Source organism: Lissotriton vulgaris, chromosome 1_1 (genome assembly GCF_964263255.1).
Source record: "Lissotriton vulgaris chromosome 1_1, aLisVul1.2, whole genome shotgun sequence".
NCBI lineage: Eukaryota > Metazoa > Chordata > Amphibia > Caudata > Salamandridae > Lissotriton > Lissotriton vulgaris.
In genome coordinates, this window is record NC_141685.1 from 1714756192 (window position 1) to 1715332907 (window position 576716).

Genomic DNA, 576716 nt, shown 5'->3' on the forward strand with positions numbered 1-576716 from the left:
GTGGAATGCCTCACAGGGAAAGCCAGGATGGGTTCCACAGTGGTATTCGTACAAGCGCCTTGAGACCCTTGCGGGTGAGTAGTGCGCTATACAAGTATCAATTTACAATTTATTTGTCACTCATGCCCTTATGAATCCATTGATCAAAAGGTAAGGGCAAAGGTACCCTCTTACAGTGCACGTCATGGACCCAGTTCTTCTTCCCAACGACTTTCACTGCTGTACGTGTTGTCATTAAACCTGTTGTGGCAGGCCCCAACGAGGTTCCAGATTCTTTTTCCGCTGGAAATTCTTCACGCAGACCAAGTCTCCGGGTTGAATGGAGTAACCTGGATCTGCGGAGGCCTCCGGCAAGGAGTTTTGAACCTGTTGATGAAGAACATGTAATTTAGTGGTGAGGTCATGCAAATAGTCAATCAGCATTGGATATGGAATGTCAGAATACTTCTTAGGTCGAGGGACTCCCCAAACATTAGCTGGGCGTCCAAATATGACCTCATACGGAATAAGACCTAAACGAGAATGTACAGTAGTTCTCGTGGACAGGAGTGCCAATGGTAAGGCATCAGGCCAAGCGAGACCTGTGCTGGCCTGAATTTTTGTCAACTTGAGCTTGAGAGTGCCATTATAGCAATCTACCAAACCTGCTGATTGAGGGTGGTTTGTCGCATGGAATTTCTGCCTAATACCAAGACCTGTACACACTTTCTGCATAATTTGGCCTACGAATTCACTCCCATTGTCAGACCAGACAATGCGCGGCAAACCAAACCTTGTGAAAAACTCCTTCAAAAGAACTTTAGCAGTAGACAAAGCAGTATTGTCCTTTAGGGGGTAGGCCTCTATCCATCTGGAAAAGGCACACACCACCACCAAAACATACTTGAGGTTATTACAACGATCCATATGAATATAATCGATTTGTAATACCTCAAAAGGGTACGTAGGGGGACCAAAATGACCTGCTGGAGTTGGGGTTCCCTTTCCTGGATTATGCATTAAACAAATAATGCAATGCTTCACCACATTTTCTGCACATTTAGGAATTCGTTCATTCTGTCATACTGGAGCCAAAATCTTACATATGCCTTTTGCACTGATGTGGGCTGGACCATGCGCCATAGTAACTACAGGTAGTCCATAGGCGTCTGGTAACAGCCATCGCTGATGTTGAAGTATTTAGGGGTTCCCAAGGCCTACACGCTCCGGAGATAACCCACTCACACTCAAGAACTGTTGGCACGGAAGCTGTAAAAGGCAAAGAACAAGTTTATTAAGACCCCATGGGGTGGTGGTACACTCAAACAGCACCCTTCGGCAATGCATGAGGTATCACACCGAACATCGGTGTGACCCCGTTTATATACAGTTTTGGGGTAATAAAAGTTAGGCGGCACAAGTAAAGACATAGTTTCGAGACATATATGGTCATGTTTTGGAATACTGCCAGCTCATTGGAGGGGGCACAACTCCGCTGGTCAGTTTGGTGCACATTCCTGAAGGCTTACGGGTCAGTGGGAGCTGCGCATGTGTGGCTTGACCAGTACTAAAAATAGCCTGTTGCTGGGCAGACAAGAGTGGTCAGTAGGACGGACAACGGACTAAAGGGCACGTCGGCCACGAGGCCGCTCATGATCTAAGATGGCCGCCGCAACACTCAAAATGGCGTTATCGTATATAGCCAATTTAAGGAGGACAACGTGTAGTTTCAGCTAATCGCTAATACGAACGGGCCAATTACGACAGACGACCCTTTTAGCGTTTAGCTGAATCTACCTCATAATGAACATAGTCTGGATGTTCGTCCTCAATGTCTATTAACATAATTTGGGTCACCTCTTTGTGTATCATCATTTTGTCGTGGGCAAGAGCTCGTCTCGATGGTAAACAGGCTGATAGACACATTGAACACAAGGCTGGGCCACATTGAATACATAAGCATATAAAAAACATGGCTCCCACAAGTATACAGAGAATTGTCAACAGTTTCCAGCCCCAAGTTGCAATCATAGACCAGAACCATCCTGAAAGTGTCCATGTTCCATTGTCCGGGTGTATTTCAGCAGCTATTTTATGAAGTTTGGAAATAGCGTCATACACAGATGGAGAATTGTCTGGGACGTATACGCAACAGCTACTTCCGATAATTCTACATGCCCCCCCACGATCAGCCAACACTACGTCCAACACCATTCTGTTCTGGAGGGTGACAATTCTGGAAATCTGTAGTTCCTCAGTAATATTCCCCAGGGCAACGGCAGTGTCATTCGCAACAGCCTCGACAACACGTGTCAGTCGTCTAATTTTCCGACTGTTCAATGCAGCCCCCACAAAGGAGAATAATCCCAGATTGAAATCCACATACTGTTGTAATGCTGTGTCCGTTTGATCAATGTCCTCTAGGGCAACAGTTCGTTTAACCCTATTCAAAACGAAGTCGTGGTACAATGTATAATCGTTGTGGTACATTGGAGGGGCAATGAATACAGGGGGTAACACAAACGATACGTAGCACGTGCCCAACCACCCCACTGGAAGCTGATGGTACCCCTTCGTTCCACAGATAAAATAAGTATTTCGCGATGCAACAAATGAAATGCCATTCGGGCTATCAAACGTGAGAGTAATGTTACATTCACTTTTCCCCACTGCAATCGTGCCCTTGTTCCGGATACATAAATCGGCTTTTGTGGCAATGACATTTATGACATGAGCACTCGATACATTCACATTTCGCTGGTTGCTGTATATACGTGGGGCAGATACATTGTCGGGCCTATACTCTTCCCATTCAAAACGTGTACCCTCAGCCCGGGGAAACCCATCCTTGTCGTGGGAACATACTTTATTTAAACGGAAAAGCACCCCCCCTTTTGTTGGCCATCTCAGAGTAAAGAGGAGGGTGTACCAGGCGTTGCATGACCCATTGTGCGAAAACGGGAGTGGGATAAGTGGGGTGCCCCCTCTCTTCTGGTGCCCAGGCAACATTCCACACACCCAGCAATTAGAGGTATTGGTCATATTATGCGTGTGGTGAAGAATCTGAATGAAGCTGTTATTTAAATACGTTTGGCGATGACGCTCTTCATGGAAAGGCAATGTAAAATGAAAATGTTCTGACGGTGCCGGGGTAGTCGGCAGCAAATGTTCACGTACAGGCACCACAAGTTCGACTACCCAGGCTATAACAGCTATCACCACAATAGTCAGAACAAAGAGAAAGGCACCCAATATTTTCTTATCACGAGATGCCGTTGATGCCATAGTTCAAGAAAGTCTGTGCAAAGTCTCAAGTGGCACAAATTGTTCACAAGTTTTTCACAAATTGTCTCAGATACACGTACGTGTATACCTAAAAAAAAGAAAAATGCGGTGCTGAACTCCGAGGTAGCCGTTGTTTTCTTCTCCGGGCCAAGACGGGTGTCGCTACTCTGGCAGAACTGATCCCCCCCCCTTGGAATTCCCGGTTTCCGTTTCACAAACCTGGAGCGGTAACCAACCAGTCTTAAAAAGGAACAAAAATCTTCTTTATCGCGGTCGTAGATTGTAGCGCTCTCTTCCAGTAGCAGATTGGTCCGGGAAGGCTCCCTCCACTTCGGCCGACGTCACAGCTGGGCTCTTTTCTTTCTCCAAGATCTCCTTGTAATCAGTCAGCAAGGCAGGAGTCACCAGATCCGAAGAGACTCAGCGACAATGTGTCGAATGCACCCACCGCTTCCTGTTGGTCACTCGTACTGCGGTGCGGGTCGCCAGGAGGACCTGCTCGGGGCCCTTCCACCTGGGCTCCAAACTGCTTGCTCTCTCAAACGAGCGGATCATCACATGATCCCCAGGACGAAGATCGTGGCCCTCTCCAGTAGAGTTGTCAGGGAGCGCTTCTCGAACCTGTTGATGAATGGAGAGCAAATCATTTGTTAATCGTGCCAAATAATCATTCATCATAACACAAGGCACATCATGTATTAATCGCGGCTTGGGCACCCCCCAGATATTCATAGGGCGGCCAAACACCACCTCATAGGGCGTAAGGCCGGTTCGTGAGTGGGGTACTGATCTGAGAGATAGTAGTGCTAGCGGCAACGCATCTGGCCATTTCAACGATGTAGACGCCACAATTTTGGCCAGCTTAAGCTTCAAGGTGGCATTGTACCGCTCGACCAAACCTGCTGACTGAGGGTGGAATACAGCATGGAACTTTTGCTGAATCCCTAACCCCTTCAGTACATATTCCACAATCTTTCCAACAAAATGGGGCCCATTATCGCTCCACAAAAATTTACAAACTCCAAAGCGAGGAAAGAATTCCTTCAGCAACACCTTAGCTGTTGTCAAAGCCGTATTGTCTTTCGTGGGGTAGGCCTCAACCCATTTGCTAAAGGCACACACCACCACTAGGACGTACTTCAAGTTATTGCAGCGCTCGAGTTGTATGTAATCCATTTGAAGCACTTCAAACGGTGCAGAAGGTGGAACGAACCCTCCTTTCGGAGTATGGGTCCCCTTTCCAGGATTGTGTTGCAAGCATACCAGGCAGGTCTGCACTACTCTCTTTGCAGTGTTCGCAATCTCGGGATGCTCCCAAACTCGTGTTAAAAGACGAGTGATTGCAAGAGCTCCAACATGAGCCAGTCCATGTGTCATCTGGACCATCGCCTGTAAGTAAGCCGCAGGCAATTTCCACTTCTCCATGTCTTTGCTTCTCCAACAACCCTCGTCATCTAGTACCCCATCTGCTGCCCAAGCCGCAAGTTCAGGTTCTGTAGCTGAATTTTGAATATCCCGTATCTCTGCCCTAGCATCACTCCATCGCTCAGCCTGCGATTGTACCACGTACATGGGGGAGCTAGTTCGGGACATAGCCGTTTGCCTTGCTATGCTGTCTGCAAAGGCATTTCCTTGACCCACTTTATCCGTAATCTTCTTATGGGCACTGCACTTCACTATCGCTACTTTTTTAGGGCTAAGCAACGCGTTTAGGAGATCACGCACTAACTCTCCGTGCATAATGTGCTCCCCGTGTGACGTCAGAAACCCGCGTTCTCTCCAAAGAAGCCCGAAGTCATGGGCCACTCCAAAGGCATACCGACTGTCCGTGTATATGTTCACACATAATCCGGCACTCAATTCGCAGGCTCTTGTTAAAGCTATCAGCTCTGCTGCCTGAGCCGATTTTTGTGGTATTCTAGCTGTTTCTACCACCGTCTTAAGAGTCGTGATCGCATATGCTGCGGAAGTCGTACCATCTGGCAGCCTTAAACACGATCCATCAACCCACAGTTCCCCATCCACATCAGGAAGTGGCACATCCTGTAGGTCAACACGACCCTTTGTCTGTTCCTCAGTCAGGAAAACACAGTCATGATGTTTTTCTTCCTGACCCTCCTCAGCCGGATAAGGCAACAAGGTGGCAGGGTTCAAAGTAGCGCATCTTTTCAATGTTATGTGTGGCGCTAGGAGTGTCAGCTCATATCCTGTAAGTCGTGCACTCGTGAGGTATTGAGTCTTTGTTTGGTTTAACAGGGCATCTACTGCGTGGGGGACTAACACCAACAATTTGTGTGATAACACTATGCCCTCACTCTGTCGTATGGCACCTGCTGTTGCCGCTACTGCCCGAAAACACCCAGGCAGCCCTCGTGCTACAGGATCCAAAATGGCAGAGAAGTATGCACATGGTCTCTGCTTATCCCCGTGTAACTGCACTAACACTGACAATGCACACCCATCATTCTCGTGTACGTACAATGTGAAAAGTTTCGTGTAGTCTGGTGTTCCTAACACGGGTGCGGAACAAAGGGCCTGCCTCAACTGTTCAAAAGCTTTCTGGCATTCATCTGTCCACTCAAGAGGCATCGGTGTAGCTTTGGACAGTAATGCTAGCAGAGGTTTTATGATATGTGAAAAACCCATGATCCATTGCCTACAAAAGGACGTCAACCCTATGAAGGCACGCACATCTCTCTGCGTGCGGGGTACTGGTGTGTCTAGAATTGCTTGAATTCGATCAGATGTTAATGCACGCCCCTCCTTAGACAACAGATGACCGAGGTAGGTCACCTGGGGTCTACAATATTGAAGCTTTTTCTTAGAAACCTTGTGATTGTGTTGTGCCAAAAAGGAAAGCAATGCAAGCGTACTCTGTTCACATTGTGCATAGGAGTCGGCGGCAAGCAGGAGGTCATCCACGTACTGGATGAGCGCAACGCCCGACTGCAATGTAAAGGAATCTAGTTGTCGTTTCAAAGCCTGGCTGTAAATGCTAGGGCTTTCAGTATATCCTTGGGGAACACGACAAAATCTATACGATTTATTATTGAGCGTGAAACCGAACAGATATCTACTATCTGGGTGAACAGGGATGGAAAAGAACGCATTCTTTAAGTCAATAACGCTAAAAGTGGTGGCCGTCGGTGGAACCAGAGTAAGCAGAGTCGTAATATCGGACACCACTGGGTATTGGGGAATGACAATTTTGTTTATTTCACGCAAGTCAATAATAAATCGGTAGATCTTGCCATCTGAGTCTCTCTTAAGAATCGGTAGAATAGGGCTGTTACAAACATTATAAGGGACCTCCTCCACCACCCCTGCAGAAATCAAGTCCTGAACAATATGTGTCAGTGCTATTTCACCTTCCTTCGAGATCTTATACTGTGGCACTCGTGGTAGAGGGGCCCCCTCCTTAACAGTTATGCGTATTGGTGGAATGCGCATCTCTCCCACATCCGTATCTGATGTCGCCCACAACGTGTGCGGCAGAGAGGCCAAAGCAGGGATGTCTAAAATAGTATAAAATCTGTCCGGGTCAGGGCAATCATCAGGGTCAGGGTAGTTGTCATTCAGAATAACCCGCACTCCCTCTGGAGCGCAGCGTATCGTTGCTCGAAAATATTTAAGCAAGTCAATGCCCAAGATATTGTCTGGAGTATGAGGTGATAACAAAAATTGGCCAAAACTAAAGTATTTGTCAATGCATAGTGCAAGGGGCTTGGACAATGGGCTGGGGGAGGGTGTGCCATCAAACCCTACACACGTAATCATTTCGCCAGACAGGGGAGCCCTCGGAACCAAGTTTTTCGACAAAGCGCTACGAGTAGCTCCTGTGTCGACTAGAAATTGATCAGTAGAACCCAAAATACCCGCTGTTACATATGGACCTTGCTGATCTACCGGCACTTCAACTGATTCCTTACCCCATCCTACGCAATCCTATGCATGCACATAATCCTGGTGTTCCACATTCTCTCCTTCCGAAATCTGATATTGATTCCGTCTATCAAACGTGTTTCGTTCGCCCTGGCCACGGCCCCTCTCCTCAACCTTTCCACGATCACCTCCGCCACCTCTCGCTCCAGTATAACCTCCTCTCGACCTTCCACTTCCTCGACCACGCTGACTATGCTGTTCGCGAAGTACCGGACAATCTATGGCCCAATGCCCAAACTCCTTACAATAAGCACACTGATCCTCCGCAATGTCTGTACGACCATACGACGCATTTCCTCCACCTCGTCTACCTCTATCATTCCCTCTACCCTGTGTTCCCCGAACCTGCGCCAACATCACCTTCGTTTTCAATTCCTTCGTCTTTTTCTCTGCACTTTCTTTAGCCTCCACTTCCTGCCGCTCATAGTACTGAGCCATAGTTAGCAAGGACGCAGGGGTCGCCGTGGCCCAGGAACTTTCACTCGACTTCAATCGCTTAGCAATCTCTGGTAGGAGATTAGCTACATACTTATCTACAAACAAATGCCGACCCGTATCGTCTGTTAAAGATTGACCACTGTAATCATGAAAGGCCTCCTCGAAGCGCGTAAAGAAATCTGAAACCGTTTCATCGGGTTTCTGCTTGCACGACGTTAACATGGTCCAATCAATCTTTTTGGCGGGAACAAGCGTTTTTAATTTACGCAAAATAGCTGCCGGGAGTTCTAGGATTAGCTGGCAAGGCTTACATGCTGGTTCCCTATCTAAATCTGCAGCATTTATTTCTTTCCATGTCCCTCCCAATATTGTGTCATCATTATTTTTACGAATCTGCCGCCACATATCAGGTGGTAATATCAACCCAAAAAACAAATCTATGTCTACAAGAGTCATCACACAAGACGATATAGCCCCCTCCACCCCTTCATAAAATGCCGCTGGATTTTTCCGGAGATCAGGTAAAGAATTTTTCAATGCCATGACATCTGCTCTATTCCATGGAGTGTAAACCCAATTATACACAAAGTACCCTTTCGCATCCTTTGACAATTTATCATCATCCGTACCTTCCCCTTTTGGTGGAACATACAAAGGCGCGGCTTCACGCATAGGCATAACATGCAACGCAGAATTCTTATCTGAACCACGGAGAGAACACTCTCTGGCCTGCCCATCCTGCTCCAATTCAGACTCCTTTTGTTTCTTTTTCCGCTCCTCCCGCAATCGAGTTGTCTCATCCCGTAGCTTGATCAATTGCGCAAACAGGTCATCGACATCTGAAAGATCAAAATCACCTTTAGTCAAATTTTCACGGTACACTGACAACGCTTTGGGTTCTAACGTATCAGAAAGCTCACGATATGCGCCTACAACCTCATCAGCCAAAGAAGACAGAAAATACATCAATTCAAGATCCGTCCACCCTGTCTTTTCTGATATCAATTGATCCTGAGTAACACTACGCTTATTCACTTTTCGAGCCAACTACGTAGATGAGAGGACCTCTACGTAGTAAACCTGAGAGCAGATACCCCCTTCTTGCCCGACTTATCCTGTCCGTCATCGTCGGAGTCCACAGCTGGAGCCGTCGGCGTAACGTACGGAGGCGGCGACCGATCTAACAAAGAAAAATCATCAATTTCATTATTAAGGACAGGATAAAGCGGTCGGCGAATAGGAAATTGACCAGTCGTTTGCAAATTACGTTCCCGTTCCTCCCTTTCTTTCTTCTCCTGAGCCTCCTTTTCCTCAAGCTGTAAAGCCTTATCCCGAGCAGCCTTGCGCTGCTCTTTGTCCGCCAAGGCAACCTCACGCTGCATTCGCTCACGCGCCGCTTTCTCCCACATTCGCACGCAATCAAACATGTTTTGTCTAGACCTGCGTTGAAACATACATTGCTCTACAAACTGTATTTTACTCAAATCATAAGACCCGTGTAGAGGCCATTGCAATTCAGGATCGGCCTTGGTGTACTTATGCCATAATTTACTATACATAATCGGGGGAAGGCCGAACTTAATATACATGTCCCTATTTGGTGTTCCCTCTGGGGGAGCCGGCTGTGATTCCGCTAACCTAATTGAGGTACCTTCTCCAAGACAACACATTCCTCGGAGTGTGCTGAAAACAGGCATGTTCGAAAAGTATCACGAAAATGTGACACCAGACAAAATGGCACTTACAGTTCTTCACACAATTGTGCCGCTCAAAGGAAAAAAACAAAGTTAGAGAAACATCTCTACATGCCTGCCTATGTGAAGTGCACTACACATATAAGTTCAAAGATCACAAATTCAAAATGTTAGCTAACTCAAATCAAAGTTCATAGGACTCGGCAAGCGTCCGAAGACTACCTCACCGATCACAAAGCACAGATTTTCAGTAAGCGTCCGAAGACTACCTTACCGAACACAAATCGTAGGACTTCAGTAAGCGTCCAAAGACTACCTTACCGAACACAAAGCTTACCAAATTCTCAAATGTCCAGATTCCAACTGCCAAGGTCTTGTAAGCCAAATCAGCCAAACGGCACTTTCTCAGCGATGCAGACACGTCGAGGACTCAGTCGGAGACCGGCGCCACCTGGAAGGTCAGATCGGAAGGAAAGGAAAAAACACCGTGGCAGCCAAGACTCGGGTCACTTGTGGCAGCGCGCGCCCATGGCGGGTTTCCAAGCCTTCGTCACGACCTCTCCTTCGGGCATCCGAGTCGCCGATGAGTCCCACCAGAGTCGCCAATTGAAGTATTTAGGGGTTCCCAAGGCCTACACGCTCCGGAGATAACCCACTCACACTCAAGAACTGTTGGCACGGAAGCTGTAAAAGGCAAAGAACAAGTTTATTAAGACCCCATGGGGTGGTGGTACACTCAAACAGCACCCTTCGGCAATGCAAGAGGTATCACACCGAACATCGGTGTGACCCCGTTTATATACAGTTTTGGGGTAATAAAAGTTAGGCGGCACAAGTAAAGACATAGTTTCGAGACATATATGGTCATGTTTTGGAATACTGCCAGCTCATTGGAGGGGGCACAACTCCGCTGGTCAGTTTGGTGCACATTCCTGAAGGCTTACGGGTCAGTGGGAGCTGCGCATGTGTGGCTTGACCAGTACTAAAAATAGCCTGTTGCTGGGCAGACAAGAGTGGTCAGTAGGACGAACAACGGACTAAAGGGCACGTCGGCCACGAGGCCGCTCATGATCTAAGATGGCCGCCGCAACACTCAAAATGGCGTTATCGTATATAGCCAATTTAAGGAGGACAACGTGTAGTTTCAGCTAATCGCTAATACGAACGGGCCAATTACGACAATGTTCTGACAATTCCGTCCAACACCCAGTCGCGTCCAACATTCCCTTACTTTCTCTCCAATTACTCAGTTCTTTCTCAGTAGCCTCTTCTTGAATCATTCTCACACTTTCTATTGTGTCCTCACTCATCCCTCCTTCTCTGACCCATCTTGCAGGGCCCGCAACAGACATGCGACTCGTAACATCTCTTGCTGTCTCTTTCGCTGTCTCATCTGCAAAAGCATTCCCGCGACCCACATCATCAGTAATCTTCTTATGAGCGCTACACTTGATTATTGCTATTTGTGTAGGGAGAGCAAGTGATTCAAGAAGGCCAGTCACCAGCTGACCATGCTGTATTTTAGTCCCATGGGAAGTAAAGAATCCTCTTTCCTTCTACAAACGACCGAAACTATGAGCCACACCGAAATCATATTGGCTATCAGTGTAAAACATTCACTCTCTTTCCTTTTGCCAACACACATGCTCTCGTTAAGGCAATTATTTCAGCTGCTTGGGCTGAATTTAGTGCAATGCATGCTGTCTCCACTACCGTATGCAAAGTGGTAACAGCATAAGCTGCAGTCGTCTCACCATTTGGAAGCTTGAAACAAGACCCATCCACCCATAGGATCCCATTCGGGTTCACAAGTGGTGTGTCTTTTAAATCTATTCTACCTTTCGTTTCCTCCTCTGTTCGGAGAAAAAACAATCATCCTGTTCTTGAATGCCTTTCTCATCCAGTATGGGCAACAATGTTGCTGGGTTCAAAGTATTACACCGCTTGATGTGTATATGGCTAGCCAAAAGTGTCAGCTCTTATCCAGACAAGCGAGCACTCGTGAGGTGTTGTGTTTTTGTCCTATTCAAAATAGTATCTACTGCATGTGGTACCATAACAACAAGAGTGTTGTCTAATACCAATCCAGCAGATTGGCGAATGGAAATTGCTGCCGCTGCTTTAGCTCTGAGACAACTAGGCAATGCCTTGGCTACTGGATCCAACGTAGCTGAAAAATAGGCACATGGCCGTTGTTTGTCTCCAAATTGCTGTGTTAAAACTGACAACGCCCAACCTTCTCTTTCATGAACGTAGAGTGTGAAAGGCTTACTGTAATCTGGAGTACCTAACACAGGTGCAGAACACAAAGCAGTACGTAAATCAGAAAATCTCTTTTGGCATTCGTTAGTCCAAGGGAGAGGATGTGGCGTATCTTTCAGCGTAAGTGCCAACAAAGGTTTAGCCAGCAAAGAAAAATTCGGAACCCATTGATTACAGTAAGAGGTAATGCCCAAAAAGGCACGTACCTCCCTTTGTGTGGTTGGCTCAGACATTTGTGCAATCGCTTGAATTCGTTCTGAGGTCAACCGTCTTCCCTAATTCGACAAGAGATGACCTAAATAGGTAACCTCTTGGCGGCAATATTGCAACTTAGAGGGGGACACCTTATGATGTAGGTCAGACAAATAACGTAACAAAGAAACAGTCACATCCTTACAGACAACCTCCGAATCGGCAGCAACCAACAAATCGTTGACGGAGGTAATCTCAGCAAATGGGACATTAAGGGCTCTTCGTCAAGATCCTTACGCTGTGGAGAAGTAGGCAACACAGGATAGCACCGATCAATTGCCATTCGATGTTGTCTACCTGAGACCTCAATCGCTCGATCAGTCTCATCGTCTTTGAACTGCTGGGCAGCCTGCATGACCGTCATATCTTTCATTTTCCTATCCCTTTTTGCTTGTTTAATTTCTCTCTGTTTGGCTTCCTTACGCCAAAGGTGGAAAGAGTCAAACATTGCTGGCCGGTCTTTTCTCTTAAATAAAATTGCTTCTAAATTAAGAATTGAAAGGTGCTTTGTCACTAGTGATAAACTGACCCATCCTGATTAAAGCCACAATGGAATTAAAATTATAGATTGAACCGGAGCAAAGACATCAGAAGACTGAAAGAGATGATGGGTTTGTCCGCCACCTCTCAAAGAAACAGAAGGTCATCCATTCACAAAGAGAAATTTATAGGACCCAATGCAGATTGTGAACTTAAAAAACCTTTAATCGAAGAAAAGAACAATCGGATCCATAAAGAGGGGTTATGCTTCCATTGTTGTAAACAGGAGCATTCAGTAAGAAACTGTCTCATATTGCAAGAAAACTACTGGGACTGTCCTTATTTCAAAAACTGAATTAATCAAAAGGGAATGGACACTGGTGTCTACTAAACCTTCGGTTAGTCTTTGAAAACCCTCATAGACAGCCTGATTTAGTCGATGCGGTGTATCTTTTATCCGCCCCGTCAGGCGTCATGGCATATTCATAGGGTAGTCAAATAACGTGCGGTATGCCTGCCTCACCAGAGGCTACCTCTGGTCCAGGTAGAAGTGTCCAGAAATATTAGGAAAGGTAAAAATATAAAAACAGTGTGTCACCAAAAAAGAATTTTTAATGAAAAGGTTGGCACTGTTGTTAAAAAATTCGATATATATGTAATCGGGCAACTAGATTACCATATATCAATATATATATGGATGCGTCAACATGTTTCAGCTCTATGAGCCCAGCCGGGTCTGTAGAGCTTTCGTCAGGACAAAAAGACAAAAATACATACACAGAAGGTACTTACACAACTTGTGTAGGTTCCTATAGCTATTATGGAATTTCTTATACAGTCACCTATATTTTGGGAACACTAACCAATACACTATATTATGGTATGTTAAATGCGGTGAGTAGGCACAATACTTTTCTTAAAGCACACAGACTAGAATTACTAGTAAAAGGTATGCACCTAATTGTAGATACATTAATAGTGAGAAGGAAGGAGGGCAGGGGAAAACAGGTTTCAAGTCTCTAAACACTGAGAGGAGGCTACTTGTGCAATTCGTGCTTATTGGTGGGGTAGGAGTGGAATGCTAAGAGTGCAAGGTCCCTGTAGTGACAGAGTTCTGTAGTTAGACTACAAATCACTGCGTTGGTGTTATTAATGTCGAGCATCTGCGCACGGATAAAAAAGCGGCAAACATTCTGCGATTAGAGCATAGTCTTTAAAGTATGTAGCACGCGGGGAATTTATCTTTGTTGCAAATACGCGCTACGCTTGTTACGCGCATGTATTCAGGCGCCCAGCAGTGTATTGTAAATCACAATGAGAGCAAGGTCTCTTAAAGAAAGTTGCGATTCTTGTTTAAAAAATGGTGTCAGTGTCACAGTCACAGGTTCGTGATCAAAAACTGATGTCAATTACTATGCTGCTCTATGGGTGCCTATTCCAATAAAGTGCATATTTACACACGCGGCAAAATTTCAGAAAAAATACCTTAATAGGGGTTCTTAGAGGCTTCTACAGGAGTGAAGAGTCGCTAGGAGTGGTCTTTGCTAGAAAAATGTACCAACTCGGTTAGAATATAATAGGTAGGACTTCTTACCCGAGTAAAGTCGTCTTCAAACATAATTCTTACCCACGAGGACCAGCTTTCAGTCCCTCTGCTGACTCTGCCCCTGGTTACAGGCGGGGCTCTGCCTACCAGTCTTTAGGTAGGAGTCTAGACACTAAAAAAGGACTAAAATACAAACAAGTTAGTCCCTCCAAGATGGTTCCCTCCACCAGTTCAAAAAACGAAATGCTTTATTTATATTTTTTAAACATAAAGGCTCAAGGACCTGGTATTTACTTGAAAGGGTTGCAATATTAACCAACTCAAAAGCGGGCATGGACACAGTCCTGCTACTATGGTTAGCTTAAGTTCCTGACAAACAGAGTTCGTCGGTGGATTTAAGAGTATCAATATATATTTACATTATGGTAGTCGTACTCCACTTAGACATTGGGGAAAAGAGTGACAGACATCCGTGGGATGATGCCAATTTTATATCACAGTTACCAAACTGGATGAGTTGTTCCTGCCATCATCAGAATGGTGTGCAAGTCAGATATTCAGGTGCATGTTTTAGATGTTTTTAATAGAGATGTTTTCAATAAAACTGACTCCAGGGAATATTATCATTCATCCCTAATATATGGGTGCCAAGACGGTCCACCCACCTTTGTTCTTTTTCAAAAAGAACTTGCTCTGCGTTGTTGTTCTTGTCTTGTAGCATTTCTAGTACTGTCCAGCTCGACTCATCACAGGTATGTCCTGCTTCCACGAAGTGTGTGCAGAGCTTCGTGGTGTTTTTCTTCATTCTGACATTGCTCCTGTGTTCTCCAATTCGTAACTTGATTTTTCTGCAGGTCATACCCATATATTGACGTCTGCAGGGGCAGGTGACCATGTAGATTAGATGTGTCGAGTTGCAATTAGTATGTTGCTTTTGGGTCCATTTTAGAGTATCTGTCAATTGTAAGGTTTTAGTTGGTTTTGTGAATTTACAAACTCCGCAAGTGCCACATGGATAGTGGCCAACTACAGGTTCCATCCTGACATCTCTAGTGATGGACTGGATTTGTTTTCTCTTTGGTCTTGTATGGACCAGAACGTCTTTGATGTTTTTCGTTCTCTTATTAGCAAATCTCGGCTTTGGCCAGTCGAATTTTCCAGAAGTAATTATCTGATGAGTTTCTGTACATCGTAAGTAGCCGGACAATAGGTGGTGACACATGTTACCAGATCTTTTATTGGTTCTTTTCTGTTGGTCTGCAAGAGACATTCACATGGTTGATGTCTGGCCCTTTTCATGCATTTCGTGATGACAGAAGGTGTATAATCCCTCAGTTGTAATTTCTGGCTCAATTCCCGTGCTTGTATGTTGTAGTCACTGCCTTTACTACAATTACGTTTGTGACGTATGAATTGGCTAAAGGGAAGATTGTCCCGCAATGGTCGTGGATGGTAGCTACAGTACGAGAGCAAGCTGTTTTTTGCTGTGGGTTTTGTGAAAGTTTTAGTCTCCAATTTCCCATTCTCATGGAAGATTGTCAGGTCAAGGAAGTCAATACATTGGTTGCTGGAAGTGAAGGTGAACTTAAGCCATCGGTCTCTTTTATTCAACCATTCCATGAATTTAATCAGATCTTCTTTGACATCCCAAATTAACAAAATGTCGTCAATATAGCGTTTCCAGTATATAATACTGGAAACATAGGGATTTGTGGTGTTAAGTACAGAGTCTTGTTCAAGTTGGCTTACATAAAGTCCCGCTACCAAAGGGGCACAAGCGCTCCCCATGGATGTTCCATGGCTTTGTAGGAAAAGTTGACCATTGTACTCAAAATAGTTTTCCTTTCAGACTAACCGGCAGCATTCCAAAATGAAATGGCGAGGGGTTTTGTGTGGCCATTCTTGGTTAAAGAGGAGGTCTTCCAACATTTGTAAGGTGTCTTCCTGGGGCAGGCTCATGTACAAGGCCTCTACATCAAGACCTACCAGCAACATTGTGTTTGGATTGAATTCTAGATCTGCGATTTGAATCGGGAGGTCCCTAGTGTCTTTTAGGTAGGTTCGTGTTTTCTGGACCAACTGCTTCAAGAACTCATCAGCAAACTTCGAGAGGGGCTCTAGTAATGACCCTATTCCCAAGACAATCGGGCGTCCCGGGGGAGGGGACTTGTTCTTGTGCGTTTTTGGTAACGAGTAAAAGAATGGTGTTTTAGGGCTTTTAGGCGTCAAGAAATCTGCCTCCTTTTTTGAAATCCATCCACTGACTTCAGCTTCGTGTACCATGATAGCGATGACATTGGTCAGTCTGTCGGTAGGGTCTTCTTCAAGTTTTTTGTAAAAATTATCATCAGACAGGAGGGATAGGCATTGTTGGTTATATCCTTCTTTTGATAAGATCACTACTCCACCCCCCTTGTCTGCTGGTTTTATGACGATATTATCATTATCCCTCAACTCCGTCAAAGCAAGTCGTTCCTTTTTGCTCAGATTTTGGTAAGTCTTTTTGTTGGGACCCAGATTGTCGATTCCTTTCATGATTGCCTGCTCAAAGGTTTGTATCTCAATGGGTACTGTAGTCATTGGAGGACAGAACTTAGATTTCCTCTTCAGGGTAGTATCGCTTTCGTTTGGTGGACTAATAGATTCGTTGAAAAAGGCTTTTAATTTCAATGCCCGACAAAATTCGGAGACTTCGCATTTCAGTTTGAAGCCGTCCAGTGTAGGTGTCGGCACAAATCCAAGTCCTTTATTAAGGACAGTCATCTGATCATCGGTCAGGTTGGTACCCGATAAGTTAACAACTGTTAGTAACTGGGTCCCTGTAGCCAGCTATTGTCCCATTTCGGTCGGTCTGAACTTGTGACTGTGTCTCGGTTCTCTGCAAACAGATATCCACAGTTGGCGCTTTGTGCTTTTATGCCCTATTTTCATCAAAAATCTTTACATTCACCCTCTACTTGATTAACCTTCACTGTTTGTTTTAATGAGGCTAGAGAGGGATGCTCGCATATTTAAGAAAAGCATCCCACTCGATCCCATGACCCATTGTTGTTCCTAAGTAAGCATTGGTTCCTGATGCCTGAAATGAGCCCTCAGAGAGATATGAGACTTAATTTTCCCCTTGGAAGCCAGTACGCCTGAATCTTGCTTGTGTTTACCTGTATTCAGCCTACATTAGCCTGCTCTCTATGTTTTGCACTGGGCCTGCGATTGCTCAGTTTGTGCCTTAAAGCGATCCAATTTGCCCTTACTGATGCTTGTGCGACCCCAGCCTTCCCTGTGCTGCCACCATGACAACTTGGGCTTTGCCACTGGGCTGCTCCAATGCATTGGTCTTCCACTCCTCCGACTCCCTGGCTCTTTGCCGATATCAATGTGCTTTACTTCTTACCCTCGATGCCATACCATCGGGGTTTTGTCTTCAGGTATTGTTGCTTTATGATAGGACTGACTGCTATCTCTCCAATTATTACAGGTTTCTCTAGTTCCATTGCCAAGCAGACCTCGTTGCCCAACACTGCTCCACAACCTGCTCTGTGCAATTGCTGATGCTCCATTTGACTCGGAAAGGGTCATCGGCTGCTATGTTTCCCTTCCCATCTTTCTGGATCAGGTCAAGGGGACTAAGGCTGAACAGAGCCAAAACACGCATGTATCAATCCACCCCGTCCACTTTTGAAACCATACTTAGCAAACTAGAAATTCACAAATGTGGCTATGTTTTCAAAATAACTCCATGAGTTGGTGAATGTACTTATAATAGATTAATTGCTTCAGATACAACAGCAACACACATAGACATATTGAATACTTGTTGCCAATGCTGTATAGTAGACCACGGTGCAAAGGAGTGTGTATAACAACATTGTATCAGCCATGGTTTCTCATAATAAAAGATAAATGCCAGTGGGAAACGTTTTAATATGATTATTTCCTTTTTTAAGGCTCAAAATGTGAACTGAGATGAACTTAGAGGATCAATTGAGGAGATTACTAGGGCACTAAATAAAAAAATCAATACACACTAGAAGATCATTAAATCAAATGCCAGATGCAGACACAAACTACACTGAACGCTTTTTTAGCATCGCCAGCACATCTCCAAAGCTGAAGGAAAACCCAAACGGCCAGAGCAGTCAGTAAACTAAATGTCCCTGACAGAATCTCGCAGAGACAACAGTACGGGATACACCATCATTTTTGATTAAATCAACCGCAACACCAGAATATTTATTGATGGCAAGATGACTAGTACCCTAAATCCAACCGGGGCTGCATCATGATCAGCTATATAGGCTCAACGCAGAGCTAAGCATCTGTTTTTCATGTACATGGGGGATTTTAAGGTAAGAATTTCTCTGAGTGAATGCAATAACTTTAGACAAAGCAAGTCGAAATGGTGAACTGAGTGCCGCTGACTTGCTCTGTCTAAAGTTCATGCATTAATTTGGTGAAATTCTAGTTATATGTATGAACTTAAGACTTTTGCAGGTGTGTGCTTGTATTTGCATGTCCCCCCTGTAGCACGTGTTTATTATTTACCTTCCACCTCATTCTCTATAGTAGATATTCCTCATTTTGCAGCCACTACTCTTTTTCACTCAATAATTTACATCTAAAACATAGAACTTGGGGCCTTCACAAGGGCCTTAGTGGCCATTTCGCCATAGAAGAAAAGGCCATGCCCTCGTTCAACCTCGTGGACGGCTGCCACTGCATTTAGAGATCTGCCTCTCAGGGATCTTTTTGCTGTGAATGAAGCTACATCATGGTGAATCTAGTCTCAACAGCGAAGTTTGCAGAGTCCTCACAAAGTTTAAACTGCCCCTCTGCAAACTTATTTTTGGGGGTGGGGTCGAAAACAAACAAATGTAAATAGCCATAACATGCAGGAAACTCTGGGGCATATTATCAAGCAGGGTGATAGGCAATTATCGCTCCTTTAGCGGCCGTTTTCGGCCGCTAAGCGGCGATAATTCTATCGCCCTATTAGCAAGCTGTTGCTAACTGATGTTAGCGGCAGCTTTTAGGGGATAGCGGGCAGTTTGAGTCCCGCTTTGCATGTCAGCGGTGATTATCGCTCATGACATGCAAAGTGGGCGTACCCAACCAGTTAGCGACTGAAAGCAGTCGCTAATGTCGCTATCGCCTATTAGCAAGGCAGGCGTAGCGTTGGAAATATTCGTGCTAAGCGCGAATATCTCCAAACACTAACACCTGCCCATACCAGTTCTTAGCCATGTTATCCAATGGGATGTGGATAACATGGCTAAGAGCATTTCGTCGCTAATGCGTGAATATCGCTGTATCTCAGCGATATTCACACATTTTGCCGCTTTCGCTGGATATTTCAGCACAATGGAGAAAAACTTTGCTAATAGCATGTTTTCTCTGCTAACATATCCAGCGATAGGCAGCGATAAAAAAAATTGTCGCTAAGCCTATTTAGCGATAAATATCGCTACTTGTTGGTAATATGCCCCTCTGTCCCTGCACGCGGAGTATATTTAACATTTTCCGTTCCGAAATCTGCGACCCAGTGGACCTGGGGCAGCTGGACCTCTGGATTACTGCTGATAGAGGTTCTGTCGACGGTAATTCAGCAGTGTCCTTGACTCTGAAACAGAGCAAGGAAACTGTCGGTTTCGTGGGTGGAAAACTGAATGTTTACTGCATTCCTCCTGCTCCGCCAAATCCTAAATAAAGTCCTGAGTCTGTGAAGTTCTTTGCAGACCCAGTGAGATATATGCAAATTAGAGGTGGGAACAGCATAGGGGTAGGTCTACTCCTATACTTTTGAGAGCTGCATTTCTTAGTACATACTTAGCTACTGCACATACTACTAAGGGCTATATGTATGACGAAGTGGCGGACCTTAAGACCAGGGTTTTCCTGGTCTTAAATTTGGTGCTGCCTCCTAATTACGCCACCCTTGTACATAGGGGCAGTGTTAAATACAATGTGTGTTGCAGTGGAATGCCCACCACAACACCCACTGCCTGCCCCTTTCACACAAACATAGCGTGAAAGGGTGCCTTATGTACAAGGCAGCGTTAAGCCACATTAAGTGGCATAACGCTGCCTTGTACATAAGGCAAGGACCCTATCGCAATGGGAACATCACAAAAAGTGACGTTCCCATGGCGATAGGGACTTGTACATATGCCCCAAAATGCCTGAGCGAAATATTCCCCAGTGTGATTTGCTTTGCTTCTGAAGGCCTTTTGGTGCCTCTCGAAGGCCATTCCTAAAACAAGGTTTCTGGACATACTAAGTAATGAAGATCTGGAAAGGGTAATCGTTGTTTGAGTGGACGTGGTTTTCATGGGTGCAAAGATATATTTTAACATTTAGGTTTTTGGCTGAGTTTCGTAGTGAGATTTGGTGGGTGATATATACTTGTTTTTTTCATTCCAAATATGTGAAACATGTTATGATGTTGTTCCCAAAATGGTTTACTGTTATTTTTAGGCACAGCACACACGCCTTTGCATTTCTCCCCCAATCATACTTACACCATTGACATTACTTAATAATGATTTCTCCATGTGTATATCTGCATTTTGTCCATCTATACATATTTCCATGTGTGTGTGTGTGTGTGTAATAGCAACAAAGGGCCTGTTCCTTAAATGTCTAGTTACACGCCTATAATGAGCCAACCGTATATCAAAGAATGGGAGCTAATCTAAAGAAACATTTAAGCCACGTTTTCATAAAAAGCAGCTTTGAAAATATATAATGTACATTTTGCTTATTTTTCTCAAGTTGGCGTTGGCAAAACAAAACACACAACAAGAAGGTTAAGGGATCGTCATTTTTTTGGAAATGCACTCTCATAACCTCTTTAATGAAAGTACATGTTCACTATCCACCCTGTTACCATTTTGCAACTTGCTTGCAAGCTTTAAAAGGTGCGTGTGCAATAGCACTGTTCTGCATTATCAGAACCTGCACCAATATTCCCTTTGTATCAATATTATAAAGCCAGGACCGCTCCAATGAAAATAAAGACGATGCAAATATTTCTCTCTGCTGTTTTCCATTTCCATAACAGCCTGGAAACTGCTGTTTCTGCTTTCTTCTGCTCAAACCGATCCATGTTTTTCATTCCTCGGCAATCGAACCTTTTATCTTTCCAGATTAACATCAGAACTTTGTAAGGTCACCGCCCGGTTAGAGGTAAAATGTGCGTGACTGCCACCTAGCCATACCAAACCAGAGTCAGTCTCTTTCCAGGCTCCTGAGATGGAAATACAAGTTAAGAGCGTGACTCATGCGTTGCCACACAAGGCACCCTTACCGTGTATCCTCAACCAAGCGTGAAAAGGACCTTGGACTGGCGCCACCCTCTTCGAGTGATTCGTCTCTTGTCTTTTCCTATCTTCAGCTGTTTCTCCTGAAAGATGATTTTATTGCAGCCTACAAGGTGTATACATTTTAAATGATGTTCCTCTTAAGATGGCATTCTGTCCATGAGGCACGAATGATAGTTTAGTAGTGCGCTCTGCTATTGAATTCACGTTCAATGTTTTGAGGACGTCTCTCTCTCTCAGTGGGGTACCTATATACACGTTTGCTGAAGGGACCGCAAAGGAGTCTTTGGTGTTTGACTGGGGTCACGATGGCCACTGCCCGCTCCTAAAGCAACTCACCAACTGTACATACTATACTAAGTTCTCTGCACTAATTATCTGCTCTTAAATGGTAAATATTCGAACATAACTAACGTTCATTGAGCAGCTAACTTTGCCAGAAATGTAAAAGGGATTTGAAAATAAAATCATTTCATCTTCTGTTTGAGAATATTATCACAAAGGCTTCCTAGCAAACAAAGCCAAATCCTGCATTTTATCGCATATTGCTCCATTATAGTGGTCTGTAGTACCACCCCAATCTATACCTTGATTCTGGAAATACAGAAAGATAATTAAACCACTGACACATAAACAGCAAAAATTATGGCCAGTGTAAACATGTTCAGAAGTCGATAAAGGCAGGTGAACCATGACCAGCAATGCCAATCAAACTGCACAGGCACAGCAAGGTGCACGTTCAGAGCCACGGGACAGCCTAAGTCGCCTCATCCCATGCAACTTGTCTGGCCAGCTTTTCCATGCCTAGTATTATATATAAATATGCAACAACAAAAAACTCTGGACATGAAGTAGTACATGAGGTCTGTATGCTCTTTCCTTGAAGGAGTTTAGTATGAAGGAAATCTTCCTTGGATGGGATCAAAGCTCTCACTCAACCAGATGGTGTAATGCTTCATCATATGTCTCCCTCTCACATAGGTAAAGGTGTTTGCCGATATGGGCTACGTCTCTAGGTGCAGCAGAGATTTAAAATGTCTCTATGAGTGTATGTATTGTGGGTGTCCTATCGGAGAAAGCGGAAGGAAGAAGACAGAGACTAAACTACTTACTGCTAGACATATATCTTTATTTCAGTCTCTAGTGAGTAGGTTGAAAAATAGCAGGCGAATGTTTCAACCCTGTTATGTGGTCGGCATGTTTCAACCCAGAAAATGCCTCTAAATGGGTTCGGTGGGCTTTCATCAGTAAGATGTCCCTCTCTTTCAACATATATCTAAATTTATGAATAGTATTACAATATGTCTTCTAGAAAAAAAGAGGAGTGATACTAGGCCAGAACTTTCCAGTGGTGGCTTAAGCATCCACCAGCACGAGGAACCTCTATAGAGAGCCTATTGTGCCTCTCTACCTGGGGGTCCTAAAAGAAACGGGATCTTGTTTTTCATCATTCGTTACCTCCGTGCAATATGGTCTCACAAAATGTTCTCTCTATCTCGTGCTCTCCCTCAATTCATCCCCAGACCATAAATGGAGGCTCATGAGAGCAAGTCCCTTTGAGTGGACCATAGAGAATTGATTGCATGGCTCCCTAGCATATAATAAGTATCACGAATATAGCAGATAACATAGAGCAGACAAATGATGCAAAAATAGAATATGACCAGAGGTTATTTCCGGACTGTGATTTTGTGAACTTTTTCCAAATTTACTCAAGGCAGTTATTGTCTTTATTCCTTATTTCTTTATGACTGGTCTCTTTTGTATCTGTCTTATTTGTCTTAGTATCTCAACTTCTCCTAGGAGCTGATATCACGTGCTCCTGCATATTATATTATAATAGTAACTTCTGTTTCTGATGCTCTTGCTGCCATGATTTGTAGGTCGAGCCTTGGCAGTACATGAGCTGTCTCTGGAGGCATACAGTATCTTCTCTGTGAGCTATCAGCACACCCATCACTTTTCATTGGTTCCTTTGTCTGTCTTTTGAAATCCTTTATTTTCTGTGGTGAATAGCTTAGATTTGTCCCGCCTTTTCGCTGTTTTGTTCCCGCTGTGGAAAATGGCCCTGTTACATGGATCAATTCACTTTTGGCAATGTATGATAGCTTAAGCGCACTACATTTTCTTTTGCCTTTGCTTGTGTTTTAGGATGGTTGTGTTGATATAGTTTTCGGAACACGATCACCCACTTCTCTTACCGCTCTCGCTTCACCTCAGCACTGAATGCTTTCTTCCCTTCCTGCCAGTGTTTACGGTTGCCTTTTTTTTGTCACCTGCTCTTTATTATCTCCTCACATTTACTGTTCAAGCACACACTGCCTTTTTAACAATATGTGTGCCTTTCAATCACACCCCTTTAATTTCCTTCAGCCGTAGCTGGAAAAGACAATCTGTTGTGCTCCAATCAGAACTGCTGCAATGGGGGTGCTCTGCTGCTCATTTATTGAGTTGTAGAATTGTGTAAGGCCACAAATGCACTGTAGAGAGAGCTTATGAGGTATGTTCTAAGACCACCAAGCTGTTGCAGATCACAGCTGAGGTGAACTGCTAAAACTCAGGCATGGTGTGTTTTGTAAAAGAATACTTTTGTATGTGGCTATTTTTATGTGTGTATATATATATAATCCATGCACTTTATTTTGTAATCATCTAACAATCTGCATCAACATTTTTATACAATCCTATTCCTAAATTATGTACAAGAGTTCTATGAAACCTAAACCAAGAAATAATTTTTAATTGTACAGGTTTCTTAGTATGTAGGTAATTTGTATAGATTTGTTATTATATTGCAAGAATATTTGAGATGTTACAATGGAGTGTATATATGGAGTTGCACAGACACCAACATTTGTTAATACCAAGGGGGGAAAGTTTTGCACGTTTGTATGATTGTATGGGTGTGTAAATAGGAGCTAGTAGGGGTGTATATCCTCCTTTTTTTTGGTTGACACAATAGGCTTTGCATTCTAATTAGACTTATTGTATGGTTATAATGTGTTGGTAGTATGGGGTGGTGGGGAGTGTGAGTGTGTGTATATATATGAAATATGGTCTTATTTATACATATTGTCATTTTTAGCTTCTTGGAAAAAAGGTTCTTCTTTTGTATTTTGAACTCTTTCAATAGAACTTATTACGGAATAGGATTATTTTGATGAATTTATTCTTGTGAATATCCAGATTTGGTGCTTAACTGCTCATTACTATTCCAATGGTAGTTCCATATATTTCCGCTAACCTTTGCACTTTATTATATCTTCATCACTTATGCACTTTTTCTTCACGCACTTTATATTCCTGCTGCTATACATACTGAATTGCTCAATTGCACAGAATCGATATATTGTTCATTCGTATTTCACAGAAAAAAATGTGTTTTAATATGAATATAATTGAATAAATCTTTATGGATTCGGATGAATTACTGGATTTAACCAGATGTGACTTTGTGTTTACTAGTCAGCAATGGCAACAATGTATCAGCGATAGTGCGTTCTCTTTGTTTATTATATGTCACGTGACTATGGTGGGCGCCACCAGGGGACGGCGTCAATGGCACTGCATACACTTATAAAAGTAGCATAATGATTGAAAACATGTTGCAGCGTGATCAAGGGCTTTCCGCCCGAAACGCGTCGCTGGTTCTGTTTTAGTCAATAAAATTACCATCTTGCTGACTTGCTGGTCCGGTCCTCATTCTTTGCTGGCGTGGAGGCGGTGTCTGCGAGCGCAGAGCGAGCTGAGGAGGAACCTGCTTTTCATATATATATATACATATATATATATATATATATATATATATATATATATATATATATATATATATATATATATATATATATATATATAAGTTTGGAAAAGGTCTATAGCCAAGTGACTCTATATATATGTATATATATATATATATATATATATATATATATATATATATATATATATATATATATATATATATATATATATATACATATATATATATATTCAACAACGCAGGATGCCCAAAACGAAGCACTGCTACAGGAAGTTTAATCAGCTCTCCAAGTTTAATTGACACCCTGCAAGCACGCGGTCTGCCAAGCACAAACCCCAAACACTTCAAAAGCCAGATGCGTTTTGGGGGTGTAATCCTCCCTTCTTCAGTGGGAAAGTTCAACAGGAATGCAAAGGACTTCTGCTGCGCACTCTTTAATTAGAGATACCTGCCTCAGTGGGCGTGGCAATGTCCTCGCAGAGCCTTGTGGATATCGTAGTGTGCAGGAAATTTTCCCAAGTGGGTGCGCCCCATGCCTGCAAAATAAAACACAGTTTTCCCCAGTGGGTCGGAGCTGTATCAAGGTGAGAGCCTGCTCCGCTTTAAGGGTGTCAAGCCGAGCATCAACTGGCGCCGCCCTGCAACATAGCCAGATGCTTCCATCCAAAATGCCAGCACCATGTGGAGCAGGCAAGGGCCCGCCAAGCGGTGGGCAGGTCGTCACAGCTGGGTCAGCAGTCATAAATCCAACAACGCAGGATGCCCAAAACAAAGCACTGCCACAGGAAATTTAATCAGCTCTCCACTGAGGCAGGTGTCTATAATTACAGAGTTTGCAGCAGAAGCTGCGGCAATATAATGGACCATTGCGGGCAGAAGGAAGAGGCAGTGGTAGTACAACCATACATGCCAACAGACCCGATTCAGCCAGGAAAGGTCCCATGTTTTTAAGCCCAAATGGGCTTTATTTGATCTGTCTCCTGTCTACAATCTCCTCTTTTTCAATGTAAGTAAAAGGGGAAAAAAAATTCCCCCAGTTTTTTTCATAATCTCCCTCTTAGCAAGTTAAAAATGCAAGCAAATATGGTACATTGGATCATGGAAGGCAGGAGGAACTGGGGTAGGGACATGGACTTGGATAACAGATGACAGGAGGGACATGGAGAGGTGCACCAAACTAACCCTACAGGGCAGGCATGAGGGTTTGCAGCAGCACAATACACCGCACATGGCATGCGGATGGGAGTGCAGCACAACAATCCATAGAAAGCAATATGGAGGGGACAGGACCATGCACATGGACAACAGAGAACAGAGGGGAAGAAGCAATGGTAGGTAGCTGTCCATAATGGACAGGCAGGAGAGAAAGCTGCAGCATAACGGACGATAAAGGGCAGGAGGGACGGATCAGGGGCATTACAATGGAACAGACAAGCCAGGATGGAGGTAATAGGGGTCTGCACATGGAAACAGAGGGATGGGGCAAGGGGGGAGGAGCAGCAAGATGACCATGGAGGTCAGGCAGGATGGGCACTAGAAGCAAGACACACCATGGGGAGCAACAGTGAGACTATAATTGCATACACACAGACCATGGAGGGAAGGCGGGAAGGGGTCAGGGGCAGCTAGCTGACCACACAGGGAAGATGGGAGGGGCTGTGGCAGTTAACAGAAGACCATGCATGGCAAGCGGAGTGTTAGTGACAGCACAATGGCTATGATGGGCAAGAAGGAGGGTGCAGGGGCATGCACAATGGACCATGGAGGATAGACGGGAGGGTCAGGACCTGGGCACAGACAAGAGAGTTTAGGGAAGGGGCCTCACAATAGACCACGCAGGGCAGGCAGGAGGAGCAGTTGCAGCACCACAGACCAGGGAGGGCAGAAGGGTGTGGCAGTAAAATGGACCATGGGGGACAGGAGGAAGGGGATAGGGGCATGGAATGTGGACAGGCAGGGTGGAGGTGGCAGGGACAGGTTACAGTCATCTGACAATGCTAGGCAGGTGGGAGGGGACTGGCAGCTCAACAGAACACTCAGAGTAGATAGGAGTGGCAGGTCCATGGAAAATGGTGGGCTAAAAGGACGGAGCAGGGTCATGCACAAAGACATCGGAGGGCAGGGGGAAGGAGAATAGGGGTAGCAAGCTAAGCACAGAGGCTAAGCAGGAGGTCAATGATGGAGCATAGAATTGGGCAATGGAGGGCAGGAGGAGTGGACTGGTACATCATGCTAAATGGAGGGCAGTGACAGCACATCAGACCATGCCTGGCAGGAGGGAGGAGGCTAGTCCATGGATTCAGACAACAGAGTATAGGGAAGAGGTAGATGGGGCAGCAAGATAACTGCTCAGAGAAGGCGGGAAGGCCAGTGGCAGAACAACGGCCGCACAGGGCTGCAATAAGGGAGCAGGGACATGAACCTGGACGATGGATGACTAGGAGGAGGGAAGGCAGGAGCAGCAAGCTTGGGTGGGGGCAGCATAATGCCAAGCCCTGCTTCCAGCCCCCCACCATCCATTGTGATATGCATGTGTGACCAGGGGGCGGAGCAGGATCCTACAACGACCCCTCGATACATAATCCCCGCTTTGTCTCCACTACAGCGACCTGTGACCTGGAAAGGAGGGTCATCTGATACTGCCTATGAAGTCCGGGATGAAGAGGGTGACTGTTACTTTAACTGGGCGGAGTTCCAGTCCTAGCACGCCCCCTGGTCAGCCGGGGCTCCGGAAGTAAAAGACGGCTCTCCCACAACAGAGGTGTGTCTTTCACCTGGAGGCGAGGAGGAGGTGTCGAGAGGAGAAGGAGGCGAGCAGAAGGGAGGAACGGACAAGGAACAACGAGAGGCGGAGGAAGAAGCGGAGGACGAGACAAGGCCCCCGACTGGAGAGCCAGGAGGCGAACGACAAGGCGCTTCATAGCCGCACTTCAAGGGAAGTGTGGCTCACCCAGGTACGGGACCGTATCGTGGGCTGGGCGGGGAGAAGAGGTTTTAGACCTCCCTAGAGCTCTCGCCGCCGTTATCCATTCACAGGACCCCATCCCCGTGTGAGCACACTCGGCACTACGTAGAATCTTTGGTTATTACTGCACGCGTGACTCCTCACTCCCCTTTCCCTTTCAGACTGAAGTAAACAGAGCAAGTTTACTCAGAGCCTTTTTCTTTTCTTTACATGCGAGCGGAGAGCGGCCCCAAGACGGACGAGACGGCGACTGCAACACCCAGAAGTCCACGGGAGGGAGGAAAAGCCAGAGGGGACCAGAGGAAAGAGAGGAGTTCGCCAGCGCGTCGGGACAATGATCCACCTTTGCCCTATTATCGCAATGTAACTAGGCGAAGACGGTTGATAAAAGGAATAAAACCCGCCTTACCCCAACCTAAAGTCTACGAGTTTCCATCGAACCCGCCACAAGTGGTGGAGAGTGCAGGAACATCTGTAGCTATCTGCCAACCCAAGATGGAGGAACTACCTCAGACTCTCGTCAAAGGACAGGAGCAGTTGAACTGGGCTGTGGAGCAGCAATTGACAGCAGCCCAAGCGGACCGAGAGACTTTCAAGAGCACAGTAGCCACTCGGATGGAGGGTCTGCAGAAGATTATAGGGGATCCTAGCAACCCTGCATATAGAGAACCCCGGGCCACCCACCCCACCCCGTCAGGGATCTCCTTCTAGAAGTATGTCCCAGGGGATGATCCGGATGCCTTCTTAACTAACTTCGAGCGAGTGGGTATGGCTTGTGGGTGGCCGCTCGAGAAATGGCCTTTCTTCCTGGCGCCCCTACTGACGCAGGAAGCCCAGGCAGCTTATCAGGTGGCAAATGCCACCGGACAAACACCATACAACCAAATCAAATCCATTATCCTTGATTACTTGGGACTAGACAGCGAAGCCTACAGGGTCCGCTTCCGGAAGGAAAGGGGGATACCGGGAGAGAACCCCAAAACGCTATATTACAGACTGAAAATGGCAGCAGATAAATGGCTGTGTCCCCAAACAAGCACGAAAGAGGACATTATGGACAAGATATATCTTGAACAGTACCTAGAGGCCCTCCCATTCAGCACACAAAAATGGTTGAGACAACATCCAAAGCTGACAACGCTACAAGCGATGGAAATGGCGACCACGTTCTCCCGGGCCCAACCCAAGATACATCCAACGGAGCCCGAAAAACCTACCCGAGTTACCCCTCGATTTGATAAGTAAGTACGCCACACACAAGACTTCCACCCTTCACGTCCTCTAAGATCTGAACCACCCATTTTCAAAGGGCCGCAATGCTTTGAGTGTGGACTGTGGGGCCACATAGCCCGCATGTGCCCGCAGAAGAAAACAACCAAAGAACCGATGGACGTCGGCTATTTACCGAAACCTATCATGTACACCGCTGAGTTAGGTGGTGCCTTTTATGTAAGTGTGAGGGTGAATGGGATCAAAGCAAAAGCACTCCTCGACCCAGGTTGTAAGCAGTCGGTAGTGCAGGAATTCCTGGTACTGAAGAGTCAGATAGTCCCCGATACGTTAGTACACATTAAATGCGTCCACGGGGATGTAAAGCCGTACCCTGTGGCATTCATACCCCTACAGATGACAGAAGGGAAGACAATAGGGGTGAAAGTGGGAGTACTAGAGACATTGCCTGAAGAAATCATAATAGGCACGGACAATCCCCACTTCTTAGAGACATTTAGAAGGACCCTGAGACAAGAGAGCCCCCAACCCCCTAAAGCCCAAACAGCCCTGGTGACAGCAGACCCCTGGGTCACAGATCGGAACTTTAAGTTCGCTCAGGCTAACAACGCCAGTCTGTTTAACGCCTGGGAACAAGCGCACCACTCCCAAGACGACCCCAGTCCCCGCTATCCCAGATTTTTGATAGAAAACGATCTTTTGTATCGACAAAGTCACCCTACTGAGGCCCCACAATTATTGGTCCCAAAAGACTTCAGGGAACAGATCATGTATTACTCGCACACCCACCTGTTAGCTGGTCACTCAGGGGCTGTAAAGACCACGCAGAACATACTACGGTATTTCTATTGGCCAGGAGTGTACCAAGAAATAAAAAAACACTGCCAGTCTTGTGACATATGCCAGAAAAGAAACACCTCCCGGCCAGCAACCGTGCCCTTGCAACCAATGCCGATCATTGGGGTCCCCTTTGAGAGGGTTGCCATGGACCTGATTGGACCACTGCCAAAAACAAGAAAAGGACACATGTACGCATTGGTCATTGTAGACTATGCGACTAGGTTCCCCGAAGCCTTTCCCCTACGAGCACCCACCACAAAGGCCATAGCCGATTGCTTCCTGGAGCTGTTTTCCCGGGTTGGTTTCCCGAAAGAGGTTCTCACGGACCAAGGAACCCCATTCATGTCTAAACTCATGAGGGAAGTGTGTGCCCTCTTAAACCTCCACCAGATCTGCACATCGGTCTATCACCCCCAAACAGACGGACTGGTGGAGAGGTATAACGGCACCCTCAAGGCCACCCTGAAAAAGATGCTGGCGGTGAACGGGAGCGAGTGGGATCGTATCCTCCCATTGGCCTTGTACATGATAAGGGACAACGGCAAAGCAGTCTAGGATGCTCGTCGTTCGAAATGTTATACAGACCACAACCGCGCAGCCTACTAGAAATGACAAAGGAGGTATGGGAAACAGAACAACAAGGAGAGACCCGGAGTCTACTCGAATACAGTCAATCTTTGAAGAACTCCTTGGGAAAGATCAGGGACCTTACCTACTCCCAGCTGGAGAAAAACCAGGTGAAACAAAAGACCTGCTATGACAAAGGAAAAAAATGGAGGAAGTTATCTGTGGGGGACTGGGCTCTTGTTCTGTTACCATCCTCGACAAAAAAATTCCAGACAGAGTGGCAAGGTCCTTTCCGAGTGATAGAGACCATCAGGAAAACAACCTACAAACTGCAAACGTCTCCCAGGAAGACCCAAATATACCACATAAACCTGTTGAAAAAATGGATAGGCCCACCCCCAAGGGCCCACAACCTCGTTTTACCTACGGGTTCCAGTACTTCCTCCACCATAGACAGACTGGTTATCAATGAGGATCTACGAAGCACGCAAAACGAGGAACTAATGGAGACGCTTCAACCTTTCTCTTTAGTGTTTTCGGATCTACCCAGGAAGACAACGCGCATTGAACACCGGATTGATACACCGAAAGGGACTGTCATCAAACAACGACCCTATCGGGTACCGGCCGCCCGACGACCTGCCATCCAGAAAGAAGTACAAGAAATGCTACAGATGGGTGTCATCCGACCATCTCAAAGCGACTGGTCTTCGCCGATCGTCTTGGTGCCCAAGCCCGATGGCAGCATACGTTTTTGTATGGACTTCTGCGCCCTGAACGCAGTATCTACATTCGATGCCTATCCCATACCGCGCATCGACGAATTAATAGAGAAATTAGGACAGGCCCAATATATAAGCACAATCGACCTGACCAAAGGATACTGGCAGGTGCCACTGAAAGAAGAGGACAGAAAGAAGACCGCATTTGCAACCCCTGACGGGTTATTCGAATTCAATGTGTTGCCCTTCGGGCTCCACGGGGCACCGGCAACATTTCAGAGGCTTATGAACTAAATATTGAGGGAATACCAGACCTTTAGCTATGCGTACCTTGATGATATTATCGTTTTCAGCCCCTCCTGGGACGAACACTTACGACACCTGTCCACTATCCTGACCCAACTACAGGAGGCTGGCTTGCATATAAACGCCAAGAAGTCCCAATTAGGATTCCAAAAGTGAAGTACTTGGGATACTTGTTAGGTCATGGCCTGATAGAACCGCAGATAGAGAAGATCCGTGCCATTGCTGAGACCCCCTTCCCACACAACAAAAAGGAGATGAGGGCCTTCCTAGGGTTGATAGGTTACTATCGTAGGTTCATACCCTCATTTTCCGATCTAGCAAGCCCCCTCACGGACACTTTAAAAAAAGACTACAAACCGAGGGGTTTCCAGGAACCCACTAGGACATGTGGAGAGCATTCGATGCCCTCAAAAAGGCCATCACCACCAGCCCTGTATTGACGTCCCCTGATTAAACGCGCCCCTTCATTTTGCACACGGACGCATCAGACTATGGTGTGGGGGCGGCACTGTCCCAACTTTCTAGCAAGGGTATAGAACATCTGATATTGTATATCAGTCGAAAATTGTTTCCCCGAGAAGTTAAATATCCTACAATCGAAAAGGAATGCCTGGCCATCAAATGGGCGGTAGAAAAGCTCAGATATTACCTTGAAGGACACCCATTTACCCTTTATACAGACCACGCTCCCCTGACGTGGATGAGCCGTAACATCTCCAACAACCCTAGGGTGTTGCGCTGGTTTCTCACCCTCCAGCCCTTCTTCTTTACGATCTGTCACTGTAGGGGCCGGGACAATGGGAGCGCGGATTTTCTGTCACGTTTCCCTCTCCCCGATCAGGAGAATCCTAGGGGGGTGGTGTGTGACCAGGGGGCGGAGCAGGATCCTACAACGACCCCTCGATACATAATCCTCGCTTTGTCTCCACTACAGCGACCTGTGACCTGGAAAGGAGGGTCGTCTGATACTGCCTATGAAGTCCGGGATGAAGAGGGTGACTGTTACTTTAACTGGGCGGAGTTCCAGTCCGAGCACGCCCCCTGGTAAGCCGGGGCTCCGGAAGTAAAAGACGGCTCTCCCACAAGAGAGGTGTGTCTATCACCTGGAGGCGTGGAGGAGGTGTCGAGAGGAGAAGGAGGCGAGCAGAAGGGAGGAACGGACGAGGAATGACGAGAGGCGGAGGAAGAAGCAGAGGACGAGACGAGGCCCCCGACTGGAGAGCCAGGAGGCCAACGACAAGGCGATTCGCCCAGCCGCACTTCAAGGGAAGTGTGGCTCACCCAGGTACGGGACCGTATCGTGGGCTGGGCGCGGAGAAGAGGTTTTAGACCTCCCTAGAGCACTCGCCGCCGTTATCCATTCACAGGACCCCATCCCCGTGTGAGCACACTCGGCACTACGTAGAATCTTTCGTTATTACTGCACGCGTGACTCCTCACTCCCCTTTCCCTGTCAGACTGAAGTAAACAGAGCAAGTTTACTCAGGGCTTTTTTCTTTTCTTTACATGCGAGCGGAGAGCGTCCCAAGAGGGACCAGACGGCGATTGCAACACCCAGAAGTCCACGGGAGGGAGGAAAACCCGGAGGGGACCAGAGGAAAGAGAGGAGTTCGCCAGCGCGTCGGGACAATGATCCACCTTTGCCCTATTATCGCAATGTAACTAGGCGAAGACGGTTGATAAAAGGAATAAAACCTGCCTTACCCCAACCTAAAGTCTATGAGTTTCCATCGAACCCGCCACAGCATCTTACTTAACGTTAAAAAAACTAGAAATTTGTTGAAAAAAAACAAAGATTACAGGGACGGTATTGTTAGATTCAGATTTCACTCATACACAACCAGTGAAATTCAGCAGTTATAGTTACTTGAGCTAACTATAACCTATGCCCCCGCAATGTACAGCTAATAACCTCAGACATCACATCATTCATGACATGGTCAGTTACATCAGTTATGACATCACTCATGCCATCTCAAATGAGCTGCGAACGAAATGGAACTATAATCGCTAGAACTTTATTTAGGGATAGTGTGAGTATATTAACACCCCTTTTTTTCTTTTCCTTCGTGTAAGAATCCATTATAATACTCAATGTTCCCAGATTAATATGGCTGATAGCCTTTCACTTTAAAGTAATGTGTAGTCCATTGTTTATGTTGATGTTTGCAATCCTAAGTATGTTTATTATGAATAAGTCACGTTGATGAACATACAGGTATGGAGGTCAAGAGGCAAGATATGCTGAAATTACGTCGTGTGCATATTAACACTTGTTTTCTTTTCTTTATTGTATCAATTCCTGAATTTTCACATCGTAACCAGGCCAATATGGCCGCCAGCTTTTTGGATTAAAGTAATATGTAGTTCTTTGTTAATGTTGGCAACTGGAGTCATTTGTACATTTAAATAAGGATGCTACAATGACGTCTTGTATCGTTATCAAGGATCAGATGAGCTGAGACACGTGGATCACATCCTTTGCAGATTAAATACTTCCAAACTACAACCTGAGTGCTGATTCCTTCCTTGTAAGAGTGAGAGGAGATTAAATAAAAAGCCACAAGTTTCAGGGACATTATAGGTAGAAATTAGCATTTAAATAACCTCAGAAATTCACTGAAAAAACCACAGGTTTCATGGAAGTCATAGTTAGTTGCACATCTATGTTATGTTATGTAAAAATTCTTATAGAGCGCACTTACACCCAGCGGTTTCTGGGCGCTATGAGCGCATGGAGACAGAAGAAAAGGGGAAGGGGTGTGCAAAAGGGATGGACTAGAAGATGTTAGTCAAGTGCCTTGCGAAACAAGTGCGTTTTCAGGAGAGACCTAAACTGGGAATAAGAGGAGGTGAGTCTAAACTCTAAAGGGAGTGTGTTCCAGAAAGAGGGGGCAAGAAATGAAAATCTCAGCCCTCCATGTTTCTTGCGTTTAAAAGTGGGTGTCCTGAGCAGGGCAAGATGAGAGGATCGAAGGTTGCGGGAAGGGGCATAGTGGTGAAGGAGAGAGGAGATGAAGGCTGGGCCAAGACCGGCCATGGCTTTAAAAATGATAAAGCCAAGTTTGAAATTGCAACGCTCAGTTACCGGGAGCCAGTGAAGGGATTTTAGCAGGAAACGAACAAGTTGGTGCCTGGGCTGGTGAAAAATCAGTTGCGCTGCCTGGTTCTGAACCAGCTGCAATCAGTTCAGCTGGTAGGCCGGGATACCAGCATAAAGAGAGTTGGCATAATCAATCCTAGAAATTACCAGGGCCAGAAGAGCAAGGGTGAGAGCCTCTGTGGCAAGAAAGCGGGATATTTTGCTGATCTTGCGTAGATGGAAAAAGCTGGAGGAGACCACAGTGTTAATCTGGGGCTTCATTGAGAGGTCTTTACAGATGATAACCCCAAGGCTTTTTAGTGGAATCCACGGGGCGAGGGGGGAGGCCCAAGCGTGGAGGCCAAAAATTGGAACTCCAAGGTTTGGAGGCTCCCCCGATCAAGACCAGCTCGGTCTTGTCGGGGGTTGAGTTTCAAATGATTTGCCCCCATCCAGTAGCTGATGTGGCACAGGGTAGATTGAAAATTATAGATGGATTGGTCCGAAGAGTCAATGTCAAAGACAAGCTGAATGTCGTCTGTGTAATTAAACGCAGTGGCATTGCTGCCTCGTAAGGAACGGATAAGGGGGGTGAGGTACAAATTAAAAAGGAGGGGGGAGAGGGAGGAACCCTGCGGGACGCCACACGTCAGCCTAACCTTATCGGTCGAAAAGTGGGAGAGGCGGACAGCCTGGTGACGGTTGCTCAAAAAGGAGCAAACCCAATCAAGGGCCAGCCCCCGGATGCCGGCCTCCTCGACACGGCCGACCAAGATGTCATGGTCGACCATGTAGAAGGCAGCCAACAGATCCAGGAGTACCAGGGCCTGGTTGTTCTTAAGGTCCAACCCCCTCTGCAGCTCCTCCATCACTGAGAGAATGACCGACTCAGTTGAATGGGCATGTCTAAAGCCAGCCTGTTGGGGGTCGAGGAACTGCGAACTTTCGATGAATGAGCTCAAAAAGTTGGTGACGTGGGCCTCAAGTACTTTGCTACGGTAGGGGAGTTGGGAAATGGGACGAAAATTACTCATGAGGGAAGGGTCGGCATTGGGTTTCCTAAAGATAGGCACCACTTCAGCGGCCTTGAAAGAGCTAGGGACCAAGCCCACTCTGAGTGAGTTATTGAGAAGGGACAAGGGAGGGGAGGGGGAGGCAGTGAAAGCCTTGCGTAAGACATGGGGAGGAGAACAGTCCATGGGGGATCCGGAAGCGACCTTTTTTAACAGAACTAGGAAATCATGCTCTGAGATCAGCGGTATCTGTGTAACTAAATGGGGGTTAAGGTAGCAGAGATGGTAGTCGAGATGAGCGGGGCTGGGGAGGTAGAGGAGAGGATACTATTTTTAATTTTGGCAATTTTCTCGACAAAGAACAGATTAAGGGAGTCGCAAAGAGGCTGAGAGGGGAGAGGTTTGAGGGTAACCCTGTCTGGATGTGAGAGTTCTTCCACAATGGAAAAGATGTCTTTTGCCTTAGAGGCTGAGTCTACGATTTTCTTTGAGAAATAGGAAGTTTTAGCTAGCAAGATGGCTTGTTTGTAGTCTTTAAGCGTGGCTGCAAAAACCAGCTTCTTGGCCGGGGCATAGTCTCGCCGCCAGCAGCGCTCGGCCTGTCTAAGTTTAAGCTTCATGGCTTTAAGCTCCTCTGAAAACCATCTTTGCGCGTCATGAGGGCGTTTTAGCTTGACATGTTTAAGAGGGGCTACTATGTCACTGGCTGATTTGAGCCAGTGCTTTAGGCTGAGTGCCTGGGTGTCTAAAGAGTCTAAGGAGTCACACTCTGGGGGGGTAGCCCTAAGTAGGGTGACAAAGTTGCCAAGATCAGCCCTGTTCCTAGCTGGGAGGTTGCCCTCAAGGGTGCGACTAGCATGAGAAGTAACAACAAAGGTAAAAGTGATAATAAAATGGTCCGACCAAGGGCAGGGAAGGATAAGGGGGTAGAAATATCCAGGTTGGAGGTCCAGACCTGGTCAAGGGTATGACCCTTAACATGGGTTGCTGAGTGAATATGCTGAGAGCAATTCATACCAGCTAGAGAATCTGAGAAGGTAGATGAGCAAACGCTCTCTCTATCGTCGGAAGGCCAGTAGTTAAAATCTCCAATGATCAGGATTTTTGAGTTGTTTATGACCAACTGGGAGAGCATGTCACCAAACATTGACGGGAAGTTGGGCATGGGCTGCGGGGGCGATAAACCAGGGCACAAATAAGGGGGGCCACTGGGGATTCAAGTCGAAGGATAAGACAGTCGACTAAAGGAATGGTGGCCACATCCACTGAGGAGAATCTAATTGGATGTTTGATGATGGCTGCAACCCCGCCACCCGACTTGCCTGAGGATCTATTGGCTTGGAGGATGTAATACCCTGGTGGGACTGCCGCGAGGATATCTGGGGAGGATTCCTCGTTAAGCTAGGTTTCTATCTCATACAAAACAAGAGAAATTCGGCCGTTATAGTTAGTTGGGCTAACTATAACTTGCGCCCCTGCAATGCACTGCTGATGAAGTCACTTATTAGATCACTCATGACATGGTCAGTGACATCACTGACGACATCACTGATGACATCTCAATGACATCACTGATGACATCATCCACGTGATCATCTGATGCACCTCCTCACTTCCTAAAATACAGACTACCATTCTCTAAACCATAGACACGCCAATACTAGTACAGCTACAATATTCTGTGCACTATGCATGCAGACCTCTAACCAGCTACATATTATTGATATGCTCTTCTAAATACCCAGTTAGTACTTACGGAGTCTAGCAATCCTTCTGTCTGTCCCATGCACTTCTCTATTCACCCATCCAGCAATATCTACGTATCCTATCTCTCCACCAATACCTAAGCACTTATAAATTCAGCTCGCACTTTCTTTGCAACACTGAAATTACTCCAGTTATCAGTCGTATACTTAAGGAATGGTGTAGTCACTAACACAAGTGCAGGTACAATATTTTGTACACAATGCATGAACTCCTCTAACCAGCTACAAACTATTGATACGCTCTTCTAAATACCCAGTTAGGACCTATGCAGTGTAGGAATCCTCCTGTCAGACCCATGCAGTTCTCCAATCACCCATGCAGCACTATCTAATTATCCTCTTACTCCACCAATACCTAAGCACTTATAAATTCACTATACACTCTATTTGTAATACTGTAATTATTCCAGTTACTAGTCATGAACTTATGGAATGGCCTAGCTAGAAACACAGGTACAGCTGTAATATTGTGTGCACTATCCAAGCACACCTCTAACTATCTACATACTATTGATACACTCTTCTAAATAGCCAGCTAGTACTCATGCAGTGTAGGAATCATTCAGTCTGTCCTATGCACTTCTTTACTCACTTATCTACCACTATTTACTCATCCTATCAATCCACCAATACATAAGCACTTATAAATGAAGTGTTCACTCTGTTTGCAGCACTGTCATCATTCCAGTTACTAGTGGTATTCTTATAAAATTGCCTAGGCACCAACACAAGAACACATAAAATATTCTGTGCATAATCCCTACAAATCTCTAAGCCGATACATACCATTGGTCCACTCCATTAAATACTGAAGTAGTACCCATGCAGCGTAAGATACCTCCTGTCAGTCTCATGCAATTCTTCAATCACTCATCCAGCACTATGTTCTTATTGTATCAGTCTGCCAATACCTAAGCACTTAGGGGCAGATTTATAAGCACCCTGCACCACCAGTACGTCACTTTTTGTAAGGTAGTGATGGTGGCAGGCACTCCTTCATATTTACAAGGATAGGAAAAGCCACCCTGCTTGGTTTTTCCTCTCCTTGTAAATACGACCCCTTCATACACAAAATTTTGCATTGAGGGGGCGTTCCATGGGTGTTGATGTGAGTGTTCCCACGTAACACCCATAGAACAAGACACATCTTCATATTTATAAGAAATCGAAAAGCTAGAGATGTGTGTGAATGCTGCTCCATCATAGAATTGGTGTAGTAAGGCGCAACAAGGAGAATTGTTTTCATTTCTCCTCATTTTTCCCTTTTTCAATGCATGCTGCACTCCACAGCATACATTGAAAGAGGAAAATGCCTTTACTGATTGTTTTTGTGGAGGAAGGTGTCCCTTCCTGCACAAAAACAATCTCCGCATGACACAGACATCCTTGCACCATGGTGCAAGGGTGCCTGTTTCACCGCATGGCTGCAGTTTGGTCCGCAGTGTAGAAGGAAGCCCAGAGTTGCAACATACTTGTGTACATATATCACATCCCTGTGCTTCGGAAGTGCCACAGTGCAGTGCTGCTAAAGAGCCTGCAGTGTCAAGCTGCATTACTTCCTCGTAAATCTTCACCTATAAATTCACCGTACACTACTAATGAATTATTTCAGTCAATCATGCTGTATACATATATTCAACCAAACTTTCACACATTACCTTGCAATTATAGTTCTGTCTTTAACCAGATAAGGTAGTTCTGATAAGAACTTTTTTTTTCTTTTGTATTTTTTTAAACAATTTTGTATTTTGTTTGGGGTTTTTTCAAAAAATGAAAAAAAAACGAATAAAACAGGAAACTTTTGGAATTACTTATCATTCCAAAAACAACAACAACAAAAAATTAACAACAATGTTTGCGTTGCGCAGCACAAACTGCATCCACCGGCTGCTCACCGAAGCATATACATTTCTTACACTTCACTCAGTGTTGCTCGAGAAAGGCGAATTCTGACCTAATATCCATTGCAGGTGTTCCTGACGATGCTCCAGACGTACTTGCCACAGCAGGTGAGGGGTTTAAAGCAGCTTGCCTCATTTTCTCCCAAGCAAGATTGAGATGTGTGGTCCGGGGATGCTTGTACATAGAAGCAGTGCCACAATAGTATTTTCTTTCACTTTTTTCACTGCCTCTTGACAGGACTCGGTCACAAATTTGGCACGTCACCTTTCTCGCATTTACTTTCTTCTCTCCAGGTTGAAAAGTGAAGAATTTCCACACAACAGATTCCGGCCTCTGTGGACGTGGTGTCGCTTGCAAGAATTCTTCTTTAGAAGATACTTCCTCCTGCTGCTGTCCAGATGCCATTTTGTTTGACATTTTTTGTAAAACACCCAATAACAAGCAAAAAGTGTTCTTGTAGGAAAAGAGAGGTCTCTCTAAAGATGCTTCAACAAGAATGGTTAAAATAGGTGGGGTCCTTCAATAGTTACAGTGGAAAATGTTATGAACCAATGAAATCGTTTTTTTTAGGACACATGGGATCCGCGCAATCTGCGCTCACGAAGGACCCACCCAATGCGACTTTGTGAAAATATATTTAAAAATATTATAAGTTTATTATAAGTACAAATATATTATTTTTAGGAATATCTTAGATAATCTCTTGCCCTAATATGTATATTGAAGACACATACATATCATTTTAGAAAATACAAATTTGTTTGAGGAGTTGCGCACCCAGCGTGCCCCAGTATGCATATGATGTCACGCGGGACCCGCCACTGCGCGTGCGGCATGTATCGTATTGCGCATGTGTCGCGAATGCGCGGGAGCAGGAGTCGCGGACTGGTCGCATACCAACCGCACACATCACGTAATATTAAATGTATATGATGTAACTGAAAAACACGCAGCCGTCGCACACCGTATGCGGATCCTTCACGACTTTTCTAAAATGATGGCTAGAATCCGCGCACCCACCGTGATGTGTACGCTTTGGATGCTCGACTCTAAAAAAAAATTGGAAAAAAAAGAAAATAATATAAATATATTTAAAAAAATATATAAATAAACAATATTTCAGGTAGAATTAAAAAAATTTTTTTTTGTAATTTTCAGAAAAATATATAATGTTATTTAATGAATAAAATATTGGTAAATAAGTAGTTAAAAAACTGTAGAAAATCAGTACAAAAAAATAAGTATAACTACTATCACACTTAAAAATTTGCATTTAAAAAACCTTTGAAATTCACTGAAAATACCAGAGGTTTCAGAGGCGTTATAGTTAAAAATTAGCATTTAAAAAAGCTTTGAAATTCACTGAAAAAAACATAGGTTTCAGGGGTGTTATAGTTAGCCGGACATTTCACTCGTACAAAACCATAGAAATTCCTCTGTTATAGTTAGTTCTACTAACTATAACTTGCGCAACAGCAATGCACTGCTGATGATATCACATATTACATCATTCATGACATGGTCAGTGACATCACTGATAACATCACTGATGACATCACTGATGACATCATCCACATGACAATCTGATACACCTCATCATACACAAGTATAACCTTTCATCACTCACTGTAAAATACAGAGTACCATATTTGAAACCATGACACACCAATACCAGTTACTACATACCCACTCACTGAATCCTAAGACTACGCACACAACTACCCATTCAACAAAAGAATCACTTATACATGCAGTCACTAATTAATAGAACACTGTCAAATGCACTTATACACATATATAGACATGTACCCATCATCAGTCATCTTAGTTGGTTATGCAGTCATCCTACTCACTCATGAAAAAAATTAATCATACTTACATTTACTCACTTACACAATTATACACACAACACCTCATTTATTCAAACACTTATTAACTCATAGTTAATATGTTAAAAAATCAGCATTACAATTATACACTCCTTCATATAGTTACTCTCACAATCACTGACTCTTACATATACTTATTTATATACACCAACTCTCACATACAATGCCTTTTAATTTTTTTCTTTGTTGAAGTTATACAATTAAAACATAAATTCGCTCACCAACACACAAATAAATACACTAAGTCACCCAAACAACTGTTTCCACATGCACTCTTAAACATATACATCTAGTCAATTAACCATTCACACATCTATGCATAGAATTAAACACCCCCATCCAACCACACACAAACTCAGTGTCCCATACAATTACTCATCCAACTAATCAATAACTAATATACACACTCATTAAGTTAGTGACCAACTGATGCAGCATGTTATACAACAACAGAGACAGTGATGCACACATTCATGTAGTTTAGTTACTAATCCATGTATTAATTGGCTTTATCTCGCCCACGTTCTGCATCGTCATCGGCAGCACTCTCTGATCTCCACTGGCTACCTGTCCAGCAGCGGATTCTTTTTAAGGCCTCATGCCTTGTTTTCAGGGCTTTGCATGGACTGGGACCAACGCTGCTTCAAAATCTTTTCTCCTGGTACCAAGCCGCTAGACCCCTGAGGTCTTCTTCGGCGTTCCTGGTGATGATCCCCAAGATTAACAGAGTGAGGATGGGCGGCCATGCCTTCAGCTTTGCGGCCGCCAAATTGTGGAACATCTTGCCTCTGTCGCTGAGGAGTAGGCAAGATCTGACTTCCTTCAAGAAGGATCTTAAAACCCACCTCTTTCCAAGAGCAATGTAGTGTATCACATCTGATGGATTGTTATGGTCACAACGCCAGGATACCCTTTGGGTCGCACTTGCGCTTAACAAGTATACATACATTTACATTTACATTAAGTGAGACACTTTTAATTACTCTCTTAAACAGACAGTCAGACAGCCACTAAATCCTCCTACCAGACAGTTATATATCCACTCAATCTTCAATACAGATTGGTCTATACATATATAATACATATTTACATTTCAAAATAAACCACTTTCACAGGATGATGTCATCAGTGATGTCATTTGACATGTCATCAGTGATGTCACTGACCATGTCATTAATGATGTAATATTTGACATCATCAGCAGTGCATTGCGGGTGTGTGAGTTACAGTTAGCAGAACTAACTATAACTGAAGAATTTCTATGGTTTTGTGAAATGTCCAGCTAACTATAATCCTGAAACCTATGTTTTTTTCTGTGAATATATGTATATTACCTACTGGCGGTTGCCAGTAGGTAGTTATACTTAGGACCTAGTTTCCATTGGAAAAGTATTTTTTGATCTGCCAATAACTTTTGCGCCGTTTGACAAATCTTCACCAATTTTCAAAACTTGTGGGGTGCTCAAGTCAGCTCCTGTCTTTAAAATTTCGGGGTGATTCCTCAAGCGAAGATGAGAAAAAAGGCGGGTCCCAAAATGTGATTTCTCCATGTTAATTTCCATAGGAAACTTTAGACAAAGCTACAGCCGGAACTGCTGAACGGAATTACATCAAGTTTGGCAAAAATGTAGGTCTAGGTTAAGAAAGCAACCTTTTTTTTAAATGGTGGAAATCTGTTCAGTAGTTCCTGATAAATTGGAAAAAGAATACATTTCGATTTCTATGGCTGTGGTGGGTTCACAAACCCTCCCAGGCACGAGCTTCACTCTGATTGGCTGCCAACACTCCAAACCAGGAAGTGTTGGCAGCCATCTTGTGATTCGGTAGAACCGAGTCACATGAAAACTGTGAAAAAAAGAAAAAAATCAAGAAAAGGTGGCAGGGAAGAAACCACCTGACCACCTGGGCATGCTCAGGGGGTCCCACAAAGATCGCCAGGGCCAAATGAACAAAAAACAAATGTTGGCAGAATTCAAGCTGGTATCACAAATCCCAACAAAATTATTTAAAAAATTAAGTGCGGGCTTCTGCTTCATTTTAATGAGGTCTCCGGGTGGGCCAGGTCCTGGGGGGTTGCCCAAAAAATAATAGGGGGGCCTGTGGGGGCCTCCGCAGCCCCGGGGGCTACCACCTCCCTGCGGCTGTGCACATTATGTGCAGGGGCACAGGGCCCCCCATTAACCCTGGGGACCACTAATTTCCTGGGGCTTATTTTTTAAACAATGCGTGGGGGGTTCTACCACCTCCACGCTACCCCGGGGACCACCACCTCCCTGGGCATTGTTAATTGGATGCAGGGGGCTTGCAGCCCCCTGTAGCCCTGGAGACCACCATCTCCCCAGAGCTTCTTATAAATAACGAGGGGGGTTTTGCTTGCCTCCCAAAGCCCCAGGGATCACCACCTCCAGGAGGCTTCTTTAAATAATGAGGGGGGACTCACGAACCCCCCAAGCCCGAGACTACCACCTCCAGGGGGTTTGAAACTGAACGAAGGGGTGCTAAGTGGCCCCCCTCCTGGGCTGGCTCTGGCAGGTTTCTGGGTGCTCACCCCCGGATACTGCTCTTTGCTATTGCAGGGCGGGAGCCCTGCAGCTTCCACCCTGTCATTGCAAACTCTGCTCTGCTTCATTGAAGCGAGAGCATGGAAACCTGCTCTCCCTTCAATGAAGCAAAGCAGAATTGCTTTTGAGCAAGGGGAGCTGCGTGTCAGCAGCTCCCCTTGCTCAAAAGCAATGCCGGCTCCCGCAGGAAGCTGGGAGCTGGTGGGACCGTAGGGGCATTGGGGCTCCCCCCTTGGTCCCCAACACAAAGGGCTTCTGGGAAGTCTCTTTCCATCCATGCTTGCCTCATTCATTTCAGGTTCATTGCTGGTTTCCCTTCAAACCTTCCATTGCCCAGGGGGTATCCTGCCTTTCGACTCTGCCACCTCTGCATCACATTAGAATGCATCTTTTGGATGTAGTTATGATGTCCTATATTTTTCGATAGAAGTACAGTATATATGCACCCTCCAGGTTTTAGCACGATTTTATAATAGGCATAATATGAATTTTATATGTTCTATTCCTACGGTTTCTTAGTCAGTGCGCACCCTAGGTATTATCACCTTGGATCATTCACTCAAAAATCAAGCGGCCCAGATCGGCAAACCCTGCTACAGCCAAAGCCAATAGATCTGGCTAAACACTTATAGGGTATCAAAAGTGAAACCTATTGGCAATGCCAATGCTTGTTACGCTTTGTTGCAAAGGAAATAAAAAATGCTACCATCACTTGGTTTAATGGTACTCAATTTATTGACCTCAGAAGGATCATCAATTTAGTTGGCTCAATGAAGCTTGGTCAGTCTTAGATATGTTTAAATATCACATGTGATTTTCCTTACAAAATCAGATATTATAAGAGTGGCTCTTCTGGTGTGACATCTCGTGTGGAGGCCTCCTCTGGTTCGTGGGTCAACTTTCTTTGCCACCCATGTGGCTGATGGACATTGTTTCCTCGTGTGACTGACAACTTCTTTGTGGCTAAATAGTTTCTGAATTTAAATGTCATTTTGGGAGACGCGCGGTGGCAAGATGGCCGCGCCTTGAGGTGGTCCGTTGCACCGAGGCGAACTTCCATACGGAAGGACCTCTCAACGGGACCAAATCTACCCGAAATTAACATTGATTCCGTTGGAAACCGCCTGGAACATGGAGGAGTGTTTCTGACCTGAGGAAATTATGCGCTGACCTGTTTTTCAGCAAAAGTCTGCTTTCCTGTGCATTCCTGTACTCGCGGCTGCCATTTTGTATGCACAAGAAACAGCACAATGTAATTTTTCCTCAGAGCGACCTGCATTCTGATCTTCATGGCATGAACCCACCAAAGAATAAGTAACTTTGCCTTTAATTTCCATTTTTTCTTCTTTCTCCCTTTTTTTTGCCTAATGCTATTCTTAACCAACCACCTAACTTCTCCTCAGAGGTTTCAAGCTTGAAGTGGATATAGAGTGCACGCTCTCACAAGTATAGCAAGTATAGCTATTTTCACCTCAGTCAACATTTTGGGTACGAATATCTTCATGTCAGCGCACTTGACTCTCTACTGGTTTTAACTCAACTATTGTGGTCTCTATATCGTTATTTCTCACTGCACAACCAACTCTACCTATTTTCAGTACTTTTGCGCTGCTTTATATTTATTATTATTGCCATTCCTTTAAGTTTGCACTAACACCTTTAGCGCAACCATGCAGCTTCATAATGCCTTGCTACGCTTGCATGCCAGTTTGATTCATATACAGATTTTTGATGACTGACAACTTGATAGGGTGATATTTACTTGGTTTTTGGTCTCCTCGTTGTGTTAGCACGTTTCTTTTATTATAAAAAGCCAAGTTTCTGTTGGTCACTGTGTTATCCTTGGTTGCACTTCATCAACATTATAACCCTTGGTAATTAACTGCCTCCAATCGAATACCTTGTTCAATTCGTCACAATGGAGCTTGGGCTATCTAATAAATTGCATGGCTCTGCTGGGACTTCTTCTGGAGGTCGGAAGGATTCTGCAGGCAACAACAGCAACTGCCTTAAAAAAGACCCTTCTTCTCCAACTAAGTCCCCTCTCCCCATCACACTGGAGGACATCATGGACAAACTGCATATTTTCCGCCCTTTCATGTCGGAAACCACCACCACCCTCCAAAGAATTGAGGAAAAATAGTCCGGCCTTGACATGAGACTTTCTCATGTTAAACAAAAAGTGAGTGACGCCCAGGATGTCATTGCCTCAGTTAACAATCTTACCAAAGAAGTTCACCAACTCAAAAAAACAGCTGAGAATTTGGAAAATCGCAATCGATGTAATAATCTCCGCATTTATGGTATTCCGGAAGGTTCAGAGGGCTCTGACATCATCACCTTCTTGAAAACCCAGGTTTTGCAGATTATTGGCCTCTCAAAATCAGCTGACTTCATTATCCAAAGAGCTCACAGACTGGGGCCTCAAAACGCATCCTCGACTAACAAACCAAGAGGTATCATCGCCTACTTTTTTGCTATACTCTGATCTTATGGCTATTCTTACTGCTGCCAAACAACATAAGCATATGTTCTGGTCTGGCCACAAGGTTTTTTCCAGTCAGGATGTCTCTAAACCAACCGCCAGCAGACATAAAGGATTTCTTGACCTCAGACCTTCTCTGAAATCTATGGATGCCTGTTATGGCCTTATACATCCCTGTTTCTTCAAGGTAACCTTTAAGGATAGAACATTCTCATTTGAAGACCCAGCTGATCTCCGGAAATGTATTCATACACACCGAGAGGAACACATGGAACTTAGCAAACATTGATTGTTTCATTAATGTCCTTTATGTCATGTTTTAGGTTATGCTTTTACAACTGGTTATTGCTAATTTTTCCTTTCGTTCATTTTTAGGTTTATCTTGTACTGTGGTGGAAGATTCCTACACTTATCATCCGTCTATCTGTTTGTCTGATGTATTCAGTTGATTTGTTCCCATGTATATGGTAAGCTCCCTTTACCTTGTCTCATCTGTTTATCATTTTTTGGAACGTCTCATCCAGACGTCTCTCGTCTGATGTTGTTGATTTGATAGTTGCCTCTATGGTGCCCCTCTCCAATGATGTGGCTGTTCTTGCCGCCCCCCCCTTCTCGCTACAATATTTTTCGTTACTTTTTATGTCTCTGTTATGGCTGAAGTCCCTCGGCTTCTGGTATCTCCTCTTCTTTATCTCTATTTTCACATCTATTTTCTTTCTTTCTATCGCCCTCCTGGCTTGAAATGTTTTCCTCTTGTTTCCTCTATTAAAAGTGTTCTCTTGAATTTTAACCACTTTCTCAATACATTTTCCTTACCTTCCTTCTGGTGCGAATATTTGTTCCGTACATCTTTCCCTAAGTCTTTTATTCCTGCTGGCCTTTTCTTCCTGCCCCTCTTCTCGATAATTCATCTTCTTTTTTCCTCAATCTGCTATCTCTTTTTTTAACTTCTTGCTTTCCTTAACTGAATACTAACTTATGAAAGGTCTTCATGTGATATCTTGGAACGTTAAAGGCGTTCGCAACCTTGTTAAAAAACAGCAAGTTTCATCTCATTTGGCGAGACTAAAATGTCAAATTGCTTTGTTGCAAGAAAGGTACCTTATATTAGAAGATTTACCTTCACTGCGTAAGCAATGGGTAGGAGAGGTTTTTTGTTCTCCAGCAGTAAATAATAAAAATGGTGTGGTTATTCTATTTCATAAGTCGTTAAATGTTCAGTTACAAAATGAGTTTCATGATAACAATGGTAGATGGTTGTTTTTAAATACTACTCTTAATGATACACAATTTTCACGTTGTAATGTTTATGGCCCCGACGGCATTGATTTAGTGTTTTGGAATGAATTCACTACTCTTCTCTCTTCGCATGCAGTTTATAATTTAATTGTGGGTGGTGATCGTAATCAGCTCATTGACCCCTTTTTAGATCATAAGTCACAAACAAGATATGTTCCCAATAAGATGCAGAAATCCTTTTACAGAGCCATTTCTTCCAGAGGTCTAATAGATACATGGAGAATATCCCATCCTGACACTCTAGAATTTTCCTTCTTTTCCCTAGTTCACAAATCCCACTCCCGCATTGATTACATTTTCCTTACACAGCATGCCTTACAATTCATGACTAACTCACAAATAGGTTCTATCCTCATTTCTGAACACACTCCTGCCATTATTGATCTGGATTACCATACACCTCCTTCCACTTCCTGTTGCTGGCGCTTTAACAATTCTCTCCTTTTGGACCCTTAATTCGTCGAACAATTTACATCCTTTATAGACGAGTTTTTCCTTAACAATCTTCATTCCACTCCTCACTTTCATTTTGTTTGGGATGCTTTCAAGGCCGCTGTGCGTGGTTTAATTATTGCCTTTGTGTTTCAGAAGAAAAAGAAAGCTCTCCTGGAATCTTCCCTTATTCTTAAACAGATTAAAGACCTTGAGGATCAATATTTCACAACAAACTCCACAGATACACTGTTTTCTCTACTTAAGGCAAAAATACAATATAATAAACACTCTTGGGACTCTGCTAGCAATAATCTCCTCAAATTTAATGCAAAGATGTATGGCGGATGGAACAAGGCTGGTAAATCTCTGGCAAATTATCTCAAAATTAAGAAGCAAAAATCCAAAATCGTTGCTATTAAGGATGCTCAGGGAGTTTGTCACTCTGCTGATGATAAGATTCTTGATTGTTTTGTTCAGTACTATACTTTCCTATACACTCCAGAATCCACTCCGACCTCTTTGCAAATTGACTCCTTTTTTCATTCCATTCCTAAGTCTCCTGACCAGTCCACATATCTCTCCTCCTTAGATCCTCCTATAATGGATAAAGAAATAATTAATGCCATCAAATTACTACCCAAAGACAAGACTCCAGGTCCTGATGGCTTTACTGTTCGTTTCTACCTACACTTTAAGTCCACATTAATACCTCACCTGATTAATTATTTTCTTACTACAGGTAAATCGGCCGGTTCTTTCACTCAGGCAATGTTATGGTTGATTCCTAAAAAGGACAAAAACCCTTCCATGAGCAAAAACTATAGGCCTATCTCCTTAATTGATACTGACTGTAAAATCTATGCAAACATTTTTAGCCATTCGTATCAATACACTTATTCCTGATCTCATTAATATATATCAATCAGGGTTTGTTATGGGTAGATCAATTACGGACAATTCAAGGACTTCCTAAATATCATTCACCTAGCTTTAAAGATGGACTCCCCAGCCGCTGCTATAACATTAGATGTAAGCATGTGCGGGAAATCCGTTCCGCTCGCGGATTTCGCGGATTTTCGGTAAATCCGCGATCTGCGAAGTCCCGCGAATTTACTGAAAATCCGCGAAATCCACGAGTGGCGGATTTGGGGGGCAAAAGTTCAAGCCAGTTGAACTTTTGATTATGTTAGGACGGCGCCGGCAAGCTGCCAGCGCCATCCTAAAATAGTTACTAAGTTAGCTTCAACAGGAAGCACTAATAGATCAAATAAAGCAGGTGCTCGAGCACCTGCTTTATTTTATCTATTAGTGCTTCCTGATGAAGCCAATTTAGTAACTATTTTAGGATGGCGCTGGCAGCTTGCCGGCGCCATCCTAAAATAGTTACAGCAGCCCATAATGATGGACGCCTTTGCATTATTGACTTTCACGAGCTCAATCCCTGTGCAGTTCCTGTGACCACAAGCTTCTCTGATCCGTGCCTGTCCTTTTATACACACAAGAGGCATGTGAACTCGCATATAAGCCTCACCCGTTTGGCCCCTCTGAGTCCCCACACACTAGTGGTGTGCACCGTCTTAGCGCCCTTTACCCACTTAATGGACAGCTCACTCGAGGGACCCCAGCGCTCTTTGGTGTGATGGCAAAGTTAATCAGCCCCCCCAAAAATGTGAGTTTTGTCGAGGCTGGGCAGATGTGCGTTCTCCCCATATCTATCGTCGGAAATTACCTATGATGCTTGATGGAGGCCTTTGCATTATTGACTTTCACGAGCTCAATCCCTGTGCAGTTCCTGTGACCACGAGCTTCTCTGATCCGTGCCTGTCCTTTTATGCACACAGAGGCATGTGAACTCGAGGGACCCCGGTGCTCTTCGGTGTGATGGCAAAGTTAATCAGCCCCCCCAAAAATGTGAGTTTTGTCGAGGCTGGGCAGGTGTGCGTTCTCCCCATATCTATCGTCGGAAATTACCTATGATGCTTGATGGAGGCCTTTGCATTATTGACTTTCACGAGCTCAATCCCTGTGCAGTTCCTGTGACCACGAGCTTCTGTGATCCGTGCCTGTCCTTTTCTACACACAAGAGGCATGTGAACTCGCATATAAGCCTCGCCCGTTTGGCCCTGCCCCTCACACTAGCGATGTGCCCCGTTTTCCCGCCCGGCCTGCCCTTTACCCACAATCCGCAAAATCAGTGAATCCGCAAATTCACGGATTTTGCGGATCGCGAATTTGCAAATTTGCGAATTGCAAATTCGCAAAATTCGCCCATGCTTAATTAGATGCTGAGAAAGCATTTGATAAAGTGAGTTGGGATTTTTTGATTGGAGCACTACGTTGGCACGGTTTTAGTCCTCACATAATTCAGCATATTCCATTGCTATATTCTGCTCCTTCTACCTCCATTTGGGTTAATGGTTCTCAATCTGACTACTTTCCTCTTCACAGAGGCACCAGACAAGGATGCCCCCTTTAGCCTCTTCTTTTCATTCTTGCTTTAGAACCTTTCTTGGAAAAGATTAGGCGTTCATCTTCTTATACTGGGTTTACATTTAAAAATACTGATATTAAATATACCGCTTATGCTGATGACATTCTTCTTTACATCTCTAACCCGTCTACCTCTCTGTCCGCTTTTTTTCCTTATTAAATGATTATTCTATAGTCTCGGGTTATAAATTAAACATTGAAAAAACCAAAGTTCTACCTCTGAATAAATTCTGCCTCTCTCACATGTTTCAAGGTTCTGGCTTTGAATGGAATCCCAGTAAAATCAAATGTTTAGGTGTACTCTATGCGAATACCATTAGAGAAACGATTAACATTAATCTTGCAGATTTATTAAAAAAGATATCTACTCTCATTACAGGTTGGTCCCCTCTTTTCCTATCCGGGTGGGGTAGGCTTTCAACTATTAAAATGATGCTTCTCCCCATTGTCAACTTCTATCTTTCTATGCTTCCCATCTCCCTTCCTCCAAGTCTCTTTTTTCAAAACTATTAATCAAACTGTTACTAAATTCCTATGGAATAATCGTAAAGCGAGAATTTCTATATCCCGTCTTCGGCAACCGAAAGACCAAGGAGGAGTACACTGTCCCAACCTTAGTCGTTATCATTCCGCCTTTACGTTAAAACAGATTTGGCCTTTTCTTTCAGATTCTTCCTGCCCTATCCTAACTGCTTGGAGTTCTATTGAGCTAGCACAATTCTCACCCTTTTCGTTTATTACTGCGACTCATCTAACTCAACCACCAAAACGTTTTATCACCCCCATATTTAAACATTCTAAAGCACTCGCTCTACTGTTTTCTCATTTCTTTATTTTACACGTTGACTCTCAATCTCATACCCCGATTTGGTACAATAAATTCTTAAAGATTAAGAATAGGGCTTTATTTTGGAAGGAATGGATAGATAAAGGTATCATTGTCTACGACCACTTACCTAAGATAATTCACCAAGTGAATTCTCGGATGTTCGTGACCATTTTTATATCTCTGATACTTACTCATCCCAATACCCATTAGTTGAAAATGCTCTGGCTTTACTACTATCTCAGCATATTCCTCAGGCAATTACTAACCTTACTCTTTCCCCTTCACCTGACTTTTCTTCCCCACTTAAGGCTGCAGCTATATACAAACTACTCTCCCTTTCACAAATGGTCAGAGTCAAATCTAAATTTGAACTTTTGTGGGGACAAGACTTAGGTCAGGAATTCTCCTTTCAAGTCTGGGATTTTATCTGGTCCGAAATACACACAGCCTCACGTTCTGCAAGTACTACGCAAACCTTATATTTTTTTACAACAGACTTTTTTTTATCCCTTCTGATCTTCATAATTTTAAACTGTTTGACTCCAAGAAATGTTGGTCATGTTCACAAACCAATGGCAACCTCCTTCACATGTTTTTTCACTGTCCCATGGTCAAATCCCTTTGGTCTCATATTTGGTCAAAGCCTAATGAGATTTTAAATACTGATTTTTCTTTTGATATTGTTCAGATTTTTTTGGGAAGTTCCTCTCCTATATGGGACATCTCTTCTAATGTACGGAAGTTTATACTTTTGGTTATTGCTATTTCCTTTCAGGTCATCACTACCAATTGGAAGTACAATTCCAAAATTTCATATAATGCTTGATGGAATTTGTTATGCCTTCATCATAGACTCGATTGAGCCTATGCCACTTCTGTACCATTATTAATCAAAAGAGATTTGTTATGGTCACCATTAACTGAATTTCTCTCGAGCCATGTGGTTTGAAATGTATACCTTTTTCTCTTTATTTGCTTTTCATCGTTGTTACCTATTACTCTTTTTTAGTTTTTTTCCATTATTTCCCTACTTTTGTTTTATTTATAATTACTTCACACTAATCATATCGAGTTGAATATAATGTTGCTCTATCTCCTCTCTTTTTCTTTTTTCTTTTTCGTCCCTCTCTCTTTTCTTTCCTTCCTTTCCTTAAAATGAAAAAAAAGCCTCTTGTAGTTGGTATATTTCATAATTTCTCTTTAAGATTTTAAATGCTTACAATGTTTCTTTTTATAGTTGTTTCAATTTCTTATGTACTGATGTTTTACTTTGTATACTCTATTCAATAAAGCTTTTTAAACTTAAATGTCATTTTGGGGTGTATATGTCTGTCACGTTTCAGTTGGTCTTTGTGCCTTTTCTGGCACAGTGTGGTAAGTAGATTAAGTAATTGCTGCGGAGATTTGTACATAGCAGGTTGGAATTCCAGGTACAAGCGGCAAAATTGTGGAACAATCTACTGGTGGATTTAAGGTTGACACAGTGTCTCCTTGTATTCAGGAAATCTCTGAAAACTTGGTTGTTTCAGCTGTAAAATTCCAGGGCAGGGTTCTCCCTACCTGTCTCGGCCTTCATCCTGCTTCAGCGCCGGTATACTCAATTGAGTAGCTGTGTGCTCTATAAATAGTCATTTAACATAACATAACATAACAATCCCGGTGGGGTCGCTTCAGCATTACATCTTTCTGAAGTTGACAAAATGAGTGCTGCTGAGGTTTGTAATAGACAAACCTACTATTTACAGCATTAAGAATAATAGCAGACTCTGTGTGAGTTAACACGTTTTATTCATTACTATTTCAGAAGGGTTCTGGCATTGGGCATCACTGGTCTACAGTAACAACGGAAAGCAAAGCAGCTCCAAAGGAAGCACCACCTGAGCTCCTGAACTCAGCAGTCACAAAGCTGTCTAAGCCTCTTTGGTAGACAAAAGCTCTGCAGGATGTGGTTGGTTGGCATGTGATACAGTACAACAGGGCATTCATATATTGAATGAAAGAAAGACCAACTTTTAACTGACAAAACGTCTAAAAACGAATCTTTAATAATCATGGCTTCTTCGGTTCCTAGGACTATTTACAATAATTAATTCCTTCAAAGGCACAAACAGTATTTCACAGAAATCTCTGTGGTACTTAAAGATCGGTCTGAACTGTAAATCTTGTATAGGGTGAACAATTGTTTTTCTTTGTAGTTCACGGTAGCTCCCCCTCAGAAGGAACAACTAATGGAAAAGGAAAAATAAATCTCAGACGTGGCATTGCAGCATCCAGGCACCGCCATGGAAGATTACTTACATATGTACCTACACAATGACCTCAAGATGAACCATTTCAAAGCAAGCAACAGCTCGAGTGCAAAACAGAGAATTGAGTTAAGTGTTCATTGCACTGCAGAGCAGGCTGATTCCAGATTTCATAGGACTCTTATGAGCAGGCAAAGACAAGCGAAAAAGGCATGCACAGGTCAAATGTTTAAGGTAAGGTAAGAGACTGATACAGCTGCTGTGGTCAGGGAGTTATTATAAAGAACAAAGGTCCTAGTTGTGGTTTGGATAAACATGCAAATGATTTATAGGCTAGAAGCCGTACTATAAATTCAATTCCTATGCCCATCCGGGAAAGGAATATTTACTAGATCAGGAATATAGTGACCCTAGAGGGGTCATACACACACATTAGATGGGGCACAATCCTGTACTTATCCAAGGAGGAGGAAACATAAATTGAGGAAAGAATGGAAATTAGAGAAAAGAATATCAGGCAAGAATGTTGGAGCCATTTGCTGCTTGCAGAAGGTTGCATAATATGGCAAACTTTCACACACAGTATCTACAATTAAGTGAACACAATGGTACTATTTCAGAACTGTTTAACGGTCAACATTTCGATCCCCTGGCTCCTAATAAACCGGGATCATCATCAGGACTATTAGATTAATTGCCTTCTTGTCAAATTGAGCCTGACTGCGTTGGAGATAAGGAGTCGGTCTGGCAAGGACAGCGATTCCTTGCTGTCAGGGGATGGTGTGTCGAGGTCTCTAACGACATGCAGGGGGACCTCCGGCAGATTGCAGGGACCTTGCAAGAGTGAGCTATTCCAATTGTGGTGCGCCAGTACAGCCGTACTCTCAGAACGTCTCTTGTGTTGCGGGGATGGTTTCTAGGAGTAAATTAGACACATTGGCCTCGGTATCTTAATCATTGGAGAGCCACATCGTGGCGGTTCCGTCTAGGGCTTCTCTCTGGTCGCGTTGTGATGAAAGGATGATGACACAATGGTCTCTCCTTGGCAGTGCGCGTGGTGGCGGGTGGTCAGGGAGTTGGCGCTGCATGGTCCCACCCATGACGCTTCAAAATAGTGCCTTTAGAGGTTGTGGCTCCGTTGTGAGTCCAGGCAGACTGCCAGTGGAAACTCGAAGTTCTCGTCCACGCTAGTGTAGTTTGCAGACAAGTGAGGTATTGTCACACAGTCAAATGCACCAATTAGAAGGGGTGCACGTTGTAGTCAAACTATTGAATGACTTCTAAACATCTCTTTCTCTAACATTCTCACCTTCGTCTGGCACCTTTTGGGCCGTTTCTTGACCTGGATGATGTCTCTGGTTGATTGCTTTCAGTCTTGTGCTTCCAGCAGCATTCCTTCCATTGTGCCTCGTGGAGCCCAGGAATGTCACCTTGAGACTGGTCCAAGTGACGTCTCTACGTGACTTAGTTTAGAAGCACACTCTGAGCACAAGAATTCAACTCTGCCTCTAAGCCTTGATATGTCCATAGCTGCAAGTTACCCCCAACACCCTCCCAACCCCTTTCTCTGGTGCAGGCACCTATCAATTGGCACCAGGAACTCTTGGAGTCGCAGGGAGATTGGGAGGTGCTGACTCTAATTTAAAATCTAATCTTTGTTTGGCTACTGGCTTTTTCAATCAGCAGTACCATCCCAAGTAGAGTAAGAAGTGGCGGGTGGAGGGCAGCTTTATCTGTCCAGATATAGTAGACAGTTGCTGTATGGCAGCCAGGTTATCTAAAACCTTAACATTTTTACTTTTAGTTTGATGGGGGGCACTGAACTGAAAATGCCACATCCCCTCTCAGTCACGCTTGCTAGCCTCACTCACACGCTGTGCCCTAACTGCAAAGTTTTTCAATGTAGCACCAAATTGGCGAAATGGTCTCTGGGTATGTGGATATCGTAGCCATGCGGAATAAAGCAGGTGCCCATAATAATGGGCGGTCACTTCCTAAACATAAACAAGAAACAAATGATTTGATTAGTGACTATGATTTAGACTGTCTTTTTATGACAGAAATCTGGGCACATGAAGATTCGGGACTGGATCTAGCAGATGCCATCCCAATGGAGTACAGTATCTCTTGATTAGATAGTCGTGGTCGGTCTGGAGGCTGCTAAGCTATAATTAGCAAAAAGTCTCTTAATTGCACACTGGAACAAATAGTAATGAGAGAGGTGTGTGAAGCAAGATATTTTACACTTAAACCTCGAGTGAAGGGTACTTTTGGGGGCCTGTTGATATATCCTCCCCCTGGCTCACGAATGCAGTCTCTCACAAACTGGGGCCAAGTGATGAACCATACACCTTGGATGTATGACGTTACAACGCATGCTTTTACCACGCATGCCTTTACAACACGGTTTTTACAATGCATGCCTTTACAACGCATAGTGCTTTGGGGCGCTGGATAGTGAATAGTTTAATTTACTATTCCAACTCCAGTCCCCGTGGATAGTAGGGAAGGTGTTGGATAGTAAAAAAAAACTATTCCTTATCCTAGAGCGCCCCACAGCACAATGCATTGTAATGGTTTGCGTTGTAAAAGTTGCATCGTAAAGGCACTGCGTGGTAAAAGTTGCGTTGTAAAGGTTGTTTACCATACACCTTGCACCCTAATCTCATTATTTTAGGTGATTTTAATTTTCCTATGGAGGATCTTTCTAAAAAGATATTACCCTGCCAGTGAAGTTTATGACTAACCTAGGTATCATTCAAGTGGTGAAAACCGCTACTCGCGTTGCAAGTCACACGTTTGACTCTGCTGGACTCCATGTAAAAGATACTCTCCCTTTGAGTTAGATGGACCATTATATGATTAGTTTCACTCTCTTTTCCACAACTGAGTGTTAGCCTGAAACTGCTAAAGAAAGATCATCAAGTCCATAGAAATTGGAATGAAAATAATCCAGATAATTATCACTCAACCCTCAGTTTATCAGCAAGTGAGGTTCACATTCATTAAGAACCCCTGGATGAAGCAGTCTCGAAATGACTCGAGGTAGCCTTAGATAAGATGTCTCCTATAAGGCTGAGATGTCCCCAAAAAAGAAAAGAGTCTGTCCCGTGGCTGTAGGAGAAATTAAAAGAATTTAGGCAGCTCTGCTGTAGGCAGGAGAGGAAATGACACACCAAATTTGATATTAATAGAAGGACAAACACAAAACCCTTTTTGTCACATACTAGGCTGTGATTTTCAAAGCTAAATCCGTTTACTATACTGCTCAAATCACTTTAGCGAAAAACTCTACTAAGAAGGTTTTTAAAGTGGCGAAGAACTTATTTAATCCCTCTAGTAAGCAAGAGACCAATGTTTCACAAGTTTGACAGTCTGGTGACGTGTTCCAGGGACAAGATTCTCACCATTTACACTGAATTTAACTCAGTCCAATCCCACGTGGAGGATGGCTTAAGCGAAGACATTCCTGGTGGTGCTCCTCATCTGCTGTCATTTACGTCTATGTCAGCACTTAGATGCATAGAAATACTTATGGGGAATAAATTAGACTCTCCTACTGACCCATGCCCCCAAAAGTTCTGCAGTTGGCTCCTGATACTGTGGCAGAGTTCTTGGAAAATATTTTTAGTCAAGGTTTGAGACGTGGTGTTTTCCGAGAAAGATGGAACAAAGCTATCTATTATCCCACTCCCCAAACAGCCTAATGTTGATCCGGACGAACTGCTGAACTATCGCCCTATCGCTCTTTTTCCCACTCCTGTAATAATACTTGAATAATTCCTGAATAAAGTGCTTTTCAAGTTCATTACTGACCATGATCTCCTGGACCCTTTTCACAATGGCTTTAGAAGTGGTACTAACATGGAGCCAGCTCTCAACGCTGCCTTGGATGTGATGAGAATGAAGATGTACCCAAGTGTGACTGCCGTCTTAGTCACACTGAACATGTCGGGTGCCCTTGGCGCCATCTTGCCAGCACATATGGTTAGGCGACTACAGGAAGTAGGGGTGGGTGACATGGCATTAAAATTGCTTCACTCCTTTCTAGTTGAGACACGTCCGATTGTTAGTTGCGGTCGGTTCAGCACTGAGGCTTTCAGTCTCCCTTGTGGAGTACCGCAGGGCTCCATGCTTAGCCCCACTCACTTTAATTTATATGTCATGCCATTGGCATTCCTGGTGAGATCTTTTTGTTTCTAGGTTCTGTCATATGCCAATGATACTCAAATCAGTGTGTCCTTCACTGATAATTTCTCAGAAACAGCGTAAAGTTTTCAACGCTGTATGATGAGGGTGAGTCTCTGGATGAAGGAGAACTTCCTTAAGCTAAATGCTGGCAAGAAGTGATGGTCATTGGTGCCCAGCAATGTGTCTGGTCAGAGCTTTGGTGGCTGGAATCATGTTGGCTCTGAAGTACCGAAAATTATTTACAAACGCCCAATTATAGTTATTTCCATAAGCAATCCCATTCCCATTACCAATAATCAGTCAGTTGGCAGTGTAGAAGGTCCAAGCATTTATTAGAACAAACAAACTCTGCCAGAGGAGCTCCTTGCGACCTAACCCCACGAGTCTGCCAAGAAGACTTCTGGCACACTGTCAGGACATCACATATATACAGTTGCATGGGCGAATTTCATGGCCCAACATGGAAAAGTACAAGCTGGTACAGATTGGAAAAGACCATATTAGGCACACAAAGAACTCTTGGTTTAGCTCATCTCAGTTTAGCAAGGTCGAACGGGTGACTCCCTTCTGCCGGCTCCCGCACAGCCCACCCCGCTCCCTCCTGGAATGCGCTTATCAGGCCCTCCTCTGCTACCTACAACCTTGACAGGCCTAACGAGCTGAAGCAGCAATTCTGCAACAGTTGGGTTATTTCTCAGGAGGACGCTGACAGGACAAAAGGGAGGAGTGCGGTCTGTTAGGGTAAGGCTTCTAAAGAGGCCACAAAATGGCGCCGGTCAGGCTAAGAGGAGAAAAAGCAGGGAGTGATTGACATTGGAGCTCCTAAAATATGGCAGATGGTTTTATGCTAATGTTTACGTGCATATAAGGTAGCATTTAGGTACAACATGCTAATTATAAAATATCGATTATGTGCATAGTACAGAGAAAGTAATTGCAAGTTCCTCAAACCCTCCTTTTAGCGTGGTGTAGCTAAATACAATGGTCAGGCATGCTAATCCTCAAAAACGTCTGTATTAATGGCCATCAATTCATGTATCTCTTTCTGTAGCATCTGAGCTTTGAGTGGAACTGGGACAGGCACACAAATGGTGGTGATCCGGGAAGCACAATAAGAGCAGCACGCCGGACCACATTTTATCAAGAGGCAACAGGTAAAAATAATACCAGCTGCTCCGGCAAGAATCAACAGTAAATTCCAACCCCAGGTGGATAGGAGCCCCCAGAACCACCCAGACAATGACCAGGACCCATTATCGGTATGCATTTCAGATGCAATGCGATGCAATTTTTGGATTGCCAGATGAACGGAGGGAGCAGAGTCTGGAATATATACACAGCAAGAACTGCCGATCACACGGCATGCTCCACCGCGATCAGCTAAGATGACGAATAAAACCATACGGTTTTGAAGCGCAACGAGCCTCGCCGCCTGAAGCTCAACGGTTGAGTAATTTAAGATGTCAGTAGTTACATTAATGACATTTTCCACTATCCGGGACAACCTCCTAATTTCTCTGCTGTTAAAGATGGGGCCCCAGAAGGGCACTAAACCTTTGCTAAAATCTGTGAATTGCTGTAAAGAGGTGTCAGTTTGGTCGACCTCAGTCTTAATGAGCTGTCTACGTGATCTTTGAGGTACCGCTGAAGGCAAGGGACCCACGGGGCGTAATTGATGCGTCCGATGATAATCGGAAGGGGCTATTTATACAGGCGGATAGAGAAAGGACATGTAACACCGTCCCGCCCAATTACGGGGTAACCAGGTGTATGCATTTTCACCACAAATGAAATAGACATTGGGCGGGGTGACCAATGGAGGGCTGATGCGTTTCTGTAAACGATAGGTGTAATTGCAGATACTATCTCCAACCTGTATACAACCTTTCCCTTGCACACAGAATACCGCAGAAACATTCAAAATAGGAATGGGTACAACACGGTCTTTTGTAACATTGCGTTCAATAAAAAGCTGGAAATATCGGGAAGCGTTGAAATTTCTAAAATCATAAAGTTCTTCCTCTATCCAAGCTTCATCCCTGATCACCAGATATCGCTGCATACAGGCCTGTGGGTCTATCGTTCCTCGCCCCCCATTACCCGATCTGTTGAAACCATAGTGTGTATCGATATAATCCATAACCATGTTGTGCTCGTGGTACTCGAAATCTATACGCTGTTCACCCCAATGACGATATATGGCCGAAAACAATCTACACCATGCCTCACAGCTTCCTAAGTAAGTCATAGGCAATGGGATGAATAAATCATGGTTATGAACCACCGAGGGTAGGAGCCCACATACCCAACAGTCAGTGGTATTAGCAACACTGTGTGTCTGATGTAGCATCTCAACAAAAACATTTTTAGCATAAGTCTGGCGATGCCGCTCTTTGTGGGGTGCTAACGTGTACAACAAATGTTCAGATGGGGCAACAGTAGTCGGTAGGAAATTTTGCAGAGGGTACTTATGTTCCAAATATACAAATAGCCCCATAAACACAGCTATTATGACAGCTATAACCACTACAAATGCTACTTTGACCTTCGTGGTCCATGTGGAAAACATTGGCTCATAAAACGGTATAAACCGTGGAGCAATAGGAATATCCTCATCTTGAATAATGCGGCCAAAAGGGTACATTCCTAGCTAAAAGTCCCAAAATAAACTCGGGCCTAGCAGTCCGTCCTGCCAGAGGGTTCTTCTACCTGTGTCCGTCAGAGTCTCACAGGCAGACTCCTATTGTTCATCCAGGCAACAAAATTTTGCAATCAAATCTTTATTTCGTTGTGCAACCTGGCCCTTCTCGCTGGCTGGTCTTCTTTCTGAACAGAGCACAATGATCAAAGTTCCAGCTCTCAACGTGTTCAGTCCAGTGTCTCGCTCGGTACCCCAGACCAACTAGCAAGCCCTGTCTATGCAATCAAGTCTTTCCTTATCTCCTGATGTTGGGGTCTGAGGCACCGTCTTTCTGCTTCCTTGGCCGCAGGTTGTATCGCACATTACCCGGCACTTCCTGATCAGGGAATAGTATACCAGGTACTTTTTGCACATGAAAATCTTCGTTTGGAGGGGTACTGAGAACAGGACTCAAAGCGCTTGCAGATTCAGTAGAGACCAAGTTGTCTGGTCTCGCCACTCCCTCCTCTAGCCTTGTTTCGATCTCACAGGCGTCAGAAAAGGGCACAAATGCAACAGCTCTCTCACTTTCCTGCGCCAGAATTCCCCCTGCGCATTGCTGATCATAAGGAAGTGGAAATGGCAACTTTTTCAGATGGGAGACATGTATCCAATGCTTTCTCCCATCCACTTTAGCCGCCGTCCGGGTAGCAAGGAGGATCTGCCGTGGCTCGGACCACCTTGGAGCCAGGCTGGTGTCTCGGTCAAACTTCTTCACCAGTACCCACTGGCCGGGTTGTAGTAGATGTCCGGGGCCCTCTGGCAGTGGCTGCAGTACGGAGGTTACCTGCTGATGAACAGAACGAAGGTCTTTAGTCAAAGCATAGAGATAATCGATCAACATTGGGTATTCAATATCAGAAAAGGATCGTGGCCTGGGTACCCCCCATACATTGGCTGGCCTACCAAAAACAACTTCTTATGGAGAAAGGCCGGATCTGGAATGTGGGGTAACACGTAGTGACATAAGGGCTAGAGGCAAGGTGTCAGGCCATTTCACCCCTGTGCTTTCCTGTATTTTGGCCATCTTGAGCTTGAGAATACCATTATATTTTTCCACGAGCCCTGCGGATTGTGGATGCCGGGCAGCGTGGAACTTTTGCTTAATCTGCAGACCCTCACAGATATGCTTGACGAGGGCCCCATGGAAGTGCCCCCCGTTGTCCGACCAGATCAAACGGGGCAAACCGAAGCGGCGCACAAACTCTTTGAGAAGGGCTTTAGCTGTGGCCATGGCAGTATTTTTTTTTAGTGGGGTAGGCCTCAACCCATTTGCTAAAAGCACAAACCACTACCAAAACATATTTCAAATTATTGTCACGCTCCATATGGATATAATCCATTTGGAGTACTTCGAATGGCAGGGTCAGGGGTGCAAAATTCCCACTCAGGACATTCTCTCCCTTCCCCGGATTGTGCTGTAGACAAACCATGCAGTATTGGACCAACCGGACAGCCGTCCTTTGGAGGTTAGGGTTGTTCCAAACTGGGTCCAGAAGCCCACAGATACCTTTTGCTCCTATGTATGCAGGGCCGTGTGCCATAGTTACAACGGCCTGTACCAGTGCATTGGGCAGTAACCATCTTTGCTTCTCTGTCAGATCAACCCAACAATTATTCTCATCCAATCTTCCTACCTCCTTTTCCCATCTTTCTAACTCTGCAGGGTAGCTTCCTTCTGTAACACTTGCACACTCTCCATGGTATTATCAAACAATTCAGATTCCTCCACCCATCTTGCGGAAGAGTTTACAAACATTGTTGACATTGGGGATTGTGCTGTCCTGGTCTGCGAAGGCATTCTCCCCCCCCCACCTCGTCCACTATTGCTTTGTGGGCACTGCATTTGATGATGGCTAGTTTCTTTGGTAAGGTGAGGGCATCTAGCAGCCGCAAAACCAGGGGGCCATTCTGTATCTTTTGACCGTGGGAAGTAAGAAAACCCCTCTCCCTCCACAGCCGCCCAAAGATATGAGCTACGCCAAAGGCGTACTGGCTGTCTGTGTATATGTTGACTTCAAGTCCTTCACTCAGCTCACAGGCTCGCAATAAAGCCATCAGTTCAGCAGCTTGGGCTGACCGGTGAGGGACTCGGAATGTTTCGACCACTGTCTTCAAAGTTGTAATTGCATATGCAGCTGTTGCTGTTCCATCTGCTAGTTTAAAACAGGACCCACCTACATATAACTCCCCTTGGGGTTCAGCTAGAGGAGTGTCTGTGAGATCGATCCTGCCCTTAGTCTCTTCCTCAGTGCGATAAATGCAATCATGTATGTCATCATTAAGTTCACTCGTAGGGAGTGGTAACAACGTGGCAGGATTCAATGTTGCACATCGGGTGATCGTAATATGTGGTGCAAATAATGTTAGCTCATATCCAGTGAGACGTGCACTTGTGAGATGCTGTGTTTTCGTTTTGTTTAGCAATGTGTCCACAGCATGCGGCACCATCACTGTCAAATTAGAATTTAGGACGAGTCCTTCTGACTGTCGGATGGCCACCGCAACAGCTGCTGTGGCTAAGCATGGGCGAATTTTGCGAATCTCGCGTCCGCGAATTTTGCGGATTTGCGAACTCGCAATCCGCAAAATCCGCGAATTCTCGCGAATTTGCGGATTTTTTTCTTTTTTGTGTTCGCGCGAGTTTCTGCCAGTTCGCGAGGGTTTTGTACAATTTCGCAAACGCGAACTTACCTGTCGGGTCGCAAGTTTTGCGAACTTGTTCTTTCTACGTGTCCAGCCTGTTTGGGACACTCTTCTTCATCACTGCCACCCTCTGTCACCACTGCCACTCTCTGACTACTCATGCCACCCTCTGGCCCACCCATGCCACCCTCTGTTTCATCACAGCACCCTCTGGTTGTCCAGTGTACATTATTGTGGCAAAGCAAAGCACACCTTCCCTGCCTCAAGTGACCTGAATTAATTTGGGGCTGATTAATGTGTCACAGAATATTTTTTTAGCTGGCACCTGCTTCCTTAGTGCTTCCTGATTAGTGATCTTTTGCACTTGCTAAGTGCTTTCATTGTTGCAAAATTAGTTACAACACCTGCCCTGCCCCAACTGACAATAATGAATATGGGGCTGATTAATGTGTTACTGGATTTGAACTTCCAGCCTGGCTCCTGCTTGTCTCCCTTAGCTGTAATTCAGGACCTTTGTGGCATATGTGTAACTATTCTGAGGGTCAGAGCAGGGTCACATAATAGTTGCAAGTAGGCAACTGAACTCTGGAGGGGCCCCTCAGGAAGCACTACAGGAAATGGCTACTAATGATGAGCTTGAACTTTTGAACCTGGTAAGTAGTTTCAGTTTTGCTAAGATCGTATTTCTGCAATTTAGCGCTTATTCGCGGGGCGCGAAGTTGAACTGGGAAGCCGCGAACTCACGCGAACAGTGCGAGCAAGCCATAAAATCCGCTGCTCGCGGATTTTGCGGGAAATTTGCGAATCTCGCGGATTGCGAATTTACCGAAAATCCGCAAAATCCGCGAGCGGAACGGATTTTCCGCCCATACTTAGCTGTGGCCCTCAGGCAGCTTGGAAGGGCTCTTGCGACATTATCCAATGTAGCTGACAGATATGCGCAGGGTCTTTGCTTACCACCAAAGTCCTGCGTTAACACTGAAAGCGAGCAACCATCGACCTCATGCACATATAGTACAAAAGGTTTACGGTAGTCAGGAGTGCCCAAGACGGGAGCGGAACATAGAGCAGTTTTCAAAGAATCAAAGGAGTGCTGACATTCATTGGTCCAGGGGAGGGGTTCATGCACGTCCTTAGTAGTCAGATGCAACAAGGGTTTAGCAAGAAGTGAAAAGTTAGGTATCCATTGGCGACAGTAAGAGGTTATGCCAAGAAAAGCGCGAACTTTGCGTTGCGTGCAAGGAACAGACATTTTAGCAATAGTAGTAATTCATTCAGGTGTTAGTCGTCTACCCTTCTTCGATAGTAGATGACCAAGGTAGGTCACCTCCTGTCGACAGTATTGAAATTTGGACAAGGATACCTTATTTCCCTTTGCAGCTAAATGGTGCAGTAGTTTAACGGTAGCATTTTTGCAACCTTCTTCCGTGTCCGAGGCAATCAGTAAGTCATCCACGTATTGCAAAAGGACATTGCCCTCTGGCAAGTCCAGGTCATCCAACAGGGCCTTAAGGGCTTGACTATATATGCTCGGGCTTTCAGTATAGCCTTGAGGTGCGCTACAGAAGCGGAAACTGCGCCCAGATAACGAGAATCCGAAGATCTGCCTGCTATCAGGATGAATGGGGATACTGAAGAAAGCATTCTTCAGATCGATGACCGAAAAGTATTTGGCAGTCGGTGGAATCATGGTAAGGATCGTGGTGATGTCCGTTACCACGGGGTACTGGGGTACCACGATTTTGGTGACAGCTCTTAGGTCAATCACAAAACGATAAGCAGCATCCTGACCCTTTTCATCAGAATCAGAACTTCTTTTCAAAATCGGGAGAATCGGGCTATTACAAACGTTAGCAGCTGTCTCCCCCACAACTCCCTTGTCGATCAAATCTTGAATAATTGACAACAGAGCCCGTTCCCCTGCAGGGGCTATTTTGTACTGCAGGATGCGCGGCATTTTTGCACCCTGCTTCAGCGTGATATGAACCGAGGGGATATCCAGCTTAACCACATCAGCATCCCCCGTTGCCCAAAGCGTGGCTGGGATGCCATCGAACTCTGGGGGAAGGGGTTCCTTTTTGGCAAAGCACTGTTTCATGTGGGCAGTGCTAGGTTGAATTGTCAAATAAACCCCATCAGCAGAACAGTGTATTGTCGCGTTTAATTTCTTCAGCATGTCCAAACCCAGTAAGTTCTCTCCACAATGTGAGGTCAGCAAAAGAGGGGTGTCAATAGTGGCGGGACCGATCGAGAAAGGGAGAGGTTTGGAGATGGGACTGACAACTGGGACTCCCGAGAATCCCACTGAGACATTATTTTGCCCGGACAGAGCCGCCCCTGGAACCAATGATCGAGCAACAGAACTATTCATTGCGCCCGTGTCAATTAGGAAATTCTCAGAAGTCCCCATCACTTCCCCTTTTACATAGGGTCCCTTTTGATTGACCGGGATCGACACTTGGCCCCTACTCTGTCCCTGGCTGTCCTATGCTTGTACATAGGTATCCTGGTCCTCATATTCATAATCGTTGTGATAGTACTGTTTGCTCTGATTATTATTGAAATGATTACATTCAGACTTGCCTGATCTTTCGTCTCTGCGCATATCATTCCGGTCGGGGCCTCCTCTTCCACGTCCTTGCCCTCGGACTGCTCCGTTCTGGACAAGCAACAGCGGACACTGTGCCTTCCAGTGCCCCTCCTCTTTACAATAGGAGCACTGGTTCAAACCCACAGTCGGCGCCCCGCCCGTGCCTCGGCCTGTACCCGCCCCCCTGGACATGGGTCCTCTAGCTCCTCTCCCTCCTCCTTGTCCCCGGACTACCTGTTGTAACAATACTCGTGTTTTAAGGTCTTTGGCCTTCTTGTCCACTTTCTCCTTACATTTATTTTCCCTATGTTCATAATACTGAGCCATGCTTAAAATTACGGAAGGGGTAGAGGTAGTCCAGGTACTCTCGGCTGCTTGTAAACGTGCAGTAATTTCCGGGGCCAAGTTCGTAACGAATCTATTCACAAACAGCCTAATTCCACCCTCCGTAGCCAAATCCTGTCCACTGAAGTCAATAAAAACTCCCTCAAACCTAGTGAAGAAGTCTGACACACTTTCGTCTTTCTTCTGTCGGCACGCAGTCAGTTTGTCCCAATCAACCTTTCTTGGAGGTATCAAAGTATGCATAAAGGCAGTAATCCTTGCAGGCAGGGACGTTATTTCATTCCTAGGTTTGTCTCCTGGTTTACGATCTCGATCCCACCCTCGTAACTCGTCCCATGTCCCGCCAAGTTCGGCATGATCAGAGTCATGCACCTGCCGCCATATATCAAGGGGCACAAGCAGTCCAAAGAATAGCTCGACATCTGCCAAGGTCATCACGGCAGAGGCCGCAGCTTAGGTCAACTCTTTGTAATAGGCGGTCGGGTTCTTTTTTGGGTCGGGCAGTTGGGATTTCAGGGAGAGGACCTCACTCCTTTTCCATGGAGTGTCCACCCACTGCTCCTGGAATCGGGCATCTATTCGTGCCCGGGTGACTTGTTGTTGAGCATCACGTTGTTCTGGGACTTCGGGATGATAAATAGGATGGACCTCGCGCATAGGATGCTGCGAAGTCCACTGAGGCAGGGGGTTCTCCGAAGTCCATTGAGGGCTTTTCAAGAACAATCTGCCTCGATATTGGACTAAAGTGACTACATTTTTGAACACCTCTTGGGGGGGTCAAATTAAATTTATAAGCCCAATCCCGAATCTAGTACAAAATCTGCGGAGCGCTGCCATTATGGAAGCTGGCCTCCCAAGACCAAATGAGGGAATTGGACATTTGGTAAATCACATGTTGCTGCATTACTGGCTCTAAATCCTTCACTGTACTCCATATGTCCTGTACCATGTAGACATCACTTCTTATCCATTTAACAGCCTGATCTGCTAAGACTTCCTTCTCACCATAGGCCACAGATGATCTAGTGAATAAGTTATTTCTATCCAACCCTCCAGCAGCCCCTCTCGGGGTCTGTTCTACCATACTGGGCGTAGTGCTGGTTGACTGAGAGACCCCTACAGGACTCGGGAGGCTCAACTGTACGCGAGGGGATGGTAGGACCTGTCTAGGATCAAAGACGAGGGTGGCCAGGTCCCCCGTAGAGGGAGACGAACTGCCAGCGTCTTGTCTAGGGTCAACAAGGGCTCGGTCCTCCGGTGCGGATGCTTGTGGTGCAGTCGTCGTTTGGACAGGGACCGCGGGATATATGCGTTGCGGGGCATATGGGGGAGGAGGTCTTTGGTCTAACAGCTCCTCAATCTCATCTTCGGCTTCATTTCCTGTTACATAGCTTTTATCTACTTGTAGCCGAAATCGTCTATTTTCTTTTTCAATATTCTTTTCTGTTCTATTTTTGTCGTGGGCAACAGCTTTCTGTGTAAGTGTTTGCCCTTGCTGTATTTTGAGCAATTTCTCCGATCTAATACGTCTTCTTTTGGCCTCTTTCTGCCACTGGTTAAGGGTGTCAAACATGGCCTGCCGGCTGCGTTTGATAAAGAGGTGCTCTTGTAAATACTGAATCTTTTTCTCATCGAAAGATCCAGTTTTCGGCCACTGTAGTTCTACATTGTCCTTGGTGTACTTATGCCACAAGGAATTAAAGAGAAGGGGGCCAATACCATGTTTGCAATACATATCGTGACTGGGTGTTCCCTCCGGAGGGGCAGGCTGGCTTTCATCCAGCCTCGGGCCCCCTTGGTGAAAACAGCCAAAGCACAACTTGCTGAAGCACGGCATTTCTCTCTGTTGTTCTATCCTATGTGAGCTGAAAAGGAATCAGGTGTTATTATTTAAAAACAACAATTTCTAATTTCGCCAATCACAGTTCTCTCATACACATGGCCATGTTTTCATTCAAAATCATCCTTACGTCGCAAACAAACCGTTAAACACAACACATCAATGATACAGAAACTGCACAAACAGTAAACGAAAAGTGCAAAGAATAAGGTGGAGCCCGTCGACTCCCACCTCAGAGAACTCTCTATGCAAATATTCAAAGCTGCAAAGAACTCATAGTCTTGTCCTTAGACTGCCTGGAGATAATTTTACACAGGTTTTACACCACAGACCAGCCTACAGGCCATCCAACAGTATTCATGGTTCACCTCCCGTATTATACTGGTCAGGCCCGCTTTTTCAAGCGCCGTTCCAGCTCTGTCCGAGTGCTACCCAATCTCAACCATCGGCATTCCCGAGAACAGTCCGGCCGAGCGAGAACCGCAGTTCCCCAGAGGCGTATAATCCCTATCTCCAGTATTTCTATACCGAACAACCAAGAGGCATCTGCACGTGCAATCTCACTATTGCCCCATCAGACCCCCTATCCAGAGTTTCTCTGTGACCGCAGGTCACCAAATGCCAAATACCAAATCCAGATCTGTAGACGTAAACCAACACAAAACAGGACAAAACACTCACCTGATGCACACAGGTCTGATTGCACGTTCTTCACTGCCAACTCCCGATAGCGCCAATGTAGCCGGTTCTCGGGTCACACCCGAAGGACTCCGGCATGGGGCCACTAGCAGCTGAGGTCCTCGTGACCGGGTGGGCAGAGCAAAACCCCAAATCTTCGTTGGTCTATTCTGCAATTCCCCCCTGATCCAGAGCACCCCTTTCAATGTAACGGTTGATCTGCAATACAGAGGGACGACCCCAACGCGGAGTCCCGGCGGAGTCGCCAACTGAAGTACCGAAAATCATTTACAAACCCCCAATTATAGTTATTTCCATAAGCAATCCCATTCCCATTACCAATAATCAGTCAGTTGGCAGTGTAGAAGGTCCAAGCATTTATTAGAACAAACAAACTCTGCCAGAGGAGCTCCTTGCGACCTAACCCCGGTATTCACCTGTTACAACGCATTTTTTACTCCGCACTACCACTACAAAGCGGGCATTACAACGCATACCGTTACAACGCATTGCGCTGGGGGGCGCTCTAGGATAAGAGGTAAGTTTAATTTACTATCCAACACCTTCCCTAGGGTCCACGGGGACTGGAGTTAGAATAGTAAATTATACTTACCACTATCCAGCACCCCAAAGCGCTATGCGTTGTAGCGGTATGCGTTGTAAATACCGCGTTGTAATGGTACGCGGAGTAAAAGTATGCGTTGTAACGACATACATCCCCTAACCCCACGAGGTCTGCCAAGAAGACTGCTGGCACACTGTCAGGACATCCCATATATACAGTTGCATGGACGAATTTCATGGCCCAACATGGAAAAGTACAAGCTGGTACAGATTGGTGCAGAAAGGAAAAGACCATATTAGGCACACAAAGAACTCTTGGTTTAGCTCATCTCAGTTTAGCAAGGTCGAACGGGTGACTCCCTTCTGCCGGCTCCCGCACAGCCCACCCCACTCCCTCTGGAATGCGCTTATCAGGCCCTCCTCTGCTACCTACAACCTTTACAGGGCTAACGAGCTGAAGCAGCAAATCTGCAATAGTTGGGTTATTTCTCAGGAGGACGCTGACAGGACAAAAGGGATGAGTGCGGTCTGTTAGGGTAAGGCTTCTAAAGAGGCCACAAAATGGCGCCGGTCAGGCTAAGAGGAGAAAAAGCAGGGAGTGATTGACATAGGAGCTCCTAAAATATGGCAGATGGTTTTATGCTAATGTTTACGTGCATATCAGGTAACATTTAGGTACAACATGCTAATTATAAAATATCGATTATGTGCATAGTACAGAGATAGTAATTGCAAGTTCCTCAGCTCCTCCCCTCCAATGTAGATTCTGTTGAAGGCCTTGGTGTTTCATTGGAAGCCTCTCTCAATTTCATTCTAGAGGTAAATCGCAGCACCACCTGCTGCTTTCTTATCATTCGTGTCCTCAAGAAAAAGTTTCCTTTTATCCTGGAGGAGCTTCGAGGAGCAGTGGCTATCACGTTGATCACCTCGCATCTAGACTATTGTAATGCCATCTATCTGAATATCAGTAACTACTCGCTGAACAAACTTCAGACGCTGCAAAATTCAGCTAAGTGACTCATCCTCAACATCCTGAAACATGTTTCCATGAAAGACGGACTTCGGAATCTTCACTGACTGCCAATTAAAAAAAGCGTGTGATCTTTAAGGCACTTAATATAGTGAATCTTGCGCTTCATTATTAGGGGGCATTGCCAATCAGGTCCACCTTTCAGTGGTACAGGCTAACCAGACATTTGAGATCAGCCTCTGGCAAAAAAGTTGTAGTTCCTAAATTTTAAAAGGCAAGATGTGGCGTTCGCTCCTTTTCTGTAGCAGACGCGAAATTATGGAACACCTTACCTCCGTACAACGAGGATACCAACTCCTTTGTCGCCTATTGAAAACATTTAAAAACCTGCCTTTTCACATCTAAGGCTTGTAAATTTGAATTTATTAGTTGTTCCTGTTGTTTTCTTTTCTTTTTTGTAGTTTAGGGCTTTCTCATTCTTTTTCGTTCTGAGGGATCCCGGATAGGGTTTGGAATTTTTTAGGCACAGTAGCTTGATACCTGCGAGGTACGAGTGCTTTATAAATCCCTTATCATTTAATTTCAGTCACCCAGACATGCCTTCCTAATGGTGGTGGAATGTGTATATATGAGTGCAGGGTGGGTAGTGTCTATCTGAGTGCAGCATGAGCAGTGTGCCTGAATGTATGGTTTCGGAATATATTGGTTGCGCCGGGTCAGTGGAGTGTCTGAGAGTTCAAGGGAGGGTTCTGTATGCGAATTAAGTTTGATATGCCAATCAGTGCAGTGAAACTGTGTGTGTGCAGGATGAAGGGACTTTCTCTGTGAGTGCAGGGTGAGGAGAGTGCTCCTTTGAGTTTAGTGTAAGTTGTTCGTCTCGGAGTGAGGAGCCAGGGAGTGCCTGAGTAAGTACAGAGTTATTAGTGCCTATGGGAGTGCTGGGGAAGTAGTGCCCATGTGATTCCACAGGGTAGGCAGTGTCTATGTGAGTTTGGAGTGAATTGCGCCTGTGTTAGTGCAGAGGGAGAGGTCTGTAAGAACATTGAGTGAGTTGTGTCTCATGAGTGCTGAGTGATGGGTATGTCTGTATCCGTATAGTGAGTTGTGCCTGTGTGCGTGCAGGGTGCAAACTGTGCAGGACATTTAAGCCAGACCTATTAGATTTTCTAATGCTTGTCATATACTGGTTTCCATCCTTTTGTGCATTGCACAGGTGTTTAGATTATTGATACATCCTTTGAGATGTAATCCCTGTCTGGAGCTCATGGCAGAACTGCATTTTGTGAAAGGAAATGTCAATAAAATGCTAAGAAATAAAACAGTAGGGGATGTTTTCCATCATAGGTACACCATTCTACCACCAAATAAGATACTACCCATAACTTTACCTTATTAAGCCCCTTAATATAACAAGTGTCAGAAGGTGGCAGCGAGTGTTCACCAAAAATGAGCACAGATCTGCTCTGCATCCTGTGAACCAGGTTTCTATTCAGGCTCCATGAAGTGCATTATGCTTGTATAAAATATAGAATGTGGATGTGGGTTGTACTCATATCCAACATAACTGGTTACCCGACTCATGTTTAATATGTGTTTTATAAATAAACACTTCAGCAAGGCATTCTATTCAATCAATCAATCGGTCATATCATTTGTAAAGCACACTACTCACCCGTGACGGTCTCAAGGCGCTGGGGTGGTAAATGCTGCTACTGCTCAAAAGGTCAGGTCTTGAGGAGTTTTCGGAAGGTCAGCATGTCTTGGGTCTGCCGTAGGTGGATGGGGAGGGTGTTCCAGGTCTTGGCGGCGAGGTGGGAGAATGCTCTGCCACCGGAGGTCGCTCTTCAGAATCGGGGGACTGTGGCCAGGGTGAGGTTGGCTGAGAAGAGCTGGCAGGTGGGGGTGTAGAAGCTGAGTCGTCTGTTGATGTACATTGGTCCGGTGTTGTGGAGGGCCTTGTGTGCATTGGTGAGTAGCTTGAAGGTTATCCTCTTGTTGCCCGGGAGCCAGTTGGGGTCTGATGTGGCTGCGGTGAGGGAAGTCGAGGATCAGGCGTGCAGAGCGTTCTGGATGTGTTGGAGCCGTCTCAGGAGTTTGGCCGAGGCTCCTGCCAGAGAGGGCGTTTCCATAGTCCAACATGCTGCTGACGAGGGCTTGGGTGACCGTTCTTCTCGTTTCAGTTGGGATCCACTTGTAGATCCTGTGGAGCATGTGGAGGGTGTTGAAGCAGGAGGAGGAGATGGCGTTGACCTGTTTAGTTTTAGAGGGTGGAGTCGAGGATGACCCCTAGGTTGCGTGCTTGGTCGGTTGCTGTCTTGAAGGAGATGTTGATGACTTACCAGAGATGTGGTGCGATCGCTGTACTGGCTTTGTTGAAGATGTGGTGTAGGCATGGGTCTAGAGGAGATCCGGAGTGGATGGTGTTCATGATCTTGATGGTGTCGTCGTCGTTGATGTTGCTCCAGGAGAACAGGCGGTTGGTGCAGATGGTGGTCGTGGGGGCTTGGTCTCAGTGGTTGTCGGGCGGTCGTAACGTTGATGCTGTCGTGTATGTCTGCAATCCTCCGGTGGAAGAAGGTGGCCAGCGAGTCGCACAGGTCTTGCAAGGGTGGGACATCATTGGTGTTGGAGCTAGGGTTGGAGAGTTCCTTCACGATGTTGAAGAGCTCTTTGCTGCTGTGCGCATTGTTCTCTAGGTGGTCTTTGAAGGAGGCCCTTTTGGCAGATCTGATGAGGTGATGGTGTCTGTGGGTGGCGTTCTTGTGGGCTGCATGGCTGTCCGGTGTTCGTTCAGGGAGCCAGAGCCTCTCCAGCTTTCGGCAGGTTTGCTTGGAGGCCCGGAGGTCTTCAGTGAACCAGCTGGCTTTCTTGTCGGTGTGACTGTTGGAGGGTTTCTTGATCGGGGCGAGGGTGTTGGTGCAGCCGTTGATCCATTGTCTGAGGTTGTGGGCGGCGGAGTTGGGGTCAGGCTCTGGGCGAGGGTGGTGGTTAGCTGGTCTTCAGTGACTTTGCTCCAGCAGCGGCGAGGCATCTTTTGGGTGCCGGTGGTGCGTGGTGGGTTTCTTGAAGGTGAAGTGGATGCAACGATGGTCGGTCCAGTGGAGTTCGGTGGTGTGGTTGAAGGAGACGTGGGGGCTTGCGGAGAAGATGGGGTCAAGCATGTGACCGGCGGAGTGGGTGGGTGTTGTGACGAGTTGTCTGAATCCGAGGTTGGCTAGGTTGTCGATCAGGGTGGTGGAGTTGGTGTCGTTGTTGTTCTCGAGGTGGAAGTTCAGGTCCCCGAGGAGGATAAAGTCCATGGAGGTGAGGGTGTGTGTACTAACAAAGTCAGCGATGGAGTCGCTGAACTGTGTGGTCGGGGTTCGGGGGGTCTGTAGGTGAGGGTTCCTCTGAGGGTGATGTTGGAGTCGGTGTGGATCTGGAAGTGCAGGTGTTCGGCGGTGCTGAGGGTTTCGCCGATGTTGGTCAAGACTCTGAGAGTGTTCCTGTGGACAATGGCAATTCTTCCTCCTGCTACCTTTGTGCGGTCCCTGAGGGTGATCTTGTAGCCTTCCGGGAGGGCTATGGCTATGTCGGGTGCCGAGGCGGGGTTCAGCCAGGTCTCCGTCAGGAAGGCAACGTCTGGGGAGGTTGAGTTGAGTTGAGTAGGTCCCAGAGTTCAACGGCGTGTTTGCGGGCAGAGCAGGTGTTGAGAAGGAACGATCTGAGGTGGTTGAGTTTTTTCCTGGTCGGCAGCATGGTGGGCCGGATGCTTGTGAAGCTGCAGTTCCGGCAGGTGAAAGCTCCGTGGGTGTGCTTCGGGGCGGCCAGGAAGCAGGTGGGTGAACGTCCGTTGTTGAGTGCGTGGAGGGTTGTGGCATAGTAGCGGTGTTGGGCGTCCGTGGGGTCAAGGGGTCCTGGTGCTGGGCACGGTCCAGGCGCGGATGGGCGCAGACGGGCTTGCCTTTGGCGCCGTATTTGGTGCACCAGTGGCACGGCCGCTGTGCCCGGCCTCAATATGAGGGGATGTGGGAGTGAGAAGAAGCTGTGAGGCAGGAGTGGAGCAGCAAATGGGATTGCAGGGATGTAGCGGCGGCAAAAATGGGCGGGGGCCGTGGGAGAACTTGGCACAGGAAGAGAAAAAAGTTTAGGCAAGAAAACAAGTACAGGCAAAGAGGAATAAAAACAAGTCTGTGCAAGATAGCAAGTACAGGCACAGAGGAATAAAAACAAGTCTGGGCAAAAACAATGCAGGCAGAGCCGTGCTGCAGCATGGGGAGCGACCTTCCTGCGAGCAGGGTCAGAGGTCCCAAAAGGGTGTCAATATTCCTGCAAGTGGGGCTCTCACCCAATGCACCTTACTACTAGGTACAGCTTACTATCTGGTGGAGACTATCCCCATAAAGATTTAATAAGACTGCTTTTTAGGTTGAGCCTACTAGACAGACCATATGCTGTCTGTTGCGGGGTATATTGTGGATTACAATGTACATAGAGGAGCTTTGAGCCCACTCATTGCTTACCAATGTTTGGCGTTCCGTGTCACTCTCATTTGCCTGCTTCTTGTTCGTGTCTTAGTCTGTCAATTTTATGTTTGCATTCCCATGGAGCATTCCCCCTTTTCAATCTCTTTGACTGGATGACACCCACTGCTTCCTTTTTAAGCACTTCTTTTTTCTTTTATGTGAAGCACTCCAATAGAGCTGCTGTGTTTTCGAGCTGCCTCCCCCATGTATATCTCTAATTATTACACTTGGTGTTGCTCTTGGTTGCCTGTCTCCTTTTCCCTCTTACCTCCTTCTTGCATTCACCAGTATACTTCTTCCCTTTCCGCACCCCACCTGTGCCTTCTGTGTTGTTTTTTCCCAACTCTGTGTTGCTTTGGTCCCCCCCACCTTCCTCTTTGCTTTTGCATCATCTCCACTCCTCCCTCATTGCTTTTGGGTCTTCTCCAATCTTACGTTGGCATCCCCAATCCTCGTCCATGTTGCTTGGCCGTTCACCCCCACCCTCCAATGTGTTGCTTCCTTTGCCCCACCCACCTGCTTTAAAACACTTTTTCATGTTTTCTTTTTAGTTACCAATCCACGTCAGATCGGTAATTAAAGAAAAAGAAAGCTCCTGTGTCATTTTGTTGGTGCGTGTGTGTGCCTGGTAAGCACGCCTACAAAATAACGTCCTCTCCATGCCACTGGAATCAAGCTATCCTGGCTGATGAGGGCTGAAAGCCAGAAACCAGTCCTATGATGCCTGTTTCCAGTCTGGGGAGGACCTGGCCTGGCATTTGGGCTGGACTGTTCCCGATGGGCGCAGGGTCAAGACTGATTTGCATATTGCTGGGTCCAAACTGGAATGGCGAGCAAAAAAATGATGGATTTAGGCCCATATCTCTGTACTGGGGTGAATGTATGACATTGTATTGCATTCTGTTCATCAAGTGTTTTATTTACAAAATAACGTGGACAGCCACATCAAAGGTTTTTATTTATTTATTTAACTTAAACCATGCTGCACAGCATCATGGATAATATGCAGCATGATAAAGACCATTGGCAACACCAATACATCAGAACGGTGAGACCTATAGACTTTGCCAACATTTGCTTTAAAAACAAACTCTTTGTAGAATGAATCTAGAATTGACTCATGTTAGTCTAGCAATATTTATTCCATTATTTTTCCTTTGGATGAGCAACAAAACTCACAATGCGGTGTATTTGAAAAGAATAAAACATCCTAGAGGTTGTCCAAATCAACTGCCAGCAAACAATTAAATAACTGTCTACCTTTTCTTTAAAATAACACTGGAACACAAAGATCATTCTGCTGTTCTGACCAGGGCATACATCATTTGTTATTGGAGGATCAGGCATATTATATCTCTATGTAAGAAGACTAAAACGTTGGGGAGTGTATAATAGTGAATGCTAACCTCTTTGAGTCTCACTTTTAATATATGGAAGCTTAGCAGAGTGCATAGCTTCTGTAATTTGTCTAGTGCAATAATCTGGAGAAATTCTGAGTTATATGTTTGAATTCTAGACACCTTGCACATTAAACAGGCGCTAGGCCCATCAAGATACAGCCCACACATGGTCACTGAATGTGCTAATTGTATAGCCGATATTCTGACTCCTATATGGTCTTGTAGCGCTACACGAGCACATTAAAACCCTTGGACTAGGAAACCTGCACTTATCAAGAGTTCCACGTGATCAACTCCAGAAACTTTTCAACTACAGTAGGAATTGGCATTCTCATTCATTCCTCCTCATCCCACAGTTTAAACATCGTGCTGTCCTTGAACATCTTCCGTCTCCAGATAGGACATGATAGGTGTCCTCACTTATGATTAGTTGGCGCTTCTCGTCCTTACTAAAAGTTCTCCTCCCAAGCCTCTCTATCTCTAATTCACAGAACGCCTTTCACAGGCTATAAGATCATGTGAAGGCACCGGCAAAAGAAAAAACATTGCAATCCAAACAACTTTCACATTGAAGGTTGATCCCTGAAAACCAAACGCTTAAAGTCTTTGCTTAGGCTAACTTAATAAAACAGCCAATTTGCACTTTAAATACATGACTATGCGTGCACCTACAATTACAATAAAATGCAGGACATTAATGAATACATTATAACACAAAAAGAATACTTCAGGTGGATGCAGTATAACTCAAAATACTCAGATGTAAATGTGCATGAGAACTACAAATTATAACATTATAGGGAAGGTATTGGAACACACACTTACATAAATGACTACTTTCTACTCCGAATACAGGGGCATATTACCAAGCAATAGCGATAATTACTGCTATTGCTTGGTTAGAGACAAAAATGTATCTCCGACCTGATAAACCTTGGTATTACAAAGGTTTATCGCAAATGCGCTAAAAATCGGCCGCAATGCATGAATATCGCTGAAAAGTCAGCGATATTCATGCATTACCGAGCTAATGCTCTTAGCCATGTTATCCACCTCCCATTGGATAACACGGCTAAGAACTGCTCAGGGCAGGTGTTAGCTTTTGGAGATATTCGCGCTTAGCGCGAATATCTACAAAAGTTGGTAATAGGAGATAGCGATGTTAGCGACTGTTTCCAGTCGCTAACATCTTGGCACGCCCACTTTGCATGTCATTAGTGATAAATTTCTCTGACATGCAAAGTGGGGCCCAAGATGGTCGCTATCTCCTACTAGCTGTCGCTAACTGGTGTTAGTGACAGCTAGGTAATAGGGAGATCATTTTAACTCCGCTTTCTTGGCTTTTAAAGCCAAAAAAGCAGAGATAAACCCCCTTGATAATATTCCCCACAGTCCAGTAGTAGGTTGAATGCTTCATTCTTCATTGATAGGATTAAAAATCACCAAATATATTGTGCTATTGCAGGTATATATTGCGCTTCTATGACAAATAGGTGTGGAACTCAGATTATGCGTCTCCAATCTCTTTAATATTAAATCGGCTGAAAGTAGTTTTCTTGCATGCTTAATATATATATGTTAGTGTGTATACGTGTGTATAAACCCTTCAACATTCCTACATCACTTAGTTTTTCTGTGACGAAACTACCATAGAGGATGATTCCAGTCCATATTAAGCTTAACAGCCTTTTAATAGAAAGTCATTTCAATTAGAAATAGTGCGACGAGCTGATAACAGACCACCCTGAAAAAGCTACAGTAAAGAAACGGCTTTTCTAACTTCGACAAAGGGAAACGGAAAGGGGCGTATTTCTTTTCACCCGCGATGTCGCCGGCTTGGCCTGTTTGCAGCTTTCACACCAGCGCATAATGCCTTCCAGTGCTTATCATAACAGCCCCCTTGGTAGCTGAAAATTGTTATTGCAGGAGTCCCTGGACGCTCAACAAAGAGAGATGGGAGGGTTCCCACCAGCCGAAATGAAACGGTGCCTAATCACTGACACCAAGCCATGCTCTTATGTTTAAAGAAAACCAGAACGCTTGGGAAATTTCGGTTTGACCCCAGAGTCCGCATCCAACCATATATTTCCCTGCAAACTCTAGATTTCCCTAATGTGAGCAGCAGGTTGGAACTTTGTCAAAAGCGAACAGTTTCAAAGCTGTGTGATCTTTACCCGAGGGCCTAATTTAAGCCTCATGAAAAATAGAGCAGTTTGGTGTATGGTGGAACCGGGCTGTTGGTACGGTTCCAAAAAAGCTTATGAAACAGGCAGACACTTACAGCAGCACCATACCCATTAAAGCGTCTTCCGTGAATTCAGAACAAGGGTCAACGTGAGAAAAACATACTCTAATGGAGGCTTCGACTTGAAAAGCATTTCTCTAAAGTTATTTTGCTTTCAAATTGGTTGATTGAAAGAGGATCAGAGAGAAACAGCCAATCTCCTGAAAAACACAAACACCGCAGTAGGAGGCGGATGTTTTTATAATGTATACCTGTCGCTTTCAAAAAAACGTTCTGGGGTTTGTTATTGTTTGCCAAGCTATTCGAGGCACTGTTCAAATTAGGCCTTGTGTTTTTTTTAGAAATGCTATTTGCATACATACTATGTAATATAAATAAAAAGGAGATACTGGCTTTTTATGCCAATATCAGCAGAAACAATATGTTTGCAGGCTTTGCAGAACAAATGTTTAGTGGCTGGTGGCATCTGCAGTTTAGTGACTCCTTGCCCTATGTTTTTTTTGCAAAAGTAAAACTAAAACATGAGTTGATGTAGTGATCTACAATAGTGGAAAATTAAGTTTTAGCTTCCATATCATTCTGACTAGTCAGTTAATATTTTTCAAGTGCAGGCAAACGATGCTTGCTGAGCACTGTATAGTGGATGCCAGCAGGTAGTTTTTGGTTCAGCAGCTCAGATTTGGGACGACACGAAGAATTTAGATGTGAACAAATTTGCTAAATCCTGGGGCCTCATTTATGAAAAGTGACGCATCGCTGCGTGAAAACAGCGATGCGTCACTTTTCACTGCGCACTCCTTGCGACATTCCTGATGCGTCATATTTAATGTATGACGCATAATGTTGCAAGGAGTTACAGATACGTCAGTATTTCTGACGTATCTGTAAGCGCAAAAGTGACGCATTGCTGGAGTGTGTCACAAAAGTGACGCAAATCCAGCAATGCGTCCTTTCACATGGGGAAAGCCCCATGTGAAAGGGCTTGCGTCAGTCTTACGCCTGCTGTGAGGCAGGCGCAAGATTTTGACGCAACAGCGTCCTAAAAGTGACGCAGTGAAATCTCATAGATTTCACTGCATCACTATTACGAGGCTTTTTGCGGGGGAACGCCCCCTCTGCATACATTATACCTGACGCAGGTATAATGTGGCGTAGGGGTTTAAAAAGTGACGCATCTACCTAGATGCGTCACTTTTTAAATATGGCGCAACAGGGCGCATTTTTTACACCGCTGGTGCGTCACAAAAAGTGACGCACCAGCGGCGCAAAACTGACGCAAGGCCTTCATAAATAGGCCCCTGGATTTGACAACTCTGAAATTAGAATGTTGGTACAACTAAAATGAAAAGCCGATCATTTTCGCAGTGATGTGCGAGCGAGCAAATACACTAGCTTTGTCAATATTGGACTTGTCATGTTAAAAGTATAAAAAGCAATTCGAATATTGCTGATATACTTTTATGATGGCTGCCACATTGCGTGACACAAAGTGTGTTTCTTCACCATGTGATGTGACGCAACATGATTATACAAAGGCTGGTCGCAATTTTGAGCTTTGCCAATGCTGGCATAGTTCAAAACCTCTCACATTGACAAAACCAACAGCGGCACCATGAAAAGGGGCAGAAATGAAAAGAGGCAGACATTGATAGTACAAAAGACAATATCTAAAGATTTACAAGGCCACTGTATGGTTTTGTTTATTTTTATTTATTTATTTCCTGAGTTTTGTATAGCACAAACTTGACCTGAAATTATCAGAGTGCTTTACAGAGCTAGCACAGGAGCAATTGGACACGTTACATCTGGATTAGGTAATACTATACAGTAAGAGTAAATAAAAAGAAGTATGCAATAGACAGTAGTATATGACAATGACAGAGTGATATCATTGCAGCGATTACAGGAAAAACATATGAGTTAGTCAAAATACAATGTAACAATATATATTAGAGGTGTAACCTAGACAGTAGGATCTGTGTATGATATAGTTCTGAGGTAGGTATGGTAGGCTGTTGTGAAAGTGGGGAAAGTATAGGCATAGTTTTTCCCTGAGGAAGTGATGCTCAGATTTATTTGGAGGGTGTGGGATAGTCAGATGGTTCAGGGGGAGGGTTCTGTTATTTATTGAGATGAAGTTTAAGTTTTTTCCTGAAGTGAGGGAGTGATTCAATGCCATGCAGCTTCTGAGGCAAGGAGTTCCAGATTCTGGGAACATTTCCAGAGAAGGAGCAGGTGCAAGATTTTTCTTTCCTAATTTTGGTCGAAATCAGGAGTAGGAGCTTTGAAGGGTGCTCTTTTGGCCACCGTTTGATAGTTTGTTTGCCAGGTAGACTAGTGTTTCTGTTTAGAGTGCTTTGTTGGTTATGCAGGCAGTTTTGAGAATACATCTGACCTCAATTGATAGCCAGTTGAGTTTATTGAGAGTGGGAATGATGGGCTCAAAGGGATTCGTGCCCGACAGTAGTCTGGCCACTGCTGGGAGTGTGGCTTTCAAAGGTGCAAAATGTGTTTTTGCTTTTTGAGGCGCCCGTAAGCACTGCATCACCGTAATCCAGCTTGGAGAGGACTAAGGATTGCTCCACAGTCTTTAGGTCATTGATGGGGATAAGGCTTTGATTTTTTTAAGGTGCTTCAACGTGTAGAAGGCAGTTTTACCTGAGGCATTAATGTGTACTTTCATGGTCAGGTTCATGTCAAGTGTAATCCCCAGCGATTTGACAGAGTTGGAGATGGATAGCTTGTGGTTTAATACAGAGAGGTTGTACAACCAGATATCACAAGCAAAGGACTTTTCTTTTGGTTCAACGAAGCAGGGTTCTATTTTTGTTGGGATTAAGTTTAAGATGGTTGCTGGTCAACCAGGATTGAACATATTTAGGTGCTGGATGTTTTTAACTGATGAACGTTAAATGCAGAGTTTGGTGTTATCTGCATACAGATGATAGGCAATTTTGGGCTTTTTAGGATCATTGCAAGGGGTTCCATATAGAGGTTGAATAGGGCAGGAAACAGGATTGACCCTTGTGGAACTCCTTGAGTGACTGTAGTTGCTTTTGATTTGTAGTTGCTCAGTTTGATTATCTGTGAGTGTTGGTTCAGGAAATAAGCTAATCACTGAATGACAGTCCCATTGATGCTTGTACACTGTGAGAGGGTGTTTAGGAGGATGTCATGTTTGACAGTATCAAAGGACACCGAGGGGTTCAGGAGGACTAGGAGGCAAGCCTGGCCCATCCAGAGATCTGTGTAGGTCATCTGTGATGTTCAGTATACCAGTCTCTGTACTGCAGCCTTTGCTGAACCCAGATTGGAAGGTGTCATCCAAGTTGTATTTTTCAAAGTGATTATTTAGTTGCTCAAGCACACATTTTTTGATGGTTTTGGCAAGGAGAGGGAAGTTAGTTAAAAGTTCATAATTGTTAAGGTCGTTCTAGTTGGCTTCCATTTTTCTGATGAGCGGGGTGACTTATTCAAGTTTGAGGGAGATCTGCATGGAGCCACTCAATAATGATTTTGTACATGTAAGTGAGATGAGGTGACTGATAGTTTTGACAAGCGCAGCAGGAAGGAGGTCAGATATGTGCGAAGTTGACTTCATGCCAGCAAGTAATTTGAGGACTTCTTCTTCAGGGATGTGGTCAAATTCAGTCGAGGCCTTGGGTGGATGCTAGGGAGGCGTCCTTGGAGTAGGCTGGGGAGGTGGGTGGGATAAGGGAGAGTTTTATGTTGGATATTCTTTCAGAGAAGAATGTTGCAAACTCTTCACAGTGTTTAGTAGAGTCATTAATTGAGTTTTGTTGGTACAAGAAGGTTTGCTGTTAGATGAGGTTGAAGAGGTCTTTAGATATATTCCTAGACTGGTCAAGCTGGGCTGGGAAGAAGGACTATTTTTCTCTGAAGATGTTTTTTTTGTATTTGAGGCATTTAGCTCGGAGGGATCCAATGTTTGTTCTTTGCCCAGAGCTTAGGATGGATGGTTTGGGGGTGGGCCTTAGGATGGATGACATTTAGATAAAAAAGAATTGGGTGGTGGTAGTTCCAGGCAGTGGATAGGATAGAGTGTAGGGATAAGGTGTTTTGCTTAGAGATGCTTGTGTCAAGGGTAGAACCCTTATTGGTGGTTTGTTTATTTCAGTGTTGGGTGAAATTGTTTGCTTCCAGGAGGGTGGATAGGGCTTGTATCTTCGGCATTATTCGAATGAAGATTTCGGTCTCCTGGTATGATGCATGTGCTTCCTTTTAGGGAGTTTTGTGCTATTAGGTCTGTTAAGTCTTCCAGGATTTGTGATTTTTCATCTGGAGGGTGATAAGTGACTTGAAAGTTGATGTGGTTGGGGCCTTTGTTAGCAAGCTGAGCACCTACGTGTTCAAAGGTAGGGTATTTGGTATTGTGGAAGGAAGTTAGGTAAAGCAGTTTTTTATGTATGATAGTTAATCCACAACCAATGCGTTCCGTACAGTCACAATAAATGATTGAGAAGCCCAGTGGTGTGAGAAGATCGATGAAAGGGGATGTGTGAAAGCAAATGTCAATTTTGTTCTATAGAACAGTTTCAGCTATATTGGTGTCATGCCTGGCAGTTGACTGACAATTTAATAGCATACTGAAAAGCGTGGATAGTAGTCATGGACCAGACTGACTGGGTTGGATGGGGGTTAGTTGGGCAAGAAGCCTTGGAGGACAAGTGGTGTTCTGGATCCTATTATTGCAAAGGATGACCGGCATCTTGCAGTAGTAAGGTTGGCTAGATGCATTTTCATATATGTTGCTCAGTGTTTCAGCATCCTGCTGTGACATTCCAGTCGTAGGGGACACTTCCTTTCTTAAGAAAACTGTTTGATGAAACAAAGGTCGGGATAGACAGCCCCAAAAGCTTCAAGGAGTCAGTACAGGTAGTCTTCCTTAAAAAGGGTAAAGATCCTTGTGATCCTATCGCCTATTGCCAGTTTGTTAAATACAGACTACAAACTTTGTATGAAGATTTGGGCAAGAAGGATTGATCTATTCACCCAACGGGTGGTTCATACAGATCAAAATGGCTTTCTTCCAGGATGGCTAATGGCCACCAACACATATTTCTTAAAGCAAGCTATTGATGATTTTTCCATTAACAAGATCAAAGCACCCATTCTGATGATGGATGACGAAAAGGTTTTTGATTTGGAAGATTGGCGTGCCTTATTTTTTATTTTCGGTGAGTTTGGTTTCCCACTACAGTTGATACATATGTTAAAAGAAATATATAGCCAGGCTGAAGCAAAAATTATCATCAATGAAACAGAAGCTGGGAGGTTGAAAATTAAACGCAGCACATGACAGGGTTGTCTGTTATCTCTGTTTATTGAACCCCTTTCTGTCAAAATATGTAATAACTTACTGGTTTTGCACCCCCCCCATGGAAGGGATGGCAAAAATTAAGTTACACACGGATGACATAATCTTATATCCCAAAGCTGGGGGGTCTAATATACAGAATGCATTGGATGAAATTCAGATATTCACAGAGGTAGGTGTTATAAAGTGAACCAAGCTAAAACAGAAATCCTTACATTTAATTTGGGCCCGTCTGATGTCCCGGCTTCCCTACAACTATGATCGCCACATCCAATCAGATACCTAGGTATTTTTTCACTAACGATTATGGGCAATTTTTTCCTTTGAATTATACAGTACGCCAGCGAAAGTGAACAAAATTACTAGAAAAGTGGTCTTTGCTAAATCTAGCATTAATAAGTCAGATTTCTATGGTCAAAATTAAGGTGTTCTTGTTGTTTTTGTTTCGTTTTAGTAATCTTTCCTTGAAAATACCAAGCTCCTCTTTTTAAGAATTGGAAATTTTGTGTGGAATAATAAGCACCCTGGGTTAAGCTAGCCACACTACAACTGGATGTAGTACCAGGGGATTAGCGCTTTCATATCTTCCAACCTACTAAAAGGCCTCTTTGCTCAATCTGTTATCACAACTAAGAGAGGAAAATTCAGTTTTTTATAACTTCTTTCTAATACATATGTTGAAGGAAAGTGCCATAAAACTCCACACTTTTTTACGGTGAATAACCTTTACAACGAAACTTTTACAACGCACTACCATTACAACGCGACCATTACAACGCAAACCATTACAACGCATTGCGCTGGGGGGCGCTCTAGGATAGGGAATACGTTTAATTTACTATCCAACACCTTCCCTAGTGTCCACGGGGACTGGAGTTGGAATAGTAAATTAAACTATCCAGCGCCCCAAAACACTATGCGTTGTAAAGGTTTGCGATGTAAAAACTGCATTGTAAAGGCATGCGTGGTAAAAGTATGTGTTGTGACGTCGTACATCCCTTTTTTACGATTAGCAAAACTTCCTAAAAAGACCAGCTACAAGGTCATACTGACATTAGCAGCAAGAGCTCAGCTTGTTTACAAATCGCAAGATATATCAGCATATCATGCTTATACCCCCTATCCAAGATTATGCAGTAGGAGATCTAACGTTGCCTAGAGGACTTTACCAAGTATGGCAAGAATTAGGTTTTGGTCAGCTTGGGGAGTTTTATAATCGTGAGACGTTAATTACTTGGGAAACGGTACGATTGCAATCTTGCAATTTAAATACCGCTTTCTCTATGAGTATTCTTCAGCTTGTGAACTTTCTGAAAAGCAATTATACCATGCTGAGTGAGGCTGCACGTCAAATCACTAGTCAGATGTTGAATAACATTTTGGTTGTGGAAATTTGGTATCGGTTATTACATCAGCCGGTTCATAGTGAAGGGATTTTTATGAAATATCTCCAGAAAATGTATTCAGAGACAGGCTGCAAGTTTAAAGCAAAAGAGTGACAGCAGCTTAGTGAGTTATCCAATAAAGCATTGTGAGGTGCTAATTTTCAGAGAATGAATGTGTTTATCCAGATGTCTAGCATACTACACCCCTCTGAGATTGCACAAGATGTTTCCAACTAATCCGAACCAATGTTTCAGATGCAATAAACAGGATGATGGGGGTTGGGTGCACACTTTATGTGTGTAGCAACTTACAACAATTTTTATCATGATTTCACAATTTCTGTCTTTAACTATTGCCCCATCATCAATGCTGGTTTTATTTGGTTCATCGTGGTAGGTACAATGTTTAAAGAAATAGCAACAGTATTTTATAGTAATTTCTAAAGCAGTCACTAGGTCTCTTGTCCTGCAAAACTGGAAACCGAATTAACAACCTAGGATTGACCATTGGGTTAATAAAGGGTGCAGGACTTACAGATACGAGGAGGTCTATGCAAAACGTGTAGGAGCTACTGTAAGATTTAGAGCTATCTGGCAACATCTTTCTACTCATTGTATGTCTGAGTAAAGTAGATTTCAAGAGCCCTCTGTTGTAGGGAGTTAATCTCCGCACCTTATTAAAATATCCGCTGCTACCCGCACATGAACTTTAAAGAGTTTTTGAATTTTTCACTGATGCAACCATTTGTATGGATTTTATTCAATCCCTGCATTTTTACTAAAATATCTGCTGCTAGCCGCACATATACTTTAAATAGTTTTTGATATTTTTTCGCTAGCTTGATGTAGCCATTGTTTAGATTTTAGCTTGCCAACTATGTAATAACAGTCACTAATGAATATATGCTACTGTGGAATGCATTCTGTATGCACCTTCCCATTTTTTAATCCTCTCAAATTTTTATCATGTATCTCTTTGGCTGATATTAACCCTGATATTTCAATACAATGTTATTTAATGCATTTTTGTTGCTAGCTATTTGATATCCATAATTATCATTTTGTTTTCTTCATTCTGTGATGTCTGACTGACTGACAGACTGACTGACTGAAGATATTTGTAGAGTGCAGTATTGCCGAGGCATTTTGGCTCTGGGTAATGTGGCACCGAGACAGCCTAAAAGATTATACTTTTCCTAAAAAGAGTGCGGCAAGACTGGAGTCCAATTGGACGGGGAGGGAGTTCCATAATTTGGCTGCTTGGAATGAAAAACATTTTCCTCCCCATCTTACTCTTTTTATCTTCGGAAGAAGTACCAGTCCAGTGTCAGTGGATCTCAGGTGACGCAGTGGGACGTAACGGGTCACCCCTCCTCCGTAGAGGGCTTTATGCAATAGCAAAGTGCTTTAAACTACAACTGTCGTCTCACTGGAAACCAGTGAAGTTGTTTTATACTGGCAGAAGTGGAATGATACTTGGATAAACCAAGCAGTACTCGTGCTGATCCATTTTGCAGTGACTGAAGTTTAGTGAGTTGTTTTACTCCAGCGCCTCAATAGAGGGCATTACAATAGTCTATTCTTGATAGAACTAAGGCTCCTACAACTGTTTTCCTCAAAGAGAACGGAATGAATGTGTGAATCTTACGTAAGAACTTCAACATAAAAAAGCAGGCTGAGGCAACTTGGTTTATTTGGGAGGCAAGTGTTAGATCTTTGTTGATCAAGAAACCAAGATTTCTAGCCTTAGACACCGGAATTAGGCAGGTTTCGGGTTTGGTGGGCCACCATATTTGGCTCCAAATTGAAGGTTTCTGACCAAATTCTAAGATCTCGTTTTTTTCGGTGTTGAGTTTCAGGAAATTTATATTCATCAACAACATCAATCATGAAAGACAGTTGCAAAACCGTTCAGCTGACATGTCCCCATTTTTTGCGTGACAGACACCACTAGCTGCGTGTCATCAGCGTAAGACACGAGTACTAGACCATGACTTTTGATTAGTCTGGCTAGCGGGCCACATATATATTGAACATGGTCGGGGACAGGGCAGAGCCCTGGGGGACTCCACCCGGGAGAATGAACCGTACTGATCTAAATCCCTCCCAGTGTATTATTTGGTCCCTGGAGGACTAAAATGATGTTAGAAGGGCCAGAGCCTTGCCACTGACACCGACAGCCTGCAGCCTACTTACTAATACCGCATGATTTAAGGTATCAACGGATGCCATGAGATCTGACAGTATCACAGCCGCCCTACCACCCACATGCATCACCTTAAGGATCTCCTCTGTAGCCTTGATCAGAGCTGACTCTGTGGAATGCTGAGCTTTAAAACCATGCTGGGTGGAGTCAAAAATGCTATTAGAATCTAGATAGGCCGTCAAATCCGAAATTATGGCTTTCTCTATGTTTTTGGAGGGTAAAGGTAGACATGAAACCAGGTGGTAGTTTTAGCCTCCAGGCGTTCCAACGTGGTTTTTTTTTAGGATCGGTCGAATACAGGCCATTTTCCAGCCCAACGGGAAAATCCCTGAACTGATGACTAGATTTAGTAGTGGAGTCAGTGATGTGCAGACCTCCTCCGATGCCAAATGTAAAATATGTGGGGGACACGGGTCAAGTGCAGACCCTGACTTAGTTTGCAACAGTAAGTCTACCACTTGTTCTTCGCTTAACGTGGATGTCATGTTTCTTCTGCTTTTATTCCTGCTCTAATAAAAATATATATAAAAAAAGAGTGTAGGTGAAAGTTTGCCTAGGGAAGTAGGATGGGGGTTAAAGTGAATAGTTGTGGCTGGATCGGTGTTCACCATAGAGGTGTGAGGAGTGGGTAGGATGTGATTAATGTTTGCATCCTTGTGTAGTGAAGTGATTTATTTTCCAGTATAGTGTTGATTTTGAGGTCTAGATGGGCAATAAAAGGAATCAATTGAAAGGCAGTTAGGTCCCTGGTAGAGAGAGGAGTATGATGAAGCTTGTTGGATTCTGGGGTAGAAGTTAAGGTAGTTTCTAACCTGCTTTGGTTGGAGGACTGGAGGGATTTCACTGTACTGCATAAATCAAGCTGGGCCTTTGGAAATGTACACTAGAGAAGTTGAGAGTGAGTCTGATGGTGAAACTGTAATTTTAAGGCATCTAGGCATTGAAGAGGCAGTTGGGGGGTGGTGGTGGAGACACAGAATCATCAGGGAATGGGAGTGTAGGGCTCCACTAGTAGAAGGAAGGGTGTATGTGTAAGTTCTCTGAGTGAGGGTGGAGGGGGTGGTCTTGTTGGGTGGCATGGTTAGGTCGTGGGCATAAATCAATTGAAGCGGATTGTATTGTGCACAATTTTAGCCGCACTGATATTGCTGGGTGCATGATCCAGTGTTGTGCCTCCAAGGGAGTGTTGAGCTCACCTATTAAGGTACTTCAGTTTTTCCTATCCCATGCTGCGCCACAAGACAGACGGGCCCTTAGAAATGCCCGTACGCAACAGGACAGGGTAGTCTCCCTTAGAAGCGGTATTATGTTAATGTTCCATAGGAGATTTCTGCCTCTGGGAAATTTAGATGGCAATGATTAAATTAACCCCATACCAGTGAGCCCTCTGCAGCGCATAGAAAGAAACGTACATGATAGGAAGGCCATTCTGGCCAAAGTCTCCTTTAAGGGCCCAACTCTTTTAAAAATTCGAACGTGGAACATTGCTGGACTAGGAAATGAAAGGGGGACGTTAGTCCTTGATAGAAGCAGTCCCAAACTTCCAGATTGTGGGTTTGCAAGAAATCTGGGTTGCAGGAAAGCTGTTTCATTTGGATGGGCATCACACCTTTTTTTCTCCTGCAACACCTTCAACTGCGGGCAGGGCAAAGATTGGTCTGCTTACATTGAAATCCCTGCATTTACAGCGTACCTAGTTGAAACTAGATTTGGCAAATTGCTGGTTGTACAATTAGACATCAAAGGTCTACCTAGCAGCTTGCTGCTGAATTTTTACAACTTCTTTGTGCTGGTATCCCTTTTAGAACACTTGTGCCCTAAGGTCTTTTTTTTTTAAATCTTGGAGGAAAAACATTAAGGGGCAGATTTACAACTTCTGGTGCATCTCTGAAAATCAGCAGGGATGCGCCAGAACAGATGTGTCACACAATTCCCCCTTGCTGTACCACGGATGCGTTGTATTTATGATGCCCCACACCATGGTGCAAGGAGGGGCAGATGCGTGATGCTTGTTGTGGTGTACGGGCGGTGCATTGCGAGCTTTGAACCTGTTCTCAGGCAGGTCGCCCCCCAGCCGCCGCACGGTCCTCCTGTGAAGCTGCTCCTTGCCCCCATTGTCGCCTTGCCCCCTGCCGCTGCTTGGTGCGGCACGTGCCTCCTGTTCCGCCTTGGTTTGTGTCATTGCCCCCATCTGTGATTGTATCCTTGCCTTTTGAATTTTGTGACTGATTGTGCCCTTTGACTTGTTACCCTCTGCCCTGATTGTGTCCTTCGCCTTCAGTGCCCCCATGCCCCGCAGTGCTCCCGGCCCCCCCGCCCTCCCCCGGCTTCCCTCGCCACTTCTCCCCGTCGCTGCGTCCCTGCGTCCCTGTCCCCCGCTGCTCCCATTCGCCGCCCCGCTGCCGCCTCACAGCAGCTCCACCCTCCCTCTCCCCCTCATATGGAGGCTGCGCAGTGATGAAGGGAGTGACCTTTGACCCTGTTCTCAGGCAGGTCGCCCCCCAGCCACCGCACGATCCTCCTGTGACGCTGCTCCTTGCCCCCATTGTCGCCTTGCCCCCTGCTGCTGCCTGGTGTGGCGCATGCCTCCTGTTCCGCATTGGTTTGTGTCATTGCCCCCATCTGTGATTTTATCCTTGCCTTTTGAATTGTGTGCCTGATTTTGTCCGTTGCCTTGTTACCATGTGCCCTGATTGTGTCCTTCGGCTTCTTTGCCCCGTGCCCCACAGTGCCCCCGGGCCTCCCCCCGCCCTCCCCCTGGCTTCCCTCACCACCTCTCCCCGCCGCTGCGTCCCTGCGGCCCCGCCCCCGCTCCCGCCTCCTAGCTGCTCCGCCCTCACTCTCCCCTTCATATGGAGGACGCTCAGCGGGCACGCCAAAGGCAAGCCCGTCTGTGCCCGTCCGCGCCTGGACCGCGCCCAAAGCCAGAACCTCTGGACCCCGCGCCCCCACAACGCCAGACTGCTCTACGACTCCAGCACCCTCCACGCACTCAACACCGGACAAGACCACCCCTGCTACCGGCCCACCCCGAAGCGCACCCAAGGGCCCTTTACCTGCTGGAACTGCAGATTCACCAGCATCCCGCCAACCAAACCACCAACCAGAGAACCCAACCACCTCCGCTGCATCCTCCTCAACACCCGCTCCGCTCGCAAGCATGCCATCGAGCTCTGGGACCTTCTTGACTCCACCGCCCGACGTCGCCTTCCTGACAGAAACCTGGCTGAACACCACCTCAGCACCAGACATCGCTATAGCCATCCCACAGGGCTACAAGATCTCCCGCAGAGACCGCACGAACGGAGTTGGAGGGGAAATCGCCATCATCTACAAGGACACCCTCACAGTCTCAACCAACACCGACGACACCCTCACAACCGCCGAGCACATGCACTTCCAGATCCACACCGACCCCAACACCACCCTCAGAGGAACACTCATCTACAGACCACCCGGACCACGACCACAGTTCTGCGACACCATCGCCGACCTCTCAGCACCCACACCCTTGCCTCCACGGACTACATCCTCCTGGGGACCTGAACTTCCACCTCGAGAACAACAACGACGCAAACTCCACCGCCCTGATCGACAACCTCCTCAACCTCAGACTCAAACACCTGGTGACAACACCCACCCACACCGCAGGACACACGTGGACCCCATCTTCTCCACAAGCCCCCACGTCTCCTTCAACCACACCACCGAACCCCAGTGGACCGACCACAGATGCGTCCACTTCACCTTCAGGAAACCCACCACACACCACTGCACCCAACAGCTGCCACGCCGCTGCTGGGGCAAGGTCACCAAGGACCAACTGACTACCACCCTCGCCCTGAGACCACCCGCTGACCCCAATCACCCTGACACCTCCGGGACCAACCTCAAACAGTGGATCAACGACAGCGCCAAGACCCTCGCCCCTCTCAAGACCTCCACAACCAACCACACCAACAAGAAAGCCGCCTGGTTCACCGAAGACCTCCGGATCTCCAAGAGCACCTGTCGGAAGCTGGAAAAGAAATGGCTCCACGACTGAACACCAGACAGCCACACAGCCCACAAGAGCGCCACCCGCAGACACCACCAACTCATCAGGACCGCCAAAAGGACCGCCTTCAAGGGCCGCCTAGACAACAACGCACACAACACCAAAAAGCTCTTCAGCATCCTGAAAGAACTCTCCAACCCCAGCTCCAAAACCAACAACATCCCACCATCACAGGACCTGTGCGACTCCCTGGCCACCTTCTTTCACCACAAGATCACCGACATCCACGACAGCTTCAACTCCGACAACCCCGCACCCACCACCGAGTTCACCACACCTGCAAACACCATCCGCACCAGTTGCCTGACCGCCTGGTCCTACGTCACTGACGAAGAAACCATCAAAACTATGAACTCCATCCACTCCGGATCCCCATCCAACCCCTGCCCTCACCACGTCTTCAAAAAAGCCAGCACAACCATCGCGCCCCACCTCCGGAAAACAATCAACAGTTCCTTCAAGACAGTAACCTTCCCGGAAAGCTGGAGGCATACCGAGATCAACGCCCCCCTGAAGAAGCCCAAGGCGGACCCCCAAGGACCTCAAGAATTTCCGGCCCATCTCCCTGCTCCCATTCCCGGCAAAAGTAACAGCGAAGATTGTCAACAAACAGCTAACCAGCTACCTCGAAGACAACAACATCCTGGACCCTTCCCAACCCGGTTTCCGCAACAACCACAGCACCGAGACCGCCCTCATCGCCGCCACTGACGACATCAGGATCCTGATGGACAAAGGAGAAACAGCCGCCCTCATCCTCCTGGACCTATCAGCAGCCTTCGACAAAGTCTGCCACCGCACCCTATCAGCATGCCTCCACGGCGCCGGAATCCAAGAGAGGCCCTGGCCTGGACCACATCCTTCCTCTCCAGCAGTACCCAGAGCGTCCGCCTCCCACCCTTCTGCTCGAAAACCACAGAGATCATCTGCGGCGTTTCACAGGGATCCTCTCTCAGCCCGACGCTGTTCAACATCTACATGGCACCGCTCGCCCACGTCGCACGACAATACAACCTCAACATCATCGCCGACGACACACAGCTGATCATATCCCTCACCGAAGATCCCCACACCGCCAAAGCCAACCTCCACAGAGGAATGAAGGCCGTAGCCGACTGGATGAAGGACAGCAGACTGAAGCTGAATTCAGACAAGACGGAGGTCCTAATCCTCGGACCCACCCCACAAGCCTGGGACGGCACTTGGTGGCCCACATCGCTGGGCACAGCCCTGGAACCCACTGACCATGCACGCAACCTGGGGGTCATCCTCGACTCCACCCTCTCCATGAGCAGGCAAGTCAACGCCGTGTCCGCGTCCTACTTCAACACCCTCCAAATGCTCCGCAGGATCTTCAAATGGATGCCTCCCGACACGAGAAAAACTGTCACCCAGGCCCTCGTCACTAGTAGACTCTACTACGGGAACGCCCTCTACTCAGGAACAACAATCAAGCTCCTGAGACGACTACAACAAATCCAGAATGCCTCGGCACGACTGATCCTCGACGTCCCCCGACGCAGTCACATCACACCCCACCTGAGAAGCCTGCACTGGCTCCCCGTCAACAAGAGGATCACCTTCAAGCTCTTCATCCACGCACACAAGGCACTACACAACACCGACCTAAATACCTCAACAACCGACTCAGCTTCCACACCCCCACCAGAAGCCTCCGCTCGGCCAACCTCGCCCTCGCCACAGTCCCCCGCATCCGGAAAACCACCGCCAGCGGCAGATCATTCTCCTACCTCGCCGCCAAGACCTGGAACGCTCTCTTCACCAGCCTGCGACAGACTCAGGATCTGCTGACCTTCAGAAGACTCCTCAAGACCTGGCTCTTCGATCGGTAGTGGCCCCCCTAGCCCCCCAGCACCTTGAGACCCTCGCGGGTATGTAGCGCGCTTTAGAAATGCACTGATTGATTGATTGATTGCTGGAGTCGCATTGCAAGTACGATGCAACTTCTGCAATGCACAGGGACCACCCATACTTAACGTGGTGCGTCACTCTTTACGCCTGCTTCAAGCCGACGTAAGGATTTGATGCAGCAGTGTCGTAAAACTGACTCAGTGAAATCTTGTAGATTTCACTGCGTCAGATTTACAGGGCTTTCCTGCGAGGGAACGCCCACCCTGCGACAGAACGCTCACATGAAACCTGACGCAGGTTTCATGTGGTACAGGGCCTTACAACATGACGCATCTGCATAGATGTGTCATGTTGTAAATATGTTGCAACGTGACGCATGGTTTACGCCGCCGCTGCATCACAAAATTGACACAATGGCGACCTAAAAGTGTCGCAAGGGGCTTGTAAATCTGCCCCTAAATTCCTGTATTCAGTTAATTGATTGGGTGCTTTTATCATACATTTATTCCCATTGGGTTGTCATCATTTAGAGAATACTTATGAAATGGAATGTGACTGCGCCGTTCATTGTGAGCATTCAATTGAGGGCAACATGCCTGATGATGTACTTGGTGATTTTAATCTGGTGTCCGCGAGAGATGGCATATAAGAAGAAATTGTCCCCACATTTTAGGGTAGAGGGGCTAACATGTGGATTGACTATATGTTCATCTCAGCTCAGCTTATCTAGTTCAGTTTGTGCGATGCTTTAAAGTTCAGTGGTTCCAGTTTAGCAACCATAACCCCGTAAGTTTAAAACTCGAGTGGGGGAGGCTATGTGAGCTCACTGATAATTTTGGCCTAAGCAATAGTGACATTGCGCTTCACGACCAGTGGACGCAGATTAAAATGGAGCAAGGTTTCACTTGACCCCTTTTTAACACCCTGTATAATACTTGTAACTATGACATCCATCTGTGTTTGAAGGATACAATAAATGACGAGCTCCTTTTGAGCGTTTTTAGCAGAAATAGTCCATAGATTGCAAATAATTTCAGGGAGCAAGAGGATTAGTGTTGACAAGATATGGTTTGAAGCTAGAGGCTCAAAAGCCCATCAAAAACGTATTCATGGCTTTTAAGAGAACCCCCGAGATAGGGCCGAGATAACAAATAGCAGAACGCACTACAAGTTCATCATGTGGTCCCGGAAACAGAAAATTCAAGAGAAAGCTTGAGAAGAACTTTTAAATCTCTACACACTCAGTAATACCTCGACGTTTTGGGGAATTATTAATCACCCTTTCTTCTCTGGAATAGTGACTAGCATAGCAACCTGTGCAATTCCCCAAGATGCTTGGATTAAGCCTTTTTCAGAGATATATGGCAGCCCATCGAATGTCATGACTACCCAGTTAAGGGATCCTTGAGGGGGGTTCCATGTTCCTGTTTTACTGAAGTAGAGGGAGTGATTGTCATTACAACCATGGTCAAGAATAGAGCACTAGGGCCAGACCTAGTTCCTGCTGACTTATTCAAGCAGGATCCATTGGTTTGAGCATACATTTTTGCGCATGTGTTTAATGCTGCCTGAAGGAAGGGTCCTCTGGCCTAGTGGTTGAGGTCTGTAATTGTGTCAGTGTTTTAAAAGTAAGACAGGTTCGACCCCTGGTGTTTAAAGGGCGATTTCTCTCATAGATTCGACAGATAAAGTCCTGTTCAGGGTAATCCTGTATAGACTGCCTGACAATAATGTATATTTCAGTCTTCAGTATGGGTTCGGACAGGGGAAAGGCACACTCTGCCAGTGCCTTCATCTTAATCTAATAATTGGGAAAAATACTGTGGCCAAAAGAGGGGAGATCCACCTTGCTTCATGGTTTTATCTTCAGTCTTTGAACAGGTTAATATAACCAAATTATGTTCGCTGTTGAGTTACAGCTTGATTATAACATAATCAATTTTCTTCCAGAACTGCATCATTATCTCACCGCAGTTGACAGATTTAACCAGAATGGGTCTTTGTCATCTCTAATAGCATTGCACAAAGGGTTCAGGCAAGAGGGTATTCAAGCCCCATTGTTTTGTGATACATATAAATGAGTTAGGTCCATTCCTGTGTGCGGCTACTAAGGATACTCCTGGGGTGGTGTCACTGCTTATCCCAGCACTGTTACATGCCGATGACACCGTTTTGATAGCCAGAACATCGGTGGGCCTCCAGTGGCTTTTTTCTTCACTGAGTTTACTGCCTCTCTAGACAGTAAAACTTGATAATAAAAACAAACTACATTAAAAAAAAGTTGGAGAAGAGCAGTATGTGACCAGCGTCCCCACATTTCCCATATTTTGTGGGCATCTTTGATGGCTGGGGCTCTTGGCCCTGCAAAGAACGATTAAGAAGAATAAAATGGCAAGATCAGTTGCCTCTGTTTTCGAAGTTGCAAATGGGCTAGGGGCAAAAACCATACGGGCGATGGTAAAGGTATATCAGGTGAAGTGTCTAACCATTACTAGCTAAGTTTATGGGGACAGTGGATATATCCAGAGAGTGGAAAACAACATCTTAAGAAGATTAGTGTCAATTCCCCAGTCAGTAGCCTCCTTTATAGCTCATGAAAAATTAGGGATGAGGTATATTTCGGATAGGTTGGTCCTTCCGCCTATTGTTATCTGCAGAGTCTTATTTGAATGAGGTTACAATACCCCACCATGGCTTCCTATTAACACGCTTAAGATTGAACCTTCTGCATTGGCACTCAACAGAGACACATAGCAAACACAAAGGAAGATTAAGGCCAATATTCACGTGATCAATTTTCTCTCTAAGACATACCGCACTTTATTATATTTTGCCATCAGTAAAGCACCTTGCAGCACCAATATATCTTACTTTTGCTCAAAGAGAAAGGTTTTTGGCAAGCAAAACCAGCGCTGATTTATCTTCTAATGTTGCATAGCCCTGTAATTTGTTTTAATCTGGCATTTTTTTGTCAAGCCTTTGAAGCAGAAAAAGACGTCTGAAATGTTGAAGTCATTTGAGAATATTTTATGAATTTTCCTGTGATTTTATAGTGATGTAATGTGCCTATGATTATTTCTTTTTACCTTATTTATTGCCTTTGTGTATGTGAGGCTTTTATGGTTTTTATTTAACCGAATAAAGTACTTTGAACTAATGAACTCGAATTAATATTAATTAGGTTAGTACAATACTTAGAAACGTGTACTTAATTTATATTATTCTCAATGCAGACTGAGCAAAACCTTCTTCAATGCCATGCTGTATTTTCTCTTTCTTATTGTTTCAGAAGAGACACATAGGCGGGGTTGCATATCAGCACAATTGATGTCATGCTTAAATGACTTTCATAGAAGAGACATATGATAGAATATCTGCAGCCACTAATTGAGTAGTCTGACCAGTCTAATGAGCCTGCCAGATCTTTATCTTGCTAAGCAGTTCATATTAATTTCAAGGACATGAATAATTCCCTCTAACTCTTCAATGCAAAGCGTTATACCTCACAGAAGCATTAGGAATATGTACGTTTTAAAAACAGTGTAATAATTGCACTATAATGTCTTGTCATATTTCAAATCACATTTTACATAATGTTACACATTTTAATTAGTGGTATACACAGTCATAGCTTTTTCACTGTATAGTGAGTTCTCTGTTGTCAGTACAACCCCGTACCCATAATTAGAAAAGTTTTGGGAGTTGCATTGAAGAATTACAATTGTGGCAGCATGAATGCTTTAATATTGGACCGCTTCGAGAGCTTGGCTATAAAAAACATAAGCTTGAACCTATAGCCAGTTTTCATAAACCTTCAATTTCAATGTTCATTGGAAATAGCTGCAGAGGCTTTACTTGTTTTTATTTTTTCTTCTAGTTTTCTAGCATCACACTTCAAATGCCTTTTCTTCTGTTTCTATTACATGATTTCGTTTTTTTCTTGTATAGCTGAGCTATGAGACTTGGTTAGCTCCTGGGTCCTGATCACAAAACATTTTTGACCGGTGCTATTGGATATCCATGATGGTAAGTTAAGGCAGGGCTTAGTACAAACATCTTTTAAAGGCGAGTGAATGTTTATGTTTCGGGGAAGAGTGTCAGGGAGGCAGGCTGTACTTATACAGTTAGAAATAAAAAGAAAATTGAAATTAAACACAATTAAGCATATATGTGCACATTGCGCTTTAGATCTAACCATCTCAGAAATCTTGCCACCATACAACAAGTTGTAGTTTGAGCAATAACTAGAAAGAATAATAGGAATTAGAGCATGCACATAGAGAAAAATGGGACAGAGTTTAAAATGACGAGGCAACGAGGGCCTGAAGTGGCTAAAAGGGAATATAATCAGGATAAAAAAAAGTGATTTTAAAATGAATGAGCAGTCGTCAGAAGGGCAATAATTTACACTGTTCCAGAAACGGACGTTGCCAAAACATCATATACGAGACATGACTTAATAGTGTGGGACAGATAATGCCATGTGCATATATAATGTATGTGGCCCACATTCTAGTTTCAAGGATTCCATTGAAGACCAATGTTTACTGTTCTTTGTCAGTTGTAGTTAACAGTAGGAACTACATGGCTATTTTATGTTTGTAATTAGTTGTGTAACAAACATATCTGTAACGTGAACATATTGTTTTATGAATTATATCTAGGATTTATATTTGAATCAAATGTATTTTAATGTGTTTGTACAATGCTTCACCCTGTGTATTTTTACAGCCTAAGTAACTGATTTAATTAATTATGCACTTTACCAGGCTTCAGAAAAATACAGGAGTATTTTTTCAAAGTAACAAAAGTCTGGAAATAATGACCTGCCGCTCAAATCATGCTGCTAATTTTCTCATGCCTGAACATTGTAAATCGTCCTCGCCTTTGACGTTCCCACTTGTAACTTTTCCAATTGCAGATTATTTTGAAAGCACAAAATGACAACTTTAAAACAACTATACCCCCGCAGATGTATTTATACTTTGATATATGTGTGCAAATGAATCTCTGGGGTAGTAGCAGGACATTCATCTTTGCATATCTCGGCACCACATCATACACGTGGGAGTTCATCTGATTGACCAAAGATCAAACACGGACCTACTTTCATCTTCCCACAGCTCTACTGTTGTTTGCCAGGCGCTGTCTTTCTCACACCTACATATTGCCATTGGGGAGCTGCCCATATTGACTTTGCAAATAAGCTGAAGGGAAAAGCATGAGCAATGCCTGTCCAAATCTAAACAGTAAGATAGACAGGAAGGAAGTGTATTGTAATCTACTTCCATCAAGATGAGCTTATTAAGACAAACCCCCAGATATATGAGTACAGTTTCTTGAGCTGTCCCACTGCGAGAATTAAAAAATCGGCTTGTACCCAGACATTGAAGATGATGCTTGTCAGAAAAGCTCTGGCAAACCGTGTGTATAGAAGATTTGCACTGTGAGAATTCTTGTTAAGCACTCTTAGGAGAGATAGTATAGTCCTATGCCAACTGTAATTTTGTATACATTTGTAATCAGCATATGCCTGATGGTTGCCTTGTGGGAAAGCTTATGTTTAATACATTAGGCAACAGTGCTTTATTTTAAAGTGCAGGATAAACCCCAAGATAGAACACACTTTGTACCTGTTATGGAAAAGTCTGCCTCACCAGAAGTACCAATGTTACCTCAGCCACTAGTGGGGGATATAAGCGATCCGGGAATTTTTTTGTCTGAGTTCTCAATGAAGGAAATAGAAAATCAAGTTCTTGAGGAATCACAGATGATAGATCAACCTCAGAATCAAACTACTAGTCAAAACCAGTCTCTCATTACGACTACTCCTCTAGGTTCCCTTGGAAATCCTGTCTCGGTCCCTGGTTGTTCCACTATGCCGACTACTCCAGAGCTAGAGAATGTTACAAATTTTGTATCCCCTGACGTCATCACTTTGGATATATTTAACACTAACTCTAACCCTGATGCTAACCCTGACTCTAACCCCGGCAAATCTGATAAGTCTGCTAATTCTGCTAAAAATCTCTGTGAGTCTAGCAGCAGTAGTATGGAGATACTTATGGGAAAAAATGTTCACAGAGATGACATCCAGATTTAGGATATCAGAAGATAACCAAACCAAACTTCATGAAAGGTTTGAATCTCTGGACTCAAAGTTACTGGCACTTAACGAGAGAGTCTCTACAGTAGAAGCTGTAGCGGTGGGTCTGACAAAGAGGGTGGAAGCATCTGAAAAAAATATAAGAGATTTAAGAGCAAAGGACAAAAGTATGGAGGAAAAACTGGAAGCCTTGGAAAACCAGTCTAGGAGGTCAAACTTGAGATTTCTTAATGTGCCAGAAGGCAGAGAAGGGTCAGATGTAAAGAAATTTATCATCTCCCTACTAGAGGAATACTTCCCGTGGTGTAAATCTTCAGACCTAGAAAATGACATCCAGCGGGTTCACCGTGACCCTTTTGGGAAACCTAAAGAAAGAAAGAACCCTAGGAAGATTCTGGTGAATTTTAAATCATACAACATCAAAGAAAGGATTCTGAGTGAGGCTCTAAAAACAGGAACATTTAACAGAGATGATTGGTCTTTTAGAATCCGATCTGACATTGCAAAGGTGACACAAGACAGGCAGTGGGAGTTGGGTCAAAAAATGCCCGAATTAAAATCACTGGGGGCAACAGTTCAAATGAAGTTCCCGGCCTCACTTAGAATAATGTGGAGAAACAAGATGTATAATATAAGAGATCCTCTAGAGGTAGATAACTTGATAACACTAATGCGGGACCAGATTCAAATACAATCTCAAGCCCACTCCTAGGCATAAAGCTAAATACACTTGCTGTGGGAGATCACATTTATAATGATTCTATGAAATCTAACTGTACAATTAAGATATACTTTTCACATTAGCACCCTTACTTAGTTTTTCTTCTTTTCGGGCACGGAGCTCAAAGAGGGCCACAATTAAGGCCCAAAGGAAAGGGAGGCTTTCCCAGGGAGGGTGTGTGTCTCCCCGTCCCTCCTTTTTTCTTTTCTTTTCTACATTTTTTTGTAAATACTCACGAACGCAAATGGCTTTCAGCCATTTCAAAAGGGGAGGAAGGAGTGGGGGGGGAGCACATGGGGTTTGGGAGCAAACTAGGGAAAAAAACAAAAAATGTCCTCATCGCAAAATAGAGGAGAAAAACGGGAACCAGATGATCAATAAAAAGCGCCATATACCTTACAGAGGGGGATGGAAAAAAATCTGAAGAATATAAAAATAATTACCTGGAATGTTAACGGGTTAAGAGTCAAGAGCAGAAGAAGGAAAATCTTTGAATACTTAAAACTTGCCGATAGCGAAATACTAATCCTACAAGAAACTCATTTAATGAAAAAAGAATGGGAAGAGATCATTAAAACTCTTTATTGGGTTGAAGATTACGTCTGTACTGACCAACAATGCGCCTCAAAAGGGGTTGTTATTCTTATAAAAAAATCCCTGAAAGCTAAAATATTATCTTCCGAGATAGACCCTAAAGGGAGATGGGCCATGGCCAAGATAACTTTTTTCAACAATACCTTTATTTTAGCCGGGTATTATGGCCCTAACATAGACGACCCCACCCCATTACAATCTTTATACTCTCAATTAATCGCGGTAAATTTTCCTGTGATCCTAGGAGGTGATTTTAATATAATCTTAAACCCAAACACAGATCGGATACCAAAAGGGAAACAAAACACCTTGCCCAAAATGAGAGAATGGCTGACAATATACAAAAGAGATTTAAATCTCATTGAAGTATGGGACCAAAGGGGCTCCAAACAGGATAGAATTACTTTTAATAATAAAAAATTGAGAACACAATCAAGAATTGACTATTTCTTAATAGATCAGGGACTGGTAGAGAATACTCATAAACTAACTTGCCTCCCGCCCATCTCTCAGACCATTCGGCTGTTCAAATGATATTAAAAATAAATGATGTTAAATCTATATCAAGATGGACTTTAGACCGCTCGATCCTCCTGGATACTACAATAATTGATTTACTTATACAAGAGACAGATCAGTATTTTCACAATAATACTGGGAGTGCCTCACCCCAAATGATCTGGGATGCATATAAGGCAGTAATCAGGGGTAAGATTTGTAGCATGGCAACACATAAATCAAGAGAGGCAAAAAAAGAGATCCAGAAAATGGAAGAAAGCATAAAAAATTTGGATAGACAGATCTTGTTAGATACTTCCTCACCGAGATGTCAAGAATTAATGAGGGAAAGGCTCAACCAGAAGGAAAAATTATCATCACTATTGGAAGGGAAAATTAGGGAGAGATGGGAATGTAGTAAACTTGCCAATTATGAGTATGGAGAGGGGTGTGGAAAGATGCTCGCATGGAAACTCAAATCAGACCAAGTTAGAAATAAAATAAATTACATTCACCCAACAGACAATTCTCAAAATGGGTTTGAAGAGAAAATAATAAAAGAAGAATTTTCGGCTTTCTCTACTAAACTCTATGCTGAGGATTGTAACCCAAAAATTGAAGAAATAACTAACTTCCTGCAAACACAAAATATACCAGTTCTAACCCCAGAGGAAAAAATAACTTTAAATGGTGAAATAAAATCAGAGGAAGTTGCCCAAGCGATTAAAGAGTTAAAGAGTGGAAAAGCAGCAGGGCCTGATGCCCTCCCCAATGAATTCTATTTAAAGTTAAAAGATACGCTAGTCCCCCATTTAACAAAACTAGTCAACCAGATCTTCATAAACAATGCGAGAATTCCGGAATCATGGAATGACGCCATCATCTCTATTATATTAAAACCAGGAAAAAATCCAAAGCAATGCGAATCTTACCGCCCAATATCTATCTTGAATTGTGATTACAAGATTTTTACTCAAATCCTGGCAAAAAGGTTAGGGAAAATAGCGGGGACCTTAATAAATTCTAACCAGAAAGGCTTCATGGCAGGAAGGCACTTACAAGATCTCACTCACGAGTTAATCGCAGCAATTGACATCTCTATAGCAGAAAAGATTCCTCTATCAATAATTACAATAGACGCTGCTAAAGCATTCGATAGAGTAAATTGGTCCTATCTAAATGAAGTACTAAAGAAATTCAATCTAGGGGAAAACATTGTAAAAGCAGTAGCCAATATCTATAACTCACCCAGAGCTAAAATATTAATTAATGGTCACCTTACTAATAACATCCTGATAGGTAGAGGTACACGCCAGGGTTGCCCCCTCTCCCCTCTACTCTTTAATTTTTATATTGAGCCGATCGCAGAACACCTTAGGAACCTTCCTTTAATCTCCCCATTTTCTTACCAAGGGTGGCACAAGAAAGTCGCATTATATGCGGACGATCTTATGATCTTTACCGCAGACCTAAAAGAGGCTCTTAAAACAACAGAAGAGACCTTGTTGAAATTTGGTAGGATATCTGGCTACCAGATAAATCAAACAAAAACTGAAACCATAAGCTGGAATGAAAACTTTGTATCCCCCTTTAGTAAAGACAAAATAAGATACCTGGGTATTGATCTGGTAAAGGAGATTGATAAAATTACACAAACAAATCTACATAGGGTAGAGGTTGAAGTAAAAAAATTATTGAATGTCTGGAGAGCTCTGCCCTTAACATTCCTGGGGAAATCAAATATCATAAAAATGGCAATTCTACCAAAAGTCACCTTTATTTTTAATGCTATCCCGCTTGAGTTCAATAGAGATAAGATAAAAAAGATCCAGGGAGACTTATCCAGCTTCATATGGTCATCTAAAAAACCAAGAATTGCATGGCGTAAATTAAGAAGATCAAAAGAGCAAGGAGGAATAGCAAGCCCAGACCTACTAGAATATTGCAGAGCCTTCCAATTTAAAAGTAGTAGGGTATTGTTGGGTCCATATGAAAATTACCCACTATTCTTATGTGTATTAACAAACAACACCAGCCACTTCCTATACAAATTCGGCCATCCTAAGTTCTTTAAAAAAATTAAACTAAAGGTCCTGAAATCTGCCGCAAGAGTATGGTACTGTATCAGATCTACGTTGGATATCCCCTTTTACAGTGAAAAGGCCCCGATCTGGGATTCTCATACTACACCAGACTGCCTCAAAGATAGTTTAGCAACATCGCTAAGATCAGCAGGAATAAAGGAATGGGGTCAACTCCTGTTTCAGAATAACTTGCTTGACTGGGATATATTATCTCAGAGCACAAACTTCACTCTTTCTAAATTTAAATACTACCAACTACAGAGTTGGAGTAAGTCTCTCAAAGAAACTAGAAAAGGTAATACCACCCTGGAGATGAAGATGCGGACGGCTAAATCATTTTTGAAAGAAACTTCCTACTGGTACTGGGCCTTAATCTCGGCCGGGGAGGAAGATTTCCGAATCCCAGAAGACATCTGGGGAAAAGATCTGCCGACGCTGGATACAAGTAACATATGGCAAGTATCTATGAACATGTGCTGGTCAATTGTAACATCTGCTGCTCTTAAAAGAAACCATTTGCTCACTGTACACAGAGCCTACTGGACTCCGAAAAGATTATCCAAATTTAACGGGGCCACAGTGAAGAATTGCCCAAAGTGCGGTCTGCAGAGGGCTGACGATTTACATATGTTTTGGCGTTGTCCCAGCCTGGATGCCTTTTGGAACGAAGTGGGTACTATCTTAGAACGGGTATTTGGAAGACAACTCTCTGTAAGTATGGACTTAGTTATTTTTGGGATCTCAAGAACAATTGTGGGAAGGCCTCTTACTAAAGCCCAAGAGAATTTACTTTTCATCCTGATTCTCTTGGCAAGGAGGGAGATCTGTGTAAAATGGATAACTCCGGTTGCCCCTACTCATAATGAATGGTTGGCCTCAATTTTGAAAGTGTTTAATTTAGATAAAAATAAGAGGTATGCCTCAAAAAAATATAGATTCTGGGACCTGTGGGAAGAATACCATAAGCATTGAACTAAAGGGTGTGTTAAATATAATGTCTATTTCAAACTTGAAGGCATTACTCCTGGCTCTCTAAATCACCTCCTCTGTTTACGGTCCAATGATTACGCTATCGCAACAATGATGAGAAAGGCTTGTAAGAGTAGCAAAAATGGCTAGCTCAACCCACTATGAACAACCATGCCTCCTCCCTATAAGTATGTGGACGTAAGGGGTTTCCTTTCTCAAGGGTGTCACGAATATCGAGAAGAATCCCTGAAAACTCCTGACTTTTAAATGTTGCGTAATGAGGACTCAAAAAATTAAAAAAAAAAAAAAAAAACAGTGCTTTATGGGGACAAGCCAATAACAGCTATAAGATTGGGTGGTAATCAGAGAAAAGTTATGCAATATGTCATAGCTTTGGTCTGCTTATTATGAACAGTTAGGAAGAGGGCTAAGGCTTAGGCCTAGTACATTTTCTGTGAAAACTAGAGAATACTACAAGCGATGGATGGAATTCTTGAATTCATCTTAGCCACTGGTAATTATTCGGGCCACATCCCAATCCATTGTTCTTTGCACACCACACCACCCCAGTTTGGACCCATATCCAAATCAGTCTTGATCCTGGTCAACAGTCCAGACCGACCAGCCAGGCCAAGTTCTTCTCGAACTTGAACACAAACAACTCAGAACCAATTTCACACTAGTTAAGGTCATCAGTCAGCTAGAGCGTGGTTTCAGTGGCACAAATTGAATAGGACTCAGGTCTGGGCTTACCAGTCTCACTTAGGCTGACACACTAAAGCAAACAAAAAGTGATGGAGGGAATGCTTGAATTAATCCCAATCCATCTGTATTTTGCACACAATGCTACCTCAGTTTTGGTCAGTCAAAATAATGGACTAGGAAGAGGCATGAGTGATTGCCGGAGGCTGAGATTAATTCAAGCATTTGACATCCTAAGTACAGCGGATATGCCCAGACTTGGGTCTTGGGCTCACTGTGCCTCTGGATCCAACTATACCTGACTGACGTTCAAATAGCTTTTGGGAACATCACAAACTCCATTAATTCCCTACTTTCACAGAGTGTCAGGCATAGCAAAATGGGCCAGTTGGGCTTGGTTGACCATTCCTGCCTATTGGCATCAAAAAAGCTTTGACGAGCCGTAAACACATTCCTCAAGAGACAGAACTCTGGACATAATTCTTAAGAAGCAGTACAAGGAGGCACAGTCTTCCTCGAAAAAAGTGCCACAAGAGAAAGCCGGATCCATGCTTGAATTTGTAATTTGTAATTTGTAATTGTGCTTGTAAAGCACATCATTCATCCTGGGTAGGATATCACGGCGCTAAGATTGCTAGAGTCTGTGGCAAGATGGTACAGGTGTTTTAGGGGGATTTGTCTAGTTTGGGGAAGAGTAGGGTTTTCAGTTTTTTCCTGAAGGTGAGATAACAGTCTGTGAGCCTAAGATCTATAGGCAAGTCATTCCAGATGTACGCGCCCATGCTGGTTCTCTTTACTCGAGAGGTGGATACTCTTGCTGTATATTGTGAACGGAGATTCCGGTTGGGTACATAAAGCTTGATCCTGTTTTTTAGAATGCTTAGGCCAGATTTATGCAGTGACCTATGTGTAATGCATAACATTTTGAAGGAGGCTCTTTGCCTTATTGGTAGCCAATGTAGAGTTCTCATACAGGTTTTAGCTGAGTCATACTTTTTTCTATTGCAGACTGCCTTTGCTGCCGCGTTCTGGACCAGCTGCAGTTTTGTGAATAGGTAGTCTGCCATGCCAACGAATAGAGAGTTCCCATAGTCCAGGTTGCTTATCAGCAGTGACTGGACCAGTATTTTTCTGCATTCTACGGGAATCCATGGGAAGACTCTTCTTAACATTTTTAGCAGTGCAAAGCTTTTGCCGCGTAGGATTGTGACGTGATTTTTCATGGACAGGGTATTATCGATATGGACTCCTAGGTTTCTGGCGGTCTGTGTTGGAGTGAGGGGAACGCCTAGGGCAGCTGGCCACCAGGTATTATCCCAAAGCCGTTGGGCTCCAACGAACAGGGGGATCTCCGATTTATCGGCGTTTAGCTTTAAGCAGTGACTGTACATCCAATTGGACAAGTCATTTAGACAGTTGAGCAGCCTGTTTTTGGTGTTGTCCTTGCCGTTTAGGGCTACCATTAATTGAGTATCATCTGCATAGAAGCAGATGTTGATGCCCCACTTTTTACCGATGGTTGCCAAAGATGATACGTAGACATTGAATAATGTCGGGCTCAGTGCTGCCCCTTGTGGGACACCGTATTTGATCTTCCGGGGGGTAAATGAGAAATTGCCTAAACGTACCGATTGCGATCTATCTAACAGGAAAGATTCTAGCCAGCGTAGAGCTTTTGCCTGTATGCCGTTCGAGGCAAGCGTTTTTAGTAGGAGGTTGTGTGACACAGTGTCAAACGCCGCCGACAGGTCCAATAATATCAAGGCGACGGTTTTGCCTTGATCTACCTGTGTTCTAATGTCATCAAGCACTTCCAGGAGAGTTGTCTCAGTGCTGTTATTGGCCTTAAAGCCTGTCTGGGAGATGTCCAACAGATTGCTGGTTTCCAGGAAGTTGGACAATTATCTATTTACCAGTTTTTCCAAGACTTTTGATAGGTATGGTAACTGAGGAATGGGGCGATAATTGGCAGGATTGTTAATATCTGCGCTGGCTTTTTTCAATAGTGGGGTGACCACTGCATTTTTCCAAATTGTTGGAAATTCTGCTTGGTCAAGTGAGAGATTTAGTGCTTGTGTAACTGCCGGGCAGATTACAGGGGTTAATTGTGAAAAAACATGGTGTGGACATGGGTCCAAAGGGGAACCTGATTTAATCTCCAACATGACCTTACTCACTTCCTCCTCAGAGAAGGGGCCAAAAGTTGGGCAACTTGCCGATGGAATGGGATATATGTGTTGTTCAATTTGATCTTGGGAATTATTAGATAAGGAGGTGTAAATTTTCTCTATTTTTTCACAGAAATAGTCACTTATTTTGTCCCACCCCTCTTGTGAGGGGGTCAAGTTTACCATGAGGCTTGGAGGACTGCAAAGTTCCTTGACTATTTTGAAGAGCTCTTTAGAAGAGTTTCTGTTGTCAAAGATCCGTAGCGCAAAATAGTCTTTTTTTGCTTTCCTCATTGTAGATTTTAAGTTCGTTTTTATAAGTGAGTCTGTCACTAGGTGCTTTGGTTAATCTCCATTTGTGTTCCAGTGAGGTACATTTTCTTTTTAAAATTTTTAGTTCCGGGCAGTACCATTTCTCTGAAAACGTTTGTCTGGGTTTGCTATTTTTGCATGGCATTGAACAGTGTTCTAATGCGTTCATGATGCTATGTTGCAGATGTTGTAATCCATGATCACTGGAGGAAACAGGGATGTTTTTATAATGAAAGTGATGTTGAAATTTCTCCACAGAGATTTTCTTCCAGCTTCTTGTTTTCCCTGAGGTCTGGAGTAGTGGTCTAATGTGCTTTGCGGGTAGATTCATGGTGAATTCGATCATGTGATGGTCAGTCCATGTCAGTGGCTTTATGTCTTTAATGGTGGTGCTTTCTGTATTGGTAAAGATAAGGTCCAACATATGTCCTGCTCTATGTGTGGGTAGTTCAATTTCTGTGTCAATTGCAGTATTTTCATATCATCTGCTAAGTGTTTGGTTAAGGGGTTGTTGTTGTTGTCATATTGGACGTTGAAGTCACCTAAAATTAGGACATTTTTGTTTTTGAGACAAAAGGGAAGGACTTGTGAAAGGAGCTGGGTACTGAATTCTGCCGTGCTCCCAGGAGGGTTGTAGATGATTGCGCCACTGAGTATTACTTGTGTGTTTATTGTGAGTGAGAATATCAGGGCTTCATGTTTACCATTTTTGTGGTGGCTTCTTGAAGACAAGTGAAAACTATCTTTGAATAATATGGCCACCCCTCCCCCTCTCTTATTTGATCTATTCTGGTTTAGGATTTTATACCCGGTGGGAAGTGCCGTTGCAATATCCGGAGTGCTGTGATGTTTGAGCCACGTCTCGGTAAGGAAAACTAGGTCTAGTTTGACTTAGTTTAGGGTATCCCATATTTCAATGGAATGTTTGGAGAGTGATCTCGCATTGAGGTAGATACAATTAATGTCGAGATTTGAGGGGTTTCTTTGCATGAAGCGGTACGTGGGATTGCTTTGCATGGGGCGATACGTGGGATTGCTATCCCATCAAGTGTGGCTCAATGGGTGGAGAAGTGTGGCTCAATGGTTAGAGCGGCAGACCCTGATCCAGAGGTCTGGCCCGGAACAGGGTTCAATTCCCGCCTCAGGCGGGTCTTGGGCTAAATTTCCCCGGACCTGACAATTCTCGCCTCAGTTCCTATTCTAATCATGGGTCCCACGCTGCAACTCTGGGCAATAGCTTGCTTAATCTCCACAACGGCCCCAACAGCGCCAGGATGCCTGGCCTCACCTTGGGGGGCCCAGGAGTGGGCACTTCACATGGAAAGGCCAGGAGGGGTTCCAGAGCGGTATGTGTACTGCGCCGTGATACCCCTTGGGGTGAATGTGCACTATATATGCACTATAACATTTACATTTACATCTACAAGTCCGGCAGCAAAAGGGGCCCATGGTGTTCAGAGGTCCGACGTTAACACATAAGGGGAGACAATGTGGGAGTTTTATGTTAAGCCTCATAAGGTCCTTTCTAGAGTATGTACGTCTAGATGTTTCGTCCAAATGGGTGGCAGGTGGTGCAGGGGTTATGGCCCCTGGTCCCAGCCGGGCGCAGACGGGCTTGCTTTGGCGCGCCTTTGGCGCGCCATCGTCGCGCCCGCTGCCGTACCGTATAGGCACATTTATATAGGCCATGGCCAGTGTCGGGAAGAGTCGTGCAACAACTGGACCGATGACTGCGCCAAGCGGTGTCACGTTCAAGATGGCCGCTACCCGGACGAAAATAGTGTCAGGAGTGCTACCGAGCCGTGGCTCCGTTGGCTGTGGCCATGAATAATTGCACTTTATTCTGTCAGATGATAAACTCTCCTTTTCTGAAAGATGATGCAGCTCCCAATTTAGACTCACATGTATGGACGCAAGAGTGGGTTGACCATTTCTCTAGCATCATTATCACATAATTTAGACCACTCAGATAAGGACCCAATTCAAATATGTCCAATTCTTAGTGGGAGTCATTCACTAATGATCACTCTAGACGCAGTTGAATGTGCTATTGAGAAAAGTGTCAGTGGGAAAGCAGCAAGATTAGACAGTGTCCCAAGTGATATGTATAAACATCTGCCAGACTTATGGTCTCCTATTCTGACTCAAGTACTGAATGCGACTTTAAATGGATATATACCATTAACCTGGGCAGAGCCACTGGTAATTCCAAGTTTTATATGGGGCTCTAGATGTGACCTTAAATGCTACTATTCCATTTCCCTCCTGGACTTTTCCACCAAGAAAAGACAGTTATCTTGGAAAGATGAGAACACTGGGCTGAGGTGTAATAGAGTCCTAACAGAGTTAAAATACAGTTTCAGGAGGGGTCTGGGGATGGTAGAACAGTATGTTAATTTGAATCTTCTTATATGGAAAAATACGAGGGATAAGACTGGCGATATACATTTATGTTTTTTGACCGGTCCAGTGCTTTTTATTTGGCAAATCATTCAATCTTTTGGCAAACCTTGTCCTCTTTAGGTGCACCACTAAAAATATTTTCATTATTTACAGAGTTACAAAGCAGTTTGTCAGTTAGTGTTTGCTATAGGAAAATTGGGGAGTGCTCTCCATCATTCAAATCTAGAGAAGGGTTAGGCAGGGGTGCATGCTAGCACCCATTTTGTTTCTTTATTTATAAATGGTCGAAATAGTTTGCTTCGGGATGTGGCAGCCTACTCTTTACGAATGGAGGGAATAGCAGTGCCTGTACTGCCTTCTGCTGACTACACCGTCCTATTGTCAAGGAACACAAATGGCTTGCAACAACTAATGGATCCGTTTGCAGCATTTATGGAAGACAGGGAACTCAAAATAAATGTAAATAAAAACCTATACCATGATCTGTGGAATGGGGCGTGTAAATCACTTGTTCATTACATCAACAGCACACCTATCAAAATGTTTCCTTCATTTACTTTCTGGGTATTTGTTTTACTTCTAGTGGTTCCTGGACCAAGCACATTGAAAAATAAAGGTTAAAGATGATACACGCCTGTGAGGGCATCTGTCATTTTGCAACTAAGTTGGTTTGTAAACCAATTTGGGAGATGGTCTCAATCTATAAAGCCAAATGTGTATCTGCAGACTCATACTGCAGTAAGAACCATCTGCAAGTGAGGTTTTTGTAGAGTGAATGCTGTAACCAAAATTACTTAAATGTGCTCTCAAAAACGTACAGTTAAGGAAAATGATTCATAGTGAGGTAAAGTGATGGTGGATCACACAGTTCGATCAAGTGGAGAGCCCAGGATGTGATTCCAGGATTGCATATTGTACGGTCCTGAAACTGTAGTGGGATCCTGCTGTCTTCCATTTAATGCCAAAGGTCACTGTTTTGTGCTCAGTTATGCAACTAATGTTATTCGGTTAGTATTTATTAACGGGGTCCAATAAATACAAGCATCGCACCTTAAACGGACACTTTACATACATAGATACATACATACATACATACATACATATATGTGCATGGTCATTAGATTTAAAGGTGTACTTTTCTGTTTGCAATGTTCCACAGACGGTGAAGATCAAACAGCGACACATAGGGACCTATGACTGTCTGAAATCGCGCTGCAGGAGCGCACTCCGTGGAGGCTCAAAGAACTCTGGGGCATATTATCAAGACAGGCGATAAAATTATTGCTGTGTTAGCGGGAGAAAAATGCAGCTAAAACAGCGATAATGGGCTTGATAATATGCTCTATGGAATTCCAATTGAAGCCCATGTTAAATATGAAGGACATCTAACATGGGCTTGAATTGGACTTCCATAGAGCATATTATCAAGCCCATTATTACCATTTTAGCTGCTGTTTTCGGCCGCTAAAACGGGGATAATTTTATCGCCTGTCTTTATAATATGCCCCTCTCTTTTTTGCTCATTATTTAATTGCGGTCTTTGAGATGTTGAGCTTCTCCTAAAATCATTTGTTTTCACAAGTCAGCCGAGCCATAGCAATAGTATCTCCCTGACTGGGGAACAGCCATGACAACGCACGGATTACCCCGCAATTCCATTACAACGCAGAGATTACAACGAAAGTCGTTACAACGACTTTCGCTGGAGGGCGCTGTTGGATAGGGAATAGTTTAATTTTCTATCCAACACCTTCCCTACTGTCAACGTGGGCTGGAGTTGGGATAGAAAATTTAACTATTCCTCTATCCAGCGCCCTCCAGCGAAAGTCGTTGTAACGACTTTCGTTGTAATCCCCGCGTTGTAATGGCATGCAGGGTAAAAGCCCGCGTTGTAATGCCATACAACCCCCTGACTCGCAGTACTCTGCTGGTTCGCCTGGTTTGACAAACAGACCAATTTTAGGAGAGGCTCAATGACCGCAATTAAATAATTCACAGAATAAAGAGTTCATAGAGACCCCAAAGTTTGCTGCTCAGGTTACAGCGCTTAAAGGATGCTTTGGTAGTGTGCAACAAGGCTTCGATGTCTAAAAAAAAAAGTTACACATAAAAATCTGGGGTGGGTGATATAGTCCACTCTAAATTTTTAGCCAATAAAATTATGAATTACAATGAAGCTTTTTATATGTATGCTCCCCGGAGGATCCAAATATGTGTTTCGGAGTTCCTTCTTTTATATAGGATGTCATTCATATTAGGAGACATAATTGTATGTATCAAACTCTTTTTCATAAGCATCCAATGTGATTCCTTAATGGCCTAAATGGTATATTTATTTTCACCTGGAAATTAGCGTCTCATTGTAGGGCAGTGTCCTGGTAGTCTAGCCATAATGTTCAGTTTACAATGAGGTATTACTTAATATGATGATGAACTTGGGAAGGTTAAGGCCGTTGTGATTGTCTCTGATAGTTGCGTATAAGCAGGTGTACCACATATTAACATAGCGGAAAGGGTTTTGTTTTATAGAATACAGTTGTTCACCTTCCTGGTTTTATATATGAAAGTGATGGGGTCAACTTGGTATGTCAATTGCATTTGTTAACGCTAATTCTCAATTAGACCCATTTTAATGGATAAATCTGCTAGCACTTTATGACCCGATTGGAGTAGTTTGAATGTACTAAATTGCATGAGCACTTTACAATGAGTTGGCTGATTTTACATCCTGCCACTGTAGTTTTTGTACTGCTATCTTTCTGCAGTTAATTGACGATGAGTTTTTTAATGTTTTATGAGTTGTGTGATATTCTCCATTTATTGCCAGTAATTTTGTTATTTTAGTTTTTATATTTTTATATATTGCTATCTTTGTACACCTTATCTATGATGAGCTTTGAAGTGTTTTAATAAATTGTGTAATATTCTGCGTTTATTATTAGTGGTTTATGCCAGACGGAAGGTTGTTATGGATTTGTTATGTGTACTTTTATTGTGTTTAATTCAAAACCAAATAAACATTTGAAAGAAGCTCTGACAAACTGTGGGTATAGACGATTTGCTCTGTGAGAATCTTTGTTAAGCTCTCTCAGGAGAGATAGTATGGGCTTAGACCAAGCTTATTTATTGTGAACATTAAAGCATACAAAAAGTGATGGATGGAATTCTTGAATTAATCTCAGTCACTGATAAGTACTCAGGCGACATCCCAAACCATTGTTATTTTGCACATAATGCCACCTCAGTTTGGACCCGGCCATATTCAATTCAGTCTTGACCCTGCCTCAATGGGAACAGCCCAGCCTGGAATGCCAGGCCAGGTCCTCCTTGAACGGCAACATAAGCAACCCAGGACCGGTTTTGCCCTAGCTAGGGATCATTATCCACGTATGGCTTGATTCCAGTGATACAGTCTGGATGTGACCCACATCTGGGTATACCCATACCACTTAGGGTGACACACTAAAGCATACAAAAAATAATGAATGAAATGATTTAATTAATCTCAGCCACTGGTAATTACTCTGGACTGCATCTCAATGGCCAATGTCCCACATGGCCCCCGCAGCCAAGCAGCCCAGAGGACCACCACCTCCCTGGGCTAAATGTAATATTAATTTGAAGGGACCTCTGGCCCCACTGCAGCCCTGGGGACCACCACCGGGGCTAAATATTAAATGAATGCGGTAGGCCACACACTTTACCCCAGCCCCAGGGCTCCCTCCAGTCCTTGTGACAACCACCTCTTCGGGGCTCTTTCCTGTAATGGATGGGGGCCATGTGGCCCCTCTCCTCAATCTATATATTGCCCTGGGGACCACCACCTTCCAGGGCTGGCTCATGCTATGTCCCGGGATGCCTACCCCGCGACATAGCTGTCTGCTATGGCTTGGTGATGTGGAAAAAAATTCCCTTAATGATTTAGAACATCAGTTCTACCATTTTGTATTTTTCTGACATGTTAAATCACAAAATTTGGTGCCTTTCTGTTTTTTGTGGCCAGCACAAACAAGACTTTTTTTATGTAATCTTGGCACACCTGGTGTTGACATACCTGCTCATTGCCCGTGTGAGGCTTATCCTTTATCCACTTGTAATGTGTGCACTTGTTTGTTCTATTGTGTTTAAAAGTTTTGGAGAGAAAAAGCAATGTCCTTGCTATCTAATCAGGGATTGTTTCATCTGTAAATATTTTGCACACCCCCTGCCCATTCAATGTGTTTAAATAACCTTGCAGGTTTGTACATTGTTCACTTTTTCCATAGCCATCCTAGCGTGTAGGATTGTGCACCCACGCGATTATGATTAGTAACAGATACTTTGGCAGACCTCTGACTACTGGCCTCTTTGTTTGTAACATGGGGAAGAAAAGAGTATGTCTTTTCCACAATTGGGGACTACAAAGAGAACCTTTCCGAGTGACATCCAACAGTTTTAAAACTATGGTCATGGAGGTGTGACCTGGGACTGACTGATTGTGGGGCCCCTTGCAATTAAGGAGACAACCTTTACCAAGCAGCTGCCATCTGAAGTCCCAAACAGGGCTCGTGCAACAGGTTTTCCCTTGCAGAGGTCTCTAGTCTGATCTTTTGGGAGTTGTCATTTTGTCTAAGACCAGTAGCCAGATGTCATCATCAGATTATTGAAGAGATTGTTCTGTTGTATTGATTGATATTTTAGAATTGGAATTAAACTGTCATATGGGTGCTAGATATTAGTATTGATTGGTATTGTTAACAAATAGGGGTACTTGTTGTACTAAGATGAAGAAATACATTTCAAAGTGTTGTTGTTGTATAAGTTCAGGAAATAGATTAGACAAAGATGTTCCCTCTCCAGCTGAAGAAAGCCCAGGCTGGATATTAATGGTAAAGAAAGGAGTGCCTGTAAATCTATGCAACAAATAATATACTTAGGGCCAGATGTAGGTAGACAAATACTGGTCAGTAACGGCCGAAAATACCAAATTTCGGCCGTTACCGACCGGTATTTGGCTTTTGAGATGTAGGAGACCAAAAAAGGCTGAATCGGTAAATACAAGTCGGTAATTTACCGATTCGTAAATTACCGATTCGGTATTTACCGAATCGGAAGATACCGAATCGGAAATTACCAAATTCTTATTTACCGAATCGGTAAATAAGAAATGGTAAAAAATTAGTTTTGAGATGTAGGAAACTTCTAAAATACTGAATTTCATGAAATTCGGTATTGAAGAGTCAGTAATTAACATGGATTGAAAGCAGGTGGTAACCAGGTGCAGGCTATAAAAAAGGCCCCAAAATGCAACAGTGTGACCAGAATGGTGGCATTCTACGTGCTAGCAAGGCGGCTACGGCTACAGGCAGCAGGAGAGAGGGTCTGGAGAAGGGAGAAGCAAGTCTTCAGACAGAGGATAACACTCTTTCAACTCACAGAGGCAGAGATAATGCAAAGGTACAAGCTACACCCCCAAACCATCTTGGACTTGATCAGGGACCTGCACCCACTCCTGGAGCACTCAACACCAAGGGCGCACGCCATCCCACCCCATATGCAGGTGCTTCGTAGCCTACACCTGCTTGGATCTGGGAGTTACCAGGGTGTGATTGCTGCGGTAGGTGGGGTGTCCCAGAGCTGCCTGTCCCGTTTCTTCCAGAAATTCCTAGAGGCCATTATGCAGAGAATGCATGAATACATCAGCCTCCCTGACACACATGCAGATCTGATAAAGACCAAGATTGACTTCTATCAACTGGCACATTTTCCACACGTCATTGGTTGCATTGATGGCACCCACATCCCAATATGCCCACCTGCTGCCACAGAGTACATTTACAGAAACAGGAAGTCAATCCACTCTACCAATGTGCAGGTAATCTGTGATGTCAACAACATCATCACAGACATTGTGGCCAAATTTCCGGGAAGCACCCACGACTCCTACATCTTTCAGAACAGTGGGATCTACACACGCCTCACAACAGGGGAATTTGGAGAAGGATACCTGCTAGGTAAAACACTGTGACACACCCTGCTAGATATTGCAGATGTATGTGTTGCGCATTTGAGTAATGGCTGTATCATTTTCAAACAGGTGACAGCGCATATGCCGCCTGCTCGTTCATCCTAACACCCTACCTGAACCCATCTACGCCAAGCCAGAGACGATATAGCGTGGCACACAAATCCACTAGGAACGTTGTGGAGCACACCTTTGGGCTGTTAAAAAGCAGGTTCCGCTGCCTTCACAAAATCGCAGGCACACAACAGTACTCACCACTCATCTGCTGTAAGATCATTGCAACATGCGCAATGTTGCACAACCTTGCTACAAAGAAGGGCACAGAGGTGGAATTGTGCGATTTTCAGGACCATGATGATGAACATGCACTGGCTGACCCCAACACAGCAGGAGTTGCACCAGCAACAGATGGCAGAAAGAGACGGCCAGAGATCACATGCAACCACTTTTGTGTAAGTAAAGAGACACAGACAGGTGGAGTATGTACCCAACGTAGTTTAATATTTGGCACTACGCAGGTTCTCAAAGGCACAAATGTGCAACACAAATGGTATCTATTAGTAATGTGAGTCCTGGCTCACTTCCCCATTAAAGGTCATGGAGTGTGGGCAGCATAAGTCATTTTCGGCCACGCCTACCGGTGCCAGATGAAATTGGCTGGCTGGCGTCACTCGGTGTGTGGACAATTGGAGCACCATTGAACCTGCTGCTTCTCCATGTCTCAGCAACAGGGGGGGTGTCATGCTGCTCCTGCTGGTGCTTTCCTCGCTCTCAGGTACATCCAGAGCAGCAGTATGTGCTGACTGAGCATTGAGCAGCACCTCTACAGCACTTGTCACCCTTGCGAGGCCCCTGGACACCTCATTGCTGCTGTGAGTTAGTCCTTGCATATTGATGCATCGCCTTCAAAGAAGGGAAGTTGCAGTAGCCAGGTGGTTAACAGCCTTGGTGTTTCGCTGTGCTTCCTGCCTGTCCTTCCTCCTTATTGTTCTGTCCTGATCCAGTTTTGTGCACAAGAGAAGCACGGATTGCAACATGTCCTGCATCCCTGCAGCCATCTCCCTCATACCTGATGTCATCTCTTTGTTCTCATCCACCAGTGCACTGATGCCCTTCCCAATGTTTTCCATGTTTGCATTCAGGTGCCTCATCTGGCGTTGCACCAACTGGATGGCCTTTCCCTGCATTCTTTGTATCTTAACCATGTTACCCTCCAGCCCACGGAAGACACTGGGACCCTCCACATGTTGTGCAGCACTGCTGTCTCTGGGCCTGCGCCGTCTGGAACCTGTGCGGGCACCCTCTGCGCTGGACTGCTGTGTGGCAGTGCTTCCTTCCCCAGCCAATGTTGGTGTCTCATCCCCCTCCATGTCACCTGCTGATATTTCCATTTCGACTAGTGGGGCAACAACATGTCTCTTGCTCTTTTGAACTGCAGGTGTTGTTTGCTGCAGTGACGCAGGCAGTTCAGGTGAGGACAGTAGCAGCGGGGATCCTGAACGCTCTGGGGATGCCTGTGGCTGTGTTGTTGGTGCACCAGTGTCCTCTGTGTCATTCCCTGCACTTGTGCCTGCCTCCTAGCTGTCGTCCCTCTGTGGTGCTCTAGCTTCCTTCTCCCTGGTACGCCTGCGAGATGTCTCGCCCGTGGACATAAAAGCGTACATTAGCTATGTGCTCCAGCCTCACTGTTTATAGAATTAAATTCTTCTCACTGAAACACTGTACATATTGCCCCGGCTTCTTTATCACTGATATGTGTTGCATAACTTGTTGCTTGGTGTGCTGTATGACATGGTAGGTCTTTCCATGACTACATCTCCCATAATGCATTGCTGCTGTATATTGCTACCTCTACTAGAGGGGGGTTAACACTGCCACATAGGGGAAAGGGAAAGTGATGGGGTGGGGGTGATTGCTGTGCATGCTTCTTACCTTTTCTGGTGGCAGCTTTGGCTGAGCTGTCTGCATCTCCCAGGCCACAGACGCTTTCTGGTTCTGAGGTGGACTCCACCAGCTCAGTCAGGGGAGGTGCGCGGTTCCTCCCTCCTCCAGTTCGGTTTGCCTCTTTGTGGAGCTCTGCAATTTTCTTCTTAGTCAGGCTCCTGAGGTCGTACCACCTCTTTTTCAGGTCATCTATGTCCCGTGGAGTCACTCCTACTGCATTCACCTTAGACAATATTTCCAGCCAAATCTTTCTTTTGGCAGATTTAGCCACAGTCAGGGACTTCTTTCCAAACAAGTTGTGGTGTTCTTTCACCACCTCCTCCACGAGGACCTGCAGCTCCATGGTGCTGAATTTTATTTTTATTTTCCTCTCTGGGAGTTCGTTTTCACTGGTGTTTGCCATTTTTCAATTCCAAAAGCACAATAGTTTTCCTGTGGCTCAGGGACTCAGCACTGCTCTCACAGCCTCTCCAGAAGCGTCTAATTGCTTCCAGCTGCCTGGGTGTAGACACTTCCTGGTTGGGAAGGGGGTTGTTGCACCTGATTGGCTGACTCCCATAGGATTGAGTGGGAATTACCGATTCGGTAAATCCTAATCTGTAAATACCGATTTGGTAAATACCGAATGGCTGATACCGAATTTTACTGAATCAGTAAAAATTGCCACATTTTTACCTACATCCCATTTAACGATTCTAAAATACCTAATTCGGTATTTTAGAATCGGTAAAATAGGATTACCTACATCTGGCCCTAAGTATACTAAGGAGAATGAGGAATTATGGCTCCCACTTAATGGAACTTTTGATCTTGCAAAATTTCAGTTCTAAAAGAGTGTTTGATGCAAAGAAAAGTATATCCTGCATTGTTTTATTATGTGTGCACCTTAGCAAGAAAATGGTAGAACAAGCTTAAGCATCTGGAAACAATGCTAGAAGTATACTGGAAAACATAGAACAAATACATAGGGAATTTAAAATGTAGACATACAAGTATTTTGTATCTCAAACAGAGAAAAACAGCCGAAATAAAGAAGACTCCTTCATAGAAGACCTTTTGGATAAACCACCCCCTTAAAATATAGCCTGACAACCTGCACCCCCATTACTCCAACCACAGATTCCTCCACTTGTGCGATCTGCTCCAAACGCACCTCCAGCACCTACTACCATAGTACAGAGTACACAGATACTGGCGAATCTACAGATAGGGTCCAATATTATTAAATCCCCATAGTACAGGTGGTTGTAGGGTCTATTCCCTCCCAGTCTGTTGATTTTACTAAATGTTCTCTCGTTTACAGTGGTCTTCAAGTAAACATAAGATGCCCATGAGATATTCCTCATTGGATGCAGGCACACCAATACATCTACTGTCCACCATTAGATCACAAACATTATTTTTCTGAATATCATAATAATGTAATTGTTCAGACGGTTCACAACTATTACCAACAAATAAATATCTCTCATAAAGTTAGGTATATAAGAAACTTCAAGCACATACTGCAACAAATAGGCCATTTCTTTCTCTGCCATTAGCTTCTAATGATTTCTGCATTATCGTTTTCCAGACAGTAGTGCAGTGATACATTGCATACGGAATAGATTTCATACACAAGTTTAAGGGTAATATTATGGTCACCGCATCCTGTAATATTAGGGGAAACCTTATAAGAACCTTTTTATTGATCCCTTTATGGCCTATCAGCATGTTGAATTCATAACTAGAATGAATGCTATTGTTCTATTTACTGATCCACCCATTTCCTTCCCACCATCTCTCCAGGTAACCACAACACCTGGGGAAATATGTCTACAATCTAATGGTTATAAAAGAGAGTACGAAGTTCCTCAGTGATAATGTGTTAGAGGGTCAAGAGCATAGTGGTGTGGTCACAGGGAAACTGAGGGTGTGTGTAGTAAGGAGAGCGAATTCTCCTTGTTGGAACTAGGGCTCTCACACACCCAGCAAGCTAGGTGTCATGCTTCATCATTTGAGCCTGCCCCTCACCAGGTCGGTGCTGCAATACCTGGCGGGCACCCGGAACCGGGGCTCTTTATCGGGGATCTTTTATTCCTGCCGGTGGGTGCAGTCGGGGTAAGAGGCCTAGTGTGTGTGTGTGGATATAAGGGGGATATGTGGATTAAAATAGGTCAGTTAGTCCTAACCAGACTTTTATTACAAAGGTAAACTGCCTGATTAAAAGGAGGAGAGGGGCAGGGAACTAGTAATTAAGTGTCTAGTGGTATGTGCCCTACTCTCGGATGATCAACATGTTTTGTGTCGCAAATGTCAAAACGATCAGGACACTTCTTCAGGATCAGTGTTAAAACTATCTACACCGAGGTAAGTCTAAAACTACCTACCCTGTATGTTCATGATAGAACTAGGAGAAGGGTAAAAATTAGGGAACATAAGTAAAACTCAGCAGTATTAGTGTAGAAGATCACTGCTAAACAATAGACCAATCAGTGTCCAATGGTGCTAAAGCACAACTCAAGTCATCATGTGTTTTGCCAGTAGAGTGACCACAGCATCCGCATCATGCTCGAAATAGTGCAAACCTATGTTAAGACCAAAAACATTCAATGAATGGCCTCCAATAGAGTGCTCATATGTGTTAACTCAAATATATACATTGTATAGAGAGCAGTACTCAATTTATCCATGGGTCACAGCAAGAATGCTATGAGAACAAAAGGAAATGGTCAGACAAAACAAAGCAAATACAGGACTCACCAAAACTGTTTGCAAAGTATGCTGGCAACAGTAGCCGGCAGTTATGTGGACGCCAACTGGGTCCTGGTGAAAAAGGGGATAAAAAGTGGAGTCGCAAGGGAGCTCCTGGTTAGTCTTTAATGGTATACACCTGTTACAACGCATTTGTTACTCCGCACTACCATTACAACGCTACTTTTACAACGCATACCATTACAACGCATTGCGCTGGGGGGCGCTCTAGGATAGGGAATAAGTATAATTTACTATCCAACACCTTCCCTAGGGTCCACGGGGACTGGAGTTAGAATAGTAAATTATACTTACCACTATCCAGCACCTCAAAGCGCTATGCGTTGTAATGGTATGCGTTGTAATGGTCGCGTTGTAATAGTAGGTAGTTGTAACGTTATGCGTTGTAACATGGTACATCCGTCTTTAATGGTTGCAGAAAGGCGAGTTTAAAGACCACGATAGTCGCAGAAGACGTCCAGAGGTAGGGTGGAGGCTGGTTACCGTTAGGGAGATCCCCCCCAAAACGCGGCTGGACGAGCGAGTGAGGGATCAGAGTCGGAACGGCACACTGGAGGGGCGCCCACAGCAGGCTAGAGCATGGCCCCTCAGTGCAGCGAGACCGGCGCGGCCCCGTACACACAGGTCCGACACTAAAAAGGGTGCGTCTCTCTGCGGGTTGCCAGAAGCGACCCGTACCTTGGTGCAATCTCCTGGAAGATGGAAAAGGGGGAATCAAGCAAGTGTACTCCCCAAGCACGTGAGACGCTCACGTACGAAGACCTACCCTGCCGCCGACACCGGGATGGTGAAGGTGTAACGGCGGCTGGTCGTAATGTATTCGTTGCATAGATCACGTGGTTGCTAAGTGTGGAAATAGAGGTAGTACCAGATGCAACACGGAAAGAAATCGCCACAGCAGCCATATTATAATGTGTTCATAAGGCAAAAGGTGGTATGTGAAATAATAAGACCAGTTGGAGTCAGTGATCTGAAGGGGGTGTAGAACTCCACTATGTACCAAGGTAATGAGGCAAATAGGACATCAAGGGAGCCGCGGATGAGTAGTATTCTAGTGGGCAACCAAAAGGTGAACAAGGTTGATCAATGCGTGCGGTGGCAACTCGGTGGCGGCCATCGTAGGGTAATTATCGGGGCCAATGGATGGGCCTGGTAGATGTATCTGACAATATGTGTCTAACAACGTGTGTATTGTCTACCATGGGGCAAAGCTCCAATAAAGGTTAAGGGGTTGGAGGTCGCTAGCCTGAGATTTAGTAGATGGATCTTGCAGAGACGGTAGTGCCAACAAGGACACGGTCTTGAGGTGTAGTGAAGACTGCAAGTGGCAGTTAAGGGTATATAAGGAATGGTGCCATAGGTGCCCCTCATGTAAACAATAATGCGTTCTAGGTCAGGGTAGGCTGGGGGTATTATTAATGCAGCGAGCCCCAGGGGATATCATCATTAAGTCCAATGGTATGTGCTGATAGTATATGTACCCATCACTGTTCGGCTCTAAAGAGTGACGCTTTATTGATGTTAGTAAAGGTTTCCAGTACAGTCCAGCACAGACTAGAACTAGTTACTCCTCTGATGACAACTCTGAAAGGAGAGATTCCAGTGACAGTAACTCTAGTGCTGACAGTTGGGGTAGCAATAACACAAAATGGAACCAACTGTCAAACCCGCGATCTAACCAGTACTATAATGGACCCCAATACCACGGTCCCATGCAATACCATGGTCCCCCTCCTCCCTTCTGGCAATTTCCAACAGGGTTTCCCGCCTCCTCAGTATTTCAATCATGGCAACTCACCTTTTTAAGCAGAGGCTGGGGCAGAGGAAGAGGGCGCAACAGAAGGGGACACAAAAACAGGTCCAGTGGCAAGACCAATCAACTAGCCGGATGCACAACAGGAGCAAGACACAAGGCAGGAAGACCTAGTGGTAAACCTCTCTCACCGCGCCCTCTCTGAGCCTGAGAAAGCTATACTACAGAAAGGTCTAGGCTTTGTTCCTACCCCTAAGGTGGATAAGTTCAAAACACATTGTGAGATGCACAATTGGTTTCGTACCATTAGACTCAAGGCCATCTTCAAAGACACACCTCCCACTGAACAGGAAGACTCAGGACTGAGGAATCTTTCATCCTTTGCACCATATAACAACATGGTTCAGGTGGAAGTCATCGCTTTTTAACAGCCTGTCCTAAAAGATCTTGATCTACCACAACGTCAGACACCCTTTCATAACCTTTCCACTTTGGAAGAGAATACGGTCAGTGCCCTAGCTGATGACCCAACCATCACAATAAAGCAGGCCGACAAGGGTGGGGCGACAGTAATACAATCAACTGTAGACTTTGAGATTGAATGTCGCCGTCAACTCTCCAACGAGAGATACTACACCCCCATTCATACAGACCCCACACCACGTCTGGCCACTAAGAGCTCCATAGTGGTATATGAGGCTGAAACTAACGGCTGCATTAGCCACAAGGAGGCATACTTCTTGATTGCCAAGGAACCGAGGGTACCCTATTTCTATACCTTACCCAAAATTCATAAGGGTACTACCCCGGTCCCTGCCCAGCCCATTGTCTCAGGGATTCGTTCCATTCTGGAGCCTCTCTCAATTTTCTGTGACCATTTCCTGCAACCACTTGTGAGAGAGACCCCATCATTTGTGAGGGACACCAACGACATCTTACGAATCATAGATGCAACACCTCAACCACAAGAGATAGATCTCCTTGTCACACTTGACGTAGGGGCTCTCTATACTAATATTCCTCAGAGGGCCACCCTAACGACCTTTGAGACGATTCTCAACACCCAAAATGGACATCACAAACTCCTATCTCATTCATAATGGAGTGTGCTACCCTGGCTCTGACTGAGAACTTCTTTGAGTTCCAGCAACAGTGTTTCCATCAGAGTCAGGGTACATCTATGGGGAACATAGTTGCTCCTAGCCTAGTTTGCATCTACATGGCAGCGTTTGAACAAGAACAAATCTTGAATGCTACGAATCCCTACCTTGAGAACCTGAGACTGTGGAAACGGTTTATAGATGATATTCAGATTTTTTGGCATGGAACAAGAGCTGACTGTGAAAAGTTTGTAGGGTGGATTAATGGACGGAATGACTATCTCAAATTCACCCACACAATGGCAGACACTTACATTCCATTTCTAGATGTGAAAATCACTCGCACTACAGGAGGTCTAAGAACATCTCTGTACAAAAAACCAACCGACCGCAATAGTTTACTTCTCTACTCCAGCCACCACCCCAGAGCGCTGAGGTATAGCCTACCTTTCGGTCAATTTTTAAGGATTAGGCGCAATTGCACTACACTTGCTGACTATAAGACAGAGGCCACCACCTTGGCATCCAACCTCATGGCTTGGGGTTACCCTGGGAGACATATTAGAAACTCACTCAAAAGAGCAAGTAACAACCCAAGGGAGGCACTACTGGAACCCTGGGATAAACCATTAACTGACTCCATTACTTGTGTGACGTCCTTCACCCCAGACTCCACTGGAATTAAAAAGATAATCCTCAAACACTGGCAGATCCTGAACACAGGGGATTTAAATCTTCCAAAAACTAGATTTGCGTACAAGAGGACTCGCAACCTTATAGATTCCTTGGTACACACCAGGCCTAAAAAAAACAACACGGTCACCCAAAGGACCCTATGGGGGATACCAGCAGTGACTGGACACTACCCCTGTGGTTCTTGTGTCGCATGCCCATTATCCATCGCTACCAAAGAGCTGACACTACTACCTAATTTCAAATGGACACAAAAGAGACACACCAACTGCAACACCAAATTATGCATTTACATGCTTACCTGCTGGTGCGACATGCGGTACGTAGGCATGACGATGCGGCCCATCAAGACAAGGATCGCTGAGCACTGGAGTAATATCTGTTGCCAGAGAACCACGACTAAACTCTATACCCACTATAAAGACAGACAACATACCCCTGACAATCTGTGCTGGACTTTACTGGAAACCTTTACTAACATCAATAAAGCGGCACTCTTTAGACCTGAACAGCGATGGGTACAAAGACTATCAGAACATGGCATTGGCATGGTCCCTCCGCGGGAGGAATTGATAAAAATAATCTCGGATATTCACTCTGGATCTCCCCTGGATGTTGTCCCTGCTAAGATCCTATTTTATTTTATTTTTAATCCACATATCCCTCTTACATCTACACACACACTAGGCCTCTTACCCCCACTGCACCCACCGGCAGGAATAAAAGATCCCAGCTAAAGAGCCCCGGTTCCGGGTGCCCACCAGGTATTACAGAACTGCATGGTCCTTGATATGCTACTTGTAAAATGCAGAGGAGGATGTTGGGTTTTGCATACCAAATGTTACATTTTTATACAAGACCATTCCAAAAACATACATGAGGCTATTGAGAACATGCATAAAATAGCCCAACAGGTACATGCATTTGCCAATTGTTGGAAAACGAGGTAGCATCTGTGAGGCCTGCACAAATAACATGTCACATTTGTCCTTTACTGGGAACCAAACACCCTAGGGCAGCGCCTGACTCTCAGAGGGTAGTGTTGCAGAGCAGTCGATGGCTTACTCAAGGGAGGTGGTGTGGGCTAGTAATCGCCATTACAGGTGTGCAGCAGTAACACTCAATAATTGACTGTCCAGTTTGTACTTTGCTTTATAAAAGTAAGAGAACATTTATTAAATACACACACTACTCAATACTATGCACCAGTTTACAAATATACGTAAGCTGTTGGAATTACTTTGCGACATTGCATAACATCCCCACCCCTCCCACATGGGGGGTGGGGTTTAGTACCACCACTCACATGTATGCACATCATCTTGCCCCCAATGCAGTTAGTTGAACATAATCTGGAGCGAGGGCCCTGCACACTGCCACCAGCCCTGTGGCGACCCACCCCATTATCTCAACAAGCATTTAAAATAGGTAATCCTGCTTGGGAACACATAACCCTGACTGAGCATTTCCTACTGACCATAAAGTATGCACCTCTATATCTTAAGGGCTGGCCGTCTGGGTTCTGCACCTAAGCGCAACAGCAAGAATACATGTTAAAGCATCACTTTAGAATGACATTACTAATCACATTTGTGGATCATTAGAATGCTTTGCAATTACAGCCCCTAAAGGCATTGCAGATGAAATCACAGGATTACGCATATACAGCTAGATTCCCTAGGAGGAATGTCCGGCAACATAACCCCACTTTGCTTATGACATTAACTTACATGGGTATTTCAATTACACATGTGACCTTCTGTTCCTCTATGAGAAATAACCTCTGTAAATGCATTTCTGGTGCAATTACACCTCTTCACCTCCAGGGGATGCCCCTCTCCAGACATTCCCACTCAGCCCTTCACTTCTTGATGCATTTCTCAATACACCCTCAACTGTAGAACAAAAGTTCCAGCCCAGAAGGTGTTAAATACTGGCTGAGCCCTTGAGGGGTTATCTTTTTCAAGTCCCCATGAGACTTAGGGTGGGACTTTTCTTCTTTGTGCTGCGGGAGGTTGTGTGGCTCCTGCATCTCCCCCTGCACTTCTCTCTCAAATGAGGGTGACAGCCCCTCCTCTGGGGGCCACCAGGCACCAAAAAACAATGGATTTCCCCATGCCTTGCAAGGCATTATGGGGTGTTTCTCTGGGTTGTTGTGAATATGGTAGTAGTGGCTCCCCCACTGCTTCGGAAAGAGCCGCGATCACTGCCGGCGGTCTCCTGCTGAAACCAGATCTTGTGGGGGATCCAGTCCCACCCAGACCCCAAGGTGAGTGCTTCCAGCTCGGGGAGCCTACCCCCGGCTGCTCTGGCGGTTCGTCGGGGGCCTGGTCCCACCCGGCCTCTGCAGGCTCTCCATGTTGGAAGGCAGCCTGGGGAGGCCACCCCCGGCTGCACCCACCGGCTCCCCACCCACCCAGCACCCTTGCGTGCTGCCGTGGGAACTGACGCAGCAGTTCTGGTCTGCCCACTTCATCAGGCAGTAGCGTCTTCTCCTGCCAGCACGCCTGACCTCGGGGGGAGTGCGGCTGCACTCCCCAGGGCCTCCTCCTCCTCCATGGGACACACCAGGCCCAGATTTTGAATCCCGGGCACCTCTCCACCGCATTCTTCACGGGGAGTGCAACGGCGCTCCCCGGCTTTGCTTCGAGCCCATGGATGTGGTCCCTGGCCCCTGGAAACCTCTTCACGGGGGTGCGACAGTGCTCCCTACCTCCTCCTTTTTGGGGGGGCGTGACGGTGCTCCTGCCCACTCCTCTGCACACGGGGCCCAGAGTTGGGATCCTGGGCCCCTCCCCTAACACACCTTCACGGGGAGCGTGACGGCACTCACAGGCTTCATGTTCGGGGGGGCCAGGTTGTGCTCCTGGCACCCCGTGGGGGTAACTTCACGGCGTGCACAATGGCACACCCAGACTTTACTTCTCTGGAGGGCAGCCCCCAGGGACCTGACCCACCCCAGGGGCATTTTGTGGACCGGCAGCTGAGCCCCATGCGCTTCGTCATCAGTCCCTCCAGTGGTCAAATGTCGCCTACATTCTGGAGGTATATCTCAGCCCCCAGAGGTCCCATCTTAATGATCATGGCCTCCTCTTGCTCCTGGTGGTGCCCCCTGCTGCCTTTCGCCTAGCTCTCCTCCTGGACCTCTCTTCTCCCTGCGCAGAAGGCCCCTGCTTCTGCGCACTGGCCCTGGTCTCTTCTCCTGGCGCTGTTCAGGATCCTGGGATAGTCAGGGGGTTCCTCCTTCCAACTGCCGATTGCGCCAGGCGCCAGCACCTTCTGCCTCAGCAGACCAAACCCCAGAGAGAGCTCCTTTTCCTATACAAGTTATTTGAAAAAGTATGGGAGGGGGCTGGCAGGAAGTCTCTGTTTGCCCTATTACACAGCAACACATCACTTCTCTGCCCCTGCTCCCTCCTTCCTGCCCAGGCCTCTGGGTTTGTTCAAAATGGTGTAGTCCAGGGTCTCCTGCCACATGGTCTCTGAGAGCCCCACCCCCCCAGGCTGCCTTCCCTCCAGAGGGGCCTGGTGCCAGGCACCAGGTGTCAGCTACTGATGGATGATTCTGTAGCTCCACCCATCTTCTCTCCTTGGCATGGAGCCCTTAGCTCTTGGAAGAAAGGTTTGTAATCCATCTTGCTGAGGTCAGCCCTCATCCAGGCCCTGGTTATGGCTGACTCAGAGAAATACGACATTTCGGGATGACCCAAACGTAGTACAAATAGGACTTTGGACTCTGCAGAATACTATTTCTCACACCTGTTACAGTGGACTTTAGTGCATGTCTGGAATCCGTATGCCTTTGGAAAGTTAATCTAGCCCATGGCTCCACATCCCCATAGGGGAATAATGAAGTGAAAAACATTAAAACACACTGACTTTCCCTGGCATGTTTCATCCCAGTATATAAAGCCTATTTCATGTCACCACCCCATTCTGCATAAATCCTGCCACACCAGTCTATCTGTACCTGCTCTTTGGCTGTGCATGCTAGGAATCTCCCCTGCACTGCCCCTACAAGTGTGCACACGCATGTACACATGTGTCTGCATGTAACCAGCCTGGTGTCCCTTACTCAAGCTGCTGCGCAGAGGCCTGGTCAAGCCAGGGGTACACCAGTAAAATCCCCATGCAGTCTCTTTCATCTTGAGTTCACTGTGGGTGAGTCCCAACTCATGAGGCTCCCCCACAGTAAAAGCTTTACAATTAGGTGCTCAAAAAGCGAATAATCTGTGTGGCCCATAGTGTCAGAACCACATTCTAACAAGAATGACGATATTTCTTTCCTTTGGGATCATGTTGCTTCATTTTTCAATAGTTTGGGCTGAATATTATTGCTAATAGCGGTGGGGGGTGGCAAATACGGATTAGCTACAGAGGATAGAAGATACATTTTTTTAAATCAGGCTTCATTACCTCATTCTCTCTCAAACTATATTTTACACCTCAAATTGGGGTAACCCTACTTGCTTGATACCATCAGACTAGCCCCAACCCTGTTGTGGCTTTCGATTAGGCAGAGGTCTAATGTAAATTTAACGCAATGCATAATTGGCAGCTGCATGAAATTGGACCACTACAACAGGATTGGCTGGCCTAGATATGTAGAGGCTTAATTGACTGCAATTGGGCAGGAAATCTTATTCAGGGACCCCTCACTGTGAAGGAAGGTATTGAAGCAGCAAATTACTGAGTTATATCTCCAGAGGGCTAACTTTCTCCGGAGGAAAAAGAATCAACAACAAAAGGCGACAATTGCATACGATCTTATTCCGCCAAGATTAGGGAAAGGATTTTCATACCTTTCATGTATCAGCTGTGCTCACCACAGATTCATTCTATTGTGTTTTTGCCTGAATTGCATCCCTCTGATTCTAGCTCTCCCAGTGAGGAAGTTTAAGCACTCAGATTTACCCCCCTGTACTTGTGACAAAGACTTGATTGCTCCCACTTATGGCTTTTAAATATTATTTTTCTTGTACAGGGCAAATATGTCGAAACTGCCAACAATTCTACATAGATCTTAATTATTTTAATTGTTTTTATATGGTTTTATAATAATGTGATCCGGCTTATTTGACGAATTGGCGCTTTTATGATCTGTTTTAAAAAGAAATTGAATAAAGATTAAGAATGATTGAATGAGTTTTAAGGAGCTGGAATTGAAGGCCAAACAACTGTCAGAGTCCTGCAGAAATGGTTGCAGCAAGATCATGAAGTCCACATCCCTAAAGAGCTAGTGCCAAGCTTTGAGGTGGAGTATAAAATTGATAGGTGGTTCGCAGCCTATGAGGTAGCCATAGAATTCATGGGGTCAAAGAGGAGTTTGGGGGGGCCAGTCTGTGGAGGCACCTGCCAGCTGTAGAGAAGGATATCCTGTTGGCTTTAGAGGTGGCTGACCAGATGACCAACACCCTAATGAAAGCATCCCTTATCACTAAGTTTAGCCTCACCCAAAAAGGATGCAGCTTAAGGTTTAAGGACAGTCACAGACTGACTGGCCAATCTTGAGTAGATTTCCTTGACTTCTTCAGTAAAGCACTGAATGTTTGGGGAAAGTACAGCCAAGCGAGTAGTTAGAAAGGGCTCTTTGATCTAATTTTGAGAGAGCACATGTTGAGTAACAGTTTCACAGAGTTGTGCCAACACCTGGTCCACTGCAAGCTCACTGACCCCATGGAGCTTGCAAAGAGTGCAAAGAGTGTCTTGGAAGGTACCTGGGAGTGATTTTGAAGAGGGTGGTTCAGGCTCACCTCAACAGAGTGAGAGGGGAATACAAACTGACCCAGGCAGGTCCCAAACTAATGTGGGGAGGGAAGGGTTACCATACCCCTTCTAGGACTAGGAGAGAAGATTCTTGTATGTAGTGGTTGAGGGTGCTCCACAGGGGTAGGTATCCTCAGATGCCCATTGGCCACATTCTGTGTACTACATTACCACAAGCGTCCAGTGAGTCAGAAGAACAACAATCCAGGATGCTCTGAAAGCTCAGTTTTCTGGGGTTATCATTTGCAAGTGGAGCATATGGAATTTAAGATGGAGCAGCAGGGGGGGGGGGGAGATCCCCCCTGCAACCTATTCAACCTCAGGGTACAGACCTGAGCTGAAGAATCAGTCTCAGGATACAACCCCTGGGCTGGTGGGAAAGAGAGTGGAAGTGTGGTGTCTAAAAACCCAGGACTTTTGCACTCACTCTGAGAAACAGCAGCAGGCAGAGAACCCTGGATGGTCCGGGCCAGGCTCTTGTCAGTGGGCTCTGTCGGTTGCTCTCTTTATAGGTAGTTTTCCTTGGGTAAAGGACAAGAAGCCTGATCCAATGGGCGGAATGGGCCACATCCTGTTGCTGGCCATGGTGGTATTGTCTGCCTACTAGGGAATATCTGTGAGCAAGTTAAGGCTTAGAACTTTGCAGATGAGGTCCACAAGTGGGGGGACGGTTTCCCCATTGATCAGTGAAGTGTGGTAAATAAAATTACCGGGACTATTTTTCTATACATTAAATGACAATAAGGATAGCTCAACAAAAATGAGAGGCAGAGTCCGTGGTATCTGAGTCATACGAGATTTAATTAAGTGGCTCGAGACACTGGACATCGGGTTCCATCACCACTAAGGTTCAGGAAGGGATATTCAACATTTTATTAACATCACACATTATATATAGTAAAACTATACAGTTACATTGAATACAGTAGGCGTAACAAGTGGAAAAGAGAGTGATAAGAACACATGGGCGTAAAAGAAGGCGTGTACAGGGGCGTACACGGAGGTGTGTGCTGGAAGCGTCACAGAAGTGTCATAGGTGGGTGGATGCATGGAGAAATTCTGCAGGGTCAGCAGAAACCTTTACCCTGGATGCATGCGCAACTGAGCATGACGTGTTATTGACGTGCAACTGGGGAGAGCTGGGGGGCTTGACTTTAGCACTAGTAGAGGAGTCTGGTGTCTGGGATGTCAGGACGACCTGCACCTATAGCATATCTGATATCTTGTGTTTGGAGGATGTGTTATCTGAAGTAAAAGGTCTCTCGGGCAGAGGCCATACAATACTGAATGCTAGTGCGTGCATATGGTTCTTCATGTAATGTACGGGGGCCATGGGCCTACCATGGCAACGGGTTCGGTAAATTACTTGTAAGGAGACAGGAAGGCAGGGCCCTTTGCTCTGCAGCCGGGAATATGTTTACCTATTTCACTAGACTGGAATGTGTTTTTGCGGAGGCTGAGCAGATAACTGTAGGCAAAATACCGTCTTGGCAGGCAGGCCAGGCCGAGCCGGGCACCGCTTGGCTGGGCAGGAAGTAAGGTAGAGGTCAGGGATGCATACCTAAACTGCAGCTTTCAGAGACAGAAGAGGCTCGGAGCCTCAATTAAGGGCCTGGCTCGGCTGAGCCAGAAAAACGTGGAAAACGTGTGCTTCGCGTTATTTAAAAGTGCACCATGTAAATGCATTGGAAACGTAGGCCTGGATGCGGAATTAATACTATATACAGGAAGGGCTTACTAACTGACATGCTAACATTAGACGGAAATGCAGAGGCATGATTAAAACAGGCACGGAAAAGGAATTACATGATAATATGGACATACATGGGGCACGGGTGCATGGATAGGGTGCGAGTGGGGGTCACACTGACTACCTAAAAATGTCTATTTCCTCATTCCCTCCTTGGCCCCTACTGTGCCCTTCAGGATATATCTATTTTCATGAGACCATCTATTTGTTCGTATAACATCATTTGCTCATCTTTTTTCATTCGGGTACGGGAACGTGAACGTGGACGGGGAATACAAGACGTGGCGCACAAGCCGCAAATCGCTGGCCCACATTGCAGACAGAGACAGCAACTGAATACTATAAGGAATACTAGTCCTAGGAACGACAGTACTTTCCATCCCCAGGCTGATATCACACTCCAGAGCCAACCGGACCAAGTCCAGGTGCCTGGATTCTGGTGTATCTGGTGAGCTATCTTATGAAGCCTTGTTATTGCTGAATACACTGATGGTGCGTTATTTGGAATAAACACACAACAACTGGAGCCGATCACTCTACAAGCCCCGCCCCTATCGGCCAGGATGACGTCAAGGACAAGGCGATTTTGAAGAACAACAAGTCTCATAGCAGACTGCTCTTCGGTTAAGTTACCTAAGGCAGAAGTAGTTTCGTTCACTACTGCTTCAAGGGTTCTGGTCAATCTGCATATTAATTTACTATTTTGAATAGGACCTATGAAGAAAAAGAAACCTTTATTGAAATCCGTATATTGTTCCAATGTAGTCTCAGTCTGGTCGACAATTGGGGACTCAATCTCCATCTTATGTCTTATATGCACAAGATGGGTATCTCGATGATAATTGGATGGGGCTAGAAAAACAGGTGGTAATAGGAACGCGATATAACATGTTCCACCCCAATCTAATGGCAGACGTACATAAGCTGTCTGACCACAAATAAAATAGGAATGGCGGGAAGCTTTGAAAGTAGACTTTCCTTTATCACTGAATTCGACCACAGTATTACAATCACTGTGTCCTAGATGTACTGAACCATTCTTTCTAACGCATAATTCACCTTTCACTGGTAAAACTGTTATAAACGGTAAGTCCGAATTAGTCTCGGACTGAACGTTCAGAATCATGAGGTTGAGGGAGAAATTGCCTAAATTATACACTTCATTTTCTAGATCGGTCCCTGTCCTTTGGAGAAGACCGTCCTTGTCTGGGAAACATGCTTTATTCATGACTGTATTCAGGTTTCCCCATATCCAATTGCTCTGGGAAACTGTGGACTTACTGTTTAAGGAGGACATTAATGCAAACCAAGCTCCGCACGAACCATTGTGCGAAAACGGATAAGGAAAGAGGGGCAGAGCTCCCTTCATTTTCTGGTAAGGTGGGAGTCGGCCACACACCCAGCAATTCGTGACATTGCTGGTCTGATGAGAATGGTGTAACATACGGATAAAAGTGTTGTTGCGCAGTGCAAGTCGATAGGATAGTTCGTGAGGGGGCAGGTCACTGAATGTGTGCTCTATGGTATCATTGAAAGAAGAATGTACATGTGAACCAAGAGGAGGAAAGAAAACATGTAACGTCCAGCTTATACATATAATCGTGATACTCAGAAAAAACATAAAAAGCAATGTAACGATGCATCTGCTACGCAGATTTTTACAGTATTTCATTTTCTTGACTTTCTGTCTATCTCTCTCACTATTTGGGTCTATCTCATACATGTCAGAAACCTGTCTAACCGCTTCACCCGAGGGGGACTTAAACAATTAAACGCTGTCTGACTTACTAGACCTTAGCTTTGCTTTATACTCCTGTTGCGGAGTTTTCTCTAACAAAGGGAGTTTAGAGTCAGTATCAGAATCAGGGCAGTCCTTGGGAAATGTCTCAGGACACTGTCCATAAAAACGCTTGATGTGGCTGGAATGGAGCCAGCCTTTCCTTCCCTCTACTTTTACTGCGGTCCTCGTGGTCATCAACACCAGTTTCGGCTCCCTCCACCTGGGCTCCAGAGGGCTTGAGCGGTCGAAGTTCCGTATGCATACCAGGTCACCTGGAACGATTTCATGCGGTTTCACTTGGGTGTTGTCCGGGAAGGCAGCCGCGACCTGTGAACGACAAGAGAGTAGTGCAGACATCAAGGAAGCCAGGTAATCTGTCAGCATATTACTATCAACATCGGTGATCTTACGCGGCATAGGCGTACCCCACATATTGGGTGGTCGACCGAAGACCACTTCGTAAGGGGACAGTCCGGTTCTGGAATGAGCTACCATACGCATGTAAAAGAGGGCAACCGGCAGGGCTACCATCCAATCTACACCTTTTTCTGCACAGACCTTCGCTAACCGTGTTTTCAGAGTCTGATTATGTCTCTCAATGAGACCAGCTGCTTCGGGGTGTCGTACGCAGTGGAATTTCCACTGGTATCTTAACAGGAGTGATACCTGTTTCATGAGCTCGGACGAGAATGGCTGTCCATTATCTGAGTACACGACACGGGGCAAGCCGTATCGCGGAAAGAATTCACGAACCAACTGTTTGGCAGTGGTTACAGCAGTGTAATCTGGGACTGGGTAAGCTTCTGTCCATCTGGAAAGGGCACATACAACTACGAGGACATACTTGAATCATCGGCATCGGTCCATCTGGATATAATCCATCTGGAGGACTTCAAAAGGGTGATCAGGAGGATGAAATCCACCTTGTTCCACGGGAATGCCTTTGCCTGGATTGAACTGACAACAGATCATACAGGTACGTACTTTCTGTTTTGCTGCTGCACGTAAATGTTTGTTGAACCAAAGGTTCTGGATGCTATCAAGCATGGCTTTCTCTCCTAAGTGTGCCGGACTATGTGCTGTATTATTGATAACTTGAACCATAGAGTCGGGGAGAAACCATGTGGCTTTTCCCTTCGTCATCCATCCCTGATCTGTCTGGACCCCTCCTTGTTCTGTCCATTTCTTGATTTCGTCTGGAGTGGCATGTGTCTGTAAGTCGAGTACATCTTGTGTGGGATCCCTGACTGTCATGCAATGCGTCAGTGGAGTTACTTCGGTCTTTGTCGTGTCAGTCGGTATGTCCGTTTGAGTCTGAGCTGTAAGCTTAGCTGTTCGATCTGCCAGGTCGTTACCCTGGGAAATGATGTCAGTAACTTTAGTATGTGCTTTACACTTCATGATGGCAATGGCTGTAGGCAAGTGTATTGCTTCTAACAGAGCTTGAATGAGGGGACCATGCTGGATTTTGGCTCCATGGGAGGTCAGAAAACCTCTCTCTTGCCAGAGAACGCCGAAGTCGTGAACGACTCCGAATGCGTACTGTGAATCTGTGTATATGTTTACTTTCAGGTTCTTGGCTCGTATGCAGGCTTGGGTCAGAGCGATGAGCTCTGCTGCTTGGGCAGACAGGGTGTCAATACGATGTGTTTCTATGACTTCAGTTTCAGTAGTCACTGCATATGCGGCCACTAACTCTCCTGTGCTTGTTCTCATACATGAACCATCCACATATAGTGTCAGGTCTGGGTCGGACAATGCAATGTCTGTCAAGTCTTGTCTTGGCTTCGTCACTGTGTTAATGACTTCCATACAGTCATGTGGTGTAGGGTCTGCTGTAATCGAGGGTAACAGTGTAGCAGGGTTTAGTATGTTGCAACGTCTGATCTCTATGTGTGGCTGAAACAGTGTAAGTTCATATCCTGTCAGTCGTGCTATGGTCAAGTGCTGAGTCTGTGTCCTGTTTAAGAGAACTTCCACGGAGTGTGGAACCTGTACTGTCAGGGGATGTCCTAATATTATGGAGTCGCTTTGTCTGATAGCTAGAGCTGTTGCTGCAACTGATTTTAGGCACGCAGGCAGAGCCTGGGCTACTGGATCCAATGTACTAGAAAAATAAGCACAAGGCTTGTGTTTTCCTGCTTGATCTTGTGTGAGAACAGATAATGCTGTGCCATCGCGTTCAGTGACAAAAAGTGTAAAAGGTTTGCTGTAACATGGTGTCGCTAAAACAGGTGCTTGACATAAGGCTTTCTTCAATTCGTCAAAAGCAAGTGTATGTTCCTGAGTCCAAGGGAGGACAGCCGAAGTCGCTGCCTCCTGTGTTGTCAACTGTATGAGTGGCTTGGCTAGATATGCATACTGAGGAATCCATTGTCTGCAGTAAGAAGTGAGGCCAATGAAGGCCCGTACTTCCTTTTGTGTCTTGGGCTGTGGAAGATGTGCAATTAACTGGATACGGTCAGGTGTCAACTGTCTACCCCTCTTGGACAGCAAGTGTCCAAGGTAAACCACTTGCTGGGCACAGAATTGTAGCATCGAAGGGGACACTTTATGCCCCTTTTCGGCCAGGAAATACAAGACTGTCAGCGATGCACGTTCGCAATCTCGTTCTGTTCGTGCTGTGATCAATAGATCCTCAACATACTGGAGCAGGGCAGTGTCAGTAGGCATGTGAATACTGTCTAGTTGTCGTTTCAGTGCTTGGCTGTAAATACTAGGGCTTTCTGTGAACCCTTGAGGAGCACGTGCAAATTTGAAGCTTCGGCCATTTAAACAGAATCCGAAGAGATACTGGCTTTCCGGATGAATGGGACCACTAAAGAAGGCGTTCTTGAGATCAATTACAGTGAAGAACGCAGCTTCGGAATCAATGGCAGTCAATAAGGAAGAAATGTCTGGGACCACTGGGTACTGGGGTATGATGCATTTGTTCAGTTCTCGAAGGTCGATCACCAGTCTGTAGACCGGTGGTGCACTCGGGTCAGTTTGTTTAAGAATCGGGATGATAGGAGAATTACACACATTGGAGTCAGTTTCTACAACCACTCCTTGAGCAATGAGCTCGTCAATAATTTTCAGTAAGGCCACTACAGCCTCAGGAGGTAACTTGTATTGTCGTATTCGGGGTAGTACAACTCCTTGTTTAAGAGTGACACGGTATGGTGTAATGTGCATGCAACCTACATCTGTTGGACCCTGCGCCCATAAATGCTGTGGTACATTCTTCAATCTTGGATCAAAATCTCTTAACACATAATGTCCTTTAAAATCACGTAAAAACAATCTCACTCCTTCCGGAGAACAACAAATCACTGCTCCTAGCGCTTTCAATGTTTTTATACCAAGCAGGTTTTCTGGACATGATTTCGTAAGTAACAAGTCAGTAGTACGAGACAATGGACCAACTTCTAGGGAAACTGGCTTTGACACTTCGTTAACAATAGGCTTTCCTGAAAATCCCAAGGAAACATTCTGTGAGCCTGAGAGGGGTGCCCCTGGAACCTCGTCATGACTGATGGTAGTTCTGCTCGCCCCTGTGTCAATCAAAAATGTTCTGTCTTTCCCTAATACCTGACTATGTACATAGGGACTCTCTTGATCTACAGGAACCTCGATAAGGGGCAAGCCAACCTCCCTCTCTAGGCTGTTTCATGAATACTGTTGATAATCTGGGTAATCTGACTGAGCATACTGGTACATTTGCTGTGTAACATGTTGTGTGGCGGCTATGGGTTGGGGTTCGGGTACAGCTACTGTCTGTTGTGTGTTCTGAGGAGGTTGCGTGTTCTGCGTAACATGTTCCTGTCTTGGAGGACGCGGTCTTTCTTTCGTCTTGCCTGTAGCTATATTGTGTTTCAGGACGGCACATTCATTTATATAGTGACCTGGCTGTTTACAGTAATTGCACGTCCCTCTAACAGGAGCTGCAGGATGACTGGTGGGTGCCGTACCCCTCTTCTGACCATCAACTGGAACAGACTGCGCAACTAGTACTTTCATTTTCGTGTCTTTTATACGTCTTTGTTCGTGTTCGTGTTCTTCTCTAATTCGGTTTTGGTGGTACTGTAACATTTGTAACATTTGGGAAGGGGTATTTGCTTGCCAGGTACTCTCTACCTTTAGTACTCTATTTTTAACTTGTGGTAAGGAATTCTCTACTAATTTGGTCACAAAAAGATGTGGATACGATTCACTACTTGTTTTCAGGCCGCTATTAATAATGAAACATTTCTCGAATCTGGAATAAAAATCACTAGTGTATTCGTCTTGTTTCTGTTTGCAGGCTGAGATTGCATCCCAGTCTTCCTTTTTAGTTGTCAATAACCTCGGCAAGACCTGTACTAATAATTTGGGCAATGCTTTAGCCTTTTCCCCAAGACCAGTACCAGGGATTCGTGTATTTTCTTCGTTTTCTAATTCTGGCCAATCAATCTTTTTCTCTCCCACTTCCCATTCTTTTTCTTTAAGTTTTTCGTAAATGCCGGCTGGCAACAGTACCTTTAACATTTTAATGATATCGGGATACGTATACTCCCCCATGCGGAGCATGTCGTTTAATTCACGGTGAAACCCTGCTGGATCTTTATCATGACAGGGCACAAATTTTTTCATTTCCAATAATTCCATTTTCGTTAAGGGGGTGTAAACAAATACTCGTTCAAGCTCACCACCTGTTGCCCGTACGGGATGAACTTCTCGTAAGGGATTCTGTCTGTCTATGTAAAATGTTTTCCTTACTGGGGGTGGAACAGGAACGAAATGTGGAGTCAGGAAAGTTCTGTATTTGTGTCGCTGTTCTAGAATGACATTAATTAAATCGGTACCTAGGCCTCTCCATCTACCTAGGAGTAACTCTTCCAATATATTATATAGGGGACCTGGATCAGAATGCTGACTTTCATATAGTGTAATGAGGTGTTGGATCATGTACATACCTGCTAATCGCTGTTCGTCTGGGGAAAGATTCAAAAATGTTTGCGCTACTGAGTCATCTTTATATACGCTGGTATTGCCAGCCCATTGGACTGCTGACCGGGCTAGTTCCTGTTCATGCATGGTACTAAGTTCACTGTAACCTATTCGTTGTTTCAGTACTTTATCAGTGGCTTGGAATAGATGCTCAAGAGAACATTGTTCTGGTATGGGAGAAAGAAAACTTTTCTTACATTCTGGGCGTATGGGTCTGTCAAAAGGTCTCGCCCTACCTACGTACGCTATTCTATTTGCGTTCCCAGTTTCTATATCATCGTCTTCTGAGACTTCATCCTCCGCTTTCTCGGCTTCTCTCACTGCTCTTTCCCTTTCGTGTATGTCTAGAATTTCTTTACGAATCTTTCTATACATGGATTCTATACAACCTTGTTTACTATGTTTACCATCAGCTATGTTGTCACTCCATTTTGTCAGGACTTTCATCTCTTCTTTGCTTTTACCTGGCTGATCTTGTTCCCTTATCAAACAATTTATCAAAAACTGTAAGATCATATTTTGAGTCTCCACCTTCCTGTGTGCCATGGCCTCGTGAATACTTTCTGGTCTCTCCCCCGTTCTAATGAAGTGATATATCTTGTCTAAATGTCCCCTCATATCTGGTAAAATAGTCAAATAGTTTGTAACACGTCGTACACGTATTGAATATATAATCATCTGGTCTTCGCCTGGTACTGGATCATATCTGCAATCAGTAAGGTACTGTTTAAGGGCTGCGTATGTAGCTACTTTTGGTGTGCGCTGTAATGCTGCTTCTCTTAGTGTTGTTCGTTTTACTTGAGGCGGGGTGATAGGGGTACCTCCTACTGCTCCTCCTGAAGTGTGATCGTCAACTATTACTGGCTGTGCTGTCGCTGGTGGTAGTGTAGCTGGTAAAGTAGGTGTAGGTAATGTAGGTTGGCCCTGGGTTGCAGGTGGATTAAAAGGATTGCCAGGACCAGTGGCAGGAGAGACAGTGGGGGGAATCGTGTCATGAACAGGGTTGTGAGGATGAATATTTGGAGGAGGATTTGTATTTGCATACTCCGGGACAGTGTCATCTAAGTAGGAAGAAAGGAAAATTTCCGCTGCGGTCTGTTTATGACGGAGTTTGGTGGGGACCAATGGTGGCGGTAAATTACTGGGTACTTCCGGGGTCGCCTTAGGCAGGCCCTCGGCGAGAAGGGGATACATGCCTTTCATAAGGGCATTTCTTTGTCGGTCTAATTGTTCTGCTTTAACTCGTTCGCCTTCTTCTAGTAATTCTTTTTCTTGGGCTTTTTCTGATGCTTCCCTACTTTTTTCTGCTTTCCTAATTTCTTTCTCCGTTCTTCTATGCGCTTCTTTACGCCACAATTCTATGGCATCTTTCTGGGATTGTCTGGCTTTCTTTTTCCATAATGCTTCTTCTACTCTCATGATGCATTCAGCATCCCTTTCCCTGAGACAGGCCACCTATATTTTTCTTCCAGATCCTTGGTATAGTCAACCCATAAGTCTAAGTACAGTATGGCATCTAAGCCATGTTTCTGGTACATAAAATGTCCGGGAGTGTCCCTAGGCGGGACGGGAACTGCTTCTTCGAGTATCCCTTTCCTGGTTCCTATCTGACGTAATTTCGAAAACAGCGGCATATTTGAACTTACTTGATCGTGAACACAATGAAAACAGTAAAGAATTGCAAACAATCATTCATACCACGACATTAAACACATTAAAAACATTTTGGACAGATACTACCTGGTACATAGAAAAACATAATTCTGAAAATCTCGAGAAACAATACTAGAATTCTGAATTACTAGATGCACTGCTAAAACAGTACAGACATACCGGTCCCATAAAGAGACACGTCATACCGTGTCCACCTAAGTGAACACGTCTGGACCGGGTCTGCGTACCCAGACCCGTCTGGACCGGGCACAAATCAATGAACCCGTCTATATGCGTTCCCAACAACGGTACTCACCGGGAAGCAAAACTGAAGGCCTCGGGAACTCGACACTGGACTGGACTGGACTGCTACGGCGTCTGGCTGCTAATACGCATGCGCTTCGGAACAGGTGGGCCTTCGGATACCTCGGACCTTGCTCTCTCGGCTTGGGCTCTGGTCGGGACTCTCCGCATTCCTCACCGCCTCGTCTGGATGCCGGACCGCAGTCTCCGTCTCCTCCGTGGGCCTGAGGGAGTTAGCAGGAAAACCCGCGAATGTGCACTGAAAGGGGTCCGTCACGGCTGTAGAAGGGGTCAGGGGCCTGCGTTACATCGCCGGCGCGTGGGGAAGGGTAGGGGTCCCTATTCGGGCGCCAGTTTATGTGGTAAATAAAATTACCGGGACTATTTTTCTATACATTAAATGACAATAAGGATAGCTCAATAAAAATGAGAGGCAGAGTCCATGGTATCTGAGTCATACGGGCTTTAATTAAGTGGCTCGAGACACTGGACATCGGGTTCCATCACCACTAAGGTTCAGGAAGGGATATTCAACATTGTATTAACATCACACATTATATATAGTAAAACTATACAGTTACATTGAATACAGTAGGCGTAACAAGTGGAAAAGAGAGTGATAAGAACACATGGGCGTAAAAGAAGGCGTGTACAGGGGCGTACACGGAGGTGTGTGCTGGAAGCGTCACAGAAGTGTCATAGGTGGGTGGATGCATGGAGAAATTCTGCAGGGTCAGCAGAAACCTTTACCCTGGATGCATGCGCAACTGAGCATGACGTGTTATTGACGTGCAACTGGGGAGAGCTGGGGGGCTTGACTTTAGCACTAGTAGAGGAGTCTGGTGTCTGGGATGTCAGGACGACCTGCACCTATAGCATATCTGATATCTTGTGTTTGGAGGATGTGTTATCTGAAGTAAAAGGTCTCTTGGGCAGAGGCCATACAATACTGAATGCTAGTGCGTGCATATGGTTCTTCATGTAATGTACGGGGGCCATGGGCCTACCATGGCAACGGGTTCGGTAAATTACTTGTAAGGAGACAGGAAGGCAGGGCCCTTTGCTCTGCAGCCGGGAATATGTTTACCTATTTCACTAGACTGGAATGTGTTTTTGCGGAGGCTGAGCAGATAACTGTAGGCAAAATACCGTCTTGGCAGGCAGGCCAGGCCGAGCCGGGCACCGCTTGGCTGGGCAGGAAGTAAGGTAGAGGTCAGGGATGCATACCTAAACTGCAGCTTTCAGAGACAGAAGAGGCTCGGAGCCTCAATTAAGGGCCTGGCTCGGCTGAGCCAGAAAAACGTGGAAAACGTGTGCTTCGCGTTATTTAAAAGTGCACCATGTAAATGCATTGGAAACGTAGGCCTGGATGCGGAATTAATACTATATACAGGAAGGGCTTACTAACTGACATGCTAACATTAGACGGAAATGCAGAGGCATGATTAAAACAGGCACGGAAAAGGAATTACATGATAATATGGACATACATGGGGCACGGGTGCATGGATAGGGTGCGAGTGGGGGTCACACTGACTACCTAAAAATTTCTATTTCCTCAGAAGAGGCTCAGAAATTGGTAAATGGAGGACTCCAACTAACCTCAAAGGGGCGTAGAACTGACAAGTACCTCTATAGTAGAGTACCATTGCTCACATTCTATTGCTTGAGTAGAAAAGCCATGTATTGACTAGTACACCCTGGCTTTAGGCTGGAAGGGGGTCATGCTGGAAATGGCCGTTTCAGCATGGACACCCCAAAACATTTTGCCTTCACCCCTCCCATTTTGCTAAATTTGTTTTTGTTGGCTTTAGGACGCGTTGCCACTTTACCACTGCTAACCAGCCCTATAGAGCGCTCGTCTAGAAACATGATAAAATTTGAATGCATTCAATTATCACATTTAATTTACTTGTAAGTCCCTAGCAAATTGGTATGTCATGTATGCAGGGCCTGTAAATGAAATGCTACCAGTGGGCCTGCATCACTAATTGTGCCACCCACTTAAGTATCCCTTCAAAACATGTCTGAGACCTGCATTACAACCTTTGTCTGCAGTTTTAACATTCCTTTTCAGCCTGGCAGAATAAACCTTTTGCCAGGCCCAAAAATTCCTTTTTAGTATGTAAACATCACCCTTAGGGTAGGCCTTAAACAGCCCATAAGGCAGGGTGCAGTGTATTTAAAACGTTGGACATGTACTTTAAAGTTTTATATGTCCTCACACATTTGTTTTTCCTTACTACTATGGCCTACCTCTCCCATAGTATAACTTCAGGTTACAATATTAAATTTAATAAGGGATACATTTCAGTTTGGAGCTGGTATGAATGTCATGTTTGGGGACTAAGAAATTGTAATTTAGAACCCTCTTAATTGATAAAGCCGGATTTTAAGTCACCAGTCTGAAAATGCTGCTTTTAGAAAGTTATAATTTAGATACAGCTGGAATGCACTCTATTAAACTCAATAAAACACAATAAACGGTTCATCCAAATTTCATTAAATAAAGTGTGCACCTAGTAAGGGGCTCTGCCAACCACCTGATTCAATTTGAAGACCAAAAGCCCAGATAAAGTATCCAAGACTACTAAGTACACTACTACAGTCACTGAAAGAGTACAACTATTCCAAATTACGACTTAATTAATTCTTGAGAATGAACACAATACTTCATCCAATGAATCTGAAGTAAGTCCATGAAGTCCAGTAGCTTTTTATTCCCACGAATTGAAAACCAAGGCGAATAGAAATGAAGGATGCTCAAACCTCTTCATGTCAGCAGGAAGGTTAACAAAATGATTGCTCCCAATGCATTTCAGGTTCTTTCGTCAGGTGAACCTAAAACATTAATGCAATAACAATGCAGTCACAATTTTCCAATATTTGCAAATACATATGTAAATAAGAGCGACTCAAAGCGAGGACAGGGCAAGTGTACATATGAAATATGAGAGGTCACCACAGACGGTATCCACATTGTGCCAGAAATAAGCAAACACTATAAGTGCATCATGGCTAATGATACACTTATTGCGTTTGCTTATAGTGGCCTTCTATAGCATGAATACAAAGAAAATTGCGTTCCGTTGGTGTCATTTGAGATGTCATAAATTATGCCATAGAGCATCATGAATTATGTCATAGGTGAGGCCAGAAGCAGTGCATGGCGGGGCGCACTTATAGTTAGCACTGCTGTGAGAAGTTGGCATGGCATATGCTGTCCACTATACCAGTGGGCAACTTGCACCAGTCCAAACGACCCTAATTGAGGGTAGGTTTAAAGACAACCTATATAGAAGCTATCCTAGTGGTAGCTGGAGGGAGCAGCCTTCAGGTTAAGTCTTGAAGGAATGAAGAGCAGCTTGTTTTACCAGTCTATAATCTCATGAATGACCAAATGAAAGGAGAGTGTATACAACATCAAAGTCCAATATGTGTGTGGCACTCTGTTTCTGCTCTCGTTGTTTAGTAACTCCAAGCCTTTGTGGTTGGAATGTTAAGATGTTTGGGTGCTAGTGGGTTGCTCTTTATGTATCGACTTCCTTATCATCTTACACGCATTTATCTTGCTTTATTCATAGATGTAATGTATTTCCCCTGATGATGTGCTGCGGCACGAAATGCATTGGGATTGAACGCACTTAGACCTCAATAATATTCTGGACAAGATTACATATGTACCAGAATTACTTGGATTATGTTTGCGAACTTTCAAAAACTGTGATGTAACAGTGAACTAACCAAATTGGATATAAATAAAAGATATGAACTGTCTGGAATACCTTGATTTTTTTGGATTACATCATACAGATAATTTATTACGCTTTTTGAAGACATCTTGTCTCGCTAAGGAGTGCTGGCTGGCACACTGGTATGATTAGCAGTGTTACTCATGAATCAAATGACAGGAGAACCACACCAGGTATATATATAAAATATATGTATTTATTCTAAACACGTCCCTTTAGTCTCTTTATGAGGCTATAGGCAAAAGTACATACAGTAAACGTATTTAGCACACAGTAAATTAGCACAATATATGTTGAGCCCTAGTGGGGTACCAAACCATATATTAAGAAAGTGGTATTAGAACCCCAGCTTACATAAATACAAGGCCTAGAGCCTTCAGAACTGCTGGGGCCACCAGGAACCACCCAAGGAAGTGACACACGGGGGACGTGTGCAGTGTCTAAACACAGCCGCGAATCACCATTAACTTCTATGGGGAAAGTCGCGGTTGGAAAATTACAGATTAAGGACACTTGGAAGTGGACTTGGAGCAGACCCCTTTAGAACTAGGCAGTTCCCGAGTCACTACCCAGAGGAGCATTGGAGTACTCGAGTTACCTCACCCAGGGAAGCCGGGTGCATAGGTGTCTTTTGATGTCGGGTTTCGTCGTAGTTTTCAATGGCGAGCTGCTGCAAAGTTCTGCTGGCGACCAAGTCGAAAGTGTCCGGATGGATCCATGGGTGGATCAAAGATCTGAAGCACCTGAAAGCAGAGGGGACAGAGTCTGGGTCACTAGCCAGTGACCAGGAAGGCGATGAGCAAATGCCCACCGATATTGGGTGCTTTCAGATGAAGAAGGTGAAGCTTGACTCTTCAGCCACGAGGACCAGGAGGCATTGACGCCAACCAAGAGCTGGATTCAAGCTGTCCCACAAAGGATGTTGAGTGCTGCGGTGTCGGTATCCGGATTAGACCCAACAAGCCTTGGCAATAGCAAATATTTCAGAAAGCAAAGATTGGCTTCAGTGCAGCCCAGTAAGATCTGAGAGACTCACCCTTTGGAGGGGAGTCAGGGCACCTCGGAAGCAAATAGGAAAGGCCAAGAAACAGAAGAGTTACCTTAATGGGGACCCACCAGTTGACAGACCAGGGATCGGGCAGGAGCCTCAAGCGGAAATGCTAGACGTAGGCCCATGGAACACTAGTAGAGTGTAGGCCCATAATCTTCAGTGCAAAGGATGCTCGGGGCTTGGACTACAAGTAGCCCAATGTACAACTTCAGGGAAGCTCAGGAAGTATATGCAGTTGAAAATGTGCATGGTGTCCAGGAGTTCTGGTTCAACGTCACTCGTGAGGGCTGCGAGTCTTAGCTTTGCTGGGATCTCGTGTCGGCCTGTGAGAAGTCAGGAAGTCTGTGTCCTGAGTCGCAACTCCATCACGAACCTTGGGAATGCAGACCGGCAAAATGCTTCTTTGGTGCCTGTTTGAACAGTGGAGTCACTCCTTGACCCCAAGGGAGATTCTTCCGTCTTCTAGTCGAAATATAATGTCGAAGTTCCAGGATATATGTTGCAGAGTTTCGTCCAGGTATAATGTAAAGTCCTACGGACTGGGTTCCTATACTTATACTAAGTTTAGGGGTTGGACTTATGCTAGGGTCCAACCTATGGGAGGACCCAGGGAGGGGGTGGTTACACCCCTTTCCCTTTGTCCAGTTTCATGCCAGAGCAGGGGCTGAGTGCCCCTGCAACCGGTTTGAACTGGGGTTTGCACAGGGACAACAAGTGTGGCCTCAGCACTGTCGGAAAACCATTCTATGATTGCACCCAATCAATCAATCAATCACTGCATTTCTAAAGTGCGCTACATACCCGTGAGGGTCTCAAGGCGCTGGGGGGGGCTGCTACTGATCGAAGAGCCAGGTCTTGAGAAGTCTTCTGAAGGCCAGCAGGTCCTGGGTCTGTCGTAGGCTGGTGGGAAGAGTGTTCCAGGTCTTGGCGGCGAGGTAGGAGAAGGATCTGCCGCCGGCAGTGGATTTCCCGATGCGAGGAACTTTGGCGAGGGTGAGGTTAGCTGAGCGGAGGCTTCGGGTGGGGGGGTGGAAGCTGAGTTGGTTGTTGAGGTAAGTAGGTCCGGTATTGTGTAGTGCCTTGTGTGCGTGGATGAGGATCTTGAAGGTGATCCTCTTGTTGACGGGGAGCCAGTGTAGGCCTCTCAGGTGGGGTTTGATGTGGCTGCGTCGGGGAACGTCGAGGATCAGTTGTGCCGAGGCGGTCTGGATTAGTTGTAGTCGTCTCAGGAGCTTGGTTGTTGTTCCTGAGTAGAGGGCGTTCCCATAGTCAAGTCTGCTGGTGACGAGGGTGTGGGTGACGGTTTTTCTCGTGTCGGCGGGTATCCATTTGAAGATCCTGTGGAGCATTCAGAAAACGGCGTTGCCTTGCCTGGTCATGGAAAGGGTGGAGTCGAGGATGACCCCAGGTTGCGAGCTTGGTCTGTGGGTTCCAGGGCTGCGCCTAGCGATGTGGGCCACCAAGAGTCGTCCCAGGCTTATGGGGTGGGTCCGAGAATGAGGACCTCCGTTTTGTCTGAGTTCAGCTTCAGTCTGCTGTCCTTCATCCAGTCAGCTACGGCCTTCATTCCTCTGTGGAGGTTGGCTTTGGCGGTGTGGGGGTCTTCGGTGAGGGATATGATCAGCTGAGTGTCATCGGCGTAGGAGATGATGTTGAGGTTATGTTAACGTGCGACGTGGGGGAGCGGTGCCATGTAGATATTGAACAGCGTCGGGCTGAGGGAGGATCCCTGTGGGACGCTGCAGATGATCTCAGTGGTTTTTGAGTGGAAGGGTGGGAGGCGGACGCTCTGGGTTCTGCTGGAGAGGAAGGATGTGGTCCAGGCCAGGGCCTTCTCTTGAATTAAGGTGTCGTGGATGCGTGCTGATAGGGTTCGGTGGCAGACTGTGTCGAAGGCTGCTGATAGGTCCAGGAGGATGAGGGGGGCTGCTTCTCCTTTGTCCATCAGGATCCTGATGTCATCAGTGGCGGCGATGAGGGCGGTCTCGGTGCTGTGGTTGCTGCGAAAACCGGATTGGGAAGGGTCCAGGATGTTGTTGTCTTCGAGGTTGCGGGTTAGCTGTTTGTTGACAATCTTGTCTGTCACTTTTGCCGGGAACGGGAGCAGGGATATGGGCCGGAAGTTTTTGAGGTCTTTGGGGTCCGCCTTGGGCTTCTTCAGAAGGGCGTTGATCTCGGCGTGCTTCCAGCTTTCCAGGAAGGTTGCTGTCTCAAAGGAGCTGTTGATTGTTTTCCGGAGGTGTGGTGCGCTGGTTGTGCTGGCTTTGTTGAAGATGTGGTGAGGGCAGGGGTCAGATGGGAATCCGGAGTGGATGGAGTTCATGGTTTTGATGGTGTCTTCGTTGCTGACGTGGGACCAGGCGGTCAGGCGGCTGGTGCGGGTGGTGATCGCAGGGGTGGTGGTCTCAGTGGTGTGTGCGGGGGTGTCGGAGTTGAAGCTGTCGTGGATGTCGGCGATCTTGCGGTGAAAGAAGGTGGCCAGGGAGTCGCACAAGTCTTGCGATGGTGAGATGTCGTTGGTGTTGGAGCTGGGGTTGGAGAGTTCTTTCACGATGCTGAAGAGCTCTTTGGTGTTGTGGGCGTTGTTGTCTAAGGGGTCCTTGAAGGTGCTCCTCTTGGCGGTCCTGATGAGTTGGTGGTGTCTGCGGGTGGCGCTTTTGTGGGCTGTGTGGCTGTCTGGTGTTCGGTCGTGGAGCCATTTTTTTTGCAGCTTCCGACAGGTGCGCTTGGAGATCCGGAGGTCTTCGGTGAACCAGGCGGCTTTCTTGTTGGTGTGGTTGGTTGTGGAGGTCTTGAGAGGGGTGAGGGTGTTGGCGCAGTTGTTGATCCATTGTTTGAGGTTAGTCGCGGCAGTGTCTGGGTTGGTGGGGTCGGCGGATGGTCTCAGGGAGAGGGTGGTAGTCAGTTGGTCTTTGGTGATCTTGCCCCAGCAGCGACGTGGTAGCTGTTGGGTGCGGTGGTGTGTGGTGGGTTTCCTGAAGGTGAAGTGGACGCATCTGTGGTTGGTCCAGTGGGGTTTGTGGTGTGGTTGAAGGAGACGTGGGGGCTTGTGGAGAAGATGGGGTCAAGCGTGTGTCCAGCAGCGTGGGTGTGTGTCGTCACAAGCTGTTTGAGTCCGAGGTTGGCGAGGTTGGCGATCAGGACAGTGGAGCTGGTGTCGTTGTTGTTCTCGAGGCGGAAGTTCAGGTCCCTGAGATGGATGTAGTCCATGGAAGCGAGGGCGTGGGCGCTGGCGAGGTCGGCAATGGTGTCGCAGAACTGTGGTCGTGGTCCAGGTGGTCTGTAGACGAGCGTTCCTCGGAGGGTGGTGTTGGGGTTGGTGTGGATCTGGAAGTGCATGTGCTCGGCGGTGGTGAGGGTGTCGTCGGTGTTGGTCGAGACTCTGAGGGTGTCCTTGTGGATGATGGTGATTCCCCCTCCAATTCCATTGGTGTGGTCTCTGCAGGAGATCTTGTAGCCCTGTGGGATGGCTATGGCGATGTACGGTGCTGAGGTGGCGTTCAGCCAGGTCTCCTTAAGGAAGGCGACGTCAGGAGCGGTGGAGTCTAGGAGGTCGAGGAGTTCAATGGCGTGCTTGCGAGCGGAGCGGGTGTTGAGGAGGATGCAGCAGAGGTGGTTGGGTTCTCTGGCTGGTGGTTTGGAGGGCTGGATGCTGGTGAATCTGCAGATCCGGCAGGTGAAGGGCCCTAGGGTGCGCTTTGGGCTGGCCCAGTGGCGGTCCCGTCCGGTGTTGAGTGCGTGGAGGGTGCTGGAGTCGTAGTGCAGTCTGGTGTTGCAGGGGCGCGGGGTCCAGGGGTCCTGGCGCTGGGCGCGGTCCAGGCGCGGACGGCTGCAGACGGGCTTGCCTTCGGCGCGGCAGCGGCGCGCCCACTGCGTGCGTTCCCTGCGCTTCCACGCGGCACCCTACATAAGAGTCGAAGTGGGAGGGAGGAGCAGCTGGGAGACGGGAGCGGGGCAGCCAATGGGCGAGGGCACAGGGCACAGAAGGAAAAACGGGGTGGGGCTGTGGGGAGCAGTGGCAGGAAGCGGGGAGCGGGGGGGCACAGAGGGCAAGGGCGCAGGAACGGCAATCAGAGGAACAAAGAAACAAAATTGGCTGCCAGGTATGGGGAAGAACGGCAAACAGAGGAACACAATACAAAATAAATTGTCAGGTAGGGGAAGAAAAACGGAACAGAACCAACGAGCAGGTCCCAGGGGCACACCAGCGGCGAACCCTTGGCAGCAGCAGCAGTGGGGCAGTCACGGGCAACCAGGAGGAGCAGTGCGGCGTGGGGAGTGACCAGAGGTCAGGTCACACTCACTGCTGCGCAGCGCCCTCCATAAGAGGCCAAGTGGGAGGGAGGAGCAGCTGGGAGGCGGGAGTGGGGCGGCCAATGGGCGAGGGCACAGATCACAGAAGGAAAAAGGGGGCGGGTCCGCGGGCAGCAGCGGCGGGAAGCAGGGAGCGGGGGCCACAGAGGGCAAGGGTGCTGGAACGGCAATCAGAGGAACAAAGAAACAAAATAAGCAGCCACGTATGGGGGAGAACGGCAAACAGAGGAACACAATACAAAATAAACTGTCAGGTAGGGGAAGAAAAACGGAACAGAACCAACGAGCAGGTCCCAGGGGCACACCAGCGGTGAACCCTTGGCAGCAGCAGCAGTTGGGCAGTCACGGGCAACCAGGAGGAGCCGTGCGGATTGGGGAGTAACCAGAGGTCAGGTCACACTCACTGCCCACCCACCCAGCCCCAATACACTAACACCTGTCTCGGAGGAGGTTACACCTCCCTGTGACAGGAAACCTATTGTCCAGGCCTCATCTGCTGGAGTTTCATCCAGCAGCTGGTGGTCAGACTTGTGTCTGTGGCTGCAGCATCCATTTTGTGATGCTGGGGCTCTTTTAAACAATTACTGGTTAGGTTAGTGTGTACATGTCTCCTCCCTCTAGAAGGGTGGAATTCCACCCCCACCACCAGGACTGCCATGGGGCTAGGATTCCAAAGTGTTTGTCACCAAACACGACATGTTTCCAGGCACCCATTCCGAAGTTAGCATTTAACGCAAGGTTATAATGCACTTAAGTGTATATGGTATGGCTGCATCACAGAACTTTTCAAAAAAGGAGGTTTACCTACAAGGGATTTTGTTTATCTAAAGTTTTGACTGCTTTTTTTAACAACTGATTGAATTCACACCCTAAATAGTGGTGGAAGGTAGAATGAATCAAAGATAGAAATACAATAAAATCACAATTCATCAAATGAATCATAAATCATGCACGGGGCAACAAAATATCTTTCAAAAAAGCATTCATATATTTTATATATCTGTATATTTAAAAAAAATTATCAGGGAAAAGCAACAAAACATAGTATGTAAGGTGACGTCAAATAACCTACAAAAAAACTATGTTGACACCTTCTCTATGTCATTCCAACAATAAATGTTCTACAGAGATAGATGTTTGAGTCGACGTTTCGGTCTGTCAAACGAATTAAACCATCAGACCATCTTCAGGACAGAGTGTTGACTGTAGCTCCCTATATAATACAATGTAAAATAAACAAGATTGTAACACTGCATAAGCAAACTAAGTTTAAAATAGGCACCGTGTGAAAAAATGAAGAAGAAGGTGGTTGAACTTAAGCCATCACCAAAGGATAAAAGTTCCTCTTAATTAATTTAAAAAAGAGCTCTTATTTACATTACTTACACAAAAGTTTTCAGCTGGATTATAACGTGTTATATTTATTTGTCAGGTGTAGTTATTGATGAATTTTTGCTGAAGCTGGAAATAGATACAACGAATTTTACTATCCAAACTCAAGCTTGTGAAAATTTCCTGTGATTGTGGAGAAAATAGTTCTTTACTTACACCAAGAAACAAAACTGTCGCGTTTCGTCAAACAGGTTTTGCGTGTTGGTCGAACCGTCTATTAGCGTTATCACTGAAACATGAAAGATAATTGTATGGAATTTGATCAATATGTTATGAACAGATCGATCACTGTCATAGTTTATATCAAGATAGAGACTGAAGCTCTTTATTTGGTCCACATATGTTGGAATTAAAATGGCCTGCTTTTTGCTTCTTGTATACTGTATGTAACATTGCGTTAACTAGGGGATGTGGTTTCACAAGGGTCCAGTGAACCATGCACTTTGGACCGATTTAGTGCTATCTTTACAAACTAAAAAGTACTTAGTATTTCGTTGAGTCAAATATTTTAGAGTTCTGATAAAGGTGGTTTGTGTTCTATATTGAAGCAATTTAAATAAATGAAAATAGCGTGATTCTTACTTTACTGTAAGTCCGCTGTAACACGATGGAAGTAGCGTTAATTACAAGTATGGGGTGGCACTTGCCTAACTTATTTCTACTTGTCGTGTAATGTTTACGACATGATGTCAATTGATTGCCCACACCAAGTTTCGACGAGCAATACATATTCAAACTGTTAATTGCTGTTTATTTGACCGAAAAGGCATTTCATTGAGTTGAAAAAAGTGGCAGAAAACTAGTTTATATTCCTTATTTGAACTGCTGTAATGAAATAAAAAGTAACTGTGACTTGTATTTATCATAAAACACGCTTGTTTGAACTGCTGTAATAAAAACAAGATAGCGTGACTTGTATTTATCATAAAACACGCTGTAATCCAATTAAAGTAACGTCGGTTCTAGACATAAAACGGCAATTGGCTCACCTATTATCCGTTTATTGCCGGACAATTTGTAGAGATGGACAGATTCTTGAAGCGGCAGTTCTATGAAAAAAACGGGTACGATGCCTCGTGTTATTTGGTTGAATCGTGTTTAACTAAAAAGGTAAATGAAGATATTTAGCATCTAGGACTTACTGCTTAAATCTCTGCGAGCGGCCGAAGTTTTGTTCGTCGTGACGCGCTGTCAAAAGGACAAATACGAAGACCGGTAGCGTTTAAATATCCGGTCATGTGATACTGGATTCATAGACAGTGATTTTGGACTATCCCTCTATGTAGGAAGTGTATGCGCCATCTTAGATTGGTGAAAAAGAGGGGAACCACGTTGTATCTAACAATCGATAAATGTTGAATCTCTTACTCACAGACTGTGTCAATTCCAACATCATTCCAGCTTGTCCACTCACATACATTCAGATAGGTTGAAATGATGTGCTTGTGCATTCTTTCTTTTTATGAAGAAATCCATGGTCAATCTGTTGTCTCACTTGCTGATATATTTGTTTCTGTTCAACATTTAGTTCTTCCAAGTTTGATAAGTTTGTTACATCTTCTTGAGCTTGATGCATTGCTGTTTCCACCTCATTCATAGCGATTGCTGCTTCATTTTCAACAATTGGTTGTCCTAGTGGATCTTGACTCAGCGCAGCAGAACTTTGACTGTCTTGAGAACTGTCTCTAGCAATCTCAGCTGCAATTGTGTCTTCTTGATCAATTTCATTGTTCAACATTTTCACAAAATTTGCAAAAGCAGTGCATTCTATTATTATTATTATTATTATATTCTTATATAGCGCCAGATTCGACCCCCGAAGGGGTATCTCCGCGCTTGCCTTGGGAACCCGTCCTGGCTTTTCCCTGTGAGATAGCCCCTACAGGGCATCCCCAAGGTGAAAGCCAGGCATCCCGCCGCGGGGGCCGTTGTGGAGATTAGGCAAGCCTAATGCCCAGAGTTGCAGAGTGTGAACCCATGATTAGGTCAGGCACCGAAGCGAGAATTATCGAGTCCATGGACATTTGAGCTCAAGACCCTGCCGCGTCGGGAATTGAACCCTGGTCCCGGGTCTGACCTCTGCTTCAGGGTCTGCCTGCCCTAACCAGTGAGCCACACTTCTCCATCTTTACAAGCATTGAAGGAATCTTCATAGCTCTGGAATTCTCCAAGTAATTCTAATTCTGAACGCCACAGTTTGAACAGTTGCAAATGAGCTAAATAATCAAATTCCCTTTTATCAGCAGTGTCGCAACTCAGCTTCCTGTGATTAATCAAATTTCCTTTTGTTTGTTTCACCAAACATCCTTCGGAACCAATCACTCAATGTTTTCCATCATTGATGTTAAAAGTGTAGTTTTGCAGCACTTCATAGAGACACAAGTTCTCAAGATGATGACTTCTATTTGGGTAATATGTATCCAACATATTCGTTTTCAAAATATCTGTACTTTCTGGATCTTTTTCTGCTAAATATTCAATTTCTAGTACAGATTTCAGTCGCCAATTTCGTATTGCTGCAAGACCTAGACTCACCCAAATTATTCTTCTAGATTTGGTGTATAGACTTGCAGATGATAACCGATCTAAGCATTCATATGCTCTGATTTCTCGATGGGATAACATCTTCCTAATGAAACTGTATAATTTCTTACTTAGAGTCTTCTCATGAGAAATCTTTTCCCACATTTCTTTCAATTCAGTCTTTTCTGATTTTGTAATGTAGGATGTTACATATCGAGCAACAGCAATGGAATTGTCCGCAATGTACTGAATATCCATGTTATCATTCCACATGGATAAAATAACTGGATTGTAGTCATTTATGTATTTTGACTCTTCGCTACTTCTTAAATTGTAAGTATTTTTTGGAGACTTTCTTGTGATGGTATGTGGCATAGCTGACATAAAACTGTTCACTCTTCCTTTGGATATTACAGGAAGTGTAAATCAAAACGACATTTGATATAGAACTTATCCTTAGACTTGTACTTTCGTCAACAGTATTTTCTACATCAATGGCTTTGGAATCGTAAGACTTGTTGTCTTAAGTTGTTTTCTTCTGTGCTTTTGGGTACAGCACATGTGGCATATTCTTCAATAAAAGACAAAACAGTATCATCTGAATCTGTTCTAAATTTGGGGGCATCCTTGATCCATAACAGCATATGTATAAAAGGAGCACCTTTTGCTTGATACTCCTTTCTCTAAAAGAAATCCACTACTTCTCCAAGAGGAGGATTTTTTTTTTATTGCAGATAAAAGACTTCATAGCTTCAAATCTATGATTGAAATACCTGCATACATTAACCGGATCCAAAGAGTAGAATTCTCCAGGTGTGTGGTAAATTTTAATTACCTATGCGGAATTTATGCGGTAAATATCAATAAGAATAACTCAGTCAAAAATAAGAGACAGAATCCGGGGTAGTTGAGGTTTTAAAGGGGTTTTATTCCTTAAAAAGGAATTGGTTATTGGTTCGAACCAGGTAGCATGTGCAAGGGAACGGATAGGACATGTACAATGATTTGTTAACAGAGTATCATTTATATAGTAAATGCATTTACAATAGAAATTGATGCAGGAGGCGTAACAGCTGAAAGAAACGAGATAAGAACATGTGTTCGTAACAGAAGGCGTGCACAAGGGCGTACACGAAGGTGTGTGCTAGACAACGTCACTGAAAACGTAACGCAAGTAGGTGGATCCCTAGAAGAATCCTACAGTGTAAGCAAAAACATGTGGCAGAGATGCGCGTGCAGCAGTATGACGTGTGATTGACGTGAAACTGGAGGGTGAAGGGGACTTGACATTTAGCCCTACATGAGGAGACAGAAGTCTGGAGTGTCAGAACAACCTAAACCCAAATCATATCTATATCTTGTGTTTAAGGAACTGTATTATCTAGAAGGAAAGGTCTCTCGGGCAGAGGCTATTCTACACTGACTGCTAGTGCGTGCATATGCAACTACGTGTCTACGTGTAAGGCAAGGGGCCATGGGCCTACCATGGTAACGGGAGCTATGAATTACTTGCATGGAGACAGTGAGGCCGGGCCCTTTGCTCTGCAGCTGGGAAGGATGTTTTCCTAAACTACTAGACAGGAATGTATTTTCGAGGAGCGGAGCAGATAACTTGAAGGTTGAATACAGTCTTGGCAGGCAAGGCAGGCCGAGCTAGGCACCGCTCGCCACACAGGGAGTAAGTCAAGGGTCAGGAAGCAGCAGGCTGCGGCTTTCAGAGACAGAAGGCAGAAAAAGGCTCGATGGCAGAAATCAGGGCCTAACTCGCCAGAGCTAGAAAACGTGAAAAGTGCACCATATAAAGACGTTGGCAAGGCACACTTAGGAACGGAATATCTGACCCATTCATGGTGGATCTGAAAGAGGACATGTTAACGTTGGACGCAAATGTATTTGCGTCTTCATAGCTGGTTGTGGAGGGAACTTACATGTACTAGAAGCATGTACATGGAGCCGTTGGGGTCTACGATAGGGGACATAACTTGACCATAAAAATTCATATTACCTCATTCCCTCCTTGTCCCCTACGGACCCTTCATGATATATCAATCCTCATTAATCTATCAATCTGTTCATGTAACATCATTTGCTCTTCTTTCTTCTTATGGCGTTTTGAATGAGGACTTGAATGAGGAATACATGATGTGGCGCACAAGCCGCAAATCGCTGGCCCACATTGCAAACATAGGCAACAACTGAATACTATGAGAAGGGCAATACCTAGGAAGGATAGGATCTTCCATCCCCAGGCTGATAACACGCTCCAGAACCAACCGGACCAAGTCCAGGTGCCTGGATTCTGGTGTATCTGACTTGCAATCTTGTGAAGACGAGTAATGGCTTTATATACTGATGGTGCGTTTTGTGGAATGAAAACACAGCAGCTCGATCCGATTACTCTACAGGCTCCGCCCCTATCGGCCAGGATGACGTCAAGGACGAGACGATTTTGAAGAACAACAATCCGCATCGCAGACTGCTCCTCTGTTAAGTTACCTAGGGCGGATGTAGTTTCATTCACTACTGCTTCAAGGGTTCTAGTTAATTTTCATATCAGTTTACTATTAAAGACAGTACCTAAGTAGGGAAAGAAACCTTTATTGAAATCTGTATACTGCTCCCATGCCGTTTCAGTATAGTCGACAATCGGGAGATCTCTCTGTGGTCTATTGTGTACTAGATGGATGTCTCTATGATAATCAGGAGGGGCTAGGAAAACGGGTGGCAGAAGGAATGCAATGTAGCAGGTGCCATCCCAATCTAGAGGTAAACGTATATATGCGGTATGACCACAAACAAAGTAGGAATGACATGAAGCTTTAAATGTAGACTTGCCCTTATCACTGAATTCGATCACAGTAGTACATTTACTATGACCCAGGTGTACTGAACCATTCTTTCTGACACATAATTCACCTTTAACTGGTAGTACGGACATTGCAGGCAAGACTGGTTCGGATTCGGATTCAACATTCAGAATCATGAGGTTAAGTGTAAAATTACCTAATCCATATACTTCATTTTCTAGATCAGTTCCTGTTCTTTTGGGAAGACCCTCCTTGTCAGGGAAACAGACTTTATGCAAAACGAGGTTCAGATTTCCCCATACCCAGTTACCCTGGTAAACTACGGAGTCTGAATCCAAGGAATTAATCAAACTAAACCATGCACCACAGGACCCATTATGTGTGAACGGGTACGGAAAAAGAGGCAGAACTCCTTTGTATTTCTGATAGGGAGGGAGTCGGCCACATATCCAACAATTAGTAGCATTGCTGGTCTGATGGGAATGATGTAACATACGAATGAATGTATTGTTGCGCAGCGCAAGTCGGTAAGAGAGTTCATGAGGGGGTAGTTCACTAAAAGAATGCTCTGCAGTGACGTTTAAGGGAGAATTTGCACGCTTGAAAATAGGATAGTATATGTGTAGAAGCACACTTGCAGCAATAATCATAAGGCTCAGGAAAAACATAATCAATAGTGTCATAATGCAGTGACTGCGAAGAGATTTACAATATTCATGTTTCTTGAGCTGTTTCTGTCTATCTCTCTCTCTGTTGGGGTCTAGGGGATACATGTCAGAATCAGGTTTAACCGATTCACCTAGGGGAGGACTTAAACAATTAAACTGTCTGACTTGCTAGACCTCAATTTTTCTTTATACTCCTGCTGTGGAGTTTTCTCTATCAGGGGAAGTTTAGAGTCACTAGAATCTGGACAGTCCTTAGAGGGGGAGGGTGAGTCAGTCTCTGGCAATGTACGAAATTTCTTCACGTGACTCGAGTGCAGCCACCCTTTGCGGCCCTCGATCTTGATTGCAGTCCTCGTGGTGAGAAGTACCAACTTCGGCGCCTGCCACCTGGGCTCCAGCGGACTTTTCCTGTCGAAATTTCTTACAAGTACGATATCTCCTGGAACAACGTCATGCGGCTTCACCTCGGTATTGTCGGGAAAGGCTGCAGCGACCTGTGAACGACATGATTGTAGTGCAGACATCAAGGAAGCAAGGTAATCTGTCAACATATTACAATCGACATCAGTAATCTTTCTGGGCGAAGGCGTCCCCCACATATTCGGTGGCCTACCGAAGACCACCTCATACGGGGATAGCCCTGTTCTGGAATGGGCGACCATCCTCATGTAAAAAAGGGCAACCGGCAAAGCTACGATCCAGTCGACACCCTTCTCCTTACAGATTTTTGCAAGACGAGTTTTCAGGGTCTGATTGTGTCTCTCTACGAGACCTGCTGCTTCGGGATGTCGGACACAGTGGAACTTCCATTGGTAGCCGAGCAGGAGTGATACCTGCTTCATAAGCTCGGACGAGAATGGCTGACCGTTGTCTGAGTACACAACACGGGGCAAACCATATCTGGGGAAAAATTCACGAACCAGCTGTTTGGCAGTGGTCGGAGCAGTGTAATCTGGGACTGGATATGCTTCTGTCCAACGGGAAAGTGCACATACAACTACGAGGACATATTTGAATCCTCGACAACGTTCCATCTGGATATAATCCATCTGGAGGACTTCAAAAGGGTGATCGGGAGGAAGAAAACCACCTTGCTCTACGGGAACGCCTTTACCAGGGTTGAACTGACAACAAATCATGCAAGTACGCACTTTCTGTTTGGCTGCTGCTCGTAAGTGTTTATTGAACCAGAGATGTTGAATACTGTCTAACATGGCTTTTTCTCCTAAATGTGCAGGACTGTGTACTGTATTAATGATAACTTGAACCATAGAGTCGGGGAGAAACCATGTAGATTTCCCCTTCGTCATCCATCCTTGATCTGTCTGGACCCCTCCTAGTTCAGTCCATTTCTTGATTTCGTCCGGTGTAGCATGTGTCTGTATATCAATTACATCTAGGGCGGGATCCTTAACTGTCATACAATGTGTCGGTGTCTGGACTATTGTCTTTGTCGAGTCAGTTGTGTGAGTCTGAGTCTGAGCTGTATGCTTGGCTGTGCGGTCTGCTAAGTCGTTACCCTGGGAAATGATATCTGTGACTTTGGTATGTGCCCTGCACTTCATGATGGATATCGCTGTAGGCAGATGTATTGCATCTAACAGAGTTCGGATGAGGGAACCGTGCTGAATTTTGGCTCCGTGAGAGGTCAAAAAACCTCTCTCTCGCCACAGGACACCAAAGTCGTGTACAACTCCGAATGCATAACAGGAATCTGTGTATATGTTAACATTCTTATTCTTGGCTAGAATACAGGCTTGGGTCAGAGCAATGAGCTCTGCTGCTTGAGCTGACAAGGTGTCAATACAATTTGTTTCTATGACTTCAGTTTCTGTCGTGACTGCGTAGGCTGCCACTAAGTCCCCTGTACTTGTTCTCATGCATGAACCATCCACATAAAGTGTCAGGTCTGGATCTGGTAACGGAGTGTCTGTCAAGTCTTGTCTGGGTTTCGTCGTAATGGTAATGACCTCAATACAATCATGTGCCAATGGGTCTGTCTCACTTAATGGCAAAAGTGTAGCAGGGTTCAATGTGTTGCAGCGTCTGATTTCTATGTGTGGCTGAAACAATGTCAATTCATAACCTGTCAGTCTTGCTATAGTCAAATGCTGGGTCTGTGTTCGGTTTAAAAGAACTTCCACGGAGTGTGGAACTTGTACTGTCAACTGATGTCCTAGCACTATGGAATCACTTTGTCTGATTGCTAGGGCTGTTGCTGCTACTGATTTCAAGCATGCAGGCAGAGCCTGGGCTACTGGATCCAATGTACTAGAGAAATAAGCACACAGTTTGTATGAACCTGCTTGATCCTGAGTGAGTACTGACAATGCAGTACCTTCACGTTCTGTGACAAAAAGTGTAAAAGGCTTGCTATAACATGGTGTCGCTAAAACTGGTGCTTGACATAAGGCTTTCTTTAAGTCCTCAAAAGCTTGTGTGTGTTCCTGAGTCCAAGGGAGGACAGTCGATGTCGCTGCCTCCTGGGTTGTCAACTGTATGAGTGGTTTGGCTAGGAATGCATACTGAGGGATCCATTGTCTACAGTAAGAAGTGAGGCCTATAAAGGCCCGTACCTCCTTTTGTGTCTTGGGTTGTGACATGTTTACAATTAACTGAATGCGGTCAGGTGTTAGCTGTCTCCCCCCTTTGGTCAGCAAGTGCCCAAGGTAAACAACTTGCTGAACACAGAATTGTAGCTTCGAAGGGGACACCTTGTGTCCCTTGTCAGCCAGGAAATGCAAAACCGTCAGTGACGGTTGCTCACATTCGGGTTCGCTACGGGCGGTGATCAGTAGATCGTCGACATACTGTAACAGAGCAGTGTTGTCAGGCAGGTGTATACTGTCTAGTTGTCTTTTCAGTGCTTGATTATAGATGCTGGGGCTTTCTGTGAATCCTTGAGGTGCGCGTGCAAATTTGAAGCTTCGTCCATTTAGACAGAATCCGAAAAGGTATTGGCTTTCCGGATCAATGGGGACGCTAAAGAAGGCGTTCTTCAGATCTATTACAGTAAAGAACGTGGCTTCGGAATCAATGGCAGTCAATAAAGACGAGATATCTGGGACCACAGGATACTGTGGTACGATGCATTTATTCAATTCGCGCAGATCGATAACTAATCGATAAACTGGGGGTGTATTTGGATCAGTACGTTTAAGAATTGGAATGATGGGGGAGTTACATAAATTCGAGTCGGTTTCTACAACCACTCCTTGTGCAATGAGCTCCTCAATGATTTTCAGTAAAGCCGCTATAGCATCTGGTGGTAACTTGTATTGTCGGATTCGTGGTAAGACTACTCCTGGTCTAAGTGTGACTCGATATGGTGTAATGTGCATACAACCTACATCAGTGGGGCCTTGTGCCCATAAATGTGCAGGAACGTTCTGTAGTCTAGGATCAATATCTCTCAACACATAGTGACCCTTAAAGTCACATAGAAACAGTCTCACTCCTTCCGGAGAGCAACATATCACAGCTCCTAGAGCTTTCAGTGTCTTGATGCCTAACAAGTTTTCTGGACATGATTTCGTTAACAATAAATCTGTCGTGCGAGACAATGGACCAACTAAAAGTGGTACTGGTTGTGATACTTCGTTTACAATAGGTTTGCCTGAAAATCCAAGGGAAACATTCTGTGAGCCTGAGAGGGGTGCCCCTGGAACCTCGTCATGACTTATAGTTGTCCTGCTTGCCCCTGTATCAATCAAGAACTTTCTATCTTTTCCTAACACTTGGCTGTGTACATAAGGACCCTCTTGATCTACAGGAACCTCAATGAGAGGCAAGCCGACTTCCCTCTCTAGGCTGTTTCATGTGTATCGCTGATAATCGGGATAATCAGTTTGCGCATACTGGTACATCTGTTGTGTTGCATGTTGTGTTGCGGCAATGGGCTGTGGCTGTGGCACGGCTACGGTCTGTACTGTCTGTTGTGAAGCTTGCATAGGCTGGATATTCTGTGGTACTTGTTGTTGGGCCTGGTCCTGTCTAGGAGGACGCGGCCTTTCTTTAGTTTTACCTGTTGATATATTATGTTTCAAAACTGCACAATCGTTTACATAATGACCTGGCTGTTTACAATAGTTGCATATCCCTTTAACAGGAGCTGCTGAATTATTGGACTGTGTCATACCCTTTTTCTGACCGTCAGCTGGGACTGACTGAGCAACTAACATTTTCATTTTTGTGTCTTTCATACGTCTTTGTTCGTGATCATGTTCTTCTCTAATTCTATTCTGGTGGTACTGTAACATTTGTAACATTTGTGAAGGCGTGTTAGCTTGCCATGTGCTCTCGACTTTCAGAACACGATTCTTAACTTGGGGCAGGGAATTTTCGACCAATTTAGATACAAAAAGATGTGGATATGACTCGCTACTTGGTTTCAGGCCACTATTAATAACAAAACATTTCTCAAATCGGGAATAAAAATCACTAGTGTCTTCATCGGGTTTCTGTTTACAGGCTGAGATTGCATCCCAGTCCTCCTTTTTCGTTGCTAACAAACGTGGCAAGACTTGTACTAATAATCCTGGTAATGCTTTAGTTTTGTCCCCAAGCCCTAGGCCTGGGGTACGAGTATTTTCTTCGTTCTCTAATACAGCCCAATCAATCTTTGCCTCTCCCACCTCCCATTCTTTTTCCTTGAGTTTCTCGTAAATACCAGCAGGCAATAATACTTTCAATATTTTCATGATGTCGGGGTAGGTATAATCACCCATGAGTAACATATCTTTTATTTCACGGTGGAAACCTGCGGGATCTTTGTCATGACTAGGCACTAACTTCTTCATTTCTAACAGTTCCATTTTATTTATGGGTGTGTACACAAACACACGTCTAAAAGTATTATCATCATTCTTGACTGGATGTACCTCTCGCAAGGGATTCTGTCTGTCTATGTAATACATTTTTCTTTCTGGAGGTGGAGCTGGAACAAACTGTGTGGTCAGAAAAGTACTGTATCTGTGCCGATGCTCTAGAATTATTTTAATTAAGTCGGTACCTAGACCTCTCCATCTGTTCGAGAGTAGCTCTATCAAAATGTCAGGAAGGGGACCTGGATCAGAATGTTGGCTTTTATACAATATAAGGAGATGCTGAATCATGTATATTCCGGCTAATTTCTGTTCATCAGGGGAAAGATTTAAAAATGTTTGTGCTAAGCCGTCATCATTATATGTGTCAGAACTGTCAGCCCATTGGACTGCTGACCTGGCTAATTCTTGTTCATCCATGGAATTTAGTACATGGTACCCCATTCGTTCTTGAAGTATTTTATCAGTAGCCTGAAATAAGTGTTCAGGAGTTTTTGGATTTGACATGGCTGCTTGAAAAAGTCTCTTACTTTCTGGGCGTACCGGACGCATTGAATTATTAAAAGGTCTTCCCTTACCTACATATGCTATCGTTTCTCTAGTTGGTAATTGTAATGTTCCTGTTGTCGTTTCTAGTTGGTCCTCCTCCCCCGAGGACTCAGTCTTGTCTGTATCTATTTCTCTTTCGGGCTGTCTTCTTTCATGTATTTGTTCTACTGCCTTTCGTATCCTTCGATACATATTTTCTATACTATTCTGTTTATCATGTTTTCCGTCTGCTATATTCTGACCCCATTTAGTCAGTGCTTTCATGTCTTCCTGGTCTACACCAGGCCTATCTTGTTCTCTTATTAAGCAGTTTATAAAGAAACGTAATATAATTTTTTGAGTGTCAACTTTCTGGTATGCCATGGCCTTGCCAATACTTTCAGGACCTTCCCCCGTTTGGACAAAATTATATATTCTGTCTAAATGATCAATCATTCCAGGTAGTAACATTAGATAGTTTGTAACTCGTCGTAGACGCACTGATGATAGCATCATTCTGTCATCTTTACCGGGTACGGGATCATATCTACAGTCTATAAGAGGCTCCTTAAGTATGTCGTAACTCGCTGTTTGAGGTGTACGTTGTTGTGCTAGATCCCTATAAGTCAATCGGTGTGATTGTGGCGGTGTTTGAAAACCTGTCGCACCTCCCGAGGTGCCAGGACCAAAAGGATTAAGTGGATTAATAGTAGGGAGAATAGGTGCCGGAAGGGGTGGGGGAATCTGATGTTGCGGAAGTGGTGGTAGGTTATCTCGCGGTGGAGTGCCATCAGCAGGTGGTGTGCGTGGTGGCGGAACATTAACATATTCGGGGGCTACATCGTCTAAATAGGAAGAAAGGAATATGTCTTTTGTGGCCTTGTGACGTACTTTAGTCGGGACCAATGGAGGTGGCAGATTCTTCGGTATTTCCGAAGTGGCCTTAGGTAAACCCTCGGCCAGGAGAGGATACATACCATTCATAAGAGCGTTTCGTTGTCGGTCTACTTGTTCTGTTTTTACTCGTATCCCCTCTTCAACTAATACATTTTCACGGGCTTTGTCTGAATCCTCTCTACTTTTCTCTGCTTTTCTGAGTGCTTTTTCTGTGCCTCTATGCGATTCTTTACGCCATAATTCAATGGCATCTTTCTGTGACTGTCTGGCTTTCTTTTTCCATAATGCTTCTTCTACTCTCATGATGCACTCTGCATCCCATGTCCCTGCAGCGGGCCATCTCTGATTCTCTGCTAAATCTTTAGTGTAATCCATCCACAAATCGAGATATAATACAGCGTCTAAGCCGTGCTTGTGGTACATAAAGTACCCTGGAGTATCCCTGGGTGGAATGGGAACAGCTTCCTCTAGTATCCCTTTTCTAGTTCCTATCTGTCTCAGTTTAGAGAATAGCGGCATGTCTCAGCCGTACTACTTGGTACTTGATACTTACTTGAATTTGAACACAATTAATACAATGAGCACAGTAATATCGATCGAACAATCACTCATACCACGACATTAAAACACATTTAAACATTTTGAAAACGAACAACAATAATTAAAATGAAACTAGCTACCTCCATACTTGATATACTGCTAAACAGTACAGATACACTGCTAAACAGTGCAGACCGTGGCTGTGTACCCAACCCCGTCTTGACCGGGCACAAATTAATGCACTCGTCTAGATGCGTCCCCAGCAACGGTACTCACCGGGAAGCACGGAACAGAAGGCCTCGGAAACTCGATACTGGACTGGACCCTGGACTCGACTGGACTGGACTCGACTCGGTTCGTGACGCAGGTACTTCGGAACTTCGGAACTGGTGGGCCTCCAAATACCTCGGACTTTGCTCTCTCAGCTAGGCTCTGGTCGGGATCCTCCGCACTCCTCACAGCCTCGTCTGGGTGTCGATCGCAGCCTCAGTCACCTCCGTTGGCCTGAGGGAGATACAGGAAATCCTGCGGGTACGCGTAGTTGTCCTTCACGGCTGTGGCAGGGGACCGGGCCTGCAACGCACCTCCGGCGCGTGGGGTGGGGGAGGGGTCCCTGTTCGGGCGCCAATTATGTGGTAAATTTTAATTACCTATGCGGAATTTATGCGGTAAATATCAATAAGAATAACTCAGTCAAAAATAAGAGACAGAATCCGGGGTAGTTGAGGTTTTAAAGGGGTTTTATTCCTTAAAAAGGAATTGGTTATTGGTTCGAACCAGGTAGCATGTGCAAGGGAACGGATAGGACATGTACAATGATTTGTTAACAGAGTATCATTTATATAGTAAATGCATTTACAATAGAAATTGATGCAGGAGGCGTAACAGCTGAAAGAAACGAGATAAGAACATGTGTTCGTAACAGAAGGCGTGCACAAGGGCGTACACGAAGGTGTGTGCTAGACAACGTCACTGAAAACGTAACGCAAGTAGGTGGATCCCTAGAAGAATCCTACAGTGTCAGCAAAAACATGTGGCAGAGATGCGCGCGCAGCAGTATGACGTGTGATTGACGTGAAACTGGAGGGTGAAGGGGACTTGACATTTAGCCCTACATGAGGAGACAGAAGTCTGGAGTGTCAGAACAACCTAAACCCAAATCATATCTATATCTTGTGTTTAAGGAACTGTATTATCTAGAATTAAAGGTCTCTCGGGCAGAGGCTATTCTACACTGACTGCTAGTGCGTGCATATGCAACTACGTGTCTACGTGTAAGGCAAGGGGCCATGGGCCTACCATGGTAACGGGAGCTATGAATTACTTGCATGGAGACAGTGAGGCCGGGCCCTTTGCTCTGCAGCTGGGAAGGATGTTTTCCTAAACTACTAGACAGGAATGTATTTTCGAGGAGCGGAGCAGATAACTTGAAGGTTGAATACAGTCTTGGCAGGCAAGGCAGGCCGAGCTAGGCACCGCTCGCCACACAGGGAGTAAGTCAAGGGTCAGGAAGCAGCAGGCTGCGGCTTTCAGAGACAGAAGGCAGAAAAAGGCTCGATGGCAGAAATCAGGGCCTAACTTGCCAGAGCTAGAAAACGTGAAAAGTGCACCATATAAAGACGTTGGCAAGGCACACTTAGGAACGAAATATCTGACCCATTCATGGTGGATCTGAAAGAGGACATGTTAACGTTGGACGCAAATGTATTTGCGTCTTCATAGCTGGTTGTGGAGGGAACTTACATGTACTAGAAGCATGTACATGGAGCCGTTGGGGTCTACGATAGGGGACATAACTTGACCATAAAAATTCATATTACCTCAGGTGTCTTGTATTCAATATTTCTTATATTGGAATTTGCCTCTCGACCGAATTCCAGTAAATCATCCCAAGCATACTCAGCACAGCTCAGGCTAAGAAACCATGTAGGGGTTCCTAAGTTCTTTAGCATACATTTAAGTTCTCAATGACGCCGGTACCAATAATCATTAGTTCCACGCTGACATGCCATCAAATTAATCAGCTGAGATTCTAAATGATCATCTCTCTGATGCACTTTATCCATAAAATTCTTTGCAGATACACTTTGCAGATGTACTTCTGTTTTCAAAATGTGATTAACTGCATATGAAAGTCCAGACAAGTCACTTTTAAACAAAAGATGAAATATATAAGGGATACATTGTCGAAATCTTGGATCTTCTGCAAATAATCTTGTTGTCCAATATTCAGATGCAGGAATCTGCACAGGATGCTCATATCGTCCACCTTTTCCTGTTGGAAACAACTGCGGAAAACAACGAGCTTCCAAGCTCTCTTCCCAAACACTCATGGGACTTCCCTTTGCTTTTTTCATTTGAAACAACTCAATAGTGTTCCCCATCACTTCTTTTGAATGAAGTGGATGTACACTGTAATGTTCATAGACTTCTTCACATCTTGACATGCACACTTTTTCAATTTGTCCACTTGATGTTTCAGTATCTTCTGCTAAAATTATTTAATCTTCTCCCATATAAACATTTTTATGGTACTTAATGTTTTGTATCAAATACAAAGTTGCCTTCTGTACTTTCCTTTCCACGAACTCCTGCCAGATTTTCTTACTCTTAGTATACACACAATTAACTAGAATAACTAGTGGTTCACTTTGTATACTCTCTACACCAATAGTTTCAATATATTTCTTTAAATCTAATGGTAAATACACAACTCTTCCTTTTAATCCTCTTTGTAAATCTGAAGGAGGCAATTTACCTGTTTTAGGCTCCATATAATCAATAGCCTGAAACGGGTACACACATTGAATGAGAATAGTCTCATAGGTATTTAAATCTATCAGTTCCGGAGGAATAACTACCAACTCTAAATTATTATGGACAGCTCTAGCAGACATTTTGTTCTCATCTAATTTGTTATAACAATATTTACAAATACGCTGAACTGAACCCAAATCAAAACAATTTTCTACCAACAAGTAAGTTGCAAATTCCTTCCACATATTATTATTTTCTCTTTCACTTTTTAAATACAGATCAATACTCCTAGTCTGATTTTTGTAGTGAGTTCGCCGACAACAAATACAAGAGAAATGTGGCCTTTCACCCTAAATCACCTTAAACTTTGTAATTTGATCATCAACATTTTTTGTAATAGTATTTTCCACATTGTCTTCAACATTTTCTTCTATTAATGTCTCAGTTTCTGCACTGTCTGGTTCAGAACCACAGGGATAAAACTCAATTTCATCACGAATCTTCTTCACATCTGATACTGACCCACGCAAAAGAGCATTATTCAACTCATTTAACTTTAGTTCTGGAATTTTTGCATAATACAATCTTCTTCTAACTAACTTTAACATTTGAGAATTATGTACTGCCAACATCCTGAAATGGTGAATAACACTTTGACATACTTTCCTAGAAAGACAAGCCAGAGAATGACCTTGCAAACCAGTATTTTTTCTTACTGTGCAAGGGTCTAGTCCTTGCAACATCTTAATCTTTTGTTTAACCCTTTTTTTAGTATATGTTTCTAAACAATTGTGTAAAAGATCAATAGATTCTTATCGTACACTTAAAATACTACTGCAATCCCAAGTGTACACTGGGGGTTTAGGATGTCTACCTAGAACTTCATCAGCTATCACTTCTTCTGCATTTCTGGGAACCATTTTCTCTTTCTTAATCGGACAACCATTTCTAACCTTATAAGCTCGACCACTAATGTCAACTAAATGCAACAAATCATTGGTCTGAAAATAACTCTCTTCATTAAAAAAAAGGCTCTGAACTTGAACTGTGTTTCCATTTCCCCCAAAAAACATCACAAAAATTAGTTTATTAATTACTCTTTTCCTCTTCATTTTTGCCTTCATGAAATGGACTGGTTTATCTAGTGATCGGATTCTGTTTAAAACTAAAATAAATAATTTCCTCTCTTTACTTCAAAAGCCTTTTCAACAATAGATTCAATATGCTTCTTCTTTTTATAAAATAGTGCTCTCTTTTTATATTTCTTAAGATATTTCAGAAAATTATGTAGTACTCTATTATAAATTTTTTAAACTTATTTCTTCATACTGATTTTCTCTTCTTATACCATACGTTGTATCCTTTGAGAGTACATTGCTTTTTTTTCCTTTCCTGTTTTTTTGACTATTTTTTGTGGTTGGAACATTTTCAGTGGTTTCAACATTCTGAATAATGGTCTTAACAGAATATTTTCTCTTTTTCGTCACATTATCTTGGTCATCCAATACCTGTTGAGTTTTCTTCAAGTACCTGTCCTTTATCATTCTTTTTCCCTTTCTGAATTTCTCAGGCATGATAACCTTTTTTTAATAATGATAAACAATATCTGTAACAAATAAACATAAGTAAATGTATATTTATATTAATAACTTTATAAATTATACATTTCTATTACTATACAAACACATTCTGGGGAACTGTATGCCGGAAACACAAGTGTGAAGGTGGTTACACCAGTAAATGCACAGTGCAGAAGAGCTTGAAGCACTCTGTGTCCTAAAGTTTGTCTCACTGCATTTGTACATGTATACTGACTGAATGATTGCAGTACTATAAGGAGACACAGCGGATGAATGCATACTTGATTGAGTTTTACTTTAGTAAAAGGATTAAGACCTGATACTGAAAGAGTCACTATGGGATTGCAAGAGCACTCACATGGTGTTTGCTGGAGTGTATGGAGACTGGTGAATTGTAGGCCTGAAACACAAGTGTGAAGGTGGTTACACCACTACATGCATAGTGCATAAGAGTGTGAAGCACTCCGTGTCCTAAAGTCTGGCTCACTGCATTAGTACATGTATACTGAATGAATGATTACAGAACCATAAGAAGAGACACTGGGTTAATTCATAATTGGTTGAGCTTTTCTTTAGTGAATGGATTAGTACATAGTACTGAAAGAATCACGTTAGGATTGCAAGAGCAGTCACAGGGTGTTTGCTGGAGTGTATGGATACTGACTGGGGAATTGTAGTCCTGAAACACGAGTGTGAAGGTAGTTACACCACTACATGCATAGTGCATAAGAGTTTGAAGCACTCGGTGTCCTAAAGCCTCGCTCACTGCATGAGTACATTTAAACTTACTGAATGATTATAGTACTATAAGGAGATACACTGGGTGAATTCATAATTGGTTGAGTTTTACTTTAGTGAATGGATTAGTACATCCACTGAAAGAGTCACTATGGGATTGCAAGAGAACTCACAGGGTGTTTGCTGGAGTGTATGGATGCTAACTGGGGATTGTAGGCCTGAAACACAAGTGTGTAGGTGGTTAGACTACTACATGCATAGTGCATAGGAGTTTGAAGCACTCCATGCCCTAAATCCCGGCTCACTCCATGAGTACATGCATACTGACTGAATGATTACAGTATTATAAGGAGAGACAGTGGGTGAATTCATAATTGATTGAGTTTTACTTTAGTGAAAGATTAGTACATGGTACTGAAAGAATCACGTTAGGATTGCAAGAGCAGTCACAGGGTGTTTGCTGAAGTGTATGGATACTGACTGGAGTATAGTAGGCCTGAAACACAAGTGTGAAGGTGGTTACACCACTACATGCATAGTGCATAAGCGTTTGAAGCACTCTGTGTCCTAAAGTCTGGCTCAATGCATTAGTTCATGTATACTGACTGAATGATTACAGTACTATAAAGAGATACACTGGGGGGATTCATATTTGATAGAGTTTTACTTTAGTGAATGGATTAGTACATGATAATGAAAGAATCACTTTAGGATTGCAAGAGCAGTCACAGGGTGTTTGCTGGAATGTATGGATACAGAATGGGGAATTGTAGGCCTGAAACACAAGTGTGAAGGTGGTTACACCATTACATGCATAGTGCATAGGAGTTTGAAGGACTCCGTGCCCTAAATCCTGGCTCACTGCATGAGTACATGCATACTGACTGAATGATTACAGAACTATAGGATATACACTGGGTGATTTCATAATTGGTTGAGTTTTACTTTAGTGAATTGATTAGTACATGGTACTGGAAGAGCCACTTTAGGATTGCAAGAGCAGTCACAGGGTGTTTGCTGGAGTGTATTGATACTAACTGGGGAATTGTAGGCCTGAAACACAAGTGTGAAGGTGTTTTTTCCCCACTGCATGCATAGTGCATACGTGTTTGAAGAACTCCGTGTCCTAAAGCCTGGCTCACTGCATGAGTACATTTATACTGACTGAATGATTGCAGTACTATGAGGAGATACACTGGGTGAATTCATAATTGGTTGAGTTTTACTTTAGTGAATGGATTAGCACATGGCACTGAAAGAGTCACTATGGGATTGCAAGAACACTCACAGGGTGTTTGCTGGAGTGTATGGATGCTGACTGGGGAATTGTAGGCCTGAAACACAAGTGTGAAGGTGATTAGACCACTACATGCATAGTGCATAGGAGTTTGAAGCACTCCCTGCCCTGAATCCTGGCTCACTTCATGAGTACATGCATACTGACTGAATGATTACAGTACTATAAGGAGAGACAGTGGATGCATGCATCATTGATTGACTTTTACTTTAGCGAAAGGACTAGTACATGGTACTGAAAGAGTCACTAAGGGATTGCAAGAAAACTCACAGGGTGTTTGCTGAAGTGTATGGATACTGACTGGGGTATTGTAGGGCTGAAACACACATGTGACGGTAGTTACATGACTACATGCATAGTGCATAGGAGTTTGAAGCACTCTGTGTCCTAAAGTCTGTCTCACTGCATTAGTACATGTATACTGACTGAATGATTACAGTACTATAAAGAGATACTCTGGGTGAATTCATAATTGGTTGAGTTTTACTTTAGTGAATGAATTAGTACATGGTACTGAAAGAGTCACTAAGGGATTGCAAGAAAACTCACAGGGTGTTTGCTGGAGTGTATGGATACTAACTGGGGATTTGTAGGCCTGAAAAACAAGTGTGAAGGTGGTTAGTTTACTACATGCATAGTGCATTGGAGTTTGAAGTACTCCGTGCCCTAAATCCTGGCTAACTACATGAGTACATGCATTCTGACTGAATGATTAAAGTACTATAAGGAGAGAAAGTGGATGAAATCATAATTGAATGAGTTTTACTTTAGTGAAAGGATTAGTACATGGTACTGAAAGAGTCACAATGGGATTGCAAGAGCACTCACAGGGTGTTTGCTGGAGTATGTGAATACTAACTGGGGAATTGCATGCCTGAAACACAAGTGTGAATGTGGTTAAACTACTGCATGCATAGGGCATAGGAGTTTGAAGCACTCCGTGCCCTAAATCCTGGCTCACTGCATGAGTACATGCATACAGACTGAATGATCACAGTACTATAGTGAGAGACAGTGGGTGAATTTATAATTGATTGAGTTTAACTTTAGTGAATGGATCATGACTTGGTTCTGAAAGAGTCACTATGGGATTGCAAGAAGACTGACTGTGTGTTTGCTGGAGTGTTTGGATACTAACTGGGGAATTGTAGGCCTGAAACACAAGTGGGAATGTGGTTAGACCACTACATGCATAGTGCATAGGAGTTTGAAGCATTCCGTCCCCTAAAACCTGCCTCACTGCATGAGTACATGCATACTGACTGAATGATTACAGTACTCTAAGAATCTGAGAGTCTGTAAGAGGTAAGATGACTGCACACATTCCACATATTTTAGAAATGCACTGTACTCTGGAAGCCTTACTCATTTTGCAAATACATAAGCAATGACTGCTTTCAAATTCTTCCAAAACTTGGCAACATGATAAGTTTTAACCAGTTACATATCTGCAAGCACATGAAGTACCCACAGTTTTCCCACACAACAGTTCCCAATTGTACACAGACACACAGTGTGATTCTAGACAACCAAGACTATCCCTTGGACTCATCAAAACACATTGACTGATCTATAAAAACTAAGGTGACAGCACACATTCCACATATTTCATTACTATGTATTAGTGTTAAAGCCTAACTCATTTTCCAAATATATAAGCAATGTATATTTTCTAATTTTACCAAAACTTAACAAGAAAGGTTTTTCAGCACTTATGTGTCTGCAAACACATCAAGCAACCAAATAATTCTCTCACAATGTTCTCAAATGCACACTGACTCACAGTGTGATTCTAAACAAATAACAGTGGGGCATTTTAGCAAGAATCTCCTTAAAATTATCGCTGTTTTAAGCTGGAGGAAACCGCCGCTAAAATGGCGATAATGGGCTTGCTAATATGCGGTATAGAATTCCAATAGAAGCCCAGGTTAGATGTGCAGGACATCTAACCTGGGCTTCTATTGGAATTCTATAACTCATATTAGCAAGTCCATTATCGCCATTTTAGCAGCAGTTTCCTGCCACTAAAACAGTGATAATTTTAACGAAGTTCTTGCTAATATGCCCCACTATCCCTTGCACTTTAGCAAAAAAACATTTACTAGTCAGGAACAGGTGACATGACTGCACACATTCCACATACTTTACAAGTGCACTATACTGTAGAAGCCTTACTCATTTTGCAAATACATAAGCAATGACTGCTTTCAAATTCTACCAAAACTTGGCAACAGCATACGTTTTATACCCAGTAATATATCTGCAAGCACATGAAATACCCACAGGTTTCTCTCACAACAGTTCTCAAATTTACACAGACTCACAGTGTGATTCTAGACAACCAAGAATATCCCTTGGACTTTATCAAAACACATCGACTGATGTAAAAAAACTAAGGTGACGGCACACATTTCACATATTTAATTACTGCATTTTATTGTTAAAGCCTAACTAATTTTCCAAATACAAAAGCAATGTCTATTTTCTAATTCTACTAAAACTTCACAACAAGAAAAGTTTTTCAGCACTTATGTGTCTGCAAACACATCAAGCAACCAAATGCTTCTCTCACAATTTTCTCAAATGCACACTGACTCACAGTGTGATTCAAGACAAATAACAGTATCCCTTGCACTTTAGCAAAAAACATTTACTAGTCTGGAACAGGTGACACGACTGCATACATTCCACATATTTTAGAAATGCACTGTACTGTGGAAGCCTTACTCATTCTGCAAATACATAAGCAATGACTGCTTTCAAATTCTCCTAAAACTTGGCAACAGCACACGTTTTTAACCAGTAATATATCTGCAAGCACATGAAATACCCACCGGCTTCTCTCACAACAGTTCCCAAATGTACACAGACTCAAAGTGTGATTCTAGACAACCAAGACTATCCCTTGGACTTTATCAAAACACATTGACTGATGTACAAAAACTAACGTGACAGCACACATTCTACATAGTTCATTACTTCATTCCAGTGTTAAAGCCTAACTCATTTTCCAAATACACAAGCAATGTCTATTTTCGAATTTTACCAAAACTTAACAACAAGAAAGGTTTTTCAGCACTTATGTGTCTGCAAACACATCAAGCAACCAAATAATTCTCTCACAATTTTCTCAAATGCACACTGACTCACAGTGTGATTCTAGACAAATAACAGTGGGTCATATTAGCAAGAATCTCCTTAAAATTATCGCAGTTTTAAGTTGGAGGAAACTGCGCTAAAATGGCGATAATGGGCTTGCAAATATGCGTTATAGAATTCCAATAGAAGCCCAGGTTAGATGTGCAGGACATCTAACCTGGGCTTCTATTGGAATTCTAAAATGCATATTAGCAAGCCCATTATCGACCTTTTAGCAGCAGTTTCCTGCCACTAAAACAGCGATAATTTTAACGAGGTTCTTGCTAATATGCTCCAGTATTCCTTGCACTGTAGCAAATAACATTTACTAGTCAGGAACAGGTGACATGACTGCACTTATTCCACATATTTTAGAAGTGCACTTTACTGTGGAAGCCTTACTCATTTTGCAAATACATAAGCAATGACTGCTTTCAAATTCTACCAAAACTTGGCAACAGCATAAGTTTTTAACCAGTAATATATCTGCAAACACATGAAATACCCACAGGTTTCTCTCACAAAAGTTCTCAAATTTACACAGACTCACAGTGTGATTCTAGACAACCAAGAATATCCCTTGGACTTTATCAAAAAACATCGACTGATGTACAAAAACTAAGGTGGCGGCACACATTTCACATATTTAATTACTGCATTTTAGTGTTAAAGCCTAACTAATTTTCCAAATACAAAAGCAATGTCTATTTTCTAATTCTACTAAAACTTCACAACAAGAAAAGTTTTTCAGCACTTATGTGTCTGCAAACACATCAAGCAACCAAATGCTTCTCTCACAATTTTCTCAAATGCACACTGACTCACAGTGTGATTCAAGACAAATAACAGTATCCCTTGCACTTTAGCAAAAAACATTTACTAGTCTGGAACAGGTGACACGACTGCATACATTCCACATATTTTAGAAATGCACTGTACTGTGGAAGCCTTACTCATTCTGCAAATACATAAGCAATGACTGCTTTCAAATTCTCCTAAAACTTGGCAACAGCACACGTTTTTAACCAGTAATATATCTGCAAGCACATGAAATACCCACCGGCTTCTCTCACAACAGTTCCCAAATGTACACAGACTCAAAGTGTGATTCTAGACAACCAAGACTATCCCTTGGACTTTATCAAAACACATTGACTGATGTACAAAAACTAACGTGACAGCACACATTCTACATAGTTCATTACTTCATTCCAGTGTTAAAGCCTAACTCATTTTCCAAATACACAAGCAATGTCTATTTTCGAATTTTACCAAAACTTAACAACAAGAAAGGTTTTTCAGCACTTATGTGTCTGCAAACACATCAAGCAACCAAATAATTCTCTCACAATTTTCTCAAATGCACACTGACTCACAGTGTGATTCTAGACAAATAACAGTGGGTCATATTAGCAAGAATCTCCTTAAAATTATCGCAGTTTTAAGTTGGAGGAAACTGCGCTAAAATGGCGATAATGGGCTTGCAAATATGCGTTATAGAATTCCAATAGAAGCCCAGGTTAGATGTGCAGGACATCTAACCTGGGCTTCTATTGGAATTCTAAAATGCATATTAGCAAGCCCATTATCGACCTTTTAGCAGCAGTTTCCTGCCACTAAAACAGCGATAATTTTAACGAGGTTCTTGCTAATATGCTCCAGTATTCCTTGCACTGTAGCAAATAACATTTACTAGTCAGGAACAGGTGACATGACTGCACTTATTCCACATATTTTAGAAGTGCACTTTACTGTGGAAGCCTTACTCATTTTGCAAATACATAAGCAATGACTGCTTTCAAATTCTACCAAAACTTGGCAACAGCATAAGTTTTTAACCAGTAATATATCTGCAAACACATGAAATACCCACAGGTTTCTCTCACAAAAGTTCTCAAATTTACACAGACTCACAGTGTGATTCTAGACAACCAAGAATATCCCTTGGACTTTATCAAAAAACATCGACTGATGTACAAAAACTAAGGTGGCGGCACACATTTCACATATTTAATTACTGCATTTTAGTGTTAAAGCCTAACTAATTATCCAAATACAAAAGCAATGTCTATTTTCTAATTCTAATAAACTTCACAACAAGAAAGGTTTTTCAGCACTTATGTGTCTGCAAACACATCAAGCAACCAAATGCTTTTCTCACAATTTTCTCAAATGTTCACTGACTTTCTTTTTGGTGAATTGGCAGGGAGACACACAGAACTGGTTTGGATAGGGTTCAGTGCCCCCCTGAAACCAAAAACTTCAAAGACATTTAGGGGTATAACTATGAGAGGTGAAACCCTTGGACTGTGGACTGAACAAGACTGAAAAGGATTGAAACTACTTTGTGGTCAAGAGGAATGTCTGCCAATGAATAAACAGCTGAAGGAGAGGCTAAGGGTCTTTGTTGTGCACTGTGTCCCCCTGCTTGAAAGGACTTTGCTTTGGGCTGTGTACTGAAGTAACTTGTTCCTAAGGGCCCGAGGAGAGCAGGCTACCTGTTGTGGAAACTAAGGAACATAAAGGTTTCCAGAGGAGTATCAGTGACGCTGTATGCATGTGCTTAGTGCAGCCTGAGACCTTCGTAAGAAGAGCCCTGTGATCGTGGGCACCCGGAATCCAAGTCAGTCTTAGCGACACTGTGTGTGTGTGCTTCATGCAGCCTGAAAACTTCGTGAGGATTGCCCTGTGATCTTGTTCACCTGAAGCTCAAGTGAGTCTCAACGACGCTGTGTGCGTGCACTTCGTGCAGCCTGAGACCTTCGTGAGGATTGCCCTGTGATCGTGTACACGCTGAGTGCATGTGCTTTGTGCAACCTTAGACCTTCGCGAGGATTGCCCTGTGAGCACCCAGAGCTTAAGTGAGTCTCAGCAATGCTGTGTGCATGTGCCTGTTTCAGCCTGAGAACTTCATCATTGACATCGGCCTGAACCAGAATCCCTAGAGGAGTTGTGCCACCGGTCTGAGCCAGTCCTTGCCAAAGAGGGACCTCAAACCATCCCTGTCAAGGGGGGGAGCCCGTGTTCCACTGCCCAAGATCAACAAAGTCGCATCGGAGGCCCAAGTCGGGGATAGAGGAGAGTGATTTCTCACCTCCCAGGTAATGTATGTGTGTGTTGTGTCTGGGGCGGGGTGCGGGATATGAGAGGGATGCTCTTGGCCTTTCATCACTTTGCAGAGTGAGCCTCCGCTAAAGTCCCTGTTGTTGCCCGTATTTGTCAGGGAGTTGCAGTACCGGGGCTGGAGTGTGGAGCTACACTTTGTTTTACACCATACCCGTGTTGGGGGCATATTTTGGCAGTAGATGACCGCGAGTCAGCAGGAGTGGCATAGAGATCGTCCAGAGCGCCATCATATGTCGAACTGCCAGATTACTGCATTACGCATTGCATTATTTCTGCATAACAAACTACCTGATTCTTGCAGTATGCATTGCATTATTTTTGCATAACAGACAGCCTGATTGTTGCATTACGCATTGCATTATTTTTGCACAATGAACTGTATTATTTTTACAAAACGAAGTGACTGATTCTTGCATTACGAACTGTATAGCATTGCATTAGGACTGCATTAGATCATATAGAATTGCTCATTAGTACTGCAGAAACCTACTAGGGCTTTCTGGTCCAATAACTGGCCAGGTGAAATATTACAAATACGCATATGTTGGATTTTTATTGTGTGGTCTCATCATATATCTTTTTATATAAACTTATACTTGTTTTTTATCAAACTTTTGTGGAGTCTATTTGTGGTGTCATCCTTGGATTACTGAGAGAGGGTTTGCAAATACTTTACACATTTACCTTGGAGATAAGCCTCGCTGCTTGGGCTATCTGAGAAGGTGTCTTTCCTTTCCCTGACTTTGAAGCAAGGGTCCCTATTTGGCCTAAGGTACCTACCTCAGCCAACTAGAAACCCCCTGTTCTAACAGTTAGCCAATTTGATCTGATGTATTTGATTCTATTCCGTTCTTCAATGGTAGCAAGGTCTGAAACTGTAAATAGGAAACAATGAAGTATTTTGGATATTCATGCCTTGTAATGTTTCAGAAAAGGTACAAAACTGTATTTGTTCCATTTTAATAAACTACTAGTTTATGATCTGAGTTTTTTGTTATTTTTGCTCATTTCTAATAAATTTGGGACACATTGCCTACATGGAAATTATTTATGACTAAAAATTAATTTTAATGTGTACATTTTAAAATGTGTGATGTAAAAAAGGAACCACTTGAAAAATGAAATACAAGAATAGTTTTTGACAGTTTTTTTATTTAACATACCTCAAAAAAATAAAACAGGAAAAAATAAATAACCTAACCAACATTTTAAAAAGTCAATCATGGTGAATGAAACTATTATTGCAGAACCAAATGTGTTTTGAAGTCCAGTGTCCAAAATATAACTGGCATCAGAAAGGTAAATGTGTCCAGAAAATAGTCTGCAGAGTGAATGGTAGTCACACACTAGAGGAAATTAGGTTCTGCATCTCTTGTTGGTGTTGGTGGTGGATGTGCTGTCATCCTCTGCTCCTAGTCCACCTGAATGTCCCCTCCTGGGGGAAGGGTGGCTCCACAGTTGAAGGTACTGAGATGGGTGCGGGTGATTCCTGTTGTGGCAGGGCCTTCCTTTCTGCAGCTGAGGCAGATGTGGTTAGGCAAGATGCAGTTGAATCACAGAAAGAGAAAGATGTTCATGGCAAATCCCTGCACATATGGGTGAAAATATCATGCAGCACCTCAGTCAGGGAGCCAACATTGAAGTTCAGTTTCTCCATAAGAACATTGGGCTCCCTCTGCAACGACTTCCTCTCCTTGAGCTCTGTCAAGACCTGGCCATCATGACTGATGGAGGGATCCCAAGACTTGGCTAATGGTGGACTTGGTGACAGTTATCACAGTGGCCTCACTTTGTTGGTCCACAGATTCCTTCCTACAAACCCTCCCCCACTACCCTATGTCCTTCACCCAGTGTGCCCCATTCCACTCGTGTCAGGCTGAACTGGAGGTAGTAGTGGTGGTGTATCAACAGCAGCCAGGACAGGGGGGCACACAATTGGTGTGATGTTGATTTGGACACAGGAACTGAAGGTATCCATTGGCTGAGGTATTGTAACAGCTGTGTTGGAGGTGTAGGTGTGGGCTGAGTGAGATTCACTGGAGTAGTCTGCCCAGATAGACCAGATGGACCAGGCTGCTCCCCGTCAACCAGACTTGCATGATTGTAGTCCTCACTGAAGGCTAATTCCTGCACTGGATTGGAGGTACCCTCAGTCATAGAAGGTTGTCCACTTACTCTGGCTGTTGGACCTATTGTGACGGAATTAAACCTACACATTTTATTTTTTTTAATCTGGATTATACATTGTCTTGAAGCAATAATATGAAACAACTTAAAGTAAAATATTATAATAAGTGTACCTTTCAGTGATATCACAGTAGGCACACAAACAGTTTGAATGACACTTTTACACTACTTCAAAAAATCAGGTGAAAAGATATCCTGATATGCAATAAGATGATTAGAAAGCATTCACAAAATGTATCAAACATTGCACACAACGCAGTAGAGAGGTGACTTAGCAATTCAATCATTCCAAGGTCTACTGGCTAAAATTCAAACCTTTACACAATTTAATAGGATATATAGCATTAGTCATTATATGAACAATGCAGAGTACATTTTCACAAAAATAACCACTCATATTCAGCATACAAATTTACATACCTTACAATTTTTAAGTACATCAAGTTTGATATGTGAATTCAAATAACATGAATTTTATCAAATAACAGGAATAGAACATCATACTAAATTAAACACATGAACATTTTATAACATAGCATGATATATAGATTGATCAATCCATAACACTGTAAAATATGTGAAAATGTGATGGGAAAGAGAGAATGAGCAAGTTAACATTGCAATATTATTTTCAAAAACCTAAAACAAGTAATCAGGGTAGGTGCAGTCATTTCAATTAACAAAACACTTGCAAATGTATAAGTTAAACAAACCTAGTGAAAATATGCTGTTGAAAAGAAGAAACACTGACCATATTAAAATACATATATACAATATGGTATTTGGTGTAAAAACACTTACAAGTAACATTACCTCATGCAAAATGTTTTTTATTGAGCAGAGCAATGAGAACATTTAAATAACATATGAGCAAACCTTAGCACAAATCAACCATGAGTTTAAAAATCAACAACTTTATCTTTCTGAGCTGAGACCAATAGCAAAATAGAAGCAGAGAAAGTTTTTTTAAGAGAAAACTGTCATAAATATCTGTGGCTAAGTAATAAAACATTATAAAATACCAAAGTGCAAAAGATCAAAAAGTGCAAGTGCAAGTGCAAAAGATGCTAAGTTACTAGGTTAAAGTGCTAAAGTGCTAAAAGAATATATTTCTAGTTCGTCCAAACATTTTGAGAATAATAAAACAGCACTTAATCTCTCAAATCCGGATGTAGCTATCTCTCTGACAGGTTTTCTAAATTCTTTAAAAACGTCCAATTCTTCTTAAATTTCTTGGAAGCTCTCACCCGGCTCATGTAGGCTTCTTCAAAAGCGCGCATCCTTTTCAGTTTATTGAACCATTTATTGTAAGTGTGAATTTCCCTAGACCTCCAATTGAGAAGAATTAAGGAGCGGGCTTCCAAAGATGAAATAGAGAGAAAAATTGCTTCCGCTTCCCTTAATGCAAAAATTGAAATTATTCTTACATCAAGCTGCAGTTCCACTAGTTATTACTAGATGTCCCTCACGAGTCAAATGCAAAACCATTGAAACCCTTTCATCAAGAATTTGCATTTGACTCGTGAGGGACATCTAGTAACCACCAGTTGAACTGCAGCTCTTTGTAGACTTATTTTGATATTGGATACTATATAATATTCACTGCCCACTGCTAATCTCATCCCATAATGCTTTGCAGGGCCTTTAGTTGGGAATGTTCTTTTGCCAAAAACTGTGTTTGGGGTGGTCCTAAGAGGATGGGACCACCACCAAATCGTTCAATAAGATGTGCCTTTTTGTTTTCAAGGCATCTGTTTCGTATTCCCCCTAGGTTTGGGAGGATTCCAAAATCATCACCTCTCACACTGCTTGCTAATTTTCAGTTTCACTTTTGTGAAAGTACTATATGCACTTTAGCATATAAAGATAGTGATAATTATTTTACCATAACTGGCACTGTACGTTATGTTATGTTATGTTATGTTATAACCCATTTATAAAGCGCACTTTGACCAAGGTTTCATGGCGCTATTACAATTATTTTGCAATTTCTTCACAGTGCAGACAAGTACACAGTGTCATCAGCTATGCTACGCGTACTACGTGAAGTTCAAAGTATACTTACGCCCAGGCCTAATTACCATGCATTCTAATGACTAAAGGTTCTATAAAAAAGGTAAAAAGCAATGGGGAGAGTGGGCATCCTTGTCTTGCCCCGCTGATTGATCTTTACTGTACCAGCCTGTTTCATAATATTTACCAGCTGAGCCTGTTGCACCCTGATAAATGTTTTGCAGCATTAGAATAGCCTGGGGAGGAATACCAAATCTACTGAGGGCAAACGTCAAAGTGTTCCAGTTCACAAGATTGAATGCTTTCTCCACATCACCCATCATAATACAGGCCGGGAGAGAGTTAGTGTTACAATAATCCAAAACCTGTATTAAAAATTCCATATTTGCTACCATATATTCTTGCTATGAAGTCGGCCTCGACTTTATAAATTGTTTCCTGAGCAGCCGGTAAAAAGCTCTGCGCACACACCTTCATTAAAATCTTATAATATGAATTGAGGAGGCTAATGAGCCTATAGGAATTAACATCCTTCGGGTTCTTATCCTTTTTTGCAAAACAGACAACGATTGCCTCCTTGAAAAATTTGTAAACCTGACCACCGTTTTTAATATAATTAAATTGTTTTTTCATGGGTGGAATCAATTCCTCTGAGAAATCCTTGTAAAATTCTATAGGGAACCCGTCCTCCCCATCCGCTTGGCTCCGGCTGTAGATTTAATGGCTGCCAAGATCTCTGAGCTTTCTAAATCTGATTTTAGCTGATTTATCAGGGAATCATATAGTCTAGGAATATTTACATTATCAAAGTATTCCTGTATATTCCCTTCTCCTACCAGATATTCCATAGCATAAAGTTGCTGAAAATTTTCCCAAAAAATCTGTGGAACCTCATCACTATTTGTTACTTCTACTCTGGTCTTGGGGTTAATCACCTTCGAAATTAAAGCCGCTCCTTGTTTCATTTTTGTAGAGCCGGTAAGCAATTTGCCAACCATCTGGCTATCCTCGTAAACCTTTTGTTGGTAGGATCAGGAGCTACTAAACTCTTCTAAAACAAAGAAGTATCTCAAGGCCCTTCTAGCATTGTCCAATTAGTGTGGACGTGACAGCATCCTCTGAGCCTGTGCCCTTACCACCACCCCTGCAGCTCAGCTATTTTGGCTCGTCGGGCTCTTGACTGGGCGGCCGAGAAGGAAATAATCTGTCCTTGATCTGCAACCTTAACCTCCCCCAAACCGCGAAGGGTCCAGCCGTCTCCTCATTGATCCTAAAATACTCAGCGATCCATGCTCTAAAACTCCCAACCCATTCTTTATCTTGGAGACGGAGGTGATCTAGCTGCCACCTGGGTCGCTCCCTTCTCACTTCCTCAAACTCAAGCTCAAGCCCTATATAAGAGTGGTCAGAGAAGGGGTTAACCCCAATATCTGCCTTTAGGACACGGAGGGATCTTGATGTTAAAAAAATCAATTTGGGATGCTGTCTGATAACGGTGCGAATGACAAGTGCAACTATTTTTATCGGTATTGGCTTTCTGCCAGGGGTCTATTAGTTGGTAATCATGCCTAATAATCTCAAGGATTTTTTTAGTATTTGGTTTCAATTGTTTTTTGTTTTTATTTGAGGTATCCTTCTTTAGATCCTGTATATAATTACAATCTCCCCAGATAATAATCTGCCCGGGGACTCCCCTCAATAGCTCATTGATTTTTGGCAAGCCCTGATGCATCATCCGTGACCGGACCATAGTAATTTACAACATTTATAATCCTGCCCTTCAACTTCGCCACTATCCATAGCCATCTCCCCTGAGGATCTCTATGGATTTGTTCAAATTCCCAGGGCAGATTCTTAGAAAATAAATAGCAACCTCTCTCATAGCTAGGCCAGCTGATGCGAAGAAAGCATCCGAGAATACCCTTGATAGATACAGCTTAGGTGAATTAGATTTTAAATGTGTCTCTTAAAAGAACAAAACATGGGGATTAAACTAGGCGAGCCACCTAATCAGCCCACCACATTTTTGTGTATTGAGCATGCCATTGGCATTAACTGACAAAATCCTACATTTGCCATCAATTTCTAGTTCTATTACTTAAATAAGCTTTTTGTATGCTCAAATACAGGTACCTGTATTTACCAATTTTTGCTCCCTTTGCTACTGCTCTTTTTACTGCTAATGGTCCCCTCCCCAACCCACCCTCCCTTCCCAAAAAAAATAAATACCCCTCTAGAGATGTGGACCACTACACTAACCACATCTCCCCCCCCCAGCTTCTCTTCTGGGTGCCATGGACCTGCCCCCTCGATGACCCACCTCCCCCCAGCAATAATGAACTTAGTTAAACTTAAATGCGATGAAGAAAATATTATCCGGTCTATAAATTCACTTTGAAGCTGAGATCTCCTTAAGAAGACCCTGCTCATCTTCTAGATTAGAGAACATGTGAAATGTCCCCCTTACAAGAACACACAGCTTGGATTGCTGGGCTATAGACGCCTGTGCACCTTGAGCTTTGAAGAGAAAGAGTAGTTTGACAAACTCTTTGAGCCTACGAGCAGCGGCTGCTGACATATCCGAAAAAATTTGCCAATTCGAAGTTTCATTATTCGGATATTGTCTTTGTTGTATGGCCTTAGCCAGAATCCTTTCCTTAGTACGATAGTCAGCAAAGTTAACTAAGATGGTGCATGAACTGGTAGAGATTGGTAGTCAATAAAATGGAATTTTGTTTGCCCTTGTAATTGTAAGATCCCTGTTATGCTCATGCAATACCTTTTGCATAATAAAAGATTCCACCCATTGCACCACCTGGGCGCCCTCATTTCTCTCGGGAACCCCCACTATTTGCAAATTAGAGCGCCACAAGTAATTTCCAAACTCTTTGAGTTTATTCTCTCAAATGTTTACATCCTTGGAGGCTTTGTTACCTTTCAAGAGCATGGAGCTCATTTGGTCTTCTACATGGGCGATCCGTGATTCAGCTTCGTGGATTTATACTAAAAGGCATGCTACTGCTTCTTCTATTTTCCCAAGGCGCTGATGGAAGCAGGCTATTTAATTTTCCTGGGATGTCTTCATCTCTCTTAGCTCCTCAAGAATCAGGTTTAGCAAGATCTTGATATCCATCTGTTTTGTGAGGGCGGATCACTGACAAAATATCAATTACAAAAATATAGACAAAAAAATATCGAAAGACAAAATATCGAAATCCTATCTAGAAACCGATAAGTACAAAAATATTGAATCAAAAATATTGAATAAATATATATACTTAATAAAAATATTGAATTTATGAAAATACCTTAAAAATAATTTAACATTAATTAAATAATAACTATAATTAATTTAAACATACTTAAAAATACTTAAATAACGTAAACAATATTAAATAATTAATTTAAGCTAAAAAAATAAAAATACAACTTGGTTTTTTAACACATATATATATATATTAATTTAATATTAATTAAAAATATACAATATTTTTACTGTAGCATAGCAAGAGGTTAAAATGTACTATTACCACTCCAGCAACTGCAACAGTAGGGTAAACATTGGATAGCGTAGGGGTAAAAATTACTATTCCCACTCCAGAGAGTGCAACAGTAGGGAAAGCGTTGGATAGCGTAGGGGTAAAAATGACTATTCCCACTGGAGAGAGTGCAACAGTAGGGAAAGGATTGGATAGCGTAGGGGTAAAAATTACTATTCCCACTCCAGAGAGTGCAACAGTAGGGAAAGTGTTGGATAGCGTAGGGGTAAAAATTACTATTCCCACTCCAGTGAGTGCAACAGTAGGAAAAGTAAATATTTAATATATTAATAAATATAAATTAAATATCAATACCAATAAAAAATTAACTAAAAGTAAATACCAATATATTACAATGTAATAATCAATCAATTTAAAATAAATATCAATTATTCAAATTAATTAACTATTAATACAAATTAATTACCAATTAAAAATTAATTAACAATGTATTCAAAATAAATATTAATAAATAAATTAATATATTTAATTAATTATAATTACATTACTTCCCACCCTATTCCCCTATAAACCCACAACCCGCTACAGAAAATAAATTAATAAAATTCACATAATTATCAATTAATCAATTTATAAAGCATAATTACCAATTATTAATTACCAATTAAAAATTAATTGACAATGTATTCAAAATAAATACCAATAAATAAATTAACATATTTGTTAATTATAATTAAATTACTTCTCATCCTGTTCCCCTATAAAACCACAACCAGCTACAGAAAATAAATTAATATAATTCACATAATTATCAAATAATCAATTAATAAAAAATGATTACCAATTAATAATTATCAATTACCAATTAAAAATTAATTAACAATTTATTCAAAATAAATACCAATAAATAAATTAACATATTTAATTAATAATAATTAAATTAATTCCCACCCTATTCCCCATAAACCCACAACTCGTTACAGAATTAAATTACGCAAAAATTAAATAACAAAATTAATTACTTAAAATAAATTACAAAAAATATACACTTTTCACACATATACTAACATACAAAACACTTGAAAAAAAATTATATTAAAAATTAGATGATTTTAATAACCTATATTATATAATTCGATATTTTGACTTTCTATATTTTCAAAATCGATTACATTACTTACCTTAAAAACGATATTTTTGATGACTATATTCTGTCCATTCGATATTTTGTCCATTCTTTATTTTGAAGTCGATATTTGTGTCATTCAATATTTTGTACTCGATATTTTGTCTGTATACCGTAAGGGCTGCATCAGACGAATCAACCCTCAAGGCTTCTATAGATTCTGAAACCATAAGTTGATGATTCTTTGTCCCTCTCTGACCCTCCAGGGGCTGGCCCGGTGGTCCCCCGTTATTGCCATTGACAGTTGTGGCAGGATCTGTTGCTGTTCCTGGACCCCTAGTTGCTGTCCTGTTGCATCTACTGCCAGAGTCAGAATCGGCACAAGCTGGGTATGGAGTGGTGGTGTATCCCCATAGGAGGGAGATGTAGTCTGAGTCGTGCCACTTTGGTTTAGTTCTTGTGCTGAAAGGATGGATGAGGGAGCAGCCTGGGCAGTTGCATGTGTTGAAATAAATAAAAATGTAGATATAGGTGGGGCTGAGGCCTGGCACAAGCTGTTAAGGATGTCTTCTATCCCAGCTCCCCCCTCGGGAAGCAACCATTACAACGCATGCTTAACAACGCTTGCTTTTACCCCGGATGGCATTACAATGAAATGGCTTGTGGTAGGTGGTATAAGGTGTTGGATTTAACTCCAACACCTTTCCTACTGCTGCACAGACTGGAGTTGGAATAGCAAATTATACTATTCCAAACTCCAGCGCATCCCTGACAGCAAGTTTTTGTAAAAACTTGTGTTGTAATGGCATGCGGGGTAAAAGCATGCGTTGTAACGAAATACAACACCCCCATGCAGTCGAGGTGGTAGGGCATTGATTTGGGGAGAGGCCACTTGGAGTGCCTTTTTCACAAATAGTGGGAATTTCTTTCATAGTCTTTCCCTCCTCCTTGCTGTTTCCTGTTTTTGGATAATCATCCATATTTTTCTCAGCAGTGTTGATATTCACCAACGGAGGTTGGGCTGCTAGGACCCCTGCTTCCAAGAACCGCTCGATAGGCTCCTCGACCGGCTCCTCTTCTGAGCTCTCAAAACTTGAATTAAGACCAGGGCGGTTAACCGAGGCAAAGGAGGGGAGGATGGCCGCGGAGAACCACGCCACTGCATATCCATGGTGACCACACTTCTCTCCCCGGCAATGGCGGCACGGCGTTTTGGAGCTCTGGAGTAGTACATCACAGCTCGATGCGGCTTCATGTGGAGCCGAGATTCCTGGCAGCGTTTGGTGGCGTTTGACGGGCACATTCTGAAAGCCGCACTGTCAGCAAGCTAATTTGGAGATCATTAAAAATCGAACCGAGCAGAAAGGCAGCAGGGGGAGGCAGGGGGAGGCAGCGTTACTGTTTTTCAGCAGGAGCTGAGGAGACCTATACTGAGGAGGACAAGGTTGGGATCACGGACTGGAGCTAAGCTGAGCGGAGCTGACTGCAGTGGGTAACTGCTCGGCTGAGAGTGACGCTGCCCTCAAAAAGGGAAGGAGGTGAGGAGGCGAGGTGAATTGGCCCAAAGAACTGTGGTTTTGGACATTGCAGCCTAAAATCGGAGCTGAATGAACAAACTGAGAGGAAGATTTGTTTTCTTTATCGCTCAATTTATCCTCCCTCAACTTTTGAGCCTGAAATTAATTCCATAGAAAAGGAGAGGGAAAGAAAAAAAAATCTTTTAAAAAGGATTGTGAAAAAAAATCTGATGTGTTGATTAAAGAGAATTAAAGATGGGAAGGCACAACAAGCACAATAATCCTGTCGCTAAAGTCAATTCTGCAACAGTGCTAAAGGCCGAAACTTGTTTGGCACAGGCAACAGCACTTTCTTCATTGGTGAGAGCTGGGCACTCGGTCATGCAAAATGTTATGGACATTGATACCTGTAATCTTATATTTAGCAAAATACATTCGCACAAACAAGACAACAAATTAATTGATTAAAATATGTGTATGTTTGTATGTTTCCTAAAGGTGGTAACCACATTAGAAAGAGCTGAGTGAAAATCATAAATGAAATTTAAGTGTAATGACACATTCAAAAGTGTAAGTTGCTAGTCTCCATTCCACCAGGGATTCCTGTCAAGCCTTCAGGATGTAGGATCTGCAACACCTTCTCCTCCTAGGGAAAAAGTTGTACGGGGGCTGGGAGAGCCACTACCAGTTCTCTGGGCCTAAAGGTGATGCTTGGAGGCCAGGAAACACACTCTCTCTGCACATCAATCTACCGCTTCCTAATTTCCTCCTGTATGCGCAGGTTTTAGCTGCAGCATTCACTCTGTCAACTAGTCTGGCCCACAGATCCTGTAGTTCTTCAGATATCCGAGCATAGTATTATCCTTTGCTGCAAGGTATAAGTGAACTTTTACATGTGGATGTGAAGTCTTCTAATAGGTGAAGAGCCCCTCCACATGTAGTTTCGACGGATCCATCTTGTCAGTTTACAATATTACATTATACTACGATAGGGCAAGCATTACACATATGTTGCCAGAGTGGCAGAACAATAACAGTCTGTCATAAAAGGACAGAAATTACTTCAGAGCTAGGTGGTTGTTTTTCAGCTCCTGCAAGCATATGCATTATGGCTTCTATCAGGAAACATCTATTTTATACGCAACCTAATTTATGACATTCAAATTATGAATCCATGAAGATCAATTGAGACGTTTGGAAAGCTTTATTTTCAGCTTATTATATATATTGCAAAACCACTAAAACTATTGAAAAAGCTACGGGAGGCAGAGTTATTTTAGAGTCTCGATTGCATCTTACCTAGCACCACAGATCATTCCAGCATTTCATAAGACATTTAAGATGCAGTTTCACATGCTTTATTGCAAAGATGTTTTGTACCATGGGCTGCCCTGAAGAAAAGATCTGTCTGAAAAACGAATGCAAGGTTTTCCCGCATATATTGCTGCCCTCACAAGGGTATGCATTTTTTTTTTTATGTTTGAAAGCTTTATTGAAATAAAATTGTTAATACAAGAAGGTAACAGCAGTACAACAAAATGAGAGGTGGTGAATTCGTGGGAAAGATAGAACACAGTTCACTGATGTCACAATGAAAAAAAAATCAAGGCATTTTAAAAAAATTTTAAGGAGGGGAAAAGAAGGGAAGGGGGGAATAAAAATCATGTTAATACAATTGAAGAATAAATTAAGAAAGCATAATGATTGGTGGCAACAAGTACAGTAAATGCACAAATATCTAGAAGATATGTGGAATAAGAACTTTATAAAAACATGAAGGAACTTTATAAAAACATGAAGGAGAAAAAACTACATTCGTGAAATCTAAAGCATGGAACAACAAGCAGGAGTACAAGTGTTCAGGGAGGCTTTAAATTCTCTGAAGAGATTGGGACATAATTCTTTTTGGCGGATTGGTCTAAATATAAGGTAAGAGGTAACCAATATAATTCAACATTGCGAGAAGGATCGCAGGAGGATGCAAAAGCCATATCCAGTCTATGGGAATGACATAGTAGGTTCCACCAACAAGTTAAGGATAGATTGGACAAAGACTTCCAATTGGAGGCAATGTGTTGGAGTGCAAGTGCTATCATAAGGTCGAAAATACCATGTGATTGTGGGGAAAGGTCAAGAGATTCTGAAAGGCTACCCAAAAACACCAAAGAGGCAGAGAAAGGAGTAGATAAGTTAAAAATATGGGAAATACGAGACCAAATCTGCGTCCAGAAGATTCGGACTGAAGGACAGAGAAAGAACAGATGAAAGAGATCAGTATTGGGAGCATTACAGGTCCAGCAATTGGGAGAATGAGAAGGAAGAAAACGAGAAAGAGAAAGGGGAGAAAGATAGAGTCTGTGATAAAAGAAGAATAGAGACTGAGTGAGAGATGCAGTACGGGAAGTCTTCAAAGATTTAGCCCAAAGTTTATCCCAAAGAGGAATCGGCCATGAGCAACCTAAATCTTTTTCCCACAAAAGTTCTATTTTTGATTTAGGACGAGCAGGATCAGGGGTTGAGAAATATTGATAGATAAGAGAAGCCTTAGGGATAGTAGAGAGAATAGTAAGTAGGGAAGAAAAAGATGGAGGTGATATATCTGATGTGAGAGAATAGTATTGGTCTAGGATGGTTTCCATCAGGAGGTAATATTTCTTCGCAAACGAGGTAGGACAGTGAAATTGGGATTGGAATTGGGGGAAGGAACAAGGAGTTGAACCATCAAAGAGATGATGAACCCAAATGATTCCCCTCGATCTCCATGTAGTCCAGGCGACAGGTCTATTTCGTATTAGAATGAGGGAATTATACCAAATGGGCAACATTAAAAAGGCTTAACGAGAAATAGAAACGGTGGATACCAGGGGCCGTAAAAGAGAAGATGTATGTTTAAAAAGTGGAGGATTAAGACATGGAGCTTTAGTAGTAAAGTGAATTACATCCTGAAAAGAGTAAGGGAGTAACAAGTCATGCTCCACGGAAAGCCAAAGTGGAGAAAGAGGGGATATGTCCTGTGATAACCAGCGAGAAGCCTGACGGAGAGAAAAGGACTTATGATAAAGTCGAAAATCTGGAAAGTTAACCCCTCCATTTAATTTAGATTTACGAAGAGCTGAAAGAGATATACGTGCTTTCTTCTGTTTCCAGAGAAACTTAGACAAAACTGAATCAATACGGCGGAAATAAAAAGCAGGAATATGGACCGGGAGCATGGAGAGTAAGTAAGTTAAGATCGGGGCAACCATCATCTTAACCGAGTCAAGACGACCCCACCAAGACAGATATAAGGGATTCCAAGAAGAGAGAAGAGAATCAATTCTGGAGATAACTGCATTCATGTTAAGTCTGACAGAAGATGAGATCGAGTTAGAGAAAAGAACCCCAAGATATTTTATTTGCTTATTATTCCAAGCAAAGCCAGTGGAAGCAAAGAGATGCGGAAGACAGAATTTAGTTATAGGGAGAATCTCTGTTTTATCTGAATTGATCTTGTATCCTGAAACCAGGGAGAATTTCTCAAATTCAGCTAATAAGGAAGGAACAGAGGTAACTGGATCTGAAATGAATAGAAGGATGTCATCCGCATAGGCAGAAAGTTTAAGCTGGTGATCTCCATACGGAAACCCAGAAATGGAAGGATTGTTACAAATAGAAGATATAAAGGGTTCAAGTGCCAAAATAAAGAGAAGAGGGGAAAGAGGACAACCCTGACGGACTCCACGTCGAAGAGTAAAAGAGGAGGTAAGTTGACCATTGACGAGAACTGACGCTTTGGGCATAGAATAAATTAAAGAAATATAGGATATAAATTTAGGGCCAAAGCCATGCCATTTCAGTGAAGCTATTAAAAAGGACCAATCAACACAATCAAAGGCTTTTTCAGCATCAACCGAAATGGTTGCAAGTGGAATAGAAAGCGAGGGGGACTTGCTTAAAACATTGAGAAGAAGTCTGGAGTTGTCTGACGTAAGACGGCCCTTGACAAAACCACATTGCTCCTTTCCAATGAGATGTGGCATGAGTGGATCGAGACGAAGAGCTAACAATTTTGCGAAAAGTTTATAATCTACAATAACTAGAGATATTGGTTGATAATTCTTACAAAATTTGGGATCCCGCCCCTCTTTAGGAATGAGGCAAATGGTCGCATCTTGAAATGAGCCTTGAGCTAGACCATCGGAACAAAAGGATTGAAAGAGAGAGAGAAGTTTGGGTAAAAGGAGGTCGGAAAAGTGTAAATAAAATTCAACTGGGAATCCATCCGGTCCTGGAGTCTTGCCCTTGGTTAGAGAAGACAAAGCAGTGGACAATTCAGAAAGGGTAAGGTCGGTATCAATGCTCGAGAAATTAAGTTGGGAGACATCTCGTTGAGGTAAATTCTCAAAATATGTTTGGAGGAGGTCTGGAGAAGGAGGGTTTTCAGGAGTGTATAAAGACTCATAAAATAATTGAAATTGTTTCAAAATTTCTTTATCCGTGTGAAGAAGGACATTAGAAGGGGAATAGATGGAGTCTATGAGGGTACGTTCTTTACGCGACTTTAGATAATTAGCAAGTAGTTTGCCCGATTTGTTACGGCCCCCATAGAACTTTGCACTACCTCGAAGAAGAAAAGAAGAGGCTGAATCTGTAGTGAGCTTATTAAACGCAATTTTGGCTTTGAAAAGTGCCGGGGACATATGGTTAGGAGAGGAAGTATAGAATTGATGTTCTAATGATTTAATATGTGCAAGAGCAACCTTACGCTTTTGAAGAAACTTTTTCTTTTTTTTCGAGACAAAATCGATAATAAACCCGCGGGCTGTGGCCTTAAAGGAATCCCAAAGAACATGAGGAGGAGTATCAGGATTTGAGTTAAGTTGAAAGAATTCAGAGGTGAAAGAACGAAAGGAAGAAGAGAAAAGGGGGTCAGTAAGGAGAGAAGAATTAAAGCGCCAGCGAGAAGATTTAGGAAGAGGAGGAAGAAGATCAAAATCAGTAATAATAGGAGCATGATCAGAGATGACAATAGGTTCAATAGAGGAAGATAAAAGAGTCTGAGATAAAGATGAAGAAAGAAAAATATAGTCTAAACGAGAGAAAGAAGCATGTGGGGGGGAGAAAAAAGAAAAATCAACAGTGTCCGGATGGGTGAACCTCCATGAATCCACGAGATGAACCTGTGTAATAGTGTCAAGAAATTGTTTATGGGGTTTGTGAGGGGTGAAACGAACCGAGGACTTTCGATCCAAAAAGGGGTCAATAATCTGATTACAATCTCCGCCTAATAGGAAGGAATCATCTTTATGTTGGATACATTTAGCAGTTATTAATGGCCAAAAAGAGGAGTCAAAACCTGTAGGGCCATAAACATTAAACAAAGTGATTGGGATGGCATTAATAAGTAATTTAGCTTTAATCCAACGACCTTCATCATCCTTTTCCTCAAGAATTACTTTACATTTGAGACGTTTATGGACCAAAATAGCAACACCATTCTTTTTATGAGAGGCCGGAGAAAATAAAACAGTGCCAACCCATAATCTTTTAAGTTTCAAAGATTCAACATCTGAAAGGTGAGTTTCCTGAATGAGAACAATATCAGGATTATAAGAGGCGAGGTGTGAAAGTACTCTCTGCCGCTTAATAGGATGGTTAAATCCTTTCACATTCCATGAAACAACTTTGAAAATCAAAACATTTTAACTGTTCAAACTTGAAAAGTGCAAAAGCATACTGTACAAGTAATAAATCAAACAATAAAGCATTAGGAAATAAGCTAACCATGAAAAAAGTAGTAGGAAAAATGAGGGAAAAAAGAAGAGAAAAAGGAAATGAGAGGAGAAAGAGTAAGGGAAAGGGAAGAGGGTCTGCATACGAGAAAGGAAAGAAAAAAGGGGGAGCAAAGGAAGGGAAAGAAAGAAAAGAGAAAAGGCATAGAAGACAGTACATATCCGTAAGGATGACTGTAAGAAACATACCTGAAGGGGAAGATACACAAAGGGGGGTGGGGAAGTGGTGATGCGTTACAAGACGGGTAGACTAGGAACAGACGCATAACCGCACCGAGACCTCACAACTTACAAAGGATGGAACATGATGATGAAGGGAAACAACCGATATATATCTGCAAAGGGGAAGAAAGAAAATAATGAATACACCATGGAGACTATGACAAACAACATATAACAAAAGACAAAATATAAATATACAAAAAGTCGAAAATAAGAAGACCAGTTGAAAACATGGTTCGATGAGATACAAGACAAAGAAGAAGACGAAGCGACAATAAGAGACTTCGAGCAGGAACATAGAAATGAAAACAAGTAAAGATGATTACAAGAAAAAATACAACAATAACATTAACAGTTCAGCCACTGTTTGAAGGAGAGGCCTCCATTCCCTCCTCATTCTGCAGAAGGATGAAATTTCGTAATGCACCAGGTTCTTGAAATGACCATGTCTTATTCCGATGAGTAACTCGGAAGGTACAAGGATGGAACAAGCCATATCGTGCTCCAAGGGAGCGCAAAGAAGGGCGGAGAGCTAGAAACTCCTTACGCCTGGAGGCAGTAGCATTAGAAACATCTTGAGACAGGTAGACTCGTTGACCAAGCCAGGATATTTGTCTCTTGGCCCTTGCCGCCGAAAGAACTGAGAGAAGATCTGTGAACTTCAAAAAGAGGATAATAACACCACGAGGTTTTGTAGATGAAGTAGTTCGTGCTCCCAGTCTATGAGCTCTTTGAATACTGATGGATGTAGAAGGGGGCATATCCAGAAGCTTCGGGAGGAAGGAAGTAAAGAAATTCACTGGATCATCACCCTCAAGAGTCTCCGGCAAACCATAAATACGAAGGTTATTTCTTCTGTTACGATTTTCCAAATCCTCTGTGTGATGCTGTAGAGAGAGTACAGTTTTTTCCAATGTTGCAATGCGTTCCGTGTTGGATTGAACTTCAGGTATCTGTTGTTCAACTGAGGATAGTCGGGCATCCATGGTCTCCCATTTATCTTTTAAAAGTTGCATATCCTTGCTTGTCTCCTCAATGAACGGACGCATTGCACGAATTTCTTCCAAGATTTGATCAATGGAGGATGAAGAAGAGGAGTTGTCTGGTGTGGGAGAGTCTTGTTTAGGTCGCTTGCCGGTTGTAACAGGAGGCGAGGATCTATTGGACGAAGAATGTCCCGAAGGGGAGCGTTGAGAAGAAGAAGTCGCCATCATGGCAGGTTGAACAGATGTAGCTATAGCAGTTGAAGAGCTCACAGGAGTAAGAACAGAGGGAGTGAAAACAAACTTAGGTTTGTATAACCTCACCATAGAAAATGTGCACTCTAGTCCATTGACAAATCACAAATCACAATGTTCTTAGAAGTAATCAAAAATGTGCAGAAGGCAAAAGCTGCAATAAGTAGAGTAAATGTGGTTCAGAGAGTCATTCTAGAGCAGTTAGGTCAATATATTATACTGCAAGGAGTTTCAGAAATGTATCGTATTTAAATATTCTTGACTAGCTCCAGCAGGAAGAAAAAGGTCAGCGTGTAGAATCTTCAGTTGTTGAAAAGTAAGAACATGAATAACGAAGTGAGGCTAGAAGAAAGCGCAGTGTTTCACCAATATAAAAGGGAAAAATAAGTCATTTATATCCTTAGGGTGAAGAGATGAAGATGATACATATGCTCATGCATTGCAGATTGGAATGCATGGGACTTCAGAATTATGAGCTGTAGATACAATATAAAGTCTCAATAATCAAGGAGCTATTGTATGCAGTAGCTTCCAAAAAAAAAAAACTGTGACACTGGTAAAAAGGAGGTGGCCGTAGGCGCAGATTAAAGGAGCATGTTGAAGGCACAATACCCCGGGTCACATGGAGAATGGCAAAAATAATCACTTGCCCATCAGGAGTCTCAGAACCCCTCCAACATGCCACAGGAACCGTGCAACTCATGAAATCCAGCAGGGCACACACAAAACATAGAGCGCATCAAGGTGCAACAACACGAGCCATCCAAGTGTGACAGGAATAATTATTCAATACACGTCTCCTGAGGCTTGGCAGTGTCCAACAGTCATTTGTTAATAGTGCATTACAAGTGGCACTAAGCACTGTCTATAGGGTAAAGGAGTGACAAGCCAGGAAAGCTCATAGCGCTGAAGAGAAAATTACAACTGTGCAGGCGGCGCCATGACGCAGCTACAGAGCAGCGTTTCCTCAGAGCAAGAGAAAATGTGAAGAAAAAAAAACTCTGGTTGCTCACCCCAAAGCTCTCCGGTGCAGGACAGAGCCCTGAAGAATAATGGTATCCTGTCAGCTGAGTTCCGGGAGGCGGAGGTCGAACAGCGTGAGAGGTGCCAGTGATGTCGGAAATGGCGGGTCAGTCAGGCGCGACCTCCACGTCGCATATTTGAAATGCCAGCGGCACTCCGAAAGCTTCAAAGCCGCTCCGCTTGTTCCCTGTGAGGTCCGGAATCAGAAACCGGCAAAAAGGCGCAGGAAACGTCCCGTTCACATCAGGAAGATCGTCTTGAGGTATTTAGGTGCGGCGGAGCTCAGCACCTAGCCGGCCATCCTGCGCGGCACCTAAGCCACGCCCCCCAAGGGTATGCATTTTATTAGTGATAGTTAAAGTTGATCTAGAGACACAAGTAATTAAGGACCTCATTTAGTGGTGGCATATCCTAAATATCCCTTTGCCATGAGATGGCTGAGACCAACCAATCAACAAAGTTTGCATAGACGAAATTGGCATGGCGAATTTAATTAGCTGGCTTCAGAAAATGTATGCTATGAAGATTCCATGCTGAAGGGCACGAGCCGGTGTGAATAATATTGTATACGGATCCTGAAGCAAAGAAATTGTCTGTTTCCTATAGGATCTGTTTGTGAAAGTGGATATCTTCTAAATCTAAGGCACATGTGTGCTCATTCTAAGATTGTTGCCTAATTCATAGGTTTACCATCTTCAGATTTAGTGTGGGCCGTAGTTTCAGTGGTGTTGGAACATTTTTTAGAGTTGAAGTACTCGCTAATAACATCCCCTCACCAAAGCTATAGGTGATATGTGACAGCCAATGTCTGAAAACGCAACAAATCCTGCCAAAAGTTAAATATTTGAAGGGTCTACTTATTGTTCATTCTCTATCTGAACTCAAGTTTTATGAGGGCACGTTAGCACCTCAAGTACCCGTAATTCCAGCACCATCGGTGGACTTGTTTAGATACTAAGAGATGCCTTTGATTTTTTGGTAGTTTTCAACATTCACAACCACTGTCATCTGTATTAATGTTCACAGCCCCTGGACCAGCAGGTCCAGAAGGAATGGGTTTGCAAATTGCTGCAAATCCTGCGTTTTTAGCTATCCTGTGCCGTATCTATTATTTATTGTTGTGCTGGTGAAGCTTAGACCAACTGGGGGACAGAGTGATGGAGTCATTGTCTTTAGATTATTACAAGGTTTCCCCAGAGCTGGAGAGAGTGCTGGTTTCCGCTGTATCTGTTGGAGGACTTTTGATGTGGGAACGTTGCAATGAATATGACATTAAGGGCTCCATTAGGATGTCGGGCGGATCACCACCGCCATGGTGGCGGTAGCGATCCGCCCGACAGAAATGCCCACCCGCCACCCTTTTCCCCCCCGCCACATTACAATGGCGGGGGGACCGCAGCGGAGGCAAACACCGCCCGCCACTTTTCACTCCTTGGGCCCCCAGAGTGAAGGCCAAAGGGGGGTGGCACATGGGCCCCCCTGCATTTACATAATCAAAGCGGTAGGCACTGAGCGGTGCCTGCCGCTTTGATTATGTAAATGCTACAAAGCATTTTTAGTGCTCCGCCCGCCACAATACTAAAAATACAGGATGTGCCCGCCACAGTGGCGGGCACATCCTAATGGTACGTGCGGGACCGCCGCCCTTAGGGCGGGCGGTCCCGATTTCCGATAGGATGGCGGGCGGGCAAAGCCCGCCCGCCATCCTAATGGGGCCCTAAGTATGGGCCTGTTGGTCTGTATTACATAATTCCAAATATAAGCTGACAAACTATGGCAAATATAATTCATCTTTTTAACCTTACCCACTTTCATTACACACCATCATAATATAACACAAAATAGTATATGAAAGAGTACTGTTGTGTACCTTTGTATTCAGCGGTGACTGACTCAAACCACTTCCAGCATGTCATGCAACACTTTTTTGTCGGACTGATTGCAGGAAAACAATAACGGAGTGGATTGTTTAAATTTCCATGACTAGACAGTCACACTTCACTGAATTTACTAAACCTCGAACTCAGCAAAAGTGGCAATTTGGGCGACTTGTATTCTAAGATGCGCATGTGGCTTTCTACGCAGTCACGAAAACCAGGAAACAGCAAATACCAAAGAAGGCTTTTACAGCAAAAGGCTATTTCTGCTAGGTACATTTAACACATTGAGTGGCTTCATAATTCTGATGGGGTCGGTAGAAATAGTTATTACTTGCCCCTTCAGAATGATGAGCTATTATAATTAGCTGAAATGTCTGGGTGAAAGATCAGCCTAAAAATGAGGAATTATCGAGGAAATAGGACAAGGCATTTCGGGGCATATTAGCAAGAACCTCGTTAAAATATTGCCATTTTAGCGGCAGGAAACTGCCACTAAAATGGCGATAATGTGCTTGCTAATATGCGTTATAGAATTCCAGTAGAAGCCCAGGTTGGATGTCCTGCACATCTAACCTGGGCCTCTATTAGAATTCTATAATGCATATTAGCAAGCCCATTATCGCTGTTTTAGCTGCAGTTTCCTGCCGCTAAAACTGCGATAATTTTAACGAGGTTCTTGCTATTATACCCCTTCGATTTCCCAGTAATACCTCCTTTCGCAGTAGAAAATCAAGGTCCAGTTAATAATTGCTTGGATATCCTTTACTCGCAGAGTTAGCAGTATCACATGTATCTGTAATTCTAAGGGTACAAGTAACTCCAATAGTGTGGGGAAAATCTAGCCCATTTTCCGAGCCATTCTCAATCTGGGCAGTAATATTTTAAAATATTCTCATTAAATGACTGAACATTGCCTTCCTGTACCTCTTGTTTATAAAGCACCGCTGGGATAAGAACATTGACCATTCATTTCTGCTGTAATAGCAGTAAGCCGCACAGTGCATAAGTTATCATTCATCTCCACAAGTACTGAAAAAGAAACCTTCATATTAAGCTTCATTTGGGAGTTGGAAGCACAACACTAAGTATGTTTTCAAGAGGGCCACCTTTCAGTCAACCTCAATTGGGCATGACTAAAGAGTGCATGCAGCGTTCTTTGGATTCATTCTGTGGGTTCGGTGCAACGTGTGGTTGAAGGCCAATCCCAGGTGCATAACCAAAGGGTGTGAATGTTGTAAAATGGATGAAGACACTCCAAGGTTCATTTCAGATAAGAATCTTCTTTTATTGCAGTACAGAATAAAGATGTGTATCTCATCAGCTGACCAGACACTAACTGAACGGACTGGAATATCAGCTGGACGAGATCATACATTAAGAACAGAGAAACATTCTATGCATAGTCAAACCAGTGAAACCAAGGAAAGACTATGAATGACTCTAAAAGGTAAAATGCTATTTACAACAGTGAACAGCAGGTGGGGTATACTAGAATATGGATGAGCTATGTGATCAAAAACCCAAGATTAATTTGAAGGCATGGCTGGCTTTGCCTATAACACCTTAAAATACAATAAAAACACCTGAGAAATTAACATAAAAATCAGAGATACTATATTGTTAAATTTAACAATTAATACTGAAAACCACTGTAACTCAAAAGTTATTGTGAGTTCCGCCATTCATAATTCACACAACAACCAATGTATTGCACAATGTGGGGCCTAGTCACAAAGGTACATGTACATGTGAGTAAATTTACATGTATAAATGTAAACGCACACTTTGTAACATCTTTACTATTGTGGCGAGTCACCATTTCTGAGAGTAAAGTTACTACAAAGTGTAAACTTACATGTATATATCCCCTGAAACAGTGGATGGAGACAAATCTTTTATATGCAGGCAGAGGTCTCCACCACAAGTGGTAAAGTATAGGAAAAATTAAAAAAAAAAAACTTTACAACATAGTAAAAATATGTTTGTTTTAATATTAATGTAAATTAATTTTATATATTTATTTCAAATGCATGCAAATGTGAAATACTAAGGCAATTTAATGGAACTTTCAATTAAATATAGAATTAATTTAAATTAAAACTGCAGTTTTATTTAATTATCCCACCTAAACTAAAATGTTTATATGTATTTATTATGCATTAAAATTATTTACAGGTATGTATTGAATCCATTTAATTTAGTTTAACTATTTTTAAAAACTAAAGTTACATTTATTTTTTAAATGTAAACATTTTATTAAAATAGATAATAATATTTTTTAGTGATATGCAATAAATATTTTAACATTGTAGAAATGTAGAGATATATATTTAGTCAAAATAGATAAATTAATTGATTTTACCATTATTTCTTATGGGTTTTTATTTTCACTCCCTGCCTCCATTATTTTTACCGGAGTGTGGTGCAATATCACTTGTTGGTCATGTGTGGTATGGAGTTACTCCAGGCCTAGGCTGGAGTATGTTTACTCCTCTTTAAGGTAGCTTTTTGCTGTAGTAACTTTAAAAGTGCAGTTTGTGAAGGGGCTTACTATTTTACAGCTGGCACATGTCCCTCCTCCCAAGCCCATGCGCGGAAGGGGTTGATATTAAATATGATAATAAAATATTTCTTTACATTTAAACTCCCTAGAAATTCACTGAAAACCAAAGGTTAATGTGCTGCTATAGTTAGGTATGGTAAAAATATCTTTTTTACATAAAAAAACTTAGAGTTCACTGAAAATGCAAAGGTTAAAAAGACGTAATATTTGGGTGAAAATGACAGTTAAAACACACCATTTTAGACAAACAATAGCACTGAAATTTGCCAGTTATAGGTATCTCAAGCAATTACAACTCATGCTCTGAAGTAACTATAACTCGAGCCCTCGTCATTAACTGCTTACGACCTCACATATTACATTACTCATAGCATATTGTATACCATCCTTGATAGAAACACTGCACCATCTGACATTGAATTATTGATGACAACACTGTACATGGTGGGGCTGTGGCTTAGTCCAGGATGGTGGAGAATCCTATTTTACCTCCAAGACATTTAACTCTAAGTGACATGTACCCATGACTGTTTGAGGGTTTCTTTTCCAAATTAGGAGAGATTGGCAAATACTGGTAAGTCATTTTTTCCATCTCCAAAATATTTGTTAGTCTTCCTCCAATGATATCTATATTTTAAATAAATGTTTGCCCTCCTAGGCAGGACAGAAGTCATCAGAACTGTGAGCTCCCACATATACTTCTTCTCAACTACTACTCCAATCACTACTACCCTGTAGCCTGCCACAAACATTTTGTTAGAATCATACATATATTGATTTTTTCACTGCAAAAAATAATCTCTAAAATATTACTACACCCCTAAAGGAGCAATAGACTTGCTTCTTTACCCTCAGGATAGCATTTCTAAGATGTGCCTAACATTAAAAAGATGTCTAATGAATGGGCAATACAATAGTGGTGTTAGTGAGTGGGGGCATTGGAAGTAAAGCATGTAGAGGTTTTTGAAGATAATGTATAGCCCTGCAGGGATCTGCTGTCTCCTCACTGTATTTAATAAACTGCATCACTGACCCGTAGGGCCATGGCCTCCAATACAGGTTTTAAAAATGTATAATAAAGAGCAGTCTGAAGCTAAGTTTAATAAGTAAATACCCATATTTATTTGTTATATGGCATTTAGAATCAAAGTAGGCTTAGACCTAGTAAGCACAGACGTGTCATTGCGAGTTCACAAAACTAGTGCCAGACACAACATCCTGTTGTATAATAAGTATTGTTTAGGTTTTGCACCCAAAAACTTTTTATGTATTAGGACAGCTTGCACTAAATTAATATTAATATTTAATTAAAATCAATTGCTCCTCCTATCTGAAAAGTAATATTGCATCAGCTCATTTACTTGTTGCACTCTTATTTTTAACTTTCCAAAATAGTGTACATGCTTTAAAAACATAAAGGTGTATCTTTCAGAAATGTTGCGGTATGCCTGAACATATCTTCATCAGTTTCATTTATTGGTATTACCCAACATTACTGGGCTGTGAGTGTTTAAATGCAATACATTAAAGATGAGCAAATGCTTTTATGGCCTTATTTAGTTATCATTAGCTTGTATTACTATATGAATGTTATTGTTCTCATACATGAGAGGCAGCAATTTTCTTAAAAACTGCTCTTTGTAAATTGATTTAATTTGCTGGGCAGAAATTTCTCCGTCTTTATTACTTTACATACAATGAAGAGTGACCTTTATTTAGAGATGAAAAGCATCATATCTATCGGAACGACGTGTCTATTTCAAATCTGTCATTCCTTGTTCAGTTAGAAATGCAATATTTAACATGGTGGGCTATATTATATAGAAACATACACCTTAATTACAGGAAAGGGCCACCAGGCCAAGCAATTCGACCAGTTTCGCATGTCGACTCCTAAAAAACAGGATCATTATTGTTCTTTAGCGGTAGCCTTGGATTTCAAATGTTTTACATTTGCTTAGTGTGCGTCCCCTATAGTATGAGGCACGTTTTGATACCCAACTCTTTAATTCTGTCACTGAGTCTCTGCATTATCAAGAGGAAAAGTAAAACCATCTTAACATACATAACTCTCTAATAAATGGATTTTACAATAATTTATTAAGCATCACAAATAGTGCAAAGTCAATAAAGTTTAAGACAGCTCATAATTTTAAAGTAAATAAGTATTTTCGTTTTGAAAGTTCATAGAATTCTATGTTTTTATCTACCGATCAGTGCAACACGTATAAAAATGTTGTTACAGCTCTGCTTTCTGTCAACTTCCTTCATGACGCCAGGGTTCCACGGCAGTGCGTGCAGACACATCAGCAACCAACATGGTGGCTGTCATTGACGTGTCTGAAAAGACTCCTCACATACCCACAAAGACGTAATCAGCCGCATTTTACGGATACCTTCCATTTGTTTTTAAACCTGCACTGTTGCTTTTTCGGGTTATGTCTCCCCGGCTCCATTAAATCGTGGTGCCTTAACTAACTGGAAGACAAAACAATTTAAGATACTCCTTTAAAATCCCAACATGATAAGACCTCTGTCTTGACAACAAACATTGCAATACATGTTTGAGGTATATCACGAGCATGCCTTCAGGAATGATACAGTCTTAGAATGAGAGCACATGAGAGGTAGAAAAATGGTCGAAGAAATTAAAATGGTAAAGTACACTAGTACCCGGTTGCAACATGCTCTATAGGTTCAAGAGAGTGTCCCGGGGCAGTCTCTCGAGCTTATATTGTGTGCTTACTGCCCTGGCAAAAGCCAACAACCAAGCTTGAAATATACCAGATATGAATAAAACTTGAAGTTATTATCAAGTTGATTTATTTTTATTTATTTCGTGTGATTTCTACCACACAGTTTTCTACGTTTGTTTATCGTATTACTATAACATACAAATGGTATGGGTGACAGTTTAACAGAAATGACTGACTGTAAAGTACTCAATCCGCCTTTTCAAGGGCCTCTAAACATTTTACTTTTTGTAACCTGACATTGAGCTTTACTGATTTAGGCCTGCACACCTCCCTTTAGTTCTAAGATGGATTTGAAAACTCTTGCCAAATGTCAACTGCACACATTACAGGAATGAGGGTGAACACAACTATAGCTTGCTGGTATGAGGAGGAGGAGGACTTTGATTTTATTTAAGCAAACTATTTAATTAAGCTGGTGAATGTGCATCTCAGCAACAGCTGCAAAAGAGTACGGGGCCGATTACAATGGTGGTCAGTCAGCGGTTGCGGTGATGAGGGGACGCCTGACTGCTGCATTTGGATATGATCGTCCGGCTGGCGGTCAGAAAGTGGTCAATATCAGGTCAGCTGCCTTGGTACGGAGCACCTTCTACATGTCCATGGACCATGTGCCAAACACCATGTCGTGCATGGCACACTGTGCATGGAGGTGAGTGGGGGCACTACATTTGCCCCCAGGTCCACTTTGCAGTAGCCCACAACAGATGGGGGCCCCCTTATCCCTTTATGAAAGACTTTACATGTCTGTCTTCTGGCCATGAATTGGCTGTCAGAAAGAGCAATTCTAATCCTGATGGTGGTGACTGCCTAGGCGCTGCCGTCATTCAGGGATATGACTCCGACCACTGCCCCATCGGAATTTCAGATCCTGCAGTCGTCCCTCTGACCGATGTGGGTCTAATTGCCCGATTGCAATCCGGCTTTCAGACTGAAGGTTTGTTGGCTGTCGGACCACCACTGGCCTGTTGGTGTGCAGTCTTACCAACATCGTAATCAGGCCATACGCCCACAATAAAATGGACAGCACAGAAACTAATATTTCCCATCTAGGTGCCAATATTTTATGCAATAGGGGTGAGTAGTAAGCACAGTTATGTCCTGAAATGTTATAAGCTAGGGTGCCAGGTGACTGTCCTGATGCTATCCTATTACTTTATAAAACTTGAAAAGTATGCATAAAATATACTTTCATGAATGTTGTGGAACATAGGTTGCCTGAAACTCTTAGAAGAATGGAGACTGAAGTAGAGCAGAGAAGTTAGAGACTGTGAGATATATTTACGAGAGAAGTGGCGGAGCATGGCATTAGATTCCTTGGCTGAACGCCACGCTCTACCACTTCTGAAACACAAGTCTGAACCGTATTCACAAGAATACGGTGCAGACCTGCATTTCCCTCTGCGATGGTGCTGTTTAGCTGCCTAGCACCAACACAGGCACCCTTGCATCATAGTGCAAGGTTGTTTGCATTGCAGGGGAATGATTGTTTATGTGCAGGAATGCGTCTCTTCTTGCACATAAATAATCAGTAATGGTGCTTTGTAACTTCTGTGTGTGCTGGTTAATGCAACACATAGAAGCTGCAAAACGTCATTTTTTTCAATGATTGTTTATGTGCAGGAAGGGACACCTCCCTGCACATAAACAACCAAATGCGTTTTGTTTTTTTCCATGTGTGCTGTACAACGCAGAACACATGTAAACAGCAAAAAAGAGGAGAAATAAAGCATTTCTCCTCATGTCATCTGTTTAAGAGCAGGATTTCCCTTGTGTTAATATTGGCGCTGCCTCCTATTTACGCCACCCTTGTAAATAGGCATCAAAATCAATGGTGTTGCGGTGGGCGTTCCACCGCAACACCCATTGCTCTCCCCTTTCACGCAAGGGCCCAATTTCAATGCAGTTTGCAAATCATTCTGACCGAATCGGTTTCGGAATGGTTTCCTGCCGACTCGGATGTGGAAAGTCCGACCGACTGAGCACAATGCATCCGGATGCTTCAAGATATTATTTAGTTGGACTCCCATTGACTTCAATGTGAACCAATGTTAAGACCAAATACATAGTCTCCCATTGAAGAAAGGGGTTACTGTGGAAAATCAGGCACCCTTTGGCGGGCACCCCTGGTGCCTGCCACACTGTGCATGGCTGGAAAGGGTAGATCCATGGGTCCCCAAGGGCCTGATGCGGAAGGCTCTGTGTGCAGGTGGGCCTGTTACTGGCCCTCAAACGCTGATTCCGACTGCCGATTCGAGTTGGAAGGTACGATGAAACGCAGCCCGTAGAGCCCTACGATTCTAGTACGTACAGCTTGGTCATTTCGAATGCCTTTGGGTTCGATTGGGATATTCCTAATGCCTAACTTGAAACATACTTGGTCAGTCAAAAACCTCTCCGATTCGGTCGGAAAGACACGTTCCTGATTCGATTCGGATGGAGCAAATGCTGTTAAGAGGCCTTTCTAACCGCAACGGAATCAACCCTAAGTGTAGCCTGAAAGTGTGATTTATTACAAGGCAGCATTAAACCATATTAAGTGGCTTAATGCTGCCTTGTGAATAAGGCGAAGCCCCTATTGTGACCGCAATGTCTGAAAAAGTGACGTTGTGGTGGCAATAGGGGCTTGTAAATATGCCCCTGCAATAGTTACTCCTTTCAGCTTGAGAGCCTGCAGGTCATTATCCCTCAACTATGATTGTTATATAATGCAAATAGGTGATACAAGTGTCGCATTGAAATTCTTAGAAAACTCATGACTTCCAGTCAAGGAGGATACTGACGTGTTTGCATCAGTCTGATGAAGATGCAACCCTGACAGCTTGCTCCCATACCATCCACAAGCTAGAGCTTTTTCATCTCATGAAATATCCCCACTGTGAACAGCCACCAGCATACCAAGGCTCTGGAGCACTGTGTGATGTGAGTCTCCTGAACTACTCTGCTGAAGGGAGAGAAGATGTGCATAATCTGCAGAGAAGCCATCCAGAGCACTGGAAGAACCTCCATTGAGATGTAATTAAACATACGTTTTTCAACCAGGAGTTTTCAACATTGATTGTTTTCATTACTGCAACTACCGGACCAACTTATTGAAATTTGAGCGGCTTTTGCAATGTCTCTTCTGCTTGGAGGAGAATTTTTAACAAAAGTTCTCCTGCTGACATCGGCAGAGTACATTTAATTGAAATGTACTGCTGAGCAGGCTGCTATATCAGGCATTTGATTTTGAGAAGCAATCAATAGCCCTAGTGCACAGAGAGTATCTTGCCTGCCCATGGCAGCCACTGATTATTTGTACAGCCTGGAGCTTCCATTCGTCACATGGTGTTCCTGGGCAGGACAAGAATGACTCCTTTTGGCTATCTTAACTAGGTTGGGTCTTCGGATGCATTGACACAGTGGCCCTGTGGCAGATGGGCTGATGGGTCTTCGCTTGCCAATGGCGTTATTGATCACCTAGTGGATCCACATCTCTAAATAAATGACCGGGATCCACACCTCTAAATGACCGGGACTTAAGTGATGACAGCCAAGGGATTTATTGTAGTACTCCTGCTCTGCCCAAACACTAAATGAGCCCCTAAAAATGAAGGTAACATTCTTCACTGGGCAGAACCCACCATCCCTATACAACCTTGTGTTCTTATGAGTCAGAGCATGCTTTGGTTAGGCCACTTTGAAGTGTCCCATTAAGGCATTTTCTGACTATTTTTTAACTTAGACTCTTCTTGTTACATATATACAAATATTCTATATAATTAGTGACTCATATATTTTTGCTTTTTTATGAACTGATTTGGGCTTCCATTTTTTTTATTTTTAATGTGTATTGCTACTTTCTTTGTTGTATGCTAATATCACATAAATACTTCTTGACAGTAGGGGAGTTATTTGGAGCATGGCAGAATGGGAGCAGCACCTCCAAACGTTTGGTTCCCCAACTCTGATTAGATTTGGGGTAGTACTGGGTTTACACTGGTAGGGCAGCATAAGCTCTTGATCTGGTGGCTCATTCAACACAGGGTAGCCAGGTCACAGTTGCGTTCACCCTCCCCTACATTGGGCACGGCACTTGTCACTTACTTACCCTGCCCGGGACAGCCATGTAAGGCATGAATGCATAAAGCATTCTGCAAATGGGTTCGGTAAATAGCTGTTTAGGAATTGCATGGGGAGAAGGGAAAATATATGGGAAAAAAGAGAAGGTGAGAAAACCAACCTGCGCCGGCTTTAGGGTGGTGTGACCAGTGCCACTGCACCGGGTGCCAAATCGCAGGGCGCCATTTGCGCTCCGAAATCGGCACAGATCGCACTGCGGAAAAGTCAGCATTTAGATCACAGTTGTCCCTCTTTCATTTCTGTGACATTTGTCATCCTGAAAAAAAAGCGACAGCTGTGTGCACATGGTTACGTCATCATGCCGTGCATTTGTATTGGATGGGATAGCTGTGTATTGGAGAGGGACGGTAGGCAAAGAAAACCTTGCAAGGTAGCGCCAAGCTCCACTCTTGTGTATTATGTTCAAACTGACTCATGATAGTAATAAATATTATATTTGAAGCTTAGGTTCAGTTAAGGTTAACACCTGGCATACCAGTATTTTAATGACCCTATGACACAAACTTAGGAAAATTGCCTAAAGCTGTTTTTTTCCCCACCTTATTAGTACAAAATCTGGGTAAGGTGGCAACCCAGTCCCCACACTCCTTTTTGCAGTTCTATCCTGCTTTCTCACATAAGTAAATTGCATGCTGATGTGTAGCTTCCATTGGTGTAGCAGGTACAGTGGCACCGGGCAAAGAGAGGCTCTCTGAACCCTAATTATTTCTGTCTTTTATAATTCAAACAGTCTGTGCTGTTTTTAGGACTATTGCACTGGGTGTCAAGGTCGAAAAATTGCCCTTTGACATTCTGAGGCAAACTAATAGAAGCCTGCAGAGATCTTTTTGTGCCTGCCATTTTTCTGGGACTAATAATATGGTAACTCTGGTTGCTTAATCACTTAATGGAGAGAGCTATGCTTTGTATAGTTACAGTTTTGACATGATAGAGTAGCATAGAGGGTTAATGTTCCCACTGCGAACCACACATTTGTACTTGTGTAGGTCGCTCAGAGAGGTACTGCTTTTGTCACAGAGATTGTTTTGTTATTTGGAGTTCATAAGTTACAATACTTCGACTATAGCACAAAAGCACTGCATTCAAATTGCATAGCATAGGTTTAGAATCGTATTACTTTCTTCCTCAATTGTTCACTATTCTAACATTGATACAAGTGGTTCCTTTAGGTACTAATTTAATTTTATCAGTATGACACCCCATTCATTGTGTTACATTTCAAATCCTGAGCTTAATGGGCTGTGTTACTATCACTTTGTGCCTGGTGTTCATCACAGAAATGAATCAAACCTGATTTAAAGTGTTGTCTTGAGGTTTACTTTCCAATGCAACACCATAATTGGGTTGGAAAGTAGCGCCAAGGTAACATAAGTAGTACTATATGCTTCTTTGTGTCAAGAAGGCATGTCATGGAGATTTAAATTAACATTCCAATGCCCCCGCCAATGGATTCTTACTCAAATTCCTGTCTACTAACTTTGGTAGAAAGGCATTTTCAATTACACATCCTCGAGGTTGGAGAACTTTCTCCAAACCTTTCCAACTTTGTATTTGTGCTGTACATTTCAGCACACTTGAAAAGTGGTAAAGTGTTAAACTTTATCAAAGCATAGAATTAGTTCTGGAAGGGTATGCTTCCAGAATAAAACCTATGCTTGATGACATAGTCAAGCCTTTGCACTATTGTGCATTGGGGAAGGCAACCATTATGTAAGCCGGCACTTGAGGTAGTAGATTTGGTGCTGTTTTACACTCTCCGTTTCACGCAACACAGAACAGCACAGCACCTTGAGGACTGCGCTGTATGAAAACATGGTAAACCCTCCCCTTTGTTTCTCCAAACCATGACGTCTTAACATATAAAGCCTACCAGTATGGATGATATGTGATTCATATACCTTGTAGTCCTCATTGTCTTAAATAACATTTCCTATACATTGATTTACACACTTGTATGACCTATTGTCTCTGTATAATGTGTTTATGATGTAAAGCGCTCTGACACTCTACATTGGGCTGAGTAGAGCTATAAAGTAAATAAATGTGAGAGATGGGCTAAGGGGAGATGGGGAGAACAATTGGAGGGTGGTATTCAGGGAATCTATGGAAAAGGAGGTCATGGGGGGGGGGCGTCAACAAAGATTGTCACACTGGGCGCCACCAACACTAAAGCCGGCCCTGAAACCACCAAATAATTAACCATGGTTCATGCAAATCTGCCTGTGAATTCTTGGTATAACTAGATTAACAAAATCACGATATTTAATGCCTCTGTCTAATTCACCTTGGTTGAAGAGTCCAAGTAACAAAAGCAACACGGTTGACACAACATGTGTCAGTTCTTATATTTTTAGGGTGGCCCTTCTTATTCAGATTTCCCTCATTGTTTCACCATGCAAAGCATTTCAGATCATAAGTTCATAAGTTCATAAATTTGTATAGCGCACTACTCACCCAGAGGGTCTCAAGGTGCTTGGGGGAGGAGGGGGGGTACTTTACTTATCAAATATCCAAGTTTTAAGTTGTTTTCTGAAGGAGAGGTGGTTCTGTGTAAGGCGGAGGTGGGTGGGGAGAGAATTCCAGGTTTTGGCTGCTAAGTAGGAGAAGGATCTTACCCCCATGGTGGATCTGTTGATGCGCAGAATAGCGGCAAGGGCCTGATTGGACGAACGAATTTGGCGGGTGGGGGTGTAAAACGACAGGCGCCTGTTGAGGCATTCGGGTCCTAGGTCGTAGAGGGCTTTGTGTGCGTGGGTGAGGAGTCGGAATGTTATCCTCTTGTTGACGGGGAGCCAGTGGAGGTCTTTCAGGTGACCGGAGATGTGAGCTTGGCGGGGGATGACTAGTATGAGTCTGGCTGAGGTGTTTTGGATGCGTTGGAGTTTTTTCTGTAGTTTGACTGTGGTTCCGGAATAAAGGGTGTTTCCGTAATCCAGTCGGCTTGTGACCAGTGCGTGGGTGACTGTTTTTCTTGTTTCGGTGGGGATCCAACAGAATATTTTTTTGAGCATGCGTAGGATGTTGAAGCATGATGAGGAAACGGCGTTGACTTGTCTGGTCATCGAGAGGGAGGAGTCCAGGATGAAGCCCAGGTTGCGTGCGTGGTCCGTAGGTTTGGGTGCGTTTCCCAGGGCCGGTGGCCACCATGAGTCGTCCCAGGCAGAGGGGGATGATCCTAAAATGAGGACTTCCATTTTGTCCGAGTTCAGTTTTAGACGGCTGTTCTTCATCCACTCGGCCACTTCTTTCATCCTGTCGTGTAGGTTTGTTTTGGCGGAGTTTGGATCTTTGGTGAGGGAGAGGATCAGCTGGGTGTCGTCTGCGTAGGAACTGATGTTGAGGTTGTGTTGGCGCGCTATGGATGCGAGGGGACTCATGTATACGTTGAAGAGGGTGGGACTGAGTGATGATCCTTGTGGTACGCTGCCGATGACTTCGTTGGGCTCCGATCTGAAAGGGGGGAGGCGGACTCTCTGGGTTCTTCCGGCGAGGAACGAGATGATCCAGTCCAATGCTTTTCCTTGTATTCCGACGTTGTTGAGGCGTTGTATGAGGGTGCTGTGACAGACCGTGTCGAAGGCTGCGGAGAGGTCAAGTAGGATGAGGGCGACTGTTTCTCCGTTGTCCAATAGTGTTCGAATGTCGTCTGTTGCTGCGATGAGGGTGGTCTCGGTGCTGTGTTTCGCTCGGAAGCCGGACTGTGAAGGGTCGCGGGATTTGTTGGATTCGAGGAAGTTGGCGAGCTGACTGTTGACGGCTTTCTCAATGACTTTGGCAGGGAATGGGAGGAGCGAGATGGGGCGGTAGTTCTTAAGTTCAGTGGGGTCTGCTGTGGGTTTCTTCAGAAGGGCGCTGAGTTCGGCATGTTTCCAGCTTTCCGGGAAGGTGGTGGAGTTGAGGGAGCAGTTGATGACGTCTCGGAGATGGGGTGCGATGATGGAGTCTGCTTTGTTGAAAATGTGGTGGGGACATGGGTCGGTAGGCGATCCTGAGTGGATGGAGTTCATCAGGTGGATGGTGTCTTCAGTGGTGATTGGGTCCCAGGCGCAAAGGTTGTTGGAGGGGGGATTTGGTTTGGGGGTGGGTGGGGTGGACTGGTCTCCGGACTGGTTTTCAAAGCTGTTATGTATGTCGGCGATTTTGTTGTGGAAGAAAGAGGCTAGGGAGTCGCAGAGGTCTTGGGATGGGGTGATGTCGTTGGTGCCGACGGTGGGGTTGTAAATTCTTTGACGATGTTGAATAGTTCCTTGCTGTTGTGGGCGTTGATGTCAAGTCGATCCTTGAATGCTGATTTCTTGGTGGAACGGATCAGTTGGTGGTGTTTGCGGGTGGCGTGGCGTCACTAGGGTTGGTGTCACCCGGTGCGGGTAACTCATGGTGTCACCCCCTCACGCTTGTATCCTGGGAGCCTGCGAGCTCAGAATAACTGATTAATTTCCCCTCCACCGTCTTTACATAACCAACTTGAAAGTGCACTCTTATCTATCTTATTTTTTGCTCTGCGTGGTTTGAGTAAAACAAAAAAAAACGTTTATTTACTAAAACGCAGTGCCACAATTATGCTGTCTGGTGGAATACATGTATTTGCTCCAGAAAATACATGTCTGCGTGGAAAGAGTAAATGCACAGATATGGTCTTTCAGTTTACCATAGATGTTTTTCCAAAAACACCCACATAAAACTGACGCCTCGTGACAAGAAGCTTCACCCCAGATGCTATACATTCTTGCTTCTTCACCTACCTGAAACGGATAGAGTATGTTTCTTTGAAAGTCCTTAACCCAGACCCAGGCCGTTTCCTCACCTTAAGTTGTGGCTGCTTTGTTACCACTCTTGAGAAGTATTGCTTTGATTGGGGTGGAGTGGTTGACGTGTGTCAGTAGTTCAAGTGATGGTTTTTCTCAGCAATGTGTTGAACAGCAATGGGGTAAAAATGGCATATACCTACTGGAAAATCTAAGGCTGAAGGGCAAGGTAAGGCTAATTTAAGGCTCTGCTAATATTGAGAGCAAGATTAAAGGAAAGAGTTAAGGTTAACAGAGAGGCGTTAGGATAAATGGATGAGTTATGGTTAATAGGATAGAAAAATCTCAGGCTGAGAGTTAAAGCTAACAGCAAGAGTTAAAGATGGCAATGGATAGAGTTAAGTCTAAAATGAAGAGTTAAAACAAATGAGGCAAGTTTAAGCCAACACTGGTATGAAATCACTAAGATTTACCTAAGAATGAAGATAAGGTCGGTGAACAAGGAGCGAGAAAGCTAATCACACAAGAATTTTGGTCAACAAGGGTGAGGAGGACGTCAAGAGTTGAGTTTAATGGTAGAGTTAATTTAACTGGAATGTTCAAGTTAACTTGCAGAGATGGAGCAAACTAGGAGAGTTAAGGCTACAATAGAGAGTTAAAATTATCAGTTTGAATTAAGGCTAGTTCTGGGAGTTATATTTATCAGTGAGAATTAATACCAGCATGATGGAGCAATAAGGTTAAATGAACTTTCAGGCTAATGAAAGTAGATACAACTATTGTATCAAATTATGACTAATAAAAAGAAAGCTAATGGGGCAAGTTAATGATAATGGAGGGGCTAAGGCTAATGCTCAGAATTATGGCTGATGGGGGAGATGCTGAGAGGGGAATGTCTGCTGCATCGCTTTGTAGTATGTGCACACCTGCCCTGATTTACTCATGACATGTACCAAGTCTGCGGATGCTTTTTGGTTGCATCTCAGCACCTATGGCCATCAAGCATGAGCACTAGCGGTCTCAGTGTAATGAAATAAGGCAGAAAGAAAGGTCCTGGGGTCTGGAGGAGTTATTTACAGCCAACGTCCAGAATTGGTGCTCATGACAGCCAGTTTCACTGCCAGTTTAGAGAACATAACCTGAAGAGTGAGGACTCCTCCTGGAAGCATCGAAGATCTCCCACAGGAAAGGAATGTGCCCTTGCTTCTGGGAAGAGAAGCACTCGATAGGCCTCTGCAGAAGGAAAACTGGCTGAAGGGGATCCCAACCCAGCTGCCTGGAAGAGATGAAGCTTCCATATTACCCATGGCATTCTCTACCTCTGTGCACTGCTGGGAGGGGCGCCTGACTGCTCTACGTCTGTGAACACAACATCTGACCCACCCCCCCGCCCCAGCGCCCCGAAAGTGCTGACCAGTCAGGTCAGGTCATTGTAGAAGGCAGAGGCACCACCTCTGAGGGGGCCACCGCCGTGCACCGCCTCTCTGCCGTGGTTAGTTCAGTTTTAGTTTTCCGATTATCAGTGCAAGTACAGAATTAAAAGATCCAACCAGGACAATATACATGCACATATAGGTGTATACATTACATATTTTTGTACATGATGCATTTCACCCCAGTCTTGCTGCTAAGCTCGAACGCTGTATTGGCTGTAAACGTTTAAAAATGCATTCAGATTTCCACATTAGGAGGTTCATTAGACTGAGCTATGTGGTTATCTGGTGGCTAAGTGTGTCAGCTAGTATATTATCACAGTGGTGAGGGGGTCAGCTGCAGACGTCTGTTTTGCAGTAGCACACAGTTTCCAGTACTAATAAAATAGCTCAGGTGCTCAATGTGCCTGCTGCAGTGCAGAGCACCACGTATCATCTCCAGGTCATAGATCCAAACCATATAACTTTGGTCTGTAGGTTCGTTCCTTTAATATTGTGTTCCAGATGGAACCTACAGGTAATGTTTCCAGTCCTCATCAGAGGGTTATGCAGCCTCTACAAAGACCTGGGACTATTGTGCATGGAAACATTTATGTGCATACAGCGCTAACCAAAGCTTTCATTCTTTTGAGGGTAAGAAGCCGAGTATTATTGAATTAGGTAGTAAACAATACTACAGTAATTAATGCTTACTATTAAACGCAAAAAAGCAGTTGTATCCTCTGTGTATGGGCAATATTAGTATAATTAATAACCTACCACTACAGTGTAGTTATTATGTTAGGGTGTTACCTGACTGTCTTCAGGTCAGCACTTGCACAGCGGACTCAAGGGCATCGGTTTATGACCGATTTATATACCTACCGCCAAGTGCAAGCAAGTGCTTTACCCAACACTAATCACAAGCATTCAAAATGCAATAGGTCTCACCTTTTAATAAGTTAAAGCCATTTGCTTTGCAATTCAATACCATTAGGAAAGCAGATGGCTTTAACTTAGTCAAAGGCGCGACCTATTGCATTTTCAATGCTTGTTTATTTTTGACAGGACCCGTAGTTTAAGTTTCCATGGAAAATGACATTATGTTTCTTGATGAAAATCACAGATATGCTTCAGTGTTTCACCGTTCAAGTCTCAAGATCACAGCTAGACCAAAAATGTAACCTTAGAATATATAAATGTATACTCTGATTTTATGTACTTTTAGTTGTGGCTGAATCCAATTAATTGGCTTTTATTTCACACCGAGGGAGTAACCAGAAAGTGAAAACAACTCCCACTTTGAACCAAAGCATTGATGGCACCAGGCAAGCGAAGTACGTGAGCTTAACCCTCCCTAGAAGAGTTTGCTGTGTCCCTTTCATTCAAGCATCTATCCATTCATGTTTTCAACCTTCAGTCCACCTGCTGATACCCATTGGTTCGCCTTTACTTCTGTCATTCATTCATTCATTCATTCATTCATGCATCCATCATTCAATCCTTCTCCGCCCATAAGTAGGCAACCATCATCTATGCATGGATCCATCCATACTTCTGTCCACCTGTACATCCATCCTTTGACTTACTTATCTTCAAATAAAGTCTTTCATCCATCCATAAATTGATCCATTTGTCCATTCATCCATCCACTCAGATTTCCATTTACTCTGCCATCCTTTCATCCATCCATCCATCGTCCTATTCATTCACTATCCATTTCCTTAACCATCCCCCTACTCATCCATCCACCCACCCTACCTTTCTTTCACTGTTCCTTACCTTCCCCTTTCTTTCACTTTAACCTTCATCATCCTTCGCTTTTCCATCTCATCTTTCATTCTTCCTTATAGTTTTTAAATATGAGCCTTTTTCTGTTGCAGAGAGAAAAGGCCCATAACCCCATTGGCGAAGCAAAGGGGGGAGAGAGGGGCAGTTTTGGGGGCGGTGGCCTCCCCCGCTGCCCTTACCTGCGGCCGTTGCGAGGTGGCAAGCGCCAATCTCCAGCATCCCCCACTTACATGCGGCCGCTGCGGGCGGCAATCACAGAGCCCGCCATGGGCGGCACAAGGTTTAACTATGCCACTGCATACCCCCACCCACCGCATCCCCAGAGATGCCTCTGTTTCATATTTTTTTTTTTATTTATAAAGTTTTATATAGCGCGAACTTGATGCCGAAGGATATCAGAGCGCTTTACAATTTGAGGCAAAGGTAACAAATCAAGCTTCCTAAAAGGACAGCATATATTTATTTTGTTATCTATTATTTCCATTCCAACCAGGACAATGGTGCTGTGTTCTGAGTCACTGTGACAGATCTCGGAGGAGCCCTTAATCTTTTAATGTGATTTAAGAGGGAAGGGATTATGTGCATTTTAAAAGGGTCCCTCAACCAAAATGTGTTATGTTTTATTCTGCAGTCCCCTGGGACTTCACCTACGGCCTCTACACCCCACCCCCCTCCTCATCCTGCTGCAGGAAAATGTATGTTTTGCCCCCTTGGAGCTACATGCTTTGATATGCCTTAAGACTGAGCGCCTCTGTTGGTTCAACAGGAAGAGGGTTTTGAGCCCGGACAAGACCTCCTGGAGTCCACCCCCTGCTTTCTGTCTCAAAAGTTGCCACGTGGCTCCATGTCACAGATAGCACTGCCAGCCAGTCCAGCTTTTCATCCATCCACATGTTACATCCTAGAACTTGGAGTTTCACTTTCCCTACAAGTCCCTCTTGGCTAGAAGGCCAGGACAGCCTGAAGGTGCCACAGATAAGGTGGAGACGTGATGTTTTCCAATAATAGCCTCTGTTTACCACTCACCATGTGCAGTGCTGCCAATCAGTTGTCTGAATGAACTCTCACACTTATATGTATGTGAAGCTCACTTTGTGTGCTTTGCTTTATAAAATACAAAGGCCATCTTGTCTTCTTTTGAATGCGTTTGCTATTCTCACTGTTCTGGCTAGTGTCAAGTGTCAATCAGAGCAGTAAACCACAGTATGCATCTCCTGTTCCCACCGTTAGTACTCTTCACTGTATATGTTATCGTACATGGCTCAGTTACAGATTATTATCAGTAAACAACATAGTTCACCTGAACACAATGACACCCATCTGCTCATGAAGACACCAAGAATCGCAACAGCAATGACACCAAGACCGCCTCTTGCACACATATATCAACAGATTCATCAGCAGTGGCTCTGTCTCAATGGAGTGAAAAGCCTCATGGCCTCAGGATCATCCACCGCTTGTTTGACTGGCCCCCTGCTGTGTGATTCCTGCAGCCCCCACAGGCACGGTCAAAATATAGGAGTAAAATTCCACCCTGTTTGGCTTTCACCAGGAAAGCAACAATGTGAACCTCGAATGCCTGTGAGGCAGACTACAACTTCTGCAGACATATCCTTGAACGTGCCCTAGTCCTCGCAGTGGCAAATACCATCTCTCGCATAGACTACTACAGCGGCGTCTACATACGGATGCAAGGCAAGAGGCTACGCAAACCCCAGAGAGAACAAGTACAGACGTTCCAGACTGCATTAGCATGAGATACAGATTAATGTCTGCATTAATCACAAATAGCAGTTGAAATGGAAATATAAAAGTGTTGATACTCACCAGTTTTCCTACCTCTTTTCGACTTAGTGCTGATACTCTCTGTTAATACTCTTGCACCTGTGCTGAGAAGTGCTGGTACTCTCCCATTAAGATTAAAGGAGTGCTGGTACTCGGTCCTTGACAGCACCTGACTGACCGCTTCAATCCCTGCCTTCAAAATCCATCCCTGGCGAGCGACCGCCGTGACGCGTCAGAGGAGCACAGTGCGCGGGGGCTGTCCCAGGGCCGTCATTGGTAACTCTAAAGATTGACGGCCCTGGGACCCACAAACTGGGTACGCCGCCATCATCACATCACGTAGGTGGTGCGTGCGTTGCGACGTGCACTACACTGATTGCAGTGTTTTAATTTGTAAGCAGGTGCGTGCGTTCGTGCGCTGAGCACCGTGCTTTGCACTATAATAAAGCAGCAAAGGGGAGGCTGCACAGTGCACTGCAGTGCAGCCAGCGTAACCAGATTGGTGTCACCCCATGATGGGGTGACACCCGGTGCGGTCCGCACCCCCCACACACCCCTAGTGACGCCACTGGGTGGCGATCTTGAAGGTGGTCAGGTTGTCAGTGGTTGGGTTTTTTCTCCAGGCTTTCGCGAGGGTACGACAGAACTTCTTGGATGTCTTAAGGTCATCGTTGAACCAGGGGGCTTTTTTGCTACTTTGCTTGATTTGATGGTTTTTCAAGGGTGCTAGTTCGTCGGCGCTGTGGGTGATCCATTGTGTGAGGTTGGTGGCAGCTTGGTTTGGGTCCGATGTTTTGGCAGGAGGGTTTTTGTGAAGCGAAGTGAAGAGCTGGTCGGTGGTAATTTTGTTCCAGTTTCTTCGGGGGATTGGTTGAGGGAGGTTGTGGGTCGTGGTTTTTTTGTAGTTGAAGTGAACGCAGCTGTGGTCCGTCCAGTGGAGAGCTGTGTTGTGGTTGAAGGAGATGTGCTTGCTGGAGGTGAAGATTGGGTCGAGCGTGTGCCCGGCATAGTGGGTGGGGGTATCAACAAGTTGTTTTAGTCCGAGATTGGCTAAGTTGTCCAGGAGGGTGGTGGTGTTGCTGTCATTTTTCTTTTCCAGGTGGAAGTTGAGGTCTCCCAGTAGAATGTAGTCCTCAGAGGGGAGGGCGTGTGGGCTGATGAAGTCAGTGATGTCTTCGCTGAATCGAGTGCGGGGTCCTGGTGGTCTGTAGATGAGGGTGCCTTTGAGTGTGGTTTTGGGGTCGGTGTGGATCTGGAAGTGAAGGTGTTCGGCGGCTGCGAGGTTATCGTCTGAGGTGGTCGTGATGCAGATGGAGTTCTTATGTACGATGGCGATGCCTCCTCCTGTTTGGATGGTGCGGTCTTTTCGGATGATCTTGTAGCCATCCGGGATGGCTATGGCGATGTCGGGAGCTGATGAGGCATTCATCCAGGTTTCTGTAAGGAAGGCGACATCCGGCGAAGTGGTGTCGAGTAGGTTCCAAAGTTCAATGGCGTGTCTGTGGACCGAGCGGGTGTTGAGCAGAATGCACTTCAGATGGTTAGTGTCAGAGCTCTGTTTGGAGTCTGTGGATTTAGTGTGGGTCTTGATGCAGTCGAGTTTGCAGGAATGGCAGGTGAAGGGTCCGTGGGTGTGTCCAGGGGCGGCTTGGTAGCAGTTTTGGAGTCGGCCGGGGTTGAGTGCTGAGAGGGATGCGGCATCGTATGTAATGCGGGTGGAGTGGGATTTGCGAGGACCAGGGGATCTGGCGCTGGGTGCGATCCAGGCGCGGACGGGAGTAGACGGGCTTACCTTTGGCGCACCTTCAGCGCGCATAGGGCGCGACCGCTGTGCGTGAACACTGCGCGCGAAGGCATCTTTCATATGAGGATAGTGGAGGGGGGAGGGGGGAGGGGCGAGGGAGGAACAGCTGGGAGGCGGGAGCGGGGTGGAGAGCCGGGCAGGGAGGCACAACAACAACAACAAAATGGCAGCAAGCCAAAAGCGAAACAGGATTGGGGCACAAAGTAAATAAATGCGAAGAAAATGGCAGAGGCACCGGCACAATCAGGCGCAAATGAGTCACACAGGCAGCACAGCACAACTGAAACGATCGCGAATGCGCACCTTGGCAATACAGCGCTACGATACAAACAGAGTGAGCAAACAGGTATATAGCGCTACTATATATTTCAACAGAGCAATCAGGCAATAGCGCTACGATATAATTCAGCAGAGCAATCAGGCAATAATGGTTCACAGAGCACACTTGCGGTATAGCGCTACGATATCCAGCGGTAGGCAGAGCAGGGAGCAGCGTGGGGAGCGACCGCTTCTGACGAGAACAGGACGGGCATGGAAACTCAACAGTGGCCCCCATCCACATTTAGAAAATACCTGAGGGTCAAGGCCGTTTTGTCTATGCCATGTGTTCAGGGTTAATTTCTTCAGAAGTAAATAAATGGCGAGATGACTTCCATGACACAGTGGCCCACATGGCTTTCAGTTTTGACGAAAGGTCTCTAAGTAGGGCAGGGAAACCAGTGTCAGGGATTTCAGTGCCCAAGAGGCCGTTTGGGTCTCTTGTCATACTTAAAATGAGATCCCAAAGTTTGGGTTTGGCCTATACCTTTGAAGCGTCAGAAATCTATACTTTTAAGAAGTCATTTATGTCCCCCTGGAGGGTACTGTGATGAAGTAGTCGTGGGAGCTGTTTCAAACACAGTTTTCCTTTGGTCACACCGCCAGTGGTCACTCTGGATTTGAATTAGGGAAATAAGCGCAACTAATTCAGTAAAGCTTTCAGAAATTTAATTTGCACTGAAAATCCATCTTTTTGCACCAGCCCTCATTAATCATGATAGGTTATTCGTGCCAACAATGTGCCATCTTTCTGTATGAGCAAAATGTACTGCAGAAAATGCACACCTTGTATTCCCAGCTAGATACTGCATGAGTGTGCCAGTTGACAGATACACCAATATTGATAAATTAGAAAAACTGCATATCGGTAGCAATATGTACTGCTGACGTTTAATTTTCGCCTTTTATATTTTAATATTTAAAAAAGGGCAAAACACCCTCAGGAAATGTAAAATGTGATATCAAAGATGTCAATTAATTTCAGTGAGTTTGTGATGACACTTCAACCAGCAAACCTTGAAAAGTAATAATAAAATGGCTAATAGCTAGGATCTACAAGCTAAACATCTTGCCAGTTCCTTACCATCCACTTATCGCCAGACTGGAACCAAGCTATACCTGGCTGATGAGCCTAACTTGGTTGAAACTGAACCTGGGTTGGGTGTGTTCCGGTGCAGGGAGGACCTGGCCTGATGGGATGGACTATTTCCATTGAAGCAGGGTCAAGACTGATTTGCATATGGCTGGATCCAAACTGGGATCGCATGGTGTGTAAAATAACGGTGGACTAGGAAGTGGCCCCCAGTAATTACCTATGGCTGATATTAGCTCAAACATTCCATCCACCCCTTTCTGGTATACTTTAGTGTATTGACTTCTGTGTGATGGGTATCTGCAGACATGGGTCCTGTGCACATTGTGTCACTATAACCAAGCTATGCCTGGTCAATGTGCCCTAACTAGGAGGAAACCAGTCCTGGTTTGCTTGTGTTTCGGTTCGGGAGGACCTTGCCTGGCAGTTTGGGCTGCACTGTACCTATTGGAACAGGGCCAAGACCGATGGCCAAATGGATAAGCCCAAACTGAGGTGACGTGGTGTGCAAAATACTGATGGATTAGGATGTGGACTGAGTAATTACCTGTGACTGACATTAAATCAAGCATTCCATCCATCAATTATTTGTATACTTTAACATGAAAAATGCAGGAAATGGGGCAAAAGATTTGGAGAAAAGTGGAAAAAAGTCTAGACCATTAATCTATTAAAATTTACGATAGTGACACAGATATTGAGAGGCTTATTTACGAACCTATTGTGCCATGGGTGCCTCACTTTTAATATGAGTAAAGTGACTTACCGGCGGCGCAAGGGGCTTGTAAATAAGCCCCTGAATGTGTAAATCATTTCAAGAATGGATAGGTTGAGTAGCACTTTAGGAATTAGTTGGAGAGGAGGTAAAAAGTGTAGTGCAGAAAACCAACAAACAACTACCCATGCTGCAATAAAAGCAGTTATTGGAAAAGCAAATTTAACAAGAGCAAAATATTCAATGCCTTTCTCAATTCATTATGAGTCAACAGCAACAAACGTATACAAATAGATACAACATATATATTTTTTCATTGTCAAATGGGTCAGTTTTCCAGTGATATGTTCAAAGTGGCATCTTAGGTGCATTAACCTCTATAAATGGACAAAGTGTACTACCTATGTTCATCAGGCGGCTACGGTTAGCGGTAAGGGCTACACTGAGGCCCAAATGCGTTTGCATTAGCACACTTGGGGGCATATTTACAAGGGGATATCACCACTAGAACATTAATTTTAGTGACGTTCTGGTGGGGATATCTCCTTCTCCTTATTTGCAAGGCGGCGTTAAGCCACATAACATGGCTTAACACAGCCTTGTATATAAGGCCCCTTTTCATGCTTCACTTAGCGTGAAAGGGGCATTCAATGGTTATTGCAGTGGGCATTCTGCTTCAACACCCATTGCATTTTGATGCTGCCCTATAATTACAAGGATGAGGCTGCACCAAAAACTAAGACCAGGTAAAACCTGGTTTTAGGATGGTGCTACGAGGAGAAATTATTAATTTCTCTGGGTATTTTTCTCTTTCTATGTGTGCTGCAAAATAGCACACATAGAAACAGAATATCACCTTTACAGATTGTTTATGTATTAGTCGCTTCCTGCAAAATGGCGCAAGGGGGCCTGCGCTGGCTCTAGCCAGCTTTTTTATCACCAGCGCTAGGGGAAATGCAGGTGTGCGCAGTATTTTTGTAAATACGGTGCATCACTGCATTTAAAAAATGTCAGAGCGTGGCATTATCACTTTTGGAGTAACACAGTGCTCTGACGTTTTATTGTAAACTAGCAGCCCGTCCCGACGTTGTCCAGGTATGAATTGCTGCCGGCCAGTAGTATTGTTTTGTAGGATTTCGTTTTGATAGCATTTCTTATCTGTGACAGGCCTGTGAAACGCTCCGATTCACAGAGCACTGCTGATGCACTTAAGAGTGCGCGTTCAGTAGTGTGTGAACTCGAGTTTCCCTACTTTATTTTTCCTTGCAATATTATATAGCGCGAACTCGAAAACATGGCATGAGCACAATTTACATTACAGAAGAACACATTCATTTGTGGTAGGCACGGGGAGACAACGCGATTTGCCTGGAATCACAGGAAGCTGAGCTGATGCCGAGATTCAAACATAGCTCCCCAGCTCTAAAGTTCGCAATTCTAGAACTTGTGGCGGGAGGTGTGTCTAAAAGTGTATGTCGGTGCTGGCCATCAGTGAGAGAGACCTGTGCATTTTTCAAATGGGTGGTGAAAAAATATGAGTATGTTGCTGGAGATGTGGGCCGCCGTGCCACCAATGTACTTACCGGGGGAGGGTAAACACCCATTATTCCGCAACTTTCTTTCCGCATACCATCACTCCGCATACTTTCATTACAAAAGTACCATGACTCCGCAATGCCATTATAACGCATGGCATTACATTTTATATGCTTTTACCACGCATACATTTACAACGAAATTCGTTGTAAATGCATGAATGGTTAAAGCATGTTTTTTTTAAATATTTGGATAAGGTAAGTATGAGTATAGGGGTATATGTTTTGGGGTACTGAGGTATATGTTTTGGGGTGTTTGGGTATTTTAAGGGTTCAGATATAGTTTTGGGTTATAGGGTACAGGGGTAGTTTTAGGGTTTAGGGATAGGTATGGGTTTCGGGGTATAGGGGTATTTTTAGGGTTCAGGGCTAGGTTTGGGTTTTGGGGTATAGGGGCGTTTTTAGGGTTCAGGGGTAGGTTTGAGTTTTGGGGTACAGGGGTATTCTAAGGGTTCAGGGCTAGGTTTGGGTTTTGGGGTACAGCGGTATTTTTAGGGTTCAGGGATAGGTTTGGGTTTTGGGGTACAGGGGTATTTTAGGGTTCATGGGTAGGTTTGGGTTTTGGGGTACAGGGTTATTTTTAGGGTTCAGGGCTAGGTTTGGGTTTTGGGGTACAGGGTTATTTTTAGGGTTCAGGGGTAGGTTTGGGTTTTGGGGTATAGGGGTATTTTAAGGGTTCAGGGCTAGGTTTGGGTTTTGGGGTACAGGGGTATTTTAGGGTTCAGGGGTAAGTTTGGGTTTTGGGGTACAGTGGTATTTTTAGGGTTTAGGGCTAGGTTTGGGTTTTGGGGCACAGGGGTATTTTTAGGGTTCAGGGGTAGGTTTGGGTTTTGAGGTACAGGGGTATTTATAGGGTTGAGGGCTAGGTTTGGGTTTTGGGGTACAGGGGTATTTTTAGGGTTTAGGGATAGGTTTGGGTTTTGGGGTACAGGGTATATTTATAGGGTTAAGATGGGTTAGTGTTTAAGGGTGTTGGGGTATTTTAAGGAGTAAGGGTGAGTTATGATTATGAGGTGCAGGGGTATTTAAAGGGAGCAGAGTGGGATTAGCACATGATATGAGACATGGCATGAAGGGCGGAACGTACCACACGCCCCCAGCGTTTGCCACGCCCCCAGCACACGCCCACAGCACAATGCAGACACGCCCACAAGGGACTACTTTGCTGGCACAGTTCTTTTACTTTATAAATGTATATGGTGGGCGTCTGCATAGCCTATGTCCTTCTGCTACAACTGCCCTTTCCAACGCTGTATTGGGTGTTGTGATTGGTGCTGTGGTTACTGAGATTACCCGCCTCAAAGGTTTGGGCTCTCTCTTTATTATATTAGTATGGATAACCCCTGGGTGTTCATACTCTCAGTGTCATGCTTCATCATTGGTTCACCTCTCACCCTCTTGAAGAGAAGCAACTTTGTGGTGTGAACTTGCACATTCAGTGAAGCTCTTTAGTAAGGAGAGCATTTTTGACGTACGTTTCCAACTCTGTAGCAAACTAAAATTGGATTTAAGGTTGACTTAACATATATGTAATACAGCTGCACTAAGACAACACCTAAAAGCCAGGACAAAAGGGGTTTGCCGATTACATTTACCTACACAACTATTCTTCCATGAACACACGTATCTAAGTAAGATGATTCTGTACTTATCTAGACATCCCTTGTGTGAGAAAACAAATTGCCATTATGTTTGGCGAGCGCTCATTTTGTTATGCTCGTGTGCTGACTACGTGATATTTTAAAAACTCCTGTTTTTGTCTTTGATTTAATATTTCTTTAAGCAGCGTTCTACCTTGGTTTTAAATCCCCTGTGCTCATACTTGCATATTAATTGGTCCCCCCACCGCTACTTTGGCGGCCCGGTCCCTCGCGCTTTCGATTTTCGGAGCGCCATCTTGGGTAGGTGCAGGAAACGCTGGACACTCCCGCGCTCTAGCAGTCAGGAGGACTGGCTAGAGACTGATGCCGGGAAGTGTTTAAAAGGAGGTAGGGCGTAGGATCTTCCTGTTTGGCGAGCGCTCATTTTGTTATGCTCGTGTGCTGACAACGTGATATTTTAAAAACTCCAGTTTTTGTCTTTGATTTAATATTTCTTTTAGCAGCGTTCTACCTTGGTTTTAAATCCCCTGTGCTCATACTTGCATATTAATTGGTCCCCCCACCGCTCCTTTGGCGGCCCGGTCCCTCGCGCTTTCGATTTTCGGAGCGCCATCTTGGGTAGGTGCAGGAAACGCTGGACACTCCCGCGCTCTAGCAGTCAGGAGGACTGGCTAGAGCTCTACTTAAACCGAGCGCGATGACGCGCAGCGTGTGCGCGCAGCGTGATTGCCGCAGCCACGCCGGAGTCCAGCCCGTCTGCGCCCGTCTGCGCTGAGGCCGGGCTGGACGGCTGGACTTCTGATCAGTATAAGGTAGGCGCCCATGCTTTGAAATATTCTCTACAGGATGTACTGCGGCTTAAGCCCATACCTGCCCCATGCTTTCATCGGTACAGACCGGAGGATTTTTCTACACGTCTTGACTGTGCTTGCTTTCAGAGTGAGGCGGATGAGCCTAAACTCTCTCTCCCTCCTATTCCTTTGGAGCCCTCCCCTTCTTCAGCACTTAAAATTCCGAACGAAACTTCTCTTCTCCTTAATGCTCGCTCGCTTATCAAGAATAACATTGTCTTTAAGGAGCTTGTTTTAGAAAAAAGACCATCCTGGACATGATAGAATAGGCCGTGTTGGCGGGGGCCTGGCTATCTTGTATCAGGACAGATTCCACTGTCATACCATACCTCTCTCTGACCCTAAGGATGTGTTTCAAGTTTTATATTTCTCCCTATCTGACTCTGCTAACCTTGCATTTAATGGGATCTTGGTCTATCGCCCCCCCGGCCCAAGAGCAGGTTTTGGGCTGAAACTTATGCAGGTTTTGGAACCCTACTTTGGCCGACAAAATCTCACAATTCTAGGTGACTTCAATTTTCACCTAGAGTTATTGGAGGCTCATGACACTATTTCCTTGGTGGAAATAATGTCAGCCTGTGGACTCACCCAATTGGTGAACGGTCCCACCCATCGAGCGGGTCACACGCTCGATGGAATCTTTTCTAATGATCAAAGGCTGACTGTCACCAACCCTTTCCATCTTTCTTGGTCGGACCATCTGGCCGTTCCCTTCAATATGACTTATCTGACACGGGACTCTGCTAGAAGGGTCTCGAGCACTATGGAAATGCGAAGGAACTTTAAAAAGATCAGGGAAGATTCTCTCCATCCATGGACATCTAGTTTGCCCATCACTCGGGAGATGGACGCTTCCACAGCGGTCTCTATATACGAAAATACCATCTCGGAGGCCCTAGAGGAGCTGGCTCCAGCCAGGTCTTGCTTAAGCATGGGCGAATTTTGCGGATCTCGCGTTCGCGGATTTTGTGGATTTGCGAACTCGCAATCCGCAAAATCCGCGAATTCTCGCGAATTTGCTGATTTTTCGCACGGGTTGCTGCAAGTTCGCGAGGGTTTTGTACAATTTCGCAAATTGCGAAATTGTACAAAACGCGTGCGAACTTGCAGCAACCCGTGCGAACACAATAATATGAAGAGAAAGAAGCTCCTGGTCACAGGAACAGCACGGGGATTGCGCTCATGAAAGTCAAGGATGCAAAGGCCTCTACCCAGCATCACAGCTGACTTTCCACGGTAGATTTGGGAAGAGGCACACCTGTCCAGCCTCGAAGACGCTCATGATTGTTTTTGGGCTAATGAATGAGTCACTGAATTTGAGCATCAACTAGTTCGAGCGACCATGTGTGTGTTACTATGCAATCGCCCCGAAAGGCGCAGGGGTCCCTTGAGTGTGCTGTAGAAGTCACAGGAAGGGCATGGTAAATATTTTCGGATGGCGCCGGCAAGCTGCCAGCGCCATCCTAAAATAGTTACTAAGTTAGCTTCAACAGGAAGCTCTAATAGATAAAATCGAGCACCTGCTTTATTTTATCTATTAGAGCTTCCTGTTGAAGCTAACTTAGTAACTATTTTAGGATGGCGCTGGCAGCTTGCCGGCGCCATCTTAAAATAGTTACAACAGGCCAGGCTTCAAGTTTTGAACTTTTGCCCCCGGAAAAATCCGCCGCTCGCGGATTTGCGAATTCTCGGTAAATTCGCGGGAGTTCGCGGATTGCGAATTTACCGAAAATCCGCAAAATCCGCGAGCGTAACGGATTTTCCGCCCATGCTTAGTCTTGCTACTCTGCTAGGAAAAGACCTTCAGCTCCCTGGTTCTCAGAACAACTAAGGCTTCGTAGACAGGAAGTAAGGAGGCAGGAACGCCTTTGGCACTCTAGCTGGGCCCCTAAGGATAGAGAAGTTCATAAGGTCCTGCTTAAAAACTACAAATTGGAAGTGATTAAGACCAAGCAAGAATACTTTACGGCCCTCACTTCATCACTTTCATCTCCTAGAGAACTTTTTAGGATCGTTGACTCCCTTACCTCCCTCCAGACCCCTGACCCTGTGGTTGCCTCACAGGAACTGTGCAACAAGATAGCTGCCTTCTTTCAGTCCAAGATCGCGGACATTTATACTGCCCTGGAGGTTCAAAGACCTTTGACCGCCGTGCCCTTGGTGCCTGCTCTTTCTGAGCCTGATGATGTTGAACCCTCTCGACATCAGGATCTGGAATCCTTTCCTCCTCTCTCCTGTCAGGATCTCGAGATCCTGCTCAACAAAACCAAATCTGGCTCTCGGCTAGATGTCTGTCCGCTAAAGATCCTCAAGCAGTGCAGAGAATCTCTCCTTCCCCCTCTGGTTGACATCATGAACAGGGTGATGAAGGAAGGCATTTTTCCCCAGCAGTGGAAGAATGCTGTAGTAAAACCTCTGCTTAAGAAGCCCTCTCTGGATCCTGGGGTGCTAAAAAACTTTCGCCCCATTTCACTGCTCCCGGCTCCCGCGAAGATGCTTGAAGCCCATTTGAACAAACATCTGGCTGCATTCATGGAGAGTTCGGGCTGTTTGGATCTTTCCCAGCATGGATTCAGGAGGGAACATAGCACCGAGTCTGCCCTCACCATAGTGCTGGATAATATCCGCACTAGGGTTGATGAGGGACAGACCTCCCTCCTGATCCTTCTAGACCTCACGGCTGCCTTCGACACCCTATCCCCCTCGGTGTTAACATCTCGACTGAGGGAGATTGGGGTTCGCGGATCAGCCCTGGGACTCCTTTCCTCTTTTCTCGATCATAGAGAGCAAAGGGTCATGCTGGGACCGTTTCTATCTCCATCCCTGTCTGTGCAATGTGGGGTCCCCCAAGGGTCAGCGCTTAGTCCTACCCTTTTTAATATCTACGTGACCCCCCTTACCAGACTTATTAGATCTTTTGGGATGGAGGTAGTTTCCTATGCGGACGACACCCAGATCCTAGTCTCTCTCTCCCAGTCAGTTACGTCAACTGCCGCCAATTTTAGATCTTGCATGGAGGCAGTCGGCCAGTGGATGATCCACAATTCACTAAAACTGAATGGGGAGAAGACGGAGGTGATGATATTCGGAGGAAAGGAAAAGATCTGGTCTGCTGAGTGGTGGCCGAACTCGTTGGGCGTATGTCCCGATCCTACCTCCTTAGCAAAAAATCTTGGGGTCATGATCGACCCCACCCTTAGTATGTGCCAACAGGTCAACAGGAGTGTGTATCGACCTGTTGGGGGATTATCCACATTGTAAGGAAAATCAGGCACTACTTTTCACTCCAGGCAAGAAAGCAACTTGCCGTCGCACTTCTGGGCTCGCGGCTGGACTATTGCAATGCGCTGTATGCAGGACTGAATAAGAGTCAGCTACAGCGCTTGCAGGTGGTCCAGAACGCGGCAGCGAGATTTGTTCTTGACCTACCTAAACGTGCCTCTGCCACCGAAGCCCGGAAGCAGCTCCACTGGCTCCCCGTTGGGGACCGTATCCTTTTTAAATCCATGTGTATGGTGTATAAAGCCTTAGCTAAAACTAGCCCTACAGGCATTGGATCAATCCTGTCCCATTATAACCCTGGCAGGAATCTCCGTTCCACTCATAAACTTCTTCTTTCTGTACCTCGTGTCAGAAAAACAAGATGGGGAGGCAAGGCCTTTTCTAACTTGGCCCCTAAATGGTGGAATACTCTCCCTATGGAAGTAAGATCCTGCCCCACTTTACAAGCTTTTAGATCTGCTCTAAAGACCCACCTTTTTACACGTGCATACCTCTAGTGGTGCTCTGCAAACTTTTTTATCTGTTTTGATAGGCGCCTTGACACCTTCGGGTTTAGTTTGCGCGTTACAAGTTGCAAAATAAATAAATAAATAAATAAATTATGGAGGAATTCAATTCACAACAGGAGAGCTCAATTACAAAATAAATCTTTCTTAGGATATAACAATGTTGGATTTTCAAATTACATGAGCACATCTGAGGACTAGATGAAGACATCTACCAGTTGCATTTAGGTTGGGTGACCCCCCCCAACCAACAATACACATCTATGCCATTAGCATTGGCCCGTGCAGCACTTCCTTTGGACAGGCTAGACAATTACATACCTAGCAGGGGATCCCGCATCAAGTAATTCCTTCTAAAACTGGTTTAAATATTGGGCTGCAGAAGCTTGAGGTTTAGTTTTCAGTTATTTTGACAGAGGCAACCTGAAGATTTCAATCAGTATAGTATCCAGTAGGCATGAAGCATGAAGAATCCTGGTTTATCCCATATATGCAATTAGAAAGTGGCAGTTCTATCAGAGGAGTTGTGCTCTAGCATCTCATAACATGACTGATTATATAGCACTATCACTGATAGCCTACCTGCACAGATGTTGTAGACACACTCAGAGCACACTGTTCATTACAGAGCAAATGATCAGAAAAGGGGGTGTATTGTTGGCCTGCGTGGCACTAAGCCAAACATATCTTCGGCACCCACACCAGTATATCCTAAATGGCAATCCTCCAGTCATAATACCCAACAGAACGCATGACTCCAAATATAACGCACAATAGCCCCAGATGCCAATCAAAGATGAATTATATATGGACATTTCACAATTATGGGAACAAAAGATATGTCCCATGGAGAGATTTAGGGCAAAAGATATTAATGACAACTACACAATTATAGATTCTCCTCAATGGGGAGTACTTGGTGATGTCATCACATATGTTGCATGACTACTGCCTCAGTTAACAAGAAAATGCTGGATCTGTCAGCCTGCCAAGCCAAGAAGTGGAGAGGTGGTGGGTGGATAGGTTACACACCTGTAGTCTACTTCCACTAAGGTTACCTACTGTAAGAAATTGAGTTGTTGGTTCACTGCGGTGTTAGCCCTAGTCAAGCAGCAACCACAGTCATTGACAGAGTAAGGCACACGCAAACCCCAAATTAATCTGTGCTCAACAACCTAGTAGCTTGACACAGTGCAGTCATGCTTAACTTAGGGGCAATGTTTAAAATATGTGTGCAACACTTGAAACAGTAACATGGTGAAAACACAAAGGAGCCCATAACAGAGTTAAAAAATAGAGTGGTGTTTAATAAATGAAGCAAAACCAAAACAGCAAAACTCCAATCAGTAGAACCGGAGATATAAAATGTTAAATGTTTTAAAGAAATGCGCCAAAAGATTTAAAGTGTCAACTATGGATATCTGTCCATGCCAGACCAGGACAGAGTTATAAGTTCAGACATACCGCAATGGGGCATGGGCCGGTTACAGGGACCTAGTGAGGCCCACTGAACAGAGTACCTTCAATCCGGGTTGGGGAGCCACATTGGTACCGTGTCGAGCAACCAAAGTGATGTGCCAGTTCAGAAATGTGGCAAGGGCTGTTGTGCAAATTCCTGTTGGGGTGATATAGAGGATCCCATTGGTGGGGGCTTGCAATGCGAAGTCCAAGTCAGGGATGCCTCACGCAGCCGGGGCGTTGCAGAGGTTCCAAGGACCTGCGAGGCTGAGATATTGAGTCCGTTGTCGTTGAGAAATGCGAGGGTCTGTGTCAGGGATGCATCACAGATCATCAGTTCTGAAGGTGATGCGTGAGTTCAAAAGAGCTCCGGGGCTGGGATGTGGAGTCTGGCATCATCGTCAAGATATGTAAGGGCCTGTGCCATAGAAGCATCACACAGTGGCGGTTTCAAAGGTGGTGGAGCCTGCGATGGGAGTCTTTGTGACGGGTTCAATCCACACAGCAGCAGCAATGCCTTGGTTCTGCTCGGGTTTGCACAGCAGAGGATATACGTCAGTTCTGCATGATCCTCAGAGGCTGGAAATACAACTGACAGCCACTTCCAAGGGTCCAGAGCTGGGGCAGCACCATTGGCAGGGTTGCTGTTTGGGATTGGCCTGCAGTGACTACTTTATTGCCAAGGAAAGGAGAAAAGGAACTTTGTGTGAACTTTCACTATCTTGAGGAAGATCTCCAAGGGCTTGAAGCTGAGCTTGCCTCCTGTTCTCAGGGACACAAAGACTTCACCACCAGCTCCCCCTTAATTTCCTTGCTGGGAATTCTACCTGCATTGAGGTGCCTGCTGTTGTTTTGGGTCCTCTGGAGACTGTGTGTCGTTGGGAGCTGGAAGTGCCACACTACAAGGAAGAAGCGTGTCACAGCAATTGCCATCGCATCTCTGAAGAAGCATGTCACTGCTGAAGCTGTTCGCCAATCGCATAGCTGAAGAATCGTGTTGCATCACCAGAGAAGCGTGCCGCTGCCGCAGAGGTTGCCATCGCATCATCGGAGAAGCGTGTCGCAGGGCCTGTTGTGGCTCCAAAGTTCATCAATTTCATCGTACAGCTAGCCATCGGGCATGCACGCATCGCACCCACATTGTCGCATCGCATTAAAGACGCAATTTTGACGTATCGCACCGGATCATTGCATCGCATCGAGGCGCCATCTTGTCGCATTGTAAATAAAACGCAGTAAGAAAGTGACGCATCACCTCCCTTTCCCTGCAGTAAGGAACCGACGTATCACCTCCCCCAAAGCAAGGAACCGACGCATCACCTTTCCTGTGACCCTATTGTTTGTTTTGCGTGACGCATCCCGGGTACTTTGAGAGTAAAGTGTCGCATTTACCATCTACTTTGAACTAAGTCATTTCTACCATCTTAAAGTCATATTCTTGATAGAGTATTGTGGATTGTTTTTGTGTGGTCTTGTGTTAAGTCTAGTAAAGATTACTTATTTTTCTAAACTGGTGTGGTGTCTATTTGTAGTGTTTTCACTGTATTACTGTCTGTGTTCACAAATGCTTTACACACTGCCTCTGAGATGAGCCTGTCTGCTCGTGCCAAGCTACCAAGGGGGATAGCAGGGTTTATTTAGGAGTGTATCCCACTTTCCCTGACTAGAAGCAAGGGTCCCTAGAAGCATCCAACGCATCTATGGATCTATAATTTGAAGAAGAAAGAGATGATACCTACACTTTGCCACAGCTTAAAGCCTTCTGTAAAAGATTTAAAATCTCTGCAAAAGGCATCAACAAGAAGAAGGAGTTCCAAAAGGCACAGAGGACCTGGTTGGAATCTAGAAATGCTACTGAACATCCTGAAGAGCCTAGGAAAGAGGCAACAAATACAGATGGGCAGCTAGATGGGCCATTGGGCCAGACTGGGGAGGAAGCACCTTCCCGGGCAGCCAGCAGTGTTTCTTCAAAGGGCCTATCTGAAGAATAGCTAAAGGACAGGGAAAGGGATAGAATGCATAGGATGGAGTTAGCCAAGCTCAAAAAGGGTAGTCAGATGGAATTGGAGAATAAGAAGTTAGCCTTGGAAAAAAAGAAAATGCATTTAGAGCATGAGAGAATGTTGAGGGAATTGGAGTTGAAAGCCAAGAGTTTATAAATTACTCCATCTGATGGCAGCACACCATTCGTGCCTGTAGAAACTAGAGTTTTCAGCCCCAAAGATGTAATTAAGGAGTTCCACAAGCATGACTTAAGAACTATGAAGAGACCTCTCAGCAGGTCCCTGAGAAGGATTGGGTAGCGGGAGTGTGGGGGCGGTTCCTCAGTGATGGGCAGCATACCTTCTTAGACCTGCCCTCTGAGGACCAGAATTCATATATCCCTATGAAGAAGCTTTAATGAGCAGGTATGAGTTGACCCGAAGCTTTAAAGACAAAGGTTTTGGAATTGTAAGAAACTGGAGTCAAGTACTTGGGTTGAATATGTGTCTTTCTTTTGCAGAGCATTGGATGGTTGGGTGAAGGGTAGAGCAGTTAATGATTTTGTAGCATTCTATGTCTTGATTGCATGGGAGCACTTGTCTCGTAATTGTTTTCCAGAGCTACGCCAGAACCTTCTTGATAGCAAGCTGACTAACCCTAGGAAGTTTGCTGAGGAGGTGGACCGCTGGGTTAGTACCCGAGTCCACAAGGGTCATGTGGGAGACTCTGCCAAAGGTGGGCAGGGTCCCCAGCAGAAGCATGAGGGGGACAAGGGTAAACAGAGGGAGTTCCATAACGGGCCCCAAAGTAATCCCCAAGGGAACCTAGCGAAGGGTTTCCAGCCTCCCCCTGAGAAGAAGTCAGGGGCCCAACAGATTACCCTGTTCAGAGGGGTCCCTATAGATGTTTTGGATGTGGTCAGGTGGGCCACATCTACTGGGATTCTCAGTGTCCCAGCAAAGGTAAAACAGCACCCACTGGTGCACCACCCCAGCAGATGGCTAGTGTAGCCCTGGGAGAGGAGATGGGTGCTCAAGGTGGGTGGGGTCCTGCATAGATGTCCCTAGTCTCTTTAGGAGACTGTGAGGTGGTCCCCAGGACCCAGCTGCCTGCTAACACTAAGAAATACAGGCAGTGGGTGACCATCAATGGCCATAGGGTGGAGGCTCTGAGAGACACCGCAGCCAGTGTGACAACTGTCAGCTGGTGTGTGAAGAGCATGTGATCCCCAATGCAGTTTATCCTGTTGTTGCTGCTGACAACACAGAGAGCCACTGCAAGGTGGCTCAGGTTCCCTTTGAGTGGGGGGGTCTCAGGTACCCTTCAAGTAGATGTGAGGCCAGCCATGCCTGTTGACTGTCTGTTAGGCAATGATTTGGAGAGCTACCCTTGGGCTAAGGTGGATCGAAGTGCTCATTTGGATATGTTGGGTTTGCCAGACTGGGCGTGTGTGACCACTTGATCTATGCGGTGCCACGGGTCGTGCTAGAATCAGCCAGGACAAGCCTACGGAACGATTGTGTTCTTTGGCGTCCTGTACACCGGACACCAGTACGAGTATATTTCAGTAATAAACTCGTGATTGTTTTCCCGCACTTAAGGGGATACTCTCCATACATTACACAGGATTGGTATGGATTAATGGGACCTACCTCCCTGTTGGGGTAATAATTTTTCTCCGAATTATGGGGGAACCCTGAGAGAAACCGAATGCGACGGTCCTGACGAAGACCGGAGTGACCATACAGGCGCAACAAGAGCGGTCGAAACATGTTGACTCTGGCAGTGGTAGGAGGGAAGCCTTGAGGTTCCTAATTATCTCCTAAAGGCATTTTCCCATCCTCTGTTTACTTACTTTTTAATCCTGGTAGAGGTGCCAAGTAAAGTCTAATAAAGTTTGTATTCTGGTTGACACCTTTAATCAGTTTTAATATCACTCCTTATACTGCACAATTTCTTTGTCTCACTTTTTCGGTTGGAAACCCTTGGTGTTTGCACTATCTTCACCTCATTGGATGCGTTAAGTGTTGTGTTTGTTCAGTTTGTTTGACTATATGTTGTGTTAAGAGAAATGTATTATTTTTTCCCCCTCCCTTATGCTCCGTCCTGTGTGGGGTACACCAGGGCGTATTGTAAGCAGGCCCAATAATGAAGAATGTCACATACCTCGGTATGTGAGTGAGGGCAGTTTTTTCAAATAGAGTGATTTGCCCTATTGGGGCTAGCTCTATCCCCCACCGTATTAGTATATATGGTGTTATTATTTACTCTACCCACCCCTTTTGTGTGTATACTATAGGTCTCTGGGGGTTTGGGGTGGCAGAGTTTAAACTTATTTTGACCCTCGCCCCTCCTTTGTGATTGTATACCACTCAGTCTATGGCAGGCGTAAGGGTATTCTATTTATGTATTTATTTATTTATATACTTGTATAGTGCTGGAATTCAACCCCCGAAAGGGTATCTCCGCGCTTAAGCTTTATCAAGGGGCCAGGACCAAGTTCTGAACGGTGTAAAGGATGGGGAGAGAATCCTAACAGGCGACGAATAGGAAAGTTTTCAGGGACTTCTTGAAGGATTGAAAATTGGTAGTATTTTTGAGGGCAGGGGGCAGTGAGTTCCATAGGATGGGGCCTTTGTAGGACAGGGCTCGCCCTCCCTGCCTAGCTTTTTTTATCCTTGGAACCTGGAGTTGTTGCTGACTGCTGGAGCGCAGGGTATGGCTGGGTTTGTAGGGTTTCAATATTTCTTTTAAATATTTAGGTCCATTGCCAAACAGACATCTGTGAATCGTACAGCAGATTTTAAATGTTACACGCTGTCTAATTGGCAACCAGTGGAGTTTTGTCAAGAGGGGGAGTGAGGCAGACCTTGGCTGGGTGTTGAGAACTAGTCTCGCAGCAGTGTTCTGGACCACCTGTAGTAGTCTCTGTAGTTGTTCCTCATTTGCCGAGATCAGCAGGCCATTACAATAGTCCAGTCTACTTATAACCAAGGCCTGGACGAGAGTCTTCCTGTAAGAATCTGATAGGAATGGGAAGACTCGTCGTAGCAGTCCAATGACCCGGAAGCAGAAACCTGCTACTTGATTTGTGTGCTCTTTAAACAGAAGTGTTTTGTCTAGACGCACATCGAGATTTTTAACGATCTGTTTGGGGCTTGGTGTTGGTCCTTAATCCGGGGGCCACCAATCCGGGGACCACAAAAGTGTGGCCTCCCCAAACAGCATTACCTCAGTCTTGCCTACATTGCACTGGAGGCGGTTGGTAGCCATCCAGTAAGATATTGCCCTCATTCCGTCCGCAAAAGATTTTTGTATTGCGGGCGTTAGGGTTTTAAAGGGGAACAAAAGCTGAGTGTCATCAGCGTACGACACAGGGGTGAACCCATGAGATCTTACAATGTCCGCCAAGGGGGCCACGTACACGTTGAAGAGTGTGGGGCTTAGGCATGAGCCCTGTGGAGCTCCCTTAAGATAGAATGATGGGAGCCCAATCTTACCTCTTGTTGACGATCCGAAAGAAAGCTTTCCAGCCAGGAGAAAGCCACACCTTCTATTCCCCTCTCCCTCAGACGATCGAGAAGTATCTCATGAGACACAGTGTCGAAGGCAGCGGATAAGTCTAACAACACTAGAATCATTGAGTCTCCTCCATCCAGTGACATCTTGATGTTATCGGTCACTGAGAGGAGGGCAGATTCTGTGCTGTATTGGGCCTAAATCCAGATTGAGAGAAATCTAGGCCCTCCGCTGCCTCGATGTATTTGGACAAGTGAGTGTTTACGTGTCTCTCGGTCATCTTGCTGAGAAGGGGTAGGGGGGAGATGGGTCGGAGGTTGGAGAGGTCGGTCCATGGAATTGCTGCGTTCTTTAGGATTGGGTTCACCACTGCTTTTTTCCATTCTGTGGGCACAGATCCTTCCCTAAGAGAATGGTTGATCAGAGTTTGAATATGGGGCCTAAGCAGATTTTGCAGGGAGGCAGTTATTTTGGCTGATAGAAAATCATCTGGAGATCCAGATTTTATGTGGCTCATATGGGAGGTGAGATCTGAGTCATTGACTGCTGGGAATGTCGTAAGTGTGGTTTTACTCCGTGTGGGCAGAGTAGGAGGAGAGAGAGAGTTGTTACTTTTTTGATTGGAGGCCTGTAAGATTTTTTCGTAAATCAAATTGATTTTATTTTCGTAGAACAAGGAGATTTCGTCGCATAATGGATGTCAGCAAACTATCTCCAACTTAATGCTGGCAAAACGGAGGTTCTGTTGCTAGGTAAAGACACAACGGCCTGGGGAAACAACTGTTGGCCTGAAACGATGGACCAGCCGCTTGTACCCAAGAATGTGGTAAAAAACCTAGGAGTATGGGTGGACTCTGCTCTCAACTTTACCCACCATACTAAAAAAGTGGCTGCCACATGTTTCGGAATTCTACGAAACCTTCGGCCCATCTTAAAATTTTTTGACCATCAGACCCGCCAAGTGGTGTGGTACAATCAGCAATTCTATCGCGGCTGGACTACGCTAGCTCCTTACTGTTGGGAACTAACGTAGCCGAGAAAGTTAGATTACAGAGAGTCCAAAACGCTGCCGCAAGAACCCTAACAGGTCTACCCCGGCACAAAGCGGTTTCCTCTACCCTCAAGAACCTACACTGGCTCCCAGTTGAAAAGAGGATCCACTTTAAATCCTTATGCCTTGCTTTCAAAATTCTGAATCTCGCCTCCCCCCCGATGTTATGTCCACTCCTCTCCCCCTACGTCCCTCGACGCACCCTTCGGTCGGAGGGTCAGAACCTGGTCACTATCCCCCGCATCCAGCTAAGTCGAATGGGCGGTCGCTCATTTGGATACTTAGCTGCCAAACTCTGGAATGGACTCCCAGCCCAGATCCGGGAGATGAACGACCTTTTATCCTTCAGGAAAGCCATCAAAACCTACCTTTTTAATTAGTTATGTTATGTGCACTTCAGGACAACCCCCCTCTAATTTCCATCTTCAGCCGTCCCCTGGACATTGGCAGCTAGCGCCGGGACGCCCCTTGGCTGGGGCAGCCGTGCGCTATACAAACACCTTTAAAATAACATAACATAATTGTTGGGAAAAGTCATCAGGGCTTTTGCATGCGGTAGGTTTTACAAACTCCTGAAGAATTTTAAATAATTCCTTAGATCGATTACCCGCTTCTGCAAGTTGTTGAGAGAGGCTATTCCTCCGAGCAAGTTTGATATTTTTATAATATTTAGTCTGGGCCTCATGATGTGCTTTCTTGTTTTCTTCAGTTCGTGTTTTTCTCCATTTCTTTTCTATCCTCCTACATTTTTGTTTTTCTGTTCTAAGCTCCTCAGTATACCATATTTCCTGTTTGGTGGCAGGGTATTGTTTGTGTAGCTTTAGAGGTGCTATTTTGTCAATTGCTTCTGTAAGAGAGTTGTTGAATTTGGTCAATGCGGTCTCTATACTATCTGTCTCTGTGGGAATGGGCTGCTTCCATTCCTTTTGCAATTCCTCTACGGTGCGGTGACTTTATGCCACTGTCGACGCCAGACAGGTGGTAGGGAATTTTTATGAGAGAGCTTATCCGCCTTAGATATTGAAAATTCCACGATGAAGTGGTCGGACCAAATTATTTGGACCGGGGAAAGACATTGTACTTTGGGGAAATTGGTGAATAGCAGATCAAGGAGGTGACCTCCTATATGGGTGGGTTTGTGGTTTTGCAGAGTCAGACCGAGGGAAGATAATTCAGAAACCAGGGAAATTGTTTCCGGAAGTGCGGAATTATCAACATGAATATTAAAGTCGCTGAGAAGGAGAAAGTCTTCCTTTGCTTTAAAATGTGGGGCCAGGAGTTCCAGTAGTGCAAGGGAGAAGCCTGTAGTGGGCCCCGGGGGGCGATAGACTAAGGCTCCTTTCCAGAATCTGTTTGTGGCATAATGCATTTTAAAAATTATTATCTCAAGGAGAGGGCTGTGCTTCTGTTCTAGTATTGTGATCTTCAGATGTTCTTTATGCATGATGGCTAGGCCACCACCTGTTTTCTCTGGGCGGTCAAAATGGACAAACTTATAGCCTAGAGGAACCCCCACGGCAATAGCAGGGACCGTATGTGGTTTCAACCAAGTTTCCGTAAGGAAGCAGAGGTTGGGTTTTGTTGTATGTATTAGGTCCCATACTTCTAGTTGGTGTCTTGGTGGAGAGCGGACATTTAGGAGGAGGCACTTTGTCTCTTTTGTCCCTTTGGGTGAAGTTTGTTCCCTTTTATCGGACATCTCAGTACTGGGTTTGGTGTGTGAGGCTTGAAACTTGCAGTGAATGCAAGAGAAAGGGCCCTCGGGGCACGGCCAGGAATCTCTGGAGCATTCTGTGAGAGGGGTTGGTCTGAGGTGTAACAAAATTTGCGCCGTATACCTGATGTGAGGGGTCCTTGCTGAAGTGTTAGGCGTAGATGTCGGGCCCATGGCCCCTGGTCCCGTCCTGTCGCGGACGGGCGCAGACGGGCTGGACTTCGGCACGCGCAGGCTGATCGCGTCCGCTGATCGCGGAGGGAGACATACCGGGTTAAATAGGGGAGGGACTGAAAGGCGAAGCCCTTGTGACCCTAGCAGCCTATCAGGCAGGAGACGAGCTGTTCGCCGGCGCCCTCCACAACAAACGGGAGATCCCGCGGTGGAACGGGGCGCTGGCAAGAAGGTATAAAGTACAGATGAGGTCTTTAAAAACTCACAGTGCAAATCACAGTAAGCGCGATTTAAAAGAAAGCAATTTAGCAGCTTTGTTTAAGTACAATGCTACATCGTAGTCATGGAGCTTAAAAGGTAAAGAATAACATCCGCTTGTCAATCTGTTTTAGCAAATATCAGGAGGCACCGGCACCATCAGTTAGGCAGCGCTGAATCCAAACATACCGAGTTAAATAGGGGAGGGACTGAAAGGCAAAGCCCTCGTGACCCTAGCAGCCAATCAGGCAGGAGACAAGCTGTTCGCCGGTGCCCTCCACAACAAACGGGAGATCCCGCGGTGGAACGGGGCGCTGGCAAGAAGGTATAAAGTACAGATGAGGTCTTTAAAAACTCACAGTGCAAATCACAGTAATCGTGATTTAAAAGAAAGCAATTTAGCAGCTTTGTTTAAGTACAATGCTACATCGTAGTCATGTAGCCTAAAAGGTAAAGAATAACATCCGCTTGTCAATCTGTTTTAGCAAATATCAGGAGGCACCGGCACCATCAGGTAACGTGAGGACCTGGAGCCTGAAATAGTGGCCCAGGTGCCTGCCTTAAAGAGAAGAGGCCAGGGGCACGGGAAACCAGCTCCCAGAGTTCCCACGGTCCAGGAGGAGGCAGACCTTGAGGGCCATGCCCTGGAACCTACAGGGGAGCGGGGAGCAAGTAGCTGAATGGGGGACCTGCCTGAGCTTACCCATTGGCAGCAGGAAGAAGGGCCCTCCAGGGAAGAGTTCTGTGAGGAGCAGAAGAAGTGCCCTTTCTTGTGGGTTTGCAGCAACAGGCCACAAACCAGGCAGCAGGTGACTAGTATGGATCACATTAGATCCTCTGGGAGAATGGTCTCCTGTATAGCAAGCCTAAGGTTGCTGAGCCTGGGTCAGCCCATGTGCTGATGGTAACCCAGTGCTTCAGAGCCTTCCTACTGCGTTTGGCTCATGATGTACCTTTAGCAGGACATTTGGGGCAGGACAAGAACTTTGAAAGGCTTGTTACCTAATCTCATTGGCCCCAAATGTGCATGAGTTCAGATACTCATTGCAGGACCTGTCAGACTTTACAGGCAAGTGGTAAGAGTGGGAGGAAGCAAAAGGCTCCTCTCCAGCCATTCCCTGTGGTCAGCACCCCCTTTGAAAGGGTGGTAATCGACATTGTGGGGCCTCTGGATCCCACGACAGCCATTGGCAACAGGTTTATCCTGGTCTTGGTGGACCATGCCACCCGGTACCCAGAAACCATCCCTCTCTGGTCGGTGATGGCCCCCGTGTTGGGTCGTGCATTGATGGGGATTTTCTCACATGTGGGGTTCCCCAGAGAGGTGGTGTCCGACTGTGATACTAACTTTATATCCAAGTATATGAAGTCCCTGTGGCAGGAGTGTGGTGTAACTTACAAGTTCACTACCCCCAAGGTAATGGCCTGGTTGAGAGATTCAACAGGACCTTCAAAGGCATGATTATGGGTCATGAAGAGCCTATGAGGCATAAGTGGAATGTCTTCTTGCCATGCCTTCTGTTTGCTTATAGAGAGGTGCCACAAAAGTCCTCAGGGTTCAGTCCCTTTCAACTGCTGTATGGTCACCCTATAGGAGGACCTCTGAGTTTGGTAAAAGAAGGCTGGGAGAAAGCTCCCAGTAAACCTCCCCAGGATGTATACTGCTACATGCTGGCCTTCAGAAACCAAACCAGGAGTTTCAGACAACTCGCTCAGGCAAATCTGGAAGCCAGTCAGGAAGAGATGAAACAATAGTATGATCAGAATGCTACTCTGATCGTGTTTCAGCCTGGTCAGAAAGTTTGGGTCATGGCCCCTGTGGAACCTTGTGCACTCCAGGATAAGTTGACCAGACCATTTGAGTTGGTGGAGCGCAAGAGTGATGTCACCTACTTGGTGGACTTGCAGTCTCCTAGGAACCCTTTGCAGGTCCTTTATGTAAACCGCCTGAAGCCTCACTTAGAATGGTCCAAAGTGGGTATGCTCCTAGCAACAGATCATGGAATGCAGGAAGAGACTGAGCCTCTTCCTGACCTCCAGTCTGCAACAGAGCAAGATGGGTCAGTGGAGGGTGTAAACCTCTCTACCTCCCTGACTCCTGAGCAGCAGGATGACTATCACCAACTGTTGGGACAGTTTCCTGATCTGTTCTTCCTGACCCCTAGTGTCATTGATTGGTGTGTCCATGATGTGGAGAGATAGGAAATTCCTTCTGTAAAGCACAAAACTTACAGAGTGACTGACAGGGTCAGAACATGCATCAAGGAGGAAGTCCCCAAGATGTATGCATTTGGGGCGATTGAGTCCTCTAACAGTCTTTGGGCCAGCCCAGTGGTCTTTGTCCCAAAGGTTGCAGTGCCTGGTGCAACAGCGAAACTCCAGTTCTGTGTGGACTACCCAGGACTCAATTCAGTCACCAGGACTGACACGCACCCCACCCCCAGAGCTGATGAGCTCATCGATCGGTTAGGAGCTGCGCTGTACCTCAGTACGTTTGATTTAACTTTTGGGTACTGGCAGATCACCTTAATTGATGTGGCAAAGGAGAGAGGTCAGCATTCTCCATACCAGATGGGCACTACCAATTCCGGGTTATGCCCTTTGGGATGAAGAATGCCCCTGCCTCCTTTCAGAGGTTGGTCAACCAGGTTTTGGCTGGACTAGAATATTTCAGTGCCGCCTACCTGGATGACATCGCGGTGTTCAGAGCCAGTTGGGAAGAAAATATGCGCAACCTCTGGGAAGTGTTTGGCACTGCAGAGGTCAGGCCTCATGATCAAGGCTAGTAAGTGCCAGATCGGGAAGGGTTCCTTGGCATACTTGGGATACCAGATTGGGAGCAGCCAGGTGGTACCTCTACAGCCCAAGATTGACACCATCCTGGCTTGGGAACCCCCCAAGACCCAGACAGAGGTGAGAGCCTTTTTAGGACTCACAGGGTACTACTTTGTCAAGGGGTATGGCAGTACTGTTGCACCCTTGACCGAGCTGACGTCCAGGAAGCAGCCCAAGAAAGTAAACTGGACTGACACCTGTCAGAAGGCTTTTGATACCTTGAAGACTGACCTGAGCCCTCATAGAATAGAGAGTAAGGGGAGGAGATTTTCTTTCAGCTACCTGGACCAGGTCTGCTCTCAAACAATGCTGTTTCGACCTCCTGCCGGGAAGCTTCACCTAGGAGGACAGAACTGGTTTTGACTAGATACAGACACTCTCTGCCTTCAGAGAACAAAGGATTTTGGAGTATAAATATTGGGGTCCAGACCTCAGAACTTTAGATCACTTCTGGGAATCAAGACAAACCCTTTGCCAGGGAGAATAACTAGAGAAGCTGAAGGAAGATTACTGCCCTTGAGCTGTTGCTGTTTGGGGTTGGCCTGCACTGGTTACTTTATTGCCAAGGAAAGGAGAAAAAGAACTTTGTGTGAACTTTTAAAATCTTGAGGAACATCTCCAAATCAAATCAAATCAGGTGTTTGTTATGCGCGACTACTCACCCGTAAGGGTCTCAAGGCGCTGGGGGTGTGGGGGGGGGTCACAGGTTCCAGTCCATCAAGAAGGGGGTCTGTCGAAGAGCCAGGTTTTGAGGTTTCTTACGAAGATGGAAGCGATGTTATCTGTCTGAGGTAGAGCGGAAGGTTGTTCCAGGCACTGGCTGCACAGAAGGAGAAGGAGCGGCCTCCCGATCTGGTCTTTCTGGTGCGGGGGACCACGGTGTCGGAGAGCTGGGCTGATCGTAGGGTCCTTTGGGATGCGTAGAATTTGAGTCGGCTGTTCAGGTATGCTGGTCCGGTGTCGTGGAGGGCCTTGTGAGCATGGGTTAGCATCTTGAAGGAGACTCTAGCTTCGATGGAGAGTCAGTGGAGTGTGCGCAAGTGCTAAGAGATGTGGCAGTAACTTGGCAGGTTGGTGAACAGGAAGTGAGTGATGGTCTTTCTGTGTTCGAGGGGGATCCAGTTGAAGGTCTTACGTAGGAGGCGGAGGGTGTGGAAGCATGAGGATGAGACAGAGTTGATCTGACAGTCCATTTGAGCTCTGAGTCCAGGATGATTCCCAGGTTGCGTGCGTGATCCAAGAGGGTGGGCGGGCTTCCAGCGCGGGGGCCACCAGGTGTCATTCGAGGCATCTGAGTTTGGGCCCCTGATGAATACTTCAGTTTTGTTTGTGTTCAGTTGTAGGCAGCTGTTTTTCATTCATTTGGCAACAGCTTCCATGCCTTCTCGAAATTTGTGTCTGGTAGTGTTGTGTTTGGTGGATAGGGAGAGGATGAGTTGGGTGTCATCTGCGTATGACACAATGTTGAGTCCGTAGGTTCTGACGATGGGGGCGAGCGCAGTCATGTAAACATTGAAGAGCGTTGGGCTGAGGGAGGACCCCTGGGGGACTCCGCAGGTGGTAGGTGTAGGGTCTGAGAGGAAAGAGGGGAGTCTGCCCCGCTGCGTTCTGCCGGAGAGGAAGGAGCAGATCCAGTCGAGGGCCTTGTCTTGGATTCTTGCGTTGTAAAGTCTGCGTACTAGGCTGTGGTGAGAGACTGTGTCGAACGCCACTGAGAGATCGAGGAGGATGAGAGCTGCTGTTCCTCCTTTTTGTATAGTGAGTTACGGATGTCGTCTGTTGCGACAAGGAGGGTGGTTACCATACTGTGTTTTTTTCTGAAGCCGGATTGGGAGGAGTCGAGGATGTTGTGCTCTTCGATGAATGTGGCGAGTTGGCTGTTGATGTCTTTCTCGATGACTTTCGCTGGGAACAGAAGCAGGGAGATGGGTCTGTAGTTTTTGAGGTCAGTGGGGTCCGCCGAGGGTTTCTTCAGGAGGGGGTTGATCTCAGTGTGTTTCCAGTCATCAGGGAATGAGGCGTTTGCCAGGGATCGGTTGATGGTGTGGCAGAGCATGGGTGCGATGGTGTCGGCGGCTCTGTTAAAAATGTGGCGGGGGCAGGGGTCCATGCAGGCCCCGGAGCGGATTGACTTCATCGTCTTCAGTGTGTCTTCGGTGGTGAGGGCTGTCCAGTTGTCGATCACTGGCTTCAGGGTGTCGGGGTGGTTGGTGAGGGTTCAGTGTGTTGGTTGTTTTACTTGAAGTTGTCATAGATGCTCTTGATTTTGGTTTGGAAAAAAGTGCTGAGTTTGTTGCAGTGGTCTTGTGAGGGAGGTATGTCGCTGGTGGGTTGGGTGAACTCCTTGATGATGTTGAACAGTTCTTTGCTGTTGTGTGAATGAGTGGAGATTCTGTCTTCAATCGCTTTTTTCCTCGTTTTTTCCAATGAGTTGGTGGTGGGGGTTGGAGGCGGCTCTGAAGTTGTTGTGGGCTTCTGTGGATTTGGTGTTCCTCCAGGCCTTTTCGAGGCAGCGGCAAGTGCGTCTGGACTCCTGAAGTTCAGTGGTGAACCATCTAGCTTTCTTGACATGGGTTTTGTTGTTTTTCTTGTGGGGGGCTATGGTGTTGGCGCTGTCGGAGATTCATCTGTGCAGGGTCTGGGCTGCGGTGTTGGAGTTGTCGTTTTCCACAGTGGTTGGGGTGGAGTTGCTGAGGGATGAGGTTAGCTGGTCATCAGTGATTCAGGTCCAGTTTCTTTTTGGGAGCAGGTGCTGGTGTCTGTGGATGGTGGGTGTTCTGAAGGTGAAGTGGACGCATTGATGGTCAGTCCATGGGAATTCAGTGGTGTGGCTGAAGGTGATGGAGTTTCCTGACGTGAAGAGGGGGTCGAGGGTGTGTCCTGCTGAGTGCATGGGTTCTGTCATGATCTGGCAGAGTCCAATGTTGTGGAGGTTGTCCAAGAGGAATGAGGTGCTGGTGTCCAGTTGGTTGTCAAGGTGGTGTTGAGGTCTCCCAGTAGGGTGTAGTTGGTGGACGCGATGGCATGCGGGGAGATGATGTCTGTGATGGAGTTGGTGAAAAGTCTCTAGGGTCCAGGGGGTCAATAGATGTGGGTTCCACAGAGGGTGGAGGTAGGGCTGGCCATTATCTTGAAATGAAGGTGTTCCATCAGGTCTTTGGGCTTGTCTGGGAGTGTGCTCAGGCGGAGGGTGGATTTGTGGACGATGTCGATTCCTCCTCCAGGGGAGATGGGGCGGTCCTTCCTGGAGATCTTGTATCCTTGGGGAAAGGCGATGGTAATGTCCGGTCCCGAGGTGGTGTTGGTCCAGGTTTCAGTAAAGAATGCTAGTGCTGTCGAGGAGTTCCCAGATTTCGGGGGCATGTTTGTGGAGGGATCGGACATTGAGGAGGATGCATTGCAGGGTCTTCGATTCGCTTGTGTTCTTGCCGGCAGATTGCACTGGGTCAGTGGTCTTGGCGGTGCTGCAGGTGTGCCGGCAGCGGTGACAGCTGAAGGGTACATGGGTGTCGGCTGGTGATGCAAGCTTGCAGTTGTTGTTGCTGCCTGGGTTGAGAGGGTTGAGGTACGCTGGGTTGTAGTGTTTGTGGTGCAGAGATCCAGGGTTCCTGGTGCTGGTCCCTGTCGGGTCGCGGACAGACGCAGACATGCTTGCCTTTGGCGCCCTGGCGGTGCGGCTGCTGCGCGGCTGCGCAGTGGCCACCATTAAGTAGGGGTCAGGGAGGGCTGGACAGCGGTGAGGGGAGCTGGATTGGGCTGCTCGCACTGGTCGTGCTGGGGGGGAGGGGCAGCGGGGGCAGCAGCGGCGGGGAAAAACGGCTAAAAAGGCAAGAGGGAAAAAAGAAAAAGAGAGAGAAAAGTGCAAATAAGGCAGGAAAAGTGCAATAAATAGTAGGGGAAAGACACAGAGGAAACAGGAGAGTGAAAGGGGGAGATTGAGATGGGGTAAAAAATCAGTGAAAAAAGGAGGAAAGACACAGGAGAGTGAAGGGGGGAGCTTGAAATGAGGGGAAAATGACAGAAAATAGAGGTTAAGACTCAGAAGGAGAGTGAAGGGGGGAGATAGAAGTGAGGGCAAAAACGAGTAAAAAAGGAGAGAAAAAGCAGAGCATGAGAATGAAGACATAAGTCCACTGGACCACCAGGGATGAGACGCAGGTAAAACATGCAGGTGGAGGAGGGCCTTGAACATCAACACTAGATAATGCAGTGGCTTGGGAGAATGCCTCACTTAATGGTGGAGCTGCAAGGGAGGGAGAGCAATTTCAATGACAATGAGTCAGTGGTCTTGCTTCAAGGGCTTGAAGCTGAGCTTACCTCCTGTTCTGAAGTCTCAGGGACACAAAGAATTCACCACCAGCTCCCCCTGAATTTCCTTCTTGGGATTTATACCTGCTGTGAGGTGCCTGCTGTTGTTTTGGGACCTATGGAGACTGTGTGTCGCTGGGAGCTGGAAGCGCAACGCAATGAGGAAGAAGCGTGTCCCTGCAGCAGCAGTTGCCGACGCATCGCCAAAGAAGCGTGCCGCCGCCACAGAGGTTGCCATTGCATCATCATAGTAGCGTGTTGCAGGGCCTGTTGTGGCTTAAAAGTTCATCAATTTTGCTGCACCGCCGCACCCACATTGTCACATCACATCAAAGACGCCATTTTGTCACATCACACCGGATCATCGCATCGCATTGAGGCGCCTTCTTGTCGCATCATAACCGGAACTCAGTAAGAAACTGATGCATCACCTCCTCTCCGGTAAGGAGATGAAGCATCCCCTCTCCTGCACTGCAGTAAGGAACCAACGCATCACAATCCCTGCGACTTTTGTTTCTTTTGCATGACGCATCCCAGATACTTTGAAAGTACATTTTTGCATTCACCATCTACATTGAACTAAGTTATTTCTACCATCTTAAAGTCATATTCTTGATACAGTATTGTGGATTTTTGTTGTTTGTTCTTGTGTTAAGTCTAGTAAAGATTACTTATTTTTCTATAGTGGTTTGGTGTCCATTTGTAGTGTGTTTACTGTACTACTGTATAAGTTCACAAATGCTTTACACACTGCCTCTGAGATGAGCCTGTCTGCTCGTGCCAAGCTACCAAGGGGGTGAGCAGGAGTTCTTCTGGAGTGTATCCCCCTTTCCCTGACTAGGACCAAGGACCCCTTATTGGGCAAAGGTGCAAACCATGTCCTACTAGAGACCGTAATTTTTTTAAAGCCTTCTTTACATTTACAGACACAAGTAGTGAGGGCATGAGTAGGACATAGGTGTGAAAAGCTGTTTGATGTATAGTAGATCTTTTACCTCATGATCTTCTGTGTTTTAGGAACTCAACAACCTAGATGTTCCACCTTAAAGATGGTTAGTGGCAGAGAATGCACTTAGTCCAGAGGCTAAACTGTGCACCTGGGCAGAGGAGTGGGATCCCATTTTCATTGAGGATACATTCGTGTCATAGTCCCACTATTAAAGGCAGGAACAATGTTGGGGTGAGAATGGCAGGATGTTGGTTAAGCACAATAGGCACACTTATGTTCCTCTGTGACTTAAATGAAGAGGAGCAGAGCTGGAATTCGTATGTACCTCACTGAAGACGTGGAGGAAGCCAGTCTTCTTTGCTTTGCCCAGAAATGTAATTGCTGTCATTGAGTTGCTGGTCTACTCACTCTTTACAGTTTGTTAAGAGAGGGTAATGCAGTGATAAAGACCTTTAAAATAGTCTCCCGTCTTCCTTTACACTAAAGAGTGTACTAATTTCAAGAAAGACATTTTTACATTTTATACATCAATCATGTCAAATTCACCTCACCCACGCACACAAAGCCCTACACGATCAAGGCCCGAGCTACCTCAACAACCGCATCAACTTCTACGCTCCCAAACGCCACCTCCGATCAGCCAGTCACGCCCTCGCCGCCGTCCCTCGCATCCGAAGAACGACAACAGGAGGAAGGTCCTTCTCCTACCTGGCCGCCAAGACCTGGAACTCCCTCCCGACCGACCTGCGCCTGACCCAAGACCACCTCTCCTTCAGGAAGAAGCTCAAGACCTGGCTGTTCGAGCAGTAGCAGCTCCCCCCCCCCCCCAAGCGCCTTGAGACCCTCCGGGTAAGTAGTGCGCTCTATAAATGTCTTTGATTGATTGATTGATTGATTTAATAGGTGATACCTGTATTCAGTGTACATCGTACACTGAGTTCATGAAATAACCGAGCAAAGAGCATTGTCCTTTGTTGGTAAAATCGAAAAAGGAGGAGATAATCATCTGGCGACTGAAGTGCGAAATGTGTGACAAGGTAACTTGGGTACAAAATGTGGCTTTCACACTTCACGAAATTGTGTGTTCTAAATACAAATTGCTTCGTTATGGCTCGTTAATTTTCTGAGGCAACATTGAAGTTGTTCAATCCATAATATATGCTGGATTTATAAACCTCACTTATGTTTGGTTTAGAAAACAGTAGCCTATTTGTATCTGAAATTTGCTGTATCATTTACATGCTGAGCCTTTTCATATCGCGCCTTGTGCGTTGGCTCATAGAGCAATGCCAGACCCCTTCGAATTTCCTGGCTTGCCCACCTTTTCTTCGGTGGGCAGACGGCCAGCCAGCCTGCCTGATTACAGTACCCGCTGTGTTTAAATTGGAGCCGATTTAACCTTCAATGATACCACCATATACCATTGTACTCTTCAAAAAAGGTGTGCAGAGTCCTAAACTGGGTATTTTGAATGGGAAATTACCCACCAGTCAGACCTTTTACATGTAAATTGTTACTGTTCTTGTTAAGTGTTTTTATTAAACAGATGTGCAAGAACAGAGCCTTTTAATTTCCCCAAAAAATACAGATAGATAATTTGAAAACACAGTCCATTGTTTAGTGTCTTAAGCAATTAACATTGTCATCATATTTTTTTTCTTACAACTCCTCCATGTTCTCAATATCATCAATGTAAATAGATCAGACACCAGCTATCACTAAAAACATGCGGCCGTTACCTTCTTCAGTACAATGGTGAACGCCGGACAGTAATCCCAAACCTCGTCCCTTTATGGCTTTAATTAAATCATTAACCGCCCGTCCATCTCCAGTTATGCCGCTTTGTATGCACCCACGCTGTTAATGTGTTAAATGAAAAAGGTGATAGATTCATAATTAATTGCCCTCATTTAATGCCGAGAAAAGGACAGCACTGCTGTTTTCTTTCACAAATGACTGGGATGCTATTATGTATTTGGTTTCCCCCCTCCTTAACGGTAATCTTAGATGCGGAGTGAATGGAGTGAGGACTCCTATCAGGCTGTAACATCTGCTTCTGTGTCAAGAGATGAAACGGGTGACTCCAGCGCCCGGGACAGCTGGGACTGCTTTCTTAATGCAGGAGGGTATTGTGCAAACAAACAGGCAGCGATACGGTCTATGGCTGTCACAATTACTCAGGCCGGTGATACATCTTCTAGTATTAGCTTCTCGAGCAGCCTCCCTTTCCCTTTTGAACGTAAACTGCAATAATCACCTTTTTAGCACACTGATGAGGAAGGGTGCAGCGGCGCCGCAGAATTAAACCTACCCTTTAAAATGGACGCTGAAGCCATGAAGGCGCCCGTAGCGTTTAAGTGCGATAAATGGAATGGACTGATAAACTCTGTTTATGCCTCTTATCACAGCTCATATCTCGTGATGGAATACTTATGTAACTAAATAAATTATTGATATTTTCAGGGGTAATTATTACATTTATTTTAATTACACTTGGTAATAAATATTATTGTAACAATGTCTCCTGAAGTTCAGTTGAACAATTCAATAAGCACGACAACTAAATGCGGATTTAAAGGAAACATCGGAAATAAATGTAGGAGACATATTTTGAAGGCATATTTAATAATGTAGACGAAAAATTGTGTTTAAAATAAATGTATTTTAATAACTGTGGCATTGATTGATGAAACTGCACGAGTCTTTCTCATCCACATCAGCTTCTTCATGGAAAGGTTCCAGGTAATCCAATGAGGAGGGGGGCCAAGAAAATAGGGGTCCCACAACGTGGATTTCCCATATTAACTGCCATAGAAAACTTTGAAGACACCGAAAAAACTTCTGAACAGAATTACTTATTGATTGAAAAAGCTTTATTCGAGTTGTACACTCATAAAAGCACAAACATACATTTTAAAATTCATACATTTTAAAATACATTACAATTAAAATTCATATTTCATACACATAAAATACATTTTAAACAGTTGTGCAAGCTTTAACAAAGAAAATATATAAACTGTAAAATTTTAATTCATATTGGGAGGTAAAGCCCTCCGCCTAATGGACCATGCCCACCCGAAGTATTTTGCTGTTCCCAACACAATAGGCATTTCGGTGGAGGTACAAATATTTCTCAACCCCTCAACACCGCTGGATACCCCAAGGTTTCTACAAACTGGAGCTAACCATACTCTCCTCGGGTTTGCATAGGCCTCACACAGAAATAAGAAGTGAGCAATGGTTTTGTTGGGGGCACCACATACCGGGCAACACGAAGTGTTAGTACTCCTCCACCTACCCGTCAATGACCGCAAGGGGAGAGAACCTGACCTTAACTGAAAAAATAACTTCCTGTCTATCGGAACAGTTATACTGTCCCAATACTGTTCTAGTACAGGTCTCATTTTAATTTCCATGAATCTACCCCCCATTGTTTCTGCTTGTGTACCCCTCCAGAGCTTGTCTTCTACATAATCCCAATATATGGCCTTGATGGTGTTTTTACTTGGGAATACTTCCACAGACGGGTTTTCCCAATAAATTTGGCAAAAAGATAGAACTGTGCAAAGAAATATTGTTTTGTGTGGTTGAGTGTAAATACATTCAGCTGTTTTCAAGAAATTTGGATCAAAAATAGGTTTTCGAGGTGGTCAAGAAGTTGTAAAAAACGCAGGCCTCTCTGGGAGCTTGTTCTAACAGGAGTCCCAAAATACCAAAAATTAAAAAAGAAGACTCTCTGATTGACCGAGGGAGCTTTTCTACTGTTGCCCTTCTTGATACTTAGCAATCTGATTGGCTCGCCTCAATCCTGAGAAAAATGTTTTGCCCGCCATTAACCCCTTCGATGCGGCCGCGATTTTTCCCGTGTGCGGCCGCCGGCCGAACACGGGCGGGCCATGACGAACCCCAGCCGTCATCAGCACACGAGCACCGTAGTGCATGACGGCTGGGGTTCGTCACCAGCATGGAAGGGGCTAAAGGACTCAGGCCAGGCCCTGAAGCAGGCTCTTGTTATGCATGACCACCAACACTGGGTTGGGTGCAAGACCTGATCAAAGGCCTGGCCTGCTGTCAACCTTCCGGTCAAAGACATGGTGGGGCATGGTGCAAGGCTGGCCTGAGGACAGATGCCAGGTCTGTGGCCAATATTCTTCTGTGCACGGTGGAGTTCACACAACCAATATCATAAGTTTACATAAAAAATATCATAGGTTCACATAACCAATTTCATACATCAACACATTAAACACCAACACATCCACAAGTATACAGCTTCACAAGCAACATAATACACAAGCACAACCGCCATCATACATCCTCACTACCATCATCAAGCAACAAGACCCCAACCACATTTCCTTACAACCAACTTCATAAGTCAAGCAAAAGACCATAATGCTTCAACTTAATTCACATAAAAAAATGAAATTCCCTAAAAAACTAAAGCTGAAAAGGAGTTAAGTTTGACCAATATGTTAACTCCACCACTAAACTAAAGTCACAATATTAATTCAGGTCTTACCTTCACCTGATGTCCCAACTCCATTGACAAAGTCATCCTTAACTCCCAACCCCATCTGACAGCCAACACAACATCACACACATTTTCACAGAAAAAGTAACCTACTATACAACATGAGATATCATTAAACCCATCACAAGCCAACACATCCACCATCACGTATACATCCAATAATTAACATTATAAATCAAAGCACCTGCCATAAAATGGTAACATATCCATTTAGATATGTGCATCCACCCAAAATCATAACACAACAAACCCACCTTCATATTTCCATCATTCCTCAACCGTATATAACCACAGAGCCACCATTAAATGTTCAAACAACTACCAGTACACATCCAGACTCCCATTATTAGAGAGCGTTGCCTTGTTCATACATTTAGGATAACAGTGACAACATTAACGTTTTGAACTAAATAGAAACACAGAAATTCACCAGTAATAGTGATTGATTTGCATATGGCTGGGTGCAAACTGGGGTAGGGTAGTGATCTAAAGAACAATAGATTTAACCGAGATCTTTTGACTGGGGGAGAATGTTTGCATTGTTAGCATTCCGTCCATCTTTTGTTTGTTGTAACACTTTTCTCCTTAAGTGGTTTGGATATGCCCAGACGTGGGTCCCTTGCTCACTGTGCCACTAGATTCAAGCTAGCCTGGCTGAAGAAGGGTGACATACTCTGAAACCAGTACCAGGATGCTTGTTTATGGTCCATGGAGGACCTGACCTGGCAGTTCGGTCTGGACTGTTCCCAAGGGGCACAGGGTCAAGACTGATTTGCATATGGCTGGGTCCAAACTGGGGTGGTGCAGTGGGCAAAAGAACAATGGATTTAATCCAGATCTTTTGACTGGGGGAGAATGCTTGCATTGTCAGCATTCCGTCCATCATTTGTTTGCTGTAACACTGCTTACAATTCGGAGCAAATGAATACATTAAAGATGATTAGCCTGAAAAAAATGATTATCAATTGTTCCATACAATATCTGAAGAAATAATAATTCTATGATCCCTGAGACACTCGTGGGTATCTCATGAGAGCTCTGGGAGTGGAATTACACCCTAAGGAAGGACTATTATTGGTTCATCTTTATTTAGAAGAAGATTTCATTCTTTTTGCATTATTTCCCTATTGGATATTTGGTGTGAGTAGACATATTTGTCTTGCTCTCCTTTCCTGGTTGCTTTTCTTTACAAAGATGTCTTCATCAGTTTCTGATGAAGAACCAGGGACCTCTGCACCGGCTCCGCCATCTCAGCCTTTTATGGAATCCTTGATGGGCAATTCTTTGATATGAAGCCAGGTAGCAAGAATGTTCCTGCAAAGTATGTCATCTTTAAACTTTGCAAGAAGGACTTCAACCGGGGAAGCATAAATGAACAATATAGCATGAGTTCTACAAACATGTGGAGACACTTCAGAACTATGCGTCCAAAAAGTCTTGCATGGGTAGTGTTGGTTCATGCTGCAACTTTAGACATCTCTAGAGGGGCTTCAACATTGTTTTGCTCCAGGAGATACTGTTCCTGTGCAGGATCTAAGTACACCAGCGGAGAATAACCCTGCTTTTTTGAATAAAACACAATTGTTTTACTTGTGTAAGCAGATAATTCTTTCATCAACAGACACAAGCAGGTGTACCCAGGAGAAGCTTGTCCAATAGCACTAGTGCCCCCCAAGGCAATAGTTTTCATTTTAACAGTTTGTCTCCTTCTTATTTTTAAAGCAATTCTGTTGCTGCTTGTTTTACACTTCAAGTTGTATGTTTTTGTCGTAAAAAAAATCAAAATGCAAAATAATGTAAAATGTTAGAAAACATATAGTTTGTACTATGTTTGCCTTTTCATCCCCTTCTCCAAAGCTTTTGCGAGAGCCAAGGAGGCTATCCCTCAAATGCAGTCTGAGGGGATAGTGCTTCCTGGCTTCCTCTCGCGAGATCATAGTTTTTATAATGGACTTTGCACTGAACATATCCTGATGAAGTATGTTTAATTTATATACACCAGAATGTTAACACTGTGTTTAGTTTAATAAAATGCACCCCCTTATATCATTGTGGGGAAAGATAAAGCACTTAGATTTATGAAAAAACACAGGTTTTATCTACATGAGATGAATATTTGTACAACACACCATTGATACTCATTTAATTACCTCAAGCCCATTTATTACCATTAGCTAAACTTTAATCACTACTTTATTATGATCCAATGAAAGTCTTTCAAGATCTTAAACCTTTTTTAGAGGAAGAATTCACACATCCCATTATTATAGTACGTAGGCCTTTTAGTCCTCATTAGTAGGGTGTGAGGAGAAAGTATATTCTCAAATGAGATCTTTTCACAGTATAACAGCTGTGCAAAGTAGGGTGTACGGAATACTGGTATCTCACTTGCAACCTTTTTACAGCATAACAACAGTACACAGTAAGGTGTAAAGAGATACCGAGATCTCACTCATACCTCTCCTCAGCCTAACAACTGTGTATAGCAGACTATGTGGAGTATCTGGCCTCTCTATTGAGAACTTGCATGAAGGTAACCAGTGTCTGGAGTAGGGTGTAAAAAGATGCTTCCTCTCCATCACTCCTTTGCCCAGGCTCACCAGTATAAATAGTAGGGTGGGGAAGGTCACACCTCACATGCAAGACCTTACTATTCCATAGTAAATATAACAACTACTGACCTCTACACTGACTCCTCTCCAATGGGAAATAGCCATATATCTTGGGTGTGGAAATGGATTTCACTGTCCAGTCACAGCTCTCCCCAGGTTGACAGACATGTACATTATTTTGTAGGGAAACACTGTCTTCTCCACTAACAGCTTCTCTAGTACAACATGGAAGTGCCGTGTGGTTTGGGCAAGCAATGGTCTCTGTATTTACGCCTCGTCCTTTAAGCAGCAGTGATATGCAACACTGACTAGCAACTGAGTGACTTGTCCACTAACACATTGTTGGACCTGTCAGCCTTTGGGTGATTTTCCCCTAAATTTTTGCCCTTGTGCCTCCCATTTTCACCGTACCTTTTTGTTGGACTTAGGTCTCTGGGCGCCTCACCACTGCTAAACAGTGCTGAGGTACAGATGCTCTCCCCTAAAACTTTGTGACGCTGGCATATCTGCCACAGGCCCCTGCTACCGCAGTAAGGCCTAACCCTCCACAGGCTAACATTGGGGACACCTCCTTTATGGAATAACTTCTGACTGGGACCTAATAAGGGTGTCATGTTTGGTCTTGTTGGAATCGGGCAGGGAACTCTTCCCAATGATATATGGGGTTTGGGCACTACTTTAAAAATCCCACTTTTAGGAAGTGGACCTTTTCCTGCCTACACTTAGTCTGGGCACTGTAGACTCCCCCCTCCCCTCTGCATACTGATAGCCTGCCTTGGTTGGGAGGTAGTAGTGGTGATTCACACCTTCTTCCCTGGAATGGGCTGTGACCAGCTGCCCACTGTAGCCTTAATGGCCCTGTCTTTCGTCACTGTGACAGCCAGGTCAGGGAAGGCAGGGAACAAACCAGAACTCCCTAGAATCTTCCAGAAGCCCCTGCCCCCAGACCCTTCCAGAGACTTCTGCACCCTTCTAGTAATTGGACTGTAGGGTATATAAGGGAGGGTCCTGGCCTCACATCTTGGTTACACTGCTGGACCTGGAAGAACCTCTGCGGGAGTGAGGACCGCTGCGCCAAGAAGGATTGCCATTTGGAAGAAGGCTGACTGCTCCAAGGAACTGCTGCCCCTACCAAAAGAGCTGCCCTACTGCCTGCTGATCCTGCCCTGCCAGGGAGACTGAAGGAGTACCATCACCAGAGTGTCTCCACCAAGAGGCTAGTTAATCCCCTGCTCACTGTGGGGATTATAAAAACCACCAGGACTATAAGGACTGTCTATCCCCCTGCCTAGCGGGGACTCATTAGGATCACCAAGTTTCCTTGCGGCCTGAACTGCCTCTACAGCGCTGGTTGTGTGAGGCTGTGCAATTCATCCCCAAATCACCACTGCCACCCAGGTTCTGCCTACACATTGCAGCGCTGTGAAAGGACCAAAGTGCTGAAGCCCTGATCATCTCCGGCGCTGTCAGGGTCCCCTTAGGCATGCTAAAGTCCTGTGAAGTAAGAGCGCTGTGAGTCAGTCATCACCGCCCCCACCTGGGCTCCTGGACAAGCTGTAAAGTGTGAGCGCTGTGGCACTAACTTTATTTAAAGGCTATTTAAAATTGCCTCCCAATTTTCACCGCCGCAGCCAGGGCGGAAAGTGCACCAGGACCGCTTTGAAAACTTCTTTCTTTTACCCCTTAATCCCCGCCGCAGCCCAGGAGCTTCGGGAACCCTGGGCGCATCATCCCCAGCGTCTGGAGGAATCCGCACTGGGATTGGTTCCCACCCGGGGGATTGCCAGGCAATGAGGTGCTCGTCCCAGTAGCGAGGCCTCTCTGAAAACTGGAAAGTTCATCCCTCTCTACTCTTCTGGACAGCCGCAGCACAGTCCGATTGTCACAGAGAGGAGAGGAGCTCCATGACGGTGCATGCCTTGCCCCCTCAGCAACAGGTAACAAATCTAGCGGAAGCGTTAGGTTTCTGTCTGCCGTGCTACCTGGGCTGGGTGCAGGCTGTGGGTTGGTGGAGGTGTGGGCAGTAGTAGTGAATGTCTTCCGGGGGTTGTTGTATTCAACCCTATGTGACGTCCCGTTTTCCAAAACCTAAGCGCCCTGCAAGTAGGCACCTTTTCTAAACGCTACCTCGCTGGAGAACTGCATTATTGCCAGCCGACTGCGGGGACGCCCTTAATCTACTTGGCTAATGAGCCACCGGAGACTGTTGGGACACTCACTTTAATTGCGGACTGATTGACTCTACACAGGAGATTGTGAGCCAGGGACTGGTGGGATTTAAACAGCGACTGGCCTCATTCTCCTTTACCGTATTGTCTGTAGTGGGAACCCAGACAGTTTTACAGCACTGTTTTGCCCTGAAGGTAGAATACTGTTCCTCCACAGAGACTTGTGCGCCTAATACCGCAATAGTGCAGGAACCTTCCGCAACTGAAGGATTGTTTTACCCTAGGGATTTCCACCTGTAGGAATACCGCCTTATTCATGTTCCCCTTGCAACAGCCAAGCTCAAGAGATATTTTTACTGATAATTTCATGTGTGTATAATGGACTGTTGGTGCTTCTATCTTGCATCATTTTTAGATAAAGATAATTTTATTATTATATAACCCGGGTGTGGTGTCCATTTGTGAGTGCTTTTACTGTGTCACTGCCGCTGCGTGTTGCACACATACTTTACACATTGCCTCTTAAGTGACGCCTTCCTTCTATGAGCCAGGCTACCCTGTCGGAAGCGAAGGTCCCTACTTGGACTAGGGTACATACCCCGGCCAACGAGAGACCCCCAGTTCTAACACATATCTACCCAGGATGGGAGGTGTCTGTAGTAGGGTTTGAGAGAAATGCATCTATCTGCTCATACATTTTCCCATGCTGGCAAGTATGCATAGTAGACTGTGGGGAGGAAGTGCCCTGTTTGGTGATACATCTCTCTTGCATGATGAGTTTTCCTAGTACAGAGTGGGGAGAGACTGGCCCTTCTCCTGTGACCTGTGTCTTGGATGAGCTTATCTCTCTGGTCACAGCTTTCCTCAGGCGGACCTATGTATAAATAAGGTGTGTGGATGAAATTACCTCTATGTTGTGGAGTCTGTCTTGCATAACAACTATAGAGGCCATGATGTGTAAACACAATGCCTGGCCACTGAGACATATCCCCACATTAATATATGTACAAAGTAGGCAGTGGGTAGTAGGGTATAGAACTCACACTCAACTCTCCCTCAAACCTATCCCCATAATGAAATATAGTAGGGCATGCACAGGGACACACTTCTCTACTGAAATATCTCTCCAGAGTCACAAACATACATAGTAACATGTGCAAAAACTGCCCTTTCCACTATCACATCTGCACCTGCTGATAGCAGTGCATAGTACAATATCAGAATAGACAGGTCTCTGTGCCAAAATCTCTGTATACTACAGTGAGCACAAGGACTGATCTCTCTAGTGAGTCCTCATTGTTGCATGAGAAGTCACCATCATTGGGTATTCAGATAATTAGCTTCTCCAGTAACAGTTCTCTGTAGCATAACAGACATGCATAGTACCGTATAGAAACATATATACATGCAGGAGCACTTCTGCACACCCTAAGATAGAACTGCAAGCTTAGGTCAACATTACAATACTGTAATAATATTCAAATCTATAACAACTATTAAGCAAACAAATTAGTGGTATCTTTAAATTTTTTTATTAAAAAAAATGTAACATCCCAAAATGACAACAACTACATTGATAAATTATCAACAATTATAAAGCAAACAAAAAAGCAACTTTACTAATTTATAATGTCTCCATCCTATTATGAAAATAGCTTGGTGTAGCTGCACCACCGAAGGCACCTCAGCCTGGCAAAGGGTCTTGGTATGGTAGATTTTTGTTTTGAGGGTGGCTAGCAAAAAGGTCTCAGCAAAGTTTCTCATGTGTACAGTGTTTTAAAAGGAGTTTACTGAGGCTAGCTCAGGCAGAGTTAGCTCATGCCACTGAAATTCAGAGCTCTTCATCTGCTTTCACATCTTTTCAACCTGAATACACTGTGCCTGCTCAGCGAGTCGCTGCAGAACAAGACAATATTCATGCTTGTCTTAACAAAGCTAATTTTTGCTGCTTTTATAATCACGTAATTATTTATTCAGAGACAAGTAGACTTACACCGCACACGATTGTGCAGAATCACAAATGTCCCCCAATGCAATACAAACATCATCACTCCTCCAATTAACAGGTTTTTCCCTCCCTTTTCAAAGAGTAATTGTTTCCTGCTTTTTCAAATGTGAACAAGACTTATTTTTCTGCCCCATACATTTCTCACATGGTAGTTGTATTGTTCATAAATTTCGTTTTCTATCTTCTCCCCACAAAAAGAGAAAATTCCCCGAAATTGTAAAAGTTACATACTAGTCAACAAGTCATTAAAGTTTTCTTCACCTTATTCTGTAAAGTTTTCCCCCTCTTTAACACTATTCACATATGTATATTTAGTGTACCACCAGAAAAAATCCACGCCCTGTATTTTTTCACAAATAAACTATGATGACATCAAGTCCAATTTCATTAAAGTTTATAAAGTAACACATTCCCCTTGAGACATCTTAGGTAACACTGAGCATGGTGTTTCACTCTAGAAATAGCAATATCACCACTGAAACAACTACTAGAGCTAAAGTAAATATGCATTGAGGTTCACAAAAACACAAGGGCTTGTAACACATTCCACATTCTTCATTTTGTAATTGAGAAATACTGCCTGCTAGAGCTCTCTCTTGGATTATGGGTATGCATAGTAGGCTGTGGGGAGGGACTGGCCTCTCCGTATGGACCCCTGATACAGATGATAGGTGTGAGTAATAAGATGTGCGCATAGACTGTCCTCTCCTTCCAGATCTCTCTCTCATTTGACATGTGTGTAGTAGGGTGAGTGGAGATTGGCCTCTCCGCTGAGAAGTCTCTCTTGGATGACAGGTTTGCATAGTATGCTCTGTCCAGGGACTGTCTTCCCTGCTAACACCCCTCTCTCTGATAATGGGTGTGCATCGTAGAGTATGGAAGGCGTCTTTACTCAGGTCACTACATATACTTACTACATATATTTAACACACAAAAACATTTTTTAAAAACACTCACTGGAGGATGATTTGAAATGTCATCAGAGATGTCACTGACCATGTAATGAGTGATGTAATATGTGAGGTCATAAGCAGTGCATTGTTGGGGTGTAGGTTATAGTTAGCTCTGGTAAGAACAACGCCGTTTTTCTGATCTTTCATGATCTTGCTAAAACTGGTGCCTCCTCTCACGGCCAGGGCAGCCGTGCAGTGTATGGTTGAGCAAAGCATATGTCGGAACCTACTAAAGGCAAGCACTGAGCAGCGCTGTAAGGACTTTAACTACCAGCATTCCATGCTTCCAGAATGTGCCACGCCCACTGAGGGAGGATACATTCCACTTAATAAATGGTGAAACCAGGGCTTTAAGTGGGATGAAAAAACTGGGGGGTCTCTCAAAGGGGCGTGGCCACTAATTAGGGGCGTGGCTTTTAAACACTTGCGCGAAAAATCTTTGTTTAGTATAGTGTGCCGCCCAACTTGTATTTTGCTGTTTCTGTCATTGCATCCAGATATGTGATACAATAAGTAACTTCATACCTACAACAAGTAAGGACTATTGGCTTTGTCAATGGTTATTAGTTGCATAAGATAAATAAGCTGCAACTATATCTTGTTACATATTATATCGAAAAAGCTTCCAATTCAAGCCCTGTTGACCCTACCACAATGTTGCTGCTCTTGAGTTTCAGACAGAAAAGGGAAATCCAGAGAGAAAATGACTCTAAAGGATTTCCCTTCCCCCACAAAGCTCACTTGGCATGACGTCATGCCGTAACTTCTCCATTAGTGAGAAGTGAGCTGTGTGGGCAGCGCACATCCATGTGCTTGTCTTGAAACGGGTCTCTATCTGGCTGTTTTGTACCCTGGCACTTTTTTCCGGACTGCAGTGACAGTAAACTGCTGCCTCTGCAGTCAGGAAAAAAACGGACCGCCTGTGCCAGGGCTCAAAACAGAGCCCAATAGAGACCCGTTTCGAGGCCTCTTTCAAAAAAACTCCCGGTGCTCAGACCCCTTGAGACCTGGCCCACTTAAAGCCCTGGGTGAAACACAGCGCTGCCTTCTGACCTCTCTGTGAAGCACTCCATGATTACGGGGCGCTCCAGCCTCGAAACGCGTCAGAAAGGGACAAGATCAATGAGGGAAGATGTGCAGGAAGCAAATGACAGCGAGGCAAACAAAGACTGGTTTAAGCTAGGGGCAGCATCATGTGCTCCTCTGAAGCTCGAGGGCTTTGCTCAACCATACACTGCACGGCTGCCCTGGCCGTGAGAGGAGGCACCAGTTTTAGCAAGATCACAAAAGATGCATCTGCAGGGAACCCTATTCGATGCATTTTGACATGCCAACTGAGCTGAAACCACAGTATATCCCTGTTTGCCATCTTTGTTATGGTAAGAATATTCATCCCATATACACTTCCAAATGATGGTAGCGAACTGTCCAATAACAGCCACAGTAATGCGTCATAATGATTAGGATGATTGAACTGGTCAATTTTAATAGGACACTGTATAATTCAATGTAAATAAATGTAGATATGAATGTATTTCTTATTGTCTGAGATATTTGTAGATAAATGTATATACTTGTATAAAAAAACTTTCCCTTTTTATTCTATTCTAATTATTCACTGTGTGAGGCTATAACATTATCAAATCGAAAGCTTTGTCAACTTAATAGTGTAATGTATCAGGTTACCTATTGTGCAAGTGTCTGATAGTGTATGAATTTATTCACATGTAACTTATTTTTTGATTTTCAAATGCACTTTTGTATCATTGATTCGTCTATCTTAATGTGAACTTTGTATAAGTCAACAAAAAGAAAAAATATTTCAAATAAACTAATCAAAATAAGTATATAAAAAATCTTTTTGTTTATCAGGATGTTGTAGAGTGCTTATCTCATATATGTCTACAATTGAGACATAGAAGCGTATTCTTTCAGCTAACAATAGTTTAGTACCTTTTCTAGCTATAACTTCCTTCCACTAGTTTCATTCCCTGCGTTATAGCTAGTCTATTTATAGGGGTCCCTTGTTTCCTAAATAACCAGTTTTAGCAAGACCACGAAAGATCAGAAAAACGGCGTCGGAAAGGAACCTTTCCTCTCTAAAAGCATGCTGTCTCAAGGGTGATAAAGTTTGCAAGCCTGGACACTCCCGCCTACTCAAGGTATCAATTAATGCATAATTGTCACAGAATGTCGGAACCTACTAAAGGCAAGCACTGAGCAGCGCTGTAAGGACTTTAACTACCAGCAATCCATGCTTCCAGAATGTGCCACGCCCACTGAGGGAGGATACATTCTACTTAATAAATGGTGAAACACAGCGCTGCCTTCTGACCTCTCTGTGAAGCACTCCATAATTACGGGGCGCTCCAGCCTCGAAACGCGTCTGAAAGGGACAAGATCAATGAGGGAAGATGTGCAGGAAGCAAATGACAGCGAGGCAAACAAAGGCTGGTTTAAGCTAGGGGCAGCATCGTGTGCTCCTCTGAAGATCGAGGGCTTTGCTCAACCATATATATATATATATATATGTATATATATATTACCTACTGGCGGTCGCCAGTAGGTAGTTATAGTTAAAACCTAGTTTCCATAGGGAATCCGCAACATTCTATTTGGAAAAAAATTCAATTTATATAAAAAATGTGTAATGTAATTTAAAAAATAAAATATCTCAAAATACATTGTTTAAAATAATGTAGTAAATCAGTATAAAAAAATATAACAATTAATACATTTAAAAATTATCATTTACAAAACCTTTGAAATTCACTGAAGAAACAATAGGTTTCAGCCACGTTATAGTTAAAAATGAGCTTTTAAAAAACAGTAGAAATTCACTGAAAAAACCATAGGTTTCAGCCATGTTATAGTTCAAAATTAGTATTTAAAAAACCTTAGAAATTAATTGAAAAAACCATAGGTTTCACACACGTTACAGTTAACTGTACATTTCACTCATACAAAACCATTGAAATTCTCTCGTTATAGTTAACTATAACTCGCGCGCCCACAATGCACTGCTGATGATGTCACATATTACATCACTCATGACATGGTCAGTGACATCACTCATGACATCACTGATGACATCTCAAATGACATCACTGATGACATCATCCAGTAAATGTGTGTCTTTCTGAAAAATTAATATTTTTTATATATGTATATCTAAAGGTCGACGGAAGAATACATGGGTAAATAAGTGTCTAAATGGATGATTTAAAAGAAAATTGATTGTATAACGCAATAATTAAGAGTATCTTAGTGAATATATGGGTTAGTGAATAATGTTTAATATATAATAATCAGTATCAGTCTTTCACTTTGTATATAAGTTACTGCATGGGTTTGTGAGTAGCTACATGAGTGTCTATATGGGCTATTATTTGTTTTTTTGAGGATCTGTATGAATGTCTGAGTGTCTGTATGGTTCAGTGGGGGTTCTTATGTAGTGCATAGTTCCATGAATGAGTGACTCACTCCTTGTATGTTCTGAAGACAGCATGTATGCAGGACTGTATGGGTGGATGAGTGTGTGTATAGGTCTGTTTGTGAATGAATGACTGGTTCAATAGTGTCTTTATGAATAACTACATATGTTTTAAACTAGTATATGAGAGTATTGGTGTATATCAGTTAGTATATGTGAGAGTGAGAGATTGGAAGAGTTCCTGTGTAAATAAGTATGTGTTTATATAAGTGATTGTTTAAGAGAGTATGTGTACGTTTCTGTAGAAGTGAGTGTAGTGGTGAGGGTATAACTGTACATGCAAGTAAATGGATGTATAATTCTTTATTAGCATGAGTGACTATGTGTGTAAGTAACTCTATGGATGAGTGGCGGTGTGTAACAGGATGTATAGGTGTACGAGTACATATAATGAGTGAATACATGTATGAGTGAGTATATAGGACTGTTGGTGAATGAGTGGATGTGTATTTAGATCTTGGAATTACTGAATAGGTTGTTGTAACTGGTAATGGTATGCCCATTTTTTTGAAAATGTTAGTTTCTACTTTTGAATGTGTGTATGAAAAGTTATATTAGGGTAAGAGGAGGTCTGCAAATTTATCACTAGAATGATGTCATTTGAGATGTCAGCACTGATGTCATGAGTGATGTCACTGACCATGTCATGAGTGATTTAATATGTGACGTCATCAGCAGTGAATTACGGGCGCACGAGTTATAGTTAGTTGAACTAACTATAACGGGGGAATTTTAATGGTTTTGATTGGGAGAAATGTCCAGCTAACTATTATGCCCCTGAAACCAGTGTTTTTTTCAGTGAATTTCTAAGGTTTTTAAAATGCTAATTCCTAACTATAACGTGCCTAAAACCTATGTTTTTTTCAGTGAATTTCAAAGGTTTTTTAAAAGAGAATTCCTTAGTGTAACCTGCTTGAAACCTATGGTTTTCTCAGTGAATTTGTAAGGTTTTTTAAATGATAATTCCTATTTATAAAGTTTAATAAACATATCTGTTTTTTAAAATCTTTTTTAATTATCATCCCATTCTCAACGTAGTAAAAACTGCAAATATTACCACTCTTCAATGTATTCCTTCCTCCAAGAAAATCGCTACAAATCAGAACCACAACTAATGTTAATAATATACAAACTAGGTGTTCTCGTAGAAAAAAACAAAAAAATCACCACTTTTCAAACTTTCAAAAACAAACCAAATCTACAATGCTATCCAAAAAAAAGGCGATAGTTCCATTTACCACAAAAAAATTAATATCAACATTTAACCAGTGTAAGGATGTTGACTATGTACTGTGTAAATTAAATCCAACTCACACCCATATCTAAAGACAAATGTGTAATAGAGGTACTAATTATACACTTCCAACACCCAACAAAATAAAAACCACCAAAAAGAACCACTCCTCCTGACTGCTCCCTCTCTACTACCTCAGACGCAGCGCAAAACAGGACAACAGACCTTCCCAAAATAATATACCCCCTCAACAGCACACTAGCTAAATGTTCAGAGATGTGGCAATCAACTATGTGTAAGGGAAGATCTCACACAGCACTCAGCTTGTAGTTGGTGAGTGCATGACTACGATGCCTCATCATTGATACGGTCGCTTCATTTATTATAATATTGCCACATGATTACTATGTTGTGCTGTTATTCTGCTGTTGCCAATTTTTAATAACCACCAGATTTTAGCTTCTGCGCTTATTTGCACATTTGACAGATGGCCCCTACCTGCTAGAGGTCCGCCGCTTCCGCATCTTGTTAGCTTGCCAGCGCCTCGGTCCACCACGGGTTTTCCCGTTTGTTGTGGGGGGCGCCGGCATACATTTGCAGTCCCTGCCCTCATTGGTTCTTCAAGGGTCACGCGCTGCATTGCACACAGGCGCCGCCTTATTTAGGCTCCATGTTCCCCTCCGCGCTCAGCGGACGCGCGCAGCGTGCACGCGCCGAAGTCGCGCCTAAGTTCGGCCCGTCCGCGCTGAGTGCGGGCCAGGGGCCAGGGATGCTGGCTTTACCTTTAGCTGTCCCCAAGAAAGTGCTCTCTACTCCTACCAAGACATGTGTGCATTGAAGCCCCCCAGAATGCCCTGCCACCATTCATTTCGCCCAGAGGCATTCTTAGGTGAGTTAAGCTGTAGTTGCATTGACAAATACAGTCGCCCCAAAAATTCTAGCACCTTAAAGACGCAGGCTACCTCTGGGATCCCAAGGTCTACTTCTCTGGTCATTGAAGAGGGTTTCCTTATTAATGCAAGATCATTAATTAAAAATAACATCGCTTTTAAAGACTTTGTTTCCGCCAGGAAACCCTCCATGGTATTCATCACGGAAACCTGGGCGTCGGAATCCACAGGTCCCGAGCTCGTTGACGCTATCCCTGAGGGCTATGTTCTATCTCGGAAGGATAGAATTGGGCGAAGGGGAAGAGGATTGGGTATATTACACAAAAGCTCCTCCATTTGCCGTACCAAACACCTTTCCACCTCTACTGACTCTTTTCAGGCCATGTACTTCTCTCTTAACTCCACTCCCACAGTCTCTTTCTCGGGCCTCTTGTTCTATAGGTCCCCTGGCCCTAGGTCTGCCTTTAGCCATGATCTGTTGATGATCTTAGAATCTTTTATCGACAGACCCAACATCACCCTGCTCGGCGATTTCAATTATCACCTTGAAAACATGAACTCCAGTGATACTTCTTCCTTCGTGGAATCTTTAGCCTCGTGTGGCCTGTTGCAACTTGTGGATAGCCCCACCCATTTAGCCGGCCACATGCTGGATGGAGTTTTCTCCATGACCCTAGACTAAAGGTAGGCTCTCCTATCCCTCTTGGGTGATCAGACCATCTGGCTGTTCCATTGGAGCTTAAATTCCATCATTCTCTCCCCCCCCCCTCCGACCTTAGGAAGTGGGAATTCAGAAGGAATTATAGGGAGGTTAATAATGAGACACTTGCCCCATTTATGACCAGACTGAGGCCTCTCATTTTGAGGGACTCTAATTCCACTGCCCTCGAATTCTCCAACTCCATCTCGGGAGCAGTGGATATTCTGGCCCCAGCCAAACAGCACTACTCTGCCAGAAAGAGACCTTCGGCACCCTGGTTTTCTCACTCGCTCAGGCTGAAAAGGCAGGGTTGCAGAAAACAGGAGAGTCTCTGGCAGACTCATCTCGATCCCAAGGAGAAAGAAATACACAAACGTCTCTTTAAAGAATACAAACTGGCATTAATTGAGTAAAAGAAGGCTCATTTTGTTAACCTGACGGCCTCCCTCAATTCTCCCAGGGACTTGTTTAAGATCGTAGACTCCCTCTCTATCCCTCAGACGTTGGACCCCGTAGTGGGATCTCAGGAGCTGTGTGATAAGATCTCCACTTTCTTTCACACTAAAATAGTAGATATTTATAATTCTCTTAAATCACTCAAACTTGATTTGGGCGTTCCTTCTTTCCCTGCTCCTCCCACACCTGAATGTCAGGTGAATGAACTCTGCCCCAGCCTCCTTAACCTTCCCCTTCTTACCTCTGAAAGGATCAATCTACTCCTTGATAAAACTAAATCTGGATCCCCTCTGGATCCCTGCGCTCTTAAGATACTCAAGGATTGCAGGGAGGTGGTTATGCCTCCCCTTTTAGAGGTGATGAACCTAGCAATTATGGAAGGACCTTTCCCCCTCTCCTGGAAAATGGCGGTTGTCAAACTTCTCTTGAAAAAGGCCACATTGGACCCTGGGGTCCTGAAGAACTTCCGCGCAATACCTCTGTTACCCGCACCAGCAGAAGTACTTGAGTCACACCTTAACCATCATTTAAGCGCCTTCTTGGATGACTCTAACCTGCTGGACTCATCTCAACACGGCTTTCGCAGAGCTCACAGTATAGAGTCCGCCCTTACGGTAGTCATCAATAACATCCGCTCGAAGGTCGACATGGCCCAGACCCCCCTTCTGATCCTGCTCGAACTTATGGCAGCCTTCGACACTTTGTCTCCCTCTGTCTTGGTCACGTGTCTCAGGGAGATTGGAGTTGGAGGCCCAGCCTTAAGCCTCTTGACCTCTTTCCTTAATCAAAGAGAACAGAGGGTGAAGCTGGGCGAATTCCTCTCCCCCTCCAAACCTGTGCAGTGTGGGGTCCCTCAGGGATCATCCCTAAGCCCCTCACTTTTTAACATCTATGTGGCCCCACTTGCCATGTTAGCAAGATCTTTTAGGCTAGAGGTGTTGTCATATGCTGATGACACCCAAATCATGGTCTCCCTCTCTCAGTCGGTGAGTATCTCCGCTCTTAACTTCAGGAACTGCATGGATGCAGATTCTCAATGGATGATTCATAACTCCCTGAAGTTAAACTGAGAGAAGACAGAGGTTCTGATCTTCGGGGGTAACCAGGACATCTGGTCGAGTGACTGGTGGCCTCCGTCCCTCGGGGTGTGTCACCTTCCCTCTCAATCAGCCAGGAATCTGGGTGTGCTGATAGATACCACGCTCGCCTTCGACCCTCAGGTCAGGAGGACGGTTTCCATCTGCTGTGGTATCATCAGGATCTTGAGAAAATTCGCACACTACCTCTCTCTGGAAGTCCGGAAGCAGGTCACTGTGGCACTCGTCTCATCGAGACTAGATTACTGTAATGCGCTTTACTCAGGCATCAATAAGAATCTTATTCAGCGCTTACAGATAGTGCAAAATGCGGCGGCCAGGCTGGTTCTCAACCTTCCAAGACTCTCTTCAGCCTCCTTGGCCAGGAAGAACCTGCATTGGCTGCCCATCCAGTCTAGGATCTCATTTAAGATCCTTTGTCTTGCCCATGAGGCCCTGTATGGCTCAGTTTCAGAGGGCATTAGGTCCCTCTTACACCCTTACTCTCCAAGTAGAGCCCTCCGCTCTTCTAATAAAAATCTTCTGCCAATCCCTCTGTTTCTCAAAGTAAGGTGGGGAGGGAGAGCCTTCTCTTTCCTGGCTCCTGGGCTGTGGAACACTCTTCCCCCTGAATTGGCAGGACAATCTTCTATCTTGCTCTTTCGTAAAGCATTAAAAACGTGGCTCTTTGTAGAGGCCTATCCGTATTCTTGCATCAGAAGAATTACAAGCTGTACTATCTTTAGGCACCTTGATGCCCTTGGGCTAAGTCGCGCGTTACACGACTCCACTCATTCATTCATTCATCAACAATAATGTACACACTGCTAAAACTACAGATGATATGCTATACACAACACACTATAGAAACCAAAAACTGTTCCGTGTGTAGATATGCTATTGATACGTGTAGTGTACTGCACAGTGAATGCAACCATATTATCTCAGAAACTGGGGAATATTTTGATCATGTAGCTGTGTTGTCTCCCCCCCTCCCTTGAAGCAGAAGCGGAGTGGGCTGCTCCAACGTACGCAATGTCAGCGTTAGACTATACATAATTAGCCTACACCTTGGGCGTGGTTCACTTCTGCAAAGAGAAGAGACTGGGCCACAGCAAAGGTCCGCACCCTGCCACATGGCTACCGCCATGACCACGTGCCTCCTCGATACAGGCCCATTCCGAACTCAACGCCACAGCACCGCAGACTTATGTCTGTATCGACTACTGCCTTCGATCTCCACTGTGCACAGCAGGGTTCACAATTTGCATCTATGCTATGGACAGCATTGAATCCAGCCTTGCTTTATTTAAGGTAGAGACAATTGTACTCTATGTCTTCCGATTTTGTAAAAGGATGTGACAAAAAGCACTCGTTTGTAACTGTGCTGACTACAGCCTTCGAACTATACTGCGGACAGCAGGGTTCACAACTTGAATTCAGCTTTGCATCAACACTATGGTCAGCATTGAAATTAGCCTTGATTTATGTAAGACAGAGACAATTTTGTTAAATGATGCAACAAAAAACATGTCTCAATGTCTGTACTGAGTACTGCCTTCAAATGTACACTGCGATCAACAGAGTTCACTACTTGATACCAGAAGCGCAGAAGCACTACAAACAACATTTAATTCAGTCTTGATTTTTTTAAAGCAGAGACAATTGTATTGTGTCCTCAGATTCTGTTAACTGTGACAAAATAGCATTCATCGATGTTTGTGTTTACTACTGCCTTCGATCTACACTGCAGACATCTGGGTTCACAACTTCAATTCAGCTTTCCATCTACACGACGGACAGCATTCAAGTTATCTTGATTTATGTAAGACAAAGACTATTTTGTTAAAGGATGCACAAAAAACATTCCTCAATGACTGTACTGAGTTCTGTTTTCAAATGTACACTGCGATCAAAAGAGTGTACCACTTGATACCAGTGGCGCATAAGCACTACAGACAAGATAAAATTCAGTCTTGATTTATTTAAGGCAGAAAAATAGTACTGTGTCATCAGATTTTGTTAAAGTATGTGACAAAAAAGCATTCCTTGATGTCTGTGTCAACTACAGCCTTCGATGTACTCTGCGGACATCAGGGCTCACAACTTGAAGTCACCTTTGCATGTATACTATGGACAGTAAGGAATTCAACCTTGATTCATTTAATGCAGAGACAATTGTACTGTATGTGTTCAGATTTATTCAGATAGATTGACGATTGTACATAACGCATTCCAGTAGACAAGAGACATTATACCACTGCGACCCCCCCGAACCACGAATCATCACAGGGATATGCACACGCTGAGTTTTTTCGGTACCACTAACTCACTGCACCAGAAGTCATTTCCCCGTAGCCTTATTAAAGCAGAATTTACTAGGCAAAAATCATTGCTTGCAGTACAGCCTGCCTAAATTACGCATTATCGCAGGGTACGTACAAGCTCAGCGCCAAAGATACTTCTAACTCAGTGCACCATAAATCATCGGAAAGAAGAGTGACAGTTTTATGTCAGCAATGAGGCATACTATGACTTTTAAGTGGAATTCATGCAGAATCCAATCGACAAAAGACATTACTCCAATTACTGTGCCCCCCTCCCCCAGACCACACATCATCGCAGAATATGTACACGCTAAGCACCAAAGGTACTAGTAACTAAGTGCACCAAGAATGATTATCATGTGGCCTTGCTAAGACAGCATTCACAACACAGAAAAAATTACTATCAGTACTGGCTGCCTGGAACACACATCATCACAGGCTCCACAGAACCTTGATGTTTTAGAAATCTTTAACTCAGTGCAAACCAAACTAAGTATACCACCTATCAAACCCAACACAATATCCCTTTATTATGCTTCCTTATTTTATATCATTTATAGATTTAGTTGAATAATAACATTTAAGCTGCATATATGTTCTATCTTCTACTTCAATCATGATTGCAGATGATGCAGTCCACCCTAAGATCTACATTGAGGACAACAGGGTTTATAACTTCAATTCAGCTTTTGTATCTACACTACAAACAGTAGTGAGTTTAGCCTTGATTTATTTAAGGCACAAACAAAAAATACTCCTGTGGCACTGCTAGTACGCACAAGTACCTTTAATCCCTACATCTTGTGAACTATGTTTGCACAGAAAGTACAACTGTTGCGCCAAAATGTACCTCCACCACCAGTAATACCATGTACCTCTGGGGTATCACCTTTAATATTGCAACCAGACATACGTCCCAATTTTGAGAAAGTTAGAATGCACTGCGTGAAATGCAATCATTTAATTTCTTATGGAGAACAATCAGTAGACATAGTTTGCAGAGCAATTGATTACCACTGATGATAGTTTTTTTTTTAACCTCAAAATTCATGCAGACCATTATGCAACACTCAATATTTTGAGAACAGACCGCTCGAACTACGCATCATTGCAGGCTGAGCACACGCTGAGCACCACACGTACCACTAACTCAGTACACCATAAATAATCGCCACGTGGCCTTATTATGTCAAAATTCAGTTGCCAAAAGACATTCTTACCAGTTCATTCTGCTTGAACCACGCATCCTCCCAGGCTCTACATAAACTGCCCCACCTCTGTGTACCACAACTCATGAACACTTTACTATAGAATCTTCTGTCTATTATTTCACATATAGTGCTCCTACCTTAGTACAGCAGAAGTCATAAAACGTTTATGATTGAATATCTGTGTATGATATCATGATTACTATTCTACTTGTTACCAACAGCAACGTAATAAAATGGAGTTGAGCGCATGTGCCCGTACCCACTTCAACTATCTATCTGTGTCTGTGTATTTATTATGTTTCTACAATGCTGCACCTGCACCCTACCACGTTATAATGTGCTATAAATAGCGTATGCAACCATCTTACCTCTGACAGTAAGTGTGGACTATTCCTCCTTTTTTTTAATTTTTATTTTTAGCGTATTTATACAGCACAAAATCAACCCAAAACTATATCAGCAATTTACATGAGCAACGTATTTACAGTGCATTTTCAGGCACGCGTAGATAACCTCATTACTCTACAATATCAGGATGTGAATGCAATTCCAAGCCTCGAACGCTGATTTCCAGCACCAAGTTTGACAGTGTACCTGAATGACCACATACGTATATATACTAGCTGCCCTTCATGTGCCAAAAACTACAACTTAAACCTTTCACAGCCCTGTATTAGAACAGTTACAACACTCCACTGAATGTACAACAAACATTCATAATCACAGAAATGCGTCATGTCCACCATCTTTTATGTGTGCAACTATGAAGTAAATATAGAGTCAGTGATACTCCGTACACATATATACCAAATGGGAGTTCCATGGTGATGTGGATGTCGCAGTACAGAAGGAAAGAAATACAACAGCGCTAATACAACAATTAGGCAATTAACCTCAAAGATATGGGAGAGTAATATAATGGAAGGTACAACACAGTGATAACCCGTACATTTCATATTGGCCATGTTGTGGAAATTTACAGATATAATGAAACATTTGCGTTTAAGACCCGGGTGATGTCAGCACTACAAAATGAACACCTGATTTACTTGATCTTTCATATAACTCCCAATGGTACCACGTCCATAGCTCCGGAATCATGGTTCAGATTTTCACGCAGCACTGGCATACGTCACACCAGCCCACTACGCTCGCGCTTTCGGGAAAAAAAACGCCACATTGCCCTGATTTCAATTGCACTGATTTCTTAGTTCCAGGTCTAGTTGTCAAAATGGCACACACACACTCCCTCATGGCTGGTATTCACCCACACAACACCCATCTAGCACATGCATCACTACACATGTGACTCTACCAATAAAAAACACAAACCACTCGTGCTATACACCATTTTAGAGTTGCTCCCATCCCAAGCGCTCCGATGATCCGTCCAAGTGGTTCAGACGCCTCATGTAGGCCCGAACCACCGAGTACAATGGCCCACCACTACGTGCCTGGCCTCTTTGGTCATTGAGTTAATGGTACCGCAAGGACTGAGCTGGTGAGGAACCTGCGATGATGATGGGAGCACGAGTATGTCGTTAGCCATACCGATATCAAGACTCGGCACCATATATCAGATTTCTTGGTGACAGAGCGGGACTGCATGATGTAAAAGGTTTCCTGTTCACGAAAAGGTGAGCAGTGAGGCCTCGGTGCGTATCGGAGAGAGTTGATGGGGTGCAGCAGCCTAGATACAAAAAAGCGATGCAGCGATTTAGGCGTACGCAGTCCTATATACCGTATCTTATTGAATAACATTTTTTTTTCCCAATAGCAGGAACGTTTTTATAATCGGTCAAATGTTCGGTATATAAAGTGTACAAATTGTTGTTTTTAAATGCGAGAGGGAAGGTGTGTGAAAGGGTGATGTAATTCTACTCCACATTAAGATAGTAACAAATACCAATCATAACATGTTTCTTTTACTATCTTTTAGATGTAGAGCTTCAGGGTGCATTATGTCCCGGCATGTGGTGAAAAACATACCGGTGACAGAAAGGTGAGCTGCGAATATTCTTTTCAGTCACTCTCTCACTTCCTCTCTCCTTTGATAAACAAATGACACAAAATGTTAACTTCCTTTTTTACTTACAGGTTGTATTTCACAAATTGGTGTTATCCCCCCCCAAACACCTCCAAAGCTCTACATTCGTGCATTCTGTGATGATGCATGGCCATCGTAACAACGTCTGAAAAGGCTGCTTCGACACGTGGTGCACTCTCTTTGAATCATGCTAATTGTACAAGGTGAGCAAAGAAGCTTGTTTCCGAAACAACGACAAGCCATCTGTGGACTGAAAGAGTGGGTAGTGTGCAGCAGCTTCACTGCGTAGGAATGTACAATTACCTCCGAGCTGTGAGAATAGATAGGTAACAACAGTCTGAGGGGCAGATTTACAAGCCCCTTGCACCACTTTTGTTTCACTTTTAACATGGGAAAAGTGGGGCAAGGAGCTTGTAAATCTGCCTCGGACTTCCCAAGAAAAACACTCACCTCCGGACTCTGCAAGTCAATGGGGTGCAACAGTCTAGGTATGCAATATTGAGAACTCACCGCTATGCAGTGGGAGTGAGTGGGATATACTAATTTGGAAGAAAAACAGCGCACAGACTCCTCCTCACAGTGGAACTTCATGAAATATATCATCCTGAGTGTACAAATAAATAAAGCAAAAATATATGTGTGCAGTTGTATGTACTATGCTATTACTGACTCTATATGCTATCTTTCAGATCACTAAACTGGAGGCTGCACTATGAACCAGCTTGTGCTTGGACACACAACGGAGGCAAAAGATGAGCTACGAGTATTTTCTCCAGTATTAACTGCTCCATCTATAACTTTCTCTCTCTCACAGTTTTATTGCAGTTTTTCTCTCTTTCTCTCTCTCACTCTCTCTCACATCGTTTTTCTTTCTCTTTTAAAGTTATGGACGCTGCTGTCCACTCTGCTGTGTACAACCAAAGCTGAGTTCAAGTAGTGAACTCTGTTGGTCACAGTGTTTATACAAGGTCAGCAGAGCAGCCTTGATCTACAATGCCTCTGATTAGGAGCTTATTTACAAGCCCCTTGTGACACCTTTGCGTCACTTTCAACATGGGAAAAGTAACACAAAAGTGGCGCAAGAGTCTTGTAAATAAGTCCGGCATAATGACTTGATTTCTCACCTAATTCTGTCTCATCTCTGAATCATTTTAAAGACCTGTTGGTCCATAGTGTAAATCTGACGCAGTAGGCACTTCCATATAGACACCTCTTGAACGCGGACCTATAAGACAGGTGAAATGTATCAGGCACACTGCAGACGTGCAAATAACCAAATATAGCCAAGTTGTAATGTTTGACCTCATTTAGTCACATCTATCTAATTTTAAACACTTATTATCATTTTTGTTTGAAGATTACCTACCCTACTTCTATTGGAGTCGATATCACATTTTGTTGAATTTTTTTTAAAGTTATGTTTCTAGTTATTTATTATATTGTTATCTTTAAGCTAAGTTTCTAAGTTATTTATTATTGTTTTAATAAAAGTTGATAAAAAATGAATGTACGTCTTTTTCTGACAACATCTCACTATTATTTAGTGCCGTGGTTCCCAAACTGTGCGCCGCGGCGCCCTGGTGCGCCGTGAAGGGAAGCCAGGGGCGCCGCGCACGATGTGGGAAAGGAAGTGTTTAAGTTGCACTAAATGTGTCACTTTCGCCCCCGCCTCCGTGATGAATAGGTTGCTCTGCCCCTAGTCTCGGCCTTTCTGAAGCAGAGCATCACGGCGGCAGGGGGTGTACAAACAGCGCACACAGGACTCGGCTACAGACATAGCTGTGAGGCCCACCTGCCAATGAAGATCCAGGCACTTCTACTCAAAGGCAAAAGATGATGCCCATAATCCCGCATTTTGGCGCCTGGCAGTTCTAACCATTAAAAAAGACAATCAACTCTTTCAGCTGCTGATGAGCTGTGAAAGAGATGCTGGTCAGTGGCAGAAGGGAACGAGTTGCAGCACAGGAGGGGGTCTTGCTCTTTGTGAAGTCATGAGCACCTTCGGTTATTTAGATGCAAATAGCATTGAAAGAGTAAATGAAACTATTTTTTTCATTTTTTCCCCCTCAATTTTTATATAGAGCAAACCCAACCCAAACATATTGGAGTGCTTTACATGAGCACCAATGACATTTCATAAGGACATGTTCCTTTTTGAGATACGGAGAGATTAAGTTATTTGCCCAGGATCACAGGATGTTGAGCCAAAACCAGAATCAAAGCTGATTCCTCAGTTCCAAAGTGGGTAGCTCTGACCTCAAGCTCCATCTTCTCCCCTCCTCTACCCATGCTCAGGACCTGTCCAGGGAGTACACTCTTAATATCTATGTCATACATCTGTGGTCCCCAAAGTGTGCACCGCAGCACCCTGGTGCGCCGTGAAGGGAAGCCAGGGGCGCCGCGCCGCTGTGCAGGATGTGGGTCTGAAAAAAATATATAATTATCCTCAAAATGTAGTGAAACTGCGAGCTGCCAATTTTGGAGCTGGGGAACGGGGCTCGGCCCTCGGCGTCAGCTCAGAATCCTGTGTCATTCTGGGCAAATCACTTAATCTCCCAGTGCCTACAAAAACAGAATACATGAATGTATCCTTGTGTAATGTTACTGGTGCTCTTTGAGTCGAGTTTGCCCTATATAAATCAACACCAAATAAATAAATAAATAAATCCAGCCAACCAAAACACAGAAAAAGGGTAAAACTTTTCAAATGTCAAATGACATTCACAAACGTTCCTATTATGACGGCTTTTTCAAATTCATGTGCAACGTTGTATTAAGTCCATTTTCAGGCAGAAAAATCACATTATTGATGAGATATATTTTGGATTCTTTAAATGGTGGAATCATTTAATGATTGGGAGAGAGAGAGGGTGTTCGTGCGCTGCTTAATAAACCTGTGGCGGTATCCCAGTGTTCTCTCTGGGAGCACAGATACGCATAAAATGACTGTCTTTAACCTCCATTGGGTGGATGGGTGCAGGGTCAGGGTCCTGGTGGAGAGCATTGGGTGGGTGGGTGCAGGGTCAGGGTCCTGGTGGAGAGCATTGGGTGGGTGGGTGCAGGGTCAGGGTGCCTGGTGGAGAGCGTTGGGTGGGTTGGTGCAGGGTCAGGTCCTTGCGGAGAGCATTGGGTGGGTGGGTGCAGGGTCAGGGGCCTGGTGGAGAGCGTTGGGTGGGTGGGTGCAGGGTGAGAGGCCTGGTGGGGAGCGTTGGGCGGGTGGGTGCAGGGTCAGGGTCCTGGTGGAGAGCGTTGGGTGGGTGAGTGGAGGGTTAGGGGCCTGGTGGAGAGCGTATGGTGGGTGCAGGCTCAGGGGCCTGGTGGATAGCATTGGGTGGGTGAGGGGTCAGGGGCCTGGTGGAGAGCGTTGGGTGGGTGCAGGCTCAAGGGCCTGGTGGAGAGTGTTGGGTGGGTGGGTGCAGGGTGGGGGGCCTGGTGGAGAGCATTGGGTGGGTGCAGGCTCAGGGGCCTGGTGGAGAGCGTTGGGAGGGTGGGTGGGTGCGGGGTCAGGGGCCTGGTGGAGAGCGTTGGGTGGGTGGGTGCAGGGTGGGGGGCCTGGTGGAGAGCATAGTGTGGGTGCAGGGTCAGGGGCCTGGTGGAGAGCGTTGGGTGGGTGCAGGGTGCGGGGTCAGGGGCCTGGTGGAGCCCGTTGGGTGGGCGCCTTATGCCCTGATGCAGCCGCACTCTGCCAGCTTCTGTCTTTGCCTCACTCCTCGTTGAGGGGTCATCACTCGTGACTGCTGCATGTTGGAGAGTGTGAGGGAAGAAGGGTGCAAGGCAGAGGGAAGAAGGGTGCAAGGAGGAGGGGAGAAGGGTGCAAGGAGGAGGGGAGAAGGGTGCACGGCAGAGGGGAGAAGGGTGCAAGGAGGAGGGGAGAAGGGTGCAAGGAGGAGGGGAGAAGGGTGCACGGCAGAGGGGAGAAGGGTGCACAGCAGAGAGGAGATGGGTGCACAGCAGAGGGGAGAAGGGTGCACGGCAGAGGGGAGAAGGGTGCACGGCAGAGGGGAGAAGGGTGCAAGGCAGAGGGGAGAAGGGTGCCAGCCAGAGAGGAGAAGGGTGCAAGGCAGAGAAAAGAAAGGTGCAAGGCAGAGAGGAGAAGGGTACAAGGCAGAGGGGAGAAGGGTGAAAGGCAGAGGGGAGAAGGGTGCAAGGCAGAGGGGAGAAGGGTGGAAAGCAGAGGGGAGAAGGGTGCAAGGCAGAGGGGAGAAGGGTGCAAGGTAGAAAAGGGTGCAAGGCAGAGGTGAAGTAGGGTACAAGGGGAAGGGGGGAAGGGTGCAAGGTGGAGGGGGAGAAGAGTGTAAGGCGGAGGGGGAAAGGGTCCAAGGGGGATGGTGATGAAGTTAAAAATTTGCCCCCCCCCACCGAAAACATTTCTGAGGATACCCATGATCAGAGCCCACCTCACGTAAACTTCTTGTAACGCCACAGAGCTCCTCGAGCCTTTCTCTAGCCTGGTTACTTTTAGTGGGAGTGCTTTATACTACTCTATGTATGCATTGAAATGTACTTTATAAGATCTTTGTGATTGCAAATAAAGATTTATGACAGTGATGACGGCTCTCTGAATCCTTCATCACATCTAGGCTTGTTTCTTCATGTAGACCAGTGGCTCCCAAAGGGTGCACCGCGGCACCCCGGTGTGCGGGTAAAAAAATGGTGGGGAGCCATGGCCAACTGCCAATTAGGTCAAGGGAGCCACGGGTCAAAAAAGTTTGGGAACCACTGATTTAGTGTGATAATGATATAGTTAGAAAACATTTAAAAATAGAAATGATATTTATAATTTGAAGTATAATACTGAGGCTAACTACCCGATCTTTACCAGAGTCTATAGCTATGACTAACGGTTCCTATGGAAAAGTTTTAAAACTCCAGCACTGTACCTGTTTCGATTAGCAACATATGGCCATATGTATCAAGATACCAATTAGCGATTCTGTAATAGCGATTTTTAAGAAATCGCTATTTCAGAATCGCTAATTGGTATGTATCAAGAAAATTGCAATTTTTTAGCGATTTCTTGATGTTCCTTAATTGTGAATTTGCAAATTGTGAATTCCTTAATTTACAATTAAGGAATACTTTCCCATTCATTTCTATGGGCCTCCTGGCCCATAGGAAGGAATGGGAATTTATTCTCAATTTGCGATTTGCAATTTGCAAATCGCAAATTGAGAATAATTTCAAGGGTGCAGGGGTGTCCAAAGCACACCCTGTTGCACCCCTGAATTAAGTATGGGTGCACATGTGGTGCACATACATGCCCTAAGGGCGTGTATGTGCGTCACGCGGCACTTTGAAAAATGCAGAAATTTGCATTTTTCAAGGAAATCGCAACTTACCACCAACTAGAAGTTGGTGGTAATTTGCGATTCCTTAAGGGCATTTTGGAATTTTTTTTGCTTAATACATTGCATTTAAGGAATCACAAAATTTGCTAATCCTTAAATGCAATCGCAAATAAGGAATCGCAAATTTTGCAATTCCTTATTTTGCACCCAAATTCTTTCATGCATGCCATTTTGAGAAAATGAGTTCGCAAACGCCAAAATTCTTCAAATTTCGGCGTTTGCGAACCCATTTGGCCTTGATACATATGGCCTTTAGTGTGGTGAACTTCTAACCTCTGTGCTCATTTAAGTGTTCCATGAACTGTTACTATGGTAGCAGGCAGAAAGCCGTTTGGGGGTAGGGTTGAAAGGTACTGGCTGTACAGAAATTGTTATATTTACCCAGGATCCTCTACATTACAGAAAGGAAAGCAAAGAAAAACAGAACATTTTGTACCAGATTTACAACCGCATTCCGCCACTTTCGCGTCACTTTTTCCATCTTAAAAGTGATGCAATAGTAACGCTATGAACTTTTAAATCTGCCCCTATGCAAATTACGAGAAAAACAAGTACACAACTCATTCAATTCTTTATCGATCACAATTAGACAGTGTTGCTTCACGATTCACAATGAACTTCAATAACTACTTCATGCCTATTTAAATGGGAGACGAGATTGTCGACCTTACAAAACTTAGTGGCATATAAACACAGAAAATGGACTTCAAAATCCTTTTTTATCTTACTGGGGAAATAAAATAAAAAGATGTGGGGGTTTCATGGCCCCCCCCTTGCAAAATTAGAAGTGTGGGGACCTCATCGACCCCCATCAAGCCCCAAGAACCACCACCCTCGGAAATCTTTGTATTGTGGGAGACAGACTGCATGGCCCTATGCCTACAGCCCTCGAGAGCCCTGGAGCCTGCAATTCCCGACGGCCGGCTCATGCAGTGTGTTGGGGTGCCTACCCCCGGGACACTGCTGTTTGCTTTGAGAGGGTAGGAGTCTCACAGCTCCCGCCCTGCCATAGCAGACTTAGTTTGCATTTTGAATGACAGAGCAGAGAAATCTGTTCTCACTTTCGAAATAAAAAGCAGATTGCATTCCCACATACAAGTTAGCATCTCCCCTTGCGGAAAAGCAATGCTGACTCCCGAAGCCGGCGGGACCGTGGGGACACTGTAGCTCCCCTCATGGTCCCCAACATTTTTTATAAGACCTGGGGGTTAGGGTCCCTGGAGATATTAGAAATTACTGATAGGGGCTATATTTCTACAGTAAAATTACAAGTCGCACACCCAGCACAGTGCGCTGGATGCACGACTCATAATCTGTAGGGTGCGCAACTCCAGTGCCTTTGATGTACAACTTCTACGCGTTTGGGACTCGGCATTACTTTTCCAGATCACAAGCTACTAACATAAAACTCCCCATGTGGAAAAGCAATCTAATTTTGATTTTAAAAGAGAGAACAGATTTTCTTGCTATGGGAGGGCAGGATGGACACCCCGGAACACTACAGGAACCAGACCTCCCACAATACGTAAGCCCCAGGGAGTGGTGGTCCCGGGGGCTTTGGAGACCTTACAGCCCCCCTCCCTAGCCATACTTTTTTTGTAGCCCCAGTGGGTAACGGGGCCCTCGAGTGCTCCAGTAGGCGAGCCACGTAGTCCCCCTCCCACAATACATAAACCCGGACGGGTGATGGTCCCCGCAGCTTTCAGGACCTTCGACCCCTCCCCCCACCATTTGTTTTCTTTCAAGACCCGGGCACTGTCGATCCCTAAGGTTGGCGGTCCCCTCTGTGCCCCTCATAAAATTCAAAAATGTTGCCCTCGGAATTTAACCCCCCTGAGGTGAATTATTTAAAAAAAAACTACTTTTTATTTTATTTATTTTACGGCACAGTCCACGCACCCTACACGCACCCCGGTTTTAAAAAAAAAAAGAAAAAATGTGGGCCCTGGGGGTCTACAGGGTAAAATTATTTCTACCCTACCCCCTTTCTCCATTTTGAACTCATTTTCCACTGACTTCCTCAGCCTCGCTTCTACCGAGGCACAAAATGGCTACCAACAGTTCCTGATTTCGAATGTTTACAACTGTTTGACAGCCAATTAGCATTCAGCGCGTAATCGGGACTGTGCGCTTGTAATACGATGACAATCCTCGCACAATCCGCGGATCCCCGCGCCCATAGATATATAAATGACTTTAACCGTAATTTTCTCAGGAACTACTGGACAGATTATCACCATTTAAGCAAAAGGCACAATTCAGAACTGAGGACTACCTCTCTGCCAAATTTGGTGAAATTCTGTTCAGCTGTTCGGGCTGTAGCTGTGGCTAAAGTTCCTATGGGAAATTGCATGGGGAAAACAAGATTTAGGACCCCCTTTTTTGTGTTAGAATTTGTTATATGTTAGAATAGACAAAGTCAGTTGGGGGGAAAAGTGACATCAATTTTGTAAAGGTGTCCTTTATAAGCATTTCCAGACCTACCCCAGTGAAAGTGCCTAGGTCATTGCCACCACAGTGCACAATTATGAGGTCAGGGTGTTGGAGATGCAAAAAGGATGTAACCAATGGCATCAATTGGAGCCACTTTAACCCTCTCTGTCCAATCCATTTAATGTCTACATTTTGTAAAGCTAGGTCTTTGTCAATGTTTCTGTTTTCTGCATATGTTTGGCTTCAGAAAATATAGCTGTGTCCCACAATCCACACTCTAAGCATCTTGAAGGGAGGTCTTGATGCACTCAGATGGTCTCTCTATATGAAATGGCAGTTTGACAAGTGAGATTTTTCTAAAATGGTGGATAAGATGCAGTTTTGAAAAAAGAAAAGACATGATTGGGTGTTTGAGTTCTAGTCTCAAAAGTAGGGTGCATGTTTCTGTTTTTTGAAAGCATATTTTTTATTGGTTTAGAAAAAGTATTAGGAGGAACATTACATAGGATACACTGATATTTTGAATAGTCAAGCACACTTGCTGTTTGGATTAGCAACATTGTGTGCCGAACATGTGACCTATGAGTTCAGTTAAGTGTTCCATGAACTGATTCTATGGTAACAGGCAGTGAGCAGATTGGGGGTAGGGTTCACATTTATGTCACTTGGAAAGGGCTGAAATGTGTAACCAATAGAAATGTGTGATAGCTTTTGAATTATTGTGGGAAGAAATTTGATTTGCTATTTACATGTATATGTGTGGAGAATGAGAGGGAAACCTTGCCACTTTTTTGGTTTTACTAAGAGCTGCGGAGTACAGAGATTCTGTATAAGAAAATCTGGTGTGTGACTGACATACTTCTTAATCTACAAATCAATTTCAAAGGTAACTTATTCTTTTGTGAGAGGTTGTATTTGGTAGGTTTGTTTTTAATAGGATTAATGTGTTTCTTTTGGTAAAGTGCAGGGAGTAGTGTTGCTTGCCTAGATTCAGTTTGTGAGACTGTGTATTAAAATATCTGGAATGTGTGCAGTCATGTTTCCTGTTCCAAACTACTAAATGTTTTTTGGTAAAATGCAAGGGGTACTGTTATTTGCCTAGAATGACACTGTGAGTCAGTGTGCATTTGGGAATATCGAGAGAGAATCATTTGGATGTTTGATGTGTTTGCAGACACATAAGTGCTTAAAAACCTTTCTTGAAGTTAAGTTTTGGTAGAATTAGAAAATAGACATTGCTTATGTATTTGGAAAATGAGTTAGCCTTTAACATTGAAATGCAGTAATGAAATATGTGAAATGTGTGCTGACACTTTAGGTTTGTAGATCAGTGAATGTGTTTTGATAAAGTTCATGGGATAGTCTTGGTTGTCTAGAATCACACTGTGAGTCTGTGTACATTTTGGAACTGTTGTGAGATACTTGTGGGTATTTGATGTGTTTGCAGATATATAACTGGTTAAAAACATATACTTTTACCAAGTTTTGGGCCACAGTACAGTGCATTTCTAAAATATGTGGAATGTGTGTAGTCATGTCACCTGTTCCAGACAAGTAAATGTTTTTTGCTAAAGTGCAAGGGATACTGGTATTTGTCTAGAATCAGACTGTGAGTCAGTGTGCATTTGGGAAAATTGAGAGAGAATCATTTGCTTGTTTGATGGGTTTGCAGACACATAGGTACATGTACTCATGCAGTCAGCAAGGCTTTAGGGCACGGAGTGCTTCAAATTCCTATGTACTATGTATGTACTGGTCCAACCATCTTCACACTTCTGTTTCAGGCCTACAATTGACCAGTTAGTATCCATACAAGTATCTATACAATCCAGCAAACACCCTGTGAATGGTCTTGCAATCCCAAAGTGACACATTTAGTAACATGTAGTTATCCTTTTAGTAAAGTAAAACTGAATCAATTATGAATTCACCCAATGTCTATTCCTATACTACTGTAATTATTCAGTCAGTATGCATGTACTGATGCAGTGAGCCAGGATTTAGGACACAGAGTGCTTGAAACTCCTACGCATTATGTATGTAGTAGTCTAACCACCTTCACACTTCTGTTAAGGACTACAATTCCACAGTTATTATCCATACACTCGAGCAAACCCTGTGAGTGCTCTTGCAATCCCATATTGACTCTTTCAGTTAAGTGCAAGGGATACTGTTATTTGTCTAGAATCACACTGTTAGTCAGTGTGCATTTGGAAAATAAAGAGAGAATCATTTGGCTGCTTTTTGTTTTTGTTGACACATAAATACATGTACTCGTGCAATGAGGCAGGCTTTAGGGCACATAGGGCCAGATGTAGGTAACACATTTTTACCGACTGAAAATTACCGAATTTTACCGAATCTGTATTTTCGAAAAGTGAAACGAGACGTAGGTCAAAAATCGGTAAAATATACCGAATCGGTAAAAATCGGAAACCCCTTCACGGTATTTACCGATTCGGTATATTACGAAACAGCAAATACCGAATCGTTAACTCACATGCAATCCTATGGGCCCTGAGGCCCATAGGAATGCATTGAAACTACCGACTCGGTATTTACCGAATCGGTAAATACCGAGTCGGGGATACAAAATATCAGGCAGTTGAAGATACAACCAATCACGTGTCACCATCCCGCCCCTCAGCCAACCAACAGAGCAATAGACCAATCCTGTGCATGGACCCCACCCCACATCCAGGAAGTGGCCACACCCATGCAGGTCAGTGTAACTGATCACACAGGAGAGCAGACACACAGAGACAGGCAGTTGTGAAGCTGAGCCCTGCAGGAGAAAGACATGGAGCCCCAAGACTCTCAAAAAGAAGGTGCAGAGAGGAAGAGGAAGCTGAAGTTTAGCACTGGAGAACTGCAGGTGTTGGTGGAGGAGGTAGTCAAGCACTACCCAAAAATATTTGGAAAACAGCCCCTGCATGTACCAGAGGCTGTCAAGAGGAGCACCTGGCTGGGGATCCAGACTAAAATCAATGCCATTGGAGTTACCAACAGGGAAGTTGACGACCTAAAAAAACGATGGTATGATCTACGGATCACCACTAAGAGGAAACTGGCTGCAAGAAGCAAGGAGTCAAATTTAACAGGTGGAGGGAAGAATAAGGCACCTCCACTCACAGACCTGGAAGAGCTAGTGGAGTCCACACTGGAGCCAGACTGTGTCCTGGGGATTGGTGATGCAGACAGCTCAGCCCGAGCTGCAGCTAAGAAAGGTAAGGGACATGTCCATCATTCCACGCCCCCTGCCTGTGTTCCTCCCCCAATGTGGCTATGTATTTAGGAAATACAGTTCAGACTTTAGTACTCACCTGCAAAGCATTAAGGGAGTTGTAGACATAAGAATACCCATATGAGCAGTCAACATGAAAAGTCGTCAGGCATGCCACACAATACAATCAGACACATGGGAGGAGCAGAAAATAGTGATGGCAAAATGTAATTTAATCATGATGTACACGGTGAAAGCACCACTAAGATACTGTCCATGTCTGTCCACAGGAGAGACATCACGCAAGTCACAGCAGGTGAGGGAGAAGACACATCCCCAAAGGGATAGCAGTGAACAAGAAGGCAGGGATGCTGGGCCCAGCAGTGCAAGACCTACAGACATACCAGAGGCAGACGACACCATGCAACTGGAAGCATCTCCTGTGCTCATAGGCTCACCACTACCTGCGTCAGAAGAAACACACACACCAGCAGACTCTGAGGTGTCCGAAATCCTCAGGCCAGTGAGGCATGAGGGTCCCCCGCATAGGATCCTGCAAACATCCTCGGATGAGGAAGGGGAATGTGAGGAGTCGAGGCAGTCTATGTCAGGGAATGCACCAGCTCACACATCCACTCCTGACAGGCCATCTGAAGGTAGAAGACGCCGTAGGGCCCGGGAGTCAGGCGGCAGTGGCCGTGATGAGAGTGTTTTCCAAGGCCTTGAGACCACAATGGTGAAGGTTCAGCGTCTGCAAGCAAAAGGGATCAGTGCAGTACACAGGCAGATGCTAATTCTTAACACAAACTTCACAGACATGAACAAAGGAATAGGATCAATGGCAGACAGCATGAGGGACATGGCAGAGGGAGTCAGGGACATGTCTCAGTCTGTCATGACACTCTGTGAAGAACTTCGGGAGGACCGTGCACAAAGGCGCAGGGAGAGCCATCGTACGCAGCAGCAGACAAGCGGCATACGGCAACTAGCAAATGCAACCTCACTTATGTGTCGCCGGTCAGTTGAAATGCAGGAGGGGCTGGTGCACTGCTGTACTGACCTCACACGGGGGATGGGGAGAGTCACTTTAGCGATGGAAGTGTTGCTGACAAACCAGTCAGCCACCACAGGGGCAGAAGGTGTCGGGGACACAGACACTACTAGTAGCAGGGCCAGCACCCCTGTCCCTGAAGTGAGGAGGAGTAGCAGATGCCAGAGTGCTGGCGCTGCCACAGCAGACTTTGAACCCAGCCCAGCTCCTGCAGCACGCGGGGCTGTACATGGGCGCAAGCAGTGAGTCCAGCAAGTTCAGTTGGACAGGTGAGGGTGAGGTAACCCCTGTACACACAGTAGTGCCAGGCACACTAGTATGTGACATTTTTGGATCATTTATTTTCTACGTAGTGCTAAATAAACTACGTGCATTGACCTACAGCACGTGCTTTGTCTCCATACTTACTCAGAAGTAGTTGTGTGTGATTTCTGTCCGTCTCTGTCTTCCATCTGTGGGAGTTGGTACTCGACTGTGTTGGCTGCTGCTAGTGCCTGGTCATCGTCATGGTCTTCATACTCCTCCAATTCCACCTCTGTGCCCCTCTTAGATGCGAGGTTGTGCAACATTGCACAGGTTGCAATGATCTTACAGCACATTACAGGTGCGTACTGCCGTGCCCCCCCACTTTTGTGGAGGCAGCGGAACCGGCTCTTCAGGAGGCCAAAGGGGCGCTCAATGATGTTCCGGGTGGATTTATGTGCCACATTGTAACGTCTCTAGCTGGGGGTTGTGGGGTTGAGGTAGGGTGTCAGGACGAAGGAACGGAGTGCATATGCACTATCCCCTAAAGTGGAAGACGCAATTATACATTACTCAGATGCACACATTGACATACATCTGCTTCATCTCTCAAGGGAGTGTCACCCATTTCTTTACCTAGCAGGTATCCTTCCCCGAATTCGCCCACTGTCAGGCGGGTATAGATCCCACTGTTTTGGAAGATAAATGAGTCGTGGGCGCTTCCTGGGTATCTGGCCACTATATCGGTGATGATGAACTTGGCATCACAGATTGCTTGTACATTGATTGTGTGTGTTGACTTCCTGTTCCTGTATATGTGCTCTGTGGCAGCTGGGGGGCAAATGGGGATGTGGGTCCCATCAATGCAGCCAATCACGTGTGGGAAGTTAGCCATGAGGTAAAAGTCTGTCTTGGTCCTGAGCAAGTCTGCATCTGTGTCTGGGAAGTGGATGTAGTGATCCATTCTTTGTATCATGGCGTCCAGGAACCTTCTGAAAAAACGCGACAGGCAGCTCTGGGACACCCCACCTACCGCTGCCACCATACTCTGGTAGCTCCCAGATGCTAGGAGGTGTATGCTACAGAGCACCTGGACATGGGGTGGGATGGCATGGGCCCTTGGTCTTGGGTGGTCCAGGAGTGGATGCAGGTCCCTGATCAGGTCCATGATGGTTTCAGGGTGCAGTCTGTATCTCTGCAGTATCTCTGCCTCTGTCAATTGGAAGAGTGTTATCCTTTGCCTATATACCTGTTCCTCCCTTCTCCATTACCTCTCACCTGCTGCCTGTAGCCTTAGCTGTCTTGCTATGACGTAAAAAGCAGCCATTCTAGTTCCAGTGTTGCATTTTGGGGCCCTTTTTTATAGGCTGTACCTGATTACCACCTGCTTGCAGTCCATGGTAAATACCGACTTGAAATTACTGAATTTCGGAGAAATTCGGTAATTTAAGGCTCACCTACATCTCGATGGCGTGGTATTTTTCATTTCGTAATTTCCGATCCGGTAATTTTACGGATTCGGAGATTTCACCGACTCAGTATTAGTTCCGAATCGGTAATTTTACTGATTCAGAGATTTCACCGACTCGGTATTAGTTCCGAATCGGTAATCTTTGCCGAGCTGGTAATCTACTGATTCGGTATTTTTACCGGTTTTCGGCGACCTACATCTCTTTTTCCTAATACCGGTTGGTAACGGCCGAAAACACCGATTTTCGGACGTTACCGCCCGGTATTAGGCTACCTACATCTGGCCCATAGTGCTTCAAATTGCTCTGTACTGTGCATGTATTGGTCTAACCACATTGACACTTCTGTTTCAGGCCTACAATTCCCCAGTTAGTTTCCATACACTCCAGCAAACACCCTGTGAGTGCTCTTGCAATCCCATAGTGACTCTTTCAGTAGCATGTAGTAATCCTTTCAGTAAAGTGCAAGGGATACTGTTATTTGTCTAGAATCACACTGTGAGTCAGTGTGCATTTGGGAAAATTGAGAGTGAATCATTTGGTTGCTTGATGTGTTTGTAAACACATAAGTACATGTACTCATGCAGTGAGCCAAGCTTTAGGGCACGCAGTGCTTCAAGCTCCTATGTACTATGTATGTAATGGTCTCACCACCGTCACACTTGTGTTTCAGGCCTACAATTCCCCAGTCATTACCCATACACTCCATCAAACACCCTGTGACTGCTCTTGCAATCCCATAGTGACTCTTTCAGTAGCATGTAGTAATTGTTTCACTAAAGTGCAAGGGATATTGTTATTTGTCTAGAATCATACTGTGAGTCAGTGTGCATTTGGGAAAATTGAGAGAGAATCATTTGGTTGCTTGATGTGTTTATACACACATAAGTATATGTGCTAATGCACTGAGCCAGGCTTTAGGAAACACAGTGCTTCAAACTCCTATGTACTATCTACGTACTGGTCTAACCACATTCACACTTGAGTTTTAGGCCTACAATTCCCCAGTCAGTATCCATACACTCCAACAAACACCCGGTGAATGCTCTTGTAATCCCATAATGACTCTTTCAGTACCATGTACTTATCCTTTCACTAAAGTAAAACTCAATCAATTATGAATTCACCAATTGTCTCTCCCTATAGTACTATAATCATTCAGCCAGTATGCATGTAGTCATACAGTGAGGCAGGCTTTAGGGCACAGAGTGCTTCAAACTCCTATGTAAACTGCATGTAGTAGTCTAACCACCTTCACACTTGTGTTTCAGGCCTAAAAATTCCCCAGTTGGTATCCATACAATCCAGCAAACACTTTGTGAGTGGTCTTACAATCCTATAGTGACTCTTTCAGTTCCATATAGTAATACTTTTCGTAAAGTAAAACTGAATCATTTATGAATTCACCTACTGTCGCTTCTTATACTACTGTAATTATTCAGTCAGTATGCATGTACTGATGCAGTGAACCAGGATTTAGGACACAGAGTGGTTGAAACTCCTTTGCACTATGCATGTACCATTCAAATTATTTTGCACTCCCTAGACAAATTAGCCTGTAGGCCTGTGTTGTGGGGCATGCAGGGCGCACCTCCCCTCTACTGCCATGCTGACCATCAACTGTGGAAACTTGATGAATCTGTTGGGGAGGAAAAGTCCTTTTGCCTAGGGGTCACTAGTTTATGCTTATTTGTCCCATACCCCGTCCTTTTTTTAAGTGGGGGGCTGATCCTTTTCCCTGACTGATCTTTACTTTTTGGCCCCTCGACTGGACATTCGATTTCATGGTTGTAGTTGGGTTTGATAAATCCTGTGGATCTAGTGCAGATACTGATGGAGTTGGCAAGACTTCTCCCACTGAAGGCGGTATAGTTCAATGACCCTCATCTAGTGGAGGACTATGGGCTACTTTTACAAGTGTGGGGGCTGATGAAACTGATGTATGATTTTGTAACCAGGATATGCCAGCTAGCGGCTACAGCGACAGCCTGCGCTCAGTTAGGGCAATTTCGTGTATCAGGGCTGATTCTGCCCTCAATAGGTAGGCTTCTAAAGTCCCCACCACCCCCTGCCCTGTTAATGATTTTCGATTGCTCATATTGACCCCCTTCAATAACGAGTGAACAATCAATAATTTGCCAAATCTCTATGAGTCCAGGTTTATAGTAAATTAATGGATAATGTAACCTGTCAACTATGTAAGCAAGCCAATAGCATATAAAAAATGTCAAAAATGTCAATACCGTGGCCCAGCCCGGCCTCTTCCGGGCTCTGACGGGATCAGACGGGCCCACCCTTGGCCCGGGCTTCACCCGGCGCGCCCGCGCACATCCGGCATAGCGATTAGCTAGACCTCGCTTTATAGGCGCGGTGGCGTGGTGGCGTGGTGGCGCTGTTCCCATGAAGCAGGCGGCTCCTGCTGCTACGCGGTCTGTTTCCTGGGAGGTGTAGTCCCCTGCTTTGAGTCACTCCAGGACCCCCAGTGAAGGTGCTGTATTAACAGAATTTCCAGTAGTGGCCCAGAGAGTGTGCAAGTAGTAAACTTTGAAAGGGGTTTCCCGCCAAGCAATGTACCAGCCGAGCTTTAAAGGCATAGTGTCGCTGTCTCTGTGACGCGGGCGGCTCCTGACGATACGCGCTCTGTTTCCTGGGAGGTATAGTCCCCCACTTTGACTGCAGCATGCAGGTCACTCCAGGACCCCCAACAAAGGTGCCGTATAGCAGAATTTCCAGCAGTGGCCCAAGCCGTGTGCAAGCGGTAAACTTTCCAAGGCGTTTCCCTGTGCACAAAGGTACATAGAGAAGCTGCAACAATATCTTCAACAGACTCATCAACCCCAAATTTACGTTTACAAAAATAGTATCTCTGCAATATATTATACTTTTTGGCAAAAAATGATTATTTAATTTCTTAATAGAAGACTCAAGCTCATTCAGAAAATCACCACCTTCACTGTCAAAGCAGGGTAGAGTTTCCAAAATTACCCGCCCTACAGCACCTAAATAATTGAATAAAGTGGCAGTTTTTTCCTCAGATAAGTAAATATTTACCACACACCATTAAATAATTCATAAAGACGTTTTTCCATTTTTCCCAAGGGAGAACAAGCTCACCTGGAGTAGTCCAGAAAAAAGGTGATGGAGTAATGTTCTTCATGACAAATGTAAGAACACTATAATGAAACAAGAAACAACACTTAAGTAGACTGAGAAGCAAATAAAACAAATATGTTAGCAATATGAAGTTAGAGCGAAACAAACCACTCTGACACAACGCCACCTAAAAGAAATAAGTCACGGCAGAATGCAAATAGAAATAACTAAGAATAAACTTTTCATGTTGAAGAGATTCAGCAAGAATCCAAAGTATAACTGCTTGGATGATGCTATAACATCATAGTCCTAATTTTGTTACTGTGACTGAGTTGACTTTTGAGTCTTTGCAAGAAAATCGCAGTCCATCATCTGTTTCCAAGACTGAAAAGCGAGTTTCCTGCAATATCCCAGTGAAGCAGTATGAGAGGCTCCTGCCATTGAGAGATGATAAAAATCCAGGCCAAGTCCCAGAAAGGATCCTTAGAGTCCGATAAATAAATCCAGGTAAGTGTGAGGCAGGGATTAGGGGAGTGATAAAGAGGCTGCCTCACTGATGATGTACATGTGCACAAGGAAATGACGACTTGAAACAGGCGGATGGTAAAGAAACTGCCACACAGATAATGATGGCATGGACACGGCTGGCACAAGGCAAAAAGCACGACCGCAAGTGTGATAACAGCATGCACAGAAGGGTATCATTTGTAAACAGTGTCCTGAAAATGAACTTGTGAAGAAAATAATATACTACAGTAAATTGGACAGTGAAAGTACAGCAAGTAAAACAAATCTAAAGCTTGTTGAAGTTTCCCCAAAAGTCTGTCCATAACGCTGGGGTCCTCAATCCCGCTGAAATTATTAAAAAAATAAAGCCCCCGGGTTGACAAGGTCCTGGGGCATTGTCAATAAATACCAGCGGGGGACTGCCACCTCCCCGGGCTTTGCCGATTATGTGCAGGGGACATGAAGTGCCCCACAGCCCCAAGGACCGCCACCTCCCGGGGGCATTTTTGAAAAAGTAATGCTTGGGGGGGGTTGCTTGGGGGGGGTCCCACCCCCCATGCTGCACCTGGGACCACCACCTCCCTTGGGCTTCATTAAATAATGATGGGGGCCTTATTGGGCTCCCCCAAAGCCTGGGGACTGCCACCTTCCCGGGGCTGTCAAAATTAATTAGTGTGGGGGGCTCAAGCCCCCCCCCCCCCAACTGCCCAGGGACCACCACCTCCCCTGGGCACTTTGAACTTAAATATGGGGGTCCGGTACGGACCCCAATGCCCCAGAGACCACCACCTCCCCAGCGCTTTTCAAACATTGGGAGGGGGCCTTTGATGGCCCTGGAGACCAGGGCCGGCTCCTGCAGTGTCCTGGGGTGCCCACCCCCGGGACACTGCTGTTTGCTATGGCAGTTCGGGCTGGACTGTTCCCATGAGGCACAGGGTCAAGGCTGATTTGCATATAGCCATTGTCTGACCTAGGGTGGTGTGGAGTGCAAAAAAACGATGGATTTAGGCCCAGATCTTTGTACTGGGGTGAATGTAAGACATTGTTCTGCATTCTTTCCATCAACTGTGTTTTTTGCAATTTTCACCCCGAGTGGGCTGGGTATGCTCAGACGTCAGTCCCAGGCTCTCCACATCACTGGAGTCAAGCTATCCAGGCTGAAGAAGGCTGATAGCCAGAAACCGGTCCTTGGATGCTTGATTCCGGTCTAGGAAAGATATGGCTTTGTAGTTCAGGCTGGACTGTTCCCATGAGGCACAGGGTCAAGGCTGATTTGCATATAGCCATTGTCTGACCCAGAGTGGTGTGGAGTGCAAAAAAACGATGGATTTAGGCCCAGATCTTTGTACTGGGGTGAATGTAAGACATTGTTCTGCATTCTGTCCATCAACTGTGTTTTTTGCAATTTTCACCCCTAGTGGGCTGGGTATGCTCAGACGTGAGTCCCAGGCTCTCCACATCACTGGAGTCAAGCTATCCAGGCTGAAGAAGGCTGATGGCCAGAAACCGGTCCTTGGAAGCTTGAGTCCGGTATAGAAAAGACTTTGCTTGGTAGTTCGAGTTGGACTGTTCCCATGAGGCACAGGGTCAAGGCAGATTTGCATATAGCCATTGTCTGACCTAGGGTGGTGTGGAGTGCAAAAAATGATGGATTTAGGCCCAGATGTTTGTACTGGGGTGAATGTAAGACATTGTTCTGCATTCTGTCCATCAACTGTGTTTTTTGCAATTTTCACCCCGAGTGGGCTGGGTATGCTCAGACATGAGTCCCAGGCTCTCCACATCACTGGAGTCAAGCTATCCAGGCTGAAGAAGGCTGATAGTCAGAAACCGGTCCTTGGATGCTTGATTCCGGTCTAGGAAAGACATGGCTTGGTAGTTCGGGCTGGACGGTTCCCATGAGGCACAGGGGCAAGGCTGATTTGCATATAGCCATTGTCTGACCTAGGGTGGTGTGGAGGGCAAAAAAATGATGGATTTAGGCCCAGATGTTTGTACTGGGGTGAATGTAAGACATTGTTCTGCATTCTGGCCATCAACTGTGTTTTTTGCAGTTTGCAATGGCAGGGCGGAAGCCGCAACCATAGCAAACTTTGCTGTGCTTCATTGAAGGGAGGAAAGGTACCTTCAAGGGATTTTGTTTGTATCGTTTATAACGTGAAGTTATCAGTACTGATTTAAGACCCAAACAAATGTTAGTCTATTGTGCAAATATGCAACAGTGGTTGCTAATTCAATTTATAGTAGTCGCAACCACTGTTGTTATAAACAATACAAACAAAATCCCTTGAAGGTACTTTTACCCTTTCATACCTTTTGCCCAAACCCTCAAGGGTATATTGGGTTGCTCGCTTCTCTTGTATCATTGAAGGGATAGCATGGAATCTGCTCTCAATTCAATGAAGCAAAGCAGGATCGCTTTTCCACAAGGGGAGCGGCTTGTCAGCAGCTCTCCTTGTGGAAAAGCAATGCCGGCTCCCGCAGGAGGCGGGAAGCCGGTGGGACCGTGGGACCGTGGGGGAATTGGGGCTCCTCCAAGGTCCCCAACGGAGAGGCCAGGCCGGGGGGACAGAAGTGGCCCGGGAGGGGGGGGGGGGGGGGCACGTGGCCCTCCTCGCTCAAAGTAAAATAAATAAAAAATAGAGGCAGAGCCCACAGGGGATGGGGTCCCCGGGGCTAAAAGAGGCCTCAGAAGAGTGGCCAATCAGCCCCCTCCTTAAAAAATATTTAAAATGAAATAAATAAATATATGGCCATGCCCTGGGGGATGGGGTCCCAAGGGACTAAATTGTCCTCAGGAGGGGGGTGCCATGTTGCCCCCTTCCCGTTCATTTATTTATTTTTAATATAGGGGTCAAGCCCTGGGGGATGGTGTCCTCAGGGCAGCAAAAATGGGAAAAGAAAGGGGGCCACACTGCCCTCCTTCAGAAAAAAATACACCCCCTGGCACTTTGTAAATTGGGGGATTAAGTCAACTTGAATCCTAAGGGTCCCTGGGGACCAAGTAGCCCACCAAGTATTTCCAGTAAGCACCAAAGAGCTGCGTTGGAGAGAGGTGGTCCGAGAAGTCGCCCCTTTTTACACCACTCTGCAAATGCTGCTTCTGATACACTGCTGTTGGGGAGATGAGGTCCTCTTGTGTCGATTAGTACTTTGGCGCTGTCTGACCAATCTTCACAAAACTTAAAATATTAATGCTCTTCTTCATCAGCTCCATCTGGAAATTTTCGTAGTAATCCATCATGCAGGTGGCTGAGAAAACAGTGGTTTCACACAATGTGTTTTCCCCATTCATTTTCAGTAGGAAAATTAGACACAGCTACAGTTTTTCCTTAAACCCCCGAGATGGTTCTATCCTCAGGAGATCAATGCATTTTTTTGATTGGATGGGGATGGTGACTTTTGGCCCATTCTCCAAGCATGAGAAGTCCCCAGAGATCCCATCATCTGGGGCCAAAATTAATTTTAAATGGTGGGGGCATGCAGCATCCCCGCACTGAGCCTCGTGAGGCCTCAGGGCCAGTTCAATTGTTGTGTCCCAGGGAGCCCACCCCAGGACATTGTCTCTCTGCCCGCAATAGTGGAAGCAGGAAAGATTTGTAGGCTCTCACCCTTTGGGAGCTGCAGAGATGTTCCCATCAGTTGGGAGCATACATTTTTGACAAGTTTAATGATATTATTGAAGACATCACCGATGAACTCTCAAATTACATCACTGATTACATTATCCACCATACTGCTGTCCAATTTACTCTAAAAACCAGTACAACCTTTGAAATGCGTAAACGTGTGTAAGCAAAGATGAATATGATATCTCAGGCTTATGCTGGAGAGATCCCATATGCTAACGAAATAGATTGTCTGCCAGTTGTGTTTGTAACCTGAATGTGCGAGTTGGTATCAGAGGTGCTGGCCTGTAAGCTCTGTCTGACCTCAGTGATAGTTATGTTCCCTGGTCTACTGGTGAGCCAGATTTATGAAACTTTAAGGATAGCTCAGGTGTCACAAAGGTTATTTGAGTTATTGATTTGATCCTTGGGCTGCATGTTTATAAAATCGGAGTCAGATATTTTAACTTTTGAGGTGCAAGGCTGTACCATCTGTGCCACTCAAACAATAACTCTACTGTCTGGAGTGTCTTCCAGCATCATAAGTCAACCAATCTGTGAGGTACATCTCTGCTGTTAATGTTACCTATTGGACCATGCCGTTTCTGCAAGGCCACTCCAGATATTTGCCTTCCTTTGCTGAACCTGTCTGTGTTACTCCTGTTCAGCAGTGGCAAAGTGGACCTGATCTGTATATTAAATGTATTTGTAGTTCTCCAGTAAATGGTACTACATATACTCAGGCCCTGTAAAGGCAATGCTACTAGTCAGCAGCAACAATTATTGTGCCACCCACTAAAGTAGCACTGTCTCTGGCCTACCACTGCAGCCTATAGTGTAGTTTCAAATTGCCAATTTGACCTTTGCAAAATAAACAGCCTAAACCTTCCATTTGAATGCTTATAAGTATCCCAAAGGTAGGCCCAAAAGGCTCTTAGGACAAGGTGCATGGCATTTGAAAATGTTGGACGTGTGTTTAAGTTTTACATACCCTGACAGTGAAAAACAACGTTAGGGGTTCTTCACTATAGCAAGCCTTTTCCGCCATACAATAACACTGGGTTAACTTATTACAATTAAAAAATGATAAGTTCCATTTGGGAAGAGATGATTCTTCCATTCATTTGAATTGTACTTTAAAATCCTATTTACTGTTAAAGTCAGATTTTAAGTTAACATTCTGAAAATGCCACTTTTTAAATTTGGCATTTTCCTGCGTAAATCAAATTTGCAATTCTGCCAGTGCAAAATTACTGTAAATGACTCTCCTGTGGTGTATTGTGCATTAATTCCAGACCTAGGGACAAACGGGGCATATGCAATGTTCTATCAATATCAATGTTCTCTTTTGGCAGAACTTGTCATTCAGCTACAACATTCTCTTGGCTGAAAGGGATTGGGCACTAGAGTTTGTTAGGGATTGCCCCCAATAATTTTACCAGCTTTTTCAGAGCTCATTTCAGGAGTGAACATTAGCGCAAGGTCCAGCGTTATACCGGAACCACATTGGTTGGAACACAGGATCTCCTAACCACATCATACCTGTGAGGTCAACCCACAACCCTAAAGACAATACCCCATTAAACATGAGGCCAAAAAAAATTAGAGATATACTCACCCAACTTTAATATCAAGGTGTAGTAGAAGGTTGCACCTCACCAATGAATAATACCTTGCTTCCAGTAATCAAACAAGACCATTCATATAATTTAGTCTTAGATTACAGACACTTCAACACTGTTACACTCACATTTGCTATACAAAACATGTATGGCATGTCACTAATGAAAAATAAAGTGCACCAAAAACTCAAAACCACTTTACATTTCAAATGAGATATTCTGCCACAACATAGCACTTGAAAGCAGGTACTTCACCACATTTGACACTCAGTTCTCACAAACAATTCTGTTTATTGCCCTAAGGGTAGAATAATAGCCCCTGGGCTGTTTTTAGCTTGTATAACAGAACTTTTACAAGATTTTGATGGCCAAGCATTGTACCATGTCAATGACATATGCCATGCCTGACAGATAATGACTTAACAGCATACTTGACCAGAGTAGATTGCATAATATTAGGATTTGCTCACATGGGCTACAAATGTAATTCCCTAAAATCAAAGATCGCCCTTTTCAGTGTCCTCATCTTGGGATAGGAGCTGTCAAGTGAAGGCAAAAGCCTGCAACACATTTCTTAGAGAAGTGTGCGCTTCTTCAACCTTCAAATACATTGAAAAAACTCTGATAAATATTGGGTTTTCTAAATTTTTTCCAGAACCTACATACCAAATTACCATTTGCTTCATCCATACTTTTCAAACATACATTAGACATCTGAACATGTAGATTGTACATCCAGTACAAGCTTACATGTTAGCTTCAAAACACTTGTACACATGTGTCAACATCCCAAACTTGGTGCTCTATATAATTGTGGGTACATCAGGATAAATATATATCACTTTCAATGAAGGAGACATTGCACCAATCGCATATAAAGCACATTTATATAACCATGCAGAAATGTGTTTTGCACAGACAGCTGTGGTGAAAGAAAGATCATTGGCTCAGGGAAAATATTTGCTGTACTCCCATTCCAATCTTAGATGCTGTCACAAAGGCCAGCATTCCAAATGCAAAAGCTTTACATGCAAGATGGATACAATGGGCCAACTCACTCACAGCAGCAGTTGTGGATTACATTTGTGCCTTCAATATGAGCACAAATATCCTCTGCCCAATGAAATAATGCCTCTAGATCAGTATGATTTTATAATCTACATTAAAGATTCTGCCCATTGTGCAGTAGGGAGAAAACACCAATGCTCATCCAGTTGCACAGTGGTACAGGGTAAAATAAGGGATGGAGAATTCCAGCATTCTAAAGCATATCGCAGTCACTTGGTGATTGCACTGCACAGCTGGCTGAACTGAAAGCTCTAATTCTGGCACTTGAGAATACAGATCCTGAATTCCTCACACTTATAGTTTGCGATTTACATTATTGTATCCAGTTTAATAATAAGTATATACACTACTGGAGCCAGAATGGATTCAGAAATTCTAAAGGGTGCACAATCAAATGTAAGACGCTTTGGGGACAGCAAGGTGTAGCGATACAGGTTAAAAAGAATGTAATGGCTAACAAAGCCCCAAAAGCATCAGTGAAAACTGCTGCAGTCGCTGCAATAACTTGTTCTAGTATAAGAAGAAAGGGAGACATTATGATGGCTGTCAATGCTGAGTGCAATGGCACCCACTTACAGAAAGGTTTTCCATTAAAATACTTCTTCCAGCTAAACGCACAAAACATTCCATTTGCTTATAGTCCTGGAGTGGTGGATGGAGTGATACCTAATTCAGACCATAGATCAGAACAGATCCTAGAGCAGATGTCTTCAAACTTTTGGATGCAGAGAACCCCCCTGTCAACATTTTCAGGCGTAAGGACCCCCTCCTGACAAAAATTTCGAAACCCTGTGTGGGTGACAAGAGTACCAAAGTGACTGCACGGTGAGCGATGCAACAGTGTCAGAGTAGGGTAAAAGGAGTGACTGCAGGGTGAGTGAGGTGACCATATGAATTTGGGTTCGTCTGTAAGTGCAGAGTGGGACGCATTAATGCATGGTTAGTGATGGCCTTGTTTGAGTGAGCTACAGATTGAGCAGTGAGGGTGGGACAGGTGAGTGAAGTGTCACATGAGTGCAGGGTGAGTAGTGTGCTTGTGTGACTGCAGGGTGAGGTAAAGGGTGAACAGTGCAAGTGCATTGTTAGTGCAGAGTGATCACTGTGAGTGCAGGATGAGCGGGTGAATGTTGTGACTGCATGGTGATCAGTGTGAGTGCATTGTGATCACTGTGAGTGCATTGTGATCACTGAGTGCAGGGTGAGCCTGTGATTATTGTGAGTGCATGGTGATCAGTGGGAGTGCATGATGATTAGTGTGAGTGCAGGGTGATCAGTGTGAGTGCAGGGTGAGCGGGTGAATGGTGTGAGTGCATGGTGATCAGTGTGAGTGCATTGTGATCGCTGTGAGTGCTGGGTGAGAGTGAAAGTGAAGGGCGAGAATGAGGAGTGAGTTGTCTGAATGCAGGGTGCATTCCCAGAAACTTGAAGCGTAGGGTTTCAGATATAATTTAAACTATTGCTATAATGGCATTAATCAGGGATCGAGGGTGGAGGAAATAAATAATGTGCTGATACAGCTCATTATTTTGACGGCCCAGAAATAAGCAGTCACCTAAAGCTGTATTTTTAGCACTTATCTGTGAATACTAAGAACAGCAAATATAAATAGAAAGCACTTTTAATTGTGCTCTAGGGCTACCCCAATGATCCATGACTGATAATTAAAGAGAACAAAGACAGAAAAGTCACATAGCTAATAATACATACTTTTTTATTTATAACTCTATTTAGTGTCAAGAACAGGTCTCTGGGCTCTTTAAACAACCCATGACAGGCATTTTTCTTTTGGCTTCCCAACTTTATATTTCTTTTCATTAAATGCATTCTCACACTACAGCAGTAAGTGTGAAAATACAAATGTAAGGAATAGGCAGAGTGGGCGCCCAGGGGGTACTGGAACCATTAAAAAAAACTAAGCCTAGGTAACCAGTAAACAAAGGCATGTAAATATGCAAATGGTCTTTAAAGACCTGTGAAAAGCTTAGGCGGCTGGAGATAAGACTCCAGACACCTCCCAGCCGAGCCCCCAGCAGCGCGAACTGCACTGCAGCAGCCCGGGCTGAGAGACACTACGGGGAAGGAGGGGGGCTGAAGCTATGGGCCTCGGCAGAAGTGTGAAGGGAATGCGCGACCCCCTTCCTATCACTCCACGGCCCCCCTGGGGGTCGCGCCCCACAGTTTGAAGACCCCTGTCCTAGAGGCACATGAGGGTCTAACATCTGCTCATGCAGGGGTGGCGGCTACAATTTCATTGTTGCAGCAACGCTACTGGTGGCTAGGTCTTTACAAACAGACCAAAGACTATGGGCCTGATTTAGATCTTGGTGGCCAGGTTACTCCATCCCAACGGTGACAAATATCCCATCTGCTGAAATATAAATCACCTTATATCCTATGGGATTTATATTTCAGCGAACAGCATATCTCTCACCGATGTGATGAAGGTAAACCGTACGCCAAGATCTAAATCAGGCCCTTTCTCCTTAAAATTGACCTTTGCTAGCAAATCAAAGTATTCACCACAGCTCATCTACCACAGACACCTGTCTTGATCTAAGACAAATCTCGGCTTGGATGTATCTGGACCATTGCAGACTTTAACACTCAGAGGGGCCTTACAAGGACATTATGTTAGCAGTGGGTTCCTGCATTTGATTCCTACGGTAAGGTCACAGAGATAGGCTAAGGCTCAAACTGTTATAAAGGGCTTGCAAGTCTTTATCAGCACATATGCAGCAGCTACATTCCATGCAGATCAGGGTCTAGCGTTCACCTCCAGGGCTTGCAGAGACAATCTGGGAAAATGTTGTAAATGTAAATGTATGTATGTATAGGCATTTATATAGCGCACTACTTACCCGGAGGGTCCCAAGGCGCTTCAACCGCTGCGAAACCCTTCCTGGCTTCCCTGAGAGATGGTCCCTTAATGGGTATCTCCAGGGTGAGACCAGGCATCCCCGGCGGTCTGGTGGGGCCGTTAGTGAAGATGAGGCAAGCTAATGCCCAGAGTTGCCGAATGTGATCGCTGAGGCGAGAGAATTAACAAGTCCGCTGACCCTGGTCCAGAAACCTGCCGCTGGAAATCGAACCCTGGTCCCGGCCATCCTCTGCTCTCGGGTCTGCCGCCTCTAACCAGTGAGCCACACTACTGTGCAGTACTCCTCCCCATATCATCCAGAGGGAAATGCGGTAGTGGAAAGTTAAACTGTGACTTATAGCAGTCTTTACCTGCTAGAGTCTTAGGTTCAGGTAGCAGTTGAGTTCACCACCAGTAAGGGGTGCAGAGAGCCTTAAACAATCTACCTAGAAGATCCTTGGTTGGTCCGACTCCCTATGAAGTCCTGTTCAGGGTTAAGATATGGGTTCCAGACTAAGCATGGGCGAATTTTGCGAATTCGCGATCTGCGAATTTGCGGATTTGCGAATTCGCGATCCGCAAAATTCGCGAAATTGTGCGAATTTTTGTTTTTTTGCGTGTTCGCTGGGTTTTTGCGTGTTCGCGGGGTTTTTTGCGTGTTCGCGGGGATTTTTGCGTCTTCACGAGCCGCTTGCATAGCGAAGTTACCTATGCAGTTGTTTATGGGAGAGGGAGAGAGAGAGAGAGAGAGAGATAGATAGATAGATAGATAGATAGATAGATAGATAGATAGATAGATAGATAGATAGATAGATAGATAGATAGATAGAAAGAGAGAGAAAGAGAGGGAAAGAGAGAACGAGAGAAAGAAAGAGAGGCCGGATCTCTGAAGGGCCAGATTCCTGAGTTGCCCCTACAGAACATACAGCTTTTTATTTTTAGCAAAATGCATATGAAAATTGTGCTGTAAAGGTCTCTTTTAGTTTAACCCCTCCTGACAACTCAAAATGGGTGTATTTGCCATCCTCTCCCTTCTTCCTGTTTTTATATCTGTAAGTGCTTCCTGATGAGGTTTAATTCCTTGGACAGGTGCTTTGTTGCCTACTTGTAACTATTCTCTGACCCTGCTTCAAGGGTCAGAGCAGGGTCAGAGAATAGTTGCAAGTAGGCAACGAGGCGCCAGTAAGCAATTAGCAGCAGGTGTCCAAGTTGAAGTTAATTTGTTTGTAACCCTTTTGTAAAAGGTTACAAAGAAATTAGGTTCAACTTTTGCACCTGCTGCTGTAACCCTTGCTTGGCTGAAAATTCGTCCCTGCTGATTCGCGGATTTTACCGCGATTTCGCGAGATTCGCGGATCGCGAAATTGCGGAAAATCCGCAAATTCGCCCACGAAACGGATTTTACGCCCACCCTTATTCCAGACCTTGACAGTGGCAGTACAGTGGTGGTGGAACACCTTTTGATATCAGTGAATGTTTGGATGTTTTACTGTACCTGAAGAACTTCACCAAAATTCAGAGTAATATCCAGCAGAAATGTTCAGTCACTGGTGAGGTGAAGAAAGCATCAGCAACGCCTGCTTGGATTCCAAAAATTAGGAATCTAATTAGAGAGAAAATATTTAACAAGAAGAAATTCAGATCTTCTTACAGAACACCTGTCCTGGCTGTTGAAGGTACCACAACTGAACTTTTACTGCCACTTGCAAGTAGAAAACACAATTGATTTGTGCCTATTGATTTCATCAAACCACGTCATGTAGCCAGTTCCACATAGTAAGCCTTGAGGGCTCCTGGGTAGTTACTTGCCTCCTCTCACTACCTTACAGGAAGTCCCATTATAAGCTTTGACCAACAAGGAAGCTTCTTCTCCCCGACTGGGAACAGTTCACATTGAAGTGTCACTACTTCCAGTTACATTGTCAAATATGACTCCACAAATTTCAACTAAGCAAGCAGACAGTAATTGTGTCTACAATGTACTGACATTGGAGTCATCTACAAGTTTTACACAGCTACACAAGCCCACCCACCCCCACGTTTATACAAATAGCCCTGGCTATTTTGTCAACTTTGATGACTTCTCTTCTGATTTGTCTGACTCACCTCCACAAAGAGGACTTTGTTATCTTTTTATTTTGCAAAAAAATACATACCTTATCTCTTAATGGATATAGATTTGGATTACAATTTCATTACTTTTCCGCTTCATTTGGATTGGTTTTGAGACTGTCTTTTACCTGCTTCTAAAGAGACACTATCTCCCAGAATGCTCTGCTTTTAAACTGGTAAACAAGGCTTTGAAGCCTCATTCTTCACCACACAAAGTGCAATGAGACATTTCCCTGGTGAACATTTCAGCTGTTCCAGTTCCCAATGGAATTGTTTGGGATATGGTATCCTATGATATATTTGGACTGACAGAAACTCAACAAGTCCCATACACATTTCGTATATATACTTAAATTATGTTATCACTCCTGGTACTCTCTCTGATGATTGGGATATTTAAAACAATGCAGGAAATGCTAGCTAATTTAGAGCATTACACAGTTTTGAAAAGGGAAGAAATGTATGATAGTACATATAATTATGATGAAATGTTCTGTTTTCACTATTATTTACATAAAGCACATACTGCATGTGCAGGATTTAATTAAACCCAATAGAAACACTGCCCAACACCACCACAGGGTAGCTCAAAGAAATTTACACAGAAGTTTGCATATTTTTCGGGTCATGATCCAGCAGACCCGCAGACCCAGAGTCTTAATATTACAAACTTACACCTTCACCGATGAATAAAAATATGCTCACCAACACAAAGTTGGCAAAAGGGTATGACTTTAAGAAAGACGATATTGATGTGAAATGCATATAGGGAACTGCAGATTGGCAGGTCCAAGGGAATGAGGCTTTATTTAGAACCTGCCTTATACCAAAACAACTGATTTTCCTGAATAAAACTGTGCAGCAGACTTCCAGTCTCCTTTTGGCCAAGATAAAGGATCTAAATACACCAAATAGTCACATGTTTGCATGCTTTGCAAATTGGCAACAATTCAAAAATCACACGGAACACACATTTGACAGCATGCTTAGAAATGGGACATACAACTCTTCATGTTCCAATCAAGAGCAATCCAGGGCAATGGTTAGTATGGTCGTTAAATACTAACAGATGTCAGACATGTTTTCTTGGCAACACAAAATAATTTAAGATAAATAGGCCAGACCCACGTTATGTGCACACAGAACACACAGGAGTGATCACATCATACAGTGTTGCAAAGTTGAGTCTAGAGTGGCTAAAGCATTCAACGTTATCTGAGATGAAACAGCACTTGTCTCTTCTTTCTGATGACATGGCCCTACAGGATTTTTTGTTAGGTCCTCAAACGCCACGCCAAAAGCACTTTCAGTATGCAATACACAATGAAGTGTGGAAGGCTTCACAGCAGGATACTGCTGGGAGACGTCATGAAATTGAAAGAGCAAATTTAGAAAAGTCTCCAGCAATAGTTGACAATGGTATGACTACTTTATCCACTAGGATATATTCACTAGACAACATTGTGTTGTCTGCTATTGACATCATACTGAATGATATGTCCTCTTTGCAACATGGGCAAACACAGCTTATGTCTATTATGCTACTGAGGTAGACTGTACAGACACTACACACAGGTCACTTTAAATAGAAACACCTAAATGCCACTAGTTTGTTTTAACCCTGCAACTTACCAAAAGAACTGACCATTATGGCTAAGAAAGACAAGATAAACACTATGTTACACATGGAAAACTTTGAAAGATTATCATTTACTGTTGTACAATCAATCAATCAATCATGACATTTGTATAGCGCGCTACTCAACCGGAAGGGTCTCAAGGCGCTGGGGGAGAGGGGTGCGTTACTGCTCGAACAGCTAGGTCTTGAGTTGTTTCCTGAAGGAGAGATGGTTCTGGGTCAGTCGAAGGTGGATGGGGAGGGAGTTCCAAGTTTTGGCTGCCAGGTAGGAGAAGGATCTTCCTCCGGCGGTGGCTCTGCGGATGCCTGGTACGGCGGCGAGGGCGAGGCTTGTTGATCGTAACTGGCGGGTGGGCGTATAGAAGGTCAGGCGGTCGTTGAGGTACTTGGGGCCCAGGTCGTGAAGCGCCTTGTGTGCGTGGGTGAGGAGCCTGAACGTGATCCTCTTGCTGATGGGGAGCCAGTCTAGGTCTCTCTGGTGGCCGGAGATGTGGCTGTGTCAGGGGATGTCCAGGATGAGTCGTGCGGAGGCGTTCTGGATGCGTTGGAGTCTTTTCTGAAGTTTGGCTGCGGTTCCGGCGTAGAGGGTGTTCCCGTAGTCCAGTCGGCTGGTGACGAGTGCCTGGGTGACGGTCTTCCTGGTCTCTGTGGGGATCCATCTGAAGATCTTACGGAGCATACGCATGGTGTTGAAGCACGATGAGGAGACGGCGTTGACTTGTCTGGTCATCGAGAGGGAGGAGTCCAGGATGAAGCCCAGGTTGCGTGCGTGGTCCGTTGGCTTGGGAGTGGGGCCCAGGGAAGGGGGCCACCAGGAGTCGTCCCAGGCGGAGGGCGATGATCCCAGGATGAGGTCTTCCATCTTGTCTGAGTTCAGTTTCAGGCGGCTATTCTTCATCCACTCGGCGACGTCTTTCATTCCTTCGTGTAGGCTGGTTCTGGCGGTGGCGGGGTCGTTGGTGAGGGGAGGATCAGCTTGGTGTCGTCGGCGTAGGAGATGATGTTGAGGTTGTGTTGGCGTGCGATGGCTGCGAGGGGGCTCATGTAGACGTTGAAGAGGGTTGGGCTGAGAGAAGATCCTTGTGGAACACCGCAAATGACTTCGGTGGCCTCGGATCTGAACGGGGGAGGCGGACTCTCTGGCTTCTTCTGTGAGGAACGAGATGATCCACTCCAGTGCCTTCTCTTGGATTCCGATGTTGTTGAGGCGCTGTACTAGGGTGCGGTGCCAGACAGTGTCGAACGCTCCGGAGAGGTCCTGGAGGATGAGGGCTGCTGTTTCCCCGTTGTCGAGCAGGGATCTGGTGTCATCGGTGGCTGCGATCAGGGCGGTCTCGGTGCTGTGGTTGGCTCAGAAACCGGACTGCGAGGGGTCGAGGGATCCATTTGTCTTGAGGACGGCGGCGAGCTGTCTGTTGACGGTCTTCTCGATGACTTTGGCAGGAAAAGGGAGGAGTGAGATGGGGCGGAAGTTCTTGAGGTCGGTGGGGTCCGCTGTAGGTTTCTTCAGGAGGGCGCTGAGCTCGGCATGCTTCCAGCTCTCCGCGAAGGTGGCGGTGTGGAAGGATGTGTTGATGATGTCCCGTAGTTGGGGTGCGATGATGGCGTCGGCCTTGTTGAAGATGTGGTGGGGGCAGGGGTCGGTTGGTGATCCGGAGAGGATGGTGTTCATCGTGCGGGTGGTGTCTTCGGTGCTGACCGGGGACCAGTTGCAGAGGGTGGTGGTGGGTGGCGTTGGTACGACGGTTGGGTGTGTGGTTGGTGCGCCAAAGCTGTTGTGTATGTCGGCGATCTTGCGATGGAAGAACGAGGCAAGAGAGTCGCAGAGGTCTTGTGAGGGGGTGATGTCGTTGTTTCCGGCGCTAGGGTTGGAGAGCTGGAGAGCAGGTACCAAGCACAGATTAAATAATGCACAGATTTATTTCCCTGCCAAATTCAACGTTTCACATCAAATACTGCTTGCCACCTCATCAGGTAGACAGATTTGGAGTGCTAGGAGAAGGGTTTGTATATGAGGCTTGGATCCTACTTTTCACTTATCATGGTAGAAATGGTGCAAATGAGGTTTTTCTTAGCTGCACGGACTGCAAGACAACTTTAGACTATTCTCTAGTTTGCAGGGAGGTTACACTCCACACAACATTTAATGCATTCAAGGCATACTAGCCATGTTAACTGAAAGGTTCCTGGCTGCTGTGATTCATATGGCATGCAGATTGCTCTCTAGTGAGAGTTTTTTGATGTTGAATAGTCAAGGCTGCTGCAGGATTAATCCTGCAAAAACCACAGTTGATGGACAGAATGCAGAACAATGTCATACATTCACCCCATTACAGAGATCTGGGCCTAAATCCATCGTTTTTTTGCACTCCACACCACCCCAGATCAGACATGGCCATATGCAAATCAGTCTGACCCTGTGCCTCATGGCAACAGTCCAGCCCGAACTGCCAAGCCATGCCTTCCCTGGACCAGAAGCAAGCTTCCGAGGACCGGTTTCTGGCATTCCAGCCGTCTTCAGCCCGGCTTGTTTGAATCCAGCGGTGTGGAGAGCATGGGACTCACGTCTGAGCATACCCATCCCACTCGGGGTGACAATTGCAAAAAACCACAGTTGATGGACAGAATGCAGAACAATGTCATACATTCACCCCAGTACAGAGATCTGGGCCTAAATCCATCGTTTTTTGCACTCCACACCCCCCCAGTTCAGACATGGCCATACCGCATTTGGTCATGGTTTCTCGTGCCGTTACCTGTTGTACACAAATACTGTTTTCACCTGCCTGTACAGTTAGGAATGCAACAATTTGGCCTTCGATAAAAATTTCAAGTGTGAACAATCATGCTTTAAGCAGACTGAAAGCCTTATTATTTTATAAAGAAGTAGAGTGCAGGAGCATAGAGTTGAGTGTTACAGAGTAAAGTGCATTGGCATAGAGTGTATTGGCATAGAGTGCAGTGGTGCAGAGTGCAGTGTTGCAAAGTGGTGTAGAGCACAGTGGCATAGAGTGAGTTGTGCAGATTGGTGTGGCCTCAACTGGAATGGTGTAGAGTGTAGTGGTGTAAAGAGTGCATTGGCATAAAGTAGAGCGGTACATGGTAGAGTAGAGAGGCATAGCTTGAAGTGGCATAGAGTGCTGTGTCATAGAGTTCAGTGGTGCAGAGTGCATTGGCATGGAGTGGTGCAATGTGGAGTGGTGCAGAGTATAGTGCAGTGGTTTGGAGTGATGCCAAGTAGAGGGGAGTGGCGTAAAGCGGAGTATGCATGGTATGTCAGCGCACTACCATTAGAAAAAACGCATTTTCAATTGAAATGACCATAACATTTTCGTAGACAAACAATTTTACTAATCAAACTATACCTTGAACAAACGAAAATGTAGGGAAATTGCATCACCTGTTGTAACGCTTTGGTTTGATCATATTAAAGTAGGGACATTTAAGGGGGACTTTAACGTGTCTGCGTAACTCTATGTTAGCATATCGGATCACTGGCCAGCCTTTCTTTTACTTGTAGGCAACAACAAACTATTTCGGGAGATGCCTGGCTCCCGTAGGTATCAGCGGTTGCCATCTTAGAAGGGAGCAAGTCCCTATTTTAAATAATTTCATGCTTTCCTTAGCATTTCTCTTTTAGCTTGTTGTTACTTTCCCAGCACTGGCTCTATCACAGGCAAGCCTGTGGGGGCCCGCAGGGTAGCTGGTCCCCCATTTTGCACTTATTATTTGCCCCCCCCACCTTTTTTTTAACTGTTTGCGCTCTTTGGCTGTGTATGGTCACGCCTCCTTTATGGAGGGACGTTTAAGGTGGACGCACACAAAAGGCAAGCCTGTCTGCGCCCATCCCTGACTACCACGGGCTTAGCCACAGGAACCCTCTTTTGGATGGGAAAGACTTCATGAGGTATTTATGTAAGGAACTTTTAGAACTCATTCCTAACACTCCTAGCTCCAATTTCTGCCACTTTAGTTTTGATGGTGAAAATCCGCAACAGCGTCAAAGCTGTATCTGTGGTTTTCAACTCCCAGAAGAGCAGATGGTAAGGGCTTGTCGGCCCTCAAATGTGAGACGAAACGAAAACCTGCCAGGACTTTTAGAGTTGGTAGACCTTTGCTGTGGTCTTATTAATGTTAGATCCTTAGCTACACATAAATACGAAAAAGCAGAGCTTATCTCAAATTAAAAATGTAACTTGTTTTTCCTAACCGAAACCTGGGCCGACGCAGTGTCAGACCCGGACATCATGACAGCTGCACCTCCTGGATTTCTAACTTTCAGATTGGAAAGACGGTGGAGAGGAGCGCTGGCCATCATTTATTTAAAAAAAAACATGGAGCAACCTTCATCTCACCCTTCAGTCCTCACTGTGAAACTCTTCATTTTGCCTTAGAAATTAATTTGAAAAAAACTTTTAGAGGCATTCTTTTGTACCGCACCTCAGGTTGAAGAAGTAACTTCATTAGTAATATCCATGCACTCTTAGAATCTGTGTTAATCTCAAATAAATGTACAATCCTGGGGGATTTTAATTTTCATTCAGAAGCTGAGTCAGATAACGACACAGCAGCCCTTTTAGATATTGTAGGGACACTAGGACTAGCACAAATGGTGCACAAACCCATTCATGAGGCAGGGCATACACCTGATTGTATTTTTACCTCAGAACCAGCTTTTACAGTAAAATAGGTCCATCCTTTAGCTTGGACAGACCACTCTATTATTTTGTTTGATCATAAATCTCCTGAAGTGCCCATTGTGGTATATTCCAGGTCACATCAAACTGTTTATAAAGCATTGAATAAGATTGATTCTGGCAACCTTCTGTTCAGCTTGAGCATTTCCAACCCATGATCAGTGTGAATCCAGAGTTAGCAGCTAGAGAATACACAGAGTGGCTGAACGAGGCCTCAGGTAATCGTAAATTGCCCTCTGCGCCCTCGTTTTCTGAGACTAAAAAAACAAAACTGCATAAGACTAAAATACGCTGCAGAGCGCAATATGATGAATTGGAAAAAGGAAACTATAAATTGGCTTTAACAGTGCTTATTAATGAAAAATGGACCTTCTATTCTAGGCAGAGAGAAAGAGTGAAGAACTCATATAAAGAACTGTTTCGGGTAGTCAATAAACGTACTTCCTTTACTAATAAAACCAGTAAAGAAAACAGTCAAAGCTTCTGTGACATCATCGCCAACACATTTAGGTACAAAGTTAATAAAATCAATGAAAAATTTGAGGTCACTACCTGTTATGAGCCAAGTGAGGAACCACTTAATATTAGCCCAGGCAAAATATGTTTTCATGTTTCACCCCGATATCAAGTGAGCAGGTAGAAAAGTTCATCAGTGGAGCTAAATCAGGATCCCCAACGGATCCCTGTCCCCCCTCAGTTCTGAGAAGTATAGCCAGCAAAGTATGTACAAATCTGGCAGAAATTTTTAATGCCATGTTTAAATCTGGAGTTTTTCCTACCCTATGGGAGGACACATCTGTCCTCCCGTTAATAAAAAAACCTAATTTGGACGCGTCCAACCCTTCCTTATATACCAATTGACTACAGGGGGACGGTTGTGACTGCACTTGTATTATCAAAGTTGGATTACTGCAACAGTTTGTATCAGAACATGCAATGTCAACATCTAAAAAAGTTGCAGATGATACAAAATGCAGCTGCAAGAATCCTACTGAATCTGCCCAAATAATAATCAGTCTTCAAAGAAATTCGAAGCTTCACTGGCTCCTGGTAGCAAGCCACGTCATGTTCAAAACCTTGTGCTTGGAGCATAAAGCTTTGAACAATGCAGGACCCACTTTCTTAAAAAATATTTTTAAGTGGTACCAACCATGCAGACAGCTTCGCTCCACTGATGCCAGGTTCATGTGTGTCCCCAGGCTTCACACCTCCAATTGGAGTGGACGATGCATTAGTTATGGAACTGATAAACTCTGGAATTCTGTGCCTATGCATATTAGGTCAGTAAAATCATTATCATCTTTTAGCAAGAGTCTTAAACCCTGTTTTTACCAGAGTTAGGTTAATGATCCAGTTGTGCTTACATTTAACTTCAGCGCCAACTCACCTCAGGATATTTGCGCGCTTAACAAGTTGAAATAACAGAACAATAACATAACATAACATAACAAAGGTAAGCTTTGCCTTTCCTAGAGTACTTTTATTGAAAAGGAAAGTTACAATAAAAATCCATTTGATGTACATCGCATTCTTTGCAAGGGGATAAAATGACATGGACTCATATGATTTACTGGAGAACCACACATCCCCCTCAAAAGCAGCACCATACACCTTGCCTGTGTTAAGCAAATCTAAAGCCTGCTCACTGGAAGGTCACAGGCGATTAAACGAGAGGCCATTCTTGCCACTAGAATAGAAACCACATGATCCTGCAGATCAATACCCAGGTGCTCAGTCCCATATATCACCCCATCCCTCAGCAGGGACAGCAAAGTAAGAGGAGGAGGATGTAGGACAGAACCACATGTGTATTCTGCCAGCCCTCATTTTCAGAAGTTGTGTGAACGCTGATCAATGATCAGTCTCAGTGCAACAATATTTGAGTCAAATCTGTGCACTGACACCACCGCCCTGCTCAATACACAGTATCCAATATCTTGAGGACACAACAGCCAATGACAGAGTTGTTGCTTTAGCTAATTGAGCACCTAGTACCCGTCTTATTATAACTAATCGCATTTGCACTTTTTTGACGCTAGGTGGAGTGGGCCTGTAGGATTTGAACACAAGACCCTAAATCTGCACAAAGATGTCTCCAGTAAATCTAGTAGTCCGCTGAGTTGTCTTCAATCTATTTGCCAAGTGGCAATGAGCGAATATTTTTCCTAATGTTCCTAATAGTTCCAAATATTTTTTTTTCTTCTCAAATAATAAGCTCAATGGCTGACGGAGGCTTACCAAGTACTTTATGTAAAATAGGTCATTCGAGATGTGAGACAGAAGGACTTGGTTACAGCTACTATCTCGTGTTATTTTTGAATTCTCAGACATGCACAACGATTTGTTTATTCGAGTGCTTCTGACCAGTTCAGTCGAAAGTAAGTCTTTCAATGAGTAAAATAAAGCAAAAAATCCAGCCACTGTTACAGTGGCCTTTTGGGGAGTGCACAATATATCACAGTGCAGTAGTGTAAGTTGAATGCGCACTGCATTTCCATTAACTTTATCTACCCAGGCACATCAGTTCTCTTTACTCCAGCCTGATAAAGTGGAACTGCACAGACAAATGAGCCAGGGAGACTGACATTATGTGTTTGTCACAAAGAAATGTCGGATTCAAAAGCTTGACTTTCATCGCCGAAGAGACTTCAGTGGATTCCTATGACACGAGTTTCATTAGAGGCTGCACACACAGCTGCTTTGTCATATTAAACTGCACCGAGTTGTGAAGCGAAAGAAGTGATTAGCACATTCAGGCAGATAACATTATGTACCAGTTATGGAAATATGTTATAGCAAACGATAATGTTGCATTCGCTTGATGCTGTCATTACATAGATATTCATTCGAAACACTATCAGGGTTGCTTTAGAATTGAGTCACAGAAGCATTTAGTCATCACGTTCAAAGCAATCCTTCAATTCACAGTCATTACCTTGTTATGGCTTGCGCACGTGTCAGGTCCGACCACTAACGGAACATGTTTCTTAGAAATGTACATAATAGTAGGCCTGGGCGGTAAATTCCGTTCCGCTTGTGGAATTTGGGTAATTTCGCGTTCCACGTAGAACGCAAAATTGCCCAAAATTCTGCGTTCTGCGACTTCGCAAAAGTTTTTGCTTGTGAGATATTTCCCCCCGAGCACGCAAACAGCAATTGCGAACAGGAAAAAAGCATCAGGAACAAGGAATTCCGCGTGTTCGAGGAATTTCTGCTTGTTCGCGGAGATTTTTTACTGTTTCGCAGATTTGCGTAACGCGATTACGCTAATTTCGCCCACCCTTACTTAATAGCAAACCATATCAAACTATTACTCCCTATCTTTTATTAAAACACTACTTTGCATTATATGTAAAAAGTAAACATTTTACTTTTTGTAACAATCGCACGTTAGAAGTAACGGTTAAGATTTACTGTGCTTGCATCTGACTCTGGCCGCATTACAACTACTGTCCCCCACAGGAAAGTGTAGCAGGTCCAGTGCTGGGGCCAGCTTTAAATACTGCACCCTACAGGGGTGCACACACTAGTAGAAATCCTTCACTGGATCTGCTGCTCTGTAGGTTTCCCTACGGACCCCCGGAAATAGGTTGGATAAGGGTTCTCTGTTGTAGACCCATTCTGGGCAGCATTAGCTGAAACTTGTGACCCATAACCAGGGCAGCCATAGATGATTATGAAAGGATACCATGCCCCTGTCCTGGGCAGTGTTGATGGAACAATTTTTAGAATGGGTTGCTGGTCATAACCTTAACCTCACAAAAGGCAAAGCATTTCCTAACCTTTTTACTTGTGTGGAGCCCCCAGTGAATCACTAGTAGAAACTGAGGACGCCCTCCTAAGCAATTTCCATGATTTGAACCCCACAACATTACATAAAAATACATAAACAAGTGTACTTTAAACAAATTCACAAATTATGGAATAGTTCGATTAATTCACAAACAAAATGTGAAATAATTGTAAATTTTATTGGAAAAGTTGGAGACTTAATTTTTAATTTCTGAAAGAGAAGCACTATGCTTGAATCTAGCATATTACTGGCTTTTCTCCCCTGCTGCATCTCTTGTTGTATCAGTTGAGGCCACCAACTACCCATACTAAATTCTGTTTGCTGTTCGTCCGCTGTTCCCACAAATCAAGATACGGATACAAACTTAATTTATGTATTCCAATTTGAAATTCCTAAACATTTACAGTGCAGGTTAAAAATATTCAATTTTCAATTGTGCTATGTACTTTATTAATCTGCTAATTTCACTTAAATTTCAATTTGTTTTCAGTCACTGGGCCTGTGATTAGGTTTTGAGGACCCTTGGGAGTCCGCAGACCATAGGTTAGGAATCAATGGCATAGTGCATATGTGACAGCCGGTCCTTGAAAAAAAAGACAAATGCTGCCAGAAAAAGAAATATTTGAATGGCCACTTTATTGTTGATTCTCTTCCTAAAGTCTTTTATTATTTATGGGGGCTATTGCAGCACCTCCCTCACCCCTAGTTTCAGCACCACTGTTTCTGGGCTGCAGACCTTGACTTCACCACCGCATGGGTTTGACCTGAGAGGGTTAATAGGATACATAAAGCTGTTTACTGAACCAAGTGGCCCAATGAAGTTGCATCAAAAATATGAACTGGACTGAATTGGACATACCTTCACATCCATGGTGACAGCATGTATATGATGCTCCCACTTCGAGAGTTTCTTTAAGTTAACCCATTAAGTCAATTTTCTTTGTGAAGGGGCATGCGTTACCGGTGTCTCTTCTCCCTGCTGCTTTTTTCTCTCAGAATTGAGATTATTGCAAGCACACATTAGGTCTAAAAGACTGTAAGGGGCAATGTTTTTGGTGCCTTTGCTGACAACATCCTGCTAACATTAACAATGTCAAGGACGTTCATCCCACACCTCCAACTTCAGCATGCATATCATCAAACTATGGCAGGCCTTAAGATAAATCTTTAAAAATTGAAGATCTTAAACCTAATTGTACTCCCAAAAGCAGTGCAGGCACTTGCATCTGTACAAAATTTCAATTTGCATGATACTCTATCAGACAAAGCGAGTTCCTCACCACAAATCCCTTGATTTCGATAAGTACAACTACCCAAATATTTTGGAATCCTTTTTCCTCTGCCTTTTACTTGCCCCCATCAGGATTTGTAAGGAATATTGTGGAAACTATAAGAATTTCTCTAAAATTCATATGTAAAAGTAATTGAGACAGATTAGCACACAGACTATTATGCCAACATAAACTCACTGGAGGAGTGGCACTTCCAGATTTTTTAATGTACTAAAGTGCGACAGAGTTGCATATCATCTGAGATTGGTCCTTGATGGAACTTGATAAACCGTGGTCATATTGAGAGAGTTGTAGTGCAGAAACCAAAACAAGATGTAACCCGATATGCCTTCATTAGAGCTCCTGTGAACACCACATTGACAATGAGGGATAATCTCACACGTAATTTTATTCTGACTACATTTCCCTTGCCACATACTCCTACCCTATTCCTACTCCATACTTACTTACTTGTGGTTGGAATACAGAAGTAAGTAAATTGATGTTGATGGGACAGGTTTTGCATTGACAAAAACCTTTAACCACACCCAAGATTATAAAAACTCTCTGTATGTGAAAGATCTCAATAATTCCAGATGGAATTCTGCCATCTTCAATTACAAGCATCTCTGGGACTGGAATTACAGGGTTCATAAACGTCTTACCCGGCGCCATCAGACCTCAGCAGTGCTGAGGGGGTATGGATTGTGCGCAACAGCACCGCCTGGGCCACATCCAAATCCTAACACTAGGGTATCCTAGGGTATCCCTCAGGAGCAAAGGCACCATTAAAACAGGAACAAGAAGTTATGTGCAACACATACGACCCAGTTCTAAGGAAATGGGAAAGGAAAAAAAATCCCTTTTATTTAATTACCCTCACCCACTCAAATAGTGGCATGCTTCATCATTGGGTCACCCTAACTCCTAAAGGACAGGATGAACTCAACCACATTCCAGGCAGCTCTTTTGTAAAATGTTAAATAAGGTGTGTAATTTAAAGATAAAAAGTCCTCATCCACTCCCAAGGTATCCCTTTATTAGTGGGGTGGATGGAAAAGATTAAAGGTATATAATACGATCAGGGTTTTAAGACATAATGTTCCCAAGATTCTAAATTCACTAATTACACCAACATGTTGCCGCCCTACACTAACGGCCTGAAAATGCTCCTGGGCTTTTGTCGAGGTGGGTTTGTATTTTTCGCAATCCCTCAGTGGTGTATTTACGCGGTCTTGTGCTGCATTCAGATTTACTCAAAGCATGCACAGGCAGTGTAATGCTTTCCACTTTAGGTTTTTCCTGTGAGTACAAAGAACGTGGCATGAGAAAATGGTTCCACTATGTAGCGTCTCATATATAACATATGCATGTACCCATTGTGTGTGCCTAATCACATGCTACACATTGTGAGCAATCATTGTTACTCATTGATGTCGACTCGACTCAATCATGCATCTCAAGATGGTGTGTAACGCAATGTCATGTGAGTCACAACATTGCAGTGCAGCTCAGTCTCACCTCATACTTGTATCAGGATTGACAACCCTCATACAGTTGAAAGATTTTTGTGACTGTAGACTGCAGTGCTCATGATCTACACAGACCATCGATCACAGAACTCCAACTAGGGCCTTTGGGATACACACAAACAGCTATTCAAGAATAACCATCTGAGATAATTAATTGCATACTTTTCTTCACTCACCCCATGGGGGGCTAAAAGAGGTGACAGTGTAGTCAAACCGTAAAAAACGCAAGTAAATATTTTTGTCATGTTTATAGCCAAATTAGGTTACAAAGAAAAAAACAATTTGTACTCAGAACTGTTACTATTATTGAGCAAATAAGTCAATAATCAGCATACAAAGGCACTTACTTCGTCAAGGGTCCCTAGCCTCTTTGTCACCTACTTGGCTCTGCTCTCCCTGGCTTCTGGCAGTCTAGGGTGAACTTTTATGTCTGCGTGACCCAACCAGCTTTAACTGGTCTCACAAGCTAGTGGCCAATTAAGGGGGGTACAGGCCCCACTTAACAATAAATGCACGCAGTTGTGTTACTCCCAACGTGCAATGCTAATGCCACTGTTTGTATAAGCACTAGAGAAAATGCTGAAATCTCAACAGCACGGCACGTCTGAATGTGACCATTAGGGGCTGGTGCATGTGTTCTTTAAAATGGGCCCTGAAATAATGGGAGATGTAGTCTCCCTAAACCTGCGTGTCATCGGTGGGCCCTAGAGCGATGCAAGGAGTAGTTCCCATGCATTTTAGTGGGGTACAGGGTACGCAACGCATAGCCTCACTTGATAGAGGCCGAAAAACAATCAATCAAATCCTGTTTGCATCATAAGGAGGGTACAAGAGTTATTTCCAAAATCGATATTATGAGAATTGCTGGACATTCATAACAATCGTGTCATATATTACTCAAGGATACTAGTGACCGTGTGCACCTCTCACAAGGGCTTGTGGTGTTGGGCCTCAGGCCCACATGGTGGCAAATGACTGACGCAGACACAGGGTAGTAATGAACTGTAATTGGCCTCGAGCACGTGCACCCGGGCCCTTTTATTAGCGGGGTCCCATCATTCGTGACACCCGTGATGGATGGGTGTGGGGGTGCAGTGTGTCCAGCCCTCAAGGGAGTGGCTGGAAGTCTAGCTTCCTGAGGAACACTAGAACGTGTCCCACAGGACATTACAGGGTTCACTCAACTACTGTCCTGTCGTATTCAAATGTCTTTGAAGGTTTTTGTCAGGAGAATATTTTTAGTTAAAAGAAAAACAAATGTTCATCCTTCTTTGGAGTACTAGCAGAGCCCCATCCAACTCCTCCAGCAGTATGGGGGGGGACATGAAAATGCTCTCTCACATGGACAGGCTGATCTTACCTTTGTGCCCTCACCCCACCCCATACCCCTCATTAGCAGTTACAGTATTACAGTAACACTTTCCACCAGTTCTGAGCAGATGCAAAATGTAAGGGGGTCCCTTCATGAATGGGGAAAAGGACCGGTTTTCTCAAGGTCTGTGTAGTCATTCCCCATTCCTGGGAGAAATCTTTCGATTGCTGGATATTTGGTGTGGGGATACAAGTCAGACTCAGATTTCAGCCCCTCGTACAGCGGCATCAGATTCCAGCAATAGCGCAATGAGAATCAAAGTAGGGAGACGGAATGCCTAGTTGCTAAAGAGCCTGTCCTTATTGCAAATGGTCATTTGACACAGGCAAGAAGCAACCCTACGATGGACCATGCCACCTTCAGCCACTGCTTTTGTAATAGGAGTATGGCATCCTTTTTAAGGAGCGCATGACTGGACCCCCATAATCCACAAGCAAAATAGATAGAGTTTTGGCCACCAAACTTCTCTCTGTGGTTTGCTATTCTTGACCTATTGTGCTAATTAACAATTATATTAATTCTATTACATACAAAGGAGATCATCTCGGAAGGAAACAAGAATTGGCCAGTGTTCACCACATCATAGTGATTTTGTTTTCTTTAGGCCTTGTTGCATAGCAGCCTGCGCTGTGAAAAACAGAGGAGGGCAAGGGTGGTGGGGGAAACATGGACGGGATGCAGGAGAGTTTCTTTTAGACATGCACTCAATAAAAGTGCATATACGAACATAACACGATCCTGCAGGAGCCTGAGGCTAGTGGAAGGACATTGGCCACAGGAAGCTGTACTTGGTCCATGCTCCATGGCAGTGATGAAGACTCAAAGTCTAGAAGGAAGCAGGAGGTGAAAAGGAGGTGTATGTAAAGAAACAAGAGTGAATTAGGAGCTAGCGAATGGTAAGTAAAGGAAAGTAATGGGTGGGCTATAAGACCCTCCTAATATATTTTTCTAAAGAACAATAGATTTTGTTGACAGTGCATCCACTGAAGGCGAAACCTAAAAAGGAGGTATTTATCAGCTCTCATTCAGGATCCTTTGCTTAGGGCTTTGGAGTATGTGATTGTCTAAAGTGGTTTTTGCCTCTGAAAGCTTCTACTCTCTGATTATTACAGAACAGTAAAAACTTGTATGTGGTGGCTAGCACCCAACATTACTCAAACCATGCACACTTCTGGTGTCAAAGCAGAGAGGAGTATGGCCAACGGCTGTTTGCTGGTATGCCATTATAATGCAGAAGATTAAATTGAATGTGACAGCGCAAAACCAGAGAGAACTAGAGCAATGATCTGCAGTTTCCCAGGGAGAGAGTTACCACAAAGCCATGGTTGGAAATATAACCGTGCATCAAGGACACAAAATATATTAAAAAAAAATCTATGCATATTGGAATAGAAAATAAGCCAATATTTCATGAATCATAATATTTACATGCTAAAACAAGCCGTGTGTTCAGAAACCATTTAAACTTACAGGCTTCCAGTTATTTCAGAATTGTGTAAATATGTGCATGGGGTACAAGAAATAGTAGCAAAACGGCAATTCATTTTCTTTTTATAGAACGCTCTCCTAGATCTCTGATTGAGTAAAATATATTATTAATCACTATGTTAATAGTGCATGTCCTACTGTGTGATTAATTGAAATACTTTGAATGCCATTTTAATCCCTAGTTTTACAATCCATTGTTCTGCTGATTAAATCTTTTTGAACACTGTTAATTGGCATATAACGTTATATGTTAATGCAGGTGTGCTGCAATATCAGTAATTTTAACATACAATAGGCTCTCTTTGGCTCCATAACCAAAGTATGCATTTTAATGCAACATTAAATAAATGTCACAAACATAAAAAATAGCTTGAAAACTGTTCTCAAAGCTTTTTTCAGATATGGTCCTTGAAAAAATAGACTTGCAATATTATCAACATGGGCCTGATTGGCGAAGTTCAACTGCATGTGTAATTTATCCCCATGTCACTGGAATAGTCATATTTCTATATCAGAGGAATAGCCATCATCCACAAAGAATCCCTCAGCTGCATAGTCACCCCTGACAGCACTACCCCTATCATGGAACACCTCAACTATCAAAACAACAGTCAGAGGCATACTCGCCTACAGACCCCCAAGTCCATGTCCTCCTATTTGCAAGGCCACTCCCGAGTTCATCGCCCCTCTGGCCATCATCCTGAAAGACGTCATCTTCCTCAGTGACCTGACTTTCACCTCAATTACCCCAACAACGCCAACACAACCAACCTCCTTGACAGCATGAACATCCTTGGCCTCTTGCAACTAGTCATTAACCCCATGCACATCGCTGAGCATACACTGGACCCTACATTTCAACCAGCGACCAAATCAGGAACAGCCACACCTCCGAAATTACCTCATACAAACACTTGATTGTCCACTTCTATATAACAATCACCATCAACATCCCCAGCAACCAATTCAGCACCCCCCAAAAGAGCTGGATCAAAGTAAACGAAAACCAGAGGAAAAACGCCCTCAGCAGCTCCCCCCCAGACACCACCTTTAACCATGTGGTGGCCATCGAAAACTTCAAAACATGGATTACTGAATGTGCCGACATAGTTGCACTCCTACAACCCACCAAACCAGGCAGACCCTCCAAACACTCCAGCTGTTTCACTCTAGAACTTAAATCCCCCAAACGCAACTGCAAACGACTCAGCAGGGTCTGGTGCACCAGCAAAACACTCAAAGACAGAGCCAACTTTAAACTAGCTCTCAACGAATACCACCAACACCTACAAAATGCAGAGAAAAATGCCCTGACTACTGATCTTGACGCCAGCTCCAACTACAGCAAGGAGCATCATCAAAGAGTTCTCCAACCCTGCAATAACAGAGAACACCTTCACCCCCTCTCAGGAACTCTGCGACACCCTCACAGACTTCTTCTACAGCAAAATTGCCACCATCTACAAACACTTTGACCACCAACAAAAGCAAAAATAACTACATTGGACCTACTCTCCATGCAAACCACCACCACTAGCATGGGCTCCATCGAATCAGGAGCATCCAGAGACCCCTGTTCTACCACATGTTCAACCTGGGGAGTAGCACCATCAGCAAGGAATTCACCACAATCCTTACCTAACCCATCAACTCTTTCTCCTTCCCAGAAACTTGTGAAAGTCAAACCTCTCCTCAAAAAACCCAATGCAGACCTGAAAGAAATTAAAAACTACCTGCCCATCTCCCAGCTTCCTATCCCAGCTAACGATTTGGAGAAAGGAATAAACCACCAACTCACTAACCACCTAGAGAACAACAACCTTCAGGACCCATCCCAATCTGGTTTCTGCTCAAATCACAGCACATAAACTTCCCTAATCGCAGCCACCTATGATGTCAGGTCTCTCCTAGTGTCAGGCCTCCCAACAATACTTCTGGAGCCACACATGTTTTGTGCGTATTGAAGACTAAGGTTTGCCGATTTCAAACAAATGATGTAACGCTGAGCCCTTGCTGGAGATTCAGAAACCATCTGCGGAATCTCAAGATGGCCGCTGACTCGCGAGACGAGTTGACGGTCTAGTTGTTCGATCTCCTCACAGCTGCAGATCTTCAGGTGAAGAACGCGCTGCCTTTTGAATGCGCACTTCACCTAAGGTATTAGGAGAGTCGGTAACAGTAAATCGTAGTCCCGTCTTGTTTCCCCCTTATTTTTTTCCGATTGTGTCGCGTTTCCCCTTATTGTCCGAATTCAGTTCGGACTATCCTTTCCCTTTTCCTTGTCCCCTCCTCTTATTCCTTCCCCTAAAAAATAAAGTGAGCACCACAAAATTTCGCCAGAGAAGAAGTCCAGAGGAAACAAAGCACCTATGTAAATCCAAGAGAGTCAAGAAGCGGAAAATCTTCACGTTACAGAGTTGGAGAAAAAGACTAAAGATAACAGGAAAACACAGATAAGTCATTCCCGTATTGTTTATAGTGCTTGTGAAAAATAAAGACTGTTTAGAGCTATGTTCTAAACACAACAGACTAGAGAAGTGTGTAGAAGAGCAAATAATACTTACCAGACAGTTTAGAACCTCAGTTGGAGACAACGAAGAAAACTCTGAAAGGCAAAACAAGAAGAGTGTAACAAGCAAAACAAACAATCAAGAAATTAGAAGGAGAATTGTAATATGAGAAAGGCCAAATTCTAGAAAAGGTGAGAGCAGAATCAGATAATATATTAGAAAGAGTAGAAGAAACTCAAGAAGAGAGAATCTAACCTATGTGTGTTTGCAGGTAATCTTCTGGAAGTAGGTCTAATAATACAACAAAGATACACCCTAAGAAGAGCAGCACTAGCCTCAGGAGAATTAAGTAAGAATAGACAGAGTCTGTGAGCAAGAATAGACTTAGAGAGAGAGTAGGGATAGAAGTAATTATTTATTTCTTTTGGTGCATTAGGACTTCAAGGCTTCAACCTTTTCAACATAGAGATACAAGAGAAGCAGAAGAATAGATCCTGAGCAGTCTCTTGTTTATTATTTTATCCAATTTCCCCCTTCCCCCTCATAGAGTTCTTGGGGGCTTAGTGTCAATAACTGACCCCGGAGTATTCTTGAGGTGGAGTTGGGAATCAAGCACCATCCAGCTCCTGTGCAAGTCATGGTAAGTGTTCACTTTTAGTCTTTGACAGAGTGAAGTGACCACGTACATAAACAGCACCTGAGCGAGATGGCGGAAGGCATTCATCTACAAAGTTTGGGATCTGTTTTAGAGGCCATACAAAAGAAGTTGATAGCCGTTAGAGAGGAAAACTAAAATCTAAGACAGGAAGTAGTAAAATCCCGGAAAGAAACAGCTGAACTGGCCCAAAGAGTGGGACAACCTTTTAGTGCAGGAGGAGAAAATTTAGGAGCCCCTGCTGAGGGTTCAAATAGATCAACCACACAAGTTATACATTCTCTATCCCCAGTCATTCCTTTGGCCCCTCCTGAGCGTTTTAGTGGAGATACCCAAAAGGCTCAAATTTTCCTAACACAATGTTCCCTTCACTTTATGTGTCGCCCTTCTATTTTCCCTGATGCGCAGTCTAGAGTGGCGTTTGCCCTGTCATATTTAAGTGGTGACGTAGCTTTGTGGTCGATGTCCTTGATTTCCAGAGATGATCCAATCCTACAAAACTATGATGAGTTTAAGAAAGAATTCCTTTGAATATTCGACAGAAGAAGAATATCGCAAGCAGTGGACAATGAATTATTAGAACTACGACAAGGTAATCGAGATTTAGTCGCATATTTAGCGCAATTTAACAAGTTGGTGGTGGAGACTAATTGGCCTGAAAGTAAACATGCAGCAGTCTTCTATCTTGGATTACGAGATGAATTGAAAGATGTACTAGCCCAGATACCTAACTGACCAACAGAGATCTTGTAGACTTAGTGTTAGAAATTGATTTCCGTCAAGGAGAGAGGAAAGGCGAAAAAAAAAAGAATTCAAGTCAACCATACTCTTTTTGATAGAGCTCGAACCGAGTATAACAGAACAACGGAGGGACAATCAAGTACCGAACCAATGCAAATAGGAACCATAAGAGGCCCATTAACTAAGGAAGAAAAGGAAAAAAGAAGGTCTGGAAATCTGTGCATGTATTGTGGTTCAAATGGCCATTTTGTGGGAAACTGCCCAAAGAAGCCGAAGACCTTGTTCAAGCCGAAGGAAAACTTGCAGCACCACCAGTAGTTGGACTGGTGGATGCAGATCAAGAATCAACTCCAATAGACCATCAGTTGGCAAATACGCTCCAGTCCTCGTCGCCCCATTTGATTCTATCTATGACAATTAAGTTTCGAGAAGTAATGCTAAATAATGTATCTGTGATGGTGGACTCTGGGGCTACTGGGAACTTTTGTGACCTCAAGTTTGGGGTGAAGGTTGCACTAAGAGCTATTGCCAAATCTAAAAGCGAACCGGTGAGAGCAGTGGATGGCACAAATCTGTTGTCTGGGCCTATCATGAGTCACACAGAACCTTTACAGATGATGTCCAATGATGGACATGAAGAAATTATCCAATTTAATCTAATTGAGGCACCCCAATTTCAGCTCATTTTAGGACTATCGTGGCTAATAGAACACAACCCTACAATCGATTGGAGCACCAGGACAATAGAAATGAATTCAGATTATTGCAAAGAAAATTGTGTGGGAAGAAAACAAAAGAACCATGAGAGTAATCCAGCTCATTCGTTATGCTTGATGGGAGGGCCGGTGTGCATCATCAATTCGCAGGAAATACCACCAGAATATCAAGACTTTGAGGATGTTTTCAGTGAGAAAGAGGCAGAACTTCTACCTCCTCACCGAGACTATGACTTTATGATTGAGTTGGAGCCTTTGGCCAATTTGCCTTGCAGTCGAGTCTACGCGTTAACCGAAAAAAAATATGAGCACCTAAAAGAATACTAAGATAAGTATCTGGCAAATGGCTTCATCTGGCCTTCCAAATCCCCGGTGTCTTCACCTCTCTTTTTCGTACCGAAGAAAGAGGGTGATCTAAGGACTTGTATTGACTACTGCGCAATAAACAAGATCACAAAGAAAAATTGTTACCCGCTCCCTCTTATTTCAGTTTTCCTGGATCAAGTAAAAAAATGCACAAATATACACCAAACTGGATTTGAGGGGAGCCTATCATCTGATTAGGATGAAAGAGGGCGATGAATGGAAAACCGCCTTCCGGACCAGATTCGGGTTATTTGAATACCAGGTCATGCCCTATGGTCTGTGCAATGCACCCGCAGCCTTTCAGTATTTCATTAATGATATTCTGAGAGAATATATCGATCAGTGCGCCTTTGTCTATATTGATGATATTTTGATTTACTCCGACGATACCAGCAACCACCAAGAACAGGTGAGAGAGGTCTTGCAAAAACTTAGAGAGAATTGACTATTTGTCAAATTGGAGAAATGTGCTTTCAACGTTTTCAAGGTGGATTTTCTGGGATTTATTCTTTCCGCAACCGGAGTGACAATGGATAAAAGCAAGGTTCAGGCAGTGGTAGATTGGAAGTCCACCACCAGTGTAAAAGAGGTACAAAGCTTCATTGGTTTCGCAAATTTTTACAGGAGGTTCATCGAGGACTTCTACAAGAAGATCCTGCTATCACTAAGTTGCTAAGGAAAGGTGTTCGTTTTGAATGGACTAAAGAAGCTGAACAAGCCTTCACGCTATTAAAAGAAAGTTTCACCTAAGCTCCAGTACTTTTACATGCGGATCCAGCGGTACCATTCTACGTGGAAACGGATGCTTCCTACCAAGCAATCGGTGGGGTGTTGTCTCAACGACATAAAGAAACTGGTCAACTACACCCAGTAGCTTACAGGTCACGAAAGTAAACACCTGCTGAGCAAAACTACATGATTACTGAAAAAGAATTGCTAGCCATTAAGTACGCCTTTAAAGAGTGGCGCCACTATCTTATGGGGGCCCGACATCAAGTAACGGTTTTCACGACCATCGAAATTTGAAAATTTTAAAATCTGCTAAAACATTAACACCAAGACAACTGCGTTGGTCTCTGTATTTTGCTGAATACGATTTTGTGATCACATACAGGCCAGGAACACAAAATGGAAAGGCGGATGCCCTATCAAGGATTGGAACTGATGTCCAAAGACCAGCAGAAGGAAATCAAAACATAATACCTAATTCAAGAATAGTCGGAGCTACTACACCGATCACCTTTGGAGAACAAATTACTCAAATTATGAGTCCGGAAGAAATGCAAGAATGGGTGCACGAAGAAGTAGGTAGAAAAATCGAACTTCAGTTGCCTTACCACAAAGGAGCATTGTATATTCCAACCAAAGAATTGCAAAATCAGGTGCTTTATGAATGCCATGATAACTCACTGGCCGGTCATAAAGGAGAAGCTAAGACTAAGGATTTGGTAAAAAGACATTACTGGTGGCCCTGCATGACCTCAGATATAGAAAAATATGTAAAATCATGTGAAGTCTGCGCTCAGGGACAGTCTGAATGGCAAGTAGGTATGGGCGGAAAATCCGTTTCGCTCGCGGATTTTGCGGATTTTCTGGAAATTCGCAATCCGCGAGATTCGCGAATCTCCCGCAAAATCAGCAAATCCGCGATCAGCGGATTTTGCTCGCACTGCTCGCACTGTTCGCGTGAGTTCGCGGCTTCCCAGTACAACTTCGCGCCCCGCGAATAAGTGCTAAATTGCAGAAATACGATCTTAGCAAAACTGAAACTACTTGCCAGGTTCAAAAGTTCAGGCTCATCATTAGTAGCCATTTCCTGTAGTGCTTCCTGAGGGGCCCCTCCAGAGTTCAGTTGCCAGTTGCAACTATTATGTGACCCTGCTCTGAACCTCAGAATAGTTACACATATGCCACAAAGGTCCTGAATTACAGCTAAGGGAGACAAGCAGGAGCCAGGCTGGAAGTTAAAATCCATTAATCAGCCCCTAATTCATTATTGTCAGTTGGGGCAGGGCAGGTGTTGTAACTAATTTTGCAACAATGAAAGCACTTAGCAAGTGCAAAAGATCACTAATCAGGGCGCACTAAGGAAGCAGGTGCCAGCTAAAAAAATATTCTGTGACACATTAATCAGCCCCAAATTAATTCAGGTCACTTGAGGCAGGGAAGGTGTGCTTTGCTTTGCCGAAAATAATGTACACTGGACAACCAGAGGGTGTGGTGATGAAACAGAGGGTGGCATGGGTGGGCCAGAGGGTGGCATGAGTAGTCAGAGAGTGGCAGTGGTGACAGAGAGTGGCAGTGATGAAGAAGAGTGTCCCAAACAGGCTGGACACGTAGAAACAACAAGTTCGCAAAACTTGCGACCCGACAGGTAAGTTCGCAAATTGCGAAATTGTAAAAACCCTCGCGAACTGGCAGAAACACGGGCGAACACAAAAAAAAAAATCCGCAAATTCGCGGGAATTCGCGGATTTTGCGGATTGCGAGTTCGCAAATCCGCAAAATTCGCGAACGCGAGATCCGCAAAATTCGCCCATGCTTAATGGCAAGTTCCAAAAGGGTTGTTACAACCTCTCCCCACTCCTCCTGGTCCGTGGCATACCATCACAATGGATTTGATTGTGGATTTACCTTCCAGTAAGGGCTATGATACCATATGGGTGGTGGTAGACGCATTCACGAAAATGGCACACTTTTTGGCTTTAAAAGTGGTACCAAATTCCAAACAGCTAGCAAACCACTTCAGTACACATATAGTCAAGGCACATGGAATTCCTATGGTCATAATCTCAGACAGGGGTTCCCAGTTTCTGTCCCATTTTTGGAAGGCCTTTTTGAGTGTATTGGGAATTGAGGCTAGATACTCCACCAGTTTCCACCCAGAAACTGATGGGCAAACTGAGAGAGTTAATCAGGAATTAGAACAGTATTTGAGGTTGTTCTTATTAACACAGAGTGGAGATTGGTTGGATTATTTGTGGGCGGCAGAATTTACACACAATAATTCTAAGAATGTCTCCACAGGTTACTCACCATTTGATCTGAATTATGGCAGAAACCCAAATGCTACTGTAAAAAACACAGACATTTCAGTTCCAGCAGTCCAAGATTTAGTTACCCATTTAAAAAAGACCCAGGAAGAGGCATCCCAGAATTTAGGGCTAGCTAAAGAAAGATATAAAACGTATGCAGATAAAAGAAGGAGAGAAGGTCCCAGTTTAAAAGAAGGAGAAGAGGTATGGCTAAGTACAAAAAATGTAAGACTGAAAGGGAATAGGAAGTTCCTACCAAGATTCATCGGTCCTTATCCAATTGAGAAACAGATCAATCCAGTAACCTATTGTTTGAAATTGCCGATCAAAATGAAGATCCACCCAGTTTTTCATGTTTCCCTGTTAAAGAAAACATCGCCAGAGTTGTGCAAGAATTCACCACAAAGACCCATCCAATTAGAGTCTGGAGTAGAGTTTGAGTTAAAAGGAATCTTAGACTCTAAGATTAAGAATGGACAGTTGTATTACTTGGTGGATTGGAAGGGCTATGGTCCAGAAGAACAATCATGGGAGGTGGCTTCAGATGTTCATGCCCCTCGACTGGTAAAATCTTTTCACAAAAGGTTCCCGACTAAACAAAATATTAAAGGACCTTCTTTGTTGGGGGGTACTGTCAGGCCTCCCAACAATATCTGGAGCCACACACGTTGTGTGCGTATTGAAGACTAAGTTTTGCCAATTTCGAACAAAAGATGTAACGTGGAGCCCTTGCTGGGGATTCTGAAACCATCTGCGGAATATCAAGATGGCCGCCGACTCGCGAGACGAGTTGGCGATCTAGTTGTTTGATCTCCTCACAGATGTAGATCCTTCGGTGAAGCGCGCGCTGCCTTTTGAATGCGCACTTCACCTGAGGTATTAGGAGAGTCGGTAACGGTAAATCGTAGTACCGTCTTGTTTCCCCCTTATTTTTCTTCCAATTGCGTTGCATTTCCCCTTATTGTCTGAATTTAGTTCGGACTATCCTTTCCCTTTTCCTTGTCCCCTCCTGTTATTCCTTCCCCCAAAAAATAAAGTGAGCACCACAAGATTTCGCCAGAGAAGAAGTCCAGAAGAAACAAAGCACCTATCTAAATCCGAGAGAGTCAAGAAGCGGAAAATCTTCACTTTACAGAGTGGGAGAAAAAGACTAAGGATAACAGGAAAACACAGATAAGTCATTCCAGTATTGTTTATAGTGCTTGAGAAAAATAAAGACTGGTTAGAGCTATGTTCTAAGGACAAGAGACTAGAGAAGTGTGTAGAAGAGCAAATAATACTTACCAGACTGTTTAGAACCTCAGTTGGAGACAACGAAGAAAACTCTGAAAGGCAAAACAAGAAAAAAGGGTTAACAGAAGAGGGTAACAAGCAAAACAAACAATAAAGAAAATAGAAGGAGAATTGTAATATGAGAAAGGCCAAATTCTAGAAAAGGTGAGAGCAGAATCAGATAAGATATAAGAAAGAGTAGAAGAAACTCGAGAAGTTAGAATCTAACCTATGTGTGTTTGCAGGTATAATCTTCTGGAAGTAGGTCTAATGATACAACGAAGAAACACCCTAAGAAGAGCAGCACTAGCCTCAGGAGAATTAAGTAAGAATAGACAGAGTCTGTGAGCAAGAATAGACTTAGAGAGAGAGTAGGGATAGAAGTAACTATTTATTTCTTTTGGTGCATTAGGACTTCAAGGCTTCAACCTTTTCAACAGAGAGATACAAGAGAAGCAGAAGAATAGATCCTGAGCAGTCTCTTCTTTATTATTTTATCCAATTTCCCCCTTCCCCCTCATAGAGTTCTTGGGGGCTTAGTGTCAATAACTGACCCCAGAGTATTCTTGAGGTGGAGTTGGGAATCAAGCACCATCCAGCTCGTGGTAAGAGTTCACTTTTAGTCTTTGACCCCTAGACAGGGAAAAAACCCCAGTCCTGTTCCTCCATGACCTCCCTGCACCCACTAAATATTCCAACATGGACGCTACCACATGAAGATCCAAGGGAAGTTCCTCAAATGGATCGCACACTTCCTCACAAGAATAACCAAGAGCTTCCACCTTCCACCCTACACCTCAGGCCCAAAGAACATCATCTACGGCACTCTCCAAGGCTTTTCATTGAGCCCAACCTTGTTCAACAAGTATATGGCCCCCCGGCCACCCTGGCCAGATCATAAGGTATTAACATCACATCATACGCTGACGGCACGCAGCTCATCCTCTCTATCAGACTACACAAACACCACCCAACTTACACAGGTGCATGACCAGCATCCCCAGCTGGATGCAGAACAAGTGCCTCAAACTCAACACCAACAAAATAGAGATACATATCTTCTGGAGCAACACCTCCCTACGGGACGACTCCTGGAGGCCAGCTGAACTTGGCCCTCAGCCACACCCACAGGGCACGATAGGAACCTAGGCAACATACTTGACAGCAACCTCACAATGAAGAAGCAGTTAAACGCTGTCTCGTCATCATGCTTCCTAATTCTCTGCATGCTTTGGAAAATCTTCAAGTGGCTCCCCATCAGCACCAGCCGCAGTGTTACCCAGGCCCCCATCACCAGCCGCCTGTACTACAGCAATTCTCTCTATGTGGAGATCACATCACAACTACTAAACAGACTTCAGGCTATTCAGAACGCAGCAGCCAGGCTCGTACTTGACCTAACTAGAAGAGCCCACATCACCCCTCGCCTCAAATCACTACACCTGCTCCCCATCAGCAAATGGTGCCCGTTCAAATTACTAATCCACACATACAAGGCCCAGCACAACATAAGACCTGTCTCAGTTAACCACTGAGTGAATTTCCACCACCCCGTCAGACATCCACAGAAGTAGAAGCGTCATTCACACCTTCTCCTACCTGGCTGCAAAGAGCTGGAGTGGACGCCCCTCCTCCTTCAAACAGCCAGTACTCTACAAGAATTCAAACACAACCTAAAAAACTTTTCTGTTCGACTGATGACCCACAGTAGCAGTACCCCTTCCCCCAGCGTGTGGATACCCTCATGGGTGATAAGCAGCGTTATACAAATCCTGCCTTATTGATTGATGTATACCCATATCACTGACAAAAGAGATGCTTGTGAAAGCATGTTGCTATCTAATTGGGGCACACAATGAAACTCTATATTCATCAGTGTGATTTCACTCTTGGTACAAAATGTATGGAGTAGCACGCTGTTGTGATAATTATGTGTTCCCATTGCTTTAACGTTGATGCTTCTTGTGCATATGTCACATCATATATTGATATGTTATACAACCAGTTTTTAAATAATGTTTTAATATTAATCTGAGGTGTTAGCTCGTCATAACAAAAATGCTAAATTCTACTGCCATTTTATTATTGTTCTACATTTGCAGATTTCCTGCTTATTATTGTAGAAGTGTAGCCTCATTTTGGAAGTTGGCAACTAGAAGCATGATTTTAGAAACGTATTAAAGCCATTGGTCTATCATTTTTCTTTTCAAGGATGTCTCACATTTTCTTTCTGCTCCAATTCATAAGTTTCATTAAAATTAACACGTTTTGATCACATGTATATCTTCAATAGACTTCTATTGAGCAAACATGTACATACACTATCAAAGTTGTATTGCAATGAGCTTTATGCTCCAACTGACATCATTTTCAGTTGGAGCTGTGGTCAGTTGAAATTAAAATTATCATTTGATGTCTTTGGCATCCTGCTAGTTATTTTGTTCATTAAATGCAAGTTAGATGATTGGACTTTCCAAAGTATTGTGCTTTGTTTTATCAAATGGTGCATTATCAGTGGGAAGAAAATTCCACCGATCAAAGATGGGAGATTACTTTGATCTATGGTGTAGAGACAGTAAGGATACCACACAAAGACCCCAGATAAGAGGTAAAGGAGAATTGTCTCTATGAGGACTGTAGGGGAAAATGGTTCAGAACTGGATCTTCTGAACTGGCTTAAGCATGAACTTAAATGAACCAAAATTATAAGTAAGGTCTAACTGCGCTCACTACACATCTGTTTGCTTGCTTGCTTGCTTTGCATGATCTGTGGTGTTCTCTGATTGTAAATGTTTGATCTAAAAGAACATGCATAAAGGTAATCTGGGTAGGAGATGATGGGAAATAAATAGTTGGTTGAGCAGGTAGGATTGAAGTAGTCGAGCAAATAGAAAACATGGATAAATGTGAATGAAAGGCTGAGAGTGATAGGGCTCTAGGAATAGTTCCAAAATGGGGTGGACAGGCAAGCGTGCCAGCACCTGATGCACAGACCCTATAAGGATGAAAATGTGGGAGAAAAGACCCTCTGAACCAGGACCTAAGCCCCTTCACAAACCCCTTGAGGAGTTGACTGAATGCAAAACGCTAAACCCAAGGTGATCTTAGGATTTGGCCAATGGATACCTTCCTTCCCCCTCCACGAAATCAGTTAAAAGTAAAATATTTAAGGCCACCCTATCCCAATGTATTGAGCCCCCACCAAACAGAACTCCTATCCATATTATGCTGAAACAATTTGGTAAAGGCGTCTGTAAATATTTTGAGTGGGTGGGCCTCACTAATAAAAATGGGAAGAACTCCTTTCCAGAACATGGTACCTTTGACATAGAAAGAATAGCCAATGTGCAAAAAGAACTGAAGGACCCTAAGAATAAAATAGATCCTGAACAGTGGCCACTCTCTCTATAACTTCATGAGAAGGCACACAAGCATAAACATGAATCTGTAGTTCGAAGTGTGAAAAATACTTCAATACAAAATTAGTCACCTTAGGGATAGGGTTAGGGTTTCTGCTCTAACTACTCCACCTTGTCTGTATCTATTTCCCCAGATTATTCAACAACAACAAAAAAGAGAGGAAGGTGAGGACCCAAGAGAGAAGAATCTTTTGGATATGTTTGCTATGTTGACCGAAGGGACTGGGGATGCACCCACTGATAAACCTAGAGATTTAGCAGGGCATTCTGGACTGCCAGTAGAAGGAACACAAGTACTTAGAGTGTAAGGGACCACTGCAATAAGACTGACAGGCAGTAAAAAACCTGACAGAGGGGTGCAAGTGAATAGAGAGTAAAATTATGCCACTATTTTAGATCAATCAAGCGTGTGTATCAGATCTGTTCCAGGACATAGCGAACCTCAGGAATGCAGCCCACCATTGTCTGAAAATTCAAGGTGAACCACAGACTGTTTACCCGGAAGACGCTTTCTTTCTTCCCATTCCAGTGACACTGAAGGTCAGGACTCTTTTCTTCCTGTTCTCCATCCTTTGAGTAACAACCCTGCAGATGTGGATAGAATGATGGTCCTTGTTCCTTGGAACCCCCTCTGACTTGAGCATCAAGAAGAATTTCCGTAACCTTAAGGAAGACCCTACTCAGTTTCAAGAGGAACTGATTACTGTGTTTGAGGTATTTTGCCAAAATTAGGCAGATGCAAATCAACTGCTATGATTGATAGTACCAATGAGAGAGAGATTGTTAGGGAAATCGGCACTGTCGGGAGCAGCCCCTTCGAATGAAGAAGAGTTGAGTGCTGCAAAGAGTGTATATTTGCTTCCTTGTGCATCCAGTGAAAACTGATTGGACTAAATTTTAAAATGTAAACAAAACAAAGGAAAGCCATAAGCTCATTATTTAGACAGACTTAAGGATGTGTTTGAAAAGGACACGGATATAGTCTGACAGGATGACTCAGAAAGCTACATGTTCCAATTTTGTGCAATGATTATTATTAATAGTTAGAAGTCAGTTCATGACCATCTGGACTGGCTGGAAAGCAAAGTTGACTGAGCTAGTGATGGTCCCCAATCATTGTGTGTCCTCACAGCAACAAAAGAAAAATAATGCTGAATCAGAATTCATGTTTCTGAAAAATATGTCAAGGTCTACTAAAGGGACAAGGAGCTGCACAACTGGAGGAAAGATGGGAGATGGAATATGAGGACTGGAAGATGAAAGAATTGGGAGGTGTAATGGCAGACACCGGGAACAAAGCCCGGTGTGGCAGGGTCATGTTTTTCTTACAGTCTATTCGGATCCGTTTGGGTTTAAAAAAAATGTATTCAGCAAGTTAAAACAGCCATAATAGTACATATTGTAACGTTTAGACAACATAAAACACATTCCATTAATACACATGATACACAAACCGTTGTTACCATACAGTCAATGAAAACATCTTTCCCATAATATTATCTAATTCAAAATGCTTTTCCTTAGGAATATAGCCTTCGCAATAAAAAGGGCAACATTAAAACACACATGGTAATCATTCCGTGCAAGCAGATATTTCAGAACATCTTTATAGGCTCCGATGTTCTGTGCAACAAAAATAGGTTTAAGATAATAGCAGCCAACATTCTTATAAAAGTTGCAAAGCAACATAAAGCAGTACGTGCTATGTTTACTCAGGCCATCACATGGGCAGAGTTTCATATCTGAAGGGCAGGACTCCATGTTGGGGAAAGTGAACAAGTGATGCAAGGTACCAAATTAAAATCAGGTCAGAAAGTAAGGATGTTGGGTGTTATTAAACCAAGATAGACAGCGACATATAAAAAGCAACCATTGAATTCTTCATCTTGGTGCTCATTCTGTGTTCAAATCTAGATTAAAAAAATTACTTTAATATGTTTTTTCATGCGTGAAAGCACCTGATAAGGATGTAGCCATACTGACAGGATTATTTTATATAGGCTAGCCAAGTGATGCAAAAGACCAAGGGTAAGCGATCTAAACGAACTGATTTTGTAAAACGAGTGCCCTCTTCTGACCAAATAGACAACCATAATCAAAGAGATCTTACTTGAATCAGGTCCTCCAGGTACTGTAGAACAACCTCTCTGCGAACAATCAGAGATGAAACAGAAGAAGGTAAGCAAACCAAACATTTAAAAAAACAGTTTTCCTCAGTTTATAGACGGTTACTCGGGGCATAAACACTAAGGCCTGCCCTATGAGTGGCAGTAGACACCCCTCTGGCCTTATATATTGCAACCATTTTTTTTCTCGGTTGACAACCCAATTTTGTTGAAAACCTAAAGATCCCATAAGAATTACTACTCATTTTGGCTTTAGCATTTAAAATGTGTTGTGCCCAGCTACCACTGCTCGTGCATAAAACACCCAGGTAGCAGAAGGAGTTTACTCTGGCAATTGGTGTATCACCAATAAAGAAAGGTATACATTTGTTATCTTTGTTCCCACATAGCATAGTATGAGTTGTAGACTTATTAATCACCATTTTTTACATGACATGAACTCCCCATAAGCATTCATCAGTTTTTATAATCCAACAGGAGTCGTGATTAGCAATATGGCTTCGTCAGTCCATAATAGCAAGTGACTAGAATCAGGGCCGGACTGAAAACCCAAACCGGCCCTGGCAAAGTGCTCGGCTGGCCTCCCCTCTCCCCGGGGTGTTGGAGGTGCAGCCGAGCACTTTCCCAGGGCCGGTTTTCGGCCATTTTTGTTACAGGGCCGATATGCTGCAAAAACGGCCCTGTAACAAAAACGGCCCCCAGGGGCCCCAAACCTGCCTCCGACCCTTGCGGCGCACCGGGGGATTGCCCGGTGCTCGCTACGGTCAGTCCGGCCCTGACTAGAATAACTGGCAACGCAAGGGGCAGCTGCTAGTAGGGCCTGCAGGATGTTATTGACCCTGTTGATAAAAAGTGAAAACGATAGAGGGGCCAATACACAGCCCTGTCGATGCCTCTGACAACATTAAAGGAGGGTGAACATTCCGACTGAGGCCCATATCGAACTTAGGGGCATATTAGCAAGAAGCTCGTTAAAATTATCGCCATTTTAACAGCAGGAAACTGCCGCTAAAACGGTGATAATGGGCTTGCTAATATGCGTTATAGAATTCCAATAGAAGCCCAGGTTACATGTGCAGGACATCTAACCTGGGATTCTTTGGAATTCTATAACGCATATTAGCAAGCCCATTATCGCTGTTTTAGCTGCAGTTTCCTGCCCTTGAAACGGTGATAATTTTAGTGAGCTTCTTGCTATTAGGCCTCTTTGTTTGATAAATTCTCATGCAGTTCGAGCAAAGACGCCTATAATTACCCTAGAGGCACCAGGGAGAGCACCGTTAACCAGAGGAGGGTATGGTGAACTAAATCGAATGCATTACTTGGATCGGCAAAACAAAGGTAGAGAAATCCCAGTTCAGCCCTGGTGTTTTTCCCAATCAGCAGATCTAAGTTGACACATTGCTCTATAGTCTCTAAGCCCTTTTCTGAATACAAAGTGATGCTACTCTGGGCGCAAAGTGTCAGTTGCGGACTAGGAAGGGTGTGTAGTGGTGATCAGAGACATATGTAAACACAAGATGCCTGGTCGTTCTGTGCAGGGCGAAGAAAATTAAAATGACCAAGTTGGAGGAGTTGGACCCTTATTCTGTGGGAACACTCATTTGCATGGCATAGACAGACTGGATTAAATTGGCTGACTGGATAGTCATTTCGGTCAGTCCAACTACCCATTTGTGAGGAGTGTGTTCTTTTGTACAAGAAATGCCTGCAGAGAGTGGCAAGCATAACCCCCACACTCTGCCCCACTCCTACATGCACATGATATCACATTTCCTTTCCAGTACTCCCTCTCCCGCCAAGAAAGCCAACTACACATTTTCATTTTGTGGTGGTCATTTGTTGGCCGCAGTTTATTAGGGTTCCAAGGAAACATGTATATACTTCGCATTTCGCATGTTATGTCATTATAACTTCCTTGGTATTGTATCTTGGCCCTTCTGGGCTGGTTCTTTTGTAGGTTGGACATTTCTTGCACCGCATTTGCGCGGGAAGAGGCTGGCTTCTGTCCCAGAGCTAGGCCGCCTCGCTACCTTGTCCGACTTTGTTGTGCCCTGCCATCCGGCGGGGGCTGGGCTGCGTGCACCGTCTCTGTTTGCTACCCGTTCTTTTGGTCGGCCAGGTTACCCAGCCATGAGGTATCCCAGAGTCGCTGTTCTTAGGCCACCTCACCAAGCCGTGAGGCATCTGAAGGTGAGTGGACCAATTCTGGCACACTGCCCTCCGGTGTGCCTCCATACCAACCGATATCAGCGTAGTCCTTTGCCATGCCTCTTCCCTTTCTCAGCCCTGCAACATTGCTGTTCCTTTGGTGTGGGTGGGTGGGACAAGACCCTCTGATTAGGCCGTGCTGCTCCCCCGCTCCTTGAAGATAGGAGCATGCCTGGGGGAGCAGCGCTTATATGCCCCTCCTGGCTTGCCATCATGCTTTGGCCCCCCCTGCCATTGGGGGGTTTGAATCCCGCCTGGGCCTTCATTGGGTGGGGGGGGAGGACCCTGGGGGCTTCCTCTGCCCTTTGTTCCCCAAGCCCCGCTTTCACGCCAAACTGGGTCCCCGCCCACTCCTGCCTTGGGGCTCGACACCGGGCAATAGCCATCTTGCCACTAAAGATGTGAAGGAGCTAAAGGATGGACAGGAGGGACCCAGTATTCAGTGAATTATCAGACTGGATATAACTATTTTTTGGCACTTCTGTCTATGAATTTGACTGCAGCATAGCATCAAAGAGGTTTTCCCATTCGCTGTTGGTATTTTAGTTCACTTAAAACAGTCCTCCTTGTGTCTTTTTTATATAGCTCAAGCAGGCTGTGTATCCGGATCAAGGATCTGGCAGATTCTCTTACACTGGGTGGTTGTCAGAGTTTGGCACCCAGACGGCCTCCTTCAAACTAGCATGACCCTGCCCTTGGGTGGGGATGGGCAGGACCAAGATCTGACAAGGCACTTTACACACTGAGTTGGTGTAATGTGGGCCAAGTCCAGCTGGCTTTCTATCCTGTACACCTTTTTGGACACCAGAGGTAAACTTGCAGGAAGCGCAGATGGTGATGTGTAGTCGAGGATGAGAACTTTGCAGTGCTTATGAGGAACAAATTCCTTGGGTGCCGAGTGGGATGGCTCACGGAGAAACAATGCGAAGTGCCAGTAAGGTGTTGGAAGAGCACCCTATAACATGGCATAGCACAAACCGATGCCCCCATTTGTAAACTATGGGGAGGAGCTGCCACAAATAGTCATATTATACCCCAGAGACATACAGACATGGGGACCTGGCCTACAGTGTGCCCCTGATTCCAGAGAGTGCAGTAAAGTGGCCGAGAGCCGTGTTCTGATGTGCTATAGGATGTCGCAAAGAGATGTCACAGAGTGGAGTGAAAGTGAGGAGCTTAGGAGCCAGGGGTTGTTCGCTCTGTCACGGGGAGTGGAGAAAGGTCATCCTAAGACTAATCGTTGCTACAGAGCGGGCTAGGCCTTTGGAAAATGTTATTGTTGCTTAAATACATCTATATAGAATGATAACCCTGACGGTTTAGGAATGTTCTCTGAGGGAACGCCATTATAATAGGAATTGTCCCAATATGGAAGGATAAATTAAATATTGTAAGGGTTTTTTAGTTTTAGCCTGACTTAGTACCAATTGTACTCTTGGCTTGTCCTTTGCAGATGAAATAATTAGGTGCTGTTGTATTTCCTGGAATTGAAAGCTATGTGACTGGAGCGGAAGTATGCATATTTCATGCATACCAATAACATCAAAACCAATTAATATTTGTCCAATCATTGGGTCCCAACTTATTCTGTAGCCGGCCCACATTCGTTTTAGTAAACATCAAAGTCTTGGCTAGTAATACTCTTACAAGACTCGTTAGTAAGCAAATTATTAGGGCTAGAATTAACTAGGCCTGGGTGGAGTTTGTGGAGTTCTGCGATGCAAAACTCCACGAAGGGACCAAAAAACATTACACGGAGTTCTGCAAGCAGCGGAGTGCATTATGTCACACTGTTCACACTGACTTATAGTGCCAGGTGTTGGTCAGACGCTGGAAAATCAGCATGAATAGCACTGTGCGGACGATGTTCTACTTGAGAGGCAGCTTCCTCAACTTGAACAAAGGTTTCTGAGAGCAAGCGGTAGTGGCCCCCCGTGACTGTCCGCATTGAGAAATGTCACCGGGAGGTGATATGGAGTAAGATTTTCCTCGCTCGATAACTTAGCACTGGTGAGTGCGAGCGAGGAAAAAACTCTGCTGTCCTGAGTTTTTCAGAACTCCATGCTCTAGTAGTAGGAAAAATTCTGCAAACTCCGCAAGGAAAGTGGAATTTCACACTCAGGCCTAGAATTAACTACACTGTTGGTAATAGTGAACCGAGAGTTATCATTTGCTGAACAATTCTCCAATCCAATTTTACCCAGTAAATCATTTTTGGGCAGATCTACAACAGAATCCATCATGTTGCCTCCACTGCTTTCTTCACAACACGTCAATGGACAAAACCCTCTCCAGTTGAGTCAATCATTATCTTGCAGTGAGTTAAGCACCTGGAACCTATTGGACATGGCTAAAGGGGAATAGAAAGGGGGGTTGTGCTCAGTCACCCTTGGAGGATTAACCTTGGCAATATATCCTGATTCAAAACTGCGTAAAAGGCGGTAGAAAAAAAGCAATGAAAATAGAGCCATGTTCCTGGAAAATGGGGTAGACGGCATTGACCTTGCTATTGACATTGACCTGACCTTGCCAAACTTTCCCCAGAAAAACTTTGGATGTTGGAAATAAATAGCAATGCAATCCCCCTTGAAGTTTTTCTTTAGCAGCCCAATCTATCCCATTCTCCTTGCTAGCAATATTTGGTGTGCTCTATTAGATGATAAGATATGGTTCGTGTTAAGCCAATGGACAACTTTGCTCTTCAAAGTATCTGGGGTTTCATTTCATTCAGGATTCAGAGGGGGGGCATTAACAAAAATTGCCATGTTGGGGCAGCAAGGTGGTGGCAAATTAACCTTTACTGGATCCCAAGGAGTCTCTCTGTCGTTAGTTACATGATGACTCACTGGTGGAATCTGTATCTGGGTAGCTAAAGGCAGAGCACTAAAAACATTTCTCTTCTGCTAATTCCATCTAAGTAAGATCCAGCATACACACAGAAGCGCCGGGACACCCCATTGGGGTAGCTGCGCGCTATACAAAACACACTAAATAAATAAAGGGGTAAATTGATCCTGTTGGGGATTATCCATTGCACATGGTAGGGTAGAGGGTGACTCATAAGTGGAAGGTCCCAAGTCAGCCCCTTGTACATAGCATGCCACAGGTCCCTCTGAAACTAACCCTGAGGCTATACTACTCCTAGAAGAGGCCCAAGCGGCTCATTGAACAGGACATGAATCAAAAGCAGACTCATTAGTCCTCTGGGTTAAAAAAGAAGGGATCCATTACAATAGGATTCAACATGTTTGACAAAGAGAGGTTATTTTCTCAATTTTTTCTTTCAGTACACCCCTTATCTCACTGAGTGGCGAGAGTAAAACTTTTAGTGAATCTGCAGGATGACTTAAGCTAACAGCTGCAGCCTTTTCACACTTCCTTTTAAGCTTTGCAGCTGGTGACGTATCTAGTGAGAGAATATCATGGTGGTGGAAGCAACTGCTGGCACACGACCGGAGAGCTTCTCCAAGACCTCACTAAAACTATGACTCTCCAGCACTCCCTGCCCACTGCCTGGGTTATTCGAATCCTCAGTGTCTACCTCCACAAGCCTGGTAGGCTCAACCATACGAAGGGCAATCGACATTCTGACAAGTCTATTTCTTTTGAAACAACTCCCACAGCTTGAACAAGAAATGAATCAATAGTATTCCAATGCAAAAGAACAAATCTGGCCGCTGTGTTTCTAATGGGCAAGAACCACTTACTTCTTGGATAAAGGTCCTGACTATATGCTGTTCTGGGCTTGAGATAATGAGGGTCCCAAACACAATGGAGTGCAATAAGATCAGAAGAACGAAGGCCAAGAGAGCAGGCCAAGCCCCGCCTCGTCCTTTATTTATTTATTTAAAAGGTTTTATATAGCGCTACTGGACCCAGGAGTATCAGAGCGCTTTATATATTTTGAGGATGGGGAGATTTGACCTAGTTGAAGGGATGCTGGGACACAACCAGTGGCAAGGGATGATATTGGTCCAGATGGGAGCAATGATGTGTTTGAGTTCCTGAACCATTTGGGCGGGAAGATGATCATTGGTGTGTGAAGATGGTTTGAGTTTAGAAATTATGTTGAGGACAGTAGATTCAGATACTGGACAAAATTCATTCCAGGAGGCGTTGTTTTTGGTAAGGGTGTCCTTAAAGATAGAGTCAGGGTGGGATAGAGTAGGGAGGGGTAGAGAGGGAACGTGGCACGAAGGGGCAGAGGAGCAAGGTGAAGTAGGAAAGTTAGGGAGGTGGCGTTGGCTGAGGGTAGATTGGAATCGGAGAGGGGGAGAAGAGAAGGATAGTTCAATCGAGTTGACATTATTCGAAAAGAAGCTGGTGATTTCTTCACATCTTTCAACAGTGGCTGGTATTTTAGGGGGACCAGAGGAAGTTGGTTTTTTAACAATGCTAAAGAGTTCTCTTGGACTGTTTTTAGCCTGGTCAAGTTGTGAACGGAGGAAGGAGGCTTTTTCAGCGAAGATGTGCTTCTTGTATTTGGCTCTGGCATTTCTAAGGGATATCAGGTTATCAGGGGAGGAAATGATTCCTCCATGAACGTTCAGACTGTCTGAGGGCCCATCTATCATTATTAAGGTCAGAGTTAAACCAGGATTTGGGAGGTATTTTTTTTGTTGTTTAAGTTTGATTGGGGCAATTTGGTCAAGCACATGAAGGATAGAATTATTGTAATGTTCAGTTAGGTCATTGGTGCTGTGAGAGGAGGGGGGAGGAGTAAGCAGGTTTTGATAGAGGATTCCAACTCGCCAGGGGGAATAAGGTGAAGATTACGAGTAAGTTTCAAGGGTAAAGAGCCGATAGGGGTGGGGCGAGTAACAGAGCAGTTCAAAGTGAAGAGGATAAGGTGATGATCAGACCAGTCGACTGGAAGAATCATTGAGAGAGAGGCCAGATCCTTGCTTGTCATAATAGCATCAAGGGTGGCGCCTTTATAGTGATTCGGGGATTGGCAGAGTTGTGTCATGTCAGTAATGTCCATGGCATCTTTAAGGAGGATAACAGACGGCTCATCATTTTTATTCCAGTGGAGATTCTTGGAGTGGGTGAGCAAAGATTGAGTGATAAGATCAGACAGCTCTTCGGTAAAGGGGAAGGGATTGCCGGGGGGTGGTAGATGGTGTGTAAACGAATGGTGGAGGAACCAGGAGCAGTAAGATCAACGCAAAGGTATTCAAAGGTGGAAGGGTCCTGGAGATGAATTAGTGTGAGATTAAGTTCCCTTTTAAAGATTAGGGCAAGGCCACCACCAATTTGCTTTATTCTGTCTTTCCTAATGATGGAATATCCAGGGGGAATGAGCAAGTCGAGGATAGGAGTCGAGTCGGGGTTGAGCCAGGTTTCAGTAAGGAAACCAATTTCTATGTTTTCGTTGAGAATGGTTTCCGCAATATCAGTCGCATGGCAAGATGCGGATCGGCAGTTAATCAACATGCAGTAGAGGGGTGAGGAGTCAGGGTATTGAGAGGAGGGATCAGGGAGGATAGATGTTAGTTGTTGAGGGGGTCTCGGTGATGTCGGGTAAAGGGGGAGTCGGCTCTTTCCTAGGAGAACTGGGATAGTAGACTGCGGGAAGGGGGGACTAGAGGACGAAGAGGGAAGGGGGGAGTAGGGGGGGGTTGGGGATAAGTTAACCTCCAACGATATTGGGTATGCAACATGTTGAGGAGTGGATATCATGGATGCTGTGAGAGTTCGGGGTGCATTGGATGGATCAATGGGTTTGGGTGGGGTCAGGGAGTTTGTAGGGAGGGGTGAGCTATGAGAAGAGTAATCAATGTTACCAGTACTAGGGGAGCTGTTGCTGGAGGAAGTGAGAGGGGAGCTAATGTGTGAAGATATGCTGTTTGGTGAAGGGACAGAAGTGCATGCGCGATCAGAAGAGTGGGCTTTACTAAGGAGTGAGACATCGGATCTGAGGGAGGAGAGTTCTAAAACAAGGGACGAAAGGAGAAGTTCAACATTAAGGAGTGATGGTGTAAGGAGTGGAGTGGATCAAAAGTTTCTGGGAGAAGTGAAGAGTAGGAGTTAGGATTAGGGAGAGGAAGGGGGGGTAACCAGGGGGGGAAGGAGAAGGGAGTTATGATGGGTGGGTGGTTTCGTATTGGGGAGGGGGGGACCAAGGAGATAGGAGTGGTTGGGGCATTGAGTTTAAGAAGATCGTCTGTAAAATGAGGGGGAGGGATAGTACAAGATGTAGATGTGGGTGTAATGAGGCTTGCAGGAGAGATCAAGGGAGTGTGAGAGGGAATAGTCAGCGGAGGAGATGTGAGTGTTGCTGGGGGAATATGGGGGTGATTAAACAAGGATATAGAGCATCCATGGGGTGGGTGTTATGGGAGTCAGAAGTAGAGAGATAGATGGACGAAGTTGTATTATTGAGAATAGGGGGTATAGGGGGGTCCGTGAGAGAGGCTGGAGGAGAGGAGGGAGAGTTGTCAAGAAGAGAAGGCTGGAGGGGGTTTGTTCAGGGGGAGATCACAAGGAGTGGAGTATTCGGTAGAGCTTAAAGACTGCGAGGTTGTAGGGGAGGCAGGAATGGGCGTGCCGGTAACAGGAGTATCAAACAAGTTAGAAGGCTTAAGAGAAGTGAGTGGAGTAGACCCTAATTGAGGGAGGCAGAGGCAGGGCGTAGGGGTGTCGAGGAAGGAAGGAAGAGGGTGGTACTGGGGGATTGAGGTGTGGGGGAGCGGGGAAGTAGGATTGGGAGTCAAGGATGGAAGAGGGTGCTGTTGAGGGATAGAGGGGAGAGGGTTGGGAGGCAAGGATAGGAGAGGGTGAAGTTGAGGGATAGAGGGGTGAGGGGGCGAGGGCGTATGCGTGGGAGTCAAGGATGGAAGAGGGTGGGAAAGGGACAGTGGGGGGTAGGGGGTGAGAGAGTCATTGGTGGCGGTGGATGTGAGAGAGGCAGAAAAACTAGGTGATTGGGAGATAAGGGTGTCATTACCGTTTATACAGTTAAGAGTAGGGGTGGTTAGTAGTGATTGAGAGAGAACATCATGGATAGTGGAAGAGGAGGGGTAGACAGTCCAGAGAGATAAGGGGGAACGTGGGTGAAGGGAGTCAGAGCTGGAAATAAGGCAGTCAACTAGGGGGAACAGCTGCAGTTGAGTGTGGGCAACAGGGCTGGGTGGAAGAGTGGGTGAATCAGAGAGGGGGAACGTGGGGCTGGGGGGAGTATGGTGTCAAAGATAGTAACGGTATTGAGAGTTCGAGTAGACAGTGTAGGTTGAGAGTAGAAGTCACAGTTGGAAGAGGTTGTAGGTAAATCAGAGAGAAGAGTTAGGGGGTAGGAGACAGGGGGGAGATAGTGGAACTAGGGGATGAGGGGTGGGAGGGGGGTTCAGGGACTGATCGAGGGATTGGGATAAGGCACTAAAGTGGAGTTCGAAGATGTAAAGGTGATTTTCAGACGCTTGGATGAGAATATTACCAGATTTGAAGATGGAAATATCAATTTCTCCAGGAAAGGAGGAGCAGGGGGTGGTGGAGAGTTTTAGACCGTACGGAATATTGTGAGAGTTAGTGATCGGGAGGTGTTGAAGAAATAGGCTTTTCCATTTGGAAGGGTGTTTGGAGAAGAAGATGTAGTTGGTGATTAAGGAGGAGTTAAGTGTATTATGGAAACCAGCAAATAAGATTTCAGGGTGGAGACTGAGGAGCTTGTGTTTGAAGTTTTTCTTACCATGCTTGGTGAGATCGGAGGGGTAGAGGATAGACCAGGAATTGGGGCCAAGTTTCGAGATAGGTGATACTGAGGAAGAAGGGGAGAGAGAGAGGGGAGGCATGATTAGGTGAGAATGGAGAGAGCGAGGAAGCACGCAGATTAAACCATAAGGTTAATCAGAACAGGGAAATAGAAAGGCAGAACTATGGAAGAGATACATTAAACCAAAACAAAATTGCAAGGAAATGGGGGAGAGCAAAATAAGAGAACAACCAATGGGTGGACAACATAATCAGATCAAATAAACAACAACAGGCAGCAAAATGATATAAAATAAACAAAAATAATAGAACACGTCAAAATGTCCATTCAATAATAGGACTGAGAAATATGTGCAGTAAACAAAAATTGGGAAGTAAGTGAGTTGGCTAAAGAGAATAAACAACACCGAAAATACAGTATAAGCTGCATAGATATCGCATAAAGGTTACGTTATTATAAGTCAATGGTAACCCGCTGCTGTGTTTAGATACTACAGGTGTTACCTCTGGGCCTTCTACTTCCAAATCTTTGGTTTAATAGTGAAGTCCCAGCAATTCACTAGGCCCTATGTCAGCTTTGTATTCCAGACGTTGTTCTTATACAATTTTTTAGTATGTGATTAGTTGGGCCACAAGGGCATAGCTGTATTTGTGCAACTTAACGTATGCTAATTGAGAATCCAGCAATGTACCTTTACATCAGATCTCATAAAGAGTGCAGAGGGGTTGGATTTTGAATAAATACATATAGATATGGTATAAACCTTGTGTAGTGTCCTTTCATTTGGTAATCAGGGGATTATACGTAGTAAAACAACTGGCTTCACATGCTATCTGAAGTCTTAGCCTATTGATTGCTGGTCTAGGGTACACTAGGATAGCTATCTATAGTGTAGGCTTTACAGCCACCATCAATAAGAGTTGAAATTAGACTGGTGCAAGGAGCCCACTAGGGCTAGTGGACATCATATGTCGGGCTAACTTCTCAAAAGCACAACTCTGGGGTGGTCCTGTAGTAGTGACATCATCTTTGAAGTATATTACAGTCCACTGCATTTTCAAATCCAACAAATCGGTCATGGACTGCTGTTCCAGGTCAGAGCCAGTCCAAGATGGCCGCCACCTTGTCGAGCCAGGCTCAGGGAGCTGCTGTTGACCCTTGTTTGTTTTTATGGTGAAGTTCCTGTTTCTATTACCATTACCAGTAGCTGCCATTTTCGCGGGGAAAATGCTTGAAGCAGAATGGAGAAGCAGTTACGTGTTCAAAATGGCTGGGGGCAATAAAAATTGCAGTGCAACCGACCAACAGCTGTACTGTACAGTCACAAATTCCGAAATCTGACCGACTCCTGGAGCCAGGACGTCGAGGGGTCTCCCTTTCTATTATCTTGATGGGGCACTCAGCCCACTCACTAAATGATTCGGTATGTGCAATTCAAATCAAATCAAACGGTCTCTCCTGAGACCGACCTTCGGGTCGCGAAAACGTTGAAAGCAGACCAGCTCATCCGATCAGGGGTCGGCCCAACGGAAACTCTCCGCACGTCTCTGGTCGGGCTCTGCCTCAGAAGAACTGCGGCCCGGCGAGTGGCTGTTACGTTATGCCGCGTCTGAATAGAACCTCCGAGAGGCTCCAGGAGACTCAGCCGATGCGGAGGGGTGGGGGCAGAGCCGCCCCCTCGACGCGATCAGGAACGGACCAAGGCCGCCACGGGACTCCGCGTCCCCAGAGACACAGGCTCCAGGAGTCTCGGAGGTCGAAAACCCGAGCGCACCCTCTCCTCAAACCGACGTTCCAAGGCTACGCCTCAGCTCTCCATCAGCACTAACAAACAGGCTCAGGAGGCACAGAGCTCACAGATCAGAGTGGGCTCGTCCCTCAGACCCCGAGATTGATGTCTCCCAGGATCCGGTCTGGCGATCGATTGGCACCGCCACAGACGGGGACAGTTTCTTTACCACAACCAGGGCATGATGCCAGATCCGGAGTGGTCTGCTCACAGCAAGCTCGGGGCTCCGCGTCCACTTCAGCCAGCAGCCCAGGGTCCGAGGCAGTCCTTGGGAACAGTCATCACGTCGAGAGCATCGAGGTAGGAAATCTGTATGAAAACACTATTTAGCAGTGCTTGTCCGGGTTGATAAAGTTGCCGCAGTTATCTATACTACTATTATAAAGTAAGAACTGTGAACCTTTGAGGCAGGTAAACTCGGGAACCACAGCACCAACTCAAACACCAGATACATCTTTGTAATTGTCAGGGTGTGCAGATGGACATAGGCTATATTAAAATAAAATATATACGTTGTTTAAAAAAATTAAAGATAAAAAAAGTAGTCCCTTGAAAGTAGCGCCGACCGCAACCTGCGTGCTGACATCAGGAGCGCAGGGAGGAGCGGCGTACTGGAGTGCGAGGAGGAGCGGCGGAGATCAGCGCGGGGAGGAGCAGAGAACTTTGCGAGACTGGAGCGGGCTGAGGTACGTCAGGAGCAGGCTGAGGTATCAAGCGCGGGGAGGAGCGGTGAACTTAGGCGGACAGACCGGTAAACTTTGGCGGAGCGCGGGGAGGAGCGGAGAACTTTGCCAGACTGGAGCAGGCTGAGGTACATCAGGAGCAGGCTGAGGTACGTCAAGCGCAGGGAGGAGCGGTGAACTAAGGCGAACTGGAGCGGGCTGACGGGTAAACTTTGGCGGACTGCAGCCCCGTGTGGAATGGGTACATACTGGCTTTCTGTAGTGGGGGTTGAGTCGCCATGGCAGGTTATGAACGGGGTTTGCTTTTGCAGTGCATAGAGAAAGGTCGTTTGCAGCGTCGGATGCGTGGCAAAAGTGTTAGGGAGCATGGCATCTGTGGCTGATTGGGGGCACTGAAGGTGGTGGTGAACTTGGGCTGAGGAGGTGGTTGGGGCCTGGGTTTGGGCGACTGCGGTAAACTAAGGTGGACTGGAGCGGGCTGAGCGGTAAACTTTGGTGGACTGCAGTGGGGCGAGTGGAATGAGTCCATACTGCCTTTGTGTACTGGGGGTTGAGTCGCCATGGCAGGTTATGAACGGGGTTTGGTTTTGCAGCGCACAGACAAAGGTCGTTTGCGTCGCCACAGTGTTAGGGAGCAAACCTGATTGCCCCCGGAGAACGTCGGGACGGGCTGCTAGTCCTTTTTATAAAGGAACTGGTAGTGGGTTGGATGGGGGGGGCATAATCAGGGATTTTCACCAGGAATGTGATCCCAAGCCCGGGAGCTTCTTTCCAGTTGCTCCTCCTAGGCAGCCATTTTACAGGTCCTCCCACGGATGGGCACAGATGGGCTCGCCCTTGGCCAAGACTTTGCCCGGGTAAGGCAAGTGCGCACCCCGCACCGTGGGTGAAATGCAAGAGCTATAAAGCCCAAGACTGGCTGCAGGAAGTGGCAGGAGTTGGGCCCCTCTTTCTCAGGGCAATGGCTGGTGAAAAATGTAGTCAAATGCAGGCTGCATAATGGCATCCTTCCCACCCTCAGCGTCCCAAGCTGCAAGTGAAATGCAAATACTATATAGTACGAGATCAGCCGCATTAGGCGACGGGAGTTGGACCGCTCCTTCCCAGGGCAATGGCTGATGGAAGATGCAGTCAGTTGAAGGCTACACAATGACGTCGTCCCCACACTCAGCATTCAGTGGCACGGGTGAAATGCAAGCACTACGTAGCGCGAAAGCAGCTGATGGAAGCAGCGGGCATTGGCCCCTTCCTTCTCAGGGCAATGGCTGGTGGAAGATGTAGTCAAATGTGGTCTGCACAATGTTGTCCTCTCCACACTCAGTGTGCTATGCCGCTGGTGAAATGCAAGCACTATTTAGCGTGAGACTTGGCTGCAGGAGGTGGTAGGACTTTGGCCTCTCCTTTCCAGGGCAATGGCTGATGGAAGATGTAGTCATAGGCAGGCTACACAATGGGGTCCTCCCCACATTCAGCAACCTGCGCCGTTGGTGAAATGCAAGCGCTGCGCTATATAATGCATGAGTAGCTGCAAGAGGAAGTGGGAGCTGAGCACGTCCTTATCAGGGCAATAGCTGGTGGAAGATGTAGTCAGATGTGGGCTACACAATGGCCTCCTTCCCACACTCAGAATTGAGTGTTTGCTTACAGTCAGAGGGGGCTTAGGAAGCACAATAGTCTGAGCACTGCATCTAATGCACCAAGTAGTCCCAATCAACAGAATATTTAAAATGATGATCTTGAATTTTGGAACAGTCCAAGATAGTTCAAAGGAAATTAAATTTTGCTATAACGAAAATCATTTTGTGAAGTCTTAAAAGCCTATCTGCCATATCACCCAGACGCAGAATCAGAACAGACATGGGCACTCTGCTCTATCAATTTATTACCTAAATACCCGTTCCTTAGTCAAGCATCAGCTTTACATCTTAGGGCATATCAGCAAGGGCTGGCGATAATTATCGCTAAGCGCACTTAGCGCTAGGATAAATGTCGCCGGCCAACTCTGAATTTTATCGCAAAGATAGCATGTTATCAGCAACGCTTATCTCCAAAGCGATAAAATTCAGAGCGCAAGCTGCCAACTGTGCAATTATCACTGGAAATCCAGCGATAATCGCAAAACTTTTGAAGATAACTTGCTGATAGGGCTACACATACTTAGCCATGATATCCACCTTCCATAGGATATCATGGCCAAGTCAGTTTCACTTTCAAAAGCTAAGGAGTTAGGCCCTTTGGGACATGAAATAGGCTGGGCCTTATAATCGGAAAACACACAAAAGATGCCTATACCATATCTTGATTTCAAAATATCAACTTTTAGGGCAAAAACAGGTTTCTTTGATTTGCACCGGTATTTTTATTTATACCATATAATTTGAAGTTTTTTTAAAATATTTCTCACTTTGTATCACATTCCTGTATGAAAAGGAAAAAAACTGTACAATTTATACAACATTCAGGCATAATTGAAGGAGCGAGTAACGTCATTGATAGTTCAAATATATTTGTTTCTATCTTTGAAATTGGTCACCTTGTGGTTGTTTTGCTCCTTTTTTGACTTTGTCATTCATGTGGATGTTGATTCATTCAGTTATAACTCTGAGATAGAAATACACAGTGTTTGCTTGTACAAAGTGTTGTATTTTAGATGTATGTTTCTTGTTTTTTTCCCTTAGTAGTTATGTGGAATGTAAATAAGTGTTTGTGAAATTTTGATTTACATTGTTGTAAATGTTGTATAAATTGTAGTTTTTTTCCTTTTCATACACGAATGTTATACAAAGGGAGAAATATATAAAAAAACTTCAAATTATATGGTATAAATAAAAATACCGGTGCAAATCAAAGAAACCTGTTTTTGCCCTAAAAGTTGATGTTTTAAAATCAAGAATGGTATAGGCATCTTTTGTGTGTTTTAAAGTCAGTTTCCCAGCAGGCGTAAGGAAAGTAGCAATAACAGAGGTTATTGCTACTTTCCTTGTAGCTATGCTTCTTTGCGTGAGGCTTGATAATAGGAGAAATGTCGCTTAGCAACATTTCTACCGTTATTCTGGGGATGAACGCCCACTTTGCATCTCATTAGAGATGCAAAGCTGGGCGTTAAGGGAAAGGGCAAAGAAGCATGGATTCACCTTTTAGCGTGTCCTTCCCTATAGGGCGTTAAAATTATTGCTGCATTTCATCCGAAAACGGACACTAAAGCAGCAATAATTTTAACTCCGGCCCTTGCTGATATGCCCCCTCCTTCTTCTAACTCTGGAAAAAAGAGACATACACCTAGTACCTGAAACTTGGCTGACATTTGAATCTACATTCTAGCTGCCCTACCCAATGAATACTACATTCTCCAGACTACCCGCCCATCAGGTAAAAGGGGCGGTGGAGTAGCGGCCATTATTCACTAGGATTTCAAATTCACTGCTCTTATCCCACTTTGTCTCCCCTCTCTAGACAACGTTGTTATTAAATTGGAGTCGGATTCTACACCGCTCATATGCGTGTTACTGTATAGGCCACCGCTATACATGCCATTTTTCCCTCATCTTCTGAGCAAACAAATTGCTAATTTGGCAACAAACCACGCCAACATTTCATTAATAGGTGACTTCAACTATTGGTCTAATAATATACGTGGTGGGCTCCACTCCACCGAGTTATCTTAATTTAACTTTGCTCAGCAGGGATTTTCAGCCACACATATTAAAGGGCATATACTGAACCAAATTTCGACCATTAACTTGGCAGTGTCTACGCTTGAGATTCTGCCATGTACATGGTCAGACCATCATCTAATAAAGTTTACCATAGTGAACCCTATCACTGGTAAAACTTCCACGGCTGAGGGTGGTTTGGCTATGAAATGGAATTCTATTAATGCAAATTAATTTCATGATACTCTGGCCAATACAGCCCCAACATTTGCACCTGATGTAAATATTCATGAAGAAAACTTCACAGTTTGGCTATTAGCGGCCAGTAATAGGTATGCTTCACTGAAAAAAAATAAACATAGCTCGCCGTCTCAACGCACAAAGATGGTGTGATGCTGAATTAAAATCTCAAAAGCTGGGCCTCTACCAACAGGAAAGGAAATAGAGACAGAATTACTCTCCAGAAGGGAAACGCACCTACCTGGAGTCATTGAGAGAATATAAAAAGTCTATCCTGAGGGCTAAAGGCACTCATTTCTTTTCCAGAATCCTGACATCTAATAATAGATCTAAGGAAATCTTTACCATTGTAAATGAATTATCTAACTAAGATAGAGTCCTAATTAAACCTATACCAACTCAAGGACTCTGTGACTCCTTGAATAACTTCTTTATTGATATGATTTCCACTATTAAAGCCAGTATTCCCTCACACATTTCTAATGTGATACTTCCCTCAACATATAGGAATCCCTGCTCTCTTGATCACTTTCCAGTCTTCAGCACTCAGGCCTTCAAGGACCTGCTGTCCACTGTAACATCGGGCTCTCTGAAGGACTGTCGTCCATCACATGTCCTAAAAGATAAAAGATATCCTCTCTGCCCTTCCGGGCTCAGCCCTAGCCCTTTTGAACAAGTCCCTTTTCCAGGGCTGCTTCCCCAAGGCTATCAAATAAGCAACTGTGGTCCCCCTCTTGAACAAAAACAGGAGCAGACCCTCACATCCTGTCAAACTACCGCCCGATCTCTCTGTACCAGTGTCTGGCTAAGGTACTGGATGCCCACGTGGCAAAGTGTTTGTCCAATTTTATGGAACAATCTAACTACCTTGACCCATACCAAGCGGGCTTTCGTCCCACCTACTCTACAGAAACAGTGATGCTGGCGGTCCTGGATGCTCTGCGAGACAAAGCTGACAGAGGCATTCCTCAGGCCCTGGTAATATTAGATCTTTCTGCCACCTTTGACACGGTAGGCCATGTTATCTTGGCAGACTGTGTCAGAGAGGCCAGCATTCAGGGCTCAGCCTTTTAGCTGGATTAGATCTTTTCTTAAGGATCGTTCCTAGTCCGTCTGCATAGCATAGTTCATTGCTCCTAAGTTAAGAACTAAATGCAGAGTCCCGCAGGGCTCCTTGCTATCCCCTCATTTGTAGAACATCTACCTTCGGACTCTGATCCAGTCCCTGAAGGAAAGGAATGTAGCCACCTTCAAATGTGCAGATGATTTACAATTAATGTTTACCAGCAACAATTCACCAAAATCTGTAGCGGAATTTCAGGCTACCATGTTGTTCATTCGCCACTGGATGGACCACAAACAACTAAAGTTTAATGCAAATAAGACTGAATTAATTTTAACAGGGGCCAGCCACACATTTTGGGGCCCACACTATTGGCCGATGGAATTAGGACCCTCCCCCACCCCCTCTTCATCTATAAAAAGCCTTGGTGTCACAATACATGATGACCTGTCATTACGATCGCAAGTCGTAGCAGTGATCTCCCCCTGCTTCTTCCAGTTGCAAAAGATTAGGAAGATTAGCCGTCTACTTACTCTAACTGCATTAATGCAGGTTGTGATAGCCACGGTCCTGTCATATTTAGACTATGCTAATTCAGTCTGCCATTATTTTTAACGAGCGATTACAGATGGTTCAAAACCAAATGGGCAGATTGATCTACCAGCAACCTAGATGACAATCTACCACCCCTCTTTTAAGAAAATTACACTGGCTTCCCATCCCCCAACGCTGTGCCTTTAAGGCTGGTTGTTTGATCTTTAAATCCTTACACGGCCGGAACCCCAATTTCATAGACAATCTCATATCAAGATATACTCTTTCACGCAATCTATATTCAACTCACCTATAGTTACTGAAAACTAACACCTTCAAGTTAAAGCAACAAGGAAGTTGCAGGTTTGCTTCTTTGGCTCGGAGATTGTGGTACTTCTTCCCATTAGAAATCAGGTCATGCACTGACCTATTATACTTCAGGAAATTTCTTCAGACATGGCTGTTTGTCCAGGCCTATGAAGAATCCTCCTCAGGCCCGGCACAACTTAGACTTAGCGTCCTGAAACCAACCGGTGTACGTGCGCTTTATTCGTTTTTTATAACATTTTATAACATAACTGTGCATACTTTTATCCCAGTGGATCAAAATCCCCCCTATGTTGACTGTCACTGACAGTTAAAAATAATAAATGTCTCATGTCGAGAATTAGCTACCCATTTTCTAGCCTCAAATACATTCTTACTCGTAGGTGACTTCAATTACCGCAGGGAAGACCATACCAATTCTGACGTTTCTAAGCTGATAGCGGCCCTGGAAACTCTAGGACACCCCAAACAAGTCATAGGCCCCACACATATAGCGGACCACTCACTAGATCTGCTGTTCTCTAACTCTGAACTGCTAGAATGTAAGGTACCAACCCCTCTCACTTTGACGGACCATTTCTCAATCACCTTTTACATTCAGTCTCCCCATTCTCCTATTTCTAGGAGTAACAGTAGACCAGCACCATATGCCTACAGACCATGGCACCGACTTACCTCTGAGGCCTTTAGGGAAACTTTTTCACTTACTCTGCCACAACAAAACAATGCACAGGTCTCCAACTTACTGGAGTCTTTTTATCGCCGCCTTCACCAAAGCCCTGGACGCCACAGTCCCCTATAAAAACAACTGCCCCTCTAAACACTGTCCCTCGGCCACCTGGTTCTCCTCAGAGCTAAAATTAGAAAAATCAAGGTTTAAGAGCCTAGAGAGGCATTGGTGTAGAAGCAAATTGCCTCAAGATAAGGATCTCTATAAACAAGCCCTGTCTTGCTACCATCATAATATCAAACTTACAAGGCATGATTCTATCATTAATCAAATTGAACAGGCTGGTAACTCCCCTAAAGTTCTTTTTAACATAGTCCATGATTTTATCGTCCCCCGGGCCTGTGTTTAGTCCATCTCTGAATCCCAGAAATTCTGTGACTCGCTGGCCAATTTCTTCTAGGAGAAAATCTCTCACATTTACGCAAAATTCTACCTCCCTTACTTGGAGTAGGTACCATTAATCCCAACAGTGACCATTAGTAGGGACCATTAGTACCAACAGGGACGAGTCAAAGGAGCCTTCCTATATATTGGACAGCTTCACGCCCTTCACCCTGGAGGAAATCCATAGCTCTTTGACGAAAGCTAAATGCGGTTCCTCTCTGGAATATTTTCCACCTAAAATAATGGCAATATTAGCTAACTATCTTGCCTCAACGATCCTAGAGATCTTTAACTGTTTGTTTGAAATCTGGCTCCATCCCACCGGAGTGGAAGACAGCATGTGGATGTCCTATCCTAAAAATAACCTCCCTGGACCAAAAATCTCTGGCCAATTACTGGCCCATGTCCCTGCTACCTCTTCTGGGCAAACTGCTCGAAAACCTAATTAACAAGCAACCAGTTACCTACAAAGAAATCAACTACATTCCAGAGTCCTCCTAATCTGGCTTTCGACCCGGCCATAGCATGGAAATGGCACTCTTGGCTGTGGCCGACTCTCTACGCCATGGCCTGGACGCTGGTAACTCAGTTATGCTTGTGCTGCTAGATCTCTCAGCAGCCTTTGACGCAGTCTCTCATAAGAGACTGCAAGAGATCAGTATTCAGGGACTTGCACTAAAATGTCTCCGGCATTTTTTGGAAGAGAGACATCAAACCATCACCCTGAGCCCATATTCGTCTCGCAAGACAATCCTGGAAAAGGGTGTCCCACAGGGTTCCTGACTGAGCCCAACCCTGTTTAATTTCTTCATATCTCTCCTTGAAAGGATTGCCAAGGGTTTCGGCTTTGAAAAATTCTCATATGCGGATGTTTACATTCGACAAAGACCGGATAGCGGCTAAAAAACGTTTCACCCTGGGCAGGTTAGACATCTCTAATTGGATGAACAGAAATGATCTCAAATTAAACTCAGATAAGACAGAGATTATGCTGTTTGGGAAAGCTGTCTCTATTTGGACAAATGATTGGTGGCCTTACCAACTGGGCCTCACTCCTGTGCCTAAACAATCCATAAAAAATCTTGGCATGAAATTTGAGCAAGCTCTCACAATGAAAGATCACATCTTGGCAACCTCAGGAGTATGCTATTATAACATGCACATTCTGCGCAGAATATTCCCCTACCTTCCAATGTCTGCCAGTAAGACTCTAGTGCAAGCCTTAGTAATATGTAGATTGGACTACGGAAATGCCCTCTGTGCAGATGTCAATGAGACCCTAGATGCCAAACTTCAGGTAGGCCAAAATACTGCGGCCATGCTTGTTCTCAACTGCCTGTCCGGCAGGTCCTCGGTCAGTTGCTGTGAGAACTACACTGGCTTCCAGTGAAGAGAAGGCATTTTTTTAAAGATCTGTTGCCTTACCTATAATGCTGTAAAAGGAAATGGCGCATTGCATTTGCAAAGAAAAATCAAAACCTACACTCCCGGATGCTGCCTAATATCTTGTGACGAAGCCTTATTATGTGGACCGCGCATCCGTCTGTTGCGTAGTGAAGGTGAGACTTTTTCCTATCTGGCTCCCCACTACTGGAATAAGCTGCCACTCCAAGTTTGCACATGCTCGAACTACTGCAAATATAGGGAACTTCTCAAATTCCATCTATTCTAATTCCTTCCTTTCTGCTTTGATCCCTGCTTCCGCACAGCACAGAGATGCCCCTGAGTGAGTTGCGCACTATAATAAATACATTTAACATAACATAACATTACCATGAGAAGTAGTCGCTCAACCTTAAAAACGTCTGAGATTCCTACTATACCTCTCTCAGGCATGTCCATAAACATAGTAAGTATTTTGAACCAACAAGCCACTCATCATATGTACGACCTCATGTCCAACTCCCTAAGACATATTAGTGATAAGCACTCATTTTGGCTTAGTCCAACTTCCCCAACTGTCCTGTTAGGTATGAACATACTCTGCAAATTGAATTCCAGTATATTTTGTACTACAAATGGTGTGTTCTTTATTAGACCCTTACAGCAAGAGAATGTGCTACTTATGTTGCTGTGTGAGAATGCAAATTGTCAAAGTGATGACAATAAAACTTCGGTCTCATGATTTCATTGAATTGCTTTCACTGGTACACTCCATTTTGTGGTTCACAGGAGCCAATGATGTGGGATTAATTTCAACTATGGAACCTGTAATGGTGAAGGTTGATCCACAGAAGAAGCTACCCAGAAGTTTCCAGTAAAATCTATAAAGGAAGACTCAATACACAGTGTTGTAGCAGATGTAATTAAGCAAGAGGTTTTGATGACAATTGTTAGCAGGAGTAATACCCGGATTTTTTTTATATGCAAGCTGGGGGAAGCCATTGTGTACAGATTTGTCCGAAATCTCAGTGCTAAATAAAATGTGGTTATCTCAAGTTTTCCTGTAGTCCGTAAATTTAACACCATCCTTTCTTCTTTTCCTGCAAACACAAAATGGGTTACAATAGTTGATTTGCATCCACTTTCTGCCCTATCCCTAGAGGAGAATCAATGGGCCAGATGCATCAAGCTATTTTGCAATCGCTAACAGTGTGAATTGCAAAAAAAGACCGTTTGCAGTGGCAAAATAGCACAAAGCAATGCATCAAACCCAAAATTAAAAATATTTAAGGAATCTCAAAATATAGTGAATCCCAAAATAGCTACCTTATAATTAGTGATTACCAAACTTGCAAAGCAAAAAATAGCGATTCTCTATTTGAGAATATATTTAGCGAAGTCGCAATGCAATGTATGAACAGTCACAATTTGCCAAAAAATAGCAAATCCCTATTTGCATTCGCAATTTACAACCAAATCAAACTAGGTGGTAACCTGGTGAAAACACTCTGAACAGGTGGGGAAGATCAGGAAAGTATTTAAACAGGTCCAGAAGGTCTGAGAATGTTTCAGAATGGCTGTGATTTATCTCTTGGCGAGGAGGATGAGGCTAAGAGCAGAGGCACAGAGGAGATTTAGGATACAGGAGTGCGTATTTCTCTGTTGGGGCCTTTTAAAGTTTCCGAAGTTATCCTAGTAGCCAATTTTATTATATTCACTGTATAATTTTAATTTTTTTGCACTGCAAACCTTCAGCACCTCATATCAAGACTAGCGAGTGGCTGTACCATTCACTGAGGTACAAAACTAGCTGAGTTTTGATACTCAATTTGGTGGGTTGCATGAATATGGCAACCCCCATGAATCCCAGATGACGAAGAGTAGCCACTTGTGTGGGCTGATAGGATTCTTCTTCAATAGATGTTGTTGTTTTCTTTCTTTGGCCTAGACATCTGAGAGTTTCTACGCTCTCATTTTCTTTTGTTGGTTAGACCGGTAGTTTCTTGTTTTGTTGTTTAGTAATCAATTTGCCTCCACGCATTAAAGAGTTGGGAAAAGATAATTCTGTGCTCCAATTGCTTTAGCATTGATGTTCATTGTGCGTACATTGTATCATGCATTGAAATGTTATATATGCATATATGGAAATTGTTTTCACATAAATATGAAGTATTTGTAAGAGGAATTTTTATTCTTTTTTGTATATTTGCACATGTATTATGGTAGAAGCGTGACCTCAATGTATATGATGGCAACAGAAGTGTGATTTGAAAAAAGGTAATGAAGTCAGCAGTGTATCCATGAATACTATCCCCTTATCCAGGACATCTCACATCTTCTTTATGTGAACATTGTCATGGTCCTGGGTTCCCTCATTTTCCCTTGCATCATTTCTGTTTTGGGGCACACCAATCTTCCACATATAGCCATCCCCAGGGCCCGGTTTTTGGGGTTTTCATGGTTCATGAATTCCCCAGGGCCCACTTGATGCTTCTAGGTAGCCATCCCCCGGGTCTGGCTTCCTTGGCTTTCTACAGTACATGCCTCATGTTGTCATAATCCCAGGGGCCCTATCGTCATTGATTATGGTTTGCCACTCGCCTAGGGCTATGGTTTGTCTGGCTGATTCTTTAGAACACGTGCCACCTGAATCATGGCTGCCAAGGTTTTAGATTGCTTTGAGTAACAGTTTCATCATTTTAGTGTAATTATGAGTGACGTTCAATGACTGTGGGTGACATTTTCTCAGTGGCAAAATAAAGCAATGAAGATGAGGGAAACACATAAATATCAGAAGTGACACCCATTTGAGCAACGAGATTGTCTTAAAACTGCTACAAAACACCAGAAATGGAAGAGCAGTAAACTAGTGCCCTTGTAATGTTATCTTTCTTTTAGACAAATTTGTACCCATGCTAATAAACATTCAACAGGTCTTTCAGAGGCAGTGCTTTCTTAAAGGTTTACGGGAGTGCTTTATCAAAGTTCCGTGCACATATGCAGACACACATGCAGTTATAGGTCACAGGCTGTATTATACAAACTAGTGCTCAAAATAATCATTAATACCTAATAATGCAGCTGAGCGGTCCACCCTGGTCGGCCCGCTGCTATTGCCCAGCCCTACAGCAGCACCAGATATCACACCAGCCGCAGACTGTCACAGAGCTAGAGGTTCTTCTGACTTAGTGATGCCACTGAACGCTCGGTGCTGAAAGTATAAATAAAGAACTTCTATTTGTGGGAATGGCACAACAGTGGCTCACCCAGACCGGACCGTCTAGTTATGATGCAACTAAATGCACTCATTGCTGAAAATTACAGTAAGGTCTTTACTAATTGAGAGTGAGGCAGCAGAGTGAAGCTCCAACACAGGGCACGCACAAAGGCAGCTGAAGATGAATCACCATCATAGCTGTGCGCTAAAAAAAAAGCACATTTTTATTAGCAGCAAAGAATACCTCACTCCATCCGGCACTTAGGGGGATATGTACAAGGAAGTGGAGGAGAGAGGCGTTAGCCTTCCTGGCTTAACACTTCTCTCCTCCACTTCTGAGACGCAAGGCTGCACCATATTTACAAGAATGTGGTGCAGCCTTGCATTTCTCCCTGCAATGGCGCTAAGTTTATCAACTTAGCACCAACGCAGGCACCCTTGCACCAGAGTGCAAGGGTGTCTGTGTGCAGGAGAGGATTGTCTGTGTAGGAAGGTGTCCCTTCCTGCACATAAACAATCCTAGAAATGCCATTCTGTCACTTTGAAGCATGAAGCAGCACACATAAAAGTGACAAAATTGACTTTTTTTCAAAAGTTTGTTTATGTACAGGAAGGGACACCTTCCTGTACGTAAACAAACAATGGCATTGTGCTTTTTTTCATGTGTGCTGCACAAGGCAGCACACATGGATTTAGTTTAGTTTAGTAACTAAAACACACGGACAAGCAAAAACGAGGAGTAATAATGCATTTCTCCTTGTTTTGCCATCTTAAAACCAGTTTTTACCTGGCCTTAATTTTGGCATTACCTCCAATGTACGTCACCCTTGTACATAGGGGGCAGCGTCTAAATGAAAGGGTGTTGCAGTGGAACGCCCACCACAACACCCACTGCCCACCCCTTTCATGCTAACAATAGCGCGAAAAGGGGCCTTATGTACAAGGCAGCTATAAGCCACATTAAGTGGCTTAACCCTGCCTTGTACATAAGACCCAGGCCCTATCGCAACCACAACGTCGCTATAGATGACGTTGTGGTGGCAATGGGGGCTTGTACATATCCCCCTTACTCTTTGCGAGGTGAGTGGCAATGCAGAACTGGCTGCCTCTTGGCCACACCGTCTCGGATTCAACAGCAGTAACACCGGACATGAATTCTGAGGGCAGCTCAACTGCCTGCACAGTGGACTGTGGTGTGCTCTGGGCTGCTGGGTGATGAACAACTCCGGTAGGCTCTGCAGTCTGTGATTCACTCAGCTGTTGATGGTGGGGGCGACGGGTCGGACCTGGTCACGGTTCTGTTTAAAGTTTACCACACCACAGTGCGAGCAGCGGTGAACACTGTGATAACTGACGCCTGCTCCCATCATTCCGCGGGCGGTCCACCCGAATAAGTCTCAAGCCAGCATTGGATAAATTAAATCACTGGACACATTGTTGCAATGCCAGCCCCCAGGCCCTGCTGCAGTCAGACTGTATGAGCAGCACAGACAGCACACTGGTTTGCTCAGTTATAGTGGGTGGCTTGACATGTTCAGGAGGCACTATAAATGTATGACTTTGCAATTTCGTCTGGTGATGCAGATCACCACACTAAAATGCATTAGTATAAACCTTGATGTGTGATACTTGGCAGGGCTGCCAACATCTTTTGAATTTTAGATGACATGTGCCACAGCGTGCATCTTGGATTTGAGCACAGTATAAATGCGGCATTCAAACCAAGAGGCAGCGATTCACATTGTGCCTGCTGGCGAGAGTGTATCTTTCTCTTCCTCACTCCTGGAGGCCAGCGCTCTGCATGAAGAAACGAGGACATCTATTGGCTTCCACTTGCCAGTAGAATCGAGCCACTCCCACTGCAACATTCTTCATCTGCAGTGGCATTCGGGCATGTCCATCATTGCAGAACTTGTAAGAAAAGATAATAGAATGCTAATTGGGTCCAATATTCGCAGGTATTCAGTAGGTTTATGTACTAAGTTACCTAGGAAGAGCAATGCCTATAATTTGAACATTTATTTTTTGGTCTATGCATATATTTGAACATTGTGATCGATACACATTATTTTGAATACTCTTGGGCAGATGATATTTAGAAAAGGATTTTTTATCTACAAATTGGACATTTACTCAAAGAGAGTCAATACTGATTTGGCCCAGATATCCAGCAATGATTGGGACCTGATAATAGAAAATGTTTATTCCATAGGCACAATTTCGCAGTTGCTGATTTAATGAGGCAGGATTCTATGTAGCAATAGATTCATTGACTAAACACACATCCCCTCACACTTAGATGAACAGAGGTATGGTAGAAGACCTGGTAGAGCAAAACAAAAGGATCGCCTTTGAAAACCCGATAGCAGACCTTGGAGAAAGAAGTGCTTCATTCCGCAGGAAAACAGGATCCTGATAACAGAGGTGGTCGAACACCATCAACAAATGTTTGTCATCTCCACTGTGTCATTGGCAACAAAAACTGGACTATGGCAGTCCTTCGTGGACAAGGTGAATGCAGTGGGAGTGCTGAAGAGGACAATGGAAGAGGTCAAGAGGCGCTGGAATGATGTCAAGCGCAAAACTAGGCTGAAACTGGCCAACAACCGGAAGGCAGCAATGCAGACTGGAGGTGGGAGTCCTGCGCCACAGGAGGAGCTGGACGATATGGAGGAAATGGTGTCCACAGTCATCAGTGGGGAGACAGTGGCTGGAGTCAGGGGACCGGACACTGCTCAACATGACCGGACACAACAGCACCAGGGTTAGTAATGACCAGGGACTGGGGGGACAGGGGGAGATGGGCACAATGGCATACATGCACAATTGAGCTGAACACATCTGCGGACAAACTATGCCCCAGCCCCCAACTCCCCCAAGAGACTAATGTACCCAAGTATGCAACATATTAGCACTATATAAGCACAGAAGTCAAAGGCACATCACAGGAAAGTGATAAGGGGCAGCAGGGTTCACACCCCCAAAATGCAGCACACACACATAACATACAGAGCACATCAACACTGACAACAATGTGGCACAAACCGCAACACGCCCACTGGACACAACTGGTGCTGACTGGGTTTAGACCAATCACAATAAGCATTGCAGGGAAATTTGAGTTGATAGTGTTTATGTACAAACACACACACACATGTCTGTTGTCAAAATGTCCACTGTCCCCCATCAAATAAGCAGCTCCTCCCAAACAGCCACGATGTACACGGTCATGCAGTCTGTATGTAAACATGGACAATGCGACAACACAGATCTGAACACATTTTAAACTGCATCTCCCCTTCACATTGTAGATGGACAATCAACACCTCCTTCAGAGCAGCCTGACCCTCTCTTCTCTGATGACGAAGAGGACCACCACAGCTTCGTCTCCGATGCCCTCCAAGAGTTCATTGACAGCCTCACCAGCCCACCTCCAGGAGCAGGGTAGCCCAGCTGCAACAAGGAGACCCCACCCCCTGCACAGACCACACAGCAGGCAGCAGCCACCATCAGAGCTGCCTCCTAGGACCCCCACGAAGAACACATGGCCTTCCAGCACCATGTGTAGGGATGCCAGGAGCTGCTGGTTGAACAGGTGCGGGTGGGCTTTGACTGCATGGCTGACAAACTAGATGCCATACATGGGTGTCTAAGTCCTAACGGACACCCACAGTCCACTCCATGCTCTCCAACGGACCATGGCTGACATCGCTGGAGCCCTGACTCAGAGAATAGAACAACTGTCTAGTCAGAGTGGCTCTAGCGATGTCACACAGGAGTTGGGAAACAGGCGGAGGTTGATGGAGACCATGGAGCGGGGGGATGAAGAACGAGCAGCTGCCACGGTTGCACACCAGCGAGTGGTAGCTGGATTCCTCAATGACCTCAAAACCATCCTCAAGGCATTGCTTCCACAAGGCCTGGCATTGATGCATGCTGCTGCTACCACTACATCCACATCTCTGCCCCCTGAAGTGTCAGTGCCACACAGTACGGCAGACATTCCTCCTCCGGTTCCTGAAGTATAACTGCCACACAGTGCAGGAGACAGAACACCACCACCCACACGTGAGACACGTGAAACAACAGAGGACAAAGATGCAGATGAATCTGCCCTCATGGTAAGAAGGACGCAATAGTATTCATCTCTGCCATATGGCCGGTTTCAGCTTGTTTCTGCCCTTTGCATCATCACCTTCCACTGTCCCCCGATGCACTCTGCAACACTCACCTTGGACCTCGCAATGGACTGCCATATTCCGTTTGATCACCAATGACACAGAAAACAGACTGCAGACTGAACTCTTCTCTTCCTTTGGACTTGTCATTCCCTGAAGGACTCTGGATGGCCCTCCATGGACCAACATTGTAAAGTGGGGTGTGCATGGCCCTGTACTGCTCCAGCCGCAACACTCCACTGAATGCGCATTAAACATTCCGAATCACACAGATATGTTGTGTCTATGGTCTTTCAAGTGTGTTAGAATGGATGGATGTAGGCTCAGTGAATTCCTCTTATGTCTATGTGGCTCATGTCTTTGGACTTGGGTCCCAGCGTGACACATTGCTGAATGTTGTCCGGGTGGTGCCGACACAACAACAGCGACACACACATTTGTTACTTCCTTGTCCAGCCATGTACGGAACAACGTCCAGAGCCCCGGGGTCATTGTTCCAAACCTTACGCAGGACTGGTATACACCAGGCCTGCCCACTACGCTTACGACACAGGGGTGGACAACAATGCTACATTTGCAAGGACTTCCCTGTAGTGATCTGCTGTTCACAGGTCTAGTTGTCAGCATGCTACAGCCACTCCCTCAAGGCTGGTTTACAATCACACCACACCCATCTAGCAAACGCATCACAGGACATGTGACCCTGCCAATAAAAAGGGCCAGGCGCAAATGCTTGACGGCATTTCCAACCTCTCTCGGGGTGTATCCTTGTGGTGTGCATGTAGGCATGGGGCCCAGGGGCATGCAACATCACATTCCACTGGCCGGAAGGGGACATGATGGCGTCCGCACCACGATACCCAATCATAGAGGGTCCATGACTTGCGGGGCACTGACATGGTGGCACAGGATACACTGTTGCTAGCACAGGCACACCACCACAGGACGGTGACATTCGGTGCACTGTAGGGCACCCTAAGTGCCGAGCGGGTGTGCAGCCTGCGATGATGCCCTGTCCCGGCGGACTGGACTGCTTAGGGTTTGTGTGCCCTGCTAGACCGCAGTGTAGGCCTGAGCTAGCGGGCAGCGCAAGCCTACCTCCATGTGGCTTTGTCTCCCGGATCACAAAATTAGTGGCACCTCAAGGGCTGAGCAGGTGTGCAGCCTGCGATGATGCCCTGTGCACTGGTATGTCCTCTGCCAAAGCAAAATCAAGACTCAGCTTCAAATATGGTACCTGGTGGCCTGGGGAGCGAGGCTGCATGATGTGGAGGGTGCCATGGCCGTGGGCCCCAGGCTTGTGGCTTGCTGCGACACGTGGTGGGCCCTATTTCCTACACATCGGTGGCGGAAGGTGAGCAGTGAGGCCTGGGTGCGCAGGGGCGGACATGCACCACTGGGTGGCAGGAGGGCTAGGGTGCAGCTGCCTGGGTGCGCAGGGGGGGACAGGCGATGATGTTGTGTGCATTTGTAAGTACTGTGCCATTCATGTATCTGGACTCTGTTTCAGTTGACTGGTCTGTCTCAGATGTGGGACCTAGTGTACTGCACTATATACCGGCACGAGGATGAGACACACCGATGGCAGCAGGTGAGCAGTATGGCCTGGGTGCGCAGTGTCGGCACTCTATCTCCCTGTCCATCTCTTCTTTTCCCTATCTCTCTCTCCCTCTCTCAGTCCGTCTATCTCTCTCTCTCCCCCTTTCTGTCCATCTATCTCTCTCTCCCCCTCTCTGTCTGTATATCTCTTGCTCCCCCTCTCTGCCCATCTATTTCTCTCTCCCCCTCTCTGTCCGTTTATCTCTCACCCCCCTCTCTGTCCGTCTATCTCTCTCCCCCTCTTTGTCCGTCTATCTCTCGCTCCCCCCTCTGTTCTTCTAGCTCTCTCCCTCTGTGTGTCCGTCTATCTCACTCTCCCACTCTTTCTCTCTCTCTCCTTTGCTCTATCTCTGTCCCTTGATGTGCGCAAGACACACCTTCTCATCATGATTTTTGTTTTGCTGGCTGTGACCTACGGATTGTCCCGAGGGGATCCGCCAAGTGTTTTCATTTCTATTCTGTGTTTATTTGAATACATTTTCATTTGTTGCTTCGAAGGTGAATGTGTGATGTTCATTTTTGTGACGACACATGCATGTCACCAGATGTGATTCTGCGACATCAGGTGGATTATTTGGTACATTTTTCTGTGTAGTTGATGTGGCATGTCTTTGGCCGGGGGTGCGGGGAGGGGTGGTCGTGGGAGAGGGGGTGGCGGTGGGTGTTGTGGCCCTCTTTGGTGTCCGGGCTGCATGATGAGTGGCTCCATGGCATCTGTTGCCCTTCAGGTGTGGCTGTGGGCTGGGCTCCCTTTTCTGGTGCAGGCTGTAGTCTGACTTTACACCAGGTCATAGCAGGCGTTAGTTTTCTGCTGCTAACGTGCCTTATCACATATGTGGTTACATCGCCGATCTGGCTGGTCGTTGAGAATGTTGCGTAGTGGTGTTGCGGCTTTTGGCACGGGAACGCTTACTCTGCATCTCATTAGCGATATTTGTGGGGGTCTTCTGTGGCGATGTTTTTTGTGGCTGCTATCGCAGGTAAACTGGTACTATGGGCTGTTACCACCAGCTTGTCAATGGGGTAATACATTTATTGCGCATTTGGCTGCGATAAAGTGCAATTAACTCAGGCATAACTCCTTGAGAATGTGCCCCAATGTTGCTGTGCCCCTGGCACCAAGTTATTAATATTAGTAATAAGACTTCACAGCTTTTAATATTATATCACTCAAATAGTACCTTTAAATATATTTTGGAAATTCAATCATTCTTTTTCAAACACTAGCTTCTCAGTCCTGAAAATACATATATTTTCATCTTGAATACATACTTTTCAGTTTTGATATACATATATTAATTTAGCCAAGGAAACACCTCTAATTTAGTATGCTGAGCTGAACTCTGGAGAGCTACTTACAGGTACCTGGAGAGCTACCAGTAGCTCGCAAGCTACTCGTCGGAGAAGCCTGAATTAGACTGTTCGGCTTGCCAATAAGAAGTTGTGGTTTTTTTTATCACTACCATCCATAAAAAGTCATCAGATGTATGAAGCACTATATAAATGCAATTGCAAAACAATACAATAAAATAAGCAGTTTATTCAGGTTTGCACAAGTGTGAAGAAGTGGTTTTCTCTAGCTGTAACCATGAAAAAAGGTGAAAGTGGTTTAGAAAGTGTATCCATCATAGATAACACTAACAGTCATCAGGTATATTCACACATATGTTGTAGAGCAGCAAATACTACAGTTGTGTGAGTTCTACCTAGCTGTACCTGGCATGTGGATGGCCGCAAATTTGGTGAAATGCACCAATTCATAAAACCATGCAAAAGAGTGTATACTATAGGAAGTGTGCTTGGTTAGGTACAATGTTGAAACTAATAGAAATAAAGTTACAATTATGCAATTGTTCAGCCCTACACATGGCCAGGTTATCCTTTAACTGAGGCAAGCAGGGGCCCATTCAAAATGCTTTTTGTAGCACTTTTTGTATTACTACAAAACATGCCACAAATGCTATTCACAAACCTACCCATATTGTTAGTGCAGAGATTTCCATCTTAATGCTGAGTCTCAGCACATATGAGTATACCTTTTAGCAGTAAATGTAGGAAGGATGGGGTGACATGAAAATAGGAAATACTTACTATTATGGGAATTTGGAATAGAGAGGAGTGAGGAGGGGTGAGGGGGGGGGTTGTTGTAGTACCCATGCACAAAAAAGTAAGCACATTGCTATTCAAAAACAGTATTTCTGAAGTTACTACAGTCAAAAAGGGACCCAACACTGTAGTATATTACTCTAGCTCAGAACTGAGGTATGTCCAGCACCACACATGGTCAACCACTGGTATTGCAACACCCTTCTGTTGAAATTAATAGACTTAGGGCTAGATGTAAGTAGAATAGATTTACCGATTTTTAATTACCGAATTTTACCGATTCAGTAATTAAAAATCGGTAAATCTAAGGGGTGGGTATGTAGGTATTCCAGATGTGCTGGAATACCGAATCGGAAGAATTCGGTATTTACCGATTCGGTAAATACCGAATCGGTAATGCCCATTCATTCCTATGGGCTTTGAAGCCCATAGGAATGAATGGGCATTACCGATTCGGTATTTACTGAATCGGTAAATACCGAATTTCACAAGGGTGCAGGGGGTGTCACTTTGACACCCTCTGGCACCCCAAAAATAGGCATGTGCGCCATGTGGCACACAGACATGCCCTAAGGGCATGTCTGTCTGTCACATGGCTAGGTGTGCATGCACACATGTGCATGCACACCTGAATTCGGTATTTTAACACCCAATTGGATTAGGTGGTAAAATACCGAATTTGTAGGGCCTTTGGGACTCAGAAGAGTCCCACCTACATCTGGGAATTACCGAATCGGTAAAAATACCGATTCGGTATTTTACAGATTCTGTAAATTTACCGATTCGGTAAATTGACAGAATCTGTAAAATCTGGCCCCCTACATCTCAAGATGCCAAATACCAGTTGGAAACGGCTGAATTCGGCCGTTTCCGACCGGTATTTGCCACCTACATCGGGCCCATAGGGACTTAAAATAAAACGGCATGGGAAATGATGATAAGTTAAAATTATTTAAAATAGCTAAAAATATAAAAACTTATGATATGCTATTTAAAAATATATTTTTATTTACATATTTCAAATTTGAATAACCTTTTTCCATTTTAATATTATTGTAACAACAAATTGTATGAAAAATACTTAAATTATTTTTAATCAGTTCTATACATTACTTTTACTAATTTGTAATGCATCCTGTTTTTAGCTTAGTTGGGATTTAGATTTTTACATTTAACTTGTGAAAAATAATTGTAATGTATTTAAATATATATTTACATGATGGATTTATTTCAAAATGTAGTTATTTGTGTCGTAGCACTTTCTTCTTTAGTTATACATCTAAAATAAATATATAAAATAACTTACATTAACACTTGACTTAAAACTATATGTACTAACTTTTCCAAGTTTAATACATTTGTGATATATAGAATTATGAAAAGAAACAAAAGTGTATTTAATACAATGTATTCTATTCTATTATATGAACATTTGTAGAGTGCATGGCTACCCTAGGGCATCCCAGTGGTAGCATCTGCAACACAGACTGACCATCATATACTGTAGGGGTTAGTTGTTAAACAGACAAGTTTTTAGGTGTTTCCGGAAAATCAATTCATAATCAATGAGCCGAAATGAATATGGGAGGGAGCTTCACAGTTTGCCTGCACTGTAGCTAAAGGAGCAACCTCCAATTCTCATTCTTCAACTATGGGGAACTGTAGCCAATTGAGCCTTAGTTGATCGAAGGGTTCTACCCAGGATGTAGGGTGAAATCAGAGGCAGAAGTAGAGGGGTGAGGCTTTTGTTTTGTAGTGCTCTGTATTCTATTCATAAAACTTTGAATTTCATCCTCTGATCTACCAGACCTAAGCCTGTCGGGCTGATTTAAGTCTAGGTGCATTGAGCGGGATACAGGATGCCATGTTCTACACAACTTAAAGCTTCTTGGTTATGGAATGAGAGATATAGTGCTGGGCCATGAACCTTCTGGAGAAAAGGAGGAGTGCGAGTAAACTTTAACACAATATTCACTGTAGGACATAGCAGCTGGCCATAGGTTTTGTCTGCCTGGGCATCGATTGACAGGGATTTGTCAAACTATACAACAATATTTTTTCTAAACATCTTGTGGGGCAGGAGGATTGCCTAAGCAGTCCAGCCAGCCTAGCCCCTGGTGAGATATTTTGTGCTGATACCTAGTGTCATAAGTTCTGCTGTCTCCCCGTTCAGCTTGAGGCAGGATCTGGCCATTTAGTTGGCAATCTACTCCATGCAAGGTCCCAAAGAAGAGGATTGGTGACATGAGCTAACACCTATTGTGTGTTATGGGCAAATTTCTACCAGATGGCACATGTATTGAACACTTCAAGGGGAATGTATCCGGAGAACAGAATTTATCAAAGACCTGAAAAACCCTGTCCTTCAGAAATGAGGTGAGACATTTCAAGGCTACTCCTGTGACTCCTGTATTGTTGGTTCTTTAAATGAGGATGTCATGATTTAGTGTTGAGCGCTGCACTTAGGTCAAGGGGTATGATGACTGCTGTACCTCCCTGACCTAACAACAATTTCAACTCCTCCACTATTCCCAGGAGGGTGGTTTCTGTTCTATGCTTTGGTCGAAAACCCATCTGGGTTGGGTGCAGGACATTATTTGCTTCTATGAACCCATATAGATGCTGGTTCACATGCTTCTCCCTAACCAAACTCAGTCGTGGGAGCAGCAAGATAGGCTTGTAGTTCCCTGGGCAGAGGGAGTCCAAGTTGGGTTTTTTAAGAAGGGCTTTTACCACTGCATGTTTCCATGAAGGTTGTACTGTTAACTTTGCTGATAAAAGATTTGACATTTCTAGGACTACTGAAAATATATACTCTGCTGCTTTTGAAAGAGTGAGTGGCAGAGCAGGATTAAGCGGGGATCCTGATTTCACTTTGTTGAATATTGCCGCAAAGCTATCCAGATTGATGCTAAGGAAGCATGAGATGCAGACTTTCTTTATGTATTTAGAATTTATTGGTACATTTTCTTTATAATGGTAATGGTTATTAAAATATGTTAAAGTTAAATAGAAAAGATATACTTATTTTATATAGTTTGTATTTAAGTTTAACATAAAACAATAACTATTTATTTTTTGAGTAATGTAAATATTTTAATTAAAATTAAAATTATTTCCTAATGAGTTATTTTTTAATTCATTTTTTCCATTATTTCCTAACAATCAATCAATCAAGGACATTTGTACAGCACACACCTGCTTCATCAGAAGGGTCCCGGCGCTCATGACATATGGAGACTGACTTCAAGTGGCATTCATCATTTAAGACTAATATTCATCAAAAATAAATGTTTTTCATTCTATTTTAAAGGGAGAGACCGAAGGATCCCCATGAAGGTTGCCTGTGAGAGAATTCTAATGTTTAATCAGAAACGTTAAGGAATTGCTTCCGGTCTAACTTTGGACATTTTAGGACCTGTTTTAGACAAAGATTATTAGAGCTGAAGTGATCTGTATTGCTTATATGGGCGATGTCTGTTTCTCAAATGAAACAAACCTTCACCTGCAAAAGTTTTAAATGCGAAAGGGAGGGCCTTATATTTGATGTATTTAGTAACTGCCAATCAATGTAGCAGCTTCGGGGGAGGATGGGGATCAATAGACTGCCGAAGAGGAATTCCCTAGATGAGTCTTCCTGCTGCATTTTAGAAATTTGAATTTGATAAGCAGGCAGGACCAAATAAAGACTAGCGGCATAGTCTAAGCGAGAGGTAATCAAAGTATGAGCCACTGTTTTACCCATAGCCTCAGGTACTAGGTGCAGCAGCTTCTTAGTGGAGAAGCGTAGCTCAATGGTTAGAGCGGCAGATCCTGATGCAGAGGTCTGGCCTGGGACCAGGGTTCAATTCCCGCCTCGGCGGCTCTCTGATTCAATCTTCCTGGACCTGATAATTCTCGCCTCGGTGCCTAGTCTAATCATGGGTCCCACTCTGTGACTCTGGGCAATAGCTTGCTAAATATCCACAATGGCCCCAGCAGCGCTTGGATGCCTGGCTTCACCTTGGGGGTGCAACAGTTTTTTTGAAATGGCAAAAACCCAGGCAGACTTCAAACACAAAAGCTGGCTAAATAATGAATAATAAAAACATGAATGTGTACTGAATAAAAAGTAATGCAATGGACTGAAATGATATCAAAAATAGTTGAAATTTAATGGATAATACACTCTTTACATAAAATACATAAAAAACATGTGGCTATTATTAAAGTATACATTTGAAGCACATCATGATATATATAAAAAAAGGAACTTTTGTTTTCCTTTTTGTGAAGATTAGGGCTGTGTGTCAACGCGTTTCAACAAAGTCTTTTGTCTTCATCAGGACTAGGAGATAGTCAGCCACTCTCTCTAAACAGAATAAAAACGTATTTAGGTGACTATTAAAAAAACACACAGTTCATTGCATTATTGTTTTCTTTTGTGGACACAAAGTGTTCTCAAATTGATAGAAAGCTTTCTGCTTGCCAGACTTATATTGTGGTATAGACAACAAGAAAAAGATATACAGTTGGAAAAACAACACATTAAATGAGAAAAACATATTCTACATATTTACACATTAATATACATACACAATTTACACATAGGTTCAATGGATGGCTATACCTATGTAACCTTACAATCATAGATCTAAGTAACAATTGTTTAGTGGAGATTAGCGTAACATCTAGGGGACTCACACAGAATGATATGGTATATATCTCTATTGGAGGGGTTGGGCAAAAGTGACTTTTAAAGATGACCTTTTAAATGCATTGCAAAGGTGAATAAAGGCAACATAGAGCTGACCATTTATACTCAAAAACCCAGATAAAACGAAAGTGCCTTGTTCTATCCACACTGAACTACCTTGTCCAAAAAGATTTCTTTAGGTAAGCAGTTGAGCTAGTAAAAGGTTCACCCAATTTATATTTTTTAAGGATAGAGATGGGTTTGTAAATTTAAATAACTATTAGCTATAAGAAACCATACGAATAGCATAAGACACGATGGGTTTTTGAGTATAAATGGTCAGCTCTATGTTGCCTTTATTCACCTTTGCAATGCATTTAAAAGGTCATCTTTAAAAGTCACTTTTGCCCAACCCCTCCAATAGAGATATATACCATATCATTCTGTGTGAGTCCCCTAGATGTTACGCTAATCTCCACTAAACAATTGTTACTTAGATCTATGATTGTAAGGTTACATAGGTATAGCCATCCATTGAACCTATGTGTAAATTGTGTATGTATATTAATGTGTAAATATGTAGAATATGTTTTTCTCATTTAATGTGTTGTTTTTCCAACTGTATATCTTTTTCTTGTTGTCTATACCACAATATAAGTCTGGCAAGCAGAAAGCTTTCTATCAATTTGAGAACACTTTGTGTCCACAAAAGAAAACAATAATGCAATGAACTGTGTGTTTTTTTAATAGTCACCTAAATACGTTTTTATTCTGTTTAGAGAGAGTGGCTGACTATCTCCTAGTCCTGATGAAGACAAAAGACTTTGTCGAAACGCGTTGACACACAGCCCTAATCTTCACAAAAAGGAAAACAAAAGTTCCTTTTTTTATATATATCATGATGTGCTTCAAATGTATACTTTAATAATAGCCACATGTTTTTTATGTATTTTATGTAAAGAGTGTATTATCCATTAAATTTCAACTATTTTTGATATCATTTCAGTCCATTGCATTACTTTTTATTCAGTACACATTCATGTTTTTATTATTCATTATTTAGCCAGCTTTTGTGTTTGAAGTCTGCCTGGGTTTTTGCCATTTCAAAAAAACTGTTGTCCCTGACCCAGGAGTCATATCCATATCAGGGGGTCCTTGTTGTGAGAAGGTGGCCTGATATGCAGTGCTCACTATTCTAGTGAACACTATGTATCAGTCCAGCAACCCTTATTGATGATTGGTTGTAAGTCAACCTTATAGACCAGCTATCCTAGTAGCGTGGATACGAGCAGTCTAAGGCTAAAGACTCGAGAGGGCGCGTTAAGCCAGCTGTTTACCACACATATACCCCTTGAATACCAAGTGAAAGGACACCACACAAGTGTTATGAAAATAAACAGTTATTTATTTAAAGATCACAACAGCCCTGTACTCTTTATGAGGACAGGGTACTAAGCACAAACCAAAACTCTTACAAAAATACTTAAGTTAGCACAGTATATACAAATGCCCGAGGGGCACGGAAAACCATATACTCTGAAAGTGGAATGCGAAATTCCTAGCAGGTAAGTACAGTACTATTAGCTTTTGGAATCGCTAGGACTTGACTAGGGAATCGTTAGATTACTTCTAGGAGGCCTAGGGGACTCGGGTGCAGTGTGTGCACTCTCACGCGAGATGCGGGACAAAAGTCTATGGTAGCTAGGAATTAGAAAGTTAGTGTTCTCGGGCGAACCCGACCTGGTAGGGAGAAAACGAAAGTAGATTCTGACCCTTGGATAGTGAGGCTATGCTGGGGCACCGAAATGCCGAAGTTACCTAGCCCAGGGGCTGCAGCTGCATAGGTCTGAAAAGACGTCGGGAATCCTCGTAGACGGACCAGGAGCCGGAAGAAAAGATGCTGGCCGGTGACCAGTGAAGAAAGTTCAGTCGGATCCAAGCCTGGATCTTGAAGATAGATGACACCTGAAAGCAGAGGGGACCAAGTTCGAGACTACTAGCCAGTAGTCAGTGGGCACCAGGAGGGCACCGGATGGTAGCCACCTCGACTAGGTGAGTGGGTGACGCTTGACTCGAAGATCTCACGGACCAGGAGGCGTTGTCGGCGACCAGGATGGAGGATCGAGCTGTCCCACGAAGATAGAAGCTGTCGGCGTCGCTGGACCCAGGATTGGGCAACAAAGCCTTGGCAAATTCAAGCCCACGCGGTGGACCTAAAATGGCGTCTGGAGTGGACCAGGAGGGTCCGGGGTGCCTCTCTTGAAGAAGGAAGCAAGGGCCAGCCTGGAGCAACCAGACCAGCAGTCGTGAAGTCGTTGGGCGTCGTTCAGAAGGCCACAAGCCAGCCGGCTAGTAGCCAAACAACGCGGTGCACAGCAAACAGCAGAAGGGCCCCACGCAGATCGTGGAGATGCAGGGGGGCTGATCTTGGGTGCTGGAGCTGCGCAGGGTCGGGGCTTCTCGGACCCCAAAGCACTCACCAGTGGAGGACACGGCGGGCTTGCAGTAAAGATGTCGTGCAGTCTTGGCGATCGTCGGTCCCTTGAGGTCTCGTCGCACTCACGGTTCTCAGCTTGGCTGTAGAGGTGAGTAGAGGTCAGAGGTGCCAGGGAAGCCGGGTCTCGTCGAGCTGGGTCGTCGGATTCGTGATGAAGGACTTGCAGCAGACCGCAGTGTTCTTTAGGATGGTGCCTGCGGATGCAGGGTGACTACTCCTTAGCCACAAGGGAGAATCTTGAAGAAGAAATCGTGAAGTCCTTTCGAAGAAAGTGGTATCTTGATTCCAAAGATGATCTAATTTTAACAGGGGGCCCGCTCCCATCTTTATACTAAAAAAGGGGCTGACCCGGTGACTAGGTCCTGCCTATGGGTGGGACTAGGTGGGGGGTGGTTACACCCCTCAGCCATGCCGGACTTCCCCAGGCCAGGGGCTGGTGTGCCCCTGGAACTGGTTCAGACCGGCCTATGCGTAGTGAGCACCGGGGTGCCACTCAGCAGTCACCTTCCTGTAAAGCCCTGCCTACCCAGGATACACAAAACCATGTCTGGGACGGTGCTAGCACCGCCCCTGACAGGAAACCCTTTGTCCAGGCTCCCCTCGCTGGAAGGACTCCCAGCTGCAGGGGGTCAGACTCGTGTCTGTGGTGGCAGCATCCATTTTGTGGAGCTGAGGCTTCAGTTAACTTTAACCGGGGTTCACAGTTACATACATGTCGTGTCCCTCTAGAAGGGTGGAATGCTAACCCCGTCGCCAGAATTGGCGAGGGGTTAGTATTCCAATTCGTATGACACCTTACTCGACATGTTTTGATAAAGCAATACCAAAGATAGCATTTAACCGCGAGGATTATAATGCACTTAAGAGTATATGGTATGCGATATCATGGAACAGCTATTAGGACTTGATTCCGCAAGCTGCAGACAGGCTCAGCTCATGCCAGAGCGCCATCTCACACGATTCCAAGCACTCTGCCTTCAGGATTGTCAAGGCCTGCCATAGGAGTGACTGATAGGAATCTGTGTGTCCATTTTAGGGTTAGGTATAGGTATACTACACCTACAGCAAAGGGTGATTACACGACTTTGCCCCAGCTGTCATGCAGCCAGTTGTGTCAAATTTAGGAGGCCAGCCAGGGGTGGCATAATACATGCTGCAGCCCCTGGCAGCCCTGGGTACACCCATGCCCTGAGTTACAGGGTCTGATAGGGTGGCCCAGTACCAATTGGAAATGTACCTAGGGTACATGGAATCCATTTTAAAGAGAGAGCAGTAGGCCTGGGGTCCTGATTGGCAGGGTCCCAGGTCGACTATGTCCAAAACCAGCTAAAACACAGGGCAAAAAGTTGGGGGCAACCATAGTCAGGATGTACCTTCCTACACAACCCCCCCCCAAACGAAAGGAGATAAGGCTATCCTTGCCCAGGTAAGCCTCTATTACCTAAGTGGCCATATAAGGAAGGACCAGCTCTGGCTTGGTTTCCCCCTGTGTCATGGTCCACTAGGCAACCCCTCACCCTAAGGGTATCTGAGGGTCTCCACCATAGGGAATCTCTGTCTCTGGTGTGTCTTGGGAAAGAAGAAGGCTGATGCTGGGATGGAGTACTGAAGTGAGGCTCCTCTACCTTTGGGCTCAACTTCCTCCAATCACCATCCATCATATGTGCCTTTCTTTCTTTAGCTGAGATGCACTGAGCTCTCAGGGTCAGCCTCTGGCTACCTAAAGCTGGAGGCTGAGTCCCTCTGTTTGGCTTACTGGAGGGACAGGTCAGGTCTGGGGTTTTTAGGCCCCATGTTTGGCTGTGCCCACCAGTGTCCAGCTGTGGGAGTTCCCTAACTACTTTTAAGGGGGATCCCTCAGGAGTCTGACTTATTTTCACTTGGCTAGGTTTACCAGCTTCAGTGATCCTAATCTGCTGATTAAGGGGTTCTTTTGGACAGGGGGCCCTTTGGGGTCCACCACTGGCCTCCCTGGTCTCTTCAGCCCTGGGCTGACTGAGGCAGGGTAGAGAGGTGCAGGTTACCTGCTCCAGACTGGGTCCCACCTGGGAAGGGTCCACTGCCATCAGGGGCTCTGCCAGGCTAGGCCTGACTACCTCTGGGGCAGTTCCTTCAACAGGGGTAGAGTCAGTTCCCTGGGGAGGCTGGCTCTCACCTAGTGTCTGGGAGGGGGAAGACTCTTCTTCCTCCTCAATGCTCTCGGTTTGAGTGGAGTGATCCATTGTTTCAGGCTTCACAACCTCACTATCTGTCTGAGTAGAGGCTGAGACCATTTCAACCTTGCCAACCTTTTCAGGAGGGCACTCAGTCTGTGTTTGGGCTGTGACTGTCACAGCCCTCCTATCCTGTTCTGAAAAGTCTGTCTGAGCCTGGGCAGTGGCTACCACTGCCCTTCCAACCTTTTCAGGGAGGAATGGTGCTTGGACTGGGGCTGTAGCTATTACTGCCCCACTAACCTGTCTGGATAGGCCTATCATTCTGGAATGAGTTTCTTGTTCCACCTCAGCCCATGCTGAGAGTTCCAGGTCATTCCCCAGTAAGCAATCTACAGGTAGGTTATCTGTCACTGCCACTCTCATGGGCCCTGTGACATTACCCCAGCTGAGCTTGACTACTGCCATGGGATGCCTTCTCTTCATTCCATGAATGTCTGTCACCTGATAAGTAAAACCAGGGGTCAGTTGAGCAGAGGGGACCAGATGGTCACTCACCATGGTGAGGCTGGCCCCTGTGTCTCTGAATGCCTCAACTTTCTGACCATTCACTAAAACTTCTTGTCTATACTTGCCCAAAATGTGGGGTCCAGTAGTGAAGTTGGCAAACCCCATGCCAGTCTCACAGACAAGAGTGTGGTCAGGGAACCTGGCTAAGCCATAGTCCTCCTGATTGCCCAAAGTAATGCCCACCACATTCTTGGGGGCACTCCCACCACCTGGGGGATTACCACTAGTGGTAACAGGAGGTTTAGGAGTATTACCTGGGGGCACATTTCCCTTATTGCCATTTTTAGGGCAACTGGCATCACTTTTGTAATGGCCCACCTGTTTACAGGTATGACAATAAGGTTTCTTTTGCTCTGAAGGAGTGTTCTGGGACCCACCACCCTTGTTGGAGTTTTGGGGCCCTTGGGAAGTCTTCTCTGTGGATTTATCCCCACCCTTCTCTTGAGGCTTGGTTGATTCCTTTTTCTGGTCACCACCCTGGTTTTTAGGCCTAACCCTGGTTCTGACCCATTTATCTGCCCTCTTACCCAATTCCTGTGGAGAGGTCAACTCAGAGTCTACCAGGTGCTGATGTAATAGCTGGTTCTGACAATTACTTAAGATTTGCTCCCTCATAATTAGATTATACAATCCTTTAAAATCAGTAACCTTACTACCCAGTAGCCAGCCTTCAAAAGCCTTAGTGGCACAATCAACAAAGTCAGTCCAATCTTGAGACTGAGTTTTCTGGGTGTCTCTGAACAGCATCCTGTATTGTTCAGTGGTTAAACCAAACCCATCAACCAGTACATTCTTCAAGACTTGGTAATTGTTAGCATCCTCCACCCTTGTGGTGAGGAGCTTATCTCTACCTTTACCATCAAAGGAGAGCCACAAGATAGCTGCCCACTGACTTTGGGGAACACCCTGCACAGTGCAGGCTCTCTCCAAAGCAGTAATCCATTTGTGGATGTCATCCCCTTCCCTAAAGGGGGGCACTATCTTATTCAGGTGCTTTTTATCAAAACTCCTTTCCCTATTGCTAGGTTTAATGCTGCCACCAGTGGGGACTGTCCCACTCAATTGTTGCTCTCTAGCAAAGGCAAGCCTCTCTTTGGCCAGGGCAAGTTCTTCCCTTTCAATCCTCAGATTGGCTGCCTTTTCCTTAGCTTCATACATTCTCCTCTGGGGAGATGTCATTCCCCTTTGAGAGGAACGTTGAGAGCCATTGGTATGAAGGGATCTGATAGAGCCTCTTGATAGAGATCTATCTCGTCCATTCCCAATGTTAAGCTGACCTGAGAGTGGCCCCAAGGGTCCCCTAGTGCCCATCTCATGTCTGCTTAAGTTGGACCTGGTTAGTCTGCTGACTTCTACCTGTTCCTTTTCTGCCTCATCCCCTGATACCAAATCATCATCCTCATCATCAGCATCATCTGCTTCCTGAAGAGGATGGTCCTGGGCATCAAAGGGACCCTGTAAGGAGGGCATGTTGCCATCTGAATTAGAAGGGTCTGGGTTACCAGCCCTCCTTGCATCATGAGTCTCTAAGAGACCAATCAGAAAGGCAGTTGTGGGGTTAGACCCCTGCTTAATCTTCCTAGAGGTACACACTTGTCGTAACTCATGGAAGCTAAGCGCAGTATATCTTGAAGGGATGACCTGTGGAGGGTCAACTGACACAAGGGGAACCTCAGTGTTTCCTCCTTTGTCCGACATACTGTTTCTAGTGTGGTGTAAGTGATGCACCTACCTACACTATGTGTTTACCTACTGATCCCTTGCTAAGAGTTGCAGCCAAGGTGTGCTAAGCCTTGAGGAGCTACAACAGCTGGTTCAGTAGAACTCAGAGTATTCTAAGCTTTAGTTATGTGTACCTAACAGTACTTATGTGATCTTTCAACAAGATATTCTTAGGATACGTGTGGTAAAACAACAGCAAGCTCAAATCCCAACCGCTGCTCACCAATGTGAGAAGGTGGCCTGATATGCAGTGCTCACTATTCTAGTGAACACTATGTATCAGTCCAGCAACCCTTATTGATGATTGGTTGTAAGTCAACCTTATAGACCAGCTATCCTAGTAGCGTGGATACGAGCAGTCTAAGGCTAAAGACTCGAGAGGGCGCGTTAAGCCAGCTGTTTACCACACATATACCCCTTGAATACCAAGTGAAAGGACACCACACAAGTGTTATGAAAATAAACAGTTATTTATTTAAAGATCACAACAGCCCTGTACTCTTTATGAGGACAGGGTACTAAGCACAAACCAAAACTCTTACAAAAATACTTAAGTTAGCACAGTATATACAAATGCCCGAGGGGCACGGAAAACCATATACTCTGAAAGTGGAATGCGAAATTCCTAGCAGGTAAGTACAGTACTATTAGCTTTTGGAATCGCTAGGACTTGACTAGGGAATCGTTAGATTACTTCTAGGAGGCCTAGGGGACTCGGGTGCAGTGTGTGCACTCTCACGCGAGATGCGGGACAAAAGTCTATGGTAGCTAGGAATTAGAAAGTTAGTGTTCTCGGGCGAACCCGACCTGGTAGGGAGAAAACGAAAGTAGATTCTGACCCTTGGATAGTGAGGCTATGCTGGGGCACCGAAATGCCGAAGTTACCTAGCCCAGGGGCTGCAGCTGCATAGGTCTGAAAAGACGTCGGGAATCCTCGTAGACGGACCAGGAGCCGGAAGAAAAGATGCTGGCCGGTGACCAGTGAAGAAAGTTCAGTCGGATCCAAGCCTGGATCTTGAAGATAGATGACACCTGAAAGCAGAGGGGACCAAGTTCGAGACTACTAGCCAGTAGTCAGTGGGCACCAGGAGGGCACCGGATGGTAGCCACCTCGACTAGGTGAGTGGGTGACGCTTGACTCGAAGATCTCACGGACCAGGAGGCGTTGTCGGCGACCAGGATGGAGGATCGAGCTGTCCCACGAAGATAGAAGCTGTCGGCGTCGCTGGACCCAGGATTGGGCAACAAAGCCTTGGCAAATTCAAGCCCACGCGGTGGACCTAAAATGGCGTCTGGAGTGGACCAGGAGGGTCCGGGGTGCCTCTCTTGAAGAAGGAAGCAAGGGCCAGCCTGGAGCAACCAGACCAGCAGTCGTGAAGTCGTTGGGCGTCGTTCAGAAGGCCACAAGCCAGCCGGCTAGTAGCCAAACAACGCGGTGCACAGCAAACAGCAGAAGGGCCCCACGCAGATCGTGGAGATGCAGGGGGGCTGATCTTGGGTGCTGGAGCTGCGCAGGGTCGGGGCTTCTCGGACCCCAAAGCACTCACCAGTGGAGGACACGGCGGGCTTGCAGTAAAGATGTCGTGCAGTCTTGGCGATCGTCGGTCCCTTGAGGTCTCGTCGCACTCACGGTTCTCAGCTTGGCTGTAGAGGTGAGTAGAGGTCAGAGGTGCCAGGGAAGCCGGGTCTCGTCGAGCTGGGTCGTCGGATTCGTGATGAAGGACTTGCAGCAGACCGCAGTGTTCTTTAGGATGGTGCCTGCGGATGCAGGGTGACTACTCCTTAGCCACAAGGGAGAATCTTGAAGAAGAAATCGTGAAGTCCTTTCGAAGAAAGTGGTATCTTGATTCCAAAGATGATCTAATTTTAACAGGGGGCCCGCTCCCATCTTTATACTAAAAAAGGGGCTGACCCGGTGACTAGGTCCTGCCTATGGGTGGGACTAGGTGGGGGGTGGTTACACCCCTCAGCCATGCCGGACTTCCCCAGGCCAGGGGCTGGTGTGCCCCTGGAACTGGTTCAGACCGGCCTATGCGTAGTGAGCACCGGGGTGCCACTCAGCAGTCACCTTCCTGTAAAGCCCTGCCTACCCAGGATACACAAAACCATGTCTGGGACGGTGCTAGCACCGCCCCTGACAGGAAACCCTTTGTCCAGGCTCCCCTCGCTGGAAGGACTCCCAGCTGCAGGGGGTCAGACTCGTGTCTGTGGTGGCAGCATCCATTTTGTGGAGCTGAGGCTTCAGTTAACTTTAACCGGGGTTCACAGTTACATACATGTCGTGTCCCTCTAGAAGGGTGGAATGCTAACCCCGTCGCCAGAATTGGCGAGGGGTTAGTATTCCAATTCGTATGACACCTTACTCGACATGTTTTGATAAAGCAATACCAAAGATAGCATTTAACCGCGAGGATTATAATGCACTTAAGAGTATATGGTATGCGATATCATGGAACAGCTATTAGGACTTGATTCCGCAAGCTGCAGACAGGCTCAGCTCATGCCAGAGCGCCATCTCACACGATTCCAAGCACTCTGCCTTCAGGATTGTCAAGGCCTGCCATAGGAGTGACTGATAGGAATCTGTGTGTCCATTTTAGGGTTAGGTATAGGTATACTACACCTACAGCAAAGGGTGATTACACGACTTTGCCCCAGCTGTCATGCAGCCAGTTGTGTCAAATTTAGGAGGCCAGCCAGGGGTGGCATAATACATGCTGCAGCCCCTGGCAGCCCTGGGTACACCCATGCCCTGAGTTACAGGGTCTGATAGGGTGGCCCAGTACCAATTGGAAATGTACCTAGGGTACATGGAATCCATTTTAAAGAGAGAGCAGTAGGCCTGGGGTCCTGATTGGCAGGGTCCCAGGTCGACTATGTCCAAAACCAGCTAAAACACAGGGCAAAAAGTTGGGGGCAACCATAGTCAGGATGTACCTTCCTACACTTGTTATCTACAAGAATTCACCTTGGGGGTGCCCAGGAGTGGACATCTCACAGGAAAGCCAGGAAGGGTTCCACAGCGGTATGAATACAGCGCTACGAGACCTCTGGGTAGAAGGGGCTATATAAATACAAACACATTTACATTTAAAATATTAAAGTTTGGTGAAGGAAAGAGATGATACTGATTTAATTTATGTTAAAAAGGAGAGAGCTGAGTCAAACACTACGCTTAAATTTCCAGCAGAGAAGGCGGGAACAGGAGTGGAATTTAGTTCCTCAGGCCTCCAGAGGCGGGGTTTTATCACTGGGGCCAAAGAAAAGAATTTCAGTTTTATCATAATTAAGTTTGAGGAAGTTAGCATCCATCCAGTCAGCCACTTACTTGAGGCACTCTTTAAACCTGATGAAGGAATCATCGAATGTTCCTTAAATGGACAATAAGAGCTGGGTGTTTTTTGCACGTTACCACCTGCACTCCCTAAGATTCAATCAAACCAGCTGAAGTAGCTAGATATAAATTTAAAAGAGTGGGGTTCAAAGCTGAGCCCTGCAGAACTCCATATGAAAGGGTTTTAGGGAGAGACGTGACAGGATGGAGATGAACCCATTGAAATCTGTCCTCCAAGATGTATTTTATCCACAAGACATCCCTTCCTTGAATGTCTACCTATTTAAATCTATCTAAGAAGGATGCATGCGAAATGGTATCAAACGCTGCGGACTGGTCAAGCAAAACCATCATAGCTGAGCGTCCACCCTCCAAGTTCAATCTAATGTACTCCATGACCTCTGGTAGAGCAGATTCACTGCTGAATCCTGACTGAAACTCAGATTACAAGTCATGAAGTAGTCATGAAGTAGGCCATTAGTTTCCACAAAGGAAGATAACTGTCAACTTTTTCTAAGATTTTAGCAGGCAACGGCAGAAGGGAGATGGGTCTAAAATTACCCAGGATGGTGTGGCCTGCATTAGCTTTTTTAATAAGGGGTAAAAGAAAAGCTTGTTTCCAATCAGACGGAAAAAGTCCTACTTCCAAGAAGGTGTTCCAAATTTCCAAAAATTTTAAGCACGGCGTTAATGGTATGGAAAATCATCCTAAGGATTTGCAGTGGGCAAGGATCTGCAGTCAAACCTGGTTTACATTTATCCAGTTCTTTAAAAAAAAACTCCCTCTGGATCATGAAAAAGTGAGTGAGAAGATGATTTTGAGGTTGTAAGGAAATTACCTGCACCACTGGTGCGGTTACTGAGGGGAAAGTAGCATAGAATTTCTGAATTTCCACTTGGTTAATGGAGGATATATCATTACACAGTTCTTGGGAAGGACTAAAATTGCTTTGTGTGACTTCATGGGAAAGGAATGAAATAGCAGTTTTAGAAAATTCATGTGAAGTATTTGTAGCTGCTGCTATATGAGAGGAGAAATGCACCCTCAAGGTTCTGGGAGTTAATTTGTCAAATTAGCTGAGCTCTGTTTTACATATGAGCCTAGGCTCAGGGCAATAAGACTTTTCTCAGATATATTCCAATTTTTTACATTGGCTTTTCTCTTCCCTTTAGGAAAGGGAAATCCAAGGGTCCCCGGGCTTAGTCGTTTTTGCCATATGCGTTTTCAGTGGTGCCATCCGAAGAATCTTGCAGTACCAGTTGTTGCCCATGTGTAGTGGTCGATTTAGTACTGTTCTTTTAAGACTAACAAATACTTTTTAGTGTAGATGAACACATGTAATTTACTCACAAGTGTAAGATACCTAAGTGAATGGCCCGATAAAGAGTAAAGTGCACATATGTACAGTTATAGAAAAGGCTTGTTAATTTACTGAGAATGCCCATGATTCCTATCAGTAATTATACACATGCCAAAATTAATTTGTAAATAATGCACTAATGAAAAGATTTGTAGAATAGCAACATTCTAATATATGGATTTATTTCTTTTAAAGACTAATACAGGCCAAAGGGTAAAACGAGCATTTTGCAAAAAACAACAATAGATAAAGATCTTAAGATATGACTTTACAACATAAGGGAACCAGGAAGAATTGTGAAAAGAGATATCAGCAAATAAAGGAGTAAAAGTATAAAAATGGCAGAGAGAGAGTAAAACCCATGACAAAGGGGAAACACCAACATTAATCATTAAAGTACTTGCTGGGATGAAGGTTGATTGTTCAAAAAGGCCAAGACTAAGAGAAGAATATACATGTCGGGCTGTGGGCAGCTCCATAACATGACAGATGCACCAGGAAAGAGTTTATTTACAGTCCGCTTGGGTTAATATTTGGGGGTCTTCTGACCCCTTATGGTTGCTGTTGGGAATTTTTTTTATTTATTTATGTTAAAAGTTTTATATAGCGCTAGCTTGACCCATAGGTATCAGAGCGCTTTACATACACACTGAAAAACAGAAGGACATTACATTACATAGTAGGACGGCAGTAAGGAAGCAACCCAAAGATAAAAAATACAGCATGGGAAATAAATATGCAGTGCAGCGGAGGGGGAGAGAACAATAAAAAGGAAAAGGTGATTAACATAGTCCGGTCACCAACTATTCTTGAATGTCAAGAGAGAGAGGAGTCAACTCGGATATTAAAGTCTAGGTTAGTTGACGTTAGTCAGGAAAGTATTGCTAAGGAGATGGAGTTTCAGGTCCCTTTTGAAACAGGAGAAGGAGGGGTTGCATCTGTGGACTCCAGGGAGAGCGTTCACATCCTGTGAGCGTTGCCAGAAAATGATCGGTATTGGGTGGTTTTCCTTTTCAGTTTTGGAGGAATAAGAAGGAGTGAGTTGGTGCTTCTTAGTGTTCTGTATTGACCTGCTCTTACCCGTTTGTTGTTTAGGTAATTGGGGGCAGGAGAGTAAAGGGTTTTGTGTGTCATGCAGGCCAGCTTGTAGATACACCTCCCTTCCATGGGAAGCCAATTGAGGGAGTTGAGAGCTGGAGTGATGTGTTCAAATCTTTTTACTCCAGATACGAGTTGAGGGGACATGTTCAGTACTGCTCTTAGAGGGACTAGGTAAGCTTTTGGAGTCCTAGTAAGTCTGGAGCTCCCGTAGTCAATTTTAGAGAGAACTAGGGATTGGACTACTGTCTTGAGGTCATCATGGGAAGAAAAGGTTTCAGTTTCTTGAGGTGTTTTAGAGAGAAAAGAGCACTTTTTGCTAAGTTTTTGATGTGGGCCTCCATTGATAAGTTCTTGTCAAGGGTGATGCCTTGCGACTTAACTGAGTCGGATTGGGTGAGAGGGTAGATTAGGGCAAACAGATTCTTGAGCCACTCTTGGATTGGATGATGGTTGCTTTTTGGAGAGAATAGGGTTAGTTCCGTTTTATCTGGGTTGAGCATTAAGTGGTTAAAGTTAAACCAAGTTTGGATCTCGGTTAGAGTGGTATTGAGGAGTTGGATGTCGCTGGGAGACTTGATTCTGAAATAGATTTGGGTGTCATTCGCGTAAATGTGGTAATTCACTCCAGTTTTTTTCAAGATAATTGTGAGGGGCTCCATGAAGAGATTGAAGAGGGACGGGGAGAAGATCGAGCCCTGTGGGACCCCAAGTGTGACTTTTGTTGGCTTTGAGAGGTAGGAGTTGATTTTAATTTGGTACGAGCGGTGTTGAAGGAAGGAGGTGAACCATTTTAGTACTGTGCCATTGATGCCGGAAAGCTTCAACAGGGTCTCCAGAAGAGCTGGATGGTTAAGTGTGTTGAATGCCGCAGATAGGTCAATAAGGATGAGTAGGCAGGCATCACCTTTATTTACGGCCTTGTGAATGTCGTCAGAGACGTTGAGTGTAGCTGTTTCCATTCTACAGCCTTTTCTGAATCCAGATTGAAAGGCGTCGAGGAGGTTGAACTCATAAATGTGTATATTGAGTTGGTGGAGAACACATTTCTCCAATGTTTTTGCAATGAATGGGAGGTTAGAGATAGGTCTGAGGTTGGTAAGATCATTAGGGTCAGCCCCAGGTTTCTAGAGAATGGGTGTTATTTGCCCTAGTTGAAGGGAGTCTGGGACACAGCCTGAGGTGAGAGAGGCATTGATGATTTTTGTCCAGAAAAGGGAAATGGTGTAGTTGAGTTCTTTTATAATTGTGGATGGGAGGGGGTCCATAGTGTGGGAGGAAGGTTTTAGATTATAAATTATATTGAAGACCTTGTTTACCGACATTAGCTGAAAGTCAGACTAGTGAGCATTGTTTTTTAGCTGGAGGCAGGTCTGATTTTCCTTGTTAAGAACTCTTTCTGAGTGGTCAAGGGTAGTTGAAGGGGTGCAGGTTAATAGGGAAGTAGGGTTAGCGGTTTGTATGGAGGATTGATCAATTTTAGAGACTTTATTTGTGAAGAAGGTTACAATTTCTTCACGTTGCTCATTGGTGGCTTTGATTTCTTGAGAGGGGGTGCAGTTAGTTTGGCTTTTAACAATGTTGAAGAGTTCTCTTGGTCTGTTTTTCGCCTGATCTAGTTGGCTGCGGAAAAAAGTGCCTTTTCACTGAAAATGTGTTTTTTTTATGACTGCTGAGCAGATCTAAGTTGTGTTAAGTGTAAGGTCGAGGGGTTTTGTCTCCAAGACCTTTCAGTTTGTCTGAGTTGACCTCGTTCATCATTCAGCTCCACGTTAAACCAGGGTTTAGATTTGGTTCTCCTCAGTTGTTTGAGTTTGAGAGGAGCTACTTGGTCTAAAACCTCTGTCATTCTTGAGTTAAAGTGTGAAGTTAGGCAATCAGCCGTCCATGATTAGGGATGGAGTTGAAGATAGGGATGAATCTTGGCTTCAAGTTTGGATAAAGGGACTTCTTTGATGTTTCTGGTCAAGAGTTTAGGTTTGACATCACAAAAAGGTTGGAGGCTGACAAGTGTGTCAATCCTGAACAGAAAGAGGTGGTGGTCGGACCAGTCAATGGGAGAAATCACTCTTAGAGAGACCAGTTCGTTGTTGGTAATGATCGCATCTTGTGTTGCACCTTTGATGTGAGTTGGTTTATTGCAGAGTTGCTTGAGGCTATATATTTCCAGAAGGTTGGATAGGTTCAGGACAGTGTTGTCTTCTGGGTCATTCCAGTGGATATTGAGGTCACCCAAGAACACGTCTTTAGTGTTTGTCAAGGAGAACCGTGTTATTAGGTCTGTTAGTTCTTCGGGGATAAGGGTACTCTCTTCAGGAGGATGGTAGATGGTGTGGAATTTGATGGGTGGGGTGCCCTTGGCAGTGAGTTTGACACCCAGGTATTCAAACAATAGGTATTCTGCAGGTTTGAGTTTGGTAGTCTGTATTCCAGCTTTGTGAATGATGGCTAGTCCCCCCCCCCCAGTTTTGATCGGCCTGTCTTGTCTGATGATGTTGTACCCTGGAGGGGTGAGAATGTCAAGAATGGGGGTGGAGTGGACATTGAGCCAGGATTCTGTGAGGAAAGCGATGTCAATTTCTTCATCGAGTAGAGCTTCAGCAATGTCTGTGGCATGTTATACTTTTGATCTGCAGTTTAGAAGCATGCAAGAGAGAGAGGACGGGGTCGGGGAGCCTCGATGATGGGGTGAGTTAGGTGGATAGAAGAGTATTGAGCAGGGGGTCTAGGAGATTGGACAGTATTCACGATTCTGTTAGTGCCGATAATAACAGGGATGTGGAAAGGGGCTGACTTCTGGTTCAAAGCGAGGTAAGAGTTGCCATTGTTGCCAATCACAGTCTATCCTCTAAAAATGTTCTACTATAATGTTTGGTAAAATAAAAGTGTTGGAATCCCTTTCAGAAGGACAAAGGGCAAGCAAGAACTACTGGGGCTAACTGTGGGGGTTGAGGCCTTTTACTCTTGTACTACGGGGTCCTGAGCAACTGCGCCAAGTATTTTCCCCATTCAGCACTTGACTCTCAGAGGTAGTGTGGGTCGAGCAGTGAAAGATTCTTCAGGATGAGTTATGCACAGGCTCATAACTCAAAACATGAACAGTTGCAGCAGTAAAATAATTGACCAGTAAAGTACTATATATTTTTTTGTGAAAAAATTGACTTTTAAATGTAAAGACACCAAGCATGTACAAAACACTAAAACATCCACACAGCCCTCTTAAAGTCTGCACTCTAGCACTAGCAGGGTGGGATCCTCGAGTCCCTCTGTCCTTTCTAATTGGGGTGTTTATTACCCATTTGACTCAAGCAGCAATCAGTAATTGTTCTCTAAAACATCCTTCGCACGACAAACCAGGGCAAAGGCCCTTTCACTACTGTGGCCCCCTCGAGCCACACCAGGGTCACCAAGTCCAGCTCCTTCATGGATTATGGCCATGTCTTCACTCTGGACCCTGCTAGCACATGGGGTCAAACATCACAGCATTCCCATGGGCGACAGCATACTCTTCATTGTGGTCTCTTCTGGCACACCAGGTCACCGACTGCAGGGCTCCCAAAGGCAAGAACCCAGACCGCATAGTGGCCCCCTCTTGCACATGGGGTCACCAACAACACTCCCTTCCTCCTCACATGGCTCCCTGGTCTTGGCAGGGAGGTAGACTCTAGGCACTCTTATCCTTAGAGGTTACTCAGTTCTTGCCAGGCACGTAGACTCTTGGGGGGTTATTTACAAGCCCCATGCACCACCAGCATAATGCAGCACACTTGAAAACAGCAAAAACAAGGAGAATTGAAACATTTCTCTTCATTGCACCAAGGTAAGAGCAGCATTGTCCTAGTCGTAATTCTGGCACTTCCTCCTATTTATGCCTCTTTTGTAAATAGGGGCCAGCATCAGAATCAATGGATGTTGCGTTGGAACACCCACAGCAACACCCATTGCCCTCACCTTTCACGTTAAGCATAGCGTGAAAGGGGGCCTTATTCACAAGAAAGCTCTAAGCCACGTTAAGTGGCTTAATGATGCCTTAAAAATAAGGCGATGCCCCTATCGCCACAAGAACATCATAAAAAGTGATGTTCCCTTGGTGATAGGGGCTTTTAAACATGCCCCTCAGTGTCTGAGCTTTGAAATGTGTCATAGAGTTGTCAGCTCCTTTGAAATGCCTTCTCTCCTCAGCACTGCCCTTTGTCAAAGGAGCAGTGTGCCACGGCAAGAGTGGCTTCAAACCTGAGTGACCCACAACACATGCCAAGGTGGAAGCCTGGGATCCCACCTGGCTGACAACCTCAAATAAATAGGCTTCATGAAGGTTGAAAATTGTATGCCTTCCTCTCTTATCAGATTCCCTCGTAATGCCAACCTTCTGACTCAAACCATGTCCCACTGTGTCCCTGACAACGTGCCTTCGCCCCATTGACCAGTAACTCCTACGGATCTCTCAGAGCACTTTGATATGTGGAGAGGATGTTCTGCATCTCTACCTTCAATGTATGCGTTAGACCTACATCAACAATACATCTGCGGACAAACAATACACAAGAGAACAAAAACCGTCCAAGAGCACAAATGACCAAAGTCACCAACATCTCAACACCATAGAAGCACAAAAGTCAAAGGCACAGCACCTCAAAGGGATAAGGGGCAGCAAAATCACTGCTGCAGGGGTGAATCCCCCACAATGCAGCACAGCCACATAGCAATAACATCACATCCCCATTGACGACAATGTGGTACAAAGTGCAACACATACACTGCAGAACAGAGGACGCAACTGGGTCCGCTTGTGCGTTGAACCCGGCCAGTCACTCCTGCAAACTGTGAGATTGAAATGTACCTGTACAACCTCACATCTATGATGTAGTCCAAATGCCCACTGTCCCGCATCAAATAGTCCACTCCTCCCAAACAGTCACAATGTACATTGTCATGCAGTCTGTATGTAAACGTGAATAATGTGTCAATGTACATGTAAACACAATGTCAAAATGCAGCTCCCCTTCACATTGCAGAGGGACAAACAACACCTCCAGCAGAGCAGACCAGACAACTCATCTGTGATGCTGAAGAGGACCTCCACACCTTCGACACCGATGCCCTACAACAGTTCATGGAATTCTTAGGCAATCCACCTCCAGGAGCAGGACAGCCCAGCTGCATTGAGGAGACCCCACCCCTGCACAGACCACACAGCTGGAAGCACCCACCACCACGGCTGGCTCTCAGCACCCCACCGAAGCACACATCGCATACCAAGGCCAGGTGTCAGACTGCCAGAAGGAGGTGGCTGAACAGGTGCGGTGGGTTTCGACCTCATGGAACCCGAACTAGATCACATACATGGGTGTCTAAGTCCCACCAGGAACCACTTACACTCCCTAACAGAGACCCACATTGTGACAGAGACACATGCATTTGCACATTTCCAGTACTGAATCCTGCTCAGAGCCCTGGGATAATCATTCACATCCCAGCACTGGACTTGCATACACCATCTCAGTCCACTCCTCTTATGTACTGAGTGGGGGATGACAAAGCTACATGTCCAAGGTCTTAACCGCTGCCTGCTGTGACATGTTTTCACCCACTGAACACAGCACATTGTAATGTTGTAGGGCCTGAGGCCCTCATGCATACATTATGACCACATGGATACACTCAGATAGTTTGTGTAACTGGCTATGGGCACGTGCACCCGGCACCTTTATTGCCAGGGTCACATGTACAGTGATGCCTGTGCTGGATGTGTGTGGGGTGATTGTAAGCCAGCCCTCATGGAGTGGTTGGTGCTGGCAGCCACTTTTTCACAATTAAAGGGGAAACAGAAAACATCAGCAGAACAGAAGCAACTGCGAAGCATCATGGTGGTAGCCAGAGCAAGTACAAAAGTCACCCGATATGCAATTTGCAATCAGAAAGGTCAGTGAGTTGCAGTGTACTGAGGTTGGAGCACCAGAGCTGAGTGTGCTCATGTGAAGAAATTGTCTAGCATTGTGTCCTTTTGGGATATCCCTGCTGCAGCTGTAGTGGGGTGTGTTACACCTGCACCATCTTCCTCATCATCGTCCCAGGTCTTCCACACTGCCTGAGGTAACATTGCTGTGTGAGCTGTCCACAGCACAGAACTCAATCAGAAATGGTCCATGAATTGTGGTGCACTGAGTTAGTAGCACCTGAAGAGCTCAACACGGTATTAAGCTGATTATGGCACCCACGCCAGGTGTGAGCAACTCTGATAGTCTGGCAGTAAGACTCTTCCGACTCTGGCACTTGTTGTTTGGAGGAGGTACTGGCTGTGGTGGCATGTGCATTCTGTGGTGATGCAATGTCCGGGCAGATCAGGACTTGATTTGATGTGTGAGCTCAGGTGGACCGTAGTTGAGGCCAGAGGCAGCAGACAGCGCAGGGCCACAGACACATGCCGTTGATAACCCCAAGTCCATCGACCCAGAGGCCATCCAATTTTCAATCTGACAGGGGCCATGACTTGAGCTGCACAGAGTTAGTGCCCAGGATGCATTGCGGCTGGCTCAGGCACACTGCCACAGGACGGTGACTCTCAATGCACTGAGGTAGGGCCATGCGAGCTGAGCTGGTCCTCATCGATGTCGAAGGTGAATGTAGCGGAGTGTTGCGGGGGACAGTAGAAGGTGTCCTCCAGGGCATGATGCAGAGGGCAGAAGCTGCCAGGAAGTGGCAGATGGAGGAGTGGAATGCTACAGCCTCATTCATACCACGAGGTCAGTATCACCTACATGATGATGAAGAAAACCCCCAAGCCATAGACTCAGATGTCACCAAAGTTCAACCAGAGAGTGTCCATGAATGCCGGGGCACAGACTTAGTGGCACCGGAGCTGAAAGTGGAAGCAGTCTGCGATGAGGCCTGTACAATGAGATAAACTCAGCCATATATAAATCAAGGCTCAGTTCCAAATGTGTGACCTACTCAATCGCAGTGTAGGCCGGAGGCAGGGGTCAGCAGGGGCCCAAAGCCACTTGTTGGTTCGTGATGCACAGAGTTAGTGACACCAGAGCAGTTGTTGGCAGTGTTCAAACACCTCCGTAACGATGATCCTTTTATCCTCCAGACTGAAACGTGTCTTCCTCTTACACCTCTCCTAGCGTGCAGTGATATGAACTCTGCCATTGAGAAATCAAGACTCAGTTCTAACTGTATGAGCTATTTGACCGCAGTGTGGACTGAAGGCAGTAGTCAGCGAGGAGCTACATACACGAGTGTTTGGAATGCTATACACAGAGTTGGTGGCACCACATCGAAGAGAGTACAGTGATATCAAACGTCCCATGAACATATGAAATCGGCCATCAGGATATCAAGACTCAGTTCCAAATGTGTGACCTACTTGACTATAGTGTATGCCGGAAGCAGCGGTGGAGCACATCAATGAGAAAGGAGTACTCCGGGCCTGTGTTGCGGAGGCCGTGATGGTCAGAGAAGGCTGCCAAGGTTGCGGGCCTCAGGCTTGGAGTTTGCACCGGCATGTGGTGGATCCTCTTTGACACACGCTGGTGTCGGCAGGTGAGCAGTGAGGCCTGGGTGCACAGGGGTGGCCAAGATGGGTTCGGGCACCTGCGGCCCAGGGTGCAGCAGGTGCACAAAATTGCATGGTGTCGGCCTTGTGGCGGGTGAGAGGCGCCACCCTGGCAGACACGTTGGGCATTCTGGAAGAGAACCACAGCCAGAGCTACGTGCTTTTTATTCACACCCCTACGCTAGCCTGGCATATGCCGGGCCAGCCCACTCCGCTCACGCTTATAGGAGGGGATGTAACAAGGTATATTTCTGCGATCTTCCCCACTGGCTGGGGTGACATTGTTGCGTCCACTGTCCACTACACTCCAAACAGCAGCAGTGTGTGTCGACATGGATATGTCTGTGGTCTGCATACTGCAGTCTGACCAGCACATCCACGCCACACTTGGCATGGTGTACATTCTCATTCATGGGTCACTTGCTTCCTTCGCACATGCCTGGTTTGAACCTCTCCCCACATTCTGCTATTGTGTGGCTGGGGTGCCATGCCATTGTTGTCTCATGTACATGGCTAGCCCAGGTTACCACTGTAAGTTGTGCTGTCGTGTCCGGTGGGTGGGCATGTTGTTTGGCATGTTGTGTGTGTGTTTGTAACATGTGCATTCCCAGAGTTGTGAGTTGCATGATGGTGGAGTTGGGGTGTGTGGTGTGTTCATTTGCTACTTACCAATGAGCAGAGAATTTCTGTAGCTCCTATCCGGAAAGTACCGGTTGATGTTGGACTGTCGGGAGATGTAGGAATCATGCACACTGCATGGGTAGTTGGTGAAGACATTGGTGAAGAGTCCCCAGTGGTCCACTACTGCCTGCACATTGATGGAAAGCGTGTGCTTTCTGTTGCAGTAATTGAGTACAGTCTCGGCAGGGTGCCCAAGTACGACATGTGTGCAGTCAATTGCCCCCAACACGTGCGGGAAGCCAGCTATGAGGTAGAAGCCTTCCTTGTCTCCAGTTGTTCCTGCGCAGTGTGGGGGAAGTGAAGGTGCTGGGGTATCAAGCTGATGATGGCATCCAAGACAGTTGTGATGAACTTTGAATGAGCTGGCTGTGAGACTCCTCTGACTCTGGCAGTTGTTGGTTGGAACGTACCTGAGGCCAAAAGATGCAGCACAGCCACCAGCGTTGTCTGCGGAGGGATGTTGGTTGTCTGCTGTGAGGGTACCGTCAGCCTGTGGGCATTGATGTTCAGTATGCAGAGGATGGTTGTTCTTTTGAACTTGTAGTGGGAAGTTACATCCTCTTGTGTTGGGTCTGTGAGTGGTGGCGGTGGGTGTTGTGGCCCTCTTGGGGCTCCGAACAGCATAATCAGTCGTTCAAAGGCATGTGTTGTTCTTCAGGTGTGGCTCTGGGCTGGGTTCCCTTTTCTGGTGCAGGTTGTCTCCGACTTTCCACCAGGTCAGAGCAGGTGTTATTTTCCTGCTGCTAACGTGTCTTATTTCCTGTTTTGGGATCTTATTGCCGATCAGGCTGGTCGTTGAGAATGTTGCGGAGTGGTGTTGTTGTGGCTTTTTGCACGGGAACGCCTACTCTGCGTCTCATTAGCAATAGTTGCCAGGGTCATCTGTGGCGATGATTTTGGCGGCTGTTATCACAGGTAAACTAGTGAATTCGGCTGTTAGCACCAGCTTGTGAATAGGGTGATACATTAATGGCCACTTTGGCTGCAATAAAGTGCTGAGAACTCGGCAATAGATCCTTGTGAATATGCCCCTTAGCATTTTCTCAAACGTTTTGTGCTATAAGAGGATTTTATTTAATGTTATTTTGTGCAGCACTCACTCTGCTGAAAAAGTAACTCAGAATTACTGATTCTGCCACATATAAAAGTGGCGAAAGGGGCTGTATAAAAAGGACTTTTGTGAAAATAATTAGTACATAAATTAGCGTAAATTGAAAATTTGTAATTAAATTAAAAGAAGAGGGATAAACTCCAGTTTGTGTTAAGGGGGATTTTATTTAGTGGTATTTTGTGCAAGACTTACGCTATTGAGATGGATATGGGTTTGTTTGAGAACTCTGAATCCCTGAATCTGTGTTATTCACAAAAGATGAAAATGAGGCAGTGGGCAGAGAGGCTGTTGGGAAAATATTTAGAACATAAATTAAAGAAATAAAAGAATTTGTAAACAATTTGAAAGAAGTCGGGGAAAACTCTAGAAAATATATCAAAGTTTTCTTAGAACAGTTCAACTGTGTAAAACCATATAAAAATGCATTCAGAAAACACTTAAAATTACCAATCTATTTCGCATTCCCTTTTTTCTTCCTCAGAACTTTAAACCATTGTTAGAGCATGCAACCCACCTTCCAGTATAACAATGTTCGAATTGATTTGGTAGCAGGAAATTCAATACAATGAAAATAGGCAAAGTGTATTTTTGTCATGTTTCATGGTAAAGTCTGACACCTTGTGGCCAACATGGTTTTCAATTGTATGGAATGTTAAGGAAGTGAAACTAACAGTTGAACTTCAGATGTTAAGCAAAGGCTGTAACACCAGTAGAAGTTGGAAAATGCTGCAAGTGACAAAAATATGTCCCCATTTATTGCCGGAAGCTTAACCTAACGATTCATTTTATGTTCTATCTATTACCTTTAGCAATTATTAGGTTTAAAATACTCCTCCGAAATGGCTTTCATTCAATATCCCTAGAAAAACAAGCAATTTATTTGAATTACTTGTTTATTCGATTTGCATTGTTGAGTGTCTGATGTCTGACTTCTTTCCTCACCCTTTGTTTACCTAAAGTTAAGGTACATACTTATTCTATAATCCTTTTTATATGCATCCAAAGCAGACAGGGAATCTCCTTTTGAATGAGTGATTATGCTTACCCAATCGATTAAATTCCAGGGGCTGATTTACAATAACTGCCACATCCCTGCATATCAGCAGGGATGCGCCATTTATTGTGCGCCACGGCTCCGCCACCATGGATGCGCCGCATTTACAATGCGCCGCACCATGAGGCAAATACTGCACAGATGCGTGACGCATCTGTGCCGTATAGGCAGCGCATTGCTGGAGTTGCGTTGCAAGCACAGAGCACCTGCAATGCTCTGGGGGGCCCTATCTTCACAATGCTGCACCAATCCTTACGCCTGCTTCAAGCAGGATTTTGACGCAGCATGGGCTCTGAAGTGACTGAATGAAATCTTGTAGATTTCACTCAGCCACTTATGGAAGGCGTTCATGCGCCGGAACGCCCCCCCCGCGCAGGTAGGCCTACTTCTGGCGCAGGGCTTTACAATGTCACGCATCTCCCTAATGCGTCACGTTATAAATACCCCGCATCATGGCGCATCTTTTGCGCCGCTGCTACGTCACAAAAGTGACGCAGCGGTGGCGTAAAAGAGGTGCAAGGGGCTTGTAAATCTGACCCACAATATTTTAAAAGTCCTATCGCTCTATTTGATATTATGATTCAAACATAACTGACCATCTCGTACAGACTGTGGAATAGATTTATTAACATTTTGCGCTAGGGTTGTAACATAAAGCAGCTAATAATATTTTTGGAGGTTATTTACTTTCCAGCACAAAACTTGTTTTGTGCTGGAAAGTTGCCTAAGAGTAACACAAAGCAGAGCCATGCAACCATCCATGGTTTTTGACTCAAAACTCGATCTACCAAAAATTTGACACAGGGTATTGCATAAAAAAATAACACAATTTGAAATCAGACATTAAAAGGAGAAATGTTTTAATTTCTCTTTATTTTCTGAATTTGTGTGTGTGCTGCACTGTACAGCACATATTCAAAGCAGCAACATTTTTAAATGTACTCTAAGCATAGTACTTTGTACTGGAAGGCTACCGTTCCAGTACATAACCTATGCTAGACTCATGCAAAGACGCTTGCACTATGGCGCTAAGATGTGTGAATGGTGCTCGGCAGCAAAATTTTGTGCCGCTGCTAGGGGAGAGTTGAGGAGAGAGCAATGTCTCTGTTGATGTGGTGCTCTTCTGCTTTCTCTCTGTCGTGCAACACAGCACTCTCCAAAAGAACAGGGGTCTCATCCAGTCAGGCAAAAATGTGGGGAGGGATCTATAATACATAACACCAAATACTGCATACACCATATACACATAGCCCTCAATCTATGTCCACGTTTTTTAACACAGCATCTACATGAATACTATGTGCTTGAGAATATATCTTGTGTTTATTTTATCCAATTGTTTTTATCAAAAACTTTTCATTTCTTCTAGGTCTTTTCGTCTGCAATATGAATAATAATTGTCACTATACACAACGTATAATCCAATTAATTACAAATCATAGTGCGTGAAAAATAAACATTAACGAAAAATTTGAAAACATTTTTGAGGACAATTTTAATAAACAATATCCAGAATCCTATGTAAATCGTGAAAATATAGGCAACTTATTTTCACTGATCATCAACACCTAATGTATTTCACCTCTGAGAATGAAGATACATCTTTATGAGTCCCTCTCTCTTTCTGCCTAGCCATTCATTTCTTTTTCAGTTACTATTGGCACTTTTCAATCACCATGGATGCTTGTTTTATATTTTATGTTATGTTATAGATGACTTGTAGCGTGCACAAATACTCTGGAGTGTCCTGGCGCGTAAGCAGACTGTGACCTAGAGAGTAAAGATTAATTAATTGGGTTGATTGAAAAGGTGAGTTTTAAGTAGTTTCTTAAAAATGCGAAAGTCCTGGGTGTGCCTCAGCTCATCAGGAAGTTTGTTCCATAAGATGGATACTTTTACCGAAAGAGACTGGCCCTTCAGCCTAGTGCGACAAAACAGAGGAGTGTCCATCCGGCGAAGAGAAGCGGAGCACAGAGAGCGGCTGGGATTACAGAAAGAAAAGCGCTTTCAGATGTAAGAAGGCCCCAGGTCATGCAGGGCTTTATGGGCAAGGGTGAGAGCCTTAAACTGCACCCGCTGAGCCACAGGAAGCCAGTGCCGATCATGCAAGTGCAACCTCACACTAAATCTCTTAGCGATATTAAATAAGTGTCTGGCCACCGCACTCTGAATCATTTGTAGTTTATTCATCAGGTAGCTGGGGATGCCGATGAACAATGCGTTGGCATTATCGAGCCGGGAGAGGATAAAGGCCTGAGCAACCATTTCCTTATGGAGAGGAGGATCTCAACATTCTTCCACAGAATTTGCTGCCAACATGTTTCGACCTCTATAGCGGACGGGGATGCATTAGCTTTTATAACGAAGATTTCATTAGGGCATAAAAAGCTTTCTGGACAGCAAAATAAAAATTATGCTACTTAAAAAAGAATGTTTTTGGGATAAAAAAAATTGTCATGCTTTGGCGACAGGCCTGCTAACTGCAATGTCTTGTGCGTGATCCTACTGGGTCCCATATATTTAATAAAATACAATGCAAATGTTATTTAATTTCACCCCATATAACAGATGTTGTCATGCATCAGTAAAAAGGATATATGTGTTCTCTATGTTTTCTTAGTGCTGTATACATAATATTATGCGATTTTTGCTGGTGTTACATGCATAATCTCCAACCCGATAAGTGCATGTGCTGGCAGTGACACGTTTGGGTTTTCCCTTTTTATATTTGTGCTCAGTTTAGTTTAATAAAACCAATTATTGCCACAACCAAATTATTAACTGAAATGCTCACCGCAAATCGTATAACAAATCGCACCAATAGTGCGGATCGTTGTTTTTTTTCCTTTAGTCTCCTATTGCACATGTGGGTAAAAAACTAAATGCAACTAAACGATGGACCTCGGTTTATGAGAAATAACTTTCATTCCCTACTTAAGGAACAACTTCGTATCTGCTGACTTACTTTCTATATGTTGTTCTTTATTGCAGGTATCCAAACAATCTTGCAAGTTTTGAGTTTTCTCCAAAGTTTTTTAATTAGAACAGTTCATTTCACATAGTTAAATATTTTCTTGATGTGCATTTCAGTTTGAGAATATATAATTCTGTTTGTCTGATTTGAGACTTTAAATTCGCTGGTTGAACATAAACAAACTTCAAATAGAGGCGAAAATGATAATTCAATCCCAATGCATTTCGGGAGTATCTCCCTTCGTCAGGGGAACTGAAAAAGATCAAATAATAAATACAACGTTTTAGTCCTGAGACTTTCAGCATATAGTGCTATCTAACATGGGCTTTGCTTACAATACTGTAGTTTGTTTCATGATGAACAGCAAAAACTACATACTCAGTGTTATTTTACATGGAATAACATTTATGCTACTTTCATGTTTAGTTGCCTATTTGAGAAAACAGGGTTTATGTAGACTACTGACATGTTCAAGTTTACAGCAACATAAATGAATGCATTGAAAGTGACCATAAGAGATCTAAATTACCATGTGTTAAAGTTTATGCATAGAATCATTGCTAATATAAGACAATTTTCAAAGTTCATACCGTGAATTCACTGGATCCGAATTTCTTTTGTGTAAGGGCAATACTGGATGTAAGAAGATCAAGAAACTTTGTTTGCAAAATATGCTAATCTTAACAAATCCATTTTTCTAACTGCGGTTTAACTAGAAATCACATGAAGACTGTTTTTCATACTGCACTTACCAAAAAAGTGTCAATGCTTGCACCGATAGGGATTCTGGTATTTTGACTGACTTCTGCTAGAGATTCCTATTAATCTGAAAGGTTACAGATTGAAGCTTGGATTACTACCAATATGTAATGTTAAATTCTGAGCAGTAGACAATATTCCTACTTGAGATGTCATACCTGAGTTTGTTGCATTAGCTAACAGTCCGAGAGTCATGTAATCGTGGTGTAGCAGAGTGGTTTCCTGTCAATTAGTACGATGCTGTGTAAAGAAATAACATTAAGAGTGAACGGTCAAATTAGCGGGCAAAGACTGAATTATAAACTAGTAATGGTTGTTAATCAACCAACTTAGAAAGTTAATACGAGTAAACCATGCTGTACGCTTTCCTATATATTAAATGAGTAACTCATAATTCGATTCTAGGTTACAAAAACGATATTCCAAATAGTACCTTGCTATTCCGAGTAGGAAGGCAGTGCTTAGTATTCTGATTGACTCGTGGTCTGAATTGTCACTAAAATGTGGGTTTCAATACTCAGGTCAACTGGTTATAGCCAAATGCTATGTCAAGAATAAGAGCAATAACTTAACTACGTCTTGCTGCAGGGGTACCACGAGATTGATGTGAACTCAGGTTCTCTGTTTACGGTGGGTTTGCGTTCACTGACTCACTCTTAAAAAGAAACAAGAATATTAACTGGTCGAGATCGTAAAGTTTGTTTAACTACCAGGTAGCGAGGCGAAATGGTAAAATACCTGTGTAAGATGGTTGAAAAGCGTTGATATTCTATCGGGAATCTGTTGAAGGGTGCAACCGGTATGCGGTCCTCGGGTAAACGCGGATCGTGAAGTAAAAAACGGACTACGGAAATGGTTTAAATGATCTCCAGTGTAAAGACGCTAATGGACAGAAATAACAGACTGAATATGATTTTGCAATCTAGTTCGGCGTGACCATTTAAAAAACATGTTGTCAATAAGTCTGAAGTTGCGACGCTTTAATGGCGATAATTAACAAGTTTGATTAGTAGCATAGTGAATTCTTTAGAAAATAGACTAGAGTACACTGCTCTGGGTTGGCCGCCATCTTGGAGTGGGTTAGATCGAGCATTTCAACTATGAGACAAACAAACCCCCGGATGGGCAAAAACACGATTTGAACCCTAAGATCTTTATTGATCCTGAATTAGTACAAAAATGTTATTGAGATTGAGCAAGCTGAGCCATTGAGTTATTATAATATGGTCTGATTATAGACAAATGAGAACATTGTAAATGTTGGTATCATGGAAAGATATTTAAAAAAAACGAAACACATTAAGAACATTTTTTTTCACGTTGCTGTATGATCTCGACTGTTAGTGTAAACTAACCTTGCTCTACCTATGAATGTTATTGGTGTGATGTGGAGCAACTATATTTGATATGAGCATAAAAATGCTTCCTGTATTGCTGGAGATTATTACTTCATAATCTATCTACAAACTCTAAGGAGTAACGTAGTTATAGATTGGTAAAGATCACTGGATGAAAAGTTTTAGAACGACTGAGTGTTAGACCTCGTCAACATGGTTATTCATTGGTAAGGATACATAATACTCATGGAGGATTAATATTTACAAAAAACAAGGCATGTCTATTTTGTCATTTAGTACTTTTGGTGCCTGAGTTTGTAGAAAGTCTATCCACCAAATTTCTCTTTGTGATAGCCATTTTTCATTGTTACGATCAGGTAAGATTTGAATTTGTTCAAGTACTTGGAATCTGAGTTGAGGAATGGTATGTTTCATTTCTGTCCAGTGTACAACCAAACTAGATGTTGAAGTTTTATTCCAAATTCGGCTCTTGTGCTCTGTGATCCTTATCTTAATTTTGCGCTCAGTTTTTCCTACGTATAATTTCCCGCAGGACCCAGAATACAAGGAATTTAAAGAACCCAGCACATTCATGGCACCCATATCACACAAAATCTTGGATACTTTTGAGATTTTATTCAAACAAGATCTACAACAAATAAACTGGCACCAAAGCTACAGATCCAACTTAAACAAACACGAACTCAACACACTAAAAAAACTGGCTAATGATCCTATGATTACAATAAAAAAAGCTGACAAGGGAGGAGCCTTGGTAATCATGGACACAACTTTTTACAATAACAAAGTAGAGTGCCACATTCATGATGAAACAACCTACTTGAAATTACCCAACAATCCGATTGAAGAAATAGTCAAAACATTGGATGAAATCTTAAACAAAGCACAAGAAATGGGATGGATCAGCAAAAACACATTAAACTTTTTGACTGTTAAACACCCAAGATGCCCGGAACTGTACATGCTCCCCAAATTACATAAGCACCGATAGTGAGCGGTTGTGGATCGGTGTTTGAGCCTTTGGGTAAATACATTGACGAATTCCTCCAGATTTTTGTTCAATGTTGGACGTCGTATGTGAAAGACACCACACACTTTCTTCAGTCTCTAAACTCTGTGAAGCTAGACAACATCAATATTGTGTTATGCACTGTAGACGTAACTTCTTTATACATGTCAATTCTTTTAGCTGAAGGAATAGAAGCGTGCGAATGGGCATTACTACAACTGCCGCAGATCGAAGCCAACAAAATTTTCATTCTTGAACTACTCCAATTCTGTTTACGAAATTCGTATTTCAGATGGAATAATGAATATTATCTGCAAATCAGTGGAACCTCAATGGGTTTTTTGGGAGCCCCATCTTTTGCCAACACCTTCATGGCCAAATTTGAGAATGTATTTATACTGTCGGAAAACACCTGGAAAAAACACACCGTGTACTATAAAAGGTTTATCGATGATATATTTCTTCTTTGGAATGGTCCACAATGTTTATTGATCGACAAACTACAGGAACTCAATACAAGAAATCCTCGAATCCAATTCACATCAACCATCAGCACACAAGAAATACCACATTTGGATGTACTTGTGAAATTGCGAGACAACAAAATTGAAACCAGTGTCTATCATAAACCTACAGATAGAAACAACACATTAGCCTACGACAGTTTTCACCCTAAGAATCTTTTGCGCAACCTACCTTACTCCCAATTAGTACGTAGTAAACGGATAGCATCCAACCCAGATCTACTTGAAGCAAAAGTCACGTTACAAAAACGCAAATTTGAAGTGAGAGGATACTCAAAGGACGTCATACAAACAGCGGAACACAAAATTGCAGAATTAACAAGAGAAGAACTCATACAACCCAAGGTGAAACCGAAATCAGACCGTCAAGTGTTTGTAACTAAGTTCTCATTACAAGTCAAATCAATCAAAAACATTGTCCATACCCAATGGGAACTATTACAAAAAGAGGAAGATTTCAGAGGCATTTTTGCTAAGAAACCACTATTTGCCCACACTAGAAACTCCAATCTACATGAACGAGTAACTCGCAGCATAAAAGGATTTGATTTGATTCATTCCAAACCAGGCTTAAAAAAATGTTACTACTGCACGCATTGCAACAACGTATTGGAAGGACCTGTTTTATCACATCCTCAAACAGGCAAAAAAATCAGATTACGACAACAAACAACCTGCAATTCAGCTTTTGTAATTTACAGCATATAATGTCCCTGCGGGAAATTACACGTTGGAAAAACTGAGCGCAAAATTAAGATAAGGATCACAGAGCACAAGAGCCGAATTCGGAATAAAACTTCAACATCTAGTTTGGTTTTACACTGGACAGAAATAAAACATACCATTCCTCAACTCAGATTCCAAGTACTTGAACAAATTCAAATCTTACCTGATCGTAACAATGAAAAATGGCTATCACAAAGAGAAATTTGGTGGATAGACTTTCTACAAACTCAGGCACCAAAAGGACTAAATGACAAAATAGACATGTCTTGTTTTTTGTAAATATTAATCGTCCATGAGTATTATGTATCCTTACCAATGAATAACCATGTTGACGAGGTCTAACACTCAGTCGTTCTAAAAAAAATTTATCCAGTGATCTTCACCAATCTATAACTACGTTACTCCTTAGAGTTTGTAGATAGATTATGAAGTAATAATCTCCAGCAATACAGGAAGCATTTTTATGCTAATATCAAATATAGTTGCTCCACATCACACCAATAACATTCATAGGTAGAGCAAGGTTAGTTTACACCAACAGTCGAGGTCATACAGCAACGTGAAAAAAAAATTTCTTAATGTGTTTTTTTTTTTTTACTATCTTTCCATGATACCAACATTTACAATGTTCTCATTTGTCTATAATCAGACCATATTATAATAACTCAATGGCTCAGCTTGCTCAATCTCAATAACATTTTGTACTAATTCAGGATCAATAAAGATCTTAGGGTTGAAATCGTGTTTTCGCCCATCCGGGGGTTTGTTTGTCTCATAGTTGAAACGCTCGATCTAACCCACTCCAAGATGGCGGCCAACCCAGAGCAGTGTACTCTAGTCTATTTTCTAAAGAATTCACTATGCTACTAATCAAACTTGTTAATTATCGCCATTAAAGCGTCGCAACTTCAGACTTATTGACAACATTTTTTTAAATGGTCACGCCGAACTAGACTGCAAAATCATATTCAGTCTGTTGTTTCTGTCCATTAGCGTCTTTGCACTGGAGATCATTTAAACCATTTCCGTAGTCCGTTTTTTACTTCACGATCCGCGTTTACACGAGGACCGCATACCGGTTGCACCCTTCAACAGATTCCTGATAGAATATCACCGCTTTTCAGCCATCTTACACAGGTATTTTACCATTTCGCCTCGCTACCTGGTAGTTAAACAAACTTTACGATCTCGACCAGTTAATATTCTTGTTTCTTTTTAAGAGTGAGTCAGTGAACGCAAACCCACCGTAAACAGAGAACCTGAGTTCACATCAATCTCGTGGTGCCCCTGCAGCAAGACGTAGTTAAGGTATTGCTCTTATTCTTGACATAGCATTTGGCTATAACCAGTTGACCTGAGTATTGAAACCCACATATTTTTTCGTCCATTTAGTCATGCTACTGTTTTAGTGACAATTCAGACCACGAGTCAATCAGAATACTAAGCACTGCCTTCCTACTCGGAATAGCGAGGTACTATTTGGAATATCGTTTTTGTAACCTAGAGTCGAATTATGAGTTACTCATTTAATATATAGGAAAGCGCACAGCATGGTTTACTCGTATTAACTTTCTAAGTTGGTTGATTAACAACCATTACTAGTTTATAATTCAGTCTTCGCACGCTAATTTGACCGTTCACTCTTAATGTTATTTCTTTACACAGCATCGTACTAATTGACAGGAAACCACTCTGCTACACCACGATTACATGACTCTCAGACTGTTATCTAATACAACAAACTCAGGTATGACATCTCACGTAGGAATATTGTCTACTGCTCAGAATTTAACATTACATATTGGTAGTAATCCAAGCTTCAATCTGTAACCTTTCAGATTAATAGGAATCTCTAGCAGAAGTCAGTCAAAATACCAGAATCCCTATTGGTGCAAGCATTGACACTTTTTTGGTAAGTGCAGTATGAAAAACAGTCTTCATGTGATTTCTAGTTAAACCGCAGTTAGAAAAATGGATTTGTTAAGATTAGCATATTTTGCAAACAAAGTTTCTTGATCTTCTAACATCCAGTATTGCCCTTACACGAAAGAAATTCGGATCCAGTGAATTCACGGTATGAACTTTGAAAATTGTATTATATTAGCAATGATTCTATGCATAAACTTTAACACATGGTGATTTAGATCTCTTATGGTCACTTTCAATGCATTCATTTATGTTGCTGTAAACTTTGAACATGTCTGTAGTCTACATAAACCCTGTTTTCACAAACAAGCAACTAAACATGAAAGTAGCATAAATGTTATTCCATGTAAAATAACACTGAGTATGTCGTTTTTGCTGTTCATCATGAAACAAACGACAGTATTGTAAGCAAAGCCCATGTTAGATAGCACTATATGCTGAAAGTCTCAGGACTAAAACGTTGTATTTATTATTTGATCTTTTTCAGTGCCCCTGACGAAGGGAGATACTCCCGAAATGCATTGGGATTGAATTATCATTTTCGCCTCTATTTGAAGTTTGTTTATGTTCAACCAGCGAATTTAAAGTCTCAAATCAGACAAACAGAATTATATATTCTCAAACTGAAATGCACATCAAGAAAATATTTAACTATGTGAAATGAACTGTTCTAATTAATAAACTTTGGAGAAAACTCAAAACTTGCAAGATTGTTTGGATTATTCAGGCAGATGGAAGTTTGCCAATTGTAGTGCGGGAAGGGTCTAGTGACGTCCGTCACTAGTTTATATTCATTTTCAGTTCGGTGGAGGGTGGCTCCTCCTTCCCTCCCAGCACACCGTTTCAAAAGTTGGAATAATTGTTTAAATTTAAGAAAATAAGGAGTGCACTACACAACCCTATTCAAGTTCTTTATTGCAGGCAATATTTCCAAATATGCATTGTGAATCGTGGGTCAAACTGGTGTTGCACTCCAACGGTCCCTCGTGGCAACAATAAACGTTTGCAAATCAATCATCAGGTAATCAAAGGAAAAGGCAGTTTGTTATTTCCTGTTCCGTCGCATTGCCTCTTTGGCAATGTAGTTTTTAATGAACCGTGGATTGGTCACTGGCATAATTGTCCAACATTTGACAAAATGACCAGAGAGATTTTCTGTTTTTAATTTCTTTTTTTTAAAAGGAGATTATAATTTTTTTAGAAAGGTTGGCAGTCAACTCCAGACCTATTGGCATTGTGAATAGTTGATAATTTCATGGCATTATCCCACGCATGATAGCCTGATATAACACTGCCAAACGAATCTTGGTCACACCCAGTAAATTCCCTTGGACACCAGCGGCAGCGCAAGCATACCAGCTTGCCACATGGAGCATGGAAAAGGGCAGGTGTCCCAGGACCCCTGCCATTCTAATCTGGAAAGAGTACAAGTGAGAAATTGGCAAACCTATCAGAGACAACAGGTATATTTTTCTGTGTTATCTGTTCTCAGAGCTAGCACACACAACATATATGAATTGGTGTCATTAGAGCTTTTTTTATCATAAGCCAGTCAAGTGCAGAACATTCGCAAAATTATGGGAGCAGTATCGAAAGTAAATTACCAGTATTTCTCTTTTCAACTAAGGGGCTAATGATGATGTAGTTCGGAAAGGCTCCAAACGGGATTCGGAAGCCTTGTTTCCAAACAAATCGTGCACATTTCCAAATGACCGATTACCATGCCCATAAACTGTTCCAGCAGTCTGAATTGGACAGCTCGAGTCTTACAGAACCAATTTGTACAGCTCTATGGACAAGGTTTCCGGATGAGCGATTACAATGACCGATTCGGACAGCTATTCAGATTCGGTCTGCCCGACAAGAAACAGCAGTCAGAATCGGTCTTTGGGGGCCTCTTGTGGGCCCCCCTTCACCCAGAGGTGTACGAATGGGGCCTCTGGGGGTACCCAAGGGCCCCCTCTTTCCAACCATGCACAATGTGGCAGGCCCCATAGGATGCCCGCCACATGGTGCAAGGTTTTCCCTACTCACCCCATTTTCCAATGGGAGCCTGTGTTCTCATTTGGAAGACAGGCTCCCATTGAAGTCAGTGCGAGTCCAACCGAACAATTTTGGGAAGCATCATAATCAGTCATCGGTACTCACAGGACCAGATTCGTTCAGAAATGAGCCAGAGAATGATTAGTTCCAAACAGTTTCCGAACAACATTGTAATCGGGCCCTAAGTCTCTACTTTTAAGAATTTGCAGCTAAAAGTTCTGCAGAGCTGAAATACACTAATGGCATACTTACTTTGCCAGGAGTGGACCACCCTCACTCACACAGTCTATTGTATGGCAGACTGACCATATTATCAGCCAGAGGGTAACTGGAGAACTTTATTCCTGGAAGAAAGAAGGCTACCCTCTGTCTAATAGAGACCATGGGATCCTAATTACAGTTTTTCTCATTGAGGTCTATAAGAAGGAGTCCTTCAATCAATTAATCAATCTGGGAATTTTAAGCGTGCTACTGCCCCGTGAGGGTCTCAATGCGCTGGCGGGGAGAGGGGTCAGAAGTTCCGTTCAGTCGAAGAGCCAGGTCTTGAGAGCCTTCCTGAAGGTTTTCAGGGAGGGGGCGCATCTGATGTCGATGGGGAGCTTGATCCAGGACTTGGCTGCTATGTAGGAGAAGGCTCGTCCCCCTGTTTTGGCTTTGCAGACGCAGGTGGTTTCGTCAAGTTCGAGGTTGGCGGAGTGGAGGTTTCTTTAGGGTACCTGGAGGGTGATTCTGTCTTAGAGGTATTGGGATCTGGTGTTGTGTAGGTATTTATAGGCGCGGGTGAAAATCTTGAAAATGACTCGACGGGGAGCCAGTGGAGGTTCGGTAGGTATTGGCCTGTGTCCAGGGATTCCAAGGGCGAGTCTGGTGGCGGTGTTCTGTATTGTCTGGAGTTTGCTGAGCCAAAATATGTTTATGCCCGTGTAGAGGGCGTTTCCGTAGTCCAGTCTGCTGGTGATGAGCACGTGGGTGACTGTTTTCCTTGTACCGGGGGATCTATTTGAAGGTCTCACAGAGGATGCGGAGGGTGTTGAAGCAGCTGGAGGCAACAACGTTGACCTATCGGTTCATGGAGAGGGAGGAGTTGAGTACTATGCCTAGATTTCTGGCATGTCTGTGAGGGTCGTGGGGCAGCCGAGCGTGGTGGGCCCCCAGGTATTATTCCATGCCGATGGGGTGGCTCCGAGGAGGACTTCTGTCTTCTACATGTTGAGTTTCAGGCAGCTGTTGCTCATCCAGGTAGTTACTTCCTGCAATTCTTCCTGGAAGGTGAGTCTGGTAGTGGTGGGGTCCTTTGTGAGGGAAAGGATGAATTGGGTGTCATTGGCGTAGGATACTATGCTGAGGCTATGTTGTCGGACGATGGCGGCGAGGGGGGCCATGTAGATATTAAAGAGGTATTGGTTAAGCAATGATCCCTTGGGCAATCCACCGTTGATTTTCGTGGGTTCGGAGAGGCAGGGTGGCAGTCTGATCCTTTGGCTTCTGCCGGTGAGGAACGACTGGATCCAGTTGAGGGCGGCTCCTTGTATGCCAACGTCATGTAGTCTGATGGCGAGTGTGCAGTGGGAGACGGTGTCGAAAGCTGCTGATCGGTCGAGTAGGAACAGGGCTGCGGTGTGGCCTTGGTTGATGAGGATGTATATGTCGTCAGTGGCAATGAGTAGGGAGGTCTTGATTTTGTGGTTGTTGCAGAATCTGGATTGAGACGGGTTGAGGATGTCGTTGTCTTCAATGAAACTAGTCGGTTCTGCTTTAAAGGTCTTCTCAGCGACTTTCGCCGCAAAGGGAAGGAGCGAGATGGGCGGTAGTTCTTGAGATCTGTTGGATCTGCTAAGGGCTTCTTGAGCAGAGGTCTGACTTCTGCGCATTTCCATTCATCAGGGAAGATGCTGGTCTTGAAAGTGGTGTTGATGGTGGGTCTTAATTCTGGTGCGATGTCAGTGCCGGCTTTGTGTTAGATGTGGGGTGGGCAGGGGTCTGTGGGGTCCCTGAGTGGATGCCTTTCATGGTCGAGGTGGTCTCTTTGGCGTGATCGGTATCCAGGAGGAGATGGTGGGCTGGCTGGCTGGTGTTGCCGGCAGGCAGAGTGGCTGCGGAATCAGGTATGTGGTCGTTAAAGTTGACTTAGAGTTCTTTGATCTTCAATTGAAGTAGGATCGAAGCTTGTCGCAGAGGTCCTGGGAAGTGTTGATGTCCGTGGCTTCGCTGGTGGCTTGGTGAATTCCTGGATGACGCTGACGAGTTTTTTGGAGTTGGTGGAGTTGGTGACAGTGGAGTTAGGTCCTTTTGGTAGTTCTGATGCATTGGTGGTATTCCGTCATGGCATTCTTGTAGGTGGTAAAGTTTTTGGGTGTCTTGCCATTGCTCCAGTTCCTTTCCAGGCGTCTGCAGGTGTGTCTGGCTTCTTGGAGGTCAGTGGTGAACCAGGTGCCTTTTCTGGGGGAGTGTCTGTCGGAGGTGAGTAACGGTGCAAGGTTGTCTGCGCAGTTGGAGATCCATGTGTGGAATTCCCTGGCAACGAGGTTGGTGTCAGTTGCAGCGGTGGGGATGTTGCGGTTGTGGGTGGATTTGAGCTGCTCCTCGGTGACTCTACTCTAGTTTCTTCGCGGGTGGGCTCAGAGCGGGTTTGTTCAGCTTGCATTTGTTGACGTGGAAGTGTAAGCAGTGGTGGTCTGTCCATGGGGGTTGCATGTTGTGACTGAAGTGGATGCTGTTTCCTTCTGCAAAGATAGGTTTGAGGATCCGTCCTGCCTTGAGGGTAGGTGTGGGATGAGTTCTTTCAGTCTGATGTTGGCAAGGTTTTTCCGGAGGGTGATGGAGTTGGGGTTGTTGCGGTTGTCAAGTTGGAAGTTCAAGTCTCCGATGAGTATGTAGTCCATGGAGGTGATGGCGTAGGAGGCGATGAGGTCGATGACGGCATCGGCGAGAGGGCCCGGGGGGCCTGTAGGCAAGGGTGCAGGGCTTTGTACATTAGAACGGCAATCTTTAAATGAATTCAAGCTTCATAAGGCAACCATTTAAGAGATTTTAGGATTGGGGATATGTGCTCCCTTCATTTGGTTCAGTGACCAGTCTGGCCACAGCCTTCAGTGATGCCCTTAGGGGGGCTAGAGTGTATTTGGGAAGGCCACAGAGAGTAGCGCTGCCATATTCCAACCTCGGCAGGACTAGTGACTGTACCACCTGCTTGAAGTCCTTTTGTGGAAGGAATGGCTTGATGTTTCTGAGTGTCCTCACTCAAGAGATTAGCTCCCTTACATACATTGCTAATATGATTTTTCATATTCAGGTGTTTGTCCAGGGTGATACTGAGAGATTTGGCTGAGTGTATGATGGGAGGGGTGCAATTGAAGGCAGTGAGGTGATTCAGCCAAGGGTCTAGCATGGCAATGTGGTTAGGGGGAGAGATGAAAAGGAATTCAGTTTTGGAGGTGTTGAGCAGTAGATGGTCCTCAGTTGTCCGGGCATTCGATTTTCAAATAGAGTTGTGTGTCATCCACGTACGTATGGAAGAGAATGTTCGTGGAATTTAGAGAGTTAGCTAGAGGTTCCAAGAAAAGGTTCAAGAAAATAGGAGATAGGGTGGACCCTTGAGGGACTCCCGTGAGTACTGGAGAGGGCTGGGAGAGGGAGAGGTTTGCCTTGATTCTTTGTGATGTGTGGTGAAGGAAGGATGAGAACCATTGTAACACCTGATCTGAGAAACCCATCCTAATCTTCAAAACGGATAGAAGGTTCACGTGATTAACCGTGTCAAAATTTAAAGAAAGTATTAGGAGGCAAGAATCATTTTGGTCCAACATTTTTAAGATGTCATCCATAACATGCGTGAGAGACAATTCGGACGATGACCCTTCCGGAAGCCGGATTGATGTTGGTCTAGGAGTTGGAAATTCTCTATGTGAGCACAGAGTTGGGATTGTATGCATTTTTCAAGTAGTTTGGCTAATGTGGGGATGTTGGAGATTGGATGAAAATTATTGAGGTCAGTTTTATCTGCCTTAGTTTCTTTTAGTATGGGTGATACCTGCACCTCTTTTAGGCAATCTGGGATCGTGCCTTGTAACAGAGAAGCATTTACAATCCTTGTCCAGGAGGGGATGACTACATTCTTGATTTCTTTGAAGATGGCTGGTGACAACTGGTCACTGAAGTGGTTAGAATGATTAATGTTCTGAATAATCTTGTATATGTCTTTTTCACTGAATGGGGTAAAGGGTCCAATGTCGCACTGTTCTTTGTATTCAGGCTGATTAGTTTGTGCTTTTCTAAGAGGTCAGGGGGTGGTGCGGACCCGGGGGATGGTAATAGAGATTTCTTTGTAGCAGGGTTAATTGTGTTGAGCCTTGATTTCTCAGTGAAGAAAGCAGCAAGATCATCGCAAGAGGGTGGGCTGCCTACGGAGTCAGAGTTGCTTGGGCCTGCCACTGAATGCTGCTTGACCAACTCGAAAAGTTTCTTGGGGCGTTTTACAGCTTGATCAAGTTGGTGTCTGATGTAATCAGCCTTAGCGCTCTTGATTTGTTTGCTGTAAAAGCTTCTAACATCTCTAAGGAGTTTTAGTTGTTCCAAGGAGGGATTTGATCTCTAGGTACAATCAGCTGCCCTTAGGTTGAGGTACGAAGTTGTCCATAATGTTGGAGATGGTCAAGTTGTAGGAATCCAACAGTAATTGAACATCGATCAGGTCTGCTTGGAAGGAGATGGCAGATTTAAAGTGGGCTCCTAGATCAGCTGAGTTTATTGATCTGAGGTCCCTTTTCCAGATCTTTGATTTAGTTGGTTGCGCCTTCCTCATGTTTATATAAAACAGGATGCAGTGGTGATCAGATCAATTACAAGGGGTAATGTTATCCAATGTGATGGTCTGCCCTTTTGAGATTATGAGGTCTAGAGTTTCTCCCTTATTGTGGGTTGGTTGGTCACAGTGCTACAAAAGTTCTTGATCAATCAAAAATGCTTCAAGGCAAGTTACCTCTTGGTCATTGGGGTTAGACCTGTGAAGGTTGAAATCACCCAGGAAGATTTAGGACATGGCTGAATTGACATTGCCATAGATGACTTCCATAAATTGCTTGACGAAGGGGAGATTGTCTCCAGGGGGGTTGATAAAAAGTGGGAAGTTTGCAAACCGGCAGATTATTACTTGAGATGCTGAGACAAAGGTATTTACAGGAGGAGGGCGAAGAGGACTCTTAGTGAGAAATCGAGAGTGAGTTTCTATGAATATACGCCATGCCACCCCCAGCTTCTGTGCTTTGTCCAGGAGGTACTAGTAGGTCTAGAAAAGGGGTGGAGGCAGGATTTAGCCAAGTTTCAGTGAGAATGATAATGTCTAAATCATTGTGTTGGATAAGGTTGAATACGTCGGTGGTATGTTTATTGGTTGACCTACAATTGAGTAGTACACATTTAGGATGTGGTGGATTAGTGTGGGAAGGAGACTGGGTGATGTTCACTCTCTTGAGGTTGTCTTTATTGATGACTCTATGATTTTGCAGAGGATCTCTGTATGGGTTGGAATGGATGGTTTGTATTTTGCTCGTCAGGATCAAGTTCGAATTTGACCTAGTAGAGTATAAGTTGTGCAACTCATTGAGATAATTGGGAGCCACGTAGGTCTCACCTCTTCTGGGGCGGGAGGGAGTGTTAGCTAAGGGAATGGTTTGCAAAACGGGGGGGGCTATAAACTGTCCCATGCATTCACTCCCACTAGAGGAGGCTCTGGACAGGTTAGCAGAAGTGAGGAAGAAGCTGATTTTGGGGAAAAGATCATTTGAGAGAGTTTTCAGGTCATGTAGTTCAGTAGTGAGGAGGTGCAACTGGAGAGATATATCATCCAGTAGCGAACAAAGTCTTTGAGGGGTAAAGTGTGTGTTGGGCCAGCGAGAGGGGGAAGGGAGCCTCACTGTAAGTTCTTAGGTCCAAGGTGATGGAGAGTGGCTCCTGGGGAGGGAGTTGATCAATTGGAACTAGCGGGGTTCTAAGACCTTTTGATATCAGGGTTGGATCATTAGCGAGGGCGATATGACCATTAAGCTGAGGATCGGATACGGTCAAGACAGGAAAGAGTGGGTTTGACCGATCATGGTCGGTGGGAGGCAGTTGCCCACTTACAAACAGAGTAAAAGGCATTGGGAGAGGGATAAAGGAAGAGGGATCAGTTGTTGCAGGTGATGATAGTAGGCCACTTGGGGATCTTTCCAAGCGAGGAACAGATATAAACTGATTGGCTGGCTGAGTGACGGGTGAACCCTGAGTGTCTCTCATGTTCTGAGTCAGGAGTCTGGAGGGTTGGGACACGTCAACAGGGGACAACGCCTCTTTGTGATAATCTAAAGGCAAAGAGTAATTTAGAGAGAGTGAAGGCCTACGCCGTGTGGTGGGGGAGGATTAGTGGTGACCTGAGTGAAGGACGGGTGAGAGTGGGCGACATTGGGTTTCGTTGAAACCGTGATTTTGAGTAAAGGGAAGATAATGGCTATCTTTAATAGATTGGCATTAAAGCCTTGGATTAGAATGATCTCATTGTTATAGAGGGTGATTGTGGCATTTGCGTTGAGCATTGGAGAGGGCACTGTAGTAAGTTTAAGACTATGAGGTGTTTTTCTGGTTACTGATATTCGGAGCATCAAATAGAGGAAATTTCGCCAACATGCTCTTTTCCTGCTGTGGAAAATAAGGTTGTCAACTTCGTCACAACTGTGATGGATATACCGTCCTTTGTATTACAATTTCATTATATCCTATAGAACTTGTAATATGGCGGACAGGATATCTGTCACATTTGTGAGGGAGTATCCCATCTACCAAGATCGTAATCAGGCACAGAGTCAGTAGTCCGATTGTCGATTTCAGATTTTCTGTGCAGACCTACATCACTATTGTTCATCTAAAGTTAGTCAGAATGATACTGCTTACAATCTGTTGTTTCATACAATGTTCGTGACGGACTGTGTGGCTGGTCTGTGAAATTAGAGAGAGAGGGCTAAGCAAAAAGTATGCTGCTCCCTGTATATTAGCATTCACGAAAACTAAGCCTGGGCGGAGTTTGCGGAGTTCAGCCATGCGGAACTCCGCGAAGTGCAAAAATCTCTGCCACGAAACAGGGAGCTCCACGAGCAGCGGAGTGAGTTAGATAAATGCTGTTTGCGGTGATTTTCGGTGCCAGATGCTTGTGCACACTTTGCAATCATTGTGAACGATACCATGCACAGCACAAGCGGCCGCTGCTCCTTTCTGCTACCCGAGTAGATTTTTACTTGAGCTGATGCTTTCTCAACGCGAACGGAGGGTTTCTCAACGTGAGTGGTCACAAGCCTACACGTCCACTCGCAATGAGAAATATGACCTCCCACGTTGAGAAATCTCACCGGGAGGTTGATTTTCAATGCTCGCGCTTGCCAACTTGATATTGATGATCGCAAATGAGGAAAAACCTCGCTAGAAGGTGGATTTTCTTTGCTCGCAAACTTGATGTTGACAAACGCGAGTGAGGATAAAAACTCTGCTCTGCTATTTGAAGCAGAGTTTTCCGGAACTGAGCGAGCTCCATGTAATGCTTAGTGCGGAAAACTCAGCAAACTCAGTGAGCGGAGCGGAGTTGACTACTCAGACTTAACAATCTATTACCGTGGATGAACTAGCCACCCAACTCATGCTTACAAAATGTTAGCTTCAATTCCAAAAAATATGTTTGGCTTTTTTCTCTTTTGGAGACCCCAAAATAAATTTTAGTGCACCACGTAATTCATTCTGCAGTAACAGCATTGCCTAATTTTAGCAAAATTAAACATAGTAAAAAGCAGAATGTATAATGTTGAGTATCAGAGGCTTCATCCACAACCACAGCTGTGCATGTGCCCTACTTGCCAGAGTATAAACGCAGGGCCTCATTTACAAAAAAATGGCATAGGGCAGAGACATGAGTCTTTTTGCTGTCCTGTCCTATCCTAATTAGAAAGGGCAAGACTGCACCGTATTTACAAGATACATAGGATTACCTTCTGGCACAAAAACAATCCAGAGAGGCCTCTTCCTTGTTCTATGTGTGTTTCAGAGTGTAGCAAATGGGGAAAGAGGAAAAAACAGGAGAAGCAAAAACATTTCTCCTTGTTACACCTGCTTTGAGGAGTTGTAAGGTTTTGGCACTGCCCCAAGTTTACGTGATTTTGTAAATCTGGGACAGCATCAAAATCCATGTGTGTTGCATGGGAACACCTACTGCAATGCTCATGGAACACCTCCCTTGAGGCAGAGTAAGGCAACGCAATGCTTTACACTGCCTTGCCATACTCCATATCCATGAGGCCATGCAAAGCCATGCAAGTTGGCCATGCTCTGCCTCATAGATATGATTGGGAGGCCTTTGCCGCTGGAGCCTCAAAAAAGCCGTGCTCCAGTGGCGCAGGCCTCTTGTAAACAAGCCCCTTACTTCATGAAGGATCTTCATGGATCTTCGCAATTCAGCGGTAGAAGGATATTGCATGACACCTCGTTAGACCCCCACCTTACTATAGCTGAAGCCGGAAAGCTCAAAATAGCCCCACTTAAATTTGGATATATTATGTATAGCAAAATGGCAGCAGAAGTCTCCAAGCAAAAAAGCACAGACATTCTTTTAATGATGCTGCAGCTAAAAAAGCCTAATCCAACACAATATGCTCTTTTTTTAGACTGGGTCAACAAAATCTCCTGTGTATGTAAGTTAATACTTGGCAGGGATGACATGCCCACAATAAACCAAAGGAGAGAGTGAGGGAATTTGTTCACAAAGGTGAACGGAGAGTACTCCTGATCCCCTAGGTATCAATAATAAACAAAACAAGAGAGGAGTACCATCAGAAGTAGCTTAGATAAAGCGGTCTGAATGGAATGAATGAGAAGAAAAAGAAGAGAGTCCTTCCTTTTTAAGAAACCCCTCACTCACCGACCTAGTCGGTGACATGCTTCATCATCGGGGTCCACCCTGACAGCCGAGTGCCATCAGGGTGTGCTGCGACACCTGGACTACAGTGGAGCGGGTATTTTGTGTGTGAAGTGAAAAAAATGTTAAAAATTGTCCTGGTATACTTGTGTAGGAAGTTTTATTATCAAGAACTGGACAATATTAAAAGTATGTGTTTAGGTATTATGACCGTGTGTATCTCTTATGTGTGAGGTCTACATGTTTCAACCCGTTTGATGGAAAAGTGCCGGGTTTTCGTCAGGACCAAAAAGGAAAATGGGTGGTCAGGACACACTAACGCCCTGCCGGTCCCTATTTCCCTGTGCACAACTGACAAAATAGGTTAGAGTGAAAAAGCTCATAAACAACAATGGTTGAGCTGAAAAGCAAAAAGACTCCTATTTAGGATCTTTTAGGCATCACGGGGTGGAGGGAAGGTAAAACCACGCTGCCATATTAGTTCAGTTGGTCACAAAGTTCTAGGTACCTACTCGCCTCTCCGTGCCTCCCCCACTCTGACCTATTTTGTCAGTTGTGCACAGGGAAATAGGGACCGGCAGGGCGTTAGTGTGTCCTGACCACCCATTTTCCTTTTTGGTCCTGACGAAAACCCGGCACTTTTCCATCAAACGGGTTGAAACATGTAGACCTCACACATAAGAGATACACACGGTCATAATACCTAAACGTATCCACACACATACTTTTAATATTGTCCAGTTCTTGATAATCAAACTTCCTACACAAGTATACCAGGACAATTTTTAACATTTTTTTCACTTCACACACAAAATACCCGCTCCACTGTAGTCCAGGTGTCGCAGCACACCCTGATGGCACTCGGCTGTCAGGGTGGACCCCGATGATGAAGCATGTAACCGACTAGGTCAGTGAGTGAGGGGTTTCTTAAAAAGGAAGGACTCTCTTCTTTTTCTTCTCATTCATTCCATTCAGACCGCTTTATCTAAGCTACTTCTGATGGTACTCCTCTCTTGTTTAGGGATGACATGCCTACAGAAAAAGAAGAGGAGTACTTGCCCGGTGGGAAAAACCCTATGGGCCTTATTGCGATGTCGGTTGGAGGAGCGTCTGTCCGACACTGTAGCGGGATATATTCTGCCCATCAGCAGGTTCACCGGCAGTATTAGGATGCCACTGCCCTTTGATTGATTGGAAGCATCCATTTTTCTATTGCTGCTTGCACAGAGGCCGGAAATTGGGGCCCCAGCAAAAGCTGCAATAGAAAAATTTGTGTTTTCAAACATCCCTGCACCGTGTGGCAGGCACCATGCGGTGCCTGCCACATGGTGCAAGGATGTTTAGGGGGGCACCTCAGGTGCCCCCAGGCTCCATAGCTGATGGCCAGAGGGGAACGGAGCCCTGCTTGGGGTCCCCAAAATCACTTCTGCCTGCTTTTTCATGGCAGTCAGACTGCCATGAAAGGGCAGGCAGAAAGCGACATTATTATCCTAACGGCAGAGCAGTGGTTGGCCCTGCTGCCATTTTGGGACTACAAGTCCGCCCACCACCCCAACAGGTTCCGTAAGCCTGTTGGAAGCAAAGAGGAATTCCACTGTGGGGTTCCCTCCATCTGCCAGTATCATAGTACGGCAGTCGGATGGAAAGCTATGATGTCAGGGAGAAAGTCTCCGACGGGCTGTTGGATGGCTTTCCACCCGACATCATAATGAGTGGCTATATCTTTATTAAATCTTGATTGTTCAAGGGAAATGAAAGTAGCAGCCCAAGTACAAAGTGAAATTCAGAAAAGCCCTAAAAACATGGCTATTCAACATCTAAAAATTCCTTTCCAGCCATCTACTACTGAATCACTAGCGCCGGGAAACCCTTTGTTGGGTAGCTGTTGCGATATATAAGTTAAATAAATAAATAAATAAATAAGTAAAAAAAAATTCACTCAGGAACATTCTCCTCCTGTAAATTCAATTAGAAATGAAGCACCTGATTTAATTTTTAAAGACAAGATTGCTCCGTCAAAACTGTGACTGAGTATACTTAAGGCTAAGAATATGGTCCACCCATCAAATTTAGATGCAGGGAATTACGGGGGAGGTGACTTCAGTCCTGCCTTGATGAACCCCTCTGATGGCCCTGTGGAGCGAGGGCTTTCGGAAGCAGACCTGTAATTCCCCCCACCTGATTTTGATGGGTGAAATTGGAGGTAATTTTTCACTGTCCATCACCGCCAGGAAAGCCCTAGAAGTAAGGGGGAGTGAAAACTGCTGATGGTCTGGTGATAAAGGATAGAGCCCATGTTGGTTTACAAAGTAACCTAAATGTTTTTCACCACTATTGTTTATAAAACTATTTAAACCATACACTTGGATAAAATAAAAATCTTGGTTTTTAGTTGCAATAGTTGTACGTTTACTTGGTACATGATTGAATCTAAGATCGAGGACATATGACCATGTAAATACTTGGGAATAATATTTTAGAAAAATGGACGGCCCACCAGAAAAATCATTTATGTGAAATATATGAGCCCAATTTACAATATTAGAGTTTGATTAAGTGTAGTAAAGAATATGATGGGATGGTAACTGTACCTCTTTTAAATGCATATAAGTCTAAGGTCCTCCCACACGAAAGGTATGGAGTAGAAATACTAAATATAGACAGTAAAACCTCCTAGCAGTATTTAGACAAGCAATGCTTGAAACACTCGTTGACATATCCGAAATCAGCAATTTTACCATCGACCAAGTTAAAATTGTAGTTAATGCTTTAGCCTTAACCTTAACGCGACCTGGCATCACTACAGTTCTTGCAGTACTAAAATAAATTGTTGCCATCTTTGTACAAGTAGATAGCATTATTTGGCTGCAAAGATTTCTTAAAAGTTGAACTTCAATAGACATAAGTTGTGAAACACAGGATATATGAAGTATGGGAAACGCGCTGTTTTAGAAATGATAACCTCGAGTCCCCCGTTGATATGCCCTAAAGCTGAATTTACAAAGATAATTAGAAATGGTTCATTCAAAAGGGATATACAGCAATTAGAGTTAACCCTACCAGGCAAAACATTTAGTCATACTTTGGTTGAAGCGGGTAAATTTCCTTACATAAATATTTTTGAAAAGGTGCTAAATGTAGGGAAAAGTATATTTTAAGCTGTTGATTTTTAATGATTGTTATTTCATATACATTTTTGAGATGTTATGTGCGTTTTGCTTAATAGACTATGGTCTTAAATAAACTATTATTTATTCATCATCACAGCAGCGTTAGGCTTATTACAACTGCTAAATCCACAATCAAACAAGCATTGGCATAGTCAATAGGTCTCGCCTTTTGAACCTTATGTGATCAGACATGCACCATATTATCCTGGGTCTCTTGCTTACCTTAACTAACTCATGCTGGATGACACAGGCGAATAGAGAGATGTAATGTTAACTTACACTAATCATGTTCGAACTAAGGGCCATATATCTATTATAATTAGACTTAGCAATTACCTAATTGTGATTCTCTGCGAATCGTAATTAGGTATTTGCTATTTAAATGTATGAAACTCCATGGAGGAGATTTACTAAAAAGTCACGCAACGCAGCACAGCCCCCCGAGTCTGCGCTGCATTGTGCAACAGGGAGGGAGTAGGAGAGCGCCATATCTTCAAAGATATGGCCATCTTCTCCCCTTTCCCTTGCGCCTGCGCTGATTACAGCTGCTGCACGACATGCACGCACCTTAGCGCCGCAGCGCTAGGGTGTGTGCATGAGTCTAGCATAGGTTTTGTACAGGAAGGATACTCTTCCTGTAAAAAATACTGTGCTAGGCAAAAGGAAAAGAGCTTCCCACTTTGTATGCATGCTGCATAGTGCAGCACGCATGCCAAGTCGGAAAATGAAGGAGAAATGAAAGCATTTCTCCTTCCTTGTGCCTTGTTGAAAAAGGCGCAGTTTTCTCATGCTGAACACAATCTACTGTTTTTAGTGAATTGGGTTTAGCATGAGAAACCTTGGGTGATTGCATGGGAACGCCTATGCCCCACCCTTGGTACATCCACATGGTGCAAACTAAAGCAAAGCAGTGCAATGCGCTGCTTCGCATTACTTTTACGTCATTTCCAGCGCTAAACAAGTTTAGTGCTGGAAAGTAAATTACCACAAAAATGATTTGTGTGGTTTTGCGTCACTTTTTGACGCAAACACAGTGCAAAAGCTTAGTTAATCTCCCTCCTGGGTTTTATATAGCGTTTCCTAATGGGTTGCAACTTTACCTGCCTCGTTAATATTCATGAGGTAGTTCGCAATTTGAGACCCATTAGGAAACGCAAAAATCACGATGATGGAGGACTGCTGGGGTGAGCAGACCACCATGTCTGTGATTATTTTTCAATAAAGCAGTGCTTTTTTTTAAATGCAGCTTGTTTTCCTTAAAGGAAAACGGGATAGGTTTAAAAAAAAAAGATAACTATTATTTTCACTTTTTAAGAGTAGGCAGTGGTCCTTGGGTCCACTACCCAACTCTGGAAAAAAGTTTTTGCTACCATTCACCAAGGGGAAGGTGTCTCTTGGGGTTACTTGAAGTAGGTGGTGAAATGTAAATGTTTTGCGAGCGCATTTCAGACAGAAAACATTCCTATATACCACTGCGACTCGGTATGGGAAAGGGATGCCCTCAACACGGCCCTTCCTAATACCGAATAAGTAGGTATGCATGATTCCAAATTGTGATTCAATAACATGTTACTGAATCGCAAATTGGAATTCATACATACTAAAATGCATTTTTGCAGTTGCAAATGGCCTGATCGGGCATTTAAGACTCAAAAAATATGTGAAACATATGGCCTTTACCTATGAAATGTTGCCTCCTTTCAATAATGACTGTTTTTGATGTCATGGGCCAGGTGGAAGGACCGGCATGTACAATCTGCACTGGTAACTGGCATCCCCTAATGAGACACAGTCATGTCAATGTGTCAGTAAATGGAGAAATAACTATAGCTCATATGGTTGTTGCAAAGACTTTCTTTAGCATCTCAAAGCAGCAGGGCCCGGCAAAGTCTCACAGTCTGGGCAGACTCAGAATGCAAAGTGCCCACCATATGCACAAAGGGCTATTCTCACCACACCCGCTGTGCAGCACATAATGTTTGTGTGATGCTCAGTGCAGGAAGCAAAGGCAACTAAGGGAAGCAAAATAATTAAAGAAAGTGTTGGGGAAACAGGCTCAAGCCTTTGCACCGGCTCAATAGCCTGTGATAGTGAGCAAAGCACTTAAACTCCCTGGGCCTGATTCACAAAGGTAAACTGAGATGAATGTCTAACTTTATGAGTTTTGGTATTCACAAAGGACATTTACTAATTGTAAATGCCCTTTGTGAATACCAAAAGTCGAACTTTACGACTTTCGGTATTCACAAAAGGCATTTTCAAGTAGTAAATGCACTTTGTGACTATCGAAAGTCATAAAGTTAGACTTTATTCTCATTTTACCTTTGTGCATTGGGCCCTATATGCTTTAAAAAATTAATGTAACCCTTTGTAATGTAACCAGTGTTAAAGTACACTACTCCAGCTATATTGTTAGAGTCTGCGCTATTTTAAACTGCAAAAACTAAACTGTCAACAAAGCGAGTTTCTCTAATCAAGATACAGCAACCTGCAACACGTAATTTCCAAATATTGGGAAATATGTTTCTAGACATGCTTTAAGTAAATTAAAAAGTGCTATGATGCTGTCAATGTTGATAGTGTTTTAGCGCTTTTTTAAATTACGCACTGCTGTGGAATATCGCAAAAATAACTAGTGTGCGGCACACATCAGGCAAGCATGAGCAGTAAACAAAGGACAGGCATGCAGCGGCATAGGAGGAGGTGGGAGAGGTGAATGTTGCAATAAACCGCTCTGAGTCTGTGAATGTGTCCGAACAGAGATTTGGAACAGATTGCTGAGGCCATCCAGTTCAAAACACTGATAAGAGTGATTTGTGGGAGATCAAATGCCAATGGGGGTACAGAAAGGCCAAAAAAAGTAAGCAGCGATGGGTGCCTTAAAGGGGTTCACAATGCCTTTAAGCTGCCACAATGACAATCCCCTCCTTGCACAACCCCTGGAGGGGTGGGACTATGCCATCCTGGAGAGGAGCTACAGGACGGGCACAACTAACGGGAAAAGGAGTGGTTGGCGATTAAATGAATGGAGTATAATACACTTCAAGAAACAGGAGGGTTGCTTTGTAACACTGGAAAAACATATTAAGCCATAGGATGTGTACTAAATGACAATTTTCCATCATTCATTTTGGGAAGAATGGAAGTAGCAGCTACTGTTGCAGCATTTAAGCGATCTTCACTTGAAGAAAGAAACATCCCTCGTTTTTCTGGATATTATGGTGTAGTCCACTCTACTTCATGTCATTCTTTAAGATTGCTCAGGAAAATATGGAGCGCTAGCTAAGAAAAATAACAAGCAGCAACAGGTGGGAGGTGGTGGGAGGGACAACACATGGAGATTAAGTAAACTATGCCTTAAAATGCAAGCAGCGACGGGCAACACAAAGGAGATTCACTATGAATTTAAGCTGCCTTTAGAAACCCACCAAAGCAAAGCTTAAAAAAATATGAGCAGGAAAGAACGAAAAAAATAGTCCCAGACACAAACATATAAGCACCAAATTGGAAAGATATCAGTGGTTAGGCCCTTACCCATTGGAGGAAACAAACGGCAACATGGAGGGACAAGAAGGACAGTTTAACTACAAATAAAAAGTCAATGGGTGGGCTGTATACCCACAAAGTATATACAACATGTTTCAAAGAGACAGCACAGGCACTGCCTAGACTCAACCTAAAAATTACCTCAAGAGATTTAGATGATTAAGATTTATTTAAGTAAAATTTAGAGACTCTGTGTGACAGTTACTGTGGCATACCTTTATTGATAATTTTTACTGCAAAAGATGGAAATTCCATAACAGCACATATATCCTTTTCTTTTTAAACTATCTAATTAGACATAGAATATCTCTTGGGAGAATGTATGATGTTACTACGCATACTACTACCATGCTTGCAATTACAATGCGGGTATTACTACGCTAGTAAGCTTACAACAACCTACCATTACAATCCATTATTTTACCACGAATATACATTTACCATACATGCCATTACAAGGCAAATGTATGCATGGTAAAGGCATACTTGGGAAAAGTGTGTAAGGTAAGTAACACTACCCTGCCCTACCCTAAACCCTAAATCCCTACCCTGCATGACCCCCGACCCCCAATCCTTTCCCTATTCTAAACCCTAAATCACTACCCCTGCACGACCCTCAATCCTTTCCCTACCCTAAACCCTGGAGCACTACCCCTGCATGGCCCCCCTGATCCCCCAATCCTCAGTCCTTTCCTACTCTAAATCCTAAAACACTACCCCTGCATGACCCCCACACCCCCAGTTCTCTCCCTACCCTAAACCATAAAACACTACCCTTGCACGGCCCCCCAACCCCCAGACCTCTCCCTACCCTACAACACTACCCCTGCACGACCCACAGTCCTCTCCCGACTCTAAAACCTAAATCACTATCCCTGCATGACCCCCTGACCCAAAATCTTTTCCCTACCCTAAACTTTATAACACAACCCCTGCACAACCCTCTCTCTGACCCCCAGTCCTCTCCCTACCCTAAACCCTAAAACACTAGCCCTGCATGACCCTCCCCCTGACCCCCAGTCCTCTCCCTACCCTAAACCCTAAAACACTACCCCTGCAAGACCCTCCCCCTACCCCCAGTCCTCTCCTTACCCTGCATGACCCCCCCAGTCCCCAATTCTTTCCCTACCCTAAAACACTACCCCTGCTTGACCCCTGACACCCAAACCTTTAACTACCCTAAACCACTCCCAATTCACTACCCCCACCCCAAGCACAATCCCCCTTACCTATCCCACCTTGTGTTTCCTCTCTCTACTTTTGGTTCCTGGTTCCCTCTGGTCATCTGAGGCAGGGTACACATCATTGTGAGTAAGTGGAAGAGCCTCTGTTTCCTCACAATGGCCTATATTTTTTTACAATCTATGAGATTTTACCATACCTACCTTTACAATAAAATTTGTTGTAAAGTTAATATCACATGCATTGTAAAAAAATGTGTAATAAAGACTACGCGTTGTTACAATGTATTTGTGGTAACGCTTGTAATGTAATGGCATGCGGGGTAATAGCCGTGAGGTAATGGCTGTTACCTCTCTTGGGGTCTCCTGCCAGTGGAGTTTTAGAAACATATGAGTCAGAAGAGTTTATAATTATATTAGATCGAAGGAACAGTGTTTCACCATGAACCTTTTAATGTTTTTCAAGAGTGGAGTATTATATGTATGTATCTCCTTTACCTGCTCTGCCCTGTTACACATACTTTTGTCCTAAAGTGCAGTTTTGCCTTTGCTATACACATTCTAGATGTTACTGGTGATCTGTCTATCTTGGGCTGCCGGGTCTTAAAATATTTGCGCAAATCTGAGGGTTCCCATGGACCAAGTTCTCATTTTTGCAGCAGATTTTAATAACAATCCTGTGTCTACTTCTGTGGCGCATATCCCAGTTAGCAGGAAAGCTCAGAAAAACAGTCATAGATAATCACAGTTAGACTATATCTACGTAATCTGCCAGTATCAAATATAGACCACTACAACAAAGATAAGATGAGCGTAACTTGGGCCCATATTTATCAAAGTTTTGCGTTGCCATTGCACCACAGAAGGCAACACAAGGATGACGCAAAACCCAGATGAGATTTACCAAGCCACGCAAGAGCACCTTGCTTGGCCCTGTGTGGCTCGCTAGATCTGGAGCAATGTATCGGTGTTCCCATGCATCCACCCATGGATTCTGATGCATTCCCAGATTTACCATGACTAGTAAACTTATGAATGTGTCAGAATGTTACGCCTTCCCAGGGAGGTGTAACGAGGAGAAATATGTTCATTTCTCCTTGTTTTTCTTCTTTCTAGTGTGCTGCATGCTGCAGCACACATAGCAAAAGAAAACAAGCCTCCAAAGATTGTTTTTGTGCAGGAAGGTGTCCCTTTCTGCACAAAAACAATGCTGCCTGTATCACAGGCACTGTGGCACCATTGGTGCAATGTTGCCTGTGTTGGCAATAGGCAGCAGTTTGGGCAACAGTTCAGGCAAAGAGACGAAAGGTGCCACATCTTGATAGATATGGCACATTCCTACCCTCTCTCGTTCACGCAGTGCAGCAAGGTTTGCCTTGCAGCATTGTGTTGAGTGAAATAAAGATAAGTATTGCCCTTAGTTTATACATATTTTCATTTTGTATATACCTAGAGCACACAAATAATCACAGCGCATTAAGAGACAATCACATTTAGAAACAGATTTATTTGTAAAATCCAACTACTTTTTTCTATTCAACAAGCAATAAATGTAGAAGGAAAAGAAAATCTACACCCTTAGCAAACGTGTAGAGCGTTTGTAGATCGATGCAATATAAGCAGCAATACTTCCCTATAATTAGAGAAGAGTATGTGTGAAAAACGGGCAGTTTTTCAGATATTCAAGTTGCCTGTAACCTATCTATAATTGTCTATTATGAATAGCACTCTCAGACTGTTGTTCCCCTGCTCATATGAGATGCCCAGGAGTAAAGGACTCATCAGGGAGCCATACACAGGATAAAGGAGTTGTCAGGCAGCCATACATAACCTGGTCTCCTGCCAAAAAAGCCCGGCACCTTGGCATTAGGCTTCTCTCTCGCATTTGAATGTAAAAATATTGATCTGGTGCCCTGATACCCACCCTATTTATCCTTGACAATATCTTTCTCTCAGGAAACCAAATATAACAACATAAGTGCCAGGCATCCTGCTACCCTTCTGTAATGGTACTTGTATAGTGCACAAATCACCATGAGGCATCTCGGCGCTTGTACGAATACCGCTGAGGAACCCTTCCTGGCCTTTCCCTGTGAAGTGCCCACTCCTGGGCACCCCCAAGGTGACGCCAGGCATCCTAGCGTTGTTGGGGCCGTTGTGGAGATTAAACAAGCTATTGCCCAGAGTTGCAGAGTGGGACCCATGATTAGACTAGGCACCGAGGCGAGAATTATCAGGTCTGGGGAAATTGAGCCCAAGAGCCGCTGAGGCGGGAATTGATCCATGGCCCCGGGCCAGACCTCTACATCAGGGTCTGCCGCTCTAACCATTGAGCCACACTTCTCCACCCTTCTCATTTCACATTTTGCTATAAACCCTTTCTACCCCAACAAAAGAGCCCTACGTGACACCCTCCCACACAACCCATCAGTACATTCCGTCCCCGGCCTCATCTCCCATAGAAAAATAAACCCTAACTGGTCTCCAAGTTCCCCTTGCACCGACCTCTGACCCTCGCCACTCACTCTCTCCTGTCTCACTAAGGTCTGTGAAGATTCAAGAGAGGCAGGAGAATTCGGGTGATATGTCCACCACTCTGTGCCCTATTTGAGTCTTTGGTAGCCTAGCTAGTCCATTTCATTGAGAGAAAACTCTTTGCTCCTGTTACGGATTCTTCATGTATTTTAGGAATGCTGATGATGTCAAGCTTCCTGACCAATACGTGCTTCTCTAGTGGCGCTCTTCACATTCCAACCCTATTCTATCACTCGCTGAAAGATTGCATGCAAAGAAACAATTCCACTAAATAATTGTGTGTAGCAGCCAAGAGAACAAATAAAACAGCAGTACATCAAATTTGATTTGGAATGCAATTATTGGATGGAAGGTAATTCTAGAAACGTGAAAAATTCAAGCACTGCTATATTTGCTCCCAGCCTTCCCTGAGCTTTTCTGGTAATACTGCACATGAATGGTTAGAAATGACAGGGCCTTTTTATGAGCAGGTTTGTATTGCACCACATTGACACAAACCTTACATGTGATTTATGAAGCCGCGCAAGGCCACTTAGTGTGGCCCAGAGTGGCTCCATTATTATGGAAGAAGGCAACACAGAGCAAATTGCTGCATTGCGTTACTTACAGCCTAATTCATGAAGCCTAAATCGGCTCGCAAAGGGCCAGATTCTGAGAATCTGGCCCTTTGCGAGTGCGATTTTAGCATTTGGGATTCAACATCCCAAATGCAAAAATCGCTATTTGCTAATTCGCATATTTGCGAGGAATTACATTTAAGGAATCTCAATTTGAGATTGCTTAAATGTAATTCATCATCCATTTTCCAATTGCGAAATCGCAATTTCGGCCCGCAATTTACCGCGAGGTCAAACCTCGTGGTAAATTGCGAAAACTCAGAAAAATGCTTTTAAATGCATTTTTCTGAGTTGCATGTTACACACACACACACATGTCCTTTGGACATGTGTGTGTGCAACACCTGAGTTAATTTCCATTGCAGGGGTGCTACAGGGTGTCCTTTGGACACCCCTGGCACCCTTGTACTCGCAATCTCATTTGCGATTAGCTAATTGCTAATCGCAAATGAGGAATGACTCCCCATGCATTCCTATGGGCCTTTTGGCCCATAGGAATGCATGGGGAGTTATTCCTTATTTGCGATTAGCAATTAGCTAATTGCAAATAAGGAATCAATGGGAATCGCAATTAATATTGCGATTCCTACATGAATACCGTTTTGCGAGTCTCAAATAGCGATTCCTTATGATTCGCTATTTGAGCCTCGCAAAACGGCCCGTTCATGAATCAGGCTGGTAGCCCTGGGAAGGAGTTCCACAGCGTTGGGTGGGTGTTCCCACACAGCTCCCATTGTTTTTGATGCATCCCCAGATTTACCAGAACTGGCAGACCTGGAAATGCTCCAAAAATATAAGCCTTCTCAGGTGAGACGTAATGAGGAGAATCTTTATTTCTCCTCCTTACTTCCTCTTCCTACATGTGCTGCATTTTAGAAAGAGGAATACACCATGCCTCTCAGGATTGTTTCTTTCTGTGCAGGAACGTGTCCCTTCTTGCACAAAAACAATCTTGTACGCCACGCATTTACCCTTGCATCATAGGGAAAGGGTGCCTGTGTTGGCGATAGGCTGCAAAAAGGCGCCATTGCTGAGGAAAAGGCAGCAATGTGCCATATTGCCTTAAATACGGTGCATTCCTGTATTTTCCCTGCCACGCCGAGCAGCGCAGCAAAGTGCCCTTCTGCGCTGTACTTGGGATCATTCTCGTAAATTACGGCCAGGCCAGATTTTGTAGGTGCAAGGTTAGTTTTACATTTGGGTCGGTCATTGCGGGTAGAGTTCACCAGCGTTCATTTTTAGGGACCGGAACTTATTTTGACCCGTCAGATTGTGACCAAGAACAAGAGAGAAGAGAACGCAAACGATTGAAAAAAAGAGGAAGAGAAAGATGGAAAAAACAATGACAAAGAAAGAAAGCATGGATAAAGAAGAACTTGAACTGAAGTGTTAGATTGAGGATTAGTGAGTGTCTCGTGGTGGATTAAAGAAGCATGAGATGGCATCACGATTTGCTAATCTTGCAATTTGATTACATGATTTGCCGAGGATTCTTCACCTGCAAATCGCCAGAGCTAACATCAGCAATTTTCGGTCCAGTGATAATCGGTGCACAAGCAGGAAGGGACGTTGTTAACGTTCACCAGCATCACCGCTATTATCATGAGACGACTCTCCATTATATTTTTTATGTGGGTGTTATTTTTATTAAATTTTGGGAAAGCAACCACATTGTCTAGCATTGTCAGTAAAATAACCTTCTAGCTAAATAGTGTATCAAAAATATTGAATGCAGTTTAAGGTGCTTTAGGTAAAAGATTGTTGATCAGTAGTGACATCCTGTGGCCAATGATGGTAAGCGCAGGCACAACAAAAGGAGAAAGCCTTTGCGTTTGAATTCTCGTAGTCTAATCAGGAGAGGTCAGACTCAGAGTCAAGCAGACATGGTTTATGTGAAAATGCACATTTATGAACAAATTTGATAAGCTTTTAATCCGATGCGTAAAGAGCACCCGGTACAAAATGTACATGTACGGGCGACCTACACCTCAAATGAAAGTCAAGTGCGTCTAACTTGGTCATGACCAGTCTAGGACAGGGACAAAAAATAGGCCCTGGCACTAAATTAAAAGCGTCCATTTTGGTGAATTAGAAAGCTAAAAAAGAGGTTCATGTTTGATTGAGAATCGGGACAATTTTGAACTTGTAAAGGCACGCTGTATAAAGTGTTTACAAGGTATTTGGGAATGCATGGATTTGTTCTTGCTTTACGCCATATGTAGTAAAAAAATCAGGTAAATCAATTGTGAAAAAATGGGCCACCAGACAAAAAAAACGCACCACAAACCTCCAAAATCTGGCTAAAAAATATCGGGCAGCGCCTGATTGCCCTGTAGGCCAGCCCAGGCCAATGACTAAGTCTCACAAAGAAAAGATAGGTTCCAGACCTGCAGATACACCAGGGTTGATTCATCAGCGGATAAGGTCATTCTCGATTAGGAAAGAAAAAACTAAGTGGAAAGTGGTTTCTCCATCATTATCTAGTTCAACCTAAAAAAAATTGGAACTGAACCTGGAATTGCATTTGTAGAATTTATTTACAGCGGTTAAGATGAAACCATGATTTGCCTTGTACGTTCTAAGCTCTGTCTTGCCCATTTAATTTTTTTTTTTTTACAGAGTTTTATATAGCGCGAACTTGACCCAAATCGGGTATCAGAGCGCTTTACATAGCACCAGTTGCATTACATGAGGACATATTCATTTTTAAATGCTTTTTTAGCACAAATCTACTTTCTGCTTGTCAGAAAGTGGTTAATAAATTAAAGTAGGTGAGACGCTTATTAAGCAATCAGATGAGACCAAAACATTGTTTGTAGAGAATCTCTACTCAATCCCTAGTAAGTTTTTTCATAAACAGCAGGCAATGTCCGAGAAGCACGTGTTGATGTCAAGCAGTACCCACAACTTTAAAGTCAAGAATGAGACGCAGTAAAACTCTCTAACCAATTTACAAAAGGACAGAAAAATAACATAAGCAAACATATTAAACTTAGGTAAGGGGAAGCAGAGATATCAATTTGTTGGGATTCACCCTTCCCGTAGTCATCCTCAGACTTTTTCCTTCACTCCTCCATTTTTGCTGATTACGTTTTATATTTCTACTTAAAACATGGTAGAAGTGGATTATACTCAATTAGCATATTTACTATACTCATAAGTCCCTAGGAATGTAGCACTACATGTGCCCAGGGCCTGTAAATCAAATGCTAATAGTGGGCCTGCAGTGCTAATTGTGCCAATCACTTAAGTAACCCTTTAAACATTCCTTAGCATGCCATTGCAGCCTGTGTGTGCTGTTATAAACTGTTGTGCCAACATGGTAATATAAACCTTTTGCCATGCCTAACCTTTTTAATACATATAATCCTCTCCAAGGGTAGATCTGGGACAGCCCACAGGGCAGAGTTTAATGTATTTAAAAAGTAGGACATGTATTTTTTATGTTTTACATATCCTGGTAGTGAAAAACTCTTAAAATGTTTTTTCACTGCTATAAGGCCTATCTCTCCCATAGGATAACATTTGAGTTGACTTTTTACATTTTACAAGTGCCATTTCCAAATGGAAGAAATGACCAGTTCATGTTTGGGGTCTCTGAAATCACAGTTAAAAATCCTAACTGATGATGAAGTCGGATTTTAAATTGCCATTCTGAAAATGGCAATTTAGAAAGTTGGCATTTTCTAGCCTTAGCCATTTGATGCCTGCAGCCTATCTCTGAGTCACACGCCTGGGCATAGTTGGCAGTTGGACTTTAAGTATTTCTTAAAGATAGCCACAGAAAATGGGAGAGTAGGTGTGACTGGATGAGCCATCAACGGCAGAATGGGCGTGAGGAGCTGGGACCACCCCAACTTACACTTAAATAAGCTGGGTCCTGTCGCCACACAAATGGCTTCAAATCCCCTGTAGTTATTATGAAGCCAGAGAATGGAAGCCAGGGCATCTGTGCACTTCAAATCCATTCCCCTAGAAGTTTCTCCTTCCAGAAGAAGGGCTTCAGAGAAAAAATATGAGCTTCAGACCCACTTGTCAATACACTTCTGGACTTGTGGATTTTCTGCCAGAAAAAAGTGCTGCTGTGCTGCTGTAATGATTCTCATTCTGCTGGAATGCTGCTCTGAAGGAGCTGCTGCCCTGCTGTACTGACCTACTGCCCTCTTTACTGGGGAAGAAAACTGGGATCTGCAACTCCATCTTGAACACAGGACCCCAAAGTGACTCGAGGGACTAGTCTGCTGGCCTCCTAATCTGAGCCTCAGGGACATAAAAGCCCACCCAACAGATCATGGACCCAGCTGCAGTGAGTTCCTGACCTCCAAGTGGTGCTTCTCAGGTCCTAGTCTTTGTTGTGGCTCATGAGTTCTTAAAATCAAGCTTTTGCACTTTTTGTGACCAGGAACGGGCTCGCTCACTCCAGGGTTTGAGCACAGGTTCATTTGAGGTTTGCTTGTCTCCTACCCTCACAAGGATTGTGATTAATGCTTAAACAGAGCTTACAGTCCAGTCCACCAACAACCCACTTTCATACTCAATTTTAAGGTAAAAAGTGCATAGAAAATGTAAAACTCCTTTAAATCATATCAGTTTGTGGTTGAACTGAATTTAGGTATGCAGGCTGGCCATGATTGAAAGGAGGTTGTGTACCAAGTTGTCCATTCTGGTAAATAGTTTTAATTTCTGACTCAGTGGCATCCTTGGAGATCTGTACTTTGTCAGGGTGGTGGACATAATTACGTCGGCCCCCCTGACAGATATAAGACCACTATATTTTGAGTTCACTACAGGCCTGATGATGATCATTGTGCATTCACAGGAGCAGCCATGGCAATTCCTGTGAAGGCATTGAAAGTCTTGAGTGTGGCCACTGTCTTGTAGGTGCTGTGTTCCAAACATTTTTGTTTTTCAGAGACAAACTTTCAATGTGAGAGTTTGTTTCTGAAAAACAAAAATAATATGTGGCCTTTACATGCTGGGAATTTCATTGCAGGATGTTAGGGGCATTTTTCTGTCTGCTCATGATCATCTGGTGGACGCAAACAGAAAATATCAATGCCAGATTGTCCACTCTAAATAGGGCGGTTGGACTGAGGCCCTAACTCTGAAGGCCCTTACCGCAATGGCAGGGCCTTAAGTGGACAGGGTCCTGTGGATCTCAGAACTAGTAGTAATTTAAAAGGGACATTGAAACTGGCCCTTTTCAGACCCTGTATTTAAGTCCTTAACTTTATAGACTAAACTCTGATTCATTTCTGAAAAGTGAGTGTGAAAAACAGTAAGGTAATCCATGGCATTCCTGTTCATATTTTGCATGGTTTGCTAAATCTTGCATTCCCTAAGAGTTCTTGCTGTTCCAGGATGTTGTATTGCCATTCTTTTACAGGCATTGTATTACTCTCGAATAGTGCATACTTTGAATGGGGTACAGGTGCGGGGCTCACAAAGGTGTTCACAAAGGTGTTCAGAATACATTGAAAATACATCGTCTTCCACCGCACGGAGCAATGGTCACATATGCCAGTTTCAGTTGTAATTTTACGCAAATGTATTGGAGGTGTGGTACTCTCAGGGAATTTTAGTTTAAAAATATAAGCCACACCCTTAATTATGCCTCATTCAGGGACTCCATACTTTTTTCATCCCTCTTAACTCCCTGCCCATCTGTGTAATTCTCTGATGGTGGAGTCATCAAGGCTACCTTCTTTGGAAAACTGATGGATCACATGAGTCAAAATAGATTAGGGGGACTGAGAGTTTAGACAGCAGGGTACTTCGCCATGTTTGTGATGGATAATTCTGTCCACCAAACTCTAAATCTGGCCCTTAGCCTACATTTGAAAGTATTTGAAGAGGGCATCACCTGAGGCTAAATCCAGCAGTGGTCCCTCGAAGCCAGACATATTGACAATGAATTGCCGATGAAGTCATATGATTTGGCTTAAAAAGCTTTGAGAGAGACAAAGTTGGATTTCCTAGCAGTCTAGGTCATAGGAATAAATCTGTAGGTGCTCGCTAGTCCAAGATTGTACCTTTGGGCTTAGTCACTATTTTGTTGGTCAACAACTTTTCAGTGAGGAAAGGGTAGAAGCAGCAGCTGTGCAGTGCTTCATGAGGCCAAATAATTTTATAATGAGGTCCAGATGAAACCATTTTCAGTTGGGGTAAAGCTCTGAGAGGGCATAGTCTGCATTTCTTGCCTGCCTTGGCTGTGACCTCCCTGGTCAAACCGCAGCACATTGTACTTGTATTCTTCAGTTTGAAAAAAGCCCCATGTTTCTACAACTTCTGGGAAAGTTCATCCTGTGCATTCCTAATGCCTTCAGGTCTTGAGGGCAGGCGTTCATGCACTAGATACCTTTCCAGCAAGGGCTCATAGAGGGTCACTGGTTAACTCAGCCTTCTGGGAGTCAGGACTCCTTCTCTGCTCTATGTTCCAAACGTGGCGATTGGGGGGTCAGACACTTTACCCTCAGAGAGAAGTTACAGTTCATGAGGTCAAGTAGTAGCCAGGAATACCTGAGACTTATTTTTTCCATCAGGGACTTTTCATTCAGATTTTCATAGGTCCTGGAATGTTCTGATGGTGTGGTAGTGAGGTAACAGTCTTATCCTGTGGACTAGCCAGTGATTGGTAATGTTTTCGTTCTCAATACCATTTTCTTGTCCTAACACCATCTTTTGTAGCTCTTTTTTCCGCTTAATGTATACATTCTCAGAAGCCCTAAATCCAAGATGACATGTTCCTCCACCTATCAGAAGGGGCTTGTACTCACCCTCAACTACTCTCCTATTCAGATGAAGTCCCCTTCCTTCGTTAGGGTCCATAACTGGCTTACTTCTTGCTAGGGTGGTGTTTGAGAGCCTAGGAAATCCCTGTATGGAGGCAGATACTGTAAGCCATATGCCTTATCCTTCTTAAGTGGGCAGTTGTTGAGAACTGTCTTGTCTTTCTGGGCAAAGAGGTGAAGCCACTATCATCTGAAAAGCAGGGCCAGTAACTCTGTTGGACCTGACACCCTTGGGTGTTATGATTATTTTAAACAGTTGGTTCATTCGGGTGAAATATATTTCTTTACTTATCAGAGCAAAATTAAAGAAAAATGAGGATGAGAATCCAAGCAAACTGCGAGTTATAAAGATATTATGTAAATTATGATCATCTATAAATTCATTCATTTATAAACATACGTGAAGTACAAAGGCTGAAAAAGCTGTACAATAGTGGTCAGGTAGTGAAATTTGTGACAATTGGTGCTCAGTGTAATTGGTGCAAATACAATATACAATATATACAATAATAGTACGGAATTGGAATGGGAATGGGAGGGATGTGATCAATGTTTAAATGGTTAGTAAGGTCTGTACACTCCAGGTGTCAGTATTGGGTACAGAATCCTAGGAAAGAATGGTCCACTGGGATTTTTTGTCGACGTTTCAACCCTGGGGTAGCGCACTCTGGCGTCTATGTGGGTCTTTTTCAGGACTGTGCGGGGTTGGGTAGGGGTGGGAGGCAGCCTCCTAGTAAGCCCAGCCGGGCTAACCTGGGGAGATCGTTGTGCAGCAATGACGATTTCTCTCAGTGGTGCTATATGATTCACCCAGGAGAGTTCCAAAAGTCCTGTAAGCTTCTTGGCGGTCTGGCGAGTCAATTGCATCCGTTTCCGGGCTTATATTTAAGCCGATGAATGGAAATCCGGAATTGGCGCAGAAATGCGGTACCCGGCGGCGAGGAGCTCTGTCCCGGTACAGCTTTCCGATTGTTCTGTGACAGCACAATTTGCTCCAAATTTATAGAACCTCTCAGGGCCATGCAAAGGGGCCTTGCATGGCTTAATAAATCTCATTTAGGACTTGCGCAACTCTTGCATCACCTTGAGTGGTGCAAGAGCGATACAACTCTGCTCACAATTGTGACAGCACAATCGGAAAGCCGTACCGGAAAAGAGCTCCTCGCCGCCGGGTACCGCATTTCTGCACCAATGTTTACCCCTCCGGTATCCAGCACTTTCCTTACTGTTGCCTTCATTGGAGTTTGAATAGTAATTTTTACATATTCGCTATCCAACACTTTCCCTACTGTTGCAGTCTTAGGAGTGCGAATAGTAATCTTGACCCCTCCGCTATCCAACACTTTCCCTACTGTTGATCTTACTGGAGTGGGAATAGTACATTTTACCTCTCCACTATCCAACATTTTTCCTACTGTTGCGTTAACTGGAGTGGGAGTAGTAATTTTTTCCCCTCTGCTATCCAACACTTTTGCTACTGTTGTCCTCACTGGAGTGGGCATAATAATTGTTACCCCTCCGCTATCCAACACTTTCCCTTCTGTTGTACTCTTTGGAGTGGAAATAGTAATTATTACCTCTCCGCTATCCAACACTTATCCTATCCTACTGTTGTAGTCACTGGATTGGAAATAGTAATTTTTACCACTCCACTATCCAACATTTTCCCTACTGTTGCACTCACTGGAGTGGGAATAGTCATTTTTTCCCCTCCGCTATTCAAAAGTTTCCCTACTGTTGCTCTCACTGGAGTGGGAATAGTAATTTTTACCCCTCTGCTATCCGACACTTTCCCTACTGTTGCACTCACTGGAGTGGGAATAGTAATTGTTACCTCTCCACTAACCAACACTTTCCTTATTGTTGTGCTCAATGGAGTTGGAATAGTACATTTAATTATTTTGCTATCCAACACTTTTCCTACTGTTGCATTGATTGTATTGGGCAATTTAAAATTAAATATTTTTTCATTGTTTGTTGTTTTAATTTATTGTAGATTTTTGGACTTTGGAGTGGAAATAGTAATTATTACCTCTCCGCTATCCAACACTTATCCTATCCTACTGTTGTAGTCACTGGATTGGAAATAGTAATTTTTACCACTCCACTATCCAACATTTTCCCTACTGTTGCACTCACTGGAGTGGGAATAGTCATTTTTTTCTCCTCCGCTATTCAAAACATTCCCTACTGTTGCTCTCACTGGAGTGGGAATAGTAATTTTTACCCCTCTGCTATCCAACACTTTCCCTACTGTTGCACTCACTGGCGTGGGAATAGTAATTGTTACCTCTCCACTAACCAACACTTTCCGTACTGTTGTACTCAAAGGAGTTGGAATAGTACATTTAATTATTTTGCTATTCAACACTTTTCCTACTGTTGCATTGATTGTATTGGGCAATTTAAAATTAAATATTTTTTCATTGTTTGTTGTTTTAATTTATTGTAGATGTTTTTAAAAATATATTTATATATATATATATTATTATATCATTATTATAGTTTATTATTTACTTTAAAGAGAATAAATAAATATATATATATAATTAAGTTTGTGTGTTTTTTTAATTTAATTAAGATTATTTGTAATATTTTGTAAAAATGTATATTAAATGTAATTTATTTTCTTAAATTAAGATTATTATTTAACATATTTAATATATATAATTGTATAAACTATTTTAAAATCAATATTTTTTACATTTATATATTTTTCACATCAATATTTTTGATTCAATATTTTTGTACTTATCTGTGTAGGTATGGGGGTCAATATCTTTGTCATCTATATTTTTTCGATATTTTTTACATCAATGTTTTTTACATCGATATTTTATCACTGAACCCTCTAAACCTACACGCCTTACCATATACTAGGAACTTACATCATGTAGATTGTAGACACAAATCGTCAAAAATCTCAGGGAGATTACTATTCTTATAAATTGGAGTGTAGTATGATAGTCGTCCTGAACTGGTTAATTTCCGTATATAGTTCCATGCCTTGTAGATGCCTACTAGTGACTTGAATCTAACTTTTTTGAAATAGTTATCATTAATGTGGCACCATAACACATTGTGGTGATGGGATCTCACATTCCTTATTTGAGTACAAAGCTGTTCACCCTCGAAAAAAGTCTTCTCATTGGACCAGATTTGCAACAAAGTTAATTACATGCTGTGAGAAAGTCATCCATTACGCCCTTATCACCTCCATTTTTTGACTGATACTGGTGGCAACTGACTGCGCCCTGGGCTCTAATAGGCAGGCCATGGGTCAGTGCTGATTAAAAATGCATATTGGAATTAGGTACAATTGGCACTGACAATCTACATGAGTTTGACATAGGTTTTTAAGGGCCTGAAATACTCTTGGCTTCCGGCCTTTATATTTAAATCCAGACTCCTCTGACCATACACTAGGTAGATTCAGATTAAAGTCCCCACAGATTATAACTGGTAGTGGCCAGTGAACGAGTTCATTAGATATATGATTAAGACTTCAGGATCATCAGTTATGTTACAGTATATTGTACATAAATTCAGCTTTGTTCCCGTGTTCATTTGGCCCTCTGTTATCGCCCATCGACCAAATTTATCTGACAAGGATAGACTAAATTGCATCCCACTTTGTTTCTCTAGAATTGCCACTCCCTTTGTTTTGACCCTTTGAGATGTTGCGGTGGCCATCTTAAAACCCAATCTATTCAGAAGATATGTTTGACCGCCCTCGATGTGAGTTTCTTGTATACATATAATATTGAAACTAATTGTTTGGAGCCCACTAGCTACTCTTTGCCTTTTTTTCTCATCATTCAGACCACATATGGTAATTGACACAATTTTCAGCCTAGTTCCCATAGATATTTGTTTGAAACCTTACATTTTGCGTTCCCCCGTTGCTTAGTACTGCCTTCAAAACTGGCTATCCCTTTCTGGAGTTGTGAATATGTATATTGGACAGTTAACCCTGGTCTGAGCTTCCTACCCCTCTCCCCACCCCCATTCCCACCCTGTTCACCTTTCCCCCTCTCCAATACCTTGACCCCCCTCCTCTAAAACCCTCCCACCACCCTCCACCACCCACCACCACCCAATGAAGCTACCTGGTTCAGGGAGAACCCGGGTGAGGGCATTCGGGTAGTCAATGAACCACGTCCAGTTCCGTGACCCGATCCCTGTATCCACGATCAGCAATAACAAACAAAGAAAAAAAGAAAAAAAAGGAAACCCCATCGTGGATAGCCGTTGTCTTGGATTTTCAAATATGGTTTAGATTAATGTAGTTTTAATGTTTTCAATGTTCAATCTTGGTCATCTGTCCATATTACTTAAAACTTAGAGAAGTATTGTAGTTATGTTTCCTAGTTACTCTTCTTATTTTTTAGTTTTGTCTCTCCCAGAGTCAGAGATTTCCCTTAAATATGCCTGTGCTTGAATTTCACTTGTAAAGCTTCGGGTTGCTCCCTTAAAGATTATCTTTAAACGTGCCGGGTTCTGTAGATATACAGTTGCAGCTATTTGTTCAAAGGGAGTGAAAAGTTGTTGCATCCTCCACCTTTGTTCCATGGTAGCGTGAGCATAGTCAGGTCAACTAAAAACATGAAGCCTTTGTATTCCCTCTTACTTGTGGGTTGTGCTAGATCAAAAATTGCTTGGCGTAATAAAAAGTTCCCAAAATATACCAGCATTGCTCTGGGATATTGTGCCGGTGTTTGAGGGCGTTTGGGGAGAGTTAAGGGAAAACGGTGAACATGTTGAACTTCTCTGTCCCTCCCAAGATTGAAGTTCTGGAAACGTTTCTTTAAAAAGGGACATCATGTAGCTCCTTGGGTCTCTTCCCTCTGCCCCTTCAGCAATTCCAAGGAAGCGTAAATTGTTACGCCTGGCTCTATTTTCTTGGTCCTCAATCTTCAGCATCTGGGGCCAGATGTAGGTCGGACGGTAACGGCCGAAAATTGGTATTTTCGGCCGTTACCGACCGGTATACATGATTTGGCATGTAGGGGCACAATTTTACAGAATCGGTAACTTTACCGATTCGGTAAAGTTACCAATTCTGTAAAATACCGAATCGGTATTTTTACCGATTCAGTAAATGTCAGATGTAGGTGGGACTCTTCTGAGTCCCAAAGGCCCTACAAAATCGGTATTTTACCACACAATCCTATTGTGTGGTAAAATACCGATTTCAGGTGTGCATGCACATGTGTGCATGCACACCTAGCCATGTGACAGATAGACATGCCCTTAGGGCATGTCTGTGTGCCATATGGCGCACATGCCTATTTGTGGGGTGCCAGAGGGTGTCAAAGTGACACCCCCTGCACCCTTGCAAAATTCGGTATTTACCGATTCTGTAAATACAGAATCGGTATTTCCCATTGATTCCTATGGGCTTTGAAGCCCATAGGAATCAATGGTAAATACCGATTCTGTATTTACAGAATCGGTAAATACCGAATGTGACAGATTCGGTATTTGCACATCTGGAAATACCTACATGTCCACCACATTGATTTACCGATTTTCAATTACCGAATCGGTAAAATTCGGTAATTGAAAATCGGTAAATCAATTTTACCTACATCGGGCCCCAAGTCTTTTACTATTCCCTCCTGATCCGTTCCCTGTGCCTGAAGAGTGGAGACGTCTTTCTCGAGGTTCTCTGTGCGTATTTCTATTGAAGACATTCTATCCGAGATCTCCGTACAGGTGTGATCCACTTTCTTAATTGCTCCTTGAGGTTTTTGAATGGCCAGGTGATTTTTCCTGTTGTCCGATTTAACATCTCCTTGGAAGCTTTAAATCGAATTTAAGACATCAGCCAAAGAAGGTTCTGCTTTATTTCCATTGCTACCGGCGCTATCAGATTGCCTATGTTCACCCATATTGGGATTACCCGATGAGCATAGCGTGTGGTCGGATTGAATCATGAGTTGAGAAGATGAGTAATCCAATCTATGATGAAACTGATCAATCTGAACGGTGTTGCTCGCCTGGTCTGTGGTATCCTCATACATTAATCTGCTTTGTCTTTTCTGACTTCTCCTTCTTTTTTCATGCTTCTTTTTTGTGATGGTATCTTTCAGGGAATCATTCAGGCCTGAAGATTCTGAGTTTGCCCGATCTAGTCTTTTACCCTCTCTAGAGGTTGATACGCCTGTTTCATATATTTCAGACTAAGACTCAGACTTGTCCGAAATGGGTTGAGATTGAGGTCTCTCATTGTGCGAGTGGGTTTTTGATAGTGCAGTTACATTCATTGGACTCATATTTTCTCCTGAGTCTTCTTGTGACATATTGTTTTTCGATGTTGTCACTGGTATCATTGATGTCTCCCTACCTGAGAGGTTCGTGATATTTGAGAAGAAAAAAAAATGAAGTGAGTCCCAATGAACAGCTAATGCCTCAAAAATGTCACCAATGGTAGAGCACTAATATCTAAACGTAGGCATTTGCACAAGAAAATAAAAATGATCCTGTAAACAGTGTTTACGGCTGTAGAAGCAAAAGAAGATTGTGACGGAAAGGTAAAGTGAGGATCAAATAGTACTTTGTGAACCAGTCAAATAGATTTAAAAGCACTCTTAATTTCAGGGGAAGTTAGAGCAAACATGGCAGGACAGAAGAAACATTAATATTTTTCTTGAGCTTATAAAGCATCCTAGCTACTGAGTTCTGAACAAAGGCATTACTGCATTGATAAGTGCAGGTAAGCCGCAAGAAAATTATTCAGCATGTGTACTTTTTGAGAGAAAGATAAACGACCATTTAGTTGTTTCAGTATGTGAAGTTAGAGCATGTAAGACCTTATAACAGAATTTAATAAATGCTCAAAGTTAGTGAGAAATCTAATTTGATTCATATGTATTTAACAAAGGTTGCCAGAAGATCATTATCTTTCAGGCAGGACAGACAGAAGTCCAGGCCCCAGAATGGCTAAGGCCTCTATGGACGTTTGTCAGACTTATCAGCATTTACCTTACCAGAACTTGCCCTTTTCTGTGCAATCATGTAAACCTGGGAGATGCACTTCCATAGATTGCCATTGATCTTTAGAACAATTTGGGTGTTATCAGCTTCCATGAACAGTGAAAAACTAGAAGACTATACAAGGAATGCAGAGGACTTCAATGTCATGACTTCTGAGAGAAAAAGAAAAAATGGAAAAGGTACAATATTCTTTTGGATATGAAAACTGGAAGCTAGTACTCAAAGTAATGCCTGGAGATCGATGGTGTAAAATGCCATATAGAGGTCCAATAGGAAAAAAGCATGCTGGAACATCTTGATAAGCAAAGAGACAACTCAACTTGAGCAGAAATTAACATTGACTCAAAGCTACACCCAGTCCGAAATTCAGCTTTGGTGTGGTGCGCAATTTTGAATTTGATACAAATCTGGAAAGTTTATTGAACACAACCCACTCGAGTAACTTAGCTAGATATAGAAGTTTGATAAATGATTGTAATTACACAAATTATCTGAGTGCACAGATGACTTTTGATTCTTTAATAGCAGACTTACACATTCAGACGTAAATTCTAGAGCAGCAGTTCTTAAGCTGTTGTCCAGGGATCCCTGACAGTTATTACGTTGGTATCCTCAGATTGATTGACAGCAGTGCAAGTGTATCAAATAGAGGCTATAGTATGGATAATGGGTGGCTTCAAATGAAATTTAGAAAAGCTCCAACATTTCTATTACATTTAATAAGGTTTCTTTTTTAAAATTCGTTTTTTATTTATATAAAATAGTTCATCATTTGTGAATTTGTTTGATGAATGCTTGTTTCCGTATTTTCTGTATATTGTTTTTTGATTGAAATCATTTACATTGTTTTAGCCGGGGTCACCGGATACCAAAAATGACTCAGTGGGGTTCTCCAGATTCCAGTAATGATCCAGTGAAGGTCCACAAAAGTCAAGAGGTGAAGAATCACTGCTCTAGAGGAATAATGCAGGATAATAAAAAGGCATTCATCGTGGATCTCACAAGAGTATGCTATATTATAGCATTAGATTATTCTTGTGAAGCCTCACCAGAAAAAGTTCAGGTGTGGAACCAGATGGCGTACTGTTCTTCTCCAAAAACATAAAAGCATCTACTCCTGAGGAGAAAAGGGAGTAAAGAACTGTGACACATTAGGGTTGGGAGGCACACAAGTCTTCAAGAGAAGAAAGAATTGCATTTTGCTACTTCAGATGAGCGTTAATTGCAAATGTCTTTAAATGAAAACAGCGAACACATTGATCACATCTTGATCACACCTTGCAGTTAAGCCCAGGGCCTTGGTTGAGGGGCAGAATCTTTGGGTTGAGTGGTAAAAAATAGCAGCATAATAATCAGAGCCAAAAAGATTTTCATGACAAAAAATGTTGACGTAGCAGTTTAAATGGCACGTTCAAAGCTACAATTAAATAAGTGCCAATTACGTTTGGCTTCAAAGGAGTAATCAAGGTACCAAAGACATTCCAGATCGTTTTCTAAATATGCACTTCACCAGTCATATGATGCCTGGAACATAATGGGTTAAACACATCAAGAGTAGAGCTAAATTGGTGATCGATAATTCTCAAACAGCAGCTCGGGATTGACAGATATCAACAAAGAACATCGTTGAATCTGAGAGTCCAGTGAATTAATCCCCAGTTTTTTTTCCATTTGAAAAACTCTCGGAGAAAAGGCTTCATGTAATTTTTTAAGGTGATAACATAAGGATATCTTGGAGAGTAGATGAGATTCTTGCTGATAGGTTCTCTACTTTAATGCCCTTGTAATCTCCTACACGAGTATTTTTTTTGGTTCGAACTCTAAACACCACTTTTGAGGAAAGAAGGTAGAACAGCACCAGAAAGGTCCCAGAAGTCAAAGGGAACGGAACTTCACATTTCAGAAGCCATTTTTTACATTAATTAGGTGTATGATCAGAGGAGGTGGGCATCTGTCAGACATGTTTTTTGTTGTGATGTATAGTACAGCGGCATATCATATCATGACACTCTTCAAAGTCGTAAGCAGCATATCCTCAAATACAGAACTGTAGTGTATGGTATTAGAGGGAAAAAGTCTTCCAGTTGTAGCATTGTCTGGAAGAGAAAACAATGAAGGAGAGTAATCCACGCTCAGGAAAGCATCTCCGAGTGTCGGATCACATATTTAGAATACATTTAAACAAAAACAAAAACAATATGCAGAATCACCAAACTGTGTTTTCCCAATTATGGCACAGTGGATTTTACTTTATTTACTGTATAGCTACTAACCACGGAATTTAGAGAGCTCACATGTCCAAGGTACCTCCGATTGCTGAGACTCACTCCGCCGATGGCACATACGGCTTAAGAACTCACTATCTGGGTATGGGAATCACCGACGGGCAGCGTTGTGGGCATGATGTACATGATGTACAAGGAAGGACAGACTCTGGATGGGGAGGGTAGGGACTGGGGGGTCTAGGGAGGGCGTGGGAGTTGGAGGGGTAGTTCTGCAAAATGTGAAAGAGTATAGAGAGACTGCACTATCTTTGTTTTGTATTATAACGGAATTTGCGTATTCTTCGCTGAAGGAGGCTACACTGCATGGACCTAATGCACGGCGCACTCATCTGAATAACCTCTTGGGGTACTGCGCAATTATTCTTGCCTGTATGTTTAATTTTCTTTCTCTGTACTCATTCAATAAAATACTTTAAACATAAAAAACTGTAGAAAATCTGTACAAAAAATAGGTATAACTACTATTACACTTAAAAGTTAGCATTTAAAAATCCTTTGAAATTCACTGAAAAAAACATTGCTTTCAGAGACTTTATAGTTAGAAATTAGCATTTAAAAAACCTTAGAAATTCACAGGTTTCAGGGGTGTTATAGTTAGCTGGACCTTTCACTTGTACAAAACCATAGAAATCCCTCTGTTATAGTTAGTTCTGCTAACTATAACTCATGCGCCCGCAATGCACTGCTGATGATGTCACATATTACATCATTCATGACATGGTCAGTGACATCACAGATGACATATCTGATGACATCTCAAATGACATCACTTATGACATCATCCATTTGACAATCTGATGCACTTCATCATATACTAGTATAACCTTTCACCACTCACTGTAAAATACAGAGTACCATATTTGAAACCATTGACACACCAATACCAGTTACTACATACCCATTCACTGATTTCTAAGTCTACACACACAACTACCTTTTCAACAACAGAATCACTTATACATGCAGTCACTAAATAATAAAACACTATTAAATGCACTTATACAAATATATAGGTGTTGACACATCAGCAGTCATCTTAGTCGTTATGCAGTCATCCTACTCACTCATGAAAAAAATTAATCACACTTACATTTACTCACTTTCACAATTATACACAGAACACCTCATGTATTCAAACACATAGTACCTCATAGTTAATATGTTAAAAAATCACCATTACAAGTATACACTCATTCATATAGTTACTCTCACAATCACTGACTCTTACATGTACGTATTTATATACACCAATTCTCACATACAATGCCTTTTATTTTTTTATTTTGTTGAAGATGTACAACTAAAACATATATTGGCTCAACAACACACAAATAAATACACTCAGTCACCCAAAAACCTAGTCAATCAACCATTCACACATCTATGCATAGAGTTACACACACCTCATCCAACCACACACAAACTCAGTGTCCCATACAAATACTCACCCAACTAATTAATAGCTAATGTACACACTCATGTAGTTAGTGACCAACTGATGCAGCATGGATGTTATACAACAACAGAGACAGTAGAGACAGTGCTGCACACATTCATAAAGTTTAGTTCCTAATCCATGTATTAAGGGAGACACTTTTAATTACTCACTTAAACAGACAGTCAAACAGCTCCTAAATCCTCCATCCAGACAGTTACATCTTGAAACAGTTCACCCCTCTACGATTGGTTGAGACGTTCTGGCAGATAGGGGGGATATTTCGAAAACCCGGCACTCCGAGTTCCCTTTGAAGCAGTCTCTCAGCGTAAGTACTCTCCAAGTGGGCGGGACTGCTTCCTCCTTTCCATTCCTGCGATGTTGAGTAGAATGAACAAAACAGCAGTCCTGGAGCCTCACCCCACCGCAGAAACAGAGCTGCATCCCAGAATCCTCATTTCAGTAAGAGTAATCCTCCTGTGAAGTCACGGTTCAATTCAGGCATGGGTACAGTTTTTGATCTGGGGCGGTCTGGCATTACCCCAGTCCATGAGGAAAAACCAAAAGAAACGCCACTAAAATGCCAAACAGCTTGCGGGGTGGGTGCTCAGGTGCGGTGTGGCCGCACACTAATATCCAATACCATATTCCCTCCGCCTGAAAGGAATTGAACCCACGCGGGTACCAGGGGCACTTGCTTTATATATATATATGGTTGATAGAATGGCGTTCCCAACGAGCACTCGGGTCCAGAAATAAACACCAGCGTCCATGATTATACCAAACAAAAAGAGGTTTATTAAGGTCATAAACCAGTCGTCATGATAGGTTTATGACATTAATAAACCTCTTTTTGTTGGTAGCATGTACAGATTAAACAGGAGGGGCGAGAGGGAAGAACTCTGGGGGACCCCTTAGGTCAACTTAGATTTCTTGGCAGAGAAGTTGGCAAGGCGGACTGCCTGAAATTGGTTGTAGAGGAAGGAGGAGATCCACTTCAAAGCCAGACCCTGGATGCCAGCATTACTGACACGATCGATCAGAAGGTCATGATGGACTGTGATGAATGCAGCTGACAGATCCAAAAGTACCAGGGCCTTGGTGATGTTTTTATCGGGCCCTCTCTTAAGCTTGTCCATGACTGCAAGGATGACTGGCTCCGTGGATTGCGCTGGTCTAAATCCTGCCTGCTGTGGATTGAGTAACTGAGAATGCTCAATAAATGAGCTAAGTCAGTTTGCTACGTGGGCCTCTAAGATCTTTCTAAGGTAGGGGAGTAAAGAAATGGGGCAGAAGTTGATCAGGACCAAGGGGTCAGCGTTGTGTTTCTTCAGAATTGGGACAATTTCAGCATATTTAAAGGTGTCTGGGACAATGCCTTGTTTAAGAGAGTTGTTGAGGAGTGAATGGGGCAGGTCTGGACAGGTAAGGAAAGTCTCCTGTAAAATATGACAAGGTTAGCAGTCGTTAGAGGAACCTGATCCTTCTTTTTTTAGTAAGACAAAAAATTCTTCCCTAGAGATCAGGGGGATTTGGTCCAATACAAGAGGATTTTTGCATGTGATAACGGAGGCAATTGAGGGTGTGGGAGTAGGATACTACTTTTAATGGTGGCAATTTTCTCGATGAAATAAGAGTTAAAGGAATTACATAGTGACTGTGAGGGGACATGTTTTACTATCACTCTACCAGGTTGTGCAAGCTCATCGACTAAAGAGAAAATATCCTTGGTTTAGTAACTGAGTTCATAATTTTTGAAGAGAAGTAGGTTGCCTTAAAGGTTCTTTGGTTTTCAACTTCGTCCGTATTCGGCCCGCATTATGTGTCTCGTCGCCATTTTGTGTTGCCCTCACTCCGGCAGCACGGCGAACGGAGTGTTTTTGCTTTTCCAGCTGCTACGTGTCTCTTCTGTTAAAAAGTAACCCACTGCCATTGTTTACGAAACCGAGTTCACTAATCCATGTCTGGGTGGATTGATCCATGTCTCGACTGACTATTTGGCTTTCCCCATTCTTTCCTTACTTTATCTTATCCGATTGGCCTTCGCTATTCTCTCCTTGTATTCTCTTTTTACACAGCTATCCTTTGAGGCACACAAGTACGTCCTGCCACCTGCAAATTAGATTGTAGGCACTAGCACTGATTAATTTGTGGGAAGGGGTGACACACAGGGTCTGAAAGAGGGGCGTATTTGGGACACCTGATAGTTTGTTTTTCAACTTTTCCTATTGGCTAGCTTTGTATGTATTGGGAGTATACGTTGTAAATATGTGAGCTATAAAAGATTGTGCACCACGGAATAAAGTGGCAGTCTCCTGAGAACCTACTCTGTACTTCTGGGACAACTGTGCTTAGCTGCAGCTAATACACCTGGTTTTCTACACCTAACAGAGTGTCTCGTGTCTCTGTCTGACAAGGCAGGTGAACTCGGGGATTTAAGTCATGCCCGGCGCCGCCAGGCCCATAAGGCCCGGTTCTCCAACTGACGCCCAACGTGGGGTGGCTTCAGTGGTAGCGGTTCAGCCCGAGGGTCGTGAGAAGCCTCGCAAGAAAATTCTGGAGGATTCGCGAACCACGTCAAGCGACCCCTGTATGTTGAAGTGGACCGAAGGTCTATTGCAGCGCGGCTACTCCTTTCCGACGGCTGCTGACGACTGCTGCCCCGACTGCCGCCCTGCCTTGGTCCCTTTGGTGATGACTTTTATCGCGAGACGTTAGACGGACCTCTGTTGGCGTGAGAGAACACTTAGTTAAGTATTCGTGGGTAGCGCCCACTTCTTTGTTTTGTTTTTGGGTTTGTTATTCGACCATTGCAATAGCCGAAGCCAAGGGGTGAGTACATTTGTGCTGTGTTATTTGCTTTTACCCCTTCAAGTTTGGAAACAGACCAGTGAATTAAAGATGCCTGGTTTTAGAAAATTTAGGAAGTTTTGTTGTCTTGGTTGTAATAGGGTTTCCCGGCTAGAGGACTCTTGTCCGATTCCTCCGGTTGGAACTCCCACTTATGAGCTCTATTCCAAACATGGTGTTGGCCCCATTGCCTTTAATGAAGCGTGGATCCGATACACGAAGAAGGATGGTGTTTTGCAGTGGCCACAAAATGGTAGCTTCGAGCCTGACATATTAGACAATCTAGAAGCCATTTTGTTCAAAAGAAAAGCCCGGCCGGCGATGTTTGACTCCTTCCGCCTTTGGCGTAAAGAAGCCAGGGAGAAATTAAGCAGACAAAAAGAGATAAGAAAGCGAAAAATATGACGATTATACAGGCTGCCCAGCAGTTTAAAGAAAATGAGATTGATCGAGCGATTGAAGTCTCAGACAGACAGCATTGTATGGCAATCGATAGGTGCTTGGAAAATAATAAATTTCAGAGGAGGGTCAAGGGTAAGTAGTTTAAAGACCGTCGAAGTCAAAACCCCTACTCAAGCTACTAGAAACAACAAAAAACCTGACAGTCTATAATTGAGCTGAGTCTAAAGTGTTCTCACCGAAAAGAAGTCATCAGAACTGGACATGCACTGGACCAGCCTTACAGTAGTCAAGAGACACTATTGGTGTAAACAAAGTCCTATCAGCCCACCCTCGTGGCGGAGCATCTTCATTTAGGATATGTGAAACCTGACTGGTGTCTCCGTGCCTAGATGATTTGGCGGGATGACATGTGCCAAAGGTTCAATGAGTGATAGTGTCCTCGCCTCTGGCGGTGCTGATATAGTGCAGTGCAGTGAATGTAGTGAGTGATTTTAAAATGACTATCCAGACAAAAAAATATATTTTATTTGGTATTCACCTAGATGTCAATTAAAAACGAGTGAGAGAACAGTGTGAAAAAATCACTGTATTCTTTGCTAATTGGTCAAACAGGCCAACATGTTTCTGCCTTGAGGTGAATTTGGAGACAAACAACGGCCATGTGCCTATTTTTCGGCTACATTGGATCCAGTAGCCAATGCATTGCCTAGTTGTCTCAGGGCTACAGCAGCAGCAACGATTTCCATTCGTCAATCTGCTGGATTGGTACTAGATAACACTCTTGTTGTTATGATACCACATGCAGTAGATACTCTTTTGAACAGAACAAAAAGACAACATCTTATGAGTGCCCGCTTGTCTGGGTATGAGCTGCCGCTCTTGGCTAGTCATATTCACATCAAGCGGTGTAATACTTTGAATCCAGTAACATTGTTACCCATTCCAGAAGAGAAAGACATTCAAGAATAGCATGATAGTTTTCTCCGAACAGAGGAGAAAACGAAAGGCAGAATAGATTTAAAAGACACACCACTTGTGGACCCGGATGGGATCCTATGGGTGGATGGGTCTTGTTTCAAACTTCCTAATGGCGAGACGACTGCGGCCTATGCTGTTACCACCTTGTATACAGTAGTGGAGACAGCACGCATTACACAGAATTCAGCCCAAGCAGCTGAACTGATTGCCCTGACGAGAGCATGTGTGGTGGCTAAGGGAAAGAGAGTGAATGTTTACACGGATAGCCAATACGCCTTTGGCGTGGCTCATAGTTTTGGTCGTTTGTGGAAGGAAAGAGGACTCTTTACTTCCCATGGGACTAAGATACAGCATGGTCAGTTGGTAACTGACCTTCTCGAATCACTTGCTTTGCCTACCCAAATAGCGATAGCGAAGTGTAGTGCACATAAAAAGATCACTGATGATGTTGGTCGCAGGAATGCTTTTGCAGATGAGGTAGCAAAAGAAACAGCAAGAGATGCTATGAGTCGCATGTGTGTTGCAGGCCCTGCAAGATGGGTCAGAGAAGGAGGAATGTGTGAGGACACAATAGAAAGTGTGAGAATGATTCAAGAATAAGCTACTGAAAAGGAATTGAGTAAGTGGAGAGAAAGTACGGGAATGTCGGACGAGACAGGGTGTTGGATGGAATTGTCAGAACATCAGCTTTGGCTGTTACCAGACGCCTATGTACTGCCTGTAGTTACTATGGCGCATGGTCCAGCCCACATCAGTGTGAAAGGAATATGCAAACTTCTGGCTCCAGTATGGCAGAATGAAGGAATTCCTAAATGTGCGGAGAATGTGGTGAAACATTGTATCGTTTGTTTGATGCATAATCCAAGAAAGGGAACCCCAATCCAGCAGGTCATTTTGCTCCCCCTACATGTCCTTTTGAGGTATTACAAATTGATTACATTCATATGAAACGTTGTAATAACCTCAAGTATGACCTGGTGGTGGTGTGTGCCTTTTCCAGATGGATAGAGGCCTACCCCCTAAAGGACAATACTGCTTTGTCTACTGCCAAAGTCCTTTGAAGGAATTTTTCCCGAGGTTTGGTTTGCCGCGAATTGTCTGGAGTGACAATTGAGTGAATTTGTTGGCCAAATTATGCAGAAGGTGTGTGCGGGTCTTGGTATTAGGCAGAAATTCCATGCGGCAAACCACCCTCAGTCAGCAGGTTTGGTAGAATGCTATAATGGCACTCTCAAGCTCAAACTGGCAAAGATTCAAGCCAGAACGGGTCTTGCTTGGCCCGACGCTTTACCTTTAGCACTTCTAGCCACGAGAACTACTGTACATTCTCGTTTAGGACTAGGTCCATACGAGGTCGTTTTTGGGCGCCCAGCTAACGTCTGGGGAGTCCCTCGACCTAAAAAGTACTCTGACATCCCGCATCATATGTTGATTGACTATTTACATGACCTCACCACTAAATTGCTAGTTCTTCACCAACAGGTTCAAAACGCTTTGCCGGAATCCTCTCCAGATCCAGGTCTTTCCATTCAACCCAGAGACTGGGTTTGCCTGAAGAATTTTCAGAGGAAAAAGAATTTGGAACCTCGTTGGGGGCCACCTCTGCAAGTTCTATTAGCAACACGTACAGCAGTGAAGGTCGTCGGAAAGAAGAATTGGGTTCATGGCGTGCACTGCAAAAGGGTACCTTGGCCTTTGCCTTTCGACCAGTGGGTCCGCAGGGGTATAGGCGACAGTGAAAGCGAAAGGGTCCCTCAGTTTATACCTTTCAGTAGAGCACGTCTGGATCGAACGAACTCTGAAAAAGAAGAAGACGACGTGTTGCAAGAAGCTGTACTATCACATTTGCGATTGAACACAGTAAATTCAGAGACTTAGTTTCGAGAGCAAACAGTACCTAATAAGACTCGGTATAACTTAAGACACAGATCGATTAAAGACTTCTGGAGCGTTGAGTAATCTAACAGCTGAACTCCAGGCGGATCGCCTTATGACTTTGCAGAACCGTATGGTTTTAGACATTGTCCTTGCAGATCGTGGAAGAGTCTGTAAATTAATCGGGTCTAGTTGCTACATTTATATTCCTGATAATTCCCCTACGGTATACCAAGCCATCTCTAAATTGCATGTAATTTCCGAGTCTATACACCAGGACACAGGAGATTGGACTGTGATAGGATGATTTTGGGGACTACTGTCCACATGGGGATGGAAGATATTAAGCTTCCTTGGAATGGTTTTGGCCATCATATTTCCTTGTTGTCTTTGTTTACAGTGTGGCCCTGCCATCTGTGGTCTTTGTGCCACCATGTGTGTCCCAAGGCCTGTGTCACAGAAAACAGAGAACGTTAAAATTATGTTGCAGCAACAGCTCGATGACCTCAAGGCCATTTACATCGACTCAGATTGACTTGACTCCTTTGTGTTTTTGCCTGAATAATGGCAAAAGGAGGGTCTAAGGTTCTTTGGTTTTCAACTTCGGCCCATATTCGGCTGCCATTTTGTGTCTCGTCGCCATTTTGTGTTGCCCTCACTCAGGCAGCACGGCGAACGGAGTGTTTTTGCTTTTCCTGCTGCTACGTGTCTCTTCTGTTAAAAAGTAACGCTCTGCCCTTGTTAACGAAACCAATGTCAGGGACAACCCGAGTTAACTAATCCATGTCTGGGTTGATTGATCCCCGTCTCGACTGACTATGTGGCTTCCCCTATTCTTTCCTTACTTTATCTTATCCGATTGGCCTTCGCTATTCTCTCCTTGTATTCTCTTATTACACAACTATCCTTTGAGGCACACAAATACGTCCTGCCACCTGCAAATTGGACTGTAGGCACTAGCACTGATTAATTTGTGGGGAGGGGTGGCACACAGGGTCTGAAAGAGGGGCGTATTTGGGACACCTGATAGTTTGTTTTTCAACTTTTCCTATTGGCTAGCTTTGTATGTATTGGGAGTATACGTAGTAAATATGTGTGCTATAAAAGATTGTGCGCCACGGAATAAAGTGGCAGTCTCCTGAGAACCTACTCTGTACTTCTGGGACAACTGTGCTTAGCTGCAGCTAATAAACCTGGTTTTCTACGCCTAACAGAGTGTCTCGTGTCTCTGTCTAACAAGGCAGGTGAACTCGGGGATTTAAGGCATGCCCTGCGCTGCCAGGCCCATAAGGCCCGGTTCTCCAGCCTTAGTCTCGAAGATGTCGTTTTTATAGTCCTTTAGCAGGGTTTTTTTCTGGGGCATAATCTTGTCTCAAGCTGCACTTGGCTTGCTTGTTATAGTGAGTCCAACTAACTATAACGTTGGAATTTCTATGGTTTTATGTCAGTAAAATTTCCAGCTAACTATAACTGGTATGAAACCTATGGTTTTTTCAGTGAATTTAATAGGTTTTTTAAATGCTAATTCCTAACTATAACTGGTGTGAAACTTATGGTTTTTCTCAGTGAATTTCATAGGTTTTTTAAATGCTAATTCCTAACTATATATAGGGCCTCAAACCAATGTAATTTTTTTTACAATGAATCCTATATTGTATATTTATATAACATTTTTTATTTATTTTTTTATTTTTATTTTTTATTTTGTGCGCACCGGAAAGCACAGTTTTCCGGAGCACCCGCGGGTTGCGCACCGGTGAGCGTCCCGTTAGCACTATTGCCGCGAACGAAATCATCATCGTGACGTATCGCGTAGCCGCGTCCGCATGATACGCAAGGTGTATGCGCACGCAGAAGCACTCGAGCGAATACGATTGAGCAACGAAAGCATCTGACGTGCTTACGCGACGTGCCCCATGGCACGCCCGGGTCGCGTCACGTAAGCGGGTCGGGTAATGTGACCTGAAAATAACACTTTTTATTGGTGCAGAACAGTTTTGGTTTCCAAATGTTGAAAGCCCGGGTCATGTGACCTGAAAATAACACTTTTCATTGGTTCAGGACAAGGGAGATGGTCCCAAACATACACCCCCAGTTTGGACAATACAAAATCAGTGTATATTTTGTGGAAAAACAATTACCTATGGTGAGCAAAGCATTAAACTCATCAATCGTGCTGGTGTCAACCACAAATGCCCCAAAAATCCTTAATTTTTTCATGATTTTTTTTTGTTTCAGTTGAGCCATTTTCAATTCCCTGTTTTTGGTTTTTCCCCATAAAAATAACAAAAAAAATATAAAATAGTTCATAAAAGCCAAAAAAAAAGTACAAAATGTTCAAAAAAACATTAAAAAAATATAAAACAACAAAAAGAAGGAAAAAAACTGTTCATTTTAGAACTACCTTCAATTTATAAAAAAAAGGGTAAATTTTTTAAAAACTCTGTCATTCTTTTTTCCCCTTGGTATGCTCCCCGGTGCGCGTACCAGGCGCTCCCCCCGCGCAAATCGAAAAAAAAAATGTTTTTGCCCTGCGGGGCCTTTTTATGGCCCCCACATCAAACCTAGGGAGTCAGGGGGGGTCTACTCTGCCCCCTTTTGGTCATTTCCTCCTCTGTTTTTGCCACCTCTTGTGTCTTGATCCTACCAAGACACAAGATGGCGGCCGCTCCGGACTGTTTGGAATGTTGACAGACACCCGAGAGCCAATCAGCTTTCCGCGCGCGAACTCGCGTAGCGCGCTGGTACGCGCCCCGGTGCGCGTACCGGGTGGCGCATATAGAAATATATATATTTTTTTAACCTAAATTACTCAAAATCCACTGGAGCACATATCTTGAGACATAGCAAAGGCACATCGAGCTACCAGTCCCTACAATTTTGCCAAGTTTGGTGGAAATCCATTCAGCCGTTGGGGCTAAAAGTGAGTCCAACCGCCCAATGGAAATTAACATGGAGAAAACATGTTTTGGGACCCCCCTTTTATCTCAGCCCCCGCTTGACGAATCCCCCCAAACTTTCAGGGAAGAAAATTTCAGGAAATTTTCAGGCAGATTCCTCAACCGATGCCAAAGTTATTCCCAATAGAATGTTGCGAATTCCCTATACAAAATAATCCTAACTATAACTACTATGTAAATGGATTTTTTTTTTAAAAAATGATTGGTTAACTGCCTTATTAAGTGTATTTTATTGAATACATATATTAGCGAGTAACTTTTATATATTGAAATATATGTATCAGTGTTTCACTTTGTGTATAAGTGGCTGCATGGGTTGGTGACTGACTCACTGTTTGTATGTGTTTTTAAGACAGCATATGTGCAGGACTGTATGGGTGGATGTGTGTGTATATGTGTGTGTTAGTGAGTGAATGACTTTCTCACTATTGTCTTTTTTAGTAACGACATATATTTTATTCTAGTGTATGTGAGTTTTTATGTATATAAGTGAGTATATGTGAGAGTAAGAGATTGTAAGAGTTCCTGTTTAAATAAGTATGTGTTTATATAAGTGATTGTTTAAGAGAGTAAGTATGTGTAAGTTTCCTTAGAAGTAAGGAGGTAGTGTGTGTATAGTTTTATATGCAAATAAATGGATGTTCAATAATTTATTTGCATGTGTGAGTATGTGTGTGAGTAACTTTTGGATGACTGTCAGTGTATAACAGGATGTATAGATGTATCACTACATATGATGAGTGAGTATATGTATGAGTAACTATATAGAACTGTTGGTGAATGAGTGGATGTGTATATAGATGGTGGAATTACTGAATTGGTTGTTGTAACTGGTATGGGTATCTCCATTTTTTTGAAAATGTTAGTTTCTATTTTTGAATATGTGTTTCAAGGGTTACATTACACTAAAAGGAGGTCTGTCACAAGGATGGTGTCATAAGTGATGTCATGAGTGATGTCACTGACGATGTCATGAGTGATGTAATATGTGACGTCATCAGCAGTGCATTGCAGGCGCGCAAGTTATAGTGAGTCCAACTTACTATAACGTGGGAATTTCAATGGTTTTATGTCAGTAAAATTTCCAGCTAACTATAACTGGTGTGAAACCTATGGTTTTTTCAGTGCATATATATATATATATTCACTGAAAAAACATAAGTTTTACAAACCTTTGAAAATCACTAAAAAACATAGGTTTCAGAGATGTTATAGTTAGTTGGACATTTGACTCATATAAAACCAGAGAAATTCGCCCTTTATAGTTAGTTGAGCTAACCATAACTTGTGCGCCCGCAATGCACTGCTGATATCGTCACATATTACATCACTCATGACATGATCAGTAACATCACCGATGACATCACTGATGACATCACAAATTATATCACTGAGGCATCTCAAATGACATCACTGACTATAACGGGCGAATTTCTCTGGTTTCATATGAGTCAGGCCCATTATGGTTCCATATATCAAATAAAAGGTCATTGTTGAGTGGAAAACAAGTTGGTACTTCATTTATTTACTGCCCAGGAAGAAGAGTCTGTGAGACTTGAAACGTGTTGGCAAAGCAAACAATTCCCGGCTAACTATAACTCGCGCCCCTGCAATGCACTGCTGATGACGTCACATATTAAATCACTAATGACATGGTCAGTGCCATCACTGATGACAACACTGATGACATCTCAAATGAATTCACTGAGGACATCATCCAGTGACTGTGTGTTTCTGTAAAGTTTAAATATTTTTAATATATATAGGGAAAGGCGTATTGAAGAATGAGTGGGTGTATAAGTGTCTGAATGGATGATTTAGTAGGTCTGTGACTGAGTCTATAAGTGAGTGATTAAACATATCTTAGTGAATGCATGGGTTAGTGACTAAATTGTGTGAATGCCTGTATCCGTCTGTCTGTTGATGTGTAAGCGGCAGCATGGGTTTGTGAATAGCTACTTGAATGTCTATATGAGTTATTGATTGGTTGTCTGAGTATCTGTATGGGTTCCTGAGTGTTTGTGTGGGTGAGGTGTGTGTGACTCTGTGCATAGATGTGTGAGTGGATGCATGGCTTCAAGAGTGCATCTGTGATGGACTGTATGGGTGGGTGAGTGTGTGTATGGATGTGTTACTGAGTGAATGTATATCTCAGTGGTACATGTTCGAGTAACTATATATGGGAAAGGCAGTATATATGTGTGTTTGAGTATTTAAATGGCTATAAGTGAGAGGTTGTGATTGTGAGAGTGGCTGTATGGATGAGTGTGTGCTTGTATCAGTGATTGATAAGAACGTAAGAATGTGCTAGTATTTGTACGAGCAAGTGGTCTGGTGTGTCTATAACTGTATAGGTGAGTAAATGGGCATGTGATGAATTATTTGCATGACTGACTAGGTGTGTGAGTACTCTATGGATGAGTGGCGGTGCGTGAGTGTCTATATAGGTGCATGAGTGCATATGATAGTCCTGTACTGATTAACCGTAAGTATGAGTGACTGTATGAGTAAGTGAGTGGATGTGTATGTAGACCTAAGTATCAGTGAGTGGGTATGTAGTTATTGGAGTTGAAGTGTCTATTGTTTTGAGAATGGCAGTCTGTAATTTAGAGTAAGTGTATCAAAAGTTATATTAGGGTGTGAGAAGATGCATGAAATTATCACATGGATGATGTCATCAGTGATGTCACTGGAGGTAACAAGAGGGGGAGTTGACCCCCAAGGACATCCTTGGGGGCAACTTCCCAAACTATTACCTCCAGTCAGTCCCACACAGCAGCATTGGTAAATACTCGAACCAGGCCACACCCACTTTGCCAACCACTCTACAAACGCGCTCCCTGGCACGCTCTTTGATGGGGATTGAAGTCCCCTTCACTGCTGGGGGTCCTTTAGAGGCCAACTAGCCTACTTTTTACCTCCAGTAAGCCCCACGCAGTGGGATTGGTGTGAGGTAGACAAAGGCCATGCCCCCCTTCTCCACCACTCTGCAAACACGACTCCTGACGTGTTGTAAGTTGGGGGATTAAGTCCCCTTGAATCTGAGGGTCCCTGGGGCCAAACTAGCCCACCAGGTACCTCCAGTATGCACCACAGAGATGTGTTGCAGAGAGGTGTAATAAGGGCCATGGCCTGGACCACCTCTCAGCAATGCAGACCTGTGGTGCTTACCGGAGGTTCCTGGTGGGCTAGTCAGCCCCCAGGGGCCCTCAGAATTGAAGAGGAATTAAATTCCCAACTTTTTTTTCATTTTTCTTTTCAGCAGGGCAATGATGGCTATGAAATTCGAAGGAAGGCCACATTTACGAAGCGATGCCAGCAGAAAAGGCCACTCAAGGGAGTCAAATACCTTTTCCGCGTCTAGCAGCGCAACCACAGCAGGTGCAGTGGGCTCAATACGGTTAATGACAGAGAACACCGTGCGAAGATTGAGGGCGGTGGAACGGTGTGGTATAAACCCCAACTGCACAGGGAAGAGAAGTTGGTCCATCAATAATGATAGTCTTGAGGAGAGCATTTTGGCCAGAACCTTGTTATCAAAATATATGAGGGTTATTGGGCGATAGGACGAGCACTGCGTGGGATCTTTGCCTCGTTTAAGTATCAAGGAGATGGCCACCTTGCGCATGGTAAGAGGGAGTATGCCTGATTCCAACTCCTCAGCAAACACCTCCAGGAGTTGGGGCGCTAAACATTCCTTATATGCTTTATAAAAGACCCCGGTGAGGCCATCGAGGCCTGGGGCCTTAGAACCCGGGAGTTCGTCTATTGCCAATGAAATTTCATCAACGGTGAAGGGGTGCGCCAAGAATTCCGCCTGGCCCTTGGTCAGCCAGAACATAGCACATCCTCCAAATATGAAAGGTGTTGCGAAAATCCCTCCGGCAGTGTGGTGGAATAGAGAGATCGATATTATTCCACAAGTTCTGCTACAATGTCCGAGTCAGACGTGGCAGCAGTCCCGTCCCCACGGATGATAGATGTAATATGTCCATCCCCTCTAGGGGTGTTTACCAGATGGGCCAAAGTCCTACCTGGGCGCTCACCCTCCCCGTAGTGCCTTGCTGAATAATGATTGCCAAGGAGAGATGCCTCCCTGTCCGCATGGACATTAAAATCCAGCAATCAATCAATCAATCAATCAATCAAGGCATTTATAGAGCGCACTACTTACCCGGAGGGTCTCAAGGCGCTTGGAGGGGGGTGGGGTTCCGCTACTGCTCGAACAGCCAGGTCTTGAGTTTCTTCCTGAAGGAGAGGTGGTCTTGGGCAACAACGCATTCCACTTGGTCTGCACCATCGGGTCACGGGAGGACTCATCCAAGAGGGCCAGTTTAGCCCCCCACTCCTGCAAGGCTGCCCGGATCAAACGCAACACCCCTGCTTAAATCCCCAACTGAAAACGCGACATAGGGTGTGTTTGCACACATGTCACATCAGGCCCCGCCCCATCGCTTCACCAATGTGCAAACATGCCCCGTGGCACGTTTTCAGTTGGGGGATTAAGTCCCCTTGAATCCTGAGGATCCCTCGGGTCTAACTAGCCCATCAGGTACCTCCAGTAAGTGCCACAGAGCTGCGTTGCAGAGAGGTGTAAACAGGGGTGTGACCTCGACCACCTCTCTGCAACACAGCCCTGTGGCCCTTACTGGAGGTACCCAGTGGGCTAGTTGTCTCCCAAGGACCCCCAGTATTGAAGGGGAATTAATTCCTCATTTTTAAACGCACCACAGGTCGTGTTTGCAGAGTGTTGCTGGGAGGGGGCGGGGCCTCCAGCTCGATCGCAGTGTTTTTTAAAAAAAAAATTTGGGGAAGGGTGGCTGTGTGGCCCGGGCCTGAAAAAAAAATATATGAACGGGAAGGGGGCCGCCTGGGACCCGCTCCTGAGGCCGATTCCGTGCCCGGGGACCCCATTCCCCGGGGCAAGGCCACATATATTTTTTTTGAGGAGGAGGGCTGCGTGGCCCCCCTCCTGAGGCCTCTATAGGCCCCAGGGACCCCATCCCCAGGGGCCAGCCTTTATTTTTTGGAAATGTTTATTTTTTATTTTTGGGGAGGGGGGGCCGCATGGGCCTTCTCCCTGGCCACTTCTAGCCCCGGGGACCAAATCCCCCGGGGCTGGCCCTATCCATTGGGGACCGTGGGGGAAGCCCCAATGCCCCCATGGTCCCACCGACTCCCTGGGTCCTACAGGAGCCGACTTTACTTTTCCACATGGGGAGCTGCTGACATGCAGCTCCCCATGTGGAAAAGCAATCTGTTTTGCTTCATTGAAGTGAGAGCAGGTATCCTTGCTCTCGTTTCAATGAAGCAAAGCAGTTTGCAATAAGAGGGCGGAGCTTGTGCAACAGAACCAGATATTGTTCAGGATTATTGAATAAATCAGTCATAAAACAGAGGTCTGATCAGGGTGGAAAGAACGACCCCAAAATCCCAAGAAGGGGCTATGTTTATAACACCTTGCACAATGGAAGTCATACAGCTGTTACAGTTGTGCAAGAGTCGCACGGTTTAAGCCAATCACATTAGAGGGCGAGTGATACACTTCTGAGTTCACGATGTCAATATTGTACCAGAGATTCACATGAAGCGGTTCCCATCCCTGTAGCCTGTCAGACTCTGTGATGGATGGTACAAATGTTGTCACTTAGTATACACTGACAAGCTCTCACGAAGAATAGCGCTGTAGTGCCAAGAGGTGAGTCCTCGAGGAGCTTCACTGTCAGTGGAACATCGTGTTTTGGAGCTTTAAAAAACAGAAACATCGTCCTGTAGACGTCAGAGTATTACCATTCAAATAGTGTTTACAAAGTTGCTTGTGCATGAATCTTCTACGCACAGGTGAGGCAGAGGCTTCCTTGCTGAGAAGAGGCAGAGGCAGCCATTTTGATATTGAGGCCTACCTTCACTAATGTTAGAACAAGTGCAGTTTTCACAGCAGAATGTCTTTGTCTCAACTTCATGCTATTTATTGTGTTAATACTAATGTGCATTCAATAAAAAAACACTTTTCAGGACTGTGGTTCGGTGAAATCTTAGGACTGGAACAGATAAGAGCTGAGGCCGGTGGAAGTAATGGGGTGGAGCAGCTGATTCTGGGTGGAGTTTCAGGAAAGAAACAGCACAGAAAGGAGGTCAGGGCCGGCCAGGGGTCTACTGGTAAAACCAAATAGGAGCTCCGCCCTAGAGCGCCTAGCGCAATGAAGCCCTGAGCTGGGGCACTAGGCAGGTAAAGCAGAAGCTCTTTAGCTGAGTGCCAACTCTGGATTGGATCGGCAGAAGGCACGCATACATGACGTAAAAGCTGTGGGTGACTTTTACAAGAGGCATTCTGATTTCTGAACCATTTGAAGCAAATATCTGCAGCCCAAGTGAAGTATGTTGGGCGGTAGGCGCTATACGCAATAGGTGCATAGACTCACTATTAGTGTCTTCAGGGTCTGTGGGCTGCTCTAGTACATATGCACATTCTCCACAGCCTGCCGCCTCCTTGCAGATGTGCGACCTTGAGGCACCCTGGGTATTCTAGGATATTTATGTAAAAATAGCCCGAACCGTGCCCCGGCCTTTGAAACACCCTGGAGTGAAACCGATGTCTGGGCAAGCTGTGAGCCGGGAACTCGGGCTGCTGCAACTTGTTTCAGAACTGTGCAGGAACAATTATTGGTGAACATTCATAAATCAATTTAAAGGACAATATGTTAATAGTAATTATATAGTATGAACAACAAAGCAAAACGAATTCCCTAGGGACTAGCACGCAAGGCATTGTTGTTACCCAGCGCCTTGGTACTATTTTTATCGTCTTTTCAGGGATGATGGGCTGAGTTTTCCCTGCCAGTAATTGAAATGACGATGCTGATGTCGTTGCCCTCTACGCGGATGCTTGGAACTTCTCAGAATCTGCTGGTGAGTTGTGCGCGAGGCTGGGTCAAAGTTTATCAGTTTTGTCTGAATATTCTGGGTCCACCTCAGTTTGATGGGACCACATATTGCTGTTCAGAAAGATGAGTATCAGAGTGCATCTATGAATAATTATTGAGTGTCATTTAAACCCATCAATGACACAAAAACCTTTAAATCATAACACAGAGCTACTGGCATTTCCAGTGTGTGTTATATTTTGTTTAGGTACTATTTTCCCTGTGGTTCCACATCCTTTGATTCACTTTTCTCAGAGTTCACTTACTTGCCCACTCTACTGACTGACTTTACCTCCTAACCTTTGGGCCTGTCCATGATAGGTGATAGGTATTCAGTTTATCCCTTCTATTCGTGAACCTTTGTTATTGAAAGACATCCCCTCTAGCTTCCTGTTTCTAGATTGATAATTGTTATTCTCAATTTCCGCACAGCATCAGTGACACGAGCATTCTTGCAGTCATGTCATGATGTACCCACGCGCCAACACTTACGCTATTACGTTTTTTTAGTCACAAGAAGAGAAGCCCCTACAACACTTCGACCAATTAAACTACAGGAATCCATTCGAGCCTCCTGCAGGTGTCCAATAGTAGCACGCCGACACGAACGCAGCCAACCATAGCTTCCATTGAGTCCAGCCTACGTAGGAGAGGGTGGAGGTGGGGCCCGTCATGTGAGCCAGAAAAAGTGCCAGCATGGAGATGTCCCGGAGCTGGGCCTGGGCAGGGCCTGAGAGAGCCGGGCATCTTGCAGATATAATTAGTGCATGGTGTTTGTTAGGGTGACGTTACTGAGGGACTCAGAGATGTGGAGCTGTAGGGGTGTAAGAAGTAGCAGGGACGCACGGAGAGGCAGGGGTACCGAGGGATTATAAGAGTTAATTGTGGTGCAGTTCAAGATGGTCAAGAATGCAATAAAAAAGAAAATTAAATGAAAGTCGCAAGGTGGGCATCGAGGGTAATCGGCGAGATATGTAGGCGGGAGAGCACAGTTCAAAGGGTGATAAAAACGGAAGGAGAAGGAGTTAGCAAGTGAGATGGAGGGGGTTAGTCGTCTACGTATATAACAAGCATGGCAGGTCTGCCGGCAGCAGGAGGAGGCGCTTGTGCGCCTCGCACGGCAGACATTGGCCGCGCTGCACGGCAGTGAAAGTGGCAGCAGGGGATGGGTGCATGGGTGCTTTCCTTTCGGGAGTGTGCGACCGAAAGGAAATCACCAAGATGTGCATGCGTTGCATTGCAAGCAATGCAAGCGCAGGCAGTTCTTTGCTGCAAAAGCTTTGCTCATGGCATCAGGTCCCCTCCTATGCAACGCATGCGCGTTGCGTAGGACAAGACCTAAAAAGGAGCTTTCTAAACCAAGCACTACATTTTTGCCAAATTTGGTGGAATTCCGATCAGCAGTTCGAGCTGTAGCCATGTCTGAAGTTTCCTATGGGAAATTAATTTTCGGACCGCTTTTTTTTTTATTTCTCAGGAACTATGGAATGGATTTACACCATTTAACAAAAATAGTTCTTTCTGAAACAAGGACTACCTTTTTGCCAAATTTGGTGTAAATCCGTTCCGCAGTTCGGACTGTACCGTGTCTAAAGGAAATCACCAAGATGTGCATGCGTTGCATTGCAAGTAATGCAAGCGCGGGCAGTTCTTTGCTGCAAAAGCTTTGCTCATGGCATCAGGTCCCCTCCTATGCAACGCATGCGCGTTGCGTAGGACAAGACCTAAAAAGGAGCTTTCTAAACCAAGCACTACATTTTTGCCAAATTTGGTGGAATTCCGATCAGCAGTTCGAGCTGTAGCCATGTCTGAAGTTTCCTATGGGAAATTAATTTTCGGACCGCTTTTTTTTTTATTTCTCAGGAACTATGGAATGGATTTACACCATTTAACAAAAATAGTTCTTTCTGAAACAAGGACTACCTTTTTGCCAAATTTGGTGTAAATCCGTTCCGCAGTTCGGACTGTACCGTGTCTAAAGTTTTCTATGGTAAAAACATGGAAAGAACACTTTTTGGATCCAACTTTTTTCTTGGCCCCGCTTGGCAAATCACCCTGAAACTTTCATGATCGGAGCTGACCGGAGAGGCCACAAGTTTTGAAAATTTCACAAAGATTCATCAACCGGTGCCAAAGTTATTGGAAAAACAAAGAACACTTTCCTATAGAAACTAGATCCTAACTATAACTATATACTGCTGACCGCCAGTAGATAATATATATGTCAGACACAAGCACATTTTCTGGATATAACAATAGAGGTCAGTCAGGACAGGTTGGAGACTAAACTCTACAGAAAGCCTACTGCGGGTAACACCGTGCTGCACGCTGACAGTCACCATCCCCCGCACTTAATAAGGAGCATCCCCTATGGGGAGATGCTCAGAATTAGGCGCATCTGCAGCACAGACACTCATTGTAAAGCAGCACAGGCAGCAAGCAAACAAAGGTTTCTGGCAAGAGGCTATGCAGAGAACTTAATAGATATAGCCATTAACAAAGCAAATGCCCTGTCCCGAAACGATGCACTGATCCACAAGAAAGCCCAGAGGTCCACAGATCCCAGTGTTTCACAGCCAACTAGACTCATATGGACCTACAATAGACAACACGGGGCACTCAGGAAGATAATCAACAAACACTGGAACTTGATCAAGCTCGACCCAGTAATTGGTGTACACATGCCCAGTAAACCAGCCATCACCTTCAGAAAGGCATATTCCTTACAGGATGCTGTAGTGAAATCTAGTCCGGAGGTGATCCCCCCTAAAAACTGGTTGGCAGCATGCCGAGGCTTTAGAAAATGCTCGAACTGCAAGGCATGTTCACAGGGACTCAATAAAACCGAGTTCCTTACGGCATTTTCCACAGTGCCCCGTAAAATTAACAAACAATTGACATGCAAAACCGAGTACGTGGTCTATGTGCTGGAGTGCCCTTGTGGCCTGCAATATATTGGTAGTACTAAATTACAGGTCCACAAGAGGGTACTCCAGCACATAAGGGCCATCAATACCAACGACGCCACGTATCCGGTTGCAAGGCATTTTAGGGAACACCACGATAACAACAGTGGACTCCTTCGATATTATGCCATAGATACTGTAGGTCCCCTGAGGAGAGGTGGCAATAGAGAAGGCATTTTAAGAGCATTAGAGACCAGGTACATCTTGGAAATGGACAGTAAGACCCCACATGGCCTCAATTCCACAGAGGATTTTTATACGTGTCTATAAATATCTCTTAATGCCATGCGGTTATTTGTCACCCCCCTCTGTACTGGTGGTATATATATCAATTGCTTACTATCTGATTTACTATACTGGTTACTATTACAACTATACATGTGTTAACAAACTAGGTTGTATAGTATGTTACCTATGTAATGATCACACCTGATACACCCCTGTTGGAAGTTGCATTAGGCAGCATCTAACCAAAATTTAAGTTACAAAATCTTCTGTTTTATCACATTTGGTTCTGTTTGTAGACATTAGTTTATTTTGGCATTTATCACACCAGTACTAGCAATATGGCCTATGAGGTGAGCAGAGAAGAATTGCATAAAACCCTAGGCATTTGATCTGTATATGTGATAGTCTTCATTGTACTATATTAGCATTATTTACACCACGAGTTCTGAGTGCAGAAACAATATGGCAGTGTATTTGAACACAATGTCATTCGGTCTGATAAGCCAATCCTAATCAAATTTATTATATTGTATGTATATACTATTTTGTTACTTTTTTTCAAAAATGTCAAATATGGATTATTTATCTATTGGATTTTATTGTGACATGTGACAACAGGTATTGGCAAGTTTTCGGACCATATTGTATTCAAACAGTAATCAGTAAAAAAATGAAATGATTCTATTTCTTCCTGCACTTTACGCAAAATGTTTTCTATGTTCACTAAGGACATCTCCCTCCCATTGTATTGGCCAATCAAATGTACTGGTTTTTTATGCACTAGCACTAGCACTTTAAATTTAGCTCATTTCTCTCGGTGCGTCATGTGACCAAGGCCTCTGTGTAGGCTGAAACGTTATGCTGACGAGGTGTGCTGAAAATTAAAAAACTCACCTGCACTCTGGGTCTTCCGTTTCTTCCTTTGCTGTGGTTCCGGATGGTGGGCGCAATGTGGAGAGGAAACGAGCTTAATAATATATATATATATATATATATATATATATATATATATATATATATATATATATATATATATATATATATATATATATATATATATATATATATATATATATACATATATATATATATATATATATATATATATATATATATATACACATATATATATATAGATATACACACATATATATATATATATATATATATATATATATATATATATATATATATATATATATATATATATATATATATATATATATATATATATATATATACATATATATATATTCACTGAAAAAACCATAGGTTTCACACCAGTTATAGTTAGCTGGAAATTTTACTGACATAAAACCATTGAAATTCCCTCGTTATAGTTAGTCGGACTCACTATAACTTGCGCGTGCAATGCACTGCTGATGACATCACATATTACATCACTCATGACATGGTCAGTGACATCACTCATGACATCACTCATGACATCACTCATGACATCACTGATGACACCATCCTTGTGACACAGTCACAGACCTCCTCTCAGTGTAAAGTAACCCTTGAGACACATATTCAAAAATAGAAACTGAAATTTTTAAAAAATGGACATACCTATATCAGTTACAACAAGCAATTCTGTACTTCCACTATCTATATACACATCCACTCATTCACCAACAGTTCTATATAGTCACTCATACATATACTCACTCATCATATGAAGAGATACACCTATACATCCTGTTACACACCGACATTCATCCAAAAGTTACTCACACACATATTCACACGTGCAAATAAACTATTGAACAACCATTTATTTGAATATACAGTTATACACACACTTCCACCTTACTTCTATTGAAAATTACACATATTTATTCTCTTAAACAATCACTTATAGAAACACATACTTATTTAAACAGGAAATCATACAATCTCTTACTCTCACATATACTCACTTATATACATCAATATTCACATATACTAGATTAAAACATATGTAGTTACTGATAAAGACACTAGTGAGACAGTCATTCACTCACTAACAAACACATATAGACACTCATCCACCCATACAGTCCTGTACATATGCTGGCTCTCAGTTGTCTTCAAAACACATACAAACAAAGAGTCAGTCACTCATGCATCTATGTGCTAAGTAATACCCCCACCAAACCATATAGACACTCATACTGATACTAATAAAAATATCAAATAACCCATATACATACGCATGTGGCTACTTATCAACACATGTAGCCACTTATACACAAAGTGAAACACTAATATATGTATTTAAATATTTAAAAATAACTCACTAATATTTATTTTTCAGAAAGACACATATTCACTGGATGGTGTCATCAGTGATGTCATGAGTGATGTCACTGACCATGTCATGAGTGATGTAATATGTGATGTCATCAGCAGTGCATTGCACGCGCAAGTTATAGTGAGTCCGACTAACTATAACGAGGGAATTTCAATGGTTTTAGGTCAGTAAAATTTCCAGCTAACTATAACTGGTGTGAAACCTATGGTTTTTTCAGTGAATTTAATAGGTTTTTTAAATGCTAATTCCTAACTATAACTGCTGTGAAACCTATGGTTTTTTCAGTGAATTTCATAGGTTTTTTAAATGCTAATTCCTAACTATAACTGGTGTGAAACCTATGGTTTTTTTCAGTGAATTTCAAAGGTTTTTTTAATGGTAATTCCTAACTATAAGTTTCACTTTATAAATAAGACTGTTAGCACTCTAGTTGTTCTTTTTAACACTCTGGTACATTCTGTCATTGGGCTACAGTTGGGCTACATCTAGTTGAATTTTGGGCTACATTTACAATTTTTGATCTCTGGTGGCCATCTTTGGGCTACATTGGGCTACTTTGGGCTACATTTGGGCTACATTTTGGCTCTAACATATATTAAGCCCAATGTAGCACAATACATATTTTTCTAAAGTTAATGTTTTTTACAAACCACTTCAGAATAGGGCTACCTGTCCCTACAATTATCCCATTTTTTTTTTTTTAATTTTTGGGGGGAGCGCTCCCAGAGCGCGCCCCGGAGTGCGCCCCGAAAAGCGTATTTCTTAAAAGCGCCCCCGGGCGCGCTCCGGGGAGCGTCCCGTGAGCGCCAATATCGCAAACGAAAACATGATCGTGACGTATCGCGTAGCCGCGACCGCGTGATACGCACAGCGTAAGCGCACCCGGAAGTACTCGAGCGAATACGATCGCACAACGTAAACTTCCGACGCGCTTACGCTGCGCGCCCCCGGGCGCGCCCCGGGCACGTAGCGTAAGCGCGTCGGGTCATGTGAGCAGAAAATAACACTTTTCATTGGTTCATAACAGTTTTAGTTTCATAATGATGAAGCCCCTGGTCTTGTGACCTGAAAATAACACTTCTCATTGGTTCAGGACAGTTTTTTTTTCTAAATGATGAAAGACCCCACCTTTTTTCCTTATTCTGACTTTGTCCTTTGACTGAGGAAGACCTGTTTGTTGCTCTCTCTACTTTTTTGCTCCAAATAATGGCTTCAGTAGTAGCATCAGCTGGTGCATCTGCCCCACCACCACCACCACCACCACCAAGAGGACCAGCTCCAAATTATATTGGTGGTCAAGAACAGGAGGAGGAGGAAGAGGAAGAGGAGGAGGGGAGAAGAAGATGGCTGCCAGAAGAAAATACACCTTACAAACCCAAACCACACATTGTTTGGCAGTTTTTTTCAATTCCAGAGGGGAAAAAAAAGGTGAATGCTCCCAAGGTGACTTGCCTCATCTGCAATGATGAACTTTCACGGGGCAACCCAAACAAGAAATATTCTTTTGGTAACTATACCATGATTCGGCACATGACAAGAAAGCATCCAAACAACTACTCTCGTGCAGAGTTCCGGGAACTGGCCAGTAACCTCCCCCAGTCATCAAGGACCCCCTCCCAAAGAAACCAACCCACTTCCTCGCAACCAGAAACATCTGAGGTGATGCCTTGCATTCAGCCGAGATTTGCTGATTTTAAAATTACTTGTACTGCTTGTGGCAAGCTTATCTCCTATGGGGAACAAAGTGTTAAGCTCATCGTCCTTGCAGGTGATAATCACAAGTGCCCCAAAAAGAAGTAATTTTTTTGTTTTTTTGTTTTTTTGCTCCAGTTGAGCCAGTTTCAATTCCCTTTTTTTGTTTCTCCCCCTAAAAAAATACAAAAAAAATATAAAACTGTTTTGAAAAGCCAAAAAAAGTTCAAAAAGTTCAAAAAACACAAAAAAAATATAAAACAACAAAAAGAAGAAAAAAAAAAGTTATTTTTAGAACTACCTCCAATTTCTAAATAAAAACTTTATTTTTTTAAAAACTCTGTCATCTTTTTCCCTCATTTTACGCTCCCCGGTGCGCTACCTGGTGCGCGCACCGGGCGCTTCCCCCGCGCAAAACGAAAAAAAAAAAAATATTTTAAATGCCCCGCGGGGCCCTTTTATAGCCCCCACATCAAACCTAGGGGGTCAAAGGGGTCTACCCTACCCCCTTATGGTCAATTCCCCCCTTTGTTTTTGCCACCTCTTATGACTAGATTTTACCGATAGACAAGATGGCGGCCGCTCCGGACTGTTTAGAATGTTTACAGACAACTGAGAGCCAATCAGCTTCCTGCCCGCAAGTCGCGTGGCGCGCCTGGAGCGCTCACCGGTGCGCGCACCGGAGAGCGGCTACAGATATATATATTTTTTTGAATGTTAATTTCTCAAAATCCACTGAAGCACATATCTTGAGACATAGCAAAGGCACATCGGGCTACCAGTCCCTACAATTTTGCCAAGTTTGGTGGAAATCCATTCAGCCGTTCGGGCTAAAAGTGAAATAGACCGCCCTATGGAAATTAACATGGGGAAAACGCGTTTTGGGACCCCCCTTTTATCTCGGCCCCCGCTTATTGTATCCCCCCCAAACTTTCAGGGAAGGACCGGAGCTCGACGAGGCCATTTTCAGGAAATTTTCAGGCAGATTCGGCAACCGGCGCCAAAGTTATTCCAAATAGAATTTTCAGATTTAACATTGAAAAAAATCCTAACTATAACTACCTACTGGCGACCGCCAGTAGGTAATATATATATATATATATATATATATATATATATATATATATATATATATATATATATAAGCTTTTGTGTGGTTTGAATAATATTGTCAATTCTTATATATTTGCCCACTCATTTGAAAAATAACCTGCATTTATTTTATAACTGAAATTGTATCTATCTGAAAAGTACTCTACATCTATATTATAACCTTATATGTATCTGTAATCATGCATTTAAACGGGCCCTGAAATGGTTGCCATTTTAAGTTGACCAAAGGCCTTCAGCATTTGTGTTTCCTAATGTTTCACCTTCAGCATGAACATTTTGCTTTGGATGCAATCTTTTTTCTCTCCTCTTCAGCTGCAGTTGTGTGATCTTATGAATAGAGAAAAGTGCATTATGTGAAAGAGATAGTGAGGTTTGGGAGGAGTACTTTTGGCATGGATGGAATGCCTTAAAGAGCAAAGGGAGGACTACTGTCCGTGCGGAATGGGGAGACAGGAGAAATCCAAGGACATTCTGATGTCCGGACCAAAGGAAAGAAGTTTTATTGTTTGAAGATGGAAAATAATGGGACGTGTGACAAGGGTTTCTCAAAGGTTCTGTTGTAGGTATAATTTAGGATCATGCTTTAGATTTATTCAAATGCACTTTAGACTCTGAGAGGTACAGACCTCTTTAGGGGACCTCTGTTGTGTGGCTTCATGCTATACGATATTCTTCCCTTTAGAGAACTTCTTCAGAGGTTCTGCCTTGCTTACACCTTTCTCTGCATCCATTATCTAAGTAGAGCTTCCTGATCCTTAGTTTAAAATAGGGCTTAGCAGATTTTCCTAGACATCCTCATGTATAGGCAGGAGGATCAAAACCTTTTATCTACTCATTAGACTTTGATTCTCATTCTCTATATAGCAGCTATGGAATTCCTCATTTGCTTTATGTTATTGAGGATTTATTTATCAGACGTTTTGGATATCCATTACTGATTCTGTATTTTTATAGTATGTTTCTTAGACTGATTTATATCAGCTCGGCTTTGAATTTGTAATAAATCCATACTAAATCCCATCTACTCGCTGTTTTACTGTGAGGCCAAATGCCTTACACTGTAATTGTTCAATTGTAGTTGACCCAAACTCCTTTTATTCCTCAGGCACTTCCATTGCAGGGAGCAGGAAAGAAGAAGCCCTAATACTAGTTGTTGTCAAAATACTCTTTTTGAGAAGCATAAACCTTACTTTTAAACTTTAATAAGTCACCCAAATGTAGGCCCTATTGCCCAATAAGGCAGTCTGTGGATATTTAAGTTAGAGCATGTACAAAGTAATGTTGACCATATCCTCGCAGTGAAATATCCCCAAAAGCTATTTTCACTTTAGCAAGGCTGGCTGCTGCCATAGGGAATCATTGAGCTACATAGTTAAATGTATTGAATACTAAATTCGGATTGGGTGAATATAGAACAATGCTTTCCACACTCATTTGAGTTGTAATTTAAAGTCCTCTTTAATGGTGAGGTAAGATTTTAAAATATTATTTTAGAAATCTCAATTTTAGAAAATTGATAGTACAAACAGAAGACTACCTCAGAAATAGTTTACAGCCTATGCCCCATGGCAATTTCTTTGAAAAGGAAAGTCTCATACACAATCATTTGTATGTTAACTAGGATGATTTTTTTACTGTCTTATTTGCCTAGCTATCAATATACATTCTACAAAGTAAATGACGTGTTGCAAGTGGTTTATGGCAAAAGTCATTATTAGTGTGCAAAGGATATGTAAAAGGAATGACCCGCTGTTGACGATTGATACATTATTTCAAGCACAGAACTCATATGCATAAATATGGCTGCTCATGAAAACAAGATTGATGACAGGCTATTGTGGAATTAGTCGATATTTATTTATTTATTTATTTATTTATTTTTTGCACTTATAATGCGCGCAGATACCCACAAAGGGTTTCCCGGCGCAAAGATTGGAAGGCTGAAAGCACAGAAAGCGCAGAAAACAACCCGTTCAAAGACCGCGATTATTTATCAAAGAGCCAGGTTTTAACGCCTTTCTTAAAGCTGGTGAATTTTTCCTCCTTACGCAGGGCTAAGGGAAGGGAGTTCCAAAGGACTGGTCCCAGATGGGAAAAAGACTTTCCCCCCATACGGGCCAGTTTAAATCTAGGAACCACAAAGTATGCTCCATTTAAAGAACGGAGGTTGCGTTCAGGAACGTAGGGCCTAACCAGTTTTTGCAGGTACTTTGGTGCGGTCCCTGCCTTGATTTTAAACATATAGGTCAATGCTTTGAACCGAACCCGGTTCTCAACTCTAAGCCAGTGCAGGTCCTTTAGATGCTTCGAGATCCTAGCTGTCCTAGGGATCTTACATAGCAGCCTGGCTGCGGAGTTCTGGACCAGTTGGAGTCGCTTAATCACAGCTGAATTGGAACCCAGATATAAGATGTTACCGTAGTCAAGCCTAGATGTAATCAGTGCATTGACTACGGTCTTCTGGGTATCCACAGGCAGCATCCAGATGATCTTCCGCAGCCATTTAAGGATAGTGAAGCACGTACCAGCTACTTTATTGACCTGCTGTTTCATCGATAAAGAGTCGTCGATGCATACCCCTAAGTTCCTGACTTGGGTAGCCGGGCTGGGAAAAGCACCCAGGGATGGCGGCCAATGGGTATCCTGCCACAGATCTCTCTTTTTACCTAGGAGAAGAATCTCCGTCTTCTCCCCGTTGAGCTTCAGCTGATTTGTTGACATCCAGCTGAAGACTTCGTGAAGACCTAATTTCAGCGCAGAGGGAGATGAAGGCTTTGAGTTGGTGAGGGAGAAAATAATCTGCGAATCATCCGCATATGTCATGAGTTCTAGGCCTACTCGCTCTGCTAAATAAGCGAGAGGGCGGAGATACAGGTTAAAAAATAACGGGCTCAAAATTGAGCCCTGAGGTACGCCATGGGGTGAAAGAAAGGTGTCTGACTGAGCTTGCGAGGACGAGATCCGAAACGTCCGGTTGCTCAAGTAAGACGCGATCCAATCAAGCGCTTTCCCTCCGACACCATCATCACTCAGCCTAGCAAGCAGTCTGTTGTGTGAGATGGTGTCGAAGGCCGCACTCAGATCAAGTAAGACAAGAGCAACCGTTTGCCCCTCGTCCAAAAGTCCCCTGATCTTCTCGGTGACTCCCAAGAGGGCGGACTCGGTGGAATGGCCCGCCCTAAAGCCTGACTGAGAAAAATGGAGTAAGTTGTTATTCTCCGTGTATGTTGAGAGTACACCGTGAATATGCTTCTCTAAGATCTTTGAGAAAGCGGGCAGCAGGGAAATTGGGCGGTAGTTGGCCAGCACCTCCGGATCAGCCGCCGGCTTTTTCAATAGGGGGCTGACCATGGCATGCTTCCAAGCCGCTGGGACGGTTGCCAGATGAATAGAGGCATTTAATGTATCAGCAATAGTCCCCAGGGCTGAGTCATCCAGTTGGCTCAGGATGCTAATGGGGAGAGGGTCACAGGGAGAACCTGATTTAATGGAAGCAGCTAAGGATTTCAGAGCGTCCAAAGAGATGAGTGGCCAGGAATCGAGCCGTTGTCCTGTTGGATTTACAGAAGATGGAACATCCCTGTCATCACTCACCAGGGGATTAATATTGGCAATAATGTTTTCAATCTTTTCCACAAAATACGTGGCAAGATTTTGACATTTTTGAGGGGTCAAGGGGGGTGCAGCCGCCATAGAATTAGCTCCGGCCAGTTCTTTGACTGTATTAAAAAGAGTCCGTGCTTTATTGGCGGCAGTGTTGATAGTCTCAGTTATATAGCATGCTTTAGCTCTGGTGCAGGCCCTGTGGTAGAGGTTTCTGGCCTTACGATATGTTTCCTTTTTTAAAGGATCATAATGCTTGCGCCATTTCCGCTCAAGTGCCTTACATTTGGTTTTTTCAAGCTTTAATTCGTCGTTGTACCAAGGAGCTGGGGGACGGTGAAGATTCCCTCTGCATTTGGTAACGGGCAAACAAGTATCAACTGCTCTCTCCAGCCAGATATGGGCTTCCCGCGCAATCGTTTCCATATCAGTGCCCAAAATGGGGGGGTGTATTTTTAGTGCATTCTGCAACTCGGTTAGGTCTAACCTTTTCCAATTTCTCATAAGAATTGGGGGCCGAGCAGAGTGTGGCAGCTTAGATTCAGTAAGAGTAATACTAAAGAGAGTTAAAAAATGGTCAGACCAGCAAATATGGTCAGTTTTCAACCATTTTAGCTCCTGTATGTTGGATATAATAGGGTCCAACAAATGGCCAGCTTGATGAGTAGGGCCCTCATTCCGCAGTGTCATGCTCAGCGTAGTCAAATCTTCCAAAAGATTGACAACTGTGCTATTAGATTTATCCTCCAGATGGAGATTTAAATCCCCCAGTATAGTCAGGTTTTGGGCATTCAAAAAATAAGGTAAGATAGAATTAGCCAAATTTGCAGCCCAGACATTGCTGCCTCCAGGAGGGCGATAAATTAAAAAACCAGAAAACGTAAAATTAGGGTTCAGTGCAATTTTAAAAAATGCTGCTTCGCATCCGGGGATGTTGACCATTTCAAGATCACATTTAAATTCCCTATTAAAAATCACAGCAATACCCCCTCCTACCTGTCTTTCTCTGTCTACTCTAACAATAGCATAATTAGAGGGCAGTGCGGCCGCTACGTCGGGACCAGCACCATCATGCAACCAGGTCTCCGTTAAAAAAATCGCACATGGCTTTTCCTCTGCTAAAAGGTGGTAAATATCTGCTTTGTGTTGGGGCAGTGATCTACAGTTAACAGTGTAGAATGTGAAAGAACAGGTATTTTGAGGCGAGGTACGAGTAAGTATCTTAGGTTTGTTTGTTACGTCTGGGTGGGGCTGAACATTAGATAAGGCAAAAGCACAGTGAGGACATGTTTGAGAGCCAGCTAAAGAAGGGTTTAAAATGGAACATTTACTATTGATACTAGGGCGCAAAGCCCTTAGATGACCCGCAGAAAACGTACCTGTGAAAGCGTTTCCTGCCCCGTGACCCGGCCTGGCCCGGACGGGCACAGACGGGCTGGTCTTAGGCTCGTCTTCGGCGCAGTCAAAGGCGCCTACCCTGCGCGCCATCGCTGCGCGCTAGGGCCGACGAGTGGCTAAATACCCTCCAGGAAGCGGAGGTCTAGAGCGCTAACCGCTCGACGCTCCGTGAGGTGCCGCCCCTGTCCCGCCCTCGACAACCGCGATTGGCTGGAGTGCCGGTTACCTTACAACTAGGCGGTAAACAGTCCTCGGGAAACAATTATGATCTCAGGTGAGTGCGAGTGAGTGCTCGTGATTATCAGAGTGCTAGGTACAACATCCTACAGTTTCTGCAACAATTCTGACAAGTTTTAAAATTCGAGCTTTAGCTCCAATACACAGCGCGAAGTGCGTTAAAATGGTTAAAATAATTCTCAGCCTCTGAACACGGGCTGTATTCTGAATGAATCGGTGCTCAGCGCCCAGCGGGGAGTAGCTGCCACCAACTCTTACCGCGTGTGACGTCTGCCTCCTCGCAGCCTAAATACCCTCCAGGAAGCGGAGGTCTAGAGCGCTAACCGCTCGACGCTCCGTGAGGTGCCGCCCCTGTCCCGCCCTCGACAACCGCGATTGGCTGCAGTGCCGGTTGCCTTACAACTAGGCGGTAAACAGTCCTCGGGAAACAATTATGATCTCAGGTGAGTGCGAGTGAGTGCTCGTGATTATCAGAGTGCTAGGTACAACATCCTACAGTTTCTGCAACAATTCTGACAAGTTTTAAAATTCGAGCTTTAGCTCCAATACACAGCGCGAAGTGCGTTAAAATGGTTAAAGTAATTCTCAGCCTCTGAACACGGGCTGTATTCTGAATGAATCGGTGCTCAGCGCCCAGCGGGGAGTAGCTGCCACCAACTCTTACCGCGTGTGACGTCTGCCTCCTCGCAGCCTAAATACCCTCCAGGAAGCGGAGGTCTAGAGCGCTAACCGCTCGACGCTCCGTGAGGTGCCGCCCCTGTCCCGCCCTCGACAACCGCGATTGGCTGGAGTGCCGGTTGCCTTACAACTAGGCGGTAAACAGTCCACGGGAAACAATTATGATCTCAGGTGAGTGCGAGTGAGTGCGAGTGATTATCAGAGTGCTAGGTACAACATCCTACAGTTTCTGCAACAATTCTGACAAGTTTTAAAATTCGAGCTTTAGCTCCAATACACAGCGCGAAGTGCGTTAAAATGGTTAAAATAATTCTCAGCCTCTGAACACGGGCTGTATTCTGAATGAATCGGTGCTCAGCGCCCAGCGGGGAGTAGCTGCCACCAACTCTTACCGCAAACCGAATGCTATTGAGCATTCATCAGAACAAAAGAAGTATTTTAGCAACCTATGACAAATAAAATCAATAAGCCCCAGTTACATACTAATGAACTGGATTTAGGTCAACAATGACAACCGGAGCAGTCATCATACCTTAAAGACGTGTCCGGAAAATGTCCAATAACTATCAGGGTATTGCCTAGATATAAAATGCAAAAGGAGCCAGATAAATCAAAAAGGATATATCACCCCATGTTTAAAAAAACGGTGGAAAAAAGGAAGACCAAAACAACCTCCAGAGATACAGGAAGGTGAAATAGTGCATCAACCCAAAAGAAGAATGGCCCTGCTTCCAAGAGGAACCATGCAACTAGTGACACAAGCAGGTGATACAACAGGCCACCAACTATGCACTCAAAAGGCAATAAAATACTCTGGTGTCAAAAACAAAACAAAAAAATTACACATAATGAATCCATACTTGATTCAACAATATGTGCCAAAACAATATCTAATTGAGCGAATTCACCAACAAAAGTGACAAAAGATCAACATGAAGAATCATGTAACCAAAACATGCTTAACAGTTGGAGAAACAATTGCTCTTAACCAGATTGCATTGTCATAAAGTGGTGAAGAGAAACTTTCTCTGAAATGAAAAAAGCACATAAGATTAAAATCCTCATTAGATGTGCTTCATAAGCAAAGAACTTTGAACAAGGATTGCCATACAGTGGAGGGATCCTGAACTTACAGGCGATGTCGGGAGGGCGCATGTGTGTGCCGGCTCCCATTAATTATTCAGCAGCATGCATGCCACGCGCATGCCAAAACAGTCCAAAAACCTAGAATAAATGCCTATAAAAGTCTATGCAGATCACATGCTCATTGAAAATTACAACACTCATGATAGAACATGAAAAAGAAAATGTATAGAAAAGAAGCAAACTATTTATAGTCCAAAACAAATCACAGGACCACAGTAGATTGAAAGAGAAGAAATATTAAAGCAATGATTAATGGGGATTCAGCCACAAATGCTTAACATTCCTAAATAAACAAATTTGTAAATGTCAGGTCTGTTTAAAAAAAATGCTTTGCTCCAGTAATACCATTTACAAGCCTATTGCACCACCAGTGCATCACTTGTTTTGACGCACCGGTGGCGCAATGGGCTTGCCTATGTTTACAAGGCCACTTAAAGTAACCGTGCATGACTTTTCATGGCCTTCCAAATATGGGCCCCTCTGAATGAAAGGCGTGTTTCATGGGTGTTGCCACACAACATCCATGGAACTTAACGCATTTCTATTTTCATTCTGTAAAACTGGGATTTGCGTCAGAATCCTATGCCTCCCAGGGGTGGTGTAGGAATGGCGCAACGAGGAGAAATACTTTTATTTCTCCTCATTTTTTCCTTTTTCTATGGCAGCTGCATTCTGCAGCACACATGGAAGGAGGAAAATGCCATTGATGATTGCTTTTGTTCAGGATGGTTTCACTTCCTGCACAAAAACCATTATCCCCGCAGCGCAGACACCCATGCAAGGGTGTTTGCACTGGAGCATAGCACACAACTGTGCACCAGAGCAGGGGAAAGCACAGTGATGCGTTATAATGTTAATACTATGCATCCCTGTGCTTTGAAAATGATGCAGCACAGCTAAATAGCTTGTGGCGCCGCACTGCATCAGTTTCTTCTATATGAGGACCTTAGACTTAGGGTGGGAATTTGGAACGCAGTACCACGACTGAACTGCACAATGATCTCTCAGAGGGCAAGCACCAGAAGACCTCGTTCTACCCCTAATAAAAACTTAGCCGAACCAGGTTCCTTTGATCTTTCTTCTCTTACCCTCCTCCTTTTCCTTACTCCTCCTGTACAGGGCTTCTTGTGGTCCTTGTCATGAGGCTGGTCCAGGGAGGGGGTGGTGAGTGTGTCTAGGAACCTTGTGGATGCTTGTCATTCCCTCAGAAGAAAAGCTCAGGTTAGTGCCTCTGAATCTGACAGGATCGTAAAATGAGGGACTATTAGTCAAGTCTTCCCTCATCTAAGATTTAGAAAAAACAGTATATTTAAGATTAAACATATTGTTACCGAGATATATAAAATAAGCTGCATATGGTAGTTTACATCAATATAGTAAACACAACTGGCTGTGTCTTGCTTAAGCATGGGCGAATTTTGCGAATCTCGCGTTCGCGAATTTTGCGGATTTGCGAACTCGCAATCCGCAAAATCCGCGAATTCTCGCGAATTTGCGCATTTTTTTTTGTGTTCGCGCGGGTTTCTGCCAGTTCGCGAGGGTTTTGTACAATTTCGCAAAACGCGAACTTACCTGTCGGGTCGCAAGTTTCGCGAACTTGTTGTTTCTACGTGTCCAGCCTGTTTGGGACACTCTTCTTCATCACTGCCACTCTCTGTCACCACTGCCACTCTCTGACTACTCATGCCACCCTCTGGCCCACCCATGCCACCCTCTGTTTCATCACAGCACCCTCTGGTTGTCCAGTCAGTGTACATTATTGTGGCAACGCAAGCACACCTTCCCTGCCTCAAGTGACCTGAATTAATTTGGGGCTGATTAATGTGTCACAGAATATTTTTTTAGCTGGCACCTGCTTCCTTAGTGCTTCCTGATTAGTGATCTTTTGCACTTGCTAAGTGCTTTCATTGTTGCAAAATTAGTTACAACACCTGCCCTGCCCCAACTAACAATAATGAATTAGGGGCTGATTAATGGATTTGAACTTCCAGCCTGGCTCCTGCTTGTCTCCCTTAGCTGTAATTCAGGACCTTTGTGGCATATGTGTAACTATTCTGAGGTTCAGAGCAGGGTCACATAATAGTTGCAACTGGCAACTGAACTCTGGAGGGGCCCCTCAGGAAGCACTACAGGAAATGGCTACTAATGATGAGCCTGAACTTTTGAACCTGGTAAGTAGTTTCAGTTTTGCTAAGATCGTATTTCTGCAATTTTGCGCTTATTCGCGGGGCGCGAAGTTGTACTGGGAAGCCGCGAACTCACGCGAACAGTGCGAGCAAAATCCGCTGCTCGCGGATTTGCTGATTTTGCGGGAGATTCGCGAATCTCGCGGATTGCGAATTTACCGAAAATCCGCAAAATCCGCAAGCGAAACGGATTTTCCGCCCATGCTTAGTCTTGCTACTCTATATGTAGTGTTGCCACATTTTTCAGGTAAAAATACGAGTCATTTGTTCATGTTTTAGGATTCTGCAATGGACCAGACATGATATTTAACTGCAGCTTTATATAAAAATAGTCGGCATTTATTTTTAACATGTCTTCCTGTCTTTGATTACTTTAAGTATCAGTCAGAGAACAGTAATGCATGTTTTAAACAATTTCTTCTTATGTTTACTAATCAAAGTATGCAATGAATAAGAGGAAAAAATACTGGCTACAAGTGATTTTTCTAATGTATAAGTTTGTATTTATACACCATCAATTTAAATAACTACCTCTCAATGCAGTGATATCTAATTTAGTAAGGCGAGACACTTTCAGCAGGCTAAAGAAAACCACTTTTTGAATTCTGAAGAGACATTTTTTTTACACGATGTTTGTTGCACGATTTAGATGCGAAATATTCGAATGGTTCGGTTCCTGCATGGCCTCTTAGAATCAGACCAGGTCTTAGCTCTCTCTGTTAATCTGTTGTTGGCTCGCCCACCTTTACTTAGTTGTCAAAGATTCCAGGGATTTGCTTTTAAGCAGAAATCTCAAGATCGTGCTGTTTTTCGCATTTATTTGAAAGTTCCGGATTGAGACAGCAGGGGGAGCCCTAGTCACACCACGATATAATAATATTGTAAATTGCAGCTTTTTGTTGAGTTCCTGTCAGATAAATACAAAAGATCCACCACATGGAAGGCAGGAAAGAAGCGAGGAACACACCCACAAGCTGTTTTGACTCAAGAGGCATTCAAGTAACTGCATGCAATCAAGGTGCAGAATTATGCCACTGTATTAATACATAAAGCCACGCTTTCAGCCATTTCAAACTTTAAGAAATAAGTGTGCTCAAAGCTTTTAGGTTAAGTAATAGTGACAGCCGCGTGCAAAAGTCACAGCAAACAATAACATACAGTCGGAAAGTCAATGTTTGTGATAACAGGTTTTTGGTTTTTATTAACCGCTCAGGGTGAAAAGTAGGAATACACAAATGGACCCGATGCGAATAAATTAAAACCTAATCATACATCATCATGTACCTAGTGGTTTGAATGGGAAAACAAAGGACCGTTACTCAATTAGAGTGGGTGAGCCTAGAGTAGACGTTAGGGGCGTGGCTACGAGCCCGGCATTTACCAATATCAACATTTTCTTGCAGTCTGTCGGAGACTGGTAATGGTTCATCGGTGTACTACGCTAATACATATTCCCGCATCAAAATGTTCAGTAAGCATCTACCCCAAGTTGTTTTAAACGGGGTTAACATTCAACTGCAGTCGGATTCTCTCTAATGGTACAAATGCAACACAATGCTCCGGTTTTGTCGCCTTACCTTTAATGCCTGCGTCTGTCACACCTGCTGCTAGCTTTCAGCACAAAGTGAAACTAAAAGAAAACGTAACATCCGCCTTGAAAACAAGCTCAAGCTGCTTGCGGAGATCGGAGCTCGCCAAAGCGTTGATGGAGTGAGAGGTTTCAAGTTTATGGCCCTCATTACGACCCCTTGGGTTAATTTTGACTCATGCCTAAACCTGTTTACTCGTGGGTCTGAATTACGAGTTTGAAGGTATGTAAAACATCCAATAATAGGATTCATTAAATAACTCTCTCTACCTTCATTTCATTTGGGCAGGTCAAACTTGCCAACATGTTGGCCATGATTAGGGCTCTCGGTTTTATGGTATTTATTTTTTCTACATTTCCATCTGCATTTATCTATAATTATTTTTTGCAAATTTTGTCTGTATTTATCCATTTCTATGTTGTGTTTTCTGTATAAATGAAGCTGCCATGGGTATTTTTCCACATTTATTTGACTGATAAATGGATACTCACAGTTGAATGTCCAAAACGTTTCAGTAGTATACAGTGCAATAGCGGTATCTGAAAACACTTGCATTGTAGAATAGCATCAATAACTGTAGATCTGCACTTAATTGAGCTTAATTACGAAATCTAATGTCTTTTTCATCTCCCCTACCTCTCAATCTGTACACCTACTGACCTGGCACTCATGATTAAAGTAGAAAAAAGCATCCAAAGAAAACATATTTTCCATATTTTTCTGTATTTAAAAATAAATACAGACAGGAAAAAAATAGTTTTCTGTAGGTATTTATCTGTAAAAATCAGTAAAAACGGAAAACTGTGAGACCTGGCCATGATTATGTGTGTTGGTGCTATTTAGCGCGCCTTATAAAGATAAATAACAACTCATATGAGTTATTGGGATATAAAATGCAAAATTTCTATTTAACACATAAAAACCCTCATGCCACGATACATAACATACACATTTTTCTGTTAAATTTAGGCAGGTTTGACCTTCAGAAATTTACAAAGATATATTGCAGCGCTGCAAGCAATTTCGTTGTGCTGCACTGCGTCATTTCCAAAATGCAAGAATGCGCCATATTTATAAGAATGCAGTGCACCACTGGGGTTTCCCTTAAATTGGCACTAAAAAAGTTTGTTAGCACCAACCCAGACACCCTTGCTCTAAGGTACAAGAGAGCCTTAATTGTAGGGGAGCATCCCTGCAATGCAGGCACCCTTGCAGCATGGTGTAAGGGTGTCTGTGTTGTAGGGATGATTGTTTATGGACAGGTAGGAACACCTTCCTGCACATTAACAATCTTTGAAGGTGATTTTCTCCTTTTATGTGTGCTGTAGGATGCAGCACACATAGAACGTGCAAAAACGAGGAGAAATTAAAGTATTTCTTCTTGGTGCGCTAATCTAACAGCTGCTATTCTATGGCATCAGTTTAGGCATTGCCTCAGATTTACAAATCCTTGTAAATCTGGGGTGGTATCAAAAAGCAATGGCTGTTACGGTGGAATGCCCACAGCAACACCCGATGCACGCCCCTTTAAATGCAGATACCTGCATGAAAGGGTACAATATTCACAAAGCTATGTTAAGCCACTCAAAGTGGCTTAACACTGCTTTGTAACTATGGAACAGGGCATTGTGCCACTAGAGCGTCCTAAAAAGGTATGCTCCGGTGGTGCAATGCCCTTGTAAATATGCCCTGACAGGTGTGACATCAATCGTTCCATTGTTTAGAAAGCATATATCGTGAAGGAAACTTTCATCCTGTTCCTTTTGTATCATTTTGAAGGACTGCAGTTGGAAATTTTTCATGTTGTATTTCCACATTTCTAGACTATCATTGCTGAGGGAATGTGGGGAGATTTACCTTACCTTTAAAAATGACTTATTACTAACAATTCAAATTTGTGACTCTGTTTATTCTAATTTGCCCAATGTGAACTAACCATGATAATTCCACGCTAAATCTGCAGTTTTGCTTATTGTTTATGCATACAATGTGTATAAAACCACCTGGGTATAGGAATTAATGGGGGTGAACCGCTAATTATTCTCCCATCATTCTGTCCACTTCACTTGGGATGTTCTTTCCTTAGCACTGTCATAACTCTTTATGAGTATGATGCTGAAACTTAGGAATTAGCTGCTTACTAGGATTAATATTTCTAATGCTGATTTTGAATTCCTGTTACTAAATCTTCATGACCTTTCTACTATATTATCTGTAATGCCTAAATAGATTTCCTGTAATAAATCTTTTAAAGTTATTCCTGATCTAGAACTTAATTATTGAGTGGTCCCAGTCACTAGTTAATTGGATGCTGTTGGACTTGGCCCTTTCTGCAGGGTCACCCACAAACGTTTTGCCTTCACCCTCATATTTTTTGCAAAATTTGTATTTATTTGGCATAGGACACGGTTCACGTTACCACTGCTAACATGTGTGTGCTCCCTCCACACAATGAGGTACAATTGTCTTACACTTAATTGACATATATAACGTGCTCACAATTCCATTGTAGGGTGGTATACCATATGCCCAGGGCCTGTAAATTAAAGGCCAGTAGTGGCCCTGCAGCAATTATTGTGCCATCTACTTAAGTAGCCCACTAAAATATGTCCCAGGTCTGTCATTGCAGTCTGAATGAAGTGTTAAGCTGCCAATTCGACTTGGCAATATAATTCACTTGCCAAGCCTTAAAGCTCCCTTTTATTGCATATAATTCACCATTAAGGTAGGCACGAGGGAGACCAAATGGCACGGTGCATTGTAAGTAAAAGGTTGAACATGTACTTTTAAGATTTCCATGTCCTGGTAATAAAAAATTCCTAAATTTGTTTTTCACTACTGGTAAGCCTATCTGTCCAATAGGATAACATTGGTTTGTCCTATTTCTATTTGGTATTTATTAAGCACGTATATCACCCTTAGGTCTCATAGCGCTTTGCTGAAAGACAGAAAGTTAAAACAGGGCAGGACAGAGTGTTAGAATAACCACGTTTTGAGGGCTTTATGGAATTTTTTGTGATCGGTTACTAGGCGAAGCTGTACAGGCAGTGAATTCCATAGCTCAGGTGCAGATCTGGAAAAGGACCGGCCACCGTTTTCTACAGTGCGGACCTTGGGGATGGTTAAAATATGTTTAAAGGGGGAACGCCGGGTTCTGACTGGCTAATGTATGATCAGTTTCTTTGGTAAATAGGTAGGTCCATTATTGTTTAATGTTTTGTGTACCAAGCAGCATAATTTGAAGAAAACCCTCTTTCTTATAGGCGAGCCAATGGAGGGTCTTCAGACTTGGAGCCGATGGAGATCGGGAGGGGGGAGGTTTAAGACCAGCCTTGCAGCGGTGTTCTGCAGAATCTGAAGCTTTGACAAAAGCTTTTCGTTTATGGATGCAAACATAATTGTAACCATAGTCCAAACAATTCATGATTAGTCCCTGCACAAGGGGCATCCGAGAGCAGAGGGGAATCCATTTACAGATTTTCCTAAGGGAACACATTAAGCCATAGCTGGTGCGTACCACAGAGTTAACGTGGTCAGCCATGGAAAGTTTGTTGCACATTACAACTCCCAGATTGTGTACTGCGGTCTTGGGTGGGGGGCATGGCCCTCGCGAGGGCCGCTACCACCAGTCAGTGGTCCAAATGTGTTGTGCATCACCAAAGAGCATGATTTCTGACTTGCTCTCATTGAATAGTAGATGATTATTTGACATCCAGTCATTAACCGATGACATGCACAGTTGAGTATTGGTGGGATCAAGATCAAGAGTAATTAACAATTGCGTGTCCTCGGCGTAGGACACTGTATCAAAGCCGTAGGCTCTGATTATTTTAGCCAAAGTCAACACGTATAGGTTAAAAAGTGTGGAGCTTAAAATTGATTCCTGCGAAACCCCCTTGTCAATGGTTTGGCTTTTGGAACAGAAACCCCCTAATTGCAACTTGGAGGACCGTTCCGTCTTAAGCCACTGTAGTGAGAGGCCCTCAACACCATACTCCCATAGTTGCTCAAAAAGGATGATGTCCAAGGCAGCCGACAAATCAAGTAAAATCAGGATGGTGAATTGTCTGGCATCCAGAGAAAGCCTGATGTTTTCAACTATCTCAACCAGAGCCTTTTCGGTGCTATGGTAAAACCGGAAACCCGACTGAGATAAATCTAACAGATTATTACTTTCTAAATGTAAGACAGTTGATTGTTGACCGTAGATTCCATTACTTTTCCAAACAGGGGTAGGCGACAGATTGGTCTGTAATTAGCGAGTTGTTTGGGGTCAGCTGATGGCTTGTTCAAGATAGGTCTGACAATAGCTTCCTTCCAGTGTGAGGGTATGGTGGAATGTGATAGTGAAAGATTCAGGATGTTCGTCAAATTGGGAATGAGTGCTGGACCAGTTTTGGATAAGATGTGAGAGGATGCTGGGTCAGTCGGCGAGCCGGTTTTCATCCTTTTTAGTATGGCGGAGGTATCATCCTCTGGTAAATTTCTACATTCTCTGAGAGAGTTGGTGCTCCGAGGGAGAGTAGCAGCAAGTCTCTGTTCATGCGAGGTATTTATTGATTGGGAGAATAGTTTGTGGATATCATTTATTTTATTTACAAAGAAAGCTGGGAGGGAATCCACCTACTCCTGCAAGGCAATATGTGACGGTATGCAGGAGGGAGGGTTGGTAAATTCCTTCACGATCTTGTATAGCTCTGTATGGGAGTTGGAAGCTTGGTTGATTCTATCTCTTAAGGAGACTTTTTTGGCCAAGGCTATATTATCCATGCAGTGGCGATGTAATGTTTCATACTGATGCCTATCAGTTGTGTTTTTTTTGTTAGTCTCCACGGCGAGTTTATCGCTTTTTAAGTCCGGGTTGAACCAGTGGGACAGTTTTTCCGGGCATTTAGTTTTATTCTTGGGAGCAATTATCTCTAAGGATGTGCTAATAGCTGTCTCAAAACTTTTAGCTGCCTGGTTAACATTAGTTATTTCGGAGGGAGAGAGGGGAACCAAGTGTCAGGAGTGCCACTGCAAGAGTCCAGTTGTTTCCGTCTTGAGGATGATCTATGCCAATACCTTCAAGAGCCAACTAGAGTAGCAAGGAATTAAACACTTGACACTACCAGTTGGTCCCTAAAGGGAAAGGGAAGAGGGGACGGAAAGGGGAAGTGGACGGGGATGGGTAAGTGAGAGAGAGAGAAACACAACACAGGTTCTCTTCTGAAGATATCTGTTAGTGTCTCCTGAGGAACACCGGGCTTCTTTGAACAGTTAAGTAATCACTGATACTGCAAGAGGAATAATGTACAAGAAATGACAATCAATAACAACAATACTCTTACCCCCTGAGAATAAATCCTCTACATTTCTGAACATACATACCAATAGTGAAATAAGCCCAGTCTTAACTTCAGGGTGCAAGTTCTAGATCATTCTTATAATTATGGTCGCTACTTCACCTTGAAACAATAAGAAATTCTGTGAATAACCTTGTCTTTTTTGGATTTCCCCCTTAAACCCCAACTGATTCTCAACTGGTTAGTTGGCACACAACCGAACTTTCTGCATGCATTAACTCTGCCTTACCTTGCACTAGTTTGCAGGCGTTGATAACTGGTTCTGTGGGTTAGAAAACAAGAGAACACAGAACCCCCCAATAACCCACTAGTACACACATTGAGTCATTGAGATAATAGTCTGATTGCACAGCTGGATAAGCAGTTGGAATCACTGCTAATCTCTCAAAATACCATTGAACACCCTAACATGAATAGGTATAAACTAAAAAAAAGGTTTTCTCAAGATGCACCAAAAACCAAATTGCACAATTGTTTTGACCAAGTTTGTTTTAGTCTTTTCAAGCAGTTCGTTTTCTATTGGTTTTAACAAGGTTTGTTTTTTCTTACCCCGGAGTTCCAAAACACTAGCGCTCAATGTCTTACTTGTTTGTTGCTTGTAGGAACTTCTAAATGGGGAACCAAAGGAAGCAAGGACCGACTGAAGGGCGGAACCGGAAGTCCGCCGAGACGCGAAGTCCAGAGCCGACAAGGAACCAGGAAACCAAGAAATGGACGACTCCGATGGAAGCCACCGGAGTTTGCAGGGTCCGTGGAAGGAATCAGGTGAGTGGCGCAGGCTTGCCGAGTCAAGGCGAGAAGCGTGAGAGGCGAAGCCGGCGGGCGGGGCTGGGAGCGAGTGCAGGCTGGAGCTCTTGACGTGACGCTTTGTCTGTTCAAGAAGCGAAGCGTCGAGTCTTCAGCTGGCTAGTCTTTTATAGGCTTCTGTGCACGTGTAGCGCTATGGCAGTTCAGCGCACCTGTTCAACGTGTTCTCATGCATATGCATAACGAAGAAACAATACTCATGATCAAACAAGCATTGTCCCAACCAATTGTGAGCAACCAACAAGCATTTCCCAAACCAAATAATTCTTCAATGAATATAGCAAGTTGAGTATTGTACAGAAACGTAAATCTGGGTTCAGAGTCAGACTCTGATCAGGTTTTCATGACAGTTTCCCCCCCCCCCCAAAGGCCTCCTCAGAGGTCGTGGTTTGTCTGGATTCATGGCATGGAAAGAACGGACCAAATGTGGAGCATGAACACTGGTCTCAGGTTCCCAAGATCTTTCTGAGCTATCGTACCCCTTCCAATCAATCAAGTAATACAAATGTCCCCTGATTCTCTTAGAATCCAGGATTTTCTTGACTTCATATTCAACATGATCACCTACTATGATTGGGGGAGGTGGTGTATCAGGACGAGTACCAGGGTGCACAGGTTTGAGCAAGGAGACATGGAATACTGGATGTATTTTATACTCCTGGGGTAGACTTAATTTTACAGACACTGGATTTATTATTTTTTCGATAGAGAACGGGCCTATGAAGCGAGGTTTTAACTTTCTTGGACCTTCTAATTGTATGTTCTTGGTTGACAGCCATATTTGATCCCCGGGTTTATAATCTGGTGCTGGTTTTCTATGTTGATCTGCGTACCTTTTCATTCTAACTTTCTGTTTTAGCAGAGTCTGCTTAACATTTTCTTGGAATTTTCGTAAACTAGCTAGCCTTTCAGATACCGCTGGCATATCTGATCTGTTTTCCGGGAAAGTCACCGGTAGTGTTCTGGGATGTAGACCAGTGAGGAAATAAAATGGGGAGCAGCCTAGAGCTGAGTGTACTGTGTTATTATATGTGAATTCGGCCAATGGCAAGGCTTCAGTCCATTCTGAAGATAATGTAGTAGTTAGACAGCGCAAACTTTGTTCCAAATACTGATTCACTTTTTCAGTTTGACCGTCCGTTTGGGGATGGAAGGCCGATGAAAGTGCCAAATCTATACCCAACAGACCACTCAACTGTTTCCAGAATTTTGACAGAAATTGTGGACCCCTGTCTGATATGATTTTTTGCGGTAAACCATGTAACTTAACTATGTTAGACAAAAACACATTACTGAATTCTACAGCTGAAGGGAGCTTTGGTAAAGGGATGAAATGTCCCACCTTTGACAACAAATCTACCACTACTAGAATTGTGGTCATGCCTGATGATTTGGGCAGATCAGTAATGAAATCTAGGCTGATAGTGTGCCAAGGTATCGGAGGAATTTCCAGAGGTTGTAGTAAACCCTTAGGTAAAGAATGTGAACTCTTTTGTCGAGCACATACTGGACAAGCTAGGATGTAGTGCTGAATGTCTGCTTTCATATTTTTCCACCAAAAGTGTCTTTCACACAATTCAACTGTTTTGTTGATACCTGGATGGGCTGCGATAGCTGAATCATGACTCCATTTTATCACTTGGTCTCTCAATTCTTTTGTAGGAATAAACAGTTTGCCTTTTAGAAAAAACAGCCCTTCTGAAACTGTTGTTTGTTTTTGTTCTAGCCACTCTTTTTGATCTAATTTCCTTGTCTGTTCTTTAAGTTTAGATATGAAATCTCCCTGAGAGATTTCTGCGCAAATCATTTCTTCTGGAATGATACTCAACTCCTCTTTATCCAAACCCTTGTGTTTGTCACAGACTAGACGTGAGAGGGTGTCTGATAGTAATTGCTTGGCTCCAGGACGATAAGTGATTAAAAAATCAAATTCGCAAAAAAATTGTAACCATCTCATCTGTCGGGGAGTAAAGGCTTTCACAGTGGAGTAAAACTGTAAATTTTTGTGATCAGAAAAAATTGTTATTGTATGTTTGGCTCCCAAGAGGTGGTGTCTCCACTCTTGGAAGACTGCCTTGATAGCCAAAAGTTTACGTTCTGCAATCGTATAGTTCTGCTCTGCTGGTAATAACTTCCTTGAGTAAAAGGCTATTGGATGAAAGTTACCTGAGTTCACATCTTTCTGCAGTAGAACCCCCCCCAATTGCAGTCTGTGAGGCATCAGCTTCAACAAAGAATGGTCTGTCAGGGTCTGCGTGTTTCAAGATGGGAGCTGAGGTGAAAGCCTTCTTTAGAAAGTCAAAGGCGTCTTCTGCTTCAGTACTCCACTGAAACTTTTTCCCTTTCTGTAACAAACTGGTGATGGGTGCAACAATTTCAGAAAATCTAGAGATAAATCTCTGTAGGAAGGTGGCTACCTGACTATGGTTACCCCAGATTTTTTGCCTTGTGTTTAGCTGGTTTTCGACTTAGTTGGCCTGGTTCCCTGCTAATCAGGGCCCCAGGCTATCTGCTCTCTCTGTAAAATGGATTCCATGTACCCTAGGTGCATAACTAGATTTGCTTGGGTCACCTTATCAGCCCCTGTACAGAGCACTATAGGTGCCCAGGGCATAGGTGCATCCAAGGCCTACCAGGGGCTGCAGCATATCTTTTGCCACCCCTGGCTGGCTATCTAAAATTGACACAACTGGCTGATCACTCAGCTGGGGCAAGGTTGTGTAATCACCCCTTGCTTAGATATAGTATGCCTATATCTAAACCTATCTGGACACATATAAACCTGTGAGCCACTCCTATGGCAGGCCTTAACAATCCTGAAGGCAGAGTGCGTGGTTTAATGTGAGATGGTGCTCTAGCATGAGCTGAGCCTGTCTGCAGCTGTCGGGACCAATTCCCTTAGCTGTTCCGGGATAATGCCAAACCATATACTATTAAGTGCATTATAATCCTCGCGGTTATATGTCAACTTTGGTTTGGCTTTATCAAAACATGTCGTGTAAGGTGTCATACGAATTGGAATACTACCCCCTCGCCAGTTCTGGCGACGGGGGTAGCATTCCACCCTTCTAGAGGGATAAGACATGTTACTTTGCTGAAACGCGGTTGATTTAAAATGAGCCTCAGATCCACAAAATGGATGCCCCTGCCACAGACACGGGTCTGGCCTCCTGCTGCTGACCGAAACTCAGCAAATGGTGGCCTGGACAAAGGGTTTCCTGTCGCAGGGCGGTGTTGAACCACCCCAGACAGGAGATAGTGGATTGTAGTAGGGAGGTTTCAAAGAAACCAGACACTGCCTGGGGAGCACAAGGCTGCCCCTTGCATAATCCGGCCAAACCGGTTTTGGGGCCTCCCAGCCCCTGTCCCAGCGCGGCCTGGATCAAAGGAAAGGGGTGTAACCACCCCCTTCCTGGGTCCCACCCATAGGAGGGGACCTAGCAGGATGTCCAGCCCACCAGATTCGAATAAGAGTGGGAGCAGTGCCAATGCAACTCAGATCATCCTGAAGAAACATAAGAAACGAATTCTGGACCCTTCGACTTTCTACTCAACATAGAAGACGGAAGAATCTCCCTTGTGGTCAAGGAGTGACCACCCTGTGCAAACAGGTACCAACCAGCCCTCGACCCTTGCTTTGTTGCAGTTCCCGCCGGAACTCGAGCGACAAAGATCGACGAGATTAAGCTTGACTGCCCTCTCCCAGCCCGATCCACAGTCCCTGCAGAGCTGAGACCAGTGGAGGCGACCGGAAGCGTGGGGCACGCCATCTTGAAAAGGCCACGAGATGCTGACCGTGCAGCCCACGAGTGATCCTCGAAGCTGTGCACCGGGGTTTGAGAAGCCCCCACCCCGAGCTACACTTGCACCAAAGCTACCCCCTCCACACTCGACGAGTGCTGCGTGGGGCCCTTCTGCTTGTGGCGGCTCGACGCGTTGGCCCGGTCACTTGCCAGCTGGCTTGTGGCCCCTGTGCCGACGAAAACTGAAATACGACTTGCTTTTCTGGTTGCTCCAGATCTGCACCAGCTCCTGTGAAAAGGAGCCCCCACTCTGACCCTCCTGGTTCGAGTGATAAGCAATCTCCCGGTTCCGCGTGGATTGCTTTTGCCAAGTGCTGTTTGCTGCTATCTTGAAGCCGACGGTGCTGACGGCGAGAGCCTACGTGGGACAGATCGTGACCCGCTCCTGGACGTTGCAGATGCCCCAGAGCCCACGTGACAGCGGAGAGAAGCTTATCGACAACCACCTGATTGCGCCCGACATTGCCTGGTTCCGTCCTGGTTCCACCCTGGTCACTGCTGAGTGACCCAGACTCTGTCCCCTCTGCTTTCAGGTACTTTTCTACTTCGATCCACCCTTGGATCGCACCGGACACTTCTGCTTCACATCGCCTGCAGCTGCAACAGCTTCAAGCACCAAGAGCCTGCGTGTCAAAACCCGACGCCACTTCGACCCTGTGCACCCACGGCCTGTGGGTGAGGTAACATTGCAACGCCGGTGTTCCCACACTGGTACACACCTCTAGGGTCTGTGTCTAAAGTTTTGTTCCTCTATGTTCAGCGGAAGTATCTTTTAACTCACTTTGTGTAACTTTTACGCACCATTGACATTGCATTGGTGCAAGCCGCACTTTCCGTGCTGCACCCGAGTTCCGTGGGCTACTCCCGACTTCAGCATTGCTAGTCCTGACTGCTCCCAGCGAATCTCTAGGCCCTAGGCCTAACCACTGTTCGATTGGTATCTCTTATACCACTTTTTTAGTATATGGTTTAAGTGGCCACCGGCCCTTATCCAAAATTGTGCAACTTTGTATGTTATACTGTGCTTTTGATTTAACGCTTGTGCCCCTTTCCTCATAAAGAGTACTGGGGAGTAATTTAGAAATAAATACATATATTTTTATAATATATACTTGCTTGGTGTCCTTTCATTTGATTACAGGATTGTATGTGGTAAAACAGCTCGCTTAACACGACCTCTTAAGTTAAGCCTTTAAGGCTGCTTAGTCCATGCTACCACTAGGATAGCTTGTCTAACAAGGTTGACTTACAACCAGACATCTTTGGGGTTTGTTTGGACTGATACCAAGTGGTTCCAGAATTGGAAACACTACATATCAGGCCAACTTCTCACATTGGTGTGCAGCGGTGCGGATTTGAGCTTGCTGTTTGTTTTACCATTGCAATCTTTACATCAAATTGAAAGATCACATCAAGTACCTTAGGTACATATAAATCAAAAGCTTAGCATATTAAGTTCTACTGAACTTAGTAGTTGTAGATTAAAGGGATTAGCACACCCTGGCTACAACTCACTAGCAAGGTACAGTAGGAAAACACTCAGTGTAGGTAAGTGCATCACTTACACCTCACTAGCAGTCATGTCTGATACAGGTAGAGCCTCAGGCTCTGCTCCTGTAACAGTTGACCCTATAGGGGCAACATCCAGATATGACAACCTTAGCCACAAAGACCTGAGTGCCTTGTGCACAGCCAGGGGGCTAAAAAAGGGCAGAGGCCCTACCATTCCTTCCCTAATAGCTCTCCTAGAAAAGGATGACTTAGATAAGGTGAGTCAGGCTCCCTTAGAATCAGGTGAAGGGATAAACTCCCCTGAGAATGAGGATCTTTCAGATGAAGAAGAAGAGGAAGAGGAAGGCTCCGATTTAGAAGAGCCTGAAGATCAGGATCAGAGGGGAAACCAGGTACAGGTTGCCAGGCTTAACCAGGCCAACCTAGACCTACATGAGAATGGAGAGGGCCAGCACCACTCCAGATCTCATAACCAAATTCTCCCAGGTAACAGGAGGGTGAGATCTCAATCAGGGGATTCTCATCTTTCTAGTGCCTCAAGAGAATCTCAGAGAGGGATGACTCCCTCCCAGAGGAAAGAGCATAGGGCCAGAATGAGGGCTGTCCAACTCCAGATAGAGAGGGAGGAGGTAGCCCTGGCTCAAGCTAAGCTTACCTTGGCTCAAGCTAAACTTACCTTGGCAAGGGAGCAGAAATTGAGTGGCTTAGAGGCCACTGGTGGCGGCAATATTCCTAAAGAGAAACCCAGGTCCTATGATAGTAGAAACCTGACAAAGATTGTGCCCCCCTACAAGGAAGGGGATGACATCCACAAATGGATGACTGCTCTTGAGAGAGCCTGCATGGTACAGCAGGTTCCTGAGGAACAGTGGGCAGCAATCTTATGGTACTCCTTTTCAGAGAAAGGGAGAGATAGGCTCCTCACTGTCAGACATGAGGATGCCAACAATTACAAAGTCCTGAAGAGTGTTCTGATAGATGGGTTTGGCTTAACCACTGAACAGTACAGGTTAAAGTTCAGAGACACCCAGAAGACACAGACTCAGGACTGGACTGATTTTGTTGATTGTGCAACTAAGGCTCTGGAGGGTTGGCTAAATGGCAGCAAAGTACATGACTTCACAGGATTGTATAATTTGATTATGAGGGAGCAGATCCTAAGTAATTGTCAGAACCAGCTCTTACACCAGCACCTGGTGGACTCAGATTTGACCTCTCCCCAAGAATTGGGAAAGAGGGCAGATAAATGGGTCAGAACCAGGATTAGGCCTAAGAATCAGGACAATAACCAGAAGAAGGAGTCTACCAAGCCTCAAGATAAGGGTGGGGATAAAAGTAAAGAAAAGACTTCCCCAGGGCCCCAAAACTCCAAGAATGGGGGTGGGTCCCAGGACACTTCATCAACTGAGAAAAAGCCTTATTGTCATGCCTGTAAACAGGTTGGGCATTACAAAACAGACAGCTGTTGTCCCAAGAATGGCAATAAAGAAAACATACCTCCAAAGCCAGCTCCAACACCTCCTGTTACTGTCAGCAGTAATCCCCCAGGAAGTGGGAGCACACCCAGGAATCTGGGTGGGTTTACTTTTGGAGCCCAGGGGGACCCTGGCCTATCCAGGTCCCCATCCCCAAAGATCTTGTTTATGAGACTGGCATGGGGTTTGCCAACTTCTCTGTTTGCCCAAATACCTTGAGCAAATATAGACAAGAACTCATCATCAATGGTTTGAAAGTTGAAGCCTTTAGAGACACAGGGGCTAGCATCACCATGGTGGCTGACTGTATAGTCCCCTCTAAGCAACTTTTACCAGGTGCCACATACCAGGTAACAAACATTGATGGTATCCAAACAAATCATCCCATGGCAGTAGTAAGTCTCAGCTGGGGAGGTGTCACTGGCCCAAAGAGAGTGGCAGTGTCACCAAACTTGCCTTTAGACTGCCTACTGGGTAATGATTTAGAAATCTCAGCCTGGGCTGAGGTTGAACAGGAAATCCATTCTAGAATGGTAAACTCCAATGGAAAGGTTAGTGGGGCTGTACTGGCTATAGCCCCAACCCAAGATGTCCTTCCTGAAAAGGTTGGTAGGGCTGAGCAACTCTCTGCCCCATCTTTACCAGAAGCTCTTCCAAAACAGAATAGCAAAGCTGTTATGATAACAGCAGAAACCCAAACTGAGTCTCCTCCTGAAAAGGTTGGTGGGGCTGTGATGGCCACAGCCCAAACTCAAGCAGATACGGTTGTTGTGAAGCCTGAAATGATGGATCACTCCACCCAAAATGAGAGCATGGAGGAGGAAGATAAATCTTCCCCTCACCAGACATTAGGACAGGATCAGCCTCCTCAGGGAACTGATCCTACCCCTGATGAAGGAACTGCCCCAGAGGTTGTTAGGCCTGGCCTGACAGAGCCTCTGATGGCAGTGGACCCTTCTCAGGTGTGACCCAGTCTGGAGCAGGTAACCTGCCCCTCTCTACCTTGCCTTAGTCAGCCCAGGGCTGCAGAGGACAAGAAGGACAGTGAGACCCAGAGGGCCCCCTGTCAAATAAAGCCCCCCCATCAACAGATTAGGGGCACCAAAACTAGTAGCCCTAGTAAGGTGAAAACTTTAAAAACTCCTGAGGGAGCCCCCTTAAAAACAGTTAGGGACCTCCCACAGATGGATTCTGTTGGGCACAGCCAAACCTGGGACCCAAAGGGCCCAAGCCTGAACTGTCCCTCCAGCAAGCCAAACAGAGGGACCCAGCCTCCAGCTTTAGGTAGCCAGAGGCTGACCCTGAGAGCTCAGTGCAACTCAGTTGAAGAAAGAAAGGCACACATGGTGGAAGATAATTGGAGGAAGTTGAGCCCAAAATTAGTGGAGCCTCACTTCAATACTCCATATCCAAACCAGCCTTTAACTTTGCATAAACACACCCAAGGTAGTGATTCCCTATGGTGGAGACCCTCTAATACCCCTAGGGTGAGGGACTGCTTAGTGGACCATGAGACAGGGGGTACCCATGCTAGTGCAGGTACTTCCTTATATGGCCACTCAGGCAATATAGGCTTACCTGGCCAAGGATAGCTGTATCTCCTTTCGTTTGGGGGGGGGGGGGGGTTGTGTAGGAAGGTGGCTACCTGACTATGGTTACCCCAGATTTTTTGCCTTGTGTTTAGCTGGTTTTCGACTTAGTTGGCCTGGTTCCCTGCTAATCAGGGCCCCAGGCTATCTGCTCTCTCTGTAAAATGGATTCCATGTACCCTAGGTGCATAACTAGATTGGCTTGGGTCACCTTATCAGCCCCTGTACAGAGCACTATAGGTGCCCAGGGCATAGGTGCATCCAAGGCCTACCAGGGGCTGCAGCATATCTTTTGCCACCCCTGGCTGGCTATCTAAAATTGACACAACTGGCTGATCACTCAGCTGGGGCAAGGTGGTGTAATCACCCCTTGCTTAGATATAGTATGCCTATATCTAAACCTATCTGGACACATATAAACCTGTGAGCCACTCCTATGGCAGGCCTTAACAATCCTGAAGGCAGAGTGCGTGGTTTAATGTGAGATGGTGCTCTAGCATGAGCTGAGCCTGTCTGCAGCTGTCGGGACCAATTCCCTTAGCTGTTCCGGGATAATGCCAAACCATATACTATTAAGTGCATTATAATCCTCGCGGTTATATGTCAACTTTGGTTTGGCTTTATCAAAACATGTCGTGTAAGGTGTCATACGAATTGGAATACTACCCCCTCGCCAGTTCTGGCGACGGGGGTAGCATTCCACCCTTCTAGAGGGATAAGACATGTTACTTTGCTGAAACGCGGTTGATTTAAAATGAGCCTCAGATCCACAAAATGGATGCCGCTGCCACAGACACGGGTCTGGCCTCCTGCTGCTGACCGAAACTCAGCAAATGGTGGCCTGGACAAAGGGTTTCCTGTCGCAGGGCGGTGTTGAACCACCCCAGACAGGAGATAGTGGATTGTAGTAGGGAGGTTTCAAAGAAACCAGACACTGCCTGGGGAGCACAAGGCTGCCCCTTGCATAATCTGGCCAAACCGGTTCTGGGGCCTCCCAGCCCCTGTCCCAGCGCGGCCTGGATCAAAGGAAAGGGGTGTAACCACCCCCTTCCTGGGTCCCACCCATAGGAGGGGACCTAGCAGGATGTCCAGCCCACCAGATTCGAATAAGAGTGGGAGCAGTGCCAATGCAACTCAGATCATCCTGAAGAAACATAAGAAACGAATTCTGGACCCTTCGACTTTCTACTCAACATAGAAGACGGAAGAATCTCCCTTGTGGTCAAGGAGTGACCACCCTGTGCAAACAGGTACCAACCAGCCCTCGACCCATGCTTTGTTGCAGTTCCCGCCGGAACTCGAGTGACAGAGATCAACGAGATCAAGCTTGCCTGCCTTCTCCTAGCCCGATCCACAGTCCCTGCAGAGCTGAGACCAGTGGAGGCGACCAGAAGCGTGGGGCACGCCATCTTGAAAAGGCCACGAGACGCTGACCGTGCAGCCCACGAGTGATCCTTGAAGCTGTGCACCGGGGTTTGAGAAGCCCCCACCCCGAGCTACACTTGCACCAAAGCTACCCCCTCCACACTCGACGAGTGCTGCGTGGGGCCCTTCTGCTTGTGGCGGCTCGACGCGTTGGCCCGGTCACTTGCCAGCTGGCTTGTGGCCCCTGTGCCGACGAAAACTGAAATACGACTTGCTTTTCTGGTTGCTCTAGATCTGCACCAGCTCCTGTGAAAAGGAGCCCCCACTCTAACCCTCCTGGTTTGAGTGATAAGCAATCTCCCGGTTCCGCATGGATTGCTTTTGCCAAGTGCTGTTTGCTGCAATCTTGAAGCCGACGGTGCTGACGGCGAGAGCCTATGTGGGACAGATCGTGACCCGCTCCTGGACGTCGCAGATGCCCCAGAGCCCACGTGACAGCGGAGAGAAGCCTATCAACAACCACCTGATTGCGCCCGACATTGCCTGGTTCCGTCCTGGTTCCACCCTGGTCACTGCTGAGTGACCCAGACTCTGTCCCCTCTGCTTTCAGGTACTTTTCTACTTCGATCCACCCTTGGATCGCACTGGACACTTCTGCTTCACATCGCCTGCAGCTGCAACAGCTTCAAGCACCAAGAGCCTGCGTGTCAAAACCCGATGCCACTTTGACCCAGTGCACCCACGGCCTGTGGGTGAGGTAACATTGCAACGCCGGTGTTCCCACACTGGTACACACCTCTAGGGTCTGTGTCTAAAGTTTTGTTCCTCTAGGTTCAGCGGTAGTATCTTTTAACTCACTTTGTGTAACTTTTACGCACCATTGACATTGCATTGGTGCAAGCCGCACTTTCCGTGCTGCACCCGAGTTCCGTGGGCTACTCCCGACTTCAGCATTGCTAGTCCTGACTGCTCCCAGCGAATCTCTAGGCCCTAGGCCTAACCACTGTTCGATTGGTATCTCTTATACCACTTTTTTAGTATATGGTTTAAGTGGCCACCGGCCCTTCTCCAAAATTGTGCAACTTTGTATGTTATACTGTGCTTTTGATTTAACGCTTGTGCCCCTTTCCTCATAAAGAGTACTGGGGAGTAATTTAGAAATAAATACATATATTTTTATAATATATACTTGTGTGGTGTCCTTTCATTTGATTACAGGATTGTATGTGGTAAAACAGCTCGCTTAACACGACCTCTTAAGTTAAGCCTTTAAGGCTGCTTAGTCCATGCTACCACTAGGATAGCTTGTCTAACAAGGTTGACTTACAACCAGACATCTTTGGGGTTTGTTTGGACTGATACCAAGTGGTTCCAGAATTGGAAACACTACATATCAGGCCAACTTCTCACAATCTCCTATAAAAATTGGCAAACCCTAAGATTCTTTGTACTTCTTTAATAGAGGTGGGAGTTGGCCAGTCCAGAATTGCTTTTACTTTTTTAGGATCCATAATGAGTCCTTCGGGGGACAACCAGTAACCTAAGAATTCAACCTTGGGTGTGTTAAACACACACTTTTCCAATTTGGCAAATAATGAATTATCTCGCAGTTTTTGGAGAACGGATCTAACATGCATCACGTGTTCCTCAGGATTTTTGGAAAAGATTAAAATGTCATCGATATATACAATGACGCAAATGTCCAAGAGGTCATGCAAAACCTCGTTAATAAAATATTGGAATGCTGCTGGAGCATTGCAAAGACCAAAAGGCATCACTGTATATTCGAATAGACCAAATTTCGTTCGGAAGGCGGTCTTCCATTCGTCACCCTCCTTTACACGTATCAAGTGGTATGCCCCGCGGAGATCTAGTTTGGTGTAGATGGTTGATCCCTTAACCTGGTTTAAGAGTACTGGTATTAGGGGTAGTGGGTATTGATTTTTTATTGTGGCCTTATTTATTGCACGATAGTCGATGCAGGCTCTCAAGTCTCCTGTCTTTTTTGCTACAAAAAATAATGGAGAAGAGACTGGACAAGTGGAATGACGAATAAAACCCAACTCCAAAAGTTTGTCTAGATAAGTTCGTAGGTATTGATTTTCAGGCTCGGTTAAGGCATATATGCGACTGCAGGGTAGGACTGCTCCCGGAATCAAATCAATCCTGCAATCATAGACCCTGTGGGGAGGTAACGTGGTGGCCTTTACCGGGTCGAATACATCCAAAAAATCCTGAAATTCAGGTGGTAAAGCTGCTGGAACTGATTGGGAGACTGCACAAAGGAGAGGTTGTTTAGGATCTCTATGCTCCTGGTAGCAATGTGTTTTACAGTATGGTGAGTCTAGAGTTACTGTGCGTTTTTTCCAGTCGATTTTTGGATTGTGAGGTTCTAACCAAGGAATTCCCAGAATGACCCCAAAGGCCAGTGTGTCAATTAGGTCGAATACGGTCAATTCAGTTTGACCATTTTCAGATAGAAGGAGCAGGGGCTGGGTATGGAATCTAATGAGACCAGATGAAAGTGCTGATCTATCGACTGCACGTACAGGTTCAGGTTCCTTCTTGGGGACCTTAACAAGGTTTAACTTTCTAGCGAATTCTAGATCAAAAAAGTTCCCAGTAGCTCCGGAGTCGATCAGTACTGGAATGCTGTGCTTCTGTTGATTGGTCAGGATAAAAACTATTCTAATGGTTAAATGTTGTGGCATGTGATTGATAATGTTGGTTAAATACTGCGAGATCTTGACTTTGGTTTCTCTCGAGGGAACGATCTCTCCTTCCCTCGAGAAACCTAGTTTTCCGACTCAGGGATGTATCTTGAATGGTGGCCATAAGTTTCTTTTTAGTTGGTCTGGAAGGACACTCTTTAGCGAAATGACCCGCCTTCCCACAATAAAGGCATAGATTAGCTTTTCTCCTTCTATCCTTTTCTTCCTGAGATAAGGGTCCTTTGACACCTCCTATCTGCATTGGTTCTACCTGAGCATTCTTATCTTCATTATTTTTCTTTTCTACCTTGAAGTGAAGGGCTCTAAAATCTGCTCTAGGCTTTTCTGACCTTCTTTCACCTAACCTATGGTCCAGCTTGACCACAAGATCTTGGAACTCGGTAAACTCATCAGGTAAATTCACTATATGAGCTAGAGAGTCTTTTAACTCGTCTCTAAGTCCCCGATAGAATAAAGATATCCTTTTATCTTCAGGCCATTGTGTCTCGGCCAACAAGCGATCAAAAGTGGTTACATAAGAAATTAGATCTCGGGAGCCTTGACGTAAATTTAATAACTTGTTGTCCGAAGCTTGTAAGAAAACATGTTTAGCAAATAGACTAGACATTGCATTTTTAAAGTGTGTCAGATTATGCAACAAGGGGTCGTTTTTATCTACCAAGGGCATAGCCCAATTAGCCGCCACACCTCCTAAATAAGAGATGATGAAGGCTACTTTAGAAGTATCGGAAGTGAATATTTGAGGCTTGCATAAAAAATGCAAATGTCATTGACTCATAAAGGTTTTGTAGTGTGAACTATCCCCATTAAAGCGTTCAGGATTAGCTAAGGGAACTGGTTGTGGAGATACTACAGTAATCTGAGCTTGTTGACTTTGACCTAAACCTGGGGTTTGACTCTGAGCTTGAAAAGGGACCCCAAATTTAGGTGGAGATAAGATAGGTCTTCTAATTTCCCCTTTGTCCCTCCAAGCTGTAAAACCTTCTCTAGTGTTTTCTAGTTCCTCCCTGGTGTGATCTAGTTCCTGTCTAAGGGACTGATTTTCCAAGCGCAAATCTTGAATTTCATCATTCATTTTGCGCACTAATTCAACTAACTGAGTGGTATCCATGTCAGCCGATTCAATGGGATTAATCAACCACAAGCGGAAACTTGGACGGTTGTTTTGGCTTCGCTTTCTGTCAGGAGTGCCACTGCAAGAGTCCAGTTGTTTCCGTCTTGAGGATGATCTGTCCCAATACCTTCAAGAGCCAACTAGAGTAGCAAGGAATTAAACACTTGACACTACCAGTTGGTCCCTAAAGGGAAAGGGAAGAGGGGACGGAAAGGGGAAGTGGACGGGGATGGGTAAGTAAGAGAGAGAGAAACACAACACAGGTTCTCTTCTGAAGATATCTGTTAGTGTCTCCTGAGGAACACCGGGCTTCTTTGAACAGTTAAGTAATCACTGATACTGCAAGAGGAATAATGTACAAGAAATGACAATCAATAACAACAATACTCGTACCCCCTGTGAATAAATCCTCTACATTTCTGAACATACATACCAATAGTGAAATAAGCCCAGTCTTAACTTCAGGGTGCAAGTTCTAGATCATTCTTATAATTATGTTCGCTACTTCACCTTGAAACAATAAGAAATTCTGTGAATAACCTTGTCTTTTTTGGATTTCCCCCTTAAACCCCAACTGATTCTCAACTGGTTAGTTGGCACACAACCGAACTTTCTGCATGCATTAACTCTGCCTTACCTTGCACTAGTTTGCAGGCGTTGATAACTGGTTCTGTGGGTTAGAAAACAAGAGAACACAGAACCCCCCAATAACCCACTAGTACACACATTGAGTCATTGAGATAATAGTCTGATTGCACAGCTGGATAAGCAGTTGGAATCACTGCTAATCTCTCAAAATACCATTGAACACCCTAACATGAATAGGTATAAACTAAAAAAAAGGTTTTCTCAAGATTCACCAAAAACCAAATTGCCCAATTGTTTTGACCAAGTTTGTTTTAGTCTTTTCAAGCAGTTCGTTTTCTATTGGTTTTAACAAGGTTTGTTTTTTCTTACCCCGGAGTTCCAAAACACTAGCGCTCAATGTCTTACTTGTTTGTTGCTTGTAGGAACTTCTAAACGGGGAACCAAAGGAAGCAAGGACCGACTGAAGGGCGGAACCGGAAGTCCGCCGAGACGCGAAGTCCAGAGCCGACAAGGAACCAGGAAACCAAGAAATGGACGACTCCGATGGAAGCCACCGGAGTTTGCAGGGTCCGTGGAAGGAATCAGGTGAGTGGCGCAGGCTTGCCGAGTCAAGGCGAGAAGCGTGAGAGGCGAAGCCGGTGGGCGGGGCTGGGAGCGAGTGCAGGCTGGAGCTCTTGACGTGACGCTTTGTCTGTTCAAGAAGCGAAGCGTCGAGTCTTCAGCCGGCTAGTCTTTTATAGGCTTCTGTGCACGTGTAGCGCTATGGCAGTTCAGCGCACCTGTTCAACGTGTTCTCATGCATATGCATAACGAAGAAACAATACTCATGATCAAACAAGCATTGTCCCAACCAATTGTGAGCAACCAACAAGCATTTCCCAAACCAAATAATTCTTCAATGAATATAGCAAGTTGAATATTGTACAGAAACATAAATATGGGTTCAGAGTCAGACTCTGATCAGGTTTTCATGACACCAAGGTTGTAGAGAAGGATTCAAGAATTATGTTGTTCCATGACCTACTTAATTTCTGTTCTTTCGTGGGACATGGTTGAGTCGATAACCGGCCGATATGGAAACTTATTACACGGTGGCCCTATCATATTTACTAAGTGCTAACTTTTAATTGGTGTAAATAAGCATTCATGTTTGGTGACTGAGAAATTGTAATAAAAATGCTCTTTAATCTTAAAGTCCGATTTTAAGTTACAATTTTGAAAATGACACCCTTAGAAAGTAGGAATTTACCTGCTCTAAACTATATGGTGCTTGCAGCCTTTCCTGGATCACATGACTGGGTGTAGTTGGCAGTTTGACTTTGTTTGTTCCTCCCGTAGAGTCACACAATAGAGGGATTATGTTTGCCTGGATGGGCCACCAACTGGCAGGATGGGGGGCAGAGTTGGGCACAAGCCACTTGCGGTAGAATAGGCTGTACTCTGCCTTCAAACACATCTTGCATCCCTGCATTGTCAATGCAGCCAGCCTGGAACCACGGTTGGTCAGTGAGGAAACTTCAAGAACTTTCTATGTGAATTAGCTCAAAAAACATCTCCTACATCAAAGGAGGAAGTGTGCATAATGACTCTCAGAGGACTTCCTTCTGCTGTGGCCTGCTGTGTACGCCACAAGACTGCTTTGCTGCAACTTGAGTAACTGCATTGCTGCCTGGAGCCTGCTTTGAACCCTAAAAGGTCTATCCTGCTGCTTGAACACAGGACCACCAGAGTGACTCCAAGGGCTAATTTGCTGGCCTCCTGTTTAGAGCTTCAGGCATTCCGGCTTCAGGCATGGACAAATCCCCCACCATCGTGAACCCACACCTGGACCAAGCCTGGGTGAGTCGGGAACCCTCTGTCATATAGCTAATCCTTTTCTACATACTGTTTTAATTTAGCATGAGCTTATTAAATGTTTAAACGCCATTTTTCCTTTTGCTTCATTTTGCACATGACACATAATTGTTGTTTTGTTGTTTTAGCTTTCAACCCAGAAGAGCTTCGTGATTTACTTGAGAAATAATATGTTATTGCTCTGATATCAGTTTTGCTTGGTACACTGTCTGCACAGTGAGTGCTGAAGGCTTCAAGGATAACTCGACACAGTGTTGTTGTGAGGTCTGATCTTCGCACTTCCATAGACATAACACACATGCTGCTGCCAAAATCTAGCTCTAAGCGGGTTTTATATTGTTGTGCGGAAAACACACAACACACACTTGATGTTGCTTCGCATGCAGAGAGCTGGTGGAAGATGATGTGATCCTCTGCCACTGAGATTTTGAGGTATGGGCCCGCCATGCTAAAACTCAAATGAGACCTTCATAGATATAAATATACTATGCTAAATAGGGAGGGTGAGAATTAGGTATTGCTAATTCCTATTCATTACAGCATCTTAGTATGCTGTCACCATTTGCCTTTTATGGACTAGTAATTATGCTGATAACGTTGTTGCTTATAATATGTTTGCTTGTATTATATAATATACTGCATTTGAGAACCCTGCATTAGTAAATAAATATTTCAAATATGCACGTGTCCTCATTTACTCCATGTTCTGGTTTGAAATGATTATATAGCGAAAGAGTGTTAATGTGTTCCACGATACCTGAGGTAATCTAAGTTCATGTTCTGGTTTGTCTAAGCATTGGGAGTTTGTTATGACCAATGAGACACTTTAGCTAGCTCGGTAAGGGGATTTTGGGTACTGAGGTGAGTTTTGGGCCATCCTAATTCACCGAGGTTCCAGGTCTCTATGCACAGTTCTGTAGGAGAACGGAATTCCTGCTACACCTCAAGTGGTGCCCATTTAGTCCTGGACCCTTGGTTGTGGTGTTAAAGCTGCCCATATAGGCAAAATCCCAAACTGGGGCTAAAGACTGCTCTGAGAACTGAAGGGAGACCTGGATGAAACTGCTCATCTATCCACCCAAGGTGCATTGCCGGTTGACCTGACATTGCAGTAGCTTTCACTATGTTCTCCTCTGAAGCATCAAATTCTGAGACTTTCGTTTACAGCCTCCAGCCTCATCCTGCTGAAAATGTGGACTTTCAACAGTGAGACGTAAAACGTAGACATCTTCACCTCTAAGCCATCGAGCAGCTCCCTGATGACTACACCTCCTTCTCTTACACCGCTTGCGTCCTTGCCCCACTGAACTTTAACTACTCAGAAAATGTTTCTAAATATTTCTTCTAAGTCCAAAGGTAAGCACCAACCTGGTCCAATCCACTTCTTATATCCGACCCGCACCCCATTACGGTCTGCCTATTGTTCAATTTTAACCCGGTTTCACGTGACTAGAAGTCTGCAGTTGCACTTGGATCTTCAAGACTTTCGTAATTTGTAATTTGTCATTTGTAGGGGTATTTGTAGAGCGCAACGTTCGCTCCGGAAAGAGCATCTTGGCGCTGATTTCCTGGTAGGATGTCAACTTACATCATGAAGGCTGAAGAATTAGATGGCTGCCATGGTGTAGTCATCGGGCAGGTTAAAGATCCAGGTTTTTAGTAGTTTCCTGAAGTGTTTTTCTTGGGTTTGGGACCTCAGGTTTTTGGGCACGAGGTTCCAAGCTTTAGTAGCCAGGTAATTTAGGGTTTTGCCACCTTTGGTTTTCAGATTGAACCTGGCTGGAAGGAGTAGATTGTCATTGGAGGAGAGCAAGGACCTGCTAGGGATGTAGTGAGGGAAACGCTTGATGAGATATTTCGGGCCGGAATTATTGAATGCCCTGAAAGCAACAATAAGAATCTTGAAGAAAATTCTTTTGTGAAGTGGGAGCCAGGGTAAGGATTTTCAAGCCGCAGATATTGAAGATTTCCTGGGAAGCTTCAAAACTAATCTGGCTGCAGAGTGGAGTACACTTTGGAGTTTTTTAAGTGTAGCTTTCTTGGCGCCAGCTAGAAGACCGTTGCAGTAGTCCAGATGTGCGAGGACTAGGGCCACTGTTACGGTTTTTCTAGAGTCTATCGGTAAGAAGTCAAAACATTTTTTTAGGGATTTTATGATTCCGAAACAACGGCCAGCCACAGTCCTTACGTGTTGTTCGAAAGACAGGTCGTGTCGAACAGGACTCCTTGCAGTTGTTACAGTCTGGGGTGGAGCAGCTGAATCTTCAGGCCACCATAGGCCAGGACAGAAGTTGGAATTTTTGCCCATTGGGAGGATCTCTGTCTTGCTGGAATTGCATTTAAGATGGTTTATATCCATCCAATGCAAAACAGCCTTGAGACAGTTTTTGAGGTTTTGCTCCGCCTCCGTCGAGTGTTCCTCTAGGGGCACAATAAGTTGCGTATCATCGGCGTACGATGTTACGAGTATGCCAAATGACTCAATCAGAGATATGAGTGGAATTAGGTAAATGTTAAAGAGGAGAGGGCTCAGGATGGAGCCCTGGGGGATTCCCGATGAGACCCTCTTCTCTTTGGAGAGGAAAGGACCTAGGGCGATCGTTTGCGATCTGTCAGTTAAAAAGGACGTTATCCATGCCAGAACCACCTCTGAGATACCGATATCTTTCAGTCTGCTAATCAGGATGGAATGCGAGATGGTATCAAACACCGCTGTGAGGTCTAGGAGAATGAGGACGGCATTCTTCTTCTGATCCTGCAGCAGCTTTATAGAGTCAGTTAGTTCGATCAGCGCAGTCTCCGTAGAGTGATGGGGGCGAAAGCCTGATTGTTGGGGGTGGAGTATGTTGTGTACTTCGAGATGCCTTTTAAGTTCTCTATAAACCATTTGTTCGGTAATCTTTCCTAGAGCAGGGAGGAGCGATATTGGGCGGAGATTAGTGAGCTCAGAAGGGGATTTATTGGATTTTTTCATCAGGGGTTTAACTATTCCCTGTTTCCATAAGCGAGGCACAGTTCCAGTGCTAAGAGAAGAAAAACCTTGGGGGAGGGCTATAGCTAGATCAGGGTTGCTATCGTCTGATAGCCATGTTTCAGTGATCAGGAGCCAGTCGAGGTTTGAGTTTAGGATAAGGTCTCTTATGTCTTGGCTGTGCCGACACATGGAGCGAGCGTTGATCAGCCCTCCTTTAAAGTGCGGTATGTTATCCGTGGGGTTGGTTACAGGAGTAGGTATCTTAGCTGGGTCTCTGTCGGACGACCAACGGCAGAGTTTACAGCTGAAAGGACCGAAGAGGTTCTTCATGTCGAGTTTACAGTTGCAGTTGTTTAACCCGTGTAGACGGTGTAGGTCGTTGGGCTGGTACCTTACTAAGGGGGGCGTTAGGCCAGAGTTTCCTGCGCCTGTCACGGACTTGGCGCGGACGGGCGCAGACGGGCTTGCCTTAGGCGCGCCTTCGGCACGCAAACGGCGCTCCCGCTGCGCTCGTCCACTGCGCTTCCTGTGCATGCACATATCTAGCTGAGGGGGGCGTGGCCTCAAGGGGGCGTGGTCAGCGAGCACGCCTGTGATGATGGCGGCCGCTCAAGTGAACACAAATCGCAACAGCGTTCAAATCGGATGTGCGAAAATAGGAGCGTTGGGCTGCTGCCCTGAAATAGTTATGAGAGCGGTACGTTTTTTGTGTCTAAAGCGCAATTAAAATACAGCAATATAAGTGACACCACAACAATTTTTAAAACCAATATGAAGCAAGAATTCGTACCGCCACCTCCGGGCTTCCGCCTCAAGAGTGGGTTGAATTCATTACTCTTATTTTATTTATTAGAATTTTTGTCATTTTGGTGTCAATTTATTGAAATGTATTCTATTTTTCCAAATTGGCGTTGTGTTTCCACTTTATTTCTGTTCATGTGCTGCATAAATACTTTACACTGTGGGCTTGAGTCACAAAGGTAAACGTACCCTTTTGTGTAAGTTCTGATTGTTTGGTATTCACAAGGTGATTTATTAGTAGTATATTTATGAGTGTGGAGTCTCTGCACACAAAAATACAGGATTGTCCAATCTTTTTATGTGCGGAGACTCCGCAATCATAGCGATACTACTGGTTAATCCCTTTGTGAATACCAAACAAACCAACACAAAAGTGTAATTTACCTTTGTGAATCAGGCCCATTGACTTTAAATCAAGCCTGACTGCTTTTGTGCCAAGCTACCAGAGAGTTAAGCAAAGGTTAATTTAATGAATTTTGTGATTCATCCTGACGGCTAATGTGGCTGTTGCTTGAACAGGGTTCACTTCCCCCTTCAAAAAACAGCCCATTTTATCACTAATGGAGTTAATGAAAGAGGATGGGGTCTCTAGCCACTAGATCAATTGGGGTGCAGGTGTTAAGCAGCCAAGGCAAAACTTGAGGTGTTCGAAAATGTTAGGTTTCACTTGATTTTGGGGGTTCGGGACCCAAATGGGGATGGCCGAAGATGCCCATTGTGGGACCCAGTTGTAGCATTACATGCACACACAGTGGAAGTCTCCTTCAAGAACAATCTCCCAGGAAATTGTAGTTCTGACTGATCGAGACTACCCACCCGCAGGAGTTAGTGCCCCAAAAACTAAGTGCTGGTGGTGTCCCCCTCTATAAATTAAGCTCAAGGTCCAGTGGACCTCTCTACTGCTTTTCATTCTTCCGTCCAGGGGTGTCTAGAAAGGGAGAGATTCATACGTATTGGATTCTTTATGGTTTAGATTTAGTGACATTTATCCATCCACTTATCCAGTTACCCTTGTATATTCTTTCTTTCTCGTTGCTCATTTTGGCCATACACGTTTTTTGATGCCTTGCACTGGTTTGTAACCAAGATGTGACTAGGATAGGTCTAGGATAACGAACACTGTAGCACCTGAGCAAATGAAAGGGATACATGGAAGAGCATTGACTATCAGCACAAGCTGCCATTGAAAGAAAGGTGAAGACAGAACACACAGCAAAATAGCGGAGCAAATAACACCCACAAAAAAATATTTGCCCCAGCTGGGAAAATTAACATATGACAGTACACATATTGCACTAACTACATCACAGCCTTCTCTAAGTCACAGCTCTTTCTATGTCAGTTCCTTTTCATGTCGTGCTGGTGTTGACAAGTGGGGCACAAGATGCAGTGGCGATGAACAGATTGTATGCGCCCATTGCGACTTCTTTATTTCTAAAAGTATACCACTCTATAGTATTTGTTCATCTATGGATGGGTTAGCTAGTTCCTACTCTTGCATCCGTAGCTCTACCCTGCTTTTGTCCTGACCCTAAGCATGTTTCCATTTCTATTTCAGGACACTTGCTTTCCGACCTCCATCCAGGAAGTGGTCACATCCTGTTGTATCGAAAGACCCCCAGTAACAAACCCTTTTCATAAGGTCCCACCTCCTACAATACTACTCCTCTTTCTCTATAAACTACTGGTTAGAGGGAGTAAGGGGGCATCATTGGTAGCAAGTCAAGATGAGGATTATACAGCAGTACAAAAAAGCACAGATGCAAGATCGCCCAGCCTTTCACTGCCTCTAGTACGTGGAGGAAGAGAACAAAGAAGTCCTAGCAAGGAAGAGAAGAATAACTTGAAATGTTGGGAGCCTCCCACTGCAGCAGCAGAGGGAATACAAGAGGGGATACGAGACATTCGTATGGGTTGACAAGAAGAACAAGGGAAAAGAGCTACGAGAGTGAATGTATATGCACGAGAAAGAGACATGAGATGTGAAGAAATAGAGCAGTTTAGACATGAGTGGAACAGACTCTGAACCTGAGATTGAGAAACACATTTCAGATAATGTCACACGCCAGTCCATAATGCATCCATTCTGCAATCTCTCTTCAGCTAGATTTCCTAAAATATGGTGAATAATCACAAATCTGCATTCACAAGGTAAAGATCACTCTGCATTTTTCCCTCCATGCACTGTGATTTAATACAAAAGTGGGTCCAAGGTTTCTGGTTTACTGGTGAATGTGTAGCTGAACAAGATCATACATGTGTGCCATGATATTTGCCTGTCTCACAGATTGTGGTCTTGTTGGACCCTTGTGGGTGCCCAAAGTGCTACTCACATAGTGGTGGAAAGCTTCCACTTTCACCAAGAATTAAGCAGCACAAGCACAGTGGTGGCAGCAAATGTGTAGGCTTCAGCAGTATTGACGGGTACCTTTTACCATGTGTCACTGGCTCAGTCACCTTTTTAAAAGTTTGCTGCTGTGCACTTAAATCTCTATTGGCCTACATCAAGTAGATATGCAGTGCTGGGCAGCAAAGAAGTAGTGACTCTGTACTGGGCGTATGTGTGCTGGTAAGAGTTCATTACAGGGATAGAACAGTAAGTGCAATATATGTCTGGGTAGTGCATGTACCGAGTGAGTGTTTGCTGCTGGGAACACATTACATGAGAGATGGTGTACTGTGTAGTGTGTGTGCAATGAAAGCATGTGCTGTGTGTATATGTGCTTCCATGATATCCAATACATGAATGGTGCAGCGTGTACATAAAGAGTGTGTATGCTTGCAGAGTGTGTGTTTGTAAATAGCACACCCTAGAACAATACTTAAAGGCTACAGTACCTAGCAGTGTATGTAGATTGAATGTGCGTGGGTAATGCATGTGTGGTTGTAGTGGCACAATGCATGACAGTAACCGTTCTGGGCAGTAAGTGTGCCGTGCATGTACAGTGAGTAAGTGTACCTGCATTTGTACATTACATAAAGAACTCTGGTTTTCATTTTGAAAAGCCCTGTCCTACCTGGTGAAGACAGGAGGAGGAGAGGAATCCACACAGAGATATTTCTATTGCTGCTTTCCTGTGAGTTGGGTGGGACACACTGGAGGAATGGAGAAAGAGACTCTCCCTTTACACTTCAAAAGGTAGCTCTTTGATTCATGATTGATCACAAGGATGGGCTGGGATACATTCCAGGAAGGAGATGGATCTTGTTAGAAAATGAAGGCTCCTCCAAACTTTTTTGCCTTCCTCCTCCTCTTTTTTTGATGAACTCTTTTTGTTGGCCGTAGGACTCTGAGCACTTTACCACTGCTAATTAGTGCTAAACTGCATGTGCTTCTTCCCTAAACATGTAGGTAATCTGAGGTAATTGGTGTATACCCTATTTACATATTTAATTTACTTGTAAGTCCCTTGTAAGGTGATATACCCTATACCCAGGGCCAGTAAGGTAAATACTACTAGTGGGCTGCTGCACTGTCTGTGCTACCCTCAGAAGTAGCCTTTCAATACCTGTTTCAGGTGTGCCACTGCAGGGGTAGACCCTAGGTAGCCCAAAGGGCAGCGTGCTATGTACATAAAAGATAGGACATGTAGGTATATGTTTTTCATGTTCTGGTAGACAAATGCCCTATTTAGTTTCTCGCTACTGTAAGGCCTACTCCTCTCGCAGGTTAGCATTGAGAATTCCATAATACACTTTTAAGCTTTAATTCCTGATCAGAGAGGAGTAGCTTTTTCTTGTATTATATGTTTGGAATGGTATTGATAAATCCTACTTACTGATGCAGTTGGATTTAACATTGCTATTTTAGAAATGCCGCTTCTAGAAAGGGGACATTTCTTTGCACTTATTGCTCTATGTGCCTGACAGCCTGACTCCAATACAGGTCTGTGGGTGTGGGGGGTGGTGACAGTTACACTTTGTTTATTCCCTCTAGACAGCCACAACACAGGAAGTATAGGTGTGTCTGAGTACCCATCTACATACATCTGCTATCTGATGGCTTTGCCTGGGCAGGAAGAAAGGGAGGGGCTAATAGTTCATTTGAATAGGTAGTGCCCTGTCTCCACACAAGGGCCTTATATACCTCCATAGATAGCCTATCAGGCCAGATTAGGGTGAAGTAGTGTGGCTCACTGGTTAGAGGCGGCAGACCCGAGAGCAGAGGACGGCCCGGGACCAGGGTTCGATTCCCGGCACGGCAGGTTTCTGGACCAGGGTCAGCGGACTCGATAATTCTCTCGCCTCGGTGCCCACTCTGATCAGCGATCACACTCGGCAACTCTGGGCATTAGCTTGCCTCAACTTCACTAACGGCCCCACCAGACCGCTGGGGATGCCTGGTCTCACCCTGGAGATACCCATTAAGGGACCATCTCTCAGGGAAGCCAGGAAGGGTTTCGCAGCGGTCGAAGCGCCTTGGGACCCTACGGGTAAGTAGTGCGCTATATAAATGCCTGTACATTTACATTTACATTTACATTTACAAAGGGGAACCTGTGCACTTCAGAGAGCTGTTTTGTAGCCACCACCTACATTTAAGGCACTTTTAGATATAAGTACTGGGTCTCTGCACCCCTAAAATCAGACACTTCTCGAGCTTGAACTGAACCTCTATGAGGAGGACTACTGTCCTGCTTAAAGGATTCATCTTGTGACTTCAGACTTGGAAGGCCTACTTTTCTCTTGTGCTGCCCTGCTGTCTGCTGCTCTCTGATTCTGATGAAGGGGAACTGGACTCTGCCTTCACTCCAAGTGATCTCAAAGAGCAGGTTGGCTTGACTCCTGTTGCTTGAGGCTAAGGGAAATCAAAGTCTCTATCTCTGCTCCTGGGCCTGTCTCAGTGGAAACAGCCCAGAAACTGGCAAAACAGATTTTGATGCACCTCATGTCTGTGTGTAACAGAACTGGCACATCGACCCGGCTGCATGAGTAAAATTGGCACATCGCACCGGGACCAGCTCTTTGCCTCCAGAGATCAAGGCATCAGACAACGTTTTACCACCTCTGCAGCTTAGTGAGATCGATGCTTCCCCTCAACTTTGTGGCAGAATCAGGTGCATCGCTCAACGCCTCTCAACTCTGGCACCTGTCTTCGAAACTGATGCATCTCCTTCACTGCGTGGAGAAGATCGATGCATCGTGTTGCTTGTGACTAGGAAAGTTACTTTGTTCACCAGGGCCTGTGCTGGTCCTGTAGCCTGCCTGTGCTTCCATGATGTCAGCCTGAACTTTGTCTTTGCCCCGTTCCAGCACAAAATAAAGTAACCCTTTAGCGCTACTTGCTTCTTTTTTTTTTTTTTTTTTTTATTGGCAAATTCAAATCACGAAACATAAGTACAAAGCATAATCAATATGGATTGATACGGTATACATGGAATACAATATGAATACACACATATAAGTAAACAAACTTCTACCTCAAGGAGAAATAAAGAAAGAAGGAGAAAAAAATAGGAAAAATATAACGATGAAGAAAAAAGACAGAAAAGAAAGAAGAAAAAGGAAAAAGGAAAAGAAAGGGAACATAGTATCAAAATCAAAATCCATCAAATGTCCTGTATCTGGTTTCCCCTTTCTACATTATACCACCTGGTAATAGGTTCCCATATCTGTTTTCCTATTGCTCTCATTTTCCTGCCTCTTGTGGCATATATTGTAATTTCTTGTTTATAAATAGCTATGAAACGGCTAAGCCACATATTAAAGGTAGGAGGCTCTGTATCTTTCCACCTAGCTGCTAGAATTATCCGAAGCACGGCGTATCCCAGAAAAAGTACCGCCTGTTCTTCACTGTTGTGTTTCAAAGAGTCATCATGACCCAATAGGAGCAATGTTATAGAATCATATATTCGGTGCCCAAAGATTTGGGTCCAATATTCCAATATCATAGTTTTGATTGTTGCCAATGTAGGGCATTCAGCAAACATATGCAGGAGATTTGCAAGTGGTTGTTTGCATCTGGGACAATTGTCATCAATCCTAAGCCCCCATGCAAACAATTTAGCTGGCGTATAGTATATATTATAAATGATTCTATAATATTGAGCCTTTAAGTTAGAGGCTATAAAATATCTTGTTGAGAGGGCTAATGAGAGATCTATATCTACATTTGGGTTAGCTAATTTTAAGGCCCAAGATTGTTCCGTGCGCTCTAGATCATCAGGGGTGTTGGCCAAGAGTAACTGATATAGGACCCCAATTCTTGTAGATTTTTTCCCTATAATATCAAATAGTGGGATATTATCTAGTAGAATTTTTGGTTTAGTATTATAAATACTAGCTGATATTTGATAAAATTTTAAAAAATCGCTTGCGGGGACATTATATCTTACTTGAAAGAGCTCAAAAGAAAGTGGGAGATTATTACCAAAAAAATCTCCGATTGTTTTAATACCTAGGAGCTCCCACCTCTGGAATCTACTGTCGTTGGGGATGTTGGGAAAAATTTTGCATTGCCATAAAGGTGTATATTTCGTATATGTAGGAATACCTAGATGTTTACAGATAGCTTTCCAAACTGAACGAGCATCTAGAACAGTCTTTAATTTAATTTTTTTATAATATGATGGTTCTACCTGCCTTAAAAGTAGTCCCTTATGTTTTTTGCCTAAACTAAGCTCATATATAGATGGTATATATGGAGTTATAAAGGTTGGACCTCCTGGTTTAGCAGTCAAAAGAGGATCCATATGTTGCACTAATGATGCCCAAAAATATAATCTTAGATTTGGTAAAGCTAAGCCGCCTCTACTTTGAGGGAGTGCTAGCAGGGGAAGGGCCCGCCTTATTTTTCCGTAGCTCCACATAAACTTTGCTATGAGGGAATCTATAGTCTTTATAAAGTGTTCCCCAGGTAGTAGAGGGATTGCTCTGAAAAAATATAAAACACGCGGAAATATGTTCATTTTAACGTAATTGGCCCTACCTATAATAGAGAGGTGTAAACTGTCTACCCTTCTTAGATCACTTTTAATTTTATCGATGAGGGGAGAATAATTAATCTCGCTGATATTACTTATCTCTGCCGAGAGAACTACTCCTAGATAAGTAGCCTGTTTAACCCTAAGTGTGCTTTCGTATTGGGTATTAATAGTGGCTAAGGGAAATCAAAGTCTCTATCTCTGCTCCTGGGCCTGTCTCAGTGGAAACAGCCCAGAAACTGGCAAAACAGATTTTGATGCACCTCATGTCTGTGTGTAACAGAACTGGCACATCGACCCGGCTACATGAGTAAAATTTGCACATCGCACCGGGACCAGCTCTTTGCCTCCAGAGATCAAGGCATCAGACAACGTTTTACCACCTCTGCAGCTTAGTGAGATCGATGCTTCCCCTCAACTTTGTGGCAGAATCAGGTGCATCGCTCAACGCCTCTCAACTCTGGCACCTGTCTTCGAAACTGATGCATCTCCTTCACTGCGTGGAGAAGATCGATGCATCTTGTTGCTTGTGACTAGGAAAGTTACTTTGTTCACCAGGGCCTGTGCTGGTCCTGTAGCCTGCCTGTGCTTCCATGATGTCAGCCTGAACTTTGTCTTTGCCCCGTTCCAGCACAAAATAAAGTAACCCTTTAGCGCTACTTGCTTCTAAGCACTTAACTGCATTTATTATTCTAAAATTCAATATCCCAACTTCTATACATTGGATTTTTGTTATTTTGGTCTTCTTTTGTTTATAATCTAATAATCTATTTTTTTAAATCTGTGTGGAGTATTTTTGTAGTGTATTCATTGTGTTACTGTGTGTGTATGTTACAGAAGTACTTTACCCCTTGCCTCTTTTAATAAGCCTGACTGCTCTGTGCCAAGGTGCCAGAGAGGGAGCACAGGTTATCTTTTAGTGTGTATCTAGCTTGCCCTGACTAGGATTGTAGCTTCTGCTTGGACAGGTTGCATACCTTTTCCAACCAGAATCCTAATTTCTATAGGTCTGATAAGGGAAACATAAAGAGCAGAGCTCAGAGTTGGGATTAACCTTTTAATGCACATATCACCCTGGCCGACATGATGTATCTCTGTTTGTTCTCATGAATTGTGCTGTGGGTCAATCAGCTTCGGAGTATTGCTTACAGTGACAGACATCCTTTCAAGGGCAAAGAAGAAAAAGAGAGGTAATCACTACAAAAGAAGCAGAACTACAACTTAAAAGTTCAAAGACTCAAATTCTAAATCACATTTTGGTGTATGGAAATAAACTATAAGAAGGGGAGGTTGAGGGCTGTTACCAGGACTGGGGGCAAAGGCCTGCTAGTTTCCTTTCAAGGTGAAGGGACATCACCCAGGAAAACCAAAACCACCAACTCTGGTGCCTAGAGCACTAGCGCCTGCCTGCTTGCCAAGACCAGTATGCCCTGTGAAGAAGAGGAGAGTTTTGGAGGGAACAAGGCCCAGTGAAAAACCCTACCATGAGGACTCCTTGTGTGAGGCATGAGGATTCGGCTGTTTACCGATCTGGCTGTAGCCTTTGTTCAGGAGTGTTGGTTCAGCCACCATAGAATGCCAAGCGAGTGCCACCATGGACTGAGCCTTGAGGTAGCACTCTGTGGGAATTGACAAACCTGTACCGCCGTGCTATGGTGACCCCATATGTTAGGAGGGGCCACCGGTCAAGTTGCTACTGTGAGCGCACAGAGACTCGTAATAGCCATGGTGCTGGCATTTGCACGAGAGTATTTGCCCATGTTGTAAAGTACCATGGCATCCTCATATGCTAAGAGTGATTGACGGAACCAACATTGGCAGGACGTTGCGGGCCATCTCCATAGAAAAATGACTGAGGCTGTATCAGGTAAATCCAATCCACACAGTGAGAGAACTGCCCTCAACAAGCCTCTGAGAACAGCAGAGGATGCCACGAACAATGTTGCACCTTTGTAGGGTTTCAGTTAGAAGCTAAAGAAAGGATTCCCCCATACCCACCCTGCTTGTGAAGGTTGATCTACTGCATCTTTGTGAATTGGAAACTACTCTGATAACTGGAAGACTATGGCAGCACCGCTCAGTAGTGAGAGCCTGTATCGCAGGGTACTCCTGTGTGGGCTGAAAGCAGCCCGAATTCTCCGAGCAGGATCAGAACTCACTGGTGCTCACACTAAGGGCACTCGGTACCCCACTGAATGCTACTGTGCTGTAGGACTGAGTAAGGATTGAATTGGGCCTGTGCTAAAAATTAAGCTCTTATAAATTTAGTCAGGAACTCTCCTTGCAGAACTGTAATCATCCAGTCCGTACCATAGTAATTATGGAGCAAAGTAGGCCTTAGGCCATGGACAGTTTTAAGCCCCTATAGACTATGCTTGCAATCTTCTATGCACCTGCAAACTTGCCTTTTATACCTTTAATTCCCCAGTCTGTATCATTACACTTTCACTAAACACTATCACACTACTGTTTCAGTATTGTAGTGATTCATACAGCAGTATGAGCTTATCTGTACACTGTTCTAAAAATGAAGTAGTTATACATTCAGCTTGACACTCTGCAGAACTGTTATCATTCAGTCAGTACCCATGTTTTCATGCAGTAAAATAGGCCTTAGAATATGGACTGCTTCAAACTCCTATTTACTATGCATGTACTCTTGTATGCCCCTAAAAACTTGTCTTTTAAAACTTTAATTACTCAGTCTCTATTCTTACACTCCCTCCAAACACTCTGCCACTACTGTTTTAATATTGTAGTGAGCCATACAGCAATATGTGCTTATCTATACACTGTACAAAAAGGGAAGCAGTTATACATTCAGCTTGACACTCTCCTTGGAGAACTGTAATCATTTAGCCACTACCCAAGTAGTTATGCAGCAAAGTAGGCCTAAGGGCATGGACTGTTTCAAACACTTATAGATAATAAATGCACTTTTCTATGCACCTGTAAACTTGGCTTTTAAACTTTCAATTGCCCAGTCTGTATTTTTACACTTCCTCCAAACATTGTGCTACTGCTATTTTAGTAATGTAGTAAGCCATACAGCAATATGTCCATATCTATACACTGTTTTAAAAGTGAAGCTGCTATATATTCAGCCAGACACTCTCCTCGCAGAACTGTGATGTATCTGTGCCTTGAAGGCGGCGCATTGCTTGAGTTGTGTTGCAAGTGCAACGCATCTCCAGCAATGCCCAGGGGCTCTATGCTCACAATGCTGAGTCAATCCTTACACCTGCTTCAAGCAAGTGCAGGGTTTTGATGCAGAATGAGCTCAAAAGTGACAAAGTGAAATCTTGTAGATTTCATTCAGCCACTTTTAGGAGGCGATCCTGCCCCGGAACGCCCCCCCCATTCCCCGTGTAGGAATGTCTCCTTCTGGTACAGGAATTTACAATGTAACGCACCTCCCAGATCCATCATATTGTAAATAGCACACACCATGACGCATCTTTTGCACCACTGCTGCGTCAGAAAAGTGATGCAATAGCAGTGTAAAAGAGGCAAAAGGAGGTTGTAAATCTGCCTCTAACACTTACACATTCACCAAGGCAGTTTCACCAGCAGTGTAAAGGGAAGCATAGACTTGTAACATATTTATGCACATATGTTACATTCAAGTGCTTTGAAAGTACTACAGTACACTATAAGTAAACACCTTATAGATTTATGCTGTAGCACTTCCTTATAAATCTGCACTTTCACATTCACCATACACTACTAATGTATTCATTCATTCATGTATGCACTACACATTCAATCAGACAACGTTTTCCACACTATTATAGAAATATAGCTCATTTTTTGACCAGTGAAGGTAGTTCTGACAAGAACTGTTTTTTTTGTCTTTTTAGTTTTGTATTTTTTGAACAAGTTTTTTTAAACAAAAAAATGAAACTGGAACCAAAAAAACTGTGTAACAGTAAAAAAAACATTTCTTGCCATGGACAATGGTGGTTCCGTTTCCTGCGCACAATGATGCCAATAGATTGTTTCCCATAGCATAATAATTCATCGCAAAATTTGCAACGAATAGTCAGATCTGCAAAATCTGGTTGTATGTTTGCATGCGACTGCACGGCGAAGGTGGTGGTGCACTTGATGTGCTAGGAAGGGAACAGCAGCTTGACGCTCCTCCTGCAACCTTTGTGTTGCAACTCTGGTGTAGTTGTTCCGGTGCAGATTCTTCACATGGCGCACCATGCTTGCTGTCCCGAATGAGTATTTTTTGTTGGGGTCACCCCCAGAGAGAGTAACCTCAGAAATTTTACAGGTCACTTTGGGAGCCTTGACCTTTTTTTCTCCTTCAGGAAATGTAAAAAATTTCCAAATAGGAGCTTCCTTCCTCTTCTTCTGAGGCTGCTCAGGTAGAAATTCTTCATCAGAGGAATGTTGAGAAGAAGAGTCAACAAATTGAGCCATGGTGACTTTTCTTTCTAAATGAGTGAAGCTCCACAGAAGAGATGCTTCTACGGAGAAAGTCAAAGTAGAATGATTAAAATGAGAGGGGTCTTTGAACAGTTGGAATAGGAAGTGTTATGAACCAGTCAAATCTGTTCTTTGAAAGTCACATGGCTTTGCGTACGCTTACCAGGTGTTTACGGTGTTCTTGCGGTGCGAGTACGTACGACGTATTGGCGTGATTTGCGTAATTGCTTTTAAAAGTAATTACGCTTATTAAAAGTTTTAAAAAACTATTTTCATGATTATCCTAGATAATGTCTACCTTTAAAATTTACATTAAATACATAGATATATTGTTTTAAACATTAAAAAACTTTCGTGGGGTATGCGTGCGGGGCGCCGTACAAGCGTAAATGACATCACGCGTAAGCGCCGATGCGCCGCGTAACGTCAAAACGTATTCGTGACATGTGCGCTGGTACGCACAGAGTACTATTAGCTATACAAAGGACGGTGTGATCACCATACTCATACCGTAAGATTATCCCCCCCAAAAAATTGGAAAAACAAAATATATAGAATTAAATTTTAATATTTTGGGGAAAGAAATAATTAATAAAAAAATATTTGGGAAATTTTGTTTTGATAATATTTTACATTTAGAATAAGGAATATAACTTAAATATTAAAATACCTACATAATTATTATAAAAATGTAGGAAATTAGTATAAAAAGAAAGAAATATAATAATTAATACATTTAAAAATTATCATTTACAAAACCTTTGAAATTCACTGAAAAAACCATAGGTTTCACACACGTTATAATTGGGAATTAGCATTTAAAAAACCTTAGAAATTCACTGAAAAAACCATAGGTTTCATACGTTATAGTTAGCTGGACATTTCACTCATACAAAACCATTAAAATTCACCCGTTATAGTTAGTTCAGCTAACTATAACTCGCGCGTCCACAATCCACTGCTGATGACGTCACATATTAAATCACTCATGACATGGTCAGTGACATCACTGATGACATCACTGATGACATCAACCTTGTGAAAGAGTGGCAGACCACCTCTCACCCTATTATAACCTTTATACACACATTGAAAAATAGAAACAAAGATATTCAAAAAAATTGAGCTACCAATACCAGTTACAACAACCTATTCAGTAATTCCAACATCTACATACACATCCACTCATTCACCAACACTTCTATATAGTCACTCCTACATGTACTCACTCATCATATGTACTGATACTCCTATACATCCTGTTACACACCGATACTCCATAGAGTTACTCACACACATACTCACACATGCAAATAAACTATCAAACATCCATTTACTTGCATATACAGCTATACACCCACTACACTTACTTCTACAGAAATGTACACATACTTACTCTCTTAAACAATCACTTATAGAAACACATACTTATTTATACAGGAATTCTTCCAATCTCTCACTCTAACGCAGGGGTCTCCAAACCGGTCCTGGAGGGCCGGATCCATGCCAGATTTTTGGGATATCCCCATTGAGATACATGTAGTAATTTTAAAAATCTGGCATGGATCCGGCCCTCCAGGACCGGTTTAGAGACCCCTGCTCTAACGTATACTCACTTATATACATCAATACTCATATATACTAGTTTAAAACATATGTAGTTACTCATAAAGATACTATTGAGACAGTCATTCACTCACTAACACACCCATACACACACTCATACACCCATACAGTCCTGCACATATGCGGTCTTCAAAACACATACAGTGAGTCAGTCATTCATGCATCTGTGCGCTAAGTAATACCCCCACCAAACCATACAGACACTTATTCTGATACTCAAAAAGCCAAGTAATAACCCATATACATACTCATGTAGCTACTCACCAACCCATGCAGCCATTTATACACAAAGTGAGATACTGATACAGATATTTAAATATTTAAACCTTAGTCGCTAATACATGTATTCACTAAGATACACTTAATAAGGCAGTTATACAATCAATTTTACAAAAAAAAACCATCCATTTAGGCACTTATTTAACCGTTTATTCTTCCATAGACGTGTAGATATAGATATATATAAAAAATATTTATTTTTCAGAAAGACACACATTCACTGCATGATGTCATCAGTGATGGTATTTGAGATGTCATCAGTGATGTCATGAGTGATGTCACTGACCATGTCATGAGTGATGTAATATGTGACGTCATCAGCAGTGGATTGCGGACGCGCGAGTTATAGTTAGCTGAACAAACTATAACAGGGGAATTTCAATGGTTTTGTATGAGTGAAATGTCCAGCTAACTATAACATGGTACACAGTATGTTTTCTATGTTCACTCATAAGTCCAGTGGGAGGGGCTATATAATACTGTTGCAAACGGCGCCAAACCAGATTGACAAAGGCCTCCTGAGGCCGAAACGCGTCTCTTCTTGTGTTCAGGATCGAGGGCGACATCTAAAGAGATGCCGTATCCAAAGCCACTTCGTGTCTATGCTTCCTTCCGTGGTGTCACTGTGGGAGGTGGATTATTTGTTTCATTAGATGCAGCGTGAGAGGTCGTCACGCTTACATGGAACAACAGTTGTTTGTGGCTCTCCCTCCAGACCTGCTGTTCGGAGGAGTACTGGAGTGCTACAGGGGGAGCTCCCAGCTGGTTAACCAGGAAGAGGAACGAGGATGACTGCGGCTGAGGATTTGGGTCTCGTAGTGGGGCGGTTTTCGCGACTTCCAGCATGGGATCTGAGTGCTTTCCAGCAAGAAAAGCCTTGCTCGGAAGTCTGGCACCAGCTGGTAATTGGGCACCGCAGACGCCAACGTCGATGTGGTGAGTTGGTTTTGCCGCTATCATTTTTGCTGATGGGTCCTCCTCAATCCTGAGGTTGTGCTATCTTGAATTTCATTTTTAAAGTTGTTCTCTACTATCTTCTGAATATTATCTGCCTATACCCTGATGAGAGACATTCTAGACACTGACCCAGCAGTAACTTTTATTTCTTGCCTTTGCCAGCTATGCAGCTGCTCATTCAGTGGAATTATGGGAGTTGGAGTCCCGAGTGGGGCTGGGAGCATGAGCTCGATATACTGTGAGCTTCCAGTTTGCTCACTTTCCAGTTTTGTGAACCCGAGAGGAGAGTATATTAATACGGTCCCTGTAGCTTGTATAAATAAGAGCGTGACACTAATACTACGGCAGGACTCGAAGTGATTTAATGGTTGAGGTCAGAGGTCAGGCTGTTACATCTTGGCATCAGCTCGAGAGAAGCTTTTCCAGGACACTGAATGACATTATTGTGAAATGAATAGAAATGCTCTATAGTAGCAGCTTTTTAAATTGTCTTTTAAATTGCTTTTGACATATTTGTTTTTCATTAGGCACTATAGGATTTATGGTTTGGCCACGGAGGTTAAATACCCCTATTAACTCTCACTGTGTATAGCGTCTGATGTGATTTATATGCATAAACAAACTATGCAGTCTGAATCTTAGGTATTTTGGGCAATTTTAATATAGGCATTATGCACAATAATTGTTGGTGGTATGCCTTACTGTCATTTTGCTGACTTCCAACTCCAGACTGCATGCATTAGATGCTATGTTGCTTGAAGACGATCACATACACCACAGTATGTTTTCTATGTTCACTCATAAGTCCAGTGGGAGGGGCTATATAATACTGTTGCAAACGGCACCAAACCAGATTGACAAAGGCCTCCTGAGGCCGAAATGCATCTCTCCTTGTTCTCAGGATCGAGGGCGATATCAACTAATAAAGAGATGCAGTATCATAAGCCACTTCCTGTCCATGCTTCCTTCCATGGTGTCACTGTGGGAGGTGGATGATTTGTTAGTTATATATATATATATATTATATATATATATATATATATATATATACCTTGTCTCTTCTCACCATAGTTACCACGGCTGAAGTCACGGCACAGCAACAGGTTCAGTTCATAAAAATAGTTTATTCACACACCATGTGCAAAATGACGTACATCAAATAACGGACGGCCTACGCGTTTCGGCTACTCCTAGCCTTCCACTGGACCATGGTGTCACTGTGGGAGGTGGATTATTTGTTATATATATATATATATATATTTCAATTGCAGATTAGCCCCTTGAAGACAAGCCACAAGAAATTATTTCACTCTCATTTATTCTTTTCATCACTTGCCAGCAGACAAACTGGAAGGTACAGGCCACATCAAGTCTTGATAATTGCCAGATACGTTTCAGGATACCAACATCCTTTCTTCAATGGCTCAGACAAGGGAAATGAATGCACTCTCGTATTTTGCACTTTTAAATTTGTTACACCTCAGTGGGTGTGGCTTCTGTGCAAAGCTCTCTGGTCGTTGTAGTGCTTTTAATAATTGTTCCTTTTGTGGGGGAGGCTTTCTGTCCCAATTTCCGCCTATTAAAGTATTTTCCCTGTGGAAAAGTGAAAATGTCTCTCCTGTCATCTGCCCTGCTTTACAGTGATGAAAAAACGAGTTCCAAGCAGCGTCGTTCTGCAGCGCGCTGCTCACCTTCTTTCCAAGCTGCAGGCTGTATTCTAGAGCCTGCATGGACCCGCCTTCAGGCGCTGGGCTTGTCCTCCTGGCTGGGCAAACGCCATAAACATAATTCAATTGCAGATTAGCCCCTTGAAGACAAGCCACAAGAAATTATTTCACTCTCATTTATTCTTTTCATCACTTGCCAGTAGACGAACTGGAAGGTACAGTCCACATCAAGTCTTGATAATTGCCAGACGCGTTTCAGGATACCAACATCCTTTCTTCAGTGGCTCAGGCAAGGGAAATGAATGCACTCTCGTATTTTGCACTTTTAAATTTGTTACCTCAGTGGGTGTGGCTTCTGTGCAAAGCTCTCTGGTCGTTGTAGTGCTTTTAACAATTGTTCCTCTTGTGGGGGAGGCTTTCTGTCCCAATTTCCGCCTATTAAAGTATTTTCCCAGTGGAAAAATGAAAATATCTCTCCTGTCATCTGCCCTGCTTTACAGTGATGAAAAAACGAGTTTCAAGCAGCGTCGTTCTGCAGCGCGCTGCTCACCTTCTTTCCAAGCTGCAGGCTGTATTCTAGAGCCTGCATGGACCCGCCTTCTGGCGATGGGCTTGTCCTCCTGGCTGGGCAGAAAGACGCTGCTCAGTTAGGAAATAGTATTAAAAAACCTGTGAAATTCACTAGAAAAAACAAAGGTTACAGGGACAATATAGTTAGGCAAAGATTTTACATGCACAAAACCATTGAAATTCAGCATTTATAGTTACCAGAGCTACTCTAACTGACGACCTGCAATGCCCTTACATATTGCATCACTCATTTTCAAACAACCCTCTTAGGTCCCTCCCACATTTACATTAAAACCTATACCTACGTGAAATGAAATACCAGCATTTGTAAAGCGCACAGCTACTTCCGTAGAGGTGTCCCGGCGCTGGGGGACATCAGGAAGATTAAGCGAGCTACAATCTGTGCCATGGTAGCAGAGATCACCCTACTAGAAAGATAGGAGAGGCAGAGCTGGAGACCTCCAGCTGTAGGTTTGTGAACATTTGGTAGTATGTAAATGGTACTATAGGACAAGTACATTACATACTCCAAAATAACATTTATTAATGGGTATAGCATTTCTTTGCTGACATGACATTTCTGAAATGACAATAATATATGTTGTGAAAGAATTCCACGCAGTTTTTAGAGAAGGAACTTGGTGTTCTTTTTCTAGAAATTTTAGAACCTTCGCTTCTTGCTGCCAGGGCTTTCATTCTGATACCTCCTCAATGCACCCCTCCCACTACTTCTTCTGTCTGCTTGCTGGAGAATGGAAACACAATCTTCCTTCAAGCTGTGGTTAATCAAAAAGACGTTAATTGCAACAACTTCAACATGCTTGTATTTAAGGATTGAAAATAGTCGCATTGATATTTCCCTGATGAACATTGCTGCCTCTTCCCTATTGGTTTCACTCATTAGGAGGAATCCTTGTAATGGACTGACTTAGCTTGGCTCGGTTATTGATCTGCCATATTACATTAATTTGCTGACAGCACATCAGGCGTGGACAACAGAGCGCCACTGACAGGGGAATTGAAATTAGAGAAGCATTGCCTGCGTGTGTAAGTTCAATTAGTTCAGGAAGAATACCCCAGAGATGTCAACTCCTCCCTAGTCCAGGGCCTGTCCAGTGACGACGGGTGAAACAGCTTTGGCTACCCCATTTGTAGTTTCGATAGCATTACTAAAGGAGTCAAATCGGTATAATTCATTATCCTTTAGTACAAGGATTACGAAATTTGCCTGCAAGCGGATAGCTCACCTGTGGCCAGTTGACCTCGAGTTGCTTCTTAAAATATGTGCGTAAATAAAAGAATACTTAAAGTAATTTAAAGGTCAATGCTAATTTAAAGTTGATTGTCCTGAAAAATGCCATCCGTGTTTGACACTGTTTTGCTCACAGACTATGCCAGATGTACATTGCATTTTACCGATTGCACATAGAGCATCAGGCCGTCTGCGACCGATAAAATGCAGTTTCCTATGTACCATCCCTATTTTGTTAGTTGGTAACCTATAACTCACATGCAAAATAGGGTTTATGAGTCACTTTTAAGAAGGGGCATGTGTAGGGCATCCCTTCCTTATAGCGAGTCGTACTGGTATAAATGAATGTTTTTGTAACCCTGAATGCGGCAGCAAAACATTTGCAGATTATCAACAATTTCAAATTGATGGTAAGCCATTCGCAAACAGGAAGGATCCCCAAGGGATCCCTTCCCCTTTGTGAATGGGGTGCCAACATTTTTTTCAGAGCAGGCAGTGGTCCCACAAACTACTGGCCACTGTGAAACAATGAAAAGAAAACTTTTCATTTTTATTTTTGAAATGCATCCCATTTTCCTTTAAGTAAAACGGGCTGCATTTCCCCCCATAAAAAACGTTTTATTTGAAAAGCATTCACAGACATGGTGGTCTGCTGATCCCAACAGGCCACTATCCCTGTGAGTGCCAGCCATTCCCAATGGGTCACAAATTGCGACCTGCCTCATGGATATTAATGAGGAATGTCACTTGCAAATCACAAACAGTGTCTGAAACACATTTGTACAACAGTTTCTGCGACTCGCAAGACCTGACGGTCGTACATGATGAGGCCCTTTGCTTTTAGGTTTGGCTGAAGGGAGCATGGGGTGCTATCAGCGGATGGAACCCATTAGGTAAAGAGTTTATAAATAGGATCTAACACACAGCAGCATATAAAAGCCATTGATCTTTGGAGATGTAGCTGCCTTTCACTATTTCACCAATTTTCAGTGTTTGAAAAGCACCTCTGTCAGGCCTCGAATTAACCACTTTGCCCCTACCTACCACCAAAGCCTCTCTAACTGCAGTCCATCATCAAGTATCCCACAGAGGGCCTCATTACGGGTTGGCCAGAGTTTGCAGGAAGAGATACTGGAGGTCCGACTTTCAGTTTACTGGCCAGTATCCTACCTGCAAACTCTGGCTATTATGAACTTTTCCCCGAAATTGGGACTTATTGCGTCCACTCGAGTTTACCGGGTGCTTTTCCGGGCAATGTTTCTTAATTTCAGCATCAAAAAAAAAAAATTGATACTTAGCAGGCACAAAATGTCAGTGGACCGTTTGGATGTGGATGATAAGTGGAGGGCAAGGAATGATGGGTTCGAGTTGTGCTTGTCTGGGGAGCATTAACTGCTTTCAGTGGCGGCCTCTTGGCTAAGGCAGAGGAGTATCTCCCCACTGAATAAAGTAAAAAATCAAATGATAATAACTCATTGTTATTATCTTTTTATTTTTCTGTCCTTGCTCAGCTGGGTAGGGGTAGGGCTGCTCCGCTCACAGAGCAGGGCAGTGAAGGTGTACTTTCCCACTCCAAGTCTGCATGACACTTTGGATGGCCATCTCAGGCTTGCCAAACCATCCTGCACACTTTCCATGTTCTCTAGCTAGGCTGCATTACAGCCTGGGTGGAGAACATGCCAAGTCTACCATTTCCTGGTTGAACATCAAACCATGGCACTCAGACCAATCACAATGCTGCATTGTAGCATTGTGATTGGCTATGGGAAGCCTGGGAGCCTGGTGCTTCCTGCCCTGGAGTCCTGGCAGTGGGTGAAGAGGACAGAGAGGCGGTGGCAGCAGCACACATGTAAGTGTTTCATTTTTTGTATTCCCTTCCCTCTTGCAAGCCACCCCCCACCACCAGTAAATACCAGCTGCCACTGACTGCTCCCCCTGGACTTCAGATGGCAGCGGTCTGGACTGTGAAACGTTGCTTGCAGCAGAAACAACCTCCCACAGCCTCTCTGAAAGGGAATGGAATTATCAGGGTTGGAGGTTTTGGCATTGGAGGTTTCGCCTCTAAAATACTGAAGCACTCATGATTGCTATTTGTGTTAATTCAGCCAGATCTACAACGCCAGGTAACAACAACTCTTAACAACAGCTGTAGCAGTGAATGTTTTTTTATTTCCTTTTCCAAGGCTATCTACATCTAAATGGGAGGCAAAATTTGTTTGCTTCTTCAAAATATTTGTGCTGTACTTCCAAGTATGTAATGAGGAGCTTTGTAGGTCACTCTTTAGCCACACATTGCCTCTGGCCAATCTTAACTTTGCATGCCCTTTCTTTTCTGCCCCTCTCCTACAGCCTTTTCTCCATCTTTTTTCCTTTTATTTTAGTCTTGTAACCTGTTTTTATACAAAAACCAAACCCACTGAGCTGTGTTCTGCACATCTACTGTTCAGAAGAAATTGAGAGAGCCAATAATACAGCATAAATTCATTTCATTCAGGACGGATAGATGGCCCTGGAGTTGAACAATTGCTTCCCAAACACATTATTGATTGCTGATATTTTTCATCTATATTCTGTGGTAAACTTAACTTTTTTTCAAGTTCTCAAGAAAAATTAAGATTTCTTCTGCATGTAGCCCATAGTTATCTGACCTCCTATTGAGAACAGCTAAAAAAATGATTAGACTCTGGCGTTTTGTCCAACAGACAGCTGGTTCGGTGTTTTTGCCCTTACTGTTTCTTTAGTGCCGGGACACTCTTTTGAGTTGCTGTGTGCTCTACAAATCATCCTTAGCATAGCATAACAGACATCTGGAAAACTCTGCTTTTAGGCTACCATAGACAAATGCGTGCATATTGCTTATCTTATAGGGTGCAGACACTTGCATTTCAGGGACGCGGGCTTAAAGTGCGGTGGCCTTGGTGTCATGATTGTCTCCTCCTCGGGATCAGGGTGATGCTGAAAGGGGTCCACCTCCTGATTTCCCCACACTCTGACTATTACAACAACACAGAGCGTAGAGGCAATCAAGTGAGGGAAAGGTAAGGGAAGGGACAGGAACGGAAGGGATAGCTGAAATGACAAAAAGAAATAATTGAAAAATGTATCCTAACTACTTTCATTTCATTCTCGCTAATGAACCTCTACCTACCCCATGAATCAGGAGGTGAGCCCTTCCTCTCTGCTTCGATACTTCTCTATATGGTTTTGCTTCCTAAAGACAGACCAAGATTAATATTTGTTCACATGCACTCTGCATGGAAATATCAAGGGCACACAAACAGGTAACGTACCCTTATTTCCATTCCCTTGAAATCATAAAAGGACTCTCTCCAGTAATCCAGAAGCTGTAACTTCTCCAGAGTAAACCTATGTCAATTCGGGGCACTGGAGCAGAAGGATTACGTATAGTCTTTATAACGATACCAGTTCATCCAAAAAACGAAACACATAAGATAACAAGAATGTATTCCTAGCTGGGCCCAACTAAACGGAACACACAAAAAAGGATATATCAGGAACAAGTCCAACCTCTTCCCAGGCTTACCAGTATGTAGACTTAACTCCAAACCAGCGCAAACCTTTCTGGCTCTATGAAAGGTATAGTGTATAAAACTCCAATAATTCGCCATTCATATTGCACCGCTTCCAGAAGTAGAAGAAAAGGTTTCAAGGTGAGGATCACTGCATCTTTGGACCACCAATGTTCCACTACACGATGCAAAAACAAAAACCCTTACTCGCTGCAACCGCAAGCGAGAAGGGCGCGTTGGCGGAAATGTAGCTATAGCTTCCTCCTCTATATGAAGTCCAAGCTCCTCTTGTGTTGTCGTAAATTGGCCCGGCCGCATTAGCGATTAGCTGAACCTACACGTTGTCCTCCTTAACTTGGCTATATATGATAACGCCATTTTGAATGTTGTGGCGGCCATCTTAGACCATGAGCGGCCTCGTGGCCGGCGTGCCCTTTAGTCCGTTGTCCGTTCCACTGACCACTCTTGTCTGCCCAGCAACAGGCTATTTTTAGTACTGGTCAAGCCACGCATGCGCAGTCCCCACTGACCCGTAAACCTTCAGGAATGTGCACCAAACTGACCAGCGGAGTTGTGCCCCCTCCAATGAGCTGGCAGTATTCCAAAACATGACCATATATGTCCCTAAAAATGTGTTTTAACTTGTGCCGCCTACCTTTTTATTGCCCCAAACTGTATATAAACGGGGTCACACCGATGTTCGGTGTGATACCTCTTGCATTACCGAAGGGTGCTGTTTGAGTGTACCACCACCCCATGGGGTCTTAATAAACTTGTTCTTTGCCTTTTACAGTTTCCGTGCCAACAGTTCTTGAGTGTAAGTGGGTATCTCCGGAGCGTGTAGGCCTTGGGAACCCCGAATTACTTCAATTGGCGACCACGAAGGGACTAATCGGCGACTCGGATGCCCGAAGGAGAGGTCGTGACGAAGGCTTGGAAACCCGCCATGGGCGCGCGCTGCCACGAGTGACCCGAGTCTTGGCTGCCACGGTGTTTTTTCCTTTCCTTCCGATCTGACCTTCCAGGTGGCGCCGGTCTCCGACTGAGTTTTCGAAGTGTCTGCATCGCTGAGAAAGTGCCGTTTGGCTGATTTGGCTTACAAGACCTTGGCAGTTGGAATCTGGACATTTGGGAATTTGGGTAAGCTTTGTGATCGGTAAGGTAGTCTTCGGACGCTTACTGAGGTCCTATGGCTTGTGTTCGGTAAGGTAGTCTTCGGACGCTTACTGAAAATCTGTGCTTTGTGATCGGTAAGGTAGTCCTCGGACGCTTGCCGAAGTCCTACGATCTACGTCCTTTGATTTGAGTTAGCTAACATTGTGAATTTGTGATCTTTGAACTTATATGTGTAGTGCACTTCACATAGGCAGGCATGTAGAGATGTTTCTCTAACTTTGTTTTTTTCCTTTGAGCGGCACAACCGTGCGAAGAACTGTAAGTGCCATTTTGTCCGGTGTCACGTTTCCGTGATACTTTTTGAACATGCCTGTTTTTAGCACACTCCGAGGAATGTGTTGTCTTGGAGAAGGTACCTCAATTAGGTTAGCGGAATCACAGCCGGCTCCCCCAGAGGGAACACCAAATAGGAAATGTACATAAAATGTGGCCTTCCCCCTATTATGTACAGTAAATTATGGCATAAATACACTAAGGCCGATCCTGAATTGCAGTGGCCTCTACACGGGTCCTACGATTTGAGTAAAATACAATTTGTAGAGCAATGTCTGTTTCAACGCAGGTCTAGACAAAATATGTTTGATTGTGTGCGAATGTGGGAGAAAGCGGCGCGTGAGCGAATGAAGCGTGAGGTTGCCTTGGCGGACAAAGAGCAACGTAAGGCTGCTCGGGATAAGGCTTTACAGCTTGAGGAAAAGGAGGCTCAGGAGAAGAAAGAAAGGGAGGAACGGGAACGTAAATTGCAAACGACTGGTCAATTTCCTATTCGCCGACCACTTTATCCTGTCCTTAATAATGAAATTGATGATTTTTCTTTGTTAGATCGGTCACCGCCTCCGTACGTTTCGCCGACGGCTCCGGCTGCGGATTCCGAGGATGATGGACAGGATCAGTTGAGCCAGAAGGGGGTATCGGCTCTCAGGTTTACTGCGGAGAGGTCCGCTCATTTACGCAGTTGGGCTCGTAAAGTGAATAAGCATTGTGTTACTCAGGAGCAGTTGTTAACAGAAAAGAAAGGGTGGTCGGATCTTGAATTAATGTATTTTCTGTCCAGTCTGGCGGATGAAGTTGTAAACGCATATCGTGAACTTTCTGATACGTTAGAGCCTAAAGTGTTGTCAGTGTATCGTGAGAATTTGGCTAAAGGTGATTTTGATCTTTCAGATGTTGACGACCTGTTCAAGCAATTGATCAAGCTGCGGGATGAGACAACCCAATTGCGGGAGGAACGGAAACGGAGGCAAAAGGAGTCCGAATTGGAGAATAACAGGCGGGCTAAAGAGTGCTCTCTCCGTGGTTCAGATAAGAGTTCTGCGTTGCATGTTATGTATATGCGTGAAGCTGCGCCTTTGTATGTTCCACCTAAAGGGGAAGGTACGGATGATGATAAATTGTCGAAGGATGCAAAAGGGTATTTTGTGTATAATTGGGTATACACGCCATGGAATAGAGCAGATGTCATGGCATTGTGGCTATAGATTTGTTTTTTGGGCTAATTTTACCACCTGATATGTGGAGGCAAATTCGTAAAAATAATGATGAAACGATATTGGGGGGAACATGGAAAGAAATAAATGCTGCAGATCTGGATAGAGAACCAGCATGTAAGCCTTGTCAGCTAATTCTAGACCTTCCGGCAGCTATCTTGAATAAATTAAAAACGCTTGTTCCCTCCAAAAAGATTGATTGGACCATGTTAACGTCGTGTAAGCAGAAACCCGATGAAACGGTCTCAGATTTCTTTACACGCTTCGAGGAGGCGTTTCATGATTACAGTGGTCAATCTTTAACTGACGATATGGGTCGGCATTTGTTTGTAGATAAGTATGTGGCTAATCTCTTACCAGAGATTGCAAAGCGATTGAAGTCGAGTGAAAGTTCCTGGGCCACGGCGACCCCTGCGTCCTTGTTAACTATGGCTCAGTATTATGAGCGGCAGGAAGTGGAGGCTAAAGAAAGTGTAGAGAAAAAGGCGAAGGAATTGAAAACGAAGGTGATGTTGGCGCAGGTTCGGGGAACACAGGGTAGAGGGAATGATAGAGGTAGACGAGGTGGAGGAAACGCATCGTATGGTCGTACGGACATAGCGGAGGATCAGTGTGCGTATTGTAAGGAGTTTGGGCATTGGGCTGAAGATTGTCCGGTACTCCGCGAACAGCGTAGTCAGCGTGGTCGAGGAAGTGGAAGGTCAAGAGGAGGTTATACTGGAACGAGAGGTGGCGGAGGTGATCGTAGACAGGTTGAGGAGAGGGGCCGTGGCCAGGACGAACGAAATACGTTTGATAGACGGAATCAATATCAGATTTCGGAAGGAGAGAATGTGGAACACCAGGATTATGTGCATGCATAGGATTGCGTAGGATGGGGTAAGGAATCAGTTGAAGTGCCGGTAGATCAGCAAGGTCCATATGTAACAGCGGGTATTTTGGGTTCTACTGATCAATTTCTAGTCGACACAGGGGCTACTCGTAGCGCTCTGTCGAAAAACTTGGTTCCGAGGGCTCCCCTGTCTGGCGAAATGATTACGTGTGTAGGGTTTGATGGCACACCCTCCCCCAGCCCATTGTCCAAGCCCCTTGCACTATGCATTGACAAATACTTTAGTTTTGGCCAATTTTTGTTATCTCCCCATACCCCAGACAATATCCTGGGCATTGATTTGCTTAAATATTTTCGAGCGACAATACGTTGCGCTCCAGAGGGAGTGCGGGTAAGCATGAGCGAATTTTGCGGATCTCGCGTTCGCGAATTTTGCGGATTTGCGGATTCGCAATCCGCAAAATCCGCGAATTCCCGCGAATTTGCGGATTTTTTTTTTTTGTGTTCGCCCGTGTTTCTGCCAGTTCGCGAGGGTTTTGTACACTTTCGCAAATTGCGAACTTACCTGTCGGGTCGCAAGTTTCGCGAACTTGTTGTTTCTACGTGTCCAGCCTGTTTGGGACACTCTTCTTCATCACTGCCACTCTCTGACACCACTGCCACTCTCTGACTACTCATGCCACCCTCTGGCCCACCCATGCCACCCTCTGTTTCATCACCACACCCTCTGGTTGTCCAGTGTACATTATTTTCGGCAAAGCAAAGCACACCTTCCCTGCCTCAAGTGACCTGAATTAATTTGGGGCTGATTCATGTGTCACAGAATATTTTTTTAGCTGGCACCTGCTTCCTTAGTGCGCCCTGATTAGTGATCTTTTGCACTTGCTAAGTGCTTTCATTGTTGCAAAATTAGTTACAACACCTGCCCTGCCCCAACTGACAATAATGAATTAGGGGCTGATTAATGGATTTTAACTTCCAGCCTGGCTCCTGCTTGTCTCCCTTAGCTGTAATTCAGGACCTTTGTGGCATATGTGTAACTATTCTGAGGTTCAGAGCAGGGTCACATACTAGTTTCAACTGGCAACTGAACTCTGGAGGGGCCCCTCAGGAAGCACTCCAGGAAATGGCTACTAATGATGAGCCTGAACTTTTGAACCTGGTAAGTAGTTACTTTCAGTTTTGCTAAGATCGTATTTCTGCAATTTTGCACTTATTCGCGGGGCGCGAACTCACGCGAACAGTGCGAGCAGTGCGAGCAAAATCCGCTGCTCGCGGATTTGCGGATTTTGCGGGAAATTCGCAAATCTCGCGGATTGCGGATTTCCCGAAAATCCGCAAAATCCGCGAGCGGAACGGATTTTCCGCCCACGCCTAAGTGCGGGTTATTCTGAATGACAATTACCCTGACCCTGACAGATTTTATGCCATTTTAGACATCCCTGCTTTGGCCTCTCTACCGCACACGTTGTGGGCGACCTCAGATTCGGATGTGGGAGAGATGCGTATTCCACCAATACACATTACTGTTAAGGAGGGGGCCCCTCTACCACGAGTGCCACAGTATAAGATTTCGAGGGAAGGTGAAATTGCATTGACGCATATTGTGCAGGATTTGATTTCTGCAGGGGTGGTGGAGGAGGTCCCTTATAATGTTTGTAACAGCCCTATTCTACCGATTCTTAAGAGAGACTCAGATGGCAAGATCTATCGATTTATTATTGATTTGCGTGAGATAAACAAAATTGTCATTCCCCAATACCCGGTGGTGTCTGATATCACGACCTTGCTTACCTTGGTTCCACCGACGGCCACCACCTTTAGCGTTATTGACTTAAAGAATGCGTTCTTTTCCATCCCTGTTCACCCTGATAGCAGATATCTGTTTGGTTTTACACTCAATAATAAATCGTATAGATTTTGTCGTGTTCCCCAGGGATATACTGAAAGCCCTAGCATCTACAGCCAGGCTTTGAAACGGCAACTAGATTCCTTTAAATTGCAGTCTGGCGTTGCGCTCATCCAGTACGTGGATGACCTCCTGCTTGCCGCTGACTCCTATGTGCAATGTGAACAGAGTACGCTTGCGTTGCTTTCCTTTTTGGCACAGCACAATCACAAGGTTTCCAAGAAAAAGCTCCAATATTGCAGACCCCAGGTGACCTACCTCGGTCATCTGTTGTCTAAGGAGGGGCGTGCATTAACATCTGATCGAATTCAAGCAATTTTAGACACACCAGTCCCCCGCACGCAGAGAGATGTGCGTGCCTTCATAGGGTTAACGTCCTTTTGTAGACAATGGATCATGGGTTTTTCACATATCATAAAACCCTTGCTGGCATTACTGTCCAAAGCTACACCGATGCCTCTTGAGTGGACAGATGAATGTCAGAGAGCTTTTGAGCAGTTGAGGCAGGCCCTTTGTTCCGCACCCGTGTTAGGTACACCAGACTACACGAAACTTTTCACATTGTACGTGCACGAGAATGATGGGTGCGCGTTGTCAGTGTTAGTGCAATTACACGGGGATAAGCGGAGACCATGTGCATACTTCTCTGCCATTTTGGATCCTGTAGCACAAGGGTTGCCTGGGTGTTTTCGAGCGGTAGCAGCAACAGCAGTAGCCATACGGCAGAGTGAGGCCATAGTGTTATCACACAAATTGTTGGTGTTAGTCCCTCACGCAGTAGATGCCCTGTTAAACCAAACAAAGACTCAATACCTTACGAGTGCACGGCTAACAGGATATGAGCTAACACTCTTAGCGCCACATATTACACTGAAAAGATGCGCTACTTTGAACCCCGCCACTTTATTGCCCTATCCGGCCGAGGAGGGTCAGGAAGAAAAACATCATGACTGTGTTTTCCTGACCGAGGAACAGACAAAGGGTCGTGTCGATTTACAGGATGTGCCACTTCCAGATGTGGATGGGGAACTGTGGGTTGATGGATCGTGTTTAAGGCTGCCAGATGGTACGACCTCCGCAGCATATGCGATCACGACGCTTAAGACAGTGGTAGAAACAGCTAGTATACCACAAAAATCGGCTCAGGCAGCAGAGCTGATAGCTTTAACAAGAGCCTGTGAATTGAGTGCCGGATTATGTGTGAACATATACACGGACAGCCGGTATGCCTTTGGAGTGGCCCATGACTTCGGGCTGCTTTGGAGGGAACGCGGGTTTCTGACATCACACGGAGAGCACATTATGCACGGAGAGCTAGTGCGTGATCTCCTAAATGCGTTGCTTTGCCCTAAGAAAGTAGCGATAGTGAAGTGCAGTGCCCATAAAAAGATTACGGATAAAGTGGGTCAAGGAAATGCCTTTGCAGACAGCATAGCAAGGCAAACGGCTATGTCCCGAACTAGCTCCCCCATGTACGTGGTACAATCACAGGCTGAGCGATGGAGTGATGCTAGAGCAGAAATACGGGATATTCAAAAATCAGCCACAGAATCTGAACTTGCGGCTTGGGCAGCAGATGGGGTACTAGATGACGAGGGTTGTTGGAGAAGCAAAGACATGGAGAAGTGGAAATTGCCTGCGGCTTACTTACAGGCGATGGTCCAGATGACACATGGACTGGCTCATGTCGGAGCTCTTGCAATCACTCGGCTTTTAACACGAGTTTGGGAACATCCCGAGATTGCTAATACTTCAAAGAGAGTAGTGCAGACCTGCCTGGTATGTTTGCAACACAATCCTGGAAAGGGGACTCATACTCCGAAAGGAGGGTTCGTTCCACCTTCTGCACCGTTTGAGGTGCTTCAAATGGATTACATCCAACTCGAGCGCTGCAATAACCTGAAGTACGTCCTAGTGGTGGTATGTGCTTTTAGCAAATGGGTTGAGGCCTACCCCACGAAAGACAATACGGCTTTGACAACGGCTAAGGTGTTGCTTAAGGAATTCTTTCCTCGCTTTGGAGTTTGCAAATTTTTGTGGAGCGATAATGGGCCCCATTTTGTTGGAAAGATTGTGGAATACGTACTGAAGGGGTTAGGGATTCAGCAGAAGTTCCACGCTGTATTCCACCCTCAGTCAGCAGGTTTGGTCGAGCGGTACAATGCCACGTTGAAGCTTAAGCTGGCCAAAATTGTGGCGTCTACATCGTTGAAGTGGCCAGATGCTTTGCCGCTAGCGCTACTATCTCTTAGATCAGTACCCCACTCACGAACTGGCCTTACGCCCTATGAGGTGGTGTTTGGCCACCCTATGAATATCTGGGGGGTGCCCAAGCCGCGATTAATACATGATGTGCCTTGTGTTATGATGAATGATTATTTGGCACGATTAACAAATGATTTGCTCTCTATTCATCAACAGGTTCGAGAAGCGCTCCCTGACAACTCTACTGGAGAGGGCCATGATCTTCGTCCTGGTGACCATGTAATGGTCCGCTCGTTTGAGAGAGCAAGCAGTCTAGAGCCCAGGTGGAAGGGCCCCGAGCAGGTCCTCCTTGCGACCCGTACCGCAGTACGAGTGACAAACAGGAAGCGGTGGGTGCATTCGACACATTGTCGCCGTGTCTCTCCGGATCTGGTGACTCCTGCTGTGTTGACTGATTATAAGGAGATCTTGGAGAAAGAGAAGAGCCCAGCTGTGACGTTGGCCGAAGTGGAGGGAGCCTTCCCGGACCAATCTGCCACCGGAAGAGAGCGCTACGACTTGCGTCCACGATAAGAAGATTTTTTTTTTGCTCCTTTTTTAATGACTGGTTGGTTACCGCTCCAGGTTTGTGAAACGGAAACCGGGAATTCCAAGGGGGGGGGATCAGTTCTGCCAGAGTAGCGACACCCGTCTTGGCCCGGAGAAGAAAACAACGGCTACCTCGGAGTTCAGCACCGCATTTTTTCTTTTTTAGGTATACACGTACGTGTATCTGAGACGTTGTGAACAATTTGTGAACAATTTGTGCCATCTGAGACGTTGCACGAACATTCTTGAACTATGGCATCAACGGCATCTCGTGATAAGAAAATATTGGGTGCCTTTCTCTTTGTTTTGACTATTGTGGTGATAGCTGTTATAGCCTGGGTAGTCGAACTTGTGGTGCCTGTACGTGAACATTTGCTGCCGACTACCCCGGCACCGTCTGAACATTTTCATTTTACACTGCCTTTCCATGAAGAGCGCCATCGCCAGACGTACTTAAATAACAGCTTCATTCAGATCCTTCACCACACACATAACATGACCAATACCTCGAATTGCTGGGTGTGCGGGATGTTGCCTGGGCACCAGAAGAGAGGGGGCACCCCACTTATTCCACTCCCGTTTTCACATAATGGGTCATGCAACGCCTGGTACACCCTCCTTTTTACTCTGAGATGGCCAACTAAAGGGGGGGTGCTTTTCCGTTTGAATAGAGTATGTTCCCATGACAAGGATGGGTTTCCCCGGGCTGAGGGTACTCGTTTCGAATGGGAGGAGTATAGGCCTGACAATGTATCTGCCCCACGTGTATACAGCAATCAGCGGAACGTTAATGTATCTAGTGCTCATGTCATAAATGTCATTGCTACAAAAGCCGATTTATGTATCAGAAATAAGGGCTCGATTGCAGTGGGAAAAAGCGAATGTAACATTACTCTCACGTTTGATAGTCCGAATGGCATTTCATTTGTTGCATCACGAAATACATACTTTATTTGTGGAACGAAGGGATACCATCAGCTTCCAGTGGGGTGGTTGGGCACGTGCTACGTATCGTTTGTGTTACCCCCTGTATTCATTGCTCCCCCGATGTACCACAACGATTATACATTGTATCATGATTTCGTTTTGAATAGGGTTAAACGAACTGTTGCCCTGGAGGACATTGACCAAACGGACACTGCATTACAACAGTATGTGGATTTTAATCTGGGACTATTCTCCTTTGTGGGGGCCGCACTGAACAGCCGGAAAATCAGACGACTGACACGTGTTGTCGAGGCTGTTGCGAATGACACTGCTATTGCTCTGGGGAATATTACCGAGGAACTACAGATTTCCAGAATTGTCACCCTCCAAAATCGAATGGTATTAGACGTTGTTTTGGCTGATCGTGGGGGGGCGTGTAGAATTATCGGAAGCAGCTGTTGCGTATATGTTCCGGACAATTCTCCATCTGTGTATGATGCTATTTCCAAGCTTCATAAAATAGCTGCTGAAATACACCCGGACAATGGAACTTGGACACTTTCGGGATGGTTCTGGTCTATGATTGCAACTTGGGGCTGGAAACTGTTGACAATTCTTTGTATACTTGTGGGAGCAATGTTTTTTATATGACTATGTATTCAATGTGGCCCAGCCTTATGTTCGATGTGTTTATCAGCTTGTTTACCATCAAGGCGAGCTCTTGCCCATGACAAAATGATGCTGCACAAAGAGGTGACACAAATTATGTTAATAGACATCGAGGACGAACATCCTGATTATGTTCATTTTGAGGTAGATTCAGCTAAACGCTAAAAGGGTCGTCTGTCGTAAATTGGCCCGGCCGCATTAGCGATTAGCTGAACCTACACGTTGTCCTCCTTAACTTGGCTATATACGATAACGCCATTTTGAATGTTGTGGCGGCCATCTTAGACCATGAGCGGCCTCGTGGCCGGCGTGCCCTTTAGTCCGTTGTCCGTTCCACTGACCACTCTTGTCTGCCCAGCAACAGGCTATTTTTAGTACTGGTCAAGCCACGCATGCGCAGTCCCCACTGACCCGTAAACCTTCAGGAATGTGCACCAAACTGACCAGCGGAGTTGTGCCCCCTCCAATGAGCTGGCAGTATTCCAAAACATGACCATATATGTCCCTAAAAATGTGTTTTAACTTGTGCCGCCTATCTTTTTATTGCCCCAAACTGTATATAAACGGGGTCACACCGATGTTCGGTGTGATACCTCTTGCATTACCGAAGGGTGCTGTTTGAGTGTACCACCACCCCATGGGGTCTTAATAAACTTGTTCTTTGCCTTTTACAGTTTCCGTGCCAACAGTTCTTGAGTGTAAGTGGGTATCTCCGGAGCGTGTAGGCCTTGGGAACCCCGAATTACTTCAGTGTCTCTGCCTAAGAACACGCAGCACAAAGCCCTTCCTTGCTGCCGCCGCAAGCGAGAAGGGTGAAAGAGCGGGGTCGTAGATGGAATGTCCTCTGCTTGTCTAATTCCCCGAACAGAACATGTCTCAGCCGATAACGCACAACTCCTTTCTCGCTGCAGCCGTAAGTGGAAAGGAACGGAAACAAAGTTCTTATCGCTGGAAACCTTCCAAATAAAAGTCACACTAGTAACAAGTACGAAAGATCACTGAAGCGCGTTCTCAACTCCAAAATTCCAAACGAGCAGCTCCACAGCACGGAACCATTACAGAAACAAACAAGGTTCAGAATTGTAAATCACATACAGCGCGCCCTGGTGATCCGCTGTGGTATATGCCCTGAACTCCTCCTACTAAGTTTGCATCCTGGGAGTTGTAGTCAGGTAGGCGCCATGTAGCAGATCATGATCGTATGCCTTCCCCCTCTAGCGCCTCCTAGCACCAGGCTTCCCCTGATTCCGGGCATAAAACAACTTCACTGCATGAGGAGCATGCACTCCGGTACTTGGCTCCCACAAATCATCCTCCGAAGTGTAACCTTTCCAGGAAACCAAGTACCACACCTGTCCATTCCGGAAGCGGGAATCCAAGATATGCCTCATCTCGTACTCCAGTTGGCCCTCTCTCATCACATGAGGAACCCCTCTCCGCCGACCAACTCGGGCAGGTTTGAGCAGGCAACTGTAAAAGACCGGATGGATCCTCAACTTCAGCTTATACGCCACCGGGTTTACGACACGAACAATCTCGCACGGCCCGATGAAACGTGGATGGAATATACTGCGAAAATGGAAGCGGATGTTCTTGTTGATAACCATACCCCATCTCCCACTAGATACGCCGGTCTCTCCTGCCAATGCCTATCTTCCCACTTCTTGTAAGATGTTTTCGCTCTCACCAAGTGCCTCTGTATGCGTCTATGGATTTGCAGCAGGGCTTTCATCTGGGCCGCAACGGTGGGGTGGTTCTGCACCTCACTAGGGATGGTGATGGGCAGTGCATCTGCGTGATATCTGATGTTAGCTCGAAACGGAGTCTCTCCGGTAGAACAATGCCAAGCATTGTTGTAGGACAGTTCAGCTAACCACAACAAAGACACCCAGGACTCTTCCGCCTCTTCAGCATAGCATCGCAAGCATTTCTTAAGAGTCTTATTCTGTCTCTCTGTCTGACCATCAGACTGAGGATGAAAACTGGTTGACAAGGCATCCTTCATGTGTAACGCCTTACACCACATGTGCCAGAAACGAGCTACAAATTGTGGGCCTCGTTCAGAAATGATAACTTTTGGGATCCCATGTAACCGAACCACCTGTGTCCGTAGCAATTGAGCGGTTTGTGCAGCCATAGGTAGATTCCTACAAGGGATGAAATGTCCCATTTTGTCATGCTATCCACCACAACCAGGATAGCATCACAACCCTTGTCCATTGACAACCCTAAAACAAAGTCCATACTAATCACCTGCCATGGTCTTGGAGGGGTCAGAAGAGGCATCAGAAGACCCTTACTCTTTGTTTGTTCTCCTTTCGCCCTAGCACAGGTTTCACACTGGTCAATCCAGATCTTCACATCTCTTGTCAGGCCCTCCCACCAAAATTGTTTCTGCAAAGCATGAATAGTTTTTTGATGACCAGAATGACCTGCAACCACAGCGTTGTGACACCAATTGAAGGCCATCAAACGGAGAGCATGTGTGGGAAGGAACTGTTTGTTATCACGCATCGGTAAACCATGTTTGAGAAACCTCTGCTTCTCCTTTGCGACCCACTGCCGCCATTGTCCCAATGAACGATGGTTACGGACTGTGTCCAAAAATGTTTCTGCTGTTGTGGAACACAACACCATCTCTGGTGATAAGATCGATAAGGGCTCTCCTTTTGCAGATGATTCAGAGTCAGACTGTCTAGACAGGGAGTCTGCCTTTCTGTTTTCTGTACCGGGACGAAAAGTGATTGTTAAGTCGTACTCCGCAAAAAACAACATCCAGCGCATTTGCCGTTGTGAGAGGTGCCTGGCTGTCTTCAGGTACTGCAGGTTTTGATGGTCTGAATACGCCGTAACAGGATGTAGACCCCCCAAAGATAGTGCCTCCATTCCTGAAACACTCTGTTTACAGCAAGAAGTTCCTTCTCAGCCACCGTGTAATTCACTTCTGCAGGATTAAGTTTCCGAGACAGATATGCTATAGGGTGCAATTGACCTGTTAGCTTGTCTCTTTGCGATAGAACAGCCCCTATCGCCACATCCGAGGCATCTGCTTCCACCACAAAGGGAACGTCTGATTCAGGGTGTCGGAGAATGGGGGCTGAGCAGAAAGCCTCTTTCAACTGATCAAAGACACCATGGCTTCAGGGGTCCAACAAAAAGATACACCTTTTCTTAACAACCGGGTTACTGGAGAGGCTAGCTGTGAAAAATGTGAGATAAACCTCCTGTAATAATTGGAGAAGCCTAGGAAACATTGGACATCTCTCACACTCCTAGGAATAGGCCACTCTCGCACAGCTGCCACCTTTCTGTCTGCCATCCGGAAACCCTGAGGACTCAAAACCACACCCAAAAACTCTACTTCAGTGACCCCAAACTCACACTTACTGAGTTTACAGTAAAAGCTATGTTCCTGCAATCTTTTCAGTATTAGAATAACCTGACTGACATGTTGAGCTGGGGTATTCGAGTAGATCAGGATGTCATCAATATAAATACCTATGAATTGGTCGATGTAGTCTTTCATGATGTCATTAAGAGAGTACTGATATGCCGCCGGGCATTACAGAGCCCAAACGGCATCACAAGGTACTCGAACAAGCCAAAACGAGTTATGAACGCGGTTTTCCACTCGTCCCCAGCCCGAACGCGCACCAAATGGTACGCGCCTCGCAAATCCAACCGTGTGTAAATGTTGGCCTCCTTCACTTGATCCAGCAGGATGGGGATGAGCGGAAGAGGATAGCGATTTTTGATTGTGATTTTATTCAGCTGTCTAAAAGGTATACACCTGTTACAACGCAACTTTTACAACTACCTACTGTTACAACGCAACTTTTACAACGCATACCATTACAACGCATTGCGCTGGGGGGCGCTCTAGGATAGGGAATAAGTATAATTTACTATCCAACACCTTCCCTAGTGTCCACGGGGACTGGAGTTAGAATAGTAAATTATACTTACCACTATCCAGCACCTCAAAGCGCTATGCGTTGTAATGGTATGCGTTGTAATGGTCGCATTGTAACAGTAGGTAGTTGTAATGGTATGCGTTGTAACATGGTACATCCGTCTAAAATCGATACATACCCGTAACTCGCCATTCGCTTTTGAAATAAAGAAAAGAGGTGAAGCCACCGGGGAGCGTGATGGGCGGATAAACCCAAAGAACATAAATGGTCCAGATAAGCCTTCAAGTGCTTTGTTTAGGAATCCGACAACGCATACACTCGGCATGACGGTACCCTAGCCCCCTCCACCAAATCGATACGACAATCATAGTCGCGGTGAGGCGGGAGTCTTTCTGCCTCCACTTCGCTGAACACATCCTGATACCCATGATATTCTAAGGGCAAAACAACCTCCTTCTCTGCTGCTGTAGCTACCTGGAAAGCCTGAGTCAATGACATCGTGTGCGAGTCATACTTTCTTTTCATACATTGAGCTATGCACTGATCTGAATCGAACTGAATGGTTTTCAACTTCCAATCCATGGTTGGATTGTGTTGCCACAACCATGGCATTCCTAATATGATCTCATATTGTGGGGCGTCTATCATATTTAACCTGATGTTCTCCATATGATCCCAAGGTTGTCCCCAAAGAGACAGTTCCAACAATTCAGTATGCTCCACAATAGGACCAGATTTCAAAAGGGTACCATCCACTGCCAAAACAGTTTCAGGTCTATGAGTGGGCACTTTAACAAGCCCCAAAAGCTTCACTAAGCCATATTCTATAAAATTCCCGGTAGCACCAGAGTCTACCATAGAGCGTACCGGATGTTGTTGCTGACCTATTGCCAAGAACATGGACAACACAACATGTGACTCAGAACCCGTTCTATCTGGCACCTCTAGGGAACGTATTCTCCACTCTTTAACAGACGTTTCATCTCGCTCAGGCCTCTCACTACTTTCCTGTCCTTTGGAAGTACCCTTGGCTGACTTAACAGCCACCTTTTTTTACAGAAAAAAAGGACTCCTTTTCTTTGATTTCATAGTGCAATCACGCACATAATGCAACTTCTTACCGCAGTACATACATAATCCTTGCGCACGTCTGCTTTCTCTTTTCACCTTAGTTAAAGGGGGGCGAACAGCCCCAACTTCCATAGCTTCTGGTTCTGTTTCTTTCTTGATAGGTGAGCCAACAACCTCAAACACACCACTTGTTCTATCACTCCTCCGGCACTCTCCCCCCCGCTCAGAGAGACGATGATCCAAACTCAAAGTAAGATTAATAAGATCGACACAGCTAGTGGGCTGAGGGTCAATGTGGGCCAACACATCTTTGATTTCCTCATTCAATCCCTGGTAGTACAACGCCATCCTCTTCTCTTCTGGCCATGCAGTTTCCACTACCAGACGATTGAAGGTGGTCATATAAGTCACAAGGTCTTTTCCCCCCTAACGCAAGCCCAACAAATCACAATCTGCAGAGAGAGAGTGGTTGCCCGCCTATCGAAAACCACCTCGAACTCTCTCCGAAACGCTACCCAGTCTGTCATTAAGGGGTCATCATTACGAACCAGAGGAACCGCCCAGTTAGCAGCATCTCCAGTAAGATAGGGGATAGCAAAAGCTACCCTAGACAGGTTGGTGGCAAAACAAGCCGGTCTACATGAAAAATGCAAAGTTATTTAAGTCAAAAAGGTTTGTATTTTAAGACTGTCCCCAGCATAACGCTCAGGGCTGGCCAACGGAATAGGAGGAGGCACTGTGACCTGTATCTGGGGAGTACCCCCTGAAGCATCAAAAGGATTACGGGTTTGTCTATCCACCCTTTCCTTAAGGGCCGCTGTTTCAGCCCGGGAATTCACTAATTCTTGCTGTACAACCAACAAGGCCTGCATACCATCATCTAGGGTAGGCATCTTTAAGCACCCCCTGACCAGGGGGGGTATATTTCTTTGGTATGTGATTTTGTCACAATTGTTTCCTCCTTGGGATGAGGGTGATGCTGAAAGGGGTCCACCTCCTGATTTCCCCACACTCTGACTATTACAACAACACAGAGCATAGAGGTAATCAAGCGAGGGAAAGGTAAGGGAAGGGACAGGAACGGAAGGGATAGCTGAAACGACAAAAATAAAGAATTGAAACATGTATCCTAACTACTCTCATTTCATTCTCGCTAATGAACCTCTACCTACCCCATGAATCAGTATGTGAGCCCTTCCTCTCTGCTTCGAAACTTCTCTATATGGTTTTGCTTCCTAAAGACAGACCAAAGATTAATATTTGTTCACATGCACTCTGAATGGAAATATCAAGAACACACAAACAGGTAATGTACCCTTATTTCCATTCCCTGGAAATCATAAAAGGACTCTCTCCAGTAACCCAGAAGCTGTAACTTCTCCAGAGTAAACCAATGTCAATTCGGGGCACTGGAGCAGAAGGATTCGGTATAGTCTTTATAACGATACCAGTTCATCCAAAAAACGAAACACTAAGATAACAAGAACGTATTCCTAGCTGGGCCCAACTAAACGGAACACACAAAAAAGGATATATCAGGAACAAGTCCAACCTCTTCCGAGGCTTACCGGTATGTAGACTTAACTCCAAACCAGTGCAAACCTTTCTGGCTCTATTAAAGGTATAGTGTAAGAAACTCCATTATTTCGCCATTCATATTGCACCACTTCCAGAAGTAGAAGAAAAGGTTTCAAGGTGAGGATTACTGTATCTTTGGACCTCCAATCTTCCACTACGCGATGCAAAAACAAAAACCCTTTCTCGCTGCAACCGCAAGCGAGAAGGGTGCGTTGGCGGAAATGTAGCTATAGCTTCCTCCTCTATACGAAGTCCAAGCTCCTCTCATGTCTCTGCCTCGGTCACACCCGGTGGGGCCCGATGATGAAGCAAGTCACCGACCAGGTCGGTGAGTGAGGGCTTTATTAACAAACCAATTGGGCTTTGTAGGTTCCTTGTGCTCTGTGTCTTCTTCCACCTTAAACAGTACAGGAACACTCTTTTGTTGTTGATATCTAATACAGTTTGGGGACTAAGAGTGTTCATGACTCTCCCTATCTCTCTTGTTGTTGATCAGTATTAAGCAGCGCACAGCTGTGAGAGTTTCTCTCTTTCTTTTTCCCAACTTAAGCCAGGAGACGGTCTCCCGGCTTACCCTTACCCTCTTAAATAGTGCCACCCACTATTTACTACCCCCTTTTTTCGATTGCATAATGGCGAATCTGGGACTCACCTACTCTGAAGCAGAAATAGATGCCATTATGGCCGATCCCAATCTCTTTGCAGACCCAGCAATCTCACAAGCTATAGCACACACCTCAGACTGGGAGAAACTAACGGAACAAAAACGTGATCGTATCCGCACTATCTTACATGGTACAATTATGAAGCAATACCTCTCTTCAAACTCAGCACCAAAAGGCCTGCTGGTGACCAATGCCCCCGCATCTTTTTAGATGATGCGCAATTTCGGAAAGATTGGGCCATGATCGCGTGGCACTGCACGCGTGACTGGCTCGTCCTAATAATCAAGACTGCCCTGCGTCTATCAGACATCCTACTGATAGAGATACAGGAAACGGAATCACAATTTAAAACAACTGTGACCGGTTATAAAAAGAAATTGGATGAGATTAATCGTGAAATGAATGAATATAAAGAAAACCTATTGCAGTCGAAATTAACTAAATTTCAGAAAGATCTCAAAAAATTCGAATTTAACAAAATTTACCCTTACGCTGCTCCGGATTACACAGCAACAGCAAAAGGCCTGAGTGACTTAGATTCAACAGATGACAATTCCTCGAATAGCAGCGGATCGAGTTCAGGCTCATTCAAACGAGGAGGGAGACGAGGAAACAGGGGCCATAGAGGCAATCAGAGATACCAGAATCATAACCAAGCACCAAGTTGGGCAATGGCACCACATGCTGGTTATGGGCCTCCACCATTCCCCTTTCCACACCCACAATTCCCAATGATGGGTTGGAACCCAGGTTGGCATCACCCACCTCCCCAAAATCAATACCAACAGCCTTTTTTAGAACGGGGCCGCAGAGGCAGAGGGAAGAACAAGAGAACCCCCAACCAAGTCTCTTGGCAAACAGACGACGCTGTCGGGAACCGGACCAGGAGCCAGACACCGCAACCAGGGACGAGCAACCAGCAAGTCTGATTATTAATCTGTCGGATACCCAATTAACACCTGTGGAACAGCGAGTGTTAGAGAAAGGGCTGGGCTTTGTACCCACAGCCCGCCCCGATAAATTTAAGCTACACTGCGAACTCACTGACTTCTTTCGCAAATTAAAACTTAAAGCCTTCTTCGAAGGAAAAGAGGACCCTAATGCGGAAATACGTAAAGGTGACACTGGTTTAAGACCAAAATCAACATTTGTACCCCCACCTCATTCTGTACCAGCTGCCATCACAGCTTTCGAACAAGCAGTGTTTCTGGACTTAGAAACAAGCCCTGAACCACGGAACTACGGTAATTTCAGTGCCGAAGAGTATCGAGCACTAGAGAAACTCAAAAACAATAATACAATCACAATAAAACCTGCAGACAAAGGCGGTGGCATTGTAATTCAAAATACGACGGACTATGAGAAAGTTTGTGAGGACCTACTAAATGACATCAACAATTACCTTCCACTTACCGAGGATCCTTCTCCGGAACTCCAGAACCGCATTACCAACTTGGTCAAGGAAGCCGAATCGAGGGGCCATATATCTAAAAATGAAGCTGATTTCCTCTCTATAAGTAAGAACATTATTCCTTACTTTTATACTCTTCCGAAGACCCATAAAAACAAACTGCCGCCCCCTGGACGACCGATTGTGTCAGGAATTGGGTCCTTACTGGAACCCCTGTCCACCTTCTGTGACCAGTTCCTCAAACCTATTGTTCAAAATACACCGACATACCTTAAGGATACAAAGAGCCTGTTATATCAACTGCAGACTATCACCTTTGAGCCAGATACCATCATCTTGGTCACTTTAGACATTGAGAGCCTGTATACCAGCATCCCGCAAGATGAGACAATCACGGTATTAAAAGCTGCTCTGAACTCTGTCACCTGGGAATACAATACTCCCAGAGAATTTATCACAGAATGCGCAACAATCGCACTCAAAGAAAACTTCTTCGCCTACCAAGGACGGCTCTTCTTACAATGCTCTGGTACCTCGATGGGCAGTACATTTGCTCCCAGCATAGCGGGGTTGTATGTTGCAGATTTTGAGGCTAATAACATACAGTCTATCAACAACCCATTTGGCAGAAACATTTCGTACTGGAAACGGTACATTGATGATGTGCTGCTCATCTGGAAGGGAAGCATGGAACGACTAATGGAATTCCTCTGCTGGATCAACACCCTAAACAGATACTTGAAATTTACCCATACAGTGAGCACCACGGAGGTGGTGTTCCTTGATGTGGTAATCACAAATAGTGGAACTACTCTGACTACAAAGACCCACTATAAAGCCACAGCCAAAAACAACTTGCTACAGTTCTCTAGCTTCCACCCTCGCCCGTTAAGGGAGAATCTCCCTTACGGACAATACTTACGCATTCGCCGGAACTGTAGCAACATAGTTGATTTCAAACAACAATCAACGGACCTAACGACCAAACTGACGCAAAGAGGTTACCCAAATCATCTTCTAAACAAAGGTTTCAAACGGGCACGGAACCAACCACGGGAAGCCCTCTTGGAACCCACCATAAAAACAACAACGGAAATTCCCTTGACTTGCGTTACCACATACAGTGCACTATCCAACCAAATGAAAAAGTCAATAAACAAGAATTGGAAAATTATCACAAGCAGCAAGAAGGATTGGCAGAAACCACTGTTTTCTTTCAAGAAAGGTCACAGCCTGAAAGATTCCTTGGTCCACACCAGACCCAAAGAAATACTCGGAACCCCTGTGAGGAGTGTCACTGATGCATGGAACCTACCCAAAGTCACAGGCCACTTTCCCTGCTCAAACTGCTCTGTCTGTCACCTGACAGCCCCCACCAAATCCTTGGCCCTTGAACCAGGAAAAACATGGTGGCAGAAAGCACATACTAACTGCAATTCCACAAATGTTGTGTACCTTATCACATGCCCATGCTCACTTCGGTATGTGGGCATGACAACCAGAAAAATTAAACAACGGATATGTGAGCATAGAAGCAACATTAGGTGCAGAAAAACAACGACAAGAATGAGTGATCACTTTCTACAAACTAATCACACCACCAACGATCTAAAATGGACTGTGATTGAACAAATCCATGGGGGCACCAATATCTCTGAAAGACTATTTGAAAAGGAACAACGGTGGGTATACCGCCTGGGCACCCATATCAATGGCCTCAATGATGATATACCTTGGGGCTCTGTCCTGAAGTAATACCAAAGTAACCTCTGATCCGTAACTGTTCCAGTCATTCTGTTCCAGTAAACTTCTGATGTCTGTGGTGCTTGTGTCCCTCATTTATCTGTCCAATAGAAGTTAGACCCAAAAATTAATATTCATCTTATTTCCTATGGGCTATCTTCTTTTCTCATCGCTATTTTAATTCTATTTCATGGGCGATGTCTGCCTATTTCTTACAATAGAAAGGTTTTTTGGCTTACTATGCACACCATAACAAACCCCGCTTTGTTTACTTCCCCTGACACTGGCCGACAAACTTTCGCGCATGCGCATTAAACCCCATCACTCGAGTCCCTCTGCTTCGACAAGGACCACCGAAGGGGCACGCATGCGCGGTGTACAGCCCTGTCTTTCGCGCATGCGCATTAAACCCCATCACTCGAGTCCCTCTGCTTCGACAAGGACAACCGAAGGGGCACGCATGCGCGTCGTACAGTCCTGCCTTTCCGGAAGTGAGTATTCTCGACCGGACTAGGTTCACGCTCTAGTCTTTCTCCGCTTTCCTCACGCATGCGCAGGACGCACACCTCCCTCCACGGAAGCGCGAGACGTGGGTTTCCTTACCGGAGACTCATAAAACCACCCACACCCTCTCATTCCGGATCGACGAGACCCGGTCCCGAGGGCAGAGTAGGCGTACCTGCAGGAGACGGACGCCGTGGGCGTGAGTACCATGCTGGATGCAAACGACCATGCAAGCTAAGTACCGTTACTGCTTGTTGACGGTGTTTTGTCCCTCTTTCTTTCCCATTTTATGCTTCTCTTTCAGGATGTGCCAAATGCGCCGTCCCCTCCCTCCCGTGGTCTATGGGGTGGATTTTCATCCCTGGTGAAGTGAGAACCTACCTTTTCTCACATCTTTCTTCGCGTTTGTGTTGAATGGTCACTGGCCATTTGGCCCATTGATCGCAGAGTGATCTAGTGTTGCCTGAATGTTCTCACTGCCATTCGCCTCCTTTTTCACCTACTTACCCTCCCTGCGCACTCACACTGTTAGATCCTACAATCTGGCAATCTATCATGAGAGTGTCACTGCATAAAACTAGACTACCTACCAGTTAGTCTCAGCCACTGGCAGAGCCACGCACCTCTGCTATTTTGTATGAGTTGCGCACCCTGACACCTTGAGCACAAAAAATTGGCCTGAACCTATTGACAAATAATTCTAATTGTTTGTTTGTCTTGTTTTGTTTGTCTGTTTTTAATCCCCACAGGTGCTTTTTAATTTTTGTCTCTAAAAACTTTAGAGACCGGAGGTGTGTGCGTCCTACCTTCGGGTGGTGAAGCCCGCCCCCCTTTTTTTGCACTTCACAGACTTTTAACTTTCAAGTCCTCTGGTTGGGTGGGCGTTAGAGGGCCCATACCGCCGAGGTTTAACACCATAGGTCCTGACGAATGCCAGGTTAATTATACCACACCGGCTGAAACATGTTCATGTTGACCACTCACATTGTCACTTAATGCTAGTGGGAGTAGACCATACAATTAGTTGGCCGTACTCGCCATCACATTTTTTAACTTTGTCCTTGATGATCTTTGATTAAATTAATTTTTTGATACATACAAGGCAATTTTAAGTCACCACTTTACACTATTCACATAATTTTCACATAGCCCTCCCACCCTCACAAGACCAGCTCCGCAGTAATTCTGGCGTCGCAGCACACCGGGGTGACATTCGGTCACACCCGGTGGGGCCCGATGATGAAGCAAGTCACCGACCAGGTCGGTGAGTGAGGGCTTTATTAACAAACCAATTGGGCTTTGTAGGTTCCTTGTGCTCTGTGTCTTCTTCCACCTTAAACAGTACAGGAACACTCTTTTGTTGTTGATATCTAATACAGTTTGGGGACTAAGAGTGTTCATGACTCTCCCTATCTCTCTTGTTGTTGATCAGTATTAAGCAGCGCACAGCTGTGAGAGTTTCTCTCTTTCTTTTTCCCAACTTAAGCCAGGAGACGGTCTCCCGGCTTACCCTTACCCTCTTAAATAGTGCCACCCACTATTTACTACCCCCTTTTTTCGATTGCATAATGGCGAATCTGGGACTCACCTACTCTGAAGCAGAAATAGATGCCATTATGGCCGATCCCAATCTCTTTGCAGACCCAGCAATCTCACAAGCTATAGCACACACCTCAGACTGGGAGAAACTAACGGAACAAAAACGTGATCGTATCCGCACTATCTTACATGGTACAATTATGAAGCAATACCTCTCTTCAAACTCAGCACCAAAAGGCCTGCTGGTGACCAATGCCCCCCGCATCTTTTTAGATGATGCGCAATTTCGGAAAGATTGGGCCATGATCGCGTGGCACTGCACGCGTGACTGGCTCGTCCTAATAATCAAGACTGCCCTGCGTCTATCAGACATCCTACTGATAGAGATACAGGAAACGGAATCACAATTTAAAACAACTGTGACCGGTTATAAAAAGAAATTGGATGAGATTAATCGTGAAATGAATGAATATAAAGAAAACCTATTGCAGTCGAAATTAACTAAATTTCAGAAAGATCTCAAAAAATTCGAATTTAACAAAATTTACCCTTACGCTGCTCCGGATTACACAGCAACAGCAAAAGGCCTGAGTGACTTAGATTCAACAGATGACAATTCCTCGAATAGCAGCGGATCGAGTTCAGGCTCATTCAAACGAGGAGGGAGACGAGGAAACAGGGGCCATAGAGGCAATCAGAGATACCAGAATCATAACCAAGCACCAAGTTGGGCAATGGCACCACATGCTGGTTATGGGCCTCCACCATTCCCCTTTCCACACCCACAATTCCCAATGATGGGTTGGAACCCAGGTTGGCATCACCCACCTCCCCAAAATCAATACCAACAGCCTTTTTTAGAACGGGGCCGCAGAGGCAGAGGGAAGAACAAGAGAACCCCCAACCAAGTCTCTTGGCAAACAGACGACGCTGTCGGGAACCGGACCAGGAGCCAGACACCGCAACCAGGGACGAGCAACCAGCAAGTCAGATTATTAATCTGTCGGATACCCAATTAACACCTGTGGAACAGCGAGTGTTAGAGAAAGGGCTGGGCTTTGTACCCACAGCCCGCCCCGATAAATTTAAGCTACACTGCGAACTCACTGACTTCTTTCGCAAATTAAAACTTAAAGCCTTCTTCGAAGGAAAAGAGGACCCTAATGCGGAAATACGTAAAGGTGACACTGGTTTAAGACCAAAATCAACATTTGTACCCCCACCTCATTCTGTACCAGCTGCCATCACAGCTTTCGAACAAGCAGTGTTTCTGGACTTAGAAACAAGCCCTGAACCACGGAACTACGGTAATTTCAGTGCCGAAGAGTATCGAGCACTGGAGAAACTCAAAAACAATAATACAATCACAATAAAACCTGCCGACAAAGGCGGTGGCATTGTAATTCAAAATACGACGGACTATGAGAAAGTTTGTGAGGACCTACTAAATGACATCAACAATTACCTTCCACTTACCGAGGATCCTTCTCCGGAACTCCAGAACCGCATTACCATCTTGGTCAAGGAAGCCGAATCGAGGGGCCATATATCTAAAAATGAAGCTGATTTCCTCTCTATAAGTAAGAACATTATTCCTTACTTTTATACTCTTCCGAAGACCCATAAAAACAAACTGCCGCCCCCTGGACGACCGATTGTGTCAGGAATTGGGTCCTTACTGGAACCCCTGTCCACCTTCTGTGACCAGTTCCTCAAACCTATTGTTCAAAATACACTGACATACCTTAAGGATACAAAGAGCCTGTTATATCAACTGCAGACTATCACCTTTGAGCCAGATACCATCATCTTGGTCACTTTAGACATTGAGAGCCTGTATACCAGCATCCCGCAAGATGAGACAATCACGGTATTAAAAGCTGCTCTGAACTCTGTCACCTGGGAATACAATACTCCCAGAGAATTTATCACAGAATGCGCAACAATCGCACTCAAAGAAAACTTCTTCGCCTACCAAGGACGGCTCTTCTTACAATGCTCTGGTACCTCGATGGGCAGTACATTTGCTCCCAGCATAGCGGGGTTGTATGTTGCAGATTTTGAGGCTAATAACATACAGTCTATCAACAACCCATTTGGCAGAAACATTTCGTACTGGAAACGGTACATTGATGATGTGCTGCTCATCTGGAAGGGAAGCATGGAACGACTAATGGAATTCCTCTGCTGGATCAACACCCTAAACAGATACTTGAAATTTACCCATACAGTGAGCACCACGGAGGTGGTGTTCCTTGATGTGGTAATCACAAATAGTGGAACTACTCTGACTACAAAGACCCACTATAAAGCCACAGCCAAAAACAACTTGCTACAGTTCTCTAGCTTCCACCCTCGCCCGTTAAGGGAGAATCTCCCTTACGGACAATACTTACGCATTCGCCGGAACTGTAGCAACATAGTTGATTTCAAACAACAATCAACGGACCTAACGACCAAACTGACGCAAAGAGGTTACCCAAATCATCTTCTAAACAAAGGTTTCAAACGGGCACGGAACCAACCACGGGAAGCCCTCTTGGAACCCACCATAAAAACAACAACGGAAATTCCCTTGACTTGCGTTACCACATACAGTGCACTATCCAACCAAATGAAAAAGTCAATAAACAAGAATTGGAAAATTATCACAAGCAGCAAGAAGGATTGGCAGAAACCACTGTTTTCTTTCAAGAAAGGTCACAGCCTGAAAGATTCCTTGGTCCACACCAGACCCAAAGAAATACTCGGAACCCCTGTGAGGAGTGTCACTGATGCATGGAACCTACCCAAAGTCACAGGCCACTTTCCCTGCTCAAACTGCTCTGTCTGTCACCTGACAGCCCCCACCAAATCCTTGGCCCTTGAACCAGGAAAAACATGGTGGCAGAAAGCACATACTAACTGCAATTCCACAAATGTTGTGTACCTTATCACATGCCCATGCTCACTTCGGTATGTGGGCATGACAACCAGAAAAATTAAACAACGGATATGTGAGCATAGAAGCAACATTAGGTGCAGAAAAACAACGACAAGAATGAGTGATCACTTTCTACAAACTAATCACACCACCAACGATCTAAAATGGACTGTGATTGAACAAATCCATGGGGGCACCAATATCTCTGAAAGACTATTTGAAAAGGAACAACGGTGGGTATACCGCCTGGGCACCCATATCAATGGCCTCAATGATGATATACCTTGGGGCTCTGTCCTGAAGTAATACCAAAGTAACCTCTGATCCGTAACTGTTCCAGTCATTCTGTTCCAGTAAACTTCTGATGTCTGTGGTGCTTGTGTCCCTCATTTATCTGTCCAATAGAAGTTAGACCCAAAAATTAATATTCATCTTATTTCCTATGGGCTATCTTCTTTTCTCATCGCTATTTTAATTCTATTTCATGGGCGATGTCTGCCTATTTCTTACAATAGAAAGGTTTTCTGGCTTACTATGCACACCATAACAAACCCCGCTTTGTTTACTTCCCCTGACACTGGCCGACAAACTTTCGCGCATGCGCATTAAACCCCATCACTCGAGTCCCTCTGCTTCGACAAGGACCACCGAAGGGGCACGCATGCGCGGTGTACAGCCCTGTCTTTCGCGCATGCGCATTAAACCCCATCACTCGAGTCCCTCTGCTTCGACAAGGACAACCGAAGGGGCACGCATGCGCGTCGTACAGTCCTGCCTTTCCGGAAGTGAGTATTCTCGACCGGACTAAGTTCACGCTCTAGTCTTTCTCCGCTTTCCTCACGCATGCGCAGGACGCACACCTCCCTCCACGGAAGCGCGAGACGTGGGTTTCCTTACCGGAGACTCATAAAACCACCCACACCCTCTCATTCCGGATCGACGAGACCCGGTCCCGAGGGCAGAGTAGGCGTACCTGCAGGAGACGGACGCCGTGGGCGTGAGTACCATGCTGGATGCAAACGACCATGCAAGCTAAGTACCGTTACTGCTTGTTGACGGTGTTTTGTCCCTCTTTCTTTCCCATTTTATGCTTCTCTTTCAGGATGTGCCAAATGCGCCGTCCCCTCCCTCCCGTGGTCTATGGGGTGGATTTTCATCCCTGGTGAAGTGAGAACCTACCTTTTCTCACATCTTTCTTCGCGTTTGTGTTGAATGGTCACTGGCCATTTGGCCCATTGATCGCAGAGTGATCTAGTGTTGCCTGAATGTTCTCACTGCCATTCGCCTCCTTTTTCACCTACTTACCCTCCCTGCGCACTCACACTGTTAGATCCTACAATCTGGCAATCTATCATGAGAGTGTCACTGCATAAAACTAGACTACCTACCAGTTAGTCTCAGCCACTGGCAGAGCCACGCACCTCTGCTATTTTGTATGAGTTGCGCACCCTGACACCTTGAGCACAAAAAATTGGCCTGAACCTATTGACAAATAATTCTAATTGTTTGTTTGTCTTGTTTTGTTTGTCTGTTTTTAATCCCCACAGGTGCTTTTTAATTTTTGTCTCTAAAAACTTTAGAGACCGGAGGTGTGTGCGTCCTACCTTCGGGTGGTGAAGCCCGCCCCCCTTTTTTTGCACTTCACAGACTTTTAACTTTCAAGTCCTCTGGTTGGGTGGGCGTTAGAGTGCCCATACCGCCGAGGTTTAACACCATAGGTCCTGACGAATGCCAGGTTAATTATACCACACCGGCTGAAACATGTTCATGTTGACCACTCACATTGTCACTTAATGCTAGTGGGAGTAGACCATACAATTAGTTGGCCGTACTCGCCATCACATTTTTTAACTTTGTCCTTGATGATCTTTGATTAAATTAATTTTTTGATACATACAAGGCAATTTTAAGTCACCACTTTACACTATTCACATAATTTTCACATAGCCCTCCCACCCTCACAAGACCAGCTCCGCAGTAATTCTGGCGTCGCAGCACACCGGGGTGACATTCGGTCACACCCGGTGGGGCCCGATGATGAAGCAAGTCACCGACCAGGTCGGTGAGTGAGGGCTTTATTAACAAACCAATTGGGCTTTGTAGGTTCCTTGTGCTCTGTGTCTTCTTCCACCTTAAACAGTACAGGAACACTCTTTTGTTGTTGATATCTAATACAGTTTGGGGACTAAGAGTGTTCATGACTCTCCCTATCTCTCTTGTTGTTGATCAGTATTAAGCAGCGCACAGCTGTGAGAGTTTCTCTCTTTCTTTTTCCCAACTTAAGCCAGGAGACGGTCTCCCGGCTTACCCTTACCCTCTTAAATAGTGCCACCCACTATTTACTACCCCCTTTTTTCGATTGCATAATGGCGAATCTGGGACTCACCTACTCTGAAGCAGAAATAGATGCCATTATGGCCGATCCCAATCTCTTTGCAGACCCAGCAATCTCACAAGCTATAGCACACACCTCAGACTGGGAGAAACTAACGGAACAAAAACGTGATCGTATCCGCACTATCTTACATGGTACAATTATGAAGCAATACCTCTCTTCAAACTCAGCACCAAAAGGCCTGCTGGTGACCAATGCCCCCCGCATCTTTTTAGATGATGCGCAATTTCGGAAAGATTGGGCCATGATCGCGTGGCACTGCACGCGTGACTGGCTCGTCCTAATAATCAAGACTGCCCTGCGTCTATCAGACATCCTACTGATAGAGATACAGGAAACGGAATCACAATTTAAAACAACTGTGACCGGTTATAAAAAGAAATTGGATGAGATTAATCGTGAAATGAATGAATATAAAGAAAACCTATTGCAGTCGAAATTAACTAAATTTCAGAAAGATCTCAAAAAATTCGAATTTAACAAAATTTACCCTTACGCTGCTCCGGATTACACAGCAACAGCAAAAGGCCTGAGTGACTTAGATTCAACAGATGACAATTCCTCGAATAGCAGCGGATCGAGTTCAGGCTCATTCAAACGAGGAGGGAGACGAGGAAACAGGGGCCATAGAGGCAATCAGAGATACCAGAATCATAACCAAGCACCAAGTTGGGCAATGGCACCACATGCTGGTTATGGGCCTCCACCATTCCCCTTTCCACACCCACAATTCCCAATGATGGGTTGGAACCCAGGTTGGCATCACCCACCTCCCCAAAATCAATACCAACAGCCTTTTTTAGAACGGGGCCGCAGAGGCAGAGGGAAGAACAAGAGAACCCCCAACCAAGTCTCTTGGCAAACAGACGACGCTGTCGGGAACCGGACCAGGAGCCAGACACCGCAACCAGGGACGAGCAACCAGCAAGTCAGATTATTAATCTGTCGGATACCCAATTAACACCTGTGGAACAGCGAGTGTTAGAGAAAGGGCTGGGCTTTGTACCCACAGCCCACCCCGATAAATTTAAGCTACACTGCGAACTCACTGACTTCTTTCGCAAATTAAAACTTAAAGCCTTCTTCGAAGGAAAAGAGGACCCTAATGCGGAAATACGTAAAGGTGACACTGGTTTAAGACCAAAATCAACATTTGTACCCCCACCTCATTCTGTACCAGCTGCCATCACAGCTTTCGAACAAGCAGTGTTTCTGGACTTAGAAACAAGCCCTGAACCACGGAACTACGGTAATTTCAGTGCCGAAGAGTATCGAGCACTGGAGAAACTCAAAAACAATAATACAATCACAATAAAACCTGCCGACAAAGGCGGTGGCATTGTAATTCAAAATACGACGGACTATGAGAAAGTTTGTGAGGACCTACTAAATGACATCAACAATTACCTTCCACTTACCGAGGATCCTTCTCCGGAACTCCAGAACCGCATTACCATCTTGGTCAAGGAAGCCGAATCGAGGGGCCATATATCTAAAAATGAAGCTGATTTCCTCTCTATAAGTAAGAACATTATTCCTTACTTTTATACTCTTCCGAAGACCCATAAAAACAAACTGCCGCCCCCTGGACGACCGATTGTGTCAGGAATTGGGTCCTTACTGGAACCCCTGTCCACCTTCTGTGACCAGTTCCTCAAACCTATTGTTCAAAATACACCGACATACCTTAAGGATACAAAGAGCCTGTTATATCAACTGCAGACTATCACCTTTGAGCCAGATACCATCATCTTGGTCACTTTAGACATTGAGAGCCTGTATACCAGCATCCCGCAAGATGAGACAATCACGGTATTAAAAGCTGCTCTGAACTCTGTCACCTGGGAATACAATACTCCCAGAGAATTTATCACAGAATGCGCAACAATCGCACTCAAAGAAAACTTCTTCGCCTACCAAGGACGGCTCTTCTTACAATGCTCTGGTACCTCGATGGGCAGTACATTTGCTCCCAGCATAGCGGGGTTGTATGTTGCAGATTTTGAGGCTAATAACATACAGTCTATCAACAACCCATTTGGCAGAAACATTTCGTACTGGAAACGGTACATTGATGATGTGCTGCTCATCTGGAAGGGAAGCATGGAACGACTAATGGAATTCCTCTGCTGGATCAACACCCTAAACAGATACTTGAAATTTACCCATACAGTGAGCACCACGGAGGTGGTGTTCCTTGATGTGGTAATCACAAATAGTGGAACTACTCTGACTACAAAGACCCACTATAAAGCCACAGCCAAAAACAACTTGCTACAGTTCTCTAGCTTCCACCCTCGCCCGTTAAGGGAGAATCTCCCTTACGGACAATACTTACGCATTCGCCGGAACTGTAGCAACATAGTTGATTTCAAACAACAATCAACGGACCTAACGACCAAACTGACGCAAAGAGGTTACCCAAATCATCTTCTAAACAAAGGTTTCAAACGGGCACGGAACCAACCACGGGAAGCCCTCTTGGAACCCACCATAAAAACAACAACGGAAATTCCCTTGACTTGCGTTACCACATACAGTGCACTATCCAACCAAATGAAAAAGTCAATAAACAAGAATTGGAAAATTATCACAAGCAGCAAGAAGGATTGGCAGAAACCACTGTTTTCTTTCAAGAAAGGTCACAGCCTGAAAGATTCCTTGGTCCACACCAGACCCAAAGAAATACTCGGAACCCCTGTGAGGAGTGTCACTGATGCATGGAACCTACCCAAAGTCACAGGCCACTTTCCCTGCTCAAACTGCTCTGTCTGTCACCTGACAGCCCCCACCAAATCCTTGGCCCTTGAACCAGGAAAAACATGGTGGCAGAAAGCACATACTAACTGCAATTCCACAAATGTTGTGTACCTTATCACATGCCCATGCTCACTTCGGTATGTGGGCATGACAACCAGAAAAATTAAACAACGGATATGTGAGCATAGAAGCAACATTAGGTGCAGAAAAACAACGACAAGAATGAGTGATCACTTTCTACAAACTAATCACACCACCAACGATCTAAAATGGACTGTGATTGAACAAATCCATGGGGGCACCAATATCTCTGAAAGACTATTTGAAAAGGAACAACGGTGGGTATACCGCCTGGGCACCCATATCAATGGCCTCAATGATGATATACCTTGGGGCTCTGTCCTGAAGTAATACCAAAGTAACCTCTGATCCGTAACTGTTCCAGTCATTCTGTTCCAGTAAACTTCTGATGTCTGTGGTGCTTGTGTCCCTCATTTATCTGTCCAATAGAAGTTAGACCCAAAAATTAATATTCATCTTATTTCCTATGGGCTATCTTCTTTTCTCATCGCTATTTTAATTCTATTTCATGGGCGATGTCTGCCTATTTCTTACAATAGAAAGGTTTTCTGGCTTACTATGCACACCATAACAAACCCCGCTTTGTTTACTTCCCCTGACACTGGCCGACAAACTTTCGCGCATGCGCATTAAACCCCATCACTCGAGTCCCTCTGCTTCGACAAGGACCACCGAAGGGGCACGCATGCGCGGTGTACAGCCCTGTCTTTCGCGCATGCGCATTAAACCCCATCACTCGAGTCCCTCTGCTTCGACAAGGACAACCGAAGGGGCACGCATGCGCGTCGTACAGTCCTGCCTTTCCGGAAGTGAGTATTCTCGACCGGACTAGGTTCACGCTCTAGTCTTTCTCCGCTTTCCTCACGCATGCGCAGGACGCACACCTCCCTCCACGGAAGCGCGAGACGTGGGTTTCCTTACCGGAGACTCATAAAACCACCCACACCCTCTCATTCCGGATCGACGAGACCCGGTCCCGAGGGCAGAGTAGGCGTACCTGCAGGAGACGGACGCCGTGGGCGTGAGTACCATGCTGGATGCAAACGACCATGCAAGCTAAGTACCGTTACTGCTTGTTGACGGTGTTTTGTCCCTCTTTCTTTCCCATTTTATGCTTCTCTTTCAGGATGTGCCAAATGCGCCGTCCCCTCCCTCCCGTGGTCTATGGGGTGGATTTTCATCCCTGGTGAAGTGAGAACCTACCTTTTCTCACATCTTTCTTCGCGTTTGTGTTGAATGGTCACTGGCCATTTGGCCCATTGATCGCAGAGTGATCTAGTGTTGCCTGAATGTTCTCACTGCCATTCGCCTCCTTTTTCACCTACTTACCCTCCCTGCGCACTCACACTGTTAGATCCTACAATCTGGCAATCTATCATGAGAGTGTCACTGCATAAAACTAGACTACCTACCAGTTAGTCTCAGCCACTGGCAGAGCCATGCACCTCTGCTATTTTGTATGAGTTGCGCACCCTGACACCTTGAGCACAAAAAATTGGCCTGAACCTATTGACAAATAATTCTAATTGTTTGTTTGTCTTGTTTTGTTTGTCTGTTTTTAATCCCCACAGGTGCTTTTTAATTTTTGTCTCTAAAAACTTTAGAGACCGGAGGTGTGTGCGTCCTACCTTCGGGTGGTGAAGCCCGCCCCCCTTTTTTTGCACTTCACAGACTTTTAACTTTCAAGTCCTCTGGTTGGGTGGGCGTTAGAGTGCCCATACCGCCGAGGTTTAACACCATAGGTCCTGACGAATGCCAGGTTAATTATACCACACCGGCTGAAACATGTTCATGTTGACCACTCACATTGTCACTTAATGCTAGTGGGAGTAGACCATACAATTAGTTGGCCGTACTCGCCATCACATTTTTTAACTTTGTCCTTGATGATCTTTGATTAAATTAATTTTTTGATACATACAAGGCAATTTTAAGTCACCACTTTACACTATTCACATAATTTTCACATAGCCCTCCCACCCTCACAAGACCAGCTCCGCAGTAATTCTGGCGTCGCAGCACACCGGGGTGACATTCGGTCACACCCGGTGGGGCCCGATGATGAAGCAAGTCACCGACCAGGTCGGTGAGTGAGGGCTTTATTAACAAACCAATTGGGCTTTGTAGGTTCCTTGTGCTCTGTGTCTTCTTCCACCTTAAACAGTACAGGAACACTCTTTTGTTGTCGATATCTAATACAGTTTGGGGACTAAGAGTGTTCATGACTCTCCCTATCTCTCTTGTTGTTGATCAGTATTAAGCAGCGCACAGCTGTGAGAGTTTCTCTCTTTCTTTTTCCCAACTTAAGCCAGGAGACGGTCTCCCGGCTTACCCTTACCCTCTTAAATAGTGCCACCCACTATTTACTACCCCCTTTTTTCGATTGCATAATGGCGAATCTGGGACTCACCTACTCTGAAGCAGAAATAGATGCCATTATGGCCGATCCCAATCTCTTTGCAGACCAAGCAATCTCACAAGCTATAGCACACACCTCAGACTGGGAGAAACTAACGGAACAAAAACGTGATCGTATCCGCACTATCTTACATGGTACAATTATGAAGCAATACCTCTCTTCAAACTCAGCACCAAAAGGCCTGCTGGTGACCAATGCCCCCCGCATCTTTTTAGATGATGCGCAATTTCGGAAAGATTGGGCCATGATCGCGTGGCACTGCACGCGTGACTGGCTCGTCCTAATAATCAAGACTGCCCTGCGTCTATCAGACATCCTACTGATAGAGATACAGGAAACGGAATCACAATTTAAAACAACTGTGACCGGTTATAAAAAGAAATTGGATGAGATTAATCGTGAAATGAATGAATATAAAGAAAACCTATTGCAGTCGAAATTAACTAAATTTCAGAAAGATCTCAAAAAATTCGAATTTAACAAAATTTACCCTTACGCTGCTCCGGATTACACAGCAACAGCAAAAGGCCTGAGTGACTTAGATTCAACAGATGACAATTCCTCGAATAGCAGCGGATCGAGTTCAGGCTCATTCAAACGAGGAGGGAGACGAGGAAACAGGGGCCATAGAGGCAATCAGAGATACCAGAATCATAACCAAGCACCAAGTTGGGCAATGGCACCACATGCTGGTTATGGGCCTCCACCATTCCCCTTTCCACACCCACAATTCCCAATGATGGGTTGGAACCCAGGTTGGCATCACCCACCTCCCCAAAATCAATACCAACAGCCTTTTTTAGAACGGGGCCGCAGAGGCAGAGGGAAGAACAAGAGAACCCCCAACCAAGTCTCTTGGCAAACAGACGACGCTGTCGGGAACCGGACCAGGAGCCAGACACCGCAACCAGGGACGAGCAACCAGCAAGTCAGATTATTAATCTGTCGGATACCCAATTAACACCTGTGGAACAGCGAGTGTTAGAGAAAGGGCTGGGCTTTGTACCCACAGCCCGCCCCGATAAATTTAAGCTACACTGCGAACTCACTGACTTCTTTCGCAAATTAAAACTTAAAGCCTTCTTCGAAGGAAAAGAGGACCCTAATGCGGAAATACGTAAAGGTGACACTGGTTTAAGACCAAAATCAACATTTGTACCCCCACCTCATTCTGTACCAGCTGCCATCACAGCTTTCGAACAAGCAGTGTTTCTGGACTTAGAAACAGGCCCTGAACCACGGAACTACGGTAATTTCAGTGCCGAAGAGTATCGAGCACTGGAGAAACTCAAAAACAATAATACAATCACAATAAAACCTGCCGACAAAGGCGGTGGCATTGTAATTCAAAATACGACGGACTATGAGAAAGTTTGTGAGGACCTACTAAATGACATCAACAATTACCTTCCACTTACCGAGGATCCTTCTCCGGAACTCCAGAACCGCATTACCAACTTGGTCAAGGAAGCCGAATCGAGGGGCCATATATCTAAAAATGAAGCTGATTTCCTCTCTATAAGTAAGAACATTATTCCTTACTTTTATACTCTTCCGAAGACCCATAAAAACAAACTGCCGCCCCCTGGACGACCGATTGTGTCAGGAATTGGGTCCTTACTGGAACCCCTGTCCACCTTCTGTGACCAGTTCCTCAAACCTATTGTTCAAAATACACCGACATACCTTAAGGATACAAAGAGCCTGTTATATCAACTGCAGACTATCACCTTTGAGCCAGATACCATCATCTTGGTCACTTTAGACATTGAGAGCCTGTATACCAGCATCCCGCAAGATGAGACAATCACGGTATTAAAAGCTGCTCTGAACTCTGTCACCTGGGAATACAATACTCCCAGAGAATTTATCACAGAATGCGCAACAATCGCACTCAAAGAAAACTTCTTCGCCTACCAAGGACGGCTCTTCTTACAATGCTCTGGTACCTCGATGGGCAGTACATTTGCTCCCAGCATAGCGGGGTTGTATGTTGCAGATTTTGAGGCTAATAACATACAGTCTATCAACAACCCATTTGGCAGAAACATTTCGTACTGGAAACAGTACATTGATGATGTGCTGCTCATCTGGAAGGGAAGCATGGAACGACTAATGGAATTCCTCTGCTGGATCAACACCCTAAACAGATACTTGAAATTTACCCATACAGTGAGCACCACGGAGGTGGTGTTCCTTGATGTGGTAATCACAAATAGTGGAACTACTCTGACTACAAAGACCCACTATAAAGCCACAGCCAAAAACAACTTGCTACAGTTCTCTAGCTTCCACCCTCGCCCGTTAAGGGAGAATCTCCCTTACGGACAATACTTACGCATTCGCCGGAACTGTAGCAACATAGTTGATTTCAAACAACAATCAACGGACCTAACGACCAAACTGACGCAAAGAGGTTACCCAAATCATCTTCTAAACAAAGGTTTCAAACGGGCACGGAACCAACCACGGGAAGCCCTCTTGGAACCCACCATAAAAACAACAACGGAAATTCCCTTGACTTGCGTTACCACATACAGTGCACTATCCAACCAAATGAAAAAGTCAATAAACAAGAATTGGAAAATTATCACAAGCAGCAAGAAGGATTGGCAGAAACCACTGTTTTCTTTCAAGAAAGGTCACAGCCTGAAAGATTCCTTGGTCCACACCAGACCCAAAGAAATACTCGGAACCCCTGTGAGGAGTGTCACTGATGCATGGAACCTACCCAAAGTCACAGGCCACTTTCCCTGCTCAAACTGCTCTGTCTGTCACCTGACAGCCCCCACCAAATCCTTGGCCCTTGAACCAGGAAAAACATGGTGGCAGAAAGCACATACTAACTGCAATTCCACAAATGTTGTGTACCTTATCACATGCCCATGCTCACTTCGGTATGTGGGCATGACAACCAGAAAAATTAAACAACGGATATGTGAGCATAGAAGCAACATTAGGTGCAGAAAAACAACGACAAGAATGAGTGATCACTTTCTACAAACTAATCACACCACCAACGATCTAAAATGGACTGTGATTGAACAAATCCATGGGGGCACCAATATCTCTGAAAGACTATTTGAAAAGGAACAACGGTGGGTATACCGCCTGGGCACCCATATCAATGGCCTCAATGATGATATACCTTGGGGCTCTGTCCTGAAGTAATACCAAAGTAACCTCTGATCCGTAACTGTTCCAGTCATTCTGTTCCAGTAAACTTCTGATGTCTGTGGTGCTTGTGTCCCTCATTTATCTGTCCAATAGAAGTTAGACCCAAAAATTAATATTCATCTTATTTCCTATGGGCTATCTTCTTTTCTCATCGCTATTTTAATTCTATTTCATGGGCGATGTCTGCCTATTTCTTACAATAGAAAGGTTTTCTGGCTTACTATGCACACCATAACAAACCCCGCTTTGTTTACTTCCCCTGACACTGGCCGACAAACTTTCGCGCATGCGCATTAAACCCCATCACTCGAGTCCCTCTGCTTCGACAAGGACCACCGAAGGGGCACGCATGCGCGGTGTACAGCCCTGTCTTTCGCGCATGCGCATTAAACCCCATCACTCGAGTCCCTCTGCTTCGACAAGGACAACCGAAGGGGCACGCATGCGCGTCGTACAGTCCTGCCTTTCCGGAAGTGAGTATTCTCGACCGGACTAAGTTCACGCTCTAGTCTTTCTCCGCTTTCCTCACGCATGCGCAGGACGCACACCTCCCTCCACGGAAGCGCGAGACGTGGGTTTCCTTACCGGAGACTCATAAAACCACCCACACCCTCTCATTCCGGATCGACGAGACCCGGTCCCGAGGGCAGAGTAGGCGTACCTGCAGGAGACGGACGCCGTGGGCGTGAGTACCATGCTGGATGCAAACGACCATGCAAGCTAAGTACCGTTACTGCTTGTTGACGGTGTTTTGTCCCTCTTTCTTTCCCATTTTATGCTTCTCTTTCAGGATGTGCCAAATGCGCCGTCCCCTCCCTCCCGTGGTCTATGGGGTGGATTTTCATCCCTGGTGAAGTGAGAACCTACCTTTTCTCACATCTTTCTTCGCGTTTGTGTTGAATGGTCACTGGCCATTTGGCCCATTGATCGCAGAGTGATCTAGTGTTGCCTGAATGTTCTCACTGCCATTCGCCTCCTTTTTCACCTACTTACCCTCCCTGCGCACTCACACTGTTAGATCCTACAATCTGGCAATCTATCATGAGAGTGTCACTGCATAAAACTAGACTACCTACCAGTTAGTCTCAGCCACTGGCAGAGCCACGCACCTCTGCTATTTTGTATGAGTTGCGCACCCTGACACCTTGAGCACAAAAAATTGGCCTGAACCTATTGACAAATAATTCTAATTGTTTGTTTGTCTTGTTTTGTTTGTCTGTTTTTAATCCCCACAGGTGCTTTTTAATTTTTGTCTCTAAAAACTTTAGAGACCGGAGGTGTGTGCGTCCTACCTTCGGGTGGTGAAGCCCGCCCCCCTTTTTTTGCACTTCACAGACTTTTAACTTTCAAGTCCTCTGGTTGGGTGGGCGTTAGAGTGCCCATACCGCCGAGGTTTAACACCATAGGTCCTGACGAATGCCAGGTTAATTATACCACACCGGCTGAAACATGTTCATGTTGACCACTCACATTGTCACTTAATGCTAGTGGGAGTAGACCATACAATTAGTTGGCCGTACTCGCCATCACATTTTTTAACTTTGTCCTTGATGATCTTTGATTAAATTAATTTTTTGATACATACAAGGCAATTTTAAGTCACCACTTTACACTATTCACATAATTTTCACATAGCCCTCCCACCCTCACAAGACCAGCTCCGCAGTAATTCTGGCGTCGCAGCACAGCGGGGTGACATTCGGTCACACCCGGTGGGGCCCGATGATGAAGCAAGTCACCGACCAGGTCAGTGAGTGAGGGCTTTATTAACAAACCAATTGGGCTTTGTAGGTTCCTTGTGCTCTGTGTCTTCTTCCACCTTAAACAGTACAGGAACACTCTTTTGTTGTTGATATCTCATCCTCTGCCTGAGAACACCCAGCACAAAGCCCTTCCTTGCTGCCGCCGCAAGCGAGAAGGGTGAAAGAGCTGGGTCGTAGATGGAATGTCCTCCGTTTGTCCAATTCCCCGAACAGAACGTGACTCAGCCGATAACGCACAACTCCTTTCCTGCTGCAGCCGCAAGCGGAAAGAAACGTAAACAAAGTTCTTGTCAATGGAAACCTTCCAAATAAAAGTCACACTAGTAACAAGTACGAAAGAACACTGAAGCGCGTTCTCAACTCCAAAATTCCAAACGAGCAGCTCCACAGCACGGAACCATTACAGAAACAAACAAGGTTCAGAATTGTAAATCACATACAGCTCGCCCTGGGGTTCCGCTGTGGTGTATGCCCTGAACTCCTCCCACTGAGTTTGCATTCTAGAAGTTGTAGTCAGGTAGGCGCCATGTAGCTGATCATGACACTTGGAGTACTACAAGTATAAACAACTAGTTATGTCGGATAGAAAATAGGTTACTTTATGATGCTCTTAGTGCTTTTATACAAATGAATCAGTTTGCAACATATGGAGCATGCCTGTGGAAAAGGAACAACACAATTTGATGGAAAATAAACAGGAGATAATTGCTTTGTACTGCTTCTTTTTATCAGAATTAATTTCTTATTAGATAGTTACAATTACAATGAACAAAAGCTGTCAACACGAAATAAACATTAAGTCATTTTGTGACATAAGTGCTCAGTGATATACAAGAGTGCACTATATACAATGTGGTAATAGTTTCTATATACAGGGGGAGGGGGTAGGCCAGGTGATGCTTTTGAACCAGTGGCTCCTTTCTTGCGTGATATGGAGCCTTGGTTAGTCTGGACCTAGAATAAGCGTCGACGTTTCAACCCTAAAGGTTCCCCGGTTGGTGGGCACGACGGGTCTTCATTAGGACAATGGTGTCAGGGAAAGATGGTGACAGCCCTAGTGTGGCCATAAGCATCTTGGCCAGAGCTGGGGGATACTCAAGGAATTTTCAATTTCGAGTCCAAACGTGAAATTTTCTGAGTTGCAATGATATGCAAGAGAAGGGAAGTGGACAGACGGGCAGTGGTACCATCCGTCTGCTGCAATGAGTCACGAAGTACTACAGACATACCAGGTCTGGCAAACTGGTATGTGGGGGCTATTCACCAGGTTGTAGAGTCAAAATATTGAGTTTTTAATATCGACTAGACATAATATCGAGTAAAAAATATAGAATGGACATAATATCGACTAGACATAATATAGACTACCAAAATATCGACTTTAAAATTTTAATATCGAAAAGAATGGACATAATATCGAATCAAAAATATAGAATGGACATATTATCGACATGACATAATATAGACAACAAAAATATCGAATTTAAGGTAAGTTAATATTAATTTTTATTTTTTGTGTAATATAATTCTGTAGCGGGTTGTGGGTTTATAGGTGAATAGGGTGGGAAGTAATTTAATTATAATTAATTAAATATGTTATTCTATTAATTGGTATTTATTTAGAATTAATTGTTAATTACTTATTAATTGGTAATTAAGTAAAATATAATTGGTAAATAATTTTAATTGATTAATTGATAAATATGTAAATTTTAGTAATTTATTTTCTGTAGCGGGTTGTGGGTTTATAGGGGATTAGGGTGGGAAGTAATTTTATTATAATTAATGAAATATGTAATTTAATTTTTGGGTATTTAATTAGGATTAATTGTTAATTAATTATTAATCGGCAATTAATTAAAATATAATTTGTAATTAATTTTAATTGATTAATTGATAAATATGTTAATTTTAGTAATTTATTTTCTGTAGTAGGTTGTGGGTTTATAGGGGAATAGGGTGGGAAATAATTTAATTAAAATTATTTAAATATGTTAATTTAATTATTGGTATTTATTTAGAACTAATCGTAAATTAATTTTTAATTTGTAATTAATTAATATATATTTTGAAATTTATTGTAATTGATTTATTGATAATTATGTTACTTTTATTAAATTAATTTCTGTAGTGGGTTGTGTGTTTTAGGGGAATAGTTTGTGAAGTAATTTAATTTTAAGTAATTACATATTTTAATAACTAATTTATTGAGTTAATTTGTAAAAATACTTTCAAATTGTTAATTATTTTATTTTTAATAGGTATATAATTATTATTAGTAGGTAATTTATATTATTATATAATTTTTATTTGTATTTTAAATTGATTATTTAATATATTTTACACAATTGTAAAATATTTTAATTAATTTGAAATTGGTGTTACTATTTATATTATTTATATTTAAATAATAAGTATTTACCTGCCCTATTATTGCACTCACTGTAGTTGGAATAGTAATTTTAACCCTACGCTATCCAACGCTTTCCCTACTGTTGCACTCACTGGAGGTAGAATAGTAATTTTTACCCCTACTCTATCCAACGCTTTCCCTACTGTTGCACTCACTGGAGTGGGAATAATAATGTTTACCCCTACGCTATCCAATGCTTTCCCTACTGTTGCACTCACTTGAGTGGGAATAGTACATTACCCCTACGCTATCCAACGCTTTCCCTACTGTTGCATTCACTGGAGTGGGAATAGTAATTTTTACCCCTACGCTATCCAATGCTTTCCCTACTGTTGCACTCACTGGAGTGGGAATATTAATTTTTAAACCTACGCTATCCAACGCTTTCCCTACTGTTGCCCTCTCTGGAGTGGTAATAGTAATTTTTACCCCTACGCTATTAAATGTTTTCCCTACTGTTGCACTCTCTGGAGTTGGAATAGTAATTTTTACTCCTACGCTATCCAACGCTTACCCTGCTGTTACACTCACTGGATTTGGAATAGTAATTTTTACCCCTACGCTATCCAGCGCTTTCCCTACAGTTGCACTCACTGGAGTGGGAATAGTAATTTTTACCCATACGCTATCCAACGCTTTCCCTACTGTTGCACTCACTGGAGTGGGAATAGTAAATTTTACCCCTACGCTATCCAACGCTTTCCCTACTGTTGCACGCACTGGAGTGGAAATAGTAATTTTTACCACTACGCTATCCAACGCTTTCCCTACTGTTGCACTCGCTGGAGTGGGAATAGTAATTTTTACCCCTACGCTATCCAACGCTTTCCCTACTGTTGCACTCACTGGAGTGGGAATAGTAATTCCTACCCCTACGCTATCCAACGCTTACCCTACTGTTGCACTCACTGGAGTTAGAATAGTAATTTTAACCCCTACGCTATCCAACGATTTCCCTACTGTTGCACTCTCTGGAGTGGGAATAGTAATTTTTACACCTACGCTATCCAACACTTTACCTACTGTTGCACTCACTGGAGTCGTTACAGTAAATGTAACCCTTTTGCTATCCTACGGTAAAAATATTGTATATGCTTTGTAAATGATATGTATATCTATATCTATACATATATATATATATATATATATATATATATATATATATATATATATATATATATATATATATTACCTACTGGCGATAGCCAGTAGGTATATATAGTTAGAATTTTTTCTCTATGGGACTTTTGAAAATTCTATGTCTAATAACTTTGGCGTTTGTGGACGGAATCGGCTGAAATTTTCAGGAAAATGGCACATTTTGTTTCTGAGCAGCCCCTAAAAATTTGGGGGGGTTTCGTCAAGGGGGGGCCGAGAAAAAAGGGGGGTCCCAAAACGCGTTTTTCCCATGTTAATTTCCATAGGGCGGTTGGACTCACTTTTAGCTCGAACGGCTGAATGGATTTGCACGAAACTTGGCAAAATTGTAGGGACTGTTAGCGCGATGTGCCTTTGCTAGGTCTCAATATATGTGCTCCAGTAGTTTTTGAGAAATTAACGTTCAAACCAAGATATATATCTGTAACAGCGCTCTGGGCAGCGATCCGGTCCGCTTACTTTTCGCTTATCGGAACTTTGCGCGCAGAAAGCTGATTGGCTCTCCGGTGTCTGTCAACATTCTAAACAGTCCGGAGCGGACGCCATCTTGTCTCTCGGTAGGATCGAGAGAGAAGAAGAGGTGGAAAACGAAAGGGGAATTTAATGAAAGGGGGCAAGGTATCCCCCTCTTGACCCCCTAGGAATGTTGTTGGGGTTATTAAAGGGTCCCGTGGGGAAAATAAAAAAAAAATGATTTTTCACGGTAGAAGCGCGGCCGCGAACTGGTAGCGAAACGGGAATTCGCCATTTTGTGCTTCGTTAATTAAATTACTAGTTATAAGTGGGTGCGGGAGACGTATCCTAATCCCCTATGTTTCCTGAGGGTGGCTGAGGAGGCTGATATATGTTGATACATCTCTTCCAGCGGCTGTGCGTGAGCTTTTTTTTTTTTTTGCTGCGTGACAGTCCGGAGCGGCCGCCATCTTGTCTCTCGGTAGGATCGAGAGAGAAGAAAAGGTGAAAAACTAAGGGGGAATTTAATGAAAGGGGGCAAGGTATCCCCCTCTTGACCCCCTAGGAATGTTGTTGGGGTTATTAAAGGGTCCCGTGGGGAAAATAAAAAAAAATGATTTTTCACGGTAGAAGCGCTTCACGGGCCGCGAACTGGGCCGCAAACTGGTAGCGAAACGGGAATTCGCCATTTTGTGCTTCGTTAATTAAAGTACTAGGTATAAGGGGGTGCAGGAGACGTATCCTAATCCCCTATGTTTCCTGAGGGTGGCTGAGGAGGCTGATATATGTTGATACATCTCTTCCAGCGGCTGCGCCATCTTGCCTTTTTTCGAATGCCACAATTTTGTCGTGCACGGCAGCCATTTTAGATGCCAGGCTGGTCCCAGGCTATCACCTAACCCTGCGGATGTAGTTTATGGCCCCAGCTGTAGAGAATTCAGACATGCCAATCCTCCCGATTCAGGCGTGTGACTACTGATTTCAGTGCTAGTCTCCCGCCTCCCGATTTCTGCAAGCAAAAACCCGGGGGCATATTACGAACAACTAGCGTTAATTTTTGTCTCTAACTTGTTTAGAGACAAAAATTATCGCCGTACATCGGCGATTTTTATCGCAGATAAACCTTGCTATTATCGCAGAAAAGTCAGCGATATTCATGTATTATCGACCTAATGCTCTTAGCCATGTTATCCACCTCCCATTGGATAACATGGCTAAGAACTGCTCAGGGCAGGTGTTAGATTTTGGAGATATTCGCGCTTAGCGCGAATATCTCCAAAAGTTGGTAATAGGAGATAGCGATGTTAGGGACTGTTTCCAGTTGCTAACATCTTGGCACGCCCACTTTGCATGTCATTAGTGATAAGTATCACTGACATGCAAAGCGGGGCCCAAGATGGTCGCTATCTCCTTTTAGCTGTCACTAACTGGTGTTAGCGACAGCTTGGTAATAGGGAGATAATTTTATCTCCGCTTTCATGGCTTTTAAAGCCAAAAAAGCGGAGATAAACCCCCTTGATAATATGCCCCACGATTCCTTGGGGTTTCAGCTGACAGGGCTTGGTATTGTGTTACATGGTAATTTTTCCAGGAAACGTCAGAGGGTCGATGCAGGGGTTCTAGAAGAGGTGATAAACCATTTAAGCCTCATGAACAAGCGCATGGTCTTTTAAAGATTTGTGAAGTACTCGGGGCGGCGGTGTGTGTGTGCCCTCTTTCAGGAGCGGGCGGGGGGGCACTGCCAGCAACTTGCCAGGTCAGGTAGTGTTCAACACGTGCATCACCCTTTCTCTGTCTGCTATTGCGCTCCATGCTTCGGAAAGGTAAGAAAAAGAACGTGCATTTGAGTTTGAAATGTCCGATCCTGCAGCAGCACACTTCCAAAGCCCACACATGACAATAACCCGATTCAAGGCCCCATTCACCCGTTTTAAAAAAAATAGATAACACTCCAACAAAGTAAGGTTATAAAACTTTATTAACTATTAACTATAACGAACGGAACAAAAACTAAAAACATTTAAACATTTTTCAACACAAAAAGCAACAATGGTTAGAAGCTGTCTTTTGTGCGAATAGTCCCAAGGCAGCACAACGTGCAGAGTTCTGGACGGCACCCAGGTGATGTCGCCTGGGTGCCGCACTGGTTTAGGGATCCTACAATGCTGCTCCGAAAATTGGCGTGGGGCGTCCCGGGTGGGGCGGGGGGAGGCCTCGTCAGTAGCGGTCTGTTGTGCGAATAGTCCCAAGGCAGCACAACGTGCAGAGTTCTGGACGGCACCCAGGTGATGTCGCCTGGGTGCCGCACTGGTTTAGGGATCCTACAATGCAGCACAGAAAAACAGCGTGGGGCGTCCCGGGTGGTGCGGGGGGAGGCCTCGTCAGTAGCGGTCTGTGTCCAGTGTCACATGGCTGACACAACATGTACGACAGGCACCCAGGTGATGTCCAGTAAACTGCCGCACTGGTTTTGGTATCCTACAATGCTGCTCCGAAAATTGGCGTGCGGCGGCCCGGGGGGGGGGCGTGGGGGAGCCGGCGTGAACGGGCCTCCCCAGGTGGCGGCCATCTAGCTGAGTTGCGCTCGCTCTTGCGGCCACAGCGTCTCGCTCACCATGTTGTTGAGTTGCTCCCACTCTTGCAGTGCAGCGATAGGCGGCTGCCACATGGCTCTTAAAATGGCGGACGGCTCCTCGGTTTTGGGCCTGGTCCACTGAAATGGCCCTGGGACACTTTGGAACTCGGACGCTTGCCTGCTAGGGCTTGGACTCCATTCTCGAAAAGCGTCCCCTCAGCCGTGAAGATTGTATAAAAGTCTTGGGGGCCCCCGACTCCCGCAGGCTTCCGGTGGGGAGCGGCTGCCATGATTGCTCGCGGAATGACCACGACGGAGCCACGAGATGGTGGTGCTCTCATGCTGACGCCAGCTTCAGTCTGAATGATCCAGAAACAAGGTGGGGCTTTCATCGTTTGGGAAAAAAAAATGTTCTAAACCAATGAAAAGTGTTATTTTTAGGTCATATGACCAAGCCTTCCATCTTTAGGAAACCAAAAGTAAAATGAACCAATGAAAAGTTTTATAAACAAGTCACATGACCTGTTATGCGGCATAGGGCTACAAAAAGCGTAGAAAATCCGTTGGCACGTGAGGCGGCATCAGTAGCGGACCGATGTGCGAATAGGCCGAAGGCAGCACAACGCGCCGAGATCCGGATGGCACCGAGGTGGTGTCCAGCAAATTGCCGCACTGGTGTGGCCATCCTACAATGCTGCGCCGAAAGACGGCGTGTCCAGCTGAGTTCCGGTCACTCTTCCGGCACAGTGACTCGAACGTGCCGAGATCCGGATGGCACCGAGGTGGTGTCCAGCAAATTGCCGCACTGGTGTGGCCATCCTACAATGCTGCGCCGAAAGACGGCGTGTTCAGCTGAGTTCCGGTCACTCTTCCGGCACAGTGACTCGAACGCGCCGAGATCCGGATGGCACCGAGGTGGTGTCCAGCAAGTGGCCGCACTGGTGTGGCCATCCTACAATGCTGCGCCGAAAGTCGGCGTGGGGTGCCCCGTTGGCTTATGAGGTGATGTCAGTAGTGGACTGATGTGTGAATAGGTCGGAACCAGCACAAGGCGCCAAGATCCGAATGGCAAGTCCTGGATGTTGAGTGCCTCAGTTGAGATTTCTGAGCAGTGCTTGTAGGACTGTCTGAAGCTTATTTGCACCTGCTGCAGCTTCACTATTGCCCTGGTGTGGCCAAAGGTGGCACATGACATAGGCGGCCGGCTCCCGAGGTCCGGCGGAACTTTTTGCCTTTTCCTTTCTGCTTCTTTTCCTACAATCCGTTTCATCTGAAGACACGACCAGGTCCCTGAATGTGTGCAGGGGGACGCTATTGATTGAATGAAAATGGCGGCTTGACACAAAGCTGACTCAAGCGTTACTGTTGATGCTATACAGACAAAAATTGGTTTTCAGTTTGTACATTCTTCAGGATTTTTTTTTCCATCCAAGTCTGATTGAGAGTTTGTAGAAAAATGGCTTCAGATTTTCCACATACTACTCTTCAACATTCTTCCTAAATGTAACAATGTGAAACTCACTAGGACAATGGCTGTTTCTGTTTCCTTTCAAAATGCTGCCAACAATATTTTCTGAATGGAAGACATCATCTTGTAGCATAAAGGGACGAAAGGGGTTCTGGTCTGGCCGATGGTTGGTGGAGACATTTTGACTATATCTTGGACCTGCCCGGCCTCGCCCAAAATGGCGCCGGTATAAATGGGACTCGTAACTCCTTGCCCGCAAATGTATATCTAGAAAATGTTATTGTAAGTGGCCGTGTCGTATTTTAATTACAAAATGTACGTCCACCGATTCCGCAACTGTTAGACACCTTTGTTCTTGCAACCTAATGGCCCGCTCGTTACGTTCTTCTACAGTGTAAATGTCTCCTCATCATATACGATTTCAGTTTGCTCCGTGGCCGGCCCACGTGGTTATAGGCCCGTATTTGTATACTGACATTTTCACAATAAAGGTTTTTAAAACAAAACACGGTAGTAGTATTTACATTGGTAAAGTTTTTACTTTTAGTCACTGTTTTCGAATCAGTAAAGGCAAGTGAAATAAAGCAGTCCAATTACATGACGGATAAAAGGTATAATATGTAGGAACGCAGTAAAGATAAATGCTTAATAGCAGTTGTGTTTTTCATGTCTGCAATATAAAGTGATCGATAAGAATCTGATAATCAGGCGTATCGGCGACTAAGATAGCAGGCCGAATCTCTTTTACTCAACGGCTCCGTCATGGAAGGAAGAAACGCCCTTTTTCTCGAAAAAGGAATATATTTTACTTTCAAGACAGTTGTAGATTTTCCGGGAAAGTACATTAGCCTGGAATATTATAACATATGTTTGAAAAAAAAATATTGTTCGAAAACAATAAAAAGCGTAATTTTTAGGTCATATGACCAAGCTTTTCATCATTAATTAAACAAAAGTAAAATGAACCAATGAAAAGTTTTATTAACAAGTCACATGTCCTGTTATGCTTACGTTGCGCGCTGCGCGCCGCGCCGCGGATCACTTCCGGGTGCGGTAACGCGGCGTGTCATATAACGCATTACGCGACAACGTGGGTCAAGAATATAGTCAAAATGTCTCCACCAACCAGCGTTCGGAACACAACTCCTTTCAGCAGTCCAAAAAGTTCTGTTAAATGACAACAGAGGGGACAGGCAACAAGAACCATCAGTCAAAGAGGGGAGGGCAAGTTCTTCTCTTCCGGGTCATGTTGGGGCGCTACCGGAACTGATCGAATTGGTAGTCTACAGTGTTTCTGGATGTTTCAGACTAAAGCTGGCGTCAGCATGAGACCACTACCATCTCGTAGCTCCGTCGTGGCCATTCCACGAGCAATCATGGCAGCCGCTCCCCACCAGAAGCCTGCGGGAGTCGGAGGCCCCCAAGACTTTTGTAGAATCTTCACGGCTGAGGGGACGCTTTTCGAGAATGGGACCCAAGCCCTATCAGGGAAGCGTCCGAGTTCAAAGGTGTCCCAGGGCCATTTTAGTGGACCAGGCCCAAAACCGAAGAGCCGGCCGCCATTTTGAGAGTCCTGTGGCAGTCGCCTATCGCTGCACCGCAAGAGTGGGCGCAATTCAGCTGGATGGTGGGCAAGACGCTGTAGCCGCAAGAGTGGGCGCAACTCAGCTGGATGGGACAAGGTTCAGAATTGAAGAGTCATCAAAAGGCAAAAAGTTCCGCCGGATCCCGGGAGCCGGCCGCCTATGTCGGGGGCGATCTCAGGCTACACCAGTGCTATAAGACTTGGGGAGGGTGTCGGAGCCAAGCGTCTTCTCCGAGTCCATGGCCATCACACCGCCCCTCAGGGACCTCCGTCAAGCTGTTTAGGAAGGTAACATATCACATTGTTTTCTAATGCAGTCAGGTCCACAAACGACACTCACTTACTTTGAGAATAGTGAAGCTGCAGTAGGTGGAAATAAGCTTCAGACAGTGTTACAAGCGCTGCTCAGAACTCTTAACTATGGCACCCAACATCCAGAACTTATGCTATTTGAGAATGGCAGTGACATCGAAGCATCTCAGGGACCAAAACCATTAACGTACTTTCACGTATGAAAATCTTACTTGGGGAGGGGGCAGGAGCAAAGCGCCCCCTCCCAGTCAGCGCCACCACACAGTATGTTGAAAATTTGAAGCCATCGTTCTACAAAGTCAACCAAACTTGGATTAAAAATCTAGAAAAATGTACAAACTGAAAACCAGTTTTGGTCTGCATAGCATCAGTAGCAACGCTTGAGTCAGCTTTGTGTCAAGCCGCAAATTTGATTCAACTAAGCACAGACATTCAAAAAGGCTCAAATTCAGAACTCTAAACTATGGCACCCAACATCCAGGAGCTTGCCATCCGGATCTTGGAGCCTTGTGCTGCTTTCGATCTATTCACACATCGGTCCACTACTGACATCATCTTATAAACCAACGTTATGTAAATAGTTTTTTAATAAAATGTTTTACCCTGTTTCTTTGCTGGTGTGTTGTCTATATTTTTCATATTTGCATACGGTTTGTCGTTATTTTGTGCGGGATGGGTGATGGAGCCGAGCTGTCTTGCAGCCCTCATGGTGTGGAGCTCAGTTCATCTCACTATTTTCGTATTTCTCATGAAGGGTTGTTCCTAATATTTCTATTTTAGCGAGGTCAAAAAGAGATCCAATTAGTGGCCTACTGATTTTGCTCGATTACTTGTATTTTTTTTACACGATTTTTCACTATCTGCAAAGACTAAACAGAGTATTGCGACTTTGTGCTTGTTTGTAAATAGAGAATGATCCAAAGAGAACCAATTCTAAAACAGTAAATGCTTGGACAACAATCAATCAAATGGAGAGACAAGCAGCCACGACGGATTACAACGGGGGTAAAGGCCTGCGTTAACTACTCTTCACTATCTGCAAAGAGAGAGTACTACTAAGAGAAAAGAGGGGAGGGGGGCAGCGTTCAAAGCACATCAGCGTGCATAAATACGAAAATGTTTTTATCTATCACGTACTTTACATTTTAAAGCTTTTCATATTTGCTATTAAAAAACCAATGAAATTCACAGAAAAAACCATAGGTTATAGACCATATATAGTTAGGAATTAGCATTTACAAAACCTTATTTTACTCGCATAAAACCATTGAAATTCCATATATAGTTAGAAGCGCTAACTATATATCGCGCACCCGCAATCCACTGCTGATGATGTCACATATTACATCATTCATGACATGGTCAGTGACATCACTGATGACATCACTGATGACATCTCAAATGACATCACTGATGACATCACTGATGACAACTCAAATGACATCACTGATGACATCTCAAATGACATCACTGATGACATCACTGATGACAACTCAAATGACATCACTGATGACATCTCATTTGTCATCACTGATCACATCACTCATGTGATAATACAATGAACCTCTTCAGACTCTAATATAACCTTACATACACTCAGTATAAACAGACACTCACAGACTGTCACTCATCCATGGAGTTACTCACACACCTAGTCAGTCATGCAAAGAATCAATCACACCTCCATTTCCTCAACTATACAGTTATACAAACTTTACTTATTCATACTAACACATATTTACTCTCTTATACAATCCCTGACACAAGTTCACAATGATCCATACAGCCACTCACACATTCACTGGCTCTTATGCACAGTTATTTATATATGTCAACTCTCACATGTACTGTGTTTTACATATGTACTTACTTTGACATGTAGCACTGAGATAACCATTCACTCACCAATACACTCATGCACACAGTCAACCGCCCATACAGCTGTTTCCACATGCACTTTTGAAACCATACATCTAGTGAATCAACTGCTCACACATCTATGCACAGAGTCATACACCTCCCAGCCACCCACACACACACTCAGTCTCCCATACAAATACTTGGGCAACCAATCAATAACCCATATAGTTACTCATATAGCTACTTATCAACACATGCAACAGTTTACAGAACAACAGACATAATGATGCACAAATTAAGACAGTTTAGTCACTAACCCATGCACTCAGTGAGACACATTTAATCACTCACTCATACAGTCAGTCATGCACCTACTAAATCCTTCATCCAGACACTTATACATCCACTCATTCTTCAATATGTAAGACATATTTTAACTTTACAGAAACATACAGTCACTGGATGTTGTCATCAGTGATGTCATCAGTGATGTCATTTGAGATGTCATCAGTGATGTCATCAGTGATGTCACTGACCATGTCATGAATGATGTAATATGTGACATCATCAGCAGTGGATTGCGGGTGCGCGATATATAGTTAGCGCTTCTAACTATATATGGAATTTCAATGGTTTTATGCGAGTAAAATAAGGTTTTGTAAATGCTAATTCCTAACTATATATGGTCTATAACCTATGGTTTTTTCTGTGAATATATATATATATATATATTCAATGAAAAAACCATTGGTTATAGAACATATATAGTTAGGAATTTGCATTTACAAAACCTTATTTTACTCGCATAAAACCATTGAAATTCCATATATAGTTAGATGCGCTAACTATATATCGCGCACCCGCAATCCACTGCTGATGATGTCACATATTACATCATTCATGACATGGTCAGTGACATCACTGATGACATCACTGATGACATCTCAAATGACATCACTGATGACATCACTGATGACATCTCATTTGACATCACTGATGACATCTCAAATGATATCACTGAAAACATCACTGATGACATCTCATTTGACATTACTGATCACATCACTGATGACATCATTCATGTGATAATACGATGAACCTCTTCAGACTCTAATATAACCTTAGATACACTCAGTGTTAACAGACACTCACATACTGTCACTCATCCATGGAGTTACTCACACACCTAGTCAGTCATGCAAAGAATCAATCACACCTCCATTTGCTCAACTATACAGTTATACACACCTTACTTATTCAAACATATTCTAACACATATTTACTCTCTTATACAATCACTGATACAAGTTTTCAATGATCCATGCAGCCACTCACACATTCACTGGCTCTTATACACAGTAATTTATATATGTGAACTCTCACATGTACTGTGTTTTACATATGTACTTACTTTGACATGTAGCACTGAGATATCCATTCACTCACCAATACACTCATGCACACAGTCATCCACCCATACAGCTGTTTCCACATGCAGTTTTGAACCTATACATCTAGTGAATCAACTGGTCACACATCTATGCACAGAGTCACACACTTCCCAGACACCCACACACACACACTCACTCTCCCATACAAATACTTGGGCAACCAATCAATAACCCATATCGTTACTCATATAGCTACTGATGCATGCAGCAGTTTACAGAACAACAGATATAATGATGCACAAATTAAGACAGTTTAGTCACTAACCCATGCACTCAGTGAGACACATTTAATCACTCACTCATACAGTCGGTCATGCAACTACTAACTCCTTCATCCACACACTTATACATCCACTCATTCTTCAATATGTAAGACATATTTTAACTTTACATAAACATACAGTCACTGGATGATGTCATCAGTGATGTCATTTGAGATGTCATCAGTGATGTCATCAGTGATGTCACTGACCATGTCATGAATGATGTAATATGTGACATCATCAGCAGTGGATTGCGGGTGCGCGATATATAGTTAGCGCATCTAACTATATATGGAATTTCAATGGTTTTATGCGAGTAAAATAAGGTTTTGTAAATGCAAATTCCTAACTATATATGTTCTATAACCAATGGTTTTTTCATTGAATTTTCAAGGTTTTGTAAATGCAAATTCCTAACTATATATGGACTATAACCTATGGTTTTTTCTGTGAATTTCATTGGTTTTTTAAAAGCTAACATCTGTAGCTGTAAAATGTATTCTACTTTAAAACCCAAAATATATTTTACATGTTTATTGATAATTTTAATTGAAATATTTTTTTTCTTCGCTTTCGGTAAGCGAACCGGGAAGCTTTCCGTTAGCTCATCTTGATGCCGCGATCTAGTACGCGAACCGGTAAACGTTACGTTAGCGGAACTGTGACTCGTCGCGGAAGCGCGACGTATCATTGTCGCGAATGCATCTTATGACGCGCCGCTTTAGCGCTCCCGAAAGTGCTCGGGACCGCGAACCGGAAACGATGCGGGACGCGGCTCGCACTGCGTAACGTGAGCGGAACAAGTCATGTGACTTGTTTATCAAAGTTTTCATTGGTTCATTTCACTTTTGGTTTCCAAATGATGTATGACTAGGTCATGTGACCTAAAAATAACACTTTTCATTGGTTCCGAACTTTTGCTTTTCCAAAATCACGTAAACCCCTTCTTCTTTCCTCACTCTGACTTTCATCTTGGTGAGAGAAAGACCATTTTCCATTTTGATTACAATGGCTTCTATCTTTGCCTCAGCTGGTGGACCCCCACCACCACCTCAACCTCCTCATGACAAGAGAGGACCACCATCTCAATTCATCTCAAACAGAGAGGAGGAAGAAGACGACTTAGAAGAAGAGGACACTGATGAATCTGAATTTATTCAGGAGTTGCCCCGTGTTTCCGGAAGGAAAACAAGTTTCATTTGGCAATTTTTCTCAATTCCTCGAGGGGAGAAGAAGGTTAATGCCAAATATGCCACCTGCCTAATTTGCAAAAAAAGATTATCTCGAGGCACAGAGAAAAAGTATAGTATGGGCAACTATACTATGCATCGCCATATGGTCAGGTGGCATCCATTAAATTACAGCCGGGCAGAGTTAAGGGATCTGCAAGATAATCCCCCGACAACTCCTGTGGCCAAATCAACTTCTAATATAAATTTGACTGTAAGAGAGGCACAGGAAACTGTGCCAAACATACAGCCAAACTTCAAGCACATGAAGTTAACGTGCATACATTGTGGTGCTATGCTCTCATGTGGCAACATGAGCGTAAACTTAATAAACTTGGTGTATGAAAACCATAACTGCCCTAACCCACCCAAGCAGTAATTTTTTCTTTGCTCCTGTTGAGCCCTTTTCGATGCCTGTTTTTTTGTTGTTTCCCCTCCATGAAAAACACAAAAAAACATAAAACTGTTCTAAAAATACAAAAAAAACAAAAAATGTTCAGAAAATAAAAAATAAAAAATAAAACAACAAAAACATAAAAAAAAGTTCTTTTCAGAACTACCTCCCCTTTCAAATAAAATTGCTAGAATGTTTAACACTCTAGCAAGCTCTATTTCTTTTGGTTCGCTTCAAGTTCGCTGCCCGGTTCGCGAACTTGAAGCGAACCAAAAAAATATTTTTTTTAAAAAAAAGAAGAGTTAGTATAAGGGAAGTAAACAGAGAGTAATGTAAAAAGAAAGACAGCTATAGAGAGTAAATCAGAGATAGTGTTTAATAGATCTATTTATTAATTCAGGATGACGATAAGGTGTGATGTCTCGTGAGGTTTGTTTAAGGTGAGACCTACTCAGGGTTACAGATCAATTTTACACTTGTTGAAGAATACAGAGCAGATAAAGCATGTGAAGGCCTACCAATGAAGTAAATCATGTCCTCTTATTACATCATTCATGACATGGTCAGTGACATCATCAGCAGTGCATTGCGGGTAAAAAGAGTAGAAAACATTTACCTTATAATTCTTGTTACCTTTTTAAATATTTTTTCATACTTTCAATCTGTAAAAGAGAAAACAAACATTTCCAAAAATATTACTACATGTATTTAAAAATTACAAAAGAAAAGGGAAAAGGTTCAAGAAGAAACACTTTTTCAACAATTTTGACATTTACAGAAGCCTCTGCTTCTCTACGTCCCCTACACAATCCTAAAGATATATATTTTAAATAAACAGTATCTTCATGCTGATGAACTGAGACCTATTTTGGAACATGGTACTTCTTTTGCACTGCTGATGTCTCACAATAGTGATGCAATAGCAGCGCAAAAAAGATGTAAAGCCATCATAAAATTGTCTCTAATATTTTAAATGATAGTTTCAGGATGCAAATAAGATGTGTGCTTTGAAGAGCTTTCTTTGAGGTGAGACCTATTCCTTTTTTTTAAAAAAACAGTACCCGGAAATACAGCACTATAAGCATTAAAATTGACACTTACAGAAGACTCAGTTGTTCCATATCTACCTCACATTTCTAAATGTATATCATAAGTACAAACAGAAGAACATTAATTATACACGTTATATGGTTTATTTTTGCTGTTCTCAGAATGTATCAAATTTCACTTAAATCAGTGACTTGAACGTATTCATCATGTAACAGCGGGGAAAAAAACACACAATCAAAATGACTGTGTTTAAAAAACCCATACAACCTAAGAAATCTGATTTCAAAACTCCTTAAAATTAACTTACTTTCAATGACGTCGAAGGATCTCCTATGAACAGCATTCACTCTGTTGTGCTATAAATATTTTCAGCCCGCCACTTTCTGAAAGAAAACCTCCATCGATACGAAAAATATGTTACATAGAAGAAAAGACTTCTCTCATTCTATCACATGTTTCCACTAGGCCAAATCATGTTGCCGCGATTCGCTACTCTTGTAATTCTTCCAATCAAATCCCGACATTTTCTATTTTCGCAACTTTCAAAAAGAATACATTTAAGATTATTTTTACAATCCTGGACTACTAATATCTTACCCTTCTTTGTCACTCATGTTCTCCTTTTCCTATGACACTGATACTGCTTACTATGAAGCAGACTTACTTGCATCAGGTTTATATAGTTGGATTTTTAAATTGACATTATAATTAAAAGTTTTGGACCAATAATCTAGACAGCATTGCAGACTTACATTCCCTCTACTTCATGAACCTTTTGCAATTCTTCACAGGAAATCCCGAGATTCTTTCATTAAAATTTTGGTTTTAAAAACACCAGGTAAGAATTTTTAAGGTCAAACGGCAATTTTTTTTTGAAAGTTACAACGGAATCATTGCAGAATGACCAGCCGTTTCGAGACTTTAAATAAGCTGTATAATGTCCTGATGTTGTTGAAGGACCATCGTGAAAGATAATTGCTACAGTTACAAAAGTCCTTCCTGATATTGAAAGCTGAGAAGCCACAAATTTTTTTATTAAAGTTGACAATTTTGATCCATCAGGCCTATATCGTTGAATCATTAAAATGACATACTGTCCATATCTACGTATAAATAATGTTGACATCATTTCAGATTTACATTGGCTACACTCCATGTTGTGATCCGCTGCATTTACTAGCTTATTAAAGGAGACTGATTTACTGTCTGGCAAAGTTAAATATATAAATCTTTCTGAGTCTACAGTAGTAGTACTTGATACCCTACAATTCTCGCAGTCATGCTGCCATTGATAAGAAAGCCCAAACAGGTGATCTACATCTACACCGTCATCT